The sequence below is a fragment of the Pseudonaja textilis genome, chromosome 5 (assembly GCF_049901715.1).
Source record: "Pseudonaja textilis isolate UNSWEBS1 chromosome 5, rPseTex1.2, whole genome shotgun sequence".
NCBI classification, from domain to species: domain Eukaryota; kingdom Metazoa; phylum Chordata; class Lepidosauria; order Squamata; family Elapidae; genus Pseudonaja; species Pseudonaja textilis.
The window spans coordinates 60,169,213-60,629,848 of NC_141994.1; the positions used below are offsets into that span (position 1 = coordinate 60,169,213).

Consider the following 460,636-nt stretch of genomic DNA (forward strand, 5'->3'; position numbering starts at 1 on the left):
TTTGCAGAGACAGCCTATTGCCCCCAACAATCTGGGTCCTTATTTTACCAACCTTGGAAGGATAGAAGGCTACGTCAACCTTGAGCTAGTGAGGATCTAACTTCTGGCAGTAGAATTCAGAGTTAACATGCAATATTGCATTCTAACCACTGTGCCACCACGGCTCTTATTCAAGCATTTGACACTTGCATGGATTGACAAATTACTATTCGAGTTATCATCTCTATCCTTGGCACCGTAATTGCTGTCGAACCTAAACTCAAGAGGAGCAAATTTCCAACAGAACTACACCAGCTACACCCCTCTTGTTGCCCAGGGAGAACTGCCAACTCTAGGGCCAGTTCATGACCAGCTACAATATTTCCCCATAGAGATCTGTACTTTATATATTGAGCAGTGTGAAAACCTGAGTTTGGAGAAAAACCTTTCAAATTAGGAGCTTCTTTGCTTTCTGTCTTGTATTTCAGCATGTGTTCCAATGCTTCGCAATTGCTTGAAAATTTGTTAAAATTGAGTCTGAAGGATACTAAAACAAAATTAGCAATGTCAATACATATAGTTATGGCTCCTTAGAGACTGACAAACTATTTACTGCATGAGCTCTTATGGATCCATTGCTCACTTATATAGTTATTTAATATCAGATAGTAAGGGAAGACATATCTTTTACATTTTGCCACTCTTTCCTCCCCCACTGTTTTTGATTATAAGATTGATTCAAGGGCAAAAAAAAATTATATGGATTCTCTTGGGATAAAATAGGTTTCAGCTAACCAGATAATTAAATTTTATTGTTCAAGATATCAATTCATAAACACGGTGAATAACAAGGAATACAATATTGAATACATAGAAGCTATACATTACCTTTTTAAATCTCTTACTGCTTTACTAGGCTAACTATTAAACAAATTTATATAGCTGCCCAAGTACATATAAGTGACTCAGCTCTTAAAAATAGCAATTGTATCACAGAATGAATTTATCATGTAATGATTTTTACATCTGTCCTACAGTTGAGGAACAGGTAAGGAATTACATAAATATTAGAAATACTTAGAGACAAAACAGAGGGGAACAAAATCAGTACCTGGAAAATTCTAGTAATTTTATTCCCAATATATGAGAATATCATGTTCATAAAAAATAGATCGTACAAAATCCTCTAGTAATATGTGAGGAAGTATAACTTCAATAAATATTTCCTTGGAAACACATGCAAAATTTCTTAAGCGAGTCAATTCAGCCAATATTTTACTCAGAACACTGCACAACCTCTCAGTTTCTTGGGTTTATCAAGAAGCAGTTTGGTTGAAGGACGATCAAATAAAGTAGAAAAATGAATAGAATAGAGCTATTGGGATATAAAAAGCACACTATAAGGAAGACAAAGAACTGGAAATATAAATACCAATTTGCTTGCTCTCTCTTGAATCCAATAAGGAGCACTAGGGGGAGTTATTTACAGTACAATCCTTCTCAGAAACATTTTCTAGGCCTTCAAAAGCCAACACAAAATGTAACATGCATATAATATTAAAGAATGTCTCTTACCCCTTCTGATAAATCAAGTTTCTCTAGCACTGGACTAAATCAAACTTCTCTGGTGAGAAGGAACATCTTACTTTCAAACAACTAAACTACTGTGAAATTGGGATAATACTTTTTGACCGCATAGTCTGGAGATATTCTCAGTCTTCCAGGTCATGGTTGTCCCAAAGATGCTTTTTCAGGAGGCAACTGGACTTTCTTCTTTTTTCTTTGAAGACTTTTGTCTTCTCATCCAAGAAGCTTCTTCAGCTCTGACAGGATAGTGGGGAATGGAAGGATTTATACGTATGGGAGTATGGATTTCCAGAGGAAAAAGAATTGCAGATTACAGGAACCAGGAGCACTACTCTAGTGATCCTGAGGACACAGATAAACCCCCAAGTGCTTCAATTACCCTCTAAAAGGAGGCAAATAACCAGCTGTCTGTAAGGAATATAAATTCTTCCATTCCCCACTATCCTGTCAGAGCTGAAGAAGCTTCTTGGATGAGAAGCAAAACATTTTCAAAAAAAAAAAAAAAACCCCCAAGAAAGTCTAGTTGCCTCCTGAAAACCACCTTTGGGACTTTTGACCTCATGCACATGGAGTTCCATCATGGTTCAGGAGTATCCAATGGCCTCAGTATAGGGACACCCTCTCCAAGGAGTAGGAAATATAATCCCTGTCTTCACTTCCAGATCAAATTAATTTTCCTCAGGCTGGCTGGGGAAAATTCTGGGAAGTCCACTGATGTTAAAGTGGCTAAGGTTGAGAAATACTGTTTTATACCAGGGGTCACCAACCTTTTGGACCTCAGGGACCACCAAACTCATAATATTAAATCCCATGGACCACTAATATGAATTTTGACTGACAGTGGCTTACTGATGTTGGTGGGAAAGTCGGTTCCACATTCCAGAGCTGCAATAGTCACAGGACTATTTGGTCATCCAGGAGCAGCTGCTCCTCCACCGGGGTGCACCGGCCTGCCATGGACTGAAGGAGCTGCTCCGGGATGACCAAAGAGCCAGTCTTGTGACTACTGCAGCTCTGGAATATGGGATCGACATTCCCACCATCAGCAAGCCACCCCAGGGCGCATTTCGCTCCCCCGCCGTTGGTCTTACCTTCCAGTTCCAGCTCGCATGGCTGGAGGTAAGGTTTGCACTCGGCTGAAAGGTGGGGGCCAACAGGTGGGCAGGTCATATAGGGGGCACAGCCTTGGGTTCTCACACAGCCAGGATTAATTGATTTGGGGGGACATTTCTCTGCGGACCTCCAAAATTTTCTTGCGGACCACCAGTGGTCCCCAGCCCACCAGTTGGCAACCACTGTTTTATACTATCATACACTCACTGAAATCTAAACTCATACACAGCTCTAAAATCTTCATTTTTTAACATAGCTGCAGTGCATGGAAATCAAAGAATGCCTTTGGATAAGGTATATTTTAACATATAAAGAGAGAGCAAATAATATTTGGACTATCAAAGGATGTCCCAGTTGCAACTGTGACAACCCAACTGCTTTTTCAAATAATGTAAAAGTAGACTACAAAACAGAGCCTTTCACTCTTTGCAAAAGAACATTAAGTGGTAAAGCCTTAAAATAATGTGCATGCCTATAAACCTTATTACCAGTATTAAAGTTAGCCTACATTTATACTGTGGCTTATTTACTCGATACTGTAGGGTGTGTACAGTATCACATATAGAGGCAATGCTTGCATTTTTAACAAAATGATAATATTACTAAAAAATACAAATTTAAAATTAAGATTCATATGCTTTCTAAAGCAAGGCTGCTTCCCCACCCCTCCATGCAAATGGCATGGGACTTTGGCTAATTGGGGCATCCCAATGGAGGGGAGCTCATGTTTGCTTGGAAGCCTCTATGATGCTAAAACCAGGGTGGGTAGCTATGGCATCTTTATGACCTGTGGACTTCAACTCCCAGAATGCCAGAGACAGCATGGTTGACTCAGAAAAATCTGGGAGCCGAAGTCCACTGATCATAAAGTTGCCGTAATCATCCACTCACTTCCCAATGTTCTGATTGATATAATAAGTTTTCCTGAAATGAAAGCTAGATATACGACATCTTAAAATGTTTATAATAGTTGCTGAAAATGTCTCTAAAATCTGTGATCCTGGAACTGCTATATCTTTGCATTTGGAACAACTGGTGTAATAACAAGCATGTATCTCAAATAACTGGTGTAATAACAAGCATGTATCTTGCAATATGCAATAATTCAGGAATGGGGAACATATTGTTCTCCAGCTCAGTGGTGGGATCCAAATTTTGTTACTACCAGTTCTGTGGGTGTGGCTTGGTGGACATGGCAGGGGAAGGATACTGTAAAATCTCCAGTCAAAGGTGGTATTCGCTGGTTCTCCGAACTACTCAAAATTTCTGCTACTGGTTCTGCAGAACTGGTCAGAACCTGCTGAATACCACCTCTGCTCCAGCTACTGTATAACTCCTATCATCTCAAACTATTGGCCATGCTGGCTGAGACTGGATTCCAATAATTGTGCAAGCAATAGGTTTCCTATGTCTACATAGATAGTGGGGCCTTTGAGGATTTGGTCTGTATATATTTAATATTGTGCCTTTTCTGATCAGGTTGTTTTAGTTGTATGCAATCTTTTTCCAGAATGATGTGTAGAGCTGGTTATGGAATGATAGATTAGAAAAAGGTTGAGAAAAAAGGAAGCTGATAAATGGAATAAAACCAAAGGGTGCCCTTCAGGCTTGAGGTCTGCAGAAAGAGCTCCCAGTTGCCATGTGCACCATCCTGCAAGGAAAGTCAAAAGGTTAAGGACTATTATGCACACTACCCATCCCAACATTGCTGATGGGATGTAAAGGAGATAAATTGAATAAACTTATGAAATATAAAAATATTATGTTCTAAAATATGTTTCTCCGCCTCTTTGCCCAAAATGGCTCCCAGAGCTATTTGTATAATATTGATTTAAACAGAAGCATTTGCACTGCATTTTTTTCAGTACTAAATGAAACGATCACACGCACACACGCAAGCACACACACTCACGCACTCACGCACATACATATCATGATATTCCATTTTAGAATTGGCAACTTTATCCAAGATTCTCCTGGAAAACATCTATCTCCATCAGGGGTGGGCAACTAGTAGCAACTGTATAACCTGTGTACTTCAACTCCCAGAATTCCTGAGCATGGGATTCTTGGGAGTTGCAGTCTACAGGTTGTAAAGTTGCAAAGTTACTCACCCTTGATCTACATCAGGGATGTCAAACTGGCAATCCGTGGGCCAGATCAATGGTGGGATTCAATTGTTTTTACTACCGGTTCTGTGGGCGTTGCTTGGGTGTGGCGGGGAAGGATACTGTAAAATCTCCGGACAGAGGTGGTATTTGCCGGTTCTCTGAACTACTCAAAATTTCTGCTACCGGTTTTCCAGAACTGGTCAGAACCTGCTAAATACTATCTCTGGGCCGGATGCATCATGCATAGGCAACACCCATCCCAGCTCCACAAAGGGAAAAAACATTGTGATACATCACGTAATGGCAATATGACAGGACTAGTTTGACGCCCTTGATCTATATGGTTGTTAAGAGTTGAGACTGACTTGCTAGCACGTGATCAATCAATGAAAATCATGCAAAGCAGAGGAAAGTATTAGAAATAATGCACAAAGCAAATTAGACATGTAAGAAAAAAGAAAAGTTGGCTGAATCTATTTTACATCAACATTGTTCACTGTATCTTTGTAAAATGTCTTTGCTTCAGTTATATCCATATTCTGATTCATACATCTTTTCAGCTCTTAACATCTCTCTTTTGTGGATGTCATTAGCTTCCTCCTACCACAAGTTTCCCAATCTTCTTCTTCCTATCAACTCATTCACTCTTCCTTCAAGCATTTCTTTTCCAACTCAGTTCATATTCATTCTCTCCATATGGCCAAATTATCTTAATGTGCTTCTTTGGGATGGTCCCTTGCTTTTTTATATTCAGTCTCGATTCATTCAGTCCCCATTTACTCTTGAACTCTTATGTTCTTTTAGCATACACACTGCTTTTATGTAACCCCCGATCTCAAATACACAGCCCTTTTCACTTCTTTTGGCATCCTTTTCCCGCAGAACTCTACACACCACACTGTTCCCCTCAGAACACTACAGTTTCCCCTCAGAACCCTTCACACTACACTGTTCCCCTCAGAACACTACACTTTCCCCGCAGAACACTACACTTTCCCCTCAGAACACTACACTTTCTCCTCAGAATGCTACACGCTACCCTATTTCCCTCAGAACACTACACTTTCCCCTCAGAACACTACACTTTCTCCTCAGAACGCTACACTTTCTCCTCAGAATGCTACACGCTACCCTATTTCCCTCAGAACACTACACTTTCCCCTCAGAACACTACACTTTCTCCTCAGAACGCTACACTTTCTCCTCAGAATGCTACACACTACCCTATTCCCCTCAGAACACTACACTTTCCCCTCAGAACACTACACTTTCTCCTCAGAACGCTACACTTTCTCCTCAGAATGCTACACACACCCTATTCCCTCAGAACACTACACTTTCCCTCAGAACACTACACTTTCTCCTCAGAACGCTACACTTTCTCCTCAGAATGCTACACACTACCCTATTCCCCTCAGAACACTACACTTTCCCCTCAGAACACTACACCTTCTCCTCAGAACACAACACACTATGCTATTCCCCTCAGAACACTACACACCACATACTACCTTCTACTTTTCTGTCCATCTTAAAATTTCTCTGTCCATTCTCCCAACGTATATCGGTAACACTTTACCAAGTTAATTTTCCTCAAGTAGCTAACCAGACAGCTGAAGGAATGGGAAGAAAAATGGGTCCACCAAGAGATATCAACTTATTCAAATGAAGAGCTAGGTAGGAATTCCCTCCCTTTCTTACCCTTTCAAGAGTCAGTAGAACCTTCGTCCATAAGAGTTTGGATACAGCCCTGTCTTCTGCACCCCAAAGGCTGTAATGAAGATGTTGATAATGACTGTGATGAAAACAAGGATGGTGGTAATATTGTTGAGCAAGTCCAGCCGCTGCTGTTTTGCCACATCATTCAGATTCATTCGAGCTATAAGCATTAAATACAATCTGGTCAAAGTTTCAGACAGAGGTACTTCATTTCCTTGACCCCGCCCTCCCTTCAATTACAGGTACCTTTCCCCGAGATTCAGAAAACACTAAAGAGAAAATAACAAAAAATGCATTGACCTGTTTTGTGATTTCTTGAGTATTAAGATGGTCTTATTTGATTTTTCTCCCAAAAGGTCAGGGCAATAAAGCATGTTGTCCTTCCCAAACCTATATTTGATTATTTTCCCCCACCCCACTGTCTACAAAACAGTGAGCTATAAAAGCTGAGAAACAGGGCTTCGATCGGTTATGGTTGCTTATCTTTACTTGTATATTTATAACTAAATCAAATATTTCAGAAGCAAATTGCACCCCCAGTTCTCTCTCCTCCTTGAATTTCCCACTGCTTAGCAAAGAGGAGAATGCAAAAACAGTACATTTCCTTGATGTAATATAAGTTTACACCACTCTTAAAATAAAACGTGCATATGGAGAACAGGTGACAGGAAACACGTGGCCCTTCATGATTACTTTCTCCCCAAGGAGCAGGATTTGCTGTCATACAAATGACATGTGGAACCAATAGCAAAAGGCGTCTTGGTGCCATGCCCTGGCTAGTGATTTCAACCAAGTTGTTTAACTGAAAACCAAAAGCAACTCTCCATCCAAAAGGGCCTGGTTGCTTTTGAGGAACAGATTAGTTGACACTGAGCCATGGGGGGAGGGGGGAATATGAGTCACTTTTGGGACCCCCCACCACTGGTCAGAGGTTTTTAAGAAGCTGAAAGCCAAGGGGTGCAGGATCCATGCATGTAGGGAATGCTAACAATCAGCCTCTATATATAGAAGAGAGTTTCTATTGATACAGCAGGACTGCAGCTGTATGGAGCTCAAGTTCATGACCCTGTCATTCCTTTCAATGCCAAACACATAAGGAGAGAAAGACAGGCTGCTTTTATCATGCAAGGGCATGGTGGGGGGGCAGTGGGGGAAGCAAGGGGAGGGGGCATTGAGGACCAACCCAGACAGTTGCGGAGACTGCTTCCTCTATATATAACCACAGAGATTCAGAGAAATATACTAGGGTGCTTACAAAAGGAAAGGAAGAACCACCGGGGTGGTGTATTTATTTAAGAAACGGGGTCAATGCAGAGTGGTGTGTAGGCAGCTTCGGCTGCAACAGTGCAACAAACACATCCGTGTTTTCATGGCTGTTGACAGCAAGTATCAAAGTCTTCCCATCAAGAGCGCTGTGATGGAAATTTGATTGCTCGCTGTGACCTGGTTAATTGCAGGCTTCCAAGCTCTGCTTCAATGGAAAAGCTTAGCATTGTCTAAGGCTTCGCTTCTCATCAACTCCAGCTACTATAGACAAGAACTGCTAGAAACTGTAATCCAACAGTCCTGGAGAGGCAGCACACTCACTATTGATAAACCAGTCGGATCTTAAATTGTGCAAATTTTAAAGATGGAATAGGACAAGGTATTAAAGACCCCATTTTGTTTAAGCAGCAGGAAACTCTTAATGTCAGTGTCAAAAATTGTAGTAGTTCTTAGATTACATCTTATTTAACCAACTACTATTTGTATGAGTATATTAATACTACCGTAAGTTTCATTTAAAGAATATACAGGTAGTCCTTGACTTACAAAAGTTCATTTAGAGACCGTTCAAAGTTACAATGGCGCCAGAAAAATGACTGTTTTTCACTGTTACAACCTTTGTAGCATCCCCAAGATCATATGATCAAAATTCATATGTTTGGAAACTGGTTCATATTTATGATCGTTGCTGTGTTCTAGGATCATGTTTTGCGACCTTCTCACAAGCAAAGTCAATGGGGAAGCCAGATTCACTTAACAACCAGGTTACTAGCTTATCAACTGCAGTGATTCACTTAAGAACTATGGCAAGAAAGGTCGTAAAATAGGGCAAAACTCACTTAACAAATGTCTTACTCAGCAACTGAAATTTTGGATTCAATTGTGGTCGCAATTCAAGGACTGCCTGTACTTTCAACGCCCTAAAATTATTATATTCTAGGAATAAGTAATTGCATATATTATTTTTTCTTGGAGAAAACTTATTATATTTGGACTTTTATATTATTTCGAATGACCTCCCATTATACAAAACTGATGGCTGGACAACAAAATTTAATTTCCCATGGCCTTAAGTCTTTCAAAAGTAGGATATATCACTGAGTGGATTGAAGAGTTGAAGTTACTTGCAGTTTATGAACATGTTGCTTACAGACACAGATTATATATGGATGGCTACAAGGAAATAGAATGCCCTTCACTGAAACCGATATTAAAATGTTCATATATACATATAGGAGAATCCCTTACAGATATAATTTTTGCTGTTGTAGTTTTGCTCCTTTCTCCCATCTTTCTTTCTTTCTTTCTTTCTTTCTTTTCTTTTCTTTCTTTCTTTCTTTCTCTCTTCTTTCTTTCTCTCTCTCTCTCTCTCTCTCTCTCTCTCTCTCTCTCTCTCTCTCTCTCTCTCTTTCTTTCTTTCTTTCTTTCTTTCTTTCCTGTGGTTTGTCTGACTAGTTAAATAAAGGCCAATACATAAATAAAATAAATGTTTGGAAGATGACAAAGTAAGTAAGAGAAATCATCTGCCAAGCAGTTTTCTCAACCATTAGTTCTTCTAAGTGAACTTTCCACAATCCATGCTCACCAAAAAAGTTGGAAGTGAACTTATAACAGTCTGGCTGTTAACCATGTGGAAACTGTAGTCACAAATCTCCAGCCAGTAATCAATATTAGCATTTTTGAAGGGCACCACATTGGAAAAGGCTAGTCTTGGGTAATTCGAGGGGCTAGTTTAGGCATTTGCATTTTGGGACTGTTCACATACAGTAGCTACTCTTGTAAACAAGGTAAATGACTTCAACAATTCAACTACAGTTTGAAACAAAAAACAGGAAAGCTCTCCTTCTATCCACCTGTGGAATTAAAGGCTTTCAAAAAAACACAACCATCTTACCCATCACAATTAGGAGAATTCCAATGGTCATCTGGAAGAAGAGGGACACGCTGATGAGAACTATCAGAGCCACGTAATAGTGAAAGGAAGGTCCCTGTTCCAGGACTGCTTTCAACTGTGCAGCATTCGCCATAAAGAGGGCCACGTCCAACATGCTCTCTGCCACACTTTTCTTGGTAGCATAATGGTTTATGTTGATTACACTTTCCCCACTGAAGCCAGGGTTAAAGGCCTGAAAGAGAAACAAAAAATCCATTAAGAATCAGGAAGGAAAATGACCTTGCCCTCCTGCTATATAGGTGGATGCACAAAACGTTCTTTAGATGTTAGCCAATACTACCAAAATGGCAAAGGAGTTCTCCCAAATTGCTTGCTGAGTTCTATTAGCCAAAACAAAACTAGATTGTGGTCAGCAATCAGAATTCCAAGAACACCATAACAGTGCATATATTAAAATCAGGGTCTATTTTCTTTTTTCCAGCCTGACGCCTTCTAGATATATATTGGATTAAAAATGCAAAATGCATTTACATATATGCAAAATGCATTTGCAAATTAAAAATACAAAATGCACCCATTCTTTTTTCTCTGTTCATTTGTTTGCACCTGAACCTATTTACCCAGATAAATGAGAGTGGGAGATTCTTGTAACTGCTGGATGTAATGTTGCTTATAGCGGCCAATAATCCTTGTCCCCCTTGTCTGGAGATGCCGTGGAGAACGTTCTGCTGCACCATCCTCCAGCATGACCGGTTTGGCAGTGGGTCAGTAATGGTGTGGGGTGGCATTTCTTTAGGGGGCCGCATAGCCCTCCATGTGCTCACCAGAGGTAGCCTGACTGCCATTAGGTACTGAGATGAGATCCTCAGACCCCCTGTGAGACCATATGCTGGTGCGGTTGTCCCTGGGTTCCTCCTAATGCAAGACAATGCTAGACCTCATGTGGCTGGAGTGTATCAGCTGTTCCTGCAAGACGAAGACATTGATGCTATGGACTGGCCCGCCCGTTCCCCAGACCTGAATCCAATTGAGCACATCTGGGACATCATGTCTCGCTCCATCCACCAACACCACGTTGCACCACAGACTGTCCAGGAGTTGGGGGATGCTTTAGTCCAGGTGTGGGAGGAGATCCCTCAGGAGACCATCCGCCACCTCATCAGGAGCATGCCCAGGCATTGTAGGGAGGTCATACAGCCATGTGGAGGCCACACACACTACTGAGCCTCATTTTGACTTGTTTTAAGGACATTACATCAAAGTTGGATCAGCCTGTAGTGTTTTTTTCCACTTTAATTTTGTGTGTAACTCCAAATCCAGACCTCCATGGGTTGCTAAATTTGATTTCCATTGATATTTTTTGTGTGATTTTGTTGTCAGCACATTCAACTATGTAGTAAACAAAGTATTTAATAAAAATATTTCATTCATTCAGGTCTAGGATGTCTTATTTTTGTGTTCCCTTTATTTTTTTGAGCAGTGTATATACTGCTTCATAATGCTTTACAGCCCTCTCTAAGTGGCTTACAGACTCCGCATATTGCTCCCAACAATCTGGGTCCTCATTTTACCCATCTCAGAAATATGGAAGTCTGAGTCAACCTTAAGCTGGTCCGGATCGAACTCCTGGCAGTGAGCAGAGTTTGCCTGCAATACTGCATTCTAACCACTGTGCCACCACAGCTCTTGTGGTATTTCTTATGCCTTTATTTGACACACATATCTTCCCTCGGTATGTCATATATTTTTCTCCCGTCACCTTCCAGAATGATTTTTTTGGCTTCCCAGTCTACCTTAAGCACACCTAAATATGTGATTATTCTATTGAGGAAGTTTTCACAAGGAAACAAAGCTACCTTAAGAATGAAGTTTGGAGGAATAGAACCATCCAGAATAAGAAAAGTAAAAAATGCACATTGACCTCATATCTGTTTAACTTGTACAGTTAATTACATTATACACTACAAGTTGCAGTATCAGAAGAAATAGCAGCTGACATAAAAACTAGACATGAAACAGCAAATTAGGGACATGGATAAAATAGTATTAACAATAGCCAATCCTATGCAACTGGAAACTATCAAAAACCACTGCTCTGCCCTCTTACCTTTTGATATCTTCATTCCAAGGCATTGCCACGTATTCTTAGTAGCCAGAGTAAATATTCTACTTACTGCACTTATGCAAGATTCTCAGATGCCATCTCTTCGAAAGGTCTTTTTTCTCTCAAGATCTGTCAGTCAGTGCCACATGTTTTATGATATTGCTCTTTTTATAAGAATTCCTAATATTGACATCTTTTTTTAGTAAATTCCCTGGTGTATCTGGTTCATTTTATTTTTATGTCATTTTCTTTTTATCAGATTCAAAGCCACATTTACTTACAAGATATGTAAATTTGTACACGTCTTATAAATAAAGTAATGGTGTCAGGTCATGCAGTTTAAATCAATAGATTAATCTCAACATGGAGAAGTCAATACTTTGACGTATGAAAATATATCAGGCTCAAAAGAGCTCATTAGAAAAGCAAAAAAAAATGAAAAGGAAAGACATGGAAAAATGAATTTTCAATGGAAAATGAAAAGAGTTAAATATTTTTAAAAAGACAAAGGTAATGTCAATCTGTGCACTTAATAAATGCAAAACTGATGAGTTTATTGAATTCAAGAATGGATCAAAATGGACAGCATGCTGGATAAGTCAAGAGATGCATCCTGAGGAGGTAGGAAATGATAAACTTAGATAAATAAGAGTCTAAACCTTAGATCTCTTTGTGAATGACATGGAAAATTTTATATATAAAGTAAATAAATAAAGAAGACCACCAAGGAACAGACTGCCAACAAGATAGGAATACTTAAAGCAAGACATCCTTAGTGGAAATGAATGGCTGTGAAAGCAAGACACTGAGAAAGAACAGAAGAAAGAAAACAAATAGTTTGTGAATTATGGATTTGGAAATGGGTTTCTAAGAATATCATGAACTGCTGGTCAGTCCTTGAACAAACAAAGTCTGACTGCTCTTGAGCCAGTGATCAGCAAACATACATACATTTGGGCATGTGGTGCAAACAGGTGATGAACTAAAAAAAAAAAAAGGCCTCTGCTTGTAACAGTGACGGAAATACAGTAAGGTGAAGATAACAGACAAGGGGGATGAATGAGACCAAGAATATCACTAGAACATTCCTGGAAGAACTGTAGAATATAAGTAGAGTCTTGTTGAATTAGAAAGGATTTGTCCATACAGGATAATCACGGAATCACAGCCACCTTAGAGAGGCTAAGTTAAGCTCTCTCTCTCTGTGACCTGCTACCAGATAACAGATAATCAGAGTTGGAAGGGACCTTGTAGGTCATCTAGTCCAACCCCACACCCAAGTGGGAGACCCTACACCATTTCTGACAGATGGGAGTCCAATCTCTTCTTGAAAGCCTCCAGTGATGAAGCTCCCACAACTTCTGAGAGCAAGCTGTTCCATTGGTTGATTGTTCTCACTGTCAGAAAGTTTCTCCTTGTTTCCAGGTTAAATCTCTCCTTGTTCAATTTCCATCCATTGTTCCTTGTCTGGCCTACAAGCGCTTTAGAAAATAGCTTGACCCCTTCCTCCCTGTGGCAGCCCCTCAAATATTGGAACACTGCTATCATTCTCCCCTGGTCCTTCTCTTCACTAGACTAGCCAAGCCCAGTTCCTGTAACTGTTCTTCATATGCTTTAGTCTCCAGTCCCCTAATCATTCTGGTTGTTGTTCTCTGTACTTTTTCTAGAGTCTCAACATCTTTTTTATAATGAGGTGACCAAAACTGGATGCAGTACTCTAGGTGTGGACTTACTAAGGCTTTATAGAGTGGTATTAGTACTTCCCTTGATCTCGATTGTATCCCTCTGTTAATGCAACTTAGGATTGCATTAACTTCTTTGGCTGCCACCGCACACTGCTGGCTCATATTTAGTTGGTTGTCCACTAAGGCTCCAAGACCCTTCTCACCAATTGGAGGCAGCCATGGACTTACTTTGCTAGCCAACCATGTTAGTTTATGATGGCAAAACATCAGAAGAAGTCTAGCGACACCTTTTCCAACTAACCAACTGTATTAAAAGGCATACATTTTCATGAGCTGCAGTTCAGTAGATGCGTGTATAAGGTAGTCTTTGACTTATGACCATAGGGGAGCCTGCCCATCATGGTCATACGTCACGACAGTCATAAAACTGAACAGTGTCACTGGCAGTAGATACATTTAATAAATAAATAAATAAATAAAATGGGTTGATCATATGACTGATCTGATTTGTACAACCCTCCTTGTGATGGTCGTTAAGGGACTCACTGCATTAAATTAAGACAATGGTTTGTTATAGGTGCAATTTTGCCAAAAATTACAAACACCAGTTTGAGACAAAAGTGTAAAATTGATTAGCCCTTGGGCCATATCAAAGTGCAGAGTTCCAGAGACGAATTATTACTGAAATTTGATAAAGCAATTTAATATGCAGTTAGATGAAATACAATTTAAAATGAAATTGGAATAAATTATGATTTAAAATGAAAGTGGAATGAAATGCAATCTAAGATGAAAATGGAATAAAATACAATAATTAGATTATTAGCCCCATCTCTTTAGCTGTTACATTGTGGGGGAAAAAGATCCTTACAATTCCTAATGAACTCTTTTTTTTGTCATTGCCTCTTTCTTAGGGCTGAGAGAAAATGATGGGCCCAGGCTTTGTGCCTATGGTGGGACCAGAACTCACAGTTTCAATTATCATTACAACTTTGTATTGTCCTCTGTGCACTTCAGATTTCTCAGCAGGCATAATAAAGAACAACACCATCTTACATCACTATCAGTCTAATTAATACTTTGGTGTTTTTTTTAAAAAACATACTTGTTGTTGTTCATTTCTGTCCATCAAAGCCCCTTTTATACTCTACAGATAAAAAAAGACAATTGAAAACGCTAAAGGCAGGGCAGATTGAAAGTGACGGCATCATACCATTCTGCCTCTTTGAACATCCTATTGTTCTTATATTTCATGACTAGTTGAGCACAGACAGTCTCTGTGGTCACCTGGCCACCGACATCTCATTGTGAAGAAGGACCTTCCAGGGCCAAATACAGATGGATCCGATGCCTTGCCTGAAACTGCCTTTAAGAACATAAGAAGGTAGGACGCATTGCATCCTGTGCCAGTTTTCCCGACTGTTTATTATCCATGCCAGTGGTAAAGTCCATGGCCCAGTTGATCGTGATTCTTTTCAGTGTAACACACCAAGTAGCCATGCCATGCTTGTCCATGATTTGCAAATGTAAATGAAAATCCATGCCAGGGGTGTCAAACTCAAGGCCCCAGGCTAGATGCGGCACGCGGTGTGCTTAAATCTGGCCCATGGGAATAGTAAAGGAAATAGTAAAGGACCACACCAGGGGTGGGATTCTACCAGTTTGCACCTATTCACTAGAACCGGTTGTTAACATTATAAGCAGTTCCGAGAACCGGTTGTTAGGAGAAATTACTGGCCTAATCCTCTAAGGAAGGTAGGAAGGAAACATTCTGGTGTTGCTTACAGAAACTGCCTCTCCATTAACTCTTATTACATTCTTGGCAGGACTGGATTTCCTGTGTCAGGAACTTCTCTGGAGCTTTTTTCCCCTCCTCTGCTGGTACTTTGCTTGTGTGGAGTGACCATTAAAAGTTACAATGGCATTGAAAAATGTGTCTTATGACCATTTTTCACACTTACGACTGTTGCAGCATCCCCACAGTCATGAGAGGCCAGGCAAGGAGATGTGTGCCTCAATGTGAGTGACATTGAGTTGGCCACACCCAGCCAGTCACATGACCACCAAGCCATGCCCACCAACTAAGCCATGCCCACAGAACCGGTTGTTAAAAATTTTGAATCCCATCCCTGGACCAGGCCATGGAAATAGTAAAGGAACAGGCCTGTAGCAGCCAAAACGGGGTATTTTCAGCCTAGACAGCCTCCTGAAGCACTTAGCTGCAGGAGGTCGTCAAGGCTGAAAATGGGGCAGGGGTTGGGCTCACGTGGCCCCCTGTGCCAGGGGTGAAATTCAAAAATTTTCCCTACCGGCTCTGTGGGTGTGGCTTGGTACAATAGTAATAGCAACCAGGAGCAACCAGGGGTGATTTTTTACTGATTCAAATCGTCCCTACCACCTCTTCCGAGGTGGACCGAGATGGTTGAATTTCACCCCTGCCCTGTGCCCTGTTTTGGCTAGCAAAGTGCTGTAGGAGGCTTCCGTCCTATCATTATTGATTTGATTTGATTTGATTTGATTTGATTTGTCAATTGCTTACAAGAAAATAGGTATAAGTATAAACATGAGTAAGAATATAGGAAATAGGTACAAATAAATGGGGACAATAGGACAGGGATGGGAGGCACGATGGTGCACTTATGCACACCCCTTAGAGACCTCTTAGGATCTGACCATGGAACGAACTTTGTAGGAGCTTGTAAAGAATTACAGATTGATGAAGGCATTTGCCCTAACTCAGCAATTGATGGCTACCTTGAAGCTCATAATTGTGTTTGGATATTTAATCCTCCTCCCACATGGGAGGAGCGTGGGAACGCATGATCGGAATAGCTTGCAGAATCCTGGATTCCATGTTGATGAAGACACCTACGCTGACACAGCCACCATCAATGGTCGACCTTTAGTTCCGGTTTCCTCAGATCCTGAGAATCCGGCTATTCTCACTCCAGCCACCTTGCTAACTCAGAAGACCGGTGACTGGCCCGTACCGTGAGGGAATACAATGCTGATCCAGCCCTTGAAGAATCCATTTTGACACCTCTGCTCTATGCCTTAAACTAGGGGTGTAAAACTGACGGCTGTCAAAGTAGAGGCCCACAGGCTGGATGCGTCACAGGCAGGCCACGCTTACCCCAGTTCTGTGAATGGAAAAAACGTCATGAAACATCACATGACGGCAACATAACACGGCAAGTTTAACACCCGTGACTTAAACCATGAGTAACTGTCATATAACATGCTAAACCACGTTTTGATTTATTCTAATCATGGGTAACCCCAGACTTAACTCAAGATTTAAATCATAACATTTCTTCAAGCCTCCGCAGACCCCTTGTGATAACATTGGCAGCCTCCCAGGAGTTCACAGACCACAGGTTGAGAACCACTGGTATTGGGTCTCCTCCTTGAACAGGGGATTGGATTAGAGGACCTCTAAGGACATTTCCAACTCCGTTATTCTGTTATTCAGAAGCTGAGACTCATACACACAGACACACAGACACACAGACACACACACACAGCGCCTGATAATCTTATTTTTTCTAAACAAGACTCAATGGCAGCAGAGCTAAATGCAGGCGCATCTGGTGGGTTGAAGTCCATAAATCTGTCAAAGGCCTTATATGCTTTGCTTTATTTTATTTTTCTCTATTCTTTAGGCAACTATTTGTGGGCAAAACTACCCATCAAAACAGGCTTTTTTTAAAAAAAAATCTCTTTATGCTAAAAACAACTTCGCAATTTGAAAAACTCACTAAGAACGGCCAGCATCTTTAAGACCATAAAACAGTTTATACCAATACATATAAGGGCAGAAACTTCCTTATATCAATAGTCAAATAACAGGCTAGTTCTGCTACTCATCTGGAAGTTGTTACCAGATGCCAGGAGAGATCACTCCTTTTTTTTTTTTTTTGGAGTTATTCCAAGATCTAAAACTGATATTACTTCATTTTTTGCGTGTGACTTAAAGGAGGGGAGGGAAGGACAGCGGGAGAGGAGTATGTGAGAGAGAGGGAAGGGAAGTCATATGAATGATAAACAACCTTCTCCTCTTTGAGAGTATTTGCTGGCAACTCTCAAGGCACTTGGTTAAGAGGCCGTTAATTCCAAGTGAGCCGCTCCGGAATGCCAAATCAAACAGAGAGAGATACCCTGGCAATCCACACAAAGGAAACAAAAGAGGCAACATGTACAACTGGGCGTAGGAGTCCAGGATCCTTAAGGCTGCACAATCAGACAACGATGTCTGAAGAAGATGATGCAGAGACTATTCATAGCTGAGGCCTCTTCTTGAATGTGAGCCAGGGAGCCAAGGGGCAGAGGAAGAATGTAATATGCCCCTGGTTGCAAAAAAAAGCTCATTCTGACTTCCCACAGCAGCAGCTCGATACAAGGGAAGTCCATCTTTTTAAATGCATATAGGCGGTGATGGGATTCAAAAAAATTTACTACCGGTTCTGTGGGCATAGCTTAGTGGGCGTGGTGTGACTTGGTGGGCGTGGCTAGTGGGTGTGGCATGGCTTGGGGTGTGTGGCAGGGGAAGGATACTGTAAAATCTCCATTCCTTCCCCTGGAGTGGCCACATCTGTAAAATCTCAATTTCCCTCCCCACCCTACTAACCTGCTTTTCAGCTCCGTTCTCCTGTGCAGGGCAAAAAAAGAAGACCTGGCCGATCCACTGGGACTCAGGAGGCAGAGAAGAGAATAGATGGGGGGTGGGACCAGTCAGAGGTGGTATTCAGAACTATTCAAAGTTTCCACTACTGGTTCTCCAGAACTGGTCAGAACCTGCTGAATACCACCTCTGCATACAGGTAATCTTCCACTTCCCACCGTTCATTTAGTGACTGTTCAAAATTATAACAGCACTGGAAAAAAAAGTGACTTATAACTGGATTTTACACTTAGGATCGCCACAGCAACCTCAGGGTCACATGATCAAAATTTGGCCGCTTGGCAACTGGCGTGTATTTATGACAGTTGCATTGTCCCAGTGTCATGGGATCACCATTTGTAACCATCCCAGGGGGAACCTAGATTCATTAAATGAACACAAGATTCAACTGCAGCAATGTGCTTAACAACTGTGCCAAAAAAAAGGTTGCAAAATGGGGCAAAACTCACTTAACAACTGCCTGGCTTAGCAAAGGAAATTTTGGGGTCGGTTGTGGTCATAAGTCAAGGACTACCTATCGACCGCTCCGGTAATCTCTAATTTATTCCAACAGTCCTATCCATCATAAAGTGCCTTTCCCAACTTGCTGTCCTTTAGATGGGTTGGACTACAACTCCCAAAACACCCAGTTCATATGGCTGACTGGAGATGTAGCCCCTACATATTTATTTATTTTTATTTATTTTTTTATTTGATTTGTCAAGCGATTATTCAGTAACAGGTGTAAGTATAAACATGGTTATGAATACATGAAATGGATATGAATAAGAAAAAAAAGAAACAATAGGACAGGGGCGGTAGGCACGTTTGTGCACTTACGCATACCCCCTACAGACCTCTTAGGAAAGGGGTGAGGTCAATAGTAGACAGTCTAAGGTTAAAGTTTTTGGGGTTTGGGGAAGAAACCACAGAGTCAGGTCGAGTATTCCAGAGATTGACCACTCTGTTGCTGAAGTCGTATTTCCTACAATCAAGTTTGGTGCGATTATCCTTGAGTATGTATCTATTGTTTGCTCTTGTGTTGTTATGGTTGAAGCTGAAGTATTCATCTTCAAGGCACCAAGTTGAAAGCTGACTGAGAGGCTACACCTCTTTAATTCCATGTCAAAGGGCATGGGGGTGTCAAACTCGATTTTATTGAGGGATGCATCAAGGTTGTGTTTGACCTTGGGGGGCCAGGGTGGGCATGGCCAGCTCAACGTCACTTGTTTTGGGGGCGCCTGTGGAGACCCAAGCACTCTGCCAGTGAAAATGGGTTCCCGAGCTACGACGGTCTCCTGCAACCCTCTGCCAGTGAAAACGGAGCTTGAGAGAGCTGCATGTGGCCCTAGTGAGCTCCGTTTTGGCTAGCAGAGGCACCGCGGACCAGTCCTTCACTATTTCCAGGCGGCCCCACCAGAGGTGGTATTCAGCAGGTTCTGACCAGTTTTGGAGAACCAGTAGCGGAAATTTTGAGTAATTTAGAGAACCGGCAAATGCCACCTCTGACTGGCCCCACCCCCACCTATTCTCTGCCTCCCGAATCCCAGCTGATTGGCTGGGTCTTCTTTTGTTGCCCTGCATAGGAGAACGGAGCTGGAAAGCAGGTTAGTAGGGTGGGGAGGGAATGGGATATTGCAGTAACCTTCCCCTGCCACACCCACCAAACCATGCCCACCAAGCCATGCCCACCAAGCCACACCCACAGAACTGGTCGTAAAAAAAATTGAATCCCACCACTGGGCCCCACAGGCCAGATCTAAGTACCCTGCAGGCCAGATTCAGCCCGCAGCCTTAGGTTTGACACTCCTGCCGTGAGGGAAATAATGAAGGTTCCATTATCTTGGCCATACATGTTATGGGAAGGTAGACTATAAATAAAACAATCAGGACATTGAGACTTCTCTTTAAAACCATCAGGGCATTCCCAAATGTCCTATTCAAAAGTTCAGGGACTGCCAAGCACAATGTTCGAAAGTTCCAAAGCATAATATTATATTAATGGTCATGTGATGTTCTTTAGAGAGAGGGGGAAAAAAAATCTCACAATGTGTCTTTTGAGAGTCCGTGTTTCATTAAATAAAACACAAATATTAAGCCATAAATAGTTTCATCCAAATGTTTTGCGCCAAAAAAAGTTACCCTAAGCCTGCAGTCGTGGATTGTCTTCAGAGCACTTTTGTGGGATTGTGGAGTAGAGAAAGTCACTTGGCTGAGAGGGGTGGCTATAGAAATTGAGTAAATAAGTAAATAAATGAAAGGAATGGCAAGATAGATGTGTCTCCAGTTGTAAGATAGAAATTCGCACCCTACCCTGGTGGTGCAGTAGTTAGAATGCAGTATTGTAGGCTAATTCTGCCGACTGTCAGCAGTGCAATCCTGACTGACTCAAGATTGGCTCAGCCTTCCATCCATGCAAGGTCGGTAAAATGAGGACCCAGATTGCTGGGGACAATATGCTGACTCTGTAAACCACGTGGAGAGGGCTGTAAAACACCGTGAAGCAATATATAAGTCTAAGTGCTATTGCTACCCAATGGTGTCAGCAGGTTTGATGGACACCCCAACATTAGGACAGGGAAGCCGCAGTGTTTAGGATAAAGCTTTCTGTTCGGGATCAGCTGGTTTATTAGTTCTAGCTCCGCACAAAGTAGAAACCTTCCAAGAAAATAGCTGTAGTACTGAGAAACTTTCTGAGATAGAAAGAGGATTGGCAACTCTCTCTGCTCAAAGCTGTAGAAATCACAGCTGTTTACATTTAGACAACAACTAGGAAGGATTGCTTCAGGCCTCTCATGAGTGCAAGACCCACCTGTTATTCATTAAAACAACCAAACTTCTTCTTTTTTTTTCTATACAAGCCTGGAAAAGGGGGCTACTGCTTTAAGAGTCACATTAAATCAAACGATTCTTTAAGCAGCAGCCATTTTTTTACCCAGCCTTGCTGCAGGATCTAGCATAGTGCTTCAGGCTCATTTTCAGGGCTTGTGCAAACCTCCAAAATTCAAGTCTTATTTTACTTAGAAGGCTTTTCTTATAGACGCTCACTCTCCTGAAATGTTGATTTTTCAGGAAGCATGGTCATGGGGAGAAAGGAAAGTTGCCAACGGTGATCAAGAGAGAATTAAAGAGGGTCTCCCAATGTCAGCTTAAGCAAACACTGCTTGATGAATTTAGTTCTGCCACTCATCTGGAAATACATGACAAGAACAAGTCTTGGCTGGGATTTTAAAGCGTGCAACTTTTCAAGAATAGGTAAATCAAGACGAAAGGATGTTGGCCGACAGGTTTATGGCCTGCAGTTGGCAGGCAGCAAGAGTCGGCAGTCGTTCCCTAAGAGTTAAGTGGAAACTAATTCTCAATCTTTACTTTCACCTCTCCATCGGTTTTCTAGGATGCTGGAACAGAACTGCAAGCAAGATACAAGAAGAGGAAATGGACTTGGTTTTGCAGGAAGAATCAAGATGTATTACATCCGGGTTTTTTAGCCTTCAGGAAACCCTGAAAGACAGTTAATTCCTATGAAGGCAGAAATAGCAATAGCACTTAGACTTATATACTGCTTCATAGTGCTTTACAGCACTCTCAGTGGTTTACAACTGCCAGCATGTTTCCCCCAACAATCTGGGTCCTCATTTCACTGACCTTGGAAGGACGGAAGGCTGAGTCAACCTTGAGCCTGGTGAGACTTGAACTGCTGGCAATCAGCAGAAATCGACTGAAATACTGCATGCTAACTACTCTGCCACCACCATTCAGAACAATTTGATTAATCAGTGAAAAGAGCTGAAAATGTCAGAACGACATTTCTCAAATAAATAAATAAAAATCTGCTGAAGAAGTGGAAAAGTATAGGATGGGAAATATCTGACTAGTTTAAAATCACCCCTAAAAAGTAGAGCAAGGGATGAGGTGGCAGTGTGAAATAGTTGCAAAACAGGACAATTCAATTTCAGACTGCATTGATTTCTAAATCATAGGATGTAATGTTTTTACTTTATGCTTGTCTTGCCTGAAATCAACCTCCCTTATTATCTCCAATTCAGGACACCTCATTATAAGAAGCAGTGTTCGAATTTGCAAAATGGCAAAAGTTTGGTCAGAGGAAAAAAACCAAGTAAAGCTTTTTTTAAAAGACTGGAAACCTTATATGGACTTTTTGCTGAAAGATGAAGGGAAAGACATGATGATTTGTGGATGTGAAGATTAAGAAAGATATGGATTAAATGAGGGGCTGAAGGAGTCTGTATAATATCTCACAGGGAAGAAAGTCAGTAAAATTGTAATTATGTGTTTTAAAAAGTCCACTATTATGTGCGTATATATAGTGTGTGTGAGTGTGTGTACACACACACATACAGAGAGAGCACAGGCTCCCCATATATTAAAGCTTAAATCTTCACAATAGTGGGTCAATGATAAGAAGCCAAAAAATCGATATGAACATGAAAGTCCTGTACTCCAACATGCAAACAATGGGGCATCGTGTTTTCTGAAGTGTATAAGATAATTAAATGGAACATAGCCACAACATTAACAGAATAACAGAGTTGGAATGGATCTTGGAGATCTTCTAGTATGTAGTCCAACCTCCTACTCAATAAATCCTATACCATTTCAGAGAAATCGTTGTCCAATCTCTTCTTAAAAACCTCCAGTGTTGGAGCACCCACAATTGCTAGAGGCAAGTCATTCTACTGATTAATTGTTCTAACTTTCAGGAGATTCCTCCTTAGTTCTAGGTTGCTTCTCTCCTTGATGAGTTTCCACCCATCACTTCTTGTCCTGCCCTCAGGTGCTTTGGAGAATAGCTTGACTCCCTCTTCTTTGTGGCAGCCCCTGAGATATTGGAACACTGTTATCATGTCACCCCTACTCCTTCTTTCCTTTAAACTAGACATGCCCAATTCCAATTCAAAAAGAGGGCTGTGAAAATATTTACAGACCCCTCACATCCTGGACACAAACTGTTTCAACTCCTTCTCTCAAAACAACACTATAGAGCACTGCACATCAGAACAACTAGACACAAGGACAGTTTTTCCCCGTACGCCATTACTCTGCTAAACAAATAATCCCCTCAAAACTGTCCAACTATTTACAAAGTCTGGATTACTGAGTCTGGATCTTCTCATCACTCGTTATCACCCATCCCTCCCCACTTTTGACTGTATGACTGTAACTTTGTTGCTTGTATCCTTATGATTTATATGGTCTGTTTCCTAGTATGATTTGATTGCTTATTGTACCCTATGACTGTTATTAACTGTTGTACCTTATGATTCTTGACTCTTGACAAATATATCTTTTCTTTTATGTACACTGAGAGCATTTACACTAAGACAAATTCCTTGTGTTTCCAATCACACTTGGCCAATAAAGAATTCTATTCTATTCTATTCTATTCTATTCTATTCTATTCTATTCTATTCTATTCTATTCCTGCAACCATTCTTCATATGTTTTAGCCTCCAGTCCCCTAATCACCTTTGTTGCTCTTCTCTGCACTTTTTCTAGAGTCTCAACATATTTTTTATGTTGTGGTGACCAAAACTGGATGCAACATTCCAAGCGTGATCTTACCAAGACATTATAAATTAGTTCTAACACTTATCTTGATTCTATCCCTCTGTTAATGCAGCCTAGAACTGTGTTGGCTTTTTTGGCAGTTGCAGCATACTGCTGGCTCATATTTAAGTCATTGTCCACTAGGACTCCAAGATCCTTCTTACTGTTAGTACTGTTGACCTATTCTATATCTGTACATTTGTTTTTTCTTGTCTGAATGTAGAACCTTACTTCTTTCACCACTGAATTTCATTTTGTTCGCCAGGGCCCAGTATTCAAGTCTGTCAAGATCCTTCTGTATCTTGAATCTATCTTCTGGAATGCTGGCCATTCCTGCCAGCTTGGTGTCATCTGCAAATTTCCCCTTTTACCCCTCATCTAAATCATTGATGGAGATATTGAAGAGTACTGGGCTTAAGACAGAGCCTTGCAGTAGCCCATTGCAAATATCCCTCCATGCATTGATGTCTGCAAACCTGGAGTTGCTCTACATAAAAGTCTATGGAATTAATACAAATCCTTCCAAACAAATAATGTAGAATGTGAACAGTTTCTGGAATTCTTCAAACTCACATAACTATTCCTAGTGGTCTAAGGCCCTGACAAGCTAATTTTGGCAACTGGAAAGTGCACTAAACTTCTCTAAGTTTGTATTATTATCCCCTCCCAAATTAGGAGTAAAGTCAAGGGAACAACTTAAAAACAAAACACCAAGTGAGAATATATACATACCCAAGGAGGCTGGCTGACCTGAAAATGACCTAGGTCAGCCATAGTCATTCAAAACAGTATTCTGCAAGAACCTTAGCATTTGGTGTGTTAGGTTACAGCATAACCAGGATGGGATGGGCATGTGCAAAAGTATGTGGAGATTAATGTCCTGGATACTGTTGCAAACAACCTTGGCTCAACATTCACACCCAATTCAATTCCTTTTAATTTGATATTTATGTGCCTGTGGATATACTATATCCTGCCTTGATCAAGCATTGCAACAGGTGCAATCTGCCCCAAATTATTCATGTGTGCATTCAACTGAGTTCAGAAGAGTTTTAAGCATGGGCTTATACTCTCCAAGTGAAATCGGTATCAACCCCATGGAACAGAGCTCTAAAGTTAGAGATAGCTGCATGCTTTATATGCAGAGGACTCTGAGACCAGTTGTGGTATTTCACATTAAAATGATCTCAGGAAGGAAAACTGAGAAAGAATTCAGCTACAGAGTTTCGGAGAGCTACACCACCATCTGGGATGGGTAAGGCAAAGATAGGCCTTTTCCACAATCTTTATTTGATAAGGCTTATGTTGCACATTCAGAAGGTGTATATTTATATCTTGTTACACCTTGTCTCACTTTTCAAACCACATATCGAGTCCACACATGAACAGATACCAAGGAAGGTGTCCAATACCATGTGGATATCCACAGATATGACCATGTTCACCCGAGCAAAACCTATATATATAAAAGCGAAATACAACTCACGTATCATCACAAAATCTCCAGAACCATAAAGCCTATATACTTGAATTTTAGCACGCATGTTCCTCTTGGCTTCTAGGTGTTCACTAAGAAAAGATTTTTCGAAATGACCATCAGATCATTAGTATTTCGTACATTATTATTAACACGCTCTGATGCTAAGGAGTTCAACTCTCTCTCCCCACCTGAAAAGAAATCTGTTCCAAATGCAAAACACAAGCAGAGGAGAGGCTTTTCAGTTTCAGTTTCAGAGCACCAAGCAGCTTTAGTACAGAACAGTTGAGCTAAGCCACGCCCAGGCTCCTTGCTGTCTCCCTCTTGCTCACACAGCAAATACTGTTTCAGTTTCCAAACAGACCTCAACTCTCTCACACACTGATAGGACGCTAGTCAGATAAATACCAATGGATGCTGGTAGGCAGAGGCAGATTTTTTTTCCCCTTATTTTCCTCCCCCAAAACTAAGCCCGACCACATAGTTTCATAGCGAAGCTCGGGCATCGAACTAGTAGTGAAGAAAGAGAAAGCCTGCTGATGTAAATCCCAAAGCCTGTATTAATTTAACCACGATTTTAAGAAATCAGAAGGAAGCTACTAGGTCCCGTTTCAGTCTGAAACTACCTCTTGTGATTTCTTTTTTTTTTTAAGAACAAGTTTTATTGATTTTTGAAGACAAACAAAACATAACACATAAAAGTATAAAACCTCCTTTCTAAGAATTACTCATAAATTTTAACAAGGCAAATAAAGCATTATTTTTAAAAAACATAGTTCCACATTATCACATTTCCATTTACACATATATATCTTTTCCAAATTTCTCATTATTTCTCCCTTCACTTTTGTTCAATTATATTTCTTTCTATCAAAGTTTTAGTAATTCTCAATCAGTCATAAGCACACAAAATACATAACCTAAAGCAAAACATTAAAAAAAAAAAAGAAACCTCCTTAGTTGTCGTTTATACATGTCTTTTCCTCTTGTGATTTCTGAGATGAGGAAACATCTCTCTTGCCATGCATTATATTTATTTTCCGTTTCCCAGCAACATTCCTTAAGAAAGCTGTGTGTTGTTTTACTTTACTTACAATATAGATAGCCCTCGGCTTACCAACACAACTGAGTCCCAAATCTATGTTGCTAAGCGAGACATTTGTTAAGTGAACTTTGCCCCATTTCATCACCTTTTCTTGCCACACTTGTTAAGTGAGTCGCTGCAGTTGTAGTAACGAGTTTTGCTTCCCCTTTGGCTCGGTTTGCTAGAAGGTCGCCAAAGGGGATCACATGGCCCCGGGACACTGCAACCGTCCTAACTATGAACCAGTTGCCAAGCAACTGAATTTTGATCATGTGACCACGGGGATGCTCACAACAGTGGTAAATGTGAACAATGGTCATAAGTCACTTTTATTCAGTGCTGTTGTAACTTTGAACAATCACTGAATGAAAGTAAGTTGAGGATTTACCTGTATATATTTGACTTAATGTTTCACAAAAGAGCTTCAGGGCGATTATACCAATCAAGTTGATACAGTTTGGCAATAATTTAGCTTTGAGGGTTCATAAATACTACACCAGGGCTCTCCAAAGTTGTCGACTTTAAGACGTGTGGACTTCAACTCCAAGAATTCCCCAGCCAGTATGGCTGGCTGAGGAATTCTGGGAGTCGAAGTTCACAAGTCTTAAAATTGCCAACGTTGGAGAGCCCTGTACTACACCATCCTTCTCCAATTTGAGGTTATCGAGATAGATCAGCATATCATTGGCACAATTCCCATCCAATAAGACCAAAGATACATCCCAGTCAATTTCTTTGGCGAACCAGAAAACTTAAACTCTCAGCGCATACAAAGACTGAAGATGCATGCATTTTACTGCAGATATTTGAGACTTACCTATCTTCTTGCTGATAGGAAGCAGCACAGATTATATATATCCCTTGAGCAAGAAAGCAAACTTTGCTTACAGAAGATGCAGGCCTTCTCCTTCCCTTCTTTTCTTGCCCCTTGGCTGACATTGAAGCTGGAGTCAATTTCTCAGCTGTCTGGACTGGATTCATGGAGCCATCAGGAAATTTGCTTGTCAGATCAAGTGCATTCTCAGCACCAACTTCTCTCACTTGGCTCCCGCACCGCCCCCATTTATTTAAGACTGATCTAGGCATTGTTCAGAGCCTCCCCCGTGTTTTGCTTCCCTCCCTATCTCCTGCGCAGGTCCTCTTTGCCAGTGGAATGGCTTTACAGCCATTTTTTTTTCTTTATCCCAAAGAACTTGCAAGGAGTCGGCGGTTATATAATGACTTGGCTCCCACGATTTTTTTGATCGACACCATGTCTGATAAGCTAGAATCCATTCCAAAATATATTATCTTATTTTAGGTGCTGCTTCGGGATTATTTCAAGATAAAGCAGTTTGTGAAGTGTTGAAAATAAACCATGCGTCAGTCAAATGGCCTTAGTTGTCCTTTATTCATGTTTTTTTTTAAATGACAATTTCACCCCTTAAATATCAGGTAGCTCAGCTCATAGACACAGACAGAGAAATCTGTGCTCCTTTTCTAGCCAGTCTAGCTAAAACTGTTGTGAGTAGCAATTCAGCATTGATTCATACATTGATTACCATGCCGACTGTATCAAAAGCAAGACCCTCAACCCACATCACAATATCCATCACCCAAACATCCAACGTTAGGGATGCACACTCCTTACTTCCTCCAGACCCAGTACTTTATATCTTAAAAGCAAACTACTTAATGCAAGAAGCCTCGCAAATAAAATGAATGAATTCCTCATCCTTCTAAGCTCAACCACATTTGACATTATATTTGTCTGTGAGACATGGTTAAATGCATCTTTCCCAGACTCCATTACTGCTGCAAGAGAATATCAAGTTTTTCGGTCTGATCGTGAAATCCATAGTGGTGGTGAAGTTGCTATATTCTATAAAAAGTCTCTAAATCTAAAAAAGATCCAAATTATACAAGGCTTGCTCTTACTGAGACCATCATCTGTGAACTGTCCTTAAACATCTCAATCCGCTTCTTACTTTGCTATCGTGCCCCTGACTATGATATAATTCATGCAAACAAGCTAACTTCACTACTGACATGGGCTGCCTCCTGCCCACACCCTCTCATTTTTCTTGGTGACCTCAACTTACTTCTTATAAATTGGACACTAAATGAATGTACATCTGAACCCATTCATACAACCCTGTACAATGCTGTTACCACATTAGGACTGGAACAACTAGTAACCAACAATACTAGACTTAACAACTGCCTTGATCTCATCTTCTGCAAAAGTTTGAATTCAATTTATGGAATACAAATTAATGAACTCTTTTCCAACAGTGACCACAGCATGATTGACTTTTGTCTCAACATATATCCTCACAAAAATCACCATAACGATAGGATCCCCAATTATAACTTCAAAAAAGGCAACTATGATCTTAAAGACAACGATCTCTCATTTTTTCATTGGCAAATTCTATTCACTGGATGTAATACTGTTGAAGACCATTACAACATATTTTTTACTTGAAATCAAAAGAGTCATCGAACTATATGTACCAATAACAACTCCCCAAACCAGAAAAAAACAAATTACCCATAACAATAAGGAAGCTCCAATCCGAAATCCCTTTGGTGGAAAAACAAATCTGCTCATGTTGCTAACTTTAAAAGCTGATACAAAAATTTATGCCACCAGATAAAGACTGAATGTACCAATTATCACACTAAACAAGAGGAAAATCTTCTACTCACCAATTCTACCCGCGCTTTCTACAATTTTGTAAACAACAAACTAAAAGACTCAAGGTCCATCCCACACCTAAAAGAACCAAATGGTAAAGACTGCAACAATGACACCATTAAAACCAACCTCTTTAACACATTCTTTAGCTCAGTATTTTTAAACAGTAATGGATCATGCCCAATATTTCCTAGTCGAACCACAAACTACAATGATCTAATACATATCAATTTTACAGAAGACAATGTTGAAAAAGCACTACACAATCTAAAACCATCTTTACCTATTGGACCAGACGGAATATGTGCCTACTTTTTTTAAAAAAACTACCCACTGCCATAGCCGAACCTCTAAGCATAATCTTTGAAAAATCTTTCAGGACCAGCTCCTTGCCAAATCCATGGTCACTAGCCACAGTCATTCCCATCTTCAGAACGGGCCAGCCTAGTTGAAAATTACAGACCAATCTCTTTATGTGGTGTCACCTGTAAAGTCATGGAATCAATTATTAACCAATCCATTATACTCCACCTAGAAACAAACAACCTACTCTCTAACAAACAGTTTGGTTTCAGAAGGAAACTGTAACCTGCAACTCTTGCACTGTAAAAATATATGGACTACACAACTTGATCAGGGCAAAGCAATAGATGCAATCTACATAGACTTCTGTAAAGCCTTTGATTCAGTGGTACACGACAAACTACTCCTGAAACTAAGGTCTTATGGTATCTCTGGATTCAACCAAAATAATACAGGAGTACAAAATAGATACAAACTAAAGATAAACCGCACCAAACTTGATTGCAGGAAATACGACTTCAGCAACAGAGTGGTCAATGTCTGGAATACTCTACCTGATTCTGTGGTTTCTTCCCCAAACCCCAAAATCTTCAACATTAGACTGTCTACTATTGACCTCACCCCTTTCCTAAGAGGGGGCATGAATAAGTGCACCAAAATGTGCCTACTGTCCCTGTCCAATTGTTTCTTTTTTTCTTCTTAGTCGTATCCATTTCATGTATTTATAACCATGTTTATACTTATACCAGTTATCTAATAATTGTTTGACAAATATTGGAACAGTTACATTTGCATGGTTTCAAATGTCTAGATGGAGAGGAGGTGGGATAAATAACAGGAGCTCACCCATCCCACAGCACTCAGGTCTCAAACCTGGGCTGTCAGCTTTCCAGCCAGCAAGCCCAGCATCTCAAACGCTGAGCCATTGTGTCCCTCTCGGCTATAAATGTAATAAATAAAAAATAAATGATGAAATACCCCACCATTAGAACTCAAAATCTGTGACTCAGTGAATGTTCAGGACTGGGTCTACTAATGAGCAGTGTGAATTTCAGGAACTGTAGTAATAACGGTTAATTATTGAATTTCTTTATTAATTTACTTGAATCGCCACTGTGCGGGGAGATAAAATGCAATGAGAATGTACCATCGTGTTTAAATATGGCAAAATATGGTGAAATAACTTGTCTGGTTCTAAATTCCTTGTTGAGAAAGGAGAAAAATTGGTCTTGCTCTGACTCTCCAATGGTCATCGCTCAACCCCCATGCCTCAACTCAAGAGTTCCTATTTTTCAAAGATATTTTGGCAGACGAGGCATAAAAATCCCACAAAATACCATCACTTCCTCAGAAATAAAAATGCAACAGAAATGCAAAAATTTAACAACTAGCACTTGGCACCATTTTGGGCAGCCAATCTTTGTCATGCCAACTCACAAGCCAAGAAGACATTGGCACCGACTTATGTTCGCAATTTACGACCACAACTGAATCCAAAATTTCTGTTGCTAAGTGAGACAGTAGTTAAGTGAGTTTTATGACTTAACATTTTATGACTTTATATGACTTTATGACTATCCCATTTTATGACTTTTCTTGTCACAGTGCTTAAGGGAATCACTGCAGTAAGTAACACAGATGTAAAATGAATCTGGTTTTCCCCACTGACTTGGGGAAGGTTACAAAAACCAATCACGTGACCCCTGGAGACGGCAATTGTCATAAAGTGGAACCAGTTGCCAAGCATCCAAATTTTAATCACGTGACCATGGGGAGGCTGCAATGGACATAGGTAGGAAAAAAGGTCATAAGTCACTTTTTTCAGTGCCGTTCAGTGGTGGGATTCAAAAATTTTTTACTGCTGGTTCTGTGGGCATGGCATGTGTTGCTTGGTGGGCGTGGTTTGGTGGGTGTGGCAGGGGAAGGATACTGCAAAATCCCCATTCCCTTCCCACCCCACTAACCTACTTTCCAGCTCCGTTCTCCTGTGCAGGGCAACAAATGAAGATCCAGCCAATCAGCTGGGACTTGGGAGGCAGAGAATAGATGGGGGCAGGGCCAGTCAGAGGTGGTATTTGCCAATTCTCCAAACAACTCAAAATTTCCACTACCGGTTCTCCAGAATTGGTCAGAACCTGCTGAATACCACCTCTGGTGCCGTTGTAACTTCAGTCACTAAACAAATGTCTATAAGTCGAGAACAATCTGTACTGCTTAGCAGAATTGAAAAATCATTTGAAGATTCCTCCCCTCCCCCCAATCTTTTTAAACTAGGAAGTTTAGAAGTCCATTGATATAAAATAAGTTCAAATTAACATGAAGTTATAAATCGCTTGGCAGAAGCTCTCACCACTCCCTAATGCTATTTCATTTGTTGTAGCCCCTGGGGAAAATCCTTTCTAATGTGAGACTTGTCATAAGTACTGACATGGAGGATTATCTAGAATAATTATTTTTTTTAAAAAAAGGATGTGTAAACTGATCTCTAAAGCATATTCACATCCGGCCTATTTGAGCAGTCATGATAGTTGCCTCCACATAATATGTAAGGAAACAGAAGAGACTAAATTAGAAACATGCAGAGAAACGAAAAGTAGATTAGCAGGATTGATTTAAAAATTGAAGAGTAGTAATAATCCCACGTGAAAATAAATGGAGTATATTGTGAATTATTTAGCGCTTAGGATGTGATAATGTGACTAGTACTAGCAATAATGATTTTTAGGACTTACCAAATTCGACAACATATGTAAAAAATTAAGTGTTATTATTGTTTCTGTAGTTTTGAAATTGTACATTTTTAAATTTGTAAATAAAATTGTTTTTAAAACTTAAAAGAAAGAGATGATATTTAGTTTGAATTTTTTGATCAACAGTTTTGGTCCTTCATTATATAACCTGTCAAAATTGTTTAGATCCAAAATTTCCATTTTCTCCGGGTCTTGAATACTCCTAGAATAACAGAATAATAGAATAAGAGAGTTGGAAGGGACTTTGGAGGTCTTCTAGTCCAACCCTCTGCTCAGGCAGGAAATCCTCTACTACTTCAGACAAATAGTTGTCCAATCCCTTCTTTAAAAACTCCAGTGAGGCAACTTCTGGAGGCAAGCTTTTCCACTGATTTTTCTCACTTTCAGGAAATTTCTCCTTAATTCCAGATTGCTTCTCACCTTGATTAGTGTTCCTCCTTTGCTTCTTGTCCTGCCTTCAGGTTCTTTGTTTGGAGAATAGGTTGAACCTTTCTTCTTTTTGGCAGTCTCTTAGATATTGGAACACTACTGTCACCCCTTGAAAGAATTCTATCAGCATTTCCACATCACCCAAATTTCCATCCTAACAATCTGTTACAAACAATGTAGAATTGCACCTCGTGAGTTTTCACTTGGATGAACCTTGGGGGGAAAAAAGTCCATGCAACCTACTGCCAACCAGACACAGTAGACTAGACCATGAGATAATGAATTACATATAACACCAAAACTGTGGACAGATTATGTTAAAGAAAAACAACAACCCTGCACTGATGCTCTTATAGTTAGAATATAAAATCAATACTGCAGCACATTCATTCACACAGTTGCCAAACAACTGACCAGGAGTTGCATAAGAATTTGTCCTCTTTATTTGGTGCTTTGAATAAAATTCCTGAAAGAATCCATAAAATGCATGCTTCTAAGTTTATTACACAAAACAAGCAGTTGGCCCAATGAAATCTATCATTTTTGTTTCTCGTATGGGCAGAGATGAAAACAAGACCATTTCCAATGAAAAGCTGGGACTTGCCCTGGAATGTCTCTTTGGCAAACAGAAATTAAATCTTCGTGATACAACTAAAAAATCAAGATACACTCTTTGTATAAACTCTTGAACCACCTAGAAGGAAGAAATGGCATTTATAGCATAGGATCTGTAATATAATTGAACCCAGTATTTAATATAGCTGAATTCAGATAATACAACTGAACTCAGTTTCAAATTACTGCCAACAAATTAAAGTACAAATAAATATAAGAAAGAAATAATTATCATTTTTATTTATCTATCCTTTTACTAGAATGATATCCCATCTATATTTTAAAGAGCTCAACATGGTATACTTATTTTTCTTTCTGAATTTGTGCTCAGGCTAAAGATTGTTGTGGACTTGATCCTTGGCCTAAAAATTTACCTATCTTGACTGAGAAAAGCAAAGTCTATTTTTCCCTGAGAAAATTTGAAAGCTGTGGATTTCCAGATATGGTTTCCAGCTATATACAGCAACAGAGAGGCAGTTTGGCCTAGTGGTTAATGCACCAGGCTAAGTGGTAGGCAGTGGGGTCAAGTCCTGCCTTAGCCATGGTATCCTTGGGCCAGTCCCTCTTTCTCCATCCCCGCTCACCTCACAGAGTTGTTGTGGTGCAGTGATGGGATTCAATTTTTTTACTAGCAGTTCTGTGAGTGTGGTGTGGCTTGCTGGGCATGGCTTGGTGGGCATGGCAGAAGAAGGTTACTACAAAATCCCATTCCCTTCCTATCCCACTAACCTGCTTTCCATCTCTGTTTTCCTGTGTAGGGCAACAAAAGAAGACCCAGCCAATCAGCTGGGACTTGGGAGGCAGAGAATAGATGGGGGCGGGGCCAGTCAGAGGTGGTATTTGCCAGTTCTCTGAACTACTCCTAATTTCTGCTACCGGTTCTCCAGAACTGGTCAGAATCTGCTGAATACCACTCTGTTGTGGTGGGCAAAATAGGAAGATGAAGGAGTATTGTGTGTATTCAGCAAAGGAAGGGAGGGAGGGAGGGAGGGAAGAAGGCTTGTTTCAAGGGCTCCAATGTGGCAGATATTTATGAAGAAACATGGCAGCAATCATATTAGGGCAGCTGCCTGAGGCAGACCTGGAATACCACAAAAGAGTAGAAAGTATTGTATCTGTCATTATGACCACCATTATCCTATGGAGGAATCTGTATGCAAGGAAAGGTGGGCTAGAGAATATTATGGAGATAAAAATACACACAGTATTGCCAAGAAAACATGAAGGGCATATAAGGCATCTGAGACGTTCTGCTTCAAGTGCACATGTGACTTGCCTCTCCTTGGGTGTTACACCACCATGACAATGGCACCTCCCTCCCTGCCTCAGGCAAACCAGCCCTTGGGCTACTTGCGGAGCCATAAAAAGTCCATGCTCGCCATAGCGTCATGGATTTTCCCAACCTGGTGTCCTCCAGAGATATCAGGTTTCAATGTTTATGTTTGTCTTTCTTTATAAACTGATCTACGAGTGCCCATTAAATATGAACTTTGCAATATTTACAATAGTTACAATAGCTGCAAGGTTTATTGGCTTTATCGATTTGCCTGGCTCCTTGCTCTCCATTTGAGTACTAGGTGAGACTCAGTGACATTTTCTGTAACAGGTGTTGTTTCCATTCAGGTCCATTCACTCCACAGGGTCAGAGTTCACTACAATGGCTCTCTTAACAACACCATATTGACAGGAATTATGGGAGCTGGGATCCAAGTCACCTGGAGAGCACCAGATCAGGGCAGAAGATAATCGTCAGTGATCTGACTTATAGTAAGCCTCATTTGCTATTAAAATAACTTCAAAACAGAAGTGATGGAGTAATGGATCCAGAAGTCCTCCAGTAAGCTTAGGTGACTGATGGTGAACTTCAACCAGGGTAGGCCCATGTTGTACATTTAATTTTTATCACCATCAACAATGTGGCACTTTCTAATATTATTATTACTATATCCATCCGTTCATCTTTATTTTCTTTCTCTCACTTCTTTGACCTCTTTTATTTCATTTTCCCTCTTCTGATTTTAAATGACACACAGCTCTAGAGGATAACCAGTAGGTGGTGCTGAGAGGTAAACCTAACATGCTTTTACTTTTTTTCTTGAGTAATCTTTCCAAGGGCATTCATTAGTCACCTTCCTCCTCCTCCCTTTGGATAGATTTTCAGTGCATTATGGATTAAATGTGATAAGACCTAAAAGGGGCCACATGTTATCAAGATAATATATTCTCCTTCTTGAAGAAACCACATGAGTCCATTTATGTACTTTACCAGCTTCTTTTATTATTATTATTATAACTTAAAAGTATAGGGGTTAAAAGTTTAAAAGCAGCAAAAAAGAATCCCAAGGATTAATGAAGCTTACTTAGAATGAAGAAATAATGCGTATTAAGATCTATCCCATAAGGGGTAAGGAGTGGTCTTTTGATGTGATTGTTTGGCACCACAAGCCAAAACCAGAACACCCAACCACTACAAAGGTGTTAACTGAACCTCAAATACTCAATTAAAGATTATGACTCCCAAACCATCAGTAAATTCACACATCTTGCTAAGCCATGTTGTTGTTTTGGTTGATGATAGTAGTTAGCGTATTGTGTGAATCCAGCAAATAGTGGCTTGCTAACCCTGTATTATAATTTAGTACAATGTGTGCAAGTAGTGATATAAGCCAGTTTTGTATAGTTGTGGCTTAAGCCACCAGGCTAGAAAGTGGGAGACTGTGAGTTCGAGTCAGTGGTGGGATTCAAAAAAATTTACTACCAGTTCTGTGGGCATGGCTTGGTGGGCGTGGCTTGGTGGGCATAGCAGGGGAAGGATACTGTAAAATCCCCATTTTCTCCCCACCCCACTAACCTGCTTTCCAGCTCCGTTCTCCTGTGCAGGACAACAAAAGAAGACCCAGCCAGTCAGCTGGGACTCAGGAGGCAGAGAATAGATGGGGGCAGGGTCAGTTAGAGGTGATATTTGCTGGTTCTCTGAACTACTCAAAATTTCTACTACCGGTTCTCCAGAATACCACCTCTAAATGCCACCTCTGGTTCGAGTCCTGACTTAACCATGAAAGCCAGTTGTTTCTTCTCTCAGTCCGACTCACCTCATGAGGTTGCTGTTGTGAGGAACTTAGGAGGAGAATGTTGGGTTGGATATGTCTACTGTCTTGAGATATTTGTAAAAATAATAAAAGCAGGATATAAATAATAATAAAAAATAACATGTCATCTACAACCTTGTTCAAATCCTTTCTGTAGAAATGAAACCTGGTCTAGGATAACGATTTGCAGCATAATCTGTTCTGATTAACAAAAAATTAATATTTGATTCAATTATTCAACTAGCTGTGATCTTTCTGTCCGTAGACAGATGCATACATCTTACAGCTTGTCAAAAAGCTATCCCAGGAAACTTAATATTTTGTTAAATAACTTATTCATGACAAACTCTATCTTCCATGCTAATAAATCATGTTGGCTAATGATAATAAAATGCTTCTTCTTCCAGAGGTTCACTCACTGAGTACTTTGTCATGAATTTTAAAATGTTTTTCTGAAATTGACTTTAACTTGACATACTCGGATTATTTTACAGGACATCCAAAGCTGCCTTTTCCAATATGGTACCCTCCAGAATTATTGTATTAAAACTCTCAGGTTTCTTGAACAACATAGCTGGCCATATTGGTTGGCCTTTTGTTGTGGTTGTCCAACAGTTCAAGTTGGGAAAGTTTCAGCTATAGCATAGATGGAAAAACAGTTTCCATGAGTCTACCATATTTCCAGGAGTCCAGAGAAGAACTACTATTGTCTCCTTGCTTCTTTCTTTGTCTCAAAATGGCTTCTTTGGTTTTTGTTTTTTTTCCAGATCACCCCCCTTCTTTTAATGAGAATGTACAATAGCTGTCATTGCCAAGTTCTCATAACTTACTTTTAGAAATGTTCAAGAGATATTTCTTATCATTTCCTAAGTTCCTAACTGTACAAAGTTTCATAACACATTAATCTGCCTATGAAAAATGATTGGAAAAATAACAGCCACAACAATATCAAATATTATAATGCTATTCTACATAGAAGCAATACAATAATTTTGGATAAAGCAATAACAGAATAGTCTTTAGTGATCAAGTCTAATGTTAAAATTACTAATGCATAAAACATATAAAATTTGAGTAAAACGCAGTTCACATTAGAATGAGTTTTCATTAGATCCTGACAATAACGTGATTATCCGAGAACCAAGGCAGCAAATGACAAAATGAATCATGATGTAACTGCCTCTTCAATATTTCCATCATAATGTCATGTGTGAATGCACAAGAGTCAGAACTTGTATTGTGACATCACAATGTCATAACCAGTGGTGGGATTCAAATTTTTTTACTACATGTTTTGTGGGCGTGGCTTGGTGGGCGTGGCAGGGGAAGGATACTGTAAAATCTCCAGTCAGAGGCGGTATTTGCCGGTTCTCCAAACTACTCAAAATTTCCGCTAACGGTTCTCCAAAACTGGTCAGAACCTGCTGAATACCACCTCTTGTCATAATGTAATGTGCAAATGCATAAAAGTCAACTTGCATTGTGACATCAAGCCAACATTTTGTCAAAATGACAAAATGTGCATTGTAGCATCACAATGCAAGTTTTGTCATTTTGACAAAATATTGGCTTGCAGCACATATCCCGGAACACAACTTGTCTAAAGTTGGGCTGAGAGAGAATAGCTGCCCCAAATTACAAAGTGACTTGTAACTGCCAAGCACATTTGGAACTAAATCCGCCCAATCTAATTAATACCTTGATTATACCACACCAAATGTGCATTTTTCATTATCATATAGTGTGAGAAGGATGGTGCAGAAATTTAATAAATAAATAAATAAACAAATTCATAGTACAATAAAATGTTGTGCAAATTCATGCCATTCTATAATTTCTATTTTGATGAATTGTAAATAATTATTCAACACAAACCCCTCTACTTCATAGTAGCCAATCTTTCCAAATTTAAGGCTATGAAACATACTTCTTTGTTTCTACTGAGAAAAATGTGTTTGCATTCACCATGAATCTGATTTTAAGTATCAGAAAATGATTAGATACCCCACTCAAAAATCTGGTCTTCTGATTAAAGAACCTGGTACACCTAAAAAGACAGGCAAAACTTCAATCACACCGTTGTGGTTGCCATCATGATTTTTCTGACCTCACTGTGCAAACACCCCTGGTTGTACCCCTACACCCCACCCCCAGCCTGCATCCCTCTTTCTTTCTTTCTTTCTTTCTTTCTTTCTTTCTTTCTTTCTTTCTTTCTTTCTTTCTCTCTCTCTCTCTCTCTCTCTCTCTCTCTCTCTCTCTCTCTCTCTCTCTCTCTCTCTCTCTCTGTTTGTTTAATTTATATTGCCTATTTGCACATGTGATTCAAGGCGGCTTGCAGAATATAAAACCTCATATAAAAACTGTTATGTCCTGAGGACTCAAGGAGTTCTCACTCAGGTCCACTCACTTTATGTGGGCGTTTTTCCCCCATCCCCATTGGTTGGCTCTCCCCAGCAGCCAGCTATAAAAGCAGGCTGCGGGGTCCAACCGGTTGCTGATTGCTGCGAGCCAGTTCCAGGCTTGGCAAGCACGGTCAGCCCTTTATTGTAAATAAAGTATTGTTGCACTCATGCTCTGGTTCAGCCTCTCATTGCTCAAACTTAACACTGGCGACGAGGATGGGATGGCTACCAGAAGCACCTTGCAACCGCTGAGTCACTAGCCACCGATCCGCAGCCCAGAAGCGATCGGCTGGCGACAAAGGAAACGCTGATCCGCAGCCAGAGAAGCGGTCAGCCAACAATACGGCGATCAAAAAGAGCAAGCGCTGATCCGCAGCGAGAGAAAGCGGTCTGCTTCAAAAGTTAGAAGCGTCTGTAGCCGCTTGTTAGCCCGCTGCAGGGAAAGTGAAGCGCTGCGAGCTGCAGCTGCTCTGTATTTGGCGCGAAATTCAAGCGGGTGTCATTTGAATTTCGAGCCAGTAGGAGACACAACACAGCGCTGTAGGAAGTCACTAACGCCCACTTTTGGCGCGAATCAAGACACCTCCAACGGCTAGCAGCCAATGTGGTAACCCAGAGAGAGAAAGAGAGGGTAGCAAAAAACCTCTCCAGAGCTGATATCACTAGTAACTCACGGCGCCCGTAGTCCCAGAGAGATTTTTCCGCAGGTAGCCCAGCCGTTACAGCACCATGAGTTCCAACCCAGTATTCCCGGCGTTTAAACCAGACGAAGAGAAGTGGGAGTCGTATAAGAACCGCTTCAATCATTACATCGATGCGGTCGGCTTGGCGGATGCGGGAGAGCATCGGAAAAAATCCTATTTCCTAATCTACTGCGGAGCCACCGTTTACGATACCGCCGCAGCACTCGTAGCGCCGAGAGAATTGAAAAAGCGTTCCGTGGTCCGAGTTGCTTGAGATCCTCACTAACCACTACGCCCCCAGGCCTTCACAAATCGCCAGGAGGTTCACGTTCCGTATGAGGAAGCAATCAAGTAAGGAGACCATCAATCAATATATGGCCGCCCTCAGAACAGCAGCCCTGCACTGCGGGTTTGGAACATACCTGGAGGACATGCTCCTCGATCAATTAGTTTGTGGGGTCAGGGATCTCAACCTACAGAGGCGCCTGCTAGCAAAAAGACCTCAACCTCGCGCAAGCGGTCGAGGAGGCCCTAGCAGCCGAGCTAGCACGAACTCAGCCACCGAAATTCAGGGCCCAAGTGCCAAGCTAGCATCGCTCCCAGTCCATTCCGAAGAGGTGGAAGCGGAGGAAACCCACAACGATGAAAACGGCGTCCACCGCCTCGCCAACGACAGACGGTCGCAGGTAGGGGCCAAACAAGAATACACCGGTCCACCCAAGCACATCACATTGTGCCTAGCCTGTGGGGGATCGCATCAAAAGGCCACCTGCAAGTTTAAAGGAGCCACTTGCAACAACTGCCATAAGAGGGGCACATCGCGAGAGTCTGCCAAGCCCCCAAACGCTGCACACAGACCCCGTCCCGCACGCGGGACCACAGAGGCAAGTATTAAACTGTCGCACGCACCGCCTTGCCAGGCGTACTTGCCACGCTGTTAGTAAAATTTCTCTCTCCGTTTCCCTAGAAGGTAAACCGTGCCACATGGAGGTTGACACAGGGTCAGCGCTCTCAATAATCTCGTGGAACACCCTCAAGAGACTCCACCCCAGCCTATCTACTACCCGGCTTCAGAGATGCCAGGTCGGTCTGAAGGACTACCAGGGAAGGCCATTCCCGTGATCGGCAGAGGCAAGTTCTTTGTCAGTTTTAGAGCTTTTAAAGGCCACCTACCTCTAGTGGTAGTTAACGGCAATCTACCCACCTTATTGGGGCTCGATTGGTTTCCCCACCTCGGCCTAGGGTTAACAGGAGTCCATGCTGTCTCAACCTCAGACACTGACTCCTTATTCGCTGACTACGCAGATGTGTTCAGCGAGGAGCTGGGGTGTTATAATGGAACCCCATCTCGTTCACCGTTGACCCCAGGCAGTCCCAATCAGATTAAAACCACGTAGAGTTCCATTTGCTATTCGACCAAAACTAGACGCTGAATTGGATAAACTACTAAAACAAGGGGTCATTGAGCCAACAGATTTCGCCAAGTGGGAGACGCCCATCGTCACACCCCTTAAAAAGATGGTAGCCTGAGAATTTGCTCGGACTACAAGACAACAATCAATAAATATTTACAAGTTAGCGCCTACCCTGTGCCCGTCATTCAGCACTTATTGCACACATTCGAGCCGGGCAGTATTTTTGCTAAATTGGACATGTCTCAAGCATATCAGCAGTTCCCTGTTGATAACCAAACAGCGGAACTTCAGACCATCGTCACTCACAGGGGTGCCTTCCGATGCAAGCGTCTCCAATTTGGCGTAAGTGTTGCCCGGGTATTTTTCAATCCCTCATGGAGCGGATTTTACAGGGCCTCCCTGGTGTAGTACCCTACTTGACGACATCTTGGTCTCGGCCAGGGACAGACCCCAACTCTTCCAGAGAGTGCGAGCAGTGTTAGAGAGGTTCAGACAGCATGGCCTCAAGTTAAAAAAAGAAAAATGCGCCATTGCCACTAGACAGGTGGACTTTCTGGGTTATAAAATTGACGCCTCTGGCATTCACCCCCTGGAGTCCAAAGTTAGAGCAATCCACGAAGCTCCACACCAACCTCCAAAACGGAGCTACAAGCTTTCTTAGGGCTGCTGAACTTTTATGCATCCTTCTTGCCCCATAAAGCCTCAGTAGCCGAACCCCTACACAGATTACTAGACAAAAAGTCACCGTGGCACTGGGGGCACAAAGAAGACCAGGCGTTTAACGCCGTCAAATCACTACTTACGCCAGAGGCAGTGCTCATCCAATTCGACCCCAACCTTCCTTTAGTACTGGCAGCAGACGCATCCCCTTTTGGAATTGGGGGGTCCTTAGTCACAGACTCCCCAATGGCGCCGAGGCCCCATCACCTTTTTCTCCAGGACGCTCTCGGCCACGGAGCGAAATTACAGCCAAATAGACAAGGAAGCCCTAGCAGCTGTTGCAGCCGTGAAAAAGTTTCACGAATTCCTTTTGGCCACTTCTTGAACTGGTCACCGACCATAAGCCCCTCCTGGGCCTACTGGCCGGCGACAAACAGACACCTCAAGTTCTTTCCCCTAGAATGACAAGGTGGACACTTTTCCTAGCGGCCTACTCATACAAACTTATTCACCGCCGGGCAAAACTCTATCCCACGCCGACGCTCTCAGTCGCTGCCCCTTACCCGCTCCGGCTGAAGACCCAGCTCCTGTCAACGCCATTTTCGAAATCACCCAGTTGGACCTACCCATCACCGCCCTTGACATCGCCGCTAAAACCAAAGCAGACCAAACGCTCGCCCAGGTGCTCGACTGGGTGAGGAGGGTGGCCGGGAGGCAACGTTGATAACAAATTCGCACCCTTTAAGACTCGCATGCAGGAGCTGTCCAGTTTGCAGGGTTGTCTACTGTGGGGCACTCGAGTGGTCATTCCGACCTCGCTGCGTGCACCCGAGTCCTGGAGGCGTTGCACGAGGACACCCGGCATAGTGAGAATGAAGGCATTAGCACGCAGCTACGTGTGGTGGCGGGTCTAGACGAGGACATTGTCAATTGGGTAAGTTCCTGCAGCATTTGCCAGGAATCCCGTCCTGCTCCCCCATCGCCACCCCTACCAGATGGGAGAGCGCCAACGCCCCTTGGTCTAGAATCCATATCGATCTGGCAGGCCCGTGCATGGAAAGATGTTCCTAGTGGTCGTGGACGCTTATTCCAAATGGATAGACGTGGCACAGCTATCCACGACCACCACACTAGCAATCACCAACGTGTTAACGCGCCTGTTCGTTACACATGGACTACCCGACTCCATTGTCTCCGATAATGGCCCACAGTTCGCATCAGTAGAATTCAGCCGTTTTGCTGCCAACCTGGGCATTCGCCACATTTTCACAGCCCCATTTCACCCTGCCAGTAATGGGTTGGCTGAAAGGGCCGTCAGGACCACCAAAGAGGCCCTCGCTAGGTTTGGCAGGGATGACTGGCACCACAAACTCGCACGGTTCCTGATGAGCCAGCACTCAACCCCCTGTGCAGTCACCAATAAGTCCCCAGCGGAACTTCTGATGGGCCGGCGCCTGAGGACTGTATTGGACAGATTGCACCCACAATACTGCCCTGACTCTCCCCTCGCTTCTACTTCGGGGTTAGACATTTTTTGTTACAGGAGCCGATATTCGCAAGGAATTTCGCTGGGGACCCACTTTGGATTCCAGGCGAGGTCATCGCCATCACCGGGCCGAGATCGTATAGAGTCAGGCTGGAGGATGGTCGCGTCTGGAGGAGACATATAGACCAGCTTAGAAGGCGCCTCAGCACCCTTGCCAACAAGAATCCAGAGTCTCCAGTCGAAGGGGAACTGCCTCATCCGCCGCCCAGCCACATCGTATCCAGCGACCAGTCTGCACCAGCGGTCGTTCGGTCAGCCCAAACTCGGACAACAGCGCCCAGAGAGTTGACCAGACTGATCCAACCCACGAGAGCTCGACCCCAGTAACCAACCCGGTGGTTCCCGAGGATGCCCAGTCCAGAGAGAGTGTTGGCGACACTATGCCGGCTCAACCATCACAGACTGGTACCGAACAGACAGACAATGTTCCCGAGTTGCGCCGTGCCCGGTGCCAACACAAACCCCCGTCTACCTCAAGGACTATGCATGTTCGCATCTGGGGGAAGGGGTGTTATGTCCTGAGGACTCAAGGAGTTCTCACTCAGGTCCACTCACTTTATGTGGGCGTTTTCCCCATCCCCATTGGTTGGCTCTCCCAGCAGCCAGCTATAAAAGCAGGCTGCGGGTCCAACCGGTTGCTGATTGCTGCGAGCCAGTTCCAGGCTTGGCAAGCACGGTCAGCCCTTTATTGTAAATAAAGTATTGTTGCACTCATGCTCTAGTTCAGCCTCTCATTGCTCAAACTTAACAAAAACAATAAAACTAATAAAAGAAGAGTTATATAATAAATTAATATAATAAAATCACCCCCTGCCCCAGCAACAGCACTTCCCACGAGCCATTTAATGGGCTCCATCCCGCCCATGGTTCCCCCAGCTCACTGGCAAAACCAGCTCTTCAGTGCCTTCCGGAAGAGTATTAGAGAGGGGGCCATTCTAATCTGGGAGGATGATGTTCCAGAGAAAGGGGGTCACCACAGAGAAGGCTCTTTTTTGGGGTCCCACCAGGTATATCTACCTAGGGGATGGGACTCACAACATTCCCTGCCTCCCTGCTCTGATGGGTCAGGTAGATGTGACAGGCAAGAGATGGTCCCTCAGATAACCTGGTCCCAAGCCATGAAGGGCTTTCAAGATGACAACCAGCACCTTGATCCTAAAACTCTTGGTGAAGCCCAGTCTCTGTTCCTGCTATTCCTTTCAGATGTGACTGAGGTAGCCTTAGTTTTCAGCAAAGTGGACTTGTGCCTATCTCACCTTGTTTGAGATCATAAAGCCAACATCAGCTGGGTGAGCCACTTTGAGTTTCACCCTCAAATATAACAACACTCTTGACGAATCTACCTATCAGCCACAAATAGAATGTAGGATAACAGAGTTGAAAGGTACCCTAGAGTCCTTCTAGTCCAACCCCCTGCTCCAGCAGGAGGTCTACACCATTTTAGTCAAATGGTTGTCCGGTCTCTTTTTGAGAGCTTCTGGTGAGGGAGGACCCACAACTTCTGATTGCTCTCACCATTAGAAAATTTCTCCTTAGTTCTAGGTCGTTTCTCTTGAACTAAGTAACTGCCTGTGCAGCTTGAACTAAGAAGGCAAGAAGCTTGGAAAATGTGTGTGTGTGTGTGTGTGTGTGTGTGTGTAGGTGTGTATTTCTCCCTCCCATCTCCCATTTCTTTCTTTCTTTCTCCTCTGACTGAATTTAGCTTCAGAAATAGGTCATGAGGAAATCAGTTTTCTTGTTCAAAAGCTGACCGGTTTATGTGAGTGTAGCAGTTTCACTCCCCAGTTTGGCTGGTACAATTAGGGGGAGAGCAGGAGGCAAAGTTAACCTTGGGATGGAAAATGCAAGCTTGGCTGGGAAGTTTTGTAAACAGAAATCAAGAGTTGCCTCAGTGGACCATCTGCAAGTCATTGGCACCTTTAATTCCCCCTTGCAAACTTCCCCATTAATAAATTCAACAATTCAGCTTTAAAAGCAGAGAGAAAGAGAGAGAGAGAAATTGACTGCACTGTGAAATTATTCTCATTTGCAGTGTAAGCCAAAACTGTGTCATGCTTCTAGGATGGAAAGCAATTCTTTGCCAACAGGACTGGAGAAGTGATTAAAAAACTTTAAAGGGCACTACCCAGACTAAGTTGAAGTCAGCATCTGTTCTGCTTTTACATTTCTCCAACTTTTTTCCCCATCAGACTGAAAAAATCTGGACCAAATTTTAGTTTTTACATGTGATCACCTTGGCAATGGAAAACACTTCAGTTTCTTTTCTAAATATAAGGAGGAAGTGAGCTGAGTTGTAATAAAGTTATATACGATAGGATTTTAAAACAATTACATGGGTTATCTCTTCTAAAATGTAAAATTATACGCAGAGTAATATTTTGGTAAAGTTGGAGCCAAAACATACGTACACTTACATGCATAAATGCACAACCCCATTTTTCTAGTGAGAAGTGACCTAGCTCCATTAGATTATTTTTTTTATCATATATTTAGAAGAATTACACTATTCTGTCAATACATATTATGTTTTATCTGCTTACGATGTCAGTATCTTGGTATCATCACCTGTTACATGCATATAACATTGAGTTATTCTATTTGCACTTCCATAACTGTAGAGCATAAAGCATGGTTTGTGAGAAAGTATGATGTGTGAGCAACAGTCATATGGCTTTAATAAACCATGGTTTTGTATGAGATGTGAAAAAAGCAAAAAAAAATAAAATCCAATTTATCTCAGAATGCCTCAATTGTCCTCATAGCTTAAGGCTATGCTACTAATCAAAATGGCATCTTCTGGTGGGACCAGCCAAGCAAACGATGAAACAGAGATCGTGACATTGCAATTCAAACTCAAGCCTTTTTGTATTTATATAACAAACAATACACCCAAGTACGTAAGGAGCAATACTTATGGGAAGACATCTTAACACTGTTCATAATTTGGCCATTTAGCAGAAGGCAGACAGTTGGTGTTCCTTCTGAAGATCTTCCAAGTTCTTTCTTTCTTTCTTTCTTTCTTTCTTTCTTTCTTTCTTTCTTTCTTTCTTTCTTTCTTTCTTTCTTTCTTTCTTTTCCTTCCTTCCTTCCTTCCTTCCTTCCTTCCTTCCTTCCTTCCCTTTTAGCACATTTTCAAATGAATGTTGAACTGCAATTCCCTATCGTTTTATTTTACAAAAATTCTTCCAGTGTTTCTCAACTTGAGCAACTTGAAGAAATGAGAACCTCAATTCCTAGAACATTCTAGCCATCTTCAAGCTGCCAAGGTTGAGAAACAAATCTCCAAGCTATATACAGGTCCCAGGAGTATTCCTGAAAGTAGAAATTGGGAATCCATACTAGCTTTTCTTTTCAAAAATAATTTTAGAAACTAAAATTATAAAACTAAAATTAGAGTCAGTCTATGGGGTGTCAAACTCAATTTCTTTAAGGGCAGCATCAGATTTGTGCTTGACCTTGATGGGCTAGGGTGGGCATGGCCAGGGTGGGCATGGCCAGCATGACATCACTTGCGTTGGGGGGCACCTGTGGTGGCCCGAGTGCTCTGCCAGCAAAAACGGGCTCCCAGCTCTGTTTTCAGTTGCGACAGCCTCTTGCAATCTTCTGCCAGTGAAAACAGAGCTCAGGAGTCACGAGCTCCGTTTTCGCTGGCAGAGGCAACACGGGCTGGACCTTTATTATTTCCAGGGAGGCCTTGTGGGCCATTTCTAAGCACCCCACAAGCCGGATTTGGCCCCCAGGCCTTGAGTTTGACACCCCTGGTGTAAAGCCTGGTGGGCAGTATCAAATTGCCTATAAGTCAGTGGTGGTATTCAGCAGGTTCTGACCAGTTCTGAACTGGTAGTGGAAATTTTGAGTAGTTTGGAGAACCAGCAAATACCACCTCTGACTGGGCCCACCCCCATGTATTCTCTGCTTCCCAAGTCCCAGCTGATTGGCTGGGTCTTCTTTTATTGCCCTGCACTGGAGAATGGAGCTGGAAAGGTTAGTGAGGTGGGGAGAGAATGGGGATTTGCAGTAACTTTCCCTCAGGAGTAGGGAGGGAAAGTTACATCTATCAAGCCATGCCAACCAAGCCATACCCACCACACTCACCAAGCCATGCCCACAGAACTAGTAGTAAAATTTTTTTGAATCTCACCACTGCTATAGGTGTATTACCACATCCAGGTACATTGGACACTTTTAGTGTAGGTTTTGTAAGCATTGACCATAGATTAAAAGTATCTCTAGTCCAATTCTCCAGGTGCCAAGACTTCCAGTGATAGAAATGCTAACCAGGATATTTTATTTCCTTGGAACAAGGTCACTGGGGGCATATATTGTTTCTGTGATGTGGTTTATTTATATTTATGGTGATGCTGAATGTAACTAGAAGCTTACAAAATTAACATTCCAACCCTTCTTAAATTTCAAGAGAAATGACAAGCACTATAATGTTCTAACAGAAAACAGCTTTCTCTGTAACTCATAGCTTCACTCCATAAATTGTTAGGTTTGGTTCTGTTTCCAACTCATATGCACAAATCTTCCAGCTCATATGCACATCTCTTGTACTCTCTGGTGAAGATAGAAGAATAAAGAAGAGTCATGTTCATATTATCCACTACTCTGTTGGAGCTGGATTTGTCTTTTTATGTAAGATACTCCTTCGTTTGAAGGATCAGACTGGGAGTAAAGGCACAGCTCCCATTTATGAATTCCAGCAACTGGAAACCATAGACTTGCTATCTCTGAGATTAAAGTGAATGTATATAGTGCTCATTTTCTAATACCCATAGACATTCTCCATGAATCTCATTTCAAAGTCATTTAGGCAGACGTTAATCACTGCATGCTATAGATATACACTTCAAAGTTCAACTAAGTGCTGTGTGAAAACAACATCTTATTATTTGGCCTGAATCTCTTATTTTCTTCAGTTTCTTTAGGTTTTCCTGTATCCCTCCTAATTTGACACAAATCTGTCTTGTTTCCTCCATTTTTTTAAGCATAGAAGGCCCTACTTTAGTAATCTTGCCATAGGGAGGCAGCTCTGCATGTTGACTTGGTCTAACTTAAAGCTAAAAAGAAACACAATAAGGAAAACTATGGCCTTGAAGATGTGCAGCAAAAGTTAGCATGAGGCAAGAGATGAAACGGATGCAGGGCTCACAGGATAACACAATCATGGGGTGAAATATTGTATTTCCATTGAAACCATAGTAATTTTAAATATTCACGTACAAACATACATTTTACACATACTGAAGTTATCTTTATTCCACAATACTTTCACTCCTTCTCTACAATCTGTACATATCAGAATAACAAGAATTGGAAGGGATCTTGGAGCAGAGGTGGGTGGGTGGGGGTTCGCAGGGGTTCGGGAGAGCCCCTAGCTAAGAATCTGTGCAGTTCGGAGAACCCCCAAATCCCACTCCTGGCTGGCCCCGCCCACCCCACCTCACCCCTCCCAGGAGTCCCCACGTGGCCCGTTTTGGATGCAGGTAAATGCAGGGCATGCATGGAGGCTCAGTGTGGGTGAAAACAGCCTCCCGGAAGTTTGGGAAGGCCTGAAATGAGCCCATTTCAGGCTTCCAGAGAGCTTCCGGAGCTTGGGGAGGCCGTTTTCACCCTCCCAGAGGCTCAAGGAAAGCCTCCGGAGCCTGGGAAGGGCAAAAATGCCCCCACAACATGGTGCAAGAGGCCGACTAGGCTACGCCCACCATGGCTACGTCCACCCAGCAACCGGGCAGAGAACTCTTTGCTAAAATTTTTGAAGCCCAACCCCTGCTTTGGAGGTTTTCTAGTCCAACCCTCTGCTCAATAAACCCTATACTATTTCAGACAAGTGGTTGTCCAATCTCTTCTTAAAAACCTCCAGTGTTGGAGCACTCAGAACTTTAGAAGGCAAGTAGTTCTAGTGATTAATTGTTCTCACAGTCAGGAAATTTCTCCCTAGTTCTAGGTTGCTTTTTTCCTTCATTAGTTTCCATTGACTGCTTCTTGTCCTGCCTTTAGGTGCTTGGAAGAATAAGTTGACTCCCTCTTCTTTGTGGTAGCCCCTTAGATCAGGGCTGTCACATGCTGGCCACACCCATGCCCAGTTTAGCAAAGTGGGGGGGAGTCCCAATATGTCACATACCACCGTGATGACATGAGTTTGACACCCTTGTCTAAGATAGAGGAAGACTGCTATCATGTCACCCCGAGTCCTTCTTTTCTTTAAATGAAACATACCTAATTCCTGCAACCATTCCTCATATGTTTGTCCCCTAATCATCTTTGTTGTTCTTCTCTTACTATTTCCAGAGTCTAAATATCTTTTTTTATGTCATGGTGATCAAAACTGGATGCAGTATTTCAAGTATAGTCTAACCAGGGCTTTTAAAGTGGTATTAATACCTCACGTGATCTTGATTCTCTCTGTTAATTCAGCCTAGGATTGTGTTGGCTTTTTTTGGCAGCTGCAGCATCCTGCTGGCACATGCTTAAGTTATTCTTTTTTTTTTTCATTCCCCCTTTTATCCTTTTCTGCACACCTCATTTTGCTCTATTTTGAGCTTTTCTTTTTATAATGCCTATTTTTTTCCTGTTTCTTTATATTTTATATTTTGCTGAAATTTAATAAAGCTTTAAAAAAAAGCAGCAAGCAAGCCAATAATGGAATACTAGCAAGGAAAGCCAATTAATCTAATGAAATAATAATTAAAGATTCATTGAACAATTAAATATGAGAGTATGCCACTTTGGGAAAAAAAACTCAGAGAGATCTCACAACCAGTTCAGTGCAATTTTGGTCAAAAATTATATGAAGATTGTGCATCACCATTTCTTTATCCCTAACTTTTTTTATGTCTTGGTCTCAAATGTCATAATCCATGTCTGACCATCAGCAAAGAGTTTATTTCATCAAAATTTTCATCATACCTTTAAATTATGCCTGTCTTGTTAGAGAGAACACATTATTACTGACCAGCTTTTTATTTTCTTTGCTAGGCCATCTACTTTGTCTGTTCCATTTCCTTTTTTGTTTTCTAAGTATAAAAGTATTCTGGTTCCATGATGTAACCATTCTGCTTCCAGCTGCTTAGATACGGCAACTTATTTGGCTATTTGGAAACTATTTGATCTGGCTAATTATGCTATTGATCTTTACACCATTCCTTAACATGATTTAAAAAGCCAAATTAAGATCATAATAAAAATAAACAACCAACGATCAGTACAATATTATATTAAAGCTGTAAAATTATCTCAGCAATACAGGAAGTAATCAATGAGCTCAATGTCTCTTATTTCTGAGAAGGGATGCATAAGATGAAACGTGTGTGTGTGTTTTTTTTAACGGAACCATAAATCAGCCAGTAGGATTAAAATGACATCGAAACTTCTTGGAAGTAAAATGTATTTTGCTTGATTGCAAAGGACAAAAAAGCAACCCAAGTGTTTCTCATAAGGAAGCTTGTTTTAGAATGGGGGCGGGGGGTATGTTTCTCTGGGATACCCCAACTCCCATAGCTCTCATCTGACTCCAGATTTGTTTCTCATTCTACAAGCCAACTTCTCTATGGAAGAAGATCTACAACGCCTTGGAATTGATGAGTCATAAGGTAATAGCAGGTCTGCAATTCAAGGCTACTCATTACTTGAACAATGCCTGTCCTCTGCCTGTTTCATGACCTTGATCTCCTCACAAGCTATTCCTCCCTTGGACTCATATCCTTAACCTTGGATGCTATTGATCAGGAACAACTTCATCCCACATAGAGCATTTATTCATACTCAACCATCGCTTCTCTCAGTATATGTGACTCTTGTTTTTCAAAGAACCTAAGAGTGGGAAGGAAACTAATGTGATATATAATATAGAGACAAGTCTTATTATTTGTTGTTTCTAATACCCCTGTCACTGGGTCTTCCTCGCTTTTGAAGAGTGGCGAATTCACATTTGCTGGAAAATGTCCCACAATATTAGCAAAACATGGATATATTTCTCTACTTTATTACTTCTTTTGTGACCCCTTGGTTAATAAATACATTCATTTCTTGTATTCAGATGTATACCATTGCTCGTAATCCCTTGGGCTAATACCTCTGGAAGGCACTAATTTTAAAGGAGGTTAAAATAGAAAATTAATAAATATTATCTTTTGCATACTAAATTTTTGTGCTCCCCTACATCTATCTAATGTTCCCAACCCTCCTTTGTTATATACAGGCAGGGATGGGCTGCTGGGAGTTCGCAGGTGTTCAGGAGAGCCCCTAGTTAAGATTCTATGCAGTTCGAAGAACCCCCAAATATCACTCCTGGCTGGTCCCACCCATCCCACCCCTCCCCTGAGTCCCCATGTGGCCTGTTTTGGATGTGGGTAAGTGCAGGACACATGCGGAGACTCGGGGAGGGCAAAAAATGCACCTCACGGAAGTTTGGGAAGGCCAGAAACAGGTCCGTTTCAGCTTCCAGAGAGCTACCAGAGCCTGAGGAGGCTGTTTTCGCCCTCTCAGAGGCTCAAGGAAAACCTCTGGAACCCAGGACGGGGAAAAACAACCCTCCGCCGTGATGCAGTAGTCTGACTAGGCCACGCCCACCATGGCCACGCCCACCCAGCAACCGGACAGAGAACCTATTGCTAAAATTATTGAAGCCCGCCCCTGTGGTCATTCGACTTATGACCACAATTGTGCCCAAAATTTATGTTGCTCAGCGAGACATTTGTTAAGTTTTAACCCCTTTTACAACCTTTCTTGCCACATGGCAGTTATTAAGCTACGAACATGCTTGTTAAGTGAATCTGGCTTCCCCATTGACTTTGCTTGCCAGAAAGTCGCAAAAGGGGATTACAAAACCCCGGGAAATTGCTGCTATCTTAAATATGGCCCCGTTGCCAAGCATCTGAATTTTGACTGTGTGACTGTGGGGATGCTACAACAGCCGTAAGTGTGAAAATCGTTCATACGCCACTCGTTTCAGTGTCAGCGTAACTTTGAATGGCCACTAAATGAACTGTTGTAAGTTGAGGACTACCTGTAATGGTTTCTCTTTTAGTGACATGTTGCTTGTTTTTTCCCCCTAAGAGAATTGTTTTTTTCCCCCTAAGATTGGTGATCTTCTAAAATATGTAATGGCAACCTTTCTACAATTTTGTAAACAACAAACTAAAAGACTCAAGGTCCATCCCACCCGTGAAAGGACCTAATGGTAAAGACTGCAACGATGACACCATTAAAACCAACCTCTTTAACACATTCTTTAGCTCAGTATTTGTAAACAGCAATGGATCGTGCCCAGTATTTCCTAGTCGAACCACAGACAACTACAATGATCTAATACATATCGATTTTACGGAAGACAATGTTGAAAAAGCACTACACAATCTAAAACCATCTCTATCTATTGGACCTGATGGAATATGTGCCTACTTCTTAAAAAAGCTATCCACTGCCATAGCCGAACCTCTAAGCATAATCTTTGAAAAATCTTTCAGGACAAGCTCCTTGCCTCACCTATGGACACAAGCCACGGTCATCCACATCTTCAAAAAGGGAGACCCCAGCCTAGTTGAAAATTATAGACCAATCTTTTTATGCTGCGTTACCTGTAAAGTCATGGAATCAATTATTAACCAATCCACTTAGAGACAAACAACCTACTCTCTAACAAACAATTTGGTTTCAGAAAAAAACTATCCTGTAATCTGCAACTCTTACACTGCAAAAACATATGGACTATACAACTCGACCAGGGCAAAGCAATAGATGCAATCTACATAGACTTCTATAAAACCTTTGATTCAGTGGTACATAACAAACTACTACTAAAACTAAAATCCTATGGTATCTCTGGACACCTGCATAACTGGATAGAAGCATTCCTGTCAAACAGACAACAAATGGTCAAAATTGGGAGCGTCCTATCAAATTCTGTATCTGTCAACTGTGGTGTCATCCAAGGCAGAGTTCTAGGACCAACTCTCTTCATACTCTACATAAATGACCTCTGTGATCATATTAAGAACAACTGCATTCTCTTCGCTGAGGATGTAAAGTTATTCAACACCACAGACAATACTGCTACCCTTCAAAAATATCTCGACTATGTATCAGAATGGTCAAACAAATGGCAACTTCAAATCTCAACAAATAAATGCTCTGTCTTACATATTGGCAAAAAAAATATCAGAAAATAAAATACAGGCTGAATAGTCAAGACCTTGTTGATGATTCAAACTCTGTCAAGGACCTTGGAATACTCATCTCAAATGATCTAAGTGCTAGAGCCCACTGTAACTACATAGCTAAAAAGGCATTAAGAGTTGTTAACCTAATCCTACGTAGCTTTTTCTCTGGTAATATCACATTACTAACTAGAGCATATAAAACATATGCTAGAGCAATACTTAAATACAGCTCATCAGTCTGGAACCCACATTACATATCTGATATGAATACAGCTGAGAAAATCCAGAAACATTTCACAAGAGTTCTGTATTCCTCTACTCATTGCAGAATACCTTATGCCACCAGACTTGAAATTCTAGACCTAGAAAACCTAGAACTACGCTGCCTTCAGTCCGATCTAAGTATAGTACATAAAATTATTTATTGCAATGTCCTATCTGTCAATGAATACTTCAGCTTCAACCATAACAATACAAGAACACACAATAGATACAAACTCAAGGTTAACCACACCAAACTCGACTGCAGGAAATATGACTTCAGCAACAGAGTGGTCAATGTCTGGAATACTCTACCTGACTCTGTGGTTTCTTCCCCAAACCCCAAAAACTTTAACCTTAGACTGTCTACTATTGACCTCACCCCTTTTCTAAGAGGTCTGTAGGGGGCGTGCATAAGCGCACCATCATGCTTATGATCCCTGTCCTATTGTTTCTTTTATTTTTCTTATATGTAAACATTCCATGTATTCATAACTATGTCTACTCTTATACCTATTATCTTGTAAGCGATTGACAAATCAAATTAAAAAAAAAAAAACCTACAACCCTCAAAATGATTTCTTTACAGATTTTTGTTTCCACTATCAAGAATAGGAGTTCCAATTGTGTTGCCAAGTCTGGAAATACACATAAATTAGATCCCCCAAACAGGCTTATTACAATCAAGAAACAAATAACCGATAAACAAACTCAACTCCCATCCACAAATTTGGAAAACAAAAAAAGGCACCTTGTGAGTTTGCTATAATGGGGCCCGTTCCAGTCATTTTACATCATTGTGTTACCCACTGCTTAACCTTCCCGCAAAAAGTTAAGTCCTAGCGGCTCAAAGATTTCCCACACAGTGCTCTGTAGCAAGGCAACATTAGGAACACTGTGGAGAATTCACATGGCCATTTTCAGAGCTGCTTTTTCAGAGGGAATCCCCAGAGTAAACTTCAGCTGTGGGCCTATTCAGGTGCTAGCTCTTGATACCCGTCATGTGCTTCTTCATGCAAACATTGAGCCTTTCAACTGAAGCCACTCCACTGGTGCCAAGGCAGCGTGCTACAAGCGTATTTTCCAGACTAGACTGTTGAATGTTCTCTAAAGTAATGAAAAACTTGAAGGAGGGAGGGGAAATCCAATTCCCAAGGCAAGGGAGAGTAGAAGGGTGGGGTATGCCAAAGCATCTCCAGGCAAGCTTTTTTCTTTCTTCTATGAACCGAAAGATTCCTCATTTTCCTATTCCGTGGCTGCCAAGGTACACAAAGCTATATCATATTAATAGCTGTTTTTAACCACCGTGACTTTCTCCAAAGAGCTCTGAGAACTGCAGTTTGACGAATGAGGGTGGCACTGGAGAAATATAAGATGGAATGGGTAACCTGCAAGCTCAGTTTTGCAAGTGCAGAAAACAAATCCACTGACATGAATTCTCAGCTATTTTTATTTTTCTATCCCCTGCTCCCCAATTTTTTTTAAAAAAATGGATCAAGCTTAATACTATATAGTCCGGCAGTAGTAATAGCACCTAGGCTTATATACCTCTTCATAGTGCTTTACAGCCCTCTCTAAGTGGTTTACAGAGTCAGCCTATTGCCCCCAACAATTTGGGTCTTCATTTTACCCATCTCAAAAGGATGGAAGGCTGAGTCAACCTTCAGCCTGGTGAGATTTGAACTGCCAAATTGTAGGCAGTTGGCTGCAGAAGTAGCTTGCAGTTCTGCACTCTAACCACTGCACCACAGTGGCTCCTTAATGCTCTTAGATCCCTTAAAAAAATATTTTAGACAGCTAGCAACCAACTTTCAAAGTGCTAACAACCAGATGACTGCAGAGGATATAAATCCTTTTATTCCCCCACCATTTAGTCAGAACTGAAGAAGCTTCTTGGATTAGAAGTGAAGTATTTTCAAGGATAAAACAAAAAACCAAGAAAAGTCTAGTTATTTTTTGAACAAACACCATTGGAACAGTGGTGGGATTCAAAAAAAATTACTGCCGGTTCTGTGGGCATGGCTTGGTGGACGTGGCTTGGTGGGCATGGCAGGGAAGGATAGTGCAAAATCCCCATTCTCTCCCCACCCCCACTAACCTGCTTTCCAGCTCCGTTCTCCTGTGCAGGCAACAAAAGAAGACCCAACCAATCAGCTGGGACTTGAGAGGCAGAGAATACATGGGGGTGGGCCCAGTCAGAGGTGGAATTTGCTGGTTCTCCAAACTACTCAAAATTTCCACTACCGGTTCTCCAGAACTGTTCAGAACTTACTGAATACCACCTCTGTTTTGGAACAACTACGATCTGGATGATTGAGAAGCTCCATAAACTTTCAACGTGTCACAGTTTGCCCCATATCTTGCTATCGTTACAGGCCTCTGCTTTGATGGTTTTTATTTAGATGTCAAAAGATTTTCCAGTTCTAATGAAGCATTGACCTCCCATAATTGCATGGGAACAGGAAGTCCAAAGACACCAGGTCGGCAATAGTTGCACAAGAGATTTCTCCACCTCTCTTGTGGAGAGGAAGTGAAGACTTAACAGCCATATAATTTTTGCTAGATAGAGACCTTTGGGGATGGTGAACCTTGGCATGAAATGCAAGTAGATACTGTTTATGGCAAATCACTCATTCTGCCTTAGTGGGGAGCTACACCCAACTTCATCATCAAATACAAGAGTTGTAAAAACATCCAACTTTCCATGAAGCTAGATAGGGCGTGTCTCCAATCATTACTGCCCAGTACACCAACAAAAAGATACTACCCTCAAAATGAGGGGAACATTCATTCCCCTTCACATAAAAACTGTTTTTGGTAAAAACAAACCTTTGACCTTCCACATTCCTGCAAAAAGGAGAAGCCAAGTGAGACAAGATAATAGGTGTTGCTTTAGCTGAGCTTTTCTGATCCTTTGTCTCTGCCCGTTGAATTTGGCAACCTGCAAGCTTGTTTTTATGGAACCTCTTCAGGAAGGTTAAACCTATTAAAATGTATCTTCTGAGAGCCTCCCTTTGGATCACTCTAGCCGCTTCAAAACTGTGAACTATCATAACAATATGCACTTCCTACCTCATAGTGCACTGGCCTCTCCATGTATTCCAAAATTAACAAATGCATCGTGTGATCCAGTCTTTCCCAGCCATGGCCACTTTCAAGTTGCATGGACTTCAACTCCCAGAATTCCTCAGTCAGCAGTCCAGACATCTTAAAGTTGCCATGAGGGAAACCCACTGTGATAACTTATACTTCCCATGCAGAGGTGGTATTCAGCAGGTTCTAAACAGTTCTGAAGAACTGGTAGCAGAAATTTTGAGTAGTTCGGAGAACCAGCAAATACCACCTCTGACTGGAAATGTTGGAGTATCCTTCCCCTGCCACGCCCACTAAGCCACGCCCACAGAACCGGTAGTAAAAACAATTGAATCCCACCACTGCTTCCCATATCCATTTCCTGAAGAATGCTATTTTCCAAAGGCTGAAATCATACAACATGGATCCATGCTAAAACATAGATGAATAATTAGTTGCACAGCAAGTTGCAGGAACGATTGGCTTTATATGTCACCTTAATTAAATCATTATGGTTCGTGTGTATAGACACAGAGCTACCAGATCTGGACCACAAAACTCTGACAAGCATAAGTTATTCTCTGTATCTTGCTGTTGCCATTGGAATGTGTGCAGCCCAGAGTTGATAAACGGCATGTTGTGAGGATGTAGCAATGATGTTTTGTTAATCCGGAGACTTAGTGTTCTGTATGCAAAGAAGTCTATCCTCCTTTGTAATGCACCTATTTAAATTACTCATAAACCTGACATTTCGACACTTGAAGACCAGCCATAGAAACCCACCACATATGGATTGGACCTTGGTATAAATTAGTGGTGGTGAACTTGTTGCTTTGAATATCATACCTCCAGGAGTAGTGGTTTTTTTTACCAGAAATGAGACATGAGGAGGAAAAGTAGGACTGCAGTCTGGATTCTCAATGCCATCCCCTCCTCATATCTCTACCAATGACTGCGAGGGAAAAAATGTACATACAACAAATAAATGTGAATGAGTGGAATATCCCAATAAGACTAGTGTCAGCTGCTTGAGATAGACCAGACTAGGAAATCAAAAGGCTACTACTTTTATTGTAAGGTTATCATAACAGAAACTTGCAAGTCTGAATGTCTTTCCTTCCTCCCCTGCTTTATTTTCTTGAGAACTAGGTGGTCTTGTTTGAGACATTTTCATGAGTTACATTTCTTGTCTGGGTTCAGTTTTATTTTTAAATCTGTGGCCTTCTTAGTGGCCCTTCCTCATGTTTGTTTATTTATATAGACAGTATATCCTGCACTTATTTATTTTAACTCAAAATCACTTTATAATGCCTTGGTAAGGCCACACTTGGAATACTGCATTCCGGTTTGGTCGCCATGATATAAAAACGATCTTGAGACTCTAGAAAGAGCGCAGAGAAGAGCAACAAAGATGATTAAGGGACTGGAGGCTAAAGCATATAAAGAATGGTGGCTGGAATTGGGTATGTCTAGTCTAGTGAAAAGAAGAACTAGGAGAGACATGATAGCAGTGTTCCAATATCTCAGGGGCTGCCCCAAAGAACAGGGAGTCAAGCTATTCTCCAAAGCACCTGAAGGCAGGATCAGAAGCAACGGATGGAAACTAATCAAAGAGAGAAGCAACTTAGAGCTCAGGAGAAATTTCCTAACAGTTAGAACAATTAATCAGTGGAACAACTTGCCTCCAGACGTTGTGAATGCTCCAACACTGACAGTTTTTTAAAAGATGTTGGATAACCATTTGTCTGAAGCGGTTTGGGGTTTCCTGCCTAAGCAGGGGGTTGGACTAGAAGACCTCCAAGGTCCCTTCCAACTCTGTTATTCTATTCCAGGTGTCTGCAACCTGCGTCTCTAGAGCCACATGAGGTTCTTTCAGCCCTCTGCTCCAGCTTCCTGCCAGCTGATCCCACCACTGGTTGGTCCCACCCCTCCCCATCACTCCTTGCCTGGCCTGAGAAGGTAAGGGTGATGGCGGGCGATGGGGACTCACTCCATATTCCAGAACAGGGGGTGACTGGGCGGGAGTGAGTGAGGTAAAGTTGGCCACACCCACCAGTCACACCGGTTGTTAAATTATTGACTCCCGGTGTTTTCTTTTCTGTGGGATACGGGTCCAAAATGGCTCTTCGAGTGTTTAGAGTTGCAGACCCCTGTTCTATTCTATTCTAACTCAAGGCAAGGAACACACGCTATATTCCTTCCTCCTCGTATTTTCCCCACAACAACAACAACCCTGTGAGGTGAGTTGGGCAGAGAGAGAGAGTGACTGGTTCAATGTCACCCAGCTGGCTTTCATGGCTAAGGCGGGACTTAAACTCGTGGTCTCTTGCTTTCTAGCCTGGTGCCTTAACCACTGGGCCTTCCTTCTTCCCATTGCCCCAAGGTATCCTGGGCCTCACTTTGAAAAATGGCGCTCCTTTACAGGTGCCAAGAGAGAGGTGAATCATGGCCCTTTGTCCTGTTGGCTGCCATGCAAATAGGTGCTAATCTACAAGACTCCTGGGTCAGCCGTGAAAATAAGCACGTTGCTCCTCCCTGTCTCCACAAGCACACACCCATGTTTATTTCCTCTCACACGCTTTCCGTCTCTCATTTTGTGTTTGTTTTAATATCGACAACCATCACAGAGACACCTTTCCCTGCAGTGGGTCAGACAGTTAATCAGCCCGCTTCCCCAGGAGCCCAAGCGCTCCTGTTTGTGCACTGTGGGGCTGAGCCAGGAGGAAGAGCTTTAAAGTGACCCATTGAAATGGAAGCTCTCCCCACCCAAATACCTGAACTCACCGCCCAGCTGGCTCATTTCCCTGCGTTTCAGACATTCATACCAATAAGTGTAATCATAACATTGCTTCACAACTGACATTGGGAAATCAGGGGCCAGTAAGGCAGCCTTCCCAACTTGGTGCTTCCATAAAAGTTTAGGGGTATAACTTCCAGAATTTCACACCCGAGTTACCCATAAGACTGAGAAATCTGGAAACTGCAGACCAAAATATCCGAGGGCACCAGGTTGGAGAAGAACAACACAGTTGTGTAGATCTGCTTAGGAAGGATTATTTTCCCAAGGATTTCATTTGGATCATTGCTCTCTTAAATCTGCTAGAGCTCAACTCTGGAATGGGATCAAAGACATGCCTTTCAATATGCCCAGGTAGTTTACTTCCAACGCAGATTATAGAAATGCATTTAATCAAAATTGAAAGTTTGAGGCTGAGAAAGTATTTTGGTTAAAATCATTTTAGCTAGATTTGTAAAAACAAAGAGAGAGAGAGAGAGAGAAAGAGAAGATTAGCAGTTGTTTTTACATAATACCACTTGAAATTAAAAGTAGTCCTTTCCAACTGGGTGGCCTCCAGATATGTGGGACTACAACTCCCATCTCTTTATCAGCACAGCATGGTGAGTATTTTAGTCTCAAACATCTGGGTGGTTCAGGAAGGTTGAAACTATCTTGTATATGTTTTCAGGGTGTTTTTACTTGACTTCAGGCAGATTAGCTTGAGAATGTCTTAAATAATCCCATTAGTTCTTCAAGAGAGCTGAATAAGGTTATTCTAGTTTAAATGTTTGTTTTAAAGCTTTCAGATAACAATGATATGTGTTACAATTAAAGCAGGCTTTAAGCCCAGTGCATTTTATCTTAGGATAAATATGCTTTGCTCCAGCTATGACTGCTTCCCCAGCTTACAGTATTTGGATGGAACCCATGTATCTGTATAAAGACACGAGTGCGTGAAACACTCCCTGGAGCAAAAGCCCTATTTACGTGACTTAATGAGAATACAGCAGAAATTCTAGAAAAAGACAACACACTGGATGCAATTTGGAAGGAACTAATCCTCCTGGGAGATAGAGGCAGGGGCGGGCTGCTGGGGGTTCGCAGGGGTTCAGGAGAGCCCCTAGCTAAGATTCTGTGCAGTTTGGAGAACCCCCAAATCCCACACCCGTCCCTCCCATTCCTCCCCACGTGGATCATTTTGGATGCAGGGAAGTGCAGGGCGCGCGCAGAGGCTGAGGGAGGGTGAAAAACAGGCCTCCTGGAAGTTCAGGAAGGCTGGAAATGGGCCCATTTCCATCTTCCAGAGAGCCTCCGGTGCCCCAGGAGGCCGTTTTTGCCCTCCCGCAAGCTTGAGGAAAACCTCCGGAGCCCAGAGAGGGCAAGAACGTCCCCTGATTCAGGAGGCCGACTAGGCCACGCCCACCATCTTTTGCTATCATCTTTTGAGACTTTCTGACAAGCAAAGCCAATGGGAAAGCTGGATTCACTTAACAACGGTGTTACTAATTTAACAACTGCAGTGATTCGCTTAACAGCTGTGACAAGAAAAGTCATAAAATGGGACAAAACTCATTTAACAAATTTCTCATTTAGCAACATAAATTCTGGGCTCAAGTGTGGTTGTAAGTCGAGGACTACCTGTAAATCGTTTAAAGTGGCATTCAATAAAGTCTCCTTAAGGAACTTCAAAACAATTTTACAGTCTGGATTCAAACTTTTTTACTATCGGTTCTGTGGGCATGGCTTGGTGGGTGTGGCATGGCTTGGTGGGCATGGCGTGACTTGGTGGGTGTGGCGTGGCTTGGTAGGTGTGGCACGGCTTGGCGGGCATGGTGTAGCTTGGTGGGTGCGGCATGGCTTGGTGGATTGGCTTGGTGGACGTGGCAGGGGAAGGCTACTGCAAAATTCCATTCCCTCCCCATCCCACTAACCTGCTTTCTAGCTCCGTTCTCCTATGCAGGGGAACAAAAGACCCAGCCGATCAGCTGGGACTCGGGAGGCAGAGAATAGATGGGGGCGGGGCCAGTCAGGGGTGGTATTTGCCGGTTCTCCAAGTAATTCAAAATTTCCACTACCGGTTCTCCAGAACTGGTCAGAACCTGCTGAATACTCTGGTCTGCACCAATACCCTAGAAGTTATCATTGCTTAACTTCTATCATGAAAATAGCTATGTTATGAATGGGGACAATACAGGTAGTCCTTCACTTACTACCACTATTGGGATCAGAATTTCTGTCGGTAAGCAAGGCAATAGTTAAGGGAGCTGCACCCGATTTTATGGTTTTTGCCAGGGTTGTTAAATGAATCACTGCAGTTGTTAAATGAATCACATGGTCATTATGTGAATCGGTATTGACTTTGCTTATCCGAAGCCAGATGGGAAGCTCGCAAATGATGATCACATGACCCTAAGAGGGTGCAACCATAGTATATACATGCCGGTTGCTAAGCACTCAAATTTTGATCATGTGACCATGGGGACAGTGCAACAGTCATAAGTGCAAGGACCAGTTGTAAGTCACTTTTTTCAGTGCTGTTGTCGCTTCAAATGGTCACTCAACAAATGGTTGTAAGTCAAGGACTACCTCAGTGGTGGGATTCAAATTTTTTTACTACCGGTTCTGTGGGCGTAGTGTGGCTTGGTAGACGTGGCTCGGTGGGCGTGGTGGGGGAAGGTTACTGCAAAAACCCCATTCCCTCCCCACCTCGCTAACCTGCTTTCCAGCTCCGTTCTCCTATGCAGGGCAACCAAAGAAGACCCATCCAATCAGCTGGGACTCGAGAGGCAGAGAAGAGATGGGGGCGGGGCCAATCAGAGGTGGTATTTGCCGGTTCTCTGAACTACTCAAAATTTCCGCTACTGGTTCTCCAAAACTGGTCAGAACTTGCTGAATACCCCCTCTGGACTACCTGCAGATGGAATGTGAAGTGTTCTTGGAGACCTATTCGTATCACTGGAATTGAAGGATGTGGTATCTTCCAGCAAGATCTACAACAAATAGAGATCCATGCACTTATAGATGAAGAGCATGGATCCCTCTATTTATTGATTACATTTATATGCTGTTCATCTTCCAGATAAGGCTCTTCTTCTTAGCGCTAGCTGAGCTTAGTACTCCTCTGAAGCGCTAATAACTTACTTGAGGGACATAGAACAATAAATTCCATTTATAAGAGTATAAAGAGAAATCCACAGATGGAAAAAGAACAGGAAGCAATATGGATAAGAGTCTATGTAAAGCCAGACTACAGTTTGGCAAAGTGAGATCATTACTTCAGGGAACAAACACTGAAAGGCGAATAAAGCGATAAGACCATGGACTTTTGTTGCCATGCTCTTGCATAGCTTAGAACTCAGCTAGTTAAGATGGATCTTCCACACATTAATTGAGGCAATCTGTTGAGATTTGCCTACATATCCTGGTAACATCTCAAGAATGAGCTATTCTCTGTAATCCTTTGGGGGTGGGAGGAGAGAGAGAGAGAGAGAGAGAGAGAGAGCTTCCCATGGAGCTAATGACTTAACCTCTATTTTGGCTTTCTAAAAAGACCTTGTGAAGATAATCTTTTTGCAGTGGCTTTTAATTAAAGTTTTAATACCTAGAGTAAGCCTCCGTATGAGACCATTTCTATAGCAAGTACAGAAGGCAGAAGTAAAGATTGCTTCCAAATTCTGAGAGTGAAGCTGCAATCCAGTGCATGTGTAAATCAAAATATCGTGGAGAGTTTTTTGTTTTAATTTTTTTTTTTTGAGAAAAAAGCTCTGCGGGATTAGACTGTAAACTGCCCCATCTCTCTTGAGGTTATGGGATTGCAAATAGAGAAGCTGGAAATAGAGAAGTTGTTTTGCCTGCTCTACCAGAATGTATTCATGACAGAGCCTGTTGTCACAAGATTTTTCAGCCTGATTGTTGCCCTCAAGACTAAATTAATCCCTTTAATTCTATTAGCTTTGGTGGGAGTTACGTAATGGGTCTTTTTATATCTCCCCCTTCACCCTTAATAGTACACAGTGTGAAGTCGCTTTGTTAAAATGATTCGATATTTTGAGATTCGCTCATCCTTCAGGTTTTTTTTTTTTATGTTTGCAGAGAAAATGTCGCTTGGACAACAGCAGAAGTGTAGATTTGACTTGGAGAGCTTAAAAGTCAAGAATTCAACCAAAAGCTCTGGTGACACCCCTTATCCTTCAAAGCGGGCGAGTTAGGTGCTGTGTAAAAATAGGAATGGGTGAAATTCATTTAGTTTCCATTTTGTATGCAAAACAGAACATGAACTGAAACTCACCTACTCTTCTAAATTTGCTGTTCTCTGAATTTAGCAGAGCAATTCCCCAGTAGAAAAAGCAACAGTGTATGTTAAAGAACAGTTTGTACAAAACTGCATGGAGTCATGAGCAAGTGTACAACTTACATTAGCTGTTTTGCTGCCCAAAACAAATGTGCAGTGGGCAGAACTGCAGACATGAATATGCATATTTGGATAAACTTGTCCAAACCTACAAACCCATTTTACTGTAAACTTTTTTTTTTAAAGGAATCAAGCTAAACAAGAATGAGACCATCAAAATTAATGTGATACTTAGTGTTAATTGTATAATTTAGGCAACCATGTGGTCATTAACACTTTTGAAATTATATTTAAACTTCCCTTGGGTTTCAAGGTGCAATGTATTTAAACTTCATAATATTAACAATTTCTGGTTTCTGTTGCATAAGAACCACTGCATTCAGTTATCAGTTGTATTTTATAATGCTTTACTTGCAGTTATGATGTAATGAAGCAATCTTAATTTAGGGGAAAAAAGGGAAACCAACAATGATCCAACAGAATGACTATTTCTGTAAGTGATCATGCTTGAGTGGAGTTGTTTAAGCTCAGAAGTTATGTCAGGTTAGGCCAGATAAGTGCCTAGATAGGGAACTAATAAAAAAATATCATATTGTAAAGTAGTCTGGAAAGCTTTTTTTAAAAAAAAAAAATCAGAAATTGAAAATGGCAAACCTGTTTTGTAACATTGCCTAGAAAACCACACAGATGGATGGATGTAATTGCTAGAATCATGTTTGACTGATAATTGTCTTTCCATTTTTTATGCAAGAGTTAATTAGCTTGTTGGAAGAAATATCCTTCTGGGTTTAGTTCCAAGTGGGGAAAAAGACACTGGAGACTGTTTGGAAGGTTTAATGGTGGACAGGACCACGATTTATTCATGGTAATCTTCAAAATGTGATTTCTAGCTTATGCTAAATTTTTTAAAATTAATTCTTGGCTTTACATTTCCAATACCTAATTAGAGATGCTCAGCATGGTATGAAAAGTAAAATTATTTTTTTATTATTTCTTGATTCTGGAAGCTCCATAGTATTAAAATTCATCCAGAGAGGATAACAACAGGCTGACATAAAACTGACATAAAAGTATGAACAAACACAATCTGCATGGCTTAAGGTTTCCAAATCTTTTTCATCATGTAGTTCCCAATTATGTATATTTATAAATTACATATATGCTCTACTATAATTGTGAAACATAACCCAATAATATATTATTTTCTATATTCTATATATTTAGTATAGCTGGTTTTTTTTTTAGTTTTTTTAGATAAAAGAATGTAAACAGGAATTCTAATATTTTGTTTTCCTGCACCCCAGTGATTAGTCTTGCACACCCCACTTTGGAGACTCCTCCTTTAAGTAATTCTGGAACAGCCCTAGGCGAAGCTCATGATGATTGATGAAATATGCATCAATTAATTACTGTAGGCAATTTGGTAGAGAAATCCAGTCTGTCCTAGCCACTCACAAGTATCAGCCACAATCTTAAATTGAATTCCAATAAGAGAGCTCTTTCCTTCATTCCCTTAACAAAATGACTTCCCTAGATGGAAGCATGTAGACAGAGCTTGTGTGGCATAGTTGCTACAGTGGTAGAAGATAACTCCACTTAATGATCAAACAACAGCAGCAGCTTCATTAAAATATCTCCTCCTTAGAATGTCTATCCACAGTGTTGGCAGCCTACCAATAGCATCCAGATTCAGGTGTCAAATATTTGTTAGTCCAGTCCGTTGTTCTAACTAATCAAGTACTTTCATAGCTCATCAGTTGGCAGTTAGCTATAATTAACAAGTGTCCAAGCAGGAACTTGTTACCACGCTAAGCCCAAAGAGATAGAAAGGCTTTCTCCAGACCACCTTCCTGTCACTGGCCCAGTTGATGGAAAATGCACGCTGACAAATGCAAATAAGAACCAGATGCAGATGGCAGCAATACCAGCTGAATGAAAGATAAGGCACTTCATGGGGCCACCCTTTTCAAGTTCCCAGTTCCTACAGAGCAGTTTGGAAGTGATTCAAAGTCACACTTGAAACACTGAGAATATGAAGTGGTCACTGTAAGTCAACCGAAGTTCAGACACAGAGAAGGAGAAAGAAGATTAAAAACAGTGCCCTGTCTTTGAGCTTCTGCTAGTTCTGGAACAACAACGTCCTTCCTCTATATATATATAAAAAAGAAAACCACAGAATATGCTACTCTCCTGCCTCAGTGGTGGGATTCAAAAACTTTTTACTACTGGTTCTGTGGGTGTGGCTTGGTGGTGGGCATGGTGTGGCTTGGAGGGCATGGCTTGGTGGGCATGGCAGTGGAAGGATACTGCAAAATCCCATTCCGTCCCCACCACACTAACCTGCTTTCCAGCTCCATTCTCCCGTGCAGGGAAACAAAAGAAGATCCAGCCAATCAGCTGGGACTCGGAGGCAGAGAATAGATGGGGACGGGGCCAGTCAGGTTATCCAAACTACTCAAAATTATATTTATTTATATTCTTCTTGTCTGTGAGCCAGTAGAAAAGAAATTCAAAATAAACTGGGCTGCCCAGGCTGCTTCAGTAACAAGGACAGCAATTGATGTTGTTTTTGCTATTATAATACATGAAGTGTTATTTAGTTAATACTTACAGTTTGTTTACTGTTAAGTACTGCTAACACTGTTATTTATTGTTAAGGAAAGAGGGCCAATTTGGTGAAGTGGTTAAGAGATCTGGCTAGAAACTGGGAGTCTGTGAGATCTAGTTCTGCCTTAGGCACAAAGCCAGTTGGGTGACCTTGGGCCAGTCACTTTCTCTCAGCCCTAGGAAAGAGGGAATGGCAAACTACTTCTGTAAAAAAAATGTTGCCAATGTAACTTGTCCAGGCAACCTCTGAGAATCAGATATGATTGAATAGAAGAAAAAAAGTTGAAAAAAGCCATGGCCTTGATCCCTCCTGCCAAGTTACAAGAGAAACAGCTGCTGAATGCTTTCCTTACTAGGGGATGGAGTATGGAGAAGTATGGAGAAGTATGGAGAAGCCTAGGTGAAGACTTTTATCAGCTAGTCTAGATACTACTGTTTGGTAACAGGTTATAGGTAATGAGGCTTTCGTTGCCTGTTGTCTAACACAGGGGTTCCCAACCACCGGGCCCCGGACCGGTACCGGTCTGTGGATCATTTTCTACCGGGCCACGGGTACTTGGGTGCCACCATCTTGTTTCGATGGCACTTGAGAAAGTGCTTCCGGTGCTTCCGGGTGAGCTTGGAAAGCGGCATTTGGGTGCTGAAGGAATCCTCGCGTCGTAGTTTCGTCGAAGGGGGGCGGGCTTCAAACGAAGAGCCATCACGATGGCGGTGGAGTCTCGCGTTACTCAGGAGGAGATTAAGAAAGAGCCTGAAGAGCCCATCGACCGCAAGAAGGTACAAAGGAGGAGTTGAAGGTGGCAGGGAGAAGCAGGGGATGGCTGGCTGGCTGGTCGCTCGGCTCGCCTTGCCTTGGTCGTGCTTGCTGATGCCGGTACTGGTCCGTGGATCATTTGTACCGGGCCGTGGTACAAAAAAGGTTGGGGACCACTGGTCTAACAGACTGTTTCTAAGAACATATTTAGCTCTTTTTTGAAAGGAAGCTAAACCCAGGTTCAAAAAAATAGCCCAGCTGACAGGTCACAGGTCCAGATTGAAGTAGAGGAAGCAGTCAAGAAAAAGTTAAGTCTGCTCACAACAATTGCTGCAAATGAATGGTGTTGGCAGCATGTCACTTAATACATATAGTACACCAGAGGTGGTATTCAGCAGGTTCTGACCAGTTCTGGAGAACTGGTAGCAGAAATTTTGAGTAGTTCAGAGAATCAGCAAATACCAGCTCTGACTGGCCCCGCCCTCATCTATTCTCAGGTTAGTTGGGTGGGGAGGAAATGGGATTTTGCAGTATCTTTGCCCTGCCACACCTACTAAACCATGCCCACCAAATCATGCCACGCCCAACAAGCCACGCCGACAGAATAGGTAGTAAAAATTTTTGAATCCCACCACTGCAGTACAGTAGGCAAAATATACTGCTCCTATCAGTAGAAAAAGTGACAAAATGAAAGGTCAGTAGGAGACGTGACAATCACTTCAGAAAATACTGATCAGCCATTTCTTGGCAAGATGCCTCTACAAAAACCAGATGGCTAGTTTGTTTTACAGCCTCAGCCAAAATGGCTGTCAAGGGGAAGAAATGTGCCAGCAGCCACTTAAAGCAGCTATGGTTAGATCTCAACCATTTATCACATAATCAATAACATAATCTATATGCATACTAGACTGCAGTAAAAAATGATATCTGAAGATAACAGGAACAGTACTTTAAAACTGAGGCAGCTGAAGACAGCCACCTCAATTGCGGGCTTGAGATGAAATGAAGGCCATGCCATGAAGTCATAGTTACCAGGGTATGTTCATTCTGTGACTAGGAGGACATGAAAATGATCCTAAGATAATGATTGGCCTAAAATCCTGTCATGGGTTCCCCTGGCTAAGGCTAGAACACAAATATTAAATATATTAATGGAACATACTATTTTTAAAAGAAGTTTATTAAAGACCATCTACCTCATTCAGACGTTTTGGTTTAATTCAGCTCTTTATTATTATGTTTAGCTCTCTATTGGCTAGGTTGAGGCATAGTGACATGAACAATAGTTGTAGGTGTAAAAAGACTAAGAATTAAAAGTTTGCATATATTATACTTTTAACCAAGGCTATCATTTACAATAGATTTGAAATGTTGAAAGTGAAGAGAGTGGAAAATTAAAAGGCGTTGAAAAAACAAGTGCTATTTTCTAAATTGCATTAGTTGGCAATCATGCTGTTATAATAAAATATATAGTTTGAAGAAGTGTTTCCTATCTATTGTACAGTTTTGTCTGGTAGCCAATATCAATATTGTGATACAATACAATGGAAAACAGATGCTCATATAGCAGAGTGGCAACCTGGAGAATCACAATGAAAGATGGAACTCAATGTCTCTTTCCTTCCTTTTCTTTATGCGTCCAAAAGCCATGTTGGCTTGAAACTTGGGGAAACCTGCTCAAATACTTTAACATAACAAATTATCCTGTTTGGCTTAGACTCAAAGAGGAAGAGGAAACAGTCGAACGGAGACCCTCCTAAACAGATTAAGCGAGACAAAGTCTAGTCTTTGTTACAGGCAGAAGGCCCCAGAATGAGCCCGGTGCTGAGAATCTCTTAAGCTTAATGAAGGTTGATAAAAAGGTTTACTATTCCTCTTTGTAGATATTATATTTTTAAGGAACTTTCTCAAATCTTCCCCTCTTTCTCTTTTCTTTCCTTGTACATTTGGATCATGACATGTTCGATGCTAAATCTGAAGGCACCATTTTTTTTATTGATCTGATTAGTATTTGGATGGGACACTAGCAGGAAAAGTCAAGGTTGTTGGCTATTTTGGATTCCCCCCCCCAAAAAAAAATGAAATCCCAGAATAAGAAAATGTAGGGAAGTTATGTGGATGTGTCTATATAAGCCAACAGGTATCCATTTTGACTAGAGACAGATATTAGGTTTTAAGCCACTTAGAAGGCATTCAGGATGAAGGTCACAAAGGCTTTAAAATTAAAATAATTATTATATGGACAAGATATTCCCTAATAATCAACAAGATTGTAGGGAAAATGAATATGGAAGAGAAATTTGCCAGAAAATTTGTTTCTAAGATTTGTTTCTCATCTTTTGTCAGTGGAACTCAAAAGGATACACATAAGTGTTGCCTTCTATTTTTTCCCAATGCAAATATGATTCCTCCCTTTTTGCCTATCAGGCTCCTAAATTAAGGAAGGAAGGAAGGAAGGAAGGAAGGAAGGAAGGAAGGAAGGAAGGAAGGAAGGAAGGAAGGGAGGGAGGGAAGGCAGGCAAAGTTTTTAAGAAAAACAAATGCCACTTTCTAGTATCAACTTTATTTAAAATAATGGCTCTGAGACCCATGTAAGCCACAGAGGTATCCTTAAAAAAATACGCATTTTGTTTGTTTATATAATTTCTATGCTGCCCATCTCAATGATACAATGACTCTGGGTGGCTTATAATGTAATAAAAAGGTTTTTTTTTAATGCTAGAAAACAAAATTAGAAAAACTTAATTAGAAAAGCTAAAATTAAGATGATGTACAGCCTGAGGTTGAAGATCTTCTCTATCCAATCAGCTACCTTCATGGGTAGATACAGCCCAATTCTGTAATTGGAAGTGTGCCCATCAACCTAGGGAGAAAAAGACTTAAGAGTGTCTTTCCTGGCAGCTAAGTATGATATTTAACATTTTAAACCTATAAACCTTTTCCTCATCTTTAAAGATTAAATTTATTTAAATCATCAGTGTGAACAGTTTCCGATTTCCACTCTATAAACACCACTGTTCTCAATTATTACATATATTCTATAATGTGTTGTTAGTATTTACAAGAGCCGCAGTGGCACAGTGGTTAGAATGTAGGTTAGAATGCAGTACCGCAGGCTACTTCTGCCGACTGCCGGCTGCCTGCAATTTGGCAGTTCAACTCTCACCAGGCTCAAGGTTGACTCAGCCTTCCATCCTTCCAAGGTGGGTAAAATGAGGACCCAGATTGTTGGGGGGCAATATGCTGACTCTGTAAACATCTTAGAGAGGGCTGTAAAGCACTGTGAAGCTGTCTATAAGTCTGAGTGCTATTGCTATTTGAATAATACAATAAAACAATTAACTTGGGAAAAAGGTTAGCTGAAGTGAAAAAGAATGGAATAGAGGTCCCCAATCTCTGGTCCGCGGCCCATTTCCAGGCCCTGAGCAGTTTGGAACCAGGCCACAGAAGTGGTGGTGAGCACACGCACACGCCCTCTTGCACAAGCAGAGGGTAAGTGCGTGTGTGTGTGCTCTTTGCATGAGAGGCCCTTGCCCACCACTTGTGCAAATAAAGCAGCACGCGTATATGCTTGCCGCCCACTCTTGTGGAACCATACCCCTCCCCCCCAACTCTGGTCCACGAAGCTAGAAAGGTTGGGGAACTCTGTCTTGGAGGATGGAAAGACATGTGAACTACCATTATCTTCTAATAAGTGGGTATTTTCTAACTGGCCAACACATATCAGCCATTTTGTGTGAATACCCATGGCGTTCTCTCAATGTTTTCTCAGGCCTACACCTTTCATTCCTATTGTTCACTCTCCTAATGTTTTTGTTTTCTAAATTTGGAATAGCAGGGAGGGAAAAAAAACTTCTCCTTGGAGAGGCCTGCAGTGACTATATCCTTTAGGGCACTTTCACGGCATTCTTTCACCACCAATGATTCATGGCTGCTTTCACTTCCACTGACATGCAACGCAGAGAACAAAGAACAAAATTCTCTGCCCTGCCCCAATCTGGTACAGGTCTTGCAGCATCAAACTCTCTTCCTCCCTCAATTTCCCTTGCTAAAGAAAAGCCGGAACTGACGGGGGCATGTCAGTTTCACCCAGGTCACCTGTCAGACCTGGACTTCACAGAGGCCAGATTCCCAGCCAAAAAGAGGGGTTCCTTTTGCAAGGCAATCCATTCAGATGCCAAATAGAAATGGTGGTGTGCAGGATCACGGAACTGATGTATGAGCACCACGTAAAGCTTGGTGCAGATTAAGCTCCCTGATGTATTAAACATAGAAAATTGGATTGTTTTTGAAGACAAAATTCTCTCAATCCTTTGGCTATAGATCCAAATGGCTCAATATTTTGGCTACATCAGATATTTGTAAGTTGACCAATTGTCCTCCTTTAGAGAGGACAATCCTTCTTTTGTAAGTTCTGTCCTCTCTCGAAAAGTGTCCTCCTACATGTCCTCCTTTTTGATATTTGAAGACTAATCTGTAAATCTCTGTATTTGATCGATGCCGATCCGATCCGTTGTGTGTGATGTGATGTATTTGTATTTGACATGATGATTCGTCAAAGCTCAGTACAATGCGGCAAGATGCGATTATGAGACACACACTCCACACAGAATTGTTTTGAGAGAGTGTGCCATGCGCAAGTAGCTTTGTTTTTTTTCTTCAATTTATTTGTGTCCTCCTACTCATTGTAAAAAAGTTGGTCACCTTAGATATTTGGCTATCCGATGAGTTTCTCCTCAACTTCACTTGCTTCTACATACCCTGTGAAGCTTTCCTTCAACCTCTTCTGCATGTTCCCCCAACTTTCTCTGGATCTACTATCATCTTCTGTATGCTGACAGAAATATATTCCCCAGTGCAGCTTTTTTGTTACGTTCTCCAATGTGTCTATGTCTTTTTACTGCTCTCCTCAAAGAATTCAGCTTCTCTTTTCAGTCTGGGGACCCCAGTCCAAGCCATCTCTTCTAAGGTTTTTTGACGCTATAAAAAGATATCTGGAATTCTGATCACAGATCCATGCCGCTGCCTGTAGTTAAGCCTCAGACAACCGTTCCTAAATCAACTAGCAGAAGAATACAAGTTGGTCAGCACTTTTTCTAGGAATATCACTAAATAAGGGCAAAGGGCTTTGCGGTACTAGAAAGCATGCAGGAATTAGCCATTCCTGCAGATACAAACAAATCTGCTTTCAAGGCAAAGATTTTGTAACCGCTCCGAAGCCACACATTTAAAGCCACAGATGCCAAGAAATTCTTTTAACGGGGAAATAAGTATACAGTGTTGTATACATGCACACCGCATACACTTTCATTCTGGAGTAAGACCAGTGAAAACAGATAGGCCCTTAATATGCATAATCTACTTATGGCATAGTGCGAACCAAAGAAAGTTGGCACAATTTATCAGACCAACAACCAGCACTATGAATAACCAGGACCAAGAGATATTTGAGCTAGTCCAATTGAGGCCTTAAAAATAAATAGAATTGAGCCAATATTGGCTACAAGCTACCAGTTGAATTCCTGTTATCTGAATATTCCTTCAGATATTTTTCTGAGGTTTGTCAAAACAATTAGTCCTAGCTGGTTACTTTCACTGTATCAAAATAGACATTTAAATAGTAATTACTTCTTACTTCCTGGAACTGATGGACATGGGAATATCAAAGAAGCAACCTAAAACCAATCAATAAATAATTGGGTTTTGGGTAGCACTTTGGAAACTTCTATACTTCTGTTTTCCCTTAAAAACATTTGAAAATGACTTGCAATTACCTTCACTGCCATCAACCTCATTGTTCCTCAGGTCCACTAGGTAGATTAGGCCAAGAAATCAATTTCAACCAGAAAGGCATTTCTTTCCTGGTTTTTGGTGGGTCGAACTTTTAAACAACCAAAGTTCTGATCTTGTTTTTTGTATGTGGGTATCTATAACTTAATTGCAAAAAGAGAATTAGAACCTTTCCTTAGAACCATACATATTTTTGTTTGTAAATTAATTCAAGTGATCTAGTCATTATGCTAAGGACTCAATTTTTAGTAAAATACTAAGATTCACTCTTAAGCCCACTCTGCATATAAGCAGATTTCCTACAATTTTAAGTTCAGTCATTCTTAATTTAAAGTGCTTGTCCCACTTAAAGTCACATTTTTTCAGATTTGGGCTAAATGCACAAAGGTATCTCAGATCTAAAGTCAATATGGTCCTGAGAATGAGGTGAGCTGAAATTGAATTCTGTACCTCAGTAAATGTTGCAAGAAATGGCTTGGATGAGAAACAATTTTGATCTGTCCTTGGGCCCAGTGAAAGGAAGTGTGGATTTGAGACAGTGAATATAACTTTGGAATCGGCAAGACATCCCTGCTTTTTAATTGATAAGCTACTTTGTATTCCTGCTGGAGGGAGTTATCTCCACACGTCTCAGATCTTAAGATGCCATGCTGAAGTTGTACAGGTTGCTTTTGAATTACGGCCACAACTGAGCCCAAATTTTCTGTTGCTAAATGAGGCATTTGTTAAGAGTTTGCCCTGTTTTATGACCTTTCCTGCCATAGTTGTTAAGTGAATCACTGCGGTTTATGACCTTTCCTGCCATAGTTGTTAAGTGAATCACTGCGGTTCTTAAGTTAGTAACCTGATTGTAAAGTGAACCTGGCTTCCCCATTGACTCTGCTTGTCCGAAAGTCGCAAAAGGTGATGGGATTCAAAGAATTTTATTAGCGGTTCTGTGGGCATGGCTTTGTGGACATGGTATGGCGTGGTGGGTGTGGCAGGGGAAGGTTACTGTAAAATTTCCATTCCCTCCCCACTCCTGGGGGAAGGTTACTGCAAAATCCTATTCCCTCCCCACCCCACTAACCTGCTTTCCAGCTCCGTTCTCTTGTGCAGAGCAACAAAAGAAGACCCAGCTGATCAGCAGGGACTCGGGAGGCAGAGAATAGATGGGGGCAGGGCCGGTCAGAGGTGGTATTTGCCGGTTCTCCGAATTACTCAAAATTTCCGCTTCTGGTTTTCTAGAACTGGTCAGAACCTGCTGAATACTACCTCAGTGATCACATGACCCTGGGACTCTGCAAGCATTATAAAGAGTTGGTTGCCAATCATCTGAATTTTGATCATGTGATCATGGGGGTACTGCCATGGTTGCAAGAGTGAAGTCACTTTTTCCAGTGTCAGTTTTGCTTCGAATGGTCACTAAATATAAACTGTTGTAAGTCAAGGACTATCTGTATAAAGGAGACCAAATTCAGAACTTCCAATACATCAGAGAAAGAAATGTTGAATGCAGTGGATTTTTGCCGCTATACTAAGTGCAGAAATATGCAAGAATGCTAGCAATTTATTTTCTTTTATTTTTATAAAGAAGGAGGAATGGATTTGCATTTAGGCACAGCTCTCAGGCGGCAGAGCAAGAGAGTCAGTTACTGGTTGGCAAGCAAACAATGATTGGCTAACAGTTCTACATTTTCAGTCTGGGACCAGTAAAAGCAATTGCTGGTTAGTCATTTGCAAGTTTTAGACTTGCAAACTTCTAAATATGCTTGGGCTTATAACATTCTGATTGTACAAATAGACCAGAATATTATCAAAAGAATCTGGATTAATCTTGAGTACATTTCAGTCTGGATTTGTCTGGAAAATCCCAGAGCTGATGAAATATCTCTTGTGCTTCTTTAATACTCAATGAAAGAGAAACGCTGGAGAGCAAAGACATAATCTACCCTAGTTTTGGTGAATAAAGCCTTATAGTAGAGCATTAACCTCCTATGTTGCATCCCTTGATTGTATTACAAATTTTCACACACATAAGGTGCTGTGAAATATGGCAATCCTCTGTTAAAATGCCTAAAATCCCGTTATTAATTTTAAGCATTCGGATTTAGCGCTTTCGGGCACCTTTAGGATATTTGTTAGATACCACACCATAAAGAAAGGTTGAGAGTTCACATGCAAACTGTAAAACAAACCAACCCACAGAGAGTGTTTCTTCCCTCCCCACTCTTTCCACTTGCTTAATAGGGGGAAATGGAATGTTTGGATAATCCAGCCAAAATCAAGCATTGTTTAATCCCATCAATTTCAAATTAGACAGAATGAGGTTCTATAATTAACTCTCTCAGTGATTTCAGTTGGAACACGACAGAGGGCAATTAGATGGATAGATAGATAGATAGATAGATAGATAGATAGATAGATAGATAGATAGATAGATACACACACACACACACACTGCAAGGACCAGGACTTCTTATATTTATCTTGAGTTTTTGAAGTGCTTACTTTGATTAGCCCCTGGACTGTGCACTTTGTTATTACTCTTAATCTAATATTTATTACTTTACTATATTTTGTCAAATTAGGAAATTGGAACTTCCTTGAGTGCTTAATGAGTTCAGTATGGAGTTGGTTGCATTAGAGAATACGTGACTTCAAGTTAACATGACGAATCGTTAACCTATGAATCAGTTTTCTGCTTGCAAGTCAAAAATAATTACTATTGAGCGGACAGATACTCCCAGGTGTAAAATGCTTGAGAATAAATAGTCTCAGCTCCCATTTGTGAGCCTGGTCACCATCTTTATTCCCAGTATATTGACAAACCTGGCAGGCATGCAAAAACCAATTTTATGAATTAAGTTAATTTTTCCCCCCTGTTTGTAGGAAATGAGCAACTTTTTCAATTTCCCAAGGGGAAAGCAATGAATTCTATATGTAGGCCATTGGAGGAAGCAATTTATTCTGTCAGGTATTTCTACAGTTTTAAATTTCTCAATCTTATTTCTTATGTAACATTTTTCTGACTAATTATTTCCTTACAAGGCCAATTACAGAGCATAGATTGTGAGTCATAGTTTTAATATTCATGGCCAAAAAAGAATATTGGTCTCAACAGAAAAGATAGACTTTAAATCAGCAAAGAGAAATTAATTCAGCTTTCCAAAGCTGATAGCCTCAGGAAAGGCTGGGGCTGCAGTTCCCAGAATTCCCACTTGGTATTGTAGAAGAGAATTCTGGGAGTTATATTCTCAATATACAGGTAGTCCTCATTTAGTGATTACCCCATTTGGCAGCCATTTGCAGTTACAGAGGGATTGAAAAAGTAACTTTATGACGGATCCTTGCATTTATGACCTTTGCAGGTCTGTAAAGCAAAGGAAAGCTGAGGTTAGATCATAAGCACTTCGGCTTAGCCACCACTTCGCTTAATGACCAAATTGCTGGTCCCACTTGAGGTTGCTAAATGGGGGCTATCTGTACCTGGGTTTCAAACTTACTTGTAAGAGTTTTATGACAGGATCAGCCAAGACTTTACCTTTCAGATAAAAGACAGAAGGCCTATTTCTTCCTCCCTTGCAGAGATAGAAATGGAATATTCATATTATTATTCATTATTGATCATGATAGATAGAAAATAGATAGATAGATAGATAGATAGATAGATAGATAGATAGATAGATAATAGATAAGGTGGATGAATGGATGGATAGCGATAGGTGGGTAGGTAGGTAGGTAGGTAGTAAATAGACAGATAGACAGTAACAGTGGTTGTATTCTACAGGTTAGGCCCAGTTCTGGTGTACCGGTAGCACCGATGAGCAACGGAGATCGAACCAGTTCTCTCCTACGCTCTGCTCTTGGCCCCACCCACCCGCCTGGGCTCCCATACTGACCTTTATTCCCTGCTTTTGAAGCGCAGCTGCTTTGCACGGCACAGCCGATTGCTACGCATCAGTTGCTGAAGCGACAGGCAGAGTGCAGGATTGCAGGAGGTGAGTCAGAAAACCTCTGCACCTGCACAAAGTGTACATTTGGCGAACGTGTGCAAAGTGTGCATGCATGCAAAGCGCCCCCACCAAGCCACACCCACCGAACCAGTGGTAAACTTTTTTGAAACGCACTATGGATGGTAGGTAAGTAGATGGATGGATGGATGGATAGAAGATAGGCAGACAGATAGATAGAAATAGAAATAGGATATCTTAGTCCAATTTATCATGAAATGCATTATAACATACTTTTAAGATAAGAAATAACGAAATCACAAAAATACCACAATTGAGGCAACAGCCTCCATTAGAAAGTGCAGTCAGATTGTATGATAGGTACACTTCTGCCCTCTAATGCTTGGTGCCCTTCCCCATCAGGCACATCCGCATCAGTGCTGGCATCAGCATATAGTCAGGGCCCAGATTGGGAGTGTTGATGAGATTGGCCAACCAGATGGTTCTTAGATGCACTCAAGGAAGGCCATGTAGGCCCAGCCCTCCAGCATAATAGTTTCTGTAGATCTGGTAAATTACAAGCACATTGCTCTTAACATAGTTATTCTCCTACACAGGTGTTATGACAAGGACGTCTCTGTTCTCACCAAGATTCAAGCACCTGGAGTGGGAAAAAATCTCTTGGAAATATCTTTTCTGTTTCCTATTTATAGGAATTCAGATCATATCCAGATTTAACTTATTTAATGTCATTCCCTCTCCACAGGAAATTCTGAAAACAATTGTTTTCAAAAAAGGAAGCAGTCTACAACATAGATGTGTATATTAAAAATAATTGTTATGTGATTTTGCATTGATTTAGTGAGGGCATTCACTGTCTTACTCTTCAGTAAGAAGAGTAAATCAGCAAACATTGCACAATATTGTAAAGTTATAGTGCAGCCTTTAAAGCGAAATTAAAACTTATTGGACTTGAAACCAGCCATTCTTTGGATGCAGAATTGCTTCTGGGCCCGTGGAAATTCTTCATATTCAGTGAGGCAGAATATTTTTAAGCCAGGGTTGTCAAACTCAAGGCCTACAGATCACATCCACCTCCCAGCCCATGGGGCGCTTAGATATGGCCCACGGGGCTGGCCTGGAAAAAGCAAAGGACCAGCCCGCAGTGCCTCTGCCAGCGAAAATGGAGCACGGGGGGAAGGGGTATCAAAACAAATTAAAAACAAAACAAAAGGAGAAATATTTCCCATTTTGCATTTGAGCATGCAAGAAGGGACAGGAAAGGAGAAAGGGACAGAGGAAAGGAAAAGAAAAGAAAAAGAAGGGAAGGTGGGAAGGAAAAATAAAGAAAAAGGGGAAGGAAGAAAAAAGAAGAAAGAGGGAAGGAAAAAAGAGAGGAGAGGAGAGGAGAAGAGAGGAGAGAAGAGGAGAGAAGAGAAGAGAAGAGAAGAGAAGAGGTTATAATGAGAGGGAGGGAGGGTCTCCGGGAAGTCCTGCTTTAGCACTTGGCCACCACAGGTGCCCCTGACACAAGTCCCATATCACGCCCACCATGGCCATGCCCACTACTGGCCATGCTCACGATGGCCATGGCTACCCCTGGCCATGTCCCACCCACCCCAACCCTCTGAGGTCAAACACAACCCTGATGTGGCCCTCAATGAAATCAAGTTTGACGTCCCTGTTCTAAATGATCACCTTTTTAGTGCTGACAAATTTTTGCTGGTCATAAACATCTCCTCTCTAGAGGTATAGGGACCTGCAGAAAAAAAGGCAGCTGCATGTGCGGATCTGTGTGGAAGAATGATGCCAAGATGTGAATCACTTGGGGCTTTTAAGATTAAAATCAGGCCTTTAACTGAGTCTAGAAACAGGCCAAGAGCAACAGAATTAAAACAACAAGTAGTGAGATGTATTCCATTTGAATGATTCCAAACAGTTAAATATTAATTTCATTTTGGGACAAATTGCTTTGCAAATACTCTTCAAAGACATCCCTACAGCAAGATGCAGCAGTCCAAGCAAAATGATTTAGTTAGAGCTATCCGATCTAGACTGCAAAAATCCACATAGCCACAGGGTGGCATCAGAGATTCCAGTTATATGTATATCTTTGCTGCCATTAGTAGCCATTTGGCTTTTTGCAGCTCAAAACTGGTATCTTAAAAGTATTCCATCAAGTAGTCAGGCTTTCGCTGTTGAAGAGGAGATGAGGCATAATTGATATCCTGAATGGGGACTCCATGTTGCAAAAGCCATGTTAGCCATGATTAGATTAAAGCACCTATTCATCCCCCTCCCCCCACAAAAGTTCCGTGGGAATACAGCTAAAATCCACCGACATTCAGGCCTGCAATAGAAGGAGATGGACGAGCAGCTTCTTCCAACTGGTCAGCTAGAGTTGACATGGCACAATCTGTTCGTAAGCAAATAAATGACCTTCTGAACTGCAGGCTACCTAACATATTATTGTGTGCTTTTGATGGAATGGTGAGTTTGCAGTTCAGTTTTTTGTAGGAACCTAAGCAATGGAATCAAGTCCATAAAGACGGCCCATCTATAAGATATCTTTTAAAAAAAAAAAACATCCTTCCTAAAAGTAGAAAGCTATTGTAGCAAATCAAAGAAGCAAGACTAGAACTTGCTTGCAAGACACCCTAAGATAGTTGTTTTCTACTTGAAGAAAGTTTAGATGAGGTAGCATTCAAATGTTATATCCCTCACACACCATTTGAAGGGAGCCCATGCTTTCTGTCTTTTTGTACTGCCTTGATGGTAGTTGCTTTTGAGGGGGGCGTGGGGGCAGGGGGACAGATGGCTATTTGAGGTTTGCTTGAAAGTGGGTGTATTTGTTCCTTCTCTTTCCACAGGAGACAAGGTTAGCTCTGCCAAAGCCAGGTAACCTTAATTGCAACCTCAGTATATGCTAAAGTCATGTTATGGTCTACCATTCTTCACTAAACCTGAATGCCCCCTTTCTTCGTTTTGCTGGGTACTTCTCTAGGTAGATTTTTTTTTTCTTAAAATTCAGCCCATCGACCAAAACCTGTCCCTTTCAAGGGATGCCAGGTTGAGGAAGCACACGTTCCTTGTCAAACAAACACCAAGAAGCAGTCAAATGGCTGGATGAAGAGGTTGCATTTCCTCAGGAATCCTAGGTGGGCATTCATCTCTCTTCTTTTCTTGCTTAGCTATTGCTGTATTTATTTCTTTTCCTGCAAACGGTTCAGGAGCATTTTTTTAATCACAGAAGAGCTTTTTGAGAAAGAGCAGAGATGGAATCTCATCTTTTCTGGCTGATGGGGGGCAGGGGGGGGGGCAGGGAAAATGAGGTTTCATGCCTTCGTTTACTTGTCCTTTTCAGAAAGCCCTGACAGTTTTCCTTTCATCTCCCTGCCTCTCAACTTTATTATCAGGGCAAGTTAATCAATCCCTGGATAAGAAGGACATAGGCTGTGGACCCTGTGATCGGCACCAATGAGAGAGCAAAGAAAAGAACAGAGAAACCATCACCCCTTCCTCAAAGAAGCATCAAAATAAACCAGAATAAAACGGGAAAGGAAGAATGAGGAGCAAGCAAATAGGACCTGCTCCTTACCCATCCTCTCTCTTGGTTCATGGCCAAGAAACACTCACGTGAAGGTTGATCATTTCTCCTTCCGATCCCATCTTTAGTCTCCCCAGGTTTTCTCCTTAGTCCTCTTGAACCCACACAAGAGATCAAGTCTCAGTAGCCTTCTGGATTCTCCAGAGCATTTGCTGGGTGGGAGGGAAAGTGCAGTTCGTAGAACAAACCTGCTATTCATTTGCCTGAAGTCCAACTCTCGCTTTGGCTGCAGCATTGGAATGGGGGAGGAGGAGAGAGACTGGTAGCAGTGGTGAAGGAGGCAGTGGCATGCGAAGCCTTTATTGTCTCCAAGACGCTGAATGGCCCTCCTTGTTATTTACCCATGACTGCACGTCTCTGGAGCTTCTGGATCAGCTGAGTCCTATGAAGTCACTGGGGTTGCAATTCAGGGACACCTGCAAATGTACCACTGGGTTCATGGCACAGATCAAGCCAGCCTTTGGCAGAAGACGGGTTGCAGCTAGAGGGAGTTGGAGCGCAGATGGCACAAGACTGGCCCCTTTGGTGTGTTTGTTATTCCAGGCAGCTGCTAAAAAGACCAAGAGAAATCAATCACTAACAGCAAGGAGTCACTTTCCAGCTCCAGATTCATAATGTTGGGACCAGTTCTTATCCACCCAGCAGCAAATTATCCAGCTGATAGTTAGAAACAACTGAGTGCATAGGTTGTCATCACAAAACTAGAGATGGTAGCCACCATGGTGAGATTAAAGCGCCACCTGTTAAAAAAAAATAGATGGATCATTGAATCACTACTGTGGCTGCCATTTTGACTTTTTAACCATACTCTGTGGATAATCTTGGTTAGAAACTTTTAGAAGCAGCAGTCCTGCCCCTTTCCCTGATGTTTCTTAAAGCTATCTTTAACAACCAAGAGGGACACCAAAGGATATGATCTCAATTCAAAGAATGTTCTTTCTGTGGCAACTCAGAAAGCTCAAACTGTCCAAGGAGCTGCTGATACAGTTCTACAGAGGAATTATTGAGTTTGTCATCTGCACCTCTATAACTGTCTGGTTTGGTTCTACAACCCAGCAGGACAGACACAGACTTCAGAGGATAATTAGGACTGCAGAAAAAACAATTACTACCAACCTGCCTTCCATCGAGGACCTGTATGCTGCATGAGTCAAAAAGAGGGCTGTGAAAATATTTACAGACCCCTCACATCCCAGACATAAACTGTTTTAACTCCTTCCCTCAAAACGATGCTATAGAGCACTGCACACCAGAACTAAACACCAGAACAGTTTTTTCCCGAAAGCCATCACTCAGCTAAACAAATAATTCCCTCAACATTGTTCAACTATTTACACTACTATTACTGTTAATCTTTTCATCGCTCCTTATTACCCATCCCCTCCCACTTGTGACTGTATGACTGTAACTTTGTTGCTTTTATCCTTACGATTTATACTGACTGTTTCCTAGTATGATTTGATTGCTTATTGTACCCTATGGCTATCATTAAGTGTTGTACCTTATGATTCTTGACTCTTGATGAACGTATCTTTTCTTTTACGTATACTGAAAGTATTTGCACCAAGACAAATTCCTCGTGTGTCCAATCACACTTGGCCAATAAAGAATTCTATTCTATTCTACATGGCTTCATGCAGAGATGGTACAATAGGTTTGATTCCAGGGATCCAGAATCCCAAGGAGAAATTTTACATTCAGCCCTGCTGCCTAAAATTATTTCCCTGGCGACCTTCATGGAAAACTCCTACTGGTTGGGTTTATGTTTCCCAAAACCACAGAATATTTAATAATAGCTTATTGAATAAACCATTATTGGCTAGATTTGTAGAACACACTCTCAGTTACCAACCATGATGGAGCAATCAGAAGGAGAGTACTTCACATCTGTGATTTGGTATGTTCTCTCAGTCCACTTCAGTGAATTAGGAGCTTTCTTCTTCTTGGAATATCGGTTGTTACTTCTTTCCTCAATTGATAATTGGTGTCCCTTCAACATACAGAATTTCCAAGAGTAGCTTCCATTAAAACCAAAATAATATAAATTGCAGTGTCAAAATATCAGGTTCTAATGAGCAACAACTTTAAAGAAAAACCAAGTTGATGATCCAGAAACATAGCTGCAGAAACCCATTTAACTGTTCTTTATATCTATCTAAAAACGAAATACCACTCACGCATCATCACAAAATCTCCAGAAGCGTAAAGCCTACAAACTTGAAATTTGGCATGTGTGTTCCTTTTGGCTTCTAGGTGCTCACTAAGAAAGGGTTTTTCGAAATGACCATCAGATCATTACTATTTCATATATTATTATTAACATGCTCTGATACTAAGGAATTCTACTCCCATTCCCCACCTGAAAAGAAATCTGTTCCAAATGCAAAAGACAAGCAGAGGAGAGGAGTTTCAGTTTCAGTTTCAGAGCAGCAACCAGCTTTAGTACAGAACAGTTGAGCTAAGCCACACCCAGGCTCTTTGCTGTCTCCTTCTTGCTCACACAGCAAACACTGTTTCAGTTTCCAAACAGCCCTCAACTCTCTCACACACTGACAGGATGCTAGCCAGATGAATACCAATGGATGCTGGTGAGCAGAGGCAGAATTTTTCCCCCTTATTTTCCTCTCCCAAAACTAAGCCTGACCGCATCATTTCGTAGCGAAGCATGGGTATCGAGCGTATGTATGTATGTATGTATGTATGTATGTATTATATTTAAAGACTCTTGTTGGAGTTTTGGTGAGCCGGTTTGAAAATAGTTTGTTTTTTCCCAAGGGGAAGGTGTAACTCAATGGGAGGGTTTAGTTTAGGCCTCTAAGCACAAGGTCACTGTTTCAGAGAAGCTAAGGTAAAAATGCTAATATAGATTTTCTAAGAAGATGTATAATAACCATTATAAATAAGGTCAGAATTGAAATAAGTATGGCTAAATGACAAAATTATATGGGAAGCTAATATATTTGCATAGTTATTTGCATAGTTATTCTAGGCTTCTGACCTCAAGCTGCAAATCCTATAAATTATCATTTATGATCATATTATTTGCATCTTCAGGAGTCAAATAAATATTTGCCTGGCTACAAAGTTGAAGACAAAATCTTGGAACAAAAATAGTCTTTGGTTTGAATTAGTTTGGTTGATTTAAATCATGTGGGTTTAATTTTAAGTTCATTACATTTCATAGTCTTTGGGTTTAAAGGCTCCCCCCGCTCTCCCATCTTTTAACTTTCACTTTTCCCAAAGGACATACTTTTCGGCAGAAGTTTAAAAAGCAAAATCGACAGAGCATCTGATGGTTTGCTGTAGCTCGCAAAATCAAATTTGAGAAGTATTATTGTGAAAAAGAAAAAGAGATTAACCAAAGAATGTGTACTTTAAATAAAATGCAGCCTGTGTATCTATTCGGAGTTTATATCTGTAAAGATATAAATCACAAGCAGTCAAAATGTTTTCCGCCCTATAATATAGGGTTGTCTCACATTGTCCTTCAAATATTTGAATAGTGTAATCATTCCAATTAGTCCCCACCCTCCTCTTTTCATCCTTACTTCTCTACCATAAATCTTCTCGTTGCTAATCATCACTTTTCTTAAAGTACAAGCCTAACATTGAATGTAGTATTTCCCATGCAGTATAAAATACAGTGACAACCAGTTGGCATTATAGTTACGGCATCAAGCTAGAAACCAGGAAACCGTGAATTCTAGTCCTGCCATTGGCACAAAGCCACCCTGGATGACCTTCGGCCACTTACTTTATCTCAGCCCTAAGAAGAAGGCAACAGCAAACCACTTCTGAAAAACCTTGCCAAGAAAATTGCAGGGACTTATCCAGACAGCCTCTGAGAATTGAACAGAAGAAAGAATAATAGAATACAGCAGCATCCAAGCTGATCTTAGCTGGCCTTGAAAAAACTAAACAATATTGGACCTAGTTAATAGTTGGATAGGACACCACCAGGAAATTTCTGGGATTTAAATTAAAAAGTCCAGGAAACACTCTGGAAACAAACGACAACAACCTGGGCTAAATATATATAAAACGAATGGTTGCTGGAATTGGGTATGTCTAGTTTGATCAAAAGAAGGACTAGGGGTGACATGTTGGCAGTGTTCTAATATCTCAGGGGCTGCCCCAAAGAAGAGGGAGTCAAGCTATTCTCCAAAGCACCTGAGGGCAGGACAAGAAGCAATGGATGGAAATTCATCAAGGAGAGAAGCAACCTAGAAGTAAGCAGGAATTTCCTGACAGTTAGAACAATTAATCAGTGGAACAACTTGCCTCCAGAAGTTGTGAATGCTCCAACGCTGGAAGTTTTTAAGAAGGGATTGGATTAACCACTTATCTGAAATGGTATAGGGTTTCCTGCTTGAGCAAGGAGTTGGACTAGAAGACCTCCAAGGCAGTGGTGGGATTCAACTGGTGTAACAACTGGTACGCTGTGTGTGCAGTTCATTTGAAAACAGCTCTAAAACTTACCTTCAACTGCAGCCCCGGTGAGTAAAACAGCTGAGGCACGGCATTCTGCTCTGCTACACCTATCAGCTGAGCTTCAAACAAAGGAAATAAAGGACAGACTAGCGCAAGGGTGGGTGTGCGGGGCCAACTGATCTCCAGATACCATTTTGCCCAAACCAGTCCATACCAATCCCACCCTTGCTTCAAGGTCCCTTCCAACTCTCCTCTCCTCTCCTCTTCTCTTCTCCTCTCCTCTTCTCTTCTCATGTCGCTAAGAAAACAACATGAATATGTCCATGAAGTTATCCACAGTCCTGCTCAAATCAAGAGAGGTTTTTGATTCCTGAAAATGTATGTATGCGTGTATTTAAATTTATTACAGCTGCCCAACTCCAATGGACTCTGACCTGTCCAGAACGTAATAGAGTTGTTATTCCCCTGACTTTGAAACTGTGCTTCTGTCTATTAATTTGGTCTATAATCATATTAGATTTCTTTGTAGCCATGTTGCACAACTGTTTTTTGTTTGGCTTCTGTTAGAATCCTATTCTGGGTGATCACAGTCATCCCTGACTGGTTTTGACATCATGATAATCTTTCCAGCAGTTGCAGTCCTAGAAACCATTGGCATTCAATCTTGAATCACCTCATCAGATTTGATATTCAGGCAAATGTTTATCCAGAATCCAACCATTGAGATATCTCAAATAGCTTGTCTGCTTCTGGTTCTTTTTAAAGACGCTTTATGGTTGGTGTTTATTTTCTTTAAAAAGTTCTTCATGGAAATGATGGAACAAAGATTCCTTTAAGAGGGAAGTAATCACTGGAAGGATAGGTCTGGGTATTAGTAATGCTAGAGAAAAATCTATATGTATTGCACTACAAAATAACATAGAAAGATGGAAGGTGAGGAGAAAACCCTCCATAATGATCTCAGCAGCACTGAGAACCAGGGTTTGTATTGATGAATCAGCAAATCATTGTTTGGAGTCTCCAATAATTTTTAACCGCCACAATAGTCCATGGAAGTAGGAAAATATCCAGAAAGGCTGAATTCAGAAGAAATACGTGATAGGGAGTCAGACAAAGTATGCAAATGCTTACCAGATCTGTTCATAATCATGACCACCTCAAAATCTGGAGTCAATATATACATAAACAGATTTGTTGGATTGCAACTTTACAGGCATGGAGCAATGCCAACATTTTTGCAACTTGTGCAGAAATGCAAGGCAGAAATTTCCCAGATTTCAGGACTAAAAGGAGGACAAATCTGTTGAGGCCCTTTTCCTCTGGCTGGAGATGGCATCAGTGACTTACATTTCCATGTTGGCTTTCTTGTAATGAGGTTTCTCCATATCAGCAGTGGTTTCATAGCCAAGATTCTTCCACTTCCCCAGCTCTTAACAGCTCAAACCTCAAAGTTGGAAGAGACCTTGGAGGACTTCTACTCCAACCTCCTGCTCAGGCAGGAAACCTTAGTTCCAGGTTACTTCTCTCCTTAATTAGTTTCCATCCATTGCTTCTTGTCCTGCCCTCAGGTGCTTTGAGGGATTAGATTAGATTAGATTAACAGAGTTGGAAGGGACCTTGTAGGTCGTCTAGTCCAACCCCCTGCCCAAGTAGGGTTGGTTGACCCTCTCTTCCTTGTGGCAGCTCTTTAGACATATTTCCATGTTTCTTAGATATGTTTTCATAGTTTCTTCCATGGAAACAGGACAGCTAGATTTAATATTGGTGAGCAGGAGATGATAACACCGGGAGTTTGTAGAAGTAAATCAGATGTTTTCACTCAAGCAACAGAAATGGATAGCAGATAAGGAGATATTCTCACAGCATGTAGGGCCACTGCAGCGAGAGTGGGTCACCAGGGAGGATTTTTTTTTCATGATTAATATTGCTGCTGCTGCTGCTTGTTGAATTGGGTTGTGCCTGAGGGGGAATCACCATGCTTCTGTGGTGGGACTCCTGTGGCAGTCCTTGTTTGTTCATGACATCGGGCGTTATAAAATAGTGTGTAAATAGGAAATTCAAGGCTGGAAATGCTGCCAGGTCATCCTTGTATTTCTGGAATGCTATTATTTCACACTTCAATAAACTTGGAAAGAAAGATTATTATTTTTTTTTTTAGTTAGGAGACTGTTGAGAATAATAACCAACAAGGCAAAGTCCAGAATTCAGATTCTGTATATAGTCAGCCATACAAGGAAGGAAGGAAGGAAGGAAGGAAGGAAGGAAGGAAGGAAGGAAGGAAGGAAGGAAGGAAGGAAGGAAGGAAGGAAGGAAGTTTGGTTAGAGAGGTGGAAACAATTGTTCCAAAACTGGTTTTCACATATTGAGAGGATACTTTCTAGACCGGGGTCTTCAAACTTGACAGTTTTAAGACTTGTGGACTTCCACTCCCAGAATTCCTCCTCCAGTCATGTTAGCTCAAGAATTCTGGGAGTTAAAATCCACAAGTCTTAAACTTGCCAAGTTTGAAGACCCTTGTTCTAGAGTTCCACTGACAAGAGATGCTCCAAATTCCTTGCAGATGGGCAATTTGTGGTGGTTTACCTTATTTCCTTTTTCTCAAGAAAGGACAGCAGAATTATCTCATCCTCCTAGCATGAAGAGAGCCAGTGCAGCACCCACAGAATTGTCTACGTGCTGCAGGAGACTGAATCCACAGTGAGGCTTGGAGAGCTGATGTCAGGCTCAAAAAACCAAGAAAGACATGTTGAGACTCTTCTCAGCAGTTTCCTTCATTGTTCTCACTAAGTATTGCCAAACTAAAGCAGATTACTTGAACCATGAAACATATACTGTTACGGACAGTCCTCGACTTACAACAGTTTTTTCAGTGACCTTTTGAAGTTACTGCAATGCTTAAAAAAAGGTGACATGACCAGTTTTCACACTCTCAATGATTGCAGCACCCCCACGGTCACGTGATCAAAATTGGGATTTGGGGGCAAACCATTTATGATGGTTGCAGTGTCTGAACCTGTAACATTTCTTTACAGCTCTGAACCTGTAACATTTCTGTTTCTGTTTGTGTTTGCTCCACATTGGAGAAATTTACAACTGGTATTGTAAAATGTACTTAATATGTTTATAAAGACATTAAAGGAAGCATCAGCCATCTGTGTTTATTTCTCTGGTGCTGAATTTACCCTGCAAAATTCTGAATAGAAGTCAGATTCACAACCGCAGTGATTCACTTACCAAGTGTGGCAAAAAAAAAAATCATGAAATGGGGCAAAGTTCACTTAACAACTGTTTCATTTTGCCACAGGAATTTTGGGCTCATTTGCAAGCTGAGGACTACTTCTACTAGGAACTACTTGGTGGGAGACATTTTAATTCTCTCCCAGACAAACTATCTAAAAATTGTGCTGTCGTTTGTTCTTCTGGTCTGGACTCCCTCCCTCTCTCTGAACAACATTCCGTCACACATGGATTGTGTGGGTCTCTTTTTACAGCAATGCTATACCAGCCAGACTTTTCACAGAATCCCTGAAGAGATGGAATAAAGGTATCCCGTTATAGATAAAATCAAATCGGTATTAGAAGTCTGCACACCCCAGGATGAAGAAGGAAGCTGCACATAAAAACTATTACTGTAAATCAAGGAGCCTCCACTGGAGAATGAGTGGGAGGAGACATGAGGATGTGAATATTCCTTCTCTCCTTCGTCACTAGGAAGTTAGGAGCTCATCTCAAATGTTTTATTGGCAGGAGAAGTTGGCTGAAGGAACTATGGTTTGGGTAGCTTTAATGCTAATTTGGAAGTGCTTTCCCGAACAAAGTATCTGGAGCTGGAATTTGATTCTTGGTTCTCCCCAGATGTTTTTAGCCTTTGACTCAACTGCTGGAGTTTCTCAGTGTTGTCTCAAGTTATCCTCTGAACTCTTTCAATGGTGTTTCCAAGTGCTGCTGTTGCTGAATTATTTCAGCTATCAATCATTCATCATGTCCCAATAATTCTTTCAAGATTTCTCCTTCCCTCTTTTGTCTTTGGGCAAATAAATTTGCAGTGGGGAAATGGAAGCCCAAGATGATATTCCCTAAATCATTGTGCAGAGCAATAGGATTAGGGCATAAAGGTCTAAAATGCATTCTGGTGTGTCTTTTATAGGAGGGCTAGTAAGTCTGCTACCCTTATAGAGATATACATTGAGGTTTTATCCAGTGTTTCTTGTATGCCCCATTACTTCAAGAGTGCTTGTTTAACTTTTCTCAAGCTTGGCTTGATCCTCTTTTCTCACATCTCTGTCTTTCTTCTCTCTGACCATTTCGCTTCCTGTCTAGGTTATTGCCCAAACTTCTAACCTGTGGCTCTTATTTCTTGGTAATGGCATCAACTTCTCATTTTCCACATGTTTCAAACATTTCCGTCCTTGCCTTTCTTTCTTCAAACTCTTTTGTGAAAAAAAAAATAAAAGCAACTATTTCACACCCAAGTTTCTGGTTTCAGGAACTGTGGTTCATTATTCTTTTTAGTTCTTCATTTGAAGAACTAAATATGTTGTCCCATGGGGCAACATATCTAAGCTTCCTTGTCCCATTATTCCAAATTTGGGTTAGTACCCAATAATAATCTAGTTATTGTTATATAGTCTATCATCTGCACCTCTATAACTGTTTGGTTTGGTTCTGCAACCCAACAGGACAGACACAGACTTCAGAGAGTAATTAGGACTGCAGAAAAAACAATTACTACCAACCTGCCTTCCATCGAGGACCTATATACTGCACGAGTCAAAAAGAGGGCTGTGAAAATATTTACAGACCCCTCACATCCCAGACATAAACAGTTTCAACTCTTTCCCTCAAAACAACTCTATTGAGCACTGCACACCAGAACTAGACACAAGGACAGTTTTTCCCAAACGCCATCACTCTGTAAAAAAAAAAAAAATCCCTCAACACTGTCAAACTATTTACAAAGTCTGCATTACTATTACTCTTCTCATCTCCTTATCACCCATCCCCTCCTATAGACTGTATGACTATAACTTTGTTGCTTTTATCCTTACGATTTATATTAACTGTTTTCTAGTATGATTTGATTGCTTATTGTAACCTATGGCTAACACTAAGTGTTGTACCTGATGATTCTTGATTCTTGATAAATGTATCTTTTATTTTATGTACACTGAGAGCATTTGCACCAAGACAAATCCCTTGTGTGTCCAATCACACTTGGCCAATAAAGAATTCTATTCTATTTTATTGTTCACTCCACTGTCTAGTTGCAGTCTATTGAAGTACAGGTAGTCCTTGACTTATGACCACAATGGAGCGCCAAATCTTTGTTGCTAAGTGAGACATTTGTTAAGTGAATTTTGTTCCATTTGACGATCTTCCTTGCCACAGTTGTTGAGCAAATCACTGCAGTTGTTAATTTAGTAACACAATTGTTGAGTAAATCTGGCTTCCCCATTGACTTTGCTTGGCAGAAGGTTGCAAAAGGGGAACACATGACCCCAGGACACTGCAACTGCCATAAGTATGAGTCAGCTGCCAAGCATCCAAATTTTGATCAGATGACCATGAGATGCTTCAATGGTCGTAAGTGTGAAAAATGGTCATAAGTCACTTTTTTCAATGCCAGTGTACTTTCAAATGTTGAAATTATTCAGTGCCACTGTAATTTCAAACTGTTGTAATTTCAAACTATTGTAAGTTGAGGGCTACGTGTACACCCTGCCATCTATCTCTTTCACTTTCCAGCAGCAGAATTTTAGGTGGCCGAGACTTCGTGGAAGGGTTTTCTATCCTGATGACTATGCAAAACTATTGTATAAAAACTCACCTAAGAACATGCCAACAATTGGAGAGATCCAGCAAGTTTTTTTTTTTAAGTTAGCAATTTACAGTGAGTCATGGATCTTCTGCTCTGATGAAAGCAAGGATCATCAGAGATTGTCAACGTGGTTCTTATATAAGTTTATAGAGATTAAAAGTGAGCATATATGTACATTTGATTGTTGACAAAGATTTGTTTTAAACTAGTAAAGGGTACACTGCATAGGAAACTGAGCTTCTGCCAGTCATGATGATTGTTATTGTAACCGATTGATCCTGCATCTTTCACCCCTTTAAGGTAGGCCACATCGGAAAACTAACATCCCAAGAATTACAAAGATGCTACTGAATCATTAGGTTAATAACATAAACTTGAAAGGCTGAAGATTTTCCCTCTGTCCCATCTCACGTAAGATAGAATCAAGACAGTTGTCAGGCCCAAGCTCAGAGACAACACTGTCAAGTCTAATCCACCCTTTATTTGATTATCCCTAGAGGACAGAATACTAAATTATACTAAAGGTATTATACTAAAGGTATAATCTTTTAGATGTATTCTAAGGACAGAATACTAAATTATACTAAAAGTATTATACTAAAGGTATAATCTTTTAGATGTATTCTAAGGACAGAATACTAAATTGTACTAAAGGTATTATACTAAAGGTATAATCTTTTAGATGTATTCTAAGACAGGGGTGTCAAATTCGATTTCACTGAGGGCCGCATCGGGGTTATGTTTGACCTGGGAGGAGGCGTGGCCAGGTCAATGTCACTCGTGTCGGGGTGCCTGTGGCAGCCCAAGCTCTCTGCCAGCAAAAATGGGCAGCTGAGCTCAGTTTTCGGTTGCGACGGCCTCATTCAACCCTCTGCCAATGAAAACGGAGCTCGGGAGGACCACGGGTTGTCCTCGCGAGCTCCCTTTTCATCTGCAATGGCCTTCTGCAACCCTCTGCCAATGAAAACAGAGCTCGGGCTGGTCCTTTGCTGTTTCCAAGGCAGCCCCGCAGGCCAGATCTAAGCACCCCATGGTCCAGATCCGGCCCTTAGGCCTTGAGTTTGACACCCCTGCTCTAAGAGATTCTGGACTGTGACTACTGTGAACCTTTCCCCATTTTTCCATTCAGTTTGGGGCAGCGCAGTCTCTTAATTTGGACCCCTCTTTGGCAAAGCTCTAGCTTTATCTTCAGGAAAACTAGGAAGTGTCTTTGTCTCATCTGCTTACTCAGATCATAGAAGTGTCCCAGACTCAAATTTCTTTTGTTTTGACTGCAGCTCTTCCCCCTGTGCAACAGCTGCCAACAAAGCCAATACAGTTCTAGGCTGCATAAACAGAGGGATAGAATCAAGATCACGTGAAGTGTTAATATCACTTGATAATGCCTTGGTAAGGCCACATTGAAACTGCATCCAGTTTTGGTTGCCACACTGTAAAAAAGATGTTGAGACTCTAGAAAGAATGCAGAAAAGAGCAATGATTAGGGAACTGGAGGCTAAAACATATGAAGAACGGTTGCAGGAACTGGGCACGTCTAGTCTAATTAAAAGAAGGACTAAGGGAGACATGAGAGCAGTGTTCCAATATCTCAGGGGCGGCCCCAAAGAAGAGGGAGTCAAGCTATTCTCCAAAGCACCTGAGGGCAGGACAAGAGGCAAAGGGTGGAAACTAATGAAGGAGAGAATCAATCTAGAACCAAGGAGAAATTTCCTGACAGTTAGAACAATTAATCAGTGGAACAACTTGCTTCCAGAAGCTGTGAATGATCCAGCACTGGAAGTTTTTAAAAAAGATGTTGGATAACCATTTGTCTGAAGTGGTGTAGGGTTTCCTGCCTTAAGCAGGGGGTTGGACTAGAAGACCTCCAAGGTCCCTTCCAACTCTGTGATTCTATTCTATTCCTATTCCTCAAGGTTATTTCTTCTGCCCATTACAATACCTTCATCAATGTTTCTCTATATGACCTCCCTCTTTGAGTACAGAGAATTGTAAACCCACCTATTATCAGTATCTTTGAGAATGCTGCAGTCTATGGAGACGTACAGTTTTTGATCAAAGGCCATCCATTGATGTTATAACATTTATACCTCTGGGAAAATATATGTCATGTGGAAGTAGGTGTGATATGTATACAAGGAAGATTGTTAGCAATGAAGGCTTTATAGGCCAATACCTTGATTTTTACAGGCAAACAAGACAGAAGTATTTGGGAACCACAATTAACCTAGATACTGTATGAGGACTGCAGAACAATAAAAAAATTCCCTTCAGATGAGCTGAATACAGTGTATTTTTAGGGCCCCGTCAATCAGTTTTTAGCTTGCAATATATATATGTGTGTGTGTGTGTGTGTGTGTGTTTTCTTAATATATATATGTTTTCTTATATATGTTGCTGCTATCATTTGCCTTAACTGCCTGTATTACATAATTTGCATATTATTTTTGTACACGCACGAGGTGCCAGGGTGCTGCTGGAAATGACTAAATAGGTGCTTCTGCAACTGTAATCATTGAAGATCGACTAAATGAGAGTTGTGGGGGATGTGATGGATTGTGTCTAAGAAGGGGAAGGTGGTGAGATTGACTACAGCAGGGTTCCCCAAACTTGGTAACTTTAAGACTTGTGGACTTCAACTCCCAGAATTCTGGGAGTTGAAGTCCACAAGTCTTAAAGTTACCAAGTTTGGAGACCTCTGGACTGCAGTGACGAGAGGAAGGAGAGAGCTCATTCTGAGGAAGGAGTAAGACAAGAGACAAGAGAAACTGGATCTGAGAAAAAGGAAGAGATTTAGGATCCCTGGAATCTCCCAGGGCATATCCTTTAGGGCAGTGGTGGGATTCCAATATTGTTGCCACTGGTTCGGTCGGTGTGGGTTGGTGGGCGCGCTTTGCATGCACATACACACTTTGCGTGCATGCACGCACCAAACACGCACTTTGCACAGGCGAGAGGCATTTGCGCAGGCGCAGAGGCGTTCTAACACATATAGACTGGGTGAAACCAGGCTCAATAGCAGTAACTGAGAGGGATCCTGGAGTCTTAGTGGACAACCAGCTAAATATGAGCCAGCAGAGTGCAGCAGCCGCTAAAAAAGCTAATGCAATCCTAAGTTGTATTAACAGAGGGATACAATCAAGATCAAGGGAAGTACTAATACCACTCTATAAAGCCTTAGTAAGACCACACCTAGAGTACTGCATCCAGTTTTGGTCACCACATTATAAAAAAGATGTTGAGACCCTAGAAAAAGTACAGAGAAGAGCAACCAGGATGATTAGAGGACCGGAGGCTAAAACATACAATGAATGGTTGCAGGAACTGGGCTTGGCTAGTCTAGTAAAGAGAAGGACCAAGGGAGACATGATAGCGGTCTTCCAATATTTGTGGGGCTGCCATGGAGAGGAGGGGTCAAGCTATTTTCTAAAGCGCCTGTAGGCCAGACAAGGAATAATGGATGGAAACCGAACAAGAAGAGATTTAACCTGGAAATAAGGAGAAACTTTCTGACAGTGAGAACAATCAACCAATGGAACAGCTTGCCCTCGGAAGTTGTGGCTACTTTCAAGGAGAGATTGGACTGCCATTTGTCAGAAATGGTGTAGGGTCTCCCGCTTGGGCAGGCGGTTGGACTAGATGACCTACAAGGTCCCTTCCAACTCTGATTATCTGTTTTCTGTTAACTCCAGCAAGCCTGCACGTTCCCAGTTACTTCAACAGCTGCCACACGGCACTATACTGTGCCGCGCAAAGCAGCTGCGCTTCAAATTCAGCAGATAAAGGTGAGTATGGGAGCCTGGGCAGGCGGGTGGGCCCAAAAGCAGAGCGGCCGAGAAAACCGGTTCTGTCTCTGCTGCTCATCACTCCTACCAGCTCTCCAGAACTGGGCAGAGCCGGTCGAATAGGGTCAGAGTACAGGTAGCCCTGGATGTCTATGAAGATTCTCAGTCATCCAGGTCATGGTTGTCCCAAAGGTTCTTTTTTTTCAAGAGGCAACTGGACTTTCTTGTTTTTCTTTGAAGGCCTTTTGCTTCTCATCAAGAAGCTCCTTCTTCGGCTCTGACTGGATGATTCATCAGCCCTTCCATTCCCCATCATCCGGTCAGAGCGGAAGAAGCTTCTTGGATGAGAAGCGAAAGGCCTTCAAAGAAAAACAAGAAAGTCCAGTTGCCCTTTGAAAACAAAAACAAAAACACCTTTGGGACAGGTAGTCCTTAACTTGCAACAGTTCATTAGCGACCGTTCAAAGTTACAGCGACACCGAAAAATGTGACTTAGAACCTTTTTTCGCAATTACAACCTTTGTAACATCCCCATGATGGTGCGATCAACATTTAGATATGTAGTAACTGGTTCATGTTTATGACCGTTGCTGTGTCCCCAGGTCATGGGATCCCCTTTTGAGACCTTCTGACAAGCAAAGTCAATGGGGAAGCCAGATTCACTTAGTCACTTAACAACTGTGACAAGAAAGGTCGTACAAAGGGGCAAAATTCACTTAACAAATGTCTCACAACAGAAAATAACAACATAAAATTTGGGGCTCAATTGTGGTCATAAGGCAAGGACTACCTGTAATATATATTTAATTGACAAGATTATGTTTATATCATGTGAGCAAATAAAGAACTGAACTTTGGCTGGATTGTTTTATGTCATTCTTGGGCTGGGCCTGACTGAGAATGTAAAAAATCAATAGGCATTTTAAGATATCACAAGTTTGTTACGTAAATGTCTGTTGTCCTTCTGAAACTTTCTGCATTTTTTGTTGTCCTTTTTAAAATGCATTTTCGCTCTTCACCATCACAATCTAGCTATCTTAGGTAAACGAATAGAAATAGAGTAGAGTAGAGTAGGAATAGGATAGGATAGGATAGGATAGGATAGGATAGGATAGGATAGGATAGGGGTTGGGGTTGGGAATGGGAATGGGAATGGGAATAGGATAGAATAGGAATAGGAATAGGAATAGGAATAGGAATAGAATAGAATAGAATAGAATAGAATAGAATAGAATAGAATAGAATAGAATAGAATAGAATAGTTGGAAGTGACTTTGGAGATATTCTAGTCCAGGGGTCGCTAACCTTTTGGACCTCAGAGACCACCAAACTCATAATTTTAAATCCCGTGGACCCCAGAGACCCTGGGAAAATCCTCCAAAAAGTCTTCAGGAAAATTCCCCATCCTGTTTTCCTAGCAATCAATCATTCTTTATTTGGGATCGCAGGATACCATGTTCAGCTCCATTCTCAGTGGGAGAGAGGGAGGCTTTTGCTTCATGCAAGGAAAGCAGCAGAAGCAGCAGAAGTCTTTCTTTCTCTCCCCCCAAACTCCACCAGAAATGAGTCTTTGCTGGTGCAGCCTCTTGGAGCAGGAGGCCTTGCAGGGTCCCAAAGACTCATTTCTGGCGGAATTTGGGGGAAAGAAAGAAAGACTTTTGCTGCTTTCCTTACATGCAGCCAAAAGCAGAAGAAGAAAGAAGTGGAAAGAAGCAGCCGATGGCCAAGTGAGGCATGTGGGATGAGGGGGCATGTTCCCCGCTTCCGCCTTTCCCCCATCCCCTCACTACTTGATGTTGTTCGCAATGCAAGTGACACAAGCTTGTGTTCCCGCACAGCCTGGATTAATTGCGTTGGGGGGGTGCCTTGGGGGGTGACATTTCTCTGCAGGCCACCAACATTTTCTTGTGGACCACCAGTAGTCCCCAGCCCACTGGTTGGTGACCATTGTTCTAGTCCAACCCCTTGCTCAGGCCTATACCATTTCAGACAAAATAGTATAATAAACATGATACGGTCTGCTGATGTTCCAGTCAAGCCTAATGGATATTTATTTATCAAATTTATACAGCCTCCCATCTCCCGTCCATTGCTCTAGGTGGCATTTTGTCTTATGTCAACAATAATGCAATCCAAATCTTTGGCCCACAGATTCTTCTGATATGAGGTGTTGTTCTCTTCTCTTGGGACATAGCAGTGTGATATACAATTAACTACATTACAGGTGACTTAGAAAGGAAAATATCAGATAGGAGTGAAGATTGTATAATTCTCTGCATATATAACATGGATTACAATTTATTCAGATATTTATCCCACTTCCCCCAATTTTTAAAGATTTTTATATCAAACAAAATCTTACAAAACCACAAGTCTCATAAAATGCTTGTGTTCTCATCACCTGGCATCATACAAGATTTCAGCATTTTCACACGTGCTGATGCCTAGTTTCAACATCCCCATGTAAGATGTATGCACTTTTCTAGTTTTTTTTTTTTTTTCAATTGAATGTAGGGAATTTATGGCTCTCCTGGCAACCATTTGTGCTCTGTTATTGACCCTAGGTATGCCAAGAAATAAATACAATTATTGTCAGCATAAATGCCTATTTGGAATTATTTTTTCACACATGCAAGAGATTGCACAAGGTGGAAGCCTGTGAAGAAATACTGTATCTGCCAGTGGGAACTTATATTATACACTGTAATTAAGGAAAAGTCTGACTGAGTGAATAGCCAGCCTGCAAAGAAAATTACTATGATCTTCCTTGGTTAAAAGTCGTCATGGAAGCCATAGCATTCAAAACACTAGGTCATTTAAAGTTTTGTGGTTAAACCATACATTCCATGATGGAATTAAGAAGGAAGCAAGGAATGTCAAGCTGAAAAAAGAAAGGGAAATAGGGATAGGGTTCAACTTTCAATTAACTTCTGAAGCTCAGACTAAGTGCTTCTCACAATTGCTAGGCAAACATCGGGCTTTCTTTACATTTGATTTTCATAATAAAACTTCCCATAAGGAACCAGGTGATAATTGGACCATTATGTATCCACTAATTTTTGAATGGGCCTCTTCAGTTATGCCTTTCTATCTGCAGAAAACCTCAAGTCAAGATGTCCATCTAAAGAACTACTGAGGAGGTGGGGAATGAGGAACAATTCTAGAACAGGTGTAGGCTTTGTCAAATTATACACCTGTTATATTATTTTTTTCCTCAGTTTTGCACATCATGTTCAAGCATAAAGCAGTTTGACTTTGGTTTTAGAGTATACTGCTAATTCAATTACTGGAGTTTGTCAACTATGATTTATGGCAGTGTTTTTCAAATTTGGCAACTTTATTTTTTTTAAAAAATATATTTTTATTAATTTTCTTTTTTTACATCGTAAAACATCATGGTATCAGCAACGTTCTTGGCATCTATACAGGATTTTGGTTTAAATATCATAATACATTATATTGCATTTGTCTACTTCCAAATAATATCTCTAGCTATAATTACTATTCTTATATCTTTATATAATTTACAAATTTTTATTTTACTTTCCTAAGGGTTGTTTCAATTAACATTTTTGTCTCACTTCTTGGTTCTGTTTGTTAGCCATTTATACCAATTGTTCCAAATTGTAAAGAATTCAGAGTCATCTTTTTCTTTCAATTTCATTGTTAGCATATTCATCTCAGCACTTTCTGTTACTTTGTGTATTATTAGTTCTTCATTGGGGGTATTTGGTGTTTTCCATCCCTGCGCAAAGGCTATTCTGGCGGCTGTTGTAATATGTAACACTAAGTATTTTACTTCTTTCAGTAATCTTTCTTTGATGATTCCTAAAAGGAAGGATTCCAGTCTGAGCTCAGTCTGATAGACAGTGATCTCTTTTAACCAATTTTTAATTTGAATCCAGTATGTCCTGGCCTTGGGGCACATCCACCACATGTGATAGAATGTACCATCAACTTTTTTGCACTTCCAACATTTGGGACTCATGTTGGAGTAGATTTTTGCCAATCTCATTGGAGCTAAATACCATCTATAAAACATTTTATATATGTTTTCTTTGTATGCTGCAGATACCGTTAACTTATAATTTATGTTCCATATTTTCTCCCATTCCTCTAATTTTATAGTGTATCCAAAATTCTGTGCCCATGCAATCATTGTAATTTTGACTATTTCCTCTTCCATTTTGAAACCTAATAAATATTGATATATTTTAGTTATAAGTTTTTGTTCTGGCCCATTAATATTTTATCTAATTGGTTCTGCCCTTTGTCAAATCCAAAATTGAGTCTTTTTTATATTTATTTTGAATTTGCAAATATGGCCACCAATCGATTATAAATATAATTTGGCAACTTTAAGATGAGTGGACTTTAACACCCAGAATTCCCTAGCCAGCAATTTGCTAACTTTGAAAAACACTGGTTTATGGCAATGTATATTAGTAAACCCAGCCAATTATGATTTGTTCAATACATAATTTATCCAATCAAAAAATCGTGCTTGAGCAAATCATGACTTAGCACAATATGTGAAGCAGATATTTGATTTAAAAAGTTAGTTAATGGCGATTTCTCTCTTAACACTTAAAAATTTAAAGAGGAGGAAGAACTTCCTCGGCCCGAGTCCAAGATTCAGTCCTGAGTACCTTTTAGAGGCAGGTGTGGGCTTCAAAAATTTTAGGAATGAATTCTCTGCTTGGTTACTGTGTAGGTGTGGCCATGGTAGGTATGGCCTAGTCATCCTCCTGAACCAGGGCAGGGGGAGAGGGGTATTTTCACCTTCCCCAGGCTCCGGAGATTTTCCTCGAGCCTCTGGAGAAAACTGCCTCCTCCGGGCTCTAGAGGTCCTCTGGAGGCCAGAAATGGGCCCATTTCCAGCCTTCCGGAACTTCCAGGAGGCCTGTTTTACCCCCTTCACAAGCCTCTGTGTGGGCCCAAGAACTTACCTCACATCCAAAATGGGCCACGTAGAGAGTCCTGGGAGGGGCAGGTGGGAAGGGCAGGGTTGGGTGGGCGGGGCCAGCCAGGGGTGGGATTTGGCAGTTCACCGAACCAGCCATAATGTTAGCAATGGGTCCGCCCGAGTTTGGACAAACCCGTAGCAGCCCACCCCTGTTTAGAGGTGGAAAACATACAAAATCAATATGAAAGAGGCTTGAAACAAATCAACATGAAATAAGCTATAAACATGGCCCACAACACAGAAATTTGATTATGCCCTACAGATAGTCCTCAACTTACAACAGTTCATTTAGTAACCTTTCAAAGTTACAACAGCGCTGAAAAGAATGACTTATGACTGTTTTTCACACTTATGACCATTGCAGCATCCCCATGGTCATGTGACCAAAATTGAGGTGCTTGGCAATTGACTCACATTTATGACGGTTGCAGTGTCCCGGGGTCATATGATCCCCTTTTGTGACCTTCTGACAAGCAAAGCCAATGGGGAAACCAGATTCACTTAACCAGGGGGTTACTAACTTAACAACTGCAGTGATTCACTGAACAACTGTGGCAAGAAGGGTCGTAAAATGGGCCAAAACTCATTTAACAAATGACTCACTTAACAAATGTCTCACCAACAGATATTTTAGATTCAATTATGGTCATAACTCAAGGTCTACCTATATTTTCATTACTGGATAACATTGTTAACTGCTCTACTTCTTTCAAACCAGGGGCTTAAAAGCAATGCACAAACAGATTGCAATGTTTCTCAATTGTGGCAACTTTCAGATGTGTGGACTTCAAATCCCAGAATTCCCCAGTCAGCAATGCCGGCTGGGGAATTCTGGGATTTGAAGTCCATACATCTGAAGCTCCCAAGGTTGAGAAACACCGGATTAGAGAATATGCGAGCGCTCTCATTCCTTGATGCTGCTGTAGCTGATTTATATTGGCCTGGAATAGTCATTTCTGTGTAAGGGAAAGCTTCCCATAACAATTCTTCAACCACAAAACAATGATTCAACTCTGCGAGTCACTTATTCTTGATCCAACAGAATTCCAAATGTAAAATTCACCGTCTGCAGAAACTTTTTACTGTTTGTTTTTTTTAAAAAATGAAGTCAGTTACTCATAACAGCCCTGATTTGGAATGAATGTTCTGCTGGCCTTACCTAATACATTTTCGTACTTTTGGGTGAGGCTGGGAAAACCTTTTTGTGACCTCTTTTTCTTCCAGTTCCCCCACCTTTTGTCCTCCAAATATGGTAAGATTGATACAACTCCCAAAATTATCAGCCAACAGGGTCGTTGTAATCAAACCTATCCGAAAGGCCCTGGTAATAAAAAAAAGAATACTATTATACTGTATATACAACTTACTCACAAGTGATACTGACATCAGTGGAGATAAGAGTCCTGTGCTGGACACTTTTCAAAGAAAGTATAGCACAAGTAATCCTTGACTTACGACCACAATTTGAGCCCCAAATTTCTGTTGCTAAGTGAGACAAAAAGTGAGTTTTGTCCCATTTTACAACTTTTCTTGACATAGTTGTTAAGTGAATCATTGTAGTTGTTAAATTAGTAATACAGTTGTTAAGTGAATCTGGCCTTCCCATTGACTTTGCTTGTCAGAACGTCGCAAAAAGCAATCACATGACCCCAGGACACTGACATCATAAATATGCATCAGTCGACAATTGTGATCACATGACCGTGGGGATTTGGCAACGGTCGTGTGAAAAACGGTCATAGGTCACTTTTTTTCAGTGCTGTTGTAACTTCGAATGGTCATTAAATGAACTGTTGTAAGTCAAAGACTACCTGTACATAGTATTGCTTAAGTTTGGTGGTCCCTGAGGTCCAAAAGGTTGGTGAGCCCTGCTTTGGATCCTCTGTGAGAAGAGAAAGAGATCAGATCTATAGTCTGCTTGATGAGACCATGTGAGCTGCCATAAGATTTCATCTAGATACCTATATAAATAAGACAAGTTATATTAAATAATTATTAAACCAATCAATCACTTGTCTTCACTCGTCATTTGACATACCATCAAGAAAGGGACATTGTGAGAAACAATATATTGAATATCCAGAAACCTTGGTATCATCAAGCAGATTATGGATCTGTTCTCTCTTGTTCTTCTCACAAAGGGTCTACAGCATTCTCAACTGCACAAGGGGGGAGAGAATTCAAAAGGTGCACCTCTCCCTTTTTATTTCTGGCAAAAACTGGCTTTTACATTTTATCCTGCTGCTAAGCCCTGGAAAGCTCCAAGACTGCTTGATTGGTGATTTCCTCCACCTCTAATTTCATGAAAACACTTGGAAAAAATCTGCAGATTTGTGTTCTGAGAATTGACTTAAGTGGCAAGAGGAGAAAGAGAAGGAGAGAGACGGAGGGAGGTATGTATCTTCTCTTTGGGTTGTGCCTCCATGTGGAAGACTGAAATGACACATTTCATGTTCTAGCTTGCCATCAGAAACATCTTTTCCATGGCCTTCAATTTGGCAAGATCTAAGCTAAACAGCCTGTATTGCATGGTCTGCTTTAACCAACAATGTTTTGGAAAAAAAATACTAATGAAGAAAAGCAGTAAAAACCAGCCTCCAAAATAAAATGAGGAGGAAAAGAATATCTTAAATATAATTGTAGTTGCTAGATTACAGTTCCTAGACTGTAGTTGCATGACATAGCACAGGATAAATTGTTATGTTATATATTTATGTAAGACTGAAAATTTAAGCGTTTGTACTTTGAAAGAAATCTCAGTGAGATGAATTTCCGGGAAAATATACCCAGAATTGCAATGAATAGATGGATTTGCACATCACAGTATGGAATGATTTATCTTAACTATGCTTCCTGGAAAAAAGATGGTGGCTGGGTTACGTTTTGGGTGTATATGTCCATGCTCTCACTGATTATTCATATTATATATTATTAATTACTGTAAGTTATAGTAAATTTTATTGGGAAAGGCATTTCATTTACAAGGAGATAAATGAAAACCTGTATAAATTAGTGTATAGCATTTAACCAGATAAAGATGATTTTTTTCTTGAAATTATTTTATTTATTTATAAATAACAAAAAGAGTGCAAGAAGGCTAAAATAAGATCAAGCTAGGGCTACAACTAACAACTTAAATATTTCTAAGTTTAAAATCAGCAGAGCAAATGTAGCAAGTTATCTGCTAACAGTTGTAAACACATTTTACACAGCTTCCTTGACTGAGGCTCAAGCCATTAAATTTTATTTTTTTTATGTCAAGTTTTTTATTTTATATTGCTTATACATATGACTACATGAACAGTGTGATACCTGGGTACCATACATTTAGTACAGATAAACATAATGTTGTAACTCATAGTTATCACATTTCATTTTCATTGTTTCATGTTATTTCTTATTTCTATTTCTATTCTTTCTTATTTTTCCCATTGGTTCATTTAAGCATACGTAACATTTGTCTTCACCATTATTTATTATCTCCTGTCTTATATTTAATATTTTTAAAATTGCTCATTTTTCCACCATGCTTTCAATATCCCAAATATCCAACACTGCTAATCAATCCAAATATTAACACTGAGTTTTATTTATGTATTTATTTTATTAAGAAAATGTATATGGCCACCCCATTCATTCAGAGTGACTTTGGGCAGTTTACAAAAATAAAATAATAATACAAACCACAATAAACCCCAAGTTCGCCTACCAACCATATAATCTGGCCTTTCAATAGCACCTGAAGTCTAAATCATTTGGAGAATATTACCAGGTTCCTTCAGTCCACAAATCTAATTCCATTGAGACAGATTAAATCCAGCTTTTTCCCAAATGTTCAATCTCAGTGAAGGCTGGGAGACACATATCTTTAGGCAAGGTAGCTACTATGGCTGAGCAACCCTTCAATATGAGAAAGATTTAAATAAGTAGGTCTGAAAATTGCTTATCTTCTGCTGGATTACACCCCAGCTTTGCAGATAAACCTTGCCCTTTCTCAAAATGACACTACATTATTCTTCCCTTCTTCTGCACTTGAAGCCCCAGGTAAAACAAAAAAAAGAAATATTCAAGCTTTCTCTGTAAGTCTAAAATTTATAAGGATATAAGTAAGGAGAATCTGTTATCCTCTGTAAAATATGGAGTCACTTCTTTAAGAACCACTTCATTGAAACCACTTTTATCCCAACATTCTAAATTATTAGACTCAAGGTTTCTCTAGCTCTCTGATAAATACATAAAATGCCTGGCTAGTTAATCATACGCATGATGGCTAAATAATGAAGCAAATGTCAATTGAAAGGGTGATATGAGGACAATTAAAAACAAGAAGTGGTGCTGTAAATGAAGGAGTTTCCTGAATTCCAGGTCAAGAATTCTATTTGCTTTGGAGGCAAAACAACTGAAATCAAAGGCAAGGCACAGCCAATGAGACAATAATAATGCACGAATAATGTCGTTACAACAGTGGGGCTAGGCTGACTTAATAATATCTGATTGGAGCCAGAAGATTTTTGCTCTTGTTGTTTCTTGTTTTTAAAAAAAAATTAGAACATTCTTTTCGACTTAGCTACCTTATATGCTACACTGAGGATCAGGTTGATGGGTGGAAAAGGAGATGGCAGCAATAGGTTACAACTGCAACCCTTTGTAAAGTTATAAAGATTAAGATTGCAAAATTGCTTGTCTGCAGCAGATGGCTGCAACTGACAGAATAACAGCTAATGGAACTGGCTGAGAGGGTGAAACTGATTAAGTTGATTAAAGAAATATTATTTTAAATAAAAATAATAATGGAATAACAGACTTGGAAGGAACCTTGGAGATCTTCTAGTCTAACCCTCCATTTAAGCAAGAGACCCTATACCATTCCAGACAAGTAGCTGTCCAGTCTCTTCTTAAAAACCTCCAGTGATGAAGGCCCTACAACTTCTGAAGGCAAGCTGTTCCACTGGTTAATTGTTCTCACAGTCAGGCTATGTATGCATTCAGTTTGGAGCTGTTTCAGGACTGGGAAAAAAACATGGGACACAAACCTTCACACAACCCCCTTCCTTGGTTACCTTTCTCAGTGGGCAATATTTGACATTTTTTTCTTATTTTTTAATTAAATATCTTGGTATCCAGTTGTTAATCAGTACAAGTCTCTTCTTTTCAATGGTGAATCATACAAAGAGGTAAACAAAAATAAACTAAAATAATAATCAAGCCATCATCTAAGCCTCAGGTTTGCAAGATAACCAGTCTTCCCTAATTTAAACGATTTTCCCCAGATTATGATGAGGGAGATTTAAGTAGGCTTGGCATTTTAGTTATTTTTATTTCTAAAGGACATTGCTTTCTTGTTGCACATAATATTCAAACATGGACATATGCATAAATACATAGTCTAAAGGCTGATTCCTTATTTATTAAATTTACACACAGTCTATCTCACTATTGGAGGGAGGGAGGGAGGGAGAGAGAGAGAGAGAGAGAGAGAGAGAGAGGGAGAGAGAAAGATCTGCCTATTAGAAATTTGGGATTATTTATTCAATGACTTATGCAGACCAACTGATGCTATGTAACTCCCTTACAGACAGCTAAATTAGAATAATTCTTTTAAGTTTGGAATTTAGACAAAGTCACTGAATGAATTAGTTGTAATTACATGCCATTTACAAGGGACTAAAGCTGTTTTAGAAAGACCACTTTATTCATGAGCTCTGAATATTTTTTTCCACAGTTCATTCTTGTAATATGTCATATTTTTATATACAATTTATGGTTGAAAAGGGATTATTGTTCAAAGTATAATAGAAATGACAAAGAAAATCAAGTCTAATTAAAATTTTAATTTAATTACTATCAATAATTACTTGCATTTAATTACCAACAAAATTCTCTTGTAGTGCATTTCTTGCACATGGTTTCAGAAAGATCTACCCCTTATTCCTAGATATGTATTTATTTTATTCAGTGGGCAATAAAAAAAATGGCTGACTCTGTAAACTGCTTAGAGATGGCTTTAAAGCACTATGAAGCAGTATATAAGTAAGTGCTGTTGGTGCTATTATTGTGCTGTTAAAAGCAAATAATCAGAGCAAATGTGGTTTGGCTCAAAGAGAGGGTTAAGAATTTACTTCAGGAACAAAAATATGCAAAGGTAAAACTGCTCACATTCAGATTTTTTTGAAGAGAGAAAGGGGGGAGAGAGAGAGGGAGGGAGGCAGAGGTTCTGACCAGTTCTGAAGAACCAGTAGTGGAAATTTTGAGTAGTTCGGAGAACCAGCAAATACCACCTCTGACTGGAGATTTTACAGTATTCTTTCCCTGCCATACCCACCAAGCCATGCCCACAGAACCGGTAGTAAAAAAATTTAAATCCCACCACTGGAGGGAGGGAGGGAGAGAGGGAGAGGGAGAGAGACAGAGGGAGAGAGAGAGAGAGAGAGAATTTGGTCCAAAGTTCTAAAAAGTGCCTATTGCTCTGTTCTCAAAATAACAAGTTTAAATTTTGAAACTAAACATTCATCTCAGGAATACAAAGCATATTTGGAGGTACAAAGTATGACCAAAAGAGAAGCTAAATTTGATTTATTTTTAATTCTTAGTGAATAACATTACAGTGCATGAAGTAAAAAAGCCATAACTAGGATCACCACATTTATATTTCATAGAATCATGCTAAAAATTATTTATGAGCAATATTTGAAAGGGTCCTGGGAGTTTCTGTGAGGGATGCGTGTCTCTTTTCTCCAAGGAAGCAATTTAACCACAATTCATTTGCATTTTATGTACCTATTTAGTACACCATACTCAGTACCAAATCAACCTCCAAAGATGGTTAGTTCTCATGTTCTATAACCCTTGGGATTACAGCTCAGCATATTTGAGGGGGAAATGCACTGCTGCACATATTTTTGATATCCCAAATCAAAATGTCACTTTCTACTTTCTGAGTAGCAGAAGCCATTATCAAAAACATGCAGTGTTTCTTATAATTAGCCTTCTGGGAGATGGTGTGTTTTGGATCATTTTTGCAGCACGGGGAATTGTTCTGCAACCTTGCAGAGATGTTGCTAAGCAGGTAATGCTGGGGGTGAGCAGAAAGAAATTAATCCTGCAATGCAATGCACCAGTAAACAAGAAGCACCTGAACATCACAACCTGAAGTATAAAAGGCAGGACATCAAGAGGTTCTGGAAAATACACTGTACATGAAAGTTATTCAATCTGCCACTCACAATGGGGAAGATATTTTGGTCCTGTTGGGTCACAGAAACAGTTTCCTAGACATTGGTCTTCTGGCTAAGCATCTTCTGTGTTTCTTCCTTCATACTCCATGAGTATACTTCAGTATCTGTATTTGTACCTGCACAGCTTTTTATAACTTCCCTGACTTTTTTTGTATAATAGTTTTATTTAAAAATTACACTGTAGTTTTTGTACATGTGGCCATTGGGCCTTTTGGTTTGCTTAAGATGTTTTCAAGGATTGTAGTTGATTTGTGTGCTACGGCAGTGCTGTGTCGTTGTAATAATCTGTTGGTTGTCTCTGGGATGGTTTTGATGTACGGCACTGTAACCCTTTTCATGGCTTGTGTTAGATGTGCTGTTGAGAGTTGAATAGTCAGACACTTTTTGATAAAGTTGTGTGCGTATCCACTTTGTAGGAAAATGTCATATAGTGGCCTGTTTCCTTTTTCTGATGTCACTGGACAGCAAAGATTTTGCTTCCTGACCAGTTTTAGGTGTATCATATAGATTTTGGCTTTAAATATGAAATTATCTTGTAATTTAATTTACCACATACCATATTATAGAAATTTTCTGTTTTTACACAACGTACATCCTTTGCTATGTATTGGCTATGCTGCACAAATTAGAGAATCAGGTACCTTCTTTCACATGTAGTGGACCTGCCCAAAAGCGATAACATTTTAGAATAAGATCTGGTCACAGGAAATAACAGACTCAAATATAATATCCAAACCTGAAACATTCTTACTAGGGATAACTAAACGGGAATATGCAAAAGATATTGAATGCTTAATAATACATATATTAACCGATATATGCTCAAAATTGGAAAGTAGATAATAGTCCCACAGAAAATATGATTATAATGAATTTAATGGATTGGGCTGAAATGAATAAACTCACAATGAAATTGCAGGAGAGTGAAGAAAAAGAATTTGATACGGTCTGGGAAAAATTGTATGTCTGGTTAGACAATAGAAAGAAAAAATAATGTAAAAGTAAAAGGGTAAAAGTGTAATTGTAAATAATATATATATGTGTGTATGTATAGGAAAATGGAATAACTGATGCTACAAACAACTGAAAAAATGTATATCGAATTTGTTTTTTTAAAGGTGAAAATTCAATAAAAAATTTTTTTAAAAAATAAAGAAACATACAAAAACATGGAATAGTTGCTGAAGTACATCCATCCAATTTACCAGGTACCACAGGAATATCTGTGGAGATCTAAAATTAGTAGCTTTGCTGTTTGGAATGCAACTTGGATATACCCCGTACAGTTGTTACATACATAAAATGGGGCAGCTGTGCAAGAGAGTTGCATTACATTAAAAGGGAATGGCTGCTTTGAAATAATTTGGGTCCAAGGCAAAAAAAAATCACCTGTTGATCCAACAAAGTTATCTTTGCCTCTGCTCCACATTAAACTCGAACTGATGGAAAAATTTGTGAAAGTGATGAACAAATAAAGTGAAGATTTTTGTTACTTGAGACAAATGTTTCCAAGAATTACTGATGCCAAGATTAAGGAAGCCATGTCCACAAATCAGACACATCATCAATGACAAGCTGTTTGAAGATCTGTTAGTGGGGCTAGAGAAAATCATCTGGAAAGCATTCAGTGATGTTGTTGAGAATTTTCCTGGCAACTAAAGAACACCAAACTACATTCAGATTGGTTAAAATATTGTCAGGAAGCAAAAAAAATTGGGGGGAAAATGGTCCAGTAGGTTCTGGGTTGCTGCAATGCATTTGTGCTCATCTGAATAATGTTCTTACCCAGCTCCTCTGGTGGGAAATTGGGTTGTTACTTTGATAATGGACCACTTGTTTAGCATGAGCTGTTTTTCAATAGACTTGTGTTTCTAACTTGCTGTTGTTTCCTTTGCTGTTGAGAATAGCCAGGAAGCATAGCATGTTCTTATTTTCTTCTTCCCATGTGAATTTTATTCCTTTGAAGATATTGTTGAGTGTCATCTGCCTTCTCTAGCTGTTCCTTTTTTATTTATGTCGGTGTCACCTACATATCAAATCCAAATTGTTGGTTGCATGCATAGGAGTGCCATATCCCAAACATGCTTTTTCAAAAGGCAACTGAACTTTGTTTTTGCTTGAAGATGTTTTGCTTCTCATCCAAGAAACTTCTTCAGTTCTTAGTGGTGAAACATCTTCAAAGAAAGTCCAGTTGCCCTTTGGAAAACTACCTTTGGGACAACCAGGACCTGGATGACTGAGAATCTCCACAGACATGGAGATTTCTAAACACTGTATCATGGTCTCTACTAAGAGTCCCGAGAGTGGTGATTTATGGATATTCCTCTGGTTTATTGGCATATTTGTCCATCAAACTGAACATAGATGGTGCAGCAGAGTTGATGAGATCCATAATTCTGGGTATTTCTATCTTAGTGCATTTGATTAGATTGAGTATATGTTATGGTACTGCTGCCACACATTATTTTGCTAGTTCTCAGTCTATGGATATAAAGAGAGTTCCGACATTGAATGAGACAATAATTTCATCTTCTATTTGTAGGTTTTGATTTTCTGGAGTCACTGGAGGCGGAGTTGATATATGCTCCTCTCTGTGAGGGTCGTTTTTGCGGGGCGGTTTTTAAAATTTTGACTTCTTCCAGTTACAGTCCTGTCCATCCAAAACCCTATTGCCCAATTGCCTTGTTTCTGACAAACCTGATAGATTTTAAGCCCATTACTTATTTCTCAGTTCTATGGCAAGCCACCCACCGGATCCCAGGTGGTTCTCCCGATCCTGCTCAGCTATAGCTCCATCAATTCCAGCCAGCATAGCAAAAATGAAAGATTCTGAGAATAGCTATTCAGCAACACTTGGAGAATTATAAGCTGCGAAGGGCAAGAATTAATTTCAAATAAACTTAACACCTCATTGGATAAAGTAGAGAAGACGGAACTTTCCCCTACTTTAATCCCCAAAATAGCCATCCTGACCCTCCTACAAAAGGCCATTGCGATAGCAAAAGGCCACACGAGTGGAGTTGCAGGCAAGATAAGCACAGATGAGAACTATATGTCTCTGTGTTACGTATTTCCTAGGATATATCCCACAACAGATTCTTCACTTTGAGATTTACCAATAAATGTCAAGAGCATTTTTGACAGAGGCTTATTTTAGATATGTACCCTGTCTATTAGGATTAACGCATGATTTGCAGGCAGAATACAGTGGTTCAGATCATGGCATTTCCATTTGAAAAGCTCTCTGGGGTCTTTTTTTGTGTGTCAACCACAAAGGATTTCTTTTAAAAACAAGTAGACATGTCCAGGCAGAATAATAACGACACAGAGCTAAACTGCAGGACATATACAACTGTAATCCCTGCTGTGTCCTGTCTTGTTTAAAATGGGTTGCACAAGCTTTTGATGGATGCCAATCCTCCCACTCAATTGGCTATTCTTCAGAAGCTCCCTCCCCTCCTGTTATTGATTCTTGCCCTCCAGGGTCATTTTTCATATTTAAAAAAATCACTCGCACATCAGTAAAAATCTGGTTGTTGTTTTTTTATAAAAGGTGATACCATATGACATTCTTAACTAAGACCCCATGAGAAGGAACAAAGTAAAGGGTTCTATAGTTAAAACTGGGTTGATAATGATATCATTACAAAAGAAGAAATTAACTAAGCTAAGAAAGTATTAAATTACTTCGGAAATGATCACTAAAGAGAAGAAGCAATTGAGAAATAGCCCAGTCATATGCAGTTCAAGATTGTAATAAATAAAAAAGGTGGAACAAACAACAAAAAATCATCTCTTTCCTATCACACCATTATTCTCACATAGTTGTAAGCATCCCATTACTTAAGAACAAGCTGGCTACTTCAAGAAAAGAAGACTCTACCGCCTATCTGAAAGAGGTTGAGGAAAGATAACACTTGCCCACCTCCAAATCACCCAACAAGACTTGTTATAATCCTAGTTGCCATAAGCCACAAAATATTAGCGGGAATGGAAAGGAAAGACCGCACAAAAATCACTCTTCAGAGTCCATATCAAAGGGTCTAGGAGAGCTTTGTCTACTTACGGCAGGGATGGGATTCAACTGGTGTTACTACCGGTTCGGTGACTATGTTTTACGCATTCATGCGTGCATTTAAAAAGCATTAAGCTGTACCACCCGGACAGATGCGCAGCGTTTGAAAAGCCACTTTTTTCCTGCTTTTTCAACCTCAGCTATGCAGTGCAAAGCAGCTGAGGTTGTAAAAGCAGGAAATAAAGAACAGGTAAAGACAGGTCATGGTCATGATATGCACTGAAGATGGTGTTTGATTTCATTGTACGAGGTGCAATGACAATAAAGTAAACTAAACTAAACATAGAAAAAAGATTAATTTATTATGCCAGCACCATGTTAATCCAGCATTCTCCTCTCATTTTAAGCTCTTCACCATACTATTTCCAAACAAAAAATGAACAGGCCAATTTGTCAATAATTATTAGGAATTGTGAAATTAGCTTTGAGGAACATTCTTCCCAACTTTGCCAAGATTTTGCAAGTGTTATAAAATACTAGAGTTTTGAAATATTTTTGACATAAACCGGCTGGAGTTGGTTACAGAATGATGGCTGTGATATTATTTGAAAATTTCCTGAATAGAGTTTATGGTTTTCATTATTGTTTCCATGTTTCTTTAGTCACAATCTGTGGCAAGATTTGCAAAAGGTATCTAGGGTACATTTGGTGTTAACAAATTAGAAAGGATGTACTTTTATGATTCAGCTAGTATTGCATTTTAAGGTATTTTATCAGTGCTTTAAACTGATCTTATTTTGAGTCATTATGACCTTGTCAAAAATTCTTAATCAACCACCTCCCTTGTAGAGGGGCTCTATACATGAGATTGCTGGATAGTTTTTTTATCCAGACACTAGAAAAGTATCCAATGTGGAAGAGAGTTATCTAGGATAGCACTTTGTTGGAGATGTAGTAAGGACAATGCTTAAACATGTTTTTACAATGTCCTATACTTAGCAAGTTTTGGGAGAAAGTAGTGGATTATATAAATTTAATAATAATATTCCCTTGAATTAGATACCTAGTACATGGAATTTGACAATTGGATAAAGTAAATGGATTCTCAGGGTCTTTATTATAACTAAAAGTCTAATATTGCATCATTGGAAAGATAAATGTATGGCCCTATTTACTCAATGGATTGAAGACCTAATTGCATTTGTTATTTTATTTTATTTATTTTTATTTATTTGTTTAGTCAAGCATCCATTTGATAATATTTATAAGTATAAACATGATTATTAATACATGAAATAGATATGAATAAAAGGGAACATTAAGACAGGGATGGTAGGCATGTTGGTGCGCTTATATATTCCCCTTATAGACCTCTTAGGAATGGGGTGAAGTCAACAGTAGACAGTCTGAGGTTAAAGTGTTTGGGGTTAGTGGAAGAAATCACAAAGTCAGGTAGAGTATTCCAGGCATTGACCACTCTGTTGCTGAAGTCGTATTCCTTGCAATCGAGTTTTGTGGGGTTTTCACTGAGTTTGTATCTATTGTGTGCTCCTGTATTGTTGCGGTTGTCATTGTAATGGATAATTTTATGCACTACGCTTAGGTCAGACTGAAGGCAGCGTACTTCTAAGTTATCTAAGCCTAAAATTTCAAGTCTGGAGGCATAGGGTATTCTGCAAGTAGAGGAGTGGAGGACTCTTCTCGGGAAATATTTCTGGGCTCTCTTGATTGTATTAATATCCAATATGCAGTGTGGATTCCAGACAGATGAACTGTATTCAAGAATTGGTCTAGCAAATGTTTTGTATGCTCTAGTTAATAGTACAATATTATCGGAGAAAAAGCTTCCCAAAATCAGGTTAACAACTCATAATGCCTTTTTGGCAATGTTGTTATAGTGGGCTCTAGCACTTAGATCATCAGAGATGAGACCTTCAAGATCCTGGACAGAGTGAGGGCTGTCTACAACAGGGGTCGCCAACCTTTTGGACCTCAGGGACCACCAAATGCATAGATCCCAGGGACCACTAACTGGTTCTGTGGGCATGGCCTAATTTGTGGGTGTGGCTTGGTGGTCATGTGACTGGCTGGGCATGGCTTGTATGTAAATATTATAAATATTTATATAAATATTGAATTGTTTATATAAAAATATCAACTTTTACCCCAAATCAGGCAAAGCAGGCACATTGAGTTGCTCACAGAATCACAGATTCATTCAGAAATCTATCTATCTGCCATTGGCTAGCTCAGTCTGTCACATAAAATTTGCTTGCAAGCAAACTCATAAAATTTGCTAGCAAGCAAACTCGCAAAATTAACTCACAACATACCATGCATGTAAATACTGAATTTTTTATTTTTAAAAAAGAACAACTTTTACCCAAAATCAGGCAAAGCAGGCACATTGAGTTGCTCGCAGAATCATTCAGTAATCTATCTATCTGCCATCAGCTAACTCAGTCTCTCAAATTTGCTTGCCATGAGTCTGCACTGAATTTGCTTGCAAGCAAACCTTCAATCCTAAGGGAGGTTCGGCTGTGCTGAGCCGAAGATCTAAAAACTAGCTAGAAAGCAAGAAATCCAACCATTTCCTGCTTCCTAGCTAATCTAAATCTCCCGTCACAGCAGAACAGATGATGGTCGGAAAAAGGAAAAATAGCAATTTAACAGGCAAATTTACCGGGTAAGGAGTGAGTGGGCAGGGAGGGTTCCTGTGGGCTATGTGGGTGGTGCAGCCTTGTGTTTCTGTGCAGCCTGGATTAATTGCTTTGTAGGGGTGCTCTGGGGTGGCCCACCAAAATTTTCTCACAGCCCACCAGTTGGCAACCACTGGTCTACAAGGTTTTGTCCATCCATCTTGTATTTTATTTTTTGATTTTTACTTGCCAATATGTAAGACAGAGCATGTTTGTTGAGAGTAGAAGTTGCCACTTGTTTGACCATTCTGACACGTACTCAAGGTCTTTTTGAAGTGTAGCAGCATTGTCGGTGGTGTTGAATAGTTTTATATCATCCATGAAAAGAATGCAGTTGCTTTTAACATGATCACAAAGGTCATTTATGTAAAGTATAAAGAGAGTTGGTCCTAGAACTCTGCCTTGAGGGACATCACTGTTAACATTATGAGGATTGTCTATAGACATAGAATTTGTATGGATAAATATGAATACAGGATTTTTTTTAAAATGAAACTCTTATAAGTATTAGAAATATACACATGCATACAGATCTGGATTAGATAATTATATATAGAATTGAAACTATTTTAACATATTATATGATGTATCTTATTTTTTCCATTTTCTGTTGTATTTTTAAACTTATTTTAAGCATATTATTTGTACAGTGTGTTTTTGTGTTCTGCTTTGTCTATTATTTTAAATCCAATTACACACACACACACACACATACACACACACATACACACACACATACACACACACACGTCTTCCATGCAGACACTGAACAAACTAATCTGCTGTAGCTTCAGCAAGACGCCTTGTATCACAAATTCCCAGTTTAAAGCTTAACAACATCTTGATTCCAATAGAAAAGAATATTTGTAGCTCAGGGTTGAATTGTGTAGTCCTTGGACTACACAAGCTTGCAAACAACTACACTCACAGAGCATCAAGGATTCCACCATGCCTTGATTTTTTGGGAACGTGTTAGGTAAGGTGTTCTCTCTTAATCTTCAACTTCTACTTGCAAAATGTAGAAAATAGGCCCTTCAGAAATGGCTCAGCCCTGCCTCAAAGCATTCACTTTGATCTGGATAGTTGCAGTAATTGGATTCAAGTTCAGACTATCAAGAATATCAATGTGCTTTGACACCTTCATCTGAAGTGTTGAAGCAAGTAAACCAGATTTGGCTGGGCTTTGTGATGCAGTGGGAAAGGGGCACTCAGCACATACGATACCTTTGATAATCATTTTGATCCAGAATTTGAAAGAGAGTGGTGCTTTGCTTCAAAGAGGCATTCAAATGAAGCTTTGTTAAATCCACTTTAAAAATGTGCACACTCTCCTGAATAGCATACTGGGCTTTGCAGTGATTATGTATGGCGAACCCCATGAACACCTTGCCCTCGGAAGTTGTGGAAGCGCCATCCCTTGAGACTTTCAAGAAGAGATTGGACTGCCATTTGTCAGAAATGGTGTAGGGTCTCCTGCTTGAGCGGGGTGTTGGACTAGATGACATACAGGGTCCCTTCCAACTCTGATTATCTGTCATTTCTGTTAAGCACCACACACATTTTAAATGCTATTCTTGGAAGGCATTAGTAGCAGTGGTGGGATTCAAAATCTTTTACCACCAGTTTGGTGGGTGTGGCTTAGGTGGTGGGCATGGCTTGGTGGGCATGTGACTGGGTGGGCATGGCTTGGTGGTCATGTTATTGGCTGGGTGTGGCCAACTCAACATCACTCACACTGAGGCACGCATCTCCTCGCCTGGCCTCTCATGACTGTGGGGATGCTGCAGCAGTCGTAAGTGTGAAAAACAGTCATAAGTCACTTTTTTCAGTGCCATTGTAACTTTGAATGGTCACTCCACATAAGCAATATACCAGCAAAGGAGGGGAAAAAAACTTCAGAGATGTTCCTGAGACAGGAAGTCTAGTCCTGCCAAGAATGTAATAAGGGTTAACAGAGAGATCTAAGTATAGTATATAAAATCATACATTGCAATGTCCTACCAGTCAATAAATACTTCAGCTTCAACCATAACAACACAAGAGCAAACAATAGATACAAACTCAAGGTTAATTGCACCAAACTCGATTGCAGAAAATACAACTTCAGCAACAGAGGAGTCAATGTCTGGAATACTCTACCTGACTCTGTGGTTTTTTTCCCCAAACCCCCAAAACTTTAACCTTAGACTGTCTACTATTGACCTCACCCCTTTCCTAAGAGGTCTGTAGGGGGCGTGCATAAGCGCACCAATGTGCCTACTGTACCTGTCCTATTGTTTTTTTATATATTTTTTTATTTTTCTTATATGTACCCATGTATTCATAACCATGTTTTTACTTATACCTATTATCTTGCAAGCAATTGACAAATAAAAAGAGGCAGTTTCTGTAAGCAACACCAGGATGTTTCCTTCCTGCCTTCCTTACAGGATTAGGCCAGTAATTTCTTCTAACAACTGGTCCTCCGAACTGCTTAGAATGTTAACAACCAGTTCTAGAGAATAGGTGTGAACTGGTAGAATCCCACGCCTGATACCACCACTGATTAGTAGTCACAGCTAATGGTTTGCTACTGGATGCCCTGGATAAGGAAGTTAAAAGAGGCTCAACAGGGTGGCAAAGTCTGATGGGAAAAAATGGAATATTGAAGTAGCAAGACTACAAATTTTAATTGTTTAATTTTTGAATATAGACTTTGCCACCCTGATGCCATCTAGATATGTCAGAAATACAAGTTCCATTATTTCCATCTATGGAGCATCAAGTTGGGGGAAGCTTTTTTTTTAAGTTATGAAACTGAAAGTAGTGAGGAAACGTAATGTGGCCACAAAGTCTATTGGAACCAGCCAGTCCAGGTGCTTAAGAAATATGTGACTGCTGCCAGGAGGCTGTGCTAAAGAGATTTTGCAATAATGATGTCAGGCAACTATGAAAAGCTATTAACTATTAATGATTAACAGCTCTCAAAAACTCTGCCACCACTTAGATTAAGTCAGAAGACCTAAATTAGCAGCAGCTGTCCAAATATCAGATGAGCTGTATAATGAACCAGGACTTTTAGAAAACTGTTCAGGTCAGACTAAACTGTTTCTTAGAGTAAGCAACTTCATTCTTTCCTCACTGCTGATACTCTGTCAGTCTTTTGGGTTTTAATTCCCCCCTCCCATAAACCAGCAAGAAGGAACCAGAAATGACAATAGTTCATAAAATATGGTGGGCACTGGTTTTCTTCTTGTACAACATAAACCCCTTGCCCTGCTACAATGCTACTACTTTCCCCTAATCAGATGTTCTCCAGATGTACTGAATTTCAAATCCCAGATTTTCTAGCCAGTGCTGCCTGGGTTGTTCTGGAACTCTGAAGCAAACAGATTAAAGAAATCTAATTTAGGCTGACAACAAGCCAAAACAAAATTTAGGAAACAGAATGGCCTCCACAAACTTTGAAATTCTTTAGAGCAGTGTTTCTCAATTTTGGCAAGTTTAAGATGTGTGGACTTCAATTTCCAGAATTCCTCAGCCAGTCATGCTAGCTGAGGAAATCTGGGAATTGAAGTCCACATACCCAAAAGTAGCTAAGGTTGAGAAACACTGCTTTAGAGTATTTAAAAAAAGCCTGGGATGGGGAGAGATGGACAAAGTCCACCTCATGTGGTATAAATCCATCTCATACAGGCATAAGTAGTAAAAGTTAACTATTTAGTTTAAGTCATTCCTTGACAATCAGCCAAACAGCATTCCTTTATAGATTTGTTCAGTCAAAGGAGATGATTGCTTAAGTACATGTCTTCCAAACATCACAAGATTGCTTTAAATTAGGGTTGTCAGCTGATAGACGTTTTTGTGCTTGTTGCTGTTGTTGAGTTGAAATGCCCTCATTTCTTATCTTCAATATAAAAACAGGGGTCTTCAAACTTGACAGCTTTAAGACTTGTAGACTTCAACTCCCAGAATTCCTCCTCCAGTCATGCTAGCTCAGGAATTCTGGGAGTTGAAGTCCACAAGTCTTAAACTTGCCAAGTTTGAAGACCCATGATATAAAAGATGGGGACTGGAGCTGCTTTGATGGGAATTAGGGGAACACAAAAACTACTTAAGTATCTGCATAGTACCAACAGGTCTGTCTCATAAGCAATATGAAGAATCACACTCTCCTCAATCACTATTCAAGAGAAATAATAATGTCCATTCATATGGCAGCCTTATCTATCCAGCTTCTCCATTACTCTGTTTGCTTGTCTGAATTAAACAAGCATTGTTTCATGATAACACTGTTCCATGATAGCAGTGTTCCAATATTTGAAGGGCTGCCACAGAGAGGAAGTGGTCAAGCTATTTTCTAAAGCACCTGAAGGCCAGACAAGAAACAATGGATGGAAACTGAAGAGAGATTTAACCTGGAAATAAGGAGAAACTTTCTGACAGTGAGAACAATCAACCAATGGAACAGCTTGCCCTTGGAAGTTGTGGGAGCGTCATCACTTGAGACTTTCAAGAAGAGATTGGACTGCCATTTGTCAGAAATGGTGTAGGGTTTGCTGCTTGGGCGGGGGAAGGGGTTGGACTAAATGACCTACAAGGTCCCTTCCAACTCTAATTATCTGTTAACTGTTAGGATATCAGTTGCTGAACTAAATACCAAACCAAGGTCAAAAGAGCCTCTGAAAGGCAGAACTGCTGAGGGTCAAAGATGCTGTGTCAAAATTAGTTAACTTGACCTGTTCAGTCTGCCAGATGTTCATTGGTTTTATTTCTTTTCATTTGCCTTGATGTTTGTAAAAAAATGCTTCAAATGCTAGAAAAATCTAAGGGCACAGGGATGAAATTCAGCATGACCGAGAGTTGCAAGAGGCTGAATATGACACCAAGGGCACCTTGCCAAGGCTCTACTACTAATGTTGCAAATGGTAAATATAAACTGAGATCCAAGAAGCTTGAGATTGAGCTGTGTCAGCAAACAATCTAGAAATCTCCTCTTGCCCTTCTACCAACTACTGCAAAGTAGAACCAGAGCATGCCAGTGCTAGAAGAAGGGCCTGGGAAAGAAAATTTCTTTCAGATCCTGACTAACCTTCAGATGAAGATAAGATACTATAGGAAGAAAAGAAATGTTACCTTGTGACAGATGACAGAACTGAGGAAATGCAACCCTTACTCTAGAGAAGAAAGCATTTGATAGCATTTTGCATGGGAAATTGTTTCATATGACTCTCTGTCCATTTCCTGGACATATTAGTAGTACCCAGTGGTAGTATTTAGCCAGTTTGCACCGGTTTGAGGGAACTGGTAGCAAGGATTTTGCATGGGTTGCCGAACTAGTAGTAAGTTCTGGCTGGCCACGTCCCTGACCCAGTCACCCGTCACCGCTGGCTCACTTGCCCTGCCCACCTGATGCTCGCTCAGCCTGCCCACCTGACACTAGGTATTTCTTTTTTTCCCTCCCACAATCAGCTGTTCATACAATCAGCTGTGCCAGGATTCCCCTAGCTTGTCTTACTGCTTCGCCCAGGAGGATTCCCTGAGGCCCAGGAAGGCAAAAAATGGATTTTTTTTCTTCCTGAACCCCAGGGGAGCTTCCTGGGAGCGAAAACACCCCCCTTGGAGGCTTGCCTGAGGCCCAAAAGGCCCCCAAAATGGGTGGGGGTGGCTGCAAAAAAACCCAGCCATGCCTACCCAGTCACATGGCCATGTCCACCTAGCCACACCCACCAAACCATGCCCACAGAACGCCCACAGAAGTAAAAAGTTTTGAATCCCACCTCTGTAGTTTCAGGTGAACATTATTCTATTACTGCAAACTGTTATAACTCACTAGCAGGGTACCAGTGCTTTGCTACGAACCTTTGTAATCCAGAAAGTTTTGGGGGAGGAAAATAGGGGGGGGGGAATTGTGCGTCTGCCTACTAGCATCCATTGGTATTCATCTGGCTAGCGTCCTTCCTGACAGACAGGAAGCAGCAGGTGAAGCTAGGCGGAATCACATCCAATACCTGTACAATCAGCACAGGGCCCCACCAAGGCTGTATGTTTTCTCCACTTCTCTTCTCCCTATGACTGCATCTCAAACGATCCATCTGTTAAAATACTGAAGTTTGTTGATGATACAACAGTGATTGGTCTCATTCAATACAACAATGAATCTGCATACAGACAGGAGGTTATACAACTTGCCTCATGGTGTAACCAGAACAATCTGGAACTGAACACACTCAAAACTGTAGAAATGGTGGTAGACTTTAGAAGAAACCCTCCCATACTACCACCTCTTACAATACTAGACAACACTGTATCAACAGTAGAGACCTTCAAATTTCTAGGTTCTACAATATCACATGACCTAAAATGGACACCTAACATCAAAAACATCATCAAAAAAGCACAACAAGGAATGTTCTTTCTGTGCCAACTCAGAAAGCTCAAACTGCCCAGGGAGCTACTGATACAGTTCTACAGAGGAATGATTGAGTCTATCATCTGCATCTCTATAACTGCCTGGTTTGGTTCTGCAACCCAACAGGACAGACACAGACTTCAGAGGATAATTAGGACTTCAGAAAAAACAATTACTACCAACCTGCCTTCAATTGAGGACTTGTATACTGCACAAGTCAAAAAGAGGGCTGTGAAAATATTTACAGACCCCTCACATCCCGGACATATACTGTTTCAACTTCTTCTCTCAAAATGACACTATAGAGCATTGCACACCACAACAACTAGACACAAGAACAGTTTTTTCCCAAAAGCCATCACTCTGCTAAACAAATAATTCCCTCAACTGTTCAACTATTTACAAAGTGTACACTACTATTACTGTTAATCTTCTCCTCACTCCTTATCACCCATCCCCTCCTACTTGTGATTGTAGGACTGTAACTTTGTCGCTTGAATCCTTATGATTTATATTGACTGGTTCCTAGTATGATTTGATTGTTGATTGTACCCAATGACTATCATTAAGTGTTGCACGTTATGATTCTTGATTCTTAATGAATGTACGTTTTCTTTATGTATACTGAGAGTATTTACACTAAGACAAATTCCTTGTGTGCCCATTCACACTTGGCCAATAAAGTATTCTATTCTATTCTGTCAGTGTGTGAGAGAGTTGAGGACTATTTGGAAACTGAAACAGTATTTGCTGTCTGAGCAAGAAGGAGACAGCAAGGAGCCTGGCATGGCTTAGCTGAACTACAGTTGGAAGAGATTTCTTTTCAGGTGGGGAGGGGGAGTAGAACTCCTTAGCATCAGAGCGTGTTAATAATAATATATAAAATACTGTAAATGTATTAACTGCGGCTAGGATTGTATTTGCAAAAAATTGGAAAAATGAGAAAATTCCATTGCAGGAAGAAGTTATAAAGAAAATATTGGAATGTGCTGAGATGAGTAGATTGACTTTTGAAATTAGAGAGCAAGAAGATAAACAATTTTATATAATTTGGGATCTTTTCTATCAATGGCTGAATGATGAAATACAAAAATAGAATATTTAGAATGTTAGACAATAAGGAATAATATTGATTTCACTTTTCCTTTTTTCTTTTTCTCGGTATTTGATATTATATTTATATAATGGCTTTTCTTTTCTTTTTTTCTTTTATTTAGGATAGAACTGGTATGACTATACGATTTGTTATAGAATAAATTATTTAAAATATAGTTATCTCATAAGGCATGATTGAATAAAAGTATAGTCAAATCTCTTTTTCTTTAATAATGATATGATGATATATAAGTTTGCATTGACAATAAGAGTTATTATATAAGGTAATTGTAATTGTGACTACGAAATGAATGCACAAAACTGATGAACCAACCGACTCACTGTTTGTATATAAATACGGGAGAGCTGATGCTTTTATGTTTTGTCTGTTTGTTTGTGTGTTAAAAAACAATAAAAAAAATTATAAAAAAAATATATATATAAAATACTAATGCTCTGATGGTCATTTTGAAAAATCCTTTCTTAGCGAGCACCTAGAAGCCAAGAGGAACATACGTGCCAAATTTCAAGTGTGCAGGCTTTATGGTTCTGGAGATTTTGTGATGATGCGTGAGTTGTATTTCGCTTTTATATATATATATATAGATTTGTCCTCGGTTGAAATGGAAAAAGACCAGGATTCATTTTTCACTAGCTTCAAGGAATCTAGGTTAAGAGGCTGAAAAGGTAGCTGATAATGTGAGCGAGATGGATTCAGTATCAGCTGCCACATGGATATCAGCAGATGATGACATGTATGTAATATCATTGTGCAAATGCACCAACTAACTTGGTGGAGTTAGTAATCCAGACACAAGTATGTCACTGCGGTGTATGCATGGTTATATCACTGGAGAAGTGTCATCATGACCTCATCAGTGATTGATAGGGGTGCCCCTGATTTATGTTCATAAGGGGCAAAATGACCTGCACAAGATTGAATTGCCAGGGTCTCCAGATGATGCAAAGTTTCAGTTCTCCATCCCAGCCGGCATGGCCAATGGGAAAGGGTGCTGGACACAATTATTCAACATCATCTGGAATATGATAATATGCCTGGAGTAAGGTCTATTCTAGATGCCCCCAAGAAAGGTACCTCTATATCTAAATATATTTTGAGTTGCATTGCATTAGATTATGACCTGAATTGCATTTTTTGTTCTTAGTTTGATTTATGGTATATTTAAGAACTATATTTTTAATTAATAAAATTAAGATATTGAATCTATGGAAGATAAAGTGACCTATGTCCATTGTTAATATGAATAAATTATTACGATTCCCTTTCCAGGGGAGGAAGCGCAGGAGGAGAATGTTCATTTAAAAGGACATATTTTCTTTTCAGTGCATCCTTTTTCATAGCTTGCTTTCCTTCGTCCTGTTTTGTCTATTAATGTCAAAAGCAAAGAGCACAAATGTGTTGGAAATCTCCTCTGAATAACTCTTGCAACTGTATTTTAAATGATTTGTTTTACTGCCTCAAATGCAAAGAGGTGGCATTCAGCAGGTTCTGACCAGTTCTGGAGAACCGGTAGTGGAAATTTTGAGTAGTTCGGAGAACCAGCAAATACCACCTCTGACTGGCCCCGCCCCCATCTATTCTCTGCCTCCCAAGTCCCAGCTGATTGGCTGGGTCTTCATTTGTTGCCCTTCACAGGAGAACAGAGCTGGAAAGCAGGTTAGTGGGGTGGGGAGGGAAAGGGGATTTTGCAGTAATCTTCCCCTGCAACACCCACCATGCCACACCCACAGAACTGGTAGTAAAAATTTTTGAATCCCACCACTGATCTATACAAGTTGAAATTATATTTTGGATCAGCCTCATTTTGCCCTAGCTCCTAAAAAAGTCCCAGCCATTGCAGTTACAGTATCCTGAACAAAACTCTTTGTTTTATCTCCCCTTATCTCAGGTGCAGGAGTTTCACTTCACATTACCTAACAGATTTCAAGTGTAGTTACCTAACACAATAGCTTTTAATCTGGGGGATCATTTTTAGACATGCTGAGGAAAAGAAGTGGAAAGAACAAACTGTATGATCAAAGGTAAACTACAATTTATTGCAGTTCTGTCTCCTGAATGCATTCCAGGGACCTAATTCACCTTTAAGCTTAGGAATTTGCAAATTAAACCCTACCATGCCAGATTGGGTATGAGTCAGTCCAACAATTACTGTGGGTAACACTGTGAATGGTAAATGAGATAATGCTAGTCATGATCTCTCTCTCACTTTAAGTACAACATAAAGCTTGATTTATTTCATCATGTTCAGATGTGGGGCAGGGTGGGTGCATGGGAAGACTTTTGTCAGCATAATTATCTGTTCTTTCCACATTGTTTTTCTGTTGTAACTTGTAAAAAAAAAGACCTGAAGATGTTTGCTTTTCTGGTCCAATAAAAGTTTAAATGACAAATTATATTATAACCATTTGAATTAATACGCTTTGCATGGTTTTTAAAAAGGGGGAGGGGTGGAATTTAGGAGATACTTTCAAAGTGTGGTGCATTTCAAAGATATTAAAAAGAAAATTTTTTGCTATGCAGAACTTGTAAAATTGACAATACCCTGCCCGCCAGCACCAGTCCCCAGCTACAGTAAATAATTGGACTATTGGACAACTCACTTTTATAATATTTTTTAAAAAAAATTTAAGATTTTTTAAATATAGTTTGCTGCACCATGGTTTTTAACTGGTGGGGAATTGGGGAGTGAAGGAGTTGGAGAAGTAATTATATGACTTTTATTCGGTTTACGCACAACTCATATTCTCTGAACAGTGACATATAGCTGTAATTCATGATCTGGTATTGTGCAGAAGTTAGGATTAATTTAGGATGAAGAAGATCTGCTAAACTATGGGCAAACTTAGACAAATCTTCACCTCGACTTAGCAGTGCCCTAACTGATTGAGTGTAGGAGGTCATCAGAGTAGAGTAGAGTAGAGTAGAGTAGAGTAGAGTAGAGTAGAGTAGAATAGAATAGAATAGAATAGAATAGAATAGAATAGAATAGAATAGAATAGAATAGAATAGTTTATTGGTCAAGTATGATTTGGACACATAAGGAATTTATCTCTGTTGCATAAACTCTCAGTGTACATACAAACAACAAAGTAATGTAATTGTAAGATACCAATAGGAGAAGGTAGTAGAAAAGATGAGAAGTATAATAGTAATACAGCCATACTACAGGGGTAAATATCCTTAGACATAAGACAGTACTGTGATAATATGTATATGTATATTATGTTATATTATATTATATTATATTATATTATATTATATTATATTATATTACATTACATTACATTACATTACATTACATTACATTACATTACATTACATTATGGAAAATATGTATATTTTCCTTGATTTAAATTCCTGTTGTTTTTCTGTGCTACTTTATTGTACACTGCCTTAAGTCTCACAACTGGAATAATGTACAAATAAAATAAACAAATAAAATAAATAAATATCCATTTGTTTAACTGTGGCCTCTCAGGATTTTACTTATTATTTATAAACATATATTGGATCAGTTTTTAGTAACATATAATACAAAGAAAAGGCTTGAAAATATGTTAAAAATTTGGGGAAAAAAACTACAGGATAAGAAAGCTTCACTTTCCTGCCATTGTGCTTCTTCTTAGACAAAATTATTTAAGAGCAACTTCTATATTGCTAGCTTCAATTCATTTCCACAAAATGACTATTGAGATTTTTTTAAAAATATTCCTATAGGTAGGAAAAATTAGCTGTCCAAATACAGAACTGATGACTTCTGCATTGGCATATGAAAATGAGGTGGATCACAAGCTAAGCATGGAGTCAGCTGGTTGGGCATTTACTAAAGTCTCATTCAGTTCTAGATGATGGTAAATGAACTGTCCAGGTCATCAAAAGGCAACCATAACAATCTGTTCTTCTATAGTTAAATCCACTAGGTTCATGATGAAACACTGTGATTTAAGAAGGGTATCAGCAAATTGGAATGTGAAGAAAAGATGGTGAAGACTTTGGAGATCAAATCTCATGAGGAAAGATTAAAAGAGTTTGCTTTTCCTAAAGAAGAAATACTTAAAATGATTCAATGGCTGTCTTTAAATATCTGAAGAATTATTATAATTGGAACAATATGGGTATACTGTTGATCCAGGTATTTGAATCTAAACCAATAAATCCTAATAAAAGAAGAATCTACCATTGATTGTTACTTATGTGAGGTGCCTCTCTGCAACTGATAGGCTAAACTGATAGGATAAAACCTCTACCTGTCATGGTGGAGGAGGAGGAAGAGTATGAAATGAAGGCTATTCTGGACTATAGACTCGCAGGGGAAAGTGTTTGGGATGTTTGATTCAGGGGAAAGCCTAACCAGAGATGGGAGAATGCCATAGATGTGTATGGCCCCCAGTTTGTACACCAGTTTCATCTGCAATGCCCCAAAAAGCCTCGTTCACATGAACTGCCACCAAAATATGAGGCTTGGACATCTCAGTATAAACAAGTTTGTATATTTTCCAGAGGGAGAGAGGGAGATCTGAGGGTAACAGAGAAAGTGGTCTAGAGAGCAAGGAGCATTACTGTGAAAGAGATATGCATGCTCCATTACCTAGGTAAAAAGGGCTGAAGTTCATAACAAAATAACATGTGGAAGAGACTTAGACAGATGCCTCCCTAAATTACTTCAGGAGAAGGAGGAGTACAGCACAATCAGACATGCATTGCAAGATTACATTATTATAGCTAATCTCAATAAAAATAGCCTTCCCGAGGAGTTGATTTCCTGTCTGGTCTTTCTAGTGGGGTTGACAATACCCAAGGTCACGAACACAAGCCACTGACATCCTTTCTCTGAAGGCTATCAGATTCAAGATAGGCGAGAACAGATTGACAATGAAGCTTAGTTGTGGCTGATACATCAGGCTTCTCTGTTATCACCAGAATTTTTCCCTGATGGGCAAGTGGCAGGTGCAATCTGTCAGACAGCAGGTTTATGACTTGAGGTTCTTCTGGACTTGAGGCTCCTGTTGAAACAGCAGATGGAATTCATGGCCAGAGGACCATATGCCCAGCTTCTGCTGGTGATTCTGTCTACATGAATCTTTAGCTGGCTACAGTGAAGGTAAATAAAGAACTACACTTGGCCTTGATTGTGTTATGTCCTTCTTGGGTAATGGCTCAGTGGTTAAACATGCTGAGCTTGCCAGCTGGAGAGCTGACAGACCTGAGCGATGGGTTGAGTTCCCGTTACTTGCACCAACTTCTTTTCACCTAGCAGTTTGAAAGCAGGTTAATGTGAGTAGATAAATAGGTACCACTTGGGTAGGAAGGTAACAGCATCCCAGGTGCCTAGGCATATAGTAATGCTGGTCATATGACAATGGAAAGGGTTTTTGGACAACACTGGTTCCATCAGCTAAGAAAAGGAGATGAGCATGATCCCCTAGAATCAGATGCAACTAGACAAGGGAAACCTTTACTTTTACCTGTTCTTGGGCTAGGCCTGACATCAGACTTGCCAGACTAATGATAATTAATATACCCTAGGAGATTCTAGGGAGTAGCTGTCCTAAATCTCTTCCCATAATCCAGCTCTGGGCTGTTCTCTCTTTTGTCTTGCCCCAATCCTTGGAATGTAGTCCTTCCTTCCTGCATTATTATTATTATCCATCAAAACACCTCTAACCTTCATAGACACATTACATCACAATGTATTACCGATTGGTTTACAGGTATGTTTAAAAGTCCTGGTTTTAACCAGCAAAGCCCTTTATGGGTTGGTTTCTGGATACATACAGATATTTCTACTCCAATCAGTGCCAGCCCTTGACCAATTAGATTAAGTAGAGAGAAATAGTTAATAATTCCACATTTGGGGAAATTACAGGGTGGCAGTCTGAAGTGAGGAGGTATTGCTTTTCTTTGGCAGCATCAGTGCTGTAGAAGAACAACTAGACACAAGGACAGATTTTTCCCAAATGCCATCACCCTGCTAAACAAATAATTCCCTCAACACTGTCCAACTATTTACAAAGTCTGCACTACTGTTACTATTCTCATCACTCCTTATCACCCATCCCCTCCCACTTGTGACTGTATGACTGTAACTTTGTCACTTGTATCCTTATGATTTATATTGACTGTTTCCAAGTATGATTTGATTGCCTATTTGTACCCTATGACTATCATTAAGTGTTGTACCTTATGATTCTTGACTCTTGATGAGTGTATCTTTTCTTTTATGTACACTGAGAGCATTTGCACCAAGACAAATTCCTTGTGTTCCCAACCAATAAAGAATTCTAATTCTAAAAAAAAAGTCTCCCAGGAAACAACAGGGTAAATTCTTCTTGTTGATGTGTCAAAGCTATTAAAAACAGTATTGTTTTGGAGAGCTTTTCCCCGATTTTATAATGCCATATCAAACTTGTACTTTACTTGTTCTCATTTTGGGGTTTGATTAATACGTCTTTGTTTTCCTTTTGAGAAGTTTGTATACAGGCAGTCCTTGATTTATGACCACAACTGAGTCCAAAATTTATGTTGTTAAGTGAGACAGTTATTTGGTGAGTTTTGCCTCATTGTATGACCTTTTTTTGCCACAGTTGTTAAGTAAATCACTGCAGTTGTTAAATTAGTAACACCATTATTAAATGAATCTGGCTCCCTCATTGACTTTCCTTGATGGAAGGTCATAAAAGGTGATCAGATGACCCCGGGACACTGCAACCGTCATAAATATGAGCCAGTTGTCCAGTATCATGTGACCATAGGGATGCTGCAATGGTCACAAATGTGAAAAATTGTTGCTTTTTTCAGTGCCATTGTAACTTCAAACGGTCACTAAACAAGTGGTTGTAAGTTGAGGACTACCTGTTAGTAGTTCTAATTAATTAGATAAGCCATTGAGAGTCTTTTTCAGTTGCAATAAGATAGAAATGTGTAAAATAAATAAAATAGCTGGTGTAACATATAACTTGTTCAACATACTATTTCTAAATATGGAAGTGGGATATTCATAAGGAAAGGTTAAGATAGTAGCCCTTCCTTGCTTTTCATCATTACCATTTGATATTCCAAGACATGGTTTTCTCAAAAGGAAAATTCTATGTAAGGATTATGGTGGGTACTAATTAATTTCCAGGAGTTTCTGGTGAAGACATTCAGAAATGAAATATTGTAAGCTGCCAGGAGTTACCTTGGGGTAGGATGGATGGCAAATACATTTTATAAATGAATGAATGAATGGATGGATGTGTTTATTTTTTCCATTCTGAGTCTAGTAACATTCATTTAATTTTACCTAAAAGAACGAACTCCAAAGTTATAAAATTTGATTCTCCTTTTTCCCCCCCAATTTGCAGGCTTGGGCTTAATGTGGTTGTGATTTATTGGTTGATAACCTGACATATTATTTTTTGTATTGTTTGTTCTTTGAGGCTATTTCAGCTATTTTACTCATTTTATTGATTTTGTAAGCTGCCCAGAATCTTCCTGAATGGACAACCTTATTAATTAATTTAGATTAAATTAAATTATTAGGGATTGTTTCTAATAGTGCTGTCCTGATTAGAGGGAGCACAATTTAATTGCTTTGTGAGAGCACTGTAAAATTGGAAAATTCCAATGTGTTCAATAAAATGGGATCAAGAAACAGTGTTTGTTGCTTTTCTTCTTCTTCTTTATTTATGACATCAGCTTCATTATCATCAAAACAACAAAACTCCTAAACATTTTGCGTGATTGAAAAATTCAGGTTGGCAACGAAAGGGAAAAAATATTCTCGCACTAATTTTAATTGGAATTCTTGATGCAATACCAAATAGGCGCACCAAATGCAAGTTTTAAACGTATTGAATTGGACACCTTTAGTTTTACAAAAGATTAAGCCATTTGAAATAGCTTATATTTTAAATCAGAGGTGTCAAAACTCAAGGCCTGAGGGATATTTAGATCTGGCCTGCAGGCCCACCCTGGAAACAGCAGAGTGGTGGCCTGTGGTGCCTTTGCCAGCAAAAATGAGAGCTTGGGAGGGCTGCTCCCGAACTGTTTTCGCTGGTAGAAGGTTGCAGGAAGCTGTTGCAGTCGAAAATGGAGTTCGGAGCCTATTTTATCTGGCAAAGCGCTTTGGCTACCACAGGCGCAAGTGATGGCAAGCTGGCCACATCCACCCTGGCCCTGCCCCCCAAACCCCGCAAGGTCAAACACAACCCTCATGTGGCCCTCAATGAAATTGACACCCCTGTTTTAAATCAATGCCTCCATGATTCTTAGATTCCCTCAGTAGGACCCAAATCATTGGACTCAATATCCAATCAATTACCGTAGATATTTATTTGCATCAAATAAACTTATATAGAATGTAGAATAATAGAGTTGGAAGGGACCTTGGAGGTCTTTTAGTCCAACCTCCTACTTGAGCAGAAGACCCTGTACCACTTCAGACAAACGCTTGTCCAGTCTCTTTTTGAAAGTCTCCAGTGACGGAACACCTGACAACTTCTGAGTTAAGTTATTCCATTGGTTGATTGCTCTCACTGTTAGGAAATTTCTCCTTAGTTCTAGGTTGCTTCTCCCCTTGGTTAGTTTCCAACCATTGTTTCTGTTATGTCTTGGGGACCGGTTGGGGTTTCCAACCAGGTCCGTTCTTTAAGCGGGAGCACAAGCCGCTCCCATTGGCTGGCTCCGTTTGACAGTCGGCTATAAAAGCCGGCTGTTGGGCTGAGCCAGTCGTCGTTCGCTAGCCAGGTCTGCCTGTTAGTAAGCAGACGCGATGACCCTTTATTCCCATGAATAAAGCTTGTTCCTGTTACGCTATGGTCTAGCCTCTCATTTCTCGATTCACAACTCTGGCGACGAGGATGGGATTGGAAGGCTAGCCAGAAGCACTCAAAGAGAGCTGAAGTCACGGAATAACAAGCGCTGAATCACAGCCGTATCGCTCACAAGGAGCTCAGGCTCAGATCGCTGACGCCCCAGAGAGAAAGTCACGAGCGTTGCAGCCGTCGAATTAGAACGCTACAGCAAGTGAAAGTCGGGCGCTGAAGCCGCAGCCGCCCGCGCTCGCAAAGGAGCGCCAATTTAGTCACGAGCATTGTAGCCGCCGAGTTAGAACGCTTACAGTTAGTGAAAGTAGGGCGCTGAAGCCGCAGCCGCCGCGCGCTGCGATGAGCGCCAAATTCAAACCACTGTCGTTTGAATTCAGTCACTCAAGCGAAGTTCGGCACTGTAGCCTACAGTCACCAACGCTCTCTAGGGAGCGCGAAATTTGAACTGCTGTCAGTTACGGCGCTGTATCCACAGCCGCCAAACGCTCGCAGAGAGCGCAAAAATACAAACTGCCTCCTCGAGGCTGGAGTCACTGAGCAAGTCAAGGGCGCTGCAGCCACAGCCGCCAACGCTCACGGTTAGCAATAAACAGGGCCGCGAACACCCAGAGAGACAAACCAGTCTGCCAAGAGACTGAGTGATCCAGAATGAATGTCAATTCGGCATTCCCACCGTTCAAACCAGATGAAGAAAAATGGGATTCGTACAGGAATCGCTTTAACCATTTTATTGATGCCATCGGATTGGCTGATGCTACGGAGCAGAGGAAGAAATCATACTTCCTCAGCTACTGCGGGGCTGCAGTCTACGATACCGCTACAGCACTATTGGCACCACGAGAGATCAAGAATGTTCCATGGTCTGAGCTGTTGGAGACACTTTCCAACCACTATTCACCGAAACCGTCCCAAATCGCTAGATACTTCGCATTCAGAATGAGGAAGCAAGCCGAGGGGGAGTCCATCAACCAATACATGGCCGCCCTGAGAACAGCAGCTCTTCACTGTGAGTTTAAGAACTATCTGGACGACATGCTGCTCGATCAACTCGTTTGTGGGGTAAGAGACCTAAGGCTCCAAAGACGCCTGTTGGCCAGGAAAGATTTAAACCTTCCCCAGGCCGTTGAAGAAGCCTTGGCTGCTGAACTCTCAGCCCAGTCAGCAGCCGAGATCCAGGGCACCACACCCAAACCCAGCACTTCCTCCATACACTCTGAAGAAGTGGTGAGTGAAGAAGGCCCTACTGAATACACTGACATTCATCGCCCTCAAGCCGGCGAGACAGTCGCAGGTAGGAACCAGGCTAAGAAACAACAGCGGCCCGCAACAAACTCTTCTGTGCCTGACCTGTGGAGGTTCCCATGCCCGGGCGTCTTGCAGGTTCAAAAACGCCAGCTGCCACAACTGTCACAAGAAAGGTCACCTCACAAGAGTCTGCCAAGCTGCGCACGTTTTTTTCACAAAAATCTCCTTCTTCTCCTGGTTCCCAAAGGCAAGTAGAGAGCTGCTATACTTGCTACCACCGAATCACACGTTTCATACCCCCAATAAAATTACACTTTCTGTCTCCTTAGAAGGTAAACCCTGCCGCATGGAGGTGGACACGGGGTCAGCTCTCAACCATCTCCTGGGACACGCTCAAGAAGATCCAACCCAGGCTGGCTAGGAAGCAGCTACAAAGGTGCAGCCTCACCCTGAGAGACTACCAAGGAAAGAACATCCCTGTCCTCAGGAAAGGCAAGTTCCTAGTCCAATTCAAAACCTTTAAAGGCCATCTGCCCTTAGTGGTTGTTAATGGTGCCCTCCCTAGTCTTTTGGGGTTGGATTGGTTCCCTCTCTCGGCCTTAGTGTAACGGGGGTCCATGCTGTGTCAACTTCCGATACTGACTCTTTATTCTCAGACTACGCTGATGTTTTTAGTAGCGAGTTAGGGTGTTATAATGGCACGCCCATCTCCTTCTCAGTTGACCCCCAGGCAACTCCCATCCGCCTTAAACCTCGTGAGGGTACCATTCGCCATCCGCCCAAAATTGGACGCGGAACTGGACAAACTCCTCGAACAGGGGTGATTGAACCCACTGATTTCGCCAAATGGGAGACCTCCATAGTCACCCCACTTAAGAAAGACGGTAATCTGAGAATTTGTGCTGATTACAAGACGTCAATCAACCGTTATTTACAGGTTAGCGCATATCCTGTCCCAGTTATTCAGCACCTATTGCATACATTCGAACCGGGCAACATTTTTGCCAAACTGGACATGTCACAAGCGTACCAACAGTTCCCTGTTGACGATCAAACAGCTGATTTACAGACCATAGTAACACACAGAGGGGCATTCAGGTGTAAACGTCTCCAGTTTGGCGTGAGTGTAGCCCCAGGTATTTTCAATCGCTGATGGAGCGAATTCTCCAAGGCCTCCCTGGTGTAGTGCCATACTTGATGACATTCTGGTCTCAGCCAGAGACAGGCCCCAGCTCATCCAGAGAGTCAGAGCAGTGTTAGAGAAGTTCAGGCAGCATGGCCTCAAACTAAAACGGGAGAAGTGTGCCATCGCCACTAGGCAGGTGGACTTTCTAGGTTACAGGCTAGACGCCTCAGGCATCCACCCGGTGGAATCTAAAGTCAAGGCAATCCATGAGGTGCCCACGCCCACCAACAAAGCTGAGTTGCAAGCCTTTCTGGGTTTATTGAACTTCTATGCTTCATTCCTCCCACACAAAGCCTCCGTCGCGGAACCTCTGCACAGGCTTTTAGATAAAAACTCACCATGGCATTGGGGACACAAGGAAAATCGCGCATTTGAAGCAGTCAAATCCCTACTCACCTCGGAGGCTGTATTAATTCAATTTGACCAGCGCCTTCCCCTGGTCCTTGCTGCAGACGCATCCCCTTTTGGGATAGGAGCTGTCTTAAGCCACAGACTCCCCAATGGCTCAGAAGCACCAATTGCCTTCTTTTCACGAACCCTCTCGGCGACTGAGCATAATTACGGCCAAATTGATAAAGAGGCCCTGGCTGCAGTAGCAGCAGTCAAAAAATTCCACGAATTTCTATTCGGACACCATTTCGAACTAGTAACAGACCACAAGCCTCTTCTAGGCCTGTTGTCCGGGGACAAGCAAACCCCCCCAGGTATTGTCCCCCAGGATGACCAGATGGACCTTGTTCCTGGTGGCTTACTCGTACAAACTAGTCTATCGTCCTGGAAAAAAACTGAGCCATGCAGATGTCCTCAGCCGATGCCCCTTGCCAGCACCAGTCGAGGATCCAGCCCCCGTGCATGCTATTTTCGAGATCAACGAGCTCAAACTGCCTGTGACTTCCGATGACATCGCGGCCCATTCAAAAGCGGACAAAACAATCGCCCAGGTTCTGGACTGGGTGGGGAGGGTGGCGGAAACTAACTATTCAGTTGATTTCACCCCATTTAAAACTACGCCAGCAGGAGCTTTCCAAGCTGCAGGGATGCCTGTTGTGGGGTACCAGAGTCGTCATCCCAACCACTCTTCGCACTCCCATCCTGAAGGTGTTGCACGAGGGCCACCCGGGCATCGTGCAGATGAAGCGTTGGCTCGCAGTTCGTCTGGTGGCCAGGGATGGACGACCAGATCGCCAAGTGGGTAAGCTCGTGTCGTCCCTGTCAGGAATCCAGGGCAGCCCGCCAGCCGCTACTCCCACCAGGTGGGAAAGTGCCAATGCCCCATGGTCAAGGCTCCACATCGACCTCGCCGGGCCAATGCATGGCAAGACCTTCTTAGTGGTCGTGAGACTCGTACTCTAAGTGGATCGACGTGGCATTGCTACCGACGACCACCACTCAGGCAGTTGCCAAAGCACTAACTCGTTTCTTTGTGACTCATGGGCTCCTGACACCTGGTCTCCGACAATGGCCCCCAGTTCACTTCAAGTGAATTCAGCAGGTATGTCACCAATCTGGGCATCAGACACGTCCTCACGGCCCCCTTTCACCCTTCTAGCAACGGGTTGGCAGAGAGGGCTGTCAGATCGGCCAAGGAGGCGCTGGCCCATTTCGGCCAAGAGGACTGGCACTCTAAACTGTCTCGTTTCCTCCTGAGCCACCATACCACACCATGCACTGTTACGAACAAATCCCCAGCCGAACTGCTAATGGGGAGACGCCTGAGGACTACCTTGGACAGGCTACACCCCACTACTGCCCGAGCACCCCTTTGGGGTCTGACAGTCTGGCCAGGGATTTCGCATTACAGGACCTAGTGTTTGCCAGGAACTACGCGGGGATCCACTGTGGGTGCCAGGGAAGGTCGTGGCTGTCACAGGTCCGAGATCTTATCGGGTCCAGCTGGAAGACGGTCGTGTATGGCGGCGGAGGCACCTGGACCAGCTGCGGAGACGACGGCAGCCTGACCACCCCAGATCCGTCTCCACCGGACAGCCCTCAGGTTCAGCACCACGGTCCAGTCGAGAATTCCCTGGTAGACCAGCCGTCTCCAACGGAGCAGAGGGAGCAGGCAGTAGACCGGGACTGCCAGCCGGAGACGCCACCATTCCTCTCCAGCGAAGGCATCTGCCATTCGGGCAAAGACTATTCTCCAACCCAGCCTGAAGGCAGAGACTTTCCCCAGGCTCTAGATCCTGCACCAAGCCGGGCTCGGCCCCTATGTACTCTGACCAGGACTCCACGAACTTATCATCACCCAGTGACTCTCCCGAGTTACGTCGCTCTGGTCGCCAACACAGACCACCGGCGTATCTCAAGGACTATACGTGTTCCCATCTAGGGGGAAGGGGTGTTATGTCTTGGGGACCGGTTGGGGTCTCCAACCAGGTCCGTTCTTTAAGCGGGAGCACAAGCCGCTCCCATTGGCTGGCTCCGTTTGACAGTCGGCTATAAAAGCCGGCTGTCGGGCTGAGCCAGTCGTCGTTCGCTAGCCAGGTCTGCCTGTTAGTAAGCAGACACGACGACCCTTTATTCCCTGAATAAAGCCTGTTCCACTTATGCTCTGGTCTAGCCTCTCATTTCCTCGATCCACAACAGTTTCTTTTCTTGTCTTTTGGTGTTTTGGAAAAGAGCTTGACCCCCTCTTCTTTGTAGAAGCCTCTTAAGATATTGGAATACTGCTATCATGTCAACCCTAGTTAGCAGGGGTGGGATTCTCACCTATTCGCTAGAACCAGTTGTTAAATTTCTAAGCAGTTCCTGAACCCATTGTTGGAAGAAATCTTCTTGCATTCTTGGCAGTATGCCTAGACTTACTGTCTCCAAAGGAGGTTTTTTTTTTTCTTTGCTGGTACTTTCTTAAAGGGGAAGGGTTGTTTTAAGTTTTTTACACTGCTGTTGGGAGAAAATACTCCCCTGTTGGAGTTAACGTGTTTCTCATATAATAAGGCTGGGTCTTTTTTTTTTTTTTTTGAGCCCTGAAAAATGGCTAGGCTGTCTTTTCGGGGGTGACTTAATTCCCCCCTCCCTTGCATCTTTGGGCAGGCAGGCGGCGACGGCTTGGATGTTGACTTCGGCGTTGGTGGGGCACGTTGTATCAGGGTCAACGCAGGCAGCACCTTATCCGGGTGTGCAACAAAAGTACGTCCTAACAGCAAGCTCTCCCACCATTTCCCCCCCATTTCGCATGTTTTAATATAGGCCTTAATTTTGGGGGAGGGGCTTAATTTCATTTCATGCCTATAAAACATGCTGGGACTTCCTATTGGGGGAGGCCATATTGTTGGAGAAACAGGGTAGCACTTTGAAGAAATAATTGAATAATGAAGCAGAGCTGCCAGAAAGAAGCTTTTAATGACAAGGAACCAAGTTGAGTGACATTCAGCAAGGCTTCTTGGCGAGCTAGAAAGATTGATGTTCCAACGTGAGTTTATATACCCTTTTTGAGTTTTGGTCTAAAACTGGTGATCATTCAAAGTTACAATGGCACTGAAAAAAGTGACTTATGACCCTTTTTCACACTTACGACCGTGGCTGCATCCCCACTGTCATGAGAGGCCAGGCGAGAAGAAGCACCCCTTGATGTGAGTGACGTCAAGTTGGCCATGCCCACCCAGTCACATGATCAGCAAGCTATGCCCACCAACTAAGCCACACCCACAAAACTGGTTGTTAAAGAAACTGAATCCCACTCCTGCTAGTCAGGGGTGAGATGCTACTGGTTCTGCCTGGCTGTATAGAACCAGTAGCTCTGAAGAGCAGCAGACACCGAATTAGTTCTGCGCCTGCTGTTGTTTGGCCCACCCGCCTGCCTGGGCTCTTACCTGACCTTTATTTCCTGCTTTTTCAACCTCAGCTGCTTTGTGCGGCACAGTGAAGTTGAAAAAGCAGGAAAAAAGAGGCTTTTCAAATGCTGCGCACCCACATGCAGCGCTTTTCAGCTGTTCGGACAGCACAGCTAAAGATTTTTTACACACGCGCGTGCACGCAAAGCACGTGTGCATGCGCAAAACGTAGTCACCGAACCGGTAGTAACACTGGTTGAATCCCCCCCCTTCCCCTAGTCCTTCTTTTTTTCATTAGACTAGACATGCCCAATTCCTGTCAACCTTCTTCGTATGTTATAACGGTTCATCCATTTCATTCTTAGAATCTGCTTCCTTAAATACTGAACTTGAGCCAGGTCCTTATTTGCTAAGTCTGTGGTGGCTCTGATGTTTTCCTACTAGATGAATGACCTTGGTTTGTATATTTCAGCCTGTCCTATTTCACACCCAAAACAGGAAAAGAGAAGAATCTACTTCATTTCAGTGTTGACTAAACTTAAAGAGCTGGGGTTGTTTGCTTCCAGGCTATAAATCTAGCCTGTAATTACTAGCCTAGTTTAAACAAACCATAGTCCTGTAAGTTAAGATCTGTGGCCTTTCTTACATGGAAAGTGATATTTCATATATTCATTTATGGTATGAAAAGGAGCGTGGAAAACATGCCTTGTGGCACATCTGACCAACTGGCCCTTGAGTCAAATTATCAGTAAAGACATCATTCTCGCCTGGAGGGGTCAGAAAACTTACAGAGGACTGTTACCATTTCAAACTGGTTATATTTTTCTACACACATAAACTATATAATCAGTCACATAAAGCTCCCAAAAAAGGAACGACAATTATCTAGCCCAGCCCTGGATGAGTAGTTTTCCCATGACCTCATTTATTGGTATTCAGTTTGTATAGTGTAAGCTAGTATATGAATGCTCCATTTAGCTAACGTTTTTAATTGCTACCCTGATTGTGAATAGAAGATATTGCATATCGTGAGGGAAAGAGAGAGAGAGAGAGAGAAAAAAAAACTTAGGTCAAACCAGCATATCTCTTTTCTCTCCCCTGTAATCCCTGCTGATTGATTAGCAGTAATAAGGTAACTTTCCACCGAGTCCAAAACACTTTTTCAGTGCGACTTCCTCTGTCACCACACCTTTTTTGAGCAAATCTCACTTCAAACAATGGCAGATAAGCAGTCTCAAAGATTGCCTAAGTCTGGATATTGTTACCCCATCCCTCTGGTTCACTCAAGTGAAAAGGAAGATATATTTCTCAAAGCAGACAAAAGCAACCATTATGAACTGAAATGAACTCAGAAGAAGGCAATGAAATAAAACTAAGAAGTGAGATTGTAAGAGAATTACAAATGATGGAGACATTTACTATAGATAGAAAGAGGCTGTGTAGGGCATAATGAAAGTTAAAAATATGGAAAACGTAAGATTTGGTGGAATGAGTTGATTTGGGTACATACCTTTTGAGTCAAAATAAATGTAGTAAAGGAGGGAAAGCAATATTCGTAAGAGAGATAATCAATACAATCAAAGACTTTTCTACAGTGTGATCTTAAACTGGTCATTCTCTATGCTTTACTCATTTGGACATGAAAATTTCTTTCCAGATTTCATCCCTTTCTGTGCTTTGACCAGAGTGATGGTGTAATATTTTGTCGGAAGGAGGGAGGGAGGAGGGAGGGAGGGAGGGAGGAAGGAAGGAAGGAAGGAAGGAAGGAAGGAAGGAAGGAAGGAAGGAAACCAAACAGAACAGAACTCATGTCAAATTTTACCTTAGTAAGCCTGTTTTCCTGTTCCATGAATGAACTTGACAAATGTATCACTTCACAGTTTCATCTGTGAACACTTGGTTTCACACTTCTGTTCATGAATTTGGGGGAAAAGAAAATGAAAGCCAGAATCAGTGATTGGGGAGAAAACAGCCAATTGGAGAGGAGATGTTATCTTACAAGTAAATGAAGTGCAGCAGACAAATTGGACCGCACCACTTGAACTGGCACAAGTCAGAAAACATTTTTTTTTCTTAGAGGATGATACTGTGCATTTCCTGGAGCTACAATTAGCTGCCTTCTTTTTCTCAGACCGATTATCAATAATAAGAGAACCTGGTTTCTTACTGGATTACTGAAGTTACCCCTGATCTTTTCCTAGTTACTTCCTCAAGAATAGGAGAATCCATTTACTTATACCATCTCAACTATCCTTGTTAATAATGGTCTCAAAAAATTAGACTGTTTACCAAAACTGAAGTAGCAATCCACGTGATGATCAAAGATAAATGTTTGTGTTTAATTCAGCCTTCTTCACTTCAAGACCTACCAGATCTAATGAACTAGAAATTCCATCATCCCAACATAGAAATGTGAGAATTACACACCTGAAAGTGGAAGTACAGGTAGTCCTTGACTAATCGATATGACCACAATTGAGCCCAAAATTTATGTTGCTAAGTGACAAATTTGTTAAGCGAGTTTTGCCCCATTTTATGACTTTTCTTGTCACATTTGTTAAGTGAATCACTGCAGTTATTCAATTAGTAACACCGTTGTTAAGTGTGCCTGGCTTCCCCATTGATTTTGCTTGTCAGAAGGTCACAAAAAGTGATCATATGACCCCAGGACGCTGCAAACAACATAAATATGAACCAGTGGTCAAACATCCAAATGTAAATCGCATGACCACGGGGAAGCTGCAACGGTCACAAGGGCGAAAAATGGTCATGTCACTTTTTTCAGTGCCGTGGTAACTTCAAATAATCACTAAACAAACTGTTGTAAGTCAAGGATTACCTGTATGTTCTTCATATTCATAAGAAACTTCACTTTAATCACGGATGGCTGCATAAATCGAATACGTTAATAAATTAATGAATAATACATTAATAAACATCATATTAAAGACAGGGGTGAGATTCAACCGGTGTTACTACCTGTTCGGTACTTATGTTTTGCGCGCGTGTGTAATGCAACGAAAGCTGTGCCTCCCGGACAGCGGATAAGCACTGTGAGTGGGTGTGCAGCATTTGAAAAAAGCCTTTTTTACTGATTTTTCGGCCTCAGCTGTGCCACGCAAAGCAGCTGAGGTTGAAAAAGCAGGAAATAAAGGTCAGGTTAAGAGCCCGGGCAGGTGGGTGGGCCAAACAGCAGCAGACACAGAACTGCTTCTGTGCCTGCTGCTCTTCAGATCTACCGGTTCTACAGAGCCAGGCAGAACCGGTAGCATCCCACCCCTGATTAAAGAACATTATTTCCAAAACCTGTGCACCAAAAGGAGAAAGAAAACTAACTTGAAAATTGATATATTCCTTTTTGTCTATTGCCTAACTTTGCACCCATTTCTCTTAATTGTACATGAGGTAACAGTTTTCACAGCCTCTCAGTCTTCTAACTATACAATTCAAGCAGCCCAAATTGCTCTCACGCACGTTACTATAAAAAAACAGATGAGAATAGCTTCAGGGATGAGAAGGGAGATAAAAAGCGGTAATGTATTAATGCCAAAAATCTTTTTCCAGATTATCCCGCAGTAAAACGTCTGTTGAAAAAGGATCAAAGTGAGAAAGGAGAATAGTTTTCTACTACCGAAGTCAAAACTGCAATTCATTAAAGATTTTTTTTCCATTGGAATAATTTTCTGGGAATAAAAAAAATATTTTTTTTTTTTTGAAGATGCCTGATTTAGAGAAGCAGGTCTGAGCACAGTTACTATCTTGATAGTACACAGTGTGGGAGCTCTCTGGGCCTATAGGTGAAATAATTAGGAGACAGATTTCATGTTTCTGCAATGATAAGGCACCAGGCAGACTATATTAATGTCTACGTACAACTATATTCATATGTATATGCATGATGCATATATAGTATATTTGGCATAACGTTAGCCTTGCAGGAAAGAACGTTTTACCACAAGTGACACGATCTTTTAAAAACCTGCTGTCAAGTCCTTTAATGAGCAATCTCAACACTGTTGCCTTGACAAGGGCAACTGCAGAGTGTTGAGTAGAGACTGAATGAATCTGGGTAACTTCAGGGAAGGTGTTCTGTTTTTCAACAGCAGAAGTGCATCAGATTGCAGAAGTATCAAAACCCCAAGTGATCTATTTCTCACATTGGTCAAAGGTTCCTTCACAATGGGAAAATCAGCATTTAGTGGTGAACATTGCAAAAACGTGTCTGCATTCAGTGTTTTTGGACATAAGAAGATCTATTACAAGATCATTAATCTGAACGGGTTTCTTTGCCTGTGAAAGAAAAGGAGGAAAAATACTGTAAAGACAAATTTTACACTGCAAAATTTTCTTTCCTTTTGAAGATCTACCAGAGGGTAAGCATATAAATGTTTTGCTAGATCAAATTGAAGGTCCCTCTACTCTAGCATCCTTTTCCCCTAATGGCCAAGCAAATGAAAGCTTTTTATAAATTTACAGGAAGCTTATAAAATGTTTTCCCACTAGAAATTTTTCAACTGGTGTTAGAAGTTATATTACTACTGACCCTGAAGGTATCTTATAGCTATTTGAGAGATGCTGTCTTAACTATTACACTGAACAATAAATTCACTGCAGTAACTTCACCTTTGTGAAATCGTCTATCTATCAAATAGTATTAGTACATTAATAGGTTTTAAAAAGATCTATATTATAAATGTTCTCATAAAATATAAAACATTTGGTATGGGTGTATTTATATGCATCTTATTTTTTAATAAGTAATAATTCATGATATGAAATTTTAAAAAAATGTACAGAAGTAGAATTTTCTTGATGTTAACCTAGGATAAATGCTAGATGTTGTAGGTCAAAAACAGCCTTCAGAGGAAGCCTGACTATTTTTGTTTCATTAATCTGTTTCTAGAGTCACATGGTCCTTACTTAGAATAATTCCAGCGACAATTTAGATGTTTACTTGAGCATCCCTGAGCTTATGCCATGAATGTAAGTTTGCAAAAAAAAAAAGGGGGGTGGCAGGCTCAAGGACCTGTTTAATTCTGTTTTGGATTTCAGCAGTCCAGCTAACTTAGTTCTTCCTAGTCCTATCTCTATAGAGGACACAGCTGGTCATCTTTAGTAATTCTACTGATACAATTGCCAACAAAAGCACAGTATGGTCTGCTATTAATAATAATAGCCGTTCTTCTGCTAAGAAATATTGCATGAGCTTTACAAAGTATAAGAACAATAATAACTAAAGAATAAACACATAACAAATGCAATTATCATCTTATTGGGCACTTGCACTGTTTGGTTCCATTTATTTCTCAAGATGCTGCTGTTTCCTTGAAATGTTTTGTAATAGTCTTTTGTCTCACTTCTCTGTTCAAATTATTCATCTAATTTCTGTGATAGGCTATGTTTTGCCAGACAGGAACACATCACCATTCCAATACAATAGATTGCTTGATAGAATCAATGGCAGTGAGAATCCAGGGGTGTGCAGTGGAACCATAGGGTATATACTCAGAAAGCTCAAACTGCCCAAGGAGCTGCTGATACAGTTGTATAGAGGAATTACTGAGTCTGTCATCTACACCTTTATAACTGTCTGGTTTGGTTCTGCTACCCAGCAAAACAGACACAGACTTCAATGGATAATTAGAACTGCAGAAAAAAAAATGCTACCAACCTGTCTTCAGTCGAGGACCTGTACAACACTCGAGTCAAAAAGTGGGCTGTGAAAATATTTACAGACCCCTCGCATCCTGGACATAAACTGTTTCAACTCCTACCCTCAAAATTATGCTATAGAGCACTGCACACTAGAACAACTAGACACAAGGACAGTTTTTCCCCGAACCTATTTGATAAGGTTGATTCTGATTTTCATCGGGCAAAAAGGAAATTCTGCATCTTTCCAATATGGATTATCCTGATGTTTCTGTCAAGAGCAGTTGCTAATTCCCTTTTCGTTACAGAAATACAGTATATTTATAGAATCACTGATAGAAGCCCTAAACAATATATTCATTATGTAAAACACTTGCACAGTTTTTCCCATCTCTAAGTTTTAAGCCTTAGATTGTTTTCATTATACTATATTTGGGTTAAAGGAAATGCACCGCAGACTAGTTTCATGCTTCCAATAAACTATTATTTAATTATAGATTATAGAATAAAATAATTGACACACTAAGATACTGTATTGGAATTAGCACAGTGTGGGAAATCCACCATCCAACAAGATTTTTAGGGAGAGACAAAATATTTTCCGTCCCACCAATATACAATTTAACCTAGCACTATAGTGATAGTCCTAATTATGCACCTTTTCATCTCATCATGCAATATATGTACAAATAATACAAGTGGGGATTTTGAAATTTTTCATAGATCTTAGAGGAAATGAATTTCAAAAAAAATTAAAGATCGATCCCTAATAGTAAACTTTTACTTTTGAATGACATTAATTTAAATTTTGAGAAAAGTGTATGAACACTATTCATTGGTATGAATCCATTTATCCATAAAGACATAGAAATTAGATCATACGTATTGTTGGAAGTTAAAACCCACCCATCTCCTAGGAAATTGAAATATTTAAGGATACTAAAAAGGCAGAATATTTCACCTAAAAAAGAAAAGTAGAAACAGAGGCAGAAACTCAGCCCCTCACCTTTGCTAATGGGCCATTATTCTGGCCTGGGCCAGTCTATATAACAAAGATCGATACATAACAAAGATCTACTCCAGGTCTACTCCAGGTAGAACCATAATGGAAATTGCCCAAAATGCTCATTACATCATCATCCAACAAGGCTCAACCAAGCCTGGGACTCAGGACAGCCTACAGAGCCTACAGAGTTGCATGGCCCCATGGGAGTCTGACAACCAATCAGAATACAAGCTCAAATTCAAATCCCCAAAGAGGGCATAAAACCAAGGTCTCTCAGCATCTTGCCCCTTCTTCTTTTCCTTCATCCAACATTTTGAAGCATGTGTTCATCCTTTTCATTTTGGAGCTCCAAGCCATGTGGTCCTGTCCACCATTAAACCATCTTTCCAAACAGTCTCCATGTTTCCAGTGTCTTTTTCCCCACTTGGAACTGAACCCAGAAGGATAATTCTTCCAACAATATGAACAAAACCATCATTACTTTCAAACCATGACTACTGCACAGTGTAATCTATGAAAATGGTCAATAGTGGTTTAGCATGATTCAATGATGTTTAAATCTGATAACCTACAAACCCAGCTGGGTTTGTAGGTTATCCAATTTAAACATCATTCTTATTGCAAATGTATATATTATGAATCTTAGTGACATAAATAGAATATTTGGTATAAACTGGGTTCACACACTGTTCAAAGTAGTTTGCTTGCTTTTGGTTTAATATACTGCATGAACGAAGCCAATGATGACCCATATTATACTATGATTTAATGTGATATACAAAGCCAAACAGAGAATATTGGTCCAAACAAAACTAACTAACAAATCCAAATGATTACTTAAAACATGTATATAGACTCCCTTCATATCAAACTTTGGGCAATTCCCAGATTATTCAAAGTAGGAATGTTGAGAACCAGCATTTGCTCAAGTGATAAGGGAAAATTGGACCAGATTTCAAAATCTAAAAGCACAGAAAAAAAAACCTTGACTGGTCAGATGCAGTAGAACACAGACTTCTGAATCTTTTCATAAATTGTATAGCAGTGGGAAATTTTGGCAGGTACGGTTTATCTTGCAGGAGTGTAAAATATCACTTCAGCTGCAGCAAAATGCTCTCTCAAAATGCTCACAGCTACTCAAAGCAGAGACACACACCGCACATTCTCTCTGCTGAGTTTAGAAGAACAAAGGTGCTATAAAGGATATAGGAGTGGCTGTTGAAAATCAAAGAAATGCTGTGGAAAGGAATGGAAATTTAACGCAATTATAATAGCAATTGACTTAAGAAAGGATGAGTGAACTGCATTAATAATAAATCACTGAACTGTCATCAGAGTAGCATAATTTGGCTTGGAAGAAACTGCTGCTGAAAACTTGGATCGACTATAGTAGTACAAACAAACAAAGGATGCATTCAGGTGACATGCATAACTATGTCCAAGAGGTCCATCATGGTTTATTCAACTAACCTAGTTTCCTATATTTGCCTCAGACATGGAACTGTAAACTACCCAGATGGGCTTTGTTTGTTCTATAACGTGCAGCTGCCTGCTTTGTGAGGTCGAGTGTCAATCAAATACAGCTAGACTGAATGAATAGTATTACATAATCTGGATCTACTGATAAACATCCTTGATCCTATTGCTTGTAAGATTGTGTGCAACTAAAAAGGGTGGAGGGGAAGGGGAGAGATCCAGGAAAATACCAATCATCCTACTCAAGCACCTGAAGCCAGATGACAATCTAAAAGCATCCACCCATCATTCCTTTAAGAATTTTCTCTCGGCAGACAGATATGCCACAGGCATGAATGGGCATGAGGAGGCTGTACTGAATCCAAGTTGCAATTATCAGCTGCCATATTTGGAAAGGAAATGAGGGAGACATATAGTAAACATTTTCTCTTTACCATGTTAATATATAATAAGATTTACACCAGGAGTTTCAGTATGGCGTTTTCAAAAAAACTCAGCCCTAGGTAGAGCTTCAATTCCATCATCATAACACCATCATTTTTTTATACCATATTCTGTGAATACTCCTGATTTATACTGATTGGTTATCCTAGGTAATGTTACTTTAAAATAACAAGGTAAGCCCTTATTCCTGCCAGAGATGGAGCACCTGGCCCATCACTGCTAGCCTTCCCCAAGGTCAAGGGTCTTCAAACTTGGCAAGTTTAAGACTTGTGGACTTCAAATCCCAGAATTCCTGAGCTAACATGACTGGAGGAGGAGTTCTGGGAATTGAAGTCCATGGGTCTTAAAGCTGTCAAGTTTGAAGACCCCTGCTTAAGGTGGTCCAAACAATTTTATTTAGGCCAGATTTTGGATCTTAAGGGTAATGTTTGGCAGCTGTTTTGGTTGGGTTTTTATTTTGTGGGTGGGCGGTTTGTGCGGCTTTATTTGATTTTTGGATATTTCATTGCTTTTTATTTTTGTCAATCATGTTAGTGTTTCTCAAACTTGGCAACTTTAAGACTTCAACTCCCAGAATTCCCCAGCAGCATACTTAAAATATCTGATCCTATAGTGGGCCAGGTGACTCTTTCAGAAGCTGCAAAAAAAACAAAAACAGAAAGATAAGTTGGGTGTTACTGGGTCTTGGAGCAGGCTAAATCCTGCAAGTCCTTCCATGGGATCTCCCCTTGCTTGCTGTATGGCAGGGGCCCCCAAACTTGGCAACTTTAAGACTTGTGGACTTCAACTCCCAGAATTGTGGAGCTATGGTGGCTGGAGAATTCTGAGAGTTGAAGTCCACAAGTCTTAAAGTTGCCAAGTTTGGAGACCTCTGCTGTATGGGAAGGACTGCAGGAACCCTCCCAAGGGGTAAGAAACAGGGCACAGGGTGCCTCAGGGGATGGGGTAACCCTGGGAGGTCTGTGGAAGGTGACTCTGGGCCTATGTAGGTTTCCCACTTGACGCACCCTGTGCTTCATTTAATTATCCTTATGTTCATTTACCAGCTGCATCAGGGAGAACAGAGGATGTGATTGTTAAGCAAGGCTGTTTTGCTGAATGGCTATTGTGACATGTGACCATAATGGGCAGGTCTGTGGTGGGATTCAAATTTTTTTATTACTGGTTTTGTGGGCATGGCTTGGTGGGCGTGGCAGGGGAAGGATACTGTAAAATCTCTAGTTAGAGGTAGTATTTGCCGGTTCTCCGAATTACTCAACATTTCTCCAGAACTGGTCAGAACCTGCTGAACACCACCTCTGGACAGGTCCATTACAGTTGTATCTTGAGGACTATACTTAAAAGTTTTTTCCAGGTTTTTATTAATTTTCCACAATTAATAAATTAATACATATGTACAATGCAGACTAATGCATTTTTATTGAAAAGAATCAAATTGATGCTTCAAAAAAGCATTAGTCAAAATTGCAGAATGAATGTGGGCATGTATCAAACTTGATTTTCAATATATCTTTTCTGCTTTGGTTTAACAAACTCTGTCTTAAAGTCATGTTCCCATTTCTAGTTGCATCTTAACAGTACTTCCTAGGTAAAGGTAAAGGTTCCCCTCGCACATACATGCTAGTTGTTTCTGGCTCTAGGGGGCGGTGCTCATCTCCGTTACAAAGCCGAAGAGCCAGCGTTGTCTAAAAACATCTCCATGTTCATGTGGGCAGCATGACCAAACACCAAAGGTACAAGGAGTGCTGTTACCTTCCCACCAAAGGTGGTCCCTATTTTTCTACTTGCATTTTTACATGTTTTCAAACTGCTAGGTTGGCAGAAGCTGGGACAAGTAACGGGAGCTCACTCCGTTACGTGGCACTAGGGATTCAAACTGCTGACTGACAATGATCAGCAAGCTCAATGTCTTAGCCCTAAGCCACCACATCCCCAGTTCTTTGTAGTATCCCCATGTAACCACAGTATTTGTAAGGGGTTAACTTCCTAGTTAACCCCTTACAAATACTCTTAGCTAAACTCATTTACTATAAGTCTCAAATGATGAATATTTATACATTACTTAAGTTCAAATGGAAGCTAGTTTACAGTTTATATAATAAAGTATAAGACTAATAGTATAATAATGCAATAAAAATATAATATAACTATACAGTAGAACAGAGTTCAGCAGTGAGAGCTGTGGACTCAAAAACCCTCTGGATAAGCCAAATTTTTACAACTTTCTAAGAAGCCATGACATTATGTGTTTGTAATTTACTCAAAATGTTATTTTTATTAGTAGCTTCCAGTCTTAATGCTTACTGAGAAAATCTGTAGTTACTACCATAATATTTATCTCAGTTCTCCTGTAAATATGCCAAGTATTTAAGCATTTATACTTAAATCTGGCCAGTATTACAAATCTAGATTTAAGTGATAAAACTAATTGATTAATTTAGTTTAGTTTACTTTATTGTCATTGCACCTCATACAACAAAATCAAACACCATCTTCAGTGCACATCATGACCATGACCATGACCATGAAAATAAACACCAACACACATCCTTCACCCTTCACACATTGAACAGGAAACCCTCAACACCACACCAACACTGCACTATACAGCAGAATTCAAAAGGGCTGCTGCCCTGGGATAGAAGCTGTTTTTCAGCCTATTTGTCCTTGTTTTTATTATCCTGTACCATCTGCCAGATGGTAATAGTTCAAAAAAAGGGTTCCCAGGATGAGATGGATCTTTGAGAATGCTTTGAACTTTCTTAAGGCAGCAGGAGTTATAAAGCTCTTCCAAAGAGGGGAGAGAGCAACCAATGATCTTCTGGGCAATTACATTAACCCTCTGGAGTGCTTTCCTATCTGCCACTGTGCAATTGGCAAACCATACAGAGGTGCAATGTGTTAAAATGCTCTCTTTGGTGCAGCGGTAGAAAGTCACCAGCAGTTTCTCATTCAGTTGTTGTTTTCTGAGAAGCCTTAGGTAGTATAATCTCTGCTGGGCCCTTTTGACTAGGGCTGCAATGTGGGCACCCCAGGTCAGGTCCTCTTTTAGGGTAACACCCAGAAACTTAAAATTGGCCACTTGCTCCACTCGGTCTCCATTGATAAGCAAGGGCTGGATGTCTGATCTGGTCCTTCTATAATCCACTATAAGCTCGTTGGTCTTATTGGTGTTGAAGACCAAGTTATTGTCTCCACACCACAAAAGCAACCGGTCCACCTCATCTTGGTAGGCAGGCTCATCCCCCCCGGAGATGAGTCCCACCACTGTTGCATCATCTGCAAATTTAGCAATAGTATTACTAACGTGCGTGGGAATGCAGTCATGCACATAAAGAGTATAGAGTAAGGGACTCAACACGCAACCCTGTGGTGTACCAGCATTAAGAATAAGGGCTGAAGAGGTATGATTACCTAATCTGACCCTCTGTGAGTGGCCAGACAGAAAATCCACAATTCAAAGGCAGATTGAATTAGAAAGCCCAAGGTCCAGAAGTTTAGACACAAGTCTATGTGGAAGAATTGTGTTAAACGCAGAACTAAAATCCACAAAAAGCATCCTCACATAGCCCTCCCGCTGTTCTAGATGAGTCAGAGCAGTGTGAAGAGTGATGGCTCTTCATGATGATAGGAGTGAGTGCCACTGGTCTGTAATCGTTGAGGTTATTGATAGGGAACTTCTTCGGCAGTGGAACAATGGTGGAAGCCTTCAAACAAGATGGAATAGTGGACTGGGATAAAGACCGATTGAAGATCCTGGTAAAGGCTCCAGCCAATGATCAGCACAGACTTTAAGCACTCGGCCAGAGATACCATCAGGACTGGCAGCCTTTCTAGGGTCCACAACCCTCAGAATGCTCCTCACTTCCTGTTCCTCCACAATGAGGTGGGGGCTACAATTGGCTGGTAGTTGTGTTTTATCTGTCTCTGATATCTCCACTTCAAAGTGAGATTAATCTAGATTAAGGACTGACAAAGCTTGTCCAAATTAGTTTATCCCCAAACAGGGATTGCAATGAGAAGGAAATGCAAGGATATCTCTCTTTTGTACATGTCTATATGAATCACATTCACTGAAAAATTCCTTGGAATGGAAAATAACACATCCCTCCAATGTATGTTGTAACAAACACTCCCAAGCATACTTTCCTTCAGAGTACATGTGTCCAGGATCAGCATGCATGCTTTCAATTCCCATGTTTGCTTGTGCAAGTCATTGTTTCCTCTAAAAACAACATGAAAATAATTCATACATGGCTGGGAAGTGAATAAGCAAGTAGAAACTGAATCAATCTCTTTTGGATTTTCAAATCATGGCGTATTTGAATTTGACTCAAAACTAGCAGGTCCAAACTCCTCATAAATGAGTTTCAGCAGGAAGTAAATTTCTGGTGATTGAAGTGTGTTTGATTGATTGAAAGGGACTTTGGAGATCAAGTAGTTTAATCCCCTGCCCCCCTCCAGAAATCTGCAACAACAGCCTCAACTGCAGCAGATGGTCATATCACCTCTATTTAAGTATCTCTAGTGAAAGAAACTCCACTCTCTCCTGCGGTTGTCTGTTCAATTATTGAATAAGGATAGAATGTACTGGATTGTAATTTAAACTCATTGTTTCCTTTCCTGTGGAATAACTGTGAACAATTCTTCTCTGATCTCTATGTGACAATCCATCAGATACTGCAAGGAAATTCTAATGACTCCCCCACAATTATCTGCTTTCCAGATTAAACATACTCAAAGTATTTAATCACTTTTCATATGTTCCTTCTCACATCCTCTACCATCGTTATTTTACTACCCTGAACTTGTTCCAGTTGATCAATGTTGTTCCTAAAATACAGTGTTCAGAACTGTAAACAGTGTTTTAGATGAGGTCTGACCAATTCAAAATAGATCCATGATGATTTTTGATCTTGATACTATACATGTGTTAATGCAGATTAGGATTGCATTTGTCTTTGAGTTTTTTGCACACTGTTGGCTCATGCTCAGCAGAATCTTTTTATGTGTGATACTGCTTTATATGTTCTCCCCTTACTCGTGCCTTTGATTTTTCTCACCAAATGAAGAATTTTGCATTTGTCTTTGTTGAATATTGCTGGTTTCTGCTTATTGTTCCAGCTCAATGTTCATTAAGATGTTTGCTGTCCCACCTGTTGGGAAGCTGCCAGCCAGGCAAGGAGGAGGATCAAGAAGGGAATTAGCCTTGAGTTATTGCACAGCTGCAAGAGACTTAGGGGTTCCACCCTCCCTAAATTCCATGGGACCTTACATGTTTGTTCCCAAGAGAAGGCAACCAACCTGGGGATGTTCCCGTTTTATAGGCAGAACACAATAAAGTAGCTACCTTGAACTCTACAGGTGTGGACTTGGTTACTTGTGCCTGACACCTTCTCACTTTTGTCATCAGCAAATATGACTCTTGACTCATTTTAATCATATTTTCTACCTGTTCCAAGTTCTTTAGGTCTATGTTCAACAGCAAAATGTCCAAAACAAACCTTTCTGCAGACAGTGGGATATATTCCATGACAACATGCATGGTGCTTGACCTGATATTGTTTTGTCGATCAGAATGCATCGTCATCAGTAATGACCTTGCATTTTATTTAAAATGGATCACATCTCCGTTGCACTGATTGGAACTGGAGTACAGGTTGTAAATGATTTCCTGTTGCTTTTTTCTTGATAAGCTGCCACCTAAGTGGACTATGCTGCATGACAGCCGTATGCAAAATTCTGATATCGAAGATTGCCTGTTGAATGGTTCTTTCATGATTCTCTTCATTAAATGTATGCTTGTTTTTCTTGTTGGCAAGTGATACTTGGAGGAATAAAAATCCAAAACTGGTGTTCTCCTGCATCAAACCTGTACAGAAGCACTGTTTGCCAGAGTCACTACTGGCTGCAGAATTAGTTTAATCTATGTTAGCATGTATGCTGCTTGTATGTTAGCATGTAAATGTAGCTGCCTGCCTATGTCCTCGAGTAGAACTATCCATATTGATATAGCTGATGATTCTAATCACAAGCTCATCTTGAAATCTTTGCACTGACAGGCACTTCTAATCCTGAAACATAGCCCCTCTTCCTGATTTCTTTCTCATCCACAAGTCTACTGAGGATCAGGCAACACTATATAAATGCTGAGATGAGAGTTTGGGTCTTGCCTGAAAAAAAAAAAGGCAGGCTGGAGTAACTATAGATCTTTGTAACTTCATCAAGCAAGAATATATTTAATTATAAAACATGGGCTGGGTCTTAAATTTTGATGAAATCATAAAGAACAAATTCAGATCTATGACACCTTACATTCATTACAGTAAATGAGCAATTTAATAAAAATATGGAAGTAATTATTCTGTAACATTGCCACTGAGGAATCATCAAAATTCAACCTTCAAAGCCAAATATTGTCTTTCCATGTAAATTCCATGTAAAAGTTATATTGAAAAAAATGCTATTAGATTTGAAAAAAAAAATACAAAGGATACTTAATCAGGAATTCAGGAAAACAGCTTTTCTATAGAAGTTCTTGACTTACAACCACAACTCAGTCCAACATTTCCATTGTTAAGCAAGACAATTAAATGAATCATTTCCTCATTAAGTTAATCTGGCTTCCACCATTGACTTTGCTTATTGGAAGCTGTCTGAGAAGGCTACAAATGGTGACTACATGACTCCAAGATGGTGCAACTGTCATAAATATATGCCAGTTACCAAGCATCTGAATTTTGATCATGTGGTGATGGGAATGCTACAACAGATGTGAAAAGGATCATAAGTCACTTTTTTTCAGTACCATTGTAATTTTAGATGGTCGTTAAACAAATGCTTATAAGTCAAGGACTATCTCTATAAGACTGATCCTATTCTTAGCATGTACATAGTCCAATTAAGTTTTACTGGTAAGTATTTGGTCACACACTAACTGGTCTAAACAACTGTAGAAATATAGCACGCTCACCAAATCTTAGCATAGTACTGGGAAGGCTTCATTAAATCATAGTCCCTTTCTAGATTGATACAGATAGCAGCAGGCAAAACTTGAGTAGTGTAGCTAGTCATTCTATTGGGAAAAATGTTATGTTGCCAAGGTTTAGTTGTTTTCTGTAATAGACAGGCTTATATTGGTTAAATCCTTTTTCCCAGGTTTTTCTCACAAAATGAAACAGGTTGTCTTAGTTTATGTTTCCCTCAAGATTTGTTAGTAAAAATAGTCAGGCCAAAGTGGGTTTTTTTGGGTGGGGGTGGGTGAAGGGACTAAATTTAACTCCCTAGTAGCGCAAGTTATTATTGGATATCCTGCAATGTACTACTCTTCTTTGACTCAAAATATGTTGGGGGAAGAGGAAGGAATTGGTAGTACTTTTTCTAAAATAAAAAATTTGATCAAGAGGCATTAAGCTGCTATGGAGTTATTTCTGATTTTGGACTACTATAGACTAAGCTCTACTCCTACAATGTTGGAATACGATATTTATTCCAGTAAGAGCAGAGATTCTTACTGTTCTTTCCTGAAGATTTGTCATCAAAGGAAACAAATACTGCTAATTCACAATTTAACATGTGAAGAAGATTAAGCAATCTAATATGACCTTGGCTTGCTTTAACAGATTCCACCTCAAGCTTACTAAATTGTTCCCAGGAGGGTTACTAAACACCATTTACTTTAAAGTAGATTTCTTTTTCTTTATTCTCTAAAGTGAAATCCTGTGTTAGTCCTAGTATGCAAAAAAACAGTCCATGTACATTGAAATGGCACCTAAATTTATGTTCAGATTTCAAAAATATATAAGCATGGTTAATTGAGGCTTTACCAAATAATGGTTTTAAAATCAGCAAATTACAAAGTATTTTACTACGTTTTATTACTTTGTTACACTGAATGCCAAATTAGGCAATTGAACTGGAAACAGATACTCTTATCACTAATCATAATATAGTCTTTTTTATTTTTAATACTTTTATTTGTAATGCTGGTCTGTGACTGTACTGAAATTTGTTCGAATTGCAAAAATCATTTTTTTTAAACCAATCCACCGTTTCTCGTAGAGTATATACATGAAAAAACATTATTTGCCATTTTTAACGTTTGCATTCTAATTAAAAAAGAAATAGTGAAGTGAAGCATGATGGGAAACTCTTTTGAGTTTTTTTTAGCAGTAACCCATTGATAATCATTCCCAAAGCCGCCAGTAGTCGCACTTTCATTGCATGCAGTGCGACGCAGGGAGAAGCATCAGGTGATCTCGGGGAAGAAAAAAAAAACAAAACCCGTAAGTACCACTTTTCCATTGCACGTTAGCCTTCGCCTTCTTCCTCAGGCATGATGGGAAGTGTAAGCCGCGCCGTGGCTCGAGGCGTCAGAGACAGATGAGAACTACATCTCCCAGGCAGACCCCGAAGGAGGAGCAGCGTTGACGCAGGCGTGGTGGAGTGCGGACGGAAAAAGGGGGGCGTGGCCTCGCAGTCTGTCTCTCGCTCTCTGGCGGACAGGGAGAGAGCGAGCGAGAGGGAAGGAGAGTGTCGCTGTGCGCGCGTCTTTCGGGGGCGGTCGCCATTTAGCGCGGCCAGTTTCCCCCCCCCTTCACTCGGGAGAGGTGGCAGTGAGAGGCCCATCCCCCACTCTCCTCACGAGTGGGAGGGAAGGACGGGCGTGAAGAAGCTCCGGCGGCAGGCAGGGCTGGGCAGGCGCGGCGCCCCTTCTGGGTTATTTCCCCGCCTCTCCTCCCACTCCCTCAGGCCAGGCGGTCTCCGATCGGAGGGTGGCCTTCTTCTCTTCGGGCTGAGAGCGAAGCCCCAAAGGAGGGGCGGCGGCGGCGGGCGTCCCGGCATCGCGCGAGGGAACGAACGGAAGAAGAAGGGAAGAGGTGTCGGCGGCGAGGACGGGCCGGGGAGGAGCCTAAGCGAGCGGCTGAGCCGGACTTCAACGGAGGCAAGGAGCTGGGCGAGAGAACGCGCGCGGCCGCGACAGCCACGGGCCTGCCCTTACCGCGCACCCCACCCCGCTGGTCCGGGGCCTGCCGAAGGCTCCTTCCCGGCCTCTTTCCTCCTCTGACTCCCCCACCCCACCTTCGCTGCTGCTCCATGTCGGCCCTGCTGTTCGGCTCCCCGCTGCAGCAGGATGGATGCGGACACTGACTGGGGAGCCACCTCGCCTCCGCCGGCCCAGCCAGCCACTCCACGAGTCGCCTCGCCGTCGTCTTCGCTCCACACCGCCCGGAGATTCCGGGAGCCGCCTTTGCAGCAGCACCAGCCCCGAGAACCGCCGCCGCCGCCGCTTCTGCCGCCTTCCGAGCACCTCTTGGGCGCGCTCGCCGCCTCGCCTTGACTGCCCTCGCGTCAGCTGCTGCAGCGGCAACTGCTGCGCGCCCTCCTGCGCCTCCCTTCGACATCATGTCAGCGGGCGCTCCGGAGAGCGGTGGGGCGGCGGCGGCGGCGGCTGCTCCTCGCTTCCTCGCCCCGCCGCCTCCCCCGCCCAAGAACGGCTCGAGTTCGGACAGCTCCGTTGGAGAGAAGCTCGGGGTGGCCGCTGCGGGGACGTCGTCCGCCCCGGGAGATCCGGAAGGTTCGGAAGGGGCCAATTGCCGTAGCGAGGAGTACCGGCGACGCCGACACACCATGGACAAGGACAGCCGTGGTGCGGCGGCCACGGAACACCGCTTTTTCCGCCGGAGCGTCATTTGCGATTCGAATGCCACCGCTCTGGACCTTCCGCGGCTACAGCCTGCGGCTCCTCCCCCGGCTGCCGCCGCCGCCGCCGCCGCCGCTGCTCGGGGGAGCATCCCGCCGGTGTTGGGCTCTCCTCCCGAGTCTGTCATCCAAGCAGCCGGCGCTTCTGTCCCCTCCAGCCAGGCTCCCGCGTTGCTACTACAGCCGCCCGCCCCTCTGCCTCCAGCCGCAGAAGTGCCGTCTGGTCCAGAGCTCTTGGTAGCCAAGGAGGTTGTCCCCCTATTAGCCAAGGAGGAAGGGATTGAAGCTGCTGCACTGCCACCTACCAGTACGGCAGGAAGCGTTACCGCTTTGGCCCGGGATCTGCAGGAAGAGCGGAGTAAGCGGCAGGAAGATATCGAGGAGCAGGAGACCAAAGCCGTGGCTTTCTCTCCAGATGGTCGTTTTTTGAAGTTTGACATTGAGATTGGCCGAGGCTCCTTCAAGACTGTCTACAAGGGACTAGACACTGAGACCACAGTGGAGGTTGCTTGGTGTGAGCTGCAGGTACTAGAGTCGGCATTCGTTGTTGTTTTTTTTGATGCTGAGTTGGTAGGCCTAAGGCAAGGGTAGTATTCCAATAAGCCATATGTGGAAGATAATACTTTTCCAAACTTTTATATAGCCTATTTTTATGTATGTGGTAAATGATTTAGTAACCATTAATTTGGACTCAAGTTGGAATTCAGTTAATTTCTTTTGATTGATGAAAACACACTGTCTCAAAGAAAAGGAGTAGATTTTTAGCAGTTCCTTTTTTTTCTCTCTGCTGTTCTGCACTTCTCCCCCGTTTGCCTCAGATATTAAGTGACCATGTGGAGTAGATTTGAAGGACTTTAGGAAGGAAATAGAATTGCTGAAAAACCGCCTTCTCTTTTTCTGCTGATGGAAACCTAGCAGTTGAGAGTACCTAATTGAATTCTTCCTATCATATACATTAAGGCTGCACAGAGATAATTAAATCGGGAGTGGAATATGATTTTTAAGCTTTGATTTTGTTTCAAAATTATTCCCATTTAAAATAAGGGGTTAAAAAAGAATTAAGGTTTTTGATGAAGTTACTGTTCTTCCAGTAATATCACCAAGTGCTCTGCCCTTTGCTGGGGACCTCGCTTTTGCTTAAGTTTCTCTATTGGGTGGATGTATGCCAAAAGAATACCACTTTAAGAAAGTAAAAATTGCCATAATTTTTCAGGAAAGTGCAACTTTTTCTGACTCCAGAAAGCCCTAGAATTAGCAGGATCTTCAATTAAAATATGGGAAAACTGGCAACTTTTATGGCCAGTTCATGATATGGGACTGGGTTTTTTTGAGGAGCTGCCTTCCCTGATGATAATATCTGCCCATCCTGTTCTTGGTAAGTCACAGGAAGCAAGTCTTCTCTGTTGTGGTGCCTACCTTATAGAACATACACACACACAAGTGAGTTTTGCTCTATCCCTGCTAATGTTTCAGAAGTCCCTCAAGACCAGGTTATGTTATCAGGCTGGAGGGTCCCCGGGTACCAGTGAAATTCTAAGATGCTCCATCATTGTAGTTAGTATCCACTCTCTCCTGTGCCTTTTTATTTTTAATGATTGTTTTGTATATTTAATAATGATTGCTTCTATATATATATTTATTTAATTATATGCTGTCCAGAGTCTCTTTTTGAAAGATGGGCAGCCATATAAATCCAATAAATAAATTAATTGCCTGTACAGCTACAGTTGGTTGCAAAATTGCAGGCTAAGCACACGGTACTTTATTTTTAAACCAAAATTAATTACTGTGATGGAATGATAATACTTGATTCCATAATAATAATTTGTGAAATTAGGGAAAGGCATAGTGAATCTGTATCAAGATTCAAAGTGTAATATTTTCTGTATTCACTCGTTTACCGTAATTGCTAACTGAAGTATATTTTGCACATTTTTGTATGAGCAGTCTTACCAAGGTTATATTCACATATGGTTTTTTAGAAAGCATCTTGTTAATCATCATTGATTGGGTATAGAATTCCCAGGTTGGATAAATAGTTTCAGGGTCAATTTTGAAACAGGCAGAGTAAATCAAATGTGGTAGGGGAGGGGTGGGATGGAGAGGCTAATGCATGGTGAGGATAGCTAACAGATTATCCATCTGATCCAAATATAGAAATTAGAACGGCTAGTCACAGGTTTCTTGTAGTTCTCTTTCCACAATTCTATATGGCATTTGGATTTCTAAAGTGGTGATTTACATGTAAGTCAAGTGTTTTAAGTGTTCAGATAAATTACCAACACCTGACTTGTGGCAACAATTTGCCATCTATTTTTTTCTTGGTGCTCCATGGTAAGCAATATAGTGGATGATGGTTTGAGGATGTGTTTTTTAACTTTCTATATTTTTAAAGTCCTTTGAAGCAGGAATCAAGTGCGTAAATTGGTAATTTCTGTGGAATACAGGTAATCCTTGACTTACAACGATTATTTAGTGACAGTTCAAAGTTACAATGGCACTGAAAAAAGTGACTTATGACCAGTTTTCACACTTATGACCTTTGTAGCAGCCCCATGATCATGTGATCAAAATTCAGATGCTTAGCAGCTGGTTCATACTTATCACCATTGCTGTATCCCAAGGTCATGTGATCATCTTTTGCGACTTTTTGACAAGCAAAGTCAATGGAGAAAAGTGATCCACTTAACTGTGTTACTAACTTATCAACTGCAGTGATTCATTTAACTGGCAAGAAAAATAAAATGGACAAAACTCACTTAACAAATGTCTCACTTAACAATAGAAATTTTGGGTTCAATTGTGGTTTTAAGTCAAGGACTACCTGTATCACTTATGCTAGTTGAACACAGAGTAATTTGGGGAACATAAAAGATTGTAGCAGTTGGATATGCACCCAGTCCTAGAATCTATGCCTTGATGTACTTGCTTTTAATAACTTGGTGAAACTACTATTGGATCTAGTTTGTCTGAAGAGCTTGATCATGATGTAAAAAGTTTGGATTTTAAATGAAATTGTATTTCAAGGTAGATTAATTTATTATCAAACAACTTACATTGGGTGAAAAGTAATATGGCTTATCTCCTAGGATTTGAGGTTTTGTTTGAATTTTCATTTTATTTAGCAACATTACCGTATTTTTCTCACTATAACACACACCTGACCATAAGGCGTACCTAGGTTTAGAGGAGGAAAACTAGCAATGACAAAGACAAAAGAGGCGGGGTTCAGCTCTATAAAAGGACCACGCTGCCATGGCCTGTATTTTTCGCTCCATAAGATGCACAGAAATTTCCACCTACATTTTGGGGAAAAAGTGCATCTTATGGACCAAAAAGACAGGGTAATTACTTGGTATGCACTATTAGAATTGCTGCCATACCGATGAATTAACATAAAAAGAAAAGTGAGATTTATTTTGTACAGATGCTACAATTTTCTATTTTCAAATACCAGTACATTTGCTCTACTTGTATTTTTACATTGCCTCTTACCCATAACATTCAGCAAGTCTTACGTTGGAATGATGGAACTAACATTTTTTTTTCATAAAGTACCTCATAATGAGAATATCAAATGATAACTTTAAATTTTGCAACTACAGTTTCTTTTCATTTAAAAGTAAACATGCTTCTGAAAACTGAAAGAAGATAGAAGATTCTATTAAAGGTTTAAATTATTTTGAAATTATTTTAAAATAATATATATCTTAAATAATATATATCTCAAGGTACATTTTGTAGAATGGTCTAAAATGTTTTATTTATATATTTGTATGTAAAACTGGTGCAATCCTGACACCCTCTTAAATTTAGGAGTTTGGCACCATGCTATCCAGTTGCATCATCAATAATTGAGAAGGTTGTATCAGCTTTTGGGGGATTATGTGGTATGGAAGATAGGATGCCAGGTGCAGTAGGAGAAGTGCAGTTCTGTGGGGCAGGTTTGAGTAGCAATAAATCCATTCCAATCTGATCCTGGCTGCTTTATTGGTGGCTTGTTATCCTATTCTTTTCCCTCCCCCCCTTCTCTATTCTTCTTCTCAATTCACCTACAATATCCTTTGTATTTAGTGAAATAGTGAATAATTCTTGCCTCAGAAAGCAAAAAGAGAGAGATGCTTTACACATCCGCTGTCTATGTATAATTTCAGGTGACTCCTGATTGCATATGTATTCCTATGAAATGAAAGTGGGTGTGTGATAAGAGGTTCTGTTCTGAAGTCCAAGTCTGTTGGCTACGATGGACAGCTTTTGGGTGGGCACTGAGTGGGCACACCCGGTTTTGTACATCAACCAGAATCCATTTGAACTGGGCTATAACAAATTTGAATAAATAAATGCCACTATAACTCCTGCCCCCTCCCTTCCTGCTTGAGTACTTTTCTCTGCAGTCCTGTTTCACTAAAATCATACAGAATTACTGCTTGTAGGTTAAGGAATCATGATAGGTGTCAGCTAGTAAACACTACATCCCATCATTCACTTGTGGGCATTCTTGATTTTCTTTTATAGCTGAGTTGTGCAGGAAACAGGTCAGAGTCCCTTTGCATTACAGTTGAGGATACCAGGAGGGAAGAACACATGTACTTCTGAAAATTTTAGGATTATTTTCATCTGACAAATTGCTTTATTTTAAATGTGGAAATCTGTTGAAATATGAAGTGAATCCTTCACATCAAAAGTATTATTAATATTTGAATAATTTTAATTCAATGTCTTTGTCTCAATCGATTTTTCTTATCTGACTATAACTTATCTTTTGGAATACACTTATAGGTTATGCTGCTTAAAAACTAAAATGGTCTTCAAGAATATTGGGTAGCACTGATTTTTAAAAATAATAAAGAGGTAGCTTATACAAACTTGGAACTATAGGTTAAATCTAATACCATACTTTTGTTAGAGAAGTTAGTTTCTGCTGATGAAAGTGAGGACAAGTATGTCACACAGCCATCCATAGACTTTCTGAATGTATCTCCTCAAATTCTCCCCTGGAGGTCCTGTATTGCACATCAGGATTTTACAGGGGGACTGCTGCAGATAGAAGCTGAACAGAAAGTCCCATTGCACTATTGGAAATTAGTTAGCTGAGAGACCAAAACATTTAAGTCCAATAATGTATCTGGTTTATTTATATACTAGGATAAATTTGTAAAATGTTAAGTAGCATTTAATTATTCAGTAATACTGTGAGACTTACCATGACACAAGTGCATTGGGCAGAACAAACCTCAAATCTTCATTGACCTAACAAAGGCATTTGATGCTGTAAACAGGATAACCCTCTGAACCACTTGAGTTGGTATGGATGCCTGAGGAAATGCATCAAGTTGATTCAGCTATTCCACAACAGAATGACTGGGCCAGTCATTTACAGTGGTGATACGTCAACTTCATTTGCCATTTTTACTGGGCGGTAAGCACAGTTGTGTCATAGCCCGAGTCTTATTCAATCTGTTATTTGCTTGCATGTTGTCACATGCTGTCCAGAGTCTGAAGAAAGGAGTGTACATCAGGTACTGATTACATTGCTTTCTAATCTCTGCTTGAATGAAGGGACATATCTCCACATAGTCATTCAAGAAACCCTGTTTGCTGATGACTGATCTATAGTTGATGCTAAACAGATTGTCAGATGCTGCTCTGATCTTTGGCCTGATTGTCAGCTTGAACAAGACTGAAGTACTTTACCTGCCCATGCCATGTATCAACCATATAAAACAAAAAATCACTGTGGATGACATCCAGATAACATACTTTGGAAGCATCATCTTAAGTGATGGATCTTCAGATAAATTAATTCCAGGATCAGCAAGGCCAGCCAGGATCAAGGGCGGTTGCATCCTGGAGTGCTCAATCAGCATAATATCTGTATTTCCACATAGCTGAAAATTTATAGAGCTGTATTATCTCTTCTCTCCTACATGGATTTATTTATTAAATCTATATGCTGCACCTCCCACTATATAAGTGACTGTGCAGCTCTGCCTATGAGTCCTGGACTTTTCACATACATCAAACAACTGGAGAAATTTCACGCAAGTTCTCTCCTCTTCACTCATTGGCAAGACCATGTCTTCAGGCTGGAGCTCTTGGATTGTGTGAATTCCATCAGCATTGAATCTCTGACTATCAGAAAGCATATGCAGTGGATGGGAAGATTATCAGAACAGGTGACCACCTTATGTCTTGCCAGTTGCTCTATGATGTACTGGAGACTAGGGAGAGATCTTGAGGTTGTCCATGCAAGCTCTACAAAGAATGTGAAAGAAACCCTACACCCAGCAAAACCAACTAGAAACTCTGGCTGGCAAGCCCTCTGCTGTGAAGTCTCCATTAGCTTTGAAGATAGACATCACCAAAAATTGTCAGAAAACAAGTAACATCTATAATTATTACAACAATGGACTTCCAGTATCCCCATTGAATTACACTCTGCACTTCCAGGCTGGCATTGCAGAGCCACCTCTGTCCACAGGTGAATTGCACGGCAGCTTGTCTTCTTTATATAATATAGAGTAAATATTATAATGGTAAATTTATTCCTGAAGACAGAAGAAAATGAAGTTTTCAGTTGATTCTTTTTTGTGTAAATAAAACAACAGCTATAGTCAAAAGCAGTGAAGTCTGATCTTTATTTTTATTGAATATTTTTTTGGTGAAGTAGAACATTATTTTCTTAATATATAAAAGCACACATATGAGGAAATTAACAACTTTTAAAATAATGCCAGTATTTTTATAAGAAATAGTAAATTTAATCTGCTTGTCAGAATTGAGGACTTCCGTTAAAATCTAAAAATCTTGATTGACGTGCATGGTGCATTTGATAGTTAACAGCTAAATGGAACCATATGAGTTCTGAAAGCACTAGTTCACTGCTGGGTCCAGTTTAGTTTGTTGAAATAGCTTATAAAGGTATATACGGTTTAGAAACCAAATAGTTAAGACTCAGTCTTACACAATATTCTCTGTACAGTTGAGGAATCCCTTCTTGTGATTTTATAGAGTAGTTTGACACAATGAAGTGGCCAATAGACAGACAGTGCTCTAAGGAGGAATTTTCTCCCAAGACAAAAGCAGCAGCCTCCATAGTATTTTATTTTAGCTGACAATTTATGTCTATTTCCCCAGTTTGTGAGATAACAATCTATTCTAAGAAAAGATTGTGCTTTTTTGCCTGTCTCATTCATATATGATACATTATTAAGGATTGTTGATTTTATGCTGGTGTTTTCTTTAAGATTATATTCATGTTTTCTTATGAAGTAGTGTGTAGCCCTGCTGAAGGAATAGTATAAAATAATACATTATAAAATGTTAAAAAGTAATGGCAAAGTAGCTTGCTGAATATTTGTTAAAAGCAGAAAACAGAGACAGATTTTCTGTATTCTATTATTATGCCTAATGCTGCATGTATATGGAAGTGCTACATGAAAAATACTGATTTGAGGAAAATATATCACATTTTAATATGGAAAAATGCCTCAGCAGAGAATTTTAAACGTGTATATGCATTCTTATTACTGATTCTCTAATTAGTTTCTTCTACATTTAGAAATAAAATATTGGAAGTTGTTGTATCTTCCCTTTCTTGCCCATTTTTCTGACAGTTCTGTGTCCCTTTTTCATGTCATGTTTCATTGGTACCTTTCAATCCTTTCTTCCATTTTTGCTGCATTCCTTTTCCATTTTTTTGCTTCCAAAAGATAGACAAATATTTGCTGTTTGTTGAGGGATCCTCCTTCTATCCTTAATATGGTGGAATAAGACTTTCCTGTTTCAACCCTTTGATGGAATTATAATAGGTTTGCTGTTCTATGCCCAGTCTGAGTTTTGAAGACTAGGGCAGGATGCTTACCCTTCCTCTTTTTGTTTCTTCCTCCTCATCTTTTTAGGAAACAAGATACATACATATACATATACACATATACACATACATACATACATACATATAATATAACTACATCATTAAATTTGTCTCGGGAGACTAAACTCTTATAGATTGCATACTATCCTCCCTGATGTGGCTGTGAAGATGGATATGGAAGCCTGGGTTCTGTTTTGTAATGGTTGCATTACTTGGAACCTAACACTTAGCTTGCTTTGTTGCTGGTACTTAAATAAACTGCAGTTTAAACTTAATTTGTTTAGTAAAAACAAGCTAACAATAATGCAGTTTCCCCACTAACTATAGCTTAATTTGTTAACTGACAAATTATGATTAATGAAGGACAGAAATTTGTAATTTGGAGGCTGAACTGAAGGAGAAGGAATGTTGAGAGACCACAAATTTTGGTGGCCTCTAAAAATATATATATAACTATGGTTTAGTATTAGGTTTGACTGAACGCTTTGCGTTTGAGCAGAAACTACACTGGGTGGATGGAAATCTTAACATGTCACTATTGACAGGGAGAGTAGTTAATTACAAGCCCGATTTTACTTTTATGTGTCTTTGTTGAGTAAACAAAATTTGGCTTGACACTCAATTATCTTACTTACAGGTGTCATGCAAGATTTTAAATAATGATTTGAATCACCAAAATAAATAATTTGTAACTATTTCTTTGCCTGAGTAAGGGAAACTAGTTATTATAGTAATTATATTTTCTTTTTAATAGTATTTATAGTACAAATGCAGTTTATTTAAAACTTCTGCTCATCAAATTAATTTCTTAATGCCTTTGTTTTGACTTCTTATATACCTATGAAAGACATAAGTAAGAATATTTCTTGAAAAACGAGTCATTGTCCACTATTGGATATGTTAAAGGTTTCAAAAAGGAGTAAAGTTGTGATTTTCTATTATATAGCAAATAACTAGGGATGTGCACAATGTTTGCTTTCAAAAAGTTATGCACACAAAGTTTGCAGAGCATCTCATTTCAAATATTGTATGAAACTGCTGTTTTAACTGGGAAACGGTTTGTTCCAAACACAACAAAATATTTTAGCTTGGATTAAAACTGTCCCTGAACTCTGATTACTCAGGTCCACATTCAAAACACTTTAAAATATTAGAAGACAGCCTGTTTCACAATAGTTGTACATTGAAACAATTTTTTTACTATTTGAAACAATAGTTGTACATTGGACAAATTAGATGTATTGTGAATGCTTGGATTAGAAATGAACTTTTTTCTGTATCTATGCAAATAAATGCTCATGTTCGTTTAATAGAAACATAAGCATCTTATATGATTATATGCCATCAAGTCAGCATTCAATCTTAGTGACCATATGGACCTTCTCCAAAATGACCTGTCCTCTCAGGGTGACATGATAATGGTCTTCCAATATTTGAGGGGCTGCCACAAAGAAAAGGGATCAACTTATTTTCCAAAGCAAGTCATGAACTAACAGATGGAAACTTAGCAAAGAGAGAGCCAACTTAGAACCAAGAAAAAATTTCCTGACAGTGAGAACAATTTATCAGTGGGGTGGACTGTTTTCAGAAGTTGTGAGTGTGCCATAACTGGAGGTTTTAAAGAAGAAATTGGATAGCCGTTCCAAAAAAGTATAGGGGTCTTCAGCTTGAGCAGAGGTTGGACTGAAAGATCTACCAAGGTCCCTTCCAACTGTGTTATTCTGTTCCTTTCTGCTTTCATCTCCTTTTCGGCCCAGCAGAGGTTGACTGTGTTTAGAGATACATTGAAAGTCTTGCAGGATGCGTCTGTGTTTAAATGCTGTTTCTCTAAGCCAGAGGTCTCCAAACTTGGCAACTTGAAGACTTGTGGACTTCAGCTCCCAGAATTAAGAACTATGCTGGCTGATGAATTCTGGGAGTTGAAATCTACAAGTCTTAAAGTTGCCAAGTTTGGGGACCCCTGCTCTAAGCTGATTTATTCTATGGTCCATTTGTTTGTTTTGTGGGTTATTCACAGTATTTTCAGGAGCTTTTCCCCAGTGTTAAAATTGTAAGGAATCAGTAGTTTCCTGCTTCTTCCAAATTCAGTTCTGCTCCATAGAATGTCACAAGGAAAACCTGCAAGGGCCTGATCTTTGTATACATGGATATGCCATAGATTCTTTTCCAAGGCTCCATTCCTATTCTACTATATGTTTTCCAGGGCTTCATTATTAATCCTAAGTACTAATCAGTGTATTTTTTTTCACTGCTGGCTAATTTTTTGTTAATATTTGATCCTAAAAAGCAGAAGCCATTTCAATATCTTTACTACCAATTCTAAGTCTGTTTGCTGTGGTTTTTGTTATTAATTGGTTTTTTATATTTAATATTAGATTCATTTTTTCTTTCACTTTTATTACTAGCATTAATAGTTAATTTGCATAGGTGCTTAAGTTTCTTTCTCCAGTAGTAAAACCATTCAGTCTCCCTCAATGTATGCTCCCTCAGCATCTAATTTGAATAATTAAAGAAAAACTATACAGTTTTATTGATTTACTAATCACTTTTGCCATGTTCTGTAGTTTCCTATTCTATGTGTAGATTTCATATGAGGACAATGAAAAGTTCTGGGGTTTCTTTTTTCCTCAGAACATTAGACATCTTGACATGGTTGACACAATTAAAGATCTATATAATCAGTGATGTGATAGTACCTGGCTTTCTCAATTAATGCAGCATGAATCAGCAATAATGTTTTTTTCTCAGCAGTTTCTACAACCACCTTGAACATCTGGCATCTCCATTTCCATATAGGGCTCTAATCTGGATTATCCTAAGCATTATTTTGCTACGATATGAAATCAAGGATATTGTCTGATAGTTTGCACATTCTGTGCAAGTCTTCTTTCTTTGGTATTGGTATATAAATTCATCTCTTCCATTGTATTCGCCACATATGCTGGGTTAGTTTGGCTAGAACCTTTACAGATTTTTCTGTTGTTTGCCATATATCTGTAGTTATTCCGTAAATTGTTCACAGAATAACAGAGTTGGAAGGGGCCTTGCGGGTCTTCTAGTCCAATCTCCCCTTCTCAAGCAAAAATTGTTGAGTTCCAATTACCAAAAATTGTTGGTAATAACTGGAATGCTAATCTAATGTAATTCTTTAGTATCTGAGGTTCTTGTAAATGGTGACATCTTGTAAAGTATATTGAGTACTAAGATCTTTACCATACAGAATTTTGGGGTATTTCTTCTATGTTTGTTTGTTTTTTAAATCAGTTGCTGTCTGTCTACTAGTGTTCCTTAGCATTCCAATCTAAAGTTGGACTTTCTTCTGAGTTTCAACAAGTTTTGGAAGACTTTCCTTTTTCTTCCCTATTTGTTTCAATCTTCAGTGCTTTTGGCTATAGCACTTTTCCTTGTCTTTTCTATAAATTGTCTGAAATTCTACGTACAGATTTTTGTCTTTCATGGCTTTGACTTTTCTTCCCTTCTTGGCTATTTCAATGAATGACATTCAATTGCTTTGGGATTTCAAAGCAATTCCTGATATTCTCCTTGAAAATAGTCTGTTGAAACAATGGAAGAAAAGGAAGGAAAGAAGGAAGGAAGGAATCCAATGTTCTCTGCCAGTTTCCCACAAAGAAATTCAATGGGGAAAACAGCAGGAGGTCAGAAGTTGCTCCCTTTGCTTTTTGGCTGCCTGTGGTCATTCTGTTTCTCTATACGCTGCTTCGAGAGTCCAGGAATGGGTTAAGCTCCTCCTTCTGACATCATAGAGCTGAGTCTGCCAATATAAAAAGCCAGTCTCTGGCTGGCCCACCCATCTTTTGGCTCAGCTTCTTGTCTGGGAGCATACTCTCCGGAAGAAGTGCTTTTAAACAGCTAAAGGAAAAGTTTGAACTCAAAGAAGACAGTAATAAATTTAAAATCCAGCTCCCAGAGATCCGGTAGAGCTCTGTCTCCTGCAGCGCCGAGGCTTCAGCCCTGCTGAGCAAGGACTGTGGACCCAGGGAACGTTTGGAGGAACCTCCCATGCAGCCTCACTGATCGCAACCTCGTTGTTGCTGCTGCCAGCCAAGGCACTTTACAGCTGACTCTGGAGCTTCATTCCTACTGCTTCTCAGCTGTTCCGGCTTAATTCGATCTCTCAGGGCCTGGTAAGAGCCTAAGAATGAAGATGGTGGCTAGGCCATCCCAGGGCCACCGTACATGGCGGATGGCCATTTTAGAATTGCTGGGTGGCCATTTTGTTTTGGGGGAAAGTGCCTCCCCAAGGCCTCAGTCTCCTGACTCGCCTGGCCTAGGCAACGGGTAGCACCTACATGGGGGAAGCTCACAGCACCCTTGGTGTCTGATCTGTTATCCAGAAAGAGAAGCCCTCCAACCTGGCCCCAAAGGACTGTAAGACTCCCAAGCTCCTTTGAAAAAAAAGAAAAGACAAAGAGGTCTTTCTGCTAACAGAGAGGCTGCTACAATGCAGCACTTAAGGAACAATTTGCAAAAGGCCCAGATTCAACATGCTTCTCACTCTGGGGAGGTGCACATTAGCCCTGTAGTTTCTTCCAAGAGGGATGAATCTGCTCATAGCCACCTGTTAGCTTGGTCCCCAGAGAGAGTGGAGGAAGAACAGTTAGAACAGTTTTCCCAGGACGTAAGCAGATCAGGGCCTTCCTTTTTTTTTTTTTTTTTGAAAATTTTATTTGGGTTTTCACAAAAACAAAATACAAATAAAACATCTTTTTTGAAAATGGGCGTTGGTCTTACCTGACACGCCATTTCTAGTCGAGCTGCGAGGATCATCCAGAGAGTGGGAGGTGCTCCAGTCTGCGTCTGTGTAGGCTGGGCTTAATCATTAGGGAACGCTCCGCCCTCTGTCACATGGTCCCTTGTAGCCTCCCAGTTTATGCGAAGTCGAGAGAGGAGGAAAGTCGTCTAACTCTCATCTAACTAGACCTAAAGTACCATTGGCTGAAACAAGGTTCCCCCAGACGGAAAAAATTAAAAGGGTGGGGCTGGATGATCCTCGCAGCTCGACTAGAAATGGCGTGTCAGGTAAGACCAACGCCCATTCTCCTCGAGCTGCTCGGATCATCCAGAGAGTGGGACATACCAAAGCTTGGCTGTCCTACGGGAGGGAATCCGTCTGGGGTGGAAGCTCCCCTGGGTCCTCGATGACCCGCTGGAGGACTCGTCTACCAAGCGAGGCCTCAGCTGACGCAAAGATGTCAATCTTATAGTGCCTAATGAAAGGGGGGGAAGCCCAAGTGGCGGCCCGACAGATGTCTGAGATTGGAGCCTGGGTGGCCCAGGCCGCAGAGGTGGCCGCTCTCCTGGTGGAATGCGCCGTAACCCCACTGGGAACTGGCAAGGCCTGGAGGCGAATAAGCCTTGGCGATGGTGGCTCTGATCCATCGCCCGATGGTGGAAGGGGACACCTTGTGGCCTAAGGACTTGGGCTGGAAGGAGAGAAATAAAGACTCTGACCTTCTAAAGGGTTGTGTGCGGTTAATGTATATGCGGAGGGCCCGCCTGACATCTAGGGTGTGCCATCGTTTCTCCCTTTCCCACGAAGGATTGGGACAAAAGTTCGGAGTGTAAGCTCCTGAGCCCTGTGGAAGGCTGAATTGACCTTGGGCAAGAAGGTCGGGTCGGGCGTAGAACCACCCGATCGGAATGGAAGATACAGAGGTCCTTTCTCACCGAAAGGGCAGCAATCTCGAAATTCGGCGAGCCGAGGTAATTGCCACCAGGAATACTACCTTAAAGGTCAAAATTTGGAGAGAGGATTCTCTAATGGGTTCGAAAGGAGGTCTGGTGAGGGCCACCAGGACCTTGTTAAGGTCCCAAGTGGGGTACCGTGCACAACAGGGGGACGGAGGTTAGTAGCCCCCTTAGGAAGGCCCTGATACGGGGATGGTGAGAGAGGGGACCCAGATTGTCGCCGGAGACAACAGTTGAGAGGGCCGCTACCTGGCGTCTCAGGGTATTAGGTGAGAGACCTTTTTGAGCCCATCCTGGAGAAAATTCAGAATCTGGGCCACCGAAGGCAAGAGCGGGTTGACCATGGATGAATGGCACCACCTGCAGAAGCTGACCCAGGTGGCATCGTATATCCGATTGGTTGAAGGCCGTCTGGCGGCCAGGATCGTGTTAATGACCTGGTCAGATAAATTCTCCTTCCTCAACTTTTCCCGCTCAACCTCCACACGGTTAGTTGGAGCCATTGGGGCTCCGGATGTTGAATGGGCCCCTGAGACAGGGAGATCCTGTCCGGAGGGATTCTCCACGGGGAGACACCGAGAGGTTGCGGAGGTCTGCAAACCATGGTCGCCTGGGCCAGTAGGGGGCCACCAAAATCAGATCTGCCTTCTCCTGGATCAGTTTCTGAATGACCCTGGGAAGCAAAGCTAACGGGGGGAAGGCATACAGGATTCCGGGGAGGCCATGGACAGCGAAGTGCCTCGTGATTCTCGGCCCGGGGAAGGGAATCTGGAGAAGAACCGAGGAGCTGGGTGTTGCAGGGGGATGCAAAGAGGTCCACTAACGGGAGACCGAAGATCATGGTCGCCTCCCTGAAAAGGGATGGATGAATGCGCCACTCGGACTGGTCCACGGTGGCCCTGCTTAACCAGTCCGCTCGGGTGTTTGAGGCCCCGAAATGTGTTCTGCTTTGATCGAGAGGAGGTGACGCTCTGCCCAACGGCAGAGTCTCTCGGCCTCTCTCATCAACCGAATAGACTGGGTCCCGCCTTGCCTGTTGACATGGGCCTTGGCGTGCGTTGTCTGTGAGAATAAGGACGTGCCGCCCACGTACCTGAGGCAGGAAGTGGCGGAGGGCCAGGTGGATGGCGTGGAGCTCCAGCCAGTTTATGCTGCAGGCCCGCTCTGCATGGGACCATTTGCCCTGTGTTGTAAGGGACTGGAAGTGAGCGCCCCAGCCGCTCAGGCTGGCGTCTGTGGTGATGACGAGGCGCTGGGGATCTTTGAAGAGATGACCCCGTTGATGGCAGGGTTGGTCCACCAGAGGAGAGCGAGAGGACCTTTGGAGGTACCTTGATGGAGGATTTTGAGTTGCTTCTGCCGGACCTTTGAAACGGAAGCAGGAGCCACTGCAGGGACCTGGTATGAAGGCGGGCCCAAGGAATAATAGAGATGCATGAAACCATTTTTCCCAGTAATTTAGATAAATCTAACAGAGAAGCCCTCCTTGATCGGCGAATAACCTGAATTGAATTTGAATACTCTGGAGCCTTTCCGGGAAAGGAACACTTTTTCCTGCACCATGTCAATGATGGCCCCCAAGTGGGCAATTCGGGTAGAAGGGACCAGTTGGCTCTTTTTTGGTTGACCAGGAAACCATGGGCGTGGAGGGCGGAGAGAGTAGTCTTGGTGTCCAGCTCTGCTTGGGATTGTGAATGGGACAGGATGAGGATATCATCCAGATAGCAGTGGAGACGGACTGGGCAGTCCCTTAGCGAGCTGCCAGGGCCACGAGGATCTTAGTGAAAACTCTGGGAGCTGAGGCTAACCCAAAGGGAAGGGCCACATACTGAAAATGGTGGTGATTGTAACAGAATCTAAGGAATTTAGAGTGTGAAGGCCGAATTGGGATGTGGAGGTATGCCTCAGAGAAGTCTATAGAAGATAGCCAATCTCTTTGCCTGGTACCCTGCAAAATTGATTGGAGGGTGTGCATTTTGAATTTGCGGGGTTTAGGAAGCGGTTGAGCCGTTTGAGGTCCAGGATAGCCCTCCATCCCCCGAGGACTTGGGAACCACGAAGAGGTGGGAATAGAAACCCTGCCCTCGCTGAGAGGGGGAACTGGCTGGATGGCCTGGATGGAGAGTAAGTGATGGATGGCCGCATCCATTAATTTGCGTTTGGAGGGGTCCCTAGAGGGGAGATGACATGAAGAACTCGGGAGGTTGAGAGTTGAACTCCAGAGCGAGTCCAAACCTGATGGAGTCCCTGACCCATTTGTCGGAAGTGGTAGAATCCCACAGGTCGGCGAAATGCCTCAGCCCGACCACCAATGGGGGAAAAGACAGGATTCATTTGGAGCGCGGAAGGGTCTCCCCGGAACCCCTGAAGGGGCGCTTAAATCCTCCGCCCCTCCTATTTCGATCGCTCGGGTCGAACGATCCTGGGAATATGATGCTCTATACGAGGAGGTCTCGGGTACCTGGGGGAAGGGGACCGGTAGAAGGACCGGGAGGATCCTCTTCGAAAGGGCTGAGGGGCTTGGGAGTCAGGCCTCCGAAAAAGAGGAGGAAGGAATTTCTTCTTTCCCTAGTTTCGGCCAAGAGAGGGTCCAGGGCCGGCCCAAGAGCTTCTCCCCTTTAATGGGGGTGGATGCCAGCTTGACCTTGTTCTTCACGTCCGCCTGCCATGGTTTGAGCCAGAGCAGGCGGCGGGCAGTGACCTGGGATGCTAACGCCCGGGAGGCGAATTTAACCGAATGGTACGTGGCGTCCGCTGAGAACTCTGCGCCGCTGTGATTTTGGCAATGTCCTGCAGCGCCCGGTGTATTGGATGGAGGGATGTGGGCCTTCAGTTGACGGAGCCACCGGATAGAGGACCTGGTAAAGAAGGAGGCTGCGGTGGCCGATCTAATTGCCCAGGCGTCGGCTAGATGAGCCCGCCGCAAGGCCAATTCAGACCTCCTATCCTCGGGTTTGAGGGCCTCCAGTGGGTCACTCGGGGAGGAGGAAGAGGCGAGACCAACAATGGGCTCGTCCACCTCCGGGGTATTGAGGAGGGAGCAGAAATCCGGTTCGAGGTTAAAGAACCTCTTATCCTGTGTGGATGGGGCCAGAGGAGCCCCCGTAAAACCCAGTTGGTTGGAAACCAGATCGTGGAAAATGGGAGAAGCGGGAATCACATCCTCGGCCACCACGGGCTGTTTGAACATTGCGTCCTCCGGTTCCTCCCCAGAGGAGTGGGGGACAGGGGGAAGTTGAGTGGCCAGGCCCGAGGTGTTCTTGGCCTTAAACAAGATGGATTTAAACATGTGGGGCTTGAATAACCCCACAAAGGAAGGCTGGACGGGGGTAAGGCCCTCGTCCTCCGACAACTCTGCTTCCATCAGGTCTAAATCTGAAAAGGGTTCCCCATGGAAGGTGGATCCCCATTCAAGGTGCTCCTCCTCCTCCCTGTATTGGTCTAAAATTTCCATTCCCTCCTCCGGTTCCCTTTCTGGAAGAGGGCTGGCCCCCCGGGAGGGTACCTGACCAGGAGCAGGGTCCAGGGCGGGCATGGACCTAGTTGGCACCGGTTCTTGCGCGGGAACCGTCTGAGGAAGGCTTGATCCGGCCATCTGCTGCATGCCTTGAGCTATCCCCTGTCGAATAGCCTGCTCCATCCAAATTCTCATGTACTCAGGCATCTCGATCATGGGTGAGTCCTCCTGTCTCAGGCCAGCGGCCGTGGGAGTGAAGGTTGCTTCAGGCATCCGGCTGGTAGCTGGTCCAGGGTCGTGAGACTCCTGGGATGAGCTGTGCCTGGAGAGAGGGGAACAAACTGGAGGGGGGGGTGCCTGGAAGTAGAAGGGGCGGCTGGGGGTGATGGTTGAGTCACCCTAGAGCGCCTATCGAACTCCCTCTCTAGTGCCTTATGACGCCTTAAAGCGTCCCTTTGAGAGGCCTTAGAAGTCTCCTGAGAGGTTTCCTTAGCCTGTCTGCGCACATGATGGGACTTAGATTTCGCCTTCAAAGAATGGCGGGAGTTAGGGTTATCATCTGCCATGGTAAAACAACAGAAATATCTAAATGAAAATATAGAAATATATATATATGTGTGTGTGTGTGTACAGGCGGTTGGCACGCCTAGGATACGACCTGGGTAAGGCCGGGTATCCAGAAACTGGCCCGCGCCCCCTTTTGGAATTTGCAATGAATAATCTGAAAATATGACCAAAAAAGTTTTTTTTTTGTTTTTTTAAACTGCCACAGATATAGACTTTTAATGTACAATTATATCCCACCAGGATAAGGATCCAGGAAAACACACTGCAGCGACAGTGATGGAAGCTAGGTCTCTCTAAGCAAATCTGAGAGAGAAAAAATGCCAATTGAATGAGATTGGATTACCAATGTAAGGAAATATGAAGATATTCTGTATTAGACTGAATAACAACCTGGCAGTTGGTAAAAGGAAGAGAAGCCAATCAGCCAAATCAACGCCAGCAATACAAGGCCTCAGGCAGCTTGCCCCCCCTCAGGGAGGGAGTGGCTGCTTTTCTAATTCCCCACCCTGAGATCTGCTGCGGAAGCCAACACTTACACCAACCATTAACAGAGTAAAGAGTAAAAAACAGCTTTCTTTTTCCCCTCTGGGAGAGGGAGATAGAGAGATCAGCCCTACTAGGCCTGGGAGCCTAAGCCTAGGGCCAGCAGAACGTCGCAGCAATAGGAGGCCTGCAAAATGTTGCCCGGCCATGAGGCGGCGCCCAAAATGGCAGCCGCCTGGAAATCGAAAGTGAAAGGCAAAGCGGGCGGCTCAGGGTGGGTGCATCCTGCAAGCCACGAGGGCGAGGACGCTGAAATTGGCGTTAGTGGGGGGAAAACCAGAATAAAAAAGGCTCCAGACCTTAGAAAGGCACCAGGACAGCAAGGCAGGAAAAAAAGAAATAAACGGCAGAGAGCGGGGGGGTGGGGGGGGTGGGGGGGTGTTAGCACTAAGTGCTGCTAAGCTGCCCGCCCAGCCCCCTGGGGGCGAAAAACGCACACCCCTAAGTCTCAAGACACCCCCAGATGCGCAGAGGCTAAGGGAATAATAAGCTTAAATCAAACCTGAACTGAAATATTATCCTGCTTGAATCAGCCAAAGAGTGGGAAGCACAATCAAAACACAAAGCCTAACTCTGCAAAGGCTGGGCATAAACTGGGAGGCTACAAGGGACCATGTGACAGAGGGCGGAGCGTTCCCTAATGATTAAGCCCAGCCTACACAGACGCAGACTGGAGCACCTCCCACTCTCTGGATGATCCGAGCAGCTCGAGGGAGAATAGCATGGTCCCAGGTTATCACTTCTTCATACAGACACAAAACTCAATTTCATGCTCATTTTTATATTCTATTCCATATCTTATTACCATTTTATATTTTCTACATAGTTTTTCCCCTCTTCTAACTTTCTCAACGTTGTTTCGATTATCTCAATTCAAATTATTATATTTATACTTTTGTCTGTCCTGTTAAAATTTCACATTATCTTTTCTTATTAAACAAATTTTTCCCTGTAGTTACCAATTAGAATATCACACCTTTATATCCTTTAATTTTATCCATTCAAGCTCTTATTTAAGCTTCAATGTATAGCTTTAAGATTATAGCATTCAATATAATACATAACTTCCAATATAATTCTTCCTGGTACATTCTTAAAATAGACACTATATTCTTAAAAAGAAAATTTTTATATATATATGTAAATAAAACACATTCCATTCCAGTTCAATTCTATCATTAATATGCATTAAAATCTTAACATCTTTAACATTTCTTTTCAATTGAATATCACATTTCTTTGGGAACACTTATAAACTTTCCATAGTTAATTTTTTCCCCCCATATTTCTCACTTATATTTTTATAAATCATTACTAATAATTAAAAATGTTCCCTGAGGGCCTTCCTCTAGATAGGCTATCTGGGGGCCTGGCCCTCCCTTCCTCAGTAGTCAGGGGACTCAATGCGGGCATCGGCCTAGGCCTGAAGCAACTTACACCCCCACAGCTGTAGACCTACGTCCTGAGGAGAATAGGCCTGAGGACCTTAGGGAAGTGGTCTCTGTAACCATAAGGCAGGGCCTAGCAGAAGGATTTAAACAATTCCTTCACTCACAAGGGGAAGGCATGTCCTTGTTATATCAGGGTTTTCCCCAAGGGGTCCCCCATTCTCAGAAGGGTGTTCCCAGACAGCAGTTCTGTTTCCAGCCCTCCCATTCGGAGTGGGGGGAGGAAAAAGTGGAAGACCGAGGCCTCTGGCCATAGTCGCTCTACTCATTCTGAGGAAGAGGAAGGAGAACTGATAGACCCCAATATGTCTGAGGAAGAGGACTTTAGAGTTGATCAGCCCCCCTCAGCAGGGGTTTTCAGGCCTTCCTTATTCAAGCCTCTGTTATACAAGGCTTTGGTTACTGCACAGCTATGCCCTGAAGAGGTGGCCCCAGAACCACAGGCTACCACATTTGGCCACACTGATTTGTTGCTCTCCAAGCCAGTGGTGCATACGGAGGTCTGCCTCTCCCCAATGAGTGCACCTCTCCGGGAGCAGGGCCTCGCCCATCTGCTCATGACAGACGATTCTATAACGTGGGGCCATCCCTGGCCAATGCCTGGCTGGTATCTTTGGTGGATGCTCCGGTGGTGGCATCGTTTCTTCCTCAGGCACCCCCACTGAACCAGAGGATGTGCTCAAGGCAGAAGACAAATGGTCTGAGCAAACCCTCAAGCACACTCACCAGGCAGCAGCTTGGGCGATTAGAGCATCAACAGCAGCCTCGTTTTTTACGAGATCTTCACTGCGCTGGCTTTACCAGCTTCAGGAGAGACTCTCAGCCACCGAATTTGAAGTACACCAAGATTCCAATAAGATAATTGCGATGGCAGAGTTTACGGTAGACGCCACTCTGAGCTCAGCCAAGTTTACTTCCGGGGCCATGGCTTCAGTGACAGCCAGGTAGCTACTTTGGCTACACAACTGGCAATCCGACTCCCGCCGTAAATGGAAGTTGGCATCGGCTCCATGCATGGGCGATAAGCTATTTGGCGATGTCCTTGAACCAAACTTGACAAAGACCAAGGACAAAATGAAGGTCCTCTCTTCAGTGGGGAAAAAGTCTGAGTATCACACCGGGCCATACTTTCACCCCTTGTCTTTCAGACCCCAAACCAGCTCCAGGTCAGAGGTCCATTCCTGCTTGCCAAGAACAGTGTCCTGAAGCTTCTGGCAGACAGCAACAGGCCCCCAGTAAACGGCCCTTTCGAGGGGGAGGAGGTCGTTCATTCAGATGCTTGAAATAGGTGCCCCATCTCCCCCCCCCCATTGGAGGCCATTTGGCTTTCTTCGTCTCCAGATGGAAGGAGTCTACATCAGATGTCTGGGTTCTTGAGACAGTCAGGTTGTGCCTCCAACTGGACTTTCTCTCCCCACCTTCACGATGGTTTGTTTGCTGCCCCACCTCTAGGGATCACTAAACGGGCCCTTACAGAATCGGCAATCCAACATTTCGTCTACATACTAGCTGTTCAACCGGTTCCTGAAAATCAATGAGGGCAAGGCTTCTATCTTGCCTCTTCATGATCCCAAAGGCCTCTGGGGGGTGGCAAGCCATCTTGGACCTTAAATTCTTAAACGAATTTATCCCATATAGGTGTTTTACGATGCAGACCTTGCATTCTATCCTTGAGAGTGTTTGAAAGGGTGACCTCCTCTCCTCCATAGACCTCACGGAGGCTTATCTCCACATTCCTGTCTGGCCTCATCATCGCCAGTTTCTCCGTTTTTGTTATCAGAACAACCATTTCCATTACCAGGCTTTACCGTTCGGCCTCTCGTCAGCCTCAAAGGTCTTCACGAAAGTCTTGGCAGCTTTGGCAACTTCTCTTCGCACCATACCGATGAGGGCCCAGTGCTACCTGGACGACATATTCATTCAATTGCATTCAACCCACTCGGCCCGTCGCGAACTTCACATCTCATTGCAGAGCCTAAGAGACCACGGTTTCTTGATCAACCTAAGGAAAAGTCACCTTTCCCCAACGACCCGGTTACTTCACTTCGAGGCGATTATAGATATGTCACTTTGTGAGGTGTTCCTCTCCCCGGACTGAGGGGAGAGCCTTCACAGTGGCATCAGTCAGATTCGGCGTCAGAGCACTGCTTCGTTGTCTCTACTGTCCCAGACCCTAGGAAAGATGATCTCCTGGATTGGGATTGTCCCGTGGCCCTGTCTCCATGCCCGGGAACTCCAGTGGTTCTTGCTCTCCTTTCAACGGGCAGGAACCAGGGTACAGGTTCCTTCTCAGGTCCTTCGCTTCTTCGCATGGTGGCAGTTCCAGGCTCTAGAGAGGGGTCTTCCCTTCAAGAAGCCAGACAGGATCTGGCTCACCACAGATTCCAGTCTCCACATCTGGGGAGCCCATTTGAAGGGGGAAATAGCCCAGGGGTGTTGGTCACAGTCAGAAAGGACGTGCCCCATAAATTGGCTGGAACTCAGAGCTATTTTCTTAGCCCTGAAACACTTCCGGAACAGGGTGGCTGGTCACCATGTGTTAGTCATGACAGACAATGTGGCCGCAAAGGCCCATGTCAACAGGCAAGGTGGGGACCAGGTCCAGGATCTTGATGAAAGAGGCAGAGTGCCTGGGAGAGGTGAGTTGAGAGACCCCTCCTTTCAATCAGGGCGGACCATATATTGGGAGTCGACAATGTCCAGGACAACTGGTTGAGTCGGTCCACAGTAGACCAGGTAGAGTGGAGTCTACACCCCTCTCTGTTTCAGAACTTGTTATGCCAATTCGATCCTCTAACTGTAGACCTCTTTGCCATCCCCCAAAATGCCCAGTTGGGCAGGTTCCTCACCAGGTTTCTGACCCAGGGAGCGGAGGGGACCAATACATTTTGGAGTGCCTGGCCTCTGGGTCTCCTCTAAACCTTTCCTCCTCTTCTCATTATTCCGGCTGTAATTTGGAAGTTGCTGGAGGAAAAAGGCAGAGCTAATTCTGGTGCCCCAGTGACCCAGGAGACCCAGGTTCGCAGATCTGGTGAACCTGACTGTGGCCCAACTGTGGAAGATCCCGGCATCCAAGATCTCCCTGCATCTGAGAGCATTACTTCACCCGAACCCCCAGTGGTTCAGCTTAATTGTTTGGCGCTTGAGTGGCAATCTATGAAGGCTTCCAAGTTTCCTGAAAGGGTAATCGACACCATTCAAGCTTCCTGAAAGCTGTCTATCACGTGCATCTACAATGCGACTTGGAGGGTATTCTGCTCCTGGTGCATGCTTTTGGCCAGAGACCCCTCTTCTGCTTCTTTGGCAGAGGTTCTAATGTTCCTACAAGAGGGCTTAGACAAGGGACTTGCCCCTAACTCGCTTCGCCACCAGGTAGCGGCTCTCTCCCCTGTTCTGTCCTGGGAGGGATATGCTTCTTGGTCCCATCACCCTTCGGTGCGCAGGTTTCTAACGGGAGCATCTAACCTTCGACCCCCTGTTGTACATAGGTTTCCCACTTGGGATTTACCTAAAGTGTTACAAGCTCTTAACGAGGCCCTCTTTTGAGCCCCTCAGATCTGTATCTCTACAAATGCTGTCCCTCAGGGTACAATTTTTAGTGGCCTTTACCTTGGCCAGGAGAGTGTCCAAATTAGCGACACTCTCGGTATGACAGGACCTGTGTCTTTTCCATCAGAACAGGGTAGTTCTTAGGTTAGACCCCATGTTTGTCCCTCAAATAAACACGTGGTTTCACCAGGCACAAGATGTTGTGTTGCCATCCCTTTACCCTGAGGAACAAGGTGACTGCATCGACAATTGGTAGGTGGATTAGAGCTTGTATGTCTAAGGCGTACCAAACTTTATCCATGCCAGTTCCCAGACACATCATGGCCCACTCCACTAGGAGTGTGGCTACTTCAGCCGCCTGGTCTACTCAGGCATCGCTGGAGGAGATCTGCAGAGCAGCTACCTGGGCTTCGGCTTTGGCTTTATATGGCATTATCGCCTGGATTCATTTGCTTCAGCCCAGGCATCATTTGGTCGGAGGGTGCCTCAGTCGGAGTGATTGGACTAGACGTTGGCCTTCCTGTGGATATGTAGGCTTTAGTATGTCCCATTCCTGGACTCTCAAAGCAGTGTATAGGAGAATGGGCCTTGGTATAATTACCTGAGAACGCCCTTTCTATCTACGCTGCAAGAGACTCGAGTGTCTGGTTATGATGGTTGGGGAGGGGTGAAATTAATTTCTTCTTTATCTTCCAGAGGCACATTACGTCTGTTAAGTATCCTTTCCTAAAAGATGGGCAGGCCAGCCAAAGGCTGGCTTTTTATAGTGGCAGACTCAGCTCTATGATGTCAGAAGGAGGAGCTTAACCCATTCCTGGACTCTCTTGCAGCATAGATAGAAAGGGCGTTCTCAGGTAATTATACCAACGCCCATTCTCTGTTTAGGTAAAAAAATACCTATGACCCAGTTGATCTAGTTCTTTTTAAAATTATCTTTAAACTCTCTAATTAAATTAGTAGCAGATTGAGATTTAGAGGCCCGAAACTGGCAGACAAATGCCTTTACTGCTCTGTGCTGTTGCTGCTGTTATTAAATCCGCTAGGCTGGGCTCAGAAGAGTTTTGAAGGCTGTAGTCCAAATCTGCAAGGAAGAAAGGCTTGTTATTAATTACCAACTCCCTATAATAATTTCTTTTAAAATGGTAAGATTCATAGATAATATATATGTAACCAGTGCTTAGAACAAACTAAATGCTTCAGATATTTACGAGTTGTCTTCCAAGCCTCCATTAAGAGGTCAGCCTAAACAAACCATACCTTCTTGGTTGTAAGAAGAATGTTGCAGCAATTTTAAGATTCCATTGGATACAGGGAAGACTTCATTCTTATTGCTAATACATTTTTAATTGCAAAATTGGCAGCACAATTACTAGATAGAGTACAATTAGGCCTATATTCCAGCCAAGTCCTCTTTTATGATTCCTAGATGTGATTCAGGTGTTTATGATTCCTAGATGTGATTCATGTTGAGGCTGGAGCTTTGATTAATTGGAACCAAAGCCAGCTTTTGGCAAACTAGTGTGGTTGAGGATCTTATTGATTTCAATTGGACTGCTGCCCTTTCTAATATCTCACCATCGTAGGTCATGGAAAAGGAACAATGTTATGAACAGACTGAGACTCCGTGTTCTCTCTCTCTCTACAATAATTGTTATTTTAGGATTATATAAAGTCAAAGAAGTAATAAAGGATTGGTTTCAGGGCATGCATGGCAAAATAACTTAAGCCAAATTACAATAGTATATTGGTTTCTCTGAAAAATCCAGAGAATTTCTCTTGCAGCCTATCTATTTCACTTACCTCCCTCGCTGAAGTAGTAATAGTTGATTCTTAAGTGTCTGCCTTAATAAGCTAGCTCACTTCAGCTTTTCAATATTATGAAAGACCATGCAAAATTCCCCCCACTCCTAACTATAGTTATTACTAGAATTTCTGGAACTTCAAGAGGAAGCAGATAAAAGGAAATGCAACCAGGTGTTTGTTTATATGCAATGTATGTACTTTTGGAGCAGCTGTAGAGGAAGGAAGAATAATTTGTTTAATACTTAAATATTAAGCTGAATTTTGTGAGAGCACAGAGTAATCAGGGAATAGGATGGACTTTAGTGGGGAATAGAAGAAAAATAATAGATATAAAGTCATAGTATCCATACAGATTAGAAATATGTATTGTTTAATCAGGTAGACAACAGAGTGTTCAATTGCAATTTCGTATTGAATGAAATGATCCAAATCTTCATTTTCCTGCTGGGATTAGCAATAGCAATAGCACTTAGACTTATATACTGCTTTACAGCAGCACTCTAAGCACTTTTCAGAGTCAGCATATTGCCCCCAACAGTCTGGGTCCTGTTTTCACCAACCTCGGAAGGATGGAAGGCTAACTGAACTTTGAGCGGGTCAGGATTGAACTCCTGGCAGTGGAGAGTCAGCCTGCAATACTGCATTCTAACCCCTGTGCCACCACTGCTCACAGTTCAGCATGGGTTGAACAGTGTATGGATATAAATAAAAATGCAGAAGGAAATATTTCACCAGAGTGGAGATTATGGAACAAATAAATTGACAATGCTGGGTATAATTAAACTTGGTAAATGCAAAAAGTATAGGCAGAAGCTGTAAATAAAAGCTTATGCTTTAGAGAAAACTAAGTGTCAGTCAACTGGAAGTAATAGAAGGAAAAATAGGAGAGATATTTGGAAACCATGTTCTTTTTAAAGAGTTAATTGGGATGGGATTTTGGAGGAATAGAGCCAGAGTTAGCCATTAAAATGTTTTTGGTATTAGATAAGGATTCCTGGTAATTTTATGGGCCAGAAATGAAAAGTAAAACAAAATTAAACAGGTGCACTTTAATTGATCGCTCTTGACTGTATCATTTTATCAGTGGGGATGGCTAAAACAATAATTAAAGCAATATTTTCTAAGATAGTATCTTAAATTCTAACAATTGGTTGTCTCTTAGTGTCTGGTTAACTAAGGTTCACCTGTCTGAAAAGTAATTAGAGAAACTTGGGATAGGCAAATAAGGGAGCTTCCACTTCTTGTTTTAAGGATTGTGTTCACATCAGGATCTCTGGCTTTTTTTCCATCTTGTGTTAATTCTAAACGGTAAGTAAAAAGTTTTGCTGTTTATTATTTTGGTGTGTTAAAAATAGAAAAAATCACAGACAAATGATATTTAACTAAACAAGCCAAAAGAAGTGTCTTCATTTACATCATTTGTCGTACTGATCTTGAGAATTTGGGTGGTGTACAATCAAGCTGCAAAACAAAAGCAGCAAAAATCAAATAGAACAAAGCATATATGCAGGTTAGAGTCTTGACCTACCGCCCATCAATCAAAGCCAAACAAAGATGTTTTATGGCAGTTAACTGCCAGGAAAAGCATATCCTAGAGATTGAGGGCCAGTATACTGTAGATAAGGCATTCTGTCAAACCTGACTCATATATAGCTCCCATGTAAGTGGAATCTGAAGATGGCCATACAATTTTGACAAGTAGTTGGAGTCAGGTATGGGGAATGATTAAGCTATGTTCAGTGGAATATTTATGTCTGATAAACCAAAATGGCTGCAGCCCTTAGAGGTAGGCAAGTGAAAATATTCTAGAAATGCTTTCTAGTATTATAGGATAGAATAATAGAACATTGACACCTGTAAGAGTTTCTCTTTGTTCCATCTCAAACTAAACAAAATGAAGATGAGGTTATTTTGAGTGTTTTTCTCATGCTTTCTCTGAATGGAGTACTGTAGTCATTTTTGAAAGTCTTCCATCAGTGGATTGGTTTTTCTTTCCTCACCCCCAAGGTCAGGTATATATTCTTTTACAACAGTTTACAAATTCAGGCTTATGGTTGTAGCCAAAATTAGACATGCTTGGAAGTTTTTGAAATGTTGTCTTAAGAGCATTTGGCCATAAATACATGAATAATGAATGAAGTCTTCATTTCTTTAGGTTCACGAAATTTTAACAGGTTGTCATAGAAAAACTGCATTGCATAATAGGTGGTTTCTCTAAAGGCATGTGTTGTTTATCCCATGAGGATATAAAGTAAATGTTGTCTTTCAAATCTTAACATCTCTTAATTTTAGATAAGCAATTGAACATTGCTCATAAAACTGGTGGGGTTTTGATGTATAAGGGTGGAAGCCAAACAAAGTGAAGCTTTGTTGTCAATTTGAATTCACAGTCTTTATAAAAGATTGGTATGTGTATGTTCTTCTCCAAATAAATATATTTGGTTTATATGCAATAAAATCCCTGAATGAAAATACATAAATATCCAGCATTTGAAAAAATTGTCCAATTTGCTAACCTATACAAATCAAAATAAGACATAAGTAGTCTGTCGTCCTGTGAAAATGTGAAAATATGAAATTTGAAAAGTGTTCAAGCTTTCCTAAAAAATCAGTTATGTAGGGAAATTTTAAATGAGAATATTTTAAGAGATACTTGACCTACAGCTTTCTCTTCAAGCTTCAAAAAAGCCATTAGAAATAATTTCTGTACTTAAGATTCATTTTTCAAAGTATGAAATAACCATACATTTGTATCCAGTTCAAACAGTAAAACAGCATAAGTCAGTATCTTATGTTTGATACAACCAATTTTAATAAATGATAGAAAGCAACATAACCTTTTAGCACTAAAAGTTATCCTTCCAGTTTAAACAATATTTTTTTTTCACTAAGAATCTAAATAAAAATATTTCATTCTTCATAATGAATGAGAAACAATTTGGGAAATTCTGAAAGAGACTTTTTCAGAAGATACCTTTATCTCTGAAGAGATAAAGTGAGGAACAGAAGAGTGTCTAAGGGAAGAAAACAGCAGGTCCAAAAGCATATAAACTTTAAAGGCTTTAATAAAGTAAACTAAGGATGCAAAGCACGGCTTCTGGAATTCTTTTCAAGAATTAAGACCTGCTTTGCTTTGAGTGACTTGAGTGGGTTATAGAATAGAACACAATATTTGGCAACATTCCATGCTGTTATCCAAACTGCCTTTCCCACGGGGAAGCACAGGGATTTTTTTTTTCTTCAGACCCTGCCAAATCCAGCCCAATTTTTAAAGGCTACCTTTGCCCTGTTTCTTCCTACACAGCATATCTGTTTCAAGGAATTTTTATTTGTTTATTGTATTTGAATTGATAATAATATAGTTTTGTTTTTAAAGGACTTTTGTGCTAATGTAAAATCCCAGTCCCCATTATATAATTTATTTCCAACATTCTTTTGTATTGGAAAGTATAAAGCTTAACAGACATAAATATTTGACCATCGTAAGACTGTATATTTTGTCTTCTATCTATATCTGAGTCTGGGTCTCGGTCCATCTGTCTATCTAACTAGCTATCTACCCCTCCCTCCCGCCCTCCCTCTGTGCATGTGTGTGTGTATATGTGTTTGTGAGTCTACGGTAATAAAACAGTTGTCCATGGACATGTATTTGGAGAAAAAGGCAGCAGCTTCTGAAGTAACTAGTTGACCTGAAGAAAGAATGAGCAGCTTTAATTATTCAAAAAGGGATATTCATACATGCTTTTCTGTGCTATGAAAACCTCATCTGAAGGATTCATATTGTTCTTGAACTGAATGTGTAATGCACAGTGCCACAGTGAAGCATTGTGAGCCAAGATAAGATTTAGTAGTTTTGTTCAGGCTGAGGGGACTCCTACTTTTGGAAAGGTATTAATTAATATGTCTCTTGTGTTCCCTGACTTTGTAACGCTTGCTAGTAAAGATGCGGAGGACATGCTGTTAGATGCAAAGAGCCAAATAGGTTGCCCATGTCTCTTAAGGTTCAGCAACTAAAATTGATTCAACAATATCAAATAGAAACTTGGCTATCAGCTTTCTTATCATTGACAATTCTGAGTCATATTAGAAGCAAGTGATATAATTATTGAAACCTCAGCAAAATTACTGCACTGACCTTCTGGGAGTACTGCTTCAATGAATAGGGTCTAATAATTTAACAAATTATTTTTACTCAGAAAAAAATGTTGCTGTCTAAGAGTCTATAGATACATTAGACTAGTGGAAGAGAAGAAATATTTTATTGACAAAAAGTAGACAAAGGTACGGATAATGAACTAGACTGATTCTGTCAGGTCAGTTTTATCTTCACTTAACTTCTGTGCATGAATTAAATACTAGTTCAATACTGTCAAAATGTTTTTCATTAAAAAGATAGCAGACATGAATATATTCTGAATTGTATGTGATTTGCTTATTTTCAAATTTTAAATGATTTATTGTCTCTTTGTTAAATTACTTAGTTTAAATGAGGTTGATATTAGACCACTTTCAGTAGTTCCTGCTTCATTTAGACACTTCATAATCAAGCATCTTATCAAAAAATAAAAGTTTATGGACCAATTTATTAATCATTTATTATATTATTGCAGTGAAGGGAAAGGAAAAGCACTTTGAATCCACTAGGGAATATTCCAGAATTGCTATCCTTTCTTTCTGACTGCCTAGTAAATAAGTGATAGATTAAGTGCTGTTTAGGCAACTGTGGAAATACTCATACAAACATACATTTAAAAGTTGTATTTGTGAGGGTATTGCAAAATAGTTTAGAATCAAAGGACTCTATTTGCATAGCTACAAACTTGGGCACTAGTCCCAGGATTTGTAAAATCTATTAATGAGAATTGTAAATTACTCCATAATATTTGAGAATTCTTCAGTAAGCAAATGTTTGACAGTTCAGAATAGTCTGAATAACTAGAGTAATTGATGTCTGTCTATGTCATTTTGTTTATTATTATTTGTGTTGAACGGAATGCATTTCTGTTGCTTCTGACCTGTCTGCATAGAGTTCCTATGATTTATTTATTAATTTTTATGTTTCCTAGAGTGGCAGATAATATTAGGCATCTCTCCACTCAATTTTGTGGCCTGAAGCTAAAATTGTGGGAGCAAGAGGATTCCCTTACTTATGATGTAAGATTTTTTTTTAAAAAAAGAGCTTTGTTTCATTCCAAAGGGTTGTGTTTTGTAGACTGTTTGGTTTCATCATTTTGCCTATTTTTTCTGTTTGAATTGTGCTGGCAATCTGTGTTTCAGTTAACATTCTGAATTTTTAGAATATTTTGTCATTATAAATAGAATTAGTCATATTAGTTTAGCCTAGTTACATGGAAACTAAGTTGCTGTGATTTAGGAACAAATGGCTGTGAGGATTTTAAAAGTATTAATTGTAAGGATTGGCAGTTTCATTTTTCAAGGGCAGTAGTTGGCAACTTTGATACAAATTAGAGTTATCTGCTAGTCCTAACTGTTTACATGTAGTTGCCTTTTACTGGCATATTTAAAAAAATGAGCTTTAGTGCTAGAATAGCATAAATTTTTCCCTTGGAAAAATCATCAGCGCCTTTATTCTTTACCAAGAGATGTGGAATATTAAAATATATTTGACCATATTTAATTTACCACTGCATGACCATAAGCATTTCCTTAACATCTGGGATATGGATTAATTGTTCCTGTAGGCACAGTTTGCACTCACAGTAGGGCAATGAGTTCCTGCACTAATCATTTCAAATTATTGTAGTTGATAAATTTCAGTAAGAATAAAGTCTCATTTTAATCATTGAACACATACTCTGCTATGGAAATAAGTAACTTTTTTCTGAGATAAGGAGCACATTTGCTAACTTCCACTCCTGTTTCAGTCACATATACTTAGGGAAAAAGTCTAGAAAATGTTGCTGGCTATTTTAATTTGCTTTGTTACATGCACTGGTGAACATGATGTGAAATTAAAAGTACCATAAAAACTTAAATGCCAGGCAACTCTACTGAAACAGCCTTTAATGGGAGAACTAGCATGGTCATAAATCTTATTACACAGTTCTTAAAAGCAATTCAGGTATGCAGTAAAACAGGATTTTTGCTATTGAGAACTGAAATGATTAAGAAGAAAAGGAAACATACCCCTCAAACAACTAGTGTGTTGTCTATTTTATAATCTGGGAGACTTAAAATTGTGCCTTACAATTTTTTGTTTTGCTTTGTGTTTAATAAATCTAGTAAAATATGATTCCACATTTTTCAATTGTATACTGAACCATTATTAACCCCTAAGTTAGAGATACATTTCAGTGTTTTAGGGTGTAGAAAAGGATATAATTCCTTTTTAATTAGTGGATGAGCATTTGGTAGATCACAAAAAATATTGCTTTCATAGATTGGAATCTCTCCAGGGTTCATACAATGGTTAAATACTAAACAGGTGAAATTATTAAATGTGAATCTATTTTGTCTGTGTATTTATATATAGCATGACAGGATGAAAATGTGATATAGACACTTACAAGCAAAAACATTGACGCTACTTTTGGTATCATTTTTGTATTAAGGAAGAAATGAAATTATTATGATACAGGTAGGTAGTCTGTAATACTGTATTGTTCATAAATTTAGTCTAAGCACAAAATTGGTATCTAATCAAATATAGGATTAGACATCAGGTTATATTGGAATGTATTATTAATTTGTTAATGCCAACCTTACAAGTGATAAATCCTGAATTGGAGTGTTTAGTAGAATGCTAATTTGTATAAATACTTGTCTATGGAAGCTGCTGTTAAAGAACTGGGAATTGGAAACCTTGGATGATCTATTGCAAATTGTCATAAAATCTATCAGTAAGTTTCAAACTTCCATCTGCTTACCCTGTACTAGGGCAACATGTTTCTTTTGATTAAGAATAATCTGCTCTGTGGATGTCATCCTGGAAAGAGAATTTAAGGAAGTGTTGCAAATTTTTGAAACAAAGTTGGAATATGCAAAAAACGTTTTGCAAAATATGTACTATTGCAAAATGTCTTGCAAAAACTACATAAGCAGACTTCCTGGTGGACAAACTCTCATCTTTCATAGTCTATATCAGATTTACGCTGGCTGGACATGCTGAAAATGGTAGTCCAACATATCTAGAGTATCAGTTTGTTTGAAGGCATCTGAAGATCTTACAAATGTGTCAGTGTTATATGCCTATCTTCAAAAGCATAATTAATTTCATAAATTAGCATGGAGAAATACAGATAGTCCTTGACATATGGCCACAATGGAGCCCAGAATTTCTGTTGCTAAGCAAGACAGTTAAGTGAATTTTGCCCCATTTATTACCGTTCTTGCCACAGTTGTTAGGTAATGACTGCAGTTGTTAAATTAGTAACACCATTGTTAAGTGAATCTGGCTTTCCCATTGACTTTGCTTGTCAGAAGGTCACAAAATGTGATTACGTGACTCCAGGACACTGCAACTGTCATAAACTCATACTAGCTGCCAAGCAGCCGAGTTTTGATCATGTCACATGACAGCATAGTAAAATATTAGCAGTATCAAATTAGAGTATCAGTAGATTTCTCTGGAATAGTTTGCATTATAGAGCAAGTGGTATTCAGAATTCTGTTCCTCTCTTGATCTTGGTGAGAGAATTTATGGTTAAGAAAAGGCAACCATCAGGAAATGGATTTGATAGTCTATTCATTTCTGATGTGTGGCTCGTAGTGTGAAGGGTAGAAGGTTACTATGAAATATACCAGGTTACAAATCTGTTTACATATTATGATTGAAAATGCATCTACATGTTGTAAATAACTAAAATGGTAAGCAGATACCAAAATCCTGTATGGAATTTTAAGTTGCTTAAGGTGTGCATGGGACCCAGTTATTTGAAATACCATCTTTTCCTAGTTACATCTACCCAATCCAGAGTGGGGAGGCAGAGTGTGTTACGGGTTCTGTGTCTCTAAAGGAGGTCCATTTAGTGGGACCAAGAAGAAGGGCCTTCTCAGTGGGGCCATGCTTTCGATTGGAACATCATCCTTGCAGTAATAAGATTGGGCCTCACCTGAATACTCTTGAAGGACTCTGAAGAAATGGTTTTACCAACAGGCCTGGGAATCCCAGGGTGGTACGGAGTCAACCAAGTTATTTGTTTGATTGTTGTCACCAGGCAGATGAGGGTTTATTGAGTTTGATATTTAGAGTTTTATTTCTATAAGCTACTTGGAGTTACCATGAGTGAATTGGGTGGCCATATACGTTTTCTAAATAATTTTAATTTATTTATTGAAGTCTATAAGCATACTACATTCCAAATACCTACCTTTTCTTTATTGAAGGAAATTAAGAAATTTATCATACCAGAAATTGTAGATATTAATATAACTATTTTGTTTTTCATAAATTACTTTTTAAAAAAGACATGTTTCTTTAAGCCATGATATGAGAATCATAAAATAATAAATTCCTCCCTACCAATATTAAATCTCTCAATCTTAAAGGAACATAGTTGTATAATTAAACTTCAAGAATATATTTGTCTTCAGAAGAATCATGCAAAACTATCTGGGAGGGCCGCTGATATTTTACAAATTTGTACTCATTTCTTGGAAGAAGAAAAATATAGTTTAAATATCAGTGGATGTAATAAGTGGCCAACAGAATGGGAACTTGTGTGGCTATAGTAGTAGTAGCTGTTGTTGTTTTAAACGCATACAAATATTTATTTCAGGATAGCAAAACAAACAAACAGGCCAATTGGAACAACATCCCAAACCAAAACATGACAGAGACAAAGGAAAAGAATGCTAATGCTGCTCTGATTATTTCTGTTATTGTCTCCATTGACAGGAAGTGCCTAGCAAGATATGTATAGATCCATTTGGGGTTTATTTAACAAGTCTTTGAATAAGAAATGGTGGCTTACTCCTCTTAATGCATACAAGGAGCCAAAAAATGTGACTTCATGTATTGACTTAGTCCAGGAAAGAGCCAGAACCCTTGATTTGGATGACAATACAAAAAATTTGGAATGTATCATAATTTATTAGCTGTGCCTCCTTGTTAGAGGGATTAGTGTACATAAATGTGTTAATTATTAAAGTATACTTTCTTAGGATTCATGCAATACTTCAATATTACTAGAAGTGTTTAATCCTGGGATCTCCAGAAATATTTTGAGATTACAAGTAAATTTTCAGAGGTTTGTGCTAACTTTCAATCAGAATCTGCCTTGTTGTAACTTAAAGCCATTATATTGTGTTCTGCCTTTAAAACGTCAAATAATATACTTTGGCTTCATTCTTTGTGACATTACTTCAAATACTTGAAAAATGCTGTCATATATCTGCCTTCAGTATCTCTTCAGAAGACTTGGATTCCAGGCCCCTAATTAACCTAATTGTCTGCTGTTTGTGTTTCTCCATACTTCTCCAGTGTGCTGCATAGAGAATCCAAGGAATGGGTTAACTTTGCTCTTCTGCTCGGAGACTGAGTCAATCAATATTTTGGTCATGCCTCCTTTGCTTGCGCATGCCCAGTTTTGACTCAGTCTCAGCTCAGAGGAGACGCATGGAAATATCGTTCCTTCGAACAAAGACAGAGTTTTATTCCTTGGATTCTTCGGAACTTGAAGTAAGATTGTGGCATTGCATTAGCCTTTGCAAAACAGCAAATGGTTCGGCTGGCTCCCTGGGCCTTCTGACATAGCTCCCCAAGCTGGCTCAGAAGGACTGAGCTGAGGTCCCTGCCTTTTTCCCACCTTTAGGCAGAGGGGACTAGAACTTCATTGCAGCTCAGATTAACAGAGCCCAAGGTCCCTGGCACCTTCCTGCACCCCAGCGGAGGGGACTAAAAAGTCACTGTCAGGTTAACTCTGGTGTATACTATTAACAGAGTCACTGCCCGGTTAGATCCAGTACATACTATTAACGGAAAGTCACTGCCTGGTTAATTCTGGTGCAAACATCAGTGGCAAAGCGCAAAACAGCAAAACATGCTGCAACTGCAGTGTTCATTGCGAACGAGCCTACCTTATTGAAGTAGGATTTCAGATTGCGAAAATGGTGGCTCCCGTGCCATCGGACAGCCACAAAGAGCTGAGCATCAGTGGGCAAGACCTCGGTTCCCCAGTCCAGGCCCAGTTTACCAAGGAAAGCCCCTTGGTGCCGAAATTAGCAATTAGAGGAGTGGCTGCCCAAATTAGGGCAAAAGCCTTATCTGCAAAGAAGCCTCTAAGGCTGAAGAGAAGGACGCCAAGAGGCGTCAGAAAACCCTGGACAAACAGATGACCAAAACTGAGAAGAGAACCAAAGCGCCAGGGACAGGCAAACTCCCCAAGGGGAGAAGCTGCCACTTCCCACATTTTTTCAATTGGGCCAGTGGAGCCTCTTAATGAAGCAAAACAATTGAATGATCTCAGCTCACAAGCCTGGGCGCCAAATGATGCCAGAGAGCAATCCTCTCAGACACCATTAGACACAATGAAAAACTTCCTTCCACGGTCATAACTGTCTCCAGCAGAAGAAAATTGGGAGCTACCTCCAAAGAGGTTGAATTCTGCACCAGAGGCCACCTCGGGAAAATCGGGCCCAAAATCTCTTTATCAGATCAGAATTCTGATTTCAGAGGCCATAGAGCAGGGAATTGCTGCAGGGTTGCAACAAAGACACCTGACTGCTTCTGGGGCAGCTGACTCTCACTTCATCAGGGCCATCATCCAGCACCCCAGGTTCAGAAAGACTTGGCGGCCTTTCAAAGACCTCACTCACCCACTTCATCCACACAGAGCAGGGAATCACTCTCAGGATATGAAGATCAAACAGAGCTGGTGCTTTCAGAGGATGAGGGGATGGCCCCAGATCCTCCGGCCTTTACAAGGCTATTTTACTCCAGCCTCTTTAAATCCCTGCTATATAAAGCCAAAGCCACTTGGGAGCTGATCCAACTACAGCATTGGGCCTAAGGAACCCGAGTGCATTGCTCTTTTCAGAGCTAAGCACAGAGAGTGAGGAAATTCTATTCCTGGACATGGGCCAGAGTCAATGGACCCACCCAGGGGCATACCTGTCTCCAAGCAGGAGCTATAAGAAATTTTATAATATGGCCCCAGGCCTCACAGAGACTCTACAACTTCCCAAGATAAATGGACCAGTGGCGGCCTTGGCATCCTCCACCATCTTGTCTGATGATACAGAGGACGCCCGGAAGACAGAGGACAGGAAGGTGGAGCTGACCTTCTGCAAGACACATCAGGTGGCTGCATGGGTAGTCAAGGCTGCAACGGCTGTCTCAATTCATAATAGAACTTCTTTGCTATGGCTTTGCCAGATGCAAGTGAGTGTTCCGCCGGATGAACTCCATTTTCACCAGGATATTGATAAACTGGTAGCAGCCACGGAATTTTTAGCTGATGCCACCTTAAATGCCGCCAAATTTGCTTCCAGGCTCGGTAACAGCCCACTGCCTACTGCGGTTTTGTCACTGGCAGGTGGATATGAAGTATAAATGGAAGCTAGCCTCTGCTCCCTTCCAGGACAGCAAGCTGTTTGGAGAAACACTAGAGCCCATCCTTGTAGAGACAAAAGACAGGAGAAAGGTATTGCCTTCCCTATATAGGTGAGCTGATATATCCTTATAGCACAAACTTTTGCCATAATCATGACATAGATTATAGCTTATAATATTGGCTCTAAAGGTTTTTATGGCTGCTGGAATATGGTTATTTCTAATGTAAGAGACAAAACAAAGGAAGGTTATGTTGAAAGAAACATCTCACCCTCTTTCTCAGTAATCCGCATCAGTAGTGAATGGATCTTTAGATTCAATGCTCCCTAAGCATAAGGGTTACTCTGATAAGGAAGCAAGGATGGGGATTGGAGAAGTAGATGGAGTGTGATGGGAGATGACAAAGGACAACAATGAGAAACTAAGAGACAAGCTAACTGCTGACTTTACTTTACACTAGACATGAAAAAGTTCATTCCCCCCTCTCTCTGGTTCCTGACTTCGATTCCACTAATTTTCCAGGCAGAGTAGCTAGAAGGACTTCCTTTGGAAGGAAGGAAATGAACCAGAGGCTACTCAAGTAGAAGCTGTTTATATACTCACAGCTGTGACTTGAAATGTATCTAGATAGTTGCTGAGAGAATAAGAACAAGCCTTAAACGGCCGCTTCCAGAAAGGTTTACCTACCTGGACATTTTATTTTGAAAGTTGCTTTGAATTTAGCATAACCTAATTAGACTCCAAATCTATTTTGAAACCTGTCCCAAGTTCTCAAGGATTGGAGCAGAATAAACCTAACAGGTTCTATACTTTTGGAAAAACGAATGTTTGCTTCCTCTTATATGCCAGGTATCTCCCCAATTTTTAGTTTACATAAGTCTCTGCCACAAATATCTTCCAATATAGTGGGCCTAAGTAATAATGACCCTATGTTCTTTTGAGCTCTCATTTTCAAATTTGATAAAGTTTCCCTATGTGCCTCATCCATTCCAGTACCAAAAAATGTTCAGGGCTTCACTTTAAGACAAATTTGCTGGTGTTAACATACCACTCTATAAAGCCTTAGTAAGACCACACCTAGAGTACTGCATCCAGTTTTGGTCACCACATTATAAAAAAGATGTTGAGACTCTAGAAAAAGTACAGAGAAGAAGAGCAACTAGGATGATTAGGGGACTGTATATGAAGAACGGTTACAGGAACTGGGCATGGCTAGTCTAGTGAAAAGAAGGACCAAGGGAGACATGATAGCAGTGTTCCAATATTTGAGGGGCTGCTACAGAGAGGAGGGGGTCAAGCTATTTTCTAAAGTGTATGTAGGCCAGACAAGGAATAATGGATGGAAACTAAACAAGGAGAGAAACTTTCTGACAGAACAATGAACCAATGGAACAGTTTGCCTTCGGAAGTTGTGGGAGCGCCATCACTTGAGACTTTCAAGAAGAGACTGGACTGCCATCTGTCAGAAATGGTGTCGGGTCTCCTGCTTGGGCTGGGGGTTGGACTAGATGACCTACAAGGTCCCTTCCAACTCTGATTATTTTTTATCTGGTAACTTCATTATAAAGTTGAATACAAGGTTTATTTTATTTATTTGTACCCCACCTTTATTATTTTATAAATAAGGCGGTGAGCTTATCCAACATATCTCCCTCCTCCTCTTTTCCCCATAGCAACAACCCTGTGAGGTGGGTTTGCCTGAGAAGGTGAGTGGCCCAAAGTCACTTAGCTGGTTTTCATGGCTAAGTCAGCACGTGGTCTTACGGTTTCTAGCCTGATTCCTTAACCATTAGACCAAACTGGCTCTTTTTATCTAGAGTGGAGTATGTTGTCCTAAAATAGGAAGGCAATACGGTATAATAACTAAATTATATGAGACTTTTAGACCATAACAACCTGAAGAATAGTGGAGAAATAGCCTCCAAACTGTTCTCAATCAATCTCTTGAAAATAAGAATGGTACAAAGCCAAGAACAGTGTGTGCCTTAATACAAAATAATGACTTTTTAGTCAGTACTATAAGTCATATTGAATAACATCTGTATATTTAAATCATCTTTCCCAACTTTACTTTACCGACAGTCCAAGTGATATAGTGAATTAGAATTAGGAGGCCTCAGGTACAAGGCTGATCATAACCATAGATACTCACAAGGTGATCTTGGATTAGTAACAAATTCTCAAACCAGCCTGCCTCATAAGTTGTTACTGAGATCAAAGAAAGACATTTCTGTGAACTCTGCCTTGAACAGTTAAAATTTATCTTTCTTGTAGGTATAGGTGAATATAACTTTTAATACCAACCTGATTTAAAGATTTAAATTATGGCATGATTCAGTGGCCTTGGGTTTGAGGCTCCTTTGAACCCAGGAATTTAACAATTGTGTTGGATGAGGTAGCACTGCTCTAAAGAGATTCTGTGTACAATGTGGGGGTCCTTCTGGATCTACGATTCCTGCTCAAAGGGCAATTGACAGTTGCAGTTAGAAAAGCCTTTATGTAGCTTTCTTTTGTATGTTAGCTCTGCCCATGTGGCTATCCTTGGTGCAAAATGCAGTGTTATGCTTCTAGATAGGTATACTACACCTGTACTCTGCAGTCTGCATTGGTTTCCATCTGCTTCTGAGTTCAATTCTAGGTACTGGTTCTGACCTTTAGAGCCCTACATGGCACAAATCCTCTCCCTGGTTATCCCGCTTCCCAACAGGAGGAACAAGTTGCAAGTCCAATTTGCTAAGGGGCCTTGTCTGATGGGAAATAAGAGGAGAAATTTCTGTGCAGTAATACCCACACTTTGGAATATCATCCCTCTCCCTGAAGTGAGATTGGGTGCAACTCTTGATGTTCTGCAAGGCCCTTACAACATTATTGTTACCGGACATGGGGATCCTGTAGAAGCATGGAGCCTGCTAAATGGTTATTGTGTTTGTAAGTTTCAGGCCATTATTCAGAAAGCACTCTCCTGTGTTTTTGTTTTAATATAATTATAACTATTTCATGGCAAGTTGCCATGGCCATCTTGACGTGGCCAACTCACTGTGGCCATCTTGCCGCACCCAATCTGGCATGGCTAGTTTGCTGCAGGACAACTCACTGCGGCCAACTTGATACGGGATAACTCAACATGATAAATGTTATCTGCCACCATTACTTTTACCTTATTTCTATTTCTGTCAATGGAAATAAGTTTGAAGAAACGGTGACAAATAACATTTATGTGGTGAGTTATCCTGCAGTGAGTTGGTTCGTGGCAAGATGGCCATGCCAGGTTTGCCGCAGCGTGATGGCCATGGCACGTTGGCCCATTCCATGTATATTGACCATTGTACTCAAATGTAATCAGCATCTGATTATTAGCTTCATACTTAAGTAGTTATACTAATATTTTAAAAATGAGAGCAGAAGTACCTGTTTTTCTAAATGTGTGTTACTAAATTTGGTTTTGCAGATCTGAGGCTAAGTTCAAATACTTGCCTTTCTTTTTATGCTTGATCTTATTTAAATGTCTGACCTTCTTTCTTCATATAAAAATGCTTGTTTGTATTTATTGATATACGCAAAAAGTTATTTTTAAAACTTGCTATTTCTGAAACTCCTTCTGCATTATCAGAGAACCCAACTTACAAAAGTGGAGAGTCTAAAACTTTTAAGTTTAAAAGGTTTAAAACTTTTAAATGTAACATTTAAAATGTATGACCCTTTAAAGGCAGTTTAATTCATTCTCGAGAATTAAGATCAGATCTAAGTTTTGACCCAGGTAATCATCACAAGTTACAATGAAGTTGTTTGCTTATTCTAATTTATACCTATCTAATGAATTGCTTACATATATATGCATGGCTTACAGACAGACACAGCAATGTAAAAGAGCCCCAATTATACATTTTAAAACAAAAATATAAGACCATATAAAAAGTTGTCATAATATTCATAACGTTAACAGCCAATTACATTTACCAATAGCATTCGATATAGTTATCATGTGGTCTCCACCGCATTCCTAGATTCCCCCATACCTGTTGGCAGAACCATGGTTCTGGGAGTTGAAGTCCACAAGTCTTAAAGTTGCCAAGGTTGGACACCCCTGTTTTAGAGTCTTTCAAAAAGTCAGCAGGAGCAGGGGCAACCTAAATGCCAATGGGATGATGTTCCATAGGGCACATGCCATGGCAGAAAATATTAGTAATTAAGCATGTTTTGGGTTGGCAGTATATTATAGAATACATAGGGGAGCTATACTAGGCCTACTTCATTTTTCAAGAAAGAAATATATTAGGGAAGTTATACTTCACTTGTACAGTGGATATACTCCTCCATTTCTGTATTTAAATTTCCAGTACAATTGCTTTATATTTTCTCTGCCTCTTTCAATCACAGTTTTTGATTATTTTCATTTCAACTATGTCTTTTCTTTTGTATATTATATAATACTCTTATTTCTTCATTTTTGCACTAATAATTTTGTTCCATATATGATTGTTCAAATGCCTTGCCGTTTAATCATTTTATGAAGCACCCTTTTTCCTACTTCATAATCATAACCAAACATTTTAGTGGCACTCTGTAACATATTTCTTTTCATTCTGTTCCAAACCGTGTCCACATCCTTTTTCTTTGTGTCTGCTTCTCATACTTTTCATATCAAGTGAAATCTATTTTGTACTAGATTTTCAAACAGAACTTGTCCTCTGAGTGATAGATTTTAAAAGATGTTATTTATCTTCTATTCGTAACAAAGATTCAGAAGTATTGATGAAAGATATAGCGTTCGTAGCTATAGAATTGGTTGGATTCTTCCTAGCTTAATAGGACATGTAAAAGATCCAATGAAAGCTACTTGTCCTATTTCCACATCTCTAACTCATGGAATGTTTTTAAAAGCATAACTGAATAAGCTTTTAGAGTAGAGTACCATTATTTTTTCCATCATGTGTGTCTTTCTAATAAGGAATTGAGGCAAGGGTAGATCGTGTGTTCTTTTAGAATGTTTTTATAGCTAATTTAAACTCTGGTGAAATTTAAACAAATAAATTCCTGAAAGGTTTTGCATATTCTAGTTTATCAGATAACGTAACTCAGTTTTTCTAAATTTGTAGAACAAAACTGAGTGAGTGTCCTTGTTTTATGTTGGCATTTCCAAGCTGGAAAAGCCAAGGTCTCTTATTCTTTACCTTTGAGAATGTAGTACATGCTTTCTTCCATATTTAATATGGAAGTATTTTATAGTAGATAAGGCACTGTGGTAGAAACTAAGAGATTTGAGTTTTAGTGCTACCTTAGGCGTGAAAGCCATGCTGCGCATGTGTGTAAAAAAACCTTAAGCTGTGCTGCCCAGAAAGCTGAAAAGCGCAGCGTGCAAGTGCATTTGAAAAACCTCTTTTTTCCTGCTTTTTCAACCTCAGCTGTGCCATGCAAATCAGCTAAAGTTGAAAAAGCAGGAAATAAAGGACAGGTAAGAGCCCGGGCAGGTGGGTGGGCCAAATAGCAGCAAACACAGAACCGATTCAGTGTTTGCTGCTCTTCAGAGCTACCAGTTCTACAGAGCTGGGCAGAAGAGGTAGCATCCCACCTCTGAATATACTATTACATATAGCATATCATATATTAAATAGCATATTATATATTACATAGATTAATGTGTACAATATAATGCAATATTATATTACATAGTATATTACATAGCATGTAGTATATATGCTATAGTAATAAACTGATATCCTTCTCACCTTTCCTATTACCTACTCCTATTGGTATCTTATGACTGTCATTTGTTGGATGTTTCATATGACGTATGATTGTATCTTATGATTCATGTTTTATCTCTTTATTGCTTGAATGCATACTGAGAGCTTATGCATTGGAGATAAACTCCTTGTGTGTACAATCATTGGCCAATAACATAACATCTGTTCTATTCATGTAGCTTTAGCACTTTAGGTCAATAACTACAGCAAGACTACATTTAATCTGTGTTACTTTTTTTTCTTATGTAAACAAACTTGAATGTAGTCTTCGCTAATGCCCTGATGAGGATTAATTAGATTAATTTAATGAAACAACAGAATCCAGATCCATGTTTCTATATAATATTTAAGAAGAAAGCATAAATTCCATTTATAAATACACAGTTCACTTTTTGTGGCTTGGTTCATACACTTTGAGCTATAATATGATCGTCTTGTTTTCAAGTTTTTTATGTTGAACAAATGCTTTGCGAGCCATGGTTTATACATATCATAGTAAGCCCAGATGTAAAGAACTGCATTTTTGATATTCTAAAATTCTGGCTAGAAACATCAAGATCTTTTAGAAACATATATTTGCATATGAGTAATCTTTTTTTTTTCAGGAAGTGGGAGAATCAGGCCAACACTTTCTTATTCATGCTTTACATATACCAGAGAAGCAAAAGGAAGCTGAACTGAGTAATTGATCTTAGAAGTGATATTTGAATAGTTGATTGCTCAAATTTTGAAAGGTTTACCACCTACTTTAACTTCGTTCTCATGTACTGTCTAACTGATGACATAAGTATTGTGTTTCCAGTATGTCATTTTTGTACAAATTGTAGGACTGTTTCCCATATGATTCTTTCTACAGAGACTATTTTGAAGTAGGAAAAATGCATACGTTTGCATACTAAGAAGTTGCATGTTTATGTCTGCTATATAATTGTAATAATTTCCAGTAGAAAAATCATTGCATAAAACATAACTTAGAATTTCCTTTTCCATTATTCTCAAATTCACCTCTTTCAAGTTGATACTGTGTCTGCTTATACTGTATATTATCCAGTAGCTGACCTAATCAGTAAAATAAGTTACCATCTTAATTATTAACTTAATATTTTCAACTAACTTTGTTTTTACACATTTCAATTAACCTGTACAATCTTATTTGTGAATAAATATTAGTGAAATTAAAGGGATTTACTATTACTACACAACAATCAGATCATATTCTTAAAGTTCATAGATCTTTTTTAAAAAAGATATTTCAATAAAGGCTAATTACTATACCCTTAGGTTATAGGCACATGTGGATCTGATATTTGTTTTATGTAATTTATTTATTAAACTTATATAGTGCCCTTTTTGCCTGAAGGCATCTCTGTACTGTTTTCTGTACAGAAAAACTGTTTTCAGTGTTTTTCCAAATTTAAAATTATTAGCTTATTTTTGACTATGTTTTAAAGAGACAAATACTGCTAATAGATTGAGAATGAGGGCATTAATTAATATAAATACAGAACAGTATTTAGAGATTCTTCACATATTTATTTAAAATGGATCCTTTTTTATTCAGAAGCACTAAATTATGTACTTTGAATTGTCTAATAAGAGGTTGTAATAAAGTTAGGAAGAAATTACCAAAGTGTTTTTTAATAGAAGCTCTTTTAAGTTCTACATAAAAAAAAATGTCTAGAGCACATTGCTTTTTAGAAGCAAAAGAAATAAATGTTTCAACATTTATTCATCTCCTACCATTTTATGATGTATTCTTCCTCTTACATAATTCTTCAAATAGCCCAACCACCTACTGTTGGCAGTTTGTGCAGGAAATTGCAGACAAAGATAATCAATAGTTTACATGAAAAATTGAGAGTGTTAGCCAAAATAGCTTTTCATGCCTTGTAAATGTAATTTTGATCCTTATATATTCTACATTTGAGGCCAGATATTTTTAATACTCATTTGTAGCTCTTTATAATACATTTTTTCTGATTTTCTATTTTAGGATCGGAAGCTGTCCAAATCAGAAAGACAACGGTTTAAGGAGGAAGCTGAAATGCTGAAAGGGCTTCAGCATCCTAATATTGTTAGATTCTATGATTCCTGGGAATCTACAGTCAAGGGAAAGAAATGTATTGTTCTGGTTACAGAACTTATGACATCTGGCACATTGAAAACGTAAGTATAAACTTGTGGAGCACAACCTGAATTATCAAAAAGAAAAGGAAAGCATAGTAATTTCCATTTTAGGCACAAACCTCCTTAAATACGGCATGGAGTATTTTTCTCCACCGTTTATGAGGAAGAGGTCAATATGTTCCAGTTTGGCTTCAAAATTATGAACATCGTGGGATTATTGCTGTTTTGTGAATGGGAATGTTGAAGAGTTTTTTAGAATTTCATTCGGCAAGCCACATCATGTCCATACTATAGCAAATGCCCAGAATTCCAGACAAAATGAATAGCAAGGGAGTCCTCTAGTGGTCAGTAAAATGTTCATAGTGTTTCAATAGCATATAATGTTCAAATATGCTTACACAGTATAATCAAAGTATTCTAATTCTAAGTAGTTCAGTTTAACTATTTAAAACTAGAATTTCTTAATTGGAGACACATTTTTGAGGTAGTATGCATACTGTGGGGCTCCGAATACAGATATTTCTAGAGTAGATGTACCTAAAGACAGTGCTTTAAAAAAATTGGCTTGAAGGATTGCAAGAAAATAATATATATGATATTACATGATGGACAGGACTGAACGTTTTGGCTAGTTTCGGGGAGGTACAAGGGAGTTAAGTATTGAACATTGCTAAAATGCTAAATCGTGTACTTTACCTCTTAATTTTGATAGTTACATTCTCTGAGGTCCACAAATAGGGACCACATTTAGATTATGATTTGTTACATCTCTGCTAAATATTTGAAAACTATTAATGAGAATTTCTAAGATTACTGAGAATACTCTGAATATTCAAGTTAAGAATATAAGCTTAATAGTTTTTTAAAACAATTTGTTATATTTATATTCTTCCTCCAGCAAATCAATCATTCTTGCTGTAAACCATGTAGTTATCTGTCTTCTATGAAGATTTTAAATGTTAGAAATTTTAGAAGGATTACAGCTGGTATTTCAATCTTAATATATTAGAAATTATTCTTAACTAGTAATTACCATCTGTGTTTAGGGATGGATCAGGGATGGACAATGTGGTGAATCTACGCAGGGCTGTCAAACTCACAGCCTGTGGGCCAGATGTGTCATGCGCTGGCCATGCTCACGCCTGATTTAGCGAAGGAGGAAAAAAGTCACAATATGTCATGTGAGGCCACCATGATGACACAAGTTTGACACCCTGATCTACAGGTTCTTTTATTGCTGCCTGCCAAGCTTTCTATTGTTCCCCTCCCTTTTTAGGTAGATTCTTTTAATTGAAAGGGAAATAAGCAAATTGCAACATGCCTGAAACATTATAAAAGGAGCATATTTTAGAAAATATATGTCAAAGCAAAACTGATTTTTTTTTAAAAAAAAATGCATCATAAAACAATTAGGAAATCTTGAGTACCTATACTGAATATAATTCCTAGTTTGTTTTATTTAAGTATGAATAATTATATCTCACTTTAATACCCAGGGAACAGCCAGATCTTCAGAACCTTATGAAAGGCTAACAAGGTTGGGGCCCTCAGAATCTCTGGAGAAATGTTTTTTTTTTACATGCCTGGCAAAGCCAAAGAATAGGCTTGACTCCAGGGACCAACAAGGTTACATTTTTGGTGATGGGACATAGTTCTTCTCTGCTAGACCTGATGGGTTGGGCAGAGACAGTGGCAACTGATGATCCTGCAGAGAGCCTGACCCCATGCCATATGGGGCTTTCTAAGTGGTTTTAAAGCCACAGGTACATTTACTGCTTTTAGTGTAGGGGGAAAAACACTCTTTAAAATGGCTCAAGTGCCTCTTTGAACCTGCAAGACCACAGAATCATTATGTGTATTTTGTGACTCTGTGTCTTGGAAGATCACAACTAACTATTTAAAAGCCTTCATGTGCTCAATGTTTTCACCATCTTTTACCCATTGGAGACTTCTGAATTTTTAGACAAATGCAGTTTTGTTTGTTTCTTTATGTATATATGTAAGTATATATGTAATTATTTTAAGTTTAAGGCTACCAGATTCCTTAATGACTCTTAGGTGCTTTACAATTAAAAAAGAAAAGTAACTAATACAGAAAAAATTTACAACCATTCAACAGGCAACACACTAACAACAACAACAAAATAAAAAATAAAAATAAAAGCACAGGTATCTTATCCCAAGGAAACTACATTTCTAATGATTTTCTGAATGTCATTAGGATGAGAGCTATATCAATTATTGCAGTGATATAATTCCTGAGGACAGGAGCACATTTTCTGGGTGTTGTTTAATTGACAGGAACCAGGGTGCAACTCCACCAGACAGGAAGGAATAAGTGGTGACAAGAAGTCCTTCAGTTAGCTAGGCCCTTTGCAATGAGGAGCTTTATAGGTGATAACTAGACCTTGAATTATACATAGAACCCACATCTTCCTGTGCAATTCATCTACTTCTGGTATCTTAAACTCATATGTTTATTTTGATTTTCAATTCATTTCTGTCCTTTCAAAGGGGGAGGGGAGACAGAGAAAGTGAGAGAGTAAAATGTGTATCTTTTGGTGAATATTAAGCTGAAGCAGGAATTAAATAATTGTTATCCTTTGCTACATTTACTGAGCAGCTACTGATTCTTTTTTCTTTCTTTTATACTGAACATGTTTGAGGAAGCTCTCTTTGTTCTCTTTACTAATTCACTAATTTTTGGCTTATTGTGAGAGGAAATCCATTATTATATGGTTACTTTCCCCTGCCTTTCCTGCTGCTTCCAATTTCTTATTGTGGAGCTAGTGTATCTGCCCTGGAAAATTCTGGATGACCTCTAAATTTTATGGGGGGGGAGGGGTTTCCTGTCACCTAGTGTTCATTGGGATTTTTGTAGCACAGTTATAGTAATGCTACTTATTGAGTAACATCAACTCAAGGATTTCTGATCTTATGGTATTATTCTTCACCTTTGAAAGAAAACACCAAAGAAGAATAATTGTAGCTCAGGGTTGAAATAGGGGTCCTTGGTGCTCTCTGAGCTTGCTTGTTTTCTTGCAGTTGTTTCATTACCCAAACTAGATAATACTACCAAAGGAAAAAATGTCCCCAAGACAAGTCAAGAATTTGCTGAAAGGCTCATGCTTGGCAAAATTCATCTTTGACAGATTCCAGTGGTCTTTTTGTATTATTATTGTTGTTGTTGTTGTTATTTCAAGCCTCTGAAAGATCAGGAGTTTGTTTTGGGACAATTTCATCTTCCCCCTGATTGGGTAATCAGTAACTGACATATATAATAGTACTGTTTTTATTCCTTCTATACTTTTCTATTATTCCTAGTTGTTCTTAGCAGTATTATCAAATTGAATTCCTTAGATTTTTCCTTCAGTGTTTTCCACTGATATATAATTCAGCAAATGTTACGTTCTGCAAGACCCAACATAAAAAATTGTACTAAATTGTTGGCAATTTTGCTTCCATACTTGTTCTTCAAAATAATTGCCAGTTCTAGTTTTGTAAAAGCTGGCGCCCAGCAGTTACCCTGCTAGGACTGATGATTTGACACTATTGTATTTTTTCTCTCACTAGGACAGCATCTCTATTGATTTCTTGTAAACAGAATGTACAAAGACAATATGATAACTATAAATATTATTTTTGCTCCAAATTTAATTACTAAAAATGAAAAAAAATGCATATTTAAATGAGATACTGTGTTTCTATGATGGTGAACGAAAAACTCTTAAGGGCTTTATTTAAAAAATATTTTAGTTCTATCTATATGTATAATGTACACAATGGCTCCAAATAGTATTTGGTAATTTAAAATATTTTCTCTCCAAGTCCAATATAATTAAATATGGGAGAGGTAATATTTCTAATCCCTGTTGTTTGAACTACTTAGTACCCTTTTTTAACCTTTTTTAAAAAAAAGGATTTGAGTATGTCTCATCTTTGGCCAGTGTCCCCTAATGGTTAGTTCATTGAACATGAGACTGTTTTTAATATCCTATTTGTTAAATATTTGTAATGTTACTGTGTGAGCGTGAGTTTCAAGATGAAGCTTACTTTTATTTGGGTTGTTCTCTCCTAGATATTTAAAAAGATTTAAAGTGATGAAAATCAAAGTGCTGCGAAGCTGGTGCCGGCAAATACTCAAAGGTTTACAGTTCTTGCACACACGCACTCCTCCCATTATCCATCGTGATTTGAAGTGTGACAACATCTTTATCACTGGCCCCACAGGATCAGTCAAGATAGGAGATCTGGGCTTGGCAACTTTAAAACGAGCTTCTTTTGCCAAAAGTGTGATAGGTAAGTTCCAGTTCCATTTTAGCACATCTCATTTGAAACTCTAATAAAACAAAAATAAGCTTGCTTCTGAGCTTTTTCCATATTTCAGCCATAAAGTCTTTGATATAATAGACCTTGTACATTTTGCATTTTTGATATTTGGGTATATTGCTGGAAGAGTGTTGATATCATAGATTGTTACAATTAGCAGAACACTCTTGCTAAAACCATAATATATGCACTCTAGTTAAATATCTGTTGCAACCAGGAAATAAAGGGAGACACAAAAGGGTGACACAAACATTCATTTAAAAAACAAGCAATCTTACCATCTAACCTTCAGTTTCTGGGTTTTGCATTTACTTTGGATTTGCCAGATATTTTATTGCCATAGAACTGGTTTTAACGGCTCTGTTCTGCTATTTTCTGTGTGAAGGAAGCAGGCTAACAAGGGAGAAGATTGTCCTTTTTAGTCTGCACTTGTGTGTTTTTAAGAATGCAGTTCTTGTTTTAGATCCCTTAAAACTGATTTTAAGGGTATAGTTTCTACCTGCAGATATCTTGTCCTTGTCACAATGAAACATTTCCTGCTTTCCAGCCAGTCTAGAAACATTAAACATTCATGGTAAAAAAAAAAATGTGGAAATGACCAGTTTCCTGAACACAACATTGCCCTTTCCATGTGTTGTGTTCAACTTTCAATTGGAAAATTGTCATATTCTCAGTTTTTGTTAACAATTTTGTTAGTATTATGATTTTCAATTAAGACTTAGATACTAATTATTGGACCATGGGAGGGTGGATAGGGATTTAAAAGGTTGTCTGTAAATTTGCATAAAATCTGGTTTGCCTGCAGGAAATAATTCTTTTCTTATTGTAAATATTTCTGGCTTTAAATATCTCTAATTACATAGTATAGTTTTCTACCATATGAGAAACTGCATTCATTTCGTACCTCAGAGATAAAGCATCTCTTGCAAATTGTTTTTTGATTCAAGATGTTAATCACACACTCTGTGTCTATAACTCAATCTCTTTATATTTCTGAGTATTTTTGCCTATAGGATTTCCCTCACTATTTCCTGTATCTGTAGTAGGCCTATTAAATGTACTGCAGGTGAAATGGTAAGTATGTGAAAAGGGCTCTGGTGAGTGGCCTTTGCAGAAAATTTTAAAAATCCATTTTTAAGAAGGCTTTATTCGTAGACAGGTTTTTCATTGCAAGGCTTTGTATAAAAGTGACACTATTAAAAAATAAAGAAATGGAGCATTATAGGTCAGAGACTAGCTGTGGATTAATCAGCATTAATTCTTTACAGCAGAGAGCAGGCAGGTATGCTGAAACAAACATTGTACCTCCTTTCTCAAGGGGAGGGAAGGTAAGTGTGGCTAACACATATTTGGTTTTCAGCCTAACTAGTCTCTTACTTTTATTTTTCTCCATTTATTTTCAATCTAGGATTCAACAATCATGTTTATTAATTATTACTAAAACTTATTTTATTCCCAATTCAATTTGAATTGTAATGTTGATATAAATGGTAAAATAAATATTTACCATTCTTCACTTCTTGCAAAGACCTTGCAATGGAAGACCTATGGGATTCATTGACGAAAAAGAATGACTGAGGGTATCCTCCCTTTTCTTTTTGCCTCCACTTCTTCTTTTCTCACAGGTCTCCCCATCTGCTCCCTTCTGCGGTGAGTAACGGCAGCAGCCTCTGCTCGCTTTGAGACATTTAGAGTCTGAATCGTTCTTTTAATTTAAGGTACCCCAGAGTTCATGGCACCCGAGATGTATGAGGAGAAATACGATGAGTCCGTTGATGTATATGCTTTTGGGATGTGTATGCTTGAGATGGCTACATCTGAATACCCTTATTCTGAATGTCAAAATGCTGCACAGATCTACCGTCGAGTGACCAGTGTAAGTTTTGTATATATTTCTCTAACAATATGTACATCACCTGTCACAGATAAGCAAGAACTCTAATCATCTATCAGAGCGGATAGACAACGTCCAAGAGTCGAAGCTGGAACAAAAGAAAAGTTTCCACATGCATTTGAGAGGGCTTACTTTGGTTACCTCCCACTTTGGATAGTGCAATATGCTGCACATGGGCTATTCTTGAAGGTACAGCTGGTCCTGAATGTAGCAATTTAGAGAGCTATGGGTGAATCAGATCTCCCCCCATATAATAACCTCTACTCTGAGAGTTGCATTGGTTACCAATTTTCTTCTACCTGCCATTCAAAATGCTGGTTGTCATCTTTAAAGTCCTTCATGGCTCTGAACTTGGATATCTTCAGGACCACGTTTGTTTCTGTTCATCTCATAAGAACAGGTAGAAGAAGCTTTCTTCAACTTCTTTCATTGAGGGAATGTTACTTTTAGGGACCTAAAAGTAATTTCAGTTCCTGCCCCCCACCCCCCAGAGACCTGTCCAACTCCAAGCTTACTTGAATTTAGAATGGCCAGTGAAATGTAGGGTTTCCAGCCAATATATAAATTCTATAGAACTGGTTATGATTCTGCACAGTTCGGAGAACTGGCAAATCATGCCCTGGCTGGCCCCGCCCCTCTCCACCTGCGCCTCCCCTCCCAGTCAGTCCTTATCGCACATGCCTGGCATCGCTGACTGCTTTCTCCCCCTCCCAGTCACTCCTTAATGGTTTCTCCCCCCTCCCGACGATCAGCTGTGCCGGGATTCCCCTCGCTGTCTCACTGTTTCGCCAAGGAGGCCTCCTGAGGCCCAGGAAGGCAAAAATGGAGGGGGCACAGCACCCTCCTCCATGCTTCATTTTTTGCCTTCCTGTGCCCCAGGGAAGCTTCCTGGGAGCAACCCTACCCCCCCCCGGAGGCTTCCCTGAGGCCCAGAATGTCCCAAAACGGAGTATGGGGGGGTGCTGCATGCCCCCTCCAGACTCCATTTTTTGCCTTCCTGGGCCCCAGGGAAACCTTCTGGGAGCAAAATGCCCCCCCATCCCCAAGGAGGCTTCCCTGAGGCCCAGAAGACCCAAAAAACGGGTGGAGGCGGGGAGAGTGCTGCCAAAAGAAAGAAAGAAGAAGCCATGCCTACCCAGTCACATGGCCACACCCACAGAACAGGTTCTTAAAAAATGTGAATCCCACCCCTGGTGCACATCCCCATACCATTGCTAGAGCATAAACATGGGCTGTGGTTTGACAGAAGTAAAAGCTGAAACATTTTGGTTCTGGATTTTGGCTGAGGCAAAATCTGGAGAATCCTGGCAGTCTTTCACCTTCTTTGCATGGCCTGGGCTCTAACACACCAGCCAATATTGCTTGTGGCTTCCTTTCAATATCCTTCATACTGCAGTTGATACAGAGATGGGAGAGGGGCATGGAGGGAAAAGAAATTCTGCCTGGTAAACTAAAATGGATAGACTCACTGGATATGCTATGCATGAAGCCAAGGACCACAATCGGGTATATACGGCAGATCTACCCAGCATCCTGAGTCTTCCCAGTGTTTCCTTTTTCTACCTTCACTTACCTGGTCTGGTCTGTGACCTAGTGGAAAACATGTATTCTGTTCACATCCCTATTTGCCTTGAGCTCAATATAATTGACACTAGTTGGCAGAAGAGTCTCAGGTCCTTAGATAGGAGCTTTTTCTAGCTTTATCAAAAATGCTGAGAGTAAATCTTAGATCTCTGGTTCATGTGCTTTGTCTTTAGACTATGGTTTTCTGTGAAATGTGTGTCAACAGGACACTGTAATAGAACTGCAGCTATCACAAAAATATTAATGATACAAAACTGCAGTTTATTGTGTTTCTTTATCTTCTGGCTTTTGCTCTATACATTCACTTTTTACTGCAGGCAAGTGTGCTGCAGTATTTATTTTGGATGCAATTTAATAATAGTTAGTGCAGAGAGAGTTGTGCTAAATTATGCATTTACTGCTCACTGTGATGTCTGTAATCAGTTACAGACTGCTTTTTCTGAAAGTGTTTCTTAGGTTTAAATGTGAGCAATAACTTTTCTAGGTTGGAAAGCATACACCTTCAAGGAGAAGGAAAAAAAAGTGTATCTCATTGATTAGACGTAGCCTGTGCAAAGTTCTGTCTAAAAACTTACTTGCTTCTTCAGATGGAAGCTTTTATAAAGGGTTATATCTATTCTGCCTCAGCAGGTGGCAATGTTTAGCTTAGATTCAACTCAGAAGTTCAGCAAGGCAGACCTGGTTAGTACTTCAATAGGGGATTGATTTCCTAGGGATGCCATGACTGGGAAGTCAAAATGCCAGAAGGCAAGGGCAAGGCTCTTCTGTTCATAAATAAACAAGGTCTATTTGAAGGCTTTTTTTAAAAAAAATGTTATGTATGTTTGCATAATACTTTTTAACATTTTTTTCCTTTGCCCGTTATCATTCTGGCTTTCTGAAGTATGCAGAAATTGCCAGCAAATCTTTTAAAATAATCACTACCTCTAAAACTCGGCATATTCAATATCCAGTCTCCAGCCTCCCCTTTTTAAGGAAGATTGTTGAGATGGGTAATGCCACAGGGTTTGGTCCTCTCTCCCTTGCCGCGCTTTAATATGTCTATGAAGCCTGATGTTAAAAGGGATGATCATCTGATGTTTTGGGATGTGGTATCATAAATATGCTTATAGCATTGAACTTCATATCACTACCACAGGCTGCAGGGGAGAAGCTATTGACATTCTGTCCCTGTACCTGCAAGCTATGAAGGTCTGGATGAGAGAGAACAGTAAGGTGAACCCAAGTAAGGCAGAGTTGCTATTATTACATTGGGATTTCTATAGATGTCAGTGTGATCTCTGTGCGGGCAGACACTACCCATAAAGGAGCAGGTTTGTGATTTGAGAGTCTTCCTGGACTCATAGTTCCTGCTAGAAGCAGGTGGAGTTAATGACTGGATAGGCTGTGTTGAATTTCAGCTGCTGAAGGTATTATGATCTTACTTGATACAGGAGAACCTGGTTACGGTAACTGATTTTCACTTGGTTGGACTATTATAGTGTGCTTTATTTGGGCTGCCCATAAAGATTACTTGGAAAGTGCATCTATTCAGAATGCAGCAGTCAGTATCCTTTCCAGCAGTGGGAACCCTGATTTTCTGAATTCTATCTTAGTTGCTAAATGTGTTTCTGGATACATTTTAAGGTGCTGGGATTTATCTTTATGGCTTAGCATATTTGCAGAGCTGCTTGCTCCACTAGATCTTGTAGGGCACATTTGCTTATGGTTAATGATTTGGAGATGGGGAGGACCCAAAGCTAGAAAGTACTTCTTTTCTATAGCAACACCAGTGCTGTGGAATGGCTTCCATATGGAAATCAGACTCATTTCTCATAAGCTTCAGGAATTGTTGAAAACAGAACTATTTCAAAGGGCATTTTCAAACCAACAAACATCTAAGGTGATTACTAATCTGCCTAATTTATAAATTATATTTATATTTAAACAACTGTATCTGATCCATCACACATATAACATATAATAGTTTAAGAATATCTCGTGTGCCTTTTTCCTGTTGTGATTTATTACGTTGCTTTATCATCATTTGATTAGTTCTAACTACAGATTTCATATCATTCAGTTTTATCATTGTTTCGTCTCTTATTTTTTTACCACTCTCTTAAATAGCCTGCTTTCTGTTCTGTACAACCATATCATTTTGCATTTTCCCATCTTTAACTCCAAATGGCTATTAAACTAATGCCTTCTTTTCAACATAAAATCCCTCTTTCTTGTCTTATTTTCCTTTGCTGGTGAATTTTAAAATAGACTAAAACATAGTGGTTACTCTCTTGGCCATAAGATAGTAAAAAAAAATCTGTTGCAATAATATTTTTATCAGAACAATAAAATTCAATAATAGTTGCAGAGTGTTGAGGTAATTCCCCGTTAGGAGAATGAGTGCATACAGGGAGACGTATTTGAGAGAAGTGTTTGAATAATACACACACAGTACACAGATACACTGTACAGTAAATGTAGGTTTTTACTTCCAGAAAGGTTTAAGCAAAGTCCAAAATAAGCAATCCAAAGTCATTCACAGGTAAAATCAGTCAGTTTTCATCCAGGGATAATCCAAATATCAAATTCCAGTGTCAAAAACAGTTCAGTATCAGACTTACATTAAATCCAGTAATATCAGTCAATTAGAAGAAATGGAGCAATGGCAATACTTTCCAACAGAAGGAAACAGAGATACTCACTCAGACACACTCTCTTCTGAGACTAAGACTAAAACAATCCAGGTTTCTGGCTCCATCTTATGGCCGTTTGAGAAACCACACCTAATTACAGTTTTGCATTTTCTTAAAGATACAGTTTTAAAATGTTTATCCTGGTTTATATATTTCTAACCCAAATAGCTGTTAGGTGACTTATATTCCTAACACAGATGTTTGAGTATATTTGCTCTTTTATAAAATATTCTGATTAAAGCAAGGAAAAGAGATATTTTGAGCTGTATCAGTTTTCTCAAAAATCTTAGAAATCTTATTGGCTCTTTTCTCTTTTCTTCTTTCTTATTGGCAAGAAGCTCCACGCTGTCCCAGACAAATGAGGGTCCAAATTTTGCTTGAAAACCTCTAATTATGGAACCCCCATAGGAGGAGGCAAAGTATTCTGCTACTTTAAAAGTTCCCACAGCAGGAAATTCCTCCTTATTTTCCTCCTTAGTTTGAGCTTGGATCTTTCTCTGTAAAGTTTACCTCCATTGGTTCTTGCCCTGCCCTTGGCAGCTATGAAGAGCTATGAGAGACAGTTTGGTATAATGGCTAAGATGCTGGCCTAGAAATCAGGAGATTGTTGAGTTCTAGCCTTCACCTAGGCATGAAAGCTGGGTAGGTAACTTTGGACCAGCTTCTCCCCCACCCCACCCCTACCATACAGCCAAACCCACCTCACAGGGTTGTTGTGGGGAAATGGGAGCAGGAGAATTAGGTCTGTTCACCATCTTCTGTTTTATATAAAATGGTGGGATACGAATCTAACAACAACACACCCTCTTCAAGTATCTGGACACTGCTACGTTATCTCCTTAGCCTTCTCTTCTTTAGATTAAATATATTCAATCTTTTAGGCTTTTTAATCTTTTAAAATTAATCTAAATTCTTTAGATTAAGTACCATTCTTCATAGGATTTAGCCTTCCAAGTTCCCAACATATTTTTAATTCTTCTCTGTATTTTTTCTAGTTTCTTAGCATCCTTATATCTTGGAACTGGAAACAATATTCAAGATGCAATCTGTCCGTACAACATAGAACAGAACTGTCACTTCTCATGATCTCAAGTCTTGAACCTCTGTTGATGGCCAAAGATTTTGTTAGCTCATTTGGCAGCTGCCTCACATTGCTAACTATGCTTAATGTAATATAATGTAATGTTTACCAGAATATCCAGATCATTTTCATGAGTATTTCTTTTGATCCAGATACCTCTTTTGGATCAGTGTATTCTTTTTTTTCCTACCTAACTGCAGCATCCTGCATTTCATTTCTTTGAACAGCATTTTATTGGGTGGGGTCCACTCAGGGGTGGTATTCTACCAGTTCGCACCTATTCTCTAGAACTGGTTGTTAACATTCTAAGCAGTTTAGAGAACCAGTTAGAAGAAATTACTGGCCTAATCCTGTAAGGAGGGCAGGAAGGAAACATTCTGGTGCTGCATACAGAAACTGCCTCTCCGTTAACCCTTATTATATTCTTGGCAGGACTAGACTTCCTGTCTCTGGAACTTCTCTGGAGTTTTTTTCCCCTCCTTTGCTGGTACTTTGCTTGTGTGGAGTGACCATTCAAAGTTACAATGGCACTGAAAAAGTAACTTATGACCATTTTTCACACTTACAACTGTTGCAGCATCCCCACAGTCATGAGAGGCCAGGCGAGGAGATGCGTGCCTCGATGTGAGTGATATTGAGTTGGCAACGCCCAGCCAACAACATGACCATCTAGCCACGCCCACCAACTAAGCCACGCCCACAGAACTGGTTGTTAAAAATTTTGAATCCCACCCCTGGGTTCTCTGTTCATATTTTGAGTCCTTGAGCTGCTATTCTAATGTATAATTCATTCCCCTTCAGCTTTATGATACCTGCAAACTTGATGGGTATTCCTTCTTATCTGTACAAATCGAAAACGTTGCTTTGGATAACTTTAATTTGGTTGGATACAGGTAGGATATAGTATTGTAAAATATGGGAAGATCTCTTACGGTTTCTACAGTTCATCATTTCATTTAAATAAAATTTGTTTTGGGATTGGAGACATTATTTCATACCAGTTGCAGCATATAGAGGGAAATTTGAACTCAGAAAATAATTAAACCTGTCACAGAGCTATAAAGTTAAACCTTTAAAATTGGTATAACAAAATATTCTTAATTAAAAATTGATATTGGTTCATGTGGATAATTTTAATCATTTTAATATGCTTCCAAAGTTCTCTGATTTGACTTCTATTAACAAAGACTGCAAAAATGTGAAATCCTGAAAGAGTTAAAGGTCATAGTACAATTGTTTGTGAAAACAATAAATAATGAAATTCCAAACTGTTCTATTACTATGCCAAACACCTGAGGCTAAGAACTCAGGTATGTTAGTCTCCTGTATTTCCATACAAATGTGTGTTAGATCTGAGTTTGTTATTAATTTCCTGGAGGTACACATTTAACCACAAATGAAGACATACTGTTTCAGTTTGTTAAGGACATTCTGTCCTTGAGTTTCTTGGATTTATTTTCTACTCTTTTTTCCATAATTTAGAACCAATTGATGGGATTGATAGGGTTTTTTTTTGTCCTACAGCTTTTCTTCTTACCAAGTTTTTATTGCATTTGTGCAATAATGCCCTTTAATTGTTATACGTGAAACACAATAATTAAATTGATATAGTTAGTAGGAGTTCAACTCAACTTGAAAACATCTTTCCATTAAAATTCATATATATGTTTTCGCGGGTACTTACATGTACAGACAGAAGATATTAGAAACACCAATCAAGCAGAACACAGCAAACTCCAAAACCAATAAACACAGACCAAGACTCCCAACTAATCAGGATGAAGAAAAAAACCATTCTGGCATAGCAGTAGGCTAGCCCCAAATTTAAAACAGAAACGGCTGTGAAAGTCTGACTCACAGATGAACATTATACAGAAGCCTGATGATGGCAGAATAGATTCTGCTGAAACGTTGCTACAACTTTAAAAGCAATAATGACATGGGAAACTATAATGACGTGGGTAAATATGTGAACAAAGCTGAATACCATACATGTAAGTACCCGTGAAAACTTAAGAAAACAAACAAATATACGTATGTATGTATGTATGTATATGTATGTGTGCATATATATGTGTGTGTGTGTGTGTGTGTGTGTGTGTGTGTGTGTATGTATATATGTATGTATGTATATATGTATATATATATGTGTGTGTGTGTGTATAAATAAATTCAGATATCTGAAACACCATCCAGATAAGGTGGGACTGCTGTTTACACATATAATAGAGTAACTTGGGAACATGTAGAAAATGCAAAGGTCTTAGGTAAGTAGAAATTTCAGTACGGGGACAGTTGTTAGAATGTCCATCCAGTATAGAAATGTTAGTTTTATGGACAAACAAATAGCACAAATAGAAATAAATATTTTCTAGAATATGTAAATTTAACTAAGTCTTGGAATTATTAAACTAAAGAACATTTCACCCTTATTATCTAGAAGAGCGTGTTGCTGAAGTCATAAGTTTATCATATAGAAAATAAGGGTTATAATCTTTTCTCTATAGCAATGGACCTAAAATGCTATAGCACAGGGGTGTCAAACTCAAGACTCAGGGGCTGGCCCGTGGGGTGCTTAAATCTAGCCAGCGATGCCAGTCTTGAAACAGCAAAGGGCCTGCCCACAGTGCCTCTACCAGCAAAAACGGAGCTCGGCGAGGTGCATGTGCCCTTCCCCCCCGCTCCATTTTCACTGGCAGAGGACTATCAAAACAAACTAAAAACAAAACAAAAGGAGAAAAGTTTTCCCTTTTGAATTTGAACATGCAAGAAGGGACAAGAAAGGGAAAGAGAAAAGACAACGAAAAAGAGGGAAAGCTGGGAAGAGAACAAGGAAGGAAAAATAAGGAAAGAGGGGAAGGAAGAAGAAGAAAGAATGAAGAGGGAAGGAAAAAGAAGAAATGGAAGGAAGGAAGGAATGAGATTATAATGAGAGTGAGGGAAGGTCTCAGGGAAGTCCTGCCTTAGCACTTGGCCACCACAGGTGCCCCCGATACGAGTCCCATGTCACACACACCATGGCCACACCACCTCCAGAACACTCCACATTATTCTCCCCCCCGACTCTCTGAGGTCAAACACAACCCTGATGCGGCCCTCAATGAAATCGAGTTTGACACCCATGCTATAGCATCTGAAGAAGAATTTGGGGAAAAAACACCAGGAGCAATTAAAAGTATTAGATGAGGACTGTTTGGCAGTATTTTTCATGTTAAATTGATGTAGTTGAATTTAATATTATAGGCTAAAAGAATTAGTGGTATCAGTTCTCAATACATTGTATTTTATGGATAAATACAGCTATATGTATAAATAAAATTTAAACATAAATATCTAAGAATTCATATATTTTTCTTACATATTTCTTAACCATATGTAACTTTTGTGATAGTGCAAAAGCACAGAATTAATGAGGTCTAGAATTTTATATAATTGATATGTATCTAAAAAAAAATTTAAACCTAGATTTATAGAAAGGGTCAAATTAATTAATTACAAATGAAGGATCTGAACTTTTGATATTTGGATTGAGTAAATCTTTTAGGCTACTTTATTCTTACTCATGAACTAAAACAATCTAGATCAGTGTTTTTGAAATCAGTGTTTTTCAAACTTGGCAACCTGGCTGGGGAATTCTGGGAGTTGAAGTCCACACGTCTTAAGTTTGCCAAGTTTGAAAAATACTAGACCTATGCATGTTTAGAGGCTTTACTTATCATAATGTCCTATTTTTCAACAAGGTATCTCCTGTGTTTATAGTACTCATACACTTTTTAAAGGACAACCAGAAAATCACAAAGCCAAGTTGAACAGTTGATGAAACAAATGCAGTACCGTTTAAAGTAATCTGTTTCTATTTTTTTCTACTATTGAAGTTATGTAGAATACACAATACAGTATTTTATTTGCATGTCCTCTTTTAACTTGGAGCCAAGTTGGAAGTGTGATTGCAGTTAACTGATCTTTAAAAAGTGTATGGATGACACACATCTAACTAGAATGTCAGAAAATGGCAATAAAGTTGCTGTATGTGCTAATAAAATCACTTTTGAGTGGAAACTGCAAGTAACTCTAACAGAATCTAACCTGAGTAAGTGTGATTCTGAGATTATATTGGATGTGTATGTTTGTGGAGAGGGAAGACAAAGGAGGGAAATATTAAATCTGATTTTAATTTGATTTTTTGCATTTTAAAAAAATGCATACAGAATATACTTATACATCTTATAAATGATCTAATGTGATCTTTGGTTACTTGAATGAATATTTGCTAACATGAATGCCAGTAACATGAATGAAAATGAAGGGAATATATTTCATAAACTGACTTCTTAAAAATATCTATGGAATAATTAGATTCAGCAAAATGTATCATTGTATGGTTTTAAAATCTAATATGGCTAATTAAAGAAAGTACCTTTACTATCTGCAAGTTAACTTTGCAATTAGATTGTGTTAATATTGAATAAACAGAACAAGAGCAGTAGTAGGCTACGTTTTTATTTATTTTTTAATAATGCATTTAAAAGCTGTATTTATTAGGGCATATTATAGACTCAAAAGGAAGAAATTAAATATGCAATCCTCCCAGACTTTGTTGCTAATAATAGGAGTTTGTGTTTTACAAGGAGCATTGAGAAAGTGAACTGCCTTGCATGTTATTGCCCTGGGGTTGGAGGGAAGCAAGGTCAACTTTGTTTTCCATTGGGATCATGGGTTCTTTTTAAAATTCCTTTAATGGTTTATAACAGCCCGCATCTAGTTCAAACCAGCACCAAAATAACCTAACAAAATAGTAACGTAGACTTGTAAAAGCACTTTGTTTGTGCAGCTTGACTCAGGAATTCATAGACTGACACAGTTAATGATAAAGTCTAAAAGAAGATTAAAGTAATTCTCAATAAAATTCATTTCAGACTCTGCATTTGAGTCCCTTGTTTTGAAGAAATCCTGAATACTATGGCAACTGTTACAGGTAGTCCTCAAAGTACAACAGTTCCTTTACTGAACTGTTCAAAGTTACAACGATACTGAAAAAAGTGACTTAGGACCAATTTTTATCACACATTTTGCATCCATGTGATCAAAATGTGGAAGCTTGGCAATTGGTTCATATTTTTGACAGTTGCAGCGTCCTGGGTTCATGTGAACATTTCCATCCTTCTGACAAGCAAAGTCAATAGGGAAGCCAGATTCACTTTACAACTGTGTTACTAACTTGACAACTGCAGTGATTCATTTAGCTAGAAGAATTGTAAAATGGAGCAAAACTTACTTAACAAATGTCTCACTTAACAACATAAATTTTGGGCTCAATTGTGATTGTAAGTCGAGGACTACCTGTATAACTTTCCTGATATTTACACACATAGGGACACTACATATACATTTTATACAGACAGTGGTGTATTATACCATTGGTGAACTGCAGCTGGTGTATATATAATATTATATGTAATGTTGTTATGTATGTAATTATGTATATATAATGTTGTCATGGATATTATTTAGATATACTAACAAACAGTTCTTTAAAGTAAATATGTTCTTCATCTCAGATTCTTTGAACAAGACATCTTACAAAATAATAGATGGATTCTAAATTAATCATCCAATAACATTAAGTGGTAGCAGAGTAGTAAACTACAGAAGTCATCACAAAACATAATAAAATTAGTCTAAATAACAATTTTACATTATGGAAAAGCAGCAGCAACACATTTCCTGTGCCTTCTTTAAAAATTTATAATAATTTGCATGTATTTCACTTTTCTATTGGTCAGTTTTTTAATAAAACAGGTTCTTTTGACGGTTATAACTGAATGTAGATGTTACAAAAAATATATATATATGAAACGCCCCATCTCCATTAATCAGAACAGAATGATGCTTTTTCTGTGGCTATCTTCATCCGAACTTTACTCGGAGCAGGCTGATGACAGACTAGTGTGGAGTTCTTTGCCCAAAATGATTTAGTTCAAAGTGCTGTTAGATACAACTACTCTGTCAAGTTGTAAGAGCACTAGGGCAATTTCAGTTGTATTCTCTGAAAGTTAATTAATGTGACAATTATAGAGTCAAACACAACAGTAACCATAGCAATACTTTGTTACAATTATTAATTTCTATTCTGTTCTAGGATGGAATAAAATGTATTGTCAAATCTTGCAAAGATTGCAATAGGAACTAAATAGAGAAGGAATTCTGTGACCTGATTTTCCCCCCTTGTTACTAACTTGCAAAACAACTGATAAGTGATCTTTCAAGAAATAAAGATATTTCATTTTCTCTTCTGTTTTCTTTATATTTCTGCAGTGATATTACAGTTTATTGAATAGCACTGGTTCAAATTCCTTACCATTTTGTAAAAAGTTACAGGAAAGCAAATGGGAGGAGCTGTAAACAGATTTACATATTGCATGACATTGCTGATGTGTTCTCTGTCTTGAGGTTCCTAGGCTGGGGAAAGCAGTGTTCTCAATAGAGCTCTGACTTCTACAGACTGCACAGGATGAAGGAAAGGAAAGTTGTAAATGAAGAAGATATGTTTCCTTTAAAGTTTGGTGTCTGCTTTCCTTCTGCTGTGCATTAAGCGTAGCATTTAACAGTCTTTTCCAATTAGAGCAGTTTTTGCACAGATTTTGTATAATAGTATTTCCTGATGGATTTTTCAAAGCGAGATGTTTGTCCGGTGTTTCTCATCATAAACTCACACTGTTTCTGTTGTTCCCACAAGGAGTGTGTTAAAGAGGTAAGAATTTCACAGATACATATTTAAATCAGGCTCTACTTAAACAATTATCAGAATAATAATGACAATGCTTACTTTAAAGATTTACTGTTTGTATATCGATAGGAATGTTCTTATGTAGGCAGATTGATTTCATAAAGATGTTAAGACTTGTGTTTTGTGAAGATATGTTATATTACGTTCGTGTCGGAGTGTAATAGAGGGTCTTTAATGTTTGAAGCTACAAGAATATACAACTACTAACTTCTGTACTTTTCTAGCTGTTTGATCTAACTGGATTGTTCAGAATATTGGTTCATCTACATCAAAGATTGTTAGCCTAGGAATAAAGTTAAATTGCAATCTATGGGTTCTAGGACAACTTCTTATATATCATGTGAGGCAAGTATAGTTAGATTCTAACTATAACTGTGTCCAATAGAAAGATTCATCTTGTGTAAAAAAGAAGATCAGAATACCTGCTAATGCCCGTGTTAAATATGTAGAAGATATTTTATTACAGAATGAATGTTCTGCTTGGTTGATCTGTTGGGAGCTCATTTTGATTGCAGATAAAACAATTTGTCCGTTTACAATACACAGTTATGAAAAAAAGATTTGAATGTAGTGCAAAGAATTACATCTACCATAACATATCCAATAGGGAAGAACTGAACAAATGCAGTCTGGGAGATTATCATGTGAGAGAAAGTGTTGCCATATAAAATTATAGTTCTTAGATTTTTAATTTCATATCTATATCTATAGATTGACAGACATAGATATTAAAAACTGGTTTGTATTGGAATTTCTTTGTCTTGTTCCAAGAATGCTGACTGTAGGGGATTTTTTAAAAAGCAGGGTTCTTATAGATGTGGATTTGTAAAGTGTTGTGTGTGGAGAGGTCATGATGGTAGTGCCTGAGTGCAAGCCTGCACACTTGCACACATGTTTTCATGAAATACTACACATTTCCTTATTATGTTAAACCTGAAAAGGTGGACTGGTGTATTTCTGTATTGCCTATTTGAAAGAGTGGTACTCTTATCTCATCTATTTCATCCAACATCTGTGTATGTTAATCCTTGAATCGTACTAACAATATAAACAAATCATTGATTTATATCAACTGAATCTAGATAAATAAGTGAAGGAATTGGTGGAATATGAGTTAAGTAAAATTCACGAAGTTATCTAATAAGACTCGGAAGTTGGTGCTTGTTTGAATGAAATGAGTAGTTTGGAGGACTATGGGGAAGATGGTTGAATGAAGATTAGATGGTAATTTGTGGTTTACAATTCAGTCAGATCTGACATTCATGACACAATAAATTTCACCAGGACTGTCTATCAATATTGGCTTCTTGAGTTCTAGTAAGACAAGCTCATGCTTATGCCATTAATAATTGTGCTTAGCCACCTTGCTTCCTCTTGTGGGGTTTTTTTTTTTTTTGATTGCCTTCAATTTTTCTAAACAAGGAAATCTTCTGCAGTGACTCTTTGCATGGCATATACAAAATATATAAAACTTAACTTCATTATTTATTTATCCAGTGAGCACAATATTTCAGTGTCTAGTAGTTACTTCATCTGGTATTAGATTATAACTTGTAATACAAGTTATTCTTGAACAATATTAACTTAATTTTCAGAAAATTATCTGAACTTTGCTGTACAACCTTGTTTATATACTAATCATTTTTTAACTTGAAATACTCAAAATATTCTTTTGTGTTGCTGGGGAATCTTTGAATTGTGGATATAAAATTTTCATATTCTATATACGTATGGTTTTGAATATTATAGCTGAGGCTACATCTTTCAATTGGGTCTGTGTTTTCCACCTGTTAGAAACATTTTAATAGATGATTAAACATGGAAAAATGTAAAAAAAAAACATGTTAGAAAAGAAATTTTCCATTCACTGACAGGATGAAAGAATGGTTCTTATATGATGGCACATGTTATGTGTATAGGGGCACTTTTTGAGAGCATGTAGAAATGACCGTATTATTTTAGTAATATAGTATGTAGATTCAATTAATCAAAACTCGTTTACTAAATGTTGAATTGGGGAACAGCTTTAATTTTAATTACATTTACACATTTAATTCAAGAAATGTTCTATTAGTATCCATGTTCTATAATGAATAAAATATATGGTTACAAGATAATAATGCCAAAGGCCTTTACTCTTTAATGAAACTAATGCTTTAGATTCAATTTGAAAGTAATTTTTTGGAACGTTGGGAATGTAATGTGTTACTAGCCTGCATTGCACTAAATAAACTACCTCCATATCCAGGAGTGTGCAGCTGTGGTGACAGCCTCGTGATCCTGGAAAGTGACATGGTTGTTTTAATGATCCAGATGTCTGCCATGCTTGCATTCTGGATGTTCTAAAGTACTTCTTCTGAATAGAACCTGCATCATGATGGGGCTAGCCTCCTAATGAAGGATAGGATGAGGATGATGATGATTGAAATGTCCTGTTCTTTGCTCTGGAAGCTCAGTTGAGAGTTCAACTGAGGCTTGAGCCTGGCAATTGTCTGCCTGGCCTCCTGGCCTCTCTTAGCTTGTGGGCCACATAAAAACAGCAGTGGCCTGGTATTTATTGTCTGACCAATAAAAACAAGAAACTTTCAGAGGCAAAAAGACAAGTTCATTCAAAGATAGTTAGGGACATAAACAGGCAAGGGGATCAGGGATTCCGAGAGAGAGAAAGAGGGGGAGGGAAGGGAGGGAGGGAGAGAGAGAAAGAAAGAGGGAAAGAGAGAAAGAAAACTAATGTATGATTATAACTGTCTTTGTTTGGTCTGTCTTCTTTGTTTTAGGGAGTCAAGCCAGCTAGCTTTGATAAAGTAGCTATTCCTGAAGTGAAGGAAATAATTGAGGGATGCATTCGTCAAAATAAAGATGAAAGGTAAATGTTTTTCTACTTGGATTGAGCAGTAGAAATGGGCTGTGTTGACAGTTTTGATTGAAAATCTTTCAGGTAATCTGTAATGCATCACTGCTGTAGTACAAGTGTTGGCAAATTTGTTCAGTAAAGGGCGAAATCCCACCTCTCTGTGTCTGCAGGCTTAGTGCACCTGCCATTGCAATGGCACCAGGCTGCAAGCAAGGAATCTTCTGAGAGGTGCCCACCCACTATGCCCTGGGATTCAGCCCTGGAAACCCAGCTAAAACTCTGGCCTGGCAATCTCTATCTGCCCACCTATTCTTTCTTAGTTCACAGGCTGTACAAAAACAGGCAGTAGTCTATATTTGTCCATAGGTCCTAGTTTATTCACTGCTTCTTTAGTGTATAATCTATGAATGTGCACTGATTTTGCAAGCACACATTAACATTTCTTTCAGTCAAGGTCAAATTACACCTATAGTCTTTTTTCAAGTTGCACTAATTACTTTCTTTATAGAAAAGGCATACATTTTCAATTTGTCCTCTCCTGTTTAAAGAATGGGTGAAGCATTAAAATGTATTGACAGTATTTCATTTAATAATTAAGTAAAGATCTCTTGCCTCATCCATTGGCTGTAATATTGTATCATAATGATGCTTCCTTCAGATGTTTAAAAAAATAAGTGTTTCCTTTTTTTGGAGGACAAAGTGCCATGAATGCATTATGTCTTTGCATAAGAATTAAAGCTTTATTTGGGAAGAAAATATGTTTGGTTCAAATGGTAAAGTTTGAATAATCTTTGTATTTAGTTGCATTGCTTGTATACCCCTAAAACTCCATCTTACTCATGGATCCCCTAAATTGTAACTTGTTCTCTTCTTTCTATAATTATCAGATATGCTATCAAGGACCTTTTGAATCATGCATTCTTCCAGGAAGAAACTGGTGTGCGTGTAGAATTAGCAGAAGAAGATGATGGAGAGAAAATTGCTATTAAGCTCTGGTTACGAATTGAAGACATTAAAAAGCTAAAAGGAAAATACAAGGATAATGAAGCAATAGAATTTTCTTTTGACTTGGAAAGAGATGTTCCAGAGGATGTAGCACAAGAAATGGTGAGCAATAAAGGGATTAGGTATTTGTCTCTAAATATAGATTTTTGTGTTTTGGATACAGTTTGGTCCATCTGTATTTTGATAACTGTACAAAACTCAATACTTTAAAAGGAAGTGATACAGAAAGCTGTAATTCATGAGTAAACCATGTGCACAAATTCTTAAGTAAACTCATAAGTTTCTCCATTTAATACAAGAATATTTTAAATAGGGAAATAACAATATAATTCAGCAAAACTTTGAAGTAAATACTAACAACTTACATTAGCCAAGACCAGCCACATTTTTAAAAGTGATTTTCTCCATTTTGTACATTGCCTAGTTCTGGGGTATATTTCATGCTTCAGATATGGTTGACATGTATTCAGGTATAATATTATGATATTTTACTTGATTAAAAGCAATCAAATCACTTGAACACTTGACTTTTTAAAATGTAGTTTAGAATGTTTCTTGTCATGTTCCAGCAGAACTTTAAGCAAAATATTTTTATTTTTTTCTCCAGGGGATAAGATTCATTAGCAAACTTTTCTGCCATCAGTCTGAGACAGATGTTTCTAGATGTAATTTCTAAAATTTACCTACATAAAATATTTGACATTTAAAAAAAAAAAATTCCAAAGCAAATCCATCTCAAAATGGTTTACAGGAGGTATTAAGCAACAGAAATTTACATATATATAAAAGCAAAATACTCATGCATCATCATCACAAAATCTTCAGAACTGTAAAGCCTACAAACTTGAAATTTGGCACATATGTTCCTCTTGGCTTCTAGGTGCTCACTAAGGAAGAATTTTTCAAAATGACCATCAGAGCAGTGGTATTTCGTATATTATTATCAACAAAATAAATAAATGAATAAACAAACAAACATGCTCTGATACAAAGGAGTTCTACTCCCCCTCCCCACCTGAAAAGAAATCTGTTCCAAATGCAAAACATAAGCAGAAGAGAGGAGTTTCAGTTTTAATTTCATAGCAGCAACCAGCTTTAGTTCAGAATAGTTGAGCTAAGCCTCACCCAGGCTCTTTGCTGTCTCCTTGCTCACATAGCAAATATTCTTTCAGTTTCCAAACAGCCCTCAACTCTCTCACACATTGACAGGATACTAGCCAGATGAATACCGATGGATGCTGGTAGGCAGAGGCAGATTTTTCCCCCTTATTTTCCTCTCCAAAAACTAAGCCCAACCACATAGTTTCATAGCGAAGCTCGGGTATCAAGCTAGTATAAATATAAATATAAATGACATAATAAACCTTTCATTTCAAGTCTATGGAGATTATCAATCTTCCAAGTCAAGGGTCTTCAAACTTGGCAACTTTAAGACTTGTGGACTTCAATTCCCAGAATTCCTGAGTTAACATAACTGGAGGAGGAATTCTGGGAGTTGGAAGTCCACAAGCCTTAAAGTTGTCAAGTTTGAAGACCCCTAATCCAGGTCATGGTTGTCCCAAAGGTGCTTTTTCCAAAAAGCAACTGGATTGTTTTGGTTTTTTTCTTTGTAAATGTTTCCCCTTCTCATCCAGTAACTTCTCCAGTTGTAATGAACTGACTCAGTAACAATCGACCCTCAGAAAGTCTAATGACCGGATGGATGTCTGCAAAGAATATAAACCTTTCCATATCTCTCTAGTCAGTTAAAACCGAACAAGTTTCTTGGATGAGTTTTGCCTTTTGGGAAAAGCACATTTGGGACTTTCATTTCAAAATTACAAATAGAAATTAGTCCTTGAAACAATAGCTGATCGAATACATATCACACCAACATTTAATTAAAAGTGAATTGAAACATTCAAGTCTTAAAAGCATCCTGGTTTGAGTTCACCTTATGACTTCAGTGTAGGTTATATGTTAATAAACAGAGGACATTGCATCTAGATTTTCCTTCCATTCCATGAGGCTGTGGATCAGTTGTCCTATGAGGGTGAACAATACTGGCTACTATTATAGTTGCACAAGTGGTTTATTTCCTTGATAAGATCTCAATATTTTGGGTGAATACTATGATGAGTAATTTTTGAGCCAAATATTTGGGAGAATACCATGAGGAATAATTTTTAAGCCAAACATTTTCTTCTAATATTTTTGTAATAGTTAATGTTACTTTAAAACTGACAAACTGATTGTTTCATTTTTGTTCTGTCATGCAATGGGTGGAAAGGAAAGAAGAAACTTAGAGCTAAGGAGAAATTCCTGACAGAACAATTTATCAGTGGAACAACTTGCCTCCAGAAGTTGTAAATGCTCCAATACTGGAAGCAGGGGGTTGGATCTCCAAGGTCCCTTCCAACTCTGTTATTCTAATTCTAATTCTAGAAATGGCTGTCTTAGTGTAGTTAATATCATGCGTTTCTGTTCTTTGTGCCTCTTTGTAGTTTTTTTTTTCATTGTGAATGTTTTTATACATTATTTTTTTTAATTGATTGCTATATGCTTCCCAGAGTCACTTTCATGTGAGATGGACGACTATGTTGATGTGATAAATGAAATAAATATATTTATTGTAATACACCATTGTCTAATAGTATGAACTGTTTTTCTTTCAGGTTGAATCTGGATATGTCTGCGAAGGAGATCACAAAACAATGGCTAAAGCTATAAAGGATAGGGTATCTTTGATTAAGCGAAAGAGAGAGCAGCGCCAGTTGGTAAGGGAAGAACAGGAGAAAAGAAAGCAAGAAGAAGTCAATCAGAAACAGCAGACAGAGCAGAAAACACAAGCAGGGGCTGCCCAGCAAGGAACAAAACAGGTTGTGCCTACTACTAGTGTCACTGCCATTCCCACCACTTCAACTTCTGTTTCTACCCAAGTAGAACCTGAGGAGCCTGAGGCAGATCAGCATCAACAGGTTCAGTTCCAGCAACCCAATGTTTCTGTGTTATGTAAGTACTTTCTGTACACATCACCCAACTTCGGTTTTTTCCCCACTCTTGGATAGCGGAGGCTAAGTTGTCATTAGAGATTAATGGTAATTTTTTTGTATCTATGGATGCAATTTCTGCCTTGCTATTATGTTCAGGAATAGACACTGGTTCCTACAGGGACGAAATGGTTGCAACCGAATCCAAATTACCATTGCTGGTTTCACATCTATCGGAGAGGACCGTACATTGGCAGAATCAGTTTTGCTGCCATTGTCATCAAATCACAGTGGGGAAGCCACTCTTTTTCTTCATCTCACATCCTTCTTACTATCACCAACATTATTATTAAACTCCAATAGTCACACAAATTGTGGTAATGTCATCTGGATGGGATCAAATTTCCTCTAGAGAGAGGAAGAGAGCTTTAAAAAAAAAAAGTTCAAAAGACACTTTTTCCCCCTTGGGGGAAAACAATCACTCTACTGCCTACATTACCAAGTAGTCCAGGTACATTGTGAGCAAGACAAGAAAGGCTGGGAGGAGAGTTACCCAGACAACTTGTGATCTTTCCTGCTGACTCTGCTTTTGGGAAGCCAGCAGAGAAGGTTACAAATGGCAATAACATGGCCACAGATGCTGCAATTGGCCGTAAGTGCAAACTGGTTGCCAAGTGCCCCAATTTTGTTCACGTGACTGCAGGTGCACTGCAATGGTCAGAACCTCAACTTCAAAGACTGGTCATAATTTCCCTCTTCAGTACCATCCTTATTCTTCACAAGATGAAGCTAAATTATTTTCCAATGCAGCCAAATACAAAATATTTCGCTGTCTTACTAGTATATAAAGCGGAAGCCGTAGCATGTGGCATATGAGTCTAAATTAATCTAAGACATTTGTGACTGCCACTGCTACCCTAGCATCACTGGTTTGAATCAGATCCTAAAACATCTTCCAAGATGGAACTGCATCTGAGTCTAGGTTAAGGATTAATCTTTAGACTGACTCTGTTTGCCTGTTCTCATCTCCCCAAAATTACTTTCTAACCTCACTTCAAGAAATAGTCAGCTTCCTTATTCTATATGTCCAGAGAAAATACCTAATCTATTACTATCTGGAACTTATTTCCATGTAATCCTTGACTTATGGCTACAATTCAGCCCAAAATTTCTGTTGCTGAGTGAGACAATTGATAAGTGACTTTTGCCCCATTTTACGACCTACCTTGTCACAGTTGTTAAGTTAGCAAAACAGTTGTTAAGTGAATTTGGCTTTTCCATTGACTTTGCTTATCAGAAGGTCACAAAAGGTCACCTTCACATGATTCCAGGACACTGGAACCATCAAAAATACATGCCAGTTGCCAAGCTTTTGAATTGTGATCACGTGATCATGAGGGTCCTGCAATGGTCATAAATATGAAAAATGGCCAAAGGTCACCTTTTTCAGTGCTGTTGTAACTTTGAACAGTCACTAAATGAACTGTTATAAATCGGAACTGCCTGTATTTGTTTGACAGATCAAATATAAATTATAGTACAGCATGTGCATTGTCTTTACAGATGTTATAATGCTGTTTCCCTTGTCCCTGAAATTCTTTAAATTCGTTTGTGAGATTGTTGTATTTTCTTGGCTTTGACTTGTCTTCTTGGCAATTCCCACATCCAGTGTGCCTTTTTATCTTTCTTGATCTTTGGCAGTTGATTTTCACATCCATTTCTTTACAATCATTCTACGGTTTCTCTGGTCCCTAATCTATGAGGTTTAAGACATCAAAGTGATTCCTGATGTTCTCCTTGAAAATGATGGGCATATGTTCAAGACCATATTATGGAAACTGATTGGTTTTCTTTTGCTGATAAAATTTAACTTGAATCTAGCATATGAGCAATTTGTGATCTATTTCATAGTCATGTATTTGCTATTAATAACTAGGCTCTTGCATTTCCTTCTACCAGTTACATAATCAATTTAATTTCATCTCTGTGTACTTCATCTCAAAATACCCATCTATATATTGGCATTATTTTGATTGTTTAAAGAATGTGTTAGCATTAAATATCATTGGATTGGCAAAAATTAATAATTCTGCTGGGGAATGGACATATATAGGAAAAATTAATTCCTTCCTCTTCTCTTAAGATGGTTTACCAGCCAAAGTGGTGTTTCTTTTATAATTATGTCAGAGACACAAAATGTATGATTTCTTTTTTGGCTTACTTGGCATCCTTCAGCAACACACAAAGGCTGGAGGAAACTTTAGGTAAACCAGTAGAATTATATAAGCAAGAAGAAGACCAATAAAGGAAATTACACATTGGTGTCTCAGTTATTTTCCTCCAAATTATAATTATCTCCCAAGTCCATGAAGCTCACCTCTAAACAGCCTGATACAACTTCTGATCTTAAGCTAGACTTTTATATCATAAAGAAAATAGTTACTACTGCCCAGGTAACTAATATCTGTCTATCATCATAACTATATAACTCTGTGTGACTAACAATCAGTTTACAGAGAGAGAGAGAGAGAGAGAGAGACAGAGACAGAGAGACAGAGAGAGAAAGAAAGAAAGAAAAAGAAAGAAAGAAAGAAAGAAAGAAAGAAAGAAAGAAAGAAAGAAAGAAAGAAAGAAAGAAAGAAAAAGAAAGGATCACCAGAAGCACAAAATAGTCCAATACGAAAGAAAACTAAGGCACCATATAACCAGTTCACAGAAACAGACACATGTTCCACTAACATACTGGCTCTGATGGGGTGGGGAAGATACAAGGTTTAGCAGCCTTCTTTAAGGTCAAGTCCCTGAGATACAAAAGGGCATGGTGTCTGGGTTTCTCTATGATTTGATTGGAATAAATGGTAAAAATATTTCCTAAACTTGCCTAGAGACTACAATTAAAAATATTCCCCTGGAGCTGAAGAAGAGCATTGAATCATTATTGGAGAATTATTGTATATCTCCTTGCTATTATTCAGTCTGTTTTTGAATTGCAACATTTTTTTTAATTCAAAGACCCACTGGCAGAAATCTTATGCTGTTATTTTTATTCAGCAGGATTTGAAGAAAATAATAACCATAGTAGTAGTAATATGCATCCTGCAATGCTACCTTTAATGCCATTGAAGGACAACATCTACCTATCCCACTCAGGTCCTTGGGAAGGATTCTAGGTGGACAAAAAATGCCAGATATTGTGTAAACACCTGGCTGACTGTGTGACAAACTGTAGTAAGGGTAATAAAAAGAATGGCATATATCTCTATAGAATTGATTGAAAAATTTGGGGATATAAAGAGTTTTTCTCCATTTTTTGTATATTGAAATCAGTGACCCAGTAAGTAGAGAAATCCAAAATATTAAAATAATTTTACTGATTATTTTACTGAGTGGTTTTATTGCCTGAAAAGTGAAATCAAATGAAAAGTATTACTCCACCTGATAATTTCAGATATGAAAACTTGAATGCTTCCTTTTTCATGGATGGAGCATGGTGGAGTGGTTGTTCCCTAAATATAAATGAGCTATTTCTATATTTATTGGCAAAAGAATGCATTCTTAGACAGTGCTCAGAATGAGTACTTCTAATTGTGGATTATCTGCTGTATAGATGAGGAGCTGCATGATGGTAGATGTCTGCAAATCCAAACATATTTACAGGGTGGGGGTGGGTGGGATGTCCAATGTTTGGTTGAAATGGCGTGTTTAAGAATTTGTTTAAAAATTGAGAGCAATATTTATTTAACAAATAGCCTTTGCTTCATGACAATTCATTGAATGACCATGCAGAGTTTCAGTGGCACTAATGCTGTGGTGGGGAATGAGTCATACTGGTCCTTGAAAGTTCAATCGTTGCAGCGCACCACTATCATGTGATTGTGATTCGAGTGGCAAATGGCTCACGCTTATGACAATTGCAGCACCCCACAAGAATGTGATCGCCAATTGCTGCTTTCTTTGCTGGCTTCTTACAAGCAAAATCAACGGAGAAGCTTGAAAGGAAGTTTGCAAGTCTCCTCCCTCCATGGGCCATCCTTTCCCCTGTCTTCCTCCATCCCTCCGCCACATATAATTTTGATTATAGTAATTTATTTAAAATGTAGTAATTAGATATGACTTAATAGTCTAAACATTTTAGTGTCAACACCCAGCCTGAGTATCCAAATTCAGTTTCTATGTGCTATAGCACATCGCATTCAGCGTATTAAGTGGAAAGAGAGAGAGAGAGAGAGAATGAAAATGAGAATGTTCTTTGCACTTACAAGGCTTGAACTTGCCTTTAAGTTATGAACCGGTATCTAAAAATCATATTTATATTGTGTTTTACAGCTGATGGCACAGTTGACAGTGGCCAGGGTTCGTCTCTCTTTAGTGAATCATGCTTGAGTAGCCAGCCGTCGGCTTCCTTCACTTCCCAGCATGAACAGTCTCTTCCAACACTTCCAGCCTCAGGATATTCAGTTCCTGTTGGCCAGCCACAGTCACAACAGCCTGGAGGATACCAGACCTCTACGGTGGTAAGCATAAAATTAAGCAGAATGACAAGAACCCTAGAATCTTGTTCCATTTCCCTGGGTGTCTTTAGACGTTAGGTTTTCAGTCTGGGATTGTTCAAAGGTAATAAAGAAAACTGTGTGGACAAGCCTGTTGCTTGCCTTCCTCTAATATTGCTTTAAAATAGGAATGTTCTGAAAGCAAGCATAGTGAACTGAATGTGAAACATTTGCTTACTGGCAGTAAGCAAATACATAGAGGTATTTGAAGCTGTAGTTAGGTTCAAACCTTATTGAACTGTGGGTGGAAGAAGAATCATGGGATAGAGTTTTTGACCCAATGATGACATTTATAAAACATGTGTTATGTGAATGTGTTGCAAATTCTTAACTGCAGCTAAAAAAGGTAAGAAGTATTAACCATTATAGAATGCTGCATGTAACCACTTCAGTTTTAAGTTAACCTTATGTCTCAATTTATTTATAGCTCCCTTTTAATTGCTTATGGGCACAGTTACCTTTCCCACTTCATGTGTTCATTTGTGTTACTCTATAATTTGTATTTTTCTCTGCTGGGTTTTCAGAACTGCCATTGGGGTTCTTCTAGAAGATCTCACCTCCTATTCTATTCATTATACTTTTTTAATGAAAAATGCTACTTGTAGAGTCTGTACTGACAAAAATTATAACTGATTGACCCATAGCCAAAGATTGCAACATTTGGATAATCATATATTCATTTATATCATATTGATGCAGGTAATTAGAAAAGGTAATCTTTTGCTAGAAGAGAAGCATCGCCATACATTTCAAATGCACTTATGAAACTTTGTGCTCTTTTAATCCAAATGTAACATTTCAGTTTTAAGTTTGACATACATACATTTTAGTTCCTCTGATTCCATTAAAAATATTGTTTAAACAATAACCCCTATTAAACAATCTTCACATTCCTTGCTTCAGGGTTCAGTAATCATAAATAATACCAAGAGTATGTTAATAGTTCTTCTGAACAGGCCAGTTTCAAATGACAAATAGATTTCCAGAAAAGAAAAGAAAAAGTAATTCAGTCTTTTTGGGAAGTTGCAGTTTTGAGGGAATCTCATGGAGAGATGACTTGGGAAGAAAATAATTAAAAAGCCTAAAAAAAAATGTTTGGTGGGAAGAAAAAAACAACCCTGGCTTCTGGAAGAGCTACTACACAACTTTTTTAAAATTCTAAGTTGGTTCAATCAACAAAATTTGCTTATTTTGTTGATTGAACCAACTTGGGAATGTAAACGGATTATAGTATCTTTATTTTCTAATGAATTCTTCTACAATATTGTTCATTTTTCAAATTTGTTTTTAATCTTAAAGTCAAAACGTGCAGGTTAAAATGTGAATCATTTTGTGTCGTATAATTCTTAGCTGAATAAAGTTGTAGAGAAATCCTGGCAAGGCATTATTTAGGAGGCCATTCCAGTTCAAAAAGAATCAACTGAAGTGAAGAAGGGGAGAAGACAATATAATATAACTAGAGACAGTTATATTATTAACATTTAATTGTTAACACTTGGAAGAAAGAGCTCTTCTTTATTAAGAGCTTGTTTTCTATGCCTAAACAGAGTAAACCTGTAATGGATCCCTGAAACACAACCTAATGGAGACCTGAATTTGGAACAGATGCCTCTTTCTACATACCCTGCTTGCTAACTATTTTGTAGTAGATTTAGTTTTAGTGAAATTTAATAGTCCGAGAAAAACCTGGAGGCCTCTAAAGTGCACGTATTAGTTTTGTGTGTGATCTCTATCAAGTTTCTTCCTAACCCTGTCTGTTATAATCAGTATCAGTCTTCTGCCATGATTATGTCCCTGAGTTTCAGTTCATTAGTCATGTTATTTATGCTCATTTCTTTTTTTTTTTTTAGCCTCAACATGGCTGTAGCATGTCAGTTTGTGCTTCCACTCTTTCCCCCTCCCTTCCCTCCCCGGTCCCTCCCAGTGCTCCTTCCACCCTGGCATTAGCGTTGTCTGCACCTCTTTCTTCTTCCTATCTTCGGACTACCCCGCAGGAAACTTTTGGTGAAAAGCTTTCCAAAGCCCTGGAGAGTGTCCTGCCCATGCATATCACCTCTCCACGCAACCAGCGGCGCTCCAGCCTGCCTTCCCTCTTTGTCAGCCCTGTATGTCACTTTCCTGACACATTAAGATAAGTTACCACTAAATACATCCTGGCTTCTAGTATTGGATTAGGATAAAAAGGCACCATGGTTATTCTGTGCTATAGGAAAGCTAATTCCTCTCCTTCCTGAAGTTAGAAATTAATTTGTTCAAAACTTTGGGAAAAGGCTTAAAAGGATGAATTTATAGGATGAATCTGAAAATTATTGTATTATTTCAAAAGCATTTGAATGTTTTCTCAGTTGGGATAATAACCAAAGGTAGACAGTACAGTTGATTCTCATTATTTGTGGATTCCATAATTGCAACTTTGCTTACTTGTTAAAACTTATTTGTAGTTGCAAAATTAATAATTGGGCAGTTTTATGGTGATTCATGGACATACACAGCAGTGAAAAATTTGAGTCACCCAATGCACATTTTTCAGGATATGCTAATTCTGTATTTGTGATGATACAGCATAACTTCTGCAGATAATGAAGATCCTCTGTGCCAGGTTTTCTGGCAACCACATGGCCAACTTTTCTTGACATAGTATGGAATGGTTTATCATTCCTTCTTTCAGAATTTTTTAAAAACACCCCTACAGTCCTGGATTTCCTAGCAGTTTCTATTTAAGCACAAACCAAGGATAGTACATCTTAACATTTTCTCAGAATTGGCCTCAGTCAATTGGGTGCTTCTATCTGTTATATGTTAATAATTCTGAAAGTAGCTTTTATTTATTATTCAATCAATAATTTACAGTACATGGCTGCCCATCTCAAATGATTTTGGGTGACTAACAGCAAAAAAAACTCTAGATAATTTGCAGCCAAATATTAAAAACAAAATAAAACAAAAAACTGTCAATAGAAATACAAATACATATATTTCAACAAGATTACTAAATTAACTCAGAGTCTGGCAGACTTAATAACTGTTATATAAGTTTGTCTGGTTGTGTATACATGTGTGTATGTTCCTTTTCCTAAAATGGATTTTTTTTTAAGTACATTTTTATTAAGTTCAAAAAATAAGACAGTAGAAAGAAAGAGAGGGAAAAAATAACTTCCAACTTTCTTGCATACAGTGCATTGCAAAAATAATACATCAATCTTTTGCTTCACATTTCACATTTCAAGCCAATTCTTTAATTACAAAATCATTCTAATCATCAAAACCTAAAGTTTCTTTTTCTCAGTTTCAAGCAAGATACTGGTGTTTTTTTTTTATTAAATCAATTAGGAGAATAATTAAAATAATCAAAATTCACAAAGGAAATGGAAAATAATAAACATTACCTCTATAATAGATCTATAACAAATAGGAGCTGTAACAAAATACTGTACCATATTATTAATCCTCTGATGCATGATGATTTTTTAAATCAAACAATACTTCATTTTAAACTTACTTGCACTGAAATATAATTTGCTTACTATGTGGATAACTTTCAGGGCCATTTGCTTTAATTACCTGTATAATTTTCACCTGTAACTGTTGAGTCTTTTGTGCTCTCTGAGCTTGGTTGTTTGCAGATGTTTTGTTACTAGACAAGATAACATCTTCATTGCTTTTAATCTGTCAACTTCATGATTTCACTGCTCATGCTTCAAATCATTTATGAAGAAGGTAAAATCACGTATGTATATTTGGCTAGACACAGTAGTAAAGAAATAGACAATGGAAAGAAGGCAGAAATAATTTTTAAACTTCATCTGTTCTGGAAGCAACTGCTTGCTCTACTATCATGGGGGCTAAAGAAAATTATTCTCAAGTCTCATATTTATGGACTTTAGGAAAGGTAGAAGCTTCCTCTTCCTTAAGCCCTGTTCCTTTGTGCCATATGGGCCCCCCCAGGTCTACTCCCAGTGTAGAGTATTTTATGCACTGAATGTTTTTAATTTTAGTTAAGAACAGTAATGGGTTTTTTGTTTAATCTCTGAGTAGCAACTAGAGGTAAAAGTAAAGCTCTTGTGATTCAAGTTCAATATCTTGCAACTATATGGATATATCTTCTTGGAAACAAATACAGAAGTGATTGAAATTATTTTTTTTAGATAAGGAGAGGAAATTAGAATCACTTTCCTACAGTACAAGCAAACGTTTTCCTCCCTCAAATGATATGCGAGACTAATTGTCACTCTATATTTTTACTACGTCATAGGAGAATTTGCTGCTGCTTTTCCAGAACAATTAAAATTTGGTCTCAATTGACCCTATTAGTATAAAGAAGAAAAACTGAGCGTTTTAATCATATTGGACTATGTTTAACAGAGAGTTTTATAAGAGATAACATATCCATTCTGGAATAATAAAGTGCAACACTTGACAAATGTAATCCCTTTGTTATAACTAGGTTTTGGAGGTGTGAAAACAATGAATAATCTCTAAACTTTTCTTTTTGCTGCAGCTTAAAAGCAGATTCTCTTCCTATTTAGACAACTATTTCTCAGGAAGTGTACTGTAGTGCAAAAAAGATTGTATTAAGAAATAATGGTTTTGAAGCAAATCTAACAAAATGTATTTATCTTAATAAAAAAGATGATTGGAAAAATGGCTTCTAACAAAAGCAAATATTCCTATAGACATCAGTCTCTGCCATGGATGTATTTAATGGATTTGCATAACACTTAAAACATTTTGTGTCTTAAATATGACCTAAGTACAGCCATTCTATAAGGTTATTAAAGAGAGCCATTTATTGAGCTGAAATGGTGATATGTTTCTGTAATGTCTGAACTACTTGTCTTGTTCATGTCAATACAGCCTCAGTCCATGATGCATCGGTATGGACTAGATTCCCAAGTAATTTTTTCTACCGTTCATGAACGGCCAGGCTCTTTCTCACCACCACCCACCTGCCCTTTGGGGGTGTCCATTTCTCAACGACGCAAAAGTACTTCTATCCTTGAAGCCCAAACTTGCCATTTCCAGCCCTTGTTCAAGACCAGTCAAAATCTACTTCTCCCTGGTGGTAGTCCAACAGTTTGGACACCAGAGACATTAGCGACAATGAGCACAACTGCTCATAATTCCACAAGAGAACACATTCAGGCTAACACTGTGTTGAACTTGACTCAAACCTTGAACGATTACAGACCTGGACAAGCAATTTCAGAAGATGCTACAAACACATTGACCCAAGAAGCATTATATTTAGTGGGCATGCACTATCAATCTCAATTACCTGAACACTGTGAAACCCTATCCTATAATGCTCAAGGAACTGAGCTAAACTTGCTGCAAGCTCCTGAACTGAGAAACGTACAAGGTGGCCCTCTTCAAAATTCTGCTTTTGAATATCAAACCGGGCAGACGTTTTTGGCAAGACAAATTCAAAATTTGAGATTGGATTCTGGAATGAATCCATTATTGCCAGCGTCCGACATATCAACCCCATTGAGCGCAGACGCCATACAGATGAATTTTCATCCAGTCTTTGTTCCACATTCTGCACCTGCTATACTCTCTCACAATGGGGATGGTCAAACAAGTGTGTTTGAGTTCCATGTTCAAACTCCCAGTGTAACTGCAGGAGAAAGTACAACCTTATCTCAGTGTGTATATAGAAATCGTCACACAGATTTTAACCAGGAGGAGTCTACTCAAAGAACTTTGCAGTCTGTTCGCCTTCAGCCTGTAAAAGAGGAACAGAGTAACTATATGAGTTCTGAGTTCATGATGAGTAGAGGCAGTTCTGTTCTCCAGAGCTGGCTGGAAAGTAGCCCAGGGTATTCCAGTGACTCATCACAGTTAATTTCCTCCGATACTAGTGATTTTCTGTCGCCCCCTCCGAGTGGGACATCTGTATCATATGCCACAGATTTATCTTTTTCTGCTTCCCAAATGGCTGAGAAGAAGATATTGCCAGATTCACAGGTCTTCATCCACTTTCCACAAAGAACTTCATCTGAACAGGCACTGTCTGCATTGTTTTCAGCAAGATCATCTACATTCTATTCTCAGGTTACCAGTACAAAATGCTTCCAAATGTTTTTTGGGGGGTTTAGTGTTACCTTGGCACTATAGTATAAGATTCCTTACATTCCTTTCTCCCTTCCCAAGATACTCTGGCACTGAAGGACAAATTGTTTCTCCAGGAATGTTTTTCCTGTTGGAACCATTTCAGTCCTATCTTTTTAGGAACACCCTCAGTGGGACTCTTATGTGTAGTGTGTATTAATTGTAAGCAAATCTTGGTTGTAGGGCTGGGTAATAGGCTATGGTAAAAAGTTATTACTTCATTGCATTAAAGTAAAAATCCTGTCTTTTTACTTATCTGAAGCTGAGTTTGGAAGCTCAGGTAAGTGATATTTACAGCTTCTTTTCGCCATCTGAAAATGAAAAATCTGGAGAGTTTGGATGTTTTGAGAGATCTTAGAAGCACTCAAAAATATCCTTGTTCATTTTTATAAAAAAATAATCCAGCATTTCCTTATTCAGATTGTATATTATGACAGCTTAATGTAAAATCAAGAAAAACGATGGTTCACATGTATGTTGTGCTTATACAGAACATCTAGATATTTTGAACTTTGTAATATAAATGTGCTGTGAATCTTTAATATTTAGCTATATAAAATTCAAGTCAACAAACCACTATAAAATTAATTAGGAGTAAGTCCTATGAAACTTTTAAAAAGCTTATTTTATAGAGAGAATTGTACTTACTGACTTTGTGTTTTGAGATTACAATCTTATACCAGCTTACATAGGACTAGGTTCACCACAGGTAGTCCTTACAGGCACAGTTGACCCTGAAATTATGATTGTACATTGTTGCAGTAGAAAGTTAAGGCATCATGTGACTGGACCACATTTTTTTTGTGGTAGTCATTAAGCAAACATCGTGGTCATTAAGCAGATCGATTTTCTCCAATGGATGTTTCTTGTCAGAACCCCAAAATAAGCATCAGACACTGGCAAAAGTGCAGATTACAGTTATGCGACTGCAGGATTCTGCCAATGCCCCTAAATGGGAATCAGTTGTCATGTGCCAAAACTGCAACCACGTGATTATTGGGGGGTGGGGTTGTTGCATCATAACTTCAAAAACAGGTTGTAAGTAGTTTTTGGGGGATCCATCATAATTTTTAACAGTCATTAAGCAACCGGTCATAAGTCAAGGACTACCTGTAAACAATATGTGTCTGACCTATAAATAAATATGAGTTGGATTACATAAGGTATCGCTCAGAATCTAAAATTGCATTACTTTGCACATATGATACTTTCATAGACTACCACATGTGCAAATTAATGCAACTTTAGATGCTGAGTGATATATTATGTACATATACTCAAATATAAAATTCTCCACTTCAACAAGAAAGTAATATTTTTGTTCCCCAGTTTTCCATTTTCCAAGATTCTGCCTTCCTCCCCCAACTTAAACATTTCAGGAAATTTTACAACCAATCCATAATTGGCCCCGTTGAAGATATGCATAAGGAGTAATAATAGTGATACATGGGTGTCTGCACTATCTGCTCATCTTTCTCCTTGATTAAACTAAATTAGTTGCTGATCAGTGTGGTCAAACTCTGATAATAAGACATCAAAACACCACAGAAATACATAAAACTTGCTTAATCAGACAGTAGTGGAACATATCACAATAAAGTGTGCAGATTATACAATCTTCAGCTGTTTGAAAAATTATACATAAAACAGAAAGTTATAAACATAGATAATAATAATTTCTGCTCCCTCTGGCCTGCGAAAAAAACTTTCACATGAAACGGGTTCCTGGTGCCCAAAAGGTTGGGGGCCGCTGCCTTATAGCCACTTCTGGCTATCCATTCTGTTGGGAAAGTGTGTTATATGTCAAGTCCCTTTTTGATATGGACTACTGTTTAAAACACATTAATGTTACCTAGCCTGGTAACAAAACATCCACAAACTCTGAGAATGAACCTCCATTCTCATCCTATACTCCAGCTGCAGATATTTGCCACTAACACAAACTTTTTAAAAAGTTTATTTTCCCTTATTCATTCTTGATCTTAGCCAAAAAAAATAAAAAGATCTGCTCTACGTTCACAATATTTAATTTCCTTCCATCCTTCACTAATAATCACATCCTTCATCATAAATATCAAAACAGTCATGTTTGTTGATTCATTCTTTTTCCATATATGCATGCATGAATAGATATGCTTAACCACATATTTGAAACAATTCTTTTTTAAGCAGCGCAATATCAAATTGTCCAGACACTTTTTCTGTACTTTTGTTCCCATGTGTTCTTTCATTGCATCTAACAGGGTTATTTTTTATGCATTGAATTAATTCAGAATATTACACTATTTTTCTATAATTATCCCTGATTCCTGCATAATCATCTTTCACATTCATAACACATGCAGTTATCACCTGTATATAATTCTATATACCACTTGGATGATACCAATTCATGCATTTGATACATATTTCAGCCCTTTCATTCATATTTAAACTTACACCTTCTGTTTCCTGCATGCCCCAAAGGTGCTTTTTCAAAAGGCAACTAGACTTTCTTTGTTTTTCCTTGAAAAAGCACCTTTGAGACATGACCTAGATAATATGGAATCTCCATAAATGTTTCCGCATGCATTCAGCAATTCCGTATACAGTATCAGACTACTTTCTTTTTAATCTATCATACCATTCCTATTTCTCTTGTTTCACACTCATGCAATCATTTGTTCTGTTTTCTTTATTTATAATGCTTACTTTTTACTATTTAATTCTCCACATTCCAAGCAGAAATTTTGCATATGCTATGGCAGTTGCCAGGCATTTAGCTCTGCTTCCATTGTATCTTTGACCAATCGTGATTTTTCAGCTAATGCTTTTTAATTAGATAGAGAACATGGAGACTAGATGACCAGCATTGGTCACACTGTGCCTCATGCAACGTTATCTGCTTATGGTAAGAATAGTACCAGTTCTTCCACATTATTGCAGCATGCCATAAGTAGACCAAAGGGCAGCTTTACCTCAAGCATTCTCATGCTTATCCATGTAAGGTGAGATCTCTAATGCAGTATTTCTCAACCGTGGCAACTTGGAAGATGTGTCGATTCCAACTCCCAGAATTCCCCAGCTAGGATGGGAATGAAGTCCACATATCTTGAAACTGCCAAGGTTGAGAAATACTGTTCTAATGTAAGACTACCTTGCAAACTGCTATGTGGTTACAGCCAATATAAATACATGTAATATATTTGTATATTTAAGTTGCACACTCAAACTTGTACCTTGGCCCCAAAACATCTGTCCCTATCCAAACACTTTGTACCATTGTTTGCTATTTCTTGTGATTCTAATAAGGTCTGTGATGGGGGGAAGGGGCATGTTTTAAGAATCTTGGAAAATGAAATGAAAATATAAACAGTTAATCAACTTGTACACTGAATATTTCAAGATGGTCACATAATTATCAGGGCATATATTGCAAGACATTTCAAGAAATAGTATTTTTCCCCTCAGGATGACTCCAGAACTGTGTTCCCTATTTCCCTCTTAACATGAAGTTTTGAATACTGTATGCTTGTTTAATAAGAAATTCTTATCGTATATTCCTATATTTTCAGATTAACTAAAAAATATCCACTTCTTTTGTATTGTTCTCCAACCCTTTTCTCTCTTGCCACTTTTGTATTGCAAACCTAAATTCTGTTTTTTACTTCCTTGAAAACATTTGTTTTTCATTATATATTGAGATACAGCCCAATACATAATACACATTTCATTATATGGGAATGATTGCAAAAGGTGGTCATTGCCATTCCAGTTTTACATCCATTCATAACTGTGTTGTTTTGATTTTGCTTGCTTTACTCATTCAAAATTCGAAATTACTAACCATTGGCTTTGGGTGCTTTTTCTGAAAAAACAGCAGATTCTTACAGCATTTTTGAGAAATTTCTAATAAGGTTCTTGGATTTGTTTAGATTTGCTAGAAAATAACATTATTTCACCTAAGTATAGTTTAGCATTTTGTTTTCTTGAGTGATAGATTAGGTTCATATAAATCTTTGAAAAACTGAAGGAAATTTAAACTTTTAAAATAAAGACCAGTAGCATTTTTCCTGTAGAAATTGTGTGTATCTATTTCTAGCACAGGCTCTTTTGGGGTGGTTGTTTTTTTATTAACACCCCCACAGAGACACACACACTCACAAACATATATTGTATTCTTATAATACTAGTAACTGAGTTTGATTACTAGAAAAATGCAACTGTTTTTTAAGTGTTGCAGATGGGTACGCTGTGAAGTCCCTTTTAGACAATTGGGATTACTGCACAGTCCTAATTGATAAAATAAAATGCTTTTCCATTTCAGGGCAATTATTACTTTAGGTCATTCTTGTTTCATTGTTCCCAATACAGAAATTGATGAATAGTCTGATTCTGATTCTCTTTCCCTTCTATGCAGATGCAAGGGCAGCCATCCTCAAATGAATCATCAGTGAGCACATCATCGCAACTTTTGCAGCAAAATCAACTGGTAATAATGAATGATTGTTAGCTGTATCACTTTGTAGATTGAGTGACATCCTTCAAAGTATTTTCATAGCATTTTTGGTGTTTTTCCTCTGGATTGATGCCTGAGATTCAAAAATTTTATATGTGTATGGAAATACTATAAATTTAGCAACTGGTCTGATGTAACAACCAGACATCCTAGGTTTTACACATTTTTCTGCTATTGATGCAGACATATTTTCCATTTAACTCCACTATTGCTTGAGTCTTTTCATTTTCCTTTGGCATAGAAGCCAACATGGTGAGTTGGACCAATCATGCTTTCTCAGCATTTTCACTCCTAATTAGCATCAGGTTTTGTTAGGAATATGAGTCACCTAACAAGTATTTGGGTTAGAAATATATAAACCAGGATAGACATTTTAATACTGTCTCTTTAAGAGCATGCTAAAACTGCAATTGGGTGTGGTTACTCAAATGGCCATAAGATGGAGCCAGAAACCTGGTTTGTCTTAGTCTGAGCCTCAGAAGAAAGTGCGAGTAAGTCTCTGTTTCCTTCTGTTGGAAAGTATTGCTGTTTCTCCATTTTTCCTAATTGACTGATATTACTGGATTTTATGTAAGTCCGATACTGAACTGTTTATGATACTGGAATTTGATATTTGGATTATCCCTGGATTGAAAAACTGACTGATTTACTTGTGAATGACTTTTGGACTGCTTATCTTGAACTTTGCTTAAACTTTCTGGAAGGAAAAACCTACATTTACTGTACAGTGTATCTGTGTACTGTGTGTGTATTATTCAAACACTTCTCTCAAATACGTCTCCCTGTATGCGCTCATTCTCCTAACAGGGAATTACCTCAACAGGTTTGCAAATAAAACCCCTCATTGCATCATGCATTGGTAGTTTTACTGCAAGAGCTAGCAAGCAAAAACAACTGTATACTGGACAAGCATTAAGAAGAACAATTGATTTCAGCTAAATCAAAAGCTGGTAAAACCTGCTCTTAAATTGAAAAAGGGGGGCCTTTTCCTCCATATCTATTTGGCTATGAATGTAAGTGTTTGAATAAAATTGATTGGTTAATTAAACAAATTGCATAGCTATCTAACTTATACACAGTATTTTAGAATACTGTTGACCATAAAAGTTGATTTATAATTCTAAATATCCCCAATGTTGAAGGGGCTGGCTTGGGCTGATTGTGGTTGTAGCCCAACAGTATTTGAAAACTACAACTTGCTCATTTTATTTTAGTGTCAGTATGATTCTTGTTCATAGAAGCCATGCTTACAGAAGGCAGACCTATTCCAAACTGAGTATTTTTTTAAAAATGAAATACTTCTGAGTTCATTCTTTTTCCCCCCATTTCTTCATTTCAGACTACCCAACAGCCAACCACCTCTCAGCAGTCTGGGCAATACCAAATTCCACAGCCATCAGCTTCCACTGGAGCTGCTCCGTTACAACCAGTAACACAACAAGCACAAGTAATGCCTATGCCTCAGGTACCTGCTGGGGACACAGGCAAAGCAAAGCTGGCCGGGGAATTCTGGGAGTTAAAGTCCTCCAGCCTTAAAGTGGCCAAGGCTGGAGACCCCTGCTCTAGGCTATCTAAAGTTTAGATTTTTACTTTCATGTGGATAAAAAAAACAACAGACTAGCAGGATATATATTGTGTGGAAAAATATAATTAAGATGTGTTAATTATGAAGTCGATGAAAGGGAAAGACTTGCCTGCATGAGTTTGGACATGATCTAAAATTATGTAATAGGCTGGTTTTTGAAAAAAGTAGAGTGCCGTTGGTATGTATAATTTCGAGAGTATTACCAATAATCTAATAGTGAACATTCTTTAAAAGTGCTCTTTCCTATATACCTTTTCTTCTTCTTTAATCTTTGCTAAGAAACCTTCCTGCTAGTTTTACCAAATATATTTTTATGCTCTCTTACTCAGTAAAATGTTACCCTTTTTTCTTTCTTGGACTAATGCAGTAAGAACATGCTTCCTGCAACCCTGCTTCTTAAAACCCTATTTCTATTTTTCTTTACCTCCCCAGCTTCCTGTTTCCCAAACAGTGCCGATCATCCAGGGTGAATCACAGTCACCTATGGGAGCACCTTCCCTTGCTCAGTCTTCAGCTGCCCCAGTTATGTCTCATTTCCTCCCAGTGGGACAGCCCATACAACCACCACTTCTTCCACAGTTCTCAGCTTCTCAGATGCCCATGCCAGCACCTCATGTGTCTGTGGCTCAGCCGTGCTTCCCATCTCTATCCATTTCTATGGCAGCTGGCATTAACCAGCCATTGCTAACTCTGGCTACATCTGCTGCAGCAACTGCTATTCCTGTGGGATCAACTGTTGTCCCTAGCCAGCTTCCAACTCTCTTGCAGCCTGTGGCTCAGCTGTCCAGCCAGGTGCTCCCACAGCTTCTTCAGCCAGGTGTTCAATCCATGGGATTGCCTTCTACTCTGGGACAAACTGCTGAAGTTCCACTTCCAGCTACAGATGCTTTGTACCAGGTATTTTGAGAGTCAAGCAAAAGTCCCACTCTGTAATCTCATCGATTCCCCAATGATTTAATTCCCATGAAAAATTTTGAATATGGGAGCTCTGCTTTACATGGAAGAATAAATAGGAAAAGATCAGCGTACATGGGAATCTTCTGATTTAAAGCTAAAAACTATCTAAAAACTGGACCCTTTGTTTTTAAAAAAGCAGTGATGGTTTTATTTTAAAAAGTACCATCTATTAGTTAATAGTGCAAAGGCGGTTACTAATGTCTAAAAAAGTTAAAATTACTATTTAAATTCCATGTATTATCTCATGCTTAAATATAAGAAGGGATGTATAATAATCCAGATGCTTCCTTAGAATTGCTTGAAGAAAGTGACAAGTTACTAAGATATTTTTTTTAAAAAAAATTGGCTATTCAGTTTTCACCTCCTAAACTGGAAGGTATGATCTACTGGGAGAACAAACAAGATACTTTTATTTGGTTGGTTTTTTTGGTCTGTAATGTTCTCTGTTGCTTTTTACATTGTGAACATATGCTCAGCATATTCTCTCTAATTTTAGAATATGAAAATACTGTTTGCTTTATATTTTGCCAAACACACCTCTAGAATTAAAAAAAAAACTGGGAGAGGGATCAGATGAAATATAGAAGTTTTTGTTTTTGTTTTTAACTTTACCATGAGTAGCATAGTTCACCTTGACGTTGAAGTGTTTGCAGCTGAAGCTCTTCTTTCAAAGAGGAGTAGTTGCTTGCTAGAGATATAGGCTGCGTGATGGCTTGGAAGGTAAAGTTGTCCCTAAGGCTATATGCTCTGGAGCTTCTGAAATAAGACTTAAGTCTAAATTGGTGGTTGGGCAAAAAACACACTTTTAACAACCTGGCTTGCAATTTCTCCTTTCTTGTCTATTTCATACTGTTTCATACCAATCACACTAAAATAAGCTAACATGGCTTCCTCATTTGTCACAGGGTTTCCCACCTCGGCTACCAGCACAGTATATTGGAGACTCAAATATTGCTTCCTCTTCTGTGGCTTCTGCTTGCCTTCCTTCTGCAGTATTGTCCCCTCCTTTACCCACAGAAGCATTGGCTCAGCCAAGCTATCTTGCTGCGGTAGGGCATCCTTACATGGAGCAGAATGTTTTAGTTTCTTTGGGCAGTCTAGGAGGACAGGTTCAAGTGCCCCAGTCTGCTTCCACCCAGCAGACAGCATTAGAGGTAAATGGATGAACTGCATGGTGTTGGGAATGTGCTTTAGAAACGAAATTTCAAAGCATCAGTTATAGATCCGGTCCCGTTTTCAGATTCCAGCTAATATTGTATGTTAACTTTCAAATGAATTTCTCTTACAGCAGAATGTGATGCCAATGTGGAAACCTTGTTGCCCCTGGCTGTGCTGTTGGGAAGTGAGTGGGCCTCCCAGATGCAAATTACTTGCTAGTACTTCTCTCCTGGCTAGTAATGCCCTTTAAATAAGATACAGATTCTCAGTAGTACCTGGAAAGAAAAAAAACTTTCCTCAGAACTCTTCTCTGCAGCCCTGTTATTAATGGAAGAGATTTGAATTAGCCCTGCATTCTTCATTGGCTTTTCTTTTGCACATTCTGCTAAGTAAGATTTCTGGTTGCATGGCAAGCTTTGATGTCACATTAATCTCATGGTTGACTTCTTGAATTTGCACGAGAAACCCTCTGAAAGTTAACAGTTTGAATTCACTTAGATGCTTTAGAAAGCTTTTCAAAAGCTTCTAGTTGCATAGATGATTGGACTATGATATCAAATTAAAAGAAATCATTTAAGAAGGTAACTGAAGGTAACTGAATGTTCATTTTTCTCATTGCAGGGTACAACTCCCGGAATCACACAGATTGCACCCCCAGAGCCTCAGCCTTCAATACAGCAGCAACCTTCACAATCAACTCCATTAGTTTCTTCAATAGACAGGTAAATAGTAAGCTACTGCTTTTGAAAGACAGTTGCGATAGCAAAGAATCTGATTTTCTTATGCTCGGGTTTGATAGTGTTTTTAGTTAATTTTGCATGTAAGCTAAAACTGTGTTTTTCAATTTGGAATAAATTTTCTGAGATATTTAGAGCATGCAGGAACCTAATATATTCAGCATAATCACCTAATAATAACTTTCCTGTTATTCTTGAAGCAGATGAAGCTTTCTTAAAGTAGATGATATCATACAGTAGAAAACTGCATAGTATTTATAATTTATTGGGCTGTTGTGGATAATTCATTTTTGGTGCATGCTATTCTGTTCTTTAAACAAAACTCCCACCTCCTGAGTTTTCGTCCTAGTCCTGGAACAAAACATTCTGATTTTGTTCTAAATGTAAAATAAAATTAGGTTGTTCCAGTCTGTTCTAAGTGTCCTTATTGGTTTGTTAATTTCTGAGTCATGGTTAGCTTCAGGGTTTGTTTTTTTTCCCCTTTTTAAATATGCTTCTAAGTTGACATTGAAGGTATTAGTTCTGTCCCTAATGCTCTTGGCTAGGACTGACAGAGCAAAGAAGAAAGATGGTTGGAGAAAATGGCAGCTGTAAAAATCATATGTTTAGGCTCAAAGGAACCCGTGTTAATAATAATGTTGAGGTTTCAAATTCTAAGTTATTCAAAATAGCTTCTTTATTGAATGAAGGCAAATATACATTTCTCAGGATTTCTCATTACTATTTTTGGTTAAATATTCAGAACATTTTCTGTTTTATTCAGTATGAAATACAAAAATCTCAAGGGATTCTCTCTCCCCCACCCCCAAAAGTATGAATACTGTAGTTATATATATGACAATAAAATTTTTCAATTGTTTGGTTATTTGCCTTGCTGAGAAAGTATGTCCCCACCATAACTACCTAAAACAAAGAAAATAAGACCTGCAAAACCAATTTCACTTGTGAAATGGAAAACATTGCTAACATTATTTTTTTTCTTTTTGTTTTAGTGCTCATTCAGATGTTGCTTCAGGCTTAAGTGATTGCAATGAAAGTGTTTCAGCATCTAGTGGTAGACACGAAGGGAGGACTACAAAGCGGCATTATCGTAAATCAGTACGCAGCCGTTCTCGACATGAGAAATCTACACGTCCCAAACTGAGAATTCTTAATGTGAGTTACCTGTTTGTGTAATACATGTTGTATTGATTAAAATATAGTACTAAGTAGTTTGGGATTACTCTGTCAAAGAAGCTGGTTCCTGCCAAGATAGAAATCAAAAGCTCACTTTTTCCAAGGGAGTAGAGGAGGGTGAGATTTAGAGATATCCTATATATTTTATGACTTATTGTAAGATTTACAAATATATACAATTGTAGTGTTGCTATCATTGTAAAATAATTAGTGAAAATAATTATTTGTCACTATGTAGGCAGATTTTCCCTTAATTGTTGCCCAATTAATGTGTGCATGAAATGCTACTTTGTCTTGGCTCTCAAACCTAAATTTCCTGTAGGCTTCTTGTTTTGTTAGAGCAGGGGTGTCAAACTCGGTTTCATTGAGTGCCACATCAGGGTTGTGTTTGACTTCTGGGGGAGGAGGGCTGGCGGTATGTGTGGCCAAGGTGGGCATGGCCAGATTAACGTCGTTCATGTTGGCGGCGCTTGTGGTGGCCTGACTGCTCTGCCAGTGAAAACGAGCTCCCGAGCTCCGTTTTTGGCTGCAACGGCCTCCTGCAACTCTGCCAGCAAAAACTGAGCTTGTGAGGGTGGCTCCACAGGCCAGTCCTTTGCTGTTTCCAGGGCAGCCCTGCGGGCCAGATCTAAACACCCTGCGGGCCAGATCCAGGCCCTGGGCCTTGAGTTTGACACCCCTGTGTTAGAATGTTCATTTTCTTTTTCTTAACACACTTTAGACTGGTGGCTCTGCTTCTTTCCTACACATTACTTTCTGAGCTAGAAAGAGGAATTTTGTCCCATTTAGACGACTACTGGACACCATTGGTTAATAAATACTGCACTAGATAACTGAGCTCAGCATATCTGTAGTTGATCTTCTGTATTCAATTTGCATTTTGAAAACCATTCTGTTTTTCCAGGTTTCAAATAAAGGTGATCGGGTTGTGGAATGTCAGCTAGAAACACACAACAGAAAAATGGTTACGTTCAAATTTGACTTGGATGGTGACAATCCAGAGGAAATCGCTTCTATAATGGTAAAATAGTTCATATGAGGACTTAGTTCACTGTTAGCAGCATTAGTTTTAGTAACCTACCCTATCAGATTACTGTCTCCAAAATTTTAATTTTGGTACATTTCCTCCTAAAATCTCTACTTCCGAGACAATTGCAGTTTCTACCTTCTGCTGAACATTCAGCTTCTTTGTATTAAAATGGTTAAATCAAAATTTGGATTGCAGGGATTATTGCCTTCTCCCCCTAAATTATCGTTTATTTGGCAAACAGCTGCTTTAACAGCTACTGTTTGAAATTCTGAAATCAGATGTTACTAAGTAGTTTTAGTTTGGTGACAAGTCCCGTCTCTCCCCCCATTACTAGTATGTGTTTGCAAAAAGGTATAGCATCATTTATAATAAATGTTTAATGTGTTTGTATTGCTTTTCCTTTTTTTAAACATGTTAATCCTTAAAGGAGAAGAAATTAAAATAGTGATTTATAATAAGCAATTAAAAGTGACAATTGAGAATCTCTATGCCAAATATAGATGTATCTGGCTCTAGGGCTGCCACTGAGCTGCAGACATCCACGTGATCACAAATGTGATACAGAAAACTGTTGCCAACTCAATATAGTAGTTGTCTGGGTATTTACTGTCCAGAATTACAGTTCTGTTAATACTCAATTCAGCTCACATTTGTCCATTTGAAAAATTACTTGCCATTTTTTTGGCTAGAAGATAAATGAAGAAAGTGTGTTTCCTAGAATGCTGTGTAGTTCACCTTTTATAGGTTTTCAAGGAGAGTGTTGCTGTTTGCTCCAGAAGATCACCCTGTAGCAATTCTATAATTACTGTAATTCCAATTTTATATGCAGGTGCAAAATGAATTCATATTAGCAATAGAGAGAGATTCATTTGTTGAGCAGGTTCGAGATATTATAGAAAAGGCAGATGAAATGCTCAATGAAGATCCCAGTATGGAGGCAGAAGGTGACCAAAGTATGGATGGAATGCAGAAGCAGGTATGGGTCCAGCATTTATCTTTAAAAAAAATCCTATTTATTCTTTTTGTTTTTGCAAAGCAATCTTAGCAAAAGATATTTATAATCTGAAATTGAACCATCATATGAATAATTGTGGGTCTTTTTTTCTCTCTCTCTCTCAGCAGTATTGTCCATTTTATATCCCTTTATTGTAGGTTTTATTTCCTTCCTTTCCTTAAGGTCTTTTGCTTAGTTCCCAGAGACAGGAATGTGGGCATAAGTATGCTCAGTGGCAAGTTGCCTGTAGTTTAGAAGTATGTAGACTTCAACTTTCAGAATTTCCAGCTAGGATACAGTCCATACATTTTAAATTTCTGAAAAGTGAGAAACACTGACACAGAAAGGGGAAATTATGAGGAAGAAAAAAAAGACTACAAATTTAGTCTATCTTAAGGTTAAATAATGTGTCTTAAAGTGCCCATCTGTAAGCAATTAAGGAAAAAGAGAAATGTAATGGAACCTACCAGTCTTTTAGAAAAGATGATTGAATGTCCCTCCCTTCATCTCATTTTCTATTGTTCCAACTTGCTGATTGGCCACTTCATTTTATTTACTGTCCGTGTTACAAACTGAAAAGGCAAATTAAGTGCCATGGGAGAAGGCCAGTGAGGAAACTAAAATAGCTTTGAAATATGAAGCATTTGAGAAATGTTTTTCTTATGTCAAACTTTCAATGATTAGATGATTTTAGTATTTATTAAAATCAATAATTTTCACCTGCACTTGAGTTGTCCAGAACAGCAAGCTGGGCATTATATAGATTTAATAAATAAATCTAAAGATACAGTTTTGTAGATTTCACAACACTTAAAAGCAAGACACCAAAATATCAAATTTAAAATTTACAACTGAACTTAAACATTTCAGTGAGCAGAGTTTCTGTTCTGAAGTAATGCATCTTATGAGTAGCTGGAAAATGGAAAGTCCTTTTAGTGGATAATTTGTTGGATTGTAAGCTTTAGTTCTTCTTTAGGAATGAAGGCCAGCTGTCTTTGGGCCAGTCACTTTCTTTCAGCCCAACCCCCACACAGGCTGTTGTTCTAGGGAAAATTGGAGATAGGAGCATTATGTATACCATCTTGAATTAAATAGAGAAAGGTGAGATAGAAATAAAACACACACACACACTTTAGCCTAATTGTTATGGCTATAATTCTGAAATTTTCCTTTGTTACAGAAATTGGATGGAGACTTCAAGCAACCAGATCCTGTTTCTTCCATGCCACAAAAAATAGGCAAATATCATTAAATTCTACTATGATTTGGCATTGGTGATTTTGATTTCAACCACCTATTGGTAAAGTTCCAACGACCTATTTCATAGTCTTTTCTTATTGCCTGCTCATCCAGCTACCGTTTGAGGTTGCAACGAATGGTACTTACAACCAGTCCTCAAAGTTCCAGCTGTTCCAGCAGTTGGTCACGATTTGTGATCTTCCCTGCCAGCTTCCCACAATCAAAACCAATGGGAAGCTGGCAGGGAATTTTACTCCGGTAAGCTTCCCTGGCCTCCTTGTGCTCACAGGCGCCACAGCCTGTTTTCCCCTGGCTCCCTAGTTGGTACATTAACAGCATCAGCCCCCCGCCCATCAGTGATACTTCCTCATAAACAGCCCTATCCTTCTTCCTTAGCACTCCCATTACCTCCTGCTTAATGACCCCACGTGTCATGGGGTTACAGTGATGATTAGGACTGCCAAGATTGTCATCACTTAGTGGTGCTCTCACAGGATGTCATGTTTTATGATTGCATCGCTTAGCAGTGACAATAATGCTAGTCCCAATTTGTCATCATACATGTGGACTACATGTAGTAGAATGCACGAACTTTGCGTTGAATTAGAAATTGGATTGCATGTAATTGCACAACTATAAACAGTTTCTTTCTTCTTATTTTAGGTGTACCTCCTAATTCATTTACTGAGGTAGTCCACTCTGCTGGAAGAAGATTTATTGTCAGTCCTGTACCAGAAAGTAGACTGCGAGAACAGAAATTTTTCACTTCCATTCCATCAGAATATGAGCTTTTCGATTCGGGTAAGTTAAATAGTATTCCTGCACAAAATGTTTGTTCGTATTGCTTTCAGGCATAGGCTTGGTTTAATTGGGTTTGTTTTAATCAAAAATGGTGTAAATTACCCTGACCTAAATATCCATCTTTCACCAGATATCTAGAGTTTGAAAGCATCTTCAAAGATTCTCTTTGTATGACTATTGACATGTGATGTGCCATTTTTATCTATATTGGGTTTTAATCTTTCTTGTCTAAAGCTAACCCAAACAACTGTGTTTATATGTTCAGGATATCACATGACATTTTAAAATTAAAAAACAATCAAAATGAGATCATAGGAAAGATTTAAAATATCGATTATCTCATGAGTTTTCAGCTGTTTTCCAACTTTTAAAAACATGGGCGAACTGGTAATAGTATTTAGTGGTTTTGTTAGTGTCATGCTCCTGCTTTAGGCTACATTTGTTTTCTATGTCTGTGTACACACACACACACACACATACAGTATTGATTTTAGAATTTGATTAATTTATATGGTAAGCTATTGCACTTGTTAGGAAGATGGTACAGGTGGTCCTTGGTTAATGACCACTTGCTCAGCGACCGTTTGAATTTATGAACGTTCTTCAGAAGTCCCTCTGTGGCAGCACCACCATGGTCATGTGATCATACTCTGGAAGGTCAGCAACTGACCTGGATTTTCAGCCATTGCAGTGTCTATGTCACATGATCATCATTTTTGACCTTTCCTGCTGGCTTCTCACAAGCAGAATCAATGGAGAAACCAGCTGAAAGTTGTGGTCTTCTCGAGTCTTCACTTAATGATATGCTATAATTCACTGAACAACGGTAATGGGACTGCAGGGACTGCTGTCACTAAGAAGCAGAGTCACACATTGTGCTTGATGACCTCATTGCTTAGTAACAGAAATTCTGATTCCAAATACCGTTGTTAAATAAGGACTACCAATAGAAGTGCAAACTACATTAGCATTTAGCATTCCATTATTATCCTTGGGTAAATTTTCCTGACTATGTCGACTGTGTCTTTTTCTTTCAGTTGCTTCCACATCTCATGGTCCTGGGATGAATCTCTCGCATTCTGCATCGTCACTCAGTCTGCAACAAGCTTTCTCAGATCTCAAGCATATGCAGCACACGGAAGGACCTAGCACAGCTCCCCCAGTTTTTAACCAAGCTGTGCCTCCTTTTCCTACTGTAGCTTCAGGTGCCAATGGGCTGCCATCTACAACTGAAACTGCTTCTTCTGCATCCCTTCCTCCCTCCATTAGTATTTCTTTATCAGCAACTCAGTCCACAGAAATGGGGCTTCCAGCGAGTGAAGAATTGTCAGTCCCAAGCTCTCCACCACCAGTATTGCCTGGGTCACAGTTAAGCAGTGGAGTATCTTTGAGTGTCAGCACACCTTCATTTCCATCAACAACTGTAGTCCAGGCAGCTTCTGCTACTGGAGAAATTGTTACTAGTATTAGCACGCCTGCTTCTCTGACGTTGCCACAAGCTGCAACAACAGGGCCCAGTGTTACAGTATCAGGTGTTATGGCGCCATCAGTGCCGTCCCAGCAAGTTGGTAGTGCTGTTTCAACAACATCTCAAACAGTTCCTGTATCTATGGCCCAGAGCGTTGTTTCACAGTCTTCTCAGTTGAATACCAGCACTTCTGTTCCCAGCCTAGCAAAAATGGTAGTGGTTAGTGTGTTGCAGCCAAGATCAGAAAGTGAACAGGCATCAGAAAATCCACAGTTGTGCCATACAGGTGAAGTACCTGTGCATGTTTCTGTACCAATACTCTCTACAGGAGCCTCAGGTACATCTCGCAGCAGCTCCCAGCAATCTGTGGTACAGCCATTACCCGTCCCACCTATAGTTACCTCATCTAGCTTTGCAACATCATTGGGTGCAGCCTCTACCCCAGTATTACCCCAGGTCCCTTTGCCTGGTGCCCTACCTCTGGCACAGCCAGTAGCTAATATACCTGTTGTCCAGCAGACTTTAATACACAGTCAGCCTCAGCCAGCTCCATTACCCAATCAACCCCATACTCATTGTCTAGAAGGGGATATTGACACCCAGCCCAAAGCTCCTGGCATAGATGACATAAAAACCCTGGAAGAAAAACTACGATCCCTCTTCAGTGAACATGGTGGAATTGGAACAGCTCACCCCTCTGTGTCCCTGGAAACATCCTTAGCGACGGAGGCCACAGCCATTCCCGGCTTACCAAGTACTAGTGTTGCACCCACAAAGCCTGTGGTATCCATTACAAGTACCAGTATGCCACCTGCAAGTTTGGTGCTTGGTCCAACAGGTCTTCCTGTCGTGACACCAGTTGCCACTCCAGGACAAGCAGGCACCCCAATTAGTTCTGTCTCAGTGACGTGCTGTCCTGCCACAGCAACAACTAAACCTGGGACGCCTCCTTCAAAACCACCTCTTAGCCGGGCATCGGTAAGGAATCCAGTATTTTTACCGAAACATTTTAAATCATGTCAAATGAAAAGCCTGCTAAATATTTATCTATCTTTTTGTTCAACCTTTATAAGTTTTTAACGTCATTTTAGTTCTTTGCTAAATATTATAAATATTAGTGCTTCCTGTATGTCTGCTTAGAAAAGCAAAGCAGAAGAGGAATAATAGATATCAAAAGTTATGAGTGAGGCGAAAGGAGGTGGATAGAGATTTTTTTTAACCTATTTTTAATAAAATTTTGGTTCACTCAATGGAATGGTAGGGAATTTGGGTAAAAGGTATTTCACAATACCACCCATAATTATATTATATAAATTACGAGGAATACTGTGGTAGCTACCAACTTGGATGGCTTTAAACCCAATAAATTTATGGAGAGCTAAGACTATGGTAACTGAATATCATCATAGCAGTGTACTTTGTAAAGTCATATATCTGCCTCCTCAACTAATCCAGTCTAATGGTTAAGGCACCAGGTTACAAACTAGGAGACTATGAGTTTTAATCCTGTCTTAGACATGAAAGCCAGTTGGGTGACTTTAGACCAGTTACTCTTCCTCAGCCCAGCTCACAAGGTTATTGTTGTGGGGAAAATAGGAGGTGGAAGGTGTACTAAGTATGTTTACCACCTTGAGTTATTTATGAAAATAATAAAGGTGGGATAAAAATAAAATCTATGTCCTTGCTCCATGTTCAGTGACTGTCCAAAATTATGATGGTGCTGAACAAGTGGTAGTTGTGACTAGTTCTCATATTTACAGCCGTTGCAGTGTCCCACAGACATGTGATCAAAGTTTGTGACTTTTCCTGACTACTGACAAGCGAAGTCAATGGATAACTGGAAGGAAGTTGTGTAAGTCAGGGTCAGTTGAGGTTCTTGCTATGTGACCTACAGGGTTCTCTCCTAATGATGCCAGAACAGCCATTGCTAACCAATCCGGTCTCTGTATTATAGCTATAATTCTTTGAGTGATCATATGTACATTCATGTGACCCTTTCCCTGTTGAATGTGCTTACTAATGGCCCATTTATTTATAATGCCCTGGAACTGAGTAATTACCAGGAAATTGAATGCAACAGGGTGGAGTCTACGTCAGGCTTCAGTAACCAAGGAAGACATGTTAACATTTTTTCTGAGCAATTTTTTTCATTGCTTCTTACCTATAGACAGAAATCTTGCCAGACTAATGCATTCCCTTCCTCCTGGGAATCTGGACAACATTTCATCACAGTCTATTTTTGAAGGGTAGTTTTCTGCCAATAAAAACTCAGCCAAAGTATGTTTCAGAATATTGGTTTGTGTAGGAACATACCCCATACATGTGAATCCCTAGATCACCACTTTAAGATCTGCAACACAACTGAGTAATTGCTGTCTTCATTTAAATATTAAGTGGGAGAGATTATAAACTACATTTCTTTGCCAGATTAAAAAGAACATTCATGCTGTTGAACACGGGGAAAACAAACAGGTTGCAGGAGTTTGGAAAAACTTGATGGAGATTTGAGTTTATTTTTAAGTTTATTGAAGAAAACAAAGGAAGATCAAATTAACTCATTCTCTTTTACAAGGTTCCTTCATGATAACCTTTGTGTTTTCTTATGTAGAGTTAAACATTCCCCCAAACTATCATATATAAAGATATATTGTAACAACTTCTAAGTTCTATACAGCTACCTATTTTTGATGGAGGAGTTGGAGGGAGATGTTCAAAACTCTTCATTCCATTTTTCAGACTCACTGCTATGGTATTATGTATAATGGAACCATCCAGAACTTTTTTGTTAGGCTGATATTTGGGTGCATCTGTTTTAACAAATGTTGGTAACATCACTTTTCCCCTCTTGAATTTGCATGCTCCAGTATCGTTTAATAGAACAACCAATTTTATAGTTTCCTTCAACATATTTGTTAATGTTCTCCTTCATTTGCATGGTAGCTAGGCCAATCTCATGAACAGTTCAAATAACTGTAACCTTCAGCTGTAACCTGACTCTAGCTAATCTTGCTTTGAATGTATTTGTTTTTGAATTAAGCATATGAACAACTACTTATCCAAAGAGGTCTATCTAAACAATACATGTTCAAACCCCATGTAAGATACAGATGGGATTTAAAATAATAACTATTCCCTCAGTGCTTCTTATTAAAATACTAGTGGTGTGCATTAACAATTTTGGTTTGGTGTTCATTTTGTCACATGGAAAATTTGTCCAAATTAGCTTGGGTTAGAGTTTACCCAAGGTCTCTCTAATGAGATTTTCGCCTTTCATTGATGAGCTGGTGATAGCTACAAATGAATATGGCTTGTTTATTTTTTTAACTGAATGGTAAAGTTCCAAGCAAAATAAATGCCTTTAAAGTGATAGAAATTGCTCAGTTTTAGACAAAAAGTTAGACTTTTTTTTAAGGGAAGTGCCAATAACTGATATCTGTACAGAAATAACCTATGTTTTCATGAAATATATTCTGCCCAATATGTTTCAGATTATCACCCCACCCCCCAAAAAAAAGGAATGCACACTCCACTTATTATGATCAAAGCTTGGGGTCTGAAAATGGTTACTTTCTTTGTTGAGGTTTTACTTTTTATGTATTACTGATACAAAGAATTTCAGCAATTAATCATAACTGAAGTTAATGATGTTCTTTTGACTATTGAAGGCTCTAGAATGAAATACTTTGGTTCCATGTGAAGTTTAATTTTTTTTTTGCTTCTGTCACTGAACTTTAATTTCATGTCTATCCATAGGCACTACCAGTAGGTTCTGAACTCCCAACTGGTGCTCCCCCCAGTGAGCAGCTGCCACCCTTTCCAGGACCTACACTAACTCAGGTGCTCTATGGCTCTCTGCTTCTCCTGTGTTTGTTTTTTTCTTTCAATGAGCATGCTTCAATTAAACTCTATTGCATGATAGTTCTTCCTACACCCTCTTTTAACTGGGCAACTTTTTCTTGCATAATCTCACTTAATAATAGAGAGGCTTCTTATTTAAAGGTATTTTTATTTTCAGTCCCTCTCCCAATACAAAATAGCTGTTGAACTTTTTTGTTAACGGGTTTAAAGATATTAAGCTTCCTTGATATTATTAGTGCATATTTCCTTTTAAATTTGTTCTGACGTTTGATGTGTAATTAGTTTGTGAGATGTATTTTCCCCCTTAAAAAAAAAAAGGGTACATCCAGTGAATACAGTCCTAGTGCTTCATGTTCAGTTGGTAATGGGGACTGCTTCAGGGGATTGAGAGATGTAAATACAGTGTGCCTGTTTTTGATAAATAGCCAGCTAGAAATCTTTGGGTCACTTATAAGCAATGTTTTAATAGGAAATATTATCTTCAAAGCCTGCTGATCAGTGCATAATGGTATGAGCCTTTTGAGTTCTATGGATCTTAATTATAGGAATTGGAGAGATCATAAATGAGTCCACACAGATATCCTGATGGGATGCAGAAGTGGTTTATCATTGCTTTGTTATTCTTTTGGGTTTTCCTGTGTAGTGTACGGTTCTTGTCTCCCATCCAAGTACTAACCAGCCCTAACCCAGCTTAGATTTGGAATCCCAATCAAGGTTGAACATGTACTTTCATCTGCTGAAAACTGTTGTTAGATACTGTATCTACATACAACTAATGCTGGAGAGGACTATGTGGATATATCATTTTAGAGTTAGCGTGATTAAGATGTTGGGCAAGAACTAGAGAGGGTTAAAGTTCACATTCAATAATAGAGACCAACTGAGTCCCCTTGGGCCAGTCACACACTCAGAGCAACCTACCACATGTGGTTGCTGCTGCACTGACAGAAATAAGGACAATCCCTATGGAAGTGGCTTCGGCTTTTACAAGAAAGGCAGGAGATCTCCCTCCCTCCCTCCTCTCTCTCACACACATACACCCAAAATACATAGAGAGATAAATATAAAAAGCAATGTTATATTGCAAGATACTTTAAAAAAATCTGGCATGTAGCCTCTTGAATTGAAAACACTGTCAGTGTTGTGATTGAGATGTGCAATACTTCTTAAGTTAATTTTAATGTGTCAGCTGCTCCTTGCTAAACCAGATATAGGTAATCGTTAAACCAAATCTTAAATCTATGCTGGCTTTCTGATAATTGGTATAATGTAGTCCTGCTTGGGACTATTTAAACAAATAAACTGCTAAACTCTGAATTGTACAGTTTGTTATATTTTATATAGTGTCTACCTAGTGTCTTTTTTTTAATATTTTCAATACTAGTTCTTTATAACACAGTCCTAGAAAGATTACAGAAAATACAATTGGATATGCTGGAAATCTATATGTAAACTTGATCTTGCAAGTAACAATAAAAAATAACTTATGAAAAGTATTTGTTTGTTAAACAGACAGCATTCTATAGTAGTAAATTCTACTGGATTTTTAAATCCTCGCTGTGCACATTGAGGATAGGGCTCTGAATAGTTAGACTTAAGATTCTTTCTTAATAGGCCTTTGAGCGACTGAGCCCTAAGAATCCACTAAATCATTAAGGCATTTTCCAGTGTGCAAAGGAAATAGATGGCATTGGTGCTCCATTCCCTTTTCGGATTATTATGCTATATAGCAAGAGTGCACATGGATTACCAATTTACATTAACTACTTAATGTAATAAGCATGGGTCGAGTAGATGTGATTGTAATTTTACTTGTGCATTTGTCATAGATAATTTGTATTTAACCCACATTTATTATGCAAAAATATGGTTGTTGAGAAATTTCTAAATGGCAGTATTAAAAATATAAAGGAGTGGGTAGGCGTATTTATATCAGCTCAGAAAAAAAGAGGACCCATGGGGTTTGCATCTTAACAGTCACAAGAGTGGCTTAGTAGACTTGTTAGTATACACCTATATTCTGTTTTAATGTTGCAATACACTTCCAGATTTTTCAAGTAAGGTTGCTATGGGCAAAGACTTCATACATATGTCAGATGCCTTTGAGTATGTTTGAACATAAAGTTATAGTTTTGTGGATATAAAGATATGACTGTTCAGATGTTTGTTGAATATTAAAGAAGTTGTGTGTACTGGGAGATTTTAAGGAACAAAGTCTAATTGTTTCTTCCTTCTTATAGTCCCAACAACCTCTGGAAGATCTGGATGCCCAGTTGAGAAGAACTCTGAGTCCGGAGATGGTTACAACAACTGCATGTGTAGGTTTTGACTGAAAATAACTTGAATATATTCACATGCTTGTGACCTGATCCCAATTCTCCAGAAAATTTAAGAATGCTAAGCAGATTTGCTGGCCATATTTTGCTTGTCCCATATTCTAGAATTGCCCATGGGCCACATATGGCCTCTTGGATGCCATTTGCAGCCCTGTTGACTTTCCTTCCAGGGTTGTTATGCACCTCTAATTTTAAAAATGAAAGTCAGATGTACAGGGAGCCTAGTCAATATCAAGAGAGGTGCCCTCAGGCATCATCTTAACTGTCTCATGTCATAACTGTATCTAAAATGATGCAGTCCAGCATCTGCTCAGAGTTCTTTTCCCTTCGACAAATATGAGGGGGGTGAATCTTTTTTACAATAGATAGAATAGAATAGAATAGAATAGAATAGAATAGAATAGAATAGAATAGAATAGAATAGAATTCTTTATTGGCCAAGTGTGATTAGAAACACAAGGAATTTGTTTTTGGTGCATATGCTTTCAGTGTACATAAAGAATAAAATACCCTCATCAAGAATCATAAGATACAACACTTAGTGATAGTCATAGGTTACTAATAAGCAATCAAACATTCTGGAACATTCAGTATTGAAATTACCTGAATAAGCACTGTTTCCTAGTGGTGTCAGCATGCTACAGTGGATATTCATAACTACTTTGCTTTTGTATCTGCATCTTAAGAAAAACTGTGTGACATTCAAATGGTCATATATTGATGATTGCCCCAACCTACAAAAGAATAAAAATAGCAAATTAATTTTTTGCTATGTTTTTATAGTCTGTGCCACCTGTGGCAACTACAGCAGTTACTGGAATGGTATCCACCTCAGAACAACCCACAGATTCTGGTAAGTGTCTCTGGTTATAACAATTTCTGGAAAGTAGAAAGCATTTTTCTGCCATTGCTAAAACTGAATGTTTTATTTAGAATTGTTTTGTAATAGGACTGGAAGTCTTTGTAACAGGATTATAACTCCAAAAATATTTTCTTTTAGAATTTGTTTACGTAAATGAATGAAAAGTTCCCTAGCTATTTAAATATAGATAGGAAAAATGCATATATATGTAGCTAAAATGGCTATATTAGTGCATTATTTTTCAATTTAATGTGATTTTATAGCAGGCTTTTCTTCTTTGCTTTAATTATATCTTTGTAGATGGTTTGGATTCAGTTCTGAAAAAATGTTTTGAAGGTCATGGGATCATAAGTGCAGTAGCTAACAGAAATACATTAAAGCAGCTGCAGAATCTTGAAAACAATTCTGACTGTTTTAGTAAAGACTCTTAAATGCTGCTTTCTTATTCCATGTGGTTCAAAATAAGTTTTTGGAATTGAATCCAAAGAATTATTTGTGCTAATAACTCCTTAATATGCTAAACTGGGTTCTTAGACTCTGGAGTAGTCTGATTAGGTTCCCTCCTCTTCTTCTTAGTAACCACTCCATATAGGCACCATGCCAACACCAAGTCAGCCTGAGAGCCAGGCCTAGCACCTAACCTGTAATGGGAGCCATGAAGTATAAGGCACAAGGCCATTCTGTGCCCACTGTGTCTCCTGGTTGTGATACTTTCTAGTATTTGAAACCTGCCACAGGCATCTTTAGACCCTTTCAGCTGAACCATGGCAGAAATGAGAAACTGCCATCCACTCTTCAGGGTCCTTGGCCCAGTTTTAACCATCTCATAAGATACTGTAGGGAAAATTAATTACCTTGAAACCCAAACCAGCAGTTTGGGATAATGGGGACTTGAGAAGAGAGAAAAGTAACATCAGAAAGGGAAAAGGCCAACATATCATTAGTGCTCCATATCTGGAGATAGCTCCTGGCTAATAGGTTAGGTAAGGAGAAGTCCTATTAGAGGAGACCCCAAGTTTCTCTCATACTTGTGCCTGATGCCTGGGAATTCAGGACAGCTCCAAGTGACTCCACTCTCAGCCTACCCTGCATCCCTCTTCCTTTGGCTGGGGTGAGCAGAGCAAAGCCAATGGGAAGGAGTATAAAGACAGCAAACAGCTTTCAGAGAAAGAGGTTGGATGAGGTGATGCGGGAGTGGTGGCTAGTGTTGCTGATAGGCAGGTGGCAAAGAAAGAAGGGCATCTAAGAGCAGCATTGGTGCACATATGTTCAAAAGGGGCAGCTCTTTCATTTGCAGTGTCACCTCTGCCAGCTGACCTTTTCTGATCCTTCCACAGGGACCATTGTTTGAAAATGCAGAACTGGACTCCCTGTCTGGCTTGTCCAGGCAGGACAAGGGTGACCTCCCTCAATTCGTTCATCATCCTCCAGTTGTAAATTTTTGAGGTTCATGCAGTGTTAGAAGGTGTCCACAAATAAAAGCTTGTTAGACTTGATAATGGATCACAGGAACATAACAAACTGCTGTATGAAGTCTGAATCTTGGCCTATCGAGTTCAATAATGTCATCATTGACTGACTTGATTTGATATAATTATATATTTTCAATGGATTTTTCTTTTCTCAGAGAATTTATTTTCCAGTGTTAAGGGATAGAGACCTGCATCTCATTCTCACGTTCTCTTTCCATTCGGTATTTCAGGTTCTCAGGATGCAGAGAGCAGTAGCACCTCGGGAGTTGCAGTTCTTAAGATGGGTCGTTTTCAGGTACTAGCATGGAGTGTTGATTTTTTACAGATGAGTTTATCATAGACAAATGGGTGCTATTAGAGTTCATCACCACTGCCAAGAAAGTTATAATTAGAAACAAAGCCAGAAAAGGGGAAGATTTCATCCTACCCCAAACCTTAAAAACCTAAGGCTTTCTGCCTCCCTCAAAAACAGAAGGGTTTTAAATTTGGATGTTTACTGTGAGGGCAAAGATGGCATAATTACAGATAAGTTTAAAAGGTTCAAACATTGTAACTTTGTTGTAGCAAAAAATGTTCTGATGTACATTTGCTTAGATACTGAAGCAAACATTCTTGCTTGTTCAGTTATTTTGTTGCTTATATGAACAGGAGAAAGACTATATATAATTGTGTGAAAATTACCTCAATTGTGCCTCAATAAAATGTCAGGCAGAACGTTCTTCCTTGAATTTCCTACTACATTTTCCCTACAACATCAATTATAATTCCTGTTCACTAGCTTAGCTTTACACTATTCCCCTCCCCATTAAAAGTAGAGTTGCATAATAATTGTGGCAAAATAGATTTTTTCCTCCCAAGAACATTCATATAAGTTATAGATTTCTGTTTAATGACTGTTATGTCAAAGGTTCTTCTGTCAGGGTCGCATGAGGACTAGCCTATTTAATGATGGTGGGGATTTTGTTATTCTCAAGTCATATGGCTTCCGGCAATAATTTCAGCCTCTTCTCTTCAGGAATTGCTGTTTCTACCTCTTTTTCCTCCAATTTTCTGCTGATTTGCCTTAGATAGATAGCAATTTCCTAAATTGCTGCTCAGCTAATTTCTAGTTATTTAATTGTGTGCTAGACAAGCCCTTTCATAAGATATTAAGCCTACTATGAAACCAATACCCACACAGTCTTTGATCTTGAAGTCTTCTTCCCTTTGAACATTTTCAAACTTCATAATGATGTGTTTACCTGGTACAATAAATAGGTGAAGGGGAGGTAACATATTGTGTAAACAAGGCAACCCAGCAGTACTGGGATCAGAATAGAATTAGTTTTAGTCCAAAAATATTCTTTAGTTTCTGTTGTGCTGACCAATTTATGTGGCTGCCCACTCATGAATATGACCGAACCATTAAGAATGTATTAAAACAATAACAACAATATTGGCAAAAAAGTAGAAACTCATGACAAGAGGAAAGAACCACATAGACACAATCCGATTCAAAGTATCAACTGCAACTAAGGCTTTAGTTGGAACAGGCACCATACCTTCAGCAATGACCCAAATAGCCCTCTGAAACCTATGGGATCCATTAGTTGACTAATTAAAATCATGAATGAGGGAAGCTTTATTACAAACTGACCTGGCATTCAGTAGCAACAGCCAAAAACCTGGGTCTCTGAGGGTCCATTGGTCAGGCAGTGAGCTAGAGAACAGGGAGCCAGAATGCAATACTAATACCAAACACTAGAGATTCCCCTGATAAATTACCTTATATCAGTGATGGTGAACCTTTTCGGCACTGAGTGCCAAAAAGGGAGTGCATGGTTTGTGCGAGCATGCATGTCGGGGATGTGACCTGGAAGAGCAACTGCCCAGTGGGCATGTGCACACTGGGAAATGAACTTTCGGTTTCCAGTGCACACATGTGCACCAGCCAGCTCGTCTTCTGGTTACTGGCACATATGCACGTGCAGTGATCAGCTGGCCTGCGGGCATGGCGCACAATACAGACTGGATGGTCTGCATGCATGCCAGGAACTTGAAAGAGGAACGGGCGATGCCACATGTGCCAGCCGACATGGCTCCAAGTATGTGTAAAGAGAAAAACATATTTAAAATTGTCATAGGCCCTCTATTAATATTCCTTGTTTCTACAATGGAAACAAGCAAATTCTGCTTCATTTCTCTCCCTCTCCATATTACTTTTACAACATAAAATGAATATTGTCATTGTTTCAGTGCAGGAATCTAAACAGTACATTCTTTGTGTGTTTCTACAGCTAAACTGAATTATTAATATCTCTGTTACAATTAGGTGTCAGTGGCTGTGGATGATCAGAAAGACAGTGAAAGCAAAACCAAGCACTTTGATACAACAACCTCAGAATCCTCATCTTTGTCTAGCAGCAGTCCAGAAAGTACTCTCGTGAAGCAAACCTCCAATGGGACAGCAGATAATATTCCTGTTACTTCAGTGGATGCAGTGGATGGCGCACACTCTCCCACTGTTCATTTGCAGCCAACCAAGGTTGGACGTTTCCAGGTGACGACAACAACAGACCAAGTTGGTCGCTTTTCTGTGTCTAGAACTCAAGATGAGGTAACCTGCATAGGGGGAGAGGTTCCTGAAGTGGTCCCTTTGTCCATGGACTCTGAGCAAGTTTCTTCCCCGCTTACAACTCCTAAAACGGAATTTGCAGAGAGAAGGCCATCTCTGCATCTGAATGGGCCATCCTCTGAATTGGAAGCTGCTTTCCTAAGCGGTGCAGCTAAAGAGTTAGATGACGGTTCAGCGAGTCCTGATTCGATCCACCCTCCTGCCTCAAAAATCAGTCTTCCAGTCCAGAGTCTCAGCAACTCATTCAACTCTTCCTACATGAGCAGCGATAACGAGTCAGACATAGAAGATGAAGATTTGAAGTGTGAGCTGCGTCAACTGCGGGAAAAGTAAGTTTTCAGGCAGGTTTATGGTAGCCGGTGAGCAGAAATACTCCATCTCTGAATCAGTTTTCTTTATCCAATGCAAGAGTAAATAACTCTTAGGACTGAGCATATTTAGAATTTTGGATGTTTGTGATGGGCACACTCACAAAATGGCTATCATGGGACACTCACCTAATTATAAAACTTCCACGATTACCTTGGCAATTGCAAACCATTAGCCAGAAGCCAAGCTAGTCTGGGATACTCATTACCAATCCAAGAAATTTTTGCTGGGCTCTCAAGAATTTCTGCAAATAAAAATGATGCAATAGTGTGATTCTTTCACTTGTGGCATCTTTTTACCTCTTTAATTTTTTTTATTTAAAAAGTTTTAAAAAATAGTCAAGGGGATACGAACTTTCTGTCTATATAGCTTATAGTTAAAGCCCTCCAGGAGAAATTTATTTTTTGTTTGAATTATCTCTAGGCTTTTGGCCCAAGGCAAGCACTTAAAGCAGTTAACAAAACTTCAAACCAAAATAAGCAGCTCGCAGTCGCATTTGTGTCAGAAGTACCTCAAAGACGCTTCAGGGTTGAAAGGATTAGCCGGGGACATCACTGGGAGATGCCCAGCTGGGGGCTCCTTTCAATTCCCCACGATTGTGCCCACTGGAGTGGTCCTTATCCACTTGTGATCACATGCTTTTGAACTGCTAAGACAGCAGGAGCTGGAGGGCATGATGGGAACACACCCCGCCCTGCAGGTCTTGAATGAGAATAAGAAGCTAAAAAGTTAAAATGCAAAATAAAGATAACAGAACAAAAATACCAAGTATATATTCTGCATGTGCGTGCACATGTTTTATGTTTTATTCAAAAATGAATAAAACAACAGTTGAAATTAAACATAGGGAAAAAAATTACAACAGCACATTTTACATCTCCCCACCCCCAAAAAAAAAAAAAATCTGGCATCATCTGAGTGTGTTGAAAGGTCCGTATGATTACTAATTCTGGGAACGGGTCCCACATCTGTACATGGTGTTCCATGAGGGAAGGACAGACTGAAACATTAAAGTCAGAAAACAGCATGAATTTCCAAAAATCCATGACTATAAACTAACTTAAACTAAATTAAGAATTATATTAAAAAAACTAAGACCAAGAAGAAGGACAGCCTGGGGTCAAAGTCATCATATTCCATCAACCACCTCCAGTCATAAGAGTGTCTCCCACAGGGCCCCAAGCCAATACAGGTTTTCATGCCCCCCCAGAAGGCCAGGTGGATAGGAGCAGTTCCCTATATTACTTAACAGGTAATACAGCAGTACAAAAACATTGGTCTAGGTAATATTATGTAAAGGGCTCACAAATATGTAAGTATGCCATCTTTTCATTTGGCAGGCACCTTAAAGAGATCCAGGAACTTCAGAGTCGTCAAAAGCTGGAGATTGAACTCCTTTACACAAAGTTGGGCAAAGTGCCTCCAGCAGTAATCATCCCTCCTGCTGCCCCTCTCTCAGGCAGGAGAAGACGACCCACTAAAGGAAAAAGCAGCAGATCCAGTCGCAGCAGTTCCCAGGGTAATAAGAGCCCACAGATTTTGGGTAAGCTTTGTAAAAAAGAAAAAGAAAAGTATATGTTTTTCTTTTTTAGCTCCTGTTGAATTCACTATGAAAAGACCTTCTAGTTCTCAGTATTTGCTCACTCTCTGAAATCCTCTCTAGCAGAAGCGTGGCATAAACGGCGGGACAGAAGAGGGAGGAATAAATACTGAAAACTGACTATGAAACCTCTCCAAATCTCTTCAATGGGCTAGAGATTGACAACTCCTGATCTACGTAATAATGAGTCGTATCATGTGAAGACCACAACTGTGCTTTGTTAACCTGTTAAAAATGTTTCCACTCAATCATCTTGATTCTCCGAGACTGCATGGAAAGGTCCCTGCAGTTTTCTTAGCAAGGTTTTTTTTTTTTTCAGAAGTGGCTTGCCATTGCCTCCTTTTTAGGCTGAGAGAAATTGAGTGGCCCAAGGTCTCCCCAGCTGCCTTTGTGCCTAAAGTGGGACTAAAATTCACGGTCTCCTTATTTTTAGCCGGATGCCTTAATCAGTACACCAAATTGACTAATCATATGTGAACACTTTGAACGTTCATTTACAACCATAGCCAAGGGTGGGATTCAATTTTGTTTAACAACCGGTTCTGTGGGCGTGGCTTAGTTGATGGGCATGGCTTGGTGGTCATGTGACTGGCTGGACGTGGCCAACTCAACATCACTCACATTGAGGCACGCATCTCCTTGCCTGGCCTCTCATGACTGTGGGGATGCTGCAACAGTCGTAAGTGTGAAAAATGGTCCTAAGTTACTTTTTCAGTGCCATTGTAGCTTTGAATGGTCACTCCACACAAGCAAAGTACCAGCAAAGGAGGGGAAAAAAACTCCAGAGAGGTTCCTGAGACAGGAAGTCTAGTCCTGCCAAGAATGTAATAAGGGTTAACGGAGAGGCAGTTTCTGTAAGCAACACAAGAATGTTTCCTTCCTGCCTTCCTTACAGGATTAGGCCAGTAATTTCTTCTAACAACCGGTTCTCCGAACTGCTTAGAACATTAACAACCGGTTCGAGCGAATAGGTGCAAACTGGTAGAATCCCACCCTGACCATAGCCCTCTAAATAGAGATTGATGGTTTCTCAACTAATTTTACTCTTGTAGTTTCAGCATTAATTAATAGCTAATGCAAACACCTATCTTTCATTAGAGATCATGACTGAATTTTAACATGACGCAGTGGGATTGGAAGCAAAGGCTTTCACTGTGTTACCAATGCCTTGATTTCTGTTCTCCTCTGTCCCTGCACAGGCAACCTGTCTGCTCAGAGTGCCCCTTCAGTTCTACCCCAGCAGCAGACCCTGCACCCTCCTGGTAGTGTCCCTGAAACAGGACAGAACCATCTGTTACAGCCACTGAAGCCATCTCCTTCTAGTGAAAATCTCTATTCAGCTTTTACTAGTGATGGGGCCATTTCTGTTCCAAGCCTTTCTGCTCCAGGCCAAGGTAAATATTGTAGATGAGTATCAGTAATACGGAGTTTCAGTGGGGCTTATCTGCCTGCATCAGGATGACAAGATTCCTAGAGCCTGGCATACCCTGACAAATAAAATTTAAGAGCAATGATTGACCTTCTTCAATTAGGTGAGAATGAAGGAGTAAAACTTAAGGCAGATGCTGCAAGGAAGGCTTAGCCGAAATAAGATAGATCAACTTGTCCGTGCCACTATCATTGTTTGAAACTTAAGCTTTCTGGAAGATTTGTACAGTGTACAAAGACAATTGATTCCCCTCTTATAAATAAATAAATGTTGGAATAGGTACAGTTTCATTGTTATAATCAGATCAGGCATGTGAAATAAGAATGAAATAAGGAAGAATGAAATAGTACACTATAATAGCCAGGGCTCCTTCCAAACCATAGAAAGCAGGTCATTGGAGCATACTGATTTAAATTTTACATATCTTTCAAATTGCACAATGTTATGTCTTAATGTACTGTTGCTGTAATATATATTACTTTTATGGCATGCAGTTGGATTTAGAATAGTTGTGTTCTGGTATCAGAAGCAACATGATATTGGAAACGTGATTATTTGGGGGGAGGGGCTGTGGTGGGGGGGGGAGAGAGAAAGGTCCTGGTATCTTGTGTCTTGTGTAAAGCTCTCAATTGGTTGAGGTTCTTTCTCCTGTGTCTTGCTAATGCATTTCACCAGTCCAGCCTAGAGTTCTCTAACATCTTGTAGTTGTGTTCTATCTCCTGTCCTTGTTCTTCGCCCCTTTTTTCTGTTTTTTGTTTTATCACAGGCTGTGTGAAGTTTAACTGTGCATCTGAGCGGGTGACATTCAAGCCTGGTGGCAGGAGGACCCGATTTCTGAGTACGCCCTGCTTGGCTCTTTGTGTGTAACACCTTTACTCCTTCCTCGTCTTTCTGTTTTTGGCTACTTGGATCTGTTATCACATGCTGTCCATTTACATCTGCCTTCTTGTATCTCTCTGACCTTAGGGGCTTGGCTGAGAAGTGTAGCTTGCAGAAAACAGTGTTCTGAAAGTGTTACCCTGCTGCTCAGCTAAGAGGTTCTGGTGGTAGTAGTGGTTTCATATGACCCTTCAGGTTACAAGGAGACAACCTGCCTTCCTAGAGCTTTAAACTTCTCTGTAGCATATAGAGAAATAATGCCCAGGGACAGAATATGCCAGACAGAGAGGTGTTTACCCCTTTCCTAGCGGACACGACAGCTGTGCTGAACATGAGAAACTAATTCACACAACTCTGAAGTGAACAGATTGTTATTCATCTGTTTGGGCTTATTTTTGTCGACTCAGGTAAACAAGCATGCACAAGTATGAGTATAGCACTGACTGAACTCAATGGCAGTTCAGCAAGATTAGGGAGGATCTGTCGGCCCCAGGAGAAGTGCTACAAAGGTTTTACCACTGATGTGCTTCAGATCAAAAATATAATTTTCCCTGAACATTATGTGGCCAATTACTCACAGTTCAGTTAGAAATTAGGGAAAATATCTGATCTTCCGCTACCATGATTTACAAAAGTCTAGGAAGGCCAGAGCTGATCTATAAGCTGCAAAAAGATATGGCTAGTTTAATTTACAGGTATCATGATCCTATCTTCTCATTATATGAGTCACGTGTGGACAGACGTTCATGCATGAAATTGGGGAAAAATATTTCTTACTTTGAATTTGTTTTTAGAGGAAAGTTTCCTCAATCAGTAATTAAATTTTATATGTTTTAGTTTCTGAGCCCGGACATGATCTGTTAAATGGTGATTTAGCCAAGACTGAAAAAAAGTTATTGGAAAATACTAAATTGCAGTAAAATAAAAAATTCAGAAAACAGTAGTTATTTTGAGGATACTTAATAGCAAGGATGTGGCTAATTCACATGTATGGGATTTATATTGGGAGTTTTTTGGTACATATATATTCTGTGAACTATGCGCCATGTGGGGGGAAAGATTTGGGGACCCTAAAAATAATGGAAATGTATCATGCCTTCAGTTTGGCATCACTTGATTTCTGCTGTCCCCTAAAACTTGGCAATACTTGTGGAAGCATGGCTTGGCTTTACTCAATTTTAACAGGTTTTCTGTTTTCCTGAGGCCTGTCTTTTTTGTCAGTAGATTGTATAGGGGAAAAGATCCTAGCTAATATGAGGCTGATGACCTCTGTTGCAAATAACACTTCTTTTATTCACCTGGCATAAAAGTAGAAAAGGTTCAACAGGTTCCTTTCTTTGGATGGCACTGACCTTCTAGGAAAAATGAAATTGTTTTCAAGACTAAATTTACTTTATTTTAGAAAATTTATATTGCTTCCTACTAGTCCATGGCGACTCAAGGCAGCTTACACAAATATAAATCAGCCAATCATTGTATCAGTTACAATAAAAACAGCAAATAGCCTCTGGTGGGTTTATTTGTTGTTACTCTTTTTGAAATCAATTAAAAATAAGAGGAAAGGTTACAATATTCAGTTCAGATTATCAAAACTAATTACCCTATATTATATTAAAAAAAACCCTCACTGCCATAATGTACTTGAGAAATTCTAAACAAGTATGTACTTAAGTTGATCTATTGTAGTTCTTTCTCTACTTGAAAGTCATCATGCTGTTAATGCCATTCAGGAATTAAAAGCAGTGTCATCAAGTGATGATAACTTGTTGTCTTTTCCTACTCTATCACCGGGTGCTTTATGCTATTTGCTAATACTGTGTTTCTCACTGTTTCTCTTTAACCAATTGCTTTCTCTTTGTGCTTTAGGGAAGATGGTGAAAAAAGTCTGCCCTTGCAACCAGCTCTGTAGTAATTATTTCATTTTTGGTTACCTCTGAATTCTGATTGCTAAATTATGTTGTTTTGTTCAAGGCCATCCAGTTTAACCTCCCTGAATCTGTCTTAAGCACAGCACCTGTTCTTTATGTACCTTTGTTCCTTCTAATATATATATATATCTGCATTATTGCAGAAATAGACTTGGACACCTGCTACTACTACAAAGGATAACTTTGATCATCACTTAATGATGTACGCCCCTTCAGAAGTTGTAAATGCTCCAACACTGGAAGTTTTTAAGAAGAGATTGGACAACCCTTTGTCTGAAATGGTGTAGGGTTTCCTGCCTAAGCAGGGGGTTGGGCTAGAAGACCTCCAAGGTCCCTTCCAACTCTGTTATTGTATTCTATTCTTGGAGATTAGTATATATTGGCTCTAGTAAGTTTCACATCGTATTAGAAGGCACATTCCCTTTTTGAAAGCAATTTGGTTGCAATAATTATGTCAAAAGGGGGTTTCTGCAAGCACTGATTCAGCTGCATATCACCAGTATGTTATCCATATCTTAAAGGACCACTAGCAAGCAAACAAATGACCTCAAGGTGACCCTATAACATAAGAAAAAGTGTCTTTAATAAAGTCAGTGAAGGAAACCAGATTTTCTTAATGATCGCCTGAACCATTTAACAATTGCAATGATTCCCTTTTAAAACATGCAAAAAAGGCTTCAAAATTGGGCAAGACTCACTTAGCAACCGCCTTGTTTAGCAACAGAAATTGTAATCCCAATTGTGGTCATAATTTGAGGACTTCCTATAGATGGAGTGAAGCCTTTTGACAGGGTTAAGAAGTAGAGAGATTTAAGAGATTGAAGGCAGTGATGTAGCCATAGGGGGAAAGAGCTCTGTCTATTCTTTAAAGATAAGAGCTTATAAAATAAAATTCTGTGATATATGCTGTGACTGAGCAAGATTGAGGGGAGGTTGTCTTTTTTTTTTATTGACACTGATCCACTTTCTTCTCAGACTCTTCTTGATGGCTGGTAACAGATTAAAATTGGTTACTTTTAACAATTGAGGTCATTTTTGATACGGTATAAATCCTTCTTATTTAATTCTCTTAGAGAGTTTCTGAGGCAATTGGGTGCATGCTGAACTGCCAGTGAAAGAGAAAGATTAGTCGTCACACCTGAGAATTCACGCCATCAACTTACACCAATGTCTTGTGGGCACTGTACCTAGCAATGTGTCTTTTATGGCCATCAGGAAGGGGCTGAAGAATACCTTCTAGTCCCTGCATGAAACTGATGACAATGCTTTTAGGCATGATGTAAAGGTGGTTTTCTTTTCTTCACTATTGTGTGTTACCTGTGCTGGTATGTGTCTGGCTGTTTCTTTATCAGCAGATTTAAGCCTATATTACAGCCTATGTCTCTTATCGTATCAAATACCGTTTTGTTTGTTTTTTTGCATGCTATACAGCAACAGTGATTCAATATTACATTCATTTCTCTCACCTGGGCAAAGGATTCCTTTTCTCCATTTTCTTGTTTGCATGTTTAGCCTTTTCTGTCTGTTCAGTTTGGGGAGACCGTTACCTCTTATGTCATCTTAGTTAGTCACCTTGCTTGTTTATACAATATTTCACAGTGCAGTAACACCTTGCCTCACTGTTACCACAAATAAGGATTTTTATTTTTGTACTTGCATTTTTATCAGGTCTAGGGATCCAGAATCCAGTTGTTACTGTCTTTGTAACCTTTCACTATTAGTTTCTAAACAACAGGATCCAGTTGCATTAATATATGATGCCACAGAGACTAAGATTGTGCAGCAGTTTGGATCTGAAGCCAAAAGGGGTTAGGAGCACACAAGGCCATGCCCATAGAACATAGCAATCCCAGGAAAAAGATGTTTGAATATGGAATTGCAGATATAGGCATCTCTGCCATTCATTATGATACAAAAATGGCACGCACACACAGTAACGTCACAGTACAAATCTGGCCTTTTTTGCTCATGACCCCAAAGTTGCAGAGTTCAACACACATGTTTTGTCACTTGTCAGTCTTGCCTCCCACTGAAGATGCATGTGGCTGCACACAAATGCAACTTGTGGTGCCCCTGCAAGCTCCAAAGTACCTCTTTGCTCTCAGATCCAAAGTGCTACACAAATTCTTCATGCCTTCCTGACTTTTTAAAATAAAACTTAGACTCCAGTACTTTTTTAAACAGCAGTATTGGGAGTACTTTCACACTGTTCTGTTGTACTTTAAGTTCTTACATCCATAGATACATACATACATACATACATACATACAGTATTCAGCTTTGTTCGGGTATTTTCCCACGTCATTATAGTTGTGCTTTTAAAGTTGTAGCAACGTTTCGGCAGAATCTCATCTGCCATCATCAGGCTTCTGATCACAGACGAACATAATACAGAATATTTAAATTTTAAAACTGAAACAACTGTAAAAGTCTGACTCACAGACGAACACAATACAGAAGCCTGATGATGGCAGATGAGATTCTGCCGAAACGTTGCTACAACTTTAAAAGCACAATTATAATGACGTGGGAAAATACCCGAACAAAGCTGAATAACATACATATATGAACACAGTCTTTCTCTTGATATTATAAGAAGCTTTCTTCACATAACTAATGGTTATTTAGGATCAGTATGCTAATTGACTTGTACTGCAAATTTTTCCACATTAGAGGTCCTGCACAGACCTATACAGTGACCTTCCTGGGTTCAGATTATATTTTATCAATTGACGAACATATCTGTTTTGATTATGGCTGATTTTTTTCCATAGCACATTGAAGTTCTCAAGACTTGTGTTGAAGTTTTTGCTATTCAACTAACTGTTTCAAGCAATAATACTTTTCCACATCATTTCAGCAGATTTGCCACTGGAAAGCCTTTGGCATACACCCTTGGGTATATTGGACTTTTCTTTATTCTTATGATCTGATTCTAGCAAGTGCCATGTTTTTTAATCAGGAAGCTCTCTTTTTAGATGTATTGAAATCATTCCGTCCCATGATATGAAACCTTTGGAACAAAATAAGCAGGCTTCCCTGGAAGCCACCCTCTCAGTTTGAAGCAAAGGAGATTGTTTGCCATATGTCATTTTTGGTGTTGGGATGTGAAGTCAGTGGGCTCTTAGTACAATTTTGTTTCACGATTCCTGACTGTAACACAAGTGTTTCTTTCCAGTAATGTGTTCTTGAGGTTTCAGATTGTCCATCTGCAGAACAGAGTGGTTATCCCGATGAATATACAATTTCTTGGTATTGGACTGAGTGGGTAGAGTTGGCAAATGGGTTAACTGAGCATAATAGGTGCTTGTAGACAATTGGGAGGAAACTTCCCGACAGCCTTGTTATTAATGCCCAATGTTAATTCACTTGTCTGTGGAAAACAGCAACTTTGCAGACCACCCACTGATCTGAAAAATAGCATACAATTACATAATTAACTTAATAGCAGAAAAACTGCTCGCTGAGCTCTAAAATCCTTTTCATTATGTCCAAGTAGACTTCATATGCATGGCTTTTTAAATTCTTACTCTTATTTTGCATTGTAACTCTTGATGGCCTCCAGGGAATTCTATTTCAGTCAAATGTAAATGATAGCTGCTTTTATTTTTCTAGGGACCAGCAGTATAAACACTGTTGGAGGTACAGTAAACAGCCAGGCACCCCAGTCTCAGCCCCCTGCCTCTAGTCGGAAAGGAACCTTTACTGACGATCTGCACAAACTAGTGGACAACTGGGCTCGTGACGCTATGAATCTGTCTGGCAAGAAAGGAGGCAAAGGACATGGCAATTATGAGGCAAGTTTAATATTTTGGTTTTTATTACCATGACTTTTTAGGTTTCTATCAGTTTTATATTGCCTTTTTAAAAATTATTAGTAGTACTATTAGTATTATTATGTGCCATCCACAATTCTCTTTGGGGTAGATGGATGGCTATTTAAATTTGATTGATTGATTTCAATTAATTAATCAAATTTAAATAGCCATCAATCTTTCCCAAAGAGAATTTTGGTCACCTAGCAAGAAGAACTGATAGCAGGTGGACCAAGGCAGTCATAGAATGGACCTCACTTGATAAAAAGCGTCCATGAAAGAGACCTAATACAAGACAGATCGATGACATCAGCAAGTATTATGGGCCCAACTGGAAAGGAAAAGCTCAGGACTGTATTGGTTGGGAACATGTGGAAGAGTCCTTCATCCTGCATGAGGATGATGAGGATGATGAAGATGAAGAATTAATACTGCAATGGTGCTTAAAACTTTGTGAACCCTTTTGAATATTCAATATTTTTGCATAAATATAACCTAAAACGTGATCTCAACTCTGCCCAACTCCTAAAGTTAGATAATAAGAACTTAATTAAACAAATGAGTGAAAAACATTATATTAGTTTGATTATTTATTAAGAAAACTACATATTTGTGTGAGGCAAAAGTACATGAACCTCTAGGACAGAGGTATCAAACTGGATTTCTTCGAGGGCCAGATCAGCATTGTAGTTCTACTCAGCAGGAAGGTGGGACAGGATGGATTCCTCCTGCAGCACTCAGCCAGCCAAAAATGAGCCACACAGCCTGTTTCCGGACTGTTTTTGGCTGGCAGAGTGCCGCAGGAGGCCATGGAGAGTGAAAACAAGATGCGGGGGGCTCACACATGGCCCGTTTTAGCCACCAGAGGCAACGCGGGCCACTCCTTTGATATTTCCAGGCGGATTTAAGCACCCTGTGGGCCGGATGCAGCCCGCAGGCTTTGGGTGTGACACCTCTGCTCTAGGATTATCAGTTCATTTGAAGGCAAAATTAAGAGTCAGGTGTTTCAATCCATGGGATTATAATTAGGTATGAACATGGGATGCCTTCTTTTATTTAAAGAACAGAATTAAAAGTCTGATCTCCAGTTCAGAAGGATGTAAAAGTGATCATGACTGGAAAAGGTTAAAAAACTATGTTAGACTCCAGTAGCCCACTATCAGGTAGATTGTATACAAATAAAGGCAATTCAACAACACTGTTGCCCTCCCCAGAAGAGATCAACCAAGATCGCAAAATATATAATATTCTGAGTGGTCTCAAGGGTAACATCTTCTAAGGAACCAAAGGCCTCTCTTGCATTTGCAAATATCAGCATTCGTGAGACCATCATCAGGACAGCACTCAACACCACTGGTGGGCATGGCAGGAGCGCAAGCAAAAAGCCCCTACTCTCTAAAAAGAACACTGCTGCCTCTCTACATTTTGTGAAAGATGATGAGAATAAGCCAGAAGGCTATTGGAACAAATGTTCTTTGAACAGATGAGACCATAATGTAACTTGGCTTGAATGGAAAGTGTTGTTTGGTGAAAGGCAAACACTGCATCCCAGCATAAGAACATTATCCCATCTGTGAAACACGTGAGTGACAGGATTGTGGTTTGGGTCCGCTTTGTTGCTTCTGGACCAGGATGGCTTGAGAGAAGTGTGAATTCTACTGGCAAATTCTACAGGAAAATATCATGGTATCTATCTAGCCATGAAATGAAGCTCAAATGAAAGTGAGTCACACAACAAGACAGTGAGCCAAACCACACAAGTTGTAGGACCAAAGAACGGTTAAAGTAGAAGAAAGTTAAAGGTTTTGAAATGGCCAAGTCAAAGTCCTCACCTTAATCCTATAGAAATGTTGTAGAAAAACCTGAAGCATGCAGTTTATGCAAGGAAGCCCACCAACATACATAAATTGAAGCTATTCTGTAAAAGAGGAACAGGCTAAAAATTGCTCCAGGCTGATGTGCAGGACTGATCAACTGTTAGCAGAAATCATTTTTTTGCAGTTATTACTGACCAAGGAAAGCGCACCAGTTACTGAAAACATAGTTTCATACACTTTTACCGTATACAAATATTTAGCTAATGAACAATGAACAAATACGTTTTCAACTGTGTAATGTGTAACTGTGTAATTTATGTAATTTTAGGACTTGTATGAATAAACAGATCACATTTCTGCAGAAATAATGAAAATTCAAAAAGGTTCACAAACATTTTAGCAGTGCTGTCCAAGTGCCTTAGTTACTTTTCAGGGTCATACTTGGATAGAGTTTCATCCATACTTGGATGAAAGAAATTTATTTATCAACTCTCAGATAGCTTGATTTGGGATTAAGTCATGTTGTTTATATTTGTTTTAGGGTCCAGGAATGGCAAGGAAGTTCTCTGCACCAAGCCAACTCTGCATCTCGATGACATCATCTCTTGGTGCTACTCCTATCTCTGCAGCATCAGCTACCTCCCTAGGTCACTTCACCAAGGCAATGTGTCCCCCTCAGCCGTTTGGTTATCCAACAGTGCCCTATGTAGCCCCTTGGAGTGGGACGGGTGGTCCAGCACAGCAGCCTTTAAACCAGTTCCAGCCTGTAGGAACTGCCTCATTACAAAGCTTCAACATCAGCAACTTACAGAAATCTATCAGCAACCCTCCTGGCTCCAATCTGCGGACCACTTAGTGATTCCCAGCCACATTGCTGGGAAGACCTTTGGGCAGGAGTTGGGGCCTGAATTAACTGCTATGCTCTATGTGCCCAAAAGGGATGGATAGCCCCCTCTAACCATTGCTCTCTGCACGCAGTAAGTAAAGCCCCCCTTTCGGAAGATGGGGAGAAAATGACCAGGATCCTCTAAGATGGCACATGCTTCCTCTAATTCTTGTATGTGGCAGAATGTATAAAGATGGAAATCACCATGCAAGCCAGAAGCCTCTGACTGTAAAAATCACATGGCTCTTAAGAGGCTGGATCCTGTGGGTTGGGAAGAAAGTTTGTTAGCCTTCGCATGAATCCTGGTATGTGACTTGCTTTGTTCTGAAGAGCTTAGCCCAGGAGGAGAGCTGACCATTTAACACCATCTTGTCTCTTCCTTCCTTCAAAGCAACACATACCAGTTCCTGAGCGAATGAGCACACAGATGGACATGCAGAATAGCCCATGCTTTGAGATAAATCTTTCCTGCTTTCAGGAAAAGATATTAACAGCTTTGACAGCAGCATTAGAGCAATTTTAAAATGTTTAGAAGAAAAAATAATAATTAAAAGTTCCCTGCGGACATGTACTTACCATCAGTTTTGATGTGGAAACACTGTGATATATAAATGTTGTTGGACAACAGTAGTTTAAAAAAAATGAGTGGAGTATAGAGGGTTAAACAGTCAAAAAAAGAAAAAATGGGGAAAAAAGCTAGCTATATCCTGATACTTATTGGAGACACTTTAACTTTTTTCCTTTTTATTTTCATTGTATTAGATAAATGTGAATGTATAATTGTATAAATTAATGTACTTGAATACTTGTCTGTTCTCCCAGTATGCTTGCTGGATATTTTAGTGCCTTGGACTTTTTATTGCTTCTGCAGTTAGCATCACCTGCCCGGCAGACTTTAGACAGACCGAGGGAAAGGAGAGAGGGAGGTTATTTTGGACATAGCCACTGAAATACCAAAGGCCTAAAACATTGGATGCTTATACTGTAACAGTGTCTAGAGTAGGTGCTGGAGGGGAGCTACTGCAGCAGTACGTTGAGAAGGTAAAGCTATGGAGTGGAGGGGAAAAACCAGCAATGGATATTGGTGGAGGGTACAGAAATGATGACATGTCATGTAACCAGAGGAAAGCTGGGCTGAATGTGAACGGGGAGAGAGAGAGAGAGAGAAAGGGAGGGAGAAGGAGAAAGGCTTGTCTGGAAAGACGGCTCCTAAGGGCAGGCTGACTGAAAGCTACAAAGGGTTTTAGGAGGGTCAACATGTGTTCAGAAACTGGAGTTTTATCACTCTGGGAGCGTGAAAGCCTCCTGGGGTTTGCTCTTCGTTGTCTTTAATTCTACCTAGAAAGAGCAGAAATAGATATTCCACGTTGCGGGTTTCATTGCCAAGGACAGATACACTTGAAACACTCAGAATCAAAAATAACGTTGTTTTTGTTCAGTGTCTAAAGGACTTAAAACTGGTACCAAGACTGTAACTGTGTTGCCTTCTACTAGGTGTGCTGTATCGCCTACTTTCCACTCAAACTCGGTTTCTAACTCGACAGACAGGTTCCTCTATTCAAACGAAATACTGCAACCAACTAGTATTACTCTATATTGCTGCAGCAGGCTGTGAAGGGTCAAAGTACTTCTATTTTGTATTTGGGAGTAGCTTTACTGCTGGTCTAAAAGTTTGTATACTAAGTAAAAAAAAAAAAAAGTCTCTCCTTCCCCCGTCCCCGCACCCAAAAAAAGATCCTTTAAGGTTAGCAGGGAATTTGTTTATTTCTGTACTTGTTCACGCTACCCTCAAACATATATGCACAGGTTTGTCTTTCCATCCCTTTGTCTCAAGTTGAAGTTGAGAGTGGCTTTGTCAGGAAGGGAGGTCTCGGCAGGGTGGCTGGAAAGCAAAAGACGGGAGTCTATAAGGTAGCTGGGTTCCAACCTCTTTTCCGACTTTAAAGTCCCCATTGTGACGGAATATGGGAAAGCTCTGTTAATGGAGAAGCTTTTACTTTCTGAGTTGGTGGCCCATTCTTCAAAACAAAACAAACATGAGTAAACATGCAGAAAGTATAAAGAATCAGTGATGAAAGGTGCCACTTCATGGTTAGAATGGTCAGCTGAGTGTTGCACGAGGATGGTATTTTGGTTTAATATGTTTGAGGTTGGGTTTTTCACTTAGTTACGCAAATACTGGTTTTATTTACCATTGATTTCCCTCCTGTGGATTAAATAACTGAGGTCGAGAAGAATTAACTAATGCTACTGAACTGTTAAATTATTTTGTGTTAATATTACACTTTTGAGTACCTTTTTTTTCCACAAGATCTGTTTCTGAATTACAGATGTTTTCTTTACATTATTTAACAATGTACACTGTAAAAATAAAATAAAATAAATTCAAACCTTGGGCTTCCCTGGCCGTAGTTAATGGTATGTTTTGCACTAAATCCAGGCATTGCGCTTCATGTACAATTGCGCTTTGTGCTGCAGTTTGTTACCTTCTTTGTAGATATTTAATGAAATCATTCAAATAAACCAAACCTGCTTTTGTTGAGCTGTGGTATTTCATTTTCAGTTGGCATTTGCTTCTTTCAGTGCCCTGAAGCTTAACTGTCAAGCTGCTGGTGTCAGCAACAGTTATAGGGCAGATGGTTCATCCATTCTGATGTCAGGGCTGCAAACTGGCTGGAAACCATCTGGATAAGACCAAAATGAAGAATGCTACAAAGTAGTTATTTGAGCTCAGAGAAGAACCATTTCTCCAACCAATGGTTATATTATTACTTGAAAGCCTTAGTTATATTGATGGGGGACTTGTGATTTTTCGTTTTGTTTTTGGAGAATTCAACAGGCATTATGAACTTCCAAATGTACAGTATGATGTACATGGAAGGACTGGAAAGTCGCATTAATAACTTCATCATGTCTTAAATTCTCATGGCTGGGAACAAAAATAGATACCTGAGAGTATATATGTGTGCCAGATCATGCATTGCCAAGTTGAATTCTCTTGTCAGTCTGTTCATGAAGATTCAGTGAATGGGAAGAAATGGTTGCAAAGATTGAAGTTTTTAATTTTGAAGTGTAATACCTGGCAGGGACATGTTTGCAACTCCCTTGAAATTCTCAGTTCCCCCCAAGTGAGGTTCATGGTTCTTCAAGATCTGTCCATCCCTGTTCGTTTTTTTTTAAAGGCATTATTCCAGAATTCCTGTCACATTAGAATCTTCCTTTTTTTAACCTGTCATATTGAAATACTTGTAAAGCCTTCTTTGGAACATCGTCTCTGATTCTAAGACATAAGCTCACATCGAGGTGTGAAAAAAGGAACCTTGTGTTGATACTAACTAGACAATAGAAGAGCAGGCCTTAAGAGAATTGGAGTATTCCATCATTTACTGCAAGGCTAATTTACCCTGTATTTTTGATCTGTGAGGACATTTGGAATTTAAGAGTTATTTTTTATTTTTATGGCTTACATGAACTAATTTACACTCTAGTAAACTAGAGTCTTAGAGACTAACAGAACAGAAGCTGCTATACCTCTAGAAAAAAAGTGTATGTGTGTGTGATCACTGTAATTTGGTAAATCATCTGCTATATGGGAAATTTATGTAGAACTTTGAAAGCTAGTTGCAATTTAGGAATTATAGGAAAAGGAGAAAGGGAATAAGAACATAGAGCTTTGTGCTTGAATTGATTAGAACCAAATAAGATGTGAACGGTTTAGTGTACTGTTTTAAGTTCTATAGATCTATAGCTGAAATCCTTATTATTACAGGAATGGAAGACAGTGGCTCCTCAGATGGTGCTGGGCCACAACTTAGTTCTACTACAATAGTGTACTCAAACTCCAACTTTTATCTAATACTTTTATGATTGCTGTATGGAATAGTTACTGCAGATCTTGAAATAGTCAAATTGGAAGAATTCCTAAAGATTACTTGTAGCCAAGTAAACATTTCTGTAGTAATCTTGGCAGCGAGGAGATGAAGGAAACAGGTTAGTTATACAAATAGCCTGTCACTTCCAGTTGCTTTTAAAGAATGAAATCAATGTAACCATTTTTCCAATAGGAGCTACTGGACATCAGTCATATTTGTTGTGCTATCCCCTGCTTCAAGACTAGAAGTTGTTTCTTTTGCCAAAAATGTTCATTCTTTGTAAAGTTGAGTCTTAGAATCTGGAGTGTTTAGCAACTCCCATTCTTCTCAGGGTTTCAGAGAAAACTACCCCACTATGTGGTTTTCTTGGCAACAGTACATTAAAAAAAAACCCCACCAACTTCCAGTTTAGTCTACAGCTCTTGTATTTCCAGACAATCAAGTACTGAGCAGGTCCAATGCTGCTTAGCTTTTAAAAATCAGCTAAGGAGTATTTCCCCTTTATCTCTTCTATTTTAAGTTGCATATTGTAAAATAGATTTATATAGGTAGGAAGCTAGATATACTGTAGCAATCATAAGGTGTCTGGCTACTATATTGCTTGCCAAGGAAGTCGTGGAAAATTTAATGTGTCCACTTGGGAAATATTAAGATTGTTCTACAGTCCTGATCATGAACCCCCACAAAAAGCATTTTTAAAGCATCCTTAGGTAAAAACCTACTTGTGCCTAGGTAACATACACACAAATAACTGCAACAGAATAAAGGACTTGGATATAAACAAATCCCTAGGTGTCAAAACTGATAGGAAGAAAATGCCAATGTCTCTTTACTGAAATATTTCATTAAATATTTCAATGCGTCCTGAAGCATCATTATATACAGGATTCATAGCATTCTTGAGAGTTCAAATAATTTTGGTTTAATCTGCAGATCAGAACATAGTGGGCCAATTTTGAAAATTAAGGAAGTTTATTTGAAAAGAATGATCAAGGAACGTTATATAAATGATATACATATATAACATCTTACATGCAGGCTCTTCCTAAACCGATATTTGTAACATGATAGTAATCTGATATTATCTTAGCTATTGATCAAACAGAACTAACAGCGTACAGATAGATGTTCTAGAGATAGGGATAGGGAACTTCTTTCAGTCTGATGCTAGTGGTCTCACAGAAAAACCTTTAATTATCCACCCTTTTGCAACAGAAACAAAAGGTATACTGATCCTATTTTCATATTATATTGCAAAAATTATTTGGGGAAAAGTTGCTCAATTCAACAAAATAGATCGCTAACCATTAGTATATAAAATATATATATTTGTGCAAGTGACTTAAGAAAACATGACAGTTTGATTACAAAACCAGTAACCTGCTACCTCTCCCTATCTACCAGGATGTGGTAGAGAATCCAGAGACAGTTTACGTAACAATATTTACTGCTAGGCTGTCTATTTAATGCAAGCAACACAATCAGAGTACATGATCACATGAGATGCTGCATTAAATTATAGATTGCAAAATGAATTAGGCTGTTCTAATAATTGATTTTTGTTTTCTCAGACTCTGGTAATGGACTAATAAATTGACACTCTAAAAAGTCCAAGATTGATATATTTCCCTTCCTCCCCACACACACTTTCCTATACTTCTTTCTAAATATTTTCAGGATGTCCCTCTTTCAGTAGGTGGAAATCTTAGTTTTGGTTGATTTTGTTCATCAAAAGAAAGGACAATTATAATTTAAATTAAAAATGATTTTTCCTGATCATATCCAGGTGAGACCATTATAACACATTTATATTTAGAATATATCATTACTAAAATTGCTCTCTTCCAATTGGAATGAAGAAAGTTAAGTACCTTTTAAAATTTTAAAATAGAATTACATATAAAATGAAATATTAGGGCTTGTAATATTTAATTCTTTTAACTAGACTTGAAGTGGCATTTAAGCCATTAGTTAAATACTGCAAAGCAATGCACTTTTTTTCCTGTAATAAAATCTAGAAAATATACTTTGGTCTTCAACTTTATTGGACTAAAAGTTCTGAATTAAAACCCTTATGCTGAAGTCTTAAGTGCTTTCTATGCAGGCTCCAGTCTTCTCTTTTTCATTCCTTGGCCTTTTCGGTAGGGGCTACATTCAGCTGAAACAGAAAACAGTCATTCAGAAAAGGATTTAAAAAAAAATAAAAAAATTCCCCCCTAGTTTCTTTATCTACAACAGGAGTATCAAACTTGATTTCATTGAGGGCTGGGGCAGGCGTGGTCAGGGCGGGCGTGACCAGCATGATATCACTTGTGTTGGGGAGGCGCCTGTGGTGACCCAAGCACTCTACCAGCGAAAATGGGCTCCCAAACTCCATTTTCAGCTGGAATGGCCTGCAACCCTCTGCCAGCCTCCCGAGCTCTATTTTTGCGGGCAAAGGCACATTGGGCTGGTCCTTTGTCGGGGTGGGGTGCCATGGGCCAGATCTAAGCACCGGATTCGGCCCCTGGGCCTTGAGTTTAACACCCCTAATCTACAATAAAATGTATCCTCTTTCATTTTTCACCAATGCATTTTAAACAATTTTACTTCACAATTTTACTGACTTGCATATAATGCATAAGTTGGAATCACTGGGAAATATAAAGATTTTTTTTTCTCTGCACTCTGCAGGATTTAGACAGAGTTTAGATTCCCGTCCAGTTTCATGTTCTGAGCTATCCTATTTCACATACAACATGCCTCATAGTCTAGAAGCTGCATTTTAGCTGCTTTTCACGGAGACAATATGTTCTTTATTCTCTCCTATTACATGCATTCATCATATAGCCTAGTTAATATAGACAAAAGTTACTTGTTTTGCTATCTCTTTTACAGTTTACCTGGTAAGTAAGATTTGGGACTGGAGGACAGATGCCAAGATGAAGGTTTTATATTTGATTGCTGATTATTTATTCTTTGAGGGGTTCGGCTGCGAGTCATCATAGTATGGTGTCCAAGAGGTGAGCGTAAGCACTGGGCTGGCACTGCTGCTGTATCATCATCAGTCGCTTCCAAAGGAAAGTTCCAGAGTTCTGGATCATCTGTAATCGGTCAGGTATTGTTCAGTTATGTGTCTGATTCCTAATGGCTCTGGATTGTAATGGAAGCTGCGGTACTCAGGGGCAAACTCAAATATGTGAATGTTTAAATCTTGACCATGGAGACTCTCAGTCATCCAGGTCATGGTTATCCCAAAGGTGCTTTTTCCAGAGGCAACCTGACTTCCTGGTTTTTCTTTGAAGACATTTCGCTTCGCATCCAAGCAGCTTCCTCAGCTCACAATATAAATCCTTCCATTCCCCACTATCCTGTCCGAGCTGAAGAAGCTTCTTGGATGAGAAGCGAATCATCTTCAAGGAAAAAACAAGAAAGTCCAGTTGCCTCCCGGAAAAGCACCTTTGGGAGTTTAAAACTTGAGTTTTTCTAGAAAAAGGGAATGTGGATGAATAGATGGGTAACACCTTTGCTCCCAGTAACTGTTCATTATAAAGGCCCCTGGCTGTTTCTTCCTTTCACTACAGTCCTTCCCACAGTCCGCATTCAGCATCAAACCAGGTGTGTTAGGGAGGAGTTGCCTGAGAAAAGGATGCACATTGTATCATAATAATTGATGGTGCAAATACCATGAAAAAGCCATGAACTAATTGCCTTAAAGCCATTTTACACTCACCTGCAAGGAATTCTTCATCCACCACAGATTCCGGTTGTACAGAAGAGTTGCATTCCATGGCAGGGGAAATGGACGCCTCTGTATGCAGAGAACAATTGCTGAAAAAGTACAATGGTTACCTGCCTTTCTAAATTTGAGTATCAAATTTAGTATCAAAGTATCAACAGTATCAAGGTAGGTAAAACTAAATTGGTGATAGACAAATGGCATATCAGAGTCTTCCTGATTAAAGGAGAATCGGTGGTAGCTCAACGGTACAATTCCAAGTTGCTACAGATCTAGTTCCTACTGCTCTCTTTCTTCCCAGTTTAGTTTAGTTTACTTTGTTCTCATTGCACCTCATACAATGAAATCAAACACCACCTTCAGTGCACATTGAAAATAAAACACAAACACATCCTTCACCCTCCACACACTGAACTGAAAACTCCTGACACTGCATCAACACTGCACTATACAGCAGAATTCAAAAGAGCTACTGCCCTGGGATAGAAGCTGGTTTTCAGTCTATTTGTCCTTGTTTTTATTATTCTGTACAGTCTGCCAGATGGTAATACTGTAGTTCAAAAAAAGGGTGCCCAGGATGAGATGGATCTTTGAGAATGTGTTGAACTTTCTTAAGGCAATGGGAGCTCTAAAGCTCTTCCAAAGAGGGGAGAGGGCAACCAATGATCTTCTGGGCAATGATGTTAATCCTCTGGAGTGCTTTCCTATCTGCCACTATGCAATTGGCAAACTACACAGAGGTGCAGTAAATTAAAATAATCTCGATGGTGCAGCGGTAGAAGGTCACCAGCAGTTTTTCATCTAGTTGTTGTTTTCTGAGAAGTCTCAGGTAGTATAATCTCTGCTGGGCAATGTAAGCACCCCAGATCAGGTCCCCTTTTATGGTAAGGGCTGGATATCTGATCTGTTATAGTCCACTATAAGCTCCTTGGTCTTATTGGTGTTGAGGACCAAGTTATTGTCTCCACACCACGAAAGCAACCGGTCCACCTCATCTTGGTAGGCAGACTCATCCCCCCAGGAGATGAGTCCCACCACTGTTGCATCATCTGCAAATTTAGCAATAGTATTACTAACGTGAGTGGGAATGCAGTCATGCACAAAAAAAGTTTAGAGTAAGGGACTCAACACGCAACCCTGTGGTGTACCAGTGTTAAGAATAAGGGCTGAAGAGGTGTGATTCCCTAATCTGACCCTCTGTGAGCGGCCAGACAGGAAATCCATAATCCAAAGGCAGATTGAATAAGAAGTCCAGAAGTTTAGACACTAGTCTATGTGGAAGAATGGTGTTAAATGCAGAACTAAAATCTACAAAAAGCATCCTCACATAGCCCTCCCGCTGTTCTAGATGAGTCAGAGCAGTGTGAAGAGTGATGGCTATAGCATCCTCTGCGGATCTATTTTTTCTGTATGCAAACGTGTTTATCAAATGTATGCGGAAGACCAGAAATGATGTGCTGCCAGCAGACCAATTTCTCAAAGCACTTCATGAGGATAGGAGTGAGTGCCACTGGTCTGTAATCGTTGAGGTTATTGATAGGGAACTTCTTCAGCAGCGGAACAATGGTGGAAGCCTTCAAATAAGATGGAATAGTGGACTGGGATAAAGACCGATTGAAGATCCTGGTAAAGGCTCCAGCCAATGATCAGCACAGACTTTAAGCACTCGGCCAGAGATACCATCAGGACTGGCAGCCTTTCTAGGGTCCACAGCCCTCAGAATGCTCCTCACCTCCTGTTCCTCCACAATGAGGTGGGGGCTACAATTGGCTGGTGGTTGTATTTTATCTGCCTCTGATGTCTGCACTTCAAAGCGAGCAAGAAATGATTCAGTTCCTCTGCCAATGAAGCATCCCCCTCAGCAGGGATGACATTGGTCGGTTGATGGTTTGTAATTTGTTGAATCCCTCGCCACACCTGCCTCATGTTATCGCTATAAAAATTACCCTCAACCTTCCTCTTATAATCAGTCTTAGCCTTCCGAATACCTTTCTTCAGATTAGCCCTGGCAACACTGTATCTTGCCCCATCACTGGACTTAAAGGCCTTGGTCCTGTTACGCAGGAGGTGCTGGACTTCCTTGGTCATCCAGGGTTTCTGATTGGGATAGATCCTAATACGTTTATCCACGGTGATAGTATCTGTGCAGTGTTTGATATAGCACAGGACAGTTGCAGTGTGCTCCTCTAGGTCAGGGTGGAATACTGCAATCATGTCATCCCTTACTCCTTTTCTCTAGACTAGCCATACCCTGTACCTTGACCTTTAATTCTGCAAGCTGAAATATCTGACTGGATCTGCTGTTTCTCCTGCATCTGCTGTCGGAACTTCTGTTGAAGCTGCTTCTGTCGTAGCTTCCGGTGGTGAGTTGCGTTGTAATCCAAGGGCAGCAACATCCTGTGATAACAGAATATAAACCAAGAGGGATTATCCCTGGAGTTCATTAATAACATTTCCTCAGGCTAGATGGCAAGGCATGTTTATGGCATATTAAATTTCAACTCCGTGATACTTTCCTTCTTATAATAGCACTTAGCAATAGCACGTAGACTTATATACCGCTTCACAGTGCTTTACAGCCTTCTCAAAGCAGTTTAGAGTCAGCACGTTACCCCCAACAATCTGGGTCCTCATTTTATCAACCTCAGAAGGATGGAAGGCTGAGTCAACCTTGATAACTTGCTTAATAACTTACTTGAGATCCAGGAATACCAGTATAAGCTCATGAGAGAGGTATTCATGCTGGATAATAAATTCTGAAAGCAGAATGTTAGTTCATCCAGAGGGCATCAGACTGGATATGTACAGTACTTTACCAATGTTGTACCCACTTAGGAAACATTTAGACCAGGGTTGTCAAACTCAATTTCATTGAGAGTCGCATCAAGGTTGTGTTTGACTTCCGGAGGCTGGGGTGGGCGTGGCCAGGGTGAGCGTAGCTAGCTTGACATCACTCATGACCTGAGTGCCCTGCCAGAGAAAACGGGCTCCCAAGCTCTGTTTTCGCTGGCAGAAGCACCGTGGGCTGGTCCTTCACTGTTTCCAGGGTGGCTCCACAGGCCAGATCTAAGTACCCCACGAGCCCCCAGGACCTGAGTTTGACACCCTTGATTTAGACTATCTTTCTTCCCGGCAGAATTCCCAAAAGCACTCCTACATTACTTTTTCTTTCCCTCCTGCCAGAACAAAAGTAGAATATCTGACAACACCCAGGAACTTCTTGCTAAATTAAAGTTCAGAATACATTTCACAGCAACTTTCTAATGTCATTATGAAAAATTTAAAATTTCAAACTGCGTGCCCGAGGGGAAAAAAAAATCTAATGAAGCTGCTAACCTGTTTTGGTTTTGTTCAACAGCATTCAAGGGAGAAGCCAACTTGCGAGGTTTGCTTGGGGTTGACAAGGAAAAGAACTTCTGGTCTTCACTTCCTTTTTGCAGGCAGCTGTTATATCTTGCCTTCTCTATAGTAGGATCATAGTCCTGTCTTTTAACTTTGCCCAAATCTAAATCTGGAGGCATCTAGCAAAAGGATAAAACAAAAAAGCCACTCAAGTAGAAAAGTTCTGAAAATAGTAGAAGCTTTTCACAGTATTTATCAGGGGGAAGCTGCTCAGCAAATACCCCCACACACACCCCAGTCCAGAGGTGAAGCTACCCGGGAAACAAGTGGTATTTTGTGCAGAATTTGCCTCTTCACATGACACTTTTAGCCAATGCTGTAAACTGAGCTAATGTGGGTTATTTATCTGTTTAAAGCAAATTACAGTTACTCTTAGTGCCGTGTACCCTGTAGATCACCTTTGGCTTTTTTTGATTTTTATGACAATTTATTTATTTTAAACATTTTTATAGACACTCATCTTATAGCAAACTCTGATCAGTCTAGAGCGCCTTTGCACCCACATGAGATCTAAATCCAGCCCATCTTGAATTCTGTTGACTCTTATCTACCGCCAATTTGCTGTGACCTCTTGTTGAGGGTGTAAGCATGCAATCATTTGAACCACAGACTCCTGAATTCCTGAAAGACAGGTCTTCACTGCTTTATGGAAGGTTAGGAACAAAGAGGCCTGCTGAACTTTGGGGGAAGGTTTCTATAGAGTGGGGCTGTCCCAAAAAAGACACACTTCCTACCCCCCATGGGACGGCAATGTTTAAAATGAGGGACTAGGAGCTTGCCCACCCTATCTAGCCTGGCAGAATAGGTCAATGACTTTAGAGAAAGGGAATCCTGCAAATAATGTATGCCTGTGCCATATAGGGCTGTATAGGTACTAGCTAGCAGCTTGAATTGCACTCAGAAAAAAAATTGGAAGTCAGTGCAGCTCCTTTGACAGAGGTGTTAATTGGCAGACCCAGAGGCACCCATCACAGTGCATCCTGCGGCATTCTAGACCAGTTGAAGTATCTGGGTGGTCTTCAAGGGTAGCTCTATGCAGAACACATTGCAGTGATCTAAATGGGAGGCGATCAAGGCGTAAGCACAGCCTCCCAGTGAAGGAAAGGGTGCTGTGAGTCCAGGAGACGCCCAAGTTGCTCACCAGCTCAATTCAGGAAAATACCACCCATCTACTCATCTGGATTTGGCGGACCAAAAACCCAGAGTCATTTCATCTCACCAGGGTGAATCATCAGTTCCTCTACACCCGGACCCTTCCAGCCTTCAGGTATTTGTCTAGTACTGCCACAGCAACATCTGTCTGGCTGAGAGTGGAGATATATCATTGGGTATCATCAGCGTTGCAAAGCCCTAGCGCTCGACCTCTCTCTGTATACCAGGGGAGTCCAACTTGATTTCATTCAGGGCGACATCAGGATTGTGTTTGTTCTTGGGGAGTCTGGGGTGGGGTGGGGGAAGGCCAGGGTGGGTGTGGCCAGCTCGATGTCACTTGCGTCAGGGAGAGACTGTGGTGGCCCAAGTGCTCTGCCAGCGAGAACGAGCTCCCGAGCTCCATTTTTGGCTGTGACGGCCTCCTGAAACTCTCTGCCAGCAAAAAACGGAGATCGGAAGGGCCGCATGCAGCTCTCTCAAGCTCCGTTTTCGCTGGCAGAGGCACCGTGGGCCAGTGCTTCACTATTTCCAGGGCAGCCCCGTGGGCCGGATCTGAGCATCCCGTGGGCCGGGATCCTTCCCATGGGCCTTGAGTTGGACACCCCTGCCTTACACCAACACCAGCTGGAACCGACTGGAGAGGAAGGAGGAGAACCATCCTAACACAGTGCCTCCCAGCCCTCAAGGCCAATCCAGGATACCACGGCTGAAGGTATCAAAAGCCACTGAGGGCCAGGAAGGCTAGAATGGTTGCCCCACTTTCATTCTGAGCCCTCCGAAGGTCACTGATCAGCGCAGGGGTCCCCAAACTTGGCAACTTTAAGACTTGTGGACTTCAACTCCCAGAATTCCTCAGCCAGCTATATTGGCTAAGGAATTCTGGGAGTTGAAGTCCACAAGTCTTAAAGTTGCCAAGTTTGGAGAGCTTTGGACTAAGTGCAACCAATGCCATTTTAGTGCTGTTTTCTGGTCCGAACCCAGACTGAAAAGGATCCAGATAATTCGCTATATCCAGGGCCATTTGCAGCTGCCAGCCAACAACCTTCCCTAAAAGGGGAACATTTGAGACTAAAGTTATCCAATTACAGGTTTTTAAAAGTACATAAATCATGGTAACGTTGTGCCAATGGTAAGAGATATTGAATGAGGAATCTTTAGACAGCTTATAAGTTTAGTGTAATCTTAGACACGATCATGCAAAAATAAATACACGTTCAATTGACCTTGCTTTTAGGCAAATAAATAAATAAATGAACCACAGGTTCAAGTTAATTTATCCGAAGGGCCATAAGGTAGAAAACAATATTCTCTAAGGTCCACATAAAAATCACATGAAGGTACGTGTGTTTTTGTGCATGTTACAGAATCTTATTCAAAATAAGTCCCCTCCAAAAAGAACCTTGTTTTATATAATGCTAGAATAATGATGTAATACTTTTGGCTTAGTTCTGAGTAATAAGGAACAAAAGGGAACATTTCTAATAGGAAAAAAGCCGAATGGTGAAATCTGGTGATTATGAAAAATAAATGATGCAAGTTGCTATTGCTTTTACAATTTGTGCTCGCTCCAGAATTTGGCATTTTTACTTTCTTCGAAACCTGCTCTCCTCCCCTCTCCCCCCACCCCCCCCCCATAACATACCTGACGGGGGAGCTTATTCACTGAGCGCAAGTAGTCTTTATCCAAAATACAGTTCCCAAGAGCATTACCAAAGCACCTGAAGAGACAGATGGCTGCTTCTTAAAACGTAATTCTCTTTTGCATAACAAAAAACATTGTGTGTGCACGTTACTCTTACTTCAGTGCCCTCTTCAAACCATCTGTGACAGCCTCTTTCCTTGCTTTTTCAAGGGACAAGGCCTTAGATTTCAAGCCTTCACTTACTCCGTAGCCAACATCTTCATGGTAAGCCCCATCCTGCAATAAGAGTAGGTTATACTATATTTCCTCTTCCTATAATTACCTTCACAATGCCTTTCTTAATATTTGAAGGGAAAAAAATGAATGGATGACTGTGGTGCGTTCAGTTTTTCTGGAACCTATTGGGTTTTGGATACTTAATCTGCAGTATTGCACCAAATCAATCTATTTTAATTCTTCAAGGCAAGTGTATCTTTGGCCTATAACAAAGAGGCAAATAAATATAAGTGGAATAACTTCTTCAGCATTAAATAACCCCTTTCAACCAGTAACAGAACTGACAATAGTAACAGTTTTATGTAACAATAGACTCTCTCCACCTGACTATAAATAGTACCTTCAAGAGTTCTTATTGTGCACATTTAGATATAATTTAACTCAGCAGTACCCAACCTTTCTGGCTTGTCAGCCCAGCAGGGTAGGAGGGATGTTTCCATGCAAATGGCAGCCGCACAAATTCTTGTGCACAGTCCATTTGTTTGAGCAGCAGGAGCATATGCGCGCCACACTCATAAACTGAGCTACATATGCAAGCCTGTGCACCTGCAGCTCGCGCAAGTGGAGCTATGCACACATGGCTCGCCCACTGCTGGTGTGGCCCGGTTCCAAACAGACCATGGCCCGGTAGTGACCTGCGGCCCAGGGGTTGGGGACCGCTGATTTAACTGTCTGTCTCTAAAAACTCCACTTTATTAGAACACCCACCCATATGTGCATGCTTACTTTAAGTTGAACTTTCACAAAGGCACAAACACCCACATAGAATTTGCCATTATTTAGATCAACAAAATCTGCAAAAGGAAGGAAGAAGAAAAAAGTTACACTAAAGAGGCAAGAGGCAGTAACAGAAATACATAAAAATGCATATGAGTTGTTGTTTTTTTTAAAGACCTCTGATAGCTTTTATTTATCGGTGGCACAGTGGTTAGAGTGCAGTACTGCAGGCCACTTCTGCTGACTATCAGCTGCCTGCAATTTGGCGGACTGAATCCCACCAGGCTGAAGGTTGACTCAGCCTTCCATCCTTCCTAGGTGGCTAAAATGAAGACCCAGATTGTTGGGGGCAATAGGCTGACTCTGTAAAACCGCTTAAAGAGCACTAAAGTAAAGCACTATAAAGCACAATATAAGCCTAAGTGCTACTGCTACAGCTATTTTTGAAAACTAAGACCAAACACAATACAAATTATATAAACAGGAAGCAAGAAAATGCGCTTAACTAAAATTAAATTCAATGGTGTCTGGTCATTTTCATCGTTTTAATAAACAGCTATTTACGGTTAGCACTTATTGATTATAAGATACCATATTTGAGGTAAACAAAACCTCCATAAATATTATTCGATGTTAATTAGAAGTACCAAACAGGCTTTTATTTTTCACTGTATCGTCTATCAGTATCAGACCTTTCCTAATAGACTACTACAGCAAAAAGCAAAAGAATACATTCAGGTGAAATGATGAATACAACCTTTCTTGTGTTGTTAAGACAGAGGCAGAGGTGTGGGGGGAGGCAAGTCATTTGTGCGTTCAGGCCTGGGAAAGCCGAGCGGCGGTAGGCCGGGGTGGGGGCGCGAGGAGAGCAACCACAGGAGGCTCGTCTTCATATCTCTTGGGTTGCCTGCAGCCTGCGCAATGTACTGGGATTACCTGACTTACGTTCTGTGTAGGTCCAGAGTGTGGCAACTAAGGGACTGGCAGACTGCAGCTGCTGCTAGATACCATCGGTCCCTGCATGTTTGCTGGCTTGGGGGAGGGCAGGGCACCTAGCCGGGCTGATCACCCTGAAAATAAGTCCTAGGGCTTATTTTGGGGCACAAAAGAAAATAAGACTGGGTCCACAAACTCCCAATTTCAAAAAGTGTAAAGCATTGCAGGTGACAGAGGCTGGAGGTGGAGAAAAGCAATCACAGAAGGAAAGGTAATTTGGGAGGCAGTGAGCACCAATAACAAAAGTGCAACAGAGTTCAAGACTTGGGAATATTGTACAGACTGGATCTGGCCACAAGGAACAATTTTAGACAAGTATCAAATTAGAAAACCAAATAATAAATATGAGTGCTTGAGAATACTAGCAAAAGACACCTAAAAACTGTAACTAGTAGAATAAGAGGCTATTGTGGTGCTTCCACTTAAGAGGTAAGAGAACTACAACATAGATAAGCAAAACAGCTTTCTGGCTGGCAAATACAATCTAAAATAATGAATATACATCGATTTTATTTGAGGTTTTATTTAAGGTATTTAAGGTTGACTCAGCCTTCCATCCTTCTGAGGTGAGTAAAAAGTGGACCCAGATGGTTGGGGGAAAGAAGATGGTCTCTCTGTAAACCGCTTAGAGAGGGCTGTAAAGCACTGTGAAGCGGCATATAAGTCTAAGTGCTATTGCTATTTTATCTGCAAACCAAAGAATTCTTGGCCACCCTCTTACTTCAAGGTCTCAAGTTGCCTAAGGAAGAAAGGCAATTCTATAATTCCTCATAACATTTCTCATGCTATTCTACAATGGATTTTTATCAGGAACACATGGGAAATAAAGCAAAACTGCTTCCTAACTTTCTCCACGTGGAAATCTTATTACCAGTTCAAAGAAGCTTCCCTGAGCAGAGCAGTATTGCAAAACTCCCAACCTTTTCTTTTGCATTTTATCAGAATTGCCTTTACGGTGGGAATATTTTGCTCACATTTTCAACCAAAACAAGTTCTTATTGGACTCACCAACGTTCTGCTGAGTGACAGAATGAGCCCAGCCATTGTATCCAAACATTTCATTGGCCAGGCTGATGACTCTGTGCCCCTCTATGTAGCAAACCTGAGACCAGAAAGAAATACGTTTTGCTGTAGCCTATCAAAGATCCATTTTTATCTCATATTCAAAAGGGATCTATTGCTATGTAATATAATTTATAAGTGATGTAGCACAGGAAAAACCATAAAGAAGCAGGTACATTTTAACAGGGATTACTTTTTATGTTTACCAACGTGGAGACAGACACTGTTTTCACGTAAATTGCTCTGTACATGACAGCTATATATAAATATTAAAGTGATCAAATGGATTCTATTTCAGGAGGAGAAAGCTGGTAATATCTCAAAATCTAGGCCAGAGTGTGGGATGGGATATATAGGGAACAAGGGTGGGATTGAGCATTATATGCGTCATGCTCCTTTTAATGTGTGAAAAGCTGTTCAAGATTCGATGTGACAGAACATGAGATGCTTTGGTCAGCTAGTTGGGCAAAATAGACAGTCCTGGACTTACAACAATTCGCTTAGTGTCCATTCAAAGTTACAATGGCACTGAAAAAAGTGACTCACGACCGTTTTTCACACTTATGTCCGTTGCAGCACCCCCATTCGGATGCTTGACAACTGACTCACATTTATGATGGTTGCAGTGCCCCAGGGTCATCTGACCCCCCCCTTTTGCAACCTGACCATGAAGTCCATGGGGAAGCCAGATCCACTTAACAACCGTGTGCCTCATTTAACGACTGCAGAGACTCATTTAACAAATGTGGCAAGAAAAGCCGCAAAATGGAGCAAAACAAATTTCTCACTTAGCAGCAGGAATTTTGGTCAAAATTCCTTAGCAACAGGAATTTTGGCCCTACACACAAAATACAACATTGTACTAAAAACCTGGCATTTAGAGCCATTTTGCCCAGGATTACGTTTATTTTTCTCTTGAAATCTCTGGTCAGCAGTTCTAATTTGGCAGCCTGAAGGTTAGTACCGATTCTCAACAATCTGGTCGAGTGAGGCTAGCTGTTGACAGCTATACAGTACAAGTTTTTTTTAATTAAAAAATGTGTTAAAGCATCTTCACAAGTTACTCCAAACCTATCAGGGTCACATCTCTGGGGTTAAAAGGACGCTTTTCAGTACAAAGGAAAGGAAAGCTCTTAATCTCTAGTTTGTACCTTCTGTCCTCCTCCGGCTTGTCGGCTACTGATGTATTCTGGACCCAGCCTCTGCCGCAGAGCAGCCTGAACAGCCTGATACTCATCTGCTGTGTACTGGCACTTCACACAAACACAAAAATCAACAGATTTAAGAAGAAGACCTTGCTGTCTTCTTGCCTCTTCCGGTTCTTTCCATTTCAAGCTTTAATTTGCTCACACTTAGGTCTTTTTCTGAAAGAATAAACTGCCCTGTTGTGATACTGTCATAAATTATAAAATGATAAAAGTAATATCTTTTAGAGTTCACTCCAGAAGTCTCGCTATCTTAATGCAAGTTGAAGAGATAATTGTATCAGCATATTGCCTAGTATTCCTCACCAAGAAGCAACTTATGAATTAATCCAAAAAAAGACCTAAACCCTCAAACTTCAAAATTGTACAAAGTCTTCTTTGTAAAATAATCTCAATAATACCTAGCTTCATTTTTTCTGCATAGGATACAAAATACATTGGGATTATTTCAGAAAGATTGATTAGTGCCAACCTGATTTTCATCCAGGCCTTCTCCCATTAAAATTTCTAAGTAAGTTTGCTCCAGATTTGTTACGATGATGTAGAAACCATATTCTTATCCTTAATAAATGTTGCACAATGCTTCATCCCTGAGAAGATGGGCAGCAAACTAATTAAAAGCAATGATATACTGACCTGTCCAAACCACGTATTGGGTGTGTCACTGGTGTTGCCATTTCCATCTTTTGCCATTTCTACCTTGGACATCCTTCCAAAAATATATATATTAGAATTAGAATATTCTTTATTGGCCCGGTGTGTTTGGACACACAAGGAATAAGCTCTCAGTGTACATACAAACAGCAAAACGATAGGTCATCAATTATAAATCATAAGATACAAACAACAAGTGATAAACCATAAGATACCAATAGCAAAAGGTAAGTTCCATTAATACATTTGAACCAATAGGAATCCCAAATATTGCAAAGAACTAATGTGAAGGTATTTCCTCAGAATTAACAGAGCAGGATATCCAACAGAAGCTCTGCACAAATTTTGTTCTTTTTCCAGAACTTGACTTTTCCTAATACAACTTTCTGGTTTTTCTTTGAAGAAGTTTCGCTTCTCATCCAAGAAGCTTCTTCAACTCTGGTTTATGTTACATTCTTACTAGCACTGATGACCTAGTTTGGGTCATGAAATGCCTGCAAGATAAGCAAGTTCAGAGAGCACCAAGGACCCCCTCATTCCAACCCTGAGCCACAAATATTCTCCTTTATTAGTAGGATCAGCCTGTTTGCTATCTAGCTGAGCAAATTGAGTAAGACGTTTTATCAACTTACGTGAAAGTAGGATTCCTTGAACGCAAAGGGACCGAAGGAATTTGGAATGGCAGCTCTGAAGGAGAAGGGACGATCGTTGAGAGCCCCTTTTATCCAGTCCCTACAAGGCAGCTGTTAAGGGCACCACCCGTCCGGGCAAAAGATAAATTAAGCCCGAGGCCACCGAGACCCCGCCTTGGACTCCCCTAAGATAAAAGAGCAGGCGAACTTCCCGCTCGGGCGGACTGCGCTTGCGCCGGACCGCCTCTCGCGCTCGGGGGCGGAGCATGGAAGGACTGGCATAGGAAAGGGAGCATCCGGGACGTGTCTGGGTGCCGCCCGGGCCTTCTCGGAGAAGGCGGGAGAACGTTTCGGCAGCGAGCTTCTATTGGTCTAAAGGTGAGAGGGAGAAGGGGAGGGGGGGAAAGGAGCGCCACGCGCCTCTCGTGATTGGTAGGCTTGGGTGGGTGGGGCGTTGAAGCGCTACCGCGAGCGAAGGACGAGGTGAGTCGACATTCGGGAAAAGGAGGGAGGGAGCAGGGAGTGGGCTGCGCGTGCCGGGCACTGATCGACCGGCCGATTGATTTCCGCCCCGACCCAGCTCGGCGGGCAGACTCGGAAAGGGCGGGGAGAGCCTCGCCGGAGCGTCACACGCCAGCGGGCGGGGCCAGCGACGAGAGGGGCGGGAGCCTGCCTGGATCCGCGTTTTGCGCCGCGGCTGGAGGCGCGGGCGGGGAGCCACTGGCCGAGGTGAGGAGGCGCTGCCCGAGGCGGGCAGGGTTGTAGCGGGGCGAGGAAAGCGGGTTTGCTCCGGGACGCCGGCTGTACGGCTGACAGGTAACGGCGGCCATTTGGGAGCGGCCGGGAATTCCGGCCCTGGGTCTTTTATTACCGGGCTTACGAGCCGAGCGGGATCGAGCTGGCTGTTGGGGCGAAGGATCCTGGCGGTGGGGGATGGATGTGGGTGTGGGGAGGGGAAGGGAGCCCTCGGGGCGGGGCCTGCCCGCTTTGGTCGTGAGGCTCCCGCCCGGCCTCCCTCCCCCGGCTCAGGGCCCGTCAGCTGCCCTACGGAAGAGGAAGGTGTCCCCCCCCCCCCTTCAAGGCCTGCCGGGGTCCCTCGACCTGGAGAAGGTGCTTCGCCTGGGAGGCTCTTCGTCCTGGCTCCGTGCCTTGGCATTGAGGGTCCGAGCCCACCCGGGAAAGAGGAACTCCCTGTGAGCCCTCACCCACCCGCCGGTCCCTCTATGAGCCTTTTCTTCACAATCCGTGGAATTACGGTCCCATCTTTTTAAAAAAAAAAAATAATGGGGGGGGGTTTCTTGGGACGAAGCTGTCAGCCGCGGCTCATCATTATCCCGTCCTGGCGATGATTGACACCTCGGAGATAAAAAAAAGAAAATCTGGACACGTCTTATCAATGTCAAGCCGGCCCGACCCTGTTTTGGTCTCTTAGGGGCTTTAAGGTGGCCCTCGGTGATCTCCGAAGGAGATGTGATGGTCCTTAATTGGATCGATGGATGTAACAAGTTGTGCCTCACTTGAGCAACTGGATCCTTTTTGGACCTTTGCAGAGAATCCTAAGCAGTTAGCTGTTTGATGGGCTTATAGGTTCAGTCTCACTTAACGGTACTTAATTCTTTCCTCCACTAATAAAGCTCTTTGAAAATATGTGGTCAATGCTGTAGTACAGGGGTCTCCAACCTTGGCAACTTTAAGCCTGGAGGACTTCAACTCCCAGAATTCCCCAGCCAGCAAGCTGGCTGGGGAATTCTGGGAGTTGAAGTCCTCCAGGCTTAAAGTTGCCAAGGTTGGAGACCCCTGCTGCAGTAGATAAGATATTAAAGGGGTGATTTTTTTTTTAAAGTACAGATTAAGGGTACTGAAAGATAGGGTTGCTTGGTTGGGGGGAGCCTGGCAACTCTTGTCATTTCCTTTTTTTAAAAATCCTATTAAAAATATGCCTGGTTGCCTTTGTCAATTTAAATAGATAGCACCCTTATAGATGCAGAAGTTATCTGTTGAGAATTACTCTTATACATCCTATTGCATAAAGGAATATTAACTTTGACATGTAGACATCATTTTAAAACTCATTTGAAATCAAATATTCCACAACAATTAAACTTTGAATTAAATCAGAATAATGAATTTAAATGTTTTGATTTGATTGGTCCAAAAGAGGTGTTAGAAGCGCTTTAATAGATGTCTGTTGTCTTACATCTTTGGCTTGGTTTGTAATAACTGACATATTGTAGACCTTTGTCTCTATTCAGATAAGATTTTGCTATTTTTGGTTAGGCAGAAAGCAGAGCAAACAGTTTTCTTATTAAAAAAATATGACTAAATGGAGTAAGTCCTCTCATAAAAGGGTGATGTCTATTTTTACTTTACCTTCTAGAAAACAGTAGGAATGGTTTGCTACATTTAACATTGATTTAGATATCATTTATTATATTTCAGGCCAGAGAGAAAATATGATAGGGAGGAAGGCCGCCCTGAATTTAATAGCTTTTTGTTCGTACTCTAGCAAGCACACTTTAATATGTGATACACCCTGCTTAAGCCACTGCTTAGAACAAGGGGTAGCTGCTTTTTATTAAATGACTCATTGCATTTTATGAAATCCAGTGCACTTTAGTTACACAAGAAACAATAAATGGTATTGCGTATAGTAAGAAATCAGCAGCTTTCTTCTCTTTGTTCTGTTCATGAGGAATTGTAATTCTGTTCAGAGTTCCATTGTTGTCTAGTGCTCGAAGGATAGCAAACAACCACCATTTAAATGTTTCTTTGCATCTGATCCAGTTGGGGCTTGAAGACGGAGAACCACCATATGATACATGTTCCAATAATCTCAGAAGGCTCGTCCTTGTTATCTGTTTTTATTTCAAGCAGCAAAGCTCTCTGTTAAAGTCTAGTCCTGTGATCTAAGGCTTTCTCCTCTCCCTCCAGGCCTTCCACTTTGCAAATGTAGATCATCCTTTTTGGGGAGTTAACCATTTTTTATCTGGTCTACTCCTTGATGACCAGGAAGATATTTGACAATAAGCCTCATTTCCCATTCCATTCCAATTATATTATGCCAGTGGGGAAAAATGAGTCTCTACCCCCTATTAACATTCATTTAAAATATGTTTTTGAGCCTTGGTCTTGTCTAGTCCCCATGCTATTATGCTATTTTGTAGACTTATCCTTTAAATGCTTACTTGAAGGACATTTTGTACATCAAATATGTTATTTTAACCGCTTCTTTATTAGTTAGCGTAAAATAAAAACATGTTCTGTACGACAGACCAGGGTATTTTTGTCAGAAGTATTTTAAAAGTTATATTTTTTTTGTAAGTATAAAGAAAATGTGAAAGAATGGTGCAGTATTTCAAAATTAACATTAAAGAAAAGCTTGAAATTATAACTTTCAATTATTTTGAAAGTTCTGAGTCTGTATAGCAGAAATAGGATTAAACAAAGTTAAGGAGCCTATCTAGAATTCTGTTAAGCATCAGGAGAATATTCAGTAACTTACTATGATGGATACTTTGATCATATTTTGTTTGTAGTGCAAAACCAATGGGGAAGCCAGATTCATTTGTCAAGAAAGTTGTAAAACGGGGCAAAATTCACTCAATGTCTCACTTAGCAATGGAAATTTTAGACTCAGTTGTGGTCATAAGTCAAGGACTATCTGTAAGTGTGGAAAAGAAGATAGCTGTCTTTTCACTGCTTGTGAAAATCTATCTGAAATTACTTAATGGAATGTGGATAGGTTTTGGTTCTCATTATACCACATTACTGATAGTATCAGTGGCTCTGCTAGGAGTGTATCTTTTGCTGCATAATCAGGATTTTATACCAGTTGAATATTCTATAATCATAATGGTTCTTTTTAAAAATCTGCTTCTGATAACAGCTTAGTTTTCTTCTAAAGAGAGATTCAGAGGGAAAATTTTCATGCAGACTTGCTTTTTTAATATAGTAGCAACTGGTATGATTGTATAATTATGAGTAACTTCTTTTAATCAATGGTAGAATAAGCGATCTTGAGAAATCCATACAGAAAACTGGAGAAGTCAATATAGTAATGGAGGGTCAGTTTAATGTAGTGTAATTCTGGTGCTGCCACTTCATAAGCTAGATCGGTGTCAAACTGGCAGCATGCATGCCAGATGTGTCATGTGCAGGCCACGTCCATTCTAGCTCCGTGAATGGGAATAACATCAGGAAACATCCAATGACTGCAACATGACACAGTGAGTTTGACACCTGTGAGCTAGATGAAGAAAAATAATTAGTTGACTTGACAACCAATGTCAAGATTTTAACCAAGTACACGTGATCCTTTCTGAATCTTGACCTGTTTTTTTTTTCTTATTTGTTGCCTTGTGGATTTCTATTTTTGTACATTGTATATTCAACTACTGTGTATCAGTAGTTTAATGAAAATGGTTTCACAAGGTGTTGATGATCAGAATCTGAATATGTATCAGAAGCAGTATAAAGCCCGTTTATACTTTTCATTGTTTTGCCTAACTTGTACCTAAATCACAGGATAGAATGAGATCTCTGATAAAAAAATATCATGTTTTCTTGCTGTTTTAATGGATATTTCAGCCCCACTTCTTAACAAAAATCAGTTCCAAAATACCATTAATAAAAATAAAGGGCAAATAAATAAAATGAGCATTATAGAATTGCTGTTTGCATTTATAAGTCATAATTTTTAGTATCTGTTCAGTGATGAGATCAGACTTGCTTATGTTGTTGCTTCATGTCAAAATAAATGACACTGAATTGCCCCAGTCTAAATAGTTCTGTAATAAGATTTTAGATAACAGGTAACACAGCTTGTGTTACCTGTACCTTCTCTGTTTCTCCAGGGACAATTTGCACATAGTTTGTATCTCTTTCCTGCTCTCCTCCTTGTGTTTTTATCTGGTTCTTGCTGTGCATGGATGTGTTTTTAGCTCACCCTATTATATCTTGGCTTCTCCACCCACTGCAATTTTATTTTTTTAGTTAGTGAGTGAGAAACAAAAATGCCTCTGTGACAACTCTAATTTGAATGTGCCTTGACAAACTGTATAATTAAGTACTTTTGTGCAGATCCTGGGAGCAAACAAATCCCAACTCCCGAGAGTTAGTCAGGGTCTGATTTCCAGCACTGACTTCAAGCATGTATCTCCATCTAGAGATGTGACATAGTGCAGCTTATCCAAAGCGGAAGGAATTCAGGATCTGTCTGAAATTAAGAAGGAGGACACACAGACGATTTGAATAATGAGAACAATCCTCATTATAACTTCAGAATTGAGACCATTTAATAATACTGTGTAATTCCAATGGTCTTAGACATTATATTACTGATATTCTATCTTACTCTGCCAGTTTAGATTCAGATTTGTTTTAATTTGGGCTACTGTATGAAGAAGTTATGACAGTTGAGAGAGTAACATTTACACTCACGTAATCTTGTGCAGAATCTGCTCTGTTCTACACGATTGAGGAATCCTCTGATTTTCATTCCTACTATAGATGCAGACATTTACAGATATTATTACGCCTTCATCGTCTGTATGAAGCAGACCAGTACTCAGAAATCATTTTCCTTATGCTAATTTTCTGCAAACAGATAGAAGCAACAGATAGTTCTTTTCAGAATTTGGTAACAGAAGACAGTGTTAAGACTAAGTGTTACTTTCAAGCAGAGGTGGTATTCAGCAGGTTCTGATCAGTTCTGGAGAACCGATAGCAGAAATTTTGAGTAGTTCGGAGAACTGGCAAATACCACCTCTGCCTGGAATTTTACAATATCCTTCCTCTGCCACGCCCATAGAACCAGTAGTAAAAAAATTTGACTCTCACCAACACTTTCAATTTCAATATAACATATTTCTATATCTTGCCTGCCAAAGTCAATTTACCAAATTGTAATGAGTAATTGTAACCATTGCCATTGTTTTTCCTTTCCATATTCTCTTGTACTCCAAATGTCCCTCAGGGATATGCAAACATTTTGATTCAAATAGAGCTATTCAAAGCAGTTTGAATCAAAATGTTCTGCACGTAATTTCTTTCCCTTCTGACAGCCTAAATATATTATTTCAAGATCTGCTTCTGTCTGAATTCCATTCTACATTCTTTCTTTAACTTCTCACCAATTAGAAATTCCACACTTTGACTTTAATTACATTTTTATACCAGTATATATTGAATAATCTGAAACAGTTGATTGGTAGCTTTTGGTTGAACTAAGGCCATTGCTTTTTGTCCTTAACAATGATTCCATATTTTTTTCATTTATTTGATTTCTGTAGTCACCCCTCTCAACCAGTGACTCTGGTGATGTACGTGGTTTAGATTATGTTTTTAATCTGTTAAATGTTTTGATCCTATAAAAGGGACAAATCTTTTATTTAGTGTCTTATAAACATCACTGCCATATGTCACTTCCGAGTCTGTTTTACACTATGGTGTCTGAAATATTTCTAGCAATCTCTGGTCGATGGATTTTTTTACTTCAATTTAATAATAAAATTCTAAATTTCAGCATTAAAATCTGATGACTGATGCTTAAAAAGTAGCATCTTTGTACCACAATTTTTAAAGGCATGATAATTCCATTTATGTTGCTGCCTTTAATTTATCATGATCTTCATATCCGGGCTATTTTATGTTTATATATGTGCGCATAAGGAGTTAATTGCTAAATGTTACGGTGCACAGGAGTAAAGACAAAGAGAAGAAAAGTAGATAAGCTTATGAGTATAATGTGATACAGATTTTACAAATAATCCTGTGGGAGATTCAAAATAATTTAAAAATATTAAATTTGCTTTCCCTAAATAATACACCATGTATTTGAACTCTTAGTAATATAAGGAAAGTTTAAAGCATATTGAACAATAAGCAATGTAATAGATTGTGGGAAATGAGATATTGATATTTTCGTTTCTGTTTCAGATGATTGACATCCAAAAACTATGATTTCAGGAATGAATGCTTGGACCTAATATAATGCTTGGAACTTAAACGGAACCATAGGAAGAAAAATCCAGAGAATCTCAAATCATAATCAAATTACATCAGAAATTCAATCATGTATGGAAGTGCTCGGTCAGTTGGGAAAATTGAGCCAAGTAGCCAGAGTCCTGGGCGTTCACCACGGCTGCCACGTTCACCACGATTGGGCCATCGTCGAACCAACAGCACAGGGGGCAGCTCTGGAGGTAGTACTGGAGGTGGAAGTGGCAAGACACTTTCAATGGAAAATATCCAGTCCTTAAATGCTGCTTATGCCACGTCAGGCCCTATGTACCTAAGTGAACACGAAAATGTGGGCGCAGACACACCTAAAAGCACCATGACCCTTGGCCGATCTGGGGGTCGTTTGCCTTATGGTGTTAGAATGACTGCAATGGGCAGCAGCCCCAACATTGCCAGTAGCGGGGTCGCCAGCGATACTATTGCATTTGGAGAACATCACCTTCCTCCTGTGAGCATGGCTTCTACAGTGCCTCATTCACTACGCCAAGCCAGGGACAACACAATAATGGACCTGCAGACACAACTAAAGGAAGTTCTCCGGGAAAATGATATATTGCGGAAGGATGTAGAAGTGAAAGAAAGCAAACTTAGCTCCTCCATGAACAGTATCAAGACATTCTGGAGTCCTGAGCTGAAGAAAGAGAGGGCCCTGAGGAAAGACGAAGCATCCAAAATCACAATTTGGAAAGAGCAGTATCGGGTGGTTCAGGAAGAAAATCAGGTTAGCAAACTAAAGACTTAAGCAGGGGGGAAAAAAGGGTGTGTGGGAGAGTGGGAAAATGCAGTCGTAATAGTAGGTAGGTTTTGAATAATTCATTGCTGTGAAATTCCAGAATGAATACAATAATCTTATCCAATCTGACTGGTTTTAACAAGACAGAAAGGTTCTGTCTTAGCTTTTTCTATATTACCTGGGTGAATATTTAACTTAGGGGCAACTTCTTTCTGTCCCCATTTTCAAAGTCCCAAGAACAGGTAGTCATCCCACAATTTTCTGTTGCTAGCCAAGACAGCTGTTAAGTGAGTTTTGCCCCATTTTATGGGCTTTTTTGCCAGAGTTGTTCGGTGAATCCACTGCACTTGTCAAGTTAGTAACACAACCGTTAAGTGAATGTGACTTTCCCGTTGACTTTGTTTGTCAAAAGGTTGCAAAAGGTGATCACATGACCCTGAGACTCTGCAGCCATTATAAATATGAGCCAGTTGCCAATCGTCTGAATTTTGATCACGTGACCACGGGAATGCTGCAATGTTTTAAATTATATTTTTCAGTACTGTTGCAACTTGGAATAGTCACTAAATGAATGGTTGTAAGTTAAGGGCTACTTGTAGTATAAATATATTCTCTGATTTCTTCAGGTCAAAATCCATTGCATAATACAGAAACACTGTATTTCATAATATTAAGTAATTATTAATTTTAAAGCACAATTAATCAACAGTACCTAATTTGAAAACTTAACAGTTAACACAGTCTTGGTATTTTAAAACCTTGTTTAATTTTGGCTCCAATTTTGGCTACAGGTAGATATAATCATAGAACAAATATTCATAGATCCAATTCCTACCTCAGTAGTGATAGAATACACTGCAAATTAGATAGGACACTGCAAAAACAAATGCAGTTGGTCCTCATTTAGTGACCACTTGTTTAGTGGCTATTCAAACTTAAAATGTCATTGAACAAGCTGTAGTTGTGACTGACTTAGTGACCAGGTTTATAGTTGTGATGACCCCCCCGCTGCCCATGGTCAGGTAATTTTCACCTTGGCAGTTGATCTACATTTATGGCTGTTTGCAGCATCCTACAGTCACATGACTGCTGTCACTTTTCTGATTTTCCAAAATCAAAAAACAAAAATAAATGATTCGATTAAATGCTTTTAATTCTGACAGGAAACATCAGTACATAGCAACCAAAACAAAAGGCAGCAATAACTTGCTGCTCTTCCGCTTATTTAACGCCGCTCCCTGTGCACGCATGCCCCACCAACATGGCTGTTGTACTTCTCAAGAGGCCTAAGAGGCCTGGAATCTTTCTGTTGGGCCTAGTTCTTTCTTCTGCTGCTGGCCTGCTCACCAGCTGATTGTCAGCTGACTGCTTCTTCATTGTCCACCTCCCACGCCGTGAGTCTACTGTTTTTCATTATCCTTGCAAGCCAGGGTATTAAAATCAAGGCCCGGGAGCCAGATCTGCCCCGTGGGGTGTTTATATATGGCCCATGGGGCCACCCTGGAAATAGCAAAGGACACGCCCATGGTGCTTCTGCCAGTGAAAACGGAGCTCGGCACACAGCCCTCCTGAGCTCCGTTTTCACTGGCAGAGGGTGGCAGGAGACCGACATAGCCAAAAGTGGAACTCAGAAGCCTGTTTTCATGGGCAGACCGCTCATGCCACCACAGGCACAACCGACACAACTGACGTCATGCTGGCCACACCTATCGCCACCCCCCCACGGTCAAACACAACCCTGATGCAACTCTCAATGAAATCAAGTTTGACAACCCTGCTATAAGCCTTCCCCTCCTGAATGGCAACCCAGAGACGGTCTGCTGGAGGCTTGCCATTTTGAGGATTGACAACTGCACTTTCTGACAGTTTTGCCAAAAACTGGCACTTATTTCAGGTTTTCAGCAAAACCGCTCCCATAGAGAGCCAGTGGTTCACTTTAATGACCATGACATTTCCTTAACAACCATGGATTCATTGAATGACTGCTGGAATTTTCTAAATGACTATTGCAAAAAAGGTCTAAAGTTGGGTTGGTCATGTGACCAACCTTCTTCACAGCCCTCACAAATTATGGCTGTGATGGGCAGGGGGCTCCATTATGGTCAGAACCCAGGGACTATATGCATCATTAGGTCATGCTTGCTTGTGTTTGCAACATCCCAAAATATTCATATGGAATGGGCATTTTAAACCACCTCCAAGTGAGATTGAAAGGGGAACAATAATACCTTGCTTCTTTGTATAAAGACCTATTAGACTCCTGAGATTTGAACTGAACCTTTTGTGGCAAATTTCAAAGGGTTCTTGAAATGGACCATTTCTGAGAGTTTTTTATGATTGAGAAAAAAGAGAGCAATGGGATGCTGAGTTTAATACGGAGGAGTTTAAGAATTTATTTACGCCTTTTAGATTTTTTATTAACAGTGGAGAGTTTTCCTTAATGGCCTGTAAAGAAGGTTAAAATGAAGAAGGGCAAGGCTTTCAAATAGGTTTTTGGCTGCAGCCCCCATATTATGGGATAGTTTTAATCTGCAGATTAGACTAGAGTCCTCATTGCTCACTTCAGGAAACTTATTTAAAATAAAGCTGTTCTAGAAGGAATCGGGAATAAATGTCACAACTATGCTTACTGTATTAAGGCAAGCTATTTGTATATGGAATGAAAGCATTTGGGTGTTAGGTTTTTATTATGTTTTTATGATATAAAATGTCAGCAGTCTTTTAATTCTGACAATTTATAAACGATGAATGAATGATCCTCGTATCTAAAATAATAAAATATTTCTTTTTAATTTAAAAATGCATGAAAAGCTATGGCTTTTTGGTCAGCCAAATAATATTAAACAGAAGAGGATACAGTGGCTTTTCTATATAATTCTGTGCACCCTTTCTAATTGTTCATTTAAACCCCACTATAATTACCACTATAATGATAGGCTTGTGGAACAATGGCCAAAAAGGAAGGGTGTTATTTAAAAGCATGGTGAAATATATAATGACATGTGAATGCTTGGTATCCTAATTTGCCAATTCATGTCTAATTGAATTGTTCCACATCCTCTATACCACTTGCATCTAGTGATTTCTGCCCCTTATATTGAAGACCCAGATAATGAAATTTACCGTATGTTTTGCACTATAAGGTGCTCCAGACCATAAGACACAGCTTTTGGGGAGGAAAGCAAGGGGAAAAAAAATCTGCATCTGCTTCTGCCCCTAGCAATTTGCCTTCTTGCAGCAAACAGCCTGATTTAGCACAAGCAGCTGATGGGCGGTTGGATCGGCCTCCCGGAATACTGATGATCAGCTGTTCCAGGTTGCGGGGATCGCCACTACCTATTGCTGCCTCCGCATGCCCCATTTTCAGCGGCAATCCCTGCTTTCCATTATATCGTTTATACCTATGGTTTACCTAATGAAGCTCTTTTTCTAAGTATCCAAGTGGTAGAATGATACATGGCGCAGCTCTACTGAAAACAAAATTACATACCTGACCATACTGAAGCTTTTATTTAGTGGACCTTGCTTTACCCAACTTTCCATGCAATAGACTATATTTCTGCAATGATTTGCATATTGTGCATATTATGTAGTGATGCAAATGACATAAATTAATACCAGTAGGTTAAGCCATCACAGTGACCCACATCGTATTTGACAATCATTTGTAAATCACAACTATAACCACCTCACCTGTACACTAAAATGTTTAGCTGTAATTCACTTTTTTTTGCCAACTTTACTTCTTCCAAATTTACTATACAATTCTAAATTTAGTCCCAAAATATTTGCTTTGGAATAAAACTAAGAAAAAATGGTGCATTCCAGATGATTTAGACTATAACTCATATGATCTCTGGCCAGGAATTGAGTTTTATTTATGGGCCAGCTGTTATTTGGTTTGCAAGCTGACCTTTTCCTCTCCTGAGTCCATAATACAACAAAAACCCAGGTGGAATATATCAAAACATGCCTTTCCTTTCCTTGATTCTATGTCACGTGCAGAATGCTGGAGAGAAACAAATTTTGATTCTCCATTCTGTATGTGTTATCCACCTATGCACGCCTCTTCTTCAGAATCTTCTACAGCTTGAGGAGATCTTTTGTTTGTAATTTTAGTGCAGTTTTTAATAAACATAGTAAAAACTAACACAAAGTAAACTAGAAGAAAAGAAAGGGAATCCAGAAGATTATAGGAAAAAGAAAAGAAAAAAAGCAGAAAAGGAAAAAGGCATCCAGGACAGAAATAAAAAGTGGCTTCCAATTTCCATTACACAGAACATGAGCCAATGTACTAACTTTTCATTCTATTTTAAAGTTGCACATACAAAAACACTTCTCTCCATAGCCTAAGTTTTAGCAATCAAGAAATCTTATCTTTTCCATCCTAATTCAGGAAAAAGTCTGTTAGGAGTTACCAGAAATCTCAGATGAATAGTTTAGCCCTGATCAAATAGTCCAATGTTATATTCCTTATTTTTGTTGTGCTCAGTCCTGAACTTTAAATCATTCCTATGGTATTACAGGATTTGATCTTTTATCAATCTCTGCCATTTAAAAGGGAATCTTTCATTAGCCTATTTTTTTTAAAATCCCATAAAAAGACATCATCCTGGGTTTTCTTGTCACAGCTATTCCATGCTCAGATCCTGTTCTTGATTTTCTATAATATTTATATCAGGTAAACGTTTTGTAAAGTTTTTTTCATCATCTTTTAAAAGTTTATCCACTGAAATCTGTATTGTTACTGAGATATTAGTTATTTATGCCAGTCAATGTTTCAAAAAAGTATTTAAAATAAGAAAAAGTTATAGTCAGCTTAGCTGTATTAACTCTTTTCTGCCTGGTCCTTTAGGTCCCTCTAGTGTCCAACTGCAACATTTATTGAGCCTCACTTCCTAATATAGATTTAGTTTCATTTCAATCATTTCTTGTAAGTATATTATTTAATTATACTTGTTTTTCAAATCTTACAGCAAAAATAACCAATATTCCAAATCTCTCTGGTCTTCCAATCCATTTAAAACTTTTTAAAACCCTCTTTTTGCCAAGTGTATATTTTAAAATTTTAAGTCTCTGTTTAAAAAATTTTAAATCAAAAGAAGAAACTCGCCAGGTGTAAAATTAAGCTTATCGTTTTGAAGGTCTCTAATATCCACAAAGTGATTGTGTACATATAAAACATTAGTAAGACCACACCTAGAGTACTGCATCCAGTTGTGGTCACCACATTATAAAAAAGATGTTGAGACTCTAGAAAAAGTACAGAGAAGAGCAACCAGGATGATTAGGGGACTGTATATGAAGAACGGTTACAGGAACTGGGCATGGCTAGTTTAGTGAAGAGAAGGACCTGGGGAGACATGATAGCAGTTTTCCAATATTTGAGGGGCTGCCATAGAGCGGAAGAGGTCAGTCTATTTTTCTAAAGCGCCTGTAGGCCAGACAAGGAATAATGGATGGAAACTGAACAAGGAGAAATTTAACCTAGAAATAAGGAGAAACTTTCTGACAGTGAGAATGACCAACCAATGGAACAGAAGTTGCCCTCGGAAATTGTGGGAGCGCCATCACTTGAGACCTTCAAGAAGAGATTGGATTCCCATCTGTCAGAAATGGTGTAGTGGCTTCCACTTGGGCGGGGGAGTTGGACTAAATGACTATAAGGTCCCTTCCAATTCTGATTATCTGTTATCTGGTTAAATTGAACATTTCTGAATGTGATTAGAAAGTGAGTTTGGCTGACTTAGTGTTCTTAGGAAACACAGTATCTTCTGACAGCAAAGGTATCATCTCCCTTGGCTCCTGGCACTCACTGGAAGTTTGGATTGACCAGATTTTTTTAAATGAGAAACCATATTATCTGTTATGCATACAAAGCTTTTGAGTACACTTACATCAAGCTTTTTTGGTAGCTGCCTGGTAGATTTGGAGCACAGATTGCATTTCCACATTACTTCTCAAAACTTTCATATGATCAGTTAGTGCTTGTCAACCCGTCAAAGTAGACTAGATCAGAAAATGAACTCTTTTAAATTATGGACCACAAGAATTCTGTTGTTGCTGGACCTAATAATAGAATCTTTAAAGCTTGACAGCCTTTCTGCCTGCCTGCATATCTTTCAAACTAAGTCAAGAGGAAGCAATCTTGAGGGGTTTTTTTCACTCCCACTCTCACCTGCCTTTCAGAACTACGGTATGCTGGTGTTTCACTCTTCCATTCCTTCAAGAGTATCTCCTTCATCTTCTACCTGTTCTTAACTTTGAATCAGTCTTTCAGGACAAAGTGAAATAGTAGAAATGGTATTAAACTATAGAGCTGTTTTCTGAAATATAAGCAAATTGATTCTGGTCTTTATTTCATTTGATTATAAGACACATTCAGCAAAAATCTCCCTGGTAACATTTTGTTTCATGGTTACTTGTGACAGTTGGTTGGGTATGTACAATCTTTTGAAAATGGATGGTTCATCCTGATGTTGTCATTCTTTTTGGTTGATGGAAAGTCTAACACTAGATCAATTTATTTTTATTGGCTGTAATTAATGGCGGATATAATTAACAGTTCCATGAAGAAAAGTAAGCAGGCATACCTTGCATGATGTTTCTTTTTTCACTATGTTCATGTTTTTATAATCTTAATTCATTCAAATTTAGGATTTGAATTCAAATTTTAGAATTTAGGAACATTAGAATTTTAACTTTTGAGATGCAGTCATTAGGTATAATTTTTAGATGTTAAAATGTATCACATCATTTGTCATATCCTCAGTTTTGTAAGTTCTAGTTTAAAATCTATTAGCCTTTTTATTGTGCTTTTTTTCTCCAAAAGTAATTAGTTTGTAATATTCGTAACAAGTTTTTAGCTTCCCTGTTTCAATTTAGCTGATACCCTTTTCCCCAAAAATATGACCTACCCTGAAAGTAAGTCCTAGCTTGATTTTTACATGTGTGCCCAATATAAGCCCTACCCCACCCCCAAATAAGCCCTAATTAAGATCCTGCCCGCTCCAGAATTCACGGGTAAAAAATAATCTATGGTGGGGGGTAGATCTGCCCTACTACTTACCTTTGGACAGTTGTAGCCAGGCCTTGCACACCCCGACACCTGCCTTGCCAGCCCATTTCTTCTGCAGCTGGCAAGGCTTTCCTGAAGGCGTCTGTAGCTGATAACAAAGCTCCAGATTGATCCGGAGCTCTGTTATCGATTGCGGAGGCCTTTAGGAAAGCCTTGCCAGTCACAGAAAAAGAAGGTTTTGAAGGTCTCTGACAGTGAAAAGGAGTCAAGGGGCGACGCATGCAAGTGAGGTTAGTCAGTGGATGACATCCCCCGAAAATAAGACCTGGCACCTTTTTCGGTGGCAAAAAAAAATATAAGACAGGGTCTTATTTTTAGGAAAACACAGTAATAAGTATGCTGATCATGAATAAATGCGAAATCTGCCCAAACTTCACTGTTATCTTGACTTGCAAATGACATATTCAAGAGCATTCTTAAATGAGCAACAACCAAAAGTGGAAGAGGGAGGTTCAAGCAGGGGTTTATAAAGTTGAATACTAGATTGGCTATGATCCAAGAAATTATTTTCTCAAACATGTCTTAAAAAGGGAATGGAAAATGCAAGTAGAAACTGCCTGTAAAATAAACAGTACAGCCTTTTCTTAGGCAAGTAGTGGATCCAAAAACTGCAGCATAGGGATTAATTATCTCAATGGATAATTGAATAAGCCACTTTTGGTAAACCCTTGCCAGTCAAGAAAGATACAGCCAATCTGTGGATGATCACTTTTTATGTCAAAACACATTATCTAGATTGGTGATTACAAGTAAATGAAACACCATATAAACATACATCATGAAAATAATAATAATAATAATACTAATATGTTCATCATAGTAGAGCTCTCCCTTGCTTTAGGAAGTCCAGAATAATCCAATCCAGATAGCAACTGCTGGTAGTAGAGAAGGAGAATCGAGAATATAATTATTTTCTGATGGACAGAGAATGGGTAAGTCCTTGCAGTCCTTTTGCCAAGTCAGTCACATATCAGTTTTCCAAACATAGTAGGAATTAATCTAAACAGTTTTTCTTTGAGCCCATCAGTTACGGCCTTCGCTGGAAATCTTAACTGCAGGAAATGAGTGGCAATGCTGCCTTTGCTTGCTGTATGTTGATACATCTCCAAAAGACATATGCACAACTACAAATAATATAGGCCCCTTTATTAAAACTATGAAAAGATATGCCAATGTAGCATCGTATTTTAGTTCCCTTGTTATGGGTGCAGACAAAAGATAAACTAACATTGTATGTTGGGATGTGACCTCAGAAAAGGAGAAGTAAACAAAGGAATATTTATTGATTTTATCCAATTTAGAAGCTGCAGACCCAATCAACTCTGGGTGGCTCACAGTATTAAAAAACTGACAGACAGACAGATAGATTAATGTAGTATTTAGGCATGAAGCTGGAAAACAGGAGACCGTGAGTTCTAATTCTGCCTTATGTATGAAAGTCGATTGGGTAATTTTGGACCAGTTATTCTCTCTCAGCCCAACTTACTCCACGGCGGGGGGGGGGGAATAGTAGCAGGAAAGTCTATTAGGTATGTCCTCTGCCTTGAGTTATTTATAAAAATAACACGCAGGATAAAAATAATATCCAACACAGAATCCATTCCCCTAACATCCTCCCAGCAGTAGATGACCATAAAACATATACTAATAAGGGTATATTGGAACTGCAGCTCTTTTTGTAATGTATGATCATGATGTAACAATGTTCATGATCAGGGTTAGTTATTTCTTATTTTTAAACTTAACACCAAGCAGAAAAGTAATTCCTCTTTCTGATTAACAGACTCCCCTCCCCCACCCCAAAAAAAAAAGAATCTGGAAAGTTTTACCGTCAAAGAGGAAACAATCAAATATATATTCTGCATATATGCTCACATATTCTTCACTGCAAATTAGTCAAATATTAATAAAGATGGTTAAACATTGAAAAAATTATTAAAATTAAATTTGGCTAGATGGAATATATTCTACTGTTCATAAAATCTCTGTAGGACTAAAAGCCAACATTAAATGACAACTGAAGGCAGGATTGAAATGAAAAGGAATAATTTGTCATAGTTGACCTCCAACCACCAACCAGGATATACTCAGGATGTGAGTCTTCCCTGCAGGAATATGTGATCATTGAATGTGTATCTTAAATGTCAGGTCTGTAGTCTGTCTTTTATAAGGGGCAAAGAAAAACATTAGGACTATTTAATTAGTCTTTAAATAAAAATAACCCTGAAGGAACAGCGGGGGAGAAAAGATATAAACCAAACCTGATAGAAAAGAGGCCATAGCACAGCGGAACAAATAGTAGAGAATAGAGAACTGGTCACATTGCAAAAGAGCCCAGGAGCTAAATAAAAAACAGCGTTATAAAGCTGTAACTAGAGCTTAGTGTTGTGGAGATGCCGAAGGCAAATAAACGTTATGCTTATCAAATAAAATAAATTCTGAACCACGTCATAAACCAAGGATTTCATAAGACTGCATGACTCTGGGTTCACAGAACTTTAGTTTCCATCTTTAGTTCCAAAGTTGCAGTTTCCCAGACAAACTGGATGTGCATTTGAGTGATGTTTCCAGATGCACAGAGCCTGTTCAAAGAGCACGTTGCAGATGTGGTGAGGAAGCCCTTTGCCCAGATTCATCTAGTGCAGGGGTGTCAAACTCGATTTCATTGAGGGGCTGCATCAGGGTTGGATTTGACCTCAGGGGGCTGGTGTGGGTGTGGCCAAGGGAGGTATGACCGGCTCGATGTCACTTGTGTTGAGAGCACCTGTGGTGGCCTGAGCGCTCTGCCAGTGAAAAAGGGCTCCTGAGCTCCGTTTTTGCTGGCAGAGTCACCGCGGGCCAGTCCTTCGCTGTTTCCAGAGCAGCCCCGCAGCCAGATCTAAGCACCCCACGAGCCAGATCTGGCCTGTGGGCCTTGAGTTTGATACCCCTGAACTAGTGCATCAATTGTCCCCTTTCCTGGATTGATTTCTCTTGGGACATAGGAAGTGAACTTCCTGTGTTCTGGTGCCTGCCCTCCATGACAGCATTCGGCTGGCATTTCAAACAGCCCTGATCCTATTGTCCTTTGAATGGGTCTTGAAGACCAGGCTTTTTCTCTAAACCTCACAATAGGTTGGAGTGCCTATTCTGATTGAACGTCTGTGTGTGTGTGTGTGTGTGTGTGTGTGTCTTGTTGGTCCAGTGGACTATGGATTTATTTTTAATTTGTGTTGCCCAGAGTCACTGTTGACTTGGGTGTCCATAGAAATCTAAATTAGAAATAAACAAGCATCTAAAACCCTTGCTGAGATTTATGACTTTTGGAAAGTAATGTGATATTGGGAACAGAGACATTTTTCTGCATGTCTGCATTGAGATCAATCCCTTCAAGAGATTCTTTCAGCTTTCTTTGACTGTTGTTCCATTGTGGTCTGTGTCTGTCTCGTTCTAGCTCATACTTTTTGGAGTGCGTAGGGGCTTCTTTTCTTTTGAAGCCTATATTTGTATAAAACCATCGAGCAAGTAGTGAGTCCATTCGTGCACATGTTTTATTTCACTGCGGTTAAAGAAAAGTTGAAAATCCCAAGCTAAGAGAGTATTTATACCCACCCACCTACCAAATATCTCTGTCTCCAGTCTTGATCAATATTGGATATGAATCTGAGCGTGCTGGAAAGCTTGAATGCGGTTAAAGATAGATGGAGCCAACAGAGCTTTGCTTTTAAGGTCATGCTTAGAGAGCAAAGGATTTTAGAGAATCAAGTGAGAAGGAAAGTATTTTAGTCATTCAACAATGCAAAAAAACGATGTTTTGAATCACACTGAACTACTTTAGTAGCCACAGTGAATCATTGCATAGAAAGAAGGAACTGAAATATGTTAATATGAAAAAAATGCAAAACCCCAATACATTTGCATGAGTCACTTCACCAAAGAATGCTTTAAAAAAAAGTTTGGTTTGCTTCAAAGTAGTGAGGACCTCCTGTATGGAAATATTAAAGTATGCAAATTTAAGGATCATGAGGTGTAATTTCAGGGAGTTTGAGTAAGGTAAATGATATACTCATACCTACTTACATTTGCATTTCAGTCTCTGTCTCCCACTGAAGGTGTAGTTCTAGTTGAAGAAAAGTAAGAGAGAGAACATTTTTTGCCAAAACATCATCATCATCATCATCATCATCATTATTATTACTACTACTACTACTACTACTACTACTACTACTACTACTACTAAAATGAGGAAATGCAAAGGGGAAAAAATCTTAATCACCGAACCAGTAGTAAAGCCGGTTGAATCCCACCTCTGGTTGAACTTCTGTTACAGATACACTTTGTCAATGAAGCCATTGCTGCATGTTCCACAGTTTTGGTTTTCCAATCTGATATCATCAGCAAAGTTTCTCTTTTCCAGTGTTGTGCCAAATTTGTTCTTGCTGCCATCAGAATATGTTTGAATAAATTGTGCTAATATTCATTTATTTTTTTCTGGAATTATACTTATCCGGAGATCACATTCAGGAAGGAGACCCAGCTACTCCACCCCTCAGCCTCCCTATTCATTATGACGGCTGCATAACATCATCCCAGAAGCGGGCATCATTTTAGAATAGCCGTAATTCATTGCCACCAGTCCCAAAATGGTGCTCATTTCTGAGATGGTACCACATTTGTAGCATCCTTCCAGTCAGTCATAAAGTGGGTGGATTGCCAAGTGCCTAAATTTTGTTCCTGTGGCTGCAGGGGTGCTACAGCAGACATAATTTCCAGCAGGCCCCTCGTAAGCCTCTTTGTTCAGCTCCCTCATAATTTCAAACTTTCTATAACAGAACAATTAAAACTCGGACTACATGTTTTCTGAATAGCTTTTATCCCAGAGCTATAATTGCACTTAACAATGAACTTAAGGACTACTATCAGTGAGCTGTTGGACAGTATTACTTGGTCTGTTGTGTGGATGCTTGTGTGTTTTTAGGAGGCAGGGAATTTTGGTGGGTGGGGAGGTGTTTGGGGATTGTCATGTGTAAGTGTATGTTGAATCTGGTCTGTGGGTGTTATATGAATTTCGTTGTATGTATACTGTATATATACATACAATGACAATAAAGAATTCAATTCAATTCAAACGGTCTCTCAATGAACAGTCATAAGCCAAAGTCTAGTTGTATTTCTTTTGAAGTTTTGCATCTACTTTATCATGGTTTTAATTTATTCCACCTGTTTCGTATTCCAACCAACTTATACAGTATATACACCCTGACAAGTGATCTTGATTTTTTAAATAAATATTTCAAATTCTGTCAGCTTTCTCAACATCTGTACTTTGTTGAAATGACTTTATTCCTCCAGAAATTTGTAAGTACTTCAATCATTGTACAATTTTAATAAGCAGTTCTTTCTATGCCTTCAGTCTGTTTCATGAGTCTTGATACACTATATTGGCATATATGATTACATATTTCTTACAGTAGCTGTCTGAAATAAAAGGTATTTGATAATGAAGCTATTGGATAAGTCACCAGACTTAATCTTGTTTTAAAAACAAGGTATAGAATTGTTTCACTCACCACATTAATGCTATACATCAGGGGTGTCAAACTCGTGGCCTGTGGGCCAGATGCATCACATGCAGGCCATACCACCCCGACTCCACAAAGGCAAAAAAATTTCATGATATGTCATGTGACTTGATCTAGTTTGACATCCGTACTATATACATTGTCCATAAAGCATGTTTGGCCCCTCTCTGGATAGTACTATTTTATAAATTCCTGTTTCTGGTAGACTTTCACCTGCTAAAGTTTATTCTGTTTTCTTCAGTAGAGTCTATAGAATAAGCAGTTAATGCTATTACAATTTTATCACATTTTGTTGAATTTACTATTTTTGATTTTAAGATGCTATTCATTAGACAAGACTCACATTTCAATATTGAGAAAAATAATACCGGTACCTCCTGTTCTATCAAATCATTCTTTCTTTGTGTGTTCTATGGTAGGTTACATTGGAAGAAATTACACCTGGTTTTGCTAACATAGCTATTTGAACAGTTCTAGCATGTGAAATTGTATTTTCATTTTTTGATAGCATTGGAATATCTTTTCCTATTTGTGTTCATAAACAAAACAAGTTTTTCCTATTCTATGAATCTAATAAAATGTGTTGATGCCAAGGTGTTTCTTCTCTTTCCTATGTGGCATACTTCTGTTCCTTGGATTTATTTTGACTATTTTCTGTTCAAGTAGACATGAACAAAGTGTTCTTTGCTTGACCTAATTGAGGTGAGAAATGTTCTACAGACAAGCTAATCTGTAAACATTTTAATTCTCCCATGAGCTGTTCAGAGCATCCAGTGATGGGAAGGTGCTTCAGTCCCTTCTAGGAAGGCTGGGCTTAAACTTGAGGACACTCCTCCTCCTCCACGAGACTCGTCCTTAGCGTCCCCAGTTTTAGCTCAGCCTTTCTTCAGACAGGTTGTGTTATTGTTTTCCTGGTTGGAACAGAACACTAGCGATTTAGCTGATTCGTGTCCTTTCAGCCTAACACCCTGGGGCGCAAGGTTTCACCCTCCACCATAGGTAGATGGCTAAAGGCCACCATCGTTAAGTCATATGATTTTCACTCGTTTCCAGTGCCCCAAGGCATTACTGCTCACTCCACCGGGAGTGCAGCCACCACAGCAGCATGGGCGACCCAAGCTACAGTAGAGGAGATTTGCCAAGCTGCAACCTGGGCTTCTCCATCTCCATTTATTAGAAATTATAAAATTGATGTATTTGCTTCTGCTGAGGCTTCATTTGGTAGGCAAGTTTTGCAGTTTATTTCAGAGACAGTTAGGTCTGCAACCCAGATGGAGTCCCTCCCTTAGGACAGTGCCAAGCTTTGGTATGTCCCATCACTGGATGTTCTGAACAGCTCATGGGAGAAAGGATGTTGGTACTTACCTGATACACCCATTCTCTGTGAGCTGTGAAGAGCATCCAGCTCCTCCTTTTTCCGTCTGGTAGGGGGTCTGTTCTGGCCAGGGTTATTACATAGGCTTAAGCATATAGGGTATCAATACCTTGGCTTTGCAAAACTGGGGACGCTAAGGAGGAGTCTCGTGGAGGAGGAGGAGTGTCCTCAAGTTTAAGCCCAGCCTTCCTAGAAGGGACTGAAGCACCTTCCCATCACTGGATGCTCTGAACAGCTCACAGAGAACGGGCATATCAGGTAAGTACCAACACCCTATCTCTTTTCTGCTCTATTGCCTTTGAGATTATTTAGCAATGAAGTACTTTTAAAAGCAACTTTTTAATGTAAAATTCTACAGTATCATAGCCCTATTAGACATCTGTCATCAAGTCCTTTTTTAGATGTTCTATAATGGTTTGACAATATACAATAAATTTTATACAATATACAACAATTTTTACAATATACAATAAATTTTATTGTTTAAACACCAGACCATATTGAAAAGTTATCAAAACAATACCCAAAACACAGTAAAACATATTCATACTAAATTGCCACCTGTGCTGTCATACTCAATTTGTTTTAGCTAGGCTCTCTTCTTCATAATGATCTTTGATATGAAAACCGCAGCCTTCCTAAGCAATATGCAAATTCATTCCCTATAAGGTGTGGCTCTTTATCCTGATTATCCCAGTATTTCTTAGTTTTTAAACAAGATTCTAAGTAAACATCCATTTCCCCAGAATATAGTTTGCAGTTATACAAGATACGTATGATACCTTCAGAAGCAGGTGCACCACCATATAGAGTCTTTCTGCAAATGGAACTCTATGGCAGGGAACCCCAACCCCCCAGACTGTTGCCTCCTAGTGGCCCATGTAAGCCGTGTGCACGAGTGCAAGCCGTATGCAAGCACGAGGGCACGTGCGTGCAGCTGCACTTGTGCGAGCGGCGGGTGCTAGCTCTCACCTGCGAAACTCCATTTGTGCAAGCAGTGGGCGTGTGTGCTTGTCACTCACAAATGGAGCTGTGTGCACACCTACCACTTGCACAGAATTATCTCCTCCCCCTCCTGCCAAGCCGCCAAGCTCTATGGAATCTGTCATATCTTCATTGTTCAAAACATGTTCTAAATCTGTTCTAAAGAAAGCTCTTCCTAAGATGTGGGGGCATATAAATGATTAAATACTCTGAAGTATTTAGTCTGAAAAAATGATTTGTATCAAACCAGCCACTTCAAGGTCTTAACATTTGAACGTATGATATAATCTTAAGGCAGTATCATCCAAACTCTTCCTTTGAAACTTTTCTCAGCCTTCAGATTGGAGTGGACTGGGAATTAGACAGAGAATTAATATTGTGATATGGTATTTATAAAGTTGGGCAGCCCAAATATCAGGAAGATATATTAAGTACCTGCTCTTCAGAGTACATTTTGGGTAGCAATAGCACTTATATACTGCTCCTTAGTGCTTTACAGCACTACCTGAGCAATTTACAGTGTCAACGTATTCCCACAGAAAATTTGGGTCCTCATTTTTCTGATTTCAGAAGGATGGAAGTCTGGGTCCACCTTGAGCTGGTCAGGATTGACCTTCAGGCTGTGGGCAGATTTAGTCTGAAATACTGCATTCTAAGCGCTGTGCCATTATGGCTTCTATGGATGAGACAGATTACTCGCCACTCCAGGTAATCTGTTTCATCCATATATAAGGTCTCCACTCAACAGTTGGATATTTTAATTGCATGGTGACATTGTATAGTAAACTTGGTTCAGCCATTACTGCTGGAGTTGCCATGGATTTGCCCACCCTTTAGAAGCATTTCAGGTTGATGTAGTGTGTCTGTTTCAGATAGGGGTCATTTGTCCCTCTAGCTCTGCATCATTTGTAATCATTTAAGATATTTTCATTTTGTATACTTTGATAATTGAAATTGGAGAGCCAGGGTAGTTTTGATTGGTCAGCGCCTTAGGGCACTAACTGTAACCCTTCAGTGAATTCCTGGCTCTCATTGACCTCTTGAAATGTGGGAGGCAGGAATCCATAAAAATATTGTCTAAGTATGGGTAGGACCTAACCTGGTAGAATATAAGAATGGAGTAGTAGATGGGCAATTCATCATATCTGATATATTTTCAACATGCTTTTTTTATATTGTTTTAAGGCAGGGGTGTCAAACTCGATTCCATTGAGGGCAGCATCAGGGTTGTGTTTGACCTTGGAGGGCTGGGGTGGGCATGGCCAGCTTGACGTCATTCGTGTCAGGGGAGCCTGTGGCAACACAAGCACTCTGCCAGCAAAAACGGGCTCCCAGTCTCCATTTTCAGCTGCGACAGTTTCCTGCAACCCTCTGCCAGCAAAAACGGAGTTCGGGAGGGCCACGTGTGCCCCTCCCCTCAGCTCCATTTTTACTGTCAGAGGCACCATGGGCCAGTTCTTTGCTGTTTCCAGGGCAGCCCCAGGGCCAGATCTAAGCACCCCAAGGGCCGGATCCGGCCCATGGTCCTTGAGTTTGACATCCCTGTTTTAAGGTATATAATGAACAAGTTACTATATTAAAAACACTTTTAATTTTGTTGAAACTGTTGGCTTTAACATTTAATAACATTAGAAGATCACTAATTGAACTGGATGAATAAAGGGATGTCTCAAATGTTTTGGGAAGCAACATTGTATATTTATATTCTCTGTCATAAATCTGTATTGTATTCCTTTTAATGAAATGGTTACTGATTCAGATGTTTATTTCTCAGCATATGCAGATGACTATTCAAGCTCTTCAGGATGAACTTAGGATCCAGAGGGACCTGAACCAACTTTTCCAGCAAGACACCAGCAGTAGATCCAGTGAACCGTTTCTGGCCGAACTAACAGAAGAAAACTTCCAACGGCTGCATGCAGAGCATGAGCGTCAAGCCAAGGAACTCTTCTTGCTACGCAAAACCCTGGAAGAAATGGAGTTGCGCATCGAGACCCAGAAACAGACCTTAAATGCTCGTGATGAGTCAATTAAAAAATTACTGGAAATGCTGCAGAGCAAGGGATTGTCTGCAAAAGCCACCGAGGAAGATCATGAGCGCACAAGAAGGTTGGCAGAGGCTGAAATGCATGTTCATCACCTGGAAACCTTACTGGAGCAAAAGGAAAAGGAGAGCAGCTTGCTCAGAGAAGTGAGTTATTCACATAATCCATCTAATCTTGTACAATTTTTTCTTGTTTTATCTTTTGATAGGAGCAAGCATTTGTAGATTTTTCTAACTTGTTTAAAGACATGCACAGCTTAGTCTGGAACCTAAATTTGCCGGAGTTCAAATTGGTTTCTTGTTCATAATTCATTCCAACCTCACATATCATTTGATAAATTCTATGTATAGGAAGTTGGGGGTGTATCTGGGAATAATATCAAAAGTATCCAAAAAAGATTGGAAACTGAAATTTGAAATTTTGGATTGTGAATATCCATATATGTTTAAGCCTGGATTCAGACATTAATAGGGTATCAGTCTAGAACTTATCTAAAAATAGAATAAGCAATTGTATGAACTTTACTTTTTTGTTCTTTAGGAATTCATTCTTGACCAAGAAAAATACTGGAAGCAATCAGGAATTTATCCTATCCTTATACAATAGCAAGTCTAATCTGTGTGTTTATAAATATAGCCTACCTGAATCATCACAATCTGTACATTATTATTTGATTTGATTTTACCAGGAAACTGTAAAATGATTGTGTACTTCTATTTAAAAAAACAGAAATCTGGGCAACAATAAAGAATGACAGTTCTATAGTTTCCATAGAAACAATTACTTTACTATGAAGGATATTTGAAACCATTTGCTGTTTAGCATCATGTTTCAAGTGGAGTAAGCATTATATTCTTCATTGATTTTCATATAACTTTATGATTACATTTATAAATTTAAGGCAAAATAGCTGAATTATTTTGGACAGAACACATTCATATGAACAAAGTCAGACATCCATTATATAGGCTTTCTTCATTATATATCAGAGGCTTTCTTATAAAGCAAACTTGCATTCCAGATTTCTTTTGTAGATAAGTTAAATGATGTAAGGCAACCTGACAGCTCTATGGAAGGTATACAGATATATAGGCCTCTAAGAGGGTGCTGAACACTCTAAACAATAAAAATATTGAAGGAGACTTTTGAAGAATGGAATCAGAAAATAGACTCAATATGAACAATGTCAGTAATGGTCTCTGCTTCTGTGGACAAACTAAATCCAAAAAAATGTTATTGAAGAAATGTGGATTTATAACTGACAGTCCAAGAGAATGTTTTAGAAAAGGTTGTTTCATTGGATGTACAAACAAATTGACTGAGGCTTTACAATTTAAAAGGGAAATAATACATTACAAACCAAGAAAGTGATTTGAATAATTTTTTACTGAAATTACAAAATAGGCTTATTAAAGTCTTGAAGAATTCTTTGTGATAGGACAAAGAAGAAATGAAGTTAAATCGAATTGCACAACAATATTTGAATGAACTAAAATTACAACTTCTAAAAGTATAATGAAAGAATATAAAGTTGATTTATTTGATCAAGAATAAAATAAGACTTGTTGTTACAGTATTCCTGGCTCTTAAATGGATTTACAATTAACACCAGGACTGAAAAATTATATTTTATGGATTTGTTCAGAGATAAGAGATGATGAGATAAACATTTGCAACCTTAGAGGTGGTGAAGAGTCATTAAACTTGTTTATACTTGTGATTAATTTTGGAGTCATTTCTTTATAGATTTCTTTTCTCTTTTTTGTTAGATTCTTATTTTTTCTTTTTTTTTCTTTTGCCTTTCTTCCCCTTGCACTTTTTACTCCTCTCTATTCTCTTTCCCTTTAATTTTGATGCTTACACTACACCAATATTTAATACCTTATGCTAATATTTAATGAGATTTAATATTTTTGGGTGTTTCATTATGAAAATTGCTCTAAAATGAGTACATGACTTGTTTGTCATTATTGTAATCCAATAATAATTGTGGTCTAGCACAAAACAGTTTTGTGTTTTTAGGCCAGGGGTGCCAAATTCGATTTCACTGGAGGGCCATATCAGGATTGTGTTTGACCTCGGGGGAGCAGAGCGGCGTGGCCAGCTCAACATCGCTCGTGTTGGGGTGATGAGCTCTGTTTTTGCCAACAGAGGGTTGCAGGAGGCTGTCGTAGCCGAAAATGGAGCTCAGGAAGGGCCGGATGCAGCCTGCGGGCCTTGAGTTTGACACCCCTAGTCCAGGCATTTTCATTTTGGTCTTAACTACAGAGCATTTATGTCAGTTGCACTGTAATTGTTTTGATGAACAGTTCCTTGTTATCATTGTGGAAAGAGCTGTCGTCATCAGTAACTAGGTGGTTGCTACTCTGGGAACGTAGGAGTATTGCTGGCACAGATGCTTTATCAGCTTGTTAAGTACATAGCAGATTGTTGCTGTTATTTATTAATCCTGTTTTTTTTTCAAGTATTTTATCCTTCTGGAAGAAGAAACTTTGAAAAGACTATTGCTAATAGGTATTTAAAAAATTTAAAGATCCTTTAGCTATTATCTATAATACTTTTTCTTTGAATCCCAGAAGTTCAGTGCTGTTACGTTTAGGTACCTACTTAATATTTCTTCTTCTTAAACAGGAGATGCACCGTCGTTTTGAAAATGCTCCCGATTCTGCCAAAACTAAAGCTTTACAGACTGTTATAGAAATGAAGGTAAAAGTTCTTTTTTATTTTTTTGAATTTTCATCCTGACATGTTGTACAATACACTGATTCCTTTTTAGCATTTTTGCTATTGTCAGGAGAATTTCAGTATTGTTTTATAAATGTGCAGGACTATTTATATCTGGTTTATGTTACGTATGTGAAATGAATGCATGTCTATTTTATCTACTTGCTGTCATACTTGCTGTCATTAATTTTTAATGTATGTTTATTTTGTTATATATTCTAGTAATTGTGGGTTTCATAGGCAGGTTTTTTTTTTCCCTGAAACAAGAAAAATTATTACAGAAAAAAGTAAGAAATAGTGCATCTTTTTCTAGATGTATTACATCTTTTTCTGTGTTATATAAATTTGTAAATGTTTTTCTGTTGAAGGACTTTTTCTTATTTGCCTCCCAAGTTCTCAGTGTATTCCCAGTGTTATTTCTGGATTCAAAGTGCCAGTTTCTATTAGCGTATCTCTATTTTCTGTTTAAATTGCAGGTGTCTGTGGAGATTTTCAGTCATCTAGGTCATGGTTGTCCCAAAGGTATTTTTTTAAGGTAACTTTCTTGTTTTTCCATTGAAAATGTTTCACTTCTCATCCAAGAAGCTTCTTCAGTTCTGCTGAATGGCAGAGAATCTTTCCATTCTCCACCATGCAGTTGGAACTGAAGAAGCTTCTTGGTTGAGAAGCGGAATATCTTCAAGGAAAAAACCAAAAAAGTCCATTTGCCCTTTGAAAAACCATCTTGGGGCTAAATTGTAGACGCACAATTAATAACTGCTATAGTTAAATATTATGTATAGCAGTGCTGCAGGGAGATGTTTATCAGACATAGTCCTTCAACTCAAATGTTGTTAGCAAAATATTGGCATTTTTTGAGAAAACTAAACCATTGTTCCATGTATTTGAAGGATTCTAAAATTTCTTCTATGGAACGTGGACTCCGGGATTTGGAAGAAGAAATCCAAATGTTGAAGTCAAATGGTGCACTCAGCACAGAGGAACGTGAAGAAGAAATTAAGCAAATGGAGGTGTATCGTAGCCATTCCAAATTTATGAAAAACAAGGTAATAACTAAACTGTGTATGTTAAAGAATAGCTTACACTTCCCCAAAAAAACTAATTCGTTCACTGAATCACAGAACAGATAAAGGATTGGTGATCTGTCTTCTCTACTAGAGTTCCTTCAAATTAAATGAAAATACTTAAGCAAAACTGCAAATCTTATATTACTGTAATCTAAGATTGGTGGACCAAATTGCATTTAAGATGTAGAAACCAATTTAGGAAAATGGAATTGCGTCAACACAATTAAATAAAACTGTGTATTGTTCATGCTCTAGTAAAATACTCAAGGGACTTTTCTTGCATAAATTAATGTAAACAGCTGTCCATGATATAACAAAGTGTGTTGGAGAAAATGACGACTTTGACCTTTAAGACACATAAGGGTGGGAGATCTCAAAAGTTTACAAGTGTTCATGCTTTAATGTCAGAGAAAAGGGGCTTTCTTTTAAAATGCTGAAATTGGAGTCTGCATTATAAATTGTTGATTATTATTATTATTAACTTTGGGCATTAGAGTAACCAGATTAAAATACACAGCATAGATTTGCTTGCCTTATTTATGTAGTTTCCAATCAATTCAGCATTTGATATTGTTATGATTAAAATACTAAATTGAGTTGAAAATAGTGAAAGGAAGCCAACTAGCAAATCCAGAAAGTTTTTTTTTACAAGATTATTGTTTATAAGACATAGGTGAATAATATGGTTACTTGATGCCAAAAAGATATATATCTAAGACTCCCGAAAGGTGTGCATTTCAGTAATTCTGTAGCTGCTCCCTAGAAGGGATCTTGTCTCATATCACTTAAAAAAGGTCTTCCCAAATTCTTTTTAAGGGGTGGTTCTACATTCAATCCAGAAATGGACTGGGTACAAATACAGCAAATAAAGTGTAATATAAATGAAAAAGCACTTTATCCATCTTGTTTCCTTATTTTGACTCAACTGCAGTTTCCAGTTCGTTTTCAAGATAAGTATTGTGTAATTAAATACATCACAGTAGTCTATAAAGAGGAAATAAAAAGTGATAAAAATTACCAGATCACCAGAATACTCAACTACCAAAGGATTGACAGGCACGTTTTACATGATGTCATATAAAAATGTGTAAAGTATATAGTTGCTGCAATATGAATTTAGACTATTGTAGAAGGACACTTCGATTCCTGCTATGGAAGAATGGTTACAGAAGTTGATGGAGTTGCCTGAAATGGCAAAACTGACTACCTTGATCGAAGAAAAGAACATAAGTATTTTTGTTTCCCCATGGAAAGCGCTTATGAACTTCGTGCTTGATGTAGAAATGAATGAAACTTTGATTTTGGGTTTTCCAGATTAGATTGATAGATCTTTATAGAAATGACTTGTTCATACTATTATGGAAAAGCAAAAAGCTGTGATCTGTTGTTAATGCCTTATTCTACTGTAACAGAGAGAGTCAGAAGTCAATGCTTCTTTTTCTTTCCCTATCTTTTCTCACTTTTCTTCCCCCTTCCCCTTCATTGTCCTCTTACTTAGTTATGTATTTTACAATACCTCATGTAGAATACTTATGTATTTTACAATAACCTAATAAAATGTGATAATCGCAGTATGAATTTAGGAGAAAGTTATTCTGAGGAACTGGTGTTTAATCATGGAGAGTCTGCTAGCTGTTTATATGTTTGCTACTCTTTGCATCTCTTCAAATAGCGGCAGGTTAAGAGGAAAATATTTTGCTCTAAATGTAAAAGAATAACAATGTCGTGGCAGGTAGAGCAACTGAAGGAAGAGCTAAATACCAGAGAGATTCAAGGGGAGGAACTGAAAAAAAAAGTGGCCGATCTCCAGACAGAGGTCTCTGCCGTAAGACTGAAGTTTCTTTGTGCGGCGCAGCGCTGCTAGCTTTTTGGGGTGGCTTACTTTCCTTCCTTCACCCTCTGCAACGCTAAAGAGCAAGAAAACTAACAGTACTGCACCTATCCTTATTCACACCTAGTTGATATATTACAATATATAATCTACTCCTTTGAACACCCAATATTAGTTGCTCAGCTTAAAAGATCACTACAGTTGCATGAATTGTAATTTTAGCGCTTAGAAAGAATATGAAAGGAAATTGTCACAGCATGTTTCATATCTTTGAGATGCATGTATTAAGCTTTTGAAATGAATACTGCTAATCTTGTTTTAATAAGGTTACGTAGTTTTAATGCACTGTCAGGGGCATAAATATGCATCTTGTGTTACTTTAATTTCCTGGAATGATGCTTTTGACATACCATGCATGGACGCATTAGATGTCTTTCGTAGTTTTATGATTTATTGTATGCAGCAAATTCAATTTCTAGTTCTAATAAAATGCATTTCTCTGATATATATTTAAAAGAGGAATTTTATTGTTTGAAATGTGTGGGTTAAATCTGTGGCCTTGAATCCATTCTGTGCTCCTTTCTAGATGGGAAAAAAATAAGATTTCATTTTTTAAAAAACCCCACCTTTATTATTTTATAAGTAACTCAAAGCAGCAAACATACCTAATACTCCTGCCTCTTCCTATTTTCCCCAGAACAACAACCCTGTGTGGTGTGTTGGACTGATAGAGAGCAACTGGCCCAAAGTCACCTAGCTGACTTTCATGCCTCAAGCAGGTGTGGAACTCACCGTCTTCTGATTTCTGGGCCAGCACCTTCATCACTATACCAACATTTATGTGTTTGAGAAGTTTGATTTGTTGAATTTGAAAGTTTCTGAATTGTGTATTATGTTATTTAGTTGTCAAGTTGTGTAGGAAATAGGAAACTATTGTATTTTTCATCTAAAAAATTAAGTCTTAAGGCAAAAATGAAGTGAAGTTACACCTGTTCTTTAAAGTCAGGTAGTAGATAGTATTGATAACAAAGGAAGTGGAAATGCTCTGGTTCTTGGCATCTTGATATTACTATTGAGAGCTAAAGATATTTTTAAAGAGCTGGAAGTATATTGAAGGATGAAAAGATTACTATTTTTTATTTAAATTCCTTCCATGGGCTGGGGTCGGCAATATGATATCCACAGATATAAAGGCATATTTTGCCCCCAAAAGATTTTACCCAAAATGATGGAATAAATTGAGATTGCTAATCTTCATCAGATTTTGATTTAGTTGCATGAAATTTCACAAGATTTTAATGTTCTGGTATGGAATCTAGCAAGATTTTGCCATTTTCACATAAGGTTTTAAAAGATGGCCAGCATATTTTAAGACTTTAGCTACTCTTCAGCTAGTAGCTAATTATCCCCAAGCCTTGAAAATAACCCCAAAACTATGTTTGCCCATATATGTTGCCCTGGTTTATATTTATATTTTATCCTGCGTCTCTTGAGGTCTGAGGAAGCATATAAAGCTAAAGTGAAAAAAGATGTGAAGTAATAATAATGCAGACATGTAATACATTCTGGTGATAGTTTTCATGAAATCGGAACAATTTCTGCTTATTAAAAACCAGGGTTCTTTTTCCTGCTGTTCACTTTTGAATGCTTTAAAAAAATCTTACACTACGACTGATTTCCTTGGTATTTGGGCCTTTTTCAATTTTGGCTTTCCACAACTGCGAGGCTACTGATTATAAGAGAAACTGTTTACTACAACTATAACGTCTTATAGTCTTCCTGTCAAGGATTTTTCTTTTAGGAATGCTTTATTCTGTTTTCCTCAAAAATTCTGTAAACTTAACACAAAAGCATGCTTTTTTCACATTTACTATTCCTTTATTCAGATTCCTTGAGCTGACTTGATGCCATACCTTGTTGGTCTAAACTGGAATGAAGCCATTTCCATAACGCTTCTGAATGCATTCTTGCCATTTCATAACATATATTCTCATACTTGGTTCTTCCTATAGATTGGTCAAGTGAAACAGGAACTATCCCGGAAAGATACAGAGTTGCTGGCTTTACAGACAAAATTGGAAACCCTCACAAACCAGTTTTCTGATAGCAAGCAACATATTGATGTACTCAAGGAATCCCTCACAGCAAAAGAACAGAGAGCTGCCATCCTGCAAACAGAGGTAACAAACATATCCCTAATACTAGGGAGTTCTGCACAATATTTAGATTATTGGGTTGGGCTGTGGAATGCGCATTCCTTCTGTTTTATTTTTTTCTTCAGTTCTTAAGTTAGAAGGAAAATCTGTGATTTCCTAGTTCCAAATTTGAATGTCTCTTTAAATCGTAAGAAAGAATTGAGAAAATGAAGAATCTGATCTATTCAGCAGTATCCACTAATTAATCTATAAATGCAGTATGAAGATAATAGTTCTCTCCCATTGTTTATCACTTGCAACTGGTGACAAATTTTAGAAGATCTCTGATTCCTGAATATTGATAATTCTCATAGCTTTTGATAAACAGAAATTCCAGTCCCAATTACATTAATGAGATATATCTGTAATTTGGTGTCATCTATAACCTTTCCTGATGTGATAATTTAGGTCCCAATGAGAAGAAATAATTTATTTTCATCCAGAGTTAAAACTGGCTCTCCATTCATACCTCTATTTTGTGTTCTTTAACTAGTCTACAAGACACCCTGCCTGTTTATCAGCTACTAAACTTGTTTATATCTGCACTGAAATTAAACCTGATTAAAGTTAACTTCCTCTTAATCAGGTTGTGTTATGTTCCAAATCCTCATTTCAGGGCATAGTAGAAGACAAATGCACTTAATTTAAATGCTTGTATAAGACATTTAGAATTAACACTGACAGAAATATGAGATCATTTCACATTGTAAAAGAGATAATTTTATTTTGTAACTTGCTGCCAGTCTTATAATTAAATATGTCAAAACTGATACAAATACAGTATTGAACATTTTTTGGTATTGCTTTTCCAGTTCTGTGCAACATTTTAAAGTCTTGGCTGTATTCTGCTTTATCTTTTATTTACAAATGCAGGAAGTGCTTGATTAATTATCACAGTTGGGACCAAAATGCTGATCATTGAGCGAGGTAGAAGTTGACACTTAACTGCTTCGCTCAACAACACAATCTTGGCACTCTTGGTTATGGTTGTTAAATAATTGGGTTGTTAAGCAGCTGGAATAAGAAGCATGGGGTTCCTCTGAGCGATATGGGAGATCCTGTAAGGCTCTGCTCAGGAGATGAAAAGCCTCCCTGCCAAAATCCGAACAGAATTTTCAACTCACAAGCAAAGAAACATTCATGTATGGCTTGCGCCAAACCTCCCAGGGTCTCCCATACCCCCTTACCATGCTGACTTTGCTTGGATTTCATTTAACTCTTTTCTCTAGATTAGGGGTATCAAACTCAAGGCCCACTGGGCAGATCTGACCCACAGGATGCTTAAAAACAGCAAAGGACTGGCCCACGGTGTCTCTGCCAGCGAAAATTGAGCCTGTGAGGGCCACACTACAACAGCCTCTGTCAGCTCTCTGTCAGCAAAAACAGAGCATGTGTGGCAGGATGCCATTGTGGCTGAAAACAGGACCCAGGGCCCACAAGCAGCTGCCCTGGCTCTGTTTTCACTGACAGAGGCTAGCAAAAGAAGCTAAAAACAAAACAAAAGGACAAATATTTCCCCTTTTGTATTTGAGCATCCAAGAAGAGACAGGAAAGGAGAAAGGGAAAGAGGAAAGACAAAGACAAATAAGTAAAGAGGGGAAGAGAGCAAGGAAAAGAAGGAAGAAGAAAGGGGGAGGGAGGGAGGGAGGGAAGGAAGGAAGGAAGGAAGATTATAATGAGAGGGAGTGAGGGTCTTAGCACTTGGCCACCACAAGTGCCCCCGACATGAGTGATGTTGAGCTGGCCATGCCCACCCTGAAATCAAACACAACCCTTCTGCGGCCCTCAATGAAATCGAGTTTGACACCTCTGCTCTTGAAGGTTGGATGAAAGAGCTGCACGCTGAAGGAATTCAGCTTCCCTCTGTGCATGGTAAGGAACTCCTTCAGTGGGATGCAAGAACAGAGCTGAATGATTTTGGACTCCATTTCTGAACTCCACCAAAGGAGTTCAGCTCCCTTCCACGCATGGAAGCAAATTCCTTCAGTGGGGTGCAGGAACAGAGTCAAAATCTTCAGGAAACTTTCAGCCAGCCTCAAAGTTGAGGGGGAGTCCTCTAGGCAGGAGGCAGCAGCTTGCAGCCTTCTCTGCCAGGTTTTTTTCCCTTTCTTTCTGTGTCTTTCTGTCTTCTATGCAACCACGTGGTTTGTTCCTTAAGATTTATGCCTTCCTCAATTTAACTGAGATATTTATTGTAGGAATGATCAGTGTGTGTGTAAACCTCAGAGTTTTGTTTTCCTCTCTGTGTCCTTTGTGTGTGTGTGCATGCACGTGTGTGTGTGTGTCTAAGTCTTTTTGTGTCCTCGAGGTAACTGTTGCAACTGTTAACTGTCTCTGATCCCTTCAGATATTAATTTTAAATTGTTAAGAATTAAAAACAGAGAGAAAATGTCTTCTTCCAGTCTGGTCTGGCCAACTAGACTGGATGAGGAACAGAGTTCAATTTTATTTCCTCTCTGTGCTTTTAAGAAAAACCCAAGGTTATTAGTGAATGTTTTAAGTTCATTTACAAGAAAAGTTTCATCCTTGCATTTACTGTGTGTTTAAATGATTTTACCTTTTCATCCTTTTTCCTGAAGCATGTGAATCCATTTTTTTCCTTTCTCATCTGTTGTGTCCCCATTTTGTTGAAACTGGTTTCTCTGTTTAGTAACTGCAATACTGATGTGTTATTTTTCTTCATCCTCAAACCATGCCTGCAAGCTATCTACCCCCCCCCCCCAATCTCTAATCCTTTTACAAAGCCTTTCCTGATAGAATTACCAGTGAAGGGGGGAGGGGACCCTTTGTTCTTTGTCCTGCCACTTGTGGAAACAGATGCTGCCCCTAGAGACATTCCATCCATTGGAGCCTAGGTTCCCCATTGGCATTCTAGGGAAGCTGGCGGAGAACATTGCAGCCACATGATAACTTGTAGCTGGTGACAAACCCCAGAAGATCTCTCTCATCCCTGAATATTGATTCTCCACCATTCAGCACCATTCACTATAACAGGTTGCCAAGCACCTGGATCCTAATCATATGACCTCAAGGGTGGTGGTGGTGCGATATTTTGCAACGGCCAGGAGTACTAATATAGACTATAAAGCACTCTTTCTGAGACCATTATATAAATAGTCATAAGTTGAGGACTACTGGTATGAGCAAACGGTACATATAAAATTATCAATTTCATGTTAAGATTCAGGTCCTTCAAAAGAGAGAAGTTTGTTTACGGAAGTCCTTTAATCTTGACATTGAAAAATGAATGACGGGGAATTGAGTATTTGGTTCTTTGCTTTAAATATATCAATATCATAAATATAAAGGGAAATATCAAGCATTCTTGCGGCTTTTACATTAACAGTGGTATTGTCATTGTTGCTTTGAGGTGTATTTGTGTGCCATAGATTAAATATATGTTCTGGCAGACCATGTGTATTGAAAATAATACATATAGGTGTGGGTAAAACTTCCATTACATTTTTAACTGGGAAATGTTCAATATAAACATAAATAACTGTGTATATTTTTGTGTGTATGTAATTGCTTTCTTATGGCTAACTAAAGTTATGTATATTAGCCATAAGAGGGCGTCAGTATATTAGTTATTAAAATTTGTCTTCTGTTAGAATCATCAGAATAAGATTACATAGATTGCAAATACCTAATTGGGAAACAATTTGTAAAATACCAAATTATCAAGTTGAATTCTTTCTTAACAGCTAAATAAATGTTATATTTCACGTTGGTTCTGAAGCTTGAAATATTCTAGATTGACAAAATCCTAACTTTCAGGATATTTTTACACATTAATTTATATTATGACTCAAAATGCTTTTTTTCCTAACATTAAATTGATTTACAGAATTTAAAGTGCTCTTTAAATGTTTAGCCTAACAATTTGCAGTTACCTGATTTAAAACCTTTCCATTTAACAGTTTGAGGAGGGGCAAGACAATCTTCGTTTAATCTCTTACTGAATATTTCTACAAAGAGTCTGAAAGAAAAAATAAAAACTGTACAGGAAATTGTACAATGAAAGTTAGATGAAGAAAGCTTCTGAGAAGCACCATAAATGAAAAACCAAAAAAACTGGTCTGTAATAGTATAGGAATGGAGATGACATTTCTTAAATCTTTATTACCAATTATTTTGTGGTCCAAAAAAAAAATTTTTTTTTGGCCTTTAAAGCAGTATGGGCTTCTGTTATTTAGTCCATAAATATGTATCTTCAGAGAGAACATGAATTAATAACAGCTGCCAGTATGTTTCACATTTGCCAGTGGCCAAGAAATTCAATATGTTTTCTGCATAATGAATTTCTTTGGGGTAATTAATAAATCAGTGGTATGAATTATTACCACGGATACCATTGGATTTATAAATTTACATTTTATATTTTTATGTGCTTTGTCTATTTTGTTTTAAGTTGCCTAAGGTTGGCAATGACTTTTGTAACAGTGGTCTGAAATGCAAAATATCTTGAGCTTGTTTATTCCAAAAGGCAAATAGGTAGAGAGGCTATTGTAGCAAGTTTGAATTTGAGAAAGAGGCTTTATCAATAGGCCAAGGAACTTAGAATATTTTTGTAAATAAAGCAAAATAGAGATCAACTTTTATTTTGGAATAAAATGTTTCATCTATATTTAATTTTATTACTGTGCACGTGATCCCTTTGGCTTACAAGAATATTGTGCCAAATAGTTTTCTTAAAATAGTTTTTGTTTGTTTCTGGATTTTTTTAAAGTGCCAGTTATTTGGCCTACTTCTTACCAATTCAGCGTAGAAACATGAATTCAGTGTCCAAGAAATGTATTATTTTCTCATGTGAAAATATTTACTAACATTCCAGTTTTGTCTTTTCTGCACATACAAAATAAATCTCTACTTCTATTTGATATACTTAAATATTTAAGACACTGACTGTGATTTTGAATTGTAATTTTACATATGCACACAAACTTACATACACTTAGAGAAGTATCCCTTGGTTAATGACTTCTTGTTTAGCAACCATTTGAACTTGTGCATATTTGATTACAACTTTCTAATAAATCCCTTTTCCCTGTTTGCCTAATATACACAAAAGAAACTATAGGAAATAATAATTTAGTTATATTGTCTAGGAATCTGAACTGCAGTGATAGTAGAGTATGTCAGTTTGGTAGTCAAAATTCACTACTGTACCATACAGGATAGGAAGAACATTCAAAGATATAGTTTCTTCCCATTTATAGTATAATAAGAGAATTTTCCCTGTTCTTACAAACTTACAAAATACAATTTGATAATTCCTTTGTCAAGTTCCTATTTTTTTAACCTTCTCCATCCATAAAATCTTTCCTAACAGCAGTTCTTCATCATTTATTATTTGCTAATCAAATTTGTAAGGTTGCCTATCTACCCAGTTTAAAATATCAAAAGTTAAAAAAAGAAAGAAACCCAGGTCCAGAGCCTCTCATTAAAAACTCAAATTACCTATGCTATACATCAGTGGTGGCTAACCTTTTTTGGCTCCTGTGCTGAAAATTGCATGTGCGCGTGCCAGCACCCAGAAGGGGCTCTCCACGCCCCTTGCACATGTGCGCTTGACCTTCCGTGCTCACCGCACGTCTCTGCACTTGCACATCTCTGCACATGCGTGCATGATCCCCCGCACACCATGTGTCTGCATGTGTGAGAGACCCCCCGTGCGCGCCGCAAGTCTGCGCATATGTGCGTGCCTCCTGCACGCCCCCGTTCCCCATGCATGCGCAGCAGATACCCAACAATCAGCTGGCAGACAGGTGGTATGCTCACATGCACAGTGGGGCTTTTCCAGGTGACCTCTCATGTGCCAGCAGAAGTGGCTCTGCGTGCTACTTCCGGCACATGTGCCATAGGTGCCAGGATTCGCCATCACGAATTGTCAATAGGTTCGCCATCACGGCTATACATCCTCATTGATGTATCCAAATTAGCAGCTTGGCCAGAATCTGGGAGAAGAGCTAGGTCTTTTGAAAATCCAATAACACTGGGGTTGTCCATGTTTCTGGGAGAAGACTGCTTCCTAGGACCTATCAGGGATCAGTACCTCATTGAGGGGACCAGGAGTATGCAGATACAATTGGAGCAAATAAGCTGGCCCCATGCCATATAGGACTTTGAAGATGACAACCAATACCTTGAATTGCATCCAGCAGCAACTTGGTCAGCCAAAATATGATCACTGGATGGCAGTATGCGGACTGAATAAGAAATAAGTATGTCTCCCCCTCCTCCTCCCCCAAATTACCATAAGTTGGTCCTTAACACAAACCCTTTTCTGTGCTTAGTTGGAGTTTCTTCTCTTTCTCCAGAAGCTCTATGGGTGGCTCTTTTGTCACTTTGTTCCCCTTAGTATATCTGAAAATCAGAGACTCTGTGGATCTCTGTGGATTCAAGGCCAACATTGCTTGCTCATTCCAAGATTGTGGCTTTAGTAGAATGATACACCATAGCTATAGAAACTGCTCTAAGCTGGGTCTATCAGTTGCCTGGGCAGACTAAATAAATAGGTCCTCCCTATAGTGGGGAAAAGCAACAGAGAGATCTACCCTCTTGACTTACTAATTCTTAGTGAGGAAGAGAAGAGAAATACAGTACCCATGTATTGATCAATTATTTGTTAGCAGTATTTACTTGCTTAAATGCTTTTTTTCTTGTGACTGAATTCAGGTAGATGCACTTCGGTTGCGCCTGGAAGAGAAGGAGGCAATGTTGAACAAAAAGACTAAGCAAATTCAAGAGATGGCTGAGGAGAAGGGAACGCAAGCTGGAGAGATTCATGATCTCAAGGATATGCTTGATGTGAAAGAACGCAAGGTTAACATTCTTCAAAAAAAGGTAGGCTTACCAAACGTTGTTTTAAAAACTGAACCCCCTTTTTATTTTCACCAGAATGTAGCAATAGCCTTAGCTGTAAAGTTGCTTTCTGAAGCTCTTGACTGAGCGAGCCTTCTTTGACTCTAGTAACGATGAACATATTTATATATTTATAGCAATGAATATATTTATAAATTCATGATAATTAACAATGATTCCTATGCTAAATTAAGCAGTACGTGAATTGTAATATATGGATAAGATAGCCATCTTATTAGCCTCAACTGTATTCACTGTAATACTCATTAAATGAGTGTCAGATCCTGCATCACTTGCTAGAATGATTATGCAATCAGCATGAACATATATGATGATGTTTCATCCAGATTATGCAAATCACACATGCAGGTTTTTCAAAGAATAATCTAGGATTGTTCTAGTTCTTTCGTCGTAGAAGCACTGATTTCATACTTATCTGGAGAGAATATTTTCTATTTGCAGACACCTTTGGCAAATGTCTACCTCCTCACTTGTTTCACAACACAAGTAATCGTATCAGTGAAAATATTCTCTGAGCTATTTTGTACTTTGATCAGGTTCCTATTGAATGATTATTTCTAAGGATAATTTTGTTTTATTTTTATTTTTTTCTTGCTGCATAAAGTACTATAGTTTGATAGGGTCAAAGCACAGGGGCTTTCATTTAAAAAAAAATCTATGAATTTAGATACTTAGAGTCATAAATTGATACTTATGGAAAGCATGAATTAAGTACAAGTTAACTTCTATTTTTGTTAATCATTTATGAAGTAATGATGCATAATAATCAACCTGCTTCCTTCCAGTTCCTTGGGTATAACCTCACCTTCTTCAATAATATAAGTAGTAAGGAATCATGAAATCATAGTTCAAACATCTGGAGAAATCTATACTTCAAATACTGTATTTTTCACACTATAAGACATACTTTTCCCCCCCCAAAAGGGGGTGGAATGTCTGTCCTATAGAGCGAATATGGTGGTGGTGAGGGGTTAGGGTCACTGCCGCCACCTGTCACTGCTGCCGCACTGCTCCAGGAATGCTGGAGCCTTCACTGCCAAGCAGTTGGATCAGCCTCCCGGAATACTACCAGTCAGCTGTTCTAGGCAGTGGGGATTGCCGCCACTGCCATTCACCACCATTGCCGCCAATCCCCACCGCCTAGAACAGCTGATCGGCGATATTCCAGGAGGTCGATCCAACCACTGCTCAGCAGCGAAGGCTCCAGCATTCCCTGGTGGCAGCAGCTCAGCTCAGCTCAGTTGACCTTGGTGGGCGCAGTGGAATGGAGCCCTGACAAACCATGTGCTGGGGCTGCGATAATGTGCTGAAACTGACCAGGCTGTTAGCTGTTTGCTGCAAGGATGTTATCCAGATGAATACCAGATGGATGCTGGGAGGCAGAGGCAGTTTTCTTGTTTTCCTCCCCAAAAGCTAGGTGCGTCTTATGTTCCGGAGCATCTTATAGTGCAAAAAATACAGTACTTAATTGAGCAAAAAGTGAGATATAAATTGAACAAATAAATAAAATGATTCTAGATATTTTGAGCAACTTTCTTTCTGTAGCACTTCTTTTATTCCAGTTTCCTCAAATAAATGGTTAGAGTTAACCATAATGAATCTGGGGAAATTAGTTTCATCAAGACATACAAGGTCTTAGCTACAAAATGTTTAAGATTACATCTTGAGTATAGTAGCTCTTCCTTGCAATGGAATGAATAGGAAGTCTTAGTCACTTTTACTTAACTGATTCTCATTAAATTAAAACATTGCTTGAGTATCAATACCAGTATCTCTTTGTTGATCTTTGCCTGCCTATCAGTAATTATATTCAGTAATTAGTTTAAGTGGGCAGGATTTTGCTTGTAAGAGTGCTAGGAATTCTATAAAACATGCAGAAACGGGTTTTTTTTTTTTGCTTTCTGTTATTTCATGTTATCCTTACATTCTACTATATTTTAATATATATAAACATCACAGAATTAAATAATTATTGACATTCTTGAAAATGTGTTGTCCGCTTCACTGAAATCTGTGAAAGACTTCCTGACTGCTATTTATGTGAACTGTTTGCTAATATTAATTGAGAGAAATGAGCAGTGTGTCAGCTTGTACAAGAAATAAAATAGATTTATAGAATAAAATGTCCTACAGAGCTCGTATGTCTATGTTACGAGCTTTACTCTAATTTTAATAGGTCCTCTTTAATCTTCTTCCCAGGGTGTGTAAGAGGCAGAGAGCAGACACAATGGATTGATGAAATATGCATGTTGTCTCCATTACTTTTAGAGAGCTGAGACAGTTTTACATTTTAGATTGATTTAAATAGGGTATTTCTCTTAGAGGTTGTATTCTTATGGCTGTATTGAATGGCATTTTTAGTTTGGTTTTTATTGGTTTGAATTATACATCATAGTTCTATTTATTGTTAAAGTTAACACACACACACATGTATGTATGTATGTATGTATGTATGTAACTCAATCAATCAGTTTTTTTCCGTACATACTTAGAAGGATTATTTTTTCCCTGAACTCTTGTATAATCTTCTTGTATTTGCACTATAACAGAGTAACTTGAGGTTCCTACATTACAACCATCAGTTCTCCATCAGTGTGCACACATTTTTCTTGTTTTTTTTTTATTTTTTATTCACAAGAAATTAAATAGGACAGTAATAGCTGATTAGACATTTCTCACATGCAATTACGATAAATGCCATTCCCTGAAGAAATTCCTGTGTGGATTTGTGCTACAGATTTCTGAACTTTGTATTAAATCATTGACTTGGAAGATAGAATTGATGTTTCAATTAAAGTCAGTTTGGGAACATGTGTTAAAACAGTAGAAATTCCCACTTACTTTCTGGTACAGATTCTAAGATCAGATTTTCTCTATATGCCTATCAAGACCCTTCATATGTATTTTTATTGACTATATTTCTATTATAGGCCACCAATGGATTAAAGATTCATGTCTTAACTTAGTCTTCTGCTTGTTTAGCCAACTGAACAAACAGTTCAGTTGAATTAACTGTTCATGCAGTTGGCTAATAAAATAATTGCCGTTTCCAGAGAGATAGCTGTTGGTCACTTCAGCAAAATACCTGGGGACACTTTAAATTCTTGACAAATACATCATAAATTTTAATGGAAAGGAAATCCCCTAAATCCTAAACCTAACCTTTTCCCATAAGCCATACTTCTGATACCATGAGTTTCTCTCTGCAGAGAGAAACAGAATAGAATAGAACAGAACAGAAAAGAACAGAATAGAATTATTTATTGGCCAAGTGTGATTGGATACACAAGGAATTTGTCTTTGGTGCATAAGATCTCAGTGTACATAAAAGCTACAATCAACATAAATCATACTAGGAAACTAAATAAAGCAATATAAATTGTAAATATACAAGCAACAAAGTTATAGTATAGTCATAAGTAGAAAAGGAGATAGGTAATAAGAAAGATGAGAACAATAATAATAATGCAGCCTTACTAAATAGTTTGACAGTGTTGTGGGAATTAGTTGTTTAGCAGAGTGATGGCATGTGGGGGGAAACAGACTGTCCTTGTGACTAATTATTCTGGTGTGCAATGATAAGAAAGTGCTTTCTTATTCAGACAAGCATAGAGGATCCTAAGTGCTTCATGCTTTTGGAGACAATTGAACTTGAGGCCAAATGGTTGGGTTCCATTGCATAAAGGCAGAAGAAGCCTTAGAGCTTTAGGGGGTCTTCCTATGTTCCTCCTTGTTGTCATTCCCCCTGCCTCTAGATTCTGCACAATAGAACCATAAAGTCTGGACCTCAAAAATCTGGATGACCACCAGCAAGGACAACTTTCCGTATCTAGTGGTGGTCTGGATTTTTGCAGGCCTGACATTGTGGCTGAATCGCAGGACCACAATCAGCACTACTTTCTTTGGCCATTAGTTTATGATATTTTTCTCTGCTACACACTATAGAGAATAGCAATTAGGATTATTGGATCCTAACAGCTGTGATCCCTAACTGTAATCCCTCCCTGAGTTTTATGTTGTGTCCTTCCCTTAAGATTGAAAATCTTCAGGAGCAACTAAGAGACAAAGAGAAACAAATGAGCAGTTTGAAAGAAAGAGTAAAATCCCTGCAAGCTGATACCACCAACACCGATACAGCCTTGACTACGCTAGAGGAAGCACTGGCAGAAAAGGTAAGTCTGAAGGAAAGGAGGTAACATTATTTAAAGATTGTGCCTTCATCACTGTAGACATCTGTTTGAGAAGTAATTCTCTGTATCCTCTCATTTTATTGCTTGAAATGAAGAAAAATATAAATGCATACCATGGCATTAACAATGTAATGCAAAATTATTAATCCTGGTAATGATAAAAAATAAAGGAAAATGAAAAAATTTATAAAACAAGCAGACCTCCTCCTTCCTCCAAGTCAAAAGGAAAACAAATGAATTGAGATAATGACATTGTCAAGATTGCTTGTTCAAGTGGAATCTTGGAGTCCATAGGATTTTGATGTCCTTTAACGTCAAATAATGAAAATAATCTTGCATGACAATTTTAGGTTTTCACTAGACCAGCAAACTTGGAATTTTAAAACTTGTTGACTTTCAATTCCCCAGGCAACATGGCTGGCTGAGAAATTCTGGAAGTCCACAAGTCCTAAAGTTGCCATGTTTGGAAACTTTTGCAGTGAACAACCAGTGACCCTTTGGATCGTTGTTTAGAGATTTTTCCTCACCAGATTCTTCAATACCACCAACCCTGGCAATTTCTAATGTATTGCATTCACTAGAAAAGTTCTTAAAACTTCAAGGACACATTCAGAGATGCCTTTCAAGTTGCCCATGTTGACCACAGAAAATGTTTATGATATGTTGTTGGAAATGACTTGTGACTATTTGATGTCATAAAAGTTTTATAAAATTTGCCAAATTTCAATTCCACTGGAGTCATGGGTCCCAGATATTGGACACATTCTCTAAGTTAACCCTTAGTTGAGGTGCCTTGGTTCAGAAGGTTTACCCTGACTTGCACCATTTTGCTCAGTAAAAGGGTACAGACATGAAAGTTAGTAGTACATAGATTTTTCTGTAGAGAAATGATAAGTATTCCATATTAGAACTCAAGTCACCTATACTGCAGTTTGAATTCTAACCTCTTTTTCTTTCACTTCTCTTTACCTGCAGATAATGACATCTTAGTGTGGTTATTGTCACTCTAAAGTGAATTTATAAATTTGTAAATATCTATTTCAAAGTAATCAATGATGTTTTTCAATTTAAAAAAACAGAACTCTTATCTTTTCATAACATAAAGCCTGATGCCTCCACTGTGAAGCTCCTTTCTTATCTATGTATAGTATTATATTGCATCCTTTGTCATTTTTGTTAGTAATGCCATTTTTAGAAATGAATTGCTGCCTCAATTCTTAGTTTCTGAAAATAAAAATCCTTGCAAGTTATTTAATAAATTATTTCAAGTATTGACCATTTAATGGTTTCAAAATAAAATGATTACAAGCATTTATTTAAAATCACATTTCTTCATATTCTTTAAAATCCAATAAATTGAATTTACTGGGACTTGTATTCTGAGTGAGATGGGAATTATTTGAAATCAAAGAGTTTATGTCCATTAAAAGATTATGTTTCTTTGACAATGCTATTCTGTTTTTGCCAGGAGCGTACTATTGAGCGTCTCAAGGAGCAGCGTGACAGAGATGAGCGAGAAAAACAAGAGGAGATTGACAACTATAAAAAAGATATGAAAGACCTTAAAGAGAAAGTCAGCATCTTGCAAGCAGATCTTACAGAAAAGGAGGTTAATCTTAGAGATGCATATATACATTTTGGAATTGCAGCATTAAAAGGGGGTTATAATAGTTTACTTACGTACTGATATTGGTTAACAATAATGGTGCACCTCTGAATTTAGATATTTCAAATGTAGTCTAAAGTCCACTGAGAAAATGAACAAGAGGGAAGATAAAAAAATACACGATTCTGAAAACAAATAAAGATAGCACACCATATACTGTGCTGAGAGTCCTTGGAATGCAATTGAAATAGACTGTTCCCAGTAGCCACTTGCTGTACTCAGACTAGGCTCCCCAAAGGCGATCTTATTGCGTGGGGAAAAAGAAATCAGTGGGCAGAGGCATTCCTTCGGTCTATGGAGTTTGAAAACTAATTAAGTTTGTCTTGATTCTAAGCTGACAACTAAGTTAAATGAGTAATTGCATCATCTACACAACCTTATGTCAAAAGTAGGGGTGTGCAAAACATTGGAGTTTGAAATATTTCAGTTGTTACATGCTCAGAATCAAATGTGCATGTTCTAAAAGTTGTTTTGAGTTCCAAACAAATCATGTTTTCTTTGGTACTTGGACCAAGACTTCAGGTGGTATTTTCTGTATTTCACATGGAAGCACTTTCAGTGTGTGTTGCCTGTGCCTTGTGATCAGGGTTGTTTTTTTTTTTAAAGAAAATCCATCTAAGCTAACATAGTAGACGCAATCATCCATAAAGTGTAACAAAACAACAGTTACTTAAATCTGTGGCTTAGACCTAAAGCGTATTTTGCACTATTGTTTTTTGCAAATCTATGGCTTAGGCGATTGTGTATTTTGCACTATTGTTAAAGACAATCAGGGCTCCACAACTGAATTATTGCAAAAGCTCCTTGAGTTGCAAGTTGTAAATGCAAGGACCACTGCTATTACAATACTGAGTTAGTATAGTTTAAGTTGCTTTGTTGAATTTTGGTTGCTAATGAGTTGTAAATGGATAGATATAAATGAATGTAGAAACTTAAGGCATAGATTTGTTTTGTCTTTTCCTTATTTAACATTAATGATATGTATGAAAGAATGCAGCAATCCACAGAAACCCAAAGCAGAACACAAATCTACAAAGGCCAACAGACCTATTATTTTTTGCTGGGCTTCAGCTTTTGAGACTGAAAGATCTCCTACTGCCTGCAGTGGTTTCTTATTGGAATTTTTAAAATAAAAAGAATTATCCCTGGTGATTTTTTTCTGCAGAATGGACGACAGACACTGATATCTGTGACCCTTGAGTGAAAAATTAGGAAGGGAAAGACTTATTCCAAAATTCCATGGTTTTCTATAGTCAAAATACATGAAACATATTTTTTTAATTCTGTTGAAATTGTTGAATTGCTTCTATTATGGACTTCATTGGAAAATAATCTATTTAGAATGTTTGGGAGAAGGCTTATTGTTCCAAAATCAAAACTAATTTTGTTTCCCATTTTATACACCCTTACACGTTCTGCTAGAATCAGTGAAACAAACCTTTATGTTGTAAAAAAGAACCATTTATCAAACTATTTTTAGATTTACAGCATGTTAAATGAATTTGATATTTTTTATTAATCTTGAAAGTCCCTTCCAAACTCCTATTGTTTATTTAAACAAATACACAGCTTACCACAATGAAAATAGTACAATAGCTATTTTTAAGTCATATATCCTTCAAATGGTTTTAAACATTAGTAACTAACTTGTAACTAAAAACACTTCAGCCTGACTCTGAAATAGTATAGTATATGTGGAGTGGAATAGAGGGGAATGGAGTGGAATGGAATGGAATAATCCATTATTGTGATGTAGTCTTCAAGTCTTATGAAAGACCACAATAAATATTTGAGAATGGGAGCAATATCTGTCACTGCATTCATTGTCTTGTAGACTACACTCCTGGATTTGAAGGAACATGCTTCATCATTAGCATCAGCAGGATTGAAAAAAGACTCTAGACTGAAAACATTAGAAATTGCTTTAGAGCAAAAGAAGGAAGAATGCCTGAAATTTGAATCTCAGCTGAAAAAGGTAAACATTATATACGGTCTCCTCATAAATGAAATTTTAATTATGACTTTAGAAGTTCATTGCTATGCAGAATAAGTAAAATTATTTATTTACATCTTACTCTGTTTGGGAAGATGTTCCTGTCCATTTTCATATGATATTTAAAATCAGATAATCTGCTTCTTTATAACACACATAAGTATTCAAAAGGTTATCAGCTAAGTCAGGGGTACTTAGATCTGGCCCATGGGGCTACCCTAGAAACAGGGAAGGACCAGCCACAGTGCCTCTGCTAGCAAAGATGGAGCTTAGGAGGGCCGTGCATAGCCCTCCCGGGCTCCATTTTCGCTGGCAGAGGGCTGCAGGAGACTATTGCAGCAGAAAATGGAGCCTGGGAGGGCTGCAGGGGGCCCTCATGAGTTCCATTTTTGCTGGCAGAGTGCTAGCAAAACAAACTACTAGCAAAAGTGGCATTTGATCACATGAGTCATGTCAAGCTGGCCACGCCCACTATGGCTATGCCCACCCCAAGGTCAAACACAATCCTGATGCCGTACTAATAAAGTAGAAATAAATCATATATTTTGAATGAGTGTTCAAAGGAGGTGTTGATAATTGAAAATCTGCAAGTCAGAATGTTAAGAAAACTTATGAACTAGGGAAAGCTACTGAAAATCTTTATGGCAACACTTCCAATCTGGAATAGTGGGGCTTTCAGAAATCACCATAAAAATCTTACTTTTAAAAAAAAATCACAATTTTTAAAGAAGATAGGAAATCTATCCAAACAGACAGTCCAAATCTATCCATAACCACAGACTTCCATAATTAGAAATCAGCCCAAAGAATGTATCTCAGTTGGCAGAAGAGATGGACACCTGTATTATACTAATCTGTCAGTAGTATTTCAATTCTATCCAGTCAGTAAAATTTTAAGTCAGTTTGAATAATCTTAAGACTTTCAAGACTTTTAATCTCTTGAAGAATGTTTGTGGTCAGATGTATTTCATGTCATGCAGCCTTGCGGAGTTTCTTGGGAATTCCAGGAAGCCTATAAGATATTATGGTGAAGTTATCTGGACTAAAATCTGAGTTTCTTAAGATATTCAGACAAAAGCAAAAACTGGCAACAGTTGGAAAGAAAAATAAATTATAATAGATGCTTCAGTAGAAAATTAAGAAATATTGCAGTATAAGTTATTCCAATTATTTTTTTAAGACTTATTCTATTGCTTCTAGGATAGGTGAAAATACTCAGTCTAAAAATGTGACCAGTATTGGACACTCATACATTAACAAATCTAAATAATACTTCATTATGCTGGTCTACAACTACAATAAAGATTTGATTTATGTGAATATTAAATGAACTAAGAGTACAATTTTTTGTTGTTCAAGAATTAATATATCTTCGTACTATAAAAAGAACCAGGCTCCACTTTGTATGCAATGGCTCTCCTTACATTTTTTTTTTCAGAATAGAATATTTTGTAGCATGGATGTGCAAAATAACTCTTACAATGTTTTTTTCAAAAGGCTTATGAAGCAACCATTGAGGCCAGGGCCAATCCAGAGATTAATGATAGATTTCAGCAGATCGAAAAAGAGGTGGCCCAGTATCGAGAAGAGTCTACCAAGGCTCAAGCTGAAGTTGATCGCTTGCTGGAAATCCTAAAAGAGATGGAAAATGAGAAGAATGATAAAGATAAGAAGATAGCTGAACTGGAAAGGTGAGAAGGGTGTAAGAGAGTGGGGAAGGAAAGACAAATTTCATATATATTGAGCTTTTAAAAAACTACGGGTGGGTACGCACTTAAAACAATGTTTTCTTAACAGTTGAGAAGTCTGCCATTTTTTGACTATTCCGAAAGATAAATTGAAATTTCGGGATTCTCTCTATGAAGTATTTATCTTTTTTACTAGACTTCCTTAATTTACTTAATAAGGATTTGGTGAGATATTTTACTTGTGGGCACAGTTTAAGATGTTGGTTTTATAAATGGGGTGCCATAAGGATCCGTCTTAGGCCCAGTACTCTTCAATATCTTCATTAATGACTTAGATGAGGGAATAGAAGGGGAACTTACCAAATTTGCTGATGATACTAAGCTGTCAGGAATAGCTAACACCCAAGAAGATAGGCTCAAGATCCAGATGGATCTTGACAGGCTAGAACACTGGGCCGTATCTAACAAAATGAAATTCAATGTAGAGAAAAGTAAAGTCCTACACTTAGGTAAGAAAAATCAAAAATACACATATAGACTGGGTGAAACCAGGCTCAATAACAGTAACTGAGAGGGATCTTGGAGTCTTAGTGAACAATTGTGAGCCAGCAGTGTGCAGCAGCAGCCAAAAAAGCTAATGCAATCCTAAGTTTTATTAACGGAGCAATGCAATCAAGATTAAGGGAGGTACTAATACCACTCTATAAAGCCTTAGTAAGACCACACCTGGAGTACTGCATCCAGGTTTGTTCACCACATTATAAAAAAGATGTTGAGACTCTAGAAAAAGTACAGAGAAGAGCAACCAGGTTGATTAGAGGACTGGAGACTAAAACATACGAAGAATGGTTACAGGAACTGGGCTTGGCTAGCTTAGTAAAGAGAAGGACCAGGGGAGACATGATAGCGGTCTTCCAATATTTGAGGGGTTGCCACAGAGAGGAAGGGGTCAAGCTATTTTCTAAAGCATCTGTAGGCCAGACAAGGAATAATGGATGGAAACTGAACAAGGAGAGATTTAACCTGGAAATAAGGAGAAACTTTCTGGCAGTGAGAACAATCAACCAATGGAACAGCTTGCCCTTGGAAGTTGTGGGAGCACCATCACTTGAGTCTTTCAAGAAGAGATTGGACTGCAATTTGTCAGAAATGGTGTAGGGTCTCCCGCTTGGGTGGGAGGTTGGACTAAATGACCTACAAGGTCTCTGCCAACTCTGATTATCTGTTAACTTGACTACTATCTAAGGAACCATGCATCTCCATACGAAGCTTTCTGACATTCTGGTTAGCGGCAGAGGTGTTTTAAATACTTTTGTTTGCCAGGTACATGGGGAAAGGGCCTTTTTCTACTGTGTACAAACTGTAAAATGCACAGAGAGCTGCACTCAATCTCCAGTCTTCTAGGACCTCCCTCTTCAGCCAAGACTTTCATGTTTGAGCCAATTTAGTAGTGATTTAACCATTTTTATAGGAGTTTAATTGATTGTTTTATATTTAATTATTGATATCTTCAGTACTATATAGGCAAAAAAGCAGGGTGTAAATCCTATAAATAAATGCTGCCATAAGCCAGTAAAATTATATAGATAGAAGTCACTTCTTAAGGAAATGTTCACTTAATCCTCGAAAGAAATAGCTTCATGGAATCGCTATTTCTTATCTTCTGGATTATTCTTTCATTTAATATAATATTTCAATGTGTCAACAGATCGATCCAGAAATCTAAACCTAACCCTAGCCGTAGGCAAGTGCAGGCAAGTATATTATAGGGAAAAGCTGTACATTTAGCATTGCCAATTCTCACGTTGAGTTTGATAGGGAAATGCAAAGTAAGCATTTTATTAAGAACGCACTAATAACTGACCACAGCAAATTCTCAGGATTGGATTACCAGCTCAGCTTTGTCTTTGGGTGGTACTTATCCTACTTAGAGTCAAAGATAGTTTTAAGAGGCAGGAGGCCTTTCTTCACCTGTTATCTTGGAAGGCACTTCATAAGTGAGGGAAAAAAGAGTTTTCTCATAGCTGTTTCCCATAAATAATGGAAAATCAATGCAGTTATCTCTGATATATCTGTTACAGTCAACTTTAAAAATATTAATTTATTATTATTTATTTCTTACCATCTTTTGATTTTCTGCTTTCTAATGAAACAGAAAAATAAAACAAAACCTTCTTGCTCTGAACTTGCTTTTCCATAATCATTTTTCATTGATATTTATGTTACATTTTTCTTTCTTTCTTTCTTTCTTTCTTTCTTTCTTTCTTTCTTTCTTTCTTTCTTTCTTTCTTTCTTTCTTTCTTTCTTTCTTTCTCCGGCTCTCTGGTTGATTTATTGTATGGTTTCTTTGGCAATGCCTTTTCTCAATAAGCATATATCATGCAGCCTATCTTCCTACCCAGGATCTGCCCCTGCATCACAGCCTGTAAGGAAGGTTTTTATGGAAGTTTGTAGGATAGAGAGTTTTGTTCAAGGCTAATTGTTTCTTTTCTGTGAGATGTTGTTTTATACTCATTGGCTACAGTTTTTCTTGGTTTTTTTCAGTATTTATTATTGAGTGAATATTTATTGCATCTTAACAATGCAATTTTTATAATAGTCTACTGGCATGAAATTACAAGGTCTTTGGAGTGATTTAATTTTTTTATCTCGCCCCTTATTCATTGGTAATATTGCTATAAATTTATAATATTGCTGTGAATAAAATCCCCAGTAGTTTTTCCCCATTAATTTTGAACCCATGTGTAAATAAGTACAAACAATTGAGGAAACTATTGTAAGAGCATAGGGAAGCATAGAGCATTTGCAGCATCCTATTTGTATGAATCGAGGGAGGGTTTTTTTTACTATAAAAACAAATAAAAATAAAAATAAATAAGGCACTGGAAATGAGAAATGGATGTCTTGAAAATGAAACATGGTTTTCAGGAAATATGAAAAAGTTAACAAGTTTTCCATTAAATGATATAGCTTTTAGTAAAGGGAATGTTATGAAGGAAAGGGTTTTGTTTTATTAAAATCACTAGTTTCTATTATTGTTTTAGTTAATATATAAATTAAAATTTCATTATCAAAGTGATACATCTGTTATCTAGCTTATAAATTCATTTGTCATTTAAGGGGTTGTGATAACACAGAATCGGAGAACCCCTTGTACATTATGAAAATTTCAGAGTTATATATAACACATACTGCATATAATGCAATACTTTGGAATGTGTATGCATGCACACAATTATAGCATATATTTGATTTTAAAAATATAAAGTCCATATTTAATGTTGAAACTACAAACATAAAATTCCTGATTGTTGCAGCCTTTTTGTCATCAGGAGCAAATGATTTATCAAACAGATTGTAAACTGTTTTGCTATGTAATTTAACCTAATGCCATTTCTTGGCAAAAAAATAAATTTAATTTTTCACAGTTTTAAAGGAATGATCTTAGAAAATAGTTATAATGTCTTTTATTATAAGCAAGTAAGTGATACATAAAAAGGAAACATTGACTGCTATTTCTGTTTTTAAATTCTTCTTGCTTAGATTGGGTGAAAAAAGATTAAAACCTAAGTATCCCTACTAAACTGATTTCCCATGCTGATTACAACAATACTTCAGGGAAGAATTGGTGATACGAGAGCAGCTTTCCCAGCATAGAGGCCAAAAGATTGTCAGTTCAGTAATAATCTTCAGTGACAAGGTTTAAGTAAAAAAAACTTGACCCATGTAGGTCAACTTGAGTCAAAGCTGAAATAACATGGTCTTTTTCTGTTCTACTAGAATTAAAGTGATACTAATATACAGCTTCTCTAAATCCACAAAAAATACGAAGCATATCATTGTACACAACTGCAATAGTTCAGCCAAAAGAAATGAAAAAGAGCATATCATTTATTCAGAATAACCTTGGTGGTGTCTTATCAGAATCCATCAACAAATTAAAAGCAATCAGTCATTGCTCTTTTCATGTTTTCAGGAGTTTGTGCTTTATTCTTAAATCTATGGGTTAATACCAAATGAGCAAAACAAATATTCAAAATTACCACTTTAAAAATAAATGATCTAAGCAATGTGCATTTGAAATTATTTAATTGAAAAGATAAAATATGCAAATTTAGTTTTATTCTAGCTTTGTGTAAAGATAAGTTTCATAGCTTCCACCTTTCATTATTATTTATAGTAATAAAAAAAATGGGTACAAGTCACATTTTTTGAAGCTTGGAAGAGGTATAACATCTAGACACTATAAAGAATCTGGGAACCATAGATGCTTGAAGAAAAAAAAAATTGCTTGTAATAATGGTGGCATAATTTTGCAACAAGATGTGATTTCTTTTAACTGCCCTTGTTTGTTTAGGCCTGCTGTATTTGGGGAAATTCCTTGGATCTTTTTAAAATTAGTTGACATGTTGGCTTTTAAAGGGATGTTGTCTGTTTAAATATTGGTGCACAATCTTTACCCTCAAAAGTTGTACATATCTTGATTATGCCTGTGGAAGTAGCTAAAAGACTAGTAAGCTCTTTCTTATCCATGGTTTGTTTAGAGTAAAATAACCCTTCTTGATTTCTTGTGGTCCTTCAAAACAAGAAATGTAAGTCATAAATAAATGCAGCATGTGGCTCTAGACTATTATGAGAGGAAATCTCAATTCTCATATAGTGATCAGCAGATCAGCAATGGAACTTCTGAAATTTGTACTTTTATCCTTGTAGAATAATATAAATGTGACCAACTAAGCTATCTGTATAACACACATTCACAATCATAATTGTTATATGTGAACTACAGCAATGTTTACTACTATCCTGCAACCATAAGTGTATTATATACACCAACACTGAGATTTAGTCTAGTTTTTACTGAATTGCTGTATAACAAACAAAATTGTTTTGTTGACAACAATTCAGTTGGCAATAATATAAAATCTTTTTAAACGTTCTTCTCTGAAATCTCCAATATTTGTGTCGATCAGAGATACTTTATTATTCTTCCAATTTCAATAAATAAAAAGGACATTTGTTGTGATCCAGATGAAAAGTACTAATCTTCAGAAGTCTACTTTTAGCACTCTAAAGTATAACCTTTGATAAATAAAATCCATTGCATCAATTCAGGTTGTATAAGCTTTTCAAATATCTTTGTATTGTTAACATATATTTTAGAAACTATTGTCAACACTGAATGGTTAATACTGAATAAGAGGACAGAGTATTGACTATTATTGTATTTTTTTCGGTTGCACCGCATCTGTGCATCTCAAAATGTGGACTTGAATTACAGATGACTTGAGAATAAGATGAAATAAAGTATTTTTTATGAAGTCTAATATTTGTATATTATTAAGATTGTTCACTCATTAAATATTCTAGGTTCCCCTGAAGCTTCATGAGCAACATATGGAACCTCAGTTTCACCTAATCTCTGTCCTCTTATTAAATTTGGTTTCCTCTTTGAGATAATCTTTTCGAATAAATATTAGCCTTGATTGAGGAACAGCCAAAAGAAACTTAGTATTGTCCAGATTTTAACTTTTCCACTAAAATGTTTAAGATAAGAACATTTACTCAACAGTAAAATCTTTTCATTGTGATCCACGCAGTGTACTGAGTATTCTTCCAGTGTTACTTTTGGGTGGCGAGCCCTGAAATAGTTTGGGTTTTTTATTCATTCATTTATTTATTTTATTAAATTATATGCTGCCTATCTCGCTGAAGGTGACTCTTGAATCACATGTTATATATGAAAATATACAATCTAACCAGATGGCTCTTTTGTTGATCCTAGAAACTTTCTTAAATATTGAGATTTGACTGAAAATGTCTTACTTTGCTTTCTGGCTCTGCTTTCTGATGCTATGCTGCTTTTCCGTCAGTCTTCTTGATGTGTCAAGTTTGGGGAGTGTGTTTCTCATTAAATCTTTCTCTGACTTTCTCTTTCTCATTCCCCACCCTGGACTTGCTGCTTGCTTCAGCCTTACTTCAAGGTCAGTATGTTAATTTAAAGATTTTATTAGACCGGTACGTCTGAAATTTGTAATGAGGCACTGCAGCTCTTTTTTTCCTATAAAAAAGAAATGAAAAATCTTAAACTGATGATTTTCTGCACAGCAGAAAAAAAATGTGCTTTGTGCATATATTGGCAGTGTTCTTACTACTGTGACAAGTAGAGAGGGTGGAACAGATAGTACATTAAGGATTAGCTTCTTCCCTCATCATCTCACTGACATAGTTTTCATCTCACTCATATTCAGTTTTCTTCCTTTCTAATCATGGTGAAGAGAGGCCAATAATAAACCATTTGCCAGTCACTCCAGATTTACTAATTAGTTTGATTGCTTATTATCAATTGTTTATTATTAGCTTTTGGTTCAGTGGTTTGTTCAATTTATCATTTCAAAAACTCTCATACTGCAAACATTGTAACAAACCCACCCTTCATCCCCCAATTTACAGTTTGTTATGGATTATACTTTATTTATATTTAAATATATTTTATTTGCTAAAATATTTGATGTGATCCTATATATGAGAGGAATGTTAGTTAATGGCTGTAGAAGTGTAATACCACAATGTAATAAATATCTTCTGAGTCTCAATTTTTGAAAAACCATGTGGATACAAGAAGAGAAATGCTTTTATGTAGTTAATCATAGCTACCAAATCAGTTGAGCATCCTTTTAACAAGCAGGCAGGTTGAAATAATGGTGGATATTTGCAAAATGACTCTCAAGAATATAGACTAATGAATATGATGCCAGTCACATGTTTCCTCTTTGCAGGTTTCAAGAATGACTGAAAGGGTATTATTAAATTTCTTAAAATATTTGTATAAGCAAGCTTGCAATAAAAGTCTGTGTTGAGCTATCGATCAGCCTCCCTCTTGGTATTAACTCCACTTACTCATATATAGGGGAGGATAAAGTTGGGAAGCAAAACTAACAATAAAACCCCCTGTTTTCATCACATGTAGTGGGAAGAAAATTTAAAAACACTGTTGTGGTAATTTCATAGCCTGTGTATGCCATAGAACTTCCAAACTTTTAGCATGTAGCTTTATTAATGCCATATGGAAGAGGATAGTGAACTAGGGCTGGCAAATCCCAGTTTTCTGCTAGGTAGATTTGTTTCAAGTCAGATCTAAAATACTTTAAAGTAAAAAACCGCAAAGGAGATTTTTTTAATCCAAGCAAAACAACACCTTAATTTTCTTAATTTCTGACTGGATAAGAAGCCAGCAGGAAAGAGATCTAATCACATTTCACTAGCTAAATGTGAAGAATACTAAACATATATTTGTTTAAAGGCATGTGCCAGAAGTTTCCACTGAAATATAGTTGCTAGGGAATTGTTTGGTATGTAGTGCATATTGTAAAGGTTCTGCATTTATTAAAAAAAAACGAATATAGTCTTATCTCTGGAAGGAAGAGTTCAGCTGGTTATTTATATGTAATTATTTTGTAAACATAAAATAAGTAACTTTTAAAAGTAAATTACATTTACAATAAAAGCCTTTTCACCTTCCTGAATGGATAAATATGCTATTGTAAAAATAAATGAATCGTAGAATCAGGAATGGTCTGATATTCATATATTTATTTACTATATAGGTAATCCTCAACTTACGACTTATGTCCTGCTAAATTGTTCTACAGATAGTTGTCTAATTATAAATAGGATAATTGAGTGCCAAAATATTAGGACATGGGAGATTTCTTTTTTTCTATTAAATATACTATTTTTCCTGGTATTGAAAGAAATAGAATCTCATTGGAAAGAACTTCATTAGCTATACTCTGTTCTTGTAGTGCTTGATGCTTCTTGCTAATGCTTTTAATTTTATCATTAATCCTGAACAATCCTTACAATTATACTTTTTGCCTTCGGTAGCACTTTACTGAAACCATTATTATTTGGTGTTCAAAGTGGGTTTCATTCCTGGATTTCTAAAATCAGAATTAGCTTTCATAGCTCTGCTACTATATAAATCTTAATAAATAAATAAAATATTTATAATATTTTTAAAGTAACCACATTCTTAAAATAACTGTCCAAGGAAAAACCTCAGTGTAAGAAAAAAAATGTAAACAGTCATTCAATTTACTTTGGTAAACAGTCAAAATTAAGAGTTTTAGATCCAAAAATATAGATTTTAAACCTTGCAAATCAGGATCTCATTTTACATGTCCCATCATGCAAAATTATAGATAGTTCTAAAGATTTACAATCTTTTTGTCTTCTAATACTGTAACATTAATATAGTTCAGTGATTCCCTTCACATACAAAATTCTATAGAAATGAAAATGTTTCTGGATATCTATACCTTTGAATTTTATTACAATCCTTTTTCAGGATTAGGTGCAAAATTTTCTCCTATCCATGTCTCACCATTTTCAATTCTACTTCCTTTTTCTTTCCTGTTTAGTTATCTGTATATGAAATTTGTTTTTAAGATTTGAGTTTCCTAGTTTCCGGAAATAAAATCCACCCAATCTTCTCATTTGGGACTTCTTCCTGGCACACATACAACAGGCTAGTTATAGTTTTGTGACTTTTAGAGGAACAAACATTGTTTTTATTGGCATTGGATACCATGTCTTATAAATGCAATGGAAAAAAGAACAGCAGCATAAGAAAATGACAAGGACTTGTGATAAAAGCTGAGAAAGAACTCCTGTTCAACTTACCAAGTTTTCATCTTAATAGTGCCACATTAATATTTGTCCAAAGCATGGTAGCTTTTTAATATTTAAATTTTAGTCTTGGGGATAGCTGAAAAGAAATGGGAAATGGATTTTAACATTCCAACCATAATACAAAATAGATATTGTCATAGTTTCATTTTTTTTTTTTGAAGCAGGAAGTTGAACAGAATTCTGTTTCACTCTTTCAGGTATATCTACTACTTTGATCTTAACAGAAACAAAGGCTGTTATCTGTCCTACTCCTGTGCCTGTTTAATTCCTACTTCCTTATCATCTAACTTGGGGCTTTTTAAAAAAAATCTTATTCACTTATTCACAATGTGCTTGAGGTATATTTTGTTCCTGTTTTGAACTTTAAATATGAAAACACAATAACCTGTGTATGAAGTAAGTAGTTACGTACTCTCAGCAAAAGGGGTCGTTGTCTTCTTTAGATCAAACCTGTGCAATTAGTAGAGGAGAAGGAACCTCACTGATAAATTAAAAATGTTTGTAGGCCACCAAGGAATACCTGGCAAACTGATTGACTGGCAGGTAGCAAAGTGGTCATAGTGCTGGAGAAGTTGTTGGCACTGAGGCTTGGAGCTACTTGGAGCATGTCTTTTGACAGGAAGTGAATTGACCTTTTAAAAATGCCGGTAAGCTTCACAGGCTTCTTGATGGTGGAACTTGTTGTGGTATGGCTCCTGTCAGCCATTCTCACTATCTGCGCCCCCCCCCCCCCACATCTTTTCCCCCTGTATCTTCTCAGACAAATTGTATGCTAATCTGCTTATTAGCCTTGCAAGGTAGTCCAGACCCAAAAAAACCACAACCAGGAATACTAGCTCTATTTTTAGGGTGCATCTTTCAAGACTGAAAGTATTTCTCCCTCCCTTTTAAAAAAAAAAAAATTCTCCAGAAAATTAGGGAGTCTCCCTTCTGAAACCAGTCCCATCCCCCTTTCTGTGGGCTGAGAAAACCCTTATATGCTAGTTGTCTAATCTGTGGCTCTCTCTCACTGTGAATCTTTCTCTCTCTCAAAGCTTTCCCAGGCTTTGTTTTTCTATTTTTGTTTTACTCCATAATGGGATGCTTTAAAAAAAAAGGCTGCTTATATTTGCTTCTCGTTTTCTTTCTGTCAGTCTTCCAAAGTTCTAGCTTTTAATGTTTCTAGCCATCTTTTTTTACTGAGCTTAAGGCTTCTTTCTTCCTTTCACCAAAAACCAAAGATGTATTGTCCAAAAACAGAGATATGCCAGCATCTCTTGCTTCTGTTAGAGCCCCCTTTATGACTTTGTTGGCAGTGTGTGTGTGTGTGTGTGTGTGTTTGCACAATGTTTCATGGTGCTTTAGGGCAGCAGTCACCAACCGGTGGGCCGTGACAAAATTTTGGTGGGCCGCAGAGAAATCTCACCCCCAGAGCACCCCCTCCAAAGCAATTAATCCAGGCTGCACAGAAACACAAGGCTGCACTGCCCACAGGGCCCGTGGGAACCCTCTTTTTTAAAATAAAAAATTCAATATTTACATGCATGGTGTGTTGTGGGTTAATTTTGTGGGTTTGCTTGCAGGCAAATTTTATGAGTTTGCTTTCAAAAAAAATTTATGTGACAGACTAAGCTAGCCAATGGCAGATAGATTGATTTCTGAATGAATCTGCGATTCTGTGAGCATCTCAATCTGCCTACTTGCTCTGCCTGATTTGGGGTAAAAGTTGCTCTTTTTTAAATAAAAAAAATTCAATATTTATATAAATATTTATAATATTTACATACAAGCTGTGCCCAGTCAGTCACATGACCACCAAGCCACACCCACAAATTAGGCCACGCCCACATAACCTGTTAGTGGTCCCTGAGGTCCAAAAGGTTGGCGACCCCTGCTTTAGGGAACTGTGATAATGTGTTAATGAAACAAAATGAAGGGGGAAAGAACGTGTTCATTCTAGAACCATCGGGGGCGGGGAGAATCAGAAGAGGTGAATGGGTTGCTTTTCCTGTTCCTTCACTAGGATGCATTCCTATTAAAAACCAATAGCAAAATGGGGGAGGGGATATTCATCATCTTCCTCATTTTTCTATCTGACTTTCCTTCCCTACCTCTTCCTTTAAAATGTGGTGCCTTGTTTTTATTTCTTCTTCCTTGGAAGTATCTGTATTTTCATCTCTCAGATTATCATTTTTTTTTCTATGATTACTAGTACGGAGCCCTTGTCCTACCTTGACAGAAATTCTGCTGCTGAATTTTGCTTTTTTTCCTTTGTGCATAAATGATACCCTATAAAGTTATAGACCTATACACTATCTGAAGACATTGATTTATTATCTTTCATCCATATTCATCCAAATATATATTTCAGGGGCTCGTTCTCCAATTTAGAACATTTGCCTCTTTCATACTTTTACTATATGGGTTCTCTCTTTGCAGCTGCTTTGAGAATTATGGTGCTGGAAGATTTACATCATGTTACTTTTAATAATGTAACCTCAATATTTGACCATTCTACATGCAGAATGAAAGGATAGAAAGTCAAGGCTTCTTAAAATTGGACTGATATACTGTATATGTCTTCTGTGAATTTGGATGTTAAAGAACATTCCTGAAAATACATTGAATAGTTAGTTAGTTTACTTTATTGTTAGTTAGTTAGTTAGTTTACTTTATTATCATTGCACCTCGTACAACTAAATCAAACGCCATTTTCAGTGCACATCATGACCATGAAAATAAACACAAACACACATTCTTCACTCTCCAGATATTGAACTGAAAACCCCCGACACCACACCAACACTGCACTATACAGCAGAATTGAACAGAGATACTGCCCTGGGATAGAAGCTGTTTTTCAGCCTATTTGTCCTTGTTTATGCTGTACCATCTGCCAAATGGTAATAGTTCAAAAAAGGGTTCCCAGGATGAGATGGATCTTTGAGAATGTTCTGAACTTTCTTATCCAGGTCATGGTTGTCCCAAAGATGCTTTTTTTCAGGAGGCAATTGGACTTTCTTGTTTTTTGAAGACCTTTCAATTCTCATCCAAGAAGCTTCTTCAGCTCCACTCCCCACTATTCTGTCCAAGCTGAAGAAGCTTCTTGGATGATAAGCAAAACATCCTCAAAAGAAAAAAAACAAGAAAGTCCAGTTGCCTTCTGAAAAAAGCACCTTTGGGACATACTAAATAGTTAGGAAACACGAATAAATAACTTATAAATCAATTCAAAGTTCTCACTAAGCACAAATTATCATGCTTAGCCCAGGGGTGGGATTCTACCAGTTTGCACCTATTCGCTAGAACCAGTTGTTAACATTCTAAGCAGTTTGGAGAACCAGTTGTTAGAAGAAGAAATTACTGGCCTAATCTTGTAAGGAAGGCAGGAAGGAAACATTCTGGTGTTGCTTACAGAAACTGCCTCTCCATTAACCCTTATTACATTCTTGGCAGGACTGGAAACTGCCTCTCAGGAACGTCTCTGGAGTTTTTTCCCCCTCCTTTGCTGGTACTTTGCTTGTGTGGAGTGACAATTCAAAGTTACAATGGCACTGAAAAAAGTGACTTATGACCATTTTTCACACTTATGACTGTTGCAGCATCCCCACAGTCATGAGAGGCCAGGCGGGGAGATGCGTGCCACTAGTGAGTGATGTTGAGTTGGCCACGCCCAGCCAGTCACATGACCACCAAGCCACACCCACCAACTAAGCCATGCCCACAGAACTGGTTGTTAAAAAATTTGAATCCCACCCCTGGCTTAGCCTATCATATTTTGAACATGTCCAGCTTCCTTAAAAGGTCCACAGTGCTGGAAAGAGTGGAAGGAAAGAAAAGAGAATGATTAGTAGAAAGGCAAATAGGTCCACCTACCTTCCTACTGATCACCCTCTTCTTTTTCCTTCCACTTTTGTAATCAAGATCAGCAGTAATGAATGTACCACTTAGACACCTAAAAGATGCAGCTGAAGACTAATCTCAGAGAGAATGTATCTGTGTGGCCATAGAGAGTTGATGCTGACTTGGCATCATCTAATCAGTCAGTCAGTCAGTCAGTCAATCAAGCCTCTTGCAAATCTTCAAATGCTTCCTGATATGTCTTTGCCCATGTTTCCCCTATTCATATTTTGAACTGTTACCATCAGGGAGACACTATAGGTGTCTTAAAATGAGGACTAATAGACTGAGAAACAGTTTCTTTTCCAAGGCAATAATTGTCTTGAATCAAACAATGCATATGTGATTTAGCCCTATGTATATAGTGGCATTTTTAAACTATCTAACTTACTATATGTTTTAGATAGGTTTTGGAGTAGGTTTTTAATTATTATTATTATTTTAATTATTTTAATTTTTAAATACTCTGTAGTGTGCTTGTGATGTGTTTGGGGCACTGTGCTGGAGTAGCTTTCAAATTTCACTGTATTTGTAGAATGCAATGATAATAAAGGTATTCTATTCTATTCTATTCGGTTCAGATTTCCTAGCTAAATCTGTAGTAATTTGTGCTAAGATTGCATATTGATAAATGAAGTAATTGCAGTGCTGTACCTTCAATAAGAAACATGTCATTTATTTTCCTGTATCCAGAAGGTCTATTTCCTACTTTCCTCTGTTTTGCTTTTAGTTCTTGGTTCCCTGCAACGAATCACAGATATTTGAGTTGTTGGAACTAAGGGAATAAAATAATAAACAATTAAAAGAGAGGAAATCCCCAACAGCTACCCTTACTGAGAAGAGTAGCAAGAGAGTATAAAGATAGTAAAAATGAGTACATTTTTTTAATCTCCTGCTGAAATATTTTAGTTTCCTGATTTTAAAAATGTGTATTTCTTACTAGCATATGGTTAAGACATTGAGATAAAATCACGGAGATAAATTAATTCTCTAGCCACTTTAGAGTTTTGTGCAGCTGGTAAAAGATGTGATCTAAATATGACATTACACTTCTAGTTTCCTTCCATAGATGGCATACTTGCAAAGAGAAGAGGCTTCCATATGTTGTTATATGTCAAGAAACCTCTTCGGTTAATTGTCAAGAGAACAGATAGGATGCAGGCAAGACCGTAATCTTCTCTGGGTCATCTGCCAAAGCAAGCAAGGTCAAAACAATATCTAATCAAAGAATATCCAAATTTCTAATAATGTACATAGCTGAATATTCATTATTTGGCTAACGGCTTTTAAAGCCTCACTTATCTTAAAAAGCAATTCCTAAACATTGTTATATTACAGACTACTATTCTGGTTTTCGTATCCTTTGCCATGTAAGGGGCATTCAGAAAACTTCTCCATAGTAGGAAATTCATGATATAACACGTGTGTGTGTGTGTGTGTGTGTGTGTGTGTGTGTGTGTGTGTGAATTTTCAGGGGCCCCTCCCCCATTGCTTTTCTTCGTATAAAAATGTTCCATTAATCATACTCTTAATTGATGAAAGATTTGAAGGGCCATTGGCATAAGTAAAGTAGCAATCTTATCCACTATGTGAGAACTCTTGTCTTCACCCTGTTCATTTATTCTTCTGGTCAGAAAACAATCAGGAATTCCATCACCATATATTTGATTGTACTGCTGAAAAGCAAATCATTTTCACATTGAAATTTTTAAAAAAAACATTTGCTTTTTTGGTTTCCCTGGTGGTCTTGCGGATTGTCTGAAAATTACTGTGATCTACCATTTTTTTGGCTTTCAATCCAGGTTAAGAAGCCCTAGTACAAAGGCAGTACTGCTGATGGTTATTTTATAGTGCATTTTTCATATCATTCTGAAGTATTTTTTTTGAAGTGCTTACTTTTTTGTCATGTCATGTTTATTTAATACAGCTGGATTTCATTGTCTTTTACTGCTAAAAGAGCAGAAAGTAGTTGTGTCCTGGTCTGTAGGAGTTCCATCTTCCTGACCAGAAAATCCTTCTGACAGTCTGCAAATTTTAATTACTTATTGCTACATTTGCTGTTGCATTTGTGTGATTGGGACAGTGTAGGGATACAGTCTGGGTACTATGCATCCTGCTTCACAGAATCACTCTTACTGAGCTAGCTGAGATGGTTTGCCTTTAAACCAGATGTGGTATTCAGCAGGTTCTGACCAGTTCTGGAGAACTAGTAGCGGAAATTTTGAGCAGTTCAGACAACCGGCAAATACCACTTCTGACTGGCCTCGCCCCCCCCCCCCCATCTATTCTCTGCCTCCCCAGTCCCAGCTGACTGGCTGGGTCTTCTTTTGTTGCCCTGCACAGGAGAACAGGGCTGGAAAGCAGGTTAGCGGGGTGGGGAGGGAATGGGATTTTGCTGTAACCTTCCCCAGGAATGGGGAGGGAATGGGGATTTTATAGTATCCTTCCCCTGCCATGCCCACCAAGCTACGCCCACAGAACTGGTAGTAAAAAAAATTGAATCCACCACTGCTTTAAACTACCTCACACATATTGTCTTGGGGGATTTAAGTGACTCTTCTGATGTTGCCCAAGCAAGAGTGTCCCAGAACACCCACAGACCTGTCCCAGCCCCACACATACAGCATGATACAAGTTGTTTATGTTGTTCTGTTTGGTTGTACAGAAAATATCACAGTGGGGGGAGCTATCTGTAAATCCATTGTCCTGGAAAGATCATTTTCTGGTCAGGTTTGAAATGTCAGCTCTTATGATCCTCTGCCAGGGAACATGCCAGTTAAAATGGTCCAACCAAGGTACTTGATCGATATGGATCTTAGAATGTGCTTGAGGAATTCCTCCTTATCTGTTGGCGATATTTTCAAAGTCCTAGCTGATTTGAGAATTGTGGAGATAGGCCAAGTAAATGATACTGCTGCTTTTTAAATGGTCAAAGGGAATTGAGAGAAACAAAGGACGTGGCAGTGGGTAAGAACACAAGTGGACCACAATCTACATTCGACTCTGGCCAGATGTGTCATGCACCCCCAGTTTAGCGAGCAGGGGAAAAGTCGCAATACGTCACGTGATGACAATGTGACACCGCGAGTTTGCCACCCCTGGTTTAATATCTTTTCCATTAAGGTTCTGCAGATGGAAGTAGGGACTAATGGAGACCTATTATGATCAGTTTTATTTGCTCTTTTCAAACAAAGTTTATGAGGTTTTCCTCAGTTGGGAATCCTATAACCTTAATTGAAACAGAGTACAAGAAGGTAACTTCTGTAACTTCTTGTTTGGGGTGTGCCTAAAAGATCTTTCAATCATGTAAATTCTCATCTAAAATCCAAGAATTATATTTTGAGGCCCAGGTTTAATATTTTTTTCCTTTGCTGGTAGAACACAAAAGAGTACAATATAACATTGGAATTTGATTCCATAAATACATGTTTAGATTTAAGGTATTTCCCTGTCTAGGATTAGAGTTTGTTTCTTTCTCTTTCCCTGTCTCTCTCTCTCTCTCTTTTTAGCGCAGCTGCTAATGGATTGTGAAGATTAAAGGGTTCTGTAATTTGTGATATAGGAGCTTTGTTCATGAAGAACTTCTATTCATTTCTCTTTCCCCTTTTAACCTATTGTTCTGTAAGGATACACAACACAGAAAATAAATTGCTGTTTCCTGACAGGTCATTAGACGGTCTACCTCCCAAGTGCATAGATTTTTTTAAAAACTTGTCTTTGATCAATATTTAAGCTCTCCTTTTTCTATTGTGAAGGGATGCACAACTTCCATAGTTCAACTTAAAGCTTTCTGAAGAAATGGCCATATTTTTAAAAGAATTTAAAGCATCTGAGCTAGAATTCAATATAATTAGATTCAACAGAATCATTTAGTTTTTCATCAGAGATTTAGTGTAATACAAGTGGGTTTTTGGGAGGGGGGGAAATACATATGCACTGCAATATATGCAGTGCTCGTGTTAGTAGTATGTCTCCAATTACTCTCGTTCTTGTTCAAAAGTAGCAGCACTGTGCTTGGAGAAATATCTCCAAATTATTTTCTTTTATTGATGGGGCTTTTTATCCATTTCTATATTAACTCTTCACTTCATGGAAGAGTTTTCTTTTTCATTTCACATATTTATTATGCTCAGTGAGGAGTTGGGCCATTCAAAATTCTTGAAGCACCCCCTCATGCAAGTGCCGGTATTCTGAGGTGATTTCTGTCCCTCTGGTAGCAAAGATTTTTAAAAATTAAAATTAAAAAAATACCTATTCTTTCTTGAAGATTAGCATACTATATATATAATATATAGATTAGCATACTATATATATATATATATATATATATATATATATATATATATATATAGAGAGAGAGAGAGAGAGAGAGAGAGAGAGAGAGAGAGAGAGAGAGAGAGAGAAGAGATATCTTTGGTTGTTCGGGTTTCTCCCGCGTAAGATTCAAGTATCTAGGCAACGTTTCGATGAAGTCTCATTCATCATCTTCAGGCTTCTGTCTCCGGCTCTGTGCTTCTCAGAGTAATGTGAGATTGCAGCTGCTTCCTCCTTTTAACTGCCAGTGGGGGTGGGACTTGATTGGGTGGGGGCTTGGCTGTGTTCTGATTGGGTGGGGGTGTGTTCTCATTGGTAGGGGGTTTCAAAGCCACAGGACATGAAATTGATTTTAAAAATACCAGAACCATCGCCAAAACCGAACACTTCAACAGCAGAATAATCAGAGAAGCCATAGAGATAGAAAAACGCCCACACAGCATGAACAAACGAGATGACACCTCCCGCCTTCCAGCCATTTGGAAACCCGCCCTCATGAACAGACGAGTACCTAACATGAAGAAGGACACCAGACCCACACCCATGAGAGCCACACAAGATGCCACCACCACACTTCCATGTAGAAAACAGACTCACACCCACTCAGAAGATGAGACACGACCATGGACCAGAAGCTGCACTGCAGCTGCATCACTACCCACTTCAAACCCCTCCGAGCCATACATGAAGCAAACCGACACCCACTATGAAGATGCAGCACGACCACGAACTCGAAGCCAAACAGCAAGATCACAACTCACCAGCTCAAATCCCCAGCAACTAAGACTAACCTGAGCACAACCAAGCCCCACCTGAACAGAACACGCCTCCAACCAATCAGAACACGGCTAACCCCCAACCAATCAGAACACAGCCAAACCCCTACCAATGAGAACACACCCCCACCCAATCAGAACACAGCCAAGCCCCCACCCAATCAAGTCCCACCCCACTGGCAGTTAAAAGGAGGAAGCAGCTGAAATCTCACATTACTCTGAGAAGCACAGAGCCGGAGACAGAAGCCTGAAGATGATGAATGAGACTTCATCGAAACGTTGCCTAGATACTTGAATCTTACGGGAGAAAACCCGAACAACCAAAGATCCACATACAAATACCCGAGAACCTCAGAAAACATATATATGTGTGTGTGTGTGTGTGTGTATACATATATATATATATGCACTGTCAGATGGTCACTAAGCAGGCCAGATTAATTAGTTTTTCCACCTGAGAACAGTTCTCTGGGAACAGACAACTAAGAAGTTTCTCAGTTTCTCTTTGTCGGTCTCGGTGTCCCCATTTATAAGATCATTGTTTTTCCTCTTGAGAACACAAAAGTCACCCTATTTCCTTAGTGAGTCTGCATTTCTAATATTATGTTTTCACATTGTCATTATGGGATACTGAGTGTAGATTAGGGAGAGAGAAAAATGAATTTCAACAACTGTAGAATCAGGCTGCCACATAACAAAATGGGCAAAAGTGAAGAAGGTCTGAATATTTCCTGAATGTGCTGTAGATCAGGCAGTTAGTCAACCAGCTGAGAGTTCAAAGCAAAATAAGCTTGAAAATAATACACATTGTTTCCAATAATGAACTACTCTCAAGCAGAACATTTTAAATTAAAAGCTGTAATTTCCCACTCTTCCTCAGTTGATATTCAACAAATTTTGTCCGGTTATGCCATGCCTGTTAAACCTAATTTGACTGCAAAGCTACCCAGTGTCGAAGTGTGGTCTTCAGATATGGAAGATGATTAGGAAGACACATTTCAGTAATCTCTTTTGTGTTGCCAGCCACACCAGTGATGCTAAGCCAGCAACCAGCTGTACCACTCCTGCTCTGGGCCCTTCCAGACCGTGAGCCTCCTCCACCCAATTCTTGAGAACTTTGCATCTGAAAATAGAACATAAACAGACAGGCATAAGAACATTTGGCTATACCAAGAAATAGTGGGAAATGACAGGACTAGTTAGGATTTACGTCTGAAGAGTGTAAAAGTCTCCTGGTATTTCAGAAGCATTCTGAGAAGTTGTTGGTCCATGAAGGCCTCTGTGATTGTCCAATCTATTTGTAGAACCTTTCAGCAACTTGACTCAGGTTGTTTCTGGTTCTCTCTCTTACTCACTGCTTTAGATGCTGTACTCCCAGTAAGGTTGTTTCTGTTTGAATGAAACTTGGATTGAATTCACAGTTTAAAAATAAACCTTATATAATTTTAATATGACTGTAGCCCAGATAAAAGCTGCTTGTGAGGCTAGGACATCCAGACATCTTCAGCTGCCTTATTTTTAAGTTGTTCTCCTTTACAAGTGAGTGCTTCAGTGCCTCTCTACATTCCCATATTTAGCTCATCAAAATGGTGAATAGCTTCCATACTACCATGGCAGCGAAGATCAGATTCCTGGAGAGAAAGTTCTTGTGGAGAGTAATTCTGGTTCTGGTGCTCACCCAGATGGAGAAAGCTTGATGGCATTGCCTAATCCTCATTTAAAGAATTACCCTCAGACAAGGTCACAAGCGTTTGCTGTCTCGGGAAACTGCCTTTTTAATTTTGGTGGCCAGTTGAGCTGGCTAGCATATTATTCAATGTCATGCATGAAGGCAAGCTAATTTTGCCTCCTGAGATCTCATTTCTACCACAGACTGTCTCTCTTTCGTCTGAGCCAGGACATTCCACCCACATACAGACTCACATCCTATAGCTTGGAGCAGTATTCGCGCACTCTTGATGCCTTTAGAGCAGTGGCCTTTTGCTGAATAATTACCAGTTGCAGGAGAGATCAGTTCCTGTTTTGGGGACAAGAGTTATCATTGTAGCAGTTCTTTAAAGAGTTGTAACCACCATAAGGATTTGCTGTGATCTAGAAAATTAGCAGTGTCCAAGTCACATTAAGGGAGATGTTTAGACACAGCTGTGACAACCCTCTGGATTTCCTTCAGTGCAATCTTTGCCAAAATTGTACTTGGACACAATATCCAAGCACTATGGATATCCAGAAAGATGTGCAGTTGGGAGAAGGATCTTTTTTTCCCATACTTTGTGGTCATAAGTAACCAGTTCTACAAAATTTTACTTTGCTTGGAGTGTTGACAAAGTACAGATTTCTTCAATGAATAGCTTTCCTAATTAGCATCCCTTCTGGAATATATTTTAGAGGTTCCATATAAATAAACCATGGACTCCTTTTTTTCCTTTAAAAAAAATTGATAACTAAGTAGGATTTTCTTTTTATTAAATCACTAGTGGTTTTCAAGTAAATTATTAATGTAGTATTGTAGTCATTCTTAGTGTCTATCATAATGAGGGAAATTATAGCCTTTTTGCATATTAAAGAAATTTCTAGCTTGGAATCTTGAATATGAATTAATTGTATAATGTTTTATGTATGCATGCATGTAGATTGCAGGGATGATCTGTTTGTATTTGTTGGAATTACAATCTGGACAGCTGCTGTTTGGTCAAAATCTATAAACTATGAATTTCCAACCTTCATGGAATTGCAAACAATTGCAAGTTTGCATTTCAGGGACCAGAATCTGTACGTTCAAGTGGGAATAAAAAACAAGCAAATTATTTTCAGTTATAGGACAAATCCCATGTATGTTGTTTATAATCAGAGTGGTTTAATTTATTAGACTTGGTTACTTCTAGAAATAAGTTAGCAGAAGGAACTGTTAGTTATTTCTAAAACTGGAGAATCAAATATTATTTAAGTTACCTGTAAAATTCTCTTACACTACTTGCTATTTTCAAATGTATGTGGATTGCACAAGTGTTTGAATATTTTATTTCCTATTTGTAGGCAAATTAAAGATCAGAATAAGAAGGTAGCAAATTTAAAACATAAAGAACAGGTGGAGAAGAAAAAGAGTGCACAAATGTTGGAAGAAGCAAGGAGACGGGAAGACAATCTTAATGACAGTTCCCAGCAGTTACAGGTATCATCATATCATATATATGTAATGCATGATCATCTGAATTAAACTGTTTTGTTTTGCTTGTTTTCTTTAAAACTTACTTTTAGTATTAAGGATTGTTTTATACTTAAATGTGTAACTTTGCCCTCATAATATTCTAAGCTTCTAAAGAGTAAATCGTTTGGTTTTAGCACTTGAATCTCTCTCTCTCTCTCTCTCTCTCTCTTTCTCTCTCTCTCTCTCTCTCTCTCTCATACACACACACACACACACACACACACACACGGATTGCACTGTACAGTAATCAATTTTTAGTTCAGTCAATAACCGGCATAAAACGAACACATTCAAACAAAAGAGTTAAAAAAAACAAAGCAGCAAATATCATTTCAAGTGACTTCTTTGGTAAAAGAGTAACAAAAAGTAATTTAAGTAAAACTGTGAGTGTAAAATAGAAGTAGAAATAGTAGTAACACTAAAATACTAAATCTAAAACTGCTACTTCTGATCAAAAGAGAAGCATAAATTTCCTTGGCATAATGAAGTATTTTTTAGTGTATGTCTTCTGAAACAGCCGACAATAAAACATTGAACTGAGCTAATGTTAGAGCCCTTCTCAGTTTGGAAAAGGAGATAACATTTAAGTATTTGGCAAAACAAAAGAAATTGCCTGCTGAGATATTGAGAGATACACAACCTTATTTGTGTATTTTCAGCTTACAAAAGTATCTTACTTAACATCCTGACGCTGCTTCATTTTACACTTATTCGATGTGTATTTCCTTCCATATGCCATTCCTCCCATATGCCATCACAGAATATATACAGGTGCTATATATTGTGGTAAGCATATACAAAGATGAATTTATATATAATAGATGTTGTGTTCCTATGAAATCTAAGTGTGTATCTAACGGTTCCATGACAAAAATGTAGATCTGATTGCTACTCCAGCAAGTAGTAGTCTGGAGTAACTCAAAATAGGTTGTCCTATATGTAGGCTTACATCTGACTGGCTCATGCCAAATTCAGTAAGATTTTAGGCAAAAAATCCAAACTTTCACCAGAAACCTAATTTAAGAGATTAATGTATAACCTAGGCATATGACTGATTCTTAAGTGATGATATATTTATTGGTAACTAATTGTTTTGTGACAGCAACAGTTGTCACTTTCATTTAATTAATTTTTCCAAAGGATTTGTTGAATAGTAGTGTAGGTGTTTTTCTGTGTATATTTCTGAATGTATAATATACAGAATTTATTTGAACATCAAATTAAATGTTCATCTGATTATATTATAATATTAAGGGCCACCAATTTTATGCAAGACAAAATTATCAATGTTCTATATATTTCCCCTTTTTTGAAAGTGGAAATTAACTGGATTCATTTATGTACAAAAATAATTGTTCCTTACCACCAGTGCAGAGTACATGGAAATCTGTTACCTAGCTCTGCTTTTTTATTCCTCGTGTTTCTACATACTGTAATTATTCAGATGTATTGTACTTGGACAAACAATTCTTTGCAGAACTGAAAATAACAACTAAAGATTCTGAATGTGATAGTCTGGATTCTGATATAAGGTAGACAACCTAATGAGTATTTTTCCTGACTATGTAGTCAGAACAAAGAGCACACTGTAATTTTCTAGGACTGTCTTTTACAGATTGATTAAGTATAATTCTAAAGCTTTTAGCAGCGTTATACGAATGTAGTCAACAAAGCTGCAGAAGGCATAAAAGAACTACTATTCTTGACGCCATATTAGTTACTCTATGAAGGTCATTCAGTTACCATCTTTGTTGATAGAGTATTCTGATATGAACACTTTTTATCTGTTAGATCCATGTTGCATTCTGCTCTTTTCTTTCCTAATCCACATACATTAGTAGTAACAAGGAAATGAACAAATCTTTCTACTTTGGTTTCACTTTTTCACTGTATTCTACTTTCTTACTTGTTTCCCATTTTAAAAAAAAACCAAATAATTATATATAGGAATGCATTTCTTCTAATGTTTGGATTTTTTATATTGAATTTTGTGTTAATATGTATATTTTTGCCAGCTAGTTTCTCAAAGGTAATAACATTTTTATTATTTTCTGTTAATAGAATTTAGAAACTAGTACGAGGCTTTAATTTGCAAAAATGGTCAGGAATTCAGATTTGACCTCCCATCATTTTCCATTTCCTTTTAATTAAAATCATGGCTTGATTGCTCCACTCTTTTCCATGAAGTGTTTTCCTATCTTAATACTGTTTTGAGCATGTATATTTCACACAACTAACAATATCACTCTTATAGACATACTGTAGGCATCTTTCATTCAGAAAAGCCTGGCAGCCCTGATATAAATACCATTCATGGTAATTACAATGCTATGTAGGATTCTACAGTTATGGAATTGTCCTGTCATATAATTGGCAGAATCCAAAGCACTTGGTAGATGATCATTTTATCATAACAGCAAATCAAGTCTTTATTACAATCATAGACCAGCATAAGGAAGGTATAACAGCTAGGAAAGGCAACTGTTTCTTGTTTACAATTTCAGAAACAGAAAATGATCCAACATTTGCTATAATGCATTTCAAGTTTTCAAATTTGATTAATCATCTCTAGTTGGTTATATTTTCAGGCATTAAATGAATATTTAATGTAGCATGTTGATCTGTAAACATGTGTTTTATTATGAGAAGATTATGTTCCTAATCATATAGTACAGGATTTTTCAAATGCAATTTATCTTATTCCTTTGTCTTCAGTTTTTCACGTGATTTTTTCAACTGGATCAATTATCTTTATATGAAAGGAGGTTGAGAGATCTCAGTTGTTTTTTTAAGACAGTTTTTCTTAAGTCATTTACTACATCCCACTGCATCTTCTTCTGGTTTCTTTCTTTTGAACTGTCAGGTTGAGGGTACCTGTGAAGAAAGGGTAATGCTTACTGTACGTCTACATCTTCTGCCTACTAACCTGAATTGCACGTGAAGATGTGCTTTTGCACACAAAAAAATACCCAAAAGTCTCTAGCTATCTTAACACTAACTGCACTGCTATTGCTCACCTCAGTTTGCTAACTTTTGTCTTGGCTATGGATTTACTCCAGCTCTTCCTTCACCTTACATCTGTGATTTTTCTTCTGTATGAAAACTTAATTTTGTGGAATTCCATTGCTGGAAACTCCCTTGTGGGTAACCTAGCACTTGACCTATTTGCTCTAGAAGCTACTTCATCTGGTGTCCTGTCATTTTCCAGGATAGTTTGCATAAGAAGGATGATCGAATTGAGGAGCTAGAAGAAGCACTGAGAGAGAGTGTACAAATAACTGCAGAACGGGAAATGGTATTAGCTCAAGAAGAATCAGCCAGGACACAAGCTGAAAAACAGGTTTGCATGCTTATGGTCAACTGGTATCGATATTTCAGGTTAACTTGGGTAACACAAGTAAAGGAAATATATTAAATAATGTGACATATACTTAATTTTTTTCCCCATATATAAATTTTAGGCCTGATAATAAGCTTTCTCAGTAATGCTATCACATCTCACTATGTAAGTAGCAGACAGAATCAGCTTTGTTCTAAGAATTTGTTAATAGATTGTTCTTGAGGACTGTTGGACAGCAACTTTTATAAATGGCTAACAGCATGGTCTTTCTTTAAAGATGTTATTGTCCAAAATATTTAAAAGCTGCCAGATTGACCATTCCAATGTATAAGACTGTAAGGTAGAAAGAATGAACCAAATAAATAAAGTGAAAAATATGACAGGCACAGCTAGTATGACAAATGAAGAAGGGAGAGGCGGGGAGAAAGGAAGGAAGATGCAGAGAGTCAGGCAATTGTTTCAAAAAGATGGAATCCGAACCTTTTCTCTTTGCTGCAGTAAAGACTGAAACCACAGTAGACCCAAGAACACAGTAGATGTTAAGAATGGTTATGAGGTCAGGTCCCTTTCATAAATACGTTGTTTGATTTCCCCCAAACTATAGCTATCAGCTATCAAAATAAATCTCACAAAGAACGTTTTTCCACATAAATAGAATATTGTATTCAAAGAACAAATGAGATTTTTTGCTTTAATCTTGACTCCCCCACTTCACCCCTCACCCCCGAAATGAAACTGTAATCCAAAAAGGATGAGGTCAGCAACTTCCCTAGCTAGCAGCTGTGTCTTGGGCCAGCTGCAGTTTTCAGGTCATCTTTGAAAGTAGCCCCATTAGATATCCCTTTGTGTAGCTGAAGGTTTTGCTTGCTGTGACTTTAACCTGCTGCTCTAGCAGGAGTCATAGGTCCAAGAAATATCCTAGATCACCCACTGGCTCTTTCTGGATAAGTTCGGTCCCATCAAGAAGTATTGATGGAATTTCTATGGAACTAGAGAGTTTCTGTACTAATGAGAGCCATCTTGCTTGAATTCAAATACTGTCTGTTTTATTTCACCTAATCCCTCACAGTTTCCAAGCACTGGTCAGGACTTCCTGCTCATTGCTTCTTTGGCCTGGAGACATGATGTAAAGCTAGGAATCATTGGCATATTGGTGTTATTGAAGCATACTAACGTTAACGAAGCCAAACCAACAGTTGACCTCTCCCGGTAATTTCATGTAGTTGTTAAATAAGATAGAAGAGAATGAATACCCATGAAGGAATTGGTTTGATATTTCCTTCCCCAATAATACTAAGCAGATATCTTCATTTCAAAAGCAACATATCTTCATTCCAAAAGCAACTCTACAAAGCAGTATTTCCAGTTCCCAGCCTGTATAGACAATTCAGAACAATACCATGGGCATTTGTATTGAATGTGTAAGATGAAATAGACATGAATTGGTATATCATAATGTTCTTAGAGATGACCACTGTAAAATAGTGTGTATGTTTTTGTGTGTACTCAGGCACATATCTGTGCATGTACATTATACACACGAATGCAGCTAGGTCTTTTCCTGCCAAAGTGGTACCCATTTATCTACTTACAATATCTGGGGGGGGGGGCAAAAACTAATCCCATCCTGTCTCAGGGCTCAACCCTACAGAAACCTTTGTCCCACAAAATCCTCAGCTGTCCAGAGCACATGTGAATGATCTCCCCCATCGTCTTCAGGTGGAGAAGTTCCAAGGAACTGGTCTTCTCACTGGTTCCTTGATCTCTGCTTCAGTCATTGGCCCTGCTTTCATGGTACCGTCTTCAGTTTGCCATACCTTTCCTAGAAGCTCCTGAAAAACATTTTCTTTAAACATGATTATTTGTCATCAGTACCTTATTTGTTTTCTTGTTGTTTTACATGAGAATTTTTGCCATAGAGGACTAGAAAAGAGACACAAAATAACATTTCTGAATGTTGATGTGTGTTCAATTTTAGGAGTCTTTCCTATAAATATAGCCCTAAGACGTGAGACCCCATCTTCTTTGCATTTTTGGAAAAATGGAGACCTTGTCTGCAAAAGACTCTAGCAAACTTACAACTCTTCAGCTTTCCCTTCTCCATGCTGTGCTTCTTTAAAAAGCTCTTGACAGCACATTCATATTGATATGGCTGACAATACATCAGGAATAACATAAACAAACAACTGCAACATTTTTCATGACTTTTGCATCAAAGACTAGTTTTTATATTTAAGATTCTTCTAACAACTTTATTTTGAATAAGCCATAATGTAAAATTAGCTGTTTAAAAAAATTGTCTTCAAATTGTCTATCTTCACTATTTCATTCAGTGTTTAAATCCTGTTGACCTTTTCATCACATTTCTATCTAAATTTTGTTCATAGATATTTTTTAAAAATTATCTTCTGATATAACTCTGTCCTGAAGTTTATCTAACCAAAGTACTCCCATAGATTAATCTATTACATATGTTTCCTCTGTCCACAGTGTACTATAGCACTGAGTAAACTCAAGCGATGTTATCAAATTATCATTCATATGTAAATTAATCATCTGATGCAAAAGAGGAGTCTAGTGGCTCAGACATGGGTGAATTCTCTTGAGAAGAATCCAGTAAAGAACAGGAAGTGAACAGAGACATCTAGAGCATTCTTCATATATATTCCAACAAATTAGGCAGGCAGTGGGACTGGAATTAGGTTTTGGGATGTGTTCTGCTGCTTTTGGGGGGGTGTTCTTGGTGTTTTAGGCTGTTGTTTTTTTTTGCTGACATTATTATATTGATTTGGTTCTCTAAATCAAGTTTTACTTTGAAGGACTAGTGCAAATTAAGAATAGAAAATCTTTTGAAGTTGTACAACAGCCTTTCAGCTTACCAACAAACCCATAAATCCAGATATCACCTTCATATCAAGTTTCTGACTTTGCATAGAGGAATTACTTTTATTTAAGTAAACGTTTCAATGTTACGAGTTAAATCAAGCAGCTGCTTTAGTTAGACAGTTTCATTTAAGTAGAGGCCCAGACGCAGGGAGAGATGGAAACCTTATTGGTTGTAGTATTTGGTACCAATTTATTGCCTTTTTCATTTTTTTTAATTCCTTCTTTTTTTTCCATTGCCTAACAAGCTGCAACAGCTATTTCTTCTCTTTGGGTCTGGAAAGGTAGATAGATTTGAAGAATGGTTTCTTTTTTTTTCAGTGAGCAAAAATTTTAAGGTATTTTTTTCCATAATTCATACCATAGCTTTGCCACCATATTATGCTATTTGGAAGATCACATTGAGTGCATATGTTCTGCACATGGAGAATCGAATTCTCTCTTGGTGAGCCCTTTGAGATAGTTCAGAAAAGAAACCAAAACCATGAGTACTACTAATTCTACCTTTCTTGTAGGATTACAGTAATATAATCTTGGAAGTCTGAAAGCACTTTTTTCCTTTCCTGTCTTTCCTTTCCAGAGAACTAGGGAAGGTCTCTTCTGAGATGCTTTCTTCACCACCATTCCTTCTGCAAGCTGAGATATCTCTTGTCAGACTTGGCTGCGGCTTTTCTTCCTGTCTCCCAAGGCTATTATAGCATGTCTCTTCTTAAATAAAACTGTAAGAAATTAGGAAATGTATCTGTTGAGGTTGCAATAAATATCACATTTACTCTGTAGACCCTGAAGATTAGTCTCAGTAGCCAAGTCAAACAATCTGTTTCCAAACAATGAAATGTACATTGAAAATGAGCATCATCTTCCACTCTCAAAAATGTTTTCATAATAAAAAGCTTTCTTCAACTTTTCCAGATATTTATACATCAGAATAGCATATTTTTTCATATGAGTCCTTAGTCTATCTAAAAAAATTGTTGGCTATTTATGGATTTGCATTGTTAGTTCTGTCCATATGACTTCTACTGCATATCTGGAAGCAGGTAATGATTGATCTTAAAACACATAACTGATATTACAACTTAAAACATGTAACAGTATATTTTATGTAGATCCAAAGGAATACAATTTGATAATACAGTATTTCAGAATATTCTCAGTTTCTGTGTCTTTAGTAGTCCATTTTTACTAAAAAGAGTTTTAACACTTGGATCTTAAATCAAGAAGCATGGATTTTTGAATATATCCAGATACACTAATTATTCTGAAGGAATTATATTAGATGATTCATAAATTTAATCATATGGAAGAGAGTGTTTGGGAATTTCTTTGTCAGTTATGCTAAAAGAATCTCATTTCTTCATTGCTACCATGAAGTGTTGGTAACTTGGTGTCCTATAGATTCATGTATTTGTTGGATGCCCCAATATCTGTGGTTTTCCTTTTTAAATCAATGCATAAACATCTTCTACTTCCACTGTTAACAAATGCTTTATCGTCTGAGAGATAATATTTCAACATGCTCTGCTTCTGAGTGTTGAATAATTGCCATAATCTGAAACTGAGGTTTGTCTACTCTATGTTAAAGTTTGGGAGCTGGCCAGAAGAGAAAACAGATAGTTAGCATTGGGTTTTGAGGTTTGCAAATCTTAGTTGCTCATAGAACTGTTAGCAATTTTATGGGGAAAATATGTTCAACAATTTTAAAGAAGAGAGATTTGACTTGGATGAATTATATTTTCAGTTGTATTATAGTTATAATTATAGTTCCATTCTCAACGGCTCAAGGTTGACTCAGCCTTCCATCCTTCCGAGTTGGGTAAAATGAAAATCCAGATTGTTGGGAGCAATAACTGACTCTATAAACTGCTTAGACAGGGCTGTAAAGCACTATGAAGAGGTATATAAATCTTAAGTGCTATTGCTATTCCACTAGTGACATATTGTTGCAGCTAGCAACATAATTTGGCAATACAATTATACATTTTTGGCCTGCAGATAAAATTTAATTCATCTTTTCTATCGACTTGTGATAATCTTGTGAGGTTTTTTCCATGGATGATCTTCCTTTTATTTATTTGCCAGGAAAGTGAGGGTGTAGACAGACAAGACTGCTTGAGTGTGCTGCAGTAGTGGTTCTTCCTTCATCCCATCTTTGCCTTTCCCAATCTTTCCCAGTATTTCACCAGAACTGTTGTTTCACGTTGCTGTCTGCAATGTTACATTAACGAGGAAGACTTCAGGGGTGTCTGTGGTTCTATCCTACTGAAATCATCCGGCTTTAGGGAGAGGCTTGACAAATAAATTTGTCTCTGAGTAAAACATCTTCCACGTCTACCTTTCTTTTACTGGTTTTAGATTTAGATTTTGTCCTGTTTCTGATTTCTTCAGCCTAACTTTTCCTGGTATTTTTCTCCTTTAGCAATCTACTCTTCCTTGCAATTTATTTTGAACTGTATCAGATATTCTGTCGATGGTCCAGCGAGGTCCAAGATGGTTCAAGAACTGATAGATAAATAAGGTGGCTCCGTCCACTGCCTTTAATCAAACCATAGAGATAAGCAAAATGGAATAGAGTTCCAGCATAAATATAAAACTTTTCAATTCAACCTTCACTTCATATTTTTGCTTTGAGCGAGAAAGAGCTATTCAAATCTTCTGAATATGCATAGGAGAGTTACTTTAATGTATTTGAGAATGAGTTAGTACAGTTTTGCTGAAACTAAGAATATTGGCTTTGTAATTAAAATTTTGTAATGTAACTTTTCTCTACATTTTAATGAAGATAGGGCATAAAAGATTTATTATCAGTGATTACAAATTAAAACCCAATAGTGAATAGACATACGTGTAATAAAGAAGTGCTGCCTGTAATTTATAATAGTATCAACATATGTTATTTTAGACTAACCATGTTATTTCAACAGGGATAAATTGACCATTTGCAATATTTTTGTTCCATCATGCTATAACTCTGGTGAATGGCAGATATTGTTTCATAATCACATATTTTCTCTCTTCTTCCTCTTTATCATTCTTCAATTCCTTAGGTAGAAGAGTTGATGATGGCTATGGAGAAAGTAAAACAAGAACTGGAATCTATGAAAGCAAAGCTGTCCTCTACTCAGCAGTCTCTGGCTGAAAAGGAAACCCATTTAACTAACTTGCGGGCTGAACGGAGGAAGCATTTGGAGGAGGTGCTAGAGATGAAGTATGCCTTTGTTTCTCTTAATATTTCATTCTGACTTTTCCTTTAAGGATGATTGGTTAATGTTGTTGATAAAAAACTTACTTAAATATCTCTTGATTTCAATTGTAATGACAATTTTTTATAAGTGGAGTTATGTATAAAAATAGAAGATATCCTGATAGAAGTATATATATTTTTTCCTCCTGGCACCACATGTATTCTTATACGTAAGACAGCTTTATTTGAATTAGTCCTTATCTGAAATTTGAAATTACAATAGGTTTTGTGTGTGTGTGTGTAGAGTTTATATACATAGTTTTTATGGAGAAATGATAATAGTAAAACAAAAAAGAATGGAAAGAATAAAAAGGAAAAGAAAAAGGAATACAATGAAAGAGAAAATAAATATATAAAGAAGTGACTTCCAATGTTCATCATAAGTATAAACAAATGTAGCAATCTTCACTGCCTCTAAGATTGCAATTATTTATTTCTTCATCCCAATATGCCAACTGTCATCTATAAACAAATCCATAAATCATCTTCTTTTTAGTCTTCTGGGTTAGCAGAAGTTCCATTCAGGTTTTCCAGAAGTAAGATATCTTGTTTTAACTTTAACCAAATAAACCACCTTTATATCCCTTCCTTTAACTCTTAATAGTCTTAATCTTTGGTTCATTCAAATATCATTGTCCAATTTCCTATTTATCAATGGCATCTCTCTTGCCTGGATTAAATTTCTGCATGTTCATTCTCATACAGATTATTTTTAAACATAATGAATTAGTCAGGGATGCTGTTCACACCCTTGGAATTAGCTGGTAAGGAACAATAGAGTTGGGTATCATGGTATGGAGATTTGTATACCACTCTACAATGCTTTACAGCACTCTCTGAGTGATTTACATCAGCATACAGCCCTCATTTTACCAATCTCGGACGTATAGAAGGCTGACTCAACCATAAGGTGGTCAGGATACTGATAATACCCATTCGAAATCTTAAATCAAACTCCATTAGTTTTACATAGATATTAAATAATATGGGGAGAAGATAGAATGGGATACAAATGGGATATCTTTAAAAATCACAATTGCATTTTTCCCATCTAAATGTATTTTTTTAACTTCATACCATAACGTAGTTATTTTGAAACACTATACAATTCAAATTAGTCAAATAACACCCAAACATTTAACTTCTTTTTACTTTAAAACTATTTTTGTTTTCATCAGATTGTCTTGATCTTGTATAGTCATTTTTACCAACATCTTTGCTTTACGTTTATTAATCTTAAAACTTGTTTGTGCGCAAAATCTTTCAATTTTTTTTCATCTAAGACTCAATCTGTATCAGAGGGTCTTGTAAAATCAAATCCAAATCATCAACAAAGGCTCTAAATTTCAATGTCTAATTTTTAATTTTTAGATCCACTTATCCAGATAACCTTATCCTGTCCCCTTCTGGAAATCACAGGGTTTAGTCAAATCACCATTAAACACCATTTTAGATAGATAGGATAGGATAGGATAGGATAGGATAGGATAGAATAGAATAGAATAGAATAGAATAGAATAGAATAGAATAGAACAGTAGGTAGGTAGATAATTATATGATTCCTTGAATAAAATTCTTATCAAAGTCCATATTTTTCAGTGCTTCAAAGAGAAATTGCCAATTCAAATTGTCCATAATTTTCTCAGCATCTGAGATTAGTGCAGCTTGTTTTAATATTCCGCGTACTTTATACTCTCCATTTAATACGCTGTTTGTTCCATGTGTGGTCAACAAAAAACAAATTCTAAAAAATGTGACTAGCAGTTATGTTATAGAGATACTTTTTTTAACATGAATGTATTTCATTATGTTTTAAATTCCAAGATCCCTGAGAATAATCCTTTAGAAAAAATGTGCTATGCTATCTAAATGAGCCATGACAGTCTTGGAAGGAAGACCAACTGCTGAAAACAGTACCAGGTGGTGATTTAAGGGACTTGTTCCAGTCAACAATTGCTCAAGACGTTAATGATGTTGGAAAAGGAGATTCTTTCTGCTGTTCATTTCTTAAGATTTTGCTACTACCGTACTCTTGTTTCCATTCTGTTTTGAGAGTAAACTCTTCTTACTACTGCCACTCTGCCTGAGTTTGTTTACAGAGGGGGTGATATGAATAGTAGATGGTGCTGTAAAAAATTGGTTCTCATTCTAAGGCAACCCCAGAAAAAGCTAGCACATCAATCCCAGTTGCAGGTTGTAGAGAATAAAACCTGTCTTATATTGTTTTAATTGAGTTAAAAGCTAAATATTTATAGTGAAATGGAGGACCTCACTCAGGAAGCTTTTTAATCAGAACAGATGTCTGAATTCCAGTCAGCTATATACAACTTTGGAGTCATTTTTCCTCTTGTATTATTAGATTATAAAATGCTTATAGCAATGGGGGCGTGTGGGGAATCTCATGTGCTTTTGGAATTGCTACATTTGGTGGCTGTTGTTGGAAGTCTCAGAGGTATGTGATGGATGAACAGAAGTTTTCTTTGTGGTAATTTTTGCAAGGAAAAAAAAGAGCTTTGGATAGGTGTTACTTGTCGGGAAGACATCAACTAACTAAACAATAAGGTAGTGCCAAGAACCAGATTTGAAGACTGTAAAACTGTGGTTCATAGCATCTGTGGGTGTGTCCGTAGACCTTGTCAGAATCATCTGAAAGCAGCTGCATCTTCTCCTGGCCTCCCACAACTGCCTTCCTTTTGCATTCAAATTGCTATGCAGCCCTGTACTGTATGTCTGTGTTAGATATTTTTGTTCATTTCTAAATACAGTAGTTGTCTTCTCTAGCGGCTTGATCATAATGTGAAATTCTTACTCTGCTTCATAGGTGGCAAGGAGAGGGTTGGAGGAGTACTGAAAAAAAGAATTTGTTGGCAAATTCTATTTTCATGCATCCAAGTGGAATAGCCTCAGTAAAGCAAAGCATTGGAGGAGGGATGATGCAATTATATTGTTCCTGCTCAGATATGTAAAGTTTAGTCCTCCTGAGCAAATTAATGTCCTACTATTTTTCTTGTTTCCTTCACCTATTTTCTGTGTGTGTTCGTATAGCAGAAGAAGGCCTGGACAGGAGGTCAGCTATGACAAGAGGTTTCTCAGATGGAGCCATATTTTCCAAGAGGCAAAGCAGATGTGTTTTATTTCATTTTTTACTGAGGTTATTAGTTCAGTAAAAAAAGAAACAGACCCTGAGCAATAATGAATGAAGCAATAATAAATGAATATTTTTAATTTCCAGGATACCCCTTTCTGAGGGGTTTGTTATTTTGATGCTAGGTTTAGATGGGAATCAGAATTGTCCAAGAAAGACTGAATAGTGACCTAGATAGGTCACTCCATCACTGGATACAGTGATGAAATCAAAGTTACTCTACTATTTATATACTGTAAATTGATAACTCGTTTTTGCAAGTTATCTCCAGGTATAGTTCCTTCCCAATCTGTTTTATTCATGGAAATGTATTTAGGATGCAAATCTAGTTTTTCAGAAATAAATACAGGATACAGTTAAACTAGCAATGGAATTGCTATGTGGGTTTTATATACCACTTGTAAATATTTCTATCCCTACCGCTGAACTTTTAAAGCAGACACGGTCCCAGTTTCCAAGTCTCTCATAAGCCTTTGAGTCAACATACAACATCATCAAGAGGCAAATGGTATTCCCATGCTTGGCCATGTGCAACTTTTCTCTAGTGCTGGGAACATTTATAACCTTAATTCATTAGTTTATCTGCTGTGTGACTCTTGTACTCAGTTGTCTTCCTTGTTAACATGATCTCACACTTGGAGATCAAGGAAATGGCCCTATGAATTAGCAGAATTTCTGAGATTTCATGCCAGTACATCATGGTCCACTTTAATTCCTAAAGTTAATTTTGTTCCAGATGTTTGTTTGAATTCATGGTTAGCTATGATTACTACCAATTTAGGATATGAAAAACAGTGAAATATTCTCCCAGCTAACGTACATTTGAATTGATCAATCTTTAGATGACCTCACAAATTATGTGCCTCAGTATTTTTTTGGAAATTAGATGCAGATTTACCCTTTAGTCCTGTATATGGAAAAATCACACAGACAACAATCTAATTCAGTGTTTTCAAACCAAGCAATTTTCAGATGTATGAATTTCCAGTCCCAGAATATTGTGGCTGGTATGCTGGCCTGGGAATTCTGGGAGACAAAGTCCACACATCTGAAAGTTGTCCAGTATGAAAAATACTCACCTAATTCCATGCAGTTTTTGGATTTTGGACCTGCTGTCATTTTCTTTATGTAAGTGCCCTGAACAATAACATGGTGATGCCCATTTGACAACACTTCATTTTCATTTACAATATTCCCGGTTTTTAGTATCAACTGAAGATTTTCTTTTAATCCTAGATTTTGAATATTTGTTGGTATGTCAGTAACAGTTATAGATGAATTACTGTTCCAGCTATTTTGCATAATATTTAACAATCAGATGCTTTCTTTATTTTAATTTCTTCTATTCCAGCTTTGAAATTATTACAGTGAAAATTGAGTTGTACATTTCCTAAATAAGTAAAAATGGTTCATTTAAAGAAACTGTCTGGCTAATGCCAGCAAAAAAGTATAAAACACAAAACGACGCATGTTCAGAGCCAAGGCATTTGACTTTGAACTCTTCAGTAACTTTCCATAGAATATGGATTAATTTCTTCTGGCTGATCCAAAGACCATAGATCAGAAAAACATTCCTACTGTAGGCCAGCTTTCCATTTAGGTTATGTGTGAACTTTAAGTGCCAGGATCAAAGTTTGCCACTGCTGGTTGCTGTAATCTGGCCCGCTAGCCGCCGCTCCAGCATTTCAGTGTAGCTGATGAACTACAACCGGTTGTGCTGTGGTTTGTTGTATCTGTCATCCAAACATGGGATTCTGCGGAGTTTTTAATGTGTGTTTGGAACAAGCCTGGGAGATGTGCCTGGTTGCAGGAGGGGATCGCATTTGTGGTTGTAGCCACACAGACCACCAAACTGCATTCCTACATTGAGAAGCAATAATATTCCAGCTTCTGGAGCACAAACTCAGTGTTGCTACCAATTTCAGGTGATACTAATAAAGGCAAATATTTGTAAACGCAGGGTTGAAATGAGGGGTCCTTGGTGCCCTCTGAGCTTGCTTGTTTTCTTGCAGAGGTTTCATTAACCAAATTAGGTAATATCATCAGTGCTACTAAGGAGTGCAATTGGCTGTCAGTTTAAATTCTAGAGGCTTGCCTGTCAGTGTTGGTGGGAGTGGTCTTAGAGATGTTTTGATTGGTCTGTTTGCTGTTGGCTTCTTTATTAGTTTTTTGATTGGAGTATTGTTGATTGCTGGTCTAATGTTAACCTTGGAATTAATCTATGCTGATCTGGGTGTTGATTGCTGGTGGAGAGGTGGTTGGGTCTTTTTGTTCCTTTTTTGGACCAGATGACTTTTGCATAGTCTATAGATCTTGTTAACGTCCATGTGTCTATTTATGGTTGATTTGTCAGAGTGCCAAGCTTCTAGAAATTCACTAGCATTTTTTGGACTTGGCTTGGCCTAGGATGGTCACATTTTCCCAATTTAACCAAACTATGGTTACATCTGTCTATATGTTGTGAAATAAAATTTCAGGTGAAGTAGCAGAGTGGGCATACAGCATAGCATAACTCATGATTGATGTTTTAAGTTAATTTGAAATATCAATGGATATGTGCTGCCAACCCTCTATTAATGAACCTCTGCCTTTGGTCTCAGTAGAAACCGATTTATTTTCATAAATATTATGAATTTTTAGGTCATTCACAGTTTGTTCTTCTAAAAGTGCTTCCAATCCAGGTTTCAAATTTTCTCTCTTTTGCTTGAGAACCTTTGATTGGTTCTGGCATCTTTATCTACTTTGAGTTTTTAAGAGAACTGAGAGACAGATGTTTTAAATACATACATAAAAATTGCCAGAATTGTTTCCAACTCTTTTGCAAAATCTTATAGTAAAACGCTGCAAATGCAGATTGTGTTACTTATTCCTGGTTTTTTTTGTAGACACTTTCACAAAAGAGATTTAAATGCAGTATTATTTTTGTTTGTTTTATGAAGTCTGAAAATTTATGCATAGACCTTCAGATATCCTTCAGAGACCCTAGCAAATGCCAAGCCTTACTCTGGCTACTAAAGTGCATGAGCAGAATCAGTATTATAAAAAACGATTCTGTATTTCATTACAGCAAATAGATGCTTTTGAAAATCACTCTTAGCAAAGAGCTAGGCTTTTATCTTCCCTGTTTTGTTTTCCTCTGTGCAACAACTGAATGATTACTATGAAGCTTTCCTTACATCACATTCCTTAAATTACTGACAGTTTCCTTCAGACCCCTTTCAAAAGAGATTTTGCACAATATGCAGCAGCCTGAAAGATAAACTAGCTTAACTTTTTGAAAAATTCTTATGTTTACTTGTGGTCCAATTTAATCAGAAGGAAAAATTGCAAATCACCTTGGACTTTTGGCTGCATTTTTTGAGGAAGTACAACATGAGCCATGGTGGTGCAGTGGTTAGAGTGTAGTACTGCAGGCTACTTCTGCTATCAGCTGCCAGCAGTTGGACAGTTCAATTCTCACAGGCTCAAGGTTGACTCAGCCTTCCGTCCTTCCGAGGTGTGTAAAATGAGGACCCATATTGTTGTAATATGCTGACTCTGTCACATCAAACTAGTGCACATTTATGTAAGGTCCCCACAGCAGTTCCATATATTCCACACTCAGATGTCTTCACTCACAACTAAAATGGTCATAATACTTTAGGACTTCCATAGGCTTCGTGTAATTTTACCAGAGCCATAGGTTTTGTTTTCTTTTTATTAAAGAAAAACCACCTGTTCCTCAGGGTGTCATTCCCTTTCTCATAAATGTTCATAGCACTTACTAGTATACATAAATTGGTAGTGTGCTACATATTTCATTAAGTATAGACCCTGCACTATTTAACAGAATTTCCAAATAAAATTATCTGTGTTAAGGCTCCTCATTATTGATTTAATATAGAATTACGGTAAATACTAGCTTTTAGTAATTGCCAATTCTATCCCGGAGATGTAGTCTAGTTAAAAGTGGAAAGAAAGAAATCTCAAAGTTTGTTTTACACATATAGTTTGTTTTGCATTTTTTTTAAATGAGCAAAGTTTCAAGAAAAGGGGAAATGAAAAACCACATCATATGCCATATTAAAATTAACTTGCAATCTGTTTTGAGTCATATATAAAGTCTAGAAATAATTTTCTATTTGATATCTATTTTTTCCTTAGATTTTTTAAAAGATATGGTACAGTAGTTGATACAGATTTTTTCTTTTATAGGAATCTACAGAAATGTTCAATAGAATTTTTTAAATAAAGGATTATCTTTACAAAGTTAAAATTTAACATGTTTGGATATATTTATTTACAACTGAGTATCCCACATCCAATCACTAGGCCTGGGGTAGAGTAGAAGGCAAAAAAGAAATGAGAAAAAAGCCATGAAATTAGTCCCAATCATCCTCTGGTCAAAAAGCTCATTGAATTAAAACAACCCTTTGGCCAACTCTAACTTTATGGTCAACATGTTCCATTGCATGGTAGAAATATTTAACAGATATTGATATAAATTTTAAAAGGAAGATAAAAACTAATCCAAATTATTATAAAATAACTAAAACAAAAATCAAAGAGGAAACTACAAATGCAATAAAAAAAGAAAAAGAAAAAATAGAAAAGAAAGAATAAAAGATACAAAGTATCTTCTAAAACTTCTTTTCAGTCTTTATAAGTAGTTATAAATGCATCTCATATTCTGTGATTACAACAAAACTCTCACTGTAATATATCCTATTCATCAATACCATAATTGTTTTCTGTTTTACACATATAGATGTTTTACACCAAGATAAATTCCTTGTGTGTCCAATCACACTTGGCCAATAAAGTATTCTATTCTAGTCCACAACAGGTTTTCAGTTGTCAAATAAACATAGATCTGGTCTTTTTTTCTGACCAAAGAAGCCAATTTAGCCTTCTCAGCAAGTACTACAATCTTCACCGAACATTCCTCCATTGTGAGAATTGCTGAGTCTTTCTATCTTTGCACATTCAATATATCTGGCTGCAGTTATCATATACAAAAACGAAGAAGTTGCATTATTTTTTTCCAACTATTTATCAGTCACAAAACAAAGATCTTTCGTCTTAATTGTATGTTACTCTTTAAAATCCTCTGAATTAGACATATAAAAAACATTTAATTTTCATAAAAAAATTGACAAACTGAATAACAAAAACAGAGAAAGCTAAATTGATCAGACAAGATCATAATGAAAATAGGTGAGGCTCCGGAGCCAGGGGGAGGCCATTTTTGCCTCCCAGAGGCTCAAGGAAAGCCTCCAGAGCATGGGGAGGGCGAAAATGCCCCCCCCCACCATGGTGCAGGAGGCCACACCTACCCAGCAACTGGGCAGAGAACCAGTTGCTGAAATTTTTGAAGTCCACCTCTGTATTTATGCCATATATTTATAATGAAAGAAATGTGAAATAATTATGAAAGCTTTCATTTCTGCTTATCAGCTACATAATTAAATAAGCCTTTACATAAAAAAATGATCTCTGGAAAAGCTGCAAAATAGTTTTATCTTGATACAATTTTAAAGTATCTTGAATACTTTGCCTTCATTCTGAAAATAATAATCTCATCTAGGAAATATGATGGAAATTTTGCAGGCAAAAAAAAAATCACTCACTCATGCTTTCATTCAATATTGAAGATCTTGACTGAGGATATTTGTGCTTCCTGTTCTATACGTTTACAAGCCTAAGTAAAATTTTCAAAATGAATATGTGTTTAATGTACTCATCACCATCTGTTTGCCTTGTCTTCAAAGAGGTGGTCTAAAGGGCTGAGTTAGAATTAAAGGCTGCAGAAAGAGAATAGTTTAACCACTGGCATCTTCACAAACTGCACACAAAATGTGCTAATTTGGAGGTCTTGGCTTTGGAAATGTAGAGCTGGTTTAGGGTATAATTTCATAGCCTTCATGTCAAATGAGGCATGAAACAAACTGGCATAAAATGTTAATGCCGCCAAAGCAGCTCATTCTGTATTTTCTGCAGACAAGTTGTCAATGAATGGCACAGCTTCAAAAACATTGGAATAATTCAGAACCAGTCAAGCAATATTCAATCCCTTTTTGAGTTGCAAGGCAGAATAAATGGCTCAGTATCAAACTAAAAGTATCATAAAATCTTGTAGCTGTATTTAAATATTTGCCCACAAATAACAGAGCCCCGAATCTCCATATATGGTTAATTAAGTAGCACTACATATATGGCTTAGATATTTCACAGTACGATAATGTTGACCACTATAGTTTACCATTCCTTTGCAACATGGAATGTTTAAAGTAATACATCATTTGTGTAGAAAAGTTAGATTTACAGTCAGCGTATTTTGAAAACCTTTCTTGGCTGATAATTTGTTCTTCCTTAAGAGAACAGTGTCTGATAATTCCACTAGAATACTTGTAGCTCACTTAATAGAAGTTGGCCGCATATTGTTATTCTAAAAATGTAAACCTGAAATATGAAAGCCATTTAAAGAAGAGACTCATAGATTTTTTAAAAAATCTGCTTTTGGGCACTATTTCCATCACCACCCTGATCTTGATCCCCTCATCACTCAAAGAAAATAATTGTATTTTGAAAAAATCCCATCTATTCTCTTCCAATACAGTATGTTTAGAAATGAGATCTGACCATAGCCTATACTTTAAAAACTATTAAACTTAAATTATATCAAGACATTTTAATCAAAGATAAGTCAAAAACTTAATTAGTTGGCATCTGTTTGGAAGGTTGTTATTTGCCCAGTTCTTTCTCTGTTCCTGTGAATCAAAACTGTTTCCTGCTTTTTTTTTTAACACAAATATGATCTTGACCATGACCATACATGTATACTCCATGCTATAGGAATATACTTCCTATTCTATGGGAATGGTCAATTTAAAGAAGGGTATGGGAAAATTTAAACTCAACCTGTTTATTTTCTAATGCATATCATGCAAAAAAAACTTTCAAGTTTTAAAACATGTGCAGGAAGTGATTCATCACAGTGCTGTATGCATATAGAACATTCTGTTAAATCTGGAATTATATGTTGCAGATTCATCAACTCTGTTGTTAAAAGATAAAGAACATTATTTGTTTATTAAAATTTATTAAAGCGACTCTGAGGGTGTACAATAATCAATAAGGCAACAAATATAAAAGTATAAAAATCCACATTGACAGATAAATATTACAACTGAAAACAAATATACAAACCCTAGGCAAATAAGAGAAGAATGGCCAACCCAACAATGGAGCCATCAAAACATGCCTTTGGTTCCCAGGAGCCTCAGCCTGATAACATAACCAGATCTTGAGGGGCTTCTGAATATCAAAAGGCATGGAGCTAATCTAATCTTGGGAGTAGACCCCATGGCAGAGAAGGTGCGTCTCCCTGGACTCACCAAATATAGGTGCCTAATCAATTTACAGTAATCAATTCAGCTATCGCGACCTTTAGAATGAATGTCATCAGAACAGAATTGATTTCCTAGTTCTGTTATGATCTATTATGCTGCTGGGGTTTCAGAATAACAATTTCCTACCATCCAAGAAAACAAAAATGTTTTAGGGTGGAGTGATTCATCATGGCATGTAAGCTCTTGGTTTGCTTTGAAGTTGAGCTTTTATTTTAGCAGTCTTAAAATTATAGCTCTCTGTTTTGAAGAGAGGTACAAAACCAGGGTGGTATTCTGGTAGTTTTAGTGACAGAAATGTGGAAATAGATAATGATCTGCAGTATAACACTAGAGTTGGCTGATTGGTTATAAGTATTCACTATTGGCAACATGTACTTCATAGATTTTCAGATACATCATCTATGGACACTTGAAAGTAATCAAACTATAATGAGCATCAAATATTTTCATCTAATCAGTCTTGGTCCCTACAGAAAACATGCTTAAACTTCTTAAGTGGATTATTTAAACTATCAGTTTCTATCATAATCTTTATTTTATTTCTGGTGAGAATACATACACAGACAGATTTCATATATACACCAGAGGGAAAACTGGCAAAGGAAATTTAGGAACAAGCATACTAGATTAGGAATACTTTCCTTTTCTGTCTCTCTCTTTCTGTGTATATGTGTGTGCATAAATGTAAGTGTAAAGGAAGGTCCTGACTTTGGACATCAGAAATTAGATTAAAAAGTTAGAGCAATTCTATCAGAGAAAAGAGAAACGTTAACACAGTTCAAGGAATCTGATTATAGGCCTTGGTTACAACTGGGTGGAATTGGCAAGCAGGAGGAAGGATGATGACTCTGTTAGTAACAGTATCACTTTTAAAAAAATAATAATAATGTGGTTGCTTGCTTCTTGGCAAGAAGCCATTGCCTGTTCTTAATTTCCCTTTTTGCTTAATTTGGTTCTTGAATTTCACATTTTCCTAACTGCCCATCTAGCCATCTCCACTTCTATAATGTTTAGGGGAAGAATTGTAGCAATGTTTGTTTTGGGGTTGTTGTTTGTTTTATTATGGACAGCCATGCTTTATTACATAGCTCTTTATAAAGAGCTCTCATGCACACATGTGCGTGTGTGTGTATTTATTCGTTCACTTTTCCTTTTGGAGCATAAATAGAATTCCTTAGAAAACAACAACCCTGTGAATAGGTTTGGCTGAAAGAGTAGGTTGGCCCAAAATCAACATGCGAGTATCAATCGCTGAGATTTGACTTTCATTTTGGTCTCCCCAGTCTTAGCCAGCGGTGATTCTGCTCTTCCTAAATGAAAACTTAGTCTATATTAGAAGGGGAAGAGTGATCTGGGCCATCATGACTCTAGTGTGCAATGCCTTCAGCCCTGTTCTGTATTAGCATTTACATTATTTTCAATCCATCCTCTCGTAAAAGATAAAAGAAGTGGGAATCCAGAAATAAAACTTCTTGGTAGCTGCCCTGGCCTTCTGGAAGAAGCTCTCTCTCCCAAGATCAATGCTATCTTTTAGAAAGTTATAAAGTCTTGGCTTTTCCAGCAAACATTTGGAGGTTAAGTATCTTGCAATTTTCATTGCTATTTTAATCTACAGCAAAGCTTCTGATAGGTGGCACATAAGTAAAACAGTACAGTAGTGGGTGACCCAGAATAGCCCAGTTGGGATCTATTTGTTTTTGTTGTGTTCTTGTTCTAAAAGAAATAATCCTAATACGTTTCTGCACCTTCCTTCCCCAAGGTAGTTGTATAAATGGTGCAACTGAACATTTTCTGTTCTGAACTAAACAGTTGGATATAGACCAGGGGTGTCCCACCTTGACAACTTTAAGACTTGTGGACTGGGGAATTCTGGGAATTGAAGTCCACAAGTCTTAAAGTTGCCAAGGTAGGACACCCCTGGTCTAGAGGATTAAAGAGTGTCCATCTGTTCCATAAGTGTTGCTTGAGAAGACAAAACAGCCAGGAATTAATGGATGCTTTGGTCTTTTGTCTCACCAAGGGCAGCTGACAGAATTGCTGATGAGGTGACAATGAAGAAAACATCTGCTCCCCTGCTGGGTGGAAGTACATACACAGAGGGCAAACCTTATTATTCTCTTTAATAGAATCTTGTTAAAGAAATAATAAGTATCCTTTCCTAGATGCATATCAGTAATTTAACTTACTATTAACAGATACTTGAGGCAATGTATTTATATATGTAAAATAATATTTCTACTCTGCTGCATACAATGCAGGCATCCATCGGCTGGAGTTAATACCAGACAGTCTAAATAAGTAGTAGAGGAAAACAACAGAAGTGATTTAAGTTTGTGCAACTGTTTATAAAAGACAGATGTGGAAAGTTTAATATTAATTAAGCGCATCCCATATGATGTGTGAGAGGAAAAAACATTGTTTTTAGAAGTGTTAGTGTATTTGCTTCACTGAAAAACACATTGCGTGTTTCCTGTTGTATAGATCTGTATAGCTTCAAAGCCGGGTATTTTAAGAGGAACTCTATACATAGACACGTATGTGTATATTTTTCTTCAAAAGGAGGCCACAATGGTTATAGGAAATAGCATTTTTCTTTATAAGAATCTGAAGTCTCATGTTGGGACTGAGAAATGGTGAATAAGTGAAGACCCTCTAAAGAGCTTAATATCTGAATAAATTTCAATCTGAAGTTACTTTTTGTTTTGTTTTGTTTTACCATACTGTCCATCATGACTCTTTCATATTACTTCTCCATATGGCTGAGCTGAATATGAACCACATAGCACAGAGTGATTTTTCAGCCTTAGATGTTGTTGTAGTTGTTGTTGGTTATTATGTAATGCATATACAACATGAAATCACAGCTGACTGTTCTTTAGCTGGCTTTCGTTCGCGTGGAATTTTTCCCAAGAACATAGGAGGTTGTAATTGTATCAGCATAGTAGTTCCAAGCATTGTGGTGTTTTGTAATTGGCAGATGGAAATGTTGTCGATGTGCAGATTTTCAAAGTGCTGGCCAAGGCTTTTTGGTATGGCACTCAGTGTGTCAATAAACCACTTAGGACCACCACAGGCAGTTCATGCCATAATCTTTCAATTTTCAGGTCTTGACTTTGTGATCTTCTCCATTTCATTGTCTTCTATTCTACTATCCCATTGTAATGCCACACCAGTTATCCATACTTTCTTCTTTTCAACCACAGGTAAAACTGGTGTATTATTCATCAGGATTGTCTTTAAGTTTGTATTTGTAATTATTAGTTTCTTATAGCTATGACCTAGAGCTTACACCTTACCAGGGCTTCCAAACATCTAGATTTGTTTTCCCATATCCATTTGCTCTTTACAGAAGTAAAAAATCTGCTTTGCCTTTTTTTACTGCAATGTTAGTATTATATTAACAGTTGTATAATATGTGCAAAACCTGTGCATTACTTTCATTTACTAGTTGTTAGTACTGCTTTTCATTTAGTAGTAGTGTCATTGCCTTGATGCTGGCATAAAACTGTACAGTGGTACCATGGTACTCAACTGCTTTGAAACTCATCAGATTTGGTACTCAACCCATTTTGATGCAAACATTTTGTCCTGGTATTCATCGTTTGTTTGGTACTCAACACCCAAACTAAAACTTTGGTTGCCTTGTGACTCATTGCATTATTCCTTATGGGGAAAATTCATTGAGTACTCATTGTTTTTGGTACTCATCGCACCTCCCAGAACCAATTAATGATGAGTACCAAAGTAGCACTGTAATTTTATTTATGGCTTTTTAAGATGTCATATTTTGTTGGGTAGGGCAGGCAAATGATTATCAAGTGGCAAGTTGATAATCATTTGCCTACCCTACAAATTGCAAGTTCATAAATGGGAGCATATAGTTGTCACCTGAAGAAAGCAACTTTCAGCTTTGGATTAATTTTTAAACAGAAGATGGACATTCACCAATACATATTTTCCTATTACTTTCAGTGCAAGGTAGGAACACAGCGTGAGACTCGCTTCGGAGTGGGGGGGGGGGACTACATATTTAGAAGAATTAGGGAAAACAGATGACTCTTAATTAAAAGAATTTGTCAGCACTCCAGAAGTTTATTTCAAAATTTATTGCCAAGCTTTCAGAGTCCCTTCATATTTTGCTTCCCGTGACATATTTCAAGGAAACCAGAGTGTGCTGTTTTTAAACTTGATTATAGGTTGAATACTGCCAAGTAATTATCTGCCCAGAAATTGCTTTTCTTTCTCTTTTTTTCCCTCCTTTTTTCTTTATAAGTATGCATGAGAGGAAAGCTTGCTCAGGGTTGCTAGTATAATTAACCATTTCAGGCTGGCTAAGTTTTTACCTAATAAACATTAGATTTCACTTACATTACCTGCTTGTGGATCTGTAACTGTATGTACATTTCAGTCTGGCCTCACAGCTTGTTGAAATAGATAAATTGAAATTCTAACCACTTCTTTATTTTTATTGTGAATAGGCCCTAAATTATATTTAGATGTATTTTAAAATGTGGTAGCTTTATTAATCTAATAAATTAGTAAATTGATGTAATTGATGATCAATTATTAAAATTGATGTAAATTATGTAATTGACTACAAAAATAAATAACTCAGTGTAGCAACATACTGTTAAATTTCAGCTGTGAACTGAGAATTTGAGCTCAAATAAATAAAAATTCAGTTGACCAATTCAACAAACTTGTTGATGGAGACAATTTGTAGAGCTGTCTGTGGGAAGAGAAAATTGGCCCTTTAAAAAGGACTCTGAACAAATGTAGGTCATTGTAGCAGAGTGGACAGTGGAGAAGAACAGGAAATAATGAACCCCAGAAGAACAATGGAACATGACAGAACTGATGGACAGGAAAGCAGGGTGTCACAGAAGACAATGGAACTTGCTGACAGAGTTAATAAGGGACTGGTGGTACCTGAGCTGTCTATTCTGAGATGCTGCATAGTTAGTGGAAGTCAAGGATGCTGACAGAGAAGAATCGAGGAGTTGGAAGCCAACTAGGAGCCCATGGTACCAGCCACTGATTGAGGAGGTCCAGGATGCTAGTAGTGAAATCACAGCAGGCTGAAGACCTAGAAACAGTGAACCACTCACAGTAGATGGCAAAAAAGGCAGGAATCTCCAAAACACCACACCCTCTACTCCCCAGAAAGCCAAGTAATGACTCTCTCCCAGGACAACAGTTGAATGGTGACTCTAACAAGCAGCAGCATGACACCTGAGAACAGTCCATGATCCCGACTAAACCACCACCTTTTCTGCAAGGAACTGATCTGGCATACGTTAACTGTGTGGAAGAGTAGAATAACAGCATAGAAATAATATAGGTATGAAGCATAGATACTTACAGATATAAAATACTGTATAGAAGTACAATTGAAATTACTATGAAGATATGTTACAGTAAAAACATAGCAAGTGAGAGTAAGCTTACAGAAACCAAAATGTAGAAATAAGATAATAGGTAATAAAAAAAAACAGAAAGTCGATAACAAAACGGATTTTTTAAAAAATAGTAGGCAAAGGCAATGTTAACACAATGTTAAATTAATGAAATTGGACTAAATAAAAGCAGGGCCCATATTGTTGTAGATGTTCTTCAGGAAAGCCTATATGGACTTTCTTGAGGGGAAAAGAGGTACAGCTCTAAACCAAGTGGGCTTTTTGGAGTCATTAAATGATCTATCTCCTTCTCTGACTTTTCATGGTTTCGGGTTAGAGCAATTATCAAAATCTGTTTCTTTGTGGTATCTTTATAGTTATATAAGTTTGATAAGTAATCTGTATTTTTTCATCTCCTTCCCTCTCCATAGCCTTGGGATAAATTTCCTTGGATTGTATAACTGACCTACATATTAAAAGGCCTGCATGCCATTCTATAGTTCAGCTCTTTTCTAAAATGACTAATTTAATTCTCTGCTTAGCCTCCATTCCACCCAAAGAAAATTTACCTGTTTATTCGACGAATTGCTTAGATCCTGGTTTCTTAATCACATGATTTTAGACAATGGGCCACAATCTTTCTAGAAAGCTCTATTTCAAGTATTGAATATAAAGCTCCATCTATCACCCTCCCTCATTCACAGGCAGATGGAGAAATTGAGAGGATAAATGCTATATTGGAGTAATATATTTGTTACTCATTACATTAATGGTAGGTTAACCAGACTGGTCTGTTACCTGCAGTTTCCTTTGCTTATAATAAATTCAGTTCATGTCTCCATCCAGATGTCACAATTTCATACTATCTACAGCTATCAGCCATGTCTAAGGCAACCTTCTGCCCCCATTCTGGAGGTTTGCAGTTTCCTCCAGGAATTTGTAGCTGCTTTCTCAGTCCCTTCTTAACTGCATTATTCCAAGGATCCTATGATGCTGACCATCATCATTATTAGCAAGGCTCCCTTATTACTGTTGAGATTACATCTAATTTTCTTCCAGATTGATTCCCTCCACATCCCAAAAGCTGAATGCCCTGTTTACTGGAACATTCTATGTAATTGTAATAGTAGGGATCAGTGCTGTGGTCTTTCACATTCAGTTGCCAGAAACACTGAAAACACGTCCAGTTTCCTATCAGTTCCTCCTGGTCCTGCAGTTTTCTTTTTGTCCTTTGTGCGTAGCTGTGTAAGAAATTTGGTGCTGGAATATTGGAATATTGGAAGGACTCTTTGATGCCTAAGATCTCTGACTAGATACTCTGACAGCCTCTGCACCTGCTAGCGATTCTAAATGGGAGATGACATTGTTTGAGGAGAGATGGGGGTGCACATATGAGAGAGGATCAGTTCCCATTGAAAATGTGAGGGAAAATTCTGTGAATTTCTGGCAGAGAAACAGAAGAAACCAACATTCCCCTTTCCTGCTATCTTTAATCAGGAAATAGAGGGAAAGAAGTCTCAAAAAGGAAGTAAAAATAAGAGGAAGTGCTTCATTTGAAATTTTTAAAACATGGAAGTGTGCAAGAAATGGCATGATATTCTCCAACTACCCACAACCAGAAAGAGAAAGGAAGCACTTGACACTTCAAAGTCAGGCTCCCTTCCTGACCTGCTTTCCATTGTTCCTGAGCTTCTGGCTCCTGGTGGCCCCCTACCTTGGGGGTGATCATTGCTTTTTGACTCCGAAAGTGGTTTATTTGAGCTCCACCAGACCAGCCTTCGGAATTTATGACTAACATCCCTGGCAGTCTCTCTTCAGATATCCCCTCTCTCTGCTACAGCACACAGGCAAAGCTCCTCTCTGCTGCAAACACACTCTTGCCAGATTTACAACCTCTAGTGTATGTGTTATCTCTGTTTATGCTACCTTGTTGAATTGATTTACAGTTAAGCTAATAAAAGTTCTGAGAACCAGTATGCTGTTCATTCTTGCCTGTTCACAGCTGGATACACAGGAGGAAGAAGTCCAGAGCTTAACCTGTGCTCTGAAGCATAGGCTTCTGACTCTTTTGCACTGCAACAGGGATCATTTGCTCATTTTGAGGGTTCATTCTTGTCTGCAGTAAAGATGCTAATCTAACTGAGTTGTGTCTGGGAGTCTTCTGCCAAGCCCAGCTGAGACCTGAATTAAGTGTCTGATTTATTACCAAAACTGGGTGTGAAGCCTGAGATGAAAAGGGGTAGCTCTAGGTTTGTATTGATTTGGAAAGTACAGATCAGATAATATTCACTGAACTAATTTTTCCTCGTTGTTTAAAATATGCCCCCTCCTCTCTTTTTTGCCACACAATCATGATCTACTATTTTGGCCTAATAAACTGTTCTCTAATTTCTTGTTGCTGAGGTTTTTCTGTTTTCTTTCATGTACCTCAAAACGTTTGATTGCATTCCTTCCATATATTAAGGGGAGGGTGTAATGGGGTCCACGTTTTCCATTGCCTTGCATTTATTCTGTATTTTACTTTTAGAGAATTCTACAGTTTCTCTCTCCTGAGTCAGTCCTGTTTGCCAACAACAATGATTTTCTCACTAATTCAGAAGAGGCAATAGGAAACGAAATTATTGTTATATTAACTGAAATGATACAACGTATTTCCAGGTGTAAGGACTTCATTCAAATATGGTCTCTCTAAATTATGTATATCTAATATTCCATCTCAGATAAAAAAAACCTAATTTCTGATGCCCTAACATGTGCATTGATAACATATCACAATTACTAATCTTTTGAGAACACCAATAACAACAGCAATTGTGAAAGGAGAAGGAAAGAAGGCAACAGAGCGCTTAAGCATCTCTCTCCAAGAATCTCAGCTATAGCATAATAAATTGGATTTGGAGCTCCAAGCTCCCCTCCCCATTGATTTTCATACAACTGATATTGTAGGAAGGTAGGTAGGTAAGGTAGGATGGATGGAAGGATAGGATGGATGGACAGACAGACTTAACCAAAATGGAGCACAGTATTTTGTCATAAATTATTGTGATCATAAATCAAGGCATCATGTGACTAACTCAATTTAAAGACCATTTTACAATGGTCATAATCACTTGGTTGTTAAGCGAATCCAGCATATCCAATGGATGGGTTTTGCCATTTTCTACTGGGAAGTGACAAAAAAAAACCCATCATAAATCATGGTCATGTGATCATAGTTGCTACAATGTCCCTAAATAAACTTTGGCTTCACTTGGTGCACTGTACACTGAGTTTGTGAGTTTCTGCCTAATTTATTTTAGACATCAGAAGCTATAAAAGTTGTTAATTTGATTTTTCATGACACCAAATGTGACAAATAAGAGAGGCTGATGTTAGGTAGTAAAGAAGGGGTTAGTTGAATAGTAAGGAGAGAGAGCAGAGTGTCACTTGCAAAGTGAGATATGCATCATTTTTTTCTAACAATATTTGAATACTTCCCACAAACTTCTCTTAATGTTGTAATACTGAATAGAGTTGCAAAGATAGAAAGAAATTGTCAGAAATTGAGACGATTGCCTTCGGTTTTCCAGGTTTAACCCAGTGAAATTATAGAATAAATGGGAAGCATGAAAACATAGAAAAAAGGAATAGAGACACAATAATCTTTCATTAAACCAAGATAATCTGCTGTATGAGATGATGGTAATATGAACCTGATTTCTTTAGCTCTAACAAAAGGCTAGCATTACGCTGCAGAATTTCAGAATAAAGTAATGGCATTTTATTTTCCACCTCTTTTGAAGAATTGAGGTTTTTCCAGCAGCCACGGTCAGCCATTCAAAATCCATAGCTATTCGATGTTTTCCAGCAATTGCAATATTTTAAATTTGATGACATAGCTGCAAAATTGATTCAGATTTAGTGTGTTTATAATCAGTCCTTTCTATTTGTTCCAATACAATGAAATCTTGGAAAGAATTTACACTATATAAAGGGACTCCACTAGCACTCTGAAAGCAGAACAGAACTAAATGTGGTGTGCAAGGAGAAGCCAGCAAAATCAATATAGAGTTCAAAATTGGTTGGATCAAATCAGGAGGTGTGGAAAAATAAAAAAGGAGGAGTGGAGAATCACAGTGTACCACTATGGGAGAAACAGTTGGGCAACGGCTCAGAATATTGCTGGCTATTTCATTCAAAGCTCTATTCCACCATGTCATCTACACATAATTCAGAAGACTAAATTGGGGGAATATTTTTTAATAACCTCAAACAAATATTTTTTGAAATAATTTTTTCCCTTTATTCTATTTTAGACAAATGGAAAGAAAAAAAACCACCTATGACTTCTCTATTTTTTGGCTTCCAGTTATTTTTTTTAGCAAGTTAATCCAGATGAGCACTTAATGTGATTCCTATTCATTTAAAGTAGCTTTAAAAAAAACTACAGGAACCCTACATAAAAATAAAGTCTCCTTCAAGTATAACTTGAGTTTATGGATATATCTGTGGAATTTTACAGCAACTATTCAAAAGTGATTTGTATTTACCTTCATCTGAGGGGGGTTTTGGGGTTGTTTTTTTCTTACTTCCCAATCTAGCCTATAACCCCAAAAGTCCCTGGAGAGGTCTCATTCAAGAGGCCCAACCTGTATAGCTTCCAAGACAAGACAAGGTCAGCCACTTGCTGAGAGAAATATTTATAGGTAACCCATAAAATGGTTCTCAACTTCCTTCATTTATAAGGAGTGGCCTATTAAAGTTAGAGATAGAATTAACCAGACAGTCTTGATCTGATAAGTATACAATCTGGAAATCATACCTGCTGTTTTTAAAATACCTTTTAAGGTTCCTATTAATCATACTTGTCAGGTGGGAAAATGTGGATAAAATCTTATTCAAAAGGTACATTAGGGAGCTATCCTATATATATATTTCTAACATTCAGTAACCATCTTCAGATATTAAAGAGATTAAATGAAAGTTGGGCTCATTCTGATCATTGTGAACACTTAAGTGTGAAGCTATATCTAGCCTGTGAAATTGTGGGAAAGAGAATAGTCTCATAAGAGAAACTTGTAGTACAAGTGGGCCTCGATTTACAACCAACTGAGCCCAAAATTTTTGTTCTAAAGTGAAATAGTTGTTGATTGAATTTTTCCCCATTTTATGACCTTTCTTGCCACCGTTGTTAAGTGATTCATTACAGTTGTTATATTAGTACCATGTCTGTTAAGTGAATCTGGTTTTTCCATTGACTTAGCTTGTCAGAAGGTCACAAAAGGGGATCACAGGACCCCGGGACACTGTAGCTGTCATAAATACAAGTCAGTTGCCAAGTGCCTGAATTTTGATCATGTGACCATGAGGATGCTGCAACAGTTGTATGAAAAATAGTCATAAGTCACTTTTTTTTTCCAGAGCCATTTTTACTTTGAATTACTTTTTACTTTGAATGAATTGTTGTTTAGGACTATTTTGAATTATTTCAGCCATCTGGTTTTGTGATTTTGTTTATAATCTCATTTATTCCGTCCAACCAAACAATAATGTTGGAAATAAATTAAACAAAGCTATCTGCCTATCAATTAGAGGGCTAACTCGCCAAAAACAGAACAAAGTAGTATCAAATATAGTGTAATGGGAGAAACCAACAAAAGGTACATTTTATTTGAAAATGTGCTGCCTGTTTGGGAGGATAGATTAAAAAATTCCAAGAGACCACTTCTCAGTGCTTTCCTTCTGGCAGTGTCTCAGGAGGGTTGCCAGCTCATCCATTCTGAGCTTTCCTTGTTCAGGTGACCCAGAGCAGAGCTTTTTTTAAGGGACTGGAAAGAATTGCAGAAGATACATTCTGCACAGTTTTCCTGACTCTTTAATAAAAAGTCATCAGTTCTGTTCTGTTTGTTTCCTGCTGGAGCATGGTCCTCTATTAAAATCATGTTGGTGTTTTCAGTTTCAGTTTCATGCTGCTGTAGTTTTTGCTTTGTCATTTGTCTATTCTTTTGTTACAGTTGCTTTTATTACATTTTGATTTGTCTTCCAAAGCAGATTAAAACTGAAATAAGCCCTCCCTTAAAATAAGGGAGGAGAAATAGAAGGAAATTAATTTTTCAAGGCAAGAGGATCATGCATAATAGAGAAGTATAGAGAAGTGTAGAGCGGTATATATGTCTAAGTTCTATTGCTATTGCTATTTCTTCAAACAAAATCTGAATACAATTTTAACAGATAGATGGGCCTACTAAACAGATGACGTTTTGATCATGGTCATGCTTGGAAATGAGTGAATGTTGTAAGGTAAATCAAGAGTATTGCCTGAGGAATACTAATTAAAGTGAAGTGTTCATTATATAAAGAGATTAAACATTTACAGTGGGAATTAGGAATAGTTAAAGATACTTTCTTACTTGTCCATTGTCATTTCCCGACATGCAGCATTCAGGATAAAAAAAAAAAAGTCCCGAGTGCTAATAGCGAAATTTTAAGTGATCCATAGCTATAGAGGGACATGGGGACATGGCGGGTATATCTCTTGCTATGACCTCATGCCCCCCCCCCCCCCAAATTTCCTTCCATAGCATGAAGCTTTTTAAAAACCTCTAATTTGCTCAGGTATAACGTAAGGAAGGAAGGAAGAAACTTTTTTCCTGTAATTGGGAGTTAAAAGTATGGAGTATTTGTATACCTAACTCCCAATTACCAGAAACGCTTTGATGTGTAAGCTATTTTTAAAGTAAATAGCCACAACACCTTATAGCTACACTGTGCAGTTAGTGCTGGGGGCTAAGATAAAATGTCTAGTTGTAACTTCCATGGGTATTTTCAGCACCTTTACTAAAACCATTTCATTTGAAAGAACTTTTACCTCCAAAACAAATGAGAGTTGGTCTTGTTTGTGCCATATTTGGACTTTACTGCTTTATATATGCCTTTTGGATATTTTATAGTTCAAAAACAAAACAACCGTTTCCAACATATGTTAAGGTGGGCTTGTAATGGTGGAAGAAGATATAGAAAGTCCCTTACCATGGACAACTTAATGTCTTTTTAATTTGAATATCCTCTAGAGAAGTCTAGGTTTCCAGGGCTAGCAAGCATTTTCTTCTTTTATACTTCTACCTTTGTCTTAGTGCAATCCAACACAGCACTTCATGTTGCTCACAATTTGAGAATGGCTTTAAGAACCTGTTACTTATTTGAGATACATAGGTACAAGGTGATTCTTGCATTCTGAAAATAGGTGTTGATGATGCTGATGAATTGAAGGCTGCACTATGGCTAATAGTTGCTAATTCCTGTTTATATCAGTCTTCTATGAATTGTTCATTTATAACTTTCCAAATTCTGGTCCAATTAAAATAAGATATTCTAAAAAGAAAGGAAGAAGAGCCTTATGTGAATATTGTGTTTAATGCATTTCGTTCCTGAATGTGACATGCCTTGTTAAGGATGATTAAAGTGAAGGATAATAGTTGCAATCTGCCAACAGAAAATAAACATGTAATTGCCATTATCTCTAGTCTAGAGTATACTTTTGATCATGACATCAACTTTCTCCCTGTCTTTTTTTAAACCATTCCTTCCTTTCAAGGACTTCTTATGTACTCAGGTATGAAAGGCCCTTCATTTTATCCATTAAAATATTGATCCTCATGCTTTTTAAAATAGTGACTAAAACCAGTCTACTTTAGGATGCTGCTTTGGGGTCACTAGGATGGAATAAAATCATTAAGAGACTGAAAATCAAAAATATTTTACTGTTGCAGAAAAGTTAATGGGGGGAAAACTTAACTGAGTGCTAAAAAGGGATTTCTTCATTTTGACAGTTACATATTTCATCAGCAGCAATATCAGTGATTCTGTTTGGTATGTTGTTTGCTCATGTGTGAACCTCTTTCCCATATCAAGAACCCAGACATTATTTGTAACAATTCCTTCCTGTTGCTTTCTTCTTCTGCTAGAACAGGCAAGAATTTTCCCCCCTCAAATGTAGTGTTAGTGTCTCTCTAAGGTACTTCAACTAAATAAAAGTTCAGTGTCCACAGGCCATCAGTCTTACTCTGTCCCTCATTCACCCTTCCCATCACCCGCCCATCTTCAAACTAATCAACCAAACTCTGGACGCTTTGAAATGTTTGGTAAGAAAACAGTTCTGTTTTGACAGACAGCAATTACAGCAGCTGGCTGAAGGCAGATTTTACAGCTCTTTAGGGGATCCCTTATGAATAGTAACTGAAGTTGATGTACTTTTATACAAACAGGCTTTGAGACAAAAAATGGTCCTTGGTCTGATTAACAGTGTCTCTCAATGGCTGCCTATAGACTTTGGGAGAAGAACTAGAACTATCACAGAGTAACCTCAGACTGCCTCTGTAGTAAAGCCTGTGATATGAGGTACCCTACCCTCCACCAGGTAACTGCCCCTCTCAGTTGAACCAAATTTATTTCCATAAGAAAGTTCTTGATTTCCCAAGTTAAAAATGTAACTGAGGTTATTTATGTACACAACAGCTGTCATTAATCTTTGCAACAATTTGTTTGCTCAGGTGACCCGGGCTTTCCAGCATTTACCATGCATTTATTCTACACAATTATTTGGAAGAAACTGTTAGTCACAACACCTAAAACAATCCCAATATGCAAAAGCAGTGCAACAAGCCACTAAACACCAGGAATAATCACTTGAGCTTGCTGGTTGTGTAAATATTAGCTCATCCCTCTCACACACACAGGTTGACAGGAAATATGGCACTTCTAATTAAAACTTCTCCGTCTGATTTTATTTTAGTTCTATTTCTTGAAATTACTTTTGGAAAATTCAGTAATTAAAACTTTCCCTCTTTGTCTTAAAAAAAATCTTTCTTGCCATGGTGTTCATCTTTATTGACCCCCCAGAATTTAATTCTTGTTTCAAGAATATGTCACTCTGTTTTTCAGTTAACCTCTTAACCTGTGTCCTGGAAAAAAAAATCAGGATGATCTCTGTTAAAGCATGCATCGTTCTCCTGTGAAGTTGCAGGAAAGAGAAAAAATTCTGTTGGTCCTTTGAGAATATTTCTGCAATCAGATGAAAAAGCAATTATCTTTCTTAGAAACACTGGCACCATGTGAAATGTATTAAGATTGATCCCTTAGAGTCCTTATAATAAAGTTTGGCTGCCATGGTACAACAAACTTAATGTGTTCTTGTTGTTGCTGTATACTATTTCTTTTTGGTAGATTGAGAAAATTTATTCACTCTTTAATGCTGATTTCCAAAGAATTGTACATACATATATACTGCAGTTTCTTGGAAACAATTTTTGTTTTTGGATTTTACTAAATGGGCACAACTCAAACTAATGGAAGGCTGAAATAAATATTATATTTTAAACACATTGATACATTTAAATGACCCCAGTCCATAATGTTGTTGGGTTTCATTTTTCAGTATTGCTATCTAGGCATGCATCAGTTCTGGCTACAAGAACCTTGTGATAGGATTTCAACTGCAAGGAAGTTTTGGGGACATAATATTTGTATTAGTATTTTCTGCTTTCTAAATTGTCCCCAGTTTTGATCAGCAATTTACCATATACATTCCAAATATCTCCCTTTATGTATACTGCTACATCGTAACTGAGGTCTTGACAACCTTATAAACAAACCATTTAAATGTTTTTAACATAATTTAAGGCTTATAGGAATCACATATATATTAAAAGAAATGAAAAGCTCTAACCTTTTCTAATAAATTGTAACATTTATTACATATTGCATTCACCACAATAAATAGCCCTGTTTATTGCATACACACATGAGTGTGTGTATGCATGCACACAAACACACACGCACACACACAGACAGAGAGAGAGAGAGACATTTGGAGTAACTGATTTATGTCCTTTATGTGAGAATAGTGAAGTATGTCCTTGTGAAAATAGATTTTTGTTCTGCGCAGCAATCAAGAGCTTATCTTAAGAAAAAGAATATTCTTTTGTGATGATTTAACAGTTTTAAAGCAGTTTTAAAAAGTCAAGTTACTAGCAGCCAAAGTACAATTTTTTGTGTCGCAAATTTTCTGTCCTGTCTTGCTAATAGATCCAGCATATCAGTATTAGATGTTTGCCAGTTTACTTGATGGTTATGTAGAGTATTTTAAAAGTTAGCAGCTATAGGATGCGAACACCAGCAACAAGTTGAACTTGTGTAGTTCAGACCTATTATTTCACTTAAATAATTGCAAGGCTGTCCAGGTGTCCTTATGTAAAAGCTGTTCACTCAGACAGGAAATTGTATCTTGTTCTGAGGTTTATTTTGTAATAAAATCCATAGACCTGAGGAATGGAGCTGCCGGGCCATAAATCATTTTATGAGTGGACTATTCTGACCTCAGGCCATTGAATTTTTTCACGTCATTGCACTGTGGGAATAATAGAAATGTAACCAACACATGGTCTTGACCTTTGATGTATCTTTAAGTAAGAGACCAGTCTATAAAGTCATATCTGAGATGTCTTTGTGGTATTGGTTACACATTTGAAGGAACTCCCTCAGAGACTCTGCAGGGAGTTCAGACTTCATCAGTATCTAGATAGTTTTTCCAGTAACGTGGAGGTGGTTCTTAAATAGCTTTTTCTTTAAATCCAGAAATAATTCATGTCTAAAGATTTAATATAATTCCAATGTTATTTATAAGTGAAGAATATTTAGCTGGGTGCCTCTTCTGAGAAACATTAATTATAATTTATAGTAAAAGTGGTTTGAAAATGTTTAAAATCTGGAACGTGCAAGATTATTTGGGTTTTTTTTAATATTTAAGTGATTTGTATTGCATGTGTATGTGTTTTTGGAACAAGACCTCAGGAACATAAAATCTAGGGCTCTGAAAGGTAGATTCAGAAAATATGTAGACCATGGATTTTCCAGCTGTATTCTAAATGTGAACAATATTTAAAGGATTCTTAAAACGCCATGCATATATTATTTGTTTAATTGAGCTGTTAGGCAGCTAACTAACAAGCAAAAAACCCTCTAAAAGCAGAAATGAAGCTGGACACATCTAAGGAAGCACAATCAGTTGCTTAGGAATTAAATAGAATGTTGTTTCCCAGGTACCCAACAATTGCCCCTCTAAAGTGGGTGAAAACATGAGCATGGAAAAGCACTTCTGGCCTATTTCATGGAGATGTGATAGAAGGAGAAAAAGAAACTTTTGGAATATAGATAGAAATATTCTGAATTCTGGAGACAACCATTTTCATGGATTCCCCCCCCTCTCCTGCAGATTTCATATAAATAATCAACATAAAGTTGTCCAGAAGGTGACTTTGCAGAATCCAATCTGGGTCAGCACCACAGCTTTAGTCTTCACAGCTTTTGGACTTGTGTGACATATTGTGGTGAGAGAGAAGCTCCCAGAGGATGGGCTCCAGCATGAGTCCGAAAACTCAGAAGACTAAACCTCTGGCCCCAGTGACCAACCAAGATTGGATCCTGCAGCATTATCCTGGGATATATGCATATTTGCCTTTATTCATGAAAAGGTGATAATTCCAAGACAGTTAAAGTAATACAGACTGCCTCCATTTCCACATTGCCAATTCCACTGAACAGAATAACAAATCTAGAACATGTGTTGCTGCATGGGCAGGCTCAGATACAAATTGAGAAGTATCTACAGTTGAATATGAATCTGTGAGCTGTTTGTAGTAGGACCATGCAGGCAGCCTGTGTTATAAGGTACTGCATTAAAGCTGTGATGACTAAACTGATGTAGTAGAAACTTTCCATGCATTTGCTGCTACCTTGTACACTAATCTTTTCCATATTCAGTGGTTGCACATGGTGAGAATTTTGTTGAGCAGGAGGAACTTCCGCAGTACTTCTGGAAATATTCTGACATGATCTCTCTTGTCGAGAATTCTTTTTCCCTTTGATATGCTAGCAGCTTATATTGCATTTCATAAAAATACAGGGCATTTTAAGTTGAAAAATGAACTGAAACTCTTTGAAGCTTAACTTTTTTAAATGATAAGGTAGACGGATATATGTAACTTGCTCTGAGTTTAACTGGATATAGCTTGCTTTAGGAAGCTGTCTAGGTGTGCATGTGTACATACAACTTTCTTGCATAAAGGGGATATTCAGGATATGGTCATATTTAAAGGGACTGTCAGTTCTCTGATAGAATCTCACTGCTATCATGAGATTTCCCAATAGATTTATTTAGCAAATACTTCTGCTATAAATTCCAGTGAATGCTTAGAATAGAATAGAATAGAATAGAATAGAATTGAATTGAATTGAATTGAATTGAATTGAATTGAATTGAATTGAATTCTTTATTGGCCAAGTGTGATTGGACACACAAGGAATTTGTCTTGGTGCAAATGCTCTCAGTGTACATAAAAAAGATACATTCATCATAAGGTACAACATTTAATGATAGTCATAGGGTACAAGTAAGCAATCAAATCATACTAGGAAACAATCTATATAAATCATAAGGATATCATAAGTGGGAGGAGATGAGTGATAGGAACGATGAGAAGATTAATAGTAATATTAATGTAGACTTTGTAAATAGTTGGACAGTGTTGAGGGGATTATTTGTTTAGCAGAGTGATGGCGTTCGGGGAAAAACTGTCCTTGTGTCTAGTTGTTCTGGTGTGCAGTGCTCTATAGCGTCGTTTTGAGAGAAGGAGTTGAAACTATTTATGTCCAGGATGTGAGGGGTCTGTAAACATTTTCACAGCCCTCTTTTTGACTCGTGCAGTATACAGGTCCTCAATGGAAGGCAGGTGGGTAGTTATCGTTTTTTTCTGCAGTTCTATAAGCCAATGCGGCTTATAGTTCCCTCAACATATCACCTCTATAAGCGTCCTAAAATGACCATAGCTTTAACAAGATACATCCTGATATTTTAAAAGGAATACAAAGCAGGAATCGGCATTAAATTATGAACAGGGCAAGATATGTTTGAGCAGGGTGAGTGAAGTTAATCAGTTCTTTTCTTTTTCTTTTTTTCTTTTTTTTCAGACAAGAAGCCCTTCTAGCTGCCATTAGTGAAAAAGATGCCAACATTGCTCTCCTGGAGCTTTCGTCCTCTAAGAAAAAAACTCAAGAGGAAGTCGCTGGATTAAAACGTGAAAAAGACCGCTTGGTTCAGCAGCTGAAACAACAGGTACTTTTGCAGCGCTCTGAGGCTTTTAGCTTATCAGGAGCAAATGTTGATTCCTGCCTCCTCTAGCACCTCTTTCTTCTAGAGCAAAATATCTCAACCTTAAACATTTTAAGATTTGAGTTGGAAATCTGGGAGTTGAAGTCCACACATCTTAAAATTCCCAAGGTTGAGAGACATTGCTCTAGAGTACTCATGTTTTTCAAATTCCTCAGAAAACAGAAACACCATTACATCAAAGAGTGAGATGTTCTTTTTTCAGTTTCCAATTAGCAGAGAATTTACTCAGAAGGCTTTCCTGCCACTAGAGTGAGGACTCTGTTCTATATGGATGCTCCTGAGCTATATAGTATGTCTGTGATAGCCACCTTGGAAAGATAAACAGATTCTTATTAGTATTTTTATGGAAGGAAAGTCGTACATGATTGGTGGATTAACATGCTTAATAAGGAAAAGTGTTTATCTTTTCTGCTTTTGTGTTACCTGCGTTATCCTTGCTTGAGGGTTGTTATACAGCATATGGCTGATTGTGAAGGGGCCGTTTTACTAAGAGTCCACTATTTGTGAAATACGCTTGGCAGAAAAAAGCCATTGGGGGCCTAATTTACTATATTTAGTACCAGCATCCCTTTTTTTTCTTTTAAGATGTTTAATTTTCTTAAGTTTGTTCTTCTGTTGTAATTATAAGATATTTGATGCTCTTAATTTTTTTTTTAGGACATTATTTTCCCCTTGCTGTCTTTAATTAATTTTAGAAGCCCTCTAATCACTTTTTGCAGATGAACTTTTGCCATTTTTCATGCATTATTTCCTAAAGAGGAAATATAATTGTCACCGTATATTGTCACTTCACAGTGACTACTACAATTCTTTCCCCAAACATAGGTGGCTTATCTTCTCAGCTGGTTCATGATAAAATATAGATTGGGAAACTTTGAGTTTGAAGAATAAATAGGACTGCTTCAGGAACATAATGCTATCTTACAAGGCCCAGATTTTTTGATGAGGATACCCATAACTAAGCCCTGCTTATGTGTGGTAATAAGTTCAAATAGTTGGAATCGGTGTATTTGTATATAATTTATTTATCAAATATGTGTCACAATATATTTCTTTTATGCCTTGTGGCAGTTTAAAGTACAGTGGAACCTCTGGTCATGAATGCTTCTGACCACGATCAAATTGGGTTCTGACCCAAAAATCCACATTTTTGAATCAGGTCACAATTCAAAAATCAGGTGGGGATCAAACACAGCCACAGCCAATTCCCCTTCCGCACTGATTTCCCCTTCCATGCCAATTTTTTTTTAACGGCTCATGCACAGTCAGTCTCGCTTCCGGTCACGACCAAATCGGGTTGCGACCGAAGTTACGGAACGAATTATGGTTGTGACCGAAGGTTCCACTATATAATCTGCTGTTTGGCAGATTAATAATGACAGAAGCCAGTGCAAATTGATTTTCCTGTGATACCTTCAATAGTTTAGGTTTTAAAAGTTTTGTAGATCCCCAACCCAAGTCACCTTGTTTGAGTTGAGCAGTCTTATAAAATTAGTCCAGAAAATAAATGATTAAAAATATTTTTTTTAGGAAAAAAGCTGTAGTTTCCACTTTCAATATGTTTATTATTCAGAGAGCTCTTACATGTATATAAAGAAATAGAGCAATAATTTTATTGAGTTGAATTGAATTCTTTATTGGCCAAGTGTGATTGGACCACAAGGAATTTGTCTTGGTAGATATGATCTTAGTGTACATAAAAAGAAGATACATTTGTGAAGAGTAAGGAATCATAAGGTGCAACACTTAATAATAGGGTACAATAAGCAATCAAATCATATTAGGAAACAGTCAATAAAAGTTGTTAGGATACAAGCAACAAAGTTACTGTCATACAGTCATAAGTGGGAGGATATGGGTGAAAGGAAGGATGGGAGGATTAATAGTAATAGTAATGCAGACTTAGTAAATAGTTTGATGGTGTTGAGGGAATTATTTGTTTAACAGAGTGATGGCATTCAGGAAAAAATGCACAATCAAGTTCAAAGAACATGAATGAAAGAACCACAACTTATAGATAAAACTTAATTTCTCTTAGTATGATCAGTAATGGAAGTATTGTGCCAAGTAAGAGTGATAACAACTGCACAGAAAATATTTTTGAACATACCACTGGAACTGGATTAAATTCAGAGGAATATTTCAATTCAGAACAACTTAATTAATAAGTAGTTGTTGTTACAGAGAAATGCAAAAGTCCTAGCAGGACTCTGAAAATTGGGGCAGAATGGAATTATGTAGCTGATGCATAATACATGTGGTTCTTTTGGAGGTAATGGAACTGGGGCAAGAATTGTGGCTATTGGGTTGGAAAGGAAATGGCAGTGAGGACACTGTGAACAGTCTGGTACACCGCAGGCTATAGATCATTTAGATTCATACAGTGGTATATAAGCACAGTAAATAAATAATTATTCCAGCCACATCTGTTTTTGAGAGCACCATTCCTGGTGTGAGTGAACATATCTGCTTTAAATCAGTAATATATTTTACAAGCCATTACAATAGTAATGCATCTCAAATAAAAGGTTTCCACTTGGTAACATATAGAAGAAGGCACGTTTGATCTGCCAAGGGAAGAAATTTAACAGCATGAGCACTCAAGCAAATAAAACTCTGCTCTGCAAGCAAAATTACAGTTAACTCAGTTTGTAGTCTAACAAATTGAATTTTAATGTAAGAAAGAAATGGTTTTGATCAGGAGGACTGCATCTCTTGCACAATATGGTTTCACATAGTTTATTTCATCCACTCCAAAAACCTGAGTTGTTTTATGGTATCTTCATTTTTTTTAATAGCGTCACTATTTTTCTTTTAACACCTTCATACTTAATACAAATAGTCTTCAACAACCACAATAGGTACCAGAATTTCAGTGCTAAGCAACACACTGTTAAAGCGAGTCATTACATGACCAGACCTAGTTTTACAGTTATTGTCAACGTGGTCGTTAAGCAAATGACATGGTCATTAAGTAAGTCTGGCTTACCTAATTGACTTGTTGGAAGCTCACTGGGAAGGTTGCAAATCACCATCATGGTTGCAGTACACTGCAACCAGTGTAAATGGAAGCCAGTTGCCAAGCACCCAGATTATGATCATATGATGTCAGGGATGGTGCAGTGGGTGTAACTCTGAATCTTTGGGTCATAAGGCACTTTTTCTGATTCTGTTCTAACTTCAAACCATCCTATAATGAATGGTTTGAATGTTAAGCTGAAGGCTACCTGTTATTCAATGTGAGATTCAAAAATTTTTTTACTACCAGTTCTGTGGGCGTGACTTGGTGGGCATGATGTGGCTTTGTGGGTGTGGCAGGGGAGAGATACTGTAAAATCTCCATTCCCTCCCCACTCCTGGGGGAAGGTTACTGCAAAATCCCATTCCCTCCCCACTGCACTAACCTGCTTTCCAGCTCCTTTCTCCAGTGCAGGGCAACAGAAGAAGACCCAGCCAATCATCTGGGACTCGGGAGGCAGAGACTATAGGGGGAAGGGGCTAGTCAGAGGTGATAACTTGCCTGTTCTCCGAACTACTCAAAATTTCCCCTACTGGTCCTCCAGAACTGGTCAAAACCTGCTGAATACCACCTCTGCTGTAATTGCAAAGTTGGTACAAATAAGGGAGAATAGCTCAGGGGTGAAATGAGGGATCCTTGGTTGTTTTCTTGCTGACGTTTGATTAGGCAATGAAGATTGTATATCCAGTATGTAGAAGTTGTGATACACTTGATACACTGTTTTGGTATGCTGTTGTAACCTGGAAATTTAAAGTCGCAATATACATTTTCTCAATGAGGTGCCTTCCTGTATTTAAATTTTGTTCCCAATCTAGTGGCATGAAGATTGCCATAAAGCTATTATTTTACAGTGTAACCTCTTTTAACATTGGTTTCTTTTGATTTGGGGCAGGGTTGTTTGTTGTTGTTTTTTGGTATCCTTACAATTCAGCATTACTTCCAATATCAAGAATTCTCATTCTGGACAAGTTATCCTCTACTGTCCTCAACTCAGAACTCAGCTGATGATTTCCAAGAAGTTATTATTCAACTGTAACACATTCTTTCCTGGGGGCCGTGCTATGCTACCTGTTAGGACTTTTTAAGATATATGTAAAAGAAATGTTTTGTCTAAAACATGTTATGTGGTTTGTTTTTGTATCAGGATGCTAAAAAAGACTGCTTTTTAACAATGTTTAATATGCTTTGGTAATCTCTCAGATTGATGTTCTCTTATCGGTATGTCCAAGTCTTACACTAAATCTCCCTCATCTTTATCTTTAATTCTGAAAACCAGGATGCATAACTTCTGCCAAGTAAATTCTGAGGTCAATAATCCTTCATTTCCCAAGAATATACAAATATGTATTAGTTAAAATTGAAGATGTTCTGTTTTATGTTGTTTTGTTTCTGTATCTGAAAAACTGTCTACTTAGGTTTCAGCCTTACACCAGATTTAGAAGAATCTGACTTGGAAAATCTGGATTCAGATCAATTTCTTCTTGATTATCTGTTCTTTCTCATTCTTTCCAGATGTTCAAACTGCTGCAAAATTCTGATACATTTGTTTCATCTTTAAAACCTGATTTCTCCTTCCTATATTAGATCCTCTGCCTATTATGATACCACTGGGATTTTATAACCTTTTGGCTTTCCTGGTTCTCGCTCAAAACCTCCAGTTGTCAATAAATCAAACTAAAATTTGCAGGTTTTTTTCTATTACCTCCTCTCCTCTTACTTTTCTGTTTCTGTCTATGATTTCTTCAACTGAACTTCCTGACCTACACCAATGCCATCATCTTTGAAGAGAGAGGGACACGTAAATGAAAAAAAGGGTCAAATTTCTCTTTGGTGGAGTTTTCCCCCCCCTCTCCATTCCTATATACTATATTCTCTTATTTTTCCACAATCTTCTTTTTTGGGTGGGGTGGGGGGAATGAGTAGTAGTTTGCTGTCAATTTATATAGTAGTCCAGTCCAGGATGCTATTATAGCAGAATGTTACACAGAAACTGATACCAGCTGGGATTGTGCAAAATGAAGTTAGTTTGGCCTCAACAGCAGTCATTTCTGTGGATCAGAGCAAATGCAGGATAAACAGAAATAAAATTGGCAAGGAGAGGGTTTTTTTTTTTTTCATCCTCAGTAGTTTCAGGAAAAGGATGAGTGAGGGGAGTGACAGAGAAAAAGTAACTTCCACTTCTTCCAAACAACTTCTTATCCCATCCATATATTTTGGCATGCAGATATGTAATTAAAAATAAGTAACATATTAATGCTCGATGAAGTTGGGCTGCAGAAGTATCTTCACAATGACTTAGGAAGTAATTCTTCTGAATTTGCACATCTAAATGTAACAAAGAGCAGTATAATCCCCCAAAATTAAAAATCTAACATCTTAACTTTTGCCAATTGATTTTTGCAAAAAATACCTGGTTGAAAGTTACTGTCATTCAATCCCCAATAGGATCACAAAGTAATTATTTTATTATACATAGTTAGCAGGCAAGTCAGGGTGGGCTTTTTGTTTTGTTGTTTTGTTTTGCCCCTTTACATAACATACAAGTTGATGTGTCTGGGCAAAATGCCATCAGACAAAACCCTCAAATGATTTTCTTACCAGTTTTTGGCCCATTGGAGAGACATTTCATTGCTTCATTGTTTCATTACTATTAATTAAAGTACAAATAATTACCAATATTTAAAAAAAACCTACATATTTTGGAGTACTGAAAGATTGTGTCCGAGGAAGAATAGGATCTTAGATGTTAAGTTAGAAGGTGGCTAAGAACTGCCCTGTTTTCCTGAGTTACTGAAGACATGAATGAATTCTTGGTTCTAAAGGAAGGAAAGCAATGGTGAATCAGCAGTGCTTATTTATCAGGAAGACATCTACATCTAATATTGTTCATAAGCTACAGCCCATACCTCTCATTTGCATAGCCATCTCCTTTGTGTACTGGAAAACTAGTCACGTCAAACTTCTGCATCAGATACAGTGAAGGAAATATTAATCAGCAGGCTTAAGGAAAGTACTAGTTTTATCATTCAGCCAAGTTTTATAACTTTTCTGAAAGACACAATAGCAAGGCTAAGTAGAATTCTTTCCCTAAATAATGTTGCTATCAGCAGTATTTACAAGGTGAAGACAAAGGGACATTCATGTGTGCATTCATAGCTGTTTCTGGGCTCTTGCAGACAGCCTGTGTTAATCTGACACTGAACAGTCCCCATCACTTTAGTATCCAGGAATTCCGAAGTATTGGGAAAGGATTTCTTTTTTTCTCTTGCAAAAAATTGTTCCTGGAGTTGGGATTTGAGGGTGGTGAGGAATGGATAACCTTTTCTGCCTATGTATCATTGATATATAATTGATATATATCAGAACAGCAGCAAAAATGATTAGGGGATTGGAGGCTGAAACGGTATGAAGAACGGTATCAGGAATTGGGTATGCCTAGTTTAATGAAAAGAAGGACTGTGGGTGACATGAAAGCAGCAGTGTTCCAATATCTATGGGGCTGCCACAAGGAAGAGGGAAGTCAACCTATTCTCCAAAGCACCTGAAGGCAGGATAAGAAGCAATGGATAGAAACAAATCAAGAAGAGAAGCAACCTAGAACTAAGGAGAAATTTCCTCACAGTTGAGAATAATAAACTAGTGGAACAGCTTGCCTTCAGAAGGTGTGGGTGCTCCATGCTGGAGGGCTTCAAGAAGAGATTAGACAGCAATTTGTCCAGAATGGTGTAGGGTCTCCTGTCTGAGCAGGGGGTTGGATTAGAAGATCTCCAAGGTCCCTTGCAACTCTATTATTTTGTTATTCTGATGTAGCTTTGAACTCAACTATATCAAAGCAAATGTACAAAGAAGCACAAACAATAATTTTGTTGAAGATAGATTGATAAGTCTTAGTGAGATTGGTTGCCATTTCAGTTAATTTCAGAACTGTTTAAAGAATTCTTTAGTGCCTAAAGGAAAGTTTTTCTTTTAAAGCAATGTGTTGACATTCAGCATCTGGATAAATCTTAAGTCCATATGATCCTGAATAAGTCACTTACACATCTTTGGTTAAGAATCAGGCATCCTGCTAACTGGGTGTGAAAGGAGTGATAATGTAACACAATTGAAATTCTCTCAGCCTGCTTCACTGCACTTTTATGATAAAGACCTTTTCTCATTGTCTCTCCCCGATTCTCACTTGTCAAGTGCTACCTCCTGGACTGTCATTACAGAAGCTAGTCTGGTTTTGAAGTTTCAGATAGTAAATGCTAACAGATACAAGTTGCAGTTTCAAGTATGCAAAATTGGAATGCCAGTCTTCATAATGTCATAATTAAGTGACAGTATTGGCTGATTTAATTCTATTATACATTTGAAATATAAGGACCATTCTAAATTTGGGGGAGTAGGATCCTGTACCCATAGAACGTGTGCAATTCTTGAATCCATTTCTGCAACTTGCAGAGTCTTATTCAACTGAGTACTGTAGCTGACTTCCCACCATTATGTTTGGCCAGGTGTTCATCATCTAATGAGTAAGGCCCATACTCTAGTAGGGTTTTTTATGCTAGCTCTCAGGCCTGCATCTGTTTCTCTTGGATGTCTGCCTATTCCCATGTCTCTTCCAGCAGGTGAGAAGAGCAAGAGAAAGAGTATTCAACATCATTTCATCTTCCCTTTGGACACTATTATGGACTTGAATTCAGTAGGAGATTTGGTAGAAAACCAGAAAACTAAGATATCTTTCTTTAGATCAATGGTATTAGAAATAACAATACTTGAATAATTAACTGAGTTTGGGGTACCTACTCTTCAAGAATGGTTAAGTTAAGGATTGTTTTACTCATATTCGGATTCATTTTTTACTACATTAGAAAAGTAATTTCATCCACTTTTCTTGCTCTATGCAAATATGAATATGGATTTATAACATCTAGTGTGCCTCTTCATAAAATGAGAAGAGTATTTATACTCCCAAGCTATGCAGATTTCTTCTTCCATCTTTTTAATATTGGCTGCTTGTCAATCTTCTTTTTATTCTTTGTGATGCTCTTCATTCACAGTGTTTTGGTGTACGTTTAAATAAAAATGCCATTAAAAAAACAAGATGGGAGACAATTAGGAAGATAGTTTTAAAATATTATTTTGGACATGCCCAGGGGGGAAAGGACATTCAATAGCCACTGATGACAGTAGTGAAAAGGAGACTTATTGAGGCCATTTTTCAAATGGCTTTAGTGTATTTGTTGCAGTATACCTGTTGCAAAAAAATATTTTATACATAGTTATCACTTAAGTATGCATGACAGCTAAATTATATCTTGTACCTATGAATTTAATTGTACTTCTCATCTTCCCTTCAGTTGGTAGAATAAACCATCTTTTCTTTGCACTTATTTTCATTAAAATAATTGACTTGAAAATCTATATGAAGTAATTAAATTTTTGATAACTCCACTGACACAATCAAATGGTAAAGTTTAAATCTTTTGGCTATGTCCCATTTACAGCAGTTTCTTATCTTTTCAAGAATAAATTAAAATTATTTATCTATTTATTAAACTTGTGTGCTGCCCAATTGCCACAGGTGACTCTTAAATGAAAGAGTTACATTAAAATATAATATTGTGAGTGTATATAAAAGTACATTAAGTGAACTGTTATCTACTACCAATTCTTCTCCAAAATGGCATGTTATGAACAGTTCTTAATAGAATATGAATATGAGCAGTTATTTTAATAGCCTTGAACAATAAACCTCGCATATTTTAATACTATTTAATGCAAACAGGATATTTGAATAGTGCTGTAGTTCTGAGCTTCTTTATATACTTATATTACTAAATTGAAAACTCTGTACATTGTTACATTAATTTCTTCAATTATTCCTAGATAGATTAATTCAGAAACATCAATCTAGAATAGAGTTATAACTAACGTTCACTGACCACCACCCCAAAAAATCTGATTTTCTGGATCCAATTTAATAGTTTGTAGCCTTTCATATGTGATAATTTTTCAAAAGAATGCGCTGGTTGGGGCTCAAATGAATTATTTATGCCCTAGAATAGTGTTAATATTTCCTAGGAAATGTTTGGCATGGCAAATCTTGAACAACATCTGCTTATCAAAAGTCTTTTCAAAATGAGATGGACAGCAAATAAATTCAATAACTAAACAAACAAACATAATATGTTGCTAGTTGCTTTAAAACATGGTAAGTCAGTAACGTACATAGCCTTGCCTTTGTGGCAATTGACATTGAAAGAGTTCATTATTTTCTTCATGGCGGGAGTGAGAAAGTACAATTCCAAGGAAAATTTACAGACAATTTAATATGTTAATGGAAAGCTTGAAGCAGAGATGGAACAGGGTCATATGTAATCCAGGGAAACTTTTTACCCTCAGTCTCTGACAATTAAGGGACATTACACAGAGTTTTTCAGTAGAGGTTGTGCATTTAGTTTATACATTTAGTTAAGCGTGATAGTTTTTCCACATCTGCTTGTAAAAGCATAAACCCAGTTGCTACTTTGAGGTAAATACTGTTTACCTTTGTTGTGACCCAGTAAGACCATGTCCCTTCAGCAATGCAGCATCAGTTGCGCCCTGCCCCCAGATTCTTCTAACACAAACACAGACTCAGGGAGGAGAAAACCCACAACCAAAGTAGGTGATGGCAGAGTATCATAGAGAAGAAAACTGCTGCATAGGAAGATACATAGGTACTCTTTGATTGACAGACTGTAAGCGAGGGAGGACATGGTTCACCTACTGCACTCATAATAATGTGAAACAAACCATATGTTCTTCTTTGGAATCTTTTTGGGCAATAAAGCTTAGTCTAAAAAGCATAATGAAAATATTTTTCCATAGTGATACAATAGAGGAAGTTCTGTCTGATTGGATAATGATGATTGGATAATGCTGGGTTCTTACAAGAAGATGTAATGTGCACCATTTATTTGAAAAACTTCCTCAAAGGGTAGTCGGCCCTCATACTCACATTCCTATTAAAATGTCACATGCCCATTAAAACATTCTACATTCATTCTACAGATATAGTATTACCTGTGTTAAGCTCAGTAATCAATTGATCATTAAATTACCTATCAACCATATCAAATTAATACCTATTACTTTCTCCTTCTTTAATGTATTTGACTATATGATGTGGATATATGTATGTTAAGTACAGCATTACTCTACAGAAGTGTTTCCTAAACTTGGCCATCTCAGAATTCTTTTTAATAGTCATGCTAGCTATGGGAATTTTGGAAGTGGAAGTTCACATATCTGGAAATGGCCAGGTTTGGCAACACTACCTTATAAATGTCAAGAAACAATATATTCAGTTTTCTTTATTTAACAACAACAAGACGTCCATTGAACCCAGAAAACAACTTTTCTCTCATATAGATAATACTTTTTAAATTAGGCCAACTACATCATCTTCCCCATCTGTCACATTCATGAACCAAAGGTATACTAACCTTTCCCCATCACTGCATTCTTAATTTTAGCTGCAGTTTTCTTTAGGCCTCTTAGATTCTATAGCCCTAGGTGCAGCTTTTAACTTGCCTTCTATCATATCTCTGTCTTAAAATAATTTTCTTCTTCTACTCAGGTGATTTACTTGAGCACTAAATATTTGAACTTTTTAAACAAGTATAGGGAAAAACAACAATTTTCAGTTTAATTTAATTTAAACTGATTGTTAAATGACACCCAGTAGAATGATTGCAAATTGTAAAAGTGTGCAAATAAAGAGCAGATATTCTGTTCAAAGATAATCTGCTGGTAGTCTGCTTTATATTCCAGATCTGTATATGAACATGAAAATCAAAAGAACTTGAGCTATATCATACCACAAGCTGTTATTTTCAATAAAATAATTATTGTATTAGTTTAGAGGATTCTTGACAAAGTTTTCAAGACCTCATTAGATTTGTCAGAATTACTTCTCATTCTGTTGCAGCATCATATTTTTTCCGCAAAAGATTAGAACATTACAGTAACCAAGTTTATATGAATGCTGTTTGACCTCCTTCTGTAGCTATATTTGTAAAATTGTTTCTCACAGCTTATTTTGGAAGTGTACAATATCTAATTTTTGGCATCACATTAATAAATCTGTTCCCTGTTCCAGAAAACAGGGAAGGAAAGAAAACCTCTCAACAGAGATGAATAGTGAAAAAAGTTGTGCCAAAGCATTAATAGCTTCTTCTTAATTGCCATTAGTCTTCCTTATCAGAAACCAAGAAACATTCATTTATCCAGGGTTTGGTTTGGTTTCTTTATTTTTTCGGAGAGGAAACAAATTATTAGTCAACATAGGCCTACTTTGGCTCTGTTAATTTGGAAGCAACGCTTTATCATATAGATATAAATATACAATTGTACATTATATTTTAAATAAATATACACTATATAAATTATACATGCACACATGTGCATACATAAAGTAAATGCTGTTTTTCATTACATAAGTTATATTTTAAGATCAAATTACTATACTCTAGTAACACTATGCTTCATGTATTTATGCAAAGTTGTAAAATAGTAAAGATTGTTCAAGATTAAGTATATTTCACTTAAAGCAATTATTTTTAAATTCCTAATTTTATCTTACTCTTTTACTAAATGCCACTCTAATTAGCTCTGCATTGTTCCATAATCAGACAAAACCAATTCCCAGGAAAAATCTCATTTTAACTGCTGCCTTCAAATGGAGATGTTTCCAACTAGCCTTTATGAGCACATCCAGCTGTGAAGTGACAACTTGCACTATCAGTCTAATGTCACTGAATTATGTCCAGAAGGCCTTTACAAAACATCTCTGCATTTCATCCTTCAGCACCGAGTTTTCTTCAGCTTTGCTTCTTTACACTGGGAAAATGGAAATTCAACTTGGTTCTTTAAAGTGAGACTTTAGGCCAGGAATCTTCAAACTTGACAGCTTTAAGACTTGTGGACTTCAACTCTCAGAATTCCTCCTCCACTCATGTTAGCTCAGGAATTCTGGAAATTGAAGTCCACAAGTCTTAAACTTGCCAAGTTTGAAGACCCTTGCTTTAGGCTTTGAGTGGCTTTGTTGATGGTATTGACAGCAAGAGCTGTGGTGATGCAGTGATTAGAATGCAGTGTTAACCTCACTGTCTCAAGGGTGACACAGCCTTCCATCCTTCCAAGGTTGATAAAATGAGGATCCAGATTTTGGGGGCAATATGCTGACTCTGTAAACCACTTAGATATCTACAGTACCAGAAAATGCATTTTGATATTGATATCTACAGTACCAGAAAATGCATCAGAGCCATAAAAAATAATGTACTGATCAGAATTAAATGCAATGAACTTGTATATGACTAATAGAAGATTATAGGTTGCTTTCACAATCCTTCACAGTTTAATAAAGGAAAAATACTTATTTTCAAAAAGGAAGAATTTAGTTATGATAGAAAGGCTTTGTTACTTAGACCTATATCAGCAGGTGCCAAGCAATTTAAATATCAAGCAAAAATGTTCCTCTACTCCAAATTATTTGTACGATTAATTCATACCTAAGTGCTCATACTACTCTAAATAGTGACTTTTACTTTTTTACTTACTATTTTCTTTTTATACTATATATTAATGTATACTATTTTTTCTGCTTTGTTAATTTTTACTGGTTTTGGTATTTTAAGTGACTATATAAATCAATGGATTCCAATAATTGGATGTTAAAAGCATATAAAAATAAGAATAATAGTTTCATTTCCCAGTACTTTAAAATACAAGAGTCACAGAGTGTGCTAATTGCCTTTTATAATAGGGTTAGTTCTGGTTAGCACTTGCAAGGGGTCCATCAATAATCTGCAGGATTATAAAGGAGAAGTCAGTGACAAACCAGTTTATTTCTATTGTGAAAAAGGCTATTTGGCTGTGTTCATAAAATCACCAGGAGTTAGGGTTAAACTAGGAGACCTTATCTTTTAATGAAAACTGATCCTCATCAATTCAAGATTAATTTGCATTTATTTTAGCTTTCCAGCTGTAGTTATTTCCATAACCTAGGCTGGATAACACATTAACAATATATATGAAATGTGAAGTGTACAGATACATAAGTGGAGAAAAGTTTAAGAAAACTGCAAACCTCAGAGCTGCATAAATGTAAATCTATTTTCTCAGCCTTCCAGCCCATTTTCATGCTGTCAAATTTCTACCTCTTGTTTTTCTGGAAAGAAAAAGGAGCAGATGGGCTGGAGACAGAGAACAGGAACAGAAAACCAATAAATTTTCCATTCCAAGAACTTTCATTCTGGCTTTATAAAAAGTTATTTTGTAAAATAAGGGCTTCAGATTCTTGCATTGCTTATCCATCCTCAATATTTTAACTCTCTTTAGCATGTCACTTATATTTAGTAACCCATCCAAGTTATTGTAGTTCATTATGATGAAGTGTGATAATAAGGCAGTAGCAACTACTATTAGATTCAAATTTGTAACAAAATTAATAGTTTCTAATAAATTTGTAAAATGTACCAGACAACCACTCTATCAGATTCCTTTTTGTCCTCCCTAACCTCACCTTTACCTTAATAGCAATCTGAGGACTCAAACAAGGTATTTGTTCTTCCTCTGAGCTTAAGAGGTTCATCTCTTTAGCATGCATCTCCTAATCAGTCCACTTGAACCATGAGTCATACTGCAAGATTATTCAGCCGATTAGAGAAAATGGAAGATATGGTCTTCAAGGATGGAAAGTCCACATCTACCCAATAAGACTATGGCTGAGAGTTCTGAGAGTTGAAGTCTACACATCTGAAAGTTATTCAATGGTCTGACTTTATGATTTAAATGTCGTTAATGATGATGGTAATGTTATCCATCCAGTCTTGTCCAATTCTTGGCGATTCTATGGGCCAGGTTTCTCTACATCTTCTGTCTTACACTAGTTTTCCGAGTTGTTCTATGCTTTGGCTGGTGTCAGCTTTGATGGTGTCCAACTACTGTGTTCCTTGGTGGCCTGGTTTTCTTTTACCACTAATTCTTCCAAGTATAATTGCTTTCTCCAGTGAATTCCTCTGCATGACATGGCCAAAATATTATCTGCCATCTGCTTTGATTTTTATTTTCACATATGCAATGTACATATGTGAGGAAAAAAATGCATTTTTCTCTCTGGAAAAGGCATAATGTGGGCATTTTAGTGTCCCTCGTTTGTGTCCCACAGAATTTGGTAATCAGCCAGATGCCCAACTAAGAAATAGTAGTACAAGATTGTTAGCTGGAGCTGGTAACTGGATGTAAGTAAATAGTTCCATAGAGTGAAATAAGATAAGACAAACAGAATAACCAAATAAAGTGTATGAAAATAAAGTTCTACAAAGTAATTTTCCTTATTCCTTTGCTTTTCTTAGTAACTGTGTGTGCTTATGTTATATTGTATTTTATGAGTACATATAATTTTTCCAATTATAAAGTCAAAATAATGCAATGTTGTCTGAAATATCTCATATAAAAGCCTCACAATAATATTTAAATTAAATATAAAGCCTTTAAAAGTTAAATAAATGAAAATTGGTCCCATCTCTCAGCATAGATTTATTGATCCTCTGTCAGAAAATAATCAATTCTATTTTATGAATACTGGTAGACCTTATTCATTTTTAAAAGTTACTTTTATAAATCTTGGAGTGTTTTCTGTGAAAATACTGTCTATTACAGCAATATAACATTTTTTGTAGCTGATACATTGCAAATCTACGTATTCTTGAAAAAACATCTTTCTCTCCTTACACTATCCTTTCCAAGCAAGTCTGGGAAATTACAATAGGCCAAGCCAATTATGGTGTGTTAACTATAATATTTGTCCTGAAATTGCAGTCAGTTGCTACACTATCTTCACTTTTTGAATGATCTAGTCAGTCCATAATTGCAGCTGTTATTGCTTAAAATTATACCTAAATTGTCCCTTGCTTTCACGTTTTGATTGTCATCATCCAGATAGTACATTCTCCATGGGCTTACCCAAACTTGATGATTACCAGATACAGACAATAAAATCATCTGCTGTAGATAAGAATACATATTTATTTTAATGAGGATGATATATTTATCTGTGAAATAAACCCATCAAATATTCAGACACTATTTTTTAAATGTTATCCTTAAGAAGCTATTGTAACAAATTGCTTCCAGTGCTTTGCTAGCAGAAAGTAGTTTTGAATTTTAAAATTTCAGATGATTGAGAAGATATATTTGGATCTTCTATTACATTGATCATTTAATCTAATACTGACTTCATTTTTAAGACTCTTGTGTCAATATGTCAAAATCTACTTACCTTAAATAGTAATGAGGATCTTTTGCAATCTAGCAAGGACATACCATTTTATGAAAAACTATCAATTCCTTAATTTTGCAATAGTGATTTGTCATTATATGAATATATTCCCTCAGTTGTATGTTGGAATACACCCATATCTACTTCTTCTAATTTTTCAGTATTTATGTTTAATTTGCAATAATTCACTTAATTTTCCTCTTTGAGTACAATTCCATTGTTCTCTGACATGTTTAGATCCATACTCCTTATTTGCATTCTCTGTAAATCACTTGATCCCTCAAATGACAAAATGGTGTCTGCATAAAAAAATACACACATTTTCAAATCTTTCACTCACACACTTGTGTCATCAAGAAAAGGTTAATATGTATTAATCTAGCCTTTCTCAACTGAGCTTCTGTGGAACTCTTGGGTTCCAGGAGAGGTCACTGAGGGTTCTGCAAAAGATAATGATAAAAAGAATAATAAACATTCTTTCTGAACTTTGCTCACTGTGGAATGCTAGATATAGATACCACTTTTCTGTAAAGATCCACTGAAACCTAAAAATTATTTTGAAATGTTCCTCCAGAATAGAAAAGTTAAAGGCTATATTAATCTTTAAATACATCAAATTCCTAAAGAGCATTACACATCTTTGCCTTACTCACAATTCAATTTAGAACTGTCAGCTAAAGTTTCCATTTATTCTCATGCATGCTTAACTACAGGTAGTCCTCAACTTACCACAATTCATTTAGTGACTGCTCAAAGTTACAACGGCACTGGAATAAGTGACTTGTGATTGTTTTTCACACTTATGACCATTGCAGCATCCCCATAGTCAAATGATCAAAATTCAGAAGCTTCACAACTGACTTATGCCAGTTTCATTGTCTTGGGATCATGTGGTCCCTTTTGTGACCTGACATGGAAAGTCAGTGGGGAAGCCAGATTCACTTAACAACTGTGTCCCTAACTTAAGAACTGCAGTGATTCACTTAAAAACTGTGGCAAAAAAGGTCACAAAACTCACTTAACAAATATATCAGTCAGCAACAGAAATTTTGGGCTCAATTGTGGTCTTACGTTGAAAACTATCTCTACCAGTATATATTCATTTTATCAGGATTCACCAACCAATCTTCAACCTCATATTTGCACGGAACAGTCTGTTCAAGTCTATTATCTCTAAATCAGCACATGCATTAATCCTTCTTCATTTTATTAATTTCTCAACAATTTGCTGAAGAGTAACAAATTGCATTAAAAGACATAAACTTTCAAAATCTACAATTCGCTTCACCAGATACATGAAGTGGCTTAACCGATAAGAGATTTAAATTGGTGTGAAGCAGGAGAATAGAAGGGAAAGGAAAACAAAGTGATTCTTCAAAGCAGGATATAAATACCCTATGAATTAACAGTTGTAATGTGTTTTTAAATATGTTTTTGTTGAAATGGCCTGGAACCATTTATGTGTGTGTGTTTCTTCAGTACTGTAACTTAATTTTGCTGGTAAAGTTTTTTTGTTGCAAAACAGCTATTTTGAATTCTGAAATAATTGATACCCCGGGAGCTGAAATACTTGTTTTGAATCCTGATGTGAAATGTATATCCATTAACTCTTTTTCCACAGGCTGATCCATTAACTATTTTAGTCAACTGCTGTTTTGCCAAGAGTATGTTCACACTATTTTATGCAAAGTAGGATCGCTGATTTATAGACTACCTTGCAAACCAACGTTCTATTGTCAGCATCCCACCAAATAGGAGGGATATAGAATATACTACTACTCAGATAAACTTATGTATGTGATAGGAAAGTTCTACTCTCTTATTAAATTTACTGTAATGGACTACAGCAGATTCCTAGGCAGGAGGGAGATGGATTGTAGGAAAAGGAAGAGATTTAGGATAACAATTCTCTAGAATCTCCCAGGATATAGCCATTAGGTGAGGCCTTTATAGGTTTAATCTGGCAAGATTCTATCTATATGGTATATTCAAATAAAGAACTTAACTTTGACTAGAATCTCAAATTATTCTTTAGATAGGCCTGACACTTATTAATGTAATGAATGTATTAATGTAATGAATATATGTTATAGATTAAAAAGTGTAAATTAATGTTTCAGGAAATTGAAATTTCCTTTTATCTGTTTTGTAGACTCAAAATCGCATGAAACTGATGGCAGATAATTATGAAGATGATAATCTGAAATCATCCCATTTCAATCAAACTAATCATAAACCCTCCCCAGACCAGGTAAGATTATAGTTACTCCTTTTTTTTAAACTAATCTGTTACAACTGAAATATGCCCATTTTTTAATTTTATCTAAGACCAGTATCAGTTCATCTGAAATAGAATCGAAGAACCTGTTTGTTGCAATTATATTATGATTTTCCTTTTCTTTTATAAAATTGGAATTCCCACTAAGCAAATCATTAGATTTCATTGTTTCAAAACTCTTTTTGGGACTGTATTGGTGGACCTATTGTTCTTATAATAATAGAGTTTAGCTTTATTATGATGACTGACAAATTGTATGACTAAATAAATAGCTAAATTAATTAGCATTTACTTCAAATAAAAGAAAATATAAAATTGTACTAGATCATTGAGGTAATCAGAATGTAGTGTTACAGACAGTATAACAAAATGTTGCCACATTCAGGGAAATAAAACCAATGATTTGATAAAAGTAATTGTCGATAAAGTAGATCAGAATTTTCTAGACATTTCATCAAATCTTATATGTGAGGACTGTTTGGAACTGACATTTCCTTTGGAAATGTATATGCTCAAATAAGATCTGTTTATTCTAAGGGAGAGATTGGCTGTCTTCCCCATAGCAAAATCTCAGTTTTTACAGTAAATGATCATAGGCCCCTACCTTTAAAGTTTAGTAAAATTTGATTTAAAAGAAATTAATTTATAATTTCTGATGCATGGGCTAGCTTTCTATATTGCTGACTAAACTAAAACATGATTTAGATGATATCAGATGGCTTAGCAAACACAATAGTTACTGCAGGAGAACTTTCTAACTAGAAAAACATTAACAGTAAATATAAGATGGCCAGCTTACTGAAAATATTAATACTGGCTCAAAGAAAACTAACAACTCACGGATTTTTCCACTATAGTTCTCAATGGCCTGGGGAGATTAAAGAGGTTTTAGCCATTCTAGTTGATAAAATATGCTATAATGATATTTAGATTATCATGAATAAGTAAATTATCCAAACATACAATGATTCAGAACAGTAGAATAGAAAAGTATGCTAAAATAGTGCTCCCTTTCCTATTACATTATTCCTTTGAATGATTTAAATACTAACCAGATCTTTATTTCATTCCCATGCTTCTTTGGTGCTTTTCCCCCTTGTCTTCTTTCAACCAATAGGATGAGGAGGAGGGTATTTGGGCATAGCCAATCAGATGCTCTTAGTTCAGCCATTTTGTTCAGAACGGTGAGAATTGGCTTTATTTACCAGTAGAAAAATATCCAATGATCACTCTTGCATCTTGCTTCTGTGTGATTATGTGGTTTAAGTATCTTTCCTTTCCCTTTTTAATGTGGTATTTGCATGTAGAGATTATTCCTACTTTTTGTTGTAGCTGTATTATTTTGTAATTTGTGTTAGCTTTAAATTGTTTTGTGAGAATACTCTCCCAAAGCATGCAGTTGGATTTACAGCAAAGCAACAGCATGATTCATGAAGGAACAAATGCTTCCATTATAATTTAACAGCACAATTTGAACATGGTTTCCAATATTTATGTTTAGAAAACTTCTCTGACAAAGTTGTATATTCTATCTTTTATTCTTAAATTACGCATAAATAAAAATATTTTATTTCCACTACTTATATTATAATTCATGACCAAAATGAACTATGCTGTTGACATTGCTATATGTAAAATTATGTAAAAGGTTCATTATAGTAAAATTAGATTGGAAGATTCATAATAATGCACCAGATTCTGTGTACACTTTTTGATTTACTAAATCTATGTATTGTAACTCTAATCCAGACACACGAGGTAAAATTTTAATAAGACAATCTGAGAATTAAATAAGTAATCCCCTTCATACAGAAAATTGTTTAATTCAAGCTTCTTTGTGATCTCATAGTGTTTGAAGATGCTTTTTTGTCATGTCTCTATATGTATAAATGGTTTGTAATAATAAGTAAACTATATTGTTGAAGAATGCTAATGAACAGGAAGAGATGAGGTAAGTTAATTAGTTCAGATACATTTTTATTGTAAAAAGTAAGTTGCAGGCAGGGTTTCATGAATAATGAGAAAAGTGCAGTTGAAGGAACATACTCAGATTCTAGTCTTCCTTTCGACATGGAAGCCAAGTCAGTGACTTCGGCCTAGTTACTTTCTCTGAGCCTTCATCCACATCAGGCTATAAAACAAACTAGCTGATGCACAAAACATCATACACTGAGAGCTTTGAGGTGAGAACTAGGGCAAGCACAGGGATAAAAACAAACATATCCTGCAACTCTGTGAGACCAACGCTAAGAACAATCCTATAAGATACATTAATGGGGTTAATAAATTTCAGTACTTAGCACAGTTAAAATTCTTGTCAGCATTGAGATTTAAAACACATAACTGAATAATATCTTGTAATAGTCCGTTTCTACAATTTGCTTTGAAGCAAGTTTTTGGAAATTCAACAGCAAGTTATATTGAAAAACATTTAAAAGTAGACAAATGAAGAAATTCTGCTAGGGCAGAATCACTTTTTTTAAGGTAATGAAGCCTGTTAAAAAATATTCCTACCTCTTGGGAAGGACCCCCTCATTGATAGATGCCCTAGAAGGCATGTAGGTGGTGCAAGGACCTGAGATCTGGTCCATCAGCCCTGTCTATTTGGCAGGTGCTTTTGTATCCTCTCAAGATAAGCTCTGCCGCTGTGGGAAGTGGTGCAGCTCTTGCTATAAGTGGTCAGCTCAAATTAGATGTGGGAGAAGTCTAGAGATAAGACATACTTACTGGTGAGGCAAATGAGTCCCAAGGGAAATAAGCAAACTCTTCAGAGAGCTCTGCAAGGCTCCAAACCAGCAGGGTCAGCACATTTCAAAAGTAAACTATATTCATCAAATTAGGAGGCTTCCCACAAGTGATAAAGAAGTTGATAATAATAACTGAAAACAACTTCTATTAGTTATTAATATAATCTCCTCTCCATCTACAAAGGCAAAAGTGAAAGACGCGGGAAGTATTTAGGCAAAAAGTTCCACTTTCAGATACGTAGTGTGCTTTTGATATATTGATATATTTTAGCTCTCAACAAGAACATACTCTTGTGGGAGAGTATGTTCAATCTTTTCAACAAAAACATGTTTGTTTTCCTCGTTTTCATCAGTGAAGACCTATTCAAACACTCCCTTGTATTTTAATTTTTCTTCTGTAACCATAGACGGTTGATATTTTCCACCTAGGTTCCTTGTGGTGTTATTCCATGCTGCCTCTTTAATACAGCGCTAAAATGTTAATCCCAATGTTGTACTATAAACAGGGTTCTACCAGGGAAAGGATTTTGACACCACTAATCTAAAGCTTTCAGCTCCTCCTATTGCATGGCCATTAATCCATTCACAGAGTGTTGGAAACACAGCAAAGGAGCCAGAACAATTGTGTATTCATCGACACTGTTGAAAGTAATACCAGCACCTGTTTCTGTTGACTGAGAGATTATCACACTTCCACATTCATTATTAGGGTTAAAGGGTATAGTTGGAAAGATACCTTATGCTTGCTGACAAGCAGCAGGTGCAGCCATAGTTCTGCTTGCAGTGAACATTTAGGCAGCCAGAAGTTTGCCATTGGTGTTCTTTGCTGAAGTTCTGTCAGAAATTTCATTTCATACTGCCTAATGTTTCATGATTAAAAAGAAATGTGGCTCCCTGCATTTTTCAAAACATTTGAAAATGATATTCTAAGATACAGTAGTTTGGGGGCAGGGAGTGGGGGGGTTGTATGAAATGTGAATTTCCTAAAAGTACTTTTTAGTTAAAGAAAAGTGTCTGCAAATCTCCTGAGACTGGAGCCACACATACCCTTCCCTTGCCCAAGTAGTTGGTGATTTCTCTTGGCTTTCCTCCAGTTTCTTTTATTAAAGTTCATTAAACATTCCCTTTGTTTCTGTTTCAGGGTGTGATTGAATTATTTTCTGTTGTTTTAGGTAATTCAGCCTCTTTTAGACCTTGATCAGAATCGTAGCAAGTTGAAGTTATATATTGGACATTTGACAGCCCTATGCCATGACCGGGACCCTCTGATTCTCCGTGGACTCACTCCTCCCACATCCTACCACCTGGATGAGAATCGTGCAGCTTGGGAGAAGGAGCTGCAGAAGATGACTCTGGAGCAGGTCAGAGTGATGCTTTTATTGGGGTGCTTAAACTGGGAGCAGGCCATGTCAGTTCCTTGGTTCTGTCTGAATTTATTTTATTTTCTAAATAAATGAAAGTGTCCAGTTTTTTTACTTCAGGGTATAAAGGGTACTTCAAGGTGGAGGTACTGCTATCCTTAAATAATAGGAATTCAGAAATATATTGTCAGTGCAGGATTCAATGATAGAATTTCATGTTTCTTTTAGCAGAATGGATAGAAAAGCCCCCAAATTGAGTACGGTCAGTTTAACCCATATTAGACTAAATAAAATAATATCTATTAAACAGAAAAAAAAATTTGTGAGGACATTTTATATCAGAGTGTAAAATCACTTTACTACACAACTTCCAAGAAATCCTAGCTGATCTATGTCACATTGCCCTAGGCATGCCCAAAGACCCAATTAAATTTTTCCTAGGCCCGCCCTAATTACAATTAATAGCAGTTTATAGAGAGTAAGATAGCTTAAAAGCCTGAGACTTGTTCAGCTATTAATCATTATATCCAGACAAGGCTAAAGTATACCCTTTTTTTATAAAATGGATTCCAAACATTTCTGGTGCTTAAAGTATAAATGAGAAAATCTGCCCTTGAATTAACCTGAAATAGAATCTTCAGTGTGTTTGTATTGAATCTATATAAAAGGGATTTGTAAGTGATCTAGAAATATGCTACTATTTCATTTCAGCAAAAAATAATATTCTCTTTATAAATCCAAAATATCCTACTTGGTCAGACTGAAAATTACATCAAATCAGTATTTTTCTTCCTGCTTTTGTAATCTAGAAATTCTAGATAGTATTTTTCTTATTCTATATATGAAAAGGCTTGCTTTCAAGAGGTTTTTTTTGTTAAAATATCTAAGTGAAACCTCAGCAATATGTCATGAACTCAAAATAGCATAAAACACAATATATATTAAGAGGTTGACAGATAAGTATTAAATCTGGAGTCTTCCATTGAAAAATTATTGTATGGCTAAAACAATTTTGCAAGAGTAAACCACTTGTTTGGATCTTGAAGAATGGACATGGATCCTAAAAATACATGTGCACATTTATTTTGCTGATATAAGCTTTATGTTTCAGTTAAATTTCTTCATTCTCCTCATAACTGCTAGATAACTAATGATGTGGAAAGTCTGTTTCACCCCAGATTCTTGTTTCTTTTACTTATTGCAGCAAAGCTTCTGATATGACTTGATATCTTTCCAGGGTATATATGTTTTTCAATGCATTTATGTATTTGTTTGATTTCTATCCCACCTTTATTTATGCAGCTGAAGAAAGCATTATATAGTGCTGTACAAATAAAGGTGGGATGGAAATCAAATAAATACATAAATGCATGCAAGAAACATACATACTCTGAAAAGATATCAAGTCATATCAGAAGCTTTGTCCTGCTTTCCCCAGAACAATAATCCTCGGGGATGCGTTGGGCTGAAAGAGAAGGAGTAGCCCAAAGTCACCCAACTTTCCATGACTGTCTTCCATGTTCTAGTCCAGCACCTTAACCAACAAATTAAACTAAAAAAACTGCTTGTTTCTCTAGCATGCATATTTGAATATACATATATAACCATGTATTATATTTGCATACTTAGAAACAACTTTTGTGACTTCCAAGCGCTTGATTATATTGAATCTTTCTTTTACCATATTATATACCTAGTGCTGCTGGATTTTCTATTATTAACTGTGTGTATCCCGAATATCTTTTTTCTTTGTGCTTCAACATGACTCGGTTTAGTAACTTAATTTAAATCCTTTTCTGTATCATTCTTGATTTAGTCCTGAATTGGGAAATTCTGGTCCAAGGAGTTGCTATGATCAGTTAGTCAGCATAAACGTCACCTTATCAGAATTCCTTTTGTATACTTTGGTGGAAGAAGGTTTTGATGCTTTGTAGTTATTACTGCTAAACTAATAGGAGAAAAAAACATAGATTTGGTATTAGAAAAGTTATATAATTTTTAAATGTATTAATTATTATCACAGCAATAATAAAAACAGAAAGAAAAGGACAAAATCTTACCCTGTTCATCAGAAAAAATATCTAAAATATATTTACCCAGAAAATATATCTCTTTTTTTCCAACTTCTGACAAAGAATACATCAATAGTCTTTTGCTACAGATGTAAATTTCTCTGGTATTCTATTTTAATTCTTTTAGCCAACCCCGCCCCCCCCCCAAAAAAAAATCCACAATGCTATGTCCAAATCCTGATAATATAAATAATAAGAACATACACATGTATAATACTAAAGGAAAAAGAGAGATCTGAAGAACCCAGAACTTGGAACACAGTCTCTTGCATAGAGTAAATTTCAGATACATATCTATTTTCACTTTTCTTACAAATAAAGCTTGCTGTGGCCAGAAATGTTTATTCCCCGATGTATATCCATAGTTGGTTCCTTATTAAAATCCACCCTTCCTCAAGTAATGTCAGCTGCTACCACCTCAGAATTCATGAAATAATACTTCTTCCTGACCTCTAGATAACTGTATTCTTCAGTTACTTGAATAAATCAAAACATCTGTTAGCCAGTAACATAAAGCAGAACATTTAAGCATATAGATAATCATATTCTAATCCCTATACAAATATGTAACAGATAAAGACATAGGAATCACATTATTCCAAATCAGTACTCTGTTACACCTTTTAAATCATGTTTGCTTTCTATATCAGGAGCTCAGTTCCATTTTGTTTATTTTCTTATATTGAACATTAATGCATAGACATTGAAGGCTGTGAACGTAATGAGCCAGTGTTCCAATTTTTTCATTAATAGGCCCCATTAAAACAATACCCCTCCTTACTTCTCAATGTGTCCATATTTATCTGAAATCTGTATGTCAGGGCTCTGTATCTCCAGAAGTCCAAATCCTTCTTAATCAAGCTTGGCCAAGGTGTCTAAATAATCAGCTTTTTTGCTAGTTCCTGGTACTCCACATTCATTGAGAGCCTTCACTAAAGATGCCATATTTTCATCAGCCATAACTTAAAATTGGTCAAAATCATAAATGTCTTTGCATAAAATACTGTGGTCCCTCCATCTTCCTTGGCTTTACTTTAACTATGCCAGTTTTTCAATATAGAAAAAGAAACAATAGGACAGGGATGGTAGGCACGATTGGTGCACTTATGCACGCCCCCTACGAAATATTTATGAATGCCATAAAAAGATTATACATGTGGAAATATATTTTAAACAGGGTGTGCAGATATTTCATATTTCTTAACACTGTTTCAAGTATCAAATTTGAACAAAATATTTAACGTCAGTAGAAAATATACAGAAGCTACCTTGTACAGTTTTTAAATATACCAGAAGTTAAATCAATTTTGAATTCAAGAATTTTCTTTTATGGTACTTCTGTTTCCCTACAATAAAGATTTATAAATTTATTTTAAGTTTCCAAAGAATTTTATTTATTGGAGGCCTGATAAGCATTCAGATTAATGGATGCATCTCTTTCTACCTCAAGTTCTGAAAGTCACAGCTTGCTATTAGGTTTTAAAGAAGAAAAACATGTAAGAAATTAAATTCAGAGAACGGACAGAAGTCTGCATGAATTGATGGTAGTAGAAAATTGGGTTTGATGGATATACATTAAAATTCCATCAAAATACATATCCCAGAGAAACATCCTGGATTTTTGGACCAGTTTATTATTTTTAAGACATAAAAAGTGATGTTTCATGTGGTATATGTGTGACAACAGAACAATTTTTCTGTCCCTGGGAATGAATTGTCTGAATGTTGTTCCTTGAATTTGGAGCATAGCTAATATATATTCTAGGGAGAAATTGGAGAGATGATACTTGGCTGAAAGACCACCAGGAGTAAAGAAGGCATCAATAAACCTTTTTATTGTTATACTGATGCTATTTGCCAAGAAAACAACATGGGTATATCCATTAAAATAGTCATCAAGAGTCAAACTTGACTTGATAATGTTAATCTTAGAAAAAATATCTCAGGCAAATAACAACTATTTCTGAACTTCAAATGGTTCTTGCATGGAGCTGATCTGAGTTCACGGCAGCATCTGGAAATGTGTTGCCTTTTAGACAGAACACTAGAGTACAAAGGAGCTCAAACTTCTTAATCTAGTTCGTTTTTTAAAATGTTTTGCAAATTTTTGTTCAGGTGTTCCTCGACTTACAACCATAATTAAACCCAAGATGTTTGTAGCTAGGTAAAATAGTTAATTGAATTTTCCCCCATTTTTCCCCATTTCCCCCCAATCTTTCTTGCCACAGCTGTTAAGTGAATCATGGCAGTTACTAAGTCAGTAACATGGTTGTTAAGTGAATCTGGCTTCCCCATTGACTTTGCTTGTCAGGAGGTCACAAAGGGTGAACACATGACCCCGGGACACTTGCAACCGTCATAAATATGAGTCAGTTGCAAGGTGTCTGAATTTTGATCACGTGACAACAGGGATGCTGCTTCAGTCGTAAGTATGAAAAGCAGTCGTAAGTCACTTTCTTCAGTGCTGTTGTAACTTTGAACTAGGGCAAGTGTAGCAAATTGAGGACTACTTGTATCTAATGCAAGGGTCTGAAAACTTGACAGCTTTAAGACTTGTGGGCTTCAACTCCCAGAATCCCTCCTCCAGTCATGTTAGCTCAGGACTTCTGGGAGTTGAAGTCCACAAGTCTTAAAGCTGTCAAGTTTGAAGCCCCTTCATCTAATGGATCAAGGAGCTGCAGTTGATTTCAGTATATATTCAGATTATACGATTGCCTCCAAATAACATGGGGAGGGCCCTTTTATTTATTTTTTAAACACCCTTAAGAGGGAAAACTGAATCTTGATTTGGCCATGTAATGAACCCGAGTGTAGGGACTGAACATTTTTTTCTTCTTCTTCCTTTCCTTGCAGCTTCACAACGAGTTGGAAAAGGCCGAGAAGGACAGCGCAGAGCTACAAGAGTTTGCGAATGCCATTCTCCAGCAGATAGCCGATCACTGCCCAGACATCCTGGAGCAAGTTGTCAATGCACTTGAGGAATCATCGTGACTGAAGCCAGCACTGCTTCTCCAGAGCAGCCTGCCACGAGGTCAGGCTCTCCCAGTTCAAGGAGTCATGAGAATAATAAAGCATATGAAAAGGGGAGGAGGGGGAGGAAACACTCTTGGTGCACCTTTTTATAAACAAATGAACATAAACTGGTAATTCCTCCAGTCGATAATGCCTGCATTCATCTTCTTACTGCCTTTCTCCATTGGAATATATGCCGTTCCCGTTGGCTCTGGGATGTGTCCGCTCTGAAATTTGCCAAGACTAGAAAGTGTGACGAGGCACTTGCCTTTATTTTACTTTCCAAGTAATGAACATCTTTGGCCTGTGTGAGGAATTCAATGTCCTCTAATAGTGTCTTATAATGGGCCAACATCCATTTAGCTAGGTTTGCTGCTTATGTCTCTACAAGAGGATTGATCCTAAAGGAGAGGTGGGAAGTGTCCCCCATTCTTAGTGATGCATTCTGTTAAATAAGCACAGGATACGTCCCTGTGTTTTCTTTATTGTTCTGCTTATTGTGAGCCTCATTTTTGTTTACCAAAATGAGCTATGAAATCTGGTGGCTGTTTTCTTCAGCTCATTTTCTTGGTATTTTTAGTCAACTTTAGTATAACACTATTGTTGCATTTTTGATTGAACTGTGCCCCCCCCCCCTTTTTTTTCCCCCACTTCTCTCATTTTATCTGATTTCTGGGTTCTTAGGGAGTTCCATCATATCCACAGTGGTATGTTCCAGAGCCTCCATCAGTGATTGAGAGCTCAGAATAGCTTTTCTACATGGGATTAGGTTAACATATTGCAATTCGCAGCCTAATTAGGAATCTGAATATTCATTTGAATTATATTAATATAATATATTAGTATATTATATTAGTATATTATTATATTAATAATAAAAACACCTTTTGACTAAGGGCACTACTAGTTCTATGCATAATTTATTCTTAAAAACATTCACTGGAACTTTGGTTTGCTATATTCCTGCCTTCATTAAACTAATTTCCTTATTTCAGGATTCAGGATCATGCGGAATCTTTAGAGCATAAATATGCTCCTTCTTTGACAAAGAACGCAATATCTACAATATAGTCTCACTTTAAAAAAAAATTTCTTCCTTTCTGGATGCCATATATTGCATTCTTCATCACTGATGTCCTCTTTTCCTTGCTGCCTCATCTCTATCCAGCACATGCCCATCTTCAGATCTGGGAAGCCAGCTCGCATGATGTCATGCATGCAATTTTCAAAGAATGCAGTGGGGCAAATTAGGTGTTCATGTTGTCTTGTAGATGCTTCAGAAAACGGATTGGGCATAAATAAGCTTGGTTTTGAATTATAAACAGCCTTTCTTCCTAGGGGTTTCCTAATGAAGGGTTCATATTGCTCTTAGTTAGCACCTCCATGGTTTTAGAGATCTGTAATGATAGCTTTAAAGCAACTAGAGCCTCTAGTTAATGCTTTTTAACATAAAAGAGACCTGAGTGATCTTAAATTGGCAAGTTGCCTTTACCGGAAGGCATATAGACAGCAACTTATACATAGTATTCACCCATGTCTCATATTAAAGCCACATCTTTGGCCCTAATTCCTTGAATGGCATATTTTGGTATGACCTGCTGCTTTGAAAGCTTCCTGTCAGATTTTCCTCCTTCATCCATAATTACTCACTGTAGGAATTTAATGCTGCCTATAAAACCATCTCAGCCTTCAGGCCTAACTTTTGCCACCAGTTCTTATCCTATTGAGTTATATGGTTGGATCTTCAGCCGCCCTTGTTCCCTGCTGTAAAATAATCCATTCTCTGTAGGAAAAGCTCTGGAATTTCCTTATCTCTGGTTGAAATTACTTCTGCTTGTAAACTTAGCTAAGATTCTCCTTGATAGCTTTTTGTTTTGTTTTGTTTTGTTTGAAGGGGGAATTTTTCTGAAAAATGGAGAAGATAGTTGGTGCTATTCTCATGTACTTATTTCCCTGTTTATGCTAAAGCTTCTTGAGCATTTAACTCTTCCCCCACACGTGGCTACACTAATACAAAACAGGATCTGTTACAAAAAATATAATATTCCAAGAACAACTTAAAAGGCCCCACTGCAATGAAATGGTGATAAATACTATTGTTTGCATTCCATTCACCACTTTCTGGGGAGGGGGGAGAAAGTTGTTAAATTACTCTTATTAGTATAGCAGCTGTTGAACCCTTGCCATTCTTCTCATACATCTGGACTGTAGCTCCCGTGTAGCTTTTCTTTTCCTTCCTGTATAAAATCTTTTCCCTTTACCATGGATTTTCTTGCATTTTAAGGATGGATCTAAGCCTTCAATAAAAACTTGAGAAAAAAATGCACAAACAAGTTCTTATCTATATTGCAGGTAATCTTTAGGCCATTTGGAAAGAGGACCTGTCTTTCTTCATTTCTCTAGGAACTGTTGGCCTTAAATACAAATAGCTGGCCGTGAGTTTGTAGATCCTATTCCGGTTGGCCATGTCATCTAGGAATCCTGGACACTCCAGTCCTGATCTCTCTGAAAGTTGTAAGTTTAGGAGTAATTCTGGAAGAGCATAATATTCTTATTTCCTTTTTATCATAAAATAGAAGATGGTTAACAATCTTGTAGATTTAAATAATTTTGGCTCCATTGCAAGTCAAAACGAAATGCTCAGACTTTTGTCTGGTAATCTGATATTTCAGTGAACAGTCACAGCTTTCCTCAGTTTTGATATCTTTATGGTCTACTACAAGTAAGGCCAAGCTTTTGTGTCCAGAAAATATACCCCGAGAAGTTTTTCTGGAAAAGCATTCTTTTTTTATGTGCCTCGTTACTCACTTCAGTTTTACATGAATTTTATTTACATTAGCCATGTCAATAGATTTTATTGGCTAACAAGGCTTGTCTATTTTGAGAATTGTTTTCCTTTTCGTTCAAGCTCTGAAAAGCTGATTTTCTGTTAATAAAATATGTTCCGTGATCTCCAAAGATGCTGCACAGAGAAAATTTGAACATATTAACAGCTTCTTGAAAAATTAAGGTAATTTCTTGTGCCATCCTCGTTGGATTGTTTAATGATCCAGGTGTTCACTCTTAATTTCATCAAAACCAGATTTCAAATATTTTTTTAAAGAGGAAAGGGGAACTTCAACTTCAGAATTATGCAATTATAAACAAAACAAGAGGTCAATGTAAAACACCTTTCTTTTTTAACGATTTGTTACAATGACTACTTTTGGCCCTTGTTTTTATGTAGGAATGCCAAGTACTATCTGAGAACTCCCAAAGACTTGCAATAGCTAAAGAAACAAAAAGTACAGCAAAATAGATGTATCATCAAATACCATTTGTTTAATGTGGGGAAGAATTAAAGGTGGCTGGGAATATATAGACATCCACATTCATCAGTAGTATTGAACATCTGTTTCTTCTATCAATTCTAATATATTCTGTCAGGAAAATTTCTATATCTGAACATAAAATAAACTTCTAATCTCATATGAGTAGATCGCCATAGCATAGAATCCTGGAGTGATTTTATGGAAATAGGATACATTTTTGTCACAATTATTGGAATCCGAGAGGTGCTATTTCTGCAATAGAAGTGAAAGCAGATTGCTGCATATCGAATATATTCTCCTTTGGAAAAGGTGACAGAGCAGAGAAATTGGGCAGTGGGTGGTTTGGGGCTGCCAAAGTTACCAAGACAAATTTTTCTCTTGCCAAACACTCAATCTTTATCAGTGCAACCGGTGCTGCTTTTGTAATAAACGTTTTTTACTTTTTTTCCATTTATAAAGGAAGCTGTTACCTTCTGAACAAAATGGCTGTCTGTCGACATTTTTTTTAAACAAGAGAATAAAAGCATTTCCGAACTTTTTAGTGTCAAAAGCGTTAAACATAAGAATACTGATTTTTTTTCCAGTGCGTGTGGTGAGTGCTGTAACCCTGTCATCATTGGTATTCTTAAAATCTTTCAGGGTTTGTTTTTGTTTTTTTAAATTTTATTTTTCTGTTTTGTTCTCTGCTTGTCAATTTACTGTCTGTGTGATCCTCTGGCTGGGGCAGTTACTGACTGTGTGTCTATTGTCTGATTTTAAATTTTAAAAAAGGTAGAGTAGAAATTGAAAAGTTGTACTTTAAAAATATAAACACTAAATGTATTGTCCAAAGGAATTCAAATATGAATCGGCAAAGTTGTGAACTCCTCTTTTTACAGTTATCTTAAGCCAGGGGTCCCCAAACTTGACAACTTTAAGACTAGTGGAATTTACCTCCCATCATTCTCCAGCCAGCGTTGCCAAGTTTGGAGACCTCTGTCTTAGGCAGTTCCCAATCTTGTTCATTTTAAGCATGGCTGGTTGGGGAATTCTGGAAGTTGAAAGTACTTAAAATTGGCAAGATTGGGAAATTCTGGTTTAAGGAAACAGATGACTTAGGTTCAAGATACCTTTTAGTTGCCTTTTGTCAGTCTTGAGGAAGACCAGACCAGTGTGGCCTTCACAGGAACATCACTAACTCTTGATTTCCTCACTATATCATATGGTAATACATGGAGTCCCTTTACAAGAGAAAAATAAATTAGTCCTGCAATTGTATTTTTTTTCAAGTTTCTTATTTTTTTTAGTAGTGCAAATTTAAATTGAAGGGATGCATGGAAGTTGGCATTCATACTCTGAATTTTTTTACACATAACTTAAATTATATTTCCAATGCCTCTGCCAAGAGTTCAATTGTTTCTTTGAAAATATAATCTTAAAGGGCTTGTCATTGTGGTAGAAGATTTCTACTACTGCTCCAGGGTTTGGCTAACATAAATATGCATAGCATAATTAGATTTATTATTGCTGCTAATCATATCTTAAACATGAATGTACTTTCAAACATTCTGAACCTGGTTAGTTTGGGGAATACCTTTCACCTTTTCCATTTGAAATAACCAGTGTTTCAGCAGAGATGTATCTGAATTACTATCAAGTGTTTCCTGTCAGAAAAAGAACACTGAATTTATTGCAGATGGTTTGTAATTTCACCCTTGGGACATTCTTATTAATGCTGCATCTTAAAGGTTTGAGCCAAGTTTAATTCATAATTGCCTTTAGGTTTTTTTTCCATCTGTTTTTGACTTAGATGAAATAATGCATCTTTCAGGCATTCACCAAATAAACTAAATTTGTCTTGAGCATCTCCTTAAATACAAACAGCTCATAAGCTTGACTTACCTATAGTAGCAGTCACATTACTGATGGCTTGTACCTATTATTTTAAGGATAGTTCAAGCGAATGAGATGCAGTTGCTCCTATAACTTGAAATGCATGCTGTTAATTCATCCCTGCCAAAATAGTTGATTATTTTCATCAGACTTAGTTTATGATGAATTTAGAACACTAAGTTCTGTTTTATCAAATTAATCACAAAGATAGTATAGTAGGCTGTCAGAAGGGTGAAAAATTGTGGGATGGCTCCCCCATGTTTATGTACTGCAGATGGGTATAGTAAAGATGAGATTTTATTTTTTTGTCTACTTGGAAAGTGATGTGTTGCACTTTAATAGAGGAGGAGACAACTTTTGCATATATAGTCTGACATACGTTGAGTTCCTTTTGGAAGGACTAGCAGTGGGAGATAATAGATGTCTGTAATACAAGTGCATATGCTGCCTTCAACATATATGTGTTTAATTGATGGAGTCATGTTACTGACAAGATAATGAATTGCAAAGAAATTGTGTTATATATTCAACTTTGCCTTGATAATATAAACATTTTTTTGTTCAGTTGTTTCTTTTTTATTAACAAAGTTCATGAGGAGATTATAAACTTGTTTAAAAATTAAGTGTTATGTCCTTTTTTATATATATATATAAAAAACCTTCATACAGTAAATTTTAAGATCTCCTATTCCAAGAGTGAAATGTTCAAAGTGATGAATCTTCTGATGTCACACTCCTTACAATACCTCAGATGTGGTTATTACACAGAAGATGTATAGATTTGGTGGGAACCATGTTGGGAAAGAATTGGGGACCAGCATTTCTCCACTTTGGTACTTAAGGCATGTTGATTATACCAGTGCTTAACCATAGATGACACGCTGATCCTTATATGTTTTTTCTGTTGGATGGAATTGGCTTGTCTTTTTAGCACAACAAAGAACACACTCATCTATATATCTTTATGAATATAGTCTTTACAACACATTCTGGTTCTCACAGTCAATTTTCTTCACCACCCAAAGCAATGATATCTCTCCACTTCTGGTGCCCATCACACATCTATCTACGTTGTGATAGTTGCCCCCCAAAAAGTCATTTTTCTACACAATTCTAGCCAGGGGAAATTTCATGGGGCCTAAGATTGTGGCTTAACCCCCGTTGCTATTGACTACATTACTCTAATAAACTGACTGTCAATTATGTCCTCACTTCATATACTAGAACAAAATTAGTCTCATTAGTCTAACGGCATAGCCATGGTTTCAGAAGACATTTTTCCATCCACACCAAACTATGGCACAAACACAGCTTGGCAATCTTTTCCTGCCAAGTTCACATAATGATTGTCCCCAGGTTGTTCAAGAATACATTTCAGCTCTTCTGGTTTGAGCTTCTTCAGCGACAGACCGAAACCTCGTCTCTGAGAGGCTTCGATCCGTGCTTGCTGCTGGAGCACCCCGAGCTGGCTGGTTTCAGGACTAAGCCACCCCGTAGAGGTGGTGAGGAGGAGGGAGACTGCCAGCAGGGTTGAGGAGAGCCGCATCTCTACTCCCCAGCTGGCCATTACTCCCTTTCCCGAAGGCGGTTGCAACAGTGGTCAGAAATGGCCACCACAAAGAAAAACTCAACCGGAAAAGTATGTGCAGGAGGAAGATAAGAAGAGAAAGTTTTGGTTGACCGGGTTAAACAGCAAAAGCAACAAATAAGGTACCCTGGAATTGAAACTGTTAAAAAACAATAACATTGTTCCCTAAGAAGAATTTTAAGCTGCAAAGGAGAGAGGAAAGGGAAAAATTTGGTTTTCTCCTTTTCCTATACTGACAGCTAAGAGACTTAAGCAAGAAATTAGAAAAAAATCCACTTTGACATCAATAGGTATTTAATGCTGAAAATAAAAAGTCAAAGGGATAATAAAGATTTCTGGATAATTAAAAGCTTTTGAAAACAGGAAAGGAGATAAAAGGGCAGGATCTGGAAGGGAGAAGACTGCCTGGAATTAAAAAAGAACTTACAGCAAAATCTCAACAAGACTTCCAAAAGATACATTCTAACTGAAATATCGCAACAAAAACCCCAGGAAGAGAAAGTCGAAAAAGAAATAAGATATAACTCGGGACTATCTGGATTACTTGATGATTTCTGGATTCTTGGTTATTGTTTTGAATAACTAAAATCAATCGGGTGGTTGTTTAAATTTTTTTAAAATGGCTCCACTTTTAGAAGAACTGAAAATGGAACTTAAAAAGTACAAAGAAGATGCACAAGAAGGGAGAGGTTCTTTTGGCTTCGTATTTCAGTTTTTAGAAATGGAGATTTGGAATTATGAGAAACAACAAGAAATGCCTGAAGAACAAGAAGATTGCGACAAAGAAGAAGCCATCTTTAATGAACAAGTAATTTTAGGTGGGGGGAAAAAAGGAAAGGGGGGAAAGGGAATGGAAAGTTTAAGATTGGGAAAAACAACTCCCCAAAAAATTAGAGTGAAAAATAAGTATGAAATCAGAAAGCAACAGAAGAGGGAAATGCAGAAGAGAGAATTAGAAGTAGAGAGACAAGGGGAGGGAGAAGATGAGAGGGAAGAAAGAAAGGAAAAGAAGTTATAAAGGACAGAAGCAAAATATAGAGAAACGGGGTCTATTTAGAGATAATGGGTGAAAATTCAATGGAAAAGGGGATTCTGCAAAGGTACATAAGATAGTATGGTTATATTAGAAGCAGAAATAATTTTAGAAAATATGAAACAATGTATGATTAAAATGTCTGATAAAATAGCTATCGTAATTCAGTGGAATGCTTGTCAAATAAATGTAACAAAATGAATATTTAATGATTTATAAAATGTGAAGAGAAATAAGGGAAAAATTAATTATGGAGATTATATGTGTTTTTAAGGAAGTATGATATTTAATTGAAAAGAAGTGTTAAAGATGTTATGGCTTTAATGATTATTAATAATAGAACTGAACTGGAATGGAATGAGGGTTTATAATTACATATATTTACAATCTTTCTTTCTTTTTTAAAGAATATAGTGTGTATTATAAGAATGTGCCAAGCAGAATTCGATTGGAAGTTATGTATGATGTATTATATTGAAGGTCATAAAGTTAAGGTATATATTGAAGTTTAAATAAGAGTTGAATGGATGTAATTAAAAGATATAAAGGTGTCATACTGCAATTAGTAACTACAGGAGAAAATTTGTTTAATGAGAAAAGATAATATGAAATTGAAACAGAACAGACTAAAGTATAAATATAATGATTTGAATTGAGATGAGATAATCAAAATAAAATTGAGAAAATTAAAAGAGGGGAAAAACTATATAGAAAATGTAGAATAGTATAAGATATGGAATAGAACACAGAAAGGAGCATGAAATTGAGTTTTGTGTTTATATAAAAAAGTTCAACCCGGGACCATGCTATTTTCAAAAAAGATGTTTTACTTGTATTTTGTATGTGTGAAAACCCAAATAAAACTTTATTTTTTTTTAAAAAAGAATACATTTCAGCTCAGCAGTTTGAAAAGGCCCAAGTTATACAAAAATGTATAATGCTTGGCACTCACTATTTAGAATTGAGGTCTATTACAGATGGAAAATATTCTAAGTTGGCTTAGAGTTCTGATTTAATTCTAATTTGGACCCCTAATTAGGGATGTCTTGGGATGGAGGGGACATTAGGGGAAAGAGGAAAGAAACAGGCTGCATGCTGATTCTAAGGATTGAGAAACTTGTGTGGCAAAATTACACCTAAACTGTTTCTGGCACGCTTAACACCATTTTCCAGGAATTAAAAGGGATGGATGGCTGTGGCCAGGTTGGGCTAAGATGGCCACTCCGGCTAGGGAAAGAGCCATTCCTATGCCAATATAGAAGCCCTTTGCTATTCATTGCTCCTTCACCTTCAAGGCAACTTGAAAAGATTCCAGCACTAGAAGTATGTTGCCAATTACCCCTCCATTAACTTGTACAAGAAATGGGAAAGTAGCTGAAATCCACCACCATCACCCCAACTCCGCAAAAAAAAAGGGAAAAATCCAGATATTTTTTTTTATATGCTTGCACTGCTTTCCCCCACTTTAGGATTACATCTCCTCAATGATAAAAGATCTGGACCATTTTTAAAGTCAGTTTACTGAAATACACAGAGGTATTTTACAGCAAGAATGTGCAAACCAGTGTTCTCTAATGCAGAGGTCTCCAACCTTGGCAACTTTAAGAATTGTGGACTTCAACTCCCAGAATGCTGGGAAAGTTGGCTGAGGAATTCTGGGCATTGAAGTCTAGAAGTCTTAAAGTTGCCACAGTTGGAGACCCCTGCTCTAGTGGATGTTTTTGACCCCAACTGGAGATGGAGTCGATCGAGTGGTGGCTCTGATAGTGTTGCTGCTGCCAGGGTCACCCATCACTCTTAAGCGGTCTTGAACTTGTGCCATTCTGCAAATCATGAATATTCTTTGCATACTGATACAATTTATTACTGTTCCATGGTGTATTTTGGCTTTCTCTTTATTTGCCTTACTGTAACTGTCAAGATAATCAAGACAAACTAATTACACAGTGGCCTAGGGATCAGCAAAGGAGTCCTTCATTGAGTCTGAGAAACATAATACCCAAAGCAAGACAACCAATGTGTTATTATTTATCCAGCTGAGATGAATGCCGTTGTTCCCCAAGTTTTTTATGGGGGCGGGGAGAAATGGATGCTTTTAACAAATGTGTTTATAAATTGCCAGTGGATAGCAGCCCAGGAGGAACAGCTGTCTTCTCTCTCATAGTTCTTTAATCTTGGAAAGGGATGCAGTTTGGGAAAAAGGCCTACACTGGAAGAGGCTGTGTCCATTAAAACAGTTGTTACCCAAGTCAAATTCCACTTTTTGCCCCAACAACTTGACAGGACATCTGATTCCAAACACATTTACTGGAAAATAAAGTTCTTTTAGTTTAATAGGAGCTCCTTAACTGAAGGCTCCTTGACTTAATGGGAGCCACGCAATTTACTCCATTGCTCCATTTTGCACTGTTTTAGTCATTATTTTGTGCACAGTTCTGCCACTCTGTGTCTGCCTCTAAGAACAGGAATGCTGTGGTTATTTTGCATGTTAGCATTGCTTTACCCTTCAAAAAGACCAAAAAAAATCTGACCTCATTTTCAGTTCCATCCTATTATCAAAGTTTGATGACTAGGATTGGGAGATTACCATCATACTCCTTTTAAAGACTTCAAGGTGGCGAGGAAGGGCCTTGAGCCCCCGAGGAACAAGACTTCCTGACTCATACAAGCTAGACAACCCACAAGCCAGTATTATAAATACAGCCACATTTCTCTCTGTGTAAGGGACCTTTATCTTGGTCTAAAGAAATAAGAAATGACACAGTGCTTTTATTTTGAAGGCTGGATCTAGCTTCTTTTTGCTATAACCAAAGTTAGCAGCCCTAACTTTGTATCTTTTGAACATAGCCATAACTAGAGCAACATGGAAAGAAGACAGTGCAAGACTAATATGCAATGATGTGAAAGGAAAATTCAGGTCAGCTAACTAGCCTAGCTTGTCCTGAGGTAAAAGTAAAGGTTGCACATACATGCCAGTCGTTTCCGGCTCTAGGGGGCGGTGCTCATCTGTTACAAAGCCAAAGAGCCAGCACTATCTGAAGATGTCTCCATGGTCATGTGGCCGGCCTGACTAAATGCCAAAGGCGTATGGAACGCTGTTACCTTCCCACCAAAGTGGTCCCTATTTTTCTACTTGCATTTTTACATGCTTTCGAACTGCTAGGTTGGCAGAAGCTGGGACAAGGAATGGGAGCTCACTCCATTACGCGACGCAAGGGATTCGAACCGCCAAACTGCTGACCTTTCTGATCAACAAGCTCAGCGTCTTAGCCACTGAGCCACCGTGTCCCTTGTCCTATCTAGTCCAGAACAGACAATGGAATCTACTTGAGCCAGAACTGAACCATCAAACAGGAGTCCAAACAATTTTCACATGATCCCGAGAAATCTGATACTGAGGGGTGGGATCAGGGAGCTTTAAAGTTCATCTGAGGAGGACCACAGCACGCTAAAGAAATCCGTGCATCCAGGAAGACAAAACATAAATTGCAATAATAGACGGGACCCAGGAGGGGAGCCTCCTCTGCCATGGAATATCATTCCCCCAATGAGATTGATGTCTAAGCCTTCTGATTTTCCAGAAACCCCTTAAAACGTGATTTTGTCAGGCTTAGACAATGAGGCATGGGTATCCAGGAGTGGGATTCAAACTTTTTAACAACCAGTTCTGTGGGCGTGCCTTAGTTGATGGGCGTAGCTTGGTGGTCATGTGACTGGCTGGGTGTGGCCAACTCAACATCACTCACATCAAAGCACACATCTTGCCTGGCCTCTCATGACTGGGGATGCTGCAACAGTCGTAAGTGTGAAAAATGGTCATGTCACTTTTTTCAGTGCCATTGTAACTTGGAATGGTCACTCCACACAAGTAAAGTAGCACCAAAGGAGGGGAAAAACTCCAGAGAAGTTCAAGAAACAGGAAGTCTAGTCCTGTCAAGAATGTAATAAGAGGTAATGGAGAAACAAGTTTCTGTAAGCAACACCAGAATGTTTCCTTCCTGCCTTCCTTACAGGATTAGCCCAGTAATTTCTTCTAACAACCAGTTCTCCGAACTGCTAAGAACGTTAACAACCCGTTCTAGCGAATAGGTGCGAACTGGTAGAATCCCACCCCTGTGGGTATCCTGTGAAAAGGCTATTATTGCAGTGGTGGCTAACCTTTTCGGCTCCCGTACCGATAATTGCACACCCGGTCATGTGCTTGTGCTCATGTGTCAGCACCCAGAAGGCAATGCGTGCTGGCCCCCTCCATGCCCCCTGTGCATGCACACACGATCCTCCTGTACTGCATGCGCATGTGATCCCTCCACATGCCATGCATCTGCACATGCATGCACAATCCCCACGCACCGCATATTTCTGTGCATGCGTGCAGACCCCAAGCGCTCTATGCATCTCTGAGCATGCATGTGCGTCTCCCGCACCGATCCACCCACGCATGCATGCTAGATACCCAACAATCAGTTGTTGGGCGGCGGCAGTGTGCACACATGTGCAGTGGGGCTCTTCCGGGCAAGCTCTCACGTGCCGACAGAAGTGGCTCTGTGCTCCACCTCTGGCACGCCTGCCATAGGTTCACCAACACAGCTATATTGCATTTAAGTAAGATCTTGAAATCACTGTCCCATGGTTTAGTTATAAAGTTTTGTTTTTAGTTGCTTTTGTTGTTGTACACTCCCTGGAATCAACATTTGTGAGATGGACAGCTATATAAATTTGATGCATAAAATAATTTAAACGAACAGCAACAAATGACCATTCCACATATCGTGGAGCTCTTGCCTCACAATCAGGAGGCTGCGCGTTCAATCCTAGATGGAGGCTAATACTTGGAGTAGACTCTCCTGCTCGAGCAAGGGGTTGGACTAGATGACCTCCAAGGTCCCTCCCAACTCTTGTTATTCTATTCTATTCATAAATCAAAGGTCATCTCACAGTCTTCTCCAATCTAATCCTCCAAATGTATTTCCCAGTGTTAGTTTAGACATGCTGATGCTGGCAGTCCCATATCTAACAGCCACCAAGTTGGAGAAAGTTATCCATACGACAAGCCATCCTATTTCTTGACTTCACTACTTCTACCTTTCAATATAAGCAGCTGGTGCATTCTAGAATAGATGATCAACCAACAAGGTGATGTAACATTGGGTGATGAATAACTGAGAAATCATTCTCAAATGCCAGGTATTGTTGTATGTTCCTCTGCAGAATAGCAAAATGGAGTAAAAACAATGGGCGAGCTAGTAATAGATGTTCCAATTAGAATAAATTAACGTCATAGCCAACTTTATTATCTCCACCCATGTATTCAGTGCAACACCGTAATATTGAAAGCTAAATAAAGACTTTATCTTTCCACTAGCACTGCTTGTTTGTTTTGGTAGAGTCAAGATCAATGTTTGCTACAATGCTGTTTGCTATGCTGGTCTAACAGATATGATTTGATATGATTTGATATGATATGATACTGTTTATTGTTCTAGGCACCTTTAAGCATGAAACTGATTTATTGGAGAATTATGTCAACTCCAAAGTGCAACATTGTGCAGCAAATTTTCTGGCTGTTGTTTTTTTGGGGTTTTTTTTTTGAGCATGTATTTAAATGAGTGTGGGTTTTGCAAAGGCGTATCCTGATGGAGCTTACAACTTTTTCAATTTCAGGTTTTGTCACTTTTAGCTATCCACAGCACTCTTGACAAAAAAAAATATAGAACTCCTAAAGGGGAAAAAAACATGGAAAAGTCTATATATACTGTGTAATGCATGGTGGTACAAAATATGGATCTACCTTGGGCCAAACCTAACTGTTTCAAAGGTGGCATTGTAGAAGAGAACTGTGCTAATCTTAAGAAATCTGGAAGTACCTTTTCAAACCAAAGCCTTTTATTAAAAAGCATACACTTTGATGAACTGCAGCTGCTTATTTTTTTAAAATAACATGTTAAATCAAAAATGGTGCTGTCAGACTTCTTTTCATTTCAAAGGAGAATGTCATTACATCATCCTTTACAAAGTAATCGGGAACCACCAGAGGTGGTATTCAGCAGGTTCTGACCAGTTCCGGAGAACTGGTAATGGAAATTTTGAATAGTTTGGAGTACCGGCAAATACCACCTCTGATTGGCCCTGCCCCCATCTCTTCTCTGCCTCCCAAGTCCCAACTGATCGGCTGGGTCTTCTCTGGTTGCCCTGCACAGGAGAACGGAGCTGGAAAGCAGGTTAGCGCGGTGGGGAGAGAATGGAGATTTTGCAGTATCCTTCCCCTGCCACACCCACCACGCCACGCCTAACAAGCCACACCCACAAGACACGCCCACAGAACCGATAGTTTAAAAAAATTGAATCCTACCATTGGGTACCACCACAGCCATTTTCTAGAGTTCTACCAATCCAATTTATTATTTCAGTGAAATGATTAGAAGTTACCCTTAAGTAACTACAGTTTGGACATAGAGAGATATTAAAGATCTGGCGGGTGGATTTAAGATTTCACAGAGCATCTGCGTAAACCTCTACAGCAAGGAAGTGACCACTAGAACACTCAGTGGTATTGCTGATCCAAATGAGAAAGCTGGCCTTCGAAAATGACCTTTGGCCTATGCCAGGGATGAGATTCTCCCGGTTTGGACCGGTTCAGGAGAACCCCTTGTTCTGACGATCAGCTGGCTCTGAACTGGGTTTGCTCCGATGAGCATGTGGCCCCACCCACCAGCCCTACTCTTTCCTGGGCTTTATGTCTTTTTGTTAGAGCATAGCTGATTCGTGAGGTTTGCTGCACCTCAGCTGTTTTCTTCAGCTGCAGTTGAAGGTAAATATTAGCTTTTTTAAACGTGGAGCGCATACGCAAAGCAGACGCTCACCGAACCGGTTGTTATATTGGTTGAATTGCACCCCTGGCCCACATTCCTAACCATGGACCTGCTCACACTGTCAGCCTGATTTAGGAAATAGAATACCATTTTAATATCATGCAATGATGCTCTTCACACCCACAATACTAACCTAATTTACTAACAGAAAAACTAAGCCTAGCATTAACACAGCATGATAACACAAAGATACAAAGCATTCATTTGGTTTAGATTTAACCATTGTGGTTTTCAAATCACTATTTGTGGTTTACCATGGTTTGTGAACACAGGTTGAAGATGCATCAGGTACTCAAAGCAATTTATGGTGGATTCTTAGTCCCTGCTATTACTGGATGAACCCATGCCAAAGGAGCAGATAAGAAAGTATAGATGTCAGGTCATGAGTTTGGAATAGTTATTCCATATATCACAGAGCAACTATACACCAGCAATCATTTGCAGAAGCCAAGTTCTGATAGTTATTGCCCACCAAGAATTTACTTCAAGTAGGTAGTTACTGATTCTGAAAAAATGAGGTTCATGTCATCATACTCGGAAACATTTTTATTTCTTGAACAAGAAATACATAGCAAGCAGTTGAGCAACTTCTTAAATGTAATAGAGACCCAAAATTATGGGGACAACTCCTCCATTATTACCTGATTTGCAAAATTTCCCCAGGATAGAAGTTTTTAAAAGCAAAAGGCTTAATACAAAATTGTCAGTAAGGAGACTTTTATTTCCTTTTAGAAATAGAGAAGATTTAGAAATCCAGTATCCATGACAAAGCCTTTCTGCAGCCAAAGCTATGAGTGATGGTATCCATCAGGTTCAGGATGCTGAATCTCAGGCGGCGTTTCTCAAACTTGGCCATGCTCTGAAAAACTGGTCTAAAATAGCCTAATAATAATGAATTATTACTCATTCCTAATTTTAAAAACTCTGAAAAAAATATGGGTTACATGCATTTCATAAATTATGAAAGGTAGCTTTAGTCTAAAATAATGCCAACTCCCGCTGGCATTACCCCACCTAAGATCAGGGGAAAAATTGTAGCAGATGATGAGAGAACTAAGCAAGAGGATGATCTCTGACATCTTCTCGATGGACATATATGCTCTAAGCCTGCCGACTCAGATCTGATAACAGTTTTATGGCAAGAACAAACATTCTTGAAGGTACACAAGAACAAAATCGAATTGAAAAGACTAGAAAGAATGCAGAGAAAAGCAACAAAGATGATTAGGGGACTGGAGGCTAAAACATATGAAGAATGGTTGCTGGAATTGAGTACGTCTAGTTTGATGAAAAGAAGGACTAGGGGTAACATGATAGCAGTGTTCTGATATCTCAGGGGCTGCCACAAAGAAGAGGGAGTCAAGCTATTCACTAAAGCACCTGAGGGCAGGACAAGAAGCAATAGGTGGAAACTAATCAAGGAGAGAAACAACCTAGAACTAAGGTGAAATTGCCGGACAGGTAGAACAAGTAATCAGTGGAACAATTGCGTTCAGAAGTTGTAAATAGCAATAGAACTTAGACTTATATGCCACTTTATAGTGCTTTACAGCCTTCTTTAAGAGGTCAGCATATTGCCCCCAACAATCTGAGTCCTCATTTCACACACCTCAGAAGGATGGAAGGCTGAGTCAACCTTGAGCCTGGTGGGATTTGAACTGTCAAATTGCAGGCAGCCGGTAGTCAGCAGAGATGGCCTGCAGTACTGAACTCTAACCACTGCATCACCAAATGCTCCAACACTGGAAGTTTTTAAGAAGAGATTGGATAACCATTTCTCTGAAATGGTATAGGGTTTCCTCCCTAAGCAGGGGGTTGGACTAGAAGACCTCCAAGGTCCCTTCCAACTCTGATTCTATTCTAATCTATTCTAAAAGATGGAGGAAGGAGACCATCGAGCAAGGAATAACATTAAAGGAGGATATGGCTGAAGTAACTGACGTCCCTTATGCTACTTGGAGAACCCTGAACAGGTTGAGAGCTGGAGTGCCTAAATGAAAAACACTCAAATGAAGATTCCTGGCAGATAACAAAATGCTATATGAATATGGAGAGATACAGAGTTCAGCCAATCTGCTGATATCAGAAACATTTATCAATAATTACTTAGTTTGGGCCAATGACAAAGCCAAGAAGGTGGCTTCATTCTGAGAGTTTAAAGTTTGATTTAGACACAGAAGAAGTCTAAAGTAATTAACTGTATAAAACATTCATTGAAATCTGCATCAAATCCAAAGATATGGTAGCTTTTTATGCTTAATCTTGTGAATTACTGAACGACTTGCCCATGCATTGAAGAGCCTACTTTAAAACAGACCCTTGAAGCTAACTTCCAACAGAACAGCTTTTATCCCCGGTGCAGAAAACCATAATTCATTACACGAGTTGAAAGATGGAGTAGATGCTAAGAGCAAAGCCAGTCTGTCAATGGAGACACCCAAGTAGCCTTTTAAAAAACAAAATGGAGAGAGACAGTGCTCTGTTTGCATGTCTCTTGGAGATGGATGGTTTCCACTTAATGCAGGAAAGTATAAACAACGTGCTTTGTTTTTGTTTGCTTTGAAAGACTTTCAGATAAGTGCTAAATAACAAGATCTGCAACAAATACAGCTAAAAGCCCAACATTGCATTTAATCCCAAAGCTAACTTTCAATCTGATTCAAGCCATGCCATGAAAGAGAGTGTGCGTTTTGTTTGGGGTGTGGTTTGGTTTTTTTATAGGTTTGCGATAAGGATTTACAAGGAAGTTACAATGTTAGAGGAGGCAGGCAGAACTGGCAATCAACCTCTGGCCCCATTAGATGGGAAGTGGGACCAGATCAGTAGAAAAAAGGTGCAGTAAAGAAACGGGTTTCAAAAAAGGTTTGTTCCTGTCACTGAAGTAAAATTTCATTACAGTATCTAATGCATTTTCTGCATTCTTCAATGAATCACTTCCATGAAGACAATGATGTCCTGGTAGGTAATAACTGTAGCATTTTACTCTTGGTTTTATCATTATGATGATTATGACCTTGCTGTCCCTCTCTACTACACAGCTACTCAAAACTGTTGCTCTCCAATTTTATTGGACATACAATTTCCACAATTCTAGATAGATCATTCTAGGATTTGCCTTAAATAAACAATGAATGAAGCTCAGGGCATTTTTTGATAGGTTTAATCCTTGCTGCTCAAGAACAAGCACTGCAAACTAATGCCATGAAAGCGAAGATACAAAAATCCACTGACAATCCAAACTGCTGACTTTGCAATGACAAAGTTGTAACGGTTTCACACTTAATATGAGTGCAGCAAAATTGCACACACCGACTACAAAGCTCATGTCAGCTCATAAAACATTCCTATGCCTGTTTTAGTAGTTGCCATAGAAAGCGGGGGAGGAAGGAAATCTGGAAGAGCCGTTGACAATGAAAGTACATTCCAACTCTTATCTTTAAAAGATTGTAACTTCGATACCAGAGTTTTTGCCCACGAATATATTTAATTGGAGAATGTGAATGATGACACCCAGCCTGTGAACAGGCTCAATTGGAGAATCTGGTTTTTGAGACACCCAGGGGGGCAGGTGGGAAACAGGGTCACAGTTGACTATAAATTAGGTATGCCAAAGTTGGCTTCATACAGGGCAGTGCAAGTATGTCGCCTCTAATGAATCCTTTGAAGTATTTTGAAGTTTGGCTCAAGAATCATGAATTAATTAGTGTGATTGCTCAAATCCTGACACTAGACATGATCGAGTTGCTAAATTAATCCACTGATCATTGTATAAAAAATACATCCTACGTGTATCCGAAACGTCATGGGAAAATAAAGTGCAAAAAGTTGTCCAAAATGAGACGGTGAAGATCTTGTGGGACTTTCGAATACAGACAGATCGCCATTTGGAGCACAACATGCCAGATATTATGGTTGTCTAGGGCCAAAATGTACAATTTATTATTGATATCGCTGTACCGGGGGACGCCAGAGTTGAAGAAAAAGAACTGGAAAAAATCATGAAAGATCGCGACCTGGCCATCGAAACTACACTATTATGGATGAAACATGTAACAGTGATACTCATTGTCATCAGGGCACTTGGTACTATGTCCAAAAATTTTGCAAAATACATCAAGAAGTTGCAGCTTCCTGCTGTAGTGCCAGTGGAGCTGCAAAAAAGACACTGCTACTCGGAACAACAAATATTTTAAGAAGATGCTTGGTTGATACCTAGGATGCCGGCAGCAACCCGCATCAACCATCAGAGTCAGTCAGTGATATTTATGATACATTTTTTAATGTTCAGTTGACTGAGTTTCATGTTTAATGAATAAAAGAGACATAATAACAATAATAACAACAATAACAATAATAATATCTTGTTGGAGATACTTGGTTGATACATAGGATGCTGGCAGCAACCTGTATCAACCATCAGAGCCAGTCAATGATATTTGTAATACATTTTAAATGTTCAGTTGACTTGAGTTTCACGTTTAATGAATAAAAGTTTATAATAATAATAATAATAATAATAATAATAATAATAATATAGCAGCAATGGCAATAATAATAGCAATGGCAATAATAGCAATAATAGCAATAATAGCAATAATAATAATAATAATAATAATAATAATAATAATAATAATACACACCACTCCAAGCACCTGCTTATAAAAGTATTTGCTCCTATGCCAGGAATAAATGTATCAGGTTATGTAAAATACTATGGCATCTCACAGAAAGGCTACTCTTGAAATAATTAAGAGGTCATTACAAGAATAGGCCCGTGACTATGCTGCATGACTAAAGGGTATGCCATACAGTATATATCTTTTCATTGGATAAAATAGCTTTTCCCAAACTTGATGGCCTCCAGATGTGTTAGACCTCTGCTCCTATAATTCCACAATCAGCATGGTATTTGGCGGTGCAATTGAGAATTCTGGCATTTGAAGTCCAATGCCCCTGGAGGGCCTTAAGTTGAGGCATGCAGAAATAAATGGTTTCTGTGGATTTACTCTCTCCTAGACACAGCTGGGACTCCTCACCCACTTCTTCCTCCTCCTCATCCATCACAGCTGTCCTTACGTGATAGTCTGCCATACTATAAGAATGATATCTAAGCACATCTTAGATAAATCTTTGAGATGGGGAATTTCATCCTTCCCAGCTTTTAACTATCCTCAGATTGATAGGGTGGAAGAATTTGTATTGGCGGCCAGAAATAAATCTGTGCTTGCAGAATGCCAGTTATTTCTGAATATTCAAAACATACTGGGTTCTTTTTTTATAGAGAGAGCCAGGCAACTTATACATTTGCTTTCATACCTTCTCCTCCATTCTCTATTTGGGCTTATTTGCCTTACATACTGGTTCCAGTTGAGCCTTGGAACACCTGGTGCTACGAAGTCTCTGCCACATGATAACTACATCCAAAGGTGGACCAATTGTTTGAGAAGCCTCCTCTCTATTACTGGAATTAATTGTTAATTATTAATACTGTACTGTAGGAATATGTCCTACATTTGTATATTAAAATATGTCCTACATGTTTATATTAAACAGTCCCATTCAAGTCAAAAATTGATTTCCCCCACAAGTGAAAAACCAGTAGGCCAGGGATGGGGAACCTTTTATGGCTCACTCAGGAATTATGGGAGTTGAAGTCCATAAGTGATAAAAGAGCCAAGTTTCCCTACCCCTGAGCTAGGCAATTGCTTCTGGTGTCGCTTTGTGCAGATCTTCTAGGATACCAGAGAATGCATGTCATGGGCAATCTTGCATAATATGTTTAATAGTTCGCATATCAGCATCACAATCGCAACAAGGGGGATCTTTCCATCCCCATTGATACAGGGCAGAGGCATTTCTTCCAGTATCACGCCTAATTCTGTTCAAATTCACTGAGACAGAGAAAGGCAGGTCAAAACCAGGTGGCTTGGTAGAAGGATCATTAATGGTCAGGCCAAAAGGAAGTACCTTGGACCAGGGGCCTCCAACCTTGGCAACTTTAAGGCTTGTAGATTTCAACTCCCAGAGTTCCTCAGGAATTCTGGGAGTTGAAGTCCACAAGTCTTAAAGTTGCCAAGGTTGGAGACACCTGCCTTGGACCATCCCTCTCTCTAGGCATTCTTGGGGTTAACCTAGGTTGATGTTAAGCAAATAGCTGTTTTCCATGCTGGCCTGCGGGATTTCAATCTTGACTTATTAATAGATTTTACAAGTGAGGATCTGCCAGAGTGTTGAGCTTCGTCTCTCATAACTCACAACCAGCATTCATTAATTCTGTTCTAGAGATGCAGCAGCTCTTTTACCATCCAAGTTGCTGTTCTAGGATGCTCTGGACTGGAATATGTAGAGGCAGCTGCTGGAAGGGGGAGAGGGTGGGGGAGAACTAAGATCTTCATCTAGAAGAGTGTTTGGAAACTCTTCATAAGCATAGGAACACATTCAAGAACAGACATAGTCTAGCCAGCTCAAGCTCCAAAGAGAAGTCAAAGGTCAATTTGAAAAGTGGTTTATTGCTAACAATTTCTGAGAATTGAACCAAAGGACTAGGACAGAAAGGAAGAGGATATGAATCAGAGGAAGAACACAGATGTACTGTTTAGCTTTACAAGACCTCCCGGCAACTCTGCCTTAATAATAGCAATAAAAGTAAGGACTGGGGATGGCATCCACTGAGATTGTATTATGGCCCTCCAGCCATATAATTTTGGTTAAAGCTGATAAAAGCCCAAAACAAGGATTTTAAAACTATTTGTGGGTCCACGCATACACACACCCTCAACTAAACAAACAGAAACCAGATACTCTTGTTTTAGTGTCTGTCATAAGGCCTCAGATGAGAGTATTTGTTGAGCTGGAGCTTTGATGTAACTGGACTGGTTCTCTCTGTGGCACTCGGTCTTCAGTGGAACTCCATTATATCAATTCTTTTTAAGTACTAGAAGTTGTAGTTGGATACTCTGCATACAATGTGTATTTTTCTGCCAATGACACCCCCCTGCTCAAAATGGTACTAATACTTGAATTACTGAACTTACATATATTTTACCCTTGACTTCAAAAATAGTATACCTTGCATAACAATTTTTTCAGCATCTTGTTCTGCTGTTAAACATGCTTTTCTATACATACTTTTAGTTTTTAATCTGATATACCCTTTAAGAAAGCATCACTAGATTGTAGTGGAATATTAAGATACAAAGCAATCGCTTACTTATGCTTGACTCAAGCCACCCAAGAGTTGAAAAATCATTGCCAACCAAATGAATTAAATTCAGAAGTTGAAAATTGATACTTTGGTCTCGTACCTTCTTTCATGTGCAGGATTCAAAGAACAGCTACACTGGTCTACTGGAACAACAGCAAAAAACTCTGTCTTATGATGCCTTGAAGCAGTGGAGAGATTCAAATTTTTTTACTAGCGGTTCTGTGGGCGTAGCTTGGTGGGTGTGGCTTGGTGGGCATGGCAGGGGAAGGATATTGCAAAATCTCATTCCCTCCCCACTCCACTAACCTGCTTTCCAGCACCGTTCTCCTGTGCAGGGCAACAAAAGAATACCCAGCCGATCAGCTGGGTTTCAGGAGGCAGAGAAAAGATGGGGGCAGGGCTAGTCAGAAGTGGTATTTGCCGGTTCTCCAAACTACTCAAAATTTCCGCTACTGGTTCTCCAGAACTGATCAGAACCTGCTGAATACGACCTCTGCCTTGAAGGTTAACACATTAATTACCTTCTGTGTTTTTGTGTCTAAACATTCACCGCTTATGCAATATTAAACCAGACTTTAAGGTGCCACAAGACACTGTGTTCATCTAACCACCAAATTCACAAACGCATTGGTCACTCAGTACATCCTGATTACTCATCAGTCTTTACCAAGGTTTGCATAGGACCAACAGCTTATATATACTGACACATACTTTCAGCCATTGAAGTATGCTGTTAACACGCACACAATACCCCTGGTGTTTAGTTCACAAGGCTTTAAAGGTGGTTAGCCTAAACACAGTTAATGTCAACAACTGTTAGTTATGATAACCAAGGTAGCAGGGAAGACCAATTTAAAAAGGCTGGGCCAATTTCAGGCAGTAAAATGTTTAAATCACTACATATTTCTCACTAAGTATATCTATTGAAGAATCCAGTTTAGAGAAATTCAGGGAAAACCCGTTTTAAAAGTTTGGTTTAGTTATATTAACTAAAATGTGTAGTAACTCACCAAAGCAAGCCTGTAGGTACTTCTGGACTTTATGCCATAACAAGGTCCTAACATTTTGGAATCTATCTGAAGACAAAAGAGATTTCAGAACCTGTTTCTATGAGAGTTGGGTTAATCCTCAGCTAGAAAAATGACAATATGTATTAATATCAGAGATGATCCAATAATAGCAGTAGCAATAGCACTTTGACTTATATGCTGCTTCACAGTGCTTTACAACCCTTTCTAAGTGGTTTACAGAGTCAACATATTACTCCCCCCACAATTTGGGTCCTCATTTTACCCACCTTGGAAGGATGGAAGGCTGAGTCAACCTCTAGCCTGGTGGGATTTGAACTGCTAAATTGCAGACAGACAGCAGACAGCAGAAGTAGCCTGCAGTACTGCACTCTAACCACTGCACCACCGGAGCTCATAATATTTTCCTTAAAGGCTAAATTACATGAGGAAAGACCACATTGTCACAAGCAGATCTCACTGACATTTGTATAGTGGAATCAGAAGTAATTTGAAGTGGTTTAGCATTAAAAATCAAGTAAGTCATGCTGAAAAAGATAGATTACCCCAAAGTTTGATCACAAAGAATTTTCCAGTCCTAATTCAGTGCTCTAGCCCAATATTCAGCAGTTTGGATTTTAGTCTTTAAAATTCTCAGCACTGGTTATCTTGGCCAGAGAATTCTGAAAGATGAAATCCAGACATCTAGAAGGCACATATTTCAGGAAAGGTTGTTCTAATCACTATACCAGTCTGGCTTTTAGACCTGGTTATGAAGCATGTTCAGTTCTGATGCTCCCTGGATAATTGTGATAAACCACTTTAGTTCAACCTGTCTCAAGAAAGCCTTTAAGGTGAATACTGAACAAATATACGATATACCATACAAACACACATCCAACAAGTTAAGCAAGATTAAAGAAAGTTTCAACATTCTTTCTTAGGGCTAAAAGCTTCTGCTGTCTTATAAGAAACTGCTTCCAGAAAACCATGTTTGTGTGTGTGTCTGTTCTCTGTTTAGCATCATGCTAATTGTCTAGCTAAATGAACAAAGTTCCGCTTTACTCAAACATTTGTACTCTAAATATTTGCAACATTCCCCAAATGCGATTTGGATGAATGATACTGCCTCTCTGTCTTTGCAATTGCACAATTAAGATTAAACCCAAAGAAAATAGAAACCCGGCCCTGGGGAGATCTATGGATTCTACAACAGCTTTGCATTCTTGGCAATGTTGCCTCATATATGTTTGGGATAGATGGGGGAAAGGCCTCATCGTAAGGCCATAGAATCATAGTATTTGGTAAAGCAGAATGGTCAGACGAAGAGACCCTGGTTCAGTAGACAATCAAGTCTTTTCTTCACATCAGTTCTCCAATCCTTAAAGGTCCCTAATTTGGGACTTCAGACAGCCACTGCCAAGCAGGTGGACTACGTACTCCTTGGGTGTGGTAGTGTGATGCAGTTGAACTACGGCTTATACACCTGGGGAGAGGATGTAAACATCAATTTGTCTCCCAGGGGAAATGAGAGAAGGTAAATGATTATGAACTGTACCTGGCTTTGCTTTGAAGTGCACTTTGAATAATTACTCAATCACTCCTGATCGTGAAGGGTTATCTTCGACACATCAATGATGCTTTGTGGCTCCCAGATCTCAAAATGGAAGGATCATGTTGGTTTTCATAGCAATTCTTTATTTCTGCAGATTAGGTATGCAACCTGAAGTAGGATGGAGGTTTGGTATTATGGTATTCCAATAATACATTTGACTGCATGAAGTTAGCTTGACTTTTTGAGCTTCTGTTTGGGGTTAAACCTGACTTTCGGTGTATTATTGACTGAGTCAAATGACTCCATTTTAGTATTTCTATAACATACACAATTCTTTCTCCCAAAGGTGCTTTTTCAAGAGGCAACTGGACTTTTTTTGGTTTCTGGTTTTTCTTTGAAGACATTTCACCTCATTTCACTTTCATTTCATTGCACTTTCACTTCTCATCCAAGAAGCTTCTTCAAAGAAGCAAAACGTCTTCAAAGAAAAATCAGAAACCAAAAAAAGTCCAGTTGCCTCTTGAAAAAACACCTTTGGGATAACCATGACCTGGATGACTGAAAATCTCCATAGATAATAATCCTTTGACAAAACTGAGCATGTTTTTTTGAAAACAGGGCCCAAAACTATCTTGTGACATCTTATAGTCACACTCATTATTGCACAAACTTTCTCGGACAGATAATTCATTAGTTCCATGAAATAGTCCTGTATACACTTAAATACCTACCTACCTACCTACACACACACACACACACACACACACACACACATATATATATTCTGAGGTTCTCGCGGGTATTTGTATGTGGATCTTTGGTTATTCGGGTTTTCTCCCGCGTAAGATTGGAAGTGTCTAGGCAACATTTCAATGAAGTCTCATAATGAGACTTCATCGAAACGTTGCCTAGATACTTCCAATCTTATGCGGGAGAAAACCGGAATAACCAAAGATAGATAGATAGATAGATAGATAGATAGATAGATAGATAGATAGATAGATAATGTTTTCTTAAGTTTTCGCGGGTACTTACATGTATGGCATTCAGCTTTGTTCGGGTATTTTCCCATGTCATTGTAGTTGTGCTTTTAAAGTTGTAGCAAACTTTTAAAACTTTTAAACTTTTTAAAGTTGTAGTAAAGCTACAACTTTAAAAGCACAACTACAATGATGTGGGAAAATACCCGAACAAAGCTGAATGCCATATATATACATACATACACACACACACACACACACACACACACACATACATACAGCACACACAGAACATAGCATGTTTTATATTTCCCAATAAGTAACTATAGATTTGCACAGGGGTGGGATTCTACAGGTTCGCATCTATTCGCTAGAACCAGTTGTTAACATTCTTAGCAGTTTGGAGAACCGGTTGTTAGAATAAATTACTGGCTAATCCTGTAAGGAAGGCAGGAAGGAAACATTCTGGTGTTGCTTACAGAAACTGCCTCTCCGTTAACCCTTATTACATTCTTGGCAGGACTAGACTTCCTGTCTCAGGAACGTCTCTGGAGCTTTTTTCCCCCTCTTTTGCTGGTACTTTGCTTGTGTGGAGTGACCATTCAAAGTTACAATGACACTGAAAAAAGTGACTTATGACCGTTTTTCACACTTATGACTTATGACCACCAAGCCATGTCCACCCAGTCACATGACCACCTAAGCCATGCCGACCACCTAAGCCACACCCACAGAACCGGTTGTTAAAAAATTTGAATCCCGCCCCTGGATTTGCACATGGCACCACTAGAACAAGTTTTTCTGGAAAAAGCTACAGATTAAGCTGCAGATCAGAGGTGACCAATATTTTGGAGGCTGGTGTGTGCATTTAAGATATACATGTTTTAGAGCCAATATGGTACAGTGGTTAGATGACAGTCTGCCATAGAAGTTCATTGATACTTTGGGCCAGTTACACTCTCTGTCCCTCCCTCCCTCCCTCCCTCCCTCTCTCTCAGCTTTTGAAAGTAATCCAGTTTGGAAGTATGCCTAGATAAACCAATTCTTCTTTATTGCTAAGTTACATTAACATAGTTTTGCACGTCTGAAAGTACATTTGTTCCCCGTCACCTTTACAGCTCAAGAAACTAGGGAGGGTTTCTTCTGAGATGTTTGCTATGCCCACATTCCTTCTATGGGCTAAGCTGCCTCTTATCTGACCATCCTCCGGCTGTTGCTGTTCCCCTTTCTCGCAAGGTCATCCTCACCTATCATTAAACTCTCAGCTCAACTTTCTTCCCAGGTTGCGGTGATGCTGACAAAGTGGAGAAGGGAGTATTGCGTACTGCTCTTTCAGCTTCTAAAGAAAAAGTGGGATGTAAAGTAAGTAGAAAGCACACACTATCTAGGCTGCAAAATTAAGACAACCATGAGGTGGTACTGAAGAGACACCTGACACTCCATTTTTCACCATCTAGTGATCATCCTGATTTTTATAGCCCTGGTATCAGAGGTGGTATTCAGCAGGTTCTGACCAGTTCTGGAGAACCGGTAGCGGACATTTTGAGTACTTTGGAGAACCGGCAAGTACCATCTCTGACTGCCCCCCCCCCCTCTTCTCTGCCTCCCGAGTCCCAGCTGATGGTCTGGGTCTTCTTTTGTTGCCTTGCATAGGAGAACGGAGCTGGAAAGCAGGTTAGTGGGGTGGGGAGGGAATGGGGATTTTACAGTATCCTTTCCCTGCCACTTCCACAAAGCCATGCCACACCCACAAAGCCACGCCCACAGAACTGGTAATTTAAAAAATGGAATCCCACCACTGCCTGGTATATAAGGGTATATCTTGTCAAGGTCAGGATTGGTCAGGTTTGCTTCTATTTTACAGTGGGATATTTGGGGAGATTTCTTTACTGCTTTAAATTACAATAAATGGACACTGCTTGCTTTTGTCTTACTCACAGCACGTCAGAATGCTGTGAAATGCTATCATTTATTTTCAACAACTGTTGTTGAAGGAAGATCCTCAGGTCTAAAAAAGATGAGGTTTTGTGAACATGCTGCCCTGCAAATCTCAAACTAGCCATCCACACCATTAACCACAATGACAGAGTTCATACAACACATTAAGCCCAAACCACAAAACCACATGATGGCTTACCACAATGCGTGAATCCAGCTACACAAACACACACATGAAAGATTTAGATTTGTTGTGAGATGGCAAGCACCAAAGAAAATGCTGGGATTGGGGGGAAAGTAGACCAAAGACTGTTTGATCATACTCCCTTCAAGCAACAAGCATTTCATCAAGAGGAAGTGGGCAGATACTTCCACAATACTGCAACAGCTGCCTTTTGATGCCAAGTTTACCTTCTTATCTATACTTAAAAGGTTTTTTATATATTATTTTTGAGAAAAATAAGACTCCAGTTGTCATATACCCAATCATTCTCAACTGGACAACTTTTTAATCTGAACTAGGTAATTACATGTTTCACTGGTTGTAGTAAACTACATAATAATTTAATGTAAAATATTTATAACGCCCCTTGTACTCACATGCAACTGCTTTAAACTGGGCTTTCAGATTAGTCTATGTCAACTTGATGTCAAAAGTGGTGGAAGAGTGCTGAAAGACCCTCATCAGTCTTCTCCAACCTGGTGCCCTCCAGATGTGTGAACTGAGAGATCTGGAAAACATCAGGAAAGGTAAGCCTGTATTTAAGGATAAGGACAACAATATTGTTCACTGCCAGGATGAAGGAAACATAGTAGAAATTAATCACTTACCAAGGGATCACTATGAGTTTATAGATAGTCCCTTGACTTACAAACATTTGTTTAGCAACCATTCATAATAGCACTGGAAAAAGTTACTTAGGACCAGTTCTCACGTTTGTGACTGTTGCAGCATCCCTATGATCATGAGAACAAATTCAGGCACTTGCCAACCAACATGTATTGATGATGGTTGCAGTGCCTGGGATCATGTGATCACCATTTGCAAGCTTCCAAGCCAGCTTCTGATCAGCAAAGTGTCAGGATTCCAGTGATTGCCCTAATTAAATCATGAGCCTCGAGTCAAGCTTCAAAAGAAATCAAAAGATTTATTAGAAGCAACAAGTCTGGCATTAACATGTATGAAGCCAACTCTGGCATAGTGTTCCCCCCCCCCCCGGGTGTGTCATAAATCAGATTCTCCAATGAAGCATGTTCACAAGCTGGGTGTCATCAATCACATTCTCCAATTAAGGATTTTCGTGGGCAGAAGATCCGGTACTTTCGCTACAATCTTTGTAGGATAAGTGTTGTAATATACTTCTGGTTTTAAACTGCCGCACTGCTCCTTCAGATTTCCTCCCCCCCCCCTTATTTATGGCAACTCTAAAACAGGCATGGGAATGCTTTACGAATTGACACAAAGTTAAAAAGGGAAGCCAGATTCATTGAACAACCATGTGATTCACCTAGTCACGGTGATTCACTTAACAACCACAGTCAAGTCTGACTCACTTATCAATCGCCCTGCTTAACACGTCTAATACTATGTAATACTCTAATGCAAGTCAAGGACTACTTCTACTAGTAAAAGAAACATGTTTATTCCCACATTTCAGAATATTTGAGAAGGTGTTGAGTTGATCCATCAAAACAGCCCAAGACAATTTTAACAGTGATTGTTGACGATGATGTTACTAACTGATGACGTTACCTAGTTTGTTAATGAAACATCTGCAAAAAAGCCACCAACTTCAGAGAGCACCAAGGCCTCCGTTGAAACCTGTGTGTGTAACAATAATGCCTTCAAATAACCGTTCATTGTCTTTAAGGCAAACTCCTTTTTTAGAGACTAGCAACTTATTTGTTTACTCCAAAATACTTCATTCCAAAACTTAAACAAGTTCTGATGCCCCTAGCCTGGATGGTTCTATTGATTCTGTTGAGTGGAGGACTGGATTTTTCCCCAATGAAAGAAAGGCCACATGTTTAGGATATAGAGGAATAAATGCAATTGGAGAAATGATAACATTTCCATTGGAAAATGGAAAGAGCAAATTACATTAAAGCAACCTTTCTCAAGGTTGCTTTCTCAACCGTGGCAACTCTAAGTTGGGTAGACTTCAACTCTCAGAATTCTTCATGTAGCTACTGTATTTTAGAGTATAATTTGGTACACGTGGGCTCGGGTAAATCTCCAGCTAGTTTTCCAAATGCACATCGTAAAGATTTGTACCAAGAACTTACAAAAGTTAAGAAACTGAAGCAAAAAAACCAAGTTGCCCAACTGAGGAGAAGCTGTAGTCAAAAGTGCCAATCGATCTTTGCTATTTCCTGTTGAAATGATCTGGTTCCCACGTATGTGACTCTACTTTAAAATTTGAAGGCCTTCCTCGGTTGTCTGAGAGTGATGGGAACTGCAATTACAAAGACTTAGGGGGCAAGATGTTGTAGAAGGATAGTTTATTCCATGTATAGTCATCAGGAAGTGTGCTGCGCTTTGTTATTGATTAAAAAGGAATGCTGCTCTCCCAGGAAACTTGAGTGTCTCATCATTGGTGTTTCCCAGAAATCGGGCCAGACGGTTTGCCTTTCATGATCCAGTATAATCTAAGAAATGTTTTTTAACTGAGAGCAGATGAGAAACTTCTCTACCGTGTCGGTGTTCTGGAAATTCCCACGAGCCACATCATACCAAACTATCAGGCTTGGCTAAACCGGAACATCTTTTTCCATGACTCCACAGGTCAGTGTGGAAAAAATTGTAGACAGGAGACATGTTTGGTCCTGATTCCAAAAGCAAAAGAGCCCATCACTTTTATCACCACTGGTAGACAAACCATTTTGGCACTTTAAAAGCATTCGGGTTAGGAGGTGTCACTCAGAATTACCCTTTTGGGGTCTGCCAATCATTCCCAGGTCACAACGGGCTTTTACCAGAGTAGAGAGACGGGGGCTGATTCCCACACAGAAAGAGTTGGAAATGGGTTATTTGCAAGGCCAGATAAGAGTGGATGCTAATTGCTGAAGGTTTTCTTTAAAAAGAAAAAGAAAAAAAGGAAAAGAAAAAGAAAGGAAAATCAACACCAGGGTAGTGATTAAAAAAAAAGTCCTTCTTTTTTTGTTTGTCTTCCTGATAGAGAATGGAAGGGCTTCCTCTGTTCCCTTGTTTTTATCCTGTTGGAAGTCTTCCAATTTTGAGGAGGGGGGGAATTAAGTGATTCCTTATCTTTTTCCCAGCCTGCTATTGCCTTTTTAAAAACAAGAATGAGGAGGATGGCACAGAGTAAAAAGTATGTTTAAATACTTTCCATGGTACTTGAGGCAATCTCTCTTTCTATCTGGACTTTAGAGAACCTTCTTCAAAACAAAACCCCTCTCTACAGAGATGTGGTATGTGCCACTTGAGGCCATCCTTGTAGATGGCCACCCATCTCCCCCAACTGTGGAAGTCTTCTCCCCAAAGTAGATATTTCACACCTATCCTATGATCCTTTAGGTCTTCGGCAAAGGCCTTTTCTTTCTCTAAAAGGTTTTGGCTTTTCATTTTTGAATATAAGATTTGTTAAAACACTTTATCACTAAAATAGTACCTTGGTACTCAACTGCTTTGAAACTCATTGTATTCAGTATTCAATGCATTTTGACGTGAAAATTTTGTCCCAGTATTCATAATTTGTTTTGTGCCAGTACTCAACCCACAAACTAGAACTTGCTGGTGTTGCCTGCCTTATGACTCACTACATTATTCCTTATGGGAAAAAATTGTTTAGGTACTCATCATTTTTGATACTCATCACACCATTCAAAACCAATTAAGGATGTATACCGAGGTATCATTGTGTCCTTATGAGGGCTATAAAAAGGGTTCTTTTGAAATATCTTTCAAGATATTTCAGATCTTGTTTATGATGCAAGAGAAAGGAAACAGAAGGACACATTCCATCACGCATAAGAATTGTCTTCATTATTATGTAAGGAAAGCTATTGCTACAAAGGCAGGACTATTTCTACTCCCACTATTATCCAACTCCTTTATCCTAACATCTATCTTGGGTATGCAATCAAGGTTAAAATCACCTCCAAAAAATAATCTCATGCCACCGGCTTCAAGCATGGACCCTTAGTAGTCAATTCCATTCCAAACTTAGATGAGGTTAACTCATCCCCTACATTTTCTCAGGTTTGTTTTAGGAATCAGATAGGATTAATATTGTGTTCCCTATGGACTTGGGCTATCATTTCCAGGGGGAAAATGTCTTTTAAAGGGTTGAAAACTATACAGGGTAGTGTAAGGGCACCAAATGTCATCTACTTAAGATTCCTCACTTAGAGAAGTACTCTCTGTTTCAACTGTGCTATAGCTGAAACATATTTTGAAAAAGTGACCTCCAGAGAAGCATTTAAGTCCTAGAAATTTGCATTCCTATAAATACATTAATGGAATGGAATGGAATGGAATGGAATGGAATAGAATAGAATAGAATAGAATAGAATAGAATAGAATAGAATAGAATAGAATAGAATAGAATAGAATAGAACAGAATAGAATAGAAGCTGGAAGGGACCTTGGAGTCTTCTAGTCCATCAGGAGAACCTGCACCATTTCAGATAAGTCACTGTCTTCTAGTCTCTTCTTAAAAACCTCCAGTGATGGAATGCCCACAATTTCTGAAGGCATTTGCCTTGCTTGTTTGTTGTTATGAAGAAACACTGGGCCATCTCATGTAGCATTACAAAAAGCCCCAATTCCAAATATTTGGGCCCATAGATTTGCATGATCAGAAACTGATTTGTGGTGGGTGAAAGTGTTAAGTGGATCCCATGAAAATTCTCCCATATTTTACTTTCTTTTGCTTTCTAATTTTGTACTGTTTGTTATCTATTTACACTGCAGTGATGAAGAAAGCTGTTTCCAGCCCAGAAGTTGAATCCTGTCTTAATGGAATAATCCTGGATTATAACCCAAATATATTACTGACGGCAGTCTTCTGGCTCCTTTATTACATTTTCTTTTTTCAACACATTCTGTATCAGCTTTT

The 460,636-nt window shown here is 38.8% G+C and overlaps 4 protein-coding genes across 16 annotated transcripts; 2 read left to right on the top strand and 2 right to left on the bottom strand.

Annotated features, from left to right (window-relative positions):
* Positions 1-763: 763 nt before the first annotated feature.
* On the bottom strand, positions 764-110,554 carry NINJ2 (ninjurin 2). Its single transcript, XM_026697563.2, has 6 exons — positions 110,434-110,554; positions 80,774-80,875; positions 80,165-80,685; positions 9,670-9,901; positions 6,492-6,669; positions 764-4,330 (listed from the first exon to the last, which is right to left on the bottom strand). Exons 3-5 carry the CDS (start codon positions 80,195-80,197, stop codon positions 6,503-6,505), a joined length of 432 nt encoding a protein of 143 aa, XP_026553348.1. The 5' UTR covers positions 80,198-80,685; positions 80,774-80,875; positions 110,434-110,554; the 3' UTR covers positions 764-4,330; positions 6,492-6,502.
* Positions 110,555-151,943: 41,389 nt separating this feature from the next.
* WNK1 (WNK lysine deficient protein kinase 1) lies at positions 151,944-276,104 on the top strand. Of its 3 annotated transcripts, XM_087935043.1 has the most exons (32): positions 151,944-154,408; positions 198,082-198,254; positions 202,294-202,514; positions 204,263-204,420; positions 219,343-219,431; positions 220,307-220,526; positions 223,079-223,415; positions 227,720-227,907; positions 229,794-230,048; positions 232,798-233,997; positions 238,454-238,525; positions 239,892-240,017; positions 240,570-241,034; positions 242,000-242,248; positions 242,874-242,974; positions 243,982-244,144; positions 245,070-245,186; positions 246,025-246,171; positions 247,370-247,427; positions 248,092-248,229; positions 249,267-250,675; positions 253,451-253,534; positions 255,796-255,873; positions 256,675-256,744; positions 258,456-258,520; positions 260,537-261,168; positions 262,549-262,751; positions 264,008-264,202; positions 265,004-265,096; positions 266,983-267,024; positions 270,660-270,841; positions 273,218-276,104. In XM_087935043.1, exons 1-32 carry the CDS (start codon positions 153,587-153,589, stop codon positions 273,530-273,532), a joined length of 8,667 nt encoding a protein of 2,888 aa, XP_087791169.1. In that variant the 5' UTR covers positions 151,944-153,586; the 3' UTR covers positions 273,533-276,104. The 3 variants fall into 3 exon arrangements, with proteins under 3 accessions (XP_087791169.1, XP_026574590.2, XP_087791168.1); XM_026718805.2 differs by lacking the exons at positions 229,794-230,048; positions 232,798-233,997; positions 242,000-242,248; positions 265,004-265,096; positions 266,983-267,024; XM_087935042.1 differs by lacking the exons at positions 229,794-230,048; positions 232,798-233,997; positions 240,570-241,034; ... (1 more) ...; positions 265,004-265,096; positions 266,983-267,024.
* A 2,283-nt stretch (positions 276,105-278,387) lies between these two features.
* On the bottom strand, positions 278,388-293,187 carry RAD52 (RAD52 DNA repair protein). Of its 2 annotated transcripts, XM_087935054.1 has the most exons (12): positions 292,891-293,187; positions 292,241-292,313; positions 291,551-291,652; positions 290,346-290,439; positions 288,351-288,418; positions 287,506-287,624; positions 287,349-287,424; positions 284,489-284,673; positions 283,410-283,549; positions 281,147-281,224; positions 280,317-280,517; positions 278,388-279,592 (listed from the first exon to the last, which is right to left on the bottom strand). In XM_087935054.1, exons 2-12 carry the CDS (start codon positions 292,310-292,312, stop codon positions 279,531-279,533), a joined length of 1,197 nt encoding a protein of 398 aa, XP_087791180.1. In that variant the 5' UTR covers position 292,313; positions 292,891-293,187; the 3' UTR covers positions 278,388-279,530. The 2 variants fall into 2 exon arrangements, with proteins under 2 accessions (XP_087791180.1, XP_087791181.1); XM_087935055.1 differs by lacking the exons at positions 291,551-291,652; positions 292,241-292,313; positions 292,891-293,187 and adding an exon at positions 291,694-291,884.
* A 164-nt stretch (positions 293,188-293,351) lies between these two features.
* Positions 293,352-434,004, top strand: ERC1 (ELKS/RAB6-interacting/CAST family member 1). Of its 10 annotated transcripts, none has more exons than XM_087935046.1 (19): positions 293,389-293,706; positions 299,827-300,631; positions 317,416-317,832; positions 320,318-320,392; positions 321,301-321,456; positions 323,210-323,293; positions 325,321-325,488; positions 332,182-332,349; positions 336,423-336,560; positions 338,047-338,187; positions 340,079-340,219; positions 341,735-341,928; positions 362,622-362,757; positions 366,002-366,133; positions 372,064-372,224; positions 401,195-401,339; positions 418,881-418,979; positions 422,926-423,114; positions 428,040-434,004. In XM_087935046.1, the coding sequence occupies exons 2-19, from the start codon at positions 299,963-299,965 to the stop codon at positions 428,175-428,177; spliced, it is 3,351 nt and encodes a 1,116-aa protein (XP_087791172.1). In that variant the 5' UTR covers positions 293,389-293,706; positions 299,827-299,962; the 3' UTR covers positions 428,178-434,004. The 10 variants fall into 10 exon arrangements, with proteins under 10 accessions (XP_087791175.1, XP_087791172.1, XP_087791171.1 ...); XM_087935045.1 differs by having other exon boundaries at positions 293,389-293,619; positions 323,210-323,302; XM_087935047.1 differs by having other exon boundaries at positions 293,389-293,619.
* The last annotated feature ends 26,632 nt before the right edge of the window (positions 434,005-460,636 follow it).

Excerpts from the sequence above, each read along its gene's own strand:
- RAD52 (XM_087935054.1), bottom strand. The coding sequence starts at position 292,312 with ATGTCCAAGGTAGAAATGGCAAAAGATGGAAATGGCAACACCAGTGAC. Across the intron at positions 291,653-292,240 it reads CCAATACGTGGTTTGGACAG|TGCCAGTACACAGCAGATGA; the intron begins GTCAGTATATCA and ends GTTTGTGTGAAG. Across the intron at positions 287,425-287,505 it reads GGTTTGAAGAGGGCACTGAA|GTGCTTTGGTAATGCTCTTG; the intron begins GTAAGAGTAACG and ends CTGTCTCTTCAG.
- WNK1 (XM_087935043.1), top strand. The coding sequence starts at position 153,587 with ATGTCAGCGGGCGCTCCGGAGAGCGGTGGGGCGGCGGCGGCGGCGGCT. Across the intron at positions 154,409-198,081 it reads TTGCTTGGTGTGAGCTGCAG|GATCGGAAGCTGTCCAAATC; the intron begins GTACTAGAGTCG and ends TTTCTATTTTAG. Across the intron at positions 223,416-227,719 it reads ACCCAATGTTTCTGTGTTAT|CTGATGGCACAGTTGACAGT; the intron begins GTAAGTACTTTC and ends TGTGTTTTACAG.
- NINJ2 (XM_026697563.2), bottom strand. The coding sequence starts at position 80,197 with ATGGGATCGGAAGGAGAAATGATCAACCTTCAC. Across the intron at positions 9,902-80,164 it reads GAGAAATGATCAACCTTCAC|GCCTTTAACCCTGGCTTCAG; the intron begins GTGAGTGTTTCT and ends TTTCTCTTTCAG. Across the intron at positions 6,670-9,669 it reads AATTCTCCTAATTGTGATGG|CTCGAATGAATCTGAATGAT; the intron begins GTAAGATGGTTG and ends TAATGCTTATAG.
- ERC1 (XM_087935045.1), top strand. The coding sequence starts at position 299,963 with ATGTATGGAAGTGCTCGGTCAGTTGGGAAAATTGAGCCAAGTAGCCAG. Across the intron at positions 325,489-332,181 it reads CTGCCATCCTGCAAACAGAG|GTAGATGCACTTCGGTTGCG; the intron begins GTAACAAACATA and ends GACTGAATTCAG. Across the intron at positions 338,188-340,078 it reads CAGATCTTACAGAAAAGGAG|ACTACACTCCTGGATTTGAA; the intron begins GTTAATCTTAGA and ends ATTGTCTTGTAG.